The sequence below is a fragment of the Melanerpes formicivorus genome, unplaced genomic scaffold, assembly GCF_026170545.1.
Source record: "Melanerpes formicivorus ecotype bairdi unplaced genomic scaffold, bMelFor1.0.p_v2 SCAF_56, whole genome shotgun sequence".
In the NCBI taxonomy this organism is placed as follows: Eukaryota; Metazoa; Chordata; class Aves; order Piciformes; family Picidae; genus Melanerpes; species Melanerpes formicivorus.
Genome location: NW_027142408.1, coordinates 2,771,314 through 3,348,029, shown reverse-complemented (window position 1 = coordinate 3,348,029; position 576,716 = coordinate 2,771,314). Strand labels below are relative to the sequence as shown.

General features: G+C 43.4%; 6 protein-coding genes and 1 pseudogene across 59 annotated transcripts; 3 read left to right on the top strand and 4 right to left on the bottom strand.

Moving 5' to 3' along the window:
- Positions 1-28,647: 28,647 nt before the first annotated feature.
- LRP12 (LDL receptor related protein 12) lies at positions 28,648-73,493 on the top strand. Of its 2 annotated transcripts, XM_068161269.1 has the most exons (7): positions 28,651-28,967; positions 58,009-58,065; positions 64,427-64,562; positions 66,035-66,237; positions 67,400-68,501; positions 69,095-69,227; positions 70,216-73,493. In XM_068161269.1, exons 1-7 carry the CDS (start codon positions 28,889-28,891, stop codon positions 71,077-71,079), a joined length of 2,574 nt encoding a protein of 857 aa, XP_068017370.1. In that variant the 5' UTR covers positions 28,651-28,888; the 3' UTR covers positions 71,080-73,493. The 2 variants fall into 2 exon arrangements, with proteins under 2 accessions (XP_068017371.1, XP_068017370.1); XM_068161270.1 differs by lacking the exon at positions 58,009-58,065 and having other exon boundaries at positions 28,648-28,967.
- A 3,654-nt stretch (positions 73,494-77,147) lies between these two features.
- On the top strand, positions 77,148-103,267 carry DPYS (dihydropyrimidinase). Of its 2 annotated transcripts, none has more exons than XM_068161264.1 (10): positions 77,148-77,524; positions 82,749-82,907; positions 85,028-85,207; positions 86,129-86,318; positions 91,105-91,261; positions 92,368-92,509; positions 93,682-93,824; positions 100,268-100,475; positions 102,390-102,494; positions 103,023-103,267. In XM_068161264.1, exons 1-9 carry the CDS (start codon positions 77,255-77,257, stop codon positions 102,462-102,464), a joined length of 1,524 nt encoding a protein of 507 aa, XP_068017365.1. In that variant the 5' UTR covers positions 77,148-77,254; the 3' UTR covers positions 102,465-102,494; positions 103,023-103,267. The 2 variants fall into 2 exon arrangements, with proteins under 2 accessions (XP_068017365.1, XP_068017364.1); XM_068161263.1 differs by having other exon boundaries at positions 77,148-77,536.
- Positions 103,268-105,317: 2,050 nt separating this feature from the next.
- On the bottom strand, positions 105,318-120,208 carry DCSTAMP (dendrocyte expressed seven transmembrane protein). Of its 3 annotated transcripts, none has more exons than XM_068161266.1 (4): positions 120,136-120,208; positions 108,149-109,202; positions 107,344-107,664; positions 105,318-106,188 (listed from the first exon to the last, which is right to left on the bottom strand). In XM_068161266.1, exons 2-4 carry the CDS (start codon positions 109,163-109,165, stop codon positions 106,105-106,107), a joined length of 1,422 nt encoding a protein of 473 aa, XP_068017367.1. In that variant the 5' UTR covers positions 109,166-109,202; positions 120,136-120,208; the 3' UTR covers positions 105,318-106,104. The 3 variants fall into 3 exon arrangements, with proteins under 3 accessions (XP_068017367.1, XP_068017369.1, XP_068017366.1); XM_068161268.1 differs by lacking the exon at positions 120,136-120,208 and adding an exon at positions 119,416-119,492; XM_068161265.1 differs by lacking the exon at positions 120,136-120,208 and adding an exon at positions 115,470-115,540.
- Positions 117,016-134,448, bottom strand: LOC137452562 (uncharacterized; annotated as a pseudogene).
- An 8,762-nt stretch (positions 134,449-143,210) lies between these two features.
- RIMS2 (regulating synaptic membrane exocytosis 2) lies at positions 143,211-521,814 on the bottom strand. 50 transcript variants are annotated; one of them, XM_068161226.1, is made up of 43 exons: positions 521,134-521,814; positions 472,913-472,945; positions 472,441-472,527; positions 457,853-458,063; positions 430,300-430,610; positions 362,750-363,675; positions 326,561-326,628; positions 324,659-324,778; positions 323,794-323,893; positions 322,520-322,643; positions 320,118-320,164; positions 318,810-318,922; positions 313,494-313,541; positions 305,231-305,361; positions 302,333-302,504; positions 300,846-300,999; positions 293,530-293,556; positions 286,305-286,373; positions 281,628-281,784; positions 277,381-277,497; positions 271,401-271,466; positions 270,787-270,894; positions 267,067-267,132; positions 264,307-264,369; positions 259,894-259,968; positions 257,503-257,574; positions 255,795-255,974; positions 254,568-254,677; positions 253,718-253,750; positions 250,623-250,676; positions 249,094-249,138; positions 241,339-241,428; positions 234,548-234,580; positions 226,200-226,235; positions 221,007-221,107; positions 205,595-205,767; positions 204,326-204,562; positions 189,974-190,191; positions 151,163-151,304; positions 148,994-149,106; positions 148,161-148,262; positions 146,859-146,998; positions 143,211-145,909 (listed from the first exon to the last, which is right to left on the bottom strand). In XM_068161226.1, exons 1-43 carry the CDS (start codon positions 521,301-521,303, stop codon positions 145,691-145,693), a joined length of 5,661 nt encoding a protein of 1,886 aa, XP_068017327.1. In that variant the 5' UTR covers positions 521,304-521,814; the 3' UTR covers positions 143,211-145,690. The 50 variants fall into 50 exon arrangements, with proteins under 50 accessions (XP_068017327.1, XP_068017310.1, XP_068017311.1 ...); XM_068161209.1 differs by lacking the exon at positions 326,561-326,628 and adding an exon at positions 326,235-326,443; XM_068161210.1 differs by lacking the exon at positions 326,561-326,628 and adding an exon at positions 326,235-326,443 and having other exon boundaries at positions 189,974-190,188.
- A 23,418-nt stretch (positions 521,815-545,232) lies between these two features.
- Positions 545,233-564,182, bottom strand: DCAF13 (DDB1 and CUL4 associated factor 13). The gene is made up of 11 exons (XM_068161208.1): positions 564,052-564,182; positions 561,107-561,306; positions 559,528-559,635; positions 557,728-557,817; positions 556,443-556,598; positions 555,520-555,597; positions 553,296-553,378; positions 552,558-552,722; positions 550,224-550,359; positions 546,801-546,964; positions 545,233-545,991 (listed from the first exon to the last, which is right to left on the bottom strand). Exons 1-11 carry the CDS (start codon positions 564,119-564,121, stop codon positions 545,904-545,906), a joined length of 1,338 nt encoding a protein of 445 aa, XP_068017309.1. The 5' UTR covers positions 564,122-564,182; the 3' UTR covers positions 545,233-545,903.
- An 87-nt stretch (positions 564,183-564,269) lies between these two features.
- On the top strand, positions 564,270-576,030 carry SLC25A32 (solute carrier family 25 member 32). Its single transcript, XM_068161207.1, has 7 exons — positions 564,270-564,477; positions 567,297-567,447; positions 569,209-569,294; positions 570,729-570,889; positions 573,037-573,150; positions 573,626-573,771; positions 575,873-576,030. Exons 1-7 carry the CDS (start codon positions 564,306-564,308, stop codon positions 576,006-576,008), a joined length of 966 nt encoding a protein of 321 aa, XP_068017308.1. The 5' UTR covers positions 564,270-564,305; the 3' UTR covers positions 576,009-576,030.
- The last annotated feature ends 686 nt before the right edge of the window (positions 576,031-576,716 follow it).

Below are 576,716 nucleotides of genomic sequence, written 5' to 3'. Positions count from 1 at the left end.
AGCCTATCAGGCCTGGAAGAGGTTTTTAAAGGACAGAGCAATGCACAGAGTGTAGTTATTTTCCGTGGCAATTGTAAATACTCACTGTCTATTGTAACTGCTCTTTGAATTTACAGTCTTGAAGTACTGACCCAAGCATGTCTGGGATTTTTTAACTGGAAAGGAGCAGAATGAGAGGATGCAGAAAGCTATAAATAACACAATGCATGCCCCAAAGGGTCTAAAAAGTTCTGGCTGCACAACTTCTTCCAGCTGCTTTTCTGAGTGCTGTAGTTCAGTGTATCCTTCCAGTGTCTGCTACAAGATGGATGCAGTTCACCTCTGCAAGTGACATGCTGTAGCAGTCTCAAGGGAAGCTGACACAAGAAACTCCTTCCCTGGGGGGACTGTAGCTGCCAAGGCTCTCCAAGAGCAAAGCAGGAGGATGGGAGAGACAATGGGAAATCTGGGACAGTAGCTGCAGATCTTGTACAGGCAGTTTTGTCTGGAGAGTTGAAGGCAGATGGGAGCTGGGAGGACCAGAGGCACAGGACACAGCCTGAATGCCATGCAGATGTCTCAGATGTACTCTTCCCCTCACTAAATGGGGGCTTAGAGAAGAGCCTGGAAATTAGCTTTTAAGCTGTTGCTCACCAAGAGATTTCTGGGCTAAGGGCTGACTTCTTTCCCAGCTATGTAGCCCATGATGGGAAACTGCTGAATGTGGGATTTTGGTGTTGCAGATGAAGATGTGACTGATAGCCATTAGCTCATGCTCAACAAAGTTCAGTCTAGAAATTGAACCCAGAGGCTTATTTTGCTTCATCATTTCTTTGTTTGAATGGTGTCAATTGCTACCAAACTTATTTTTTTAGTAAGTCTAAAGCATTTAACTAGGTCTATGTCTGAGTGGTTGCTTTGCCAAAGATACTCTATGGTCTTATCCATAAGAAAAAAGATTATGGCAGTGGTTCATTCTAGTCTTTTAATGTGGGAGGGTTTATTGATACAAAGGCAAAATTAAGATGTATCAAAGAGTTTAACTTCCCAGAGTGTCCTCAGTCTGGTGGGAAGAAAGAGGCAGGAAAAAGAAACACAAACAAATATCCCACAAGCTAAAAATAGGATGTGCATAATGATTTTCAACTGGTAGAGAAGGGGTTTGATGAATTCCCACAGAAATGGGAAATAACACACCTCACCCATTCTCATGAGGTCAGTCATGGACAGTTTCATCCTTACTCCTCCCTCCTGAAACTGACTCAAGGAAACAAAGCATGTGGGGGAGTGGGAAACAACCCCCCAAAAAGAACAGAAAATGTTTGCTGCTGCCTTGTGAGATTGGAAGTAATTTCCAGCTCTTGCACACTCTTCTACACAGCTGATCTGTTCCTCTCTGTGTGACGAGGAGGTGCACAGCTCAGTCCAAAATGACAAGACAGAGTTAGGATAACCTTTGTTCTGATGGCTTTAAACCCACATGGTACTTAGGTTCCAAAATCTGTGTACCTCACCCTGTGACCTTAAAAGTGGTCTCTTAAGCTCATGTAGCCAGCTCATTTCACTTTGCTGTGGGGTACCTGCACCCCCTACCTATGGCACTATAATTCTCTTTTTAAATCTCTAAGCCTGTATAAATATGTCTGGGGGTGTGTTGATGTGTGCTACCGCAGCGTCCAGTCCCCACAGGGTGCTGTTGTGTAGCAACAGGACAGAAGCACAGGGAAGAACAGTCCTTTCCCAACGTATTACCTGCTTAAGTAGCAAAGTGCTTTCCTTCCACCTGCCAAATGTGGATTTATGGCACAGAAACATGAAGTGAATTGGTAAGTGCAAGAATTGACTCTTGGTTGTCTCGGTATAAACCCAAACCTTTGATCAGGTGGCAACCTAGCCAGCCTCTCCCCCAGCTTTGGGCTGCTCTTTGAACAGAAAGCCTTGTCCTTATTTTTATTGTTTCTTTTTAAGCAGCTATTTTGTGCTGCAGACACCCCTAATAGATGACCCTTTCTTCAATAGTATCAGTTAGTTTACTATCACTCTTCTGGTGTGACTGAGGAGCTGGTGTGATCAAAAATCTTACTAATGATAAGCATATGCCAAAAGACACTTAAAAAAGGCAGATTTATTTTAGTCTGGTTGTTCTGAGATGTATATACACAACAAAACCTTCCTGCAATCAGCACTGTGGATCTAATGATACATTAACCTCATCTTTAACAGAGGAGATTAATTGATACACTTAGTGTAGGAAGAGTGCTAATGTACTTATTAGCAGTTATTTACAAAGGCCACTTAGCAGAGTTCTAAACTCTTGCTTTGTAGGATTAAAAAGCAGTTAGCAACTCTTAAGGACCATGCCATAGAGCTAATCTTGTCTGTATGACTGGAAAATAGGCTTCTATGGAAATGTGTGTAAATTTGAGACATCAGGTCAGTTGGAAAAAAGATTCACCGTAGCTAAATTGAATGAATTATGTACTTAGTGACAAAGAACCCTGCTACTTCTTAATCCCTTCTAAGGCTTTTTCTCTGTGTGCAAGATTATGGACATTTTACCTGAATATAATAATGTTTTCAAGGGTTCCTAAAGGCTGACACCTGAGTTTTCTCACCTCTGAGGAAGAATTAGATCTTAAAATTATGGAGCATTATTAACACTTTTAAACTGACTCAGAAAGAGATTTGAAAGTTATACCCTGCAAGAGTCAACCCTTGCAAGGAGAAAACCACAACTGTTGTGTGGGGTCAGTGTCTGTGGGAATGATCCCAGAATGGGCTTGGTTGCTGACAAGCGGCTCCTGAGTAACTAGTGATAGGAGGAGAGGAAATAGGTTTGAGTTGTGCCAGGGGAGGTTTAGGCTGGGCATTAGGAAAAACTCTTTTACTGAGAATGGTGATCAGGCTGCCCAGGGAGGTGGTGGAGTTGCCATCCCTGGAGGTGTTCAGGAAGCCTGTGGCACTTCAGGATGTGGTTTAGTGGGCATGGTTGTTGGGTTATGGTTTACCTTTGTTTCTTAAAGGTCTTTCCCAGCCTTAGTGATTCTATGACACTACGATTTTGAGTGGTCATCACAGCCAATTGATACTCCTCCTGTACAAATTTGCTTTACATACACTGTTGTATGTGGCCAAGGGCAAAGAACCTGAGTTTTTTCAAAGCCAGACCAACCACTGACATTCAATCCAGACTTCAGGTAAACTCTTCATGTCATCAGTGAAATGTGGGTCTCTAGCCTTTTCTTTGTTCTTGTTGTATCCTAGGCTGCATCGAGAGGAGTGTGGCCAGCAGGTCAGGAGAGGGGATTCTGCCCCTTTGCTCTGCTCTGATGAGACCACACCTCCAGTTCTGGTGTCCCCAGCATAAGGAGGACACAGAGCTGTTGGAGTGTCCCAGGATGTTTTTTGTTTCAGTAATAAGTACTTTCCAACATACTCCTTTTCTGGCAACAAACCCTCCTGAAGTTCACTAATTCTGACATATTTTCACATGATTCTTTTTTCCAAAATCAGTTTCCCCACATTAATACAACTTTGTAAAAAACTAAATATCAGCAAAGCAATGCTAATTGCCTTGAAATAAAATATAGAACCATGATAGCATAGAACAGTTGAGCTTGGATAAGACCCTTAAGGTCTTCAAGTCCAACTGTTAATCTAGCACTGCCAACTCCACCACTAAACTGTGTCCCGAAGTGCCACATCTGCTTGTCTTTTAAACACCTCCAGGGATGGTGATGCAAGCTTCATTGCTGTTCTTTGGACATACTCCAGCACCTCAATGCCTTTCTTGCAGAGAGGGGCCCCAAACTGACCACAGTATTTGAGGTGCAGCCTCATAATTACCCTAATGATATGTGACTCACATATGGTTCTAATAATAACTCTCTGAAGCAGCCTGAAGTTGGGAAACCTTATGCAAAGGTCAAATTCAGTTGAAATGCAAGCACCAGAAAACAGTTTCATAAAGAAAATGAGACTTCATATTGCTGCAAAATACTGCCAAAAGCCTCATTTGTCAGATAGTTTGTTCCCTGCTTTAAACTTCTACCAATACCAATTAAGGAAGAACTGAATCAAGCTACAGAGAAGCCTGAATAATTCTGTGCACTTTTCATCCCTCTAACCAATGCTGGATTCCAGATTAGCAATCTCTGTGTAGCTTCTGCCATCATAAATGTTGTTAATTACGACAGATAATTTTAACCTGCATCAATAATTCCCACAACAATACATAAACAAACAGATAATTTGCTGAGCCCCATTAGTAGATAATTATTGATTGTTTTTTTCCCCCAAACATAGTGCAATCAGTAAAACAGTTATTCTTTTGAAGTGCTGTGATTAACTTGGTTTTTCCACCAACACTGTAGTTCAGCACTGGACTGAAACATGAACCATTTACAAGCCTGTGTGCGACAGTCTCTGTTCAGGAAGTCCACTAAAAGATTCTGTTCTTCAGGAGGCAAGATAAGGCTTGCCCAAATTGCATAGATCATGCTCCAGCTTCATGTCCCAAGGATTATATTTTGATCTCATTCCTAGCCACCAAAAAGGATCTTTAATGCTGTATTTTGTGAGTGGTTCAGAGGTAGGTTTCCTACAGAACTGCAGGAAAGCAAGCAAACTGCTGTGTTTGTCCAGTTGGTTTTGCTATTTAATCTGTTCATGGAACAAAAGTACTTAACAGCAAAGTATTGGAGCATAGAAAACATTTGAAAGAATGGTCATGAGAGTCTCCATCAGTCCCAAAAGGAAGAAAAGATGCCCTGGAAGATAGATAAAGAAAGGGAAGTGACTGAAGACAGTGACAGTACCTTGGAATGTTTGGTATACAAAGTGTGGCAGGCTTTAAAGAAATGACAGAGCTGCTTGTCAGAGTGACTCAAATTCTTTTTTCTTAGCCTTTTTTTCCCTAGGCTGTGCTACTACTTGCTTCCTCTGTGTGGATGCACTCCATGAATCTTTCTTTGACTCCTGCCCTATGCTCTTGTTTGGTTTAGTTGAGGTTCTTGATATATTTTTTAAATGATTATTTTAATTTGGTGAGCAAAGTCAAGTGCAAGGAGCTGGCTACTGTTCCTCACCAGTTTTGGCTGTGGGAAACTGCATGGATGGGCCAACACGTAAGAAGCACTTTGGGGTTTGGCTTATCATGGAAATGAAATCACATTGGCTTTGTGCTAGCATATACATAAGTGGATTCCCTTCTTAATCACTTCTGAGCTCATTGTCCTTGTTGAAATCAGCCCTGAGTGGTAATTACACTCTGAGAAAGCAGCAGATTGGTTAGAGCAAGGATTCTATATATAGATGCCCGCAGGAAAAGATGCTGGGTGAGCTCATCCCCTTTTAGACACTAGGTAATCAACAGCAGAGGGATGATGCACCAAAAAGCTGGCCATAGAAGTTTTGGATGAGTTTGCACCTTTCTAGACAAGTGAACCAGCAGTGACTTACAAGCTGTAGAAACCAGGCCTCATTCATTTCACTGCTTGTAATGTTTTAAGAGAAGGTTTCTCTTCCCTTCTGTCTGTTGATCCCACAGCAGTCATTCAGCCAGTCAAGTTCTGAACCTGAATTAAGGAGCTGACAGAAAAGTCTTTCAGTGAGATGTCTGTGTTCCTGCAGTTCTCCAAAGCTTTGCAGCAGTCAAGGAAAGGGTCAAGGGAAGAAAAGTAACTGAAAATACCTGTTAAATATAACTAATCTTTCTCTCCACTCTGCCATTTGGCAGAGGGTCCCTGATTGTGCCAGAGTCCTATGCTTGGACCAGGGCTGCCACAGAAAGAAGAGTTAGTATTGGATAGGATGAGGCTCCTGAACTCTTCTACTTTTCCTTCCTGTATTGACATGCTGCTATTGGTTGGATCTTCTGCGGAAAAAGAGGTTAGACCACTAGATGAGATTTCTAGGTCAGACTGGTATTGAATGGAGACAACTAAAACACATTTTATACCATATGGAGTTAATACTCTGACATTTTGATTTAAAACCTACTTTGTTTTGGAACTGGAAGATATTTTAGTGTATTTATTAACATGGAGACATAGGGAGAGGAAGTGTCAGGAAGACCAAAATCCCTTCTTTTAGCCTGAATGCTGTGCTATAAACACTGTGCTAATTAAATTTGCATTTTTTGCAAAGAGAGATGAAAATAAAATTACTGTGATGGATGTTGCTTAGTGAAATATCACCGTGACTTTAGTGGAAATGCTCAGCTGAGAGCTTTTGCATGAGATCAAGATCTCTTTTGAAGAGTGATGCTTCCACCCTCCAGAACCTAGGTGAAGTGAAGGAATTCAGTCTAAATGTGAGCTCAGAATGAGGTGATTTGTGTTCATCTCATTCCGAAAGCACCAACATTGAAAGCTGGTCCCCAGCTATACTGTGAACTGAACCTGCTACCCATCCAAAACAAACACTGAATCTGTGAAGAGGTCCAAATCAAAACTGGGATGCCCTGGCTTCTTTGTAATACCTAAACTTTTCCTCCCATAGTTGGCAGTGTCTTAGATCTATCTCTGTTATACTGCTGTCAGTGCTCAATGATTTTGCACACTCCAGCTTGATGGAACATTTAATTAACATAATCTGGTTTGAGTGTACTGCCTGCATAGGTAAGATGTGTACACTGTAGTAACAGGTTCTTGTTAAGTACTGTCTTTGTACACTTAACTGTACCTGCACCTCATTTGCAGGTAAGGTCCTCACAAATTTCCTGTAGTGTGGCAATTTTTGCTTTACCTGTTTTTTGTACAACATGATGAGCAAAGGCGTCGGTGCAATCTCTTGCTGCAAAGGCTGATTCTAGCCCCACTCTGGTAACTGGACTACACAGCTGGGTTGCCAAGATTGGCCTTTGAATCATTTGCCATCTGGTTACTTGGAAGTTTATGAAAGATGAATTGAGTGTCATTGCCCAGATGTCCAGCCTCTCTTGACACTTGTGTTGATTCACCCAGTTTGCTGGCCAGCTCCAAAGGAGGGACAAAATTTAACAGATTGCAGAGGTCACATTTCTGTCTCTCACAGAAGGGACTGAAAGGTTGGCAAAGGAGCAGGAGAGCTGGCACGCTCAGCACTTCCTTGCCAAGAGGATTTCTTCTTAGAGTAGTCAAGGAATTTGGAGAAAAGCTGGTAGTTTTTGTGGGGTTTTTTTGGTGTTCTTTAAGAAAAGCTTTCATTCCCAGAGGATGTGGTGTCTATTAGTACAGTGCAAATGCACGTTCAAGGTGAGCTACTGTTAGCCAAGCTGAACACTTTTATCATGGATCACAGCGGAGTAGCTGGTTACCAGTGGGGTTTTGGTGATGTTGTGGGGGCTTTTTTGTTGTTGCTTTTTGTTTGTTTGTTTTTTCCTATAATCAAGGTCAAGACAGAAGAAATAAAGATTTATTCCAAGCTTTTCATGTACATCTGGAATAGCAAATTGTTATGAAGGAAGACAAGGTGTTGCCTGCCTTGTCAATGTATATTGATGGGGTGCCTGGTGCCATGGGTTAGTTGTTGATGGGTTGGATGTGATGATCTTGAAGGTCTCTTCCAACCTGGTTTATTCTATTCTATATATCAAACTACAAACCCTGTGCTATCCAATTTGAATTGTTCTTTAGGAAGAGGTGGAATTATAATGACTCAGGATTGGGGAAGGTGAACTTACTGACTGTAAAGGACATTAATATGAGGAATAAGAAAAACAAATTGTGGCATGTCTACCTGTTATGAAATCTAATCTCTCAAGTCACTGAGGCAAAAAAAAGATACCAAGTTTGTGAGAGTTCCAGCTCTTTGAATCTAAGATTAGCCAGAGTCCAAGGATTTGGCTAAGAGAAGTTCAAACATGGAATTTTAATGTTTCTGGGATGCTGCTCACACCACAAGCCTATGCAGAGCCTGGTTTTACAGAGGTAAGCAGAGAAGGCATGTGCACTTCTGTGGCTCAATCCAAGAGGGAACCCAGTACCCACCACATCAAAGCTGGAACTCCAGTTCAGCAGGTACTAGAAGTACGTCATTGGCTTTGCCTCGGGAGCTGATTTCTCTCTTTTAAAAGCATTTTCTTCTTCCAAGGATTGACTGTTAAGTACAGACCTGTGATCCATGTGGTAATTACTTTCAACATTTTGGATGTTCTTCAATGTAAAGATCAAATGTCAGGTCTAGAGCTAAAATCTCCTGGTATTTCACTGTCACTTTTTGGTTTATCCAGACAAAGATGCCACTGAGCTTCAGTTTCAAATGAGGAAAAAGAAAGCAGGTGAATAAATCCTATGCTGCTTAATGCTGTTCTGGGAACTGCTAGCAGCTGTGTCAGCAAAATTACTGTTTTGCTGGTGTGAGTGAGGCTGTGGACATCCATCCTCACCCAAGCTGGGCTGAACTGACTGAAGATATTATTTCACTCAAGTTTGCTTTTCCCCATCCACAGCCTTGCAGATTAAAACAATCATGCCACCACTCCTGACCCATCTGGGTGTGCTGGAACTAAAGCTCTGGATAGACCAAATCCTCTGCCAGTGCTGGCAATTAGTGGATAAGGGAAGGGTGCTACCTGCAAAACAGGACTGGCAATAGTTCCCAGCAAATAGAAGGCAACAAAGAGCTGGGAACTCCATAGCACACTCAAGCTGCAGGGCTGATGTGTAAAAAAACTGCCAGAAGGTTATTTTTGGCTGGTGTGCTGCTCAGGCTGCTCCTGTGTAACAGGAAGGGGGTTTAGTGAAAACAGATTTCAGATATTCCACAGACAGTAGCATGATGGTGTATGTTCAGGAAGCCTGCCTAGAATGAGTATGCAAGAGATGCTGCAGACACACTTAATGCTGGCTAGGTTTACAGTCTCTGTGTATTCTGAAGATAGCTTTTCATATGGGATGCACATATACAACACATTGAACACAACCCAACCATAAAACATCTTGACTTCTTGTGATGAACAGTAGCAAAGAGACTTCAGAACTAATGTATTTAAATTGACTGATATAAAATGGTGGCTTCTCTTTTTTAAATACTCTGAACACTTCCAGCATTACAGACACTTTAATTCATGCTTTGTGCTTAACTAACAGCAGCTGTATTCTCCAAAATCATACACTTGGTCCTGTCCTCCCACACGCTCTAGCAGCTAACCAACAAAAGCTCTGAGGGGTTTAAAAATAATCTTACTGAGCTCAGGGCCAAGGAGGTTTCTACACTGATTATATACTGCAGGCCTTTTGTAAATCAGTTTATCAACCCCAAGAGAAAGCTGCAAATCTGGAGATGCATTTTTAACTCTAATTATGCATATGATCATTATTAATAAACTGATGGGCAGCAGTTGAGTGTTCATTAGGTACCGAGCACTCGTTCTGCACATGTCTCATTTATGTTCTTTTTTGCCATTCAGAGATCAAAATAAATCATTAGAACAACCATTGGCATTTTAAATTAGTGACGAATCTGGATGCTTTTGATGGAGCCTTCATTGTCTGGAGAGCTGATACTTCCCATTGCTGATGCTAAGTGCCTGGGGCCAGGGAGGAAATGTCACTGACCACAGCTTTATTTACACAATTAAGTGTAAGCAGACAGGTTTAAAAGCAGGATGTCTTAATCTAAGCATTTTTTGGTGTGACAGTGTCATGTCTAGGGCAACATGCTTCTCACAGGACAGACATTTCTGGAGATGCTAACAGTTGGTGCAAATGATTATAACAAAAGGAGAGGAAGCATTCTTACAGGAACTGTATTTATCAGCAGTACTTACTGGGTAACAACATACTGCCTTACAGTCACAATATGGAACATTCCAAGAAGCTACCTTTCAGTGCAACCAGAATAAATATGCTGAGCTTAAAAATAAAACCCACACCACAAACAAAAAACCCAAGCCCCCCCTCCCAGAAACCTTAGGTAGACTCTGTGGGGTGGCTATCTCACCCTTATTTTCATGTTCATAGGAGTGCTGTGAGTGTGCAGAGCATGCACAGTGTTTTTAATGCTTTTATCACTGGGAGAATCTGTGACAATGTCGGATCAGAGCAGCCAGTCTTCGACTATTGATCTGCACTTAGTTTAACAGTAGTACAGGTTCTGTCCCTGCAGCACAGCCACATCATGCAACTGGATGCAGGGTTGTGCTGTTGGTTAATCCAAGTAGTAAACTGAAGTCATCCCTGGGCAGCCTATTTCCAGTTTACATTCTGACCATTACTACTTTCCTCTTTATTGACCACTGAATTCAATGCTTGGTCTTTTGGCCACAGGAAAGCTTTGAGGATTAGTCATCAGGATTAGGATCTGTGATGTCAAACATAGAGGAGATGATGTTTTTGCTGTGTAACACCCACTAACAGAAGCATCAGCACAATGGCACTTTGAGACAACCAAGTACAGTAGAGTCAACAATTCCATCGTCAAAAGGCTTTCAGATGTGAGATGTTCACTCAAAGATTTTGAGAGCTGGAAAATAAGGTAAATCTAGGCAAAGGCCAGACACTTTGTGGCCTTGCTCACACTGAAGGGTGTCCTGATTTATTCCCCGGTACTGCTGCAGTGCCACAGCTCGCCACGTGTTATGGGAAACAGTCACTCTTCAGGAGATGTTTCTTGGTGCCATACATGTCCTCCAAGCTGTCAACTGCAGCTTTCCTTCTGCACCTCGACCTCTATGCTGGCATGGCTGAGAGGAGAAACACCTCCACACCTGTAAGGGTATGATGCAGAACTAATGCAGAGCTTCCTGAGTCCTTCATTTTAACCACTGTGTTATTCTAGCATCGTCCCAATGAAATGCTGCTGAAATCAGGAGTTGCATTTAAAAGCAAGAGCAGTGAGTGGCAAGTCTAGCATATGTTTTTTGACTGCAAGCAATCACTAGAACTGAGCTGGTAAAAAGGAACACAGGTCTAAGGAAGGGAAGAGGGGAAATTAGACAGAAATTAATAACAGGAAGCTATTGCGGGGCGCAGGGGAAAGGGAGGGACAGAAGGTGGGAAAGAGCCTGGGAAAATTAGGGAGGAAGAAAGGATGGAAACAGAAGAATTACTGCTAGAAGAGAAGGATGCACCAAAAGTGAACTCTCAGACACTGGCAGCACAGTGGGGGGAAAATGAGAAATAAAGAGGGAAATGAATAATGCATTGGTCCATTGCACTTCAGTTCTGGAGTGGATTTTTGAGTTATCACTGCAATCTTAAAGTTTTCCAACCAAATTGGAATCAAGTCCTCACTTGACCCTTCACAGTCTATTAGGCAGTTCCTTAGATCATAACTGATTTATAGGTGCTCATAATCTCCCATCCTGACTATGGTAGCTTTGACCTTCCTGAGGTTTAAATGTCTTCCCTCTGGTAGAGACCAAACACAGCCACCTTTGCAGCCATCTGAAGCTGGCCTTCCCTTTCATTCTACTGCTCTGAGTTTCCTTTTCCTTTCTAGAACCTTTCTGAAAGTCTTTGTTTACCTCGCATCTTTCTGCGTCATCCCACTGATGGTGTTTACGAGGCAGGCTCTGTGTACAATGCCTGTCACATCTTCTGACACATTGCCTTCCACACCCTGAATCTCTTCTAAATGCTTTCTTCTTCTGTGAAGTCAAGAAAATTATATCCTTGAAGTGTGTTTTGTGGAGCAGATGCTACATTGCAACAGAATAAGAAAACCTTCCTGGCAGGCTCAGTCACCTAGGTGCAGCCTGTTGTGAACTGCATCTCTTCAAGTACTGTTTGTGAATGTTATGCTCTTGGGGACAAGTTTTTAATGGTCTCCTGTGGTGGGGAAATACTTACCACATGGGTTACAAGAAAACCATTTCAGAAAGTCTTCATGAGTAATGCCCATGATAAACAATTCTTGACTTGCAGCCTGGCTGACTAAGCTTTTGCTGCAGGACACTGGATTTGCTGAATCTCTCCAAGAAAAGCAAATGGGAAAGTAGCACAAAGGTCATCTAATTTACAACTGAATGAGGTTTGAAATTGAGACCAAGCATCTTGACTGCCCACCTTGTACTTACTTCTTGCCCACCTTTGGCCCTTCCACCGCATTTACCTCTCCCTCCAGCACAGAGGGATTTAAATTGTTGCTCATCTAATTATTTCATAGCTTGAGGTAAAGGGAAGACTTTACTGCCTTCATCTGCACGTGCTGTCTAATGAAGGGAATTAGCAATAGGTGATGACACTGCTATACACACTCCAATGCTGGAGAAAAGACCACTTGTGCAACAATTCACCATGTTTTAATTAGCAGATTACTGTGTCCTAACAAAGCAATCATCACCAGAAACAGTTGCTCCACATCTGTTCACAGGGTGAAGGGTCCTAGCTATCCCACTCCTCACCAAGGAAAGAAGAACTGATCCTGCCCAGTGAGAAACTCCTCACAGGCCCAGACCTGCTGAAATTTCATTTGTTTCTCATTGCATCCTTAAAGTTACTTTGTCATTTGCTTAGCAGCTGCTGTTTGGGTTCTGTGATCCAGCAGTCCAAAATACTTCAAGTAAGGGTTTTTAATAAAATAATCAGAACAGGATGGCACCATGGGAAATATTATTAACACAATTTCAGCCTTTAATACAGGAGAAATATGGGCACTGACAAGATGTCTGCAAGTCATCAAATCACATTTATTCCTTTGTAATAGGACTAATATTTTTAAACTCACTGAAATAGTCTTGTAACCTGCAGCAGTGTGAGATTGTAAAAAAACAATTTGAGAAGTTCCATTTAGGCTTCAGCAAATTGTCATTGAACACTTTAATGAGTAATGATTTCTTGTAATGCCTTTATAGCACTCTGACATTAATGGAGTTGCCAGTTAAGAACAGAACCATAAAAACACGTGTGAGCAATTAAATGTTTCTTTGCACCAGGAAAGTCTGAATCCCAGTGAAATTACCTATTGTATTCTGAGGAAGTGTGATGTTATAAACAAGGTTGTTAAAGCCTATTAAAATACTCAGCCTGTAGCTCTTGTATGTGTAAGAGGAAGCATTTGTGTGTGTGGATGCTATTTACTTTTTGCTCGCCATCTAGAAACCTTGATGTGTCTGTGTTCAGCCAAATTAAACATCCAGTGGCTTTTGCAGGCAGTGGGACCACTATGTATGCAGCCTGAAGCTTGAGTACAAGTGTGGGAGCTATAGCTTTGGTGATAATGCTAATTGTCTAGTTTTGCTTTTCATCTTTGTCATGCACTTAATTATAGTACCTCAGCTTCTATGCTGGTCACATTAGCTTGGACACCTGTGATGCTCCTCTGTCTCTTGCAAACCTTGAAGTCTTGCAGGCCAACCTAGAACACAGTTTCCCAGCTTTACTGGAATCCCAGCCCACTGTCACCACAGATCACATTCTCTGGCCCTTCACCAGACTATTAATTGCATGACTGTGCTGCCTGTCATGGCTCACAGCAAGTCACATGAGACCCAGGACTGGAAGGCATCATACCGTTTCCTCAGTACCAAAAGGAACTGATGCAGGCTATGTCACCTGGTAACCTGCTCTTGTCTACCTTGCCCAGGCAGTAGCTCTTGAAAGCTGACCCTTGAAAGCAGAATTTCTTTACTGTGAGGGTGACAGAATGCTGGAGCAGGCTGCCCAGAGAGGTTGTGGATTCTCCTTCTCTGGAGACTTTTAAGCCCTGTCTGGGTGCATTCCTGTGTGACCTGTGCTGGATTCTGTGGCCCTGCTCCGGCAGGGAGGTTGGATTCAAACATCTCCAGAGGTCCCTTCCAATCCCTAGCATCCTGTGAGCCTGCAAAGTTGTGTTTTGTTTTTCAGCAGTCAGGTGATAGATATCTGTAGTTAAAACTTAGCCATGAAGCATCAGGATCTTATCAACATGATCATACGAGAAAGCTTTGCAATTCCAACATATGTGATTTATGCTCTAAATACTGCAAGTTTTTTCCCTCTCTTGGATGAAACTTGGTGAGTAGAATCTCTGCTGAAAGGAATCCCAGCTGCTGTTCCATCAACACCACACAGTGCCAGTGCATATGTTCCTGTCTGAATCGTGAAATGGAGAAAATGGAATGTGAGACAGCTGTGACAATGTTAATAATACATTAGCATTTTGCTATTGAAGTGTGAAGAGGGAGGTGAGAAGCATTGTTAATTCTCCATCTCCCTAAAAAGTCTTAAGAAAACTAGTCAGTTATCTTGCAACTTAACATTTGGCCATGCTGCTTAACATTCAGCTACAGTAAGTGAAAGCCAGCGCTGGCTACTGTGATGTTCTTATTAAAGCTAACAGAGCATTACAGGGAAAAGAGTGATGGTGACTAGCAGGGAAGGAGGGAAAGTTTCCAACAAGAGGGCAAATAAAATAGTTCACAGTGCAAATGTTAGTTGTATTTAGTTTGCACATGCACTTCACTGTTTACCTAGTGCCCCTAACTCAAAGTGTAACTGTTCCTAAACAAAAGGAACTCTTTCATTAATGAAATGTGCTCTTATGGCAACAAATTAACAACACTTAGTACAAATAAAGTTTTCTCTTACTGATAAATTCTCTCAGGATTGGAGACACTTCCATATATTCAAACACTTAAGCATATGAACTTCCCTAAGCTACAGGGAGTAATTTCACTACAGCTGGCAGTCACAGCAGCAGTCCACATCTGTATGAGGGAGATCTTTTGTTGCCTTTAAATCCCTGTGTATTCAGGTGAGTGTGGACTGTTGCATGACAGTTTGCTCTGTTTCAGAATGAAGGACAGGCAACATGGGCTTGTTGAATAACAACACTTCTTTAGTGATGTATTCTGAGTGTTGGGCTTTGTCACAAAGGCATGTGCATGTACATAGCATCTTCAGGTTCTCCAGGCTAATTGTGTGTTGGGGTGGTACAGAAGACAAGTGTTATGCTTTTGCATAATGACATTAAAGAAGGACAACTTGGGTGGTTTGTGGGTTGGAAGAAGCAAGTTGATAGTCCAGCCACTGCTTAGCTGGAATGTCTCCTGACTCCCCACTCTTCTGTGCTAACACAAGCCTTTGGATACCTCTCCTTTGAGAACAGTCAAGACCAGGATATGCCTTCCCCACTGATTCAAAGATGACTAACCCTTGGTAAGAGGCGAGCATGCCTCTTACACCTCCTCCCATTTATTTTCCATCAATTTCCCATTTGTTAGGGGTGATTTTCCCACATCATCTGGTTTGGGGCTTTACTTTGAAACCTGAATGAGCATGAAATAAATCTGCTGTAGGAAGGCAGACTCTCTCTGTTCGTGCTTTTCACATGCTGGCAGTAAGAAAGGAGCCTCTGAGAACGGTGGTAGTGAGCACTGGGGATAAAGCTAGAGAAGAAATAAGTTGTGCAGTGTTCCAGAATGGGCTTGAAAAGATTTTTTTAGCAACCTTTCTATCATGATCAAAGCTTTATCTTGTTCCTTTCTGACTCGAGTCCTTTGCCCCTATTCAGAGCTGTGCCCAATTACTTGCTGGTGGGGGACACTGATTTTTGCAATAAGGTCTTTCTTGAGCAAATTTTAGTTCTATTTTCAAATAAGTCTACACAGCATCCTGCTTGTGTGGACATACTAAGACCAAATAGCAGTAGGTAGTTCTCTTCCTCACATTTCCCAAGCTGTTTGTTCTGGTGAGTTTCAGACTGGGGCCTCCTTCCACAACCTCTCTGGGCAGCCTATCCCAGTCTCACCACACTCATAGTGAAGAACTTAGTCCTAAGATCCACTCTAACCCTACTCCCGCTCAGCTTCTGATACTGTAGTTAGTTATTTAATATAGTAACTAAGGCCTTAATATTGTCATGAAATGGAGTGGAGGACACAGCCTTACGTGTTCCTTCACACTGGAAATTGTCATGGCGTGAGTTTCCGTAGCTGCCTCACTGCTGAGAGCACTTCTTACGTAGTGCTGAATTTGCTGTTTCTTGCAGGGCATGCATCACACAGAGGCTGATATCTTTATAACTGCAAGAAGAAAATATGTTGCTATTTAGCTTTTTGTTGTTTCCCCATCTAATGAGACTGTTGAGTGTTTAGTCTTGAATTCTTCTGTAAAATGTTGCCTGCTACACTGGAAAAGAAAAAAACAACAAACAAAAAATCACCCCCCCTTTCTCTATAATCAGATCAATGAAGAACAGCTTTGAGGAAATGCTAGGTCAGATCTCTTATCAGTGGTCTTCAGATTCATAAACTACAAGGTGACAGATCTGATCTGTTTACAATGGTGCTCTGTAAAGCTAGCAATACAATCTCTAAGCACTTTTTGAGCTGAATAGCTACTAGAAAGTGATGGTACCAGAATGCTTCATCTGGCTCTCTTTAGTTTCCTGCAATTAAGAAATGAGCATTTTTCTGGTATTATTTCCATCATTTTGCTCAAATTCTATGTTCTGTCTTCTACCAGGGAGCAGCTACAGCAGCGTTTTAGGTTGGTTTGTTGTTGTGTTTTGAAGAATGATGACAGCAGATCAAATGGTAAATTAGTTATCTATCAGATGCTTTACATATTTCAATTTACCAGACTTTGATGATGGTCTTGTTTCCAACAGTATTTTTCTGATTAAGACACTACATAATCTCTTTGTAATTCTGCAATACTCAACTTTTTTAAATTGTCAGTAATTACACTTAAAAGGCTGTTTGCTAAGCAAGCTAAATAAATGTAGGTACTCATCCCACCTGTGGGAAAACTCAGAGGTCCTGTAGTATAATCAGTACAAGCTACTCTTCTGAATTAAAAATGTACAAAGAGGAGGATTCTTAACTTTAAGCTACTTTGGAGAGGATGAAATACAGGGCAGATAACCCAGCTGATAAGACTAGCACAGTAAAGCTATGAGTGAAGCGTGATTGTAAATTCCCTTCTCCTTGCAGCTGCTCACTGCTAGTGCTGCTCAGACTTTGGTGTAGGCATATATAGAGTAAAGTTGGTGAGAAGAGATATGGGTATGAGCTCAGACCTTTTCCTTTTTCCTGGCAGCTTCTGTATTTTGGCATCATTACAGAGCTCCTTACAGTGGCTGAGTCCGTGTAGTAGTCACATGGCACATGTGCCTGATTCTAGCTACACTTCAGCTCCTGCATCCATGTGCACTGCAGTGTTTTTGTAACAAAGGACCTGAGTTACCTGCTGACATCTTTCCATCTTGCCTCCAGAACAATGTACACCACCCAACACATTCGCTGCTGCCCCAAGGGAGCAGGTGGGTGACCTCAAGTGACAGGTGGCAGTCATCTCCCTAGTTTCCTGCAAGACACTCACAGACCACAGTGATAGAAGTAGTGCAAAAATGTATGGTGAATAAAATAGTTCCTACAGTTGATGGGTATTGTTCTTGACTTCAAATTCATGTAGGATTCCACCCATGCTAATTCAAGCTAACTGGAAAAGTTTCTTGGAAATGTCAAATGTAGAGTATTTTGGATGTTTTCAGTTCTTACTTGTTTGAGTTTGGCTCTAATGCTCTCTCCATACTTAAGTAGACTAGTTTGGATTTTACTGTGTGTCATTGCACTGCCTCCCTGGAAAGGGATCTCAAACTCATGTTTGCTGCTGACTGTGGAATTGTTCCTCTCTGTGACTCCTGAGGTATTAGAAGATTTTATAGCTATATCTAATAGCTACTGATCAAATTCTGCACTAAAATACTAAGATGTCATATGCCTTTGCATCTGCAACATTCAACTTGTTGTTAGTCCTCAGTGATGTAGATACATACAGATTTTCCTGTTTATTAACTTAATTAAGTTTACTGTAGTTCAAGATATGTTTAGCAAATTGTAATTACTTTCTATCTCTTCACATATAACAACAAAAAAATCTGTCCATCTTTTCATTTCCAGTTCCTTAGAAAAGACTCTGCCTCTCCCTAAGATTACACAACCTAATTACAAGCCATTCAGTAATTTTGTTAGTAAATACCCTGAAGATGCATATCTTCTAGACTGCTTCATCTTTACAGATTCTGTTTCTTCCTATTCCCATACCTGCCAGATCACCAGATAGAGTGACATAATCTTCATTGCTTAATTATAGTCATTAGTCAAGGGATTTCTGCCTCAGACACATAGCTTATGAGCAGCCTGTTGCAAAGATTATCAACAGGTTTTAAAAATAAGCCATTTGACATTTGAACACAGTTTGCCAGTCCCCCAAGAAGAACAGTGAGACAGTAAATATCTATTTATCACCTGAAGGGTGCTATGTGGTGAACAAGCACGGTAAGAGGAAGGTTCATACAGAGCATCCATTGCTAAAGTGTGTTCACTTTGGAATGCACTGCAGTTTAGAGTACTTTCTTGTGACATATAAATGATGAATGTCTGTTTACATGCATATCAAAAATGTCTGTATATTCCTTATGTGGGCTGGGGGGTTCTTAGAGGGAGGGAAATAACAGGGAGGGAATCTTGAAATTCCAACAAAATCTAGTTTGTGAGCAGATCTGCACTCCCAGCCCTGAATTTCACCTGAGAGTTCCAGGTGTTCAGTGCAAGTCTCTACATAGGGAGCACTTCCCAGGAACAGAAAAACTGAATCACAGACCCTATCTTGGTGCAGGGTACTTGCTGCTTTACTCTGAATCTTGGCTTCATGGACTCCTTGAGGTTGGAAAAGACCTCCAGGATCATGGAAGCCAGCCATTACCCTAACATTGCCACTAAATCATGCTCCCAAGCACCACATCTAGATGTTTTTTGAAGGTGGTTGTATCTTTTGCTTTTGCATTCTCCTTGTGGTTTGAGAGTTTTTGTTTGCTTGGTTGGTGGTTTGGCTTATCTAAAGAAAGCAGATAAACAGGCTTTCTACTCATGAGTTGCACCACAAAAGAGCCTGCTGCATTTCCCAGTATACATTTTTATGGCTGTACTGGTCTTCTACAGAGGCAGTTCTTCAATTCAGTGTACTGTGTATGCTATGGTGTACTTGAAATCAGAGTGCTTTGAGCAGTGGGTGCTGTGCATTCATGAAATGAGACATCCACCTTTGCCATCTTCCCAGTTTAAATGGAAATGGCGAGTAAAGGGGGCATTACCTCATTCTTTACCTTAGAAAGTCAAAAGGCTCTGTTGGTTTGTGTGTGTTTGGGTTTGTTTTTCCCCTCAGGGTCACTGAGGATAATTGCAGCAGAGTCCAAAATTTATCTCTCGATTTAATGCCAGTTTGTCCCAGATATCATGGAAGTCCTGTCAGCAGCACTCCAGTCTTGTATTATTCTTGACCTTCCTGTTGTTCTCTTCTGCCAAAGCCTAAATGTCACAATTTGTAGATCTTACAGCTAGGCTGGACTATCCTATGCAGAACTCTGTCCTGGAAGTAAGACTTTAGCCTGGGTCTGTTTAATGGGTGGTTGAAGTAGGCAGAAAACTGAAATATCCGTGATAGGTTCCACTTCTCCAAGCTACTGGTAGGAAGAGCAGGACAGTAGTAACTAATGAGAAGAGCTTTCGAGTTCATAGAGACGTTGCAGCAATGTGTGGGGCTTTTAGTGACCTTTCCTTTGTCAAGGACACTTCAATTGTTAGAGTAACCAGCAGCATATCTGTACAGAGCCTGGCTAGGAGACACCAGCATGCTCACTGCAAACCTCAGCCAAGCTGGAAGTTCTCTTGATAGGTTTCTTGATGTCCCAGATTGTTGGAATGAAGTTTCATAGTTCTGCCCCTATTTTCAGCAGGTTTTATCTCCTACAGGAAGAAATTGCCAGACCAAGACAGAGATTTGCTCCTGCACTTTTATGTCTACATTCAGGCTGGGAAGTTGAAGTCTTCCAAGGAAGCAACCAAGTGAGTTTTATCTTCTCCTCGGTGTCTACAGCAGCTTCTCTAGAAAGCTTTATCTGTTTAAGGGATTTAGAGATTAACACCATGGCCAAAGTGTATACTGTCTCAGGACACATGGATTAAGTGTGAGGAAATATTGGCTTTCTTGCAAGTTTTTATCTTTCCAGCTCTAGATCTGTGATGAATAAAGGAGGGGGAGGAGGGCACACAAGGGAGCAAAATGAGAGCCCGGTGCTGCGGTGCCAGCTAGCTAGGTTATTGTGACACTAACCAGTCATCAGGGAAAGGATTGCAGATAGTGATGGAGGGTTTATTACTTACTGACAGAGCCTTTGTCTTTACCCTTTTGCTCTGGATGGCCATGAATAAACAAGTAAAGTTTGAATGCTGTGAAAAATAACAAGACGTCCTTCTGAATTTTAAGAGCCCCACACGCTAGTTCGGGAGAGAATAATCCCAGCTGCCAGCATTTCTAGGAGTCCCAGATATCTCCTGCAATGCAATTATGCAGGCTCAGTAGAAAACTATTCTGCACATTTGGAGCTAAAGGACAATATAATAAATGACTGCAGTGAACTACATTGCTATTGCATCAGATTGCATCTGAATCCACTACCAGTGGGTTTTCTGGTGCTGGAAATCTGCCCTTCAGGATCTCATTGTCCTCTTGTTTGTTTGCTTACATACTCCTTGATACTGCAATACCGGTATGAGTCCAAGGTAGATTAGAAGCAGCTGTTTTGTAGCAAACAAACAAAAGCCTTTGTCTATTAGCTGTTATCACTTTTTTCCAGTGGGGAAGAGAGAAAAAAGCCAGCTGTCTGTTTGCAGACAAGCGAAACTCCATCAAATGATTGAACTTTTTGCAAACAGAAAATTTGGAGCTTGATCCAAGTGTGATTTCAGGAGGGGAAAAAAAAAGATATTAGTGGAGCTTCATTTACTTTGAGGAACAATGCTAATTCCTGCAGCTCATGATACACCCTGTAGCTCAAAAATCTCTCAATATTGCCATGAAAATATTTCAGTGTTGTTGTGCTACTGTTCACTTGGAGTGCGTCAAAGACTTCTACAAGCCTGACAGTAATAGATTGAAAACATCATTTCAATAAATAAGCAGCAGAACATAGTAGGACTAAAGCTTGAAAGGGAAAAATGAGGTGCAGAACTGCCTAGCACAGTGGAGAATTAAAATGTAAATCAATTAAGTCTAGTCCTAAATGTATTTTTCAGTATATTGAGATGCTCCTCCAAATGGTCACGCTAATTGTAACCCACTGATCTCTGGCTACAGGGCAACTGTTGTGGCTCTCCCACTCTCACTCACAGCAGATGCACTGAAAAATGCAAATGGGATTTAGGCACCCAGGCTTTAATTCACTTCTGCAGCTCTAATGACTAGATGCAAAATGTACTCTGAAGAGTAAGTGACAGAATGTGAATGTCATAATCTTAATCTTCCTTCTACATTTTCTTGTATTTTAATTAGAAGATGGAAGAATGCTCCAAGAACATGTAGGACATCTTCCTTCACTACAGGATATCACCCTACCACAAGGTCTAATTAAAATATTGAATTATCAAACTCAGAACACTTTAATTGAGGTTGCTGAACATTGTTCCTGAATGTACATCTTCAGGAATATGAACAGAGTCTTGAAATGCACTTACTCTGTCCTCTGTGCAGTCTAATACAGTTTTGCTTTCACCAATCAAGGTTGTATCTTAGACTTCAAATCAAGGCAGTTTGGCCAGAGTAGACTAGAATGATCTATAAGATACATTGTTAAATGGAAACAAGCTATAAAATTAACTGCTTTGAGTTCTAATTTACATGTGTATTCTATGCAAACTTCAGATCTTGAAGTTCTTGCTTATGTTGGGAACTTCCAGAGCTTTGCAAATCCCTGGCAGTCTTCGTATACTCCCATGTGGGTTTTGACACAGCTTAAATGGGTGGGCACATGATAGTATTGCCAAGTTCACAGAATCACAGTCAGGTTGGAGAAGACCCCCAGGATAACAAAGTCCAACCAAGAATCCTACTCTACAAGGGTCACCCCTAAACCATATCCCCAAGCACCACATCCAAACCACCTTTAAACACATCCAGGGTTGGGGACTCCATCACTTCCCTGGGCAGCTCATTCCAATGCCCAACCACCCTTGCTGGGAAAAATGTTTCCCTAACCTCCAGTCTAAACCTGCCCTGTTGCATCTTGAGGCCATTCCCTCTTATTCTACCACTAATTACCTGTGAGAAGAGACTAGCACCAAGCTTTACACAATGTCCTTTCGGGTAGCTGTAGAGAGCAATGAGCTCTCCCCTCAGCCTTCTCTTCTGCAAACTAACCATCCCCAGCTCCTTCAGTTGCTCTTCATCAGACTTATTCTCCAGGCCCTTCACAGCTTCCTTGCCCTCCTCTGCACTGCTCCAGCACCTCCACATCTCTCTTGTATTGAGGTGCCCAAAACTGGACACAACACTCGAGGTGGGGCCTCACCAGAGCTGAGTACAAATGGACAATCCCTACTCCTGCTGAACACAGCATTTCTAATCCCAGCCAGGATGCCGTAGGCTTTTTTGGCCACCTAGGCACACTGATGACTCATGTTCAGCTGCTTGTCCATTAGAAGTTTTATGAGTCAAGTCATATTCAAAGTCTTATTGAGAGTGTTGCAAATGTGATTTGGGGCAAGGGAAGGCAAGACTTAGAATGGCTGTTTGAAATAGGTACTATTAATCTTAAACTACCTAAATAAGAGCAGAAGCTGTAACAGTGCATATATATATGTATGCATATATGTGAGTGTGTGTCTGCTATTATTCTGACAGAATAACTATTGTGTTCAGAAGGTTAGGTGAAAAACTGTGGTACTCCTTGGAATGCTATTGCTGGAGTCAGTGGCTGTCACTTACTGTGTCTGTATTTAGCATCCTGAGAGAAGCTCCTGGAAGCCCTCTCTAACCCTGGCTTAACCTGTGGGTTATGTTAAGGTCTTATTACAGCTTGTTGGATGATCTGACTCACATTTCTCAAGAACCTTCAGCTAAGAGTGAGTGCTTTCAGATTTAAGACTGGAGTTCCTCTTGCCAAATATAGTTGTCATGCCTTAAGAGCCTAATCATTACTTTGAAGGATAGTTTCCACTGGATGGACAACAGAAAGAAAGATTAACGCAGAAGTAATGTAATCCTCTAGCTCCTGTAGGGACTCCTGCCTTTGAAATTAGCAGCTGTACTGCAGAGTGCTCATGTCCACTTCTACAAGTTTCTATCTCCTAATTGCAACCCACCTATGAAATGGCATTAGGTACAGCTGAGACAAAATCTGTCATGAATTTTAAACAGCAACCTCCCAACTGCTGTTGTGTAATGAAAACAAAACACTTGAGACTTGGTCCTGGAGAACTGTAGGCATCAGTTTTAGCATGTATTAGGGAAGGACACTGACTGGCTTACGTTCCTGCATGTGCTATAGGGCTAGAGCTTCTCTGGCTGAGAACTTGTCCTCCAGCTCAAAATCCTCCACTTGGAGGTGCCCAGTACAAACTGATGATCTGGAACCATGGCTACTTAGCTGCATTCAGCAAGATAAAGAAATTATTTGAGCAAAATATTAACACATGGCTTTGGCTACATCTTCTTCTGGCCCTGTCACCATGCACAACAAGATGACTGCTATCAATCTGGAGTTCATTCTGCTTCTTTCAACTTTGGGTTATGTTTTAGAAGTAGTTCACTACTTCAGACTACTGCTATAAATCTGGAGTTCTTGCTGGTTCTTTGAACGCTTTGGGTTATACTTTAGAGGTAGTTCACTGCCTCAGGCTTCCTGCTGTTTCTGCCTTAATGACCAGTGGGGACACGATGTGCATGCACAGGCCAGGTGAAGGAGGTTCTAATTGAACCGAAGTAAAAATCAAGAATATTACTAGTGTAAATATAGACCCTGAGAAGCTTCTTGCTTCAAAAGTTCTGAGTAAGAAAAAAATAAATTGAATGTAGCAAATGAAAAATTCCACAAAAAAATAATAATTGTAGGCTCCTTACTAGGTTCTTCCACATGAGCTGATTAGCCTCCTAGGTTTTGACGACTGCTTGTGAAATGTTCTTGCCAGCATGGAAGAGATTTTTTTCATTTGTTGTCTTTTGTCTTGGCTTTTTCTCGCCTTTGGCATCTTGATGGGGTTTTGCCTTTCTTTTCCCCTTGGTCTTTGGATCTGTCTGCTCTAAAATGAAAATATTAACAGTTTAGTTCTTCATTCTGTCCATGAAGCCACTGAAGGGTTGTGGTCCTCTGACACTGTGCAACCACTTCAGAAAACCACTGATGCTTATCTAGTGCACTGGAAATCCTGTAGCAAAATCATGGTAACAGAGTGGCTTTCATGCCACTTCTGGCCCTGTTACTCAGGATGCAGCAGATGAATGAAGGGTAGCACCATACCTGTTGATCTTGCTTGCCACTGAGGTCCACAGTAAGAGTTAAGCTGCTTTAGTAACCAGTAAGGAAAACCAAAAGCAGTTTTCACAGTGGTAGTGTTGCCATGTAGTTACTCACCTAAGCATTATGTTACATGATGTAATGGCAGGCTGAATTAGGTCATGCTTTGTTACATGGCTTATTCCAAATTGAAGTTCCTTCTGTTTAATTGTTCTTGCAGCAGCAACGTACTTTAAGTGAACAGGCTTGGGCAACATTTCCAGAAATGTTTAAAAGTACAAAATTAGTCAATAGTAATTCATGCAGCACATGACAGAAGCGATTATTGTCAGAGAAACTACAGAGCCTGTGACTACAACTCATGATTAAAGCTGAACACTCACTTGAACATAAAACAATTGTTATATTTAAAGCATAATATCCAGTACATGTAAGAGAGTTCAGATTCATATGACTGACAAGAAAAAATAACCACTCTTACATTAAGGGGATGAATTACTTGTAGTTGAGGTAACAAATTTTGTAGGCAGTACACAAATCCCTTTCTCCTGCAGGGCATCCAATGACTGTTCAGATTCTAGGTGAAGAGCTTACAAACTGCCTGCAAACACACCCTCAGGTGGTAAAGCAAGGGAAAAGAGCAGTGACTTAAGACTCCAGCTTGAGGAAATGAATGTGTGAATCCCAGAAGCAGCCAGCGGGGCACAGCTACACTGCAGCTACACTGTCACTGGCTCCAGAGATACTTCCTTTGCAGTTAACTGAGCTGTATTTTGACTGTTTTCCACTGCACAATGTACAGCACATCCTGTCTTAATATAGTCCTTAGCACAATGGGACTCTTGACTGGCTTCTAGACTGCACAATGATACTAAAACAAATACAAGGGAAGTAAATGATCACTTCATACATCTGATATGTTTCCTCCAGAATGCAACACCAATTCTAACAGGTATACCCGCACCGTGCAGGCAGACTCTGAATTACGCTGTATATCTTTAACACAATGGCCTTAATCCAGACATTTCTGGCACCATCTTCTGCTGTCTTTCATCCTTTTGTGGTGAAATTATGCAGGGTACTCTAGATGAGGTAGCTGTGGTCTAGCATTAACATAGGACAAAAATCTAGTTTATCAGCAGCCTTTAAGCAACTGCTGTGCAAACAATTGTCTGTTAATAAAAATAATCACTGAATAGGTGGAACAAATAATGTTTGCCCCAGTTCTCATATGCTGTGCTGCAAAACAAATGCAAGCCAGGAAGAGAAATCTTTCTGCTGCTGCATTATTTTCTTTATGCTTTAAGTTGATAAAGAATTGATCTTGAAAAAACAATATTACAAAATAAGAATATTTAGAACTGTGTTGATGCCCTTCTGATTAAAATACTTGAGGCCTGCAAAAAACAGGTGAAGAAAATGTCAGTGTGACAGAGGTCTCACCAAAAATTAAATGCTGGTATTGAACATGGCAATGTTTCTTATGATGTCACCTGCAGGGGAGGTTAGGGGACAGAAAATAGTAAGATTGGTAAATGAAAACCCCTGTTACTTCATTTGGCTGAGATCTAGTCAATATCTTAAGTCTTCACCATTCTTACTGTGTATTAAAATGGTGCAAGAGATCCCATCCAGGACTTGGCATTAGCGAGACACTTTAAGGTTGTCTCCTACAATTTTCCAGAGAGAGCAGGAAGAAAGAGAGAGAAATAAACTGAGGAGAAATTTTACAACGACTAATGAAGCTGCTGTTAAATCTGCGGGGGGGGGGGTGGGGGGGTGGGGTGTGGCATTTGCTAATAGCATAGCCTGAAGAGACCAAGGAAAGGGAGAACTGATGAAAAGAAAAAAATAAATCAATATAGAAGAGCAAGGACGGAGAGAAGGAAGCACATGTGGCAGGCAGTGAAGTGAAGCTGAAGTGACTGTAAACAACCAACTGCTAAAAAGAAAACAATGTCTAAAGTAAAACTACAGGAGAAAAAAACATATGCTGATATCTTTAGGAGGTGCCTGATAATTCTGGTGGAAGCTGCTTCAGTAGCTTCATGTACCAGCTTTGAGGTTCAGACAGAAGAATGACTGCCTGTTACAACAAACTTGGGTTGTTCAAGGTGAAATAGATGTGCACTTTCAGGATGCTTTCTCTTCACCTGTCTTCAAACACAAAAGAAAGATGGTGTCAACTTCTATGTCTGTGACTTCCTATTTACTCTTCTGGCATAGAAGAAACAGTATTCTTCTCCCCAAATATCAAAGAGATTAAGACAGCTCACAGCAGAGGCCAACAGAAGGAGCAGAATAAGTTGCCAGGAAATAAGTCATTTGAAATACTGTGAAGTTCATAGATTTGGTGAACTTGCTGAAGGTGCTACATGGGAAAATGTGGTTTGACATCCTGGGTGTCTTATCTGGACTGCTAACACATTCTCTTCCCTGGACTTTGAAGATCCAGCTCATCTCACATACAGGGAAACTGCTCCTGCAGAGGTTTTTTTCTCTAGATCATTACTTCAGCATCTCATCTTTTGCTTGCCAAGCTCATTTAGCACTGAGGCAGGACTCTCTTGCGTATCATCCTTCACTCTGCATCACTGAGAACAATGTTGAAATTAAGCTCCTGATGCCAATGGTTGATGCTTTGCCCTGCTGCCATGAACAATCAGCATGGCAAAGGGTAGCCACTTGTTTGTGCAAGTGATTGAAAGCAGTTTTGACAACATAGATATCTGGGTTGATTGGAGCAGCATTTAATCTGAAAAGATAATTACTGTTGTCTTCTTTGTTATGCAACTAAAATCTGTGGGAAGGGAATTGTATCACATCTCTCAATAACACACAACTGGATAGTTGAGACTAGGTTGAATTATACAGACAAAAGTAACCTTGGGAGGAGTGGAGGAAGGCTATAGATCATGTTTCATGTTGACCTGTCTCTATGACAGAGCTTGACTGGGTCCAGTAGGGACTTGCACTCAGCAGGTGCAGCTGTATTTACTGGGGGGAAGGTTAGAAGTCCCTTTGTGTTCATAGGCTCTGTGAAGTGTCTGCTCATACAAGCAGTAATGCCTCTCTCAGTAGCTACAGACCAGACTTCCTGAGCATCCTTCCAGCATTCTGTTAACAACTATAACGAGGAATGGGACACACAGGGTGGTGTATACAGGGCACCTGAGGTTTCACTCAAGAAGTTAGCTTTGCCTTGACTTGCCAGTAGAAAGAAACCAAGAACGTTGTTGGCTAAGATGCTGTGAATGCTTTATTTATTTATATAAGTCTATAAATGAAGACTGTGTGTTCTTCATAAAACATCCCTTTTGTGTGCATAGGCATGGCTCCCGAGAGGGGAACAGTCACATCCCTCATAGGGTCAAACTGCAACTAGACAAATTCACTGAAGGCTAATACAGTGAGGATTATTAAGCTTAATTATACATCTCTAGTACAGGGTCTTCCTGGATCAGAACTTCTCAAAGTTGTAGTGCATTCATGCTTATCTCATTTATAGCTGGACTCAATCTAAGGTCTCTTCCAACCTAAATGACTCTTGGGGGGGGGGGGGCGGGGAGAGGAATGAAGCAAAATAAAGTAGCCCCCGTAGCAATGGCCATTCATGGAGCAAGAGCTCTGGTCTGATCAAACGCATCTTTTCTCATGGTATAGTTATGGAGCCCTGGTTAAACTTGGCTTTCCTCAGGAATGGTAATACTTTGTTTTCCCAAGCAGATCCGTTGATCTGGTGGCACAGAGACAAGAGCTTCTCCTGGCCTGCAACAGCCACTGCAAAATTCAAGCTAGATCTGGAAATTCTCCTGTGAATCCCGCTTGGACCCTCGCTTAAACAGTGCAGAGAATAGGTAACCGCGACAAGAACACGGGGTCAGCAAAGGCTGGAAGGCTGGCAATGGTAGTTGGACAGAAAGCGTCACAAGGAACTTCCACTGGCGTCCGGAATTTTTGGATGCTGTGCATCTCCAGCAGTTAGCTTCTTGCTCCCACGGTAGTTTTTCGGCCTCACTAGTGAAATACGTATTTGGAGATCACAATCAGAGCCACGCCGGCTGCGGAGGTGTCTCTAGCTTGGGTTTGACTTCACAGACAGAGGCTTCTTCAGGGCAGGGAGCCAGAGCGCTCACATACATTTGGTTACTTTGCGTGTAAGCCGCCGTAGTGGCGGGAAGGTTCACCCCCGTCTGACCCCTTCGCCTTGGCAGACGCAGCCCCGGGGGCCCAGCCGGCTCGGGGAGCTCAGCCCCCAGGAGGCAGTGGCGCATCCCGGGACGGGGCGGGCCGAGACGCGCCGGCTTGAGGAGGAGGAGACAGAGACAGGGGCGGGGCGGGGCCGCGGCGGAGCGTGGCGGCTCGGGCCCTCCCCCGCCGTCTGGGGGCCGCTGCTCCGCCCCGCCGCCCGCCCGGCCCGCGGCTGCCGGGAGCGACTCCATGCGCTCGGGCCGCCAGTGCGCAGCCGCGGCGGGGCTCAGCCGGGGAGGAGGAAGCGGCGCGGCGCGAGGGGAAGGAGGCCGAGGCTGGCGGAGGCGGCGGCGGCTCATGGCTCCTCGGGCGGGCGGATGAGGTGCGGGTGTGCGGGCCGCTAGCGCTCCCCGAGGCGGCATCTGCGGTTGGTGAGGCTGCGGCGGCAGCTCCGGCTCCCTGTCGGGGGGCGCGGCGGTCGCGGGTCCGGCTCCTCGTCGCCTCCTTGCGGGCTGGTGTTATGGCCCCTTGGGGGAGCTCAGAAGGCTCCCCGGCTTGGAGGTCAGCGCAGCTCCTGTTCCTCGTCGTCTCCTGCTGCGGTAGGTACCGGGGAGTGACGCCACCCGTCCGCCTCCGTCTCCCGGGCCGGGAGGCGGCCGCCCGCCGCGGGCGCGGGGGAACAAAGCGGCCTTTCTCCCTGCCGGCCCCGGCCGCTGCTGCCATCCTTCTGCCCGCCGCGGGCCTTGGCGCTTCCTGGGACCTCCGCCGCCTTCCCCGCGGTGGCCCTGCTGCTGTCCCCGTGCTTGCCCTTCCGCACCCGCAGCCCCATCTTCCCCTCCGAGCTCAGCTGTTCCAGGACTCTCTCTGGGGGGGAGGTTGTATCTGTGGGGGTGGGCGGAAATCTTCTCAGGGAAGTTCTTAAAACAGGCTGGAATTTGGCCCAGCTGCCTTCGGCTTTCTCGCTCGCAGATGTACGTTGCTGGGAACTCTGGAGTTGGCGTGGGGCCGCGCAAACAAACCAGCCCCAAATCCTCTGAGTCACGAATAATCGCTGCCTGTGGATAATAGGGATGCCTGGGAGATGTTCCACGTCCGGCCGGGCAGGGACTGTCGCGGCCTGCTGTCTGTGGGCAGGACGAGCCCCTTAGAGGGCCGAGAGCCTGCGGGGGTGGCTGGCACTGTGTGATGAGTTTGTGACACATCAGCACAGGCCTTGAAGCCCTTCCAGGGACCTTTGCTTCTGCTCAGCCTGCTTTCCGTTCCTGCTCGAATGGCATGTTGTTTATGGCTGTAAAACCATCTTCGAACAGAACTGCTGGTACAGACACTCGCGTAAGTGTGCTGGGGAATGCGCTCGGGTTGTTTTCACAGTATGTAAGCGACCCAGTGAGACACGGCAGAGCAGAATGCAGATGCTTGGCAACGAGAGCCGTCGCATGTTTTCTCGGAGTTGTTTGTTTTACTAACTCGAGCGTAGGTTGTGTCTGTGGGCCTCCAACGTGGGAAGCAGCCTTTGGCACGGAGCTGGGCATGTGCCTTGCTCTGAGGACAGCAACAGGGGCCCTGATTTAGCAGTTTCTTAAGAAGGTGCCTTTGCTTTAAGCACGTGATTGGGCATATGAAGTATTTCAGGTTTGTCCGCATAGATTGCTTTGTCCAGCCCGTGCCTGTGCTGCGAAGATCACTGCAAATTCTTCAGTGCAGATGTACTACAGAAACCTGCAAGAACACTTCATATTTACATGAGTAGAAGTAAGGCAGGCTTCTTCAAACAGTTATGCTAGTACCTGTAACTGAGTAGTTACACTGGCATAAGTTAATTTTTTGAGGGGACCTCATTGCACCAAGTGAGGTACTGACCAAAGTCCAGGAAAAGACTTTTGATATCTGTGTAGGCTGTCAAAGTTTTGATACATCAAAAGACAAAGTGAAAGCACAAGTGGAAAGGAATTCCCATATGATAGCGAAGGAGCTGGTAGGGAAAATCTCAAGTCCAGCTATATTAGGCTGTCCTTCTGCTTGTATATTTAGTGCACTTGAGACATTTAACTTCTGGGCCAAGGTTTTTAAGAAACTCTGTTTATTATACTCATGACTGAATTGAAGTGAAAAACTATTATAATTGTCATGATGTACCTCCTCATCAGCCTGCCTTCAGAAGGTAGCTTTGGATTGTGATGCTGCAACCCAGGCGGTGTTGTCAGCACTTCCACAGTAGCAGAAATTAACACACCAGCAGAGTCTTCAGTTAGAGAAGAAAACAACCAAATACAATTCTTGCCGAATCTCATTTTTCATAGACATTTAATGAAGGCTTTCCAAAGTTCACCCAAGAATGAAGGCTCCATAAGTTTCTTTTTCCTTGCTGAGGAACATATCACCATCTGTTATCACCACTGCTGGGAAGGAGAAGCTGCTTTGGATTTCAATCAATGTGCTGCCTCATCCTCATGAGGGATTAGTTTTCTACTAGCTGTTTTTGTTACAAATGTCTGAAGTTCTGACCAGTTTCACTGATGGAAGGAAAGGAATTTTCTCCTCCCTGAGCTAGAGCATCCAAAACAAAAGCAAGCATTCACTGTGTAGTGTAGCCCTTTCTGGAGCTGTCATTTTGATTTCTCCTGTTTGTTTCTTTTGGGAGAAGGAGGTGGGAACTATTCCCTATTCAAGCATTTTACCTTCCCGTACAATTGCTTTTAGCTCTTCCAAACCAAACTAATTTAATATCAGCATGAGTCTAATCAAGGCACTGCTGTCAGCAGAGCTCTGGACTGTGGTGTTGATCCTGAGCAGAGCCTTGTAGGTATCATATGTTACTGTGTGTTAAGGCTTTGAATTCAGTAGATGGTACTCAAGGTAAGCGCACGCTTGGAGGAACAGTAGTGCATCCCTTTGATTGCCTTCCATCGTGCAGTGACAGGGCCATAGTATCTAGAATTTTCTGCTAATTAAAATCCTCAATTCACCAAGGTTGATATGTGGGCATTGAGCTCTCCAGAGAATGTTTCTCTGTTTCCCTGTAGTTAGTGATTTTTTCAAACCAACCTTCTGATGATGACTATAATTATCAAACTCTGAGAAGGAGGAATACTGATGAGTGAAATATTGGAATAGCATCGACTAACGAGAATTACAGCTTGGGTAGTGGGATGTTGGGCAATGGTATTTGTTCTTAATATGTCTGACCTTTCTTGGTGGCTTGGAAGTTTTGTATCCAAGAAATAAATGGTTGTATGTGTCTCTCTAGAATCCTGGCATGGTTTTTACTGTGGCAAGTATGATGACGTTTCTGCATGTGTCAAAGGCCTTTGCAGTTAATCTGAGTTCAGAAGACAGCTGCCTCTGTGGCAGAGTGATTTCTTTAGGAAAATGTCATTTGGGAAATTGTCCTCTTCTCAAGGGCAGCATTTTTCAAACTGCAGTTTTGATGGTGATTGACTGGAAATCAAATGGGTGTTACATTTTTGTTAAAACACGAGCTTAGAGAACTGAATTCCTAATGTTACCATATTTAACACTCAGCAGGGTGATGATTTGTGTCCTAATGGTACTGTGATGCAGGGGTTGGTGTTCTGGAGTAAAAGTTGAGTTATGAAAAGTCTCTGAGGGAATGTTGTGTGAAAGCTGGGAGGTGCCTGTTCTGGGAACAAAGTCCAGAAGCATGGGTACTTGGCTGCTTCAGATTTCTGGGAAGTCAAACTTCTTATGGTCTTAACTATGCTTCTCACCCAGATGCATTGCTTAGAATTCTTGTCTCACTGACCAGAAAACCACAGGGGACTTCTGTAGTGCTCTGTATAGTTGGTAGTAGTCAATGCAAAAGTACAGTAGGTAAATTTCCCTGGGCTTCACCAGCTGTGATGAGTATCAAAGAAAAGTGCTTGAAATAGTAGGACAATGAGACTGAAGTGTTCAGAGGTAGAGGTGGGGGCAAATAAGGAGAATTATGACTGATCTCTATTTTTGGTATGGGTTTGGATTTATGGAGTGCATTTGAGGCACCAATGCTGGAGAAACATGAGCAGAGGTCAGAAAATAATTATTCACAAAGATTACAGTTGAAACAATGTTCCATGTTAGTACTGAGCCTGGCATGCTATTGACATTATTCTGGTTGTTTAAAGAAATACATATTGCACTTACATAACCTTGAAAACAGTTTGAGGTTGGAGCAATTCTAGGTTTCTATGGTAGAAAAGTTGCTTACAACAAGGTTGTGTGTGTGTATACATATGTAATTAATTGTTCATTTGGGTTTAGGATAAGACAGGTAAAATTGTCATAAAAGGTCACTGGTCAGGACTCAGTTTTAGCTGCATGTCAGTTTGCTAATGAGGATGTGAGGAAGAATAAAGGGTGGTTCACCTTTTCTTGAAAATTGCCTGAACCATGTACGCAAACCAAGTCTGCCAGGCAGTTAGTTTAATTTTCTCAAGAAGCTGAACTGTAAAGCCAGAACAGACTGTCCTAAAGCAATGACTTAGCTTAATAAATTGTTGTGCCTTAAACTCTTCAGTCTGCTCTTCAGCAATACTTTTGTCACATACTGAACAGATACTTTGCTGAGCAGTAAATCACATTATTGTCTAAACTGCATAGTGTTGTAGTCCTTGAAGCAAAAATGTCTTTGTTTTAATGCCATAGGAATTTATATTGTGTAATAAGTCGATCATATGTTAAATTGTGCAAGTATATACATACTCAGCTGACTGTTCAGAGCCACAGTTAAGTCTTAAGTCCAAGAATCTACAAGGTTGTGTGGACAGTCTTTAAAGCACTTGTTCATTCAAAGGGAGAAAAACCCCACTGTATGCTAGACTGCCTCGTAGCAGAGCAAGCTTGGAAATGCACTGTAAGGCGCTTGTTAGGATTGTTGTTATACACTAAAGGAAGCAGTCGTCAGAAAGAGCAGAGAGGTACTTGTAACTGGAATCAGGACAGAAGCCACCTGACTCCATTCCTGTCATCAGAGCAAAGCATATAATTAGCATGACTTTTTCAGCTCTTTCTGGCTTCGCTAGGAGAGGAGGAGTTCTGCTGGATTAGTGTTGGAAGGGCTCTACAGGTGAAGCTGTTTGTCTCCTTTGCTTTAGTCACTCCTATTTCAGTATCAAATAGATGTACACTGTATGAGTATGATATTCAACTAAGCCCTAAATACATTGCTTTGTGTTTGTCCTGGCCAAAGGTTGCAATTATGATCAGTCTTGTGGTTCATTAACAGATCTCAAATTTCTGAAGCTAATGTCTTTGGTATGTGATGTACATCCCTTCACACATCATTTGTCTTGTACCCTACGCCTCAGTGCCCCAAGCTGTAGACATTACTGTCACACTTGTTAAGTATAATGCACTGGTTTCCTCAGTTTTTGAAAAAATCATGAGCTGTTGGTACTGTGTAAATGCTGTTGGTACTGTATAAATGCTGTGGCCTCCTTCTCCAGGTGTTCTCTCTCTTTTCCAAGTTTAGTGTTCCTTTTATATCGTCCTAGATATTTAATGATGGTGTTTAACACTGGATCAGCCGAGATACCCAACAAGGCATTAATTGAAAGAGTGTGATTTGTCAACAACTGTGGATGTTTTTGCCTTGCATGCAGCTCAGAATTCCTAGCTGTAACATTTTGCAGTGCTGATTATTACTGACTGTTGGTCAGCAGGATTCAGCCTGCTTACTTAACATGGTTGTAGGAAAATGGTGAGTACCTATGCACTTGATACTGTGGAAGCTGGTTGTAGATCCAAGTCTCTGTTCATCTCCTTAGTAGAAATAAATGCTCCAAAGAGTTTATAGCAGACTATATGATAACATACTCTCCAGAACTGTGTTGTTCTGACTCTTTTGTGTGTGTTTCTACACTTCATTTTTTGCTGCAGTTGGTGCTTTACTGATTGAAGGCGTGCAGTTGCATTGAAATATGTAGTATTGATTCTTGGATCTAAGTTAAATGTAGCATAATTGACAGATCAGTGCACATACTTCAAAAGCATTTTTTTCCCTAAACAGAGGCTTTAAATTTGGATCCATTATAACCTTTGCTACATGTGTTGATGATGTCTTTTTAACAAAGCAAGCCTATTTAGTAGCTGTCTGCTAGGTACATTTTTTTTCTGCTGTTCGATGTGACACTTTGAATTTTAGGTTATGAGGCAGTTCCTGTATAACTCTTTAAACTGTTTTGCAAGAAACAGCTTTCTGTAACTAGTCAGGGGGGGAAAAAAATCAGAATAGTTTTTTTTTTCCTTTTGACTGACTTGTTAATGGATCAAAAGTAGGCTAGCAAGCAAGAATAAGAGCCCTAACAAGTGAGGAAGCCTACAAGCAGAGTGTATTTTGAAAGGTGAAAAAAGGAGTCACATGTAAAGATTTGTTTTAGCAGCTCGAGTTGTCATAAGATGGTATCACAGTATCACAGTATAACTAAGGTTGGAAGAGACCTTGAGGATCATCGAGTCCAACCTATCAACACAGACCCCATGACTAGACCATGGCACCAAGTGCCACGTCCAATCTCCTCTCTCTTTCGTTTTGAGCATCATGCATCTTGTTAGTACTTTCCCAGACACCTTTAGCTATTTGTGGAATTTTTTGATGTGCAAGACAGCTGAACAACCTGTTCACTCCTGTAGTGAACTCTACATTTTCAGTAAAGCCTAGGACTGGCTCTGCATAACCACAGCTGACTTTTAAAGCCAGAAAACGCTAGAATGCCTCTAACAAGCGGCGTGAGTACACTCTGGCGTTGGCAGAAGTCTGTAATGAATGTGAGTTTAAAAGTCAGGGGGGGAAAAATATACTAGAGGCTCCTGTGACTTAGTTTTATTGTTCCAGCTTTGTGTCAACCTGTTGGGTCATTCTGAAAGTACAGCTTAGGAGAGTAGTTCTCTCATGGAAGAAAAGAAAAAAGGCATTTTGGTTTTCCCCTAATTTATACTAGTACCAAGTTGGTGCTGATTAGTAATGGCTCTTGAAAATTTAGTGATCTTAATCATTTAAGGATCTGCTGCTTAAGAAAGGACTATTAGGTAATTGAAGGTAAGCAGTTTAAAACAGAAAATGAAAGTCGGGTAGATTTGTCCTGTGGGGGAAGACATGGCTTACATTCCTGTGCTCTGCCTTCTAGATTTTAGCTGTAGAGGAATTTGCAAAGACTTCAGTTAGTGCCTTTTTGGTTTTTTCCCTTTTTTCTCCACATTACAAAATGCATTAGGATCCAGTGGAGAAGTGTACCCTGGTAGGGTGTCATCCTTCTGTGAAATTGTATTTCCAGTGTCTCAAGTGAAAGTAAAAGCTTCAGTTAGGAATGTTGTAGTAGCTGGGGCTGGGACAGATAATGAATAGGTCATGTTCAGTAAACAAATCCATATATATGTTCCTCTTATCACATGGTTTTAAGTGGAGACTTTAACCCTCCCCTCCTTTTTCTGCACATAATGCTTGACAATGTAATTTCCAAAGAGGCAATGATTCTAAAGTCCTAATTAACATGCCAGTCTATTCATAATATTGTTATATTTACTCCAGTCTGCTCTTCATACTACTAAGTAATTACATTTTTCCATTTGCTCTCTTCTAAAGTAGTGCTCAGAGTGCACAGGGATTTAGCTCAAAGTGTGTGTCTGAACCACATGGAAATGTCTGTACCTGGACTTGGGAGTATAGGTATTGCTTTTGTTTCTTAAGCATGGAGACTGAACTTTTCTCCTTGCCAAGGTGTAAATACCACTTGAAATATCCTGAAAGATACTGGTGTCTGCCAAAAATATGATAAAATCATCAGTTACACATGGAGAGGAACTGTTACAAAGGCCTGGAGTGGTAGGACAAGGGGCAGTGGTTTTAAGTGAGAGAAGAGTTGATTTAGATTGGATTTAGATTGGGTGTTAGGAGCAAGTTCTTCACCAGTAAAGTTGGTGAAGGGTCTACAGAACAGCTCTTAGGAGGAGCAGCTGAGGGAACTGGAGTTTTCCAGTCTGGAGAAGAGGAGGCTGAGGGGAGACCTCAGTCTTCACAACTACCGAAAAGGAAGAGGTTGTATGAGTGGGACACACATTATTCTTTCCTCCCAAGTAGCAGTAGGATGAGAGGAAATGGCTTCAGGTTGCACCAGGGAAGGTTTATGTTGGAGTTCAGCAAAAATTTCTTTACTGAAAGAGTGGTGAGGCGTTGGAACAAGCAGCCCAGGGAGTCACTCTCCCTGCAGGTGTTAAGAAGATGAGTAGGCATGGCACTTTAGGACCTGGTTTAGTGGGCATGGTGGCGTTGGGGTGATGGTTGAACTTCATGACCTTGGAGGTCTTTTTCAACCATAACAATTCTATGATTCCTCTTTCTGGCTGGTTCTGCTGTTTGGAAGTTTTGCCCTTTTCTAGCAGCTTTAGTGCTGGACATGTCTCACAGCTGTATGTTTTCTAGGGTCCAGTCAGTACTGACCTTCCTCTTGCTGATGATCCAGGTAATGCTGTTTCCAGTGCATGTTGCCTAGATGTTGTTTAGGTTGTCTCACTCCAGTCCCTGGTTTCAAGTTACCTGTTGTGTCTGTAGTCCATGCACGCTGTAACAAAACTTCAGTGGTATCATAGTTCTCATATAAATGACAATCCAATATGCCAAAGCTGAATGGTAATGTTAGTAATCTCCTGTGAAGTCCACAAGCTTTCTGGTTTTCTTCACTTGTGGCAACCTGGGACAGTCCAGCCTGCACACAGCCCTTTTGTCTGTACGCTGTAGATGTCTGAGGCTTGGGAGCAGCCTCCCTTTCATCTTCTTACCTTAGAGAGGAGCACAGTCTGCTGTCCTTTAGTTGTTGGCACTACATAGTTTGTGTGTGATTTTGTGGTTCATGAGGAGTTTTCCTGGAATAAGAGACCTTGTGTTCTGAAGGTACAGATTAGGAGGAGTGAGCAGCGTTGCAAACTGTCCTCTATACAATGGTATCTCCCAGCTATGGCTCTTGCAAGTCCCATGTGCTTGGAGTGAAAAGTTACAGTCAAGGCTTGGGGGTTGAAGGACACCCCTTCCTCTGCACTCCTAACTAACAGAAAGTTCTAGTGGTGCTTGATAGTGAGTTTTTTGAATTACTATGAAATACTGAGCTGTACATTTGCCTTAATATGTTCATTAAAAGCATGGAAGCCAGGAAGATGTATGTGGGGAGCAAGTGAGTAAGTCTGTTTAATCTTTGCATCTTGGAAGTGTCCCTAATTTGTGGCTTTACAGAGGAGGTGGATCTGAACTTGATACAGCCATGCAGAGCATTGGGCATGAAGGAATTTGGCATAGAATGCAGCAGCTTTCAGAAATTAGAAATGACCAAAAGAAAGCCAAATTAATCTGAGACCCTGCTTGCTGACCAGACCACACATTTGGGAGCCAGTAAGGTACTCAGAGCACCAAACTGAAATAAGGGTGCCCAGTTTCTCAGTCCTGTGTGCCATTCAAGCAAAGCAATCACATCAGGTTTTTTTCAGAGGAGCTACCCTCATGGTAAGGAGATCTGAGCTAACTTTAAATTTGTGAGTTGTTGAACATAGTTTGTAAATTATTGCTATGCAGGTGAGGACTGTAGCACCAGGTTCTTATTTAAGCAGCTCTTTCATGCCTTTCCTGAGGTGCTGTGTGCTTCAATGTATTTTTTGAAGTATCTGAAGATAATTTATTTGGACATGTAATCAAGAGCTTGTGTCTTGCAGTTTATGGGGCTCCATTGTTCTGAGTCTGCTTTTCTGGGAATCTGCTATTAAGCAGGAAGGACATACACTTAAATGAATGGTATACTTCATTCCATCAAAGCAGATAAATAGGAATTTGAGCACACAGGCATTATGTTTGACATTGATCTTGTGCTTGTCACCATGCTGTGTCACATTTCTCAGTATTTTAAAGTGCAGTGCCTGTCTTTAAACAGGATGTAGGAGCAAGTGCTGAATTTTGTTAGCAGGTTGGCTTTTAATAGAGGGGAATGTCTCCTTATATATGTAATTTTTCCCCCTTTATTTTACAGCTCAGTTAGTGCATTTGTACCCATTTGCCTTGTCAAGTAGTAGTCATTAAAAAGGAAACCTATAGCTGTTGGAGCCTTAGAACCGATCCGTAGCAGAGCGAAGCATCCCCTGTTGTAGCATGGTCAGGATTATTTTACAACCCCACAAACCAGAAGGACTGTACTCTTGAGTTAAACACCTCAGGAGAGAGAATTTCCATGTTCATGTAGGGTAGACTAAGAACTTCTGTCATTAATCTACAACTTTGTTTCCTAAACTGAGACTAACTCTCTCTGTGCTTAAGGCTGTCCGTTGGTTTTGTTGAGCACCACCTTAGTCTTCCTGGGCAAAGTCAGTAATTGACTTCCTAAGTTTGTGTCAGCAGAAATTTGCAACAGTTAGGTAAATCTTTGGGTTTCCAACATGCATTTGATACTGTGTGAGTGCTACTAAGTCTTGTGGTTGCTTTGAATACATATATAAATACTTGGGAGGGGGATGTGTAGCATTCTAATCCATTCTCAGCATTGACTTTGCTGTGCCCTGTGATCAGTTTAAATTTTACTGCTGGCATCCTTAAAATCAAAGTCAAAGCAAAATTAACTACTTTTTAAAAATTGATAAAAATATTACCTGCAGCTTGATAATTATAAAGCAATGAAATTAACTTTGGGAATGTTCAGTGGTTTGGTTATTCAAAATTACCTTCACAAAAAGCTTCACGTTAAGGTTTTGCCCACCAAGGATTACTGCAGGGCATTCGTCCCTGTCATAGGTGGTCCACCATAGAAACCTATACAGTTTGTGTTGCTTTGAGAAAACAAAGGCCTGCAGCAGTGCCATCACATCTGTACCATCACTTTCAGCTGCAGCAAGCCTAACAGTCTCTTCTGGAGCCTGAACAGGATACCATACTTCAAGAATGAAATCATGATTTCTTGAGAGATCTGTGTAGTGTTGGTGCCCCAGAGCTGGCAATGTCTGATGACGTGTAGAAGTTGTCTTTAATGTCAGTGCTGAGCCTTTGAGTAGTTCTGCAGGTGATCCAGAAGGGAAAACCAAGTAAGCAGTCCAGTGGGTAATGATGAATGGTGAAGCATAAGCAGAGGAAGAATTTTCAAGCATTGTCTTCACAGCATCTGTGTTAATACAAAATATTGCTCTTCAGTTTTACAGTTTAATCAATTTGAGAATACCTCCTCATTTTAGAAAGTAGTATATGTCTCTGCTATCAATAAAAGATGAGGAATGGAAAGCTCAGATGCCATGAAATAGTCAAGACTTCCTTTATATTTCATTCACAGCACAATACCTCTTGCACGGCTATCCCCTGAATAGCCAACACGCAGCGAAACCAATGCCCTTACACTGGGGCTTATTATTATTCATTAGGCTGAGCTGCCAATAAAGAATTGCAAGGGCTGTAATCTGCTTTCATCAATGCCCTAGTGTAACAATGCTTTTCATGCAAATTATAAAGAAACTCCAGCCAAAAGAACATGACTGCCTGGCAAGTTTGGTAACTGATGTTAACATAAAGCAGACTCTTGTTCACATGGCTGTTTTTCCAGAGCAGTCTTCATCTTTCTCTAAATAAATAAAGAAATAGAAGGCTGCTTCGTGGTTGTGCACAAACAGAGGTTGTTACAGTACATTTCTGGTCCTGTGCTGTTTTTGTCTGAGTGTAAAATGGGAAGTGTTGTTTTGAACTTATGGGAGAGTTAGTGTGGGAAAAGGCAGGCTTGTCAATGGGATGAGAGGCAAGAGGAGTGTGACTTACAGATCTGAACTGCTCTTCAGGGAAGGCTCAATTCTCAGTGCAAGCAAACTGGTCTGGCCCTCAGAGGGAAGAGAAGGGCCGAAGAGTGGACCTAAAGTATCTAAATGCAAACATCTTTTAGGAAAGATGCATTTGCTGAGTTTTTCCTGTGAAACTGGGAGCAGGCTACTTGGAGCCATGTGTCTGTTCTGCTTTGTTTAAAACTCCAACTCCTGTACTTGTCTGGTTTTGTAAAGGTGGCTACCAGCTAATCCCTCTCATCCTCAAAATGCCAATCTTCTCAGAACCACAGTCCATTGTATATTTCAGCTGTTGTTTAAGTGAGTGGATACAGACTGCTTTCAAAGGTTTAGTGATGATCTGCTGCTGCCACTTAGAGCTCCTTTAGAGCAGCTTGCTTTCATTTGAAGCAGACAGGTAGGACATTTTTTTGTCATGGAGTATTGTGTTCTGTGTAGAGTCTCTTGTATTCGGTAACAAGGAATTTCACAATGAAACCTTTACATTGGAACACAAGTAGAAATGTCATTTGTCTTGAAATGCTTAACTGGAGTTTTAGGCCTGTTGCATTTCTACCAAGTCTGATAGAAATAGTCCAAAGTATTTAGAACTATGAGGACTGTACAGATGTGCACAACTGCTCTTACACTGTGTGACCCCTGGGAAGCTAGGCTCAAGCTGAAATGGAGATTGGCAGGTAACAGTGAGTCTGTCGAAACTAAACTACTCAACTGGCTTTTGAGGTCCTGACCTGGGGGGAACAGTAATTATGTAACTTGACCTTCAGTCATCTGGAGTTTATCTGAATGCTTCTTAGCAGGGATGTTTTTATAGTATCCTATATGTTTAATAAGGGTTTCTTTAGGGAGCTGGAGTGAGTGCAAGGAAAAAAGTTGTCAAAACTGTTCTCAGGAAGGAAGTTAATGACTCATGTAAATGTGTAGGGAGAATATCTTTTGGTCAAGAAAGGAATAGATGAGCAGAAGAGCTGGAAGAGTTTGTGTCAAGGCAGAAGTGGAGATAAGGTAAAATGTACTAGGTGCTGGGCTGAGCATACTGGAAGGTAATTCTGACTTAGAATGTCAGGATAAATGGTGATAAGGATTTTGGCAATGCCTGTTAGTCGATTCTCTTCTCCAAGGTGTTTATTCCTCTTATGTTTAAGCCTCTCTTCCTACGTCTGCTTTTCTCACAGGAGCTCTCTCCTAGAGAGAGAAGGGCTGTGATCATGTGCTCACCACTCACAGGGACCTCCTTTCCCCTCCCTGGGGGAGCTGATGATTTGGTAAGGTTTTTCAACATACTGCAGTGTGAGACTCTGTTTTCTTGGTAAACATCCCAGGACCTGGAGGGGATGGGGAACACAGGGCTTTGTGAACCTCCTTTCCTAGTTCTGCTGGTGGGACTGGCATCTGGGTAAGGCCAAGAGCAGGGGTGTTGGAAATGGGCAGTCTCACACTAGCCATGTCCTAACTGCGAGGCATGGCAGGGTCCCAAGTACAGCCATGTCTTGGTGAAAGGCATCGGCTGCTTTGTCACTCCTTTCCATAGACTCTTTTTTGTTAGGTTAAGTTAGGTAAGGTTATGTGGAAGCAAAGGGGCCAGTTCACACCTCTGTAAGTGTGCCTATTTCATCTATCTCACTTCCTGGGCATGTGTTTGAATTGCTGTGGGCTTGGATCTAAAACAGTGCAGTGAGTCACCCAACTGGGGTTATTTAATCCTTTGACTGAAAAAGTAAAGCATGTATCATTAATTTTATAGAGGTTTCAAATCCTTGCAGTGTGCTCCAATTGAAATTCTGCTTCTGCTCCATTGGGGTACATGTATGGAGTAGGAAGAGTGTCAAAGTGGGAGTACCTGTGCGTGTTTGGGAAGGAAAGCTGGATGTGGCTCAGTTCTGAGTGACCAAAAAAGAGAGAGAAATCTGAAAGCTGCAGGACTCCTCCTGCATGCTTAGAGCTACTGGAAGGTAATGTAATGTCATAAAACTTGGGATATGTGACCCATACAATGTGAGACTTACTGTCTCTGAGAGCAGGCATAGAAAGTGCATTTAGGGTTATACAAACAGCCTTTATTGTACACTGTGACATCTACAGGTCATTGTGATCTTTTAATTTCTGTAACCAATACTCCCCTTGCAAAAAGCCAAACCCAGAATACTTAACAGTAAATTAGCTGTGCATCTACTTTAACACATGTAATGTGTGTCTTGGGGATGTGGTTTGAGAGCAGAGAAAGGATACCTGTTCTGAAACAGACTTTGGTCTGCCCTCTGACTGCTGCCCTGGCTGTCCTGAAAGCATGCTGGACTCGAGTTGCAGCTGCCTAAACTGGCTGTCAAGTCAAATGCTTATTCAGCTCTACAGAAAGGATCTCTTTGCTTTAATTTGCAATTGTGGAGTCCTAATACTATCCCACATTCTTTCTTGTTCTAGCTCCTGATAGCAGTAGATTGTGTTTCTGCAGAGGCTCTGGTACCCTGCAGTACTGTGCAATGTGAAAAATAGTGCTCTGGCTGTTAGATGTTCACTTCTTTTCATTGGCTATAAAGGTGCAGGGTTAAATGTACTTCCACTGCAATTACTGGTTTATAACAGGCCTCCCCTGATCTTTCCTGTCCCTGTAGCTATCTCCAGTACAGATTCAGATTTTCCCCAGTACTTCCCAAAGTGGAAATACCTTTATCTTTTGTGCTCATCATTTTGAACTTTGTTCTGAGTGATTTGGGGTAGAGAGGGAAGGGAGTCAATAGCACAAGACAGCTGTTAGTCAAAGTTCTGTTTCGCTTGGGTTTGTTGCCTGTTTACCTTCAGTGGCTCTTCAGTACTGACAGCTTTATCCCTTACTAACATTACTGATGTTTAGCCATTTTTTCCCTTTGTGCTTCCCACCAGCTGGGTAGATCTGTCCATGGGAGAAACAAAGCTGTTGTATTTGCTTTCTTGAAGAGCTTGATTCTGCTGTGCTTCCTGTAAAGCACTGCCATATGATTATGTTCTGGCCCCTGGTGGGCTGGAATTTCCCATTATTTTATATCCTGTGCTTTTTTCCTTGTCCTTTCCCTTACCTGAGAAAGATGTGACATAGGCAGTGTTCACAAAGCAGTGAGCTTTGTTGAGCAAGTGTTGTTTGTACAGTTCCTGACAGAATAAAGCTATAATCATGATTAGAGCTTATTTGTGGTGTTATGAACAATTATACTGGTATGTTAGTGTGTTTTACAGATACTGTGAGCTAAGTAAAGCGGACTTACAAACTTCTTTTAAAGTCACTGCATAGTGTTTGAAATAACACTTTGAACTTCTGTACAGGTGTGCCCGTGCCAGTGTGCAAGGTACAGCACCAGCAGCATTCTTGCAGGGCAAGAATCATGAGATCAGTAACAGATAACATGGAAAGGAAGAGGGGAAAAAACTATCCACTTTCCAAAGAGAAGGAGAAAAGTCCTGGTTTGGGACTTAGAGATTTACAGTGTTTTGTCTGTTGTTCTTCAATGATATACACACACATAGAGAGGAGGAGAGACAGACTATTCCAGCCTGTTAGAATACCCAGGAGCTTTTCTGAAGTCTCCAATTTTAGAATCAAAAGCTTGACTCACTGCAGTAGCTACAGCAGAGTTTTCTCAAAGTTTACACAGGTCTTGAATGAAACAGTGTAAAGAAAAAGAAATTTTACTGGATATTTCCCATACCTCTTGTTTGCTTTGATGAAACTAATCTGTTTGAACAGGAGACTGTGAAAGTAGCAAGGTTGCCATGCACAGATTTCTTAAATGGGTGCTGAGCACACTCCTGCAAGTCTGTGTGCACACATGTTTACACCAGGACTATGCTCTGGCTATTTTAAGATACTATTCTTAAATAAAGAAGTTACTAACCTGAGTAAAATCAGTTTCATAGCTTTCAGGCAATCTGTCTTCTATGAATGTCTGACAGACACTGCTGAATAGAAGCAGCTCACAGTGCATTTTGAGGAATGCAGGGTGTTACGACTGGCAAGTTAAAGCAAGTTCATCTCTTGTTCTTTTTAAGTCCTGAGGATATTTAATAAACAGCATAGTTTAGGCAAGTCTAGAAAATCAGTGTAGCTAAGTAATAGCCTTTGCTATTGCAGTGATTGAGATTTTGAAGCTGACAGCATTAGAGAGAGCTGTGTGGAGGGAATCTTTTTAATAGAGAGAATGGCAGTGTCTAAGTTTTATGGCTCCCTCAGAATTCAGTGACATCTTCACTTCCAGCTGCTATAATTAGACCAGATCAACTTCTTCAGAATAAACAATAGAATCAGTTTTGCACAGAGGTGTTTGCATGACATTAACAAAAGCCTTGGTTTGCAAATGCTGAAGGCACAGGCAAGAGGTGCCAAGAGGTGCTCCTTGCCCTAGGAGCTCTTCTCTCCTTCAGCTGTGCTTCTTACTTCATTCTTGTAGCCCTTATGAGTGATGGTGTGGGGAGGTATGCTGTGGTAGTTACTTCTGCACCTTAATTCAGTGAACCATTAACAAGGGACAGTCTCTGCCTTCTATTACTGGAAGACAGCTGGGCAGACTGAGGACATTTTGTGTTAAGTCTGGTTTCAGTTTGAATATGTGGTGGGGGGTCTAAAAACTCCAGGTGCTAGACTTTGCATAAACAAATCTGCGCAAGTGCTTGCGAGAGAAGTGGTTTCTGAGACCTTTATTTGTAAACTAAAGAAAGCAAGCTTTTGGGGGAACTCTGCAGTCCTTTTTTATTCTATCAGAAGGTAACCAAAGCACATTAAAGAGGATAAAAAGTTGTCAAAGTCACAGGTTTATTTCTAGTAATAAATAGTGAGAAGGGAAGAAGACACAGCTTTATCTTTCAAATGAGGATATATTTGCTAGATGGAATAAACATATTTGATGTATGTGCCATACAGGCATGCAAATACACTGCTGCTTCACCAGCCTGTCTAGTAAACGGCTTGCATTTGGTTCAATTAGGTCATTGCAGTGAGTGCAGCTGGGATGCTTTGCAGTTAAGTGTAATTTACTGTTGTTACCTTCATGAGAGCAGAGAGGAAGCTCAGCAAATCTATACTTTGGACTCACAGGCCGTGGTGTTCACGGAAGATGTCAGCCATTTGGGCTGGAAGGACCACACAGCAGGGCACCAGCAATCTAAGAGGGTCCTGGAGTGCCCTGATGATGATTTCCTCCTCCAATTGGTAAAGGAACCCACAAGAATAGTTGTTATGCTGGAGCTTGTCCTCACCAACAAGAAGAGGCTTGTGAGTGATGTGAAACTTAAGGGCAACCTTGGCTACAACCACCATGAAATGATAAGAATTTAAGGTCCTTGGGGTGTCAAAGAGACTGTGAGGCAACTTTACTACTCTGGATTTCAAGAGAGCATACTTCATCCTCTTCAGGGATCTACTTTGGCAGTGTCATTAGATAAAGCCCTGGAGGGAAGAGGGGCCCAAGACAGCTGGTCAGTACTCAAGGGCCATCCCCTCCAGGCCCAGGAGCAGTGCTTTCCAAGAAAGTGGTAGGCAAGAGTGCCAGGAGGCTGTCATGGACAAACAAGGTGCTCCTGGATTTACATGGGCAAAAGAGGAGTCTCTAGGGATTGGAAGCAAGGCTGGACCCCATGGCAGGACTGTCTGAACAGCCAGGCATCAGTGTAGGAAAGCAAAAGCACAAAGAGAATTGAACTTGACTAGGGACATAAAGGGGAATAAAAATAATGTCTTCAGGTACATGAGGGACAAAAAGGCAGCTAGGGTAGGTGTAGGGAAAGGAGAATCACAGGTTCACAGGTTGTTAGGGGTTGGAAGGGACCTCCAGAGATAGTTTAACCTTCCTGCCAGAGCAGGAGCATAGAATCTAGTGCAGGTCATACTGGAATGCATCCAGCTGGGTCTTGAAAGCCTCCAGAGGAGAGTCCCCAACCTCTCTGGGGAGCAGCAGTGGAGCAGTGTCTTCATTCTTCTCAAAACCCCTCCTGACTTTCTTCCATCCCCCACTGTCAAGTACTCCTACTCTACCTAAGTCTTTTTTTGGGAGGGAATAAAAAGTACTAATTGTGGGGCTGAGTCATGGCTTTTCTCTGGAACTAGAAGCTTGGCTGTGTTGATGGTTCCTGGTAGGTACTTTCCTGGGGTAATTGCAGATCTTTTTCTTTCTGCAAGCTGATAGAAGGTTTATGATGGCTGCAGTTATTTAGTAGCTTAAGAATAATGATTTAATTTCTTCTGTTAGCACTTTCTGAAGGCAGAATAGAATGAAATCATTCTGTGAAAACAGGATAAGCAGCAATATAACATCTTAAAAGCATGACTTGAAGCCCTGCTTTTACTGTGCAACTTCAGATGGAGGCCCAGAGTCTTCAGGTTGAGTGTGGATGTTTTGGTTCTCGTTTATTTGTTGGTCTTTTTGTGTGTGTGTGTTTAAAATACGATACAGCAGCTGTAGGTAGGCATTGCTTACTGCCATTTGTTCTGTGGTTCCAAGGAGTTAAGATGAAAAGTCTGTCTAAACCTGCATGGAGCAAAACCAAAACTTCTTTTTTTTCCCTGCCACAGTATTTTAAAGAAAGCAGTAGATAAAAGCACAAAGCATGTGAAGATCATGAATCAAACCTGAAGTGTTCTTCCCTCTCTGTGCAGCCCACACATCAAAATTTTCCCCTAGTCTGGCACTTCTAAAATGTGAAGTACTTTCAGTAGCTGAAATGGAGTTTCAGAAGATAATAGTTAGCTGCAGTCAGGCACCTCCAGAGGCCCTGATCAGCCCTTTGTTAGCATCACTGAGGGTTGTTATTTTCAACACAGCTGTTGAAATATCAAGGAACTTCAGCTTTGTCGGTGTTTGTAGGCAGTATGGCAATGTCATGTTTTCAGGTGTGAGGAGAAATTACATTCATGTCATCATAGGGTCTGCTCAGGCAGGAATAGGCATCTAAGCCTTATAAAGGAGGTTGCTCATTGCATAGCTCATTTAGTGTTGGGTAGGCAGTGGAGTCTCTTGCTTCCCTGCCCTTGCCACTCCCTACACATTTCTGCTCTCCTCCCCTTTCTTCTGGTCTCCTTATCTTTGCTTGGTTGGGTTGCTTTTTCCTTTCCTTCTTTCTTTTTTTAAGATACTTCAAATGTAGCTGTAATTTGCTGTTTGAACTGTTGAATTGTTTTTAGTAATCTGTTTGGTTTTTTCTGCCCTCTATCTAACCCAGAATGCTGCAGCAGATTAACCCCAGAGGGCATGTACAACTTGCAGTGGCCAGGCAAGTCATTTCCTTCATACCTGGCTGGGCAGAAGCAGAGGCTTTGGCATGAATAGAATTACTTATGTGCTTAAAATCAGGAATTGTCTTGAAGCTGAGCCAGTGTCTCTGCTAGATTTCCACTTTCCACTGCCTGTTGCCAAGTATATTAGAGCTGACTATAAATAGTTTGTGGAATTTTAGAGTGAGAACTGAAAAAAGAGTAATACTCTTTTCTGCCCCCACCTTCTCAAACCTGAACTTTTTTTCCCCTTTATTCCCCCCCTCCCTGAAACTGCAACTGAAACTGTTACACAAAAAGGCTTCTTTTGCATTGAGTTATTAGTTTAAAATGTTGTATTTTCATGACAAGAGACTCCACTGAAAACTGCCTCGTGGGGTTTACACATGTTCACATGCTGGGGATTTCTTTTCCACCTGCAGCATTTGATCAGTCTCTGTAGTTATTAGTCCAGCTTGTCTTTTGCAGCCTAGGACAAAGGAGCCTTGGGTTATTCTGCTGGTTTGCTGTGCAAAGATCTCTTTCAAAGTGTTTCCTGTTCTCTCTCTTGTGAGACTCTCTTGCAGGTACCCCCAGGAGGAGGCTCTGTGCTGTATTAAATGGTCAAGTACGGAACTGCTGGCTGCTTTGTGTGGTTGATTGGCTGGAAGGGAGAGCTGTCACTTTCCGTAGAAATGAGAAGGAAGAGTGACTTGAGAGAGCCACACCTATAGAGCAGGGAAGTGAGAGTTCAGCTGTACCCTGCAACGTTGTCCAAATACTTGCATAATGTCTCCCAGTGCTGCTGGGGACTGGGTTTGAGTAGTCTGGCATCAGCTGTCCTGGCAGCACCTATGTGAAATCTGCATTATGCTAAGCTATCATTATGGTTTGTATGGACTAGTATAAAGGTGTTGTTAAAACAGCATTCAAGATTGGTGTTTATTAGGGAATAATTTATGCAGTGATTAATGAATCCACCAGGACAACTTGAGTCACCCATACTAAAAGACTGCAGAGACTCTGTAGCTTCTGCCTGAAGTTGAGGTAGAGCCTCCCTGACAGCACTGGAGCTGTGATGAACAGAGGGCACACCTGGGGTGTTTGGTAGCTCAGGTCTCTGCATTGGCACATTCCACAGCCTGGCAGGAGCAGGTCTGGAGCAAAACACATTATGCTGAAGATCTGTTGTTTGTGCTGTGTACATTTCTGAAGGGTTTTCCTTGGACTAGCTGAAGTGTGGCCCAGAGGGCTGGTGTCAGTGTGGCACCACTAGGCACGTGTCATCTAAAAGGAATCCAGTTTGGTGGTGCTAAGGCCACCGTATAATGGGAACCAAAGATGATCAGGAGATTGAGAAGCATGGTCCTTGTCTGAAATAAAGCACTACTGTAGACAAACCTCAAGCTGACACCATGGGATTAATCAGGAATAGAGGATACATCATGTTTTGGTAGAGAAGCTAATTCAAAGCATTCACTAGGTAGTGAACTTTGATTTTTAGAGTCCCTGTTCAGTAGCCACTGGGTTTGGGTGAGGGGAATCATGTTACAGTGCTAAAGCAGTAGAGAGATTTTAAAGTTGGTGTAACTAAGACTATAGGAATCTAGGTGTGTGCTGTTCATTCAAGTTACTGATTGACTTTGGGTTTCAGGTCTGTCTGGTGGAGATTTGAGAATGCTGTGGCTGTGACCAAGTGATGAATAAGCACTTGTTGGGGCAGCCCCTCTGTGAGGAGGAAAGGGCAGAATGAGAGGGTGAGACAAAATTGCAATGTTGCAGAGGTTTTAAGGGTACAATGCAGACTTTCATCAGCACCATATCCACTGGTTATTGTGAACCTGGAAAGTCTGAAACCTGCTTAAACCAATTTCCTGGCAGAATTGTTTCTCTCGCTCTTGTCTTTTTTTCCCTAAGTAAAACTCCATCACAGTTGGTCTGAAGTAAAAACATTACTACAGAAAATAACAGCATGGAGGAATGTAAACAAATCCTGTGCTTTATCTGTTCTTACAGTGAAATTTTATGTGTTGTTTCCTGCCTTTGTATCATAAACACAATTAAATAAACCACTATTTCAGTATAGTTTCATCTGTTAGTCAGCTTTATTCTCTCCTTAATTAAAAGAATTAATGATGCCATTGTGGTGTTCAAGTATACAACACTTGCTCATTTAATGTGAACATTCACTTGCACCCTGTGACATTTCAGATATATTTTCTGTATCTTCTTTGGAGCAGATGTTCTTCTGTTGCAGGGATTTGGAATAAATCTTGCCACTCTATTGCTCAGCTTGCTTTCAGTAGAGAATTGTGAGCGATGCCTGCCCAGCAGTGAGGCTTTCCCTCAATGTTTCTCTCTGCTGCCTGTGTCATTTGTTATTAAAAGAAATGGTTAGTTAAGCCTTTCCCTACCTGAAGGATAATTTGTATCTTGCTGCACAGCTTAATGCTGTTTGGAAATGACCACCTGAAATTCCTGCCTCCAATACTTAACCCTAAGGAAATGTGGGGAAAACCTGCACTGAAGAGGTTGATACCAAACTGGTGATTGACAGTTAGGAATAAAAAACTTGCCAATAGCTCTTAGCAAAGATTTTTCAGCTAAATGAGAGATCCTGTCACTTCTCATGGTGCTGGTTAGTCACCTTTTGCCATGGAACATATAAATTATGCAAAAGCATGTGTTTTCCTTTGGCAGGGAGGTGGCAATTGGGAAAAAGGTATGGTCAAAGTGCAATTGCAGTGCAGTATGAAAAATGAAGGCAGGAAAACAGGAGCTTGCTGTGGAGCTTGAGTAGTTAATCCAAACACATACTGGTGCACAGACAGCTTCATTTGATTTCATGCATATCTCCAATCAAAAGGATGCTGTGGCAATCTAAGCCATCAGAAAGCAGGAAATAATGAAATGGTGTGAGCTGTAAAAGCTGTCTGATTTCTGTAGAAATCTGCGAGTAGCAACTGCTGTCCTTGCTGCTGAGTGCAGAGAACACACAGATGCTGCTTGGCTTCTGTGGACTCTGAGCTCTGCCACACCTTCATTTGAAGCATTCCTTGGAGCAGTAAGGCTGTTTACTTGCTGAACTCTTCTGGGAGGAGAAGTTTCAAATGCTTAGACGACTTCTGCGTGTTTCTTCTTCTTGCACCACTTTCAGTTCCTTGTCCCTTGCAATGTTGTGCATATAGCTCAGTTCCTGTCTTCTGACTGTAATACAGTGTGGCAGTGCTAGGGGACATATTTTGCACATAGAGGAGAAAGTAGAGGGGAAACCATATTCTCAGAGACATTTCTAGCTGATAAAGGATGAACTAAACCCCCAAGTCTAGTCTCTCTCATACGCTTACTGCTCGTGCTTTCGATGCTCATTTGAGGTTATAAAAAGAGGTCTCTTTCTCAGTTGTGTAGTCTCAATTTACTGGTTACTGCTCCTGCAGCACAGGAGAGTGTGGGAGTAGCTAATGCATTTAATGCTAACTGTACACTAGTTTAGCAAGTAGCAGGAGCAAGTGTTGAAGAGCTGAGGAGGTTATAAACAATGAGCCAGAAGACTGAGGGAGGATCTTAATTTTTGTGGCTCACTGACTGCATCTGAGCTACATGGGAATAGAGTACTTTGGGTTACCTGTCAAACAGATGTTGTTGTCATAAGTGGTTTGAGTAGAAAAGGACCTTCGAAGGGCAACAAAGCTGGGGAGGGATTTGGAGCACAGCCCTGTGAGGAGAGGCTGAGGGAGCTGGGGTTGCTTAGCCTGGAGAAGAAGAGGCTCAGGGGAGACCTTACTGCTCTCTACAACTCCCTGAAGGGAGGTTGTAGCCAGGTGGGGGTTGGTCTCTTCTCCCAGGCAACCAGCAGCAGAACAAGAGGACACAGTCTCAAGCTGTGCCAGGGGAGGTTTAGGCTGAATCTAGGAAGAAATTCTTCACAGACACATTGGAATGTGTTGCCCAGGGAGGTGGTGGAGTCTTCATCACTGGAGGTGTTTCAGAAGAGACTGGATGAGGCACTTGGTGCCATGGTTGAGTTGATTAGATGGTGTTGGGTGATAGGTTGGACTTGATAATCTTGAAGGTCTTTTCCAATCTGCTCTGGTCTAGTCTAGTCTGTCTTGTGGAGGAGGATAGTACTAGTTTTTCTGTTGGTGTCTTGCATGCCCTGCTCAGAGCTGTAACATCTTAACCTTAGATTAATCATAGGTATGATGGGCGAGCAGTTAGCCCATGCAGTTTTCTTCCACTGACTCAGCAGATGAGCATGACTGTGGTTCAGCCTGACATGTGGGGTCTTCAGCTGGAGCTTATTTCAGCACAGCTGTGCTTGGATGTTTGCAGAAGAGGCAGTGGGGTGGTCTGATGGTTTCTGGCTAGGACTATCAGGAAATGTGCTAGCCAGAGGGGGCATTTCCCAGAAGCATACAGGAAGCTTACAGAGACATCAGGGAGGTTTCCAGTTCCCATATCTGCATCAAGAAGGATATTGCTATTTTTGGACTAGACATCAGACAACTACTGCTAAGTGGCTTTTTAGTGGGGTTGTGCATAAGACAGCAGCATTTTTATTCATGCAAGTGTATAGTTAGATTCTTATTTGGGTGAAGTCACCCACGCTTCAGCATTCTGGAGCAAAACTTGATGCAGATTACTGCAAGGTAATCTTGGCAAGAGGCAGCGTAAACAAGTCAAGCCTACTGGGAAGGTACAGAGTGGACAGAAGTTTTGGGAGTGGGTTGAAGAAAGGAAGTTTGGTCATGAAGTACATTGAAGTAAAGCAAGTTGAACAGGTACTGTGATAAAGGGTGTTGGGAAATGCAGTTGTGTACAGGAAGTGTTGATCTGATAATTGCAGGTCAAGAGGAGTATCCTGTGCAGTCTGCTTAGGTAGCAGCCCCAATGCACCACGCTACCTTTTAGCTCAAGGTAGGTTAGAGAAGCCTCTCTCTGTGGCCATTCAGTTAAAGCAGTTCCTCAGCTGATACAACTCTGTTTATAGGGGAGGTTAATTTGTCTGTTGAAGCTAATCACAGTGAAGATAAATGGACATGATTTCTTTTGTGCACAGTGACTTCTTGGTCTAACAGGAAAAGCACCTGAGGGGTGGTGTTTGCCAGTATGGATTTTTCTTTTCAGTTTTCATTTCACCAGTCAATATCTCTAAAACACACTCTGTGTTTAACCTGAGTCCCCAGGGAGATGATAGTCTTCCAAAGTGAACAGTTCTGAAGTTCAGTTTTGCACTCATGGCAGACAAAGCTCCAGGTACCAAGTTTGTTAGGTGCACTGTTACAGTGTTTGTCACTTCACTGTGTGTTTGTGTTACTAGTTTTAGCCAAAATGAAGTTAAAATGGGGCTTTCATTGAGATTCATGATTTTCTGTCGTGACTATATCAGTATTTAGATAAACCTCTGTAGATAAACTTGTTCTTTTTCAGAAGCCTTCAAGTTCATGCATTTGGAATGCAGAAGCTTCATCTTGATAAATCTGAATGTTTAGCCTGAGGGACACTCAGGTGCTGGGGGGCTGGGAGGTGTCTCTCTGTGTTTAGAAAACTGCATGAATTGGAGTAAAACTTGCAGGAGGAGCTCATTTCAGGACTGTGGGCTGGATTTTGTTCTCTGTAGTTATGCACAGCTAATCCTTTGAGTCTGATCCCATTTTGAGAGCAAGCTGTGCTGGGTAGGTTATGGGGAAGGAGGGCTATAGCAGGAGTAACACCTGAAGTGATGGCTGGTGTGTTTTGGTTAACCTCCACATTGGTCTGAACATCACTGCTATTTCCTGGGTCTTTTAACATACAGAACTGAGCAGCTGTTTCCTCCCAACATGCCTTGTTTTTCCAGTGTGAAAGCATTGGTTTTTCCTCACTTCCCTGCTTTGCAGTTTGAAGTGTTTGCTGCTGTGGTGCTTTCCTTGCTGCCAGCTCTCTTCCCCTGGCCTGTGTTTATTTTCCTATGTGAAGATGTTAGTGAACTACTTTCTAAGGCTATGGATTTTATCTTCTCTGTAGTTTTGTTCTCCTCTCCAGATTCCCTATAGGATTATAGGGCTTGTGGCTCTTGGACCAGGATGTTGGGAAGTGATGTTTTAAGGGTGTTGGGTTTTTCCTGATAGGATGGGTGGGGTTTATGTAGTTTCATATAGACTGATAGGGGTGAAATGCCCCAAATGCTGGAAAACCTGAAGGCAAGCCTAGTGTTGTCTTGCCTGATTCTGTGCTCAGACAGCTGTGAGACACAAATCAAAAGGAATTAATTCAAGTGTTTGTGGTACTACTTGTCTGTTTCTGCCTGCTTCTAAGACGAGACAGTATCTCAACCCAGAGGATTTGAATGGGATAGAAAAATTGGGCAGAGGTCAAAGGGACTGGCTTTGCACTGTGCAAATAAAGGTTTATATTGACTGTCAGAATCGGTAACCAACTGTGACCATAATTATGCTTTGAACATATATAAAAGTTATTCACAATAGAAATGGATTTTAGAACCTGGAGATTGTTCCAGCCTGTAAGCACACCCTGTAGAGTCATTAATAAAAATCAGCCAATTAGTTAACTATTGCTTTTACTGCAGTCAAGGAATCTGTAGAGAGATACCAGCAGAGGTGGCAGCACATCGATATGCACTGAAAGAGAAAGCCATTTCAGGTCTTTCCCATACTTTTGGTTATCCTGTAGGTTACCAGTAGCTTAATGTGTCTTATATCCTCTTTAGCAAGGATTCCACTTGTTTGGGGTAGGTTTTGGTTTGTGGTTTTCTGTTGGTTTTGTTGTTCATTTATATGGGGGTGGGGTGGGTGGGTGGTGTTTGCTTGTCTGTGGGTTGGTTGTTTGATTATTTACTTTGTCCATTTGAATTGTGTAACTGAAGCACAATTGCTGACTGTGCATTAAGCTGCAGGACTAAAGCTGGCTTACACTTCTGGTTAATACTCCTTAAAATAGCTGGTCCATTTGTGTTAAAAATTTATAGAAGACCGTGAAGGAGGTGGGTATAGACCTGGTCATACAAGGGGCAGGGGTTTGCTTTGTTTGGGGGTTTTTTTGTGTGTGTGGTTTTTTGGGCTTGGCAGAGGGTTTTGTTTGGTTTTGCTGGGGGGTGGTGGTGGTGTTTTAATTAAGAAATCAGCAAAAAGAAAGTGATGGAAGATGCCAGGTTTTGAAAGACAAGCTTGGTGTCTCCCAGGCAGAATGGATTCCTGCAGGATCTTCCCTTCTCAGTGTGTCTGCCCAGTGCTGTGCTGTTGTTACATGTGCTTGAGCAGCTCCTGTAACTGATGGGAGCAAACTTTGTGTCAAGTTTTGTTAGGTGGCGCCTGCTGCAGTTTAAGACTTCAGTTCAAACTGTAATGAATAATAAATGTTTCTTTGAAACATCAAGAAATAGGAAAGCTTACTGCTGACCTAAGAATTCTTTTCTAGACTCTGCTGTATTAAGTTGATAGACTGGCAGGAATTTCCAAGGTAATTATGTTGCCATATCTTAATGGAAATTACTGATCTGTTAGCTGTTGATATTCCAGTGGGCTCAGTTTGCATGGAAGCATGTGACATAGCTGTGGAGATCCTAGGAGGATCCTTGCCTAAAAATTCAGAAAGGTGTCAGCAGTTAGCAATGCTTAAATGGCAGCTGAACACACTGACATTCTCACTGAAAAAAGGGGAGGTAATAATCTGGGAGGTTTCTAAGGTTCATCTTTAATGTATTGGAGGATTATTGGGAAGGACATTATTTTTTATTAAAAACACCTTATTTTGATACTATAATACCTGGATCTGAGCTGGGGCTTGCTCATCACACATTAGTGATTCTTAGTGATCTTTGACAATAAATCTGACCTCACTTTATGTCAAGAGATGGATTGTCACATCATAAAGCATATGGAGATGGAAAACACTTAAGGGTTCCAGTTTTGGATGCTGATTTTTCTTCCCAATTTAACCCATTAAGTCAAGGAATTGTGAGATGTGCTCCCAGTTTAGTATGCTTCTCCTTAATACTGGTGGATAGCTTCTTGCAATTCCTTACATACACATTGCTTTTCCTTCCATCTCTTCAATGTTATGTCAGTCTCTTCATCTTTCACTATTGTGTCATTAGCAGAACTGACACCATTAAAATTCTGGGTGGGTTTTCCTGATCTTTATGTATAGGCAGCTTGTCTGTAATTCAGATTCTGAGGGCATCAGTGGAGTGTCTTCAACATTAATTACGTTGGAGTTTTTTCTATTTCAAAATGTTTGTGAATTCCTTCTTTGTTGTCATGTTGTTCACTGTCAGCGTTCAGTAATAACTACAGATGTAGCTGTGTGTGCTAATAACCCCCTTTTGGAACTACAAACCTGCTGGATAATCCTTACTGCAGTTTGAAAGATGAAATACAAGTAAGCTATTTTTAGCTGAAAACAAGAGGTCTTGAAATGAGTTGATGGAAATAATGAAAAGCAAGACAATTGGACATGTGCTTCTGTGGTTATATGTTACAGGTAAAATCACTGTGCAGCAAAGGTGGTGTTTATTTTGTAAGCTTAGAACTGTTCCTGCAGCCATGAAAGAGAGCTGCAGACACACCTGTATGCAGGATGGATTTGGAGAGTAGCTGTTGAAAACTTACTGTTACCTTTTGCTTTTTAAAATAGGTTAATTGGAAAATAGTTGCTAGCTGATAGGGGGGTTTAAATGGTGGGGGTCTTTAACTTTTGAGCCTCAGGGGCAGTTGTTACAGTGTAGAACTGTTGGGTGTTTCTCAAAGGAGGTAAAGCAAGCTGCTGTGTAAATGTGTGCAGCAAAAGGAGTATATTGAAGATGGGAGGGCTTGTAGAGTCCAGGAACTTTGGTTTATTTTTTAAAGGAAAAGTCCACTTGCAATTTTTCTACACATTCTGACCCTCAAGTTTGTTTGTGTCCACTTCTGGGCCCCTCAGTTCAAGGACAGGGAACCTGCTTGAAAGAGTCTAGTGCAGAGCCACAAGGACGGTGAAGAGAGTGGATCATCTTCCCTATGAGGAAAGGCTGAGGGAGTTGGGTCTAAGCTAAAGAGCTTGGAGGAGAGGAGCCTGAGAGATGCTTGTAGAGATGTGAAGGGTGAGTGTTGGGAGGATGGAAACAGCCTCTGTTCAGTGATGTCCAGTGATAGGACAAGGAGTGATGATGCAAGCCAGAGCAGAGGAGATGCCATGTGACCATAAGGAAAAACTTCCCTGTGAGGGTGCCAGAGCCCTGGAGCAGGCTGCCCAGGGAGGTTGTGGACTCTCCTTTTCTGGACACATTCAAAATCGACCTGGATGCACTGCTGTGTGACCTACCCTAGGTGATCCTGCTGTGGCACGGGGGCTGGACTAGCTGATCTTTCAAGGTCCCTTCCAACCCCTAACATCTGTGATTCTGTGAAAGAAAATACTGTATCTTTGTGCATGTGGTGGCAGCCCTAGGAGCTGTTTCTGAAGCACTTCAGTTGTATCCACTGCAACAGAGGAGCCTTGGGATGCTTGCTCAGGTGTATATGTTCTAGGCTGACTCTTAGTCTTTACGCTCAGTATAAAAAGGGATGGGAGTTTTCCCCATGTGTTTAAGGTTCCTGTCACCAAATGTATCACACTTAACTTGCAGTGCTGGTGGAGCAACTGATTTTGCATGTTTGAAAGCCTGTGTAGCATGGCAAATCTTCAGCATTACAGAGCTAAGAGTGGTGAAGCGCTGTGGTTTCAAGACTTGCTTCGAGATGTAGTTTACATTTTAGATGCACTCTGCGTTCAAAGCAGCTTATTTATGAGAGTAGCTCTCTGGTCCCAAGGTGCCTGTACAAAGCATTTCTTGTAAGGGTTACAAGAAAAGATGTTGAATAAAGGAGAGGAGAATGAGAGGTGTTGGTGGGAAGAGTGTTCACAAATACAATTTGACCTGTCCCATCAAGTCACAGGGCTACCACTCAGCTGCAAGCATTTGCTTCAGCAGGCTTCTTCAGAGGAATAATTGGGTTTGTTTCTAACTCTTGATGGCCACATGGGTCTGGTTGTTCATCTCTGCTTTTGAAGGTAGCTAGTTCCTGGCTCTATCTTGGAACATCTTCGTGGATAAAGGCTGTGGGCTGCAATTCATTATGAAATAGATGGATGCCTTTTCATGGATGTCTTTATTTGCATAGCATTTACTTACAGATTTTGTTTGCTGCCAGAGGAGGTGGGGAAGGCACATGGAAATGAAGCTTTCTTGAAAAGAAAATGGCCTTTTATGCCAAGTCTGCCATATAGAATAGAATAGAATAGACCAGGTTGGAAGAGACCTTCAAGATCATCGCGTCCAACCTATCACCCAACACCACCTAATCAACTAACCCATGTAACCAAGCACCCTGTCAAGTCTCCTCCTGATGCCTGAAGTTCCTCAAAACTCCTTGCTACCACCAGCCCCTCATTCCTTAGCTTCCCAGTATGTTGAACTGCTCCTGGAACACTAATAATGCCTGGGGTTTATTTTTATTGTAGAGTAACTTCTCCTCTAAGTTCTATCATAAAATGAACATAGGATTTGTAATGCTTTTAATTAAAGCAACTTTGTTGTTTTTCTTTCTGTTCTGTGAAAGGGTATCTGGAGAAATTTTTACAAATTTTATCTTGGAAATTAGCTTATTCATTATGTTTAATTTTAGGAAATGGTGCTCTTGCAGAACATGCTGAAAATGTGCATATTTCAGGAGTGTCAACGGGTAAGTCATTTTTTGTAATGTTTAAATTTCATGCATGACTTAAATAGTAAATATTGAAAGCCACCTGGTATCTTATGAAGAGATATTTGGCTATAAAAATTATTACTGCCTTTTGCAGCATGTAATAAGGAATGAAGCAACTGGAACATGGAAAAATTCTCATAAGATAAAACTGATACCTGCATGCTCCTGAACAGATTATGCCTTTCTAAGTGGACTGCTTAATTATTTTTCCATACAAACATTGAACTAAGAGAAAAGTTGGTTTAAGTTGAATTGATATTTTCCTTCCACTGTGAAGTTTTTGTGAAATGAAATTTATTGAAATGTAATTTTGGTCACTGCTACTATCAAATAATATAAATCCAGGAGTTATGCATTTCACCTGATTAGATTGAAGCAGTAACTGAAACCACTGTACACTTCACTGCACAGTTTCCTTAATACAAGGGGAAAAAAGACTTTTAGAACTCAGGAAACTGAAAACCTGATGAGATGCTGGGAGAGTATGGGCTATAAAGCAGCAGACATTGCTCCTAGGTTGCTGTGTTCTTTTCTAGTAAGTCAGGCTTCCTCAGTGCAGCAGCCAAGGTAGAGCAGAAGCCAGGGGTGCAAGCAAAGCAAAACAAGGAACTCCTTCACCACTTCCATCAGCAGGCAGGTGCTCAGGAATGCAGGGCACCATCACATGTAACAGTTACTTGGGAAGACAAAAGCCATCACTCCAGAGATCTCTCCTTTCTCCTCCTTCCCCCAGCTTTATATGCTGAGCATGACATCATATGGCATGAAACACCCCTTTGGTCAGCTGGATTCAGGTGTCCCAGCTGTGTCCCCTCTCAGCTTCCGGTGCACCCCCAGCCTGCTCTCTGGTGGGGTTGTTGTGAGAAGCACCCATGGCCTTGACTCTGTAAAGTCTGCTTTGCAGTAACCTAAACGTCCCTGTGTTATCAACACTGTTCTCAGCACAAATCCAAAACACAGCCCCAAACTAGGTACTGTGCAGAAAATGAGCTGTAGCCCAGCCAAACTCAGCACCTTCTCCACCCCTTACTCCATACCATTTATGTCATGCTTAGGTCAGGCACAGTCCAGTGCAACCTATACAGCATATCTATAGCATGCTGTGAATAACAGATAACAGTGCAGGTGTTTGCCACTGCTGGAACTGGAGTGTATGAGATACACAGCCTAAAGTCTAGCTATGGAGCTTTCAGGATAGGTTTGACCAACCCTTCACCTCTTTGTTTACTGCCAGCAGTTGTGTCACAGGCCACTGTACAGACAGAAAAGCATCTGCTGGGCAAGAGGTGAATGGAATGTTTGACTCTGCTTTCAGTACTTTGGCCAGCATGCTTGAATAGGCAGTGCCAAGAAGAGAAGAACGCAATGTACTTTCTATACAAGATAGCAGCAGCTGGTAGATGGATCTGAGGAAAAAGATCCTGTAAGGACTTCCATTTAAAAATGAAAATTAAAAAGAAAATTCAAATATAAGCAGCTTGGGTAATCCTCTGCTCCAGAGCAGCCTTCTGCCTGGGGAAAAACAAATGCACTCTGCAAGTCCCAATATAAAGCTAAAGTTTTTCACTGGAGAGTTTTGAGATCATGGGGATGGGATATTAATGAAAACCTGAAGGAAATGTGTGAACAGAGCCAGTGGTGTTTTCTGTACAGCTCTTTTGTATGTACATCCAAATGGTAGGTGCATGGCCAAGTGTAAAAGGTGGGGATGGATTTAGATTGCTTTTTTGAGTTCTTTTGGAACAGTCTGCAGCTGCCCAACAAGTGTTTGTGGTTCCAGGTTATATATTTCATCAAGTATACCTGGACAGCTTTATACTTATCAGAACAATTTTAAGTACAGTTTCTGTAAAATAGAAGCAAAGACATCTGGCCTTTAATCTTTCTAAATCCAACTTCAGCTTGGTGCTGAAGCCAAGCAGGCAATTTTTTTCTGGACAGTTGCTACTGAGAAGGGATTTGAAATGAAATGATTGTCTTGGTGGTAGATTTCCTGTCATGCTGCTCCTGTGAGGCTACATGACCAACCTTACTAAATTACATTTTAGTATTGCAGACCTCTGTGGTCTTTGGTATTTATGCTTCTGCTGTATATTCTGTCTGCCAAGGTACAGGTGCACCTCTAATATACGAGTGCACTTTTTCTCCCAAGAGCAATAATGGAATCTTGTCTCCCCTGTCTGAGCTGGCACTAGAGAACAAGTGTTTATGCCTTTAAAATCTGAAAAATGGAGAACTATTGTCAGGTCTCTCTGTGGGGTATGCTGCACCATAGCTGTCACAGCTGCAAAATCAATCCTGCTGCCCTGTGTTAAAGAATTTCTACACTGCTGAAAACACTTCTGCACAATAATGAAATAATTTAAAAGCGTTCCTTTTTACTGAGTGGTTCTCTGTATGGCAGAGCAGAGGGCGTTTTAAATGAAAGCTTCCCAGCTTGACCTGAAGGCAAAGATTCCTATGCCTTCTTCCCCTGTAGTTCTCCAAGTAAGACTTTCAGTGGCTCCTGAGAGTTACAAATGCAATAATTATCCTCCCTGTTCATGGTTTAGACTTTATCACAACATTATTCTCTTTTTTACTCTAAGCTGTTTTAAACACCTTTAGATCATTTATCCAGCTGCATTCATGTCCTTACCATGTCCAATATAATGCATACCTTATCATCTTGTGGCTCCATATTGAAAGCTAATTCTTTTATCTTTTCAACTAATCTCCTGGCATTACTGTGAAGATAAATCCCTAATCTCCCTCTCTCTGCTTTTCTGAAGTGACTTTTTCCTTGACATGTTTTTCACTGTTACTACAGGTACTCCTCTAGATCTTGCTACAGAATTCTTGCACAGGTTCCTTAATTATTTTCTTGTTACAGCTTGCAAGTTGAATTCTGTTTACCAGTCAACATCCCCGAGGTAGTTTGCAGCCATCTTCTGTAACGTGAGCTGGGGAGCAGCACAATGCAGCAAGAGGGGAACAGGGAGGAGTGTTGTATGTGCTTTTTAAAAGTCTGCAAGAAACCCCATATACACCAGAAAGCCATGTGCACAGCTTGGCCTCTCAGGTTTTCTGACCATTATTTTGCACTTTAGTCTGTGGAAGATCTTCAGACCCAGTTGCAGAGTGGCCAACCACTGAACAGGGCTACAGCCAAGCAGCGTAGGGGACTGCCAATAGAGTGCTCATAAAGCAAAAGCTCACGAAGGAAAGAGTTTAAACCAGGGAATAGGTGAGCAGAACTGCACCAAAGAGCATAGGGGAATGGAGAGGAATGTAGGTAGAGAGATTGTTGTTGGGGTTTTTTGCCATCTGAAACTCTTGCAGCCACCAGGATGAGATTTGCAAAGATCTTGGGCATGCCTTATGCTGTGTCTTTGCTTCTGTATCATGCAGCCTTATTGGTTTGTTTTGTGCTTCTGCCTCAGCTGCAAGCTCAGCTCTTTTGGTGGTGGTGGTTGGGTTTTTTGTGGTTTTGTTTACAAATTATCCTAATTTCCATTCTTCTGTTTGCTTGAGAAATTTTCTCTCAAAATGACAGCACTCATGAAGTGCATCTTCTGCATAGCTGATCTTGACCTTTATAGACATTTTCAAGCAAGTGGGAGAGTTCTGTCCTGAGTTACAAGTGAAAGGCTTCAGTACATGCATGTATAGCAAGTGTGCAAGTACGTTTAGCTTATTCAGTTACCAGGAAGGAAGCTGTAATTCCCTTTTCCAGTCCATTCCCTTTTATTTTTGAACCTTTTCTTCAGTTTGATTTTCCTCTCTTCTACAGCAGAAGCACAGTGTTGTTCACTCCACCCTGTATTTTAGTGCCTGTGGTCATTCGTGCTTCCTCATGCCCTCCTTAGTCTGTTTCTTTCTTCCCATAGTGGGTGGTGCTGGAAATGATCCTATTTTTCCCCTCAGTTCAGTGTTAGCTTCAGTGGAAACAGGAAAAAACATATGGCTGGTATAATGAAGAAAGTCTAAGCAAACTGACTTTGAGTAAAACTGGAAGTTTTGGGGATGCTCTGAAAATTCCTTGGTTGTACAAACTGTGCTGAACTTCTCGTTACACAAGCCTGAATGGAAGTTACTGCTTGTACTGCTGCAGGGATTGGATTGAGTAAATTATAGTTGTCAAGGTGCACTGTGCCCAGGATAGGAGGTTGCAGAGTTAATTGCATAGTAATTTACAGTTCCTAGCAGTGTTGGGGAGGTTTCTATTCAAGAGACAAACACTGTGCCTATATTTATAGCATCCTCGGGCATTTGGAGGTTTTCTGAATGAACATATGTTGAGTGGATTGGTTTTATCTTCCAGTGTAAGGCTTTTCTGTACCAGGCAAATGTAAAAGCTTCCTCAGAAGTTTGTGAATACCTAAAATCAGATGACTGTTGTAACAGTACAAATTCCACCCAAAGGCAGCTCATTTGAGTTAGGCACTATTTCAGTAGTAACCAAGCAGTGCATGATGGAGTTGCTTGCCCACAACTGTGAGCTTGATGCATTTGTTTTACACATACTTCTACTTCTCTTGCATGTGTGGGGTTTTTTTAATGCCTATTAAAAATACTATTTTACTTGAACATTTAAATGCAAGTAACTGGGTTTGTTTCCTTTCCAGTCCTTCTATTTCTTGTCTGGACAGTCATAAAGTACATCCAGTCATTCACAGAGGAGTTGTGTTCCAAAATACCATGGTGTTAGAGCACCACCTATAGGGCTTGGTCAAAATTAAAGCAAGAAAGTTTCAGGGCATAGTTGATCAAATATGCAAATAAAAGAATATTTTTCTATATTTTGAGATAGGTTTTTTTCTTCCTTAGACATTTGGGCAGGTCCTATGTTCTGTAGCTGAAGCATGGTGATACTCAGCCATGCAGCATGAAGGAAGCTCTAATAAGAAACATCTGGGAAACTGTAATGAAATGTTTTATAACAGCTGTATGTGAAAACAGTTTATTGGGTTTGCTCCTAAATCTCTGTATTCAAGCTAATGCAGAAAGTGTGGGCATATGCCAGCATTTTTCTTTCAGTCCTTTTAAATCTAGTTTTAGAAATCTGTTATGCTATATAGAAATAATTTTAAGTAATAATTAAAGAATGCAAATTTTTATTGTATTGGAACATTAATTTCAGATCCCTGTGAAAAATAATCTTAGAAGTTTGACTGTGGATAAAAGTAGGGAAAAAACCCCACAACCTGTTTACAACTTGTGCACATATTCAGAAATGAAGTCATTCTAAAAACTTTGGATCATCAGAATCATGAAAATACCTCTTCATTTGTAATACTCCAGCTGTGTAAACTACTGTGTGTAAGCAGTTGTGCTACCAGTAACCTTCAAGTTTTGGACTAGCAGTGCGGAAATTGTAAACCAAAATGACAGAGAGCAATTATCTTAAATGAGTTTTCTGGCCTCTGAAACTTCCTCATGATTTTCAGGCTATGTAGCAAGAGTATTCTGGCCTTCCTATTTATATGGAGGTTATGAATGTGATAGATGTTTGATATAAGGCTGCTGAGGGGACAAAAACCAACAGTGAAACAAACCCACAAAATTAATAAGTACATTGCTTGAAATGAAATCAGTAGCGCTGAGAACACTCCAGTGAAAGGAGCAAGCAATTGAGTTAAGGTCAATACAGAAAGCTACACCTATAATAAAGAAAGAATACAAATGGCTGAGTTAGTCTGGTTGCATAGAATTAGTCCTATAAATACAGGCTTCCTAGTCTATTATCAGAACTGTAGTTATGCAGGTCCCTTGTAAGAATAATCTCTTGGAAACCTAACCTTTAATATGTATAAATCATGTGCTGCAGTAAGTTCTTTTTGCCTTCAAATCATGTATATGAAGATAATTTCTATGCCAAGGGCTGGGAACAGGTATCTTAATGATGGCCAGGCACTGAGTCTTCTTAAGACAGGAAATTTCAACTAGATGATTATTTTACCTTAATCTATGCATTTGTCAGTCTAAGGAGTAAATGTGTAGCTAAATTGAACTGAGTCTTTGTGAAGGCTGAAAATGAAATTAGGAAACAGAAAGATCTTTCATACTAATAAAAGTTGTCAAAGTCTGTGTAGAGTAGTCACTTTCTGCTTCTTCTCTGGGGTGCTAATTGGCAACACTATAAGCACCTACACTGGCAACACCGGAAAACAGCTTTTGACTGACGTGCTGTGACCTGTGTCCACTGTGAACCCCTTCAGACGTTTTTATTAGCACGGAATAAACTTCATCTAACCATGATATTTTCCCTTACAAGTGTTGATTGTTTTTTGTCCTGATGGGCTTTTGTTTGTTCTTAAAAGGCATTCATCAAATTGCTTTTGGTTATTTTTTTTAGCTTGTGGAGATATTCCAGAACAAATTCGATCACCAAGTGGGACAATCACAAGTCCAGGGTGGCCCTCTGAGTATCCTGCCCGAATCAACTGTAGCTGGTACATCCATGCAAAGCCAGGGGAGATCATTACTATAAGGTAAAACGGTGCTCCTGTATTAACCACATGGGTTACAGAGATACTGACTAGATGTTTTTAACTGCCACTTGTGGATGTACCAACTCCTTCCTTCCTGTAAATGTATAATTTCTATTCTGGCTGCTTTCTGCCTTTCCCTTTAGCTGGATTGCTCTCACACAGCCACAGAGCATTTGATTTCAGCTGGCAAGCTGGCAACCAGAAAAAGCTCCTGCATGGTCATTCAGTTGATTTCTTTTTAACATGTCTGAAATACAAGAGTTTTGCATTAAAAAAAACCAAAAAGCATAGGGGGAATTCTCTACTGCTTCATTGCTCTTTAGTCTTGTGGTGTGCTTAAAAGTGGCTGGGTATAAATAGTGAATCAACAGATACATGATGGGTTTTGGTGCAGGGTGCTCCTCACAGTTTCGTGTGCTTATATGTAAAAGGAAGTAATGTAAAAGTGGTATCATAGGCTCAGGTTCTCATCAGTTCATTCCCTGTTGCTGTCACAAGGGAAATCAAGTCTTGTTTTAGCATCACAAATTAGTACTGCTCCACAGGCTGACCATGAAGATGCATTAACTGCAGATTTACTTCAGTTTCCAGTCCAGACCTGCTGACCTAAGAAGCAGGCGGTGAAGACACTATGAAATAATTGCTTTGCCATCAGTTATTCTTTTGAAGTACTATTTTTCAATTTAAAGTCTTCCTACTAAACATTAAACTGGCAGAAATGCAGTGTAAAGTAGGTAGAGCTGTTCATCTACTGAGAATGCTTTCTGAAGTTCTTCATACAGTTTATTCTTCCTCAAACTCTTTAATAAATTCTCTAACGCTATTTTCTTCCACTCATCTGTGATTCATCTTTCATTTCTGGTTTACTGCTGTTTTCTGCACTGACCTATTTTGCCCAGACTGTTTCTCCTTCACACTTCATTACCATGACAGCAAGCCTTGATACAGCTGTAGCCATACCATGGCATTTCATGACATACCCATTGCATAACTGAGTAGTGTGTAAGTGGAAGCAAATCGTACCTGAAATTGTAGTTTTGAACAATTCATCTGTGATCATCATCTCATAGCCTTGGTTAGGTGTAGCATTAGCTAAAGTTTTGATGATGTTTGGGTTAAATAAAACCATTTGGTAATATTTGAATGTCATCAGGTGAGACTCATGAAGACAAGGGCATGAACAGAAGTATTTATTTTCATTTCTTTTGGATGAAGGCTCCATGTGATTTCTATGGCAAAACTGAGCAATATTTTGCTTAGCAGAATCAATTCTTGCTGTCCTCCTAAAAATATCATGGCCACAAGGTTGAGTCCTATTCTTACACAGGCAGAGAAGCTGCTCTTTTTATTTCAGACCAGAGAAGGCCTTACAGCTAATTTCCATTTTGGGGTGTTAGCAGTTCATCATCTTGTTTGTGTCATACCCGGTTCAGTGCCGTTTTTTACCAGGTTTTGTTGCTTTTTCTCCCCAGCTTTCAGGATTTTGATGTTGAGGGATCCCGACGATGCAGCTCAGATTGGGTAACCATTGGAAGCTACAAGAATATCGAAGGCTATAGAGCGTGTGGCTCCTCCATTCCTTCACCATACATCTCTACACAGGATCACGTTTTGATCAGATTTCATTCAGATGATAGCATCTCCAGGAAAGGCTTCAGATTGGCCTACTTTGCTGGTATGTTTCAAATGATGCATGGCTCAGTTTTGTGGCTGCATTTTCTGAAACCAGGAGGGCAATGCAGATTTTTGTTATGTTATTTTTGGAGCATTGACCACCACAGTTTGTTTGATAGCCTATTTCACAGCCTGTACCTTGGTCTTTAGAAATTGCAGTGATTTAAAATGGCACAACAGTCTTTGAGTCAGAGCTCAAACAGCTTGTTTCACAGCCGTGCTTCCATGTGTAATGTGGTTGGAAGTGTCTTAAGGAAGCTCTGAAAGAAATATTCTTGATGGTAGAATTGTGGTGGTAGCCAGTAGGTTGCATTTGCCTAAATAAAGATGTCCCTCCAGCTCTTCTAATTTGTATTTCCCCCAGCCCCAGAATTTAAATACAAAACCAATTAAGAAAAACAAAACAAAAAAAGAAAACAAACAAACAAACAAGACCCCACACAGAACCAAACCCCACAAACCAACCAACAACAAAATAGAGGCGACAAAACCTCAAACCAAACAAGCCCACACAGTCTTCCATGTTTTCAACACCTTTACTTGTATCATCAACCTTTGAAGTATGATTCTGTGTTCAGGCAAGCATGGGTTGTTGCATTTGCTGCACTCTCCTCTTGGATGCTGTGTAGTCAGGAGCTGTGGGAAGCAGTGAGGACAGAGATTTCTCTTTAGTTGGTGGAAAAAGGTACTCCTCAGCTGTCTTGCCATAGGTCTTTTAGTACCAAGTAGGAACCTATAGAACCAGGAGAGAGGTCTGACTCCTTTTACAAGCATTTGAGGAGATGACTGGTACTGCAGGACAAAATGTGTGTGTGTTTTGAGTGATAGAAGAGAGCTACGGTGTTTTTCTGACTTCTTTCTAGCACTTAGAAGACAGATTTGTTGTGTTTTTTCAATCACTATACATGAACATAATTTTCTTGTTTAGGTTAAAGTTCTCTGAGTGAGAGCAGCTAAGGGTTGGGCTCATGCTGATGTCCTGACAATTTCAGCTTGAAAAAGATAAATCATCTGAAACTTACCGAAGTTGTGATGATTTACAGGGGCTTTAAACAGTTGTTCTGCCATTTTGAACTGCCTGGGGCAGCATGTGTGTGACACAAACCATGAAGTGCTACCTTGTCAAAAGTTAATACTTCTGTAATTATTTCTTCCCCTTTCAGGGAAGTCTGATGAACCAAACTGTGACTGTGACCAGTTTCATTGTGCTAATGGGAAGTGCATTCCAGAAAGCTGGAAATGCAATAACATGAATGAATGTGGAGACAACTCGGATGAAGAAATCTGTGCCAAATCTAGTCCTCCAACAACTGCTTCCTTCCAGCCTTGCTCAGGCGCTCAGTTCCGGTGCCTGTCGCGCTTCACCAAGCTTTACACCTGCCTTCCGGAATCTCTCAAGTGCGATGGTAACATCGATTGTCTTGACCTGGTGGACGAAATAGACTGCGCTGTGCCAACGTGCGGGCAGAAGTTAAATTACTTTTATGGTACTTTCAATTCTCCCAACTATCCTGACTTCTATCCCCCTGGAAGCAACTGCACCTGGCTGATAGACACCGGTGACCATCGCAAAGTCATCCTGCGGTTCACCGACTTTAAACTTGACGGTACAGGTTATGGAGACTACGTCAAAATCTATGATGGATTGGAGGAGAACCCACGGAGGCTCTTGCGTGTGCTAACAGCCTTTGACTCTCACGCTCCCCTCACGGTAGTTTCCTCCTCAGGACAGATAAGAGTGCACTTTTGTGCTGACAAAGTGAACGCCGCCAGAGGTTTCAACGCCACCTACCAAGTCGATGGCTTCTGTTTGCCCTGGGAAATCCCGTGCGGTGGCAACTGGGGTTGCTACACCGAGCAGCAGCGCTGCGATGGCTACTGGCACTGCCCAAACGGAAGGGATGAGACCAACTGCACCATGTGCCAAAGAGATGAGTTTCCCTGCTCGCGGAACGGCGTTTGCTACCCTCGGTCGGACCGCTGCAACTACCAGAACCATTGCCCCAACGGCTCAGATGAGAAGAATTGCTTCTTCTGCCAGCCGGGCAATTTCCACTGCAAAAATAACCGCTGCGTGTTTGAGAGCTGGGTGTGTGATTCTCAGGATGACTGCGGCGATGGCAGTGATGAAGAGAACTGCCCAGTTATTGTGCCTACCAGAGTAATAACTGCAGCTGTCATTGGGAGTCTTATTTGTGGATTGCTGCTCGTCATTGCGCTGGGCTGTACTTGTAAATTGTACTCGCTCAGGATGTTTGAGCGAAGGTGAGTACAGCAGATGGCCTTGAGAACTTAATATTTTAGAGTACTTTGACTTGAAACATTTGTATTGACATACAGTTGTTGTTGCACGTGATTTCTAAAGGCATTGTTCCTCTTTGTTCTTCTCTGGCAGTAAAAAGAGGTGATGTAAAAGGGAATAGAAGTATTTTGATCCCTTAAGAGTTGAGCTTTCAGATATTGCCCAAAAAAAGAAGTGTGGAGAAGCTGCCTTTTCTTCAGTCAGATCAGTTCTTTATCTAACAGCAGCTTATTCTCTTGTAGGCCATTTCATACCAGGATTAAACATCCTTCAGTGTTTAGAAAATAATGCAAATATCTCTTATGGTTCTATATGTAGCCCAGGCTTTTTTTTAGGAATGTATTGTTGGATTGATTTTGTTGCTCTTGTCTCAGCTGGACATACCCTCAGGAATGACTGCAAGGATTTACTATATATTTCTTGTCAATTAAATGTCAACTAAATTAGGCAAACTTCATCTGAAATGTGTCATTTCATATTAATAGTCTGATGTAGTTTTAAATAGATATATACAACATAGTCTTATGTGTTATGACTTTTCTTTTCTCTTCAAAAGATCATTTGAAACTCATTTGTCAAGGGTTGAAGCTGAACTGTTGAGAAGGGAAGCTCCTCCATCCTATGGACAGTTAATTGCCCAGGGTTTAATTCCACCAGTTGAAGATTTTCCTGTTTGTTCACCAAATCAGGTGAGATTCCACAACAGCAGGCAGACCACTTGCATATTAAAAAGCCTGAAATAAAGATACTTTAACTTCCATTTGCATTTTTTCTCTTCTATAGCATTTTCTTTTCTTCCTTTCAGGTTTTTAGAATTGAACTGCTTAGCTGAGGCACTGGTTTTGTAGGAGACCCCCAACTCAAAAGTGTTAATATGTTTCTGTTACCTTACATCTTTACAGTTAGACAAGGTTTTAAGCAGAAAACTTCAGGCATGCATTGTTCTGTGGCTGAATGACTAGAAAATATATACCAGATTTGGGAAATGTGTGGGTTAGAACACACATAAGGTAATTTAGTAAAGCATTTTGGAGCTGCAATTAACTAATTGCACCTGAATGGGGCGGAAAAAAATCAAACTATTAAAGAGGGTATTTAATTTAGCCTCTGTGCTAGGCAGCCCACTATAGGGTGGACTAGATAGTGGACAAGGGAGGGTCAGCTCTGTTACATCTTTCTGGCAGTTTGTTGAGTCATGTCTGTATATACTGTACTCTAAAGTCCACAGGGAGAGTACTTTATTTTCTTGGCAAGATTGTATGTAACATCTAGCATACTGCTGTAGTGGGCCTGCACTGGATCTGTGGATGTACTTGTCTGTAGTCAGTGTTCCACATGCAGGTTGTAGTGCCTTGCTTTTGACTTTGCTTTTGTTTAGAGGTCCTTGATTTGTGCAGAAGTGTACCTTATATTCTTCATTGCTGTGTTATACCCCTTCTTGTCTTCTTCTTCCATATAGTTCCATTTGGTTTCTCTGCTCACAATGTTTTTACTAGATATTTTTCATGCTTCTTTGTTTTTCAAATACTCTGTTGCTGTATGCATCAGATCAGACACAGCACCTTAACTCTATATGTAACTTTGTGGCCATATGCCACTTGGCACAATAGCTGCTCTTTTGTGAGGGTGGTGCCAACATGCTGTCAACAGTTGATTGTTGCTTCTCTCCTCATTTAGGCTTCGGTTCTGGAGAACCTGAGACTGGCAGTACGCTCTCAGCTCGGATTTACCTCAATCAGACTTCCCATTGCTGGCAGGTCAAGTAACATTTGGAATCGCATTTTCAACTTCGCGAGGTCACGCCACTCCGGGTCCTTGGCCTTGGTCTCGGCCGATGGGGACGATGTCGCCAACCAAAGCAGTAGCAGAGAAGCCGAAAGAAGTAATGCTCACCGAAGCCTGTTTTCAGTGGAGTCAGATGATACAGACACAGAAAGCGAAAGAAGAGACACAGCAGGGGCAGTCGGTGGTGTTGCTACCACCTTGCCTCAGAAGGTCCCACCCACAACAGCAATAGAAGCAACAGTGGGAGCGTGTGGGGGTTCCTCTGCTCAGAGCAGCAGTAGCAGCAACACGGATGGTGGAAGAGAAGTGACGAGCGCGGAGCCCCCGAGCACCAGTCCCGCCCGTCACCAGCTGAGCAGCGCCCTGAGCCGTATGACTCAAGGCCTGCGCTGGGTACGCTTCACTCTGGGGAGATCCAGCTCAGTGAACCAGAACCAAAGTCCTTTGAGACAGCTTGATAATGGGGTAAGTGGAAGAGAAGAGGATGATGATGTTGAAATGTTAATTCCAGTCTCTGATGTAGCATCAGACTTTGATGTGAATGACTGTTCAAGACCTCTACTTGATCTCAGCTCAGATCAAGGACCAGGGCTTAGACAGCCTTACAGTGCAGCACATCACGGCGTGAGGTCGTGCAGTCGAGATGGCCCCTGTGAGAGCTGTGGCATCGTGCACACTGCCCAGATACCTGACACTTGCTTAGAAGCAACAGTGAAAAATGAAACTAGTGACGATGAGGCATTATTACTCTGCTAGGTACGGATTGTTTAGGAAAGATTGTGTACAAGTTGGAGCAATATCTGTCATTGTTTTGTACTTCACAGGTAAAACTAGTTTTTAGTTTGGAAAGAAAAAACCCAGGACACAGCATTGTTAAAACTATTTTAGCCTATGTGGTTGATAAAACATTTCTTATACTGGATGAGGTTATGGAACTATCAGAACGAAGGTTTAATGGCTCTGAGTACAGGATGCCTGTATCCAGTATAATCTGATTGCTCTTTCCAGTGAAGTTATCCCACTTAGTTTCAAATTTAGTTTCTCCTGATTCTGTAGTTCAAACCAGAAGCGTGGCTGCTCAAGACTGATTTGGCTGCCAGTTTAACCCCCTATTAACAGGTGAATTTGTACAGCATTATTTTCCTCTAGGAATTGACTCTGTTGTATTATTGCCAACATACTTGTAACTTAATATACTAAATACTGGTAAGGATTGTTAATGTAAAATATGTACTTTTCTTTGAGTTTGTACAACACTTTGTCTAAATATTCTTGGATTTCATCATAATGTGAACTTCTTTAAAGGGAGGAGAAACTTTTCTCTAGGAGCATTCTTTTTCTTTCAAAAGTACAAAACGCAATGATTTGTGAACCTTAGATGTAATAGACAAACTGACAGCAAAAGCTTTCATTAGCACTGACTTTCCTAAACTGCAATCTAATATGGTACAGCCAAATAGTCTGTAAAATCCCCAGTCATTAGTGTTTTTGAGTTGAAGTCAAAAAGGGCCGAAGATATTACAAGGTGTTAGTCCTTTCCGTATCTGATACGTACAAATACACTACAGAGTAAGTTCCAACTGGTAATAGATCTTTTCCTAATACTGTAGGGTATAAAGCTTGTTTGGACTCAAGGGATTTGCACTAAAATCATATTAAGGTCTCTAATGAGCTTAGTGCACAAGCACTATCACTTTAAGTACTCTTATTGTCTAATATTGCAATGGCTATATATTTCCATGGCTCTTTTCTTGGGGTGTTGCATTTTTGTTGCAATTGACTTTGCTTTACTAATTCCCTATTTATTCGTTGTATTTAAGAGCTGGGTTACTTGGTTGCAGACTGGTTCGTTACCAAAATTAATCCCTTTTAGTGTAATTGTTTTTCTCTTTTTAATGGTATTACTTACTGGAGCAAAGAGATCAGTCCAAAAACACAACCCCCAAAGCTCCTAACTTCCAGCGTTGTGATTAGCGGGCCGATGCGTGGCTACAGGCGCGACAAGGAGAAGCTACACCCTTTAAAAGCAGCAGCAAAAAAACAAATGTCAACTACTGTTTAATTTATTCTTTGCCAGTCTGTTTTCAGTAGGCTTAAAGATCCAGTATGAGATGTATTTGTGTGTGATTGTATGCTATTTATTAAATTTTAAATACTTTGTTGAATGTCATTTTAAAGCATGTTTAAAGTCTCGTGCATTTCTGTCGTGTTATGCTGTCGGGCAGAACTGACTACAATGTTTTAAGATGTATCAAAATTCAATTGAATTCTTTCCTCTTTTCTTTTTCTTTTCGTTATGTTTTTGAGGTACTTTTAAAGATAAATCTGAGACCTGTCTGGCTTTTTATTTTCCTTTTAAAATAAATCCTCGTCTCTGAAGTACAAATCACGTGCAAAAGACACACACAGTCGAGCGGATTCCAAAGCGTATATGTCTTCTCCCTCTTCTCTTCATCCACAGACACTGGGATGGGAAAAATGAACAGTTTTACCATCTGGTTGATTTTATTCAGGAGAGCTGGCAGGTGAATTCTGAGTTCAGGAGGCAGTAATGTAGATTTGTGCTTTTGAGGAACCTTATGTGCAATACAGTTGTAAAAGAGTTTAATATAATGACCCACGTGGTTTCACGTTTCACATGACACTGGTACCAGCTGAGGTACAGATTGGCCCATGCCTACACATACTCGAGTACAAGTCATCAATGGCCATTTTTATTCACATTGAATAATATCTGAATCTGTGGGTAATCTTCAGTCCAATTTCAGTGGCATTGCTTATAGAGCAGGCGACTTTGCAATATGACCGTGGTATCACACCCTGAAATACATGTGAACAGTACGTCCTGGTATGAAATACTGGGTTTTTAAACCTCCCCAACTAATTGTCATTAGCAAGTGCTACCCAAATCGTTGATCCCCAAGGCAGACACGTTTCAAAGAGTCTTCACAGAACACCTTCAGTGTTACTTGAACACAGGCGTAGCCATCCAGACTTGTTCCATTGGATGACCCAAGCAGCATGTACCTATGGACTCCATATTGCAGATGTAAAAAGAACACACTGCTGGCTTTGTTTTGCAGGAGGAATGCTACACGTTTAACTGAGAAGTTGGATTTGATTGAGAATTTGGAAAACTGTAAATAAAATTCATATTTGTATGAGGCTAACTTGTTGCAGTGACTTCTTTTCCTCCTTGGTGGCTGTTACACAAGTGGTCATTTTTTTCTTTTGGTTACTTTATTAGTGGTTGGGGCTGGGGTTGTGTTGGTTTGGTTTGTTTTTCCCCTGAGGCTTCTGTTAAGCCCTGTCACTTTGTTTGTTCTTACTGCAGGGAGCTTGGGTTAGTCTTTCTGTAAATGAGTTTTGGTTGCATTTTGAGCCAAAGTCAGAGCGACTCACTGTGGGTGTTGCTTGTTTTCTGTAATAAATCACTCCCATCAGGAAGCTTGGGAGAGCACAGGTTATCGAGAGGCAAGTTTTCTCCTCATGCAAAGCTTTGTAACGTGGAAGGAGTTTGCCGTTGTTCCGTTTCACACTTGTCATTTGGTTTGCCCTGAAACAAACATGAAGGGGGCTGACAGAGCTTCTGATGCTGCAAAGGACTTTTTGGTTTCCCAAGTAAATTCCCTTTTCAGTACAAATTCAGCACATTCAGTGTCTTTCAAAACAGGTTCCCAGAGAGGATGCTGGAATTGGTTACAGTGTCTTGTGTTCTACTTCCTGTCCGAGTGCCAGAGCAGGAATTATTTGTGGCAAAGCAGGATTCAGTCTAGGGAGATGACAGTACAGGTTCAGACACAAGCACTGCTTCAGTGAGTCTCTAAGTACTCCCTGCAGATCAGTTAATCACAGCTTTTTCCTGTTGGGGTCAGGTTTTGTAACCTTCCTGAAAAGTGTTTATTGGCCTGTTCCATTCTTCTGCAGCTATTTTACTAGTTCTAACCCCCTCCTACCCCTTCCCCTAGACCAGGTCGCTCGAGGCCTTGTCCAGTCTGGCCTTAAGCACCTTCAGGGAGGGGGCATTCACAACCTCAATGATCACTAAGAGCACAGGGCCATTTGTCTTCTCACAGCATTGTAAGGATTATTTCTGTCTCACAGGTGGTATTTCAGGGCTGAGCTGAGCTGTGAAATACCAAATATTTACCACATGTATGTAATTGCAGCTCATGTGAGATTATCTTGTTGATCCAAATGGGCTAAATAAAAAGACTGCTTGGACAGAATGTCATTATCAACCAACAGCCTGTTTAATGTTGTCAAAACCACCTGTGGGATGAGTTCAGTTTTCCTAAGGACTAGGGCCTGACCCTCGATTACCTTGCCAATTTGTGGGACCTGCCGTCCTGAGCGGACATCAAGTTACAAGTAGGAAGTTCTAAGCACTTCAGCATAAGATCCACAAAGTCTAGATTATCCAAGAGGAACTCAGAGGAGGGGAAATGAACCTCAAGCTTGATGATGCTGTTCAGAAACAGAAATTAGGGTTTTGAGCCCTGCTGCTCTTCGTGCATTTAGCTGTCAGGCGTGTCAGCTCTTTCCTGTGCCACAACATAATGAAAGGGAACCGGGAGTGGAGTGCTTTTCACAGCCTGCTGTGAAGTGTCAGTCCTGCCTTTAAACCTCCTCCCACTCCCTTTAGGGAAAGATTTGAGCAGGAACAGTTTACCACTGCCACTAGCCCGAGAGCGTACTTGGAGGTGATTATCTAGCTCTGTCTCACAGAAACGAATTTTGTAGGAAAAAAAAACCTCTTAATATTAATTGGTCAGGGAGAAATAGTAAGAAAGTGACTGCTGTAGTCTGGCAGTTTTGGCACTGAGCTGGGAGGTAGAGAGCGAATCCTCTTTGCCAAGAAATATCCATGTGAAACATTCAATACCCACAGGACTGCACAGGATCGAGTGAGCTTGGCTTTGTCACCCCCTCACCTTACTTATTAACGGTCTCTTCAGTGACACAAAGTGCAATTTTGTACCTGAGGCACAATGATCTCAGATCCCTGGCATTCAGGTGCCCATCTGCATGGTGAGCTCTAAATGCAGCAGATGTGATAGGTGCTGCTTGCCCTTTCCTGCTTGTTCAGTACCACACAGCTGCCCCAGAGCTTTGGAATGTTTCACTTAGTTGTTCTCATTCTCTGCTCTGCTTTTCCCAAGGAGATTTGACCTTTCCTTTTGCTGTCTGGTATGGTGAATCCCAGTGGGTCTCTGTCCCACAGGACAAAGGCGAGGCACAAAAGACAGTTCAAGATGTGCAGGCACAAGGGGAAATGTAGAATCATAGAATTGTGAGGGTTGGAAGGGACCTCAAGGATCAGCCAGTCCCAATCCCCCTGCCATGGGCAGGGACACCTCACACTAGATCAGGTTGCTCAGAGTCACATTTTCTGCCACTTCTGGTACTGCTCTCCTGACCACTGAGAGAGAAGGAGCCAAGGTGAGCTGCAAAGGTGAGTGCTTTCCAAATCTAGTGTCATTTGTCTAAGTGTCTTTTCGGTATCATGTGTGTGCACCCTCTCACGGCCCTGAAGAGACAACCTTCCATCTTCTGAAGCCATTGCCACTGAACTGGAAGAGGTCGAGGGTATGAAGGTGCTGGTGCTCAGCAAAATCAGGGACATGCCTGAGCAGTGTCACTGCTGAGTATGCAAACCTCGGATTGCTGGAGGAGAGGAGCAGTGAAAGCCTGGAGAAGCAGGTACCTGTGGAAGGGGATAGCACAGGCTTTTCGTTCCGCTCCAGACGGGTAGCTCATTTTGTAGCGGTCTTAATTTTCCTTTCCCCCCCTCTTTTTCCAGGTCTCTGTTCTCTCCCAGCCAGGGTCACATCACCCCTCTGTGAGGGCCAGCGCGGCGGCCCCGGCTGTGGCAGCCCAGGAGCGGCGGGCAGGGGGCAGATGGGTCGGGCAGCGGCCGGCGGGGATGGCTGTTGCTGCCTGCGCGGGGGACGGCCGCCGGCCGTTGTGCGGGCAGCAGTGCGGGGCCGCGGGGAGCAGTGGCCGGAGCAGGGGCGATGATGCACATGTCGGAAGCCAGCAGCTACCGCAAGATGATTATCACCTGGTCCTTCGACAGCGGCCAGATGCCCGAGGCTCTTGAGCCTCCTGCGGGCCGGGTGAGGAGAGGCATCGGCAGCCCCCGGCCATCCTAGAGGCCTTCTGCCTGCGGGCCGGTGCGGCGGCCGCGGAGAAGCGGTGCGGGAGGGGACGAGATGTTACGCTGGGCTCCCGAGTGTTGTGTGTCCCAAATCGCCAGCTGAGGAACAGCTCGGGAGCGGTCCCTGGTGTCCTCTGTCGGTGGCACAGTTCCCTGGCAGCAGCGTGGACACCTCCATAGCGGGCTGCGGGGCTCGGCTGAGATGGGTGCGACTCTTGGAGCATCGCAGTCTTGCGCTCTCCTGGCCCCCTTGCTCAGGCAGCACTCGCGGGCTTCCCAGATGCTGCTGCAGGGAGCTCGGGTCACCCTTGGGCTCCCCAACAGTTCTGTGGGGAGCTGGAGTCACCCTTGGTTTCCTCAAGCCCCGTTTGGGTCACCTTTGGGCACCACAAGGCAGCGAATGGCTACATTGTCAAAAGAACTCTGCATGTCCCAGGCACGGTGAGTGCCATGAAAGCCCAGCTGCACCCTCCCGAAAGCCTTTCTCCAGGCACAGTCCTGAGCAGAAGGGTTCCAAAGGCAGCACTGCTACCAGCCCATGCCACCTCGCTGCTCTCAGCTGGGCACTGCTGGGCACTGGGGCTCCACTGGAGGTGGAGCTGCTGAGGGCAGAGGGGTCAGTTTCTCAGCTGTCCGTTTAAAGAGCACCGTGCTGCGTGTTTAGGGCCACTGGGTGGTAACCGCTGCTCTGAGAGAAGGGTAAGCGGTGAAATACTCTCAGGCAAGAGCAACTTTCTGATCTGTGGCCTCACTCTCACCTTCTAGGCTCCCATGCCACCCCAGAACCTGGCTCAACAGAGACTTTTGATCAAGGGGGGAACAGTGGTGAATGACGACTGCTCGGCTGTGGCTGACGTGTACGTGGAAGACGGAGTGGTGCAGCAAGTGGGACCAAACCTAACCCCTCAGCCACCATACGGACTTCTTGTACTGGATGCGAGCAACAGGCTGGTGATCCCCGGGGGCATCGACACTCATACACACATGCAGTTCCCTTTCATGGGTACCAGGTCAAAAGATGACTTCTACACAGGAACCAAGGTGGGTGAACAGGTGTGTGTCTGTGTGTGCATCTGGGCTTTCCTAGAAAGGAATACCTGCTGGTTATTCAGAGTTACTTCTGAGGAAGAGAACAGAGGGTGAATCAAGCACAGGCAGTTGTTACTGTCCCTTGGCTGGAACAGTGTAGTAGGTGGTTGGGGTATGCAGAGGTCCACCTTCAACCAGCTGGGCTCCTTCTGAGGCTTTTCTGTCTGCAGGTGGGAGTGTTAAGTGCAGCCATTTACACTGACTATTGCTGTGCAGGCTACCACTTGCATTGGTGCATGCAACAACCTTCATACTTCTATGAGCAAAGGTTAACTAAAGCAACAGTTTAACTCTCCCAGTGCCTTGGGAGTATTTCTGCAGTAAAGTGATCTTTCTTCTCTGCTATGATAGGGGAATGCAAGCTAGTCTTCTGATACTCACTTCAGACCTTAAAAGGTTCTGTTTTCTCACAGTTTTACAATTGTAGTGCAGTTTTGGTTTTGTCCTTCCCCCCCCCCAGCTTTTAACTGATCTCATTACATTCCCTGCATTAGCAATGTATCAGTTACTGGTATTAACAGTATCATGCATCAGCTCCATACAGTGGAAATACTGACATAGAGCTCCTTAAAATTTGTAAGGTACTTTTCTAAGAGCTTTGCTGTGCAGGTTGGGATCATTGCCCACAGATGGTATCACATTGCCCTGCTTGGTTCATGTGTTAGCCAGTGTCTTCAGAGAGCCTGTTTATGTCCTGTCCCTCTCACAGCAGAACTGGGAGCTGCCAAAGGCATCCCTTCCAAAGCAAAGGATTTCACTGGTGTGCAAAACCACTCATTTTCCCCTTTGGAAAAGTTGGAACAAGTTAAATTCATCTCCTTTCACCCAATGGTGTGGTTCAGTGACTGCACAACCATTAAGAACCTTTAAAGTTTGCTGCCTTGCTTTCTTCCACAGGAAATTTCATTTCTTGCTTGCTCCAGCATGTCCTGAGAGTGTGAGTGAGACTGTTCGAGTGGTGTAACAGTACATTTCCTTACTCTGCCAAGGATTTGCCTCTTTTTTTAGTGTTGAGCCCAGAATACGGCAGGGGGGACTGCAAGTGACCTGTATGCCAGCCTGAAACTACTGGCATATTTCTTTCAGTAACAATATTTATGCTAACTCAAGACAGATTTGCTGATGCTGCTGCTGTTGTTTGAAGGAAAGTATTTTACACCAGAGAGTTTTAAGCACTGGAATTGTTCTTTGCAATGAGCACAGAAGTTACAGTGGCTCGTTACCCTAGCAATGATAATTTGTAATTGTTTAGCAAAACTGTCACAGGAAAGGATTGTGTCCTGTCCCAGCAGATCTGTCTTGCCATAACAAAATGGCTGCTGTGTTAGACAGAGCATCTTTCTCCACATCAAACCTAAGATAAAGATGTAAAAGGAAAGCTGCAGGACTGAATCTCTACCTCTGGAACTGAGAGCTGGAGTGGGATTATAAGCATAGAACCATAGAATGGTTTGGGTTGGAAGGGACCTCCAAAGATCTTCTGGTCCAAGCCCCTTGCAGTCAGCAGGACCATCCTCCACTAGATCAAGTTGCCCAGAGCCCTGTTGAGCCTCACCTAGAATATCTCTAAGGATGGGACCTCTAATACCTTCCTGTGCAACCTGTTCCAGTGTTCCATTACTTTCATGGTAAAGAACTTCCTTCTAAGGTCCAGTCTAAGCATTTTCTCATTTCAAACCATTGCCCCTTGTCCTATCACTGCAGGCCTTTGTAAACAGTCCCTCCACAGGGAGGCTTGAAGCCTCCTCTTGTAGCCCCCTTCAGCTACTGCAACATTGCTCTTAGGTCTCCCAGGAGTCTTCTCCAGGCTGTAGAACCCCAGCTCCCTCTGCCTGGAACTCTCCTCTGTAGCTGTCTGGTGGAAAAGAGTGACTAGATTGAAAAGAGTGACTAGATTGTTAGGTGAGCCTAACACTGCTGTCTTTTCCCAATGTGTATGGACAGGAAGTATTTCTTTAAATGCAGTTCCCCCAACTCTACAGCTCCCCACAAGCAGCTGTTGGTTGTTGTTGACACTGCTTTTTGTGATAAATGGAGAGAAAAAAGGCCGAGTCCACAGTGCCTGTTCTGCTGCTCTACAGACAGCAGAAACTGTGTTTCCTGGCTGAATGCAGTGCAGACCTTGATTTCTGGAATGCTTCGTTTGCATGACTTCAAGTACATAAATATACAGAGAGGTATTCTGTTGTTTTCTGCAACAGGCCTTCATTTCTCTGTGAAGACCATTTTTGTAACCTAATTGCCAGCAATGTATCCAGAAATTTCACCTCACAAGAGAAGTCAAACAAACGTGACTTGAAACCAGGAGATGATTTTGTTTGGCAGGGAAAACAAACCAACCATGTAAAAGAAACAGCAGTGACTATGGATTTCTCTTAAGATGCCTTGAGATAGCTTCTTTTAAGTGATCTCCTTCTCCTAACTCAGATGTAGGTGCCTGCACCACAAAATCCCAAAGCAGGGGAGATCAGACAGGTGCTGTCAGAAAAGTAACTGGGTTTTATTTAACAACTTTTTGAGGCATTGGATAGAGAATCACAGAATTCTTGAGGCTGGAACAGACCTCTGAGATCACCAAGTCCAGCCTATGACCCAACACCACCGCATGGACCAGACCATGTCACCGAGTGCCACATCCAATCTTGCCTTGAACACTGGGAAAAAAAATGAAATAAAAAACCCCAAAGCTGAAAACCAGAGACATACACAAACCATGCACAAACCAGGATGTCCTGAAAGTCGCTTTGGTGCCTAAAAGAAGATTCTAGATCCAGCTTAGTGATTGGATGTCAAAAAAAATAGCTATTGTGGACCTTCTTAACCCAGGCCAAAGCACGGCAGGTGCTCAGAGCTGTGTGCTGACAATCAGCAGCTGACAAATACGTTGGCAAGAGAGTCAGGGAGGCAGAGCTGGGCTCCAGCTATTGCAAAATATGCTACAATGATTAGCCAAGGTTTACCTATCCAGCTGAATAAATAAAGGCACAGAATGCTCCTCCTTGCCAAGAGAGGGGTAAAAAGATATTAGGAGAAAGAAAGAGACCGGATGGAGTCGTAGAACCCATGGCTTTAATTTAGTTGGGTTTTTGTTACCCCCTCCTGCCCCCTCAACTCTACAAATGTTCTTTTATTCTAAATCATAGAATCATAGAATTGCTAGGGTGGAAGGGACCTCAAGGATCATCCAGTTCCAATCCCTCCTTACACTACAGCAGGTTGCTCACGGCCACATCGAGACTGGCCTTGAAAACCTCCAGGGATGAGGCTTCCACCACCTCCTTGGGCAATCTGTTCCTGTCTCTCACCCCCCTCATGGGGAACAACTTCTTCCTAACGTCTAATCTGAATCTCCCCATTTGTAGTTTTGCTCCATTCCCCCAGTTCTATCACTTCCTGACACCCTAAAAAGTCCCTCCCCAGCTTTCTTGTAGCCCCCTTCAAATACTGGAAGGCCACAAGAAGGTCTCCTTGGAGCCTTCTCCAGACTGAACAACCCCAGCTCCCTCAGTCTGTCCTCATAGCAGAGCAGCTCCAGCCCTCTGCTCATCCTCGTGGCCCTTCTCTGGACACCTTCCAGCACCTCCAGATCCTTCCTGTAAGAGGGGCTCCAGAACTGGACACAGTGCTCCAGGTGGGGTTTCACCAGTGTGGAGTAGAGGGGGAGAATCACCTCCCTGGTCCTGTGGAGGTGCCTCGGATGGCCTCCCTTCCCTCCAGCGTGTCTGCTGCACCACACATCTTGGTGTGTGTTTAACAAATAAGCCAATCTGTCTTGTTAAAAACAGCTGACAGTTTGCACAGCTTCTCTTGCAGGCAATGTTTTCCTGAATGCATCACAGATGCACAAATGTTTACATCACTCCCCAAACTTCCTTCTTTGCTTGTTTCTTTTACTCATGTGTTCTGACACATGAGTATTTCAGTTCTGATTGGCAAGTGAGGAGAAGGCACCCATTGATCTCCGAACAGGAGGGGTAACAGAGCATGAATCTGAGCTCTGTGTGTTTTGACCTGACTCGGTTGTACCTGCTGTGCAAGGGGTGCAGTTCAGGGCATTAGAGAGGATTTCCCTGGCTAAGCTGGGAGATTGCAACACTTGCAGCAAAAGAACTTCTCTCTTGGATCAGTTTCTGTTAGTGGAGGATTTGGTTTGAGAGTGACTAACAAAGATCCTTCAGAGGAAAAGAAAAAGGTGATAATTCAATTGTCTGTAAGGGAGACTGAAAATTGGTGGTAAACAAAAGCCATTTCTGATCCTTATTAAGATCCATAATGCAAGATGTCTGGGGGTTTTACTTGTAATGGCTTCTGTGAAGGATGTAAAAGGCTTGTTCCTTTGAAAAACCTGCTAGGGACTTTTACTAAATGATACTCTGGCAATAAGAGAAATCATTTTAAAGCACTACAAAACTCTTCTTGCTGCTAACCAAGAGCTCGGGATTGCCACACTGGATTTCCAGACTGAATTCTGGTTTTGTCTTTATTAATTCATCCAGGTCTCTCTGGATGCACCCATCCCATCCTTCAGACTTAGCAACCACACCACTCAGCTTGGGGGCATCTGCAAACTTGCTGAGGGTGCTCTCAATCTCACTGCTGGTATCAGTGATGAGGATATTGAACAGCACTGGTGCCGACGCAGACCCTTGAGGGGCACCATTTGTCATCTGTCTCTATCTGGACATGAGCCATTGACCACCACCCTTTAGATGTGATCATCCAACCAATTCTTCATCCACTGGACAGTCCATCCATCCAATCCATATCTCTGCAGGTTAGGGAGATGGATGTTGTGTCTAAAGTCCAGATGGATGACATCTGTGGGTCTTCCCTTGTCCACTGATGTAGCTACACCATCATAGAAAGCCACTAGGCTGGCCAAGCAGGACTTGCCCTTGGGGAAGCCACGCTGGCTGTCTCAAACCACCTCCCTGTCCTCCATGTGTTCCAGTATGGCTTCCAGGAGGATACCCTGAACACCTGTTTGAGAACATCCTTCTCAAAGGAGGTGAAATGAATCTCCTCAATCATTTTGCAAGTTCAGGCCTGACTCAAGGAGACTCTTCAGTGGCTTCTGGCTTTTCTGTGCCTAGATTAATTGCTGCACAGGGAACTGGAGGGAGTGGGAGGAAATTTGCATTCTTTGTGATTGCTAAATATTGACTTATCCTTTCAGGCTGCTCTAGCAGGAGGAACCACTATGATCATCGACTTTGCCATCCCTCAGAAGGGCTGCTCCCTTATTGAAGCCTTTGATACATGGAAAAGCTGGGCAGACCCTAAAGTCTGCTGTGATTATGCACTGCATGTGGCAGTTACATGGTGGAGCAACCAGGTAAACACAACAGCTGATTTTCAGTTCCATGAATAGCTACCACACCTGTTTTTAGTTAGTTCCCATGCTATATATAGCTTGCTGTAATATAATAGAAATGTTATGTGTCAAATCTACATTTGAAAGTGTCTGTGGTTTATGGCTGAGAGGGTGTGTGTATTAACTCAATCCTTTGTGTAATCTAGCTGAAGTCCATGTATATGGAACAAATGAAGTCTTCAGGTAACCTGTATCTCTGGATAACACTGCACAAGGTTAAGGGAGAAGGAAGACCAAGGCCAGGCAGGTCAGAGGGGACAGGAGATGTTTGCATGCATTTTGCCTATTCCTGTCTGAACACTCCAAATGCTCTCTGGAGTCTGGCTGTTGTTTCATTTTTTATTAAGGGTGGGCAAAAACCTCTGTGGTACTTTATTTGTAAAGGAAGAGTTTTATTGCTGGGTGACTGCAGAGTTATCTCCTGAAAGCTAGGAACTTTTACACATGGGAGGATCATCCTTGCTGTGTGAATGTTTGCTGATAGCCTGAGAGCTTTACCTAATAAATCAACTTTTCAGGTGCTTGACATCTACCTGAACCTAACCCTTGCTTTCCAAACCTTTGGCTCCTCAGAGAACATGCATCACTACAGACATATGTTAAGTAAATTCCACTTTTAAATGTGAGTACATCCTGTAGTTTTTAACTTTTAAAACAGAGAAACCAAAGCCCTCGCTTTGCACACACCCCGTCTTTGTATTCCGTGCACTAAGCACTAAACAGGCTGGCTGTGACTTCTAGCTCAAAGCAAAGGCATAAAACAAATTCCCCAGTGAAGACTGAGGAATGCACATTTGAAACAGCCCTAACAGAGAACAGTGGAATTGTGCTGAAAAAAGACCCAACAATAAGAGTAGGGAGGTGTAAATCAATGAAACCTTCTGGTTTATGTTGAGAGGTTGACTGTGTTTTTAAAGGCCAGGGTTTAAAGAAACAGAAAGGTCTGGTGTTTTTCTAGCTGTAAGAGACCTGGGTAAAGAAGACAGAGATGTCATGCCCTGCTAATAAGCTACCATCTCCTCAGGTTGATTAGAAGCACACATTCCTTACAATGCCTTCCCTTAGTCACAGTAACTAGTGAGGAAGGAAAGAAATGATGTGCCTCTGTGTTTTTGTCAGATTAGGGCCTTCCCATCATGTTTTTGCCTGGTAATTCCTGCTCAAGATGTGCTGCCATTCCTCCTTCAGAAAATTTCCTGGAGTTTGAAATCAGTCTCTCACCTTTGTTGAGCAGACCCAACCACGTTGTTAGACAGAAGATGAAAAAGAAAGTTTGCCTTTTCAAAAGGATTTTCTTCCCATGGGAATGGGAATAGTGTTACAGATGCACACCAGTTACTGTCACCAAAAGGGAAGGGAGGAAAGTCCTTTACCCTCTATCTGTTACCACCCAGAGAGTGAATAGTTCCTGCTTTCCAGCTTTACAAGAAACCTTTGGGCTAAAATCTGCCTCTTTCTTTGGGACATAATGTTTTGCTGGGCTTCACAGAACCTAGCAGCCATGTGAAATCCTGTGGAGGATTCCAGAAACAAGAAGGAGTCTTGCACCTGGAGTTTGGGAGCCCTCTTGTTTGACAACAAAATACTTCAAAGGTTTGTGTGTTGTGCAGAGTCAAGAGAAGCTCCAGGAGATGAGATCTTTTCTCTCACTCTTATTTGCCACATCCTGGAGCCTGTTGCAGTCCAATTTTGAGAATCAATTTTGCATTAAATCTTCATCCTGTATGGGTTGGATGCATTGATTGTAGCCTTGGACTGGGTACCTTCAGTAGCAGGAGGTTTATCTGAAACAAAATTACGTTTGGCTCTCTTCTGCAAAATGTGTTCCCTTCTTGCAATCTGCCTGTGTCTCCAGTGTCTGCACTGCAGTGGAAGTGGTCTATACACTTTGAAAATCAATTTGAGGCAAGAAAAAACCAGTATAAATCTGTCTTTCCTTATGTGACTTGGGCTGTGTGGTTAGAAAATACATGTGATGGATGTGTAGAGGCTCAGCCTGCGTATCTGCAATTTCTTCATACAAAGACATCAGCAGGTAAAAACCAGTATTGCTGTTTGGAAAATTCCTGCTTGTCTTTCAGGTGAAGGAAGAAATGAAAAGCCTTGTTCAAAACAAAGGTGTCAACTCCTTCAAGATGTTTATGGCCTATAAAGATGTGTACATGGTCAATGACGAGGAGCTGTACGCAGCCTTTTCCTGCTGTAAGGAGCTTGGAGCGATTGCTCAAGTGCATGCAGAGAACGGGGAGCTGATTGCACAGGTAGGCATTTGACATTTTGCCCATTGGAGCCAGGAATATGAATGCCCCTCTTGCCTAAGCACTCCATAGATGTGTTAGTGCCACAAGGAAAGGCTTTGCTACCCTGTTTTGCTTCCAGGGAACTGAAAACAAACAGCTTGTCCAAAATCCTAAAGGATGCTTATGATGGGCTAAGAAATTGTAACCTGGAGTCCTGAGTTAACAGTGTAGACAGGAGGCACAGGACCCTGCTCTAATGCCAGCTATAGCTGCAGTGTAACGTCTATACTGGCAATGTGATGTGTATGTTTGTCTGACAAAGAAAGCAGCAATCCAAGCCTGACTATTGACCAAGTCATAGGGGCAGCACTCGGGTAAGTATTTAGACATCAGGTGTGTGATAACCCTGGGTCTCTCCAAACATGCTTGAGTCATCTGGCAGGAGCAAATACAGAAGTGCAGAGAAAGCTTTGCTGGCTGGGCACAGAATCTTAGTATCTCTGTGCATAGTTAGCCTCACTTCACACTGCCATCCTCGTGCTGTGTGGAGGCACTGGCAGTGTAAGCTGGCCCTGAGTTTCTTTCACTGGTCTAGTCACTAATACTTTGACTCTGCCCCAGGTACCATAACAGAAATGACATTCTTGCTAAGTAATCTCACATCCACAAGCATAAGTTCCTGAAATATACTAGGGACAAAATCTTATGCCTCTTAAAACCTTGGTCTTCTCTGAAGTCACTTAGGTGTTCTGAGACCTGTGTTTATCAAATAACTTCTGCTGAATAACCAATGACTTCTCTTGAGAAGAACCACAGTTGTCTTGGTTTTTCATTCTCAAGCTCACTGCAGTGGCTGGTTCAGCATACATTTGACTGGCAGTGTGCTCACCACACCACAGGTGCACTTTAACTGACTCTTACATGTTTCTGCGTGGTGTTCAGGGTGCAAAGAAGATGCTGGCAATGGGAATTACCGGCCCTGAGGGGCATGAGATGTGTCGTCCTGAAGAAGTGGAAGCTGAAGCTACCCAAAGAGCAGTTACCATAGCACATGCTGTCAACTGCCCCCTCTATGTGGTCCACGTCATGAGCAAGTCTGCAGCAAGGGTGATAAGCAACGCACGGAGAGAAGGTAAAAGTCCCAACTCTTCTGTGCTTGGACAGTGGCACTGGAGCAAGGGTTGTGGAAAACTAAACAGCATCAGTGGCCTTACTTGCCATGGGTGTCATAACCCATGGGTGAATTTCTTGGAGGGGGATGTCTAAGTTGTGTTATGGGGTCCCAGAAGTGCTGGGAACTTCCCCTTATCCCCAGAGCAATATTTTTTCCTCCTTTATTCCATACCTCCAAGATCAAAATAATGGCCAAGACATCATTACTGAACTGAAAATGATGTGATCAATACAAGACAGTAAGTGCTCTGCTATCCTGTTCCTTGAGTAGGGGTCTGCAAGTCTTTACCAGCTCTTTGGACAAGTTCTGCAATGGAGACCACAACATGTGTGTGCAGACAGTGCCATGGCGTGGCCAGGACTCCTATCACTGCACACTGTTGTGTCTTAGACCCAGATGGAAAAAACACCATGCAGCCACTTCTCACCCTGGCTGCAACAGAAGGCTTGTGGGTTGAGACAAGGACAGGGAGGGCTCACTCACTGGCTTTTGTCACGGGCAAAAAATGGGCTCAGCTCAGGAAAGAAAACACCACCACCAAAAAAACCTTTGTTACCAATTAAATTAGAGTAAGATAATGAGAAATAGAACCAAATCTTAGAAATAGAACCTTTCCCCCTGCCCCTCCCTGCCTCCTGGGCTCAATTCTGCTCTCAATTCTTCTGCCTCCTCTCCCTGAGCAGCTCAGGGAGATAGGAATGGGAGCTACAGTCAGTTTATCACATGTTATCTCTGACACTTCTTCCTCACCAGGAAGAGCCTCTTGGACATCTGTTGGGTTGGCTAGAAGCAGTTTGAAGGCTGCAGGGGTTCAGGATATTTTGCCTCCTTACCTGTAAGTTCATCCAGAGCAGTGTGTGGAACCACAGTGCTGAGGATACACTATATGGGTAAAAGAAGCAGGACAGAAGCCTGTGATTTGGAAGGCCTAAGACTTTATGGAATATTGTCCTAATTATATTTTTACATCTGGGCTTATGTTCTTCTGACCTGACACGAATTGCACACAGACCTCAGTTTCCTTATTTCTGTGCTTTAGATAATGCTTAGGGAACACAGATTATTAATATCAAAAAGAGCATGAGAGCTTGACAAAAGTCTAATCAAACCCAGCACGATATCATTGTGCTAATATAGGTGGATGTGTTGATGTGGAATATGTATTGATGATGACTTCTAGTAAGGCCTATCAGTAATTCAAGTTCATAAAGGAGTCTGAGATCAGAGTGTTTTTCACCAGCGCGTTTGGTATTGTGCTATGCTAGGTGTGTCCACAAGGTGGCAGTGCTGCTGCTAACGTGGATGCTCTCATCAGTGGGGTCGGCGTTAACCGCAGCCCGTGTGACAACAGTGAACTGCCCAGATTAAAGGTGAGAGAGTGGCTGTGAGCAGAGAAGAGCTAAGGCAGGAGCTGGCGTGTTGTAACACGTTATTCAAGTAAAAAAGTCTTCTCTGATCATAAATGCTGTCAAATATTCTTAGGCATCTGTTGTAAGGCGAGGCTGCAGTACCAGTTTGGTAACTGAATTCTGATCTATAAGCTTCTTGCATGGGTAGAGAGAAGAAATTGGTACAATTTGTGCTTACAGTGGTGCAAATTGGATTTTAGAGCTCCCTGGGCTGATGCAATCAAAATCATCAGTGCTTGCCTTTGTGCAACTGCTTTTCATAATTCATTTCTATTTGCATGGAAGTAGAGTGTCAAAGGAGACAGAAACCTAGGATTGATTAAGTAATATTGAAAGGTAGCTAGTGTACCACAAAGATAGTTGCAACAATCACAGCTTTTAATGAGACCCCAGGTAGTTCCAGAAGATAATTCTCAGAGTATTGCATGGGTTTGATAAATAAACCCCAAAGAGTTTACTGAAAGATACTCAACTTGGACAGGTTAAAATGACTCTAGTGTGCAAACTGTGTGAACTCTCAAAGGCCAGAGGCTCTCAAGCATTTGAAATCTTCACTGCAATGCAATTTATTTATCTTTTCAAGATTATTTCTCCATCTCTTGATGTTGGCTTCCTGCTATGTACAACTGTGAATTTTTTCATGCTTCTTTCTAAGAACTTAGTATGAAGTATGTATTCATTGCAGCCCGTGTCAGAGGCAGAGTGATGTTCTTTCTTATTCCCCCACTGACCTCAGAAGGGGGCAGCCTGATCTTCAGTGAGCATAATCTATTTCCTGGGTGACAGTGTAACACCAGAATTGTAGCTGAACTGATGCAATGCTATGGCTGCAGCAGGAAGCCTTGCCTTTCAGCTCTGCCTCTTTCAGATCAGAGCTGGTCACTATCTTTGCCCTATACGACCTTATCATAAGAGCTTCTTACTAGAATAAACACACAAGTTTTTGAAGCTTGTGTTGGCTGATGTTTCTCAGGGTTATAACTCTCTGAGTTCTGAGAGAGAGTAAAATAAATTGCAATAGTCTGTTCTTCTTTGTTATAAAGTAATTCATGTGAAAATAGTTCCTTGCCAGGCAGTTTGGGCATCTGATGAAGAAGACACCAAATCTACAGCTATTTCCCATCAGAACAGAGATGTCAGAGACACCAAACAGCAGAGCACTTTCTGCTTAGTGTTTTTATTGAATGTAGGCCTACAGAGCAAATGGAAAGACCTGGTTTATTACCACAGTATTACCTTTTTTCCCCTCTATGGGCAGAAACTAATCAAGCTAGAAAAACCTTAATGCAGAATATCCTTGTTATTCAAAGTAAAGCATTGTCTTGATCCGATTGGATCCTTCAGCCTGACTGAATGAAAGGCAAGAAATTGCTCAGTCAGCAGAAGCATTCAGCTGTAGTCTGTTGAAGCTGCAGTGTTCCGAATCAAAATCACTTGAGGTAATGGCTTGTCCTCCTTCCCCCTCAAGGGAACAAGGAGAGCTGCTCAGGTCAAATTCTGACTGCAGAAATGCCATCCTTGGCTGTGCTATGTGAGCTAAAATCAACTCAGAATATATGACCCTGAGCTTGGAGACTTCAGTTTTATGTTGTGAAACTAAGAAAATTGTGTACAGAAACTAAACATTTGCCTTTTGTAGTTGATAGCTTTGTCCTCATGGTTTGTAGCTCAGGTTTATTTTGTTTCCTCAGCTTGGCATATGGCAGACACACACTCCAGCACACATCCCCCTGCTCTCACTTTTGTACTGACTTTGTCCATCAAAACATCTGTCAAAAGCCTCCCAGGTAAATACAGCAGATTGGTTATACATGCAGAACCTTTTCTGCACATATCTAGGTTTGTGGCATCCTGCCCTCAAACACTGGCTTTGGTGTTGCCTAAGGAAGGGGAAGGTTGCCCCTGCCTCGTGCAGCAGCTCTGAATTTGGGACGCACACACCTGACTCAAACCTCACTCACGAGTGGTTACAGCACTTCCATGGGTGGCCTCCTAGTCAGGGCTTTTGAAGTTTGAAAACAAGATGCAAAACCTAATAGAGATCTGCCTAAGTAATGATTTCAAGTCCAAAAAGTAGTGTTGGTCTGGTCTGCCTTTAAGTCCAGGTGAAAATCAGCAGATAAGTGGGACTGGGGGCTTGAAGTGCTGCAAGGCAAAGTGTCAACATAAAAGATGCACATTCGGCACGCCAGAGCATACCTGAGGTGATTAGAGTAAATTAACAATGCTAAGAGAGAGGCTTTAGCTTGTGGGAGCAATTATGCTGTGTAGTAGCTGCAGTAAATGTACAGCACAGTAATGTCAGAGCAGGTCTTGGTCTTAACCCCTGGTAGAAATAGCTGTAGAACTATGAGGTGTAGACGGTGTGAGGCCTTTGCCCAAGTTTAGCACACAGTGGTTAGGGAATGGGAAATGTATGCTGAGAAGCGCTGAGCTCCTCCCTGCCTGCCTCTGCTGGTGTAACAGTTCTGACCCAGCAGCTCCCACAGCTGCCAGAGTCCAATGGCTGGAGAGGAATCTGGAAAGGTTTCCTTTGTTGTTTTCCACCTGTGGCCTACAGGAGCTGCAAGGTCACTGAACCACCTCCTCAGGAGGAAAACGTCTTCTTTCATCTCCTATCTTGGTCAGATGAATTTCAAACCCACATTTCCTAGGGGGGGAAACACAGTTAATGTATATTAGGTCTATTCAGAGGCTAGCAGCTGGCCTGAGTGGGTGCTTTCTGAGGCATCTTGAATACTGTGCAGCAAAGAACTAAACACTTGGGAAATAACTTTTGAAATCTTTCAATTTTGTTTTCAATCTGGGAAATGTTTTTACACTCTTTAAATTTATATCTGGTGCAGGATTATTCTTCCTGGACAATTCTAGCCTGACAGCTAAAGACACCACCCTGCTAAGGTTGTCTGCTGTGTATATCAGCATACACTGTTACAGTCAATCATTTCAGAGCACCAAGGAGGTCCTCCCAAGAAATATAGGGATCCTGAACACAGGTAATGCAGCTGAGGCCTGTGTTGCTTTTGAACTCTCAATCACAGGGCTGGTGAACAATGTGTCAACCCATTGTAATAGATCTGTCAACAAGTTAATCAGAAAAACCTGCCCAAGCAGTGTTCTTGTGAAGAAATACACTGCGAGATCGGCAGCAGAATATTCAGAGCAGAGAGGCTGTGTTCCAGCTCGGTTTGTTAGCCCCTTCCAGATGTTATTTTTCATTTTACAAACTCAGATTTAAGCCCACTGCCTACAAAGAGATGCAGAACATGGAGAAAAATGCAAGCTATCCATTTTTGTGTTGTTTGCTGAGGATACTCTTGCTTCACTTTTCCCAGGGAAGGTGGTTTATGGCGAGCCTATTGCTGCTAGCCTGGGCACCGATGGCACCAACTACTGGAATCAAGACTGGGCTCATGCTGCAGCACATGTCATGGGACCTCCACTCAGACCAGATCCATCTACACCTGGCTTCCTCATGGACTTACTGGCCAAGTAAGCAGTTGATCAACAGAAAGAGCATTCTGGAGTATGTAATAACAGGTTGACATCCCAGGGATTTCTGAGGGCAGAATGTGACATCAGGAAGGAGAACTGGAAGGTGAAACCATAAATGCTTTGTGTTACAGAAATTAGGCAGTGTTCAGCTTTTGTTTCTCTGCACTCTTGTGGCCTTTTGTTCCCATTTGATTTTAACCAGTAAGACATGCCTTGCTAATACTGCAGCTGAAACTGAAACGTGACCAGGGGAGCAGTAAGTCAGTGGGAAGCATGTGAAAAGCAGAGTCACAGCTAAGGGCTCTGGCTTTCATTGTCAGCTACCTTTTTCACTTGAAATTTGGATGCTGCAGAAAAAGTAAGCCTGCTGTCTTCAAAAGGTGGACAAAAGTTGTCCACTTCATAACATCATCTTCAGAAGGAAGTAGGAACGAAAGTATCTGGAATAGATTGCCCAGGGAGGCTGTGGCTGCCTCCTCCCTGGGGGTGTTCAAGGCTGGGTGAGATGAGGCCCTGATCAGCCAAGTCTAGAAGAGAGGCATCCCTGCATGGCAGGCAGGTTGGAGTAGATGATCTCTGAGGTCCCTTTCAGCCTAAGCCATTCTGTGATTCGATGACTCTATCCTTCAGTTACCTGCAGTTAACAACATGATGGTTTGCTTGTGTTTCATTACCAATGAAGCTTAACTCCAGAGGAGAGCTGAATTTGACCAAAGAGTCTGTGAATATAACCATGCCTGAACGCTGGCTGATGCTTGTGCATATGCTTAGTCATTTCACAGGGTGTATGGAGTGACACAGCCTGAAATTGCCCTAAGGTAGCATGAAACCAAATCCCTTCCTCTGGGCAAAGAGGGACAGTCCTCTGTTTGTTGGATACCTTTGACATATCGAAAGCAAAAGTGTTATTTTTGGTGCTTGGTTTCTCTTAAGGGCATTCTGAATTGGAAACTACTTCACAGGGGAGCAAGGCAAGCTGATGGGGCATACTGGTGGTTCCCTAAAGGATGGCTGGGTGAATCTACCTGGCTTTGGAACTGATTTTCCTCTGTGGCACTGTCTGGCGTATGCTCTAATCCATAATTAATGTTGTTCCCCTATAGTGATGACCTCTCTGTGACAGGGACTGACAACTGCACATTTGACATATGCCAGAAAGCTCTGGGGAAGGATGACTTCACCAAAATCCCTAATGGAGTGAACGGTGTGGAAGACAGGATGTCAGTCATCTGGGAAAAAGGCGTTGTAAGTAGCTCAGGAGGTCTGAACGCTGAGGTCACGAGCTGGTACAACAAAATATAATCTCTCAGCATTTTTCAGTGCTCCAGTGTCATCAAGTTTATTTATTATGGGATAACTCCTTTGATCAAACACCATACCAGGGTTCTTCCTGCCTCTCACTTCAGGGTCCTGGGAGGCAGAAATACAGCACTAGAGAATCATTTCATAGTTGAGCAGCACAGGACTGCTGGTGTTTCAGTGGTAGTGCACAGTGCATTTGTTTGCAGATTAAAGGAAAGTAAAAGAAAAGAGGTGCCCACAGTTTTGATTTGTTCAGTTCTGTATTTTGTCCTCCTTAATCCCTCTCAAGCTCAGCTGCTGGAGGAGGTTCTGCACTGTGTATGTGTCTATCAACTTCTAATTTGTGTTTTCAGCCAGAGGAATCAAGCTAGAGATAAGGAATCCTTCACCAGTGTATGGCTCAGTCCTGTGCTATAATGAGATGAACACCTTCAAGTTTCACTCCCACTGACTTCAGATAGTGCCAGTACAAGAAAGCTCTGTGCTTCTCAGACAATGCCCTTCAGGCTCTCGTAGAATATAAATATGAAAGCTTGTGGTCAGCTTTTTGGATGTGGGGTAGTGTGATGAGGGGGAAAGAGAAGAAATCTGATGAAGGATCTGCTGCTTGAGTGCTATAACCAACTGCTACAATCGCTCAGTAAGGTCCAGAGGCTGCAGATCCTCTGAGTTATTGCTGAAGAGATTTGCAGATTACTTTTGCTGTACTGTGCATTATGCCTCGCCTCTCCTTTGTCATGTTCGAGGCTCTTCTTAACACCCTCTCACCATTTCCTAAAACCTAGCTGCTTGGGAGGTGCCATGCCTCCAGAGGAAGCTGCTAAGCACAACTACAGGTGCAAAGCCCTTTTTGCTGGGAGTTCAAGGGAGATGCAGTTGCCATGTTCAGTGAGTGTGCATTGCAGTGAGTGTGCATTGCAGTGAGTGTGCATTGCAGTGAGTGCATCTGAGACAAACAGTGATTTTTATTGCCTTTAAACTCTTCAGTGTGCCATCTGAGAAGTACTGATGGGATGGTGGCAGAGCTGTCGCTCATCTTAGCCTCTTCAGCAACACAAACTTTTTCATTCCTTGTTTGAAAAAGTCATGCCTCTCTGCTGTGTCCTCCTCTGCAGCACAGTGGGAAAATGGATGAAAACAGATTTGTAGCTGTTACCAGCACGAATGCAGCGAAAGTCTTTAACCTTTACCCGAAGAAGGGGAGAATTGCTGTGGGTTCCGATGCTGACATCGTCATTTGGGATCCCAAAGCTACAAGGTATGCATGGGTAGTGCTTTCCTTCCATCCAGCCTCTCTGCAGGAAAAGTTTTCTCAAAGCCCCTGTTCAGCAGTAAGGCTTTGGGGTGAGGTGTTGGTGTTTTTCAGCAGCACTTCATGTTATTTATTTGCAGGTTCTTTGTCTCCTGCAATAGTGGAAGCAGAGATCTTTGCTCCCTAGTTGGAGTTAAAAAATTTCTCCTTGATTGTTGACCAAGTACAAAAGTAACAAGGTCTGTCCATGAGGGCTTGGTATCCTAAGAGTAAAACCAATCACTTTGGGGTCTTAGAGTAACTCTTCTAAGTGCTGGACTGTGCTTCCTCTCACTACAAAGAGCAGGGAGAGGAGCCTCTGTTCCTCCAGGGTGACCTATTGCAAACCTGTGTTTTGAACTGACAGCTACTTCAAACATATTTGAAGGTTGAAGGGTGGGTGCTGAAAGTATGAGATCTTGCCCTCCTGATAACTTCTCCCTAGCTGATAGAGGCAGCAGTAGTGGTAGAGCCAGGAGTGAGCTTCTGAAACTCAAGCTGTGCATGTCTCTGCTTTAATGTAAGGAGTTTTCTGATTTTGTGTGCAGTAAGGCTGCTGGAATAGAGCTTAGCACACCAGCAGATGCACAAAAGGTGTGCTGATGTCTCACCCTGTGAGACTTGACTCCATGGCACATATTGCTGCACAGGGCATAGAGTCTTTCCAGGAGCCTCAACTCATGCAGCGTGCTGTGCATTGCAGCTGATTGCTGTATTCAGCTATATTCACAGCAGCAGCCTGCTCCACACTCAAGCCACTATAAATATCTCAAGCATTGTATCTGGGCTCTGGCTCTTCTGCCAGGAAATGGTCTGGCAGGTGGCTGTCACAGAGCCAGCCCACCCGGGGAGCTGGATTTCTCAGCTGAGATGCCTATGAGCTGTGCAAGTGCATCTCCACCATCCAAGTGCTGAGCAGATTAGGTTAAATCTGCAGGCACCTTTAACAGCTGAGTCTTACATCTGACCACATCCAGCTCCACACAGAGCAGCAGCAGCAGGTCAGGGGGTGTGCTTGGCTGGTGCCTTTGTCTTTGACTCAGCTCTAGTGAGCAGCGTGGGCACACAACTGCTAAAGGCACACATTGACTCTCCTTGAAATGTGTTCATCAGTGTGATCCAAGGAGTCAGTATCTCTAGAAGACAGCAACCTAGGTAAACTTCCTGGGGAGCTGGGCATGCTTGCCTTTTTGTCTTTCTTATGGACATTATGGCCAGCTTTCCTCAAGGTTATCATGATATGAGGAGTTTCTAAAGCCTGAAGATTGACCTCACCGTAGAGGAAACATATGAGAGGGAGAGGAAAAGCATTCTGTGTTTTAAGCTGCAAAGATTCAGGCCACAGAGGTTGATATTCAGAAGTCCCACCAAAAAAAAGCCCCAAACACCAAGCAAAACTGGCTGCACCAGCAGGAGTTTCAGGAGTGTCAGCCTCAATAAACACAGAGGCCTGCCCAGTGCTGGGTCAGAGAGATTTTCCTGTGCACTGTGCCTGCTGGCATGTGGAGTAAGCATATTTTGAGATCCAGCAATGAGCTATTTCAGGACAAAAGCAAAAAACGAGAGAGAGACCTGAAGGATTCTTTTCTGAGCTTACTTCTGGACTCTTCCTGGGGGGAAAAATTAGCAGGACAGCAGAGTTCTGACATTGTTCTCAAGGTGCTTTGTCAGCTCCTGTAGTTAATTATCTTTTTTTGCCTCCCCAACACTGCCTCCTTTCATTCTCTCCTGAAGGCTCTCATTGCCCACTGCAGCTGGGAAGGTCTACTTTTACCTAGAGTATTTTTTTCAAACACTAACCCGTGTTTTCTTACTGAGCAGCCTGATTTTATGGTCAGCCAATACTTTTTTCCCCTCGTCTGGTATTGTTTGCATTGTTTATCCCTTCGGCTCTGCTGGGAGCAAGTCTCCCTGCAGATCCAGCAGTGCGAACGAGTTGAGTAAGAGTGCCTCTCACTGGCGCTTCTCTGCTCATTTCGCTGCAAATCCTGAAGGGGGCACAAACAGTCCAGTGGATAGGAGGGACCTAGCTAATGTATTTCACCCACTGCAGATACCAGGCAAGGTGCAGCTTCATGTGCTTTGGTGACTCTGGGGAGGGACACACCCGTTCCTCTTTCTTGCTGTCCTTCCTCTTTTGAACATGAGAGTTTTCTTCTTGCTTGTAAACCTGAATCATATAAGAGAAAAAACATGTGGTTTTCCTGTTCTGATGTGATGCTGTGTGGCTGTAGCCTTAGCATACTGTTTGACACTAGCCCAAAGAGCTAGACAGTTGCTTAAGCATTGCTTAAGCTAGACAATTGCTGTCGGTGACAGCAGTGGTATTACAACAGGCGTCAAAGGAAGTTCATAGGGAAGCTTCTGAAGTCATTCTGAAAGGTAATGAAGTTCTTCAAGCCATAAAAACTTATGTACCTACAAAACTGTCTGCATTTCCCTCCACATTACTGCACAGCAGCACTGCTATCTGGGCATTCAGGATTTTCTCTTTCTAGGTTGCAAAACCCTAATCAGTTCAGCTCTGCAAGCTGGGAGCAATTGCAATCCCAAGGTTCCACTTCCAGCACTCTGCCACTTCAGCTGAGACTTTGCTTCTATGGGGCAGTGTGGTGGGTTGAGGTTTCCCATTCACATTAACTAAGCACCACTCAGTCAGCTTCTTTGGCCTGTTTGTGTAGCATTCTTCTGGTAGTTTCTGCAGGAAACCTTACATAAACACTTAGACTTGCTCCTGTTTTTAACAACTGCTACATACTGGTTGTAGCAGGTCTGCATGAAAGCAAGCACTGTTGGGAAGAGACACATTAAATGCATAAATTAGCTAGAAACTGTAACAGGAAAGATGGGTGATGAGTTCTGCCAGTTTAGGACTGCTTCTTAGCTTCCCTATACTCGCTGCATACTGATTAAAGAACACAAAAATACCACAGAGACTGTTAGTCTGTTGCAGCCATGTGCTACCAAACATCATCTTGCAGACCTCAACACCCTCAGCGTCCCAAGCACAGCCTGTGCACACAGAGCTGTGGAGTGAGAACTTGGGAGAACACACGTAGGCAGCAAAGATGTGCTCACTGTACTGTCTGACTTTAACCTGTGCTTTGATCCAAGTGTTCACTGACTCCTTGCAGCTGCACACAAATAACACAACTGCTCCATGTCCGTGAAACAAAAGCAGCTGCATCGGAAGGAGAGGGCAGAGTAAGCAAGGGGAAAGGGAATGTCACCTGTCAGCAAGTCAGTGTCCTCTACAGCTGATGCCTTCAGCTATTTGAAAGCAAGCAAGAATGCAAAATCTCTAGGGCTTGTTTCAGAAGTGCTTGTCAAGGAATCTAAATACTGCAGTGCCATGGAAAGAGCTGAGCATCCCCTGTGAAATAGGGCATGAGGTGCTAAAGGTCTCCTAAGAGACATTCAGCTCCTGGCAGATGGTAGGGCTCAATAAACTCACTGTAGCCTGTCAGAGCTTTGCATATAAGCCCTGAATCAGACCCTCAAGGTAAGATCAAACACCTCTAGGGATAAAAAACCTTAACTTTCTAAGTGGGGCTACTTCATTATGTCAGCATGCAGTCTCTGAAGCCTCAGCCACCATTTTTTTTCCACACACCAAATAGAGCCTGAAAGTTAGCTGCTTTTTGAATGCAGGGGCAGAGCTGGCTGTGCAGGTAGCAGTCTCTCACCTCATCCCTTTTGGATTCTGCTGGAGTGACCCTCTTTGGCAGGCCCAACATCAGGCTTATGTACGCTGATGGAGCTGGGCTCATCCTTGAGCACAGCAGTGGTGGGTGCAGTCCCAAGTGCATAGCTGCTGGAGAGCAGTCCCTGCTGGGCAGGGAATGCAGAAGTCCTGAGGAGCAGAGAGAGGAAAGGAAGGCTTCTCTGTGATCTACCTGCTCTCACATGACTGGGCAGGACAGTTTCCAGCCCTGTTTCCTGTGCACTTTATGTATTTTAGGAGAAACACTCACTGGATGTACATCAGCCAGAAGTCAGCGTCCCTGTCTGCTGGCACGTGTTCCCTCAGTCCTTTTGTTTGCATGCAGACATATTCATGGATGAAGCTCTTTATTTGTCAGAAGCAAAATCTGCAGCCTAGGTCTGTCTCATCTGTAGGCAGGTCTTCAGCCTCAGAGGCTTAAGTTACAACATTTAAGTGCTCTTTGTCAAGCAACTGCCTGCAATTTTTCAGAACATGGGAGAGGAAGAAAGTAAGATGTAGGCAAATGATTAGAATGATTAATGCTGCAACTGCCTTGCTCTTTTGATGAATGAGCCTAATTTTGAATGCTGAGTACATGGTTAACTGCATCTAGACACAATAGGGCAAAATGAAATAATGTGGCACACAAATAAGTGTGCACAGGACAAGCATGTGCTGGCATTGTCAACAGCCCCACAGCCTTCTGTACAACTGCAAGTGTGTGCATGCAGGAGCATACACTAGTTCACTCCAAGGAGAGTGCCTGTCAAAGGCCTGTTTTCTCAGGTTGAGGGGACACCAAGAAAGAAACAGCAGGCACAAACTGAAATGCAGGAAATCTCATTTAAGTACAAGAAATAAATCTGTTTTGCTAGGAGGGAGATCAAACACTGACACAGGTTGCCCAAAGAGATTGTGGAATCTCCATCTTTGGAGCTGCATAGAACCCAGCTGGACACAGCCCTGAGCAACCTGCTTTGTCTGACCCTGATCAGAGCAGAGAGCTGGGAATAAATGATCCCCAGTGATGCTTTCCAACCTCAGTGCCTCTGGTTCTGTGAACTGCAACAAAATAAGCCTCTCTGAGATAGCATGAGGTTCGTTTCCCTGGTAACTTGCTGGCTTGAAAAGTGTCAGCTGCCCTCTTTAGAGGACTGAAGCTTAGAAATGGCAGTACAAATTTGAAACCTTTCTTATTTTCTCCTTGCACAACCCTGCCTTCTTTCTCCCTCCTAATCACTTCCAGATTTTCTTCAGTCAGTTTGTATTTTCCTATCCAATCGTTCATTTACGCAAGCTCAGTTTCTCATTACTGTTTCCCTCCTGCTCATGATGCACAGGGACTGCTTTCACTTCTCCCTTAGCTTGGGGTGATTGATAGGACCAGACCAACAATATTATTGACAAACTACTTAGCATAATCACAAAAATAATGTTGGTATTGGTGTTGTTTCCTACCCATCTTAAAAATGATTTTGGGGGATATGATTTTGTGTACTTCAATAGCCCATCCCTCAGGTAAGTCATTCTGAACTGTAGTTCCCAAACATTACCTTCCTGCCTCTTGCAACAAAGCTGAGGAGGGGTTTGGAACACCAGCCTTATGAGGAGAGGCTGAGGGAGCTGGGGTTGCTTAGCCTGGAGAAGAGGAGGCTCAGGGGAGACCTTCTTGCTCTCTACAACTACCTGAAGGGAGGTTGTAGACAGGTGAGGGTTGGTCTCTTCTCCCAGGCACCCATTGGCCCTCTTGGCCACAAGGGCACATTGCTGTCCCATAGATACCTTACTGTCCACCAGGACTCCAAGGTCTTTCTCCGTGGAGCTGCCTTCCAGCAGGACAACCCCTAGTCTGTCCTGGTTCCTGGTGTTTTTCCTCCCCAGATGCACGATTCTCTGCTTGTCCTTGTTGATCTTCATGAGGTTTGCCTTCACCCAGCTCTCAGCCTGTCCAGATCTGGTTGAATGGCAGCACAGCCTTGTAACATATTTAAATACAATAGGCAGTAAGTAGCTCAGGAGGGGAAATAGTTAATAAAGGAAGCACACATAGCCTGCGCTTCCAGGTGCTGGTGTCAGCTCTAGCACTGGCTCTGCCTTCAGTGGAGCCAGCTGGATTTGGAGAACTTGGAAATGTCTGTAGAAGTGTGATGTTGCCGTTATTATTTAGTGACATCCAGCTACTGGGACTGTCAGTCACTTGCTCAGCCCAGCTCCCATCAAGAGTTACCAGACTTTATTACCATATACTGACTTTCTAGCAGGATGGTCTTTGTGTTAGGAGTGTGAAACACTGCAGCCTGTTCAAGCCTGGAACTGCAAGTCATTCTAGCTAAAAGATCACAGCCTTTCCTGACCTTATCGTGCACAGACAGTTGCTTGACAAGGCAGAATGAAATCATGTTCTCCAAATAAAATATCACAACCTGGGATTTTTCTCCCCCCCCATTAATTGTAGTGGAAAATTTTGCATTTCAAGGCTGCAGAGTTCTGTCCTTTTGACTCCTCCTTCAGTCTTCTGAAATGCAGTTGCTGAAATGTTATTGCTCTCTCCTATTTTTACAGTTGTTCCATGATGTGCTCTACAATGTCATGGTTTAATAATGCTCCCAAACTTGCCTTCCCTTATAAATGTCTCAGACCCTCATAATGGGGTAAAATCCAAGGGGCTGCATAATCTGGGGGTTGTTTTGTTTTGTCAACACAGGACAATATCTGCAGAGACACATCACCAGGCCAACAACTTCAATATATTTGAGGGAATGGTCTGCCATGGAGTCCCAGTTGCAACAATTTCAAGAGGCAAAGTGGTTTATGAAGATGGAACTTTCAATGTCACAGCAGGAGAAGGCAAATATGTCTCCCGTCCACCATTCCCTCCTCATGTCTACAAACGAGTCAGGCAGCGGGAGAAGGTTAATTAAACTAATCCATCTCTGTAATGCTTTGTACAACATGAGGATAACTAGCTCTTGGGAAGAGAGGTCTGGGAATTCCATGGTAATTTCCCTTACTAATCAGTCTGCCAAGGTGGGAGGAGATGAAACTAGGGACTCCCTTTGCTTTGCTCTTGATCCTCCAGGAAAATATCATCAGCTGCTCTTAGGGCAGTCTGCACAGCTCCTAGGCTAAGCCTGGGTCCTTAGTAACGTGTCCCACTCACAGTGAAAGTGGATGAAGTTTAGCTGGTGAGTAATCTAGCTAATTGCTACATTTTGTCAGTGATTGCACTGACGACCAGAGAGCCTTAACATCATCTCTGACACTTGCATGACCTTAGCATCTCACCCTGGTGTTTCTACTTCTCTATTTGTTTTGAAACTACATTCCTCGTTGAAATCTGCCCACACAATTGCATCCATTAGCCTTTTCAAAGTGAAGGAAGCTTCATCTTCAGAGGCAAAAGGTAAGGGAAGGGCACAAAAAAAATAGTAAATCTGTGCCTGGACTTCTCAGACCTAGCAGAAAAATGAGCCAATTGTCCTAACTGTGAGTCTGTGTGGGGAAAATACCCTCCCTTTCCGCTGAACCTGTCCCTGGATCGAACCAGCTGCTCCAAAGGTCATGCAATTCTCTGGCCAGCTACAGCTAACAGGGTCTCACAGGGTGAATGGGGAACTGCTCTCCTGTACTAGACTCCTCCTGCAGTTTTAATCTAGATAGCTTCTCTTTGCAGCACTCCTCTTAGCAATTACAGCTCTTTGAATGCATCTTCAGTGGGCAGTGTGTCATGTGAAAGGTTCCATGTGGCTGTGAGTCTCATCCTCTGGCCATTGAAGATGCTTGGTACTTTGCTCCTGAGGGCTGCTTACTGTTGTAGCACTTTGTTATGCAGTGTTGAGCCCTTTGAGTTTTAATGCAAAATGAGTGTCAGGTAAGGGTAGTAAAAAGTAGTTGTTGGGAACAGATTTGTGCTGATGTGAGACCAGCAGAAACTTCAGGCATTCCTTTTCATTTAAGTTACAGTTATTAACTGATAATTAGGTGCTTCCTCAAGCAGAGCTGAGTTTTAGTGACTTCAGATCCTTCAGATCCTTCTGCTGAAGCCTTGTGTTAGAGGGAGGTTATGATAAAAGCTAAACTAAAACCTGTAAGGAATTTGATAATTGTAAGACTTCAGTGAAGGTGATGCTTTCCATTTCCCATTAAAGCCAGAGAGAGTTTTCTCTTCACCAAAGCATCAAGTGCAGCATATCTTCAGACAGTCATTTTCCAGCTAGCTCAACCTCCTGCAGCCAGCAGCTAGGGTAGTGTATGGTAGATACCCACAGAAGACGGGACTCACTTTGTTTCACTGATGCTCATTAGCCTCTCTTAGCTGCATTAAGAGCATCAGTGGGAAATGTGCTCACTTTAACAACAAGCTTAGGGCTTGAACGTGCAGTGAGGCAGCTGTTCAGGAGAGCAGCTCAAGTGTGTTTTCTTTGTACCTGTTCCCTCCTGGGATATCCTGAAGTAGCTGAACCAAGGTTAAAAAAAATCCCCAGAAGCAATCAGATTTATGCTTGTGGCTCCAAGATCTCTTTGGTCCAAGGAAGAGAAGCATCAATGAAATGAAGTGGAATATGATCAGTTGCTTCTTTTAAAAACTGGGTTTATGACTGCTTTGGTGCAGTGCTGAGCAGGCTGAGCTACCCAGCCCCTGAGGAAAGCTGAGAAGCAAACAGCTGAATCCCACTGTAGGAGCTCTTTTCCAGAGAGAGGTTTGGTGAAAGTGTTGGGATGCATAATGCACAAAGATGGGCTAGCACAGGACTGACATTTCCATTGTGTCCAGTTAGCAACAGAAAGACAAATACCAGCCAGACATTTGAAGTGTTTTATTGCAGGTCTGTCAGCCTGTTCCTGTTAAGAGAGCACCGTATACAGACGTGGTCTCAGCAGCACCTGGCACACCAAACTAACTCACTCCTCCCCACCTCTGGCTCTTGAAGGTAACTGTCACTTTTGCTACTTAGTGCTTCTCTGAAACTGCAGGGAAACAAAAGTGTGGCAGCCCCCCTAGCTCATGACAGCCTTGTCTGAAATTAGCCCTCTCAGATGCTGACTGGTCTAAAATAGGAGGATGTAAAGCCCAAGTTTGTGCCTCACGTGAAATGGGTCTGTTCTTACTGCTAACTAATACAAGGACAGGAACACACCTGCAATGCTGGAAGGGTGAAGGTAGCATTTCCACATTATATTGATCATTCCTTTAGAGCTACCTCACAGTCAACCTCATTCAGGGCATCGGTAGCAGCAACAAAAAGTGCAGCATCCTATTTGTTTACCTCTGTTGTAAGGGAGAAAGCTTTGGTAATAGAGAGGACCAAAGGTTAAAACTGCAATAGAGTGAGAAAGCAATAATCATTCTTCCTAGCTCCTAGCACTCTTTCTCCATTATTACCTCTCTGAGTGACAAATTGCAAGGCAGAGATTTTCTTTAGGAAGATTATATCCTATTGTCTTTTTCTTCTCTGCAGATAAAAGCAAATGAAAACGACCCTGCTGTCCCCACCAGGGCAGTGCGCTCTGGGTCCAACAATCAATCCACAATCAACTTCCCACGAGCCAAGAGGGAGCAACAGTACCCAATAAACATGACTCTGGGCTTCCTGCATGAAAGTTGTCACTGCAATTTCTCTTTAAAAGGAATTTTGTGCTAAGAAGTGGAAAATCTTTTTAGAAAATGGAGTAATAATAACAATAATAAAATAATGTGGCAGCAGCTTTGTAGGGTCTTGCATGAGAAACAGACTCCTGCTGGGCCAGTAGTGCAAAAGGAGAAGGTGATTTGTCAGATGGTGGAGGATAACCATGGGGACGTTCAGGAATTGCTAGCAAAGGTTCCCATTTCTCAGGCTGTTTTTGGGGTGGCAGAACAGCAGAAGCAGACATCCATCATTCTTACAGTGACTGTTACAAGGGAGCAGAGGTCACTGCTCAGAGTAGGCTTCTGTATGATCCACACCTGAATTTGTTGCCTGGTCTGCCTCCATAATTAACAGAGAGATACAGCTGGAACATGTCTGCATCAAGCTCCAAAATGGGATGAAGGAGCCTGCCCAGGGTGAGATGAGCACTTTTCTTTCAATGCCAGGTTGTCTGCATTGCCTCCCAAGAGGACACAGTGTGACCAGCTATGGTGCAGGTGGCCATAGAAATACTCTCAGTCCTTTGGGTACTCTGCATGTGCCTGGAACTTCCAAATGTCCTTGGGGTTCTTAGGGCACCTACTGAGATGGCAGTGACACAGAAGACTGCACACCCTGAAAGTCCAATGGAACTGAGTTAGTGATTTCCTAAACCCAGGTGTTTTCACAGTGTGCTACCAGCAAGCAGCTTTATGAATTACACAAACACCTATTTTGTGACCCCAGCTCTGCAGACCATGCAAGGGGGAAGCTGGGAAAGTGTATCATCTTTCTAGAGCTGCTTCAGGTTTTTATTAGATTAGAAAGGAAGAAACTTCTCCCCCCAGCAATTAGCAAAGGACCTCTGTTACTCACTGCTCTATACCGTGCATTACTCTCCTCCCAGGGAGTAGTACCCTGTGGATTTTGGTCTTAAATGTCTGCTTTTGAACTCCAATGATTGTTTTAACTCTTGTGCAGATGTCATGAAAAAAACTACCTGCATGTTGTCAGCTGGGATTTACACCAAAGCATCTGCTGTGTTTTTACATCCTGGAGTGCAAGAAGGTGTCAGATCTCTGCTATTGATGAGTATTTGTTTTACCATGACACATGCTGGCCCTAGTACCCGAGTTCTGCCTCTAGCCACAAGCTGCTAAGTCATAGCCCTGGAGAAGCTGCGGGAGAGAAGTGTGTCTTACCCTGCCCCAGTCCTTGAAGCTCCACTTCTCCACTGCCTCCTGCTCCAGTAAGGGTAAGGTTAACTATATTTTCATCACTCTTCCTAACCAGCCAGAAACTTGGGATCTTTAGTACTGTGTTCTACCTGGTAACATGGATTGGAGGTGCAGGAGCAGAGAGGGAATTGGTGAGATCTGATCCTGGCATAATATGACTTTCATCCCCATCATTTGCCAGGAAAATCCTCACACAGGAGATTCATAGGCAGGAGCTGTTTACTCCTTGGTTGTCTGCTGACTGTACTTTCCCACCCTTTGAAGAGGGCAGAGCTGTGGTGCAAGCACTTACACCTGCAGTGCTTCACTCTGCAGCCTGAAGCGCCAGGGGCTGTGTGCAGAGAGCAGCTGTACTGGAGCGTGTAGCCTTAGCGGGCCACTGGAGGGCAGGGCTGGTATTCTGCATCAGGAATGAAGGGAGAAGGAAGCTGCTTCAGGCAGAGCTGCACCCATGAAGCACGTTCACAGACTTTGTGACCATGAAGTTGACAAGAAATGCCCAGTTTCAGGCTTGATTTCGGCAGCACCAGAGAGTGATCCTTTGACCCTTACTTTCCACAGAACTAGAGGAAAAGCTTTGCCCTTCTTCCTTAATGGCAAACATCTCTGGCCTCTGTAAACTGTGATGAAAACAGAGTCAGCGTTGACAGAGCAGGGATCAGGGTGAAAGGCAGCAGCAAATCCAGCAGGCTCTGACTCTGCACACCCAGCTGCCCACACAAAGTGCTGCAGGTTTGGAGAGTTCCACGGACAGCGGTGCTGAAAAGGAACATCCTGTTTGTATTGTGCTGCAGGAGGCTCAGGAGCACCAGCATGTCTCTCTGAATTAGCTTCACAAGACAATCAGGTCAAACTTTCATTAATTTTACAAACCAGATTCGATCCAATTGAAACAGCTCCTGCACAAGTGAGGGACACTGGAAAAAAGGAAGCTGAGCTCTGCAGTGGGAAGTAAACACAGGAAGGAGTCAAAATCCAAGTCCAGATTTCTCTTCAGACTCTTGCTTTGAGTACTAAGAGCATTTCTGACAAACCTGAGAAGGGCAATTAGAGATAATGCTCAGTAAAGTTGCAGCTACTAAAAAATGTCCATTAAGCTAATAAATTAATAAATAAAGTCTTTAATGTCAGCTGTACTCAACAAAACAAGGAAAAACCCAAACAAGGCTCTCCTGTATGGGGAAGAGTGATCCATTGGAGCAGAAGAAAGCATTCCAAGAGAAGAAAGAAGAATTTGAATTACAGAGGTGGAAAGAGAGATAGGGGGAAAAGAGAAGGGGGGGAAGTGGGGAGGAAAGGTGGGAAAAACCAGACTGAAGGATTTGGGACAGCTGAGGGCTGAGAAATAGGTACAAAGGTCTAGAAATAAGCCCTCAAGTAGGTGCTTGGCCAGCCCAGAAGCCAAATAAGTTTTGGCTGTAGTCCTAAAAGCTCCAAGCTGTTTGGTTGCTTTCACACAGGACAGACCCTCCATGGATTTCTGAAGCACCAGACCTCTATGAGCTCTCTGGTGGAAAGCTTGCTCTCACCCATGAGTCCTTTTCCACATTTTCCCAAAATACTGATAATTAACTTTTGATCCTGTTTGTTGCATTTTAAACTTGACATTCCAGAGCAAAAACAACGGCTGCAAAACACAGCTCTCTGTGGAGCTGAAGCAGCTCAGCCTTATCCAAAGGTTCACTTGGTCTCTTTCACACCATGTCGTCCATTGCCACACTCCTGTCTTTCTTCCCCACTGCCTCTCTTGCCTTGAGTATTGGAAACCAAAAATGGACCTGAAAAGACAGAAATATGATGCTATGATCATAGCATTACCGAGCTAGAGATCATCCAGACACTAACATCCTGTGCCACAGCATCACAGAATTACTGAGGCAGGAACAGACCTCGGAGATCAAGTCCAGCCTATGACCTAACATCGACCAGACCACGGCACTAAGTGCCACATCCAATCTTTCCTTAAGCAAGTAGTACAGACAGCTTTGAAGGCTGCTAAAACCAACCAACTAACCAACCAAACACAAACCAACCAAACACACACCAGCCTTGCTGTGTCTGCAGCTGTTCCTCTGGATTTGCATGGCTATATGCAGGTGTGTTTGTTATTGCCATCAGTGTATAAATACAGCTATATACAGGCTGGATGTTTCAGCAAGCAAAGCATTCTGTTTCCTAACGGCTTTTGCAATTGCATTCCCACTGTGTTTTCAAGCAGAAACATCCATTTTGCTAAGCAACAGCAGAACATCTTCCTCAACATTAAGAGGCTGCTCACAAATGCCTACTATTTGCTGTCTAGATTGCAGGAATACTCTTTGTATTCACACAGAACGTGAGGGGTTGGATCTTGAAAGCTCATCCAGTCCAACCCCCCTGCCTGAGCAGGGTCACCTAGAGTAGGTCTCCCAGGAACACATCCTGGTAGGTTTTGAATGTCTCCAGAGGAGGAGACTCTGCAACCTCTCTGGGCAGCCTGCTTTAGGGCTCTGTCACCCTCACAGTGAAGAAGTTTTTCTTATGTTCATATGTGGGACCTCCTCTGCTCCAGCTCCTCCTGACACTCACCCTCCACATGTTTATTAACATGAATGAGGTCATTCCTCAGCCTCCTCTTCAAGCTAAAGAGACCCAGAGGTATCGAGGTGCTTTTCATAGGCTCATCTCTTCTCTGGAGAGATCTAAGGAGCATCTTTGTGCCGGCACAGTTGTTTAAGTGTCCCGCTATCATGGCTGATTCACGTGTGTTAAAGAACAGAGCAAAACAGTTCTATGATCTAATCTCACCAACAGGAAATGTGTTTGGTGCAGGAGAGCACTGAGGACAGCCTGATGGCACCCAACTGAAGTTAGCAAATGTTTAAGTGTTTCCTGGCTCTGGCTACCACACTGACAGAGGGAGGTACTTCTTTGCCCCCGAGCTGGTGGCTTACCGTTCCGGCAAACGCTTTCCTGCCAGGCTTCTCTGGCAGCTTTGCTCTTTCCCTCAGTAATTTTGCATGCAGGTAATGTATCCGTTTCATCTCGGTGTCAGGATAAAATGAAGCTGATATGAGTATCTTCAGCTGGGTCAGGAGGCCAGAGAATAAGCCAAAAATGATTAAGAAGAAGGTGATTACTCCGAGCTGGATCCACGTTGTGGAAGCAGTGAGCACTGGCCGAGGGATGCAGTCTTGCTTAAACAAGGAGATCTTGAAAGGATCAGTCTTTGCAATATGGTCTCTCATGCTAAAGATAAATCCATTCTGATTTCTCTGCACAGGAAAAGGAGGGGAAAGAGCTGATTAGAGTACTGATTCCTACCTTTCTTAATCTTTCTTCCAGAAAAGGACCAGAAACCATAGAATGGTCCAGCCTGAAAGGGACCTCCAAAGCTCATCCAGTCCCACCCCCTGCAGTCAACAGGGACATCCCCAACTAGATCAGGTTGCCCAGAGCCCTGTTGACCCTCACCTTGAATATCTCCAGGGAAGAAGCCTGAATCACCTCCCTGGGCAACCTGCTCCAGTGTTCTACCACCCTCATAGTGAAGAGCTTCCTCCTGATACCCAATCTAAATCTGCCCTTCTCTAGTCTGGCTCTATTTATCATACATATATGTAAAAGCAACTCCCCTTTTTGGCACAAATGATACCATTAAAGAACCAAAGGCTGCAAGTTTGCTTCTGCAGCTGCTGGAGGTGAAGGAAGGCTTTTCAATGCTAAACAGGGAAGTGTGCAGTACTGATAAGTACTTACTTGCTGAAAGAAGACAAATTGAATCTCTAGATCTGGAACTTCTTGGAGATGTTTATTCACAGAAGTAATTAACCAATAAAACAAATGATCTACTGCAGCAAACAGAAGCCAGATGCAAAGATTAACAATCACAGGGAGAAAAAAGCATTGCATGTTCTTCCTGTCCTTCCCTGTGAGACAGAAAGATGGGACTGCCACATATTTTTTCCTTTCCTTCCTGTTAAGTGGTAGGAGACAGGGTCTTTGCTGCTGCTTTTGGTGCTCATCAAATGCAATGAACTGTTTTGTGATGTAAATGTTCAGGAATTTGTCACTGCAAGAGCCCACAAACTTCTTGATAAAGAGGCCAGCCCCAAAAGAAGCCAGGAAAATCCCAACCACAGGCAGTACCCTCTGGCCCACCCAGGGCAGTAGAGTCAGCATAAAAGACACCTGGTTAACAACTTTCTGGATTGCTTGTTTAGTGCTGTTTAGCTCTTGCTTTAATGCATCATCTGTAATGGAGTATGATGGTGTGAACTCATCCCTGAGGAGCACAGAGAGCTCAGGGGGAAGCCTGGCTGCCTCGTAAATCCATTTTACTGCCTCTACATAATACTTTATCAAGGTGAATTGCTCGTCCTCTAAATGACAGGTGATGCTGTCTGCCAGAACCTTTAGGTTGTGAAAGATGTTTTGGATGGTGCCAGCCACCACCACACCTGTGCCAGCAGTAAGGAGAGCGTTCCTGCCGCTTCGCAGGCCACAGGACAGAAGGAACAGGGCACTGAAGCAGCGCAGGGCCCTGAAACAGGAGAGCGCCACAGAGAGCAAGAGCCAGATGAATCCAGAAACCAGCAAGGGCCCCAGAGAGGGGTGTGCCAGGGAGAAGTGCATGCCAAGGAATAAGAGAAAGCTTGCAAAGAAGCCAACTACAGAGCAGACTGCAAAAAGCTGCATCAGATACTTCCAGCCAGGCTTCCTTTCAGATATAAAAACTCCCCAGGCATCCTGGGCTATGGAGACAAATCTTCCCATTTTCTTCTGATCCTTGCCGGCACTGCAATGGCTCAAACTGAAAGGAAAGAGAACCAAAAGGGTCTGTTAGTGATAGGGTCACACTGCTGACAGTGGTGTGCTTTCACCTGGCTGCTCAATGCTTCTTCCTACTGCAGAAACTGCAGGGCTGACTCATGCGGGGGCTGAACCACCCTGTGTGAGACTCAAACCTTTGTCCCCAGTATCACACATATAAACAGGGGCAGGTTGGCTCTGAAAGGTATTCCATCCTCTCTTCAAGGTGTGAGAGTCAAACCTTTGTCCCCAGTATCACACATATAAACAGGGGCAAGTTGGCTCTGAAAGGTATTCCATCCTCTCTTCAAGGTGTGAGACTCAAACCTTTGTCCCCAGTATCACACATATAAACAGGGGCAGGTTGGCTCTAAAAGGTATTCCATCCTCTCTTCAAGGTGTGAGACTCAAACCTTTGTCCCCAGTATCACACATATAAACAGGGGCAGGTTGGCTCTAAAAGGTATTCCATCCTCTCTTCAAGGTGTGAGAGTCAAACCTTTGTCCCCAGTATCACACATATAAACAGGGGCAAGTTGGCTCTGAAAGGTATTCCATCCTCTCTTCAAGGTGTGAGACTCAAACCTTTGTCCCCAGTATCACACATATAAACAGGGGCAGGTTGGCTCTAAAAGGTATTCCATCCTCTCTTCAAGGTGTGAGACTCAAACCTTTGTCCCCAGTATCACACATATAAACAGGGGCAGGTTGGCTCTAAAAGGTATTCCATCCTCTCTTCAAGGTGTGAGACTCAAACCTTTGTCCCCAGTATCACACATATAAACAGGGGCAGGTTGGCTCTAAAAGGTATTCCATCCTCTCTTCAAGATATTTTTGTCCTTTTACTTCTGGTACCCTCTTCTTTCTCATGTGCTGTAGAGACACGGTGGCTCACACATACATCTCGCTGTGTGTATGTGTGAGAGGGACAGGAGCCTGCCTTAGCACCCAGTGCTTTGCCTTACAAGGACACTGGGAAGGGAAAGAGGAGAGGACAGGAACTTCCCATCAGTAACCAACGGAGAGAAGTGCAGCTTGACCTGCAGGGAGCAGCCAGAGCAGCTGCCAGGGAAGGAGGAACAGGTGGAGCAGAATGTGCATGCTGCCCAGGGATGGGGAAGGAAGCTCTCTGTTTTCAGCTGGACATAAGCCAGTACAGAGGGAAGAAAATGTGTCTCAGGCACCACTTCTTCTTTGGGTCTCTCCTGGGATAGTACAGCTACAAATTTGTCCATACACACTTTTAACCCTAATTGTTACCAGCTTGTTCCCATCATTAACCCCCACTTGTCACCATCTCTACTGCCTATCAGCATGCCTGCAATGTAAATTAGAGAGTGATTATGTGAGATTAAGTTCAGTTTGATGGGAGACAGCCCAGTGCTCACATCTTTCCTCCTCTTTTTTTCAGTGTAATATTTACAGGTGCCTGGAACAGGAAAGCATGACAGAAAGCAAGATCCAGATGGATCTAGAAATCAGTTTGGGGCCCAAAGAGTGGTGGTGTGCCAGGGAGAAGTGCATGCCAAGGAGTAAGAGAAAGCTTGCAAAGAAGCCAAGTGCAGAGCAGACTGCAAAAAGCTGCATCAGAGCAGAAATGAGATACTAATTACATAGAATAAACTCTTGCAATTTGATCTTCTAAGAGGGAACACTTGTCGCTGCAAATACTTTCTGGAGATACTGCTACGGCTTTGGTTTAGCTGGAGCACAGCAGGTAGCCAGGAGCTAGGCTGCTGTTTTGTACCCATACAGTGTTTTACTGGCACTTGGCTTTATGAGTTCTGCTAGCATTCACTGCACCAATTTCCCCTTCCTCTTGTTGTAATTAGTAATTAGTTGTGTTGTTCTTGGCTTTGCATGCAACAGGAGCTGAGGGTGAGCAGAACAGGCATTTGACCTCTGCTGGAACCTTCTTGGACTGCTGGGCTCAGCATGCTGCTTTCCCTTGGCCTTACTTGGGCCTGATTCTTCATAGTGCTGAGGAATATCCTGAAGGATGCTGAATGGTTTTGGTGCTTAACTGCTTTGGGAGGGGTTAATGCTGGGCAATAGCTCCAAGGTGGGCTCTATTCCTGGCACTGTCTATCTGCTTGGGAAGGATGAGGAAAGTGCTTCCCTCCAGGACCTCAGAGAACTCATCTGGAAATGGAGAATAACAGCTAGTCAGTAAATTAATGTCCTCAAAGTATGTACAAGTTGCTCTGTTTGGGGCAAGTGGTGCAAAGGAAATGGTGAGGAAAAGTGGCACACAAGCCTCTGGACTCCAGCTGTGCTGTGAGCAGAGCTGTCCCTTGCTTAGGTGCATGGTCTGCTTTGCCCTCTTCCCACTGAACCAGAAATTAATGAGGCATTTTTAGGAAACAGAGATAAAAGGAGATGTTGATAATCCTGGAGTACAGCAACACCAGACCTAACAGCCAGCAAACCTTGCCAGCAAACCCTGAACTTCCTAGGTGGGATGCTTAAGCTGCATGTGCTGCCACATCTTTGTGGAGCTGAGAAAAACTGGAGTCCTGGTCTTCCTTTAAGAAGACATTAAAATACCAAATGCAAAACCTCCACCATTTATTATGCAGAAGTTTCTGTATGAGAAAGTAGCAGAGATTTCACAGCCCTGCCAAAGCTCCTGCATGGCTTTGTGTGCTTGGATGGCTGGCTCTGGTGTATTCCTATTAATGTTTATAGGCAATATGTGACTGGGAGTTTGGCATGACTACAGCTGAGAACTGGAGAGTCAAGAACAAAGCCCTAGCATGAACAGAAGCCTTACTTCTGGACCAGGGGGCTGCAGACATGGAAAATGTGGACTGAAATGAAAATAACCACAAAGGCTCCTTTGCTGTTACATAAAACCACTGCACCACTCAGCACATCCACAGCAGGTTTGTCCCTGGCCTGCATGCACCCACAGTCTTAAGAGAGGAAAGGCATCATAAGGAGCCACTGAGCTTTGGAGCCTGCATGATAACTGAATGTTGGGAAGAGAGAGAGAGAGTTCCTACTCCTGTAGAGCCCATCTCTGAACTTAGCCACTGCCAGTGCCACAGGCAGGTTGTGGCTTGTATGAAGTCCCCATTTCCCCCCACAAGACATCAGTAACAGATGTAGCTAAGTGGCACAGAAGAATCAAGGATGAAAACTATAACTAAAATGTGGGGGTTGAAAGTTTCTGTATCAGCAGGCATGTAGCCAGTTCAGCATCCTGGGGAAGGGAGAACAGCACTCGAGCTCAGAGGTTGAAATAAACCTGTGGCTCAGCTAAAGAGGCTAATTCAGTGTTTACAGAAACAGTAAACCTTGAGAGCTTCCTGAAATGATTCCTCTCAAATACATATATCCTAAAAGCTCTCCCGAAGTTGTGAGGTGCAGAAAGCAATTCCAGCAGGAGACTAACAAGAACAAACCCTTCATTCCAGCTGGAGTATGAAGCATGGCTTGTAACCTGAAATAAGGTGGGGATTGCTACCAGTATTTATGTAGCATAAGGAAAGAATTATTCTTGGCAAGCAGCTTCCTGACATTAAGTGCCAATAGTTTCATGGGATGCATGCCACAGAGGGGAGCTGGAAACTTGTGCTCTAGCCTTGCCTTTGAACCTGGCTTTTCTGTAGTGACCAAGGGGACACTCTCTATGCCTTTGTTTCCTTCTCTAGGAAATCCTTAGTCAGATCTGGAAGTGTAACACCCATCAAGCAAATGGGATGCTGGCAGGAGTATTCATAGGAACAAATTCTGCAGCAAGGAGCTTGCACTGTGCTTCTCAAGGCGTGTGATGCACTGGAACTGAGGCAATATAATTAACTAGAACCATTTTTCTAGTTTCATTTTAAAAGTACAAGAGGAACATTTAAATGAGTTATTAACATCCTGCTTGAGATATTTCAGGTGCTGGCTACAGTTTTTAAGCAAGCAGAGGATAAGTACATTGCAGCAAGAGTCCCTAGAGGATGTCTTTCCAGCCCAGCCATGAGCTCTGCTAGAGCTTTGCCATTTTTATGTAGTACATGTCCACACTCTGCATCATTTTCACCCTGCTTGCTATGGAGGTTCCTGCATATTCATTGTCCAAGAAGCTGTGATCACCTTCTCTACCTAATTTGCCCTGCCCTTGTCCTTTACTCACTCTGTCTGATAATCACAGAATGTTGGAGGTTGGAAGCGACCTCAAAAGATCACCCCCTGCCAGAGCAGGACCACTGCAGTTAGGTAGAAGAGAACAGGAGAGAAGAGTTCAGTTGGAAAGGATCTGCAGTGATCATCTTGCCCAGCTGTGATAGTCTGAAACCCTGTACCTGCAGAGAGTGTTCCTGAAACCTTCTCTATACAGTTTACTGCTTGCTTAGAGGTGATCAGCAGCCCTGCATTGCTAGCACATGGATTTGCCACCCGTGCAAGTTCTGCTGATTTTTGATGAAACAGGAGAAGATGAGGGTTCCTAAAAACTTATAGTCAGAAAAGGAATGGCATTTGCTAAACAATCAGCTTTTGACATAGAGGCACAACTGATTGGGCAAAGCATAACAAAGAGTCAGATCTCTGAGTCTGCATTCTCTTTTGACACAGGCAGAACCTGGGGACTACACATCCAGTTGAGCTGAAACTGCTTAGAACCACCAATATTTTACACCCTCATGCAAAGTCTGACGCAGCCTTTCTCTGTGCAGCTCCTCTGTCTGATCTCTAAGGAGGAGGTTGGCAGGTTGGCACAGTGCATAGGGTCTTTATGTATAAAAATAGTCCTATAAAGAGGGTTATTAGATTATATGGGAAACTTTTATTCCACTGATGCCAAAGCTACACAGTGATCTTTGCCTCATAAATCCTGTTTGTACAGGAATTAAGGAAGAGAAAGCACACAATAAGAGTATAAGCCTAAATATTTCCTGTTTGGGCAATTTCAGCAGCCTTCTCTCCTAGCTTTACTTACATTGCAGTGGTAGAGCATGACTTCCCTTTTTTTGGATACTGTCAAAAAACACAATGCTGAACTATGGTTCACTAAGAGGCTAACATGCAGCAGGGAGTCTCCCATTATCTCCATTGGTCAATGCAGGGCAGGTAGCAAAGAAACAAAAGCCCAACCAAAAATCCAGCAGCGTTACTGTAACTATTCTCAGGGCTTCACTGAGACCTCTGCCCATACTCATAGTCACATATTTTGCTTCTAATTGCAGGAAGAAGGAGAGCAAATAGCACTAAACACAACAAACACAGGCAGGGACTGAAATACCAAATCAAATATAAGCATACAGCACTCTGAGATACCAAACAGCACAGGAATGCAAATACAACCATTTATATGCATGCAAAACCAAACCCAACAACTGGTCAAGATCTCTTTTTTCCCCCCTCAGCCTTATGGCTCAGGGACATTCTAAACACTGCAAAATAGCCTCAAGCCTTTAGGATGCCATACATTGGCTACATGTCATCTAACAGCAGATGTCTGCGGCGTTGGGTGTTGCACTAGATGACCATTTCAGGTCTAACCCAAACCAGTCTGGGATTCTGTGTTGTCCACATCTGAGCTATCTGTCTCTATGTCAATGAGGAGAAAAGGGCAGTTACCCAGAGCAGTACCTCAGACCTGTTTCAAAAGTCCACCCTTGCATGACACGGATTACCTCCCACAGGAGCTTTTTCTCTGTCTCGGCTATGGAAAGGGTTTGGATTACCCAGAGAGAGCTATCCAAAAGCAGGTGAGATGAACCTCTCCCTACGTTTCTCCATTGCAAGCACAGCTGGGCACCCAGAGCAGAACACAGACAAGCCTTGGGCAGCTGTAGGAAGTGGACAGCTCCAGAAGGAGCATGGAACAAGAAATCAAGTTACCTCACTTACACCTCTATGGGCTGCGTTATGTTTGGAAGCCACAACACAGTAGATCCACAGCTGTGTCACTCCCTTAATGCACAGGCTTGGGTTTCCCAGGCTGTGCCTCCATCCTGCCTGTACATCAAGGGAGGGATATAGCTGTGGATCTACTGCCTACTGACAGCAACAAGGCTACAAAACACAAAGTTCCAGCATAAGGGACAGAAGGGAACAGGAGAGCTTACATAGTCCCTTCACCTACACATCACAGCACTATGCAGAGTTCTGAAGGAGCTCAGGACCAAATTGTTTTGTGAACTTTAGGTAGAGGCCCTCCAATCACTTAGGTGACAAAACTAACCTAAAGCAAGTCCTTTTACCTTAGAACAGCTAACTCAGTCCATGATGACTATGCACAGCCCTTTGACATTAACCCTAAAGCATTACTTACAGGCTCTCCTTTCAGGTGCGTGAAGGATCCTCACAGTGCTCTTTATCTCATGATTTTGGGGAGGAACCAAGATGGGCACCAGTCAAAAATTTCCCATGAGTAACTTTTTTTCCCATACCCTCCCTCAATGAGTCAGGCAGGCTACAATTTTGAAATTATTCTGCTTTTGACAAAGATGAATGAGGAAGTAACTTCTGAACAAGCCCAAAATAGTCTATCATTTGCAACTGCCATTTTCCACCTGGTTTTTCCTTCCCCTCTTTTTTTTTTCCCTGGCAGAGTAATGGATATCAGCAAATGAATTCTGGGCCCAGATTTCCAGGGCTTAATTATAGGTTGAATAATGCCTTAGGTCTAGAACATTGAAGCTATTTTGGTGCTCCCCAGCAATTCAGTGCCCAAACCCCTTTGAAGATCAAATGATTTTTACACTACAAATGGTCCTTCTGACCATCTGTCTGTAGATAACCTGTCAGAGTATGCTCCTTAGAACGGTGCCCACCTTAAATATCCAGCAAAAGTACTCAGATTATGCACAACAACAAGTAGTCTTTGGTTGATAAACATGCTTGGCACACACCTGCTGTCTAGAGGCATTTTAACAGGCTGGAGGAAGGGATTGGCAAGAATCTCACAAAGTTCACCAGAGGGGAATGCAAAATCCTGCCCCTCAGGAGGAATAACTCCAAGCACCAGCACAGGATGGAACTGACTGACTGGGAAGTAACTTTGTTGGAAAAGCTCTGGATCTGTTTATGGAAAAGAAGCTGAACACAAGCCAGCAATGTGCCCTCGTGGCAAAGAATGCCAACAGCATCCTGAGTTCATTAGCAGGAAGTCTTGCCTGCAAGTGAGGGGAAGTGATTCTTCCCCTTGACTCAGCCCTGGCGAGACCACATGCAGAGTGCTGTGTGTAGTGAAGAAATCCCAGGGTAAAAGGGGAACATGATTCTGGGATTTCATTCTTCACCAGATGCCTTACCAGTCAAGACTGAGATGCCAAATCCATTTACACCTGCTTCAGATCTCTACTGGCACAGTACCACGAATGTGCCTCCTGTTCACAGTCTGCATTTGCTCTGGATCAGTTTATCAAAAGCAAAACATTCTACTTCAGTAACACACACAAACAAACAAATCTATCACTGTTAATGTAGTAGCTCTGAGATCCCAAAGACTGAGTGAAATCAGTCTCTCTTCCAGGAGTTTATCTACAGAGAGAACTGCAGAGTAACTTAGGGACTGATGTCAGCATCTTAAACACCCTGCAGCTACTGTAGCTTGCAAAAGGAGACACATGAGCTCTTAGCTTTGCAAGACAGTAGTTCTCCTGCAGAAAGAGGGAAAGTTCATTTGCTGGATGTGACAATGGATTTCCTTCTTGCTCATAGTACTGAGCAGAGTGTCATTTGTACTGGTGAAGTGAAAGTACCTGTGAAAAGTGTGATTTGTGTACAAATGTGAAAAAGGTTGAAAGTCTGGGAGAGATTATTACAGTCCTTGGGAACATGGCACACAGCAGAGACTTTCAAAACTTCTGCTTCATTCAGTAGCCAAATAGTCTCCTATGTCTCCCAACTTGCTGGAAAAGACACGAGAATCTTATCTGAACTTTGGCTTTTAAAAGCTGTACTTTAAAGAAACCACTGGCCTCTGCAGACACTGCAGTCTGTGTGCACATTGCTGTCTTGTGGCAGAGAAAGCAGGCAGCTCTGGGCACTCATACTCTGCACTTCAAAAGGATGCCACAGATACTGCCAGTTATGGGATGAATCCATGGAGTCAGTCAGTCCTTTCATCATTTGTCATCAGGACCACCTGATACAGATTTACTTCAAAGGAAATCAAAGGCTGGTGCACTGCTTTACAAGGCCATCAACAGGAAGAGTTTTACATACTCTCTACTAAGCACCTGATGCCTTTCCAATGGCATCTGCCACACCATTTCTCTTACAACCACTTTCATTCACATTGTGCTGCTTATGTTTACACATCCAGATGCATTTCTTGGAATAAACTATATCCATTGCTCTTCTCAGGAATATCACAGGCAGTTAGGGCCACTGCTACTACACCAAAGGAATTACAAATTGGAGTCTGACTCTCATTTAGACTCTGATTCCAAAGATCTAGGGCTGTACACCAGATTTATTAGAATAATAAACTCTTTATTAGAATAAACCAAACCAGATTGGAAGAGACCTTCAAGATCATCGTGTCCAACCCATCAACCAATCCAACCCACCCAAACAGCTAACCCATGGCACCAAGCACCCCATCAAGTCTCCTCCTGAACACCTTCAATGACGGCGACTCCACCACCTCCCCGGGCAACCCGTTCCATAGCGCAATCACTCTTTCTGTATAGAACTTCTTCCTAACATCCAACCTGAACCTCCCCTGGCGCAGCCTGAGACTGTGTCCTCTTGTTCTGGTACTGGGTGCCTGGGAGAAGAGACCATCATCAGCCTGTCTACAACCTCCCTTCAGGTAGTTGTAGAGAGTGATAAGGTCACCCCTAAGTCTCCTCTTCTCCAGGCTAAGCAGCCCCAGCTCCCTCAGCCTCTCCTCATAGGGCTTGTGTTCCAAACCCCTCACCAACTTTGTTGCTCTTCTCTGGACTCGTTCCAGCAAGTCAACATCCTTCCTAAACTGAGGGGCCCAGAACTGGACACAGTACTCGAGGTGTGGCCTAACCAGTGCAGTGTACAGGGGCAGAATGACCTCCCTGCTCCTGCTGGCCACACTGTTCTTGATGCAGGCCAGGATGCCATTGGCCCTCTTGGCTGCCTGGGCACACTTACTTCTCTCCTTGCTCTGTTGGTAGAGTCCAGTTCAAGCAGCAGCTGTGAAGCACTGGCAGGCACATTGTCTGTTTGCCCCTGGTTGAAATATCCCTGCATGGAATTTTCCAGATAGCTGTTTGTCCAGCAGGTCCTGGTAGCACAGAAGTGGCAGGACTCACTGGCTCACCACAAGACCAGGTGTGCCCTCCAGAGAGCAGCCATACCCCTGCTGTTTCACAAGCAGCTCTACAACAAGTTCAGAAAGCTGGCAGGCAACGAGATGAACTTAGCACAACGTTCCTAGCCTAAATTATGCAAAACCTAAGGGTATGATTAGCTACTATAACTGAAGAAAGTCTCCACTCATTACAGGACAAATGAATGAAATGTATTTTAGCAGAACATATCCTTCACAGCACTACATAGAGCAAAATCTGTGAAGTGATCCCAGGAAGAACATAAGTCACACCGAGCCTCCACCGAGCCCAGCATCTCAGCCTTGATAGCAGCACACAGCAGATGTTTGCAAAGTCACAGATGGGTGATTCTCAGCCATCTGGACATGGCCCAGGTGACCCTGTTTGAGTGAAGGTGGGGGTGGAGCGTTTAGAACAGATGACTTGCAGAGGTCCCTTCTAATCTCCAACATACTGTGATTTATTCTGCGACAGTTAATAGTCCTATTGGTTCATGTCTCCAGACACTGAGGCCACTCCACATGGCAGCACACCCATCTGGTGTATCAGGCACTCCTCTCAATGTTGTATCATCTACAGCCTCCTGAGGATGCACTCTTCCCAGGTCATTAATAAAGATGCTACACAGTATTGGTTGCAGCAGCAACCTCTGGGACATGCCACTAGCTAGTTTAGTCCAGCTGGACTTTGTATTGCTGATCAAAACCTCCTGAGCTTGGCAGTTCAGCCAGTTTTTAGTCTGCCTCACTGTCTATCTAACCCATACTTTGTCAGCTTGTCTGTGAAGATGCTGTGTTGAGAGCCTTTATGTAGTTGAAGTAAACAGCATTCACTGCTCTCCCCTCACCCCACAAGCCTGTCACCTCACTGCAGAATAGAATTAACCAGGTTGGAAAAGACCTTGAGACCTTCAAGTCCAACCCATCATCCAACACCATTTGCAAACCCATGTTGAATACTCACTGCAGATGGTTTCCAGGATTAGTTGTTCCATCCTGCTCTCAGGTACACCAAGGTGTTGTGGTTTAAGCATTTCCCAGAGCCCAACAGCTCAATGGAAGAGATTGAGGTTGCCTTCCCTCTCCCCTTTTCTGGGTAGGGAAAGCAAACGAGTCAGGAGAAGAGAGAGGTAAAACTATGAAGGAAGAGTCTTGCATTGGAAGCAAAAGGCTAAGCTTAACAAAAATAAAAGGCACCTGAGTAAAAGGAAGGTTACAAAGGTAAGGAAAAGGGAAAAAAATATCTATACAAAACCAGACAGAGCTGGCAAAGGATTCTCTGGGTGTAAGATGCAGCTCCCTGAACAGGTGGTTGACAGCTCACAGCAGCAGGGTATCAGAGAGCCAAGGGCAGGAGAAAGAGAGAAAGCAGAAGGCAGGAGAGCATCCCCTCTTAAATAGCCTTGGGGAATACATTTGGACCTGAGGACCCCTCCCCCTGGGAGGAGGCTAGGTTTCTTTGCCCACCTAGGGCTAGGTTCTTTTTCAGCCCATCCCTCCTGGGCTGGGCTTAACCTAGCAAGGTGAGGCTGGCCAGAGGAGGTGGTCAGGAAGGAATTGTTTTCATCCCTTTGGGCTATACATGCAAGATAAAGCAGTTTGTGTTCATCTACCTGAAATAACCTTTCCCACCTGCTACAGTTTCAAGAACAAGGAGCTGTGGGAAGGCTTCACCCACACTTACCATTTTGAACCAAGTCATGGCAGTATTGGCAGTGCTCCTACCCTCTCCTGGAGAGCCAAAGAAAACTGTAAACTACAGACAGACAATGCACAAATCAATCCTGCAGCCTGAAAAGCATTCAGAGACTTCAATGAGCTGAGGCCATGGCTCCCTTCAGAGGCACAGCAGGCTGCTAAAGAGCCTCAGCTGCTCTTCCCAACCCATGTGTTATAACCAGGCACTCCTCTCAGGTGTGCTGATGCCACTGTGATTTTTGGCACAGAGCATTTCAGTGACCTGCTCAAGCACACAAGTTGTGTCACTCCAACTGTCAGCCCCATTTTGGGGGGACCAAGGCGGATGCCTGCTGGCTAGGGGTGGCCAATGCTGCCAGCCCACACACTACAGCATGAGCCTCTGTTGGTGGGGGGATATTTTCTCTAACTAACTGCTGGGGCTGCCTGGTTCCTGTGCTTCCCTGCTGATGTTGTTCAGTCCTGGCCACTGTAAAGCAGGAGGAGCTGACAGTTTGCTCACTTGAACTTTCAGAATGAGGGCATTCCTGACCTCTTTTCCCATTTTTCTTCTTAATCCCTGCAGAATGACTAGCAAAACTCTGAGTGCACACAAAAGGTGTTAAAAAGGTCCCTGCTCAAGATCCTACTGCTCTGCCAGGCCCTTCACACATTTTAACTGATGACAACGCTGTGCTTTAGCCATTGTGAAATGCAAGATGCAGGACTGCTTCTTTGGGTTTGTCTTTAGAATGCTGGCAGTTTGGTTTCTTTTTCCTTCTGTGACATATCTGTGAGCTGCAAGAACCAAGCTGGCTGAGAACTGGGAACACCACACTACACCCAAATCACTCAGTATTGTGCTTGACCTGCTTCTCCCTGAGGAAGATCCTTGTAGCTGGCTTCCCAGAGAGCCAGGAAAGAAACAAGGGGCAGAGGCTGTAAATATTTGTGCTCATTTACCAGTCCTGGTTTTAATTCCTGTTGCTGTTTTACTGCTACAGCAGAAATTCAGATTAAAATCAGAGAATTACATTTTCTTGTCTAAATGTCCAAGGAAATGAAATAATGGCAGTGGATCATTACTCCCAGTAAGCAGAGCTGCAGAGAATGAGCAGGATGTCTGGAGCCAGCAGCACAGCAGCTATGAATAAATGGTTCTCAGAGAGATTCAGGGTTGCAGAAGCCCACCTCTGATGGGCTCCAAGGAAAAGCCTGAACCAAATACTGCTGAGCTTGGGTAAAGCTTGTGCCTGATGCTGGTAGCTGAAGCTAAGCTTTGTATGATACAAAGGTAATGTTTGATTCGCCATGAAAACACTCACTTGAGGCTTGTTATAAAGAACTATTCCTGTAAGCTGAGCTGGGGAAGGTTGCTAACAGTCTCCAGGAAAGCAGTTTATCAGGGAGTTTGTAGCTGAATAATCATCACTGATGGCCACATAAATGCTCCTGAGGGTCTCAGGAAAATGAGATCTTGATACCTCTCTATGGAGTTGATTGAGTGCCCAACAGATCCCATGAAGTGACTGCCCAAGGCACAGATTTGTCATATCCTTCTTTTAATGAAAGCTGGAAATGTCTCTCTTCCCTTTGTTTGTGTTTCCTAACCTCTTCTATGTTGGAGATGTCACTCCCAACAAATTATACAGCCAGCTATAGCTGCTAGCCTCAACTGCAGAGAGAATAGGCATTTCCAGTGGAACATAACAGCAACATTTAAGAAAGCACTAGCAGAAGTTTCAGAGTGATGATGAGGAGCTGCACTTGCCTGACTAGCTCCACTGAAAGGGAGGATGCAGCCCCTGTGAGATCCCAGGCTAAGGGTCTGTAATAACAACCTGATTTGGAAATGAACACTTGCTGGGGCATGGCTGCCTGTGGGATTCCTGCCCTACACTCCACAGCCTGAACTGTTGGGCAGGTTCCCAGACACATGCTTTTGGAGCCTCCTTTGATGCAGTTGTACAACTTGCTTTGGACTGATGTGGGTCCTTGGCCTGAGCATTCTCACCCTCCTTCAAGTCATGTACCCAACAGCTCAGGTACTCCTGCCATAGCTCATTTCACATTCTCATTTCTTACAGAAACCACAGTATTAGAACAAAAGGTACTGTTAGACTAGCTAGAGATTGCACAAGAGACCATGCCAGAAAATCTGTTAAATCAAATTGGTGAGAATGGGCTGGGAGGAGCAAGGCTTGCAAGATGCTGTGTAGGCTCCTGTTTAGCTGGGGGACACCTGAGGCTGCTCAGAAAGTCCATTTTCCAGAAGTGAATTCCAGATCACATTAATCAGCTTAAAGCAAACCCCGAGCTAGTCATGCACTGATAACTGACTTTCTTCTTCTTTTTCTTCTTTTCTTTGTATTTTCATCATATTATTCACTCAATACCCTATTGTGGGCTGTTTCTATTTTTTCACCAAAGCCAAAGATACACCAGACAGAAGAATTTACTCTTTAAAATGACTCAAAGGAAATGAAAAACAAATAGGATGCACCACAAAGAGGTTTTGCCCCAGATACTTGCACTGTAATGAAATACCAACCTATTGCAATCTGATTTTGCCATAGTATATGCTAACCTGGGTAACTGAAGTCAGCATTGCTCCAAAAAGCATCCACACAGCAAAGACTGCCAAAGTGATAAAGGAAAAAGGTTATATGGGGGAAAAAAAGAGAGAGAGAGAGAGAGAGAGAGAGAGAGAGAGATGTAATAACAGCATTTGTTGGACCATATCTTACCAGGAAATCTGATACATTACTAATAGATTCCTTTACTGTATGCTATGAAAAGAATTGGTGAGATAAAGAAAGGAAGAATGCAGCCAAGGAACAGGGGCTGGAGAGTCATCTTTGCTTAGAATAATGTAAGTAGAATGTATAATGGATCCAGCAGAGCATCTGGCAGTGTTGCTATGAAATAGCTTTGGTGTCTCCACTTCCCCCCTCTGTTACCTTGAAGGTGTTTATAACTTTGCTAACTTGGTTGCAGCTTGAAAGAGAGTATTATTTTCCTCTCTAGTTTGTTTGACTTTGGTTAGTAAGTAACAAGAAAGTTCCTTCTGACAAAAAAAAAAAAAAGTGGAAAAGAAAATAAAAGCTCAGAAATAGCCCAGGGCTGAGAAGAGAAGATCTGGCATTGTGCATTCCAAAAGTTTCCTTTGTATTATCTACTTCTGGCCAAAGACTGAATCCTCTGTCTTCTGTTCCCTGACTCTCACGTGGTGTACCTACAGAATGACTTCATTAAACTGGAAGCAAGAGAGGAGGAAGCAGCTAATGCAGGACAGTTAATTCTTGTGCACACTAAATATGTGATACTGAAACCAGTATGGAAACAGAGCTTCCAGGAAGAAGAAATGCCGAACACTACCCCCACAAAGCATTATGAACCAAACCTCAACACATACAAGTCTGCAGAGTTATGGAACTAGAATGTCAGTAGGCATTGAGGTGCAGTGTTATGGGCTCCTGTCTGTCCTGTAAACTTTACAGGATCTCCTCCATTTCCAGACAGCCACAGCCTATATCAGCTGCAAAAATACTAACAGTTCTCTGGCCATTAAACTGCAGCACAGATCATCTCCTCAGAGGTATAAAAGCCTGGACTGCTCAGGAACTGAGACTATAATGTTATCCAGCAGTCCCTCCCTGGCTAATTAGGGCATAAAGCTGTGGTTTAGTGCTTCTGCATGGAGCTGGAAAGGGGTAATGGTGCCTGGATGCCTTCCTGTGCAGCCTGCCATGGGTGGTGCAGCATTGGCAGGGGGGTTGGACTCAATGATCTCTGAGGTCCCTTCCAACCTCTAACATTCTGTGATTCATTTCAGCAAGAAGGAAAGGAAAGAAAAGACAAAGACAGAACAGGAAAGGCAGTGATCAGCATATATGTGGTGCTACAACTTAACCTCGACCCTCCTTGTGGCAACCCTGCTGTGCAGCAAGGCTCTTGGGAACCTCCACACAGAGAAGGACTCACAAATAGCATCTCTGTTACAATGACACTGCTGTTCCTGCCTCTGCAGGGCCCTGGGGGCAGCACATCCAAGGGCACAGAGAGAAGACAAATATAAGCAGAGCTATGCTGGGAAGAACCCACAATAAGAATGATGACAAAGTGAGATGGGGAAGATTCATATCAAGCCATTGTAGCTTCTGTAATTGACCTCATATATATGTACATATAGATTAAAGTTTATTTGGTTTGTCTGACTGCAGTCAATTAAATAATTCTGCATGGAAGCAAGCAAATAGAGCTGGCATATATTCTACCAACTGGAAGCTGCATCTCATGACAGCACCAGCCAAAAGGAAGAAGGTGTCTCAAACACAGGGAAGTTAAATATTTATGTATAAATAATGTTCCACTAGTAAAGAGTGAGCTCCCAGTGATAAAACCAGAAAGGTGGGATGCTGCTGTTCTGCTGACCCACCCAGAGATTTGGGGCTTTATTCACCCCCAACATTTGCTAACAAAATCAGAGGATTATTTGTATGCCATTTTCCAGTGAGCTATGGTGTAGGGCAAAATTAGAATAGAATAGAATAGAATAGAATAGAATAGAATAGAATAGAATAGAATAGAATAGAATAGAATAGACCAGGTTGGAAGAGACCTTCAAGATCATCGTGTCCAACCTATCAACCAACACCACCTAATCAACTAACCCATGGCACCAAGCACCCTGTCAACTCTCCTCCTGAACACCTCCAGTGATGCTGACTCCACCACCTCCCCAGGCAGTCCATTCCAATGGGCAATCACTCTCTCCGTGTAAAACTTCCTCCTGACCTCCAGCCTGAACTTCCCCTGGCGCAGCCTGAGACTGTGTCCTCTTGTTCTGGTGCTGGCTGCCTGGGAGAAGAGACCAACCTCTGCCTGTCTACAACCTCTCTTCAGGTAGTTGTAGAGAGCAATAAGGTCACCCCTGAGTCTCCTTCTCTCCAGGCTAAGCAGCCCCAGCTCCCTCAGTCTCTCCTCATAGGGCTGTGTTCCAAGACCCTCACTAACTTTGTTGCCCTTCTCTGGACTCGTTCCAGCAAGTCAACCTCCTTCCTAAACTGAGGGGCCCAAGTTTCCTTATTGCTGATGGCAAACACAGGGCACTGCTGCCAGTGGTCTGCAAATAGGGAAATGGAAGAAACTTTTTAGGTCTTAAACCAATGCATTAAAAGTTTGAAAACTTATCATGTCTGGTGAAATGACTGCAGCAACTCATGAAGCTGTTACAGGTCAGCACTTGGCTTTCCTGTGTTTCTAGTGAATAGAAATATATCAAGAGCAGCACTAAACGTTAAACCATGTGATTTGTAAGAAAAAGAGTTCCTGTCCCATCAGATTTACTTCCTTCTGCATTTCTCTGGAAAGCAGCATTCAGGCTTCCAGTTTATCATCCTTTCTTCAGTAATCACAACGTCAATTAGCATTTATCAACATTTGTACTTGCTCAGGAAGAAAACAGTTAATCAGCCATTTTCTAGCCTGCAATCAGGCAATGATTGTGTTCCAGATAAGACAAACTACTTTGGAGCTACAAAAGGTTCTGTAAGTATGGGAAAGCTGAGGGAAATATAGATGTTTGTGACCAGCCAACAGATTGCAGAATGAGAGATTTCACAGGCAATAGAGCATTTGACAGACAGTGAGCTTGAGAAGGCTTGGAGGAAGAGAACTCTCCACTTGAAGCTAGCCAGCCTGAGCTTTTCTCCAAGTACTTAAATGATGCAGATCATGTGCCATCACCAGGAAAATATGGTTGAAACATGAGTTTAACCAAGAGGTTTATAGGAAAGGTAGCTGTCTTGAGAACACCTTTGTGTAGAACTGTGATTACTAATGGGCTGAGTGTGTCAGGAGAGCTTGATAACAGCCATGATGTTGATAATGCATGGTGATGCCAGCCAAACCTCCTGCAAGCAGGAAGCCTGGGGCCAAGCCTGCTGTGAGGACTTGCAGCAGTCAAGTATGTAACCTAGAGAGAGAGCCTGGGATAGGCTCAATACCTGAAACACAAATGAGGTTACATGTTAAAAGCTCTACCATATGATAATTAAAATCAGTAATTCTCACTGCAAAACTTACTGCTAGATGGGAAATGCTCTGTTAGGTACTTCCAATGTTCTCCAAGAAAGTCCCAGTGCTGTGGCAGAATTGCTGCTGCCTTTTCTTTGCTTCTGGCATGCTGTAGACATTTGAGCCAACTGTATTGGGAACAAAGGAAGATGCTCAATACACTGTAATTACTTTTAATTTTTCCTTGATTTGCCAGTTCTCAACTGCACTGAAAGCTTTCCTTCTAGTCCCTTTATTCTTTCTGGGGAGATTTGAAATATTAATACATTTAAATATTCATGAGGCTAAAATAGCTGTAAAAGGAAATGCAACCAAGTCCTCTCAGTTAAAGCTGATGAATAGCCTCCTAGCTTCACTGAAGCTACATAGGAATATTTATATCTTAGTTTCTTAGCTATTAGGGAGATAGTACAGCTCAGATTAGGAGAGATAAAAAATCCTTGTCATACCTTCAGTTGAATTGATTTGCTACCATCTATTCAGAATGCCAATGCTATGGAGAGCTTTATCTTGCTGCAATGTAATGAGTAGCTACTGGAGTCTATAAACTCTTCATTTCCCATAGCTTGCTAAAGGTTCATTCTCTTAAGACACAATTAGCTGCTTTCATGGTTTGAATGAAAGTTGGTTTTTTGCTTTTTGAAGTGCCACAGCCCAAATGTCTGTCCCAAGAGCAAGCACCTAGCTCTTTCCATCAGTGGAATCTATGTGGGATGTAATTGGTTTGAGCCAGTTGGTTTGTCCTCTGTGGTGGGTTGAAATTACCCCCAATTAATCTGGAGAAAGACGACCCCCAGATTAGAATTGCCAGACCTGCTCAGCTGGAAGCGAATGAAGCTATATTTACAAGCAAAAATAAAATCTGCAAGTGTGAAATGCTATGAATATGTACAAAATAGACAATATTTACAAGCAATGCAAGAACCTCCCCCCCTGGACAAAGCCAAGGGGTTCCAAATAGCTTCCCCCTCTCAACCCCCTTCCCCTTTTTCCCCTGTACAAGGGAAAAAGAAAGAGGAGAAGAGCAGAGAGTAGCTTATTAGTACTTAGCCACAACAAAGAACCATAGAATCAGCCAGGTTGGAAAAGACCTCAGAGATCATCCAGTCCAACCTATTATCACCTACCAAACACCTCCTGATGACTAAGCCACGGCTCCAAGTGCCACATCCAAGCCTTTTTTTGAACACCTCCAGGGATGGTGACTCCACCACCTCCCTGGGCAGCACATTCCAATGACCAATTACTCTTTCTGGGAAGAACTTTCTCCTCACCTTGAGCCTAAACTTCCCCTGGCACAACTTGAGACTGTGTCCTCTTGTTCTGGTGCTGCTTGCCTGGGAGATGCAGCCACGGTCAGCAACAGCCAAGCAAAGGCACCAGCTGGTACCTGCTAGAAGGAAGAGCTGAGAAAGAGAGAAGAGTATTTTATGCAACTAACTTTATGATAGTTATCAGCCCAGCAGGATCATTTAGACCTTAGCGTTGTTTTCCCTGTACATCCAAGGGTAATTTATTTCCATTCTATCACGTTCTACTCAATCTGTGGAAAATTTCCTAGGCATCAGCCTAAAACTGCCACAGCCTCTTTGGGCAAAACTTTCACACAGTTGTAACCGACCTTTTTCTGCAGCTCCAGTCCTCCACCCAAGCAGAAAATCTGGTTTTCAACCAATCATAGAATAACAGATTGGTTTGGGCTGAAAGAGACGTTAAAGATCATCTAGTTGAAACTCCCTTACCCTGGGCACAGACACCTTCCAACAGCCCAAGCTGCTCAGAGCCCCATCCAGTTAAGACACATGATGCCTCACAGCCACACCAGCTGTGTTTATACTTCTAACACACAAATGATTTCTTTTTTCATGGAGCCCATGTGAGCCATAGAGCCAGGCAAAAGTGAAGTACACCTTCTCATGTTGCTGTGCTTCCCCACACCTGACTGGGCTTTGGGAGCCTACCCTCCTCACAGAGGAGATCCCCTGTCACACACAATGCCCTCCTTCAAATCACAGGACTTCCCATGTCCTTTTGTAGCATTTTCCCTTTCTAAGTCACCCAGACTTCCTTTCTGTGTACTGTCCTCCACATCTAGATGAAGCCATGAACAAACACCTTCTTGGGTTGCTGTTACTGTCTCCACCAGCCCTGCTACCAGCCAGTCCAGGTGCTTTCTTGGTGTGGCCATCTCCTTACCAAGAGATTCCAGCAGACATGTTTCACTGCGCTGCAAACACCCTGAACAATGACTCTTTCATTGGTTATTTTCCATGCCATTGTAGTCGACAGCAGGGAGTTTTCTTCTGTCTGGCTGTTACCATTGACCTGCAATGCTTGTATGCTCTGTAATTAATCAGGGACATATGAGCAAGAGGAATTAGAACTACTCTGTCCCCTCAGAAAATACTGACCTTTATAACAGAGTGTGCTAAGGAAAGGAGAGATTTGGGGACTGCAGACAAGTAAGGTTTGCCTGGGCTTGTGCTGCTCTGGCAGTGTAAACAGGGCTCTGCTGGCTGCGTGCTCTGACTGCTTTGGTCTGTTCTGAATCTCTCCTTAAAAGTTGAAAACATTTGAGTGGTTTTACCACCAGACCTCATAACAGCAAAACATTAAAAATAGCAAGGGATGCTGCTCAATGCTGATTTATGAACTCTGCTAACTTTTGAAACCCAAAGATATTTCTTGACAAACACAAGTGTTAAAATGGAGATAAAGCTGCTCCTCGGTGAGATAAAGGTAATATCAACACCCATACCTCAGATCAGCTGTTCTGAGCCCAGAAAATTCAAAGCTGTGCTGACTGCAGTGAATCATGTGGACTGCTCCTTATGGATCACTAAGACAGCCACAACAACATAGTGTTTCCCCAGCAATGACAATGTGAAGGCAAAAAAATTGTGTACCCAGAAATCAGTCTCAGAGGGACTGTCAGACACCTCTGGAGATTACCTATTGCAGCCTCCTGGTCAGAGCAGGGTCAGTTACAGCAGGGTCACATCCAGTCAGCTTTTAAGTATCTCCAAGAATGAAGACTCCACATCCACTCTGTGCAGCCTCCTTCACTCTTCGACCAACTGAACAGGAAAAGGTTTTTTTTGTTCTCATGTGTGTTCCCAACTCCACTCTCTGCCAGCCCCAGATCCACATGGTTACTGAATCAGAGAACAAATGAGAGCTAGGCATAATACAGGTCTTATGCACCTGATCTTGTGGAAAGTCTCCCTGCCCATGGCAGGGGAGTTGGAACTGGATGATCCTTGAGGTCCCTTCCAGCCCTGACAATTCTGTGATCACAACACAGCTCAGCCTGACTTGACCTGAAACCCCTCATAGTTTTATATGCTTCATTTTGAGGCACAAGTTGTTGTTCAGCCCCAATATCAAACCCAGATACTGAGTGGGTAAAAATGATCTGTTCTTATTCCAAAGAGACACGTGTTCCCCTGTGCAGAAGAAGGGAACTCGTCTTTTCCTGATACCAAGGGAATTACAGAAAGGAGTTTGCAGATTGCTCGTATGAGCTCTCTCTGCTAGTCCTCATCTCTCTGCTCAGGTTTTTATAAGACCTTTTCTGGGCTGATTTTCCTCCCTTAGAACAAAAGCTTTAAGTTGAAGTGAAAACATAGAAATACAAAGATAAGAGTTGAAAGTTGAAGCAAACCCTTCTGGTGGCACCAGATGACAATAATTCTGAGTAGCATCTATCTGCTAATGATCCCTTAATTCTGTCTGCCAACACAGTGAGAGGAACTTACAAAATGTCTCTATGGATAGCTATGACTGCAGTGGTGGCAGATACAGATCTGTCTCAGATGAGTCAAAGGTAGGGTATGGTAAACATTACAGGAACAGCCATTTGGTTTGAGATGATTCTCATGGCCACAGTGGAACACCAGTTATGGAAGTGTTGCATTACCTCTGACCCAGACACTGTAGGAAGCTTTCACATTGGGGTGGGGATGGTGAATTCTTGTCCCTTTGCTTTAAAACACAATAGCTGGCTCAGAGAGGCAATCTTCACATTTTTGGTCTGGCTGCAGAAGGCACTTGGATGTGCAACATAGCTGTGGTTTTCCTTCCAATTAAAAGCAGGATATCGTATATCCAGCTATTACAGTCCTTTATTTTTGTTATGCAAATGCATAACACTCAGTATTACAAGAGGCTGCCCCCAGCCTACAGCATAAAACTCTGTATTACTCAGAAACCTTCCCACCAGCATGGAGAGCTTCCAGTCCTGCCACTCCTCACCTCCTGCCACTGTGCAAAGCCTCCTGCATGCCAGGGCCTGCCTGCCACCATCACAGTGCCAAGCACAGGATGCCCCCACAGGCCTGGAGGAAGCTGGTAAAAGTAATTCCTTTAGCCAGACACAGCTCACACAAAATGTGGGTGTGGAAGATAAGCCATGGCTTTAGGTTCCTCAGAGCTATGTTTTGGAATGATCATTGTCCTAATCTTCCTCCACTTTCTTTCATAGCATTATTTGTTATTTTATTTGCCTTGGTGGTTGACTTAGCCAAGCTGTAAGTCATGATTTATAAGCATGAGAGGAGAGGCTGCAGAGCAGCCTTCAGTAAACTAAGGCTTGGTGCTTCAGGACTTCGTAGGCTGTGGTACTTGGTGTGTGTTTTCCAAAGTATCTCCTCCCTCCAAGCTACGGACACATTTGGCTATAGATTTTGTGGCCTCATTCCAGAGCCTACACATGATTCTTTTTCTTCAACATTTACAGCAGAGGCCTAGTTTCTGAGCATAATGTTGGTCACACATTTTCTTAATGGGAAAAATAACCACATCTTGCTTTTGCTTTTGAAATCCAGTCCAGTGTTGCATGTGCTGTGTGCAGACACTTTTGCCTCATCTGCCAAGAAGACACTGCTAAGGCAAGCTGGCTGCTGCAATTAGCAGAGGGCAGTGCTCGGGAAACAACTGCACCAACATCACTGGTTTGCAGGTCTCAGGATTTAGCCTTCTCACTGTGTGAGATGAATAACTGAGTAGAAAGCAATGCAGCCTGGGCAGATCACAAAAGCTTTTGTTATACATCTTCCCTCTCTTTTTCCCTCTGGTGGTTCCATGGATCTCATTTACAAGTATTGATTCTTCTGAAAAATGTTAATATTGGATTCTCTACCAAGGAAAAGGTCAAAGCATAAACCCATGTAGTCTAGTGGTCACAAAACAAGGCAAAGTGGGACAGTGATGCATCTTGTATCTCCTGAGGGAAAAGTGCCATCAGAGCTGGAGGATGGAAGAGTCAGGACTCCACTGAACAGGTTGATTTCGCTCCACAGCCTCTCCATGCAGCAATGTCCTCACTGTGCTTGTGTATGCATATGCCTGACTTCTGACTGCCAAATACAGTATAAACATAACTCTGAACATCAGGGAAAGGTAGAATAAATTCAGAGAGAGACATAAAAATCTATCACCAAATAATGCTCTGTTCTAGCTGGGACAAAAAAGCAGCAGTGGATACAGCACAGGTCAGCAAAAAGCCTTTGGAGCAGCACTGTGTTGGCTGAGTGTCTGCTTGTAGCTGTGCTTTCCACGGGGCCTTGCATCTGAAGAGCAAATTAATCCAACCTGAAGTTCATCACATGCCTGGAAGTGTGACTGCTGAGGCTGCCATGGACAGGCAGCCAAGCAAGCAGCCCAAGAGAGGCAGCCCATGGGTCTGCTGCCATGTGCCAATAATACTTAGCACAAGCATCTAAGGTAGAGCTTTTTTTTTCCCTTCCCTGATCTGCAGTGGAATAAAACCACTACTTTCTGCAAGACTGAGGAGAATCTAAACCCTTTCTCCACAGGCAAGGCAGATATTGCAGAACTAATCAGCAGGGAACAAACTGTACTGGTAACTCTCAACTTTTCCCTTCCTGGGCCAGGGAAGGAAGAAAGATTCAGAGCACCATTAAAACTGAAATTTATTGTGGAGAGCAAGCCTTTTAACATAGGAAATGTGAGGCTTTAGTGGAGATAAAACCTTTAACGTTTTGGTTTCCTGCCACTTTTCAGTGCACAAGGCAAGTCTCTTATCTCCTACTGATTTCCTGGGGCTCTGCAGGGCCCCCAGTGACTCAGAGCAGAGGCTGCAGATCTTCCTCCTATCAGTCACCCTCAGCTGACTTCTTCTTTTCGGTGGCTCTGTCCGTAGCCAGCCTGGAAACCAACTACCTCTCTCAGCAGAGCATTTTATACACCTTTGTTAGATTCTGGCGAAATGCAGCGTTTCAGTAGAGACACTAGACCAGCCTCCACCACTGGTGTCAGCACTGCCATTAGCAGCTAACAACATTTGTATGGAAATGCTTTGCTGTGCACTGCCCTAAAGCAAAGTTAAGTGCAAGGACTGATCCTCACACCCTGGAGTGAAGCCAGAGAACTAAGATTGCACCACTGCTGAATCTGCCCCCTCCTCCACTCACCCTAACTGGCACTGACTCCTGCTCTTCTTCCTCTGCTAAACCTTAAAGACAAGTTTTAATAGAAATGAAAGTTTTACTGGGGGGAAAGCACTCCAAAAAGTGTCTTTTTTCCTACTGCTCATCTTAATAATCACCTTATAAAAACTCCAGCTCTGCATACTTTTTTCCATCCCCAAGTGACAACTCCTTGAGAGCCAATGGACCCAAGTCCACTGGGTACAATCGTGACTGCATCAGTCAACAGGAATTTTCTTGTGGGCTTTCATGAAATAAAGACCTGAGATCTCTCAAGTGTAAATCATAAATTGTGGGGTTTTGTTAAAAAAAAGAGACTAAACTTCCCAGATTGGTTTTCTGTGTTCTCAGCTTGTACTGAGATCACAGACATTCACTTAGCACATTCCAGCTCCTTCCTTTATGCAGCACTTTTCCTAAAAGCTAGGGATCAAAATGAGGTACAAGTTAAAGAGTAGTTGAACTGAAGGCTAATAGCAGAGCCATTAGATGGCCAGACTTTCAATAACAGCATTTTAGCTCTTTAGAGAGGATAGATAATCATACAAATACACCTGCACCAGTCAGCTCCAAGGTAGCATTTGTCTTTCATAGAACCATAGAATCAATAAGGTTGGAAAAGACCTCAGAGATCAGCAAGTCCCACCTGGCACCCAACACCTCCTGACTACTAAACCATGGCTCCAAGTGCCACATCCAATCTCTTATTGAACCTCCAGGGATGGTGACTCCACCACCTCCCTGGGCAGCACATCCCAACGGCCAATTACTCTTTCTGGGAAGAACTTTCTCCTCACCTCCAGCCTCAACTTCCCCTGGCACAGTTGGTTGCTTACCAACATACCTGCACAGAGCTGGTTTGGGTGCCATAAGCATTTACTTTTCCTCTTAAGTGCAAAGGAAAAGGGATGAAGGCGAGAAGGGTTCAGGCCACAGAGCTCCTTTCTGAAATGCCTTTCGGAAGCCACCAGAGGGTATCTTTTAGTGCAATATCCAAACCTGGCAGACTCACAATGATGCTGAGAGCCTCATGTGTGCAGGTCAGCTGCATCATTAACCTGCTTCTGAGCAAACCAGCTCTGAAAATTTGTCAGGGCAGCCCCAGAATTGCAGGTATCATACATAAAGAACTTTAGGAAATATGGAGAGTTCATTTCCCTCAGCGTCTTCTGGCTTGCTTGCTTCCAGTGTTGGTTCAGCTGGGTGCCTGCCCTGGCTGATCCTGCTTTGGCTGAGGGCTTGGACTCAATGATCTCTGGAGGTCCCTTCCAATCCCTCATGTTCTGTGATTCTGTGAAAAGGCAGAGAGGTGCTTCAGATCCCAGACCAGAACCCAGGCACATCTAACTCCTCAGCTCAGTCAGTACACATCCACATGTCTGTCCCTCTCTACCTTGACTGCTGAGGCTGTAGATTCACAGAGGCTGGGAGAGTCCCTTTTCCACCACATGCCCCAGAGCTGGCTCTTGGGAGCCCTTTCCTGCTCAGCCAGAGGTTTGGGCATGAAGTCTTCCAGGAGCAGGCTCAATCTCCAGCATCTGGGGCTCATGCTGCAGGTGAAAGACTGAGAACTACAACCACTCAGCAATGGCCTGAGGCAGAATAAGCTACTTGAGAGAAGAAGGGCTGCAGCCATTTGTCTTCAGGAGAGGGCTCTCACTCTGCACCTCAGAAACAACTCCTGAACCCCTGCAATTTGCAGATACATCCAGAGATGTATTCACCATCTCCAGGCACTTCTGCCATGCAGCTGCTGAAGTTATTTCAGCTCCATCCTGCAGCACTCGCTGCATGTCTCTAGCAGCCCCGGGCAAGGTGCTGCAGCAGTGCCTCTTCTGTGCTGGGGCCATGAAGGAGGCTTCAGTCAAGAGCCCATATGAGTCAACAGCAAGACTCACTTAATGGAATTCAGTGGACTGGATGTACAGCTCAGCTATTCCCTTTATAGTCAGTGGCAAGAACAGGCACATCTAAGCTCCATTTCCATCCTAAAGGAGACACCTAAAATGTCAGATAAATTTGGTTCTGAAAGTACCATTTCCACTGTCTGTACAGGGAGACCATGATCATGGCATCACCCAATGGTAGGGGTTGAAAAGGACCTCTGGACATCATCTAGCTCATCCTGCCCTGCTAAAAGCAGGTTCACCTAAAGCAGGTTGCCCATAATAGCATGCCAGTGTGTTTTGGATATCTCCAGAGGAGACTCCACAGCCTCTCTAGGCAGTCTGTCCCAGTGCTTTGGCACTCTCTTAGCAAAAAAGGTTTTCCTTATATTCAGGTGGAACTTCCTGTGTTCTAGTTTGTGTCCATTGCCTCTTGTCCTGTCACTGGGCACCTCTGACACGTGCCCTTTAGGTACTGACAGCCATTGATAAGATCCCCTCTCAGTCTTCTCTTCTTCAGACTGAACAGCCCTAGGTCTCTCCTCATAAGAGAGACACTCCAGTCCCCTAATCAACTTCACAGTGCTCCACTGGACTCTCTCCAGTAGTTCCTTGTCTCTCTTGAACTGAAGAGCCCAGAACTGGACACAATACTCGAGATGTGGCCTCACTAAGTCCTAGGTCCTTCTCCATGGAGATGCTTTGCAGCAGGTCAACCTCTCACCTGTACCAGGTATTTCCTCCTTACGTGCCTTTGTTAAACTTCACTAGGTTCCACTCTGCCCAGCCCTCCAGACTGCCCAGAATTCACTGAATTGTAGCCTTCTGATGAGTCAGACACTCCTCCCAGCCTTCTATCATCATCAGACTTACACTCAGGTCTTTCCCAACAGCCCATGGTGTCTCTGTATCACTTCAGGGTTTAGGACTCCTTCCAGCTGCTCCCCACCACTATTTCACCAGTCTTGATTGGTATCTGCATTTTCATTTGCAGTGACACATCTAAGCACTTCTAAATCATAGAACCATAGGATTGTCTTTGCTGAAAAATACCTCCTGGATCACCCAGTCCAACCATCAACCCAACACCACCCTGCCCACCAAACCCTGTCCCAAAGTGCCACAACCACACACCTCTCGAACACCTCCAGGGATGGTGGCCCCACCACCTCCCATGGCAGCCCATTCCAAGGCCTGACCCGTTCTGCAGGAAAGAAACCTTTCCCCATCTCCAATCTAACACCACCCCCTACCCCCAGCACAATTCCAGGCCACCTCCACTCATGCCATCACCTCATTCTATGGAGAAGAGACCAACCCCACCCCACCACAACCTCCTTTCAGGGAGCTGCAGAGAGCAACGCAATGCAATGCGGTCTCCCCTCATTGCTCTGGCTGCATGCCAGTCATCATTTCATCCAGCCTTGCCCATCATCCCTGAAGATCTTGAGGAATCTGTGTGGTTTCACATTCCCAGTAAGCAGTTCCTCTGAGGCTGACTTGAGCTGCTCTCCCAACAAAAGAAAGTTCCAGTGAAGGCTCAGTGGGAGACAACTGCATCGAGGCTCCTTCCAACTTCTTCTCCCCCTGTGGAGCTTTGGCTAATAGTTCTGCTTCAAACAAATTCATTTCTGCTCACTTGCAAGGGAGATGATGTATGGCATTTGGCACCATTTGACAATGGCTCATTGTGGAGCCCTCAAGGCAGGCATTCGTTCCTCGACTTTCCTTTTCTGTGCGAGCTGTGAGCTCTTTCCTTCCCATGTGTCATTCCCTTCTGCGCCTCTGCCCAACACCAGACTGTTTGCTTCAGAGCAGAAGCTCTCTGGCAGCTGTATCGACAGTTATGACCTGGGTTAGGGTTTGGGTTAGGTCAGGGTTAGGCTTAGGGTTAGGCTAGGGTTAGAGGTCGGGGCTAGGGTTAGAGGTTAGGGAGATGCAATCTTATTTGAGGGGGGGAAAAAGAAGGGAGAAAGGAAGAGAGTTCAGATGTAGGGATGCAAAGCAAGCTGTGTTACAGCTCCCAACTGAATGAGGTCCAGAGGCTTAATCAGGCAAGGACACCTGGATGATGTGGTCACAGGGCTCCAGCAGCCAGGTGGTATCTTGCTTGTCTGCAAGTGAAACTCAAGTAGCTGTCTGAGAGGAGAAATATGACCAATCCTCATGCCATGCACTGTCACAGAGGCCAAGGTCAGCCACAGTGTTAGTCCAAAGTCCTGAGGTTTGCATGAGAGGGTGGCAAAGCTTCAGTGGGTTCACAGATTGGTCCAGGCTGGAAGGAACCTCCAAAGCTCATCCAGTCTGACCTCCCTGCAGTCAGCAGGGACATCCCAAACTAGATCAGGCTACCCAGGGCCTTGTTGAGCCTCACCCTGAATATCTCCAGGGAAGGAGCCTCAACCACCTCCCTGGGCAACCTGTTCCATCTCCTGTACATCTTTCCCTTCCCCACAGTTTTGCCTTCACAACAATCAAACCTGTTGTCATTCAGGTCTCTGGAGAGAGATTTTCCCAGATGTGTTCCAGGAGTGGGAAGCAGTGAAAGGAATAAGCAGCTGTTGTTCTTGTATGTCTTATCCAGGAGGTGGCATTGTCATTTCGCAGCCATTTGCATCACCTGCCTTGGAAGCTGAACTGCCTTAGGCTTCCTATACAGCTGAGTGTGAAAGGTGCTCAGAATGGCTCTCCAGGGTATCCTGAATTAGAATTCCCCTGGAGGGTCTCCTCTCTCTTTCCTTTGAGTACAATTAAATAATAGATGCTTAATTCTCACCCTCTGAGTCTCACCTAAGTTAGATGTCTAAAGACAGCCTCGAGTATACATCTGGGGCTGCAAGTGTGGCTTGCTGCCCTGCATTGACACCTAGCTGTCACAGTTAGTTAGGTTTGTTAATCAACACTGGTTAGGAAAGCAAAGCTGCTGAGGTGGGGAGGGAGACAACTATATGCTAGATCACTCTGAATCTGCTGCCTAGGGCATCTGCTCCCATTTTAAGTGTAAACCAGCCACGTAATAGATGTGGAAAGGTGACAGGGAGGCAGCTTGGTCCTCCTCCCAGTTTATGGACCATTCTTAAAGAAAACAAGGAAGCAAAAGCTGTGTGCAAGCAGGTAAAGAAAACTATCACTATATAAAAGTAAGCTCTTAGTTACCTGTGTGTACCTGAAGAAAAGTAGCCCTACAGCTGGACAGCTAGTTCTACAGCTCTCTTCTAGAGACACTGGCACACTATGGCCTAGACAAGTGGTCTATGGTGAGTGGGGAACTGGCTGAGAGGCCATACCCAGAGGGTGGTAGTAGAGGGTGGTAGTCTATAGCTCTTTCTCCATCTGGCAGCCTGTCACCAGTGGAGTCCCCCAAGGGATCGATTTTGGGCCCAACACTGTTATATATCTTCATGAGTGATCTGGATGTAGGGATTAAGAGCACCCTGATGAAGTTTGCAGATGACACCAAAATGAGTGGGGAGGGTGACACTCCAGAAGGGAGAGCAACCCTCCAGGAAGACCTGGACAGGCTTAATGAGTGGGCTAGAAAGAACCTTATGAAGCTAAATGGGGACAAATGTAGGGTCTTGCACCTGGGAATACATAACCCAGCAATGCAACCCAGTCTGAGATCCAGCTGTCCGGAGAGCAGCGCTGTGGAAGAGGACCTGGGGTCTTGGTGGATGATATGCTCAGCAATAGTGAACAGTGAGCTGCAGCAGCAAAGAAAGCCACCAGGGTGCCGGGTTGCATCAACAAAGGCATCACCAGCAGAGATAAAGAAGTCATTGTCCTACTCTGCTCAGCACTGACCAGACCACACCTGGAGCACTGCCTGCAGATTTGGTCCCTGCTGTATGAAAAAGTTCTGGACAGGCTGGAAAGTGCCACAAGAATGATCAAAGGACTGGAAGCCCTTACATATGAGGAAAGGCTGGAAGAGCTGGGTTTGTTCAGCCTTGGGAAGAGAAGGCTTAGGGGAGACCTTATTACCACACACCAGTACATAAAGAGTGGCTACCAGGATGATGGAGGCTCTCTTTTTGTGAGGAATCAGATGGAAAACAGGCAATGTGTACAAGTTACTCCTGGGGAGATTCCAGTTCGAATCCAGAAGAAAATTCTTCCCCATGAGAACAGTCAGGCAGTGGAATCATCTCCCAAGAGCAGTAGTGGACCTCAAGACAAATATATTTGAGGTTCCTACGGTTTAATTAGTATGACTGCTGCTCTTTCTCCCTGGAGCTGGGTTAAGGAGTGACCTGACAGAGCAGAGTGTCAGATCTGGGAAATTAATTCCCAGTCATTTCCTCTCTCATCAGTCACTGGCTGCCTGCTGCCCTCAGACCTGATAATTACACAGGCGGTTCAGATAGGACTTGATAATGAAAGGCCATGGAGTCTTTGTTCTCACTTGTGGCTCCTGAGGCTGGGTGCACATCTCCTACGCTTAGCTGCTCTTAAGTTAGACATTCAACCCAAGCCAGTCATTGCCTTCTGCCCCTGTGGTCAGTGGGGAGAGAGGGAGAGACTCTGATCTCCTCAGAGTAACTCATCCATCCTAAACATGACATCTAAAACAGGCAGCTATTAAACCAGTAATTCCAGAAGTTAATTTATCTTTGGAATTAGACTCCTACAGCTTCATTTTTATTTCCAGCTAAAGCTATTTCTCATTAATCTGTCCTAAATGTGGGCTGTTCTCACCTGGAAAAATGTGCATCTTCTTTCTGGCTTAACTGCTTGCTCCTGGTAAAGGCTGACTGTAAATGTTTACCAGGGAAGGGACAGAAAGGTGAGAATTGCACAGAGATATGAGCTAAGGAAGCAAATATGAACTGCTTGAGTCCTCCCCCCCAGCATTAGCTAACTTTGTGAAGAAGCTGCAAAAGCCAATGCTTCAACCTAGTCTAGTCTAGTCGAGTCTAGTCTATTTGACTTGCATGTCATATGAGAGCAGTGACACTTGGCACAATGAGGAGAGGCTGAGGGAGCTGGGGTTGCTTAGCCTGGAGAAGAGGAGGCTCAGGGGAGACCTTTTTGCTCTCTACAACTACCTGGAAGGAGGTTGTAGCCAGGTGGGGGTTGGCCTCTTCTCCCAGGCAACCAGCACCAGAACAAGAGGACACAGTCTCAAGCTGTGCCAGGGGAAGTTTAGGCTCAAGGTGAGGAGAAAGTTCTTCCCAGAAAGAGTAATTGGCCATTGGAATGTGCTGCCCAGGGAGGTGGTGGAGTCACCATCCCTGGAGGTGTTCAAAAAAGGCTTAGATGTGGCACTTGGAGCCATGGTTTAGTTAGTTATGAGGTGTTAGGTATTAGGTAATAGGTGAGAGTTGGTGATCTCTGAGGTCTTTTTCAACCTGGTTGAGTCTATGGTTCTATGAACCTTCCATATAAAAACACATCTTAATTCCTTATACAGTTGTGACCACCTATGTGATAGTTAGCAGGAGGCCACAAGAGTGCAACAATGTGCTGCTTAGTATTCACCCTCATCAAGGCAAGAGCATCTCACTATTTAAGCTTTGAAGACCTGTACTAAAGGCATGGAAGCACAAAAGCCTCCCAATTAGGGTGACACAGTGTTCTGTGGCATTGTCTTACCGGCACGAATACTGCCCAGAATAACACTGTGAATCAAACACCTGAGCCAATGTTTTGTAGTCATGAATAGAGCTGAGGCTGTTGAGATTAAAATGTTCTACAGTTTTGTTTTGTTTGAAATTATGTGGAGGTGGGCAGGAGGGTGTTGGTGAGGGGAGACAGCAAGCAACCTTGAGAAACTGTCTCCAAGAAGAAAAGCAGTATGCTGTGGACTTTTTTGGCTTGGACAGCTGAATCATAGAACCATTCTGGTTGGAAGAAGCCTTTAAGACCATCAGGACCAGCCACTATGTCTATTACCCAGGGTCTGATGTCCTCCTTGGCCACCTGGGCACCTTCTCAAGTGTGTAGCTGTGTGCATTTCTGAAGTGCCAAGGGCAGATGAGCCCTAGTGTGTTTAGTTGTGGAGAGGAGGTGGGGCTGGTGCCCTGCTGCCTAACCCATCACAGGGCTGAAGGTGATGTGCTCCATGTCATGGGGCAGCTTGATCATTTGTCACAGGCCAGCTCTGACCCAGCTACCTGGCTGCCCTGTCATCCTTATAACAGCAACGTCAGTGTTAGCAGAGCCAGAAACCCAGGGCTGTTGCCCCAGTACCCCACTTTCAGATGCAGCACAACAGAGTTTGGTTTCTCACAAGTCCTACCAGCACTTTGGCCACAATACTCTTGCTTGCTTTCTCAGCAGTTTTGTCTCATGATAGCACTGAGGTGGTTTCTTCACTTCCTATCTGGAATCTAATACACACTCTTTGCTATGCCAACTGCCAGCCAGCCTTCCTGTCATCAGTAAATTTCCAAGGCATAGGTACCTGACCCGGTGACACCGCTGCTGTTTTGCCCACTCACCACTGTCTGTGCTGATGCTGCCTCTGAGGAGTCAGGCAGAGAAAAAAGTCTTCACTCTCACCCTCTTCATCACCCTCTCCACCCCCACCCCCTCACATACCTGTAGAGGTGTTGGACCACATGTCTGTTCCCTGCTGCAGAGGCTGCCTGTGCCCCAGCAGCCACCACAGCCAGCTGCACACTCTGTCCTCATTTGTGCCCTGCTCAGAAAAGAAAAAGACAGCTCACATTAGGCTGTATCTAGACACAGGGAGGCAGCTTACAAACTTAGCACTTTTGACAGCCCAATCTGTTGCATATCGTAGTCCAGCAGCCAAAAATCTGAGGCTACATCTTTCAAAGTGAGTTAAGTGATGACAGGAATAATAACCTGGGCAGGGAACACTCCTGGCAGTGCTCTGGGTAGGGAGTACTCTTTACACAGCTGGTGACAGGATGGGAGTTTGCTCCACAGCCATCCCAAACAGCCCCCCCGAGCACAGCCAGGCTGCTTCAAATGCTGGAAGTTTCACTGGATGGCACAGCCACCCTGCATCAGCTGGCAGGAGCACTTCATGGTTATAGCAGGGTTTGAGCACGTCCTCACGGGTTGCCTCAGCAGCTTAGAGCCAGCTCCAGCCCCGAAGCCCTGTGCTCTTTGCAGCATGTGAGAACAGGAGCATGGCTGGAGCCCAGAGCCCAGCTCCTGGCTGGAACAGGCAGATCCAGCCTCCCACTGCTCCCCTGGCCTCTGCACACACATGGTTGACAAAACCTCTGGCAAAGAAGGTGGTGTCTTAAAAATGGCACTGGGTTAAAAAATGGCACTTAAAAAATGGGCTGGGGGTCAGGAAGGGACAGCCTCTGCTCACTTGTGCCCTGTGACAGGGCAAGGGACAATGGATGGTAACAACAGCACAGAAAGTTCCACCTCAACATGAGGATGAACTTTTTTACTGTAGAACAGGCTGCCAGAGAGGTTGTGAAGTCTTCTCTGGAAAACTCTCCAGCTCCATCTGGATGTGTTCCTGTGCGACCTGCACTGGATTCTACAGTTACAGAACACAGAATTAACCTGGTTGGAAAAGACCTTCAAGATCACGGAGTCCAACCTCTCACCCAACACCATCTAATCAACTAAACCATGTTCTGCTCTGGCAGGGGGGTTGGACTGGACAATCTCCAGAGATCCCTTCCAGACCCTCAGATCCTGTGATGCAGTTGACCCTGTGCTTTGTAGCACTGTCACACAGGCAGAAAAGCTTGCTGCTGCTTCAGCCACGCCCGCTGCCTGCTGCGAGCCCCACCAAAGGATGATAATAATAATAATAATAATAATAATAACAATAATAATAATAATAACAAAAAAAAAAACAACAGGTTGGAAGAGACCTTCAAGATCATCATGTCCAACCCATCAACCAACCCATCTAAACAGCTAACCCATGGCACCAAGCACCCTGTCAAGTCTCCTCCTGAACACCTCCAATGACGGCGACTCCACCGCCTCCCCAGGCAGCCCATTCCAATGGGCAATCACTCTCTCTGTGTAGAACTTCTTCCTAACATCCAACCTAAACCTCCCCTGGTGCAGCCTGAGACTGTGTCCTCTTGTTCTGGTACTGGCTGCCTGGGAGAAGAGACCAACATCCGCCTGTGATGCCGCCGCCCGCCTCAAAGCACCAAAGCACCGCACACAACTTCTGTAAAGAAAATGTTTTATTTAAAGTGTTAAATACCATCACCAGAATGAGTTGGATTTACATCAGTTGGTGTTCGTTACAGGCCTCATTTGCCCTTGTTTTGTTTTCCTTGTCCCCAACTGTAGCTCCTTTTTTGTTTTGAACCTTTTAAAACGTACTATGTACAAGACAGCAGTGACCACTGGAGGAGTGCTATTTACATGACTAAACCATAGGGAGAGTTGCAGAAGTGTGAAAATTAAAAAAAATACATTATTTTCTTTCTTTTTTTTTTTTTTTTTAATTATTTTTCTCTTTTCTTTTTTTTTTTTTTTATTTTTTTTTTGTAAATAAATACTGCCTAATGAGAAGTATGTACAAACCTTCCATGCTTCATGGCCTCGAGTCTGGAGAACTGGAAATAATCCCTCTAGGACTAAGCAAGACGAGGAGGTGGTGTGAGCATGTCTCACGGTTATCAGGAAAAAACCAGAAAAGAAAGGAAGGTGATGGGTTTGTGGTTAGTGTCCTAGGGGATGTTGTAGACTGCAATGTTAAGTAGTATTTTATTTGCTGCTGGTAGACAGAGGTCTAAATTATTTCCATTAAATATGATGTTACCAGTCTGTCCATTAACATAACGATACCCATTAGATAAACTCTGAAGACAAGACACAATCTCGATTTACATGATATTGCACAAAGTAAAAGGCATTTTAAGTGATACTGTTAATTACTTTTGCCCTCTTCTGAGGCATTTAAAATTTTTTTCTCAGTGGGATACTTCCATAGATTCGACTTTTTCCAAGGAAATCAGAATCATTCTGGGTGGCCTGAAAGGTAAATGCGATGGAATACAGTCCAAAAGATTATTGCAAGGTTTCAATATTCAAACTTAAGCAGGTATTAAAGGCATACAAATACCCAGGAAAAAAAAAAGGATATTTTGCTATTAAATGTTAGCCAGTTACATTCCCTTTAAATCAGGTCATTTAATGCAAAGCTTGAACTTGCAGCACCACCCAATGGTAGTCACTGTCTGCTACAAAAAAAAAGAGGTTTTTGCAGACCTGTTGGCTGCAGTGATGGATCTGGTAATGGTGTCAGGGAGCTGCTGGAGTGGTACTGATCAGCTTTCTTTAAGGCTATTTTGCGAACCAAAGACTGATTTCCCAGACTGCTATCACCTAACCCTGCATTCTGCAACACAAATGGAGCTTATGAAGAACTGAACTTTGCAGCAGGACTCTGCGAATTTAGGAACCTCCGTTGCCTTCGCCGTCTCCCACAAGCTAGCAACTGATTTGGTTTAGTGCAAGTAAAAGTTGGTAAATTTAGTCCCTAACAAAAATAAAACAATAATAATAATAAAAAAATCAAACAGGTATTTCATTTTTTCCTCTTCCCCAAAACCCTCAAGAAAATGATAGTTCAACCTCGGAATGAAAGATGCTGGTGCTGAAAACAAATGTATTGAAGACATCTTACAATGGCCAGGTGATTCCATGATTTTGCTGGAGAATCCAATTTGAAGGTGGAGCGGGGGGGGGGGGAAATGAATTTAAAATAAGTTACCATGCACTGTACAATAAATTGCAAAAAGTTCAAAGATCTTCTTGATCAAATACATGCTGAATTACATTTATGTACTCCCAAGCCATGTTGCAAAATCCTTTTCAACATGCTTGAAAAAACAAAAAAAAACAAACCCAACCAAAAGAATAAAAAACCTGAACCAAAAAAGTAAGTTCTTAAACAATCTCTTTCCTCAAATCATTCAAAAATGCAGAAGAAATTGCAACCCTGAACAGAATCTGGGGCGTTAAGAGAGTCATAAGCCAAAAGGTAGCCAGGTTGTTAGACTCTGGTGGTCACCCTGGGAGGCGAAGGGGGACAGGGAGCGAAAGGAAGGAGGGAGACCAGGAGGAGAAATGGAGAAAGGAGGAGGTAAAAGAAGTGTACAATTTGCAGGTGATGCTGAAGGTTACAAGGCTCGTACCTTTGATATTGAAATCAATTCCAATATATTACACTTATTCCTTGTCACATAAACAGAATTTTCAATATTTGCTAGAAATTATTCTTTTTTTCTTGGTGGTTTTTTTTTTCAATACATGTCTGCAAAAACACAGACCAGGAACTGGTTCAAAGGAGGATAAAGGTGGTGTGTCTCTGGATCACCCTGTGGCATTCTCTTCCCTTTAAAACCATGCACTAGTGAAATTTAGGGGTTTGTTTAAAAATAATAGAAATTGTTGAAAATGGCTGATTCATTCTTTTTTTTTTTTTTCCTTTTTAATTGTTTTTTTTTTTCCCCCCTTTTTTTTTTTTTGTTTTTTTTTTTGCAAGTTGCAGCCCCAAGAAAATAATTTTAAGTGTTCAGCTAAATCTGTGTCCATGCAAAAAAGTTTCTCTGATTTCATACAGTACAGCGTATCCACAGAATTTTTAGGTTTCAGAGAGTCCATCCTCTCTGGGCTTCCACTAGCTGGAGGTATGAAGCCTGCCCCTTGAAGTCTCGAATCTTTGCAGGAGGAAGAGTTTGCATTTCCCAGGCAACTGTTTCAAACAACAGTTGGCTTTCCCAGCATCTTTGCGGCCTTCCGTTCCTTCCGCCGCCCGCGAACCCGCCGACGTGTAACATGGCTTCAGAGGAGTTGCACTCCGTTTCTGTTGCGTAACCGAGCTTGAGGAGGGAGGGCAGATAAATAAAGAAACAGGAGCAACAAAACAGATATGCCATTGAAAAGGACTTTTGTTGCATGAAACAGATTGATTCTTTGAGTTTAGTCCATGGCTTCAGATTTGACCAAAACCAAGTGTCTCTGAACTCCAAACCTAGCAGTTCTTCGTGACTTCAGTCCTTCACCTGAGGGCCTTCCATAGGGCACAATGTGTGCGACTTCCTTGAGAACACAGGATCGCGTTGCAGCCCTAGAAACAGGCTCAGAAGACACAACATTTAGCATGCAGTGTTACCAGGGTTTGCGACCTGTAATTGGGGGTTTTGTAACGCTGGTTGCTATGACAACAGTTTCACAGCTGCTATGAGCGCGCATACGAAGGTCCTGTTGAACTTTCCAGAGATGATTGGGAAGCTCTTCTAGTGAGAGGAGCTAAAGTTGGGTCTACTAAGGAAGAAGGAGGGAAGAGTTTGAACCACCCAATCACCATGTTGGACAGGTCCAGTTCATCTAAAAGTATCTGTGCCACTCCCATAAAGGATTTGTGATCCATACGTCCATAGTCTCCCCAAACAATTATCTGTTAGCAGAAAGAGGAAAATAGAAAACAATCAGCAGAATTTAGGAGAGCTTCAATTTCACAGAATCATTCAGGCTGGAAAAGACCCCTGGGATCACCAAGTCCAACCATTAACCCTCCTCTACAAAGTTCACCCCTAAACCATTTCCCCAAGCACCACATCTGAATCTTTAAACACATCCAGGGTTGGGGACTCCACCACCTCCCTGAGCAGCTCACTCCAACACCTGACCACTCTTGCTGTGAAAAAAAGTCCAGTCTAAACCCACTGTGGTGCAGTTTGAGGCCATTTCCTCCTGTTCTATCACTAATTACCTGTGAGAAGAGACTAGCACCAGCCCCTCCACAATGTCCATTCAGGGAGTTGTAGAGAGCCATGAGGTCTCCCCTCAGCCTGTCTTTCACACTAACTAGCCCCAGCTCTTTCAGTTGCTCCTCTTCAGATTTGTTCTCCAGGCTCTTCCCCAGCTTCCTTGCCCTCCTCTGCACTCACTCCAGCACCCTGATCCATCACATCTCTGCTTATTTAATGAAATGTTTGACTGCTGCCATAATTTGGTTCTGTGTATACTAATCATGATGCAGTGACAGCAATGACCTGGGCAGTAACAGAGCAGTTACCCATGACACTGGGTGGACTCAGTGATCTCCAGAGGTCCTTTCCAACCCCTAACATCCTGTGACACTGAAGAAAGCCTGGTGAGTGAAGGAGCCCATACAGACAGTAGTAGCAAACTAACTACCAGCAGAAGCAAAATAATCTACCACTAACTTTTGCTCAGCACTTCCTACTTGCATCAACAGTTACTCCTGCAGTATTTATCTGCTCAACAAGTACCTGAAATAGCAGAATTTGACAAATGAAGCATGAAAGAATGTTTGAAACTCATTCAATGAGAACTGTCCAGATGACATTTTCAGACTCAGATGAGCATTTGATGCAAATTACCTGTAAAACTTTTCCTTGGGGGCTTTCTTCAAATGATAGGAGTTGCTGATAAAGTGGTTCCAGCGTTTTTCTTGCTACCTTTGTTTTCTTTTTGGCTATGCAGACTCCATTTTCTAATAGATACACCTTTACATATGGTGCTTAGAAGAAAATAAAGAGCAGTAAGTAAAGAGACAGAGAATTCCTTATTTTGCATAACAGATGCTAAACCTGCCTCTTCCTGGATAAATGACTTACAGCAACAAATCTCCGCCAGCAACATTAACAGTTATTCACATGCAGAGCATCCATGCATCTTGTGGATAGCTTTTAGTGTTAGAACTTTTTCTTTGCTTGTAGAGTCATAGAATCATAGAATTGTTAGGGTTGGAAGGGACCTCAAAGATCAGCCAGTTCCAACCCCCTGCCATGGGCAGGGACACCTCACACTAGATCAGGTTGCCCAGAGCCACATCCAGCCTGGCCTTAAAAACCTCCAGGGATGAGGCTTCCACCACCTCCCTGGGCAACCTGTGCCAGGCTCTCACCACCCTCAGGAGGAAGAAATTCTTCCAACATCCAATCTGAATCGACCCATTTCTAGGGTTTTGCTTCTTTTTATACGCCTCTTCTGACACCAAACAACTCAGATTTTGACCTGGGAAAAAACAATCAGCTCCTCCCCTACATGGTATCCCTGCACTGTACAATATGCAAAACAGGCCTGTTAAGTAAATGCACGACTGGCACTGACTTCGGTGAGATTTGGATCCATGCTCCAAATTGTTAATAATTTTAGATTATCTACAAGGTGAGAATCAGTGAAGAAAAGGCTCTGACACAATTTCTATTCTGGCAGAAGAGCTTGCTAAAAATACCATTATATTGTCCTCTTCACACAGGGTTATAGGACATCAGATTATACAATGAGGAGTAGGTATGAAGTATCGGTCTACTTTTCAAGGAGGTACCTGTTCCACACCTTGGTGGTTCTCTCTTCATCCCTAAGGTTCTGGCACCACATCTTCAGTATGTAACTTCCTCTCTACCCCATAACCAATGATGTATTTGCTATTACTAAAACACTTTTGTGTCTTCTGCTAGCCCAGACACCAGGCTGACTTTTCCTTTGCTCCTGAGGTAGGGTTGATTTTTTGTACACCATTTCAATACATGACACATTTCAGGGTGCAACACTGGAATTAACCCAGGCAGGAATTGGCTAAGAGTTTACCCAAGTTAGAGAGCAGTCCCTCAGAGCCTGGGTGTCTCTTGGAGGTCCTTTTTGGTAGAACTGTTCTTAGTAAGATTCTTCTTCCTTACCTGGCAGTGTCTTTGAACCTGGTTTTACAACAAGGCCACGGGCTCGGATTATTTCTACTTCCAGTTGTCCTTTCTTGTCCATCATTCCCACCTGGATATCTCCTAGATAACAAAAATAAGTCTTGGCATTGCAGTTCAGAAACACCTAAGTACATGGACACCTATAGGAATGTCTAGGTTGGCTTGGATCGTCTGCATTCCAGCAGCAAGGATGAGCTGGTTATTACCACTACTAGATAATTCAGTACTCACTCTCTTCACTGCTATTTATGTGAGTAAACAATTAAACCCCCTTGCAATAACATCCTGTCTCCAATTTCCCATGCCCCTATCTTCAACTTTATTTTTCTTTCATCTTAATTTCAGATTAAAAAAAAAAGGCAGCAAGGGAATGAATAGAAAGCAGCTCTGTGAAACTGCTTGAAATCTCTTGACCATACCTCTAGCTTAAGACAAGGTATGAAGAGATCACTTGTGAGTGTAAAAAAAGTCTCTAACTAGAATAACACAAAATACTCTGCACCTAAATTGACATTTTTATTCAGCACTATGCAAATGATTGAGACTGGTCTCATTAGCCACATTCTAAAGATGGAAAAACTGAGTAAGAAATAAAAGACTGCATTTTTCAAAGCACCTTTCTGCTTTTGAGCGTCATAACGAGCATCTACAATTATGTTCAAATTTGGATGAGGTTAGGGTTTTGGTCTTAACTGAGTTGTTCAAAACCACATGGGAAATCCATATTTAAACACTCAGAACCTAGAAAATGTCTATGTTCTAGTTACCAAACTCAGGAGATGACATCATATCTGTACCACTCAAATGCTTACCCATTGACGGTGTTGCCAAAGTCTGTCGTCCTACGAGCTGAGCAGGCCCCAGTCCATCCAGGAAATCACTGAACTGGCTGTCTGCAGCCAGCCTCACTCCAGGGAAAATCAAACTAAAAATCAATATTGAAAATAAGGCATTAAATCCACTTGAATTTGCCCTTATTTGTTTTATAGATGCTTTGCATTTAGCATTTATATTTTTGGTACTACTGCTAGCAAGGAACTCATTTACAAGACTACAAAACAATTACTGTAATTTTCAGAACCTGACAGTGTTCAACAAGCAGCAGTTCAGCCTCCAGCATATAAACAAACAGCATTAATCTCCACTACTTCTCATTCCTACAGAACTATTTTTCCACCATGCTCTTTTGCCAATATATTAAAGACAACTGCTCATTAGTGTAGTTATACAATACTATTATTGCAGTTACTGAGACCAGTTCAGTAAGATACTAAGATACCACTAAGATTCAGTCTGGAGAAGAGGAGGCTCCCAGGAGACCTTATTGTGGCCTTCCAGTATCATAAGGAGGTCTACAAAAAAGCTGGGGGGGGAGAGACATTTTAGGGTGTCAGGGAGTGATAGAACTGGGGGGAATGGAACAAAACTAGAAATGGATAGATTCAGATTGGATGTTAGGAAGTTCTTCCCCAGGTGAGAGCCTGGTATAGGGAGGTGGTGGAAGCCTCATCCCTGGAGGTTTTTAAGGCCAGGCTGGATGTGGCTGTGAGCAACCTGATGCAGTGTGAGGTGTCCCTGCCCATGGCAGGAGGGTTGGAACTGGCTGATCCTTGAGGTCCCTTCCAACCCTGACAATCTGATCATTCTATGATTCCTCAGTCAAGGTGAATTCAACAGCTGAACATCAAATGCATCCAGTGAAATCACTACATTAGACTGAATACTGTTTTTAAAATCACCTCCTGGAATCAGCATTCCTCACAAACATTTTGTTATAAATGTCTTTGAGAATGGCATCCATTCAACAATGGAACTGAAATCCATTGTGGCAAGTCACCAAAGTCCTTTCCAATTCAAATTTGTGCCATTAATTATCGGTGGCCCTTTACAAGGCAACAAGAACTAATGAGACTGGTAATGACCAAGCATGCATATAGTGCATCAACTTGGATGTGTAAGATCTGTTGTCTACCACAGGTGTACCACCCAGTGCTGTGAATACCACCAGTAAGTCTATCCACAATCAGATCTCTCTGGGCCATGTTTTGGACATACTACTCAGTAGCCTTTAACTTGAGATTCTATGAAAAGCATGATACTTGACAGTCTTACATGCCTGCCTAGACAATTTCTTCAAAATTAATCAGCAGACTCTTTGAAAAACCCTTTATCCCAGTGAAGAACACTTGGACATGCTTTTTTCCCCCTGCAAACACAGAGGTATGCAAGGAGTTTGTGAAAGAAAATTTGCCCTTTTCTGTCTTTTACTTTATATTGTAGGCTGGAGCTCTGATTCACCAGGTGCCTTTGTCATGGCAGAAATGATCCTCACCCTTCCAATGAGAGACTCTTTCAGGTGTAAGGGAATACTTAGGCTTGGTCCATCAATGACACTAGCCTGTGAGAGGGAATTCTAGCAGACCTACACTGCTTGCTCACCACCCTTTTGTCCAACTACCAGTTTCATGGAGAATCATAGAATGGTCAGGGCTGGAAGGGACCTTCAAAGGTCATCCAGTCCAACCTCCTCGCAGTCAGCAGGGACATCCTCCATCAGATCAGGCTACCCAGAGCCCTGTCCAGCCTCACCTTGAGTATCTCCAGGAATGGGTCTTCAACCACCTGCCTGGGCAACATGTTCCATGTTCCATCACCCTCATAGTAACAAACTTGTTCCTAACATCCCATTTAAATCTGCTCTTCCCTAGTTTGAAGCCACTGCCCCTCATCCTATCACTGCAGGCTTTTGCAAACAGTCTCTCTCCCTGCTTCATGTAGGCCTCCTGGACTGGCAGGCTGCTATTAGGTCTCCCTGGAACCTCCTCTTCTCCAGGCTGAACACCCCCAGCTCTCTCAGCCTATCCTCATAGCAGGGGCGCTACAACCCCCTGATCATTTTCGTGGCCCTCCTCTGGACCTGCTCCATCAGGTCCCTGTCCTTCATGAAACATCAGCTAACCCCAGTTATAACTGCTGCTTACTTTCCCTCGGAGCTGTAGCTGTTCATGCTGCCGTCCGTGGACTCGCGGCTGGCCTGGCGGGTCATCCAGTTCCTCATCTCCACAGCCAGTCCTGTCTCAGTGCTCCTCTGGACGGTGCTCCGCAGCTTCTTGCCTCCTGCTTCTGCAGAGACAAAAGAGAAGCCCATGCACTGCACTGCACTGCACTGTCACCGGCGCCTGGCCCTGCGGGGCGCTGCTGCAGGCGGCACCCTGCCCCTCCATGCGGCAGAACCACCTGAAGCCAGAAGTGTGCCTGCACCAAGACCTCCACTCAAAAATTACCTTTTGTTAAGTAACAGATAAGAGAAGTGTGAATCTCTTCTACAGGACCTTGCCTTCCAAGGGCAGACATCCCCCACGCAGCACAAGTCGCTCTATGGAGGTAGCCAGACTTACACTCCCCATAGCTCAGTGTGTTTAAAACATGTTTGCTCTGGATGAATACATCTCTCTTAGGCATTCAATTAAATTGTTACCATGATGGCAAAACATGCAGTGTCTGGGGAATGTTGTTAAGTCAGACAAATTACTTGATTTGAAATTATTTGGTCATTATGAAAATTAATTACAGAATTAACCAGGTTGGAAAAGACCTTCGAGATCATCCAACCAAGCTATCAACCAACACCAGGTAAATAAAGGTAAATCAAGGTATAGACAGGTATTAGCAAGGACAGTCAGGTGAATCGTTTGATTTGAAATGATCTGGTCCTTACCAGATAAATAAAGGTATAGATATATATTAAGGACAGTAAACAACACACAAAGAAGCCTTTCCTATTTTTTTCTCTACACACACTCTTCTCTGCTTTAGTTTTACAGCTAATAGATAAGTCATGACTTTTTCCTGCACAATATCAAAGTTTATTACCACCTCCAAGAGTGCCAGGTTTTTAAATCTGCTTGCACAGTTTAATTTTACTTGGAAAAGCAGCCCTTAGGGTGACAGACAGATGGCCATCAGACAAGGGGAAAAGTACTCAAAACTTCAGATGGCAGCATTTCAGTGCAGGAATTTTGATCAAGACCTCAGCTGGATGATATTCTGACATCAACATTAAAAACCCAAAAAACACAACAATGAAACCAACCAACCAGGCAAACAAAGACAGAAAATGGATGAGTAGGCATGAAGCTTCAGCTCTCCTTTCACAAGACAGACAGTCACTCCATCAATTTCTGATTTTAAATGCTGTGCCTGCAACAGGATAAGGAATTCTGCACTGCAATTTCTCTATTCAATATCCCCCTGACTTCAGAACACTGCTGGGTGATGCACTGGTAACACAGTTTGTAACAGACCATTAACTCTAAATGTACACAACACCAAATAACATCAGAACTCTTACTGAAACAATGAGGGCAGAGTAATACCCAATGGGGTAGGATACATCTAGGGACTTGCTCTCTTCTGCAGTTTGTAGCCTCTGTTATCCTTTACACCTCCTCTGGTTCATCACATATCAGAAAAGAACTGCTGGACCTACGGGGTCAGTGAAGCTCTAAGGGATCTGAGAAACAAAATGAGCATGGCAGAAGATAGCCCTGGGATAACAATCCACACCCTGAGAAGAATATGTGAGCACAGGGGCTGCCTCAGAGTCAGAGAACGTGCACCCTCCACCAGGCAATAGGAGAGGGACATCAATTCCAATGTCCATCCTCAGCATCATTTTGTCCTACAGGCTGCAGCGTGGGTTGAGCCTCCCAGGCCCTCCACTCAGAAGGGCTTTAGACCAGATAAAGAATGTAAGAATTTTAGCACCTTAAACCCCACTGGCCTCTTATCAAGAAAGATTAATAACTTCATAATAATGAGCCATAGTGAGACATATCTATCACAGTATCATGAGTGGTGCAAATGACAATGCTCATTACATGCTTTCTGTGCACTCCTTAAGGCTGTAAAACTTCTAATCAGTGCATAAAAATAATAGAAATAATAACTCTCCTCTAGAACTGCAGCTCCCCATGTGACTTTAGCACCCAGAGTAAAATAGTTTTTCCCTGTATCAAAAATACTTCTTAAAATGCCTGTCAATATTTGGTGCAATAAATACAAATACAATGAAATAGATATATGAGGCTAACATGATAAATGAAAACTGAAGGGCAGAAGCCAACAATTTCACTTGTATTGGGTTGTACTGTTCCAAGTGTCTGCTGGTTTTATTATTTATATTCAGCTAATGGAAGCTGGCAGCTGACTTCCAGACTTGCTCTAAAATCCAATCCTTCATATCAAAGAGATATTCCCACAGAACAGCCAGGGGGGAAAAAATAAAACAATAACCAACACAGCCTGTGCTACAGTTTTGTAGAAGAGGTAAACTGTGTCATAGTCAGATGTGAAAGGCACATAGCTCCTGAAGCCCAATGCTCTTCTCACTCAAGTATTGTTACAGGATATATTACTCTTCCTCTCCAAGTGCTCTTTTAATTTGTAAGCATTCCTTTTCATTCAGCCTCCTTGAATGGTGCCCATTCTTGGTTCACTGCCACCAACATGAATTCTCCCAGGCAAATTTAACAGAACATCTCCATCTTGAGTGTCTGATTCTTCAATCTCTCCATATCCTATCTTTCAAAGATTTAGGGGGGTGGGATAAATATCCATTTGAATTTGTGAGATGTGAAGGAGTATTTAGTAACTTTCATTAATGAGCAAAGTAGATGATATTTTTTTCCTGAATTAGAACTGTGAGCCTGTATGCCTTCACTCCAGCACCACATTCACTGAAAAAAACACCCCAAACATAGCTTTGCCACATCAGTTCACTGAGAAATCCAGGCAGGACTGGTGCCATTGTCCTTTGAGTCTCTGAAGCAGCACGTGTGTTCTTAGCATTCATCTGAACCTTATTTTAAAGCAGTTTTACTTTCCCACATTAACTGACAGAAGTGCCCTGGCTCTCATGAAGACTGGACAAGGACTGAGAAGACACAACATTGACACAGCATGGAAGTCAGACATGCCTGATGTATTCAGCTTCTGTGTAAGTGTGAGTGGCACGAAGCAATTACTTCAACCTTAATGCTGATGTTAAGGAGGGCTGAAAGGAGGCTGTAGGAATAACTGCTTTCCAGTTTTGAAGAGGAACAGGCAGAGTTCTCTGATGGTCTCCAAAGAGAAAGACCTGACCTTTCAGCAATAAGGCTCCTAATCAAGATGCTGATGCCTCTTGAAACGAGAACTGAAGATTTTAACAGCAAGATGTCAATTTGGAGCACAAGTATGAAAGAGTACCTAGAACACAGGCTTGACTCCTGAACCACTACTTTAGAGAAGAATATTCTTTCTGACTAAAGCTTGGCTTAACTAATATTCAATAACACAACTGAGAAATGCTTACACTCGCTTGCCTACACTGCATGGCTATACATTGGTCCCTGTTATAAATAAATAATGAGCAAATATAATATGTAATAAGTGTAAAAAAATATAAGAAGTAAAAACAATACCACAGCTCCTCAATTTAAAAGCAAAGGCAGTATTTGCACAACCCACCATTTGTGTGCCACAAATTCAGCATTAACAAGTAGTAATGAATATTCAAAGTAGTTACTCAAAGAACTAGCCCTTGGTGCCACACTTGCAGGCTGGAGCTGGTAGAAGGTCTTGTTGAAGGTGTCACCACTCTTAGTACATCCAAACTGTTTTCCCTCATTTCTGCCTGGAAATCCAAACCTCCTCTGGTGTGCCACTTCAGCTACTCGTGTGGCTGCATTCTGCACTGGACTCAGCCCCAAATGAACAAGCTAATAGTATGTTTCAAAGTGGCTTTCCTTTTAAGACACATCATTTCCCAAAAGCACCTGTGCAAACAAACGTGCCATTGAATGAAGCCAGTTGAGGTGATGCTAATCTCTATCCAGACCAATAACTTGGGAGTGCATCTGACACTAACACAGAGATAAGCAAGTGAGTGGTGCTGCTGTTGAAGTGAAGTGTGTACATGCTCACCACATGCACTCTGCTTTAAAGCTTACCAAATGAAACGATGTGGAAACCAGAGAGCTCAGTACTGGACTTTGTTGCTAAGCATGCTGCTGATGACCTGCACTGAAAAATCATTTTACTCACCATTTACTAAACTCTAATGAAGAACACTGAAAATGTTTTCCAAATTAGCATAATCTAATTGCCCAAGAAAGAAGAAACTTCCCTCAAGTCCCCATCACAAGATATGGAATATGTTATCTATAAAGCCCTAGTTCAGATTCTTGCAGCCATGTTGTAAGGAGTGGAATAAATTACCAGGAATAATTGCTTTGGTATTTATGAAAGCACATTCATTCTTACAATTAATCACACTGCTAATTTAATATGGTGACTGCAAATAGACTCCACAGGCCACATTTCCTAAATAACACATGGAATTACTCGTTCCCACTACTTGCATTGCAAATAACTTGCAAATTAAGGGTGCAAAACTACTCACATTATCTTCAATATCAGATGAGGACAAGATCAACACTCCAGTGAATACCTTCCGTGATCTGGGATCTAGCCAGAAGAAAGCTGCCTCTGGAAGGGAGAGCTCCAGCTCTTAGCTTCCTCTCAGCAAGAGCTTCCAACAACTGCTCACCACTTCAGGCACAGAGCCCTAAGAGGACACTGCTGGTGCAGGCAGAGGCAGGCTGGCTGTGCCAGTCCCCAGGTAGTACATGACCTCTTGGGTAGGACTTGTACTGAGTACTGAGCAGCTGGGGCTGTAGAAACACGCTCAAGTGTTTGAGGTGCCTCTGCTCTACTCACCTCACTACAACGTCTGCATAAAAACTGCTTCAGGATTTTCAGTTGAACTCAGGAGTTAGCTGCCTGTAAGTGACCCTTTGCCATGAGCAAAGCTGTTCACATATCTAGAAATCTGCTCTGGGTAGGTTAAGAACAGTTTAGATGAATTAATCAAAATCAATCCAAGAACACTTGATCCTACCTAAGAAAAGGGTAAGTCTCAAATTCCCTTGCAGAGTTCTGTGTCTGGAACAGCCCAGGTTTTGGCTGCACTCAGTGAGGCATTTAGCTCTTGCTGAAGCACTGCCGGGAACCACAGCTGAGATGTTTGTTTTCTTGTTTCACTCACACACCCCAAGCAGCAGCTGTGGATTAGGATCTACTCATTTAAGCAGGCTTTGGGAAACCTAGTATCCACTGTCACCTTAATTTGAGAAACTTTGAGCCCATCTCATCCTAGCAATTCTAAGAGGCCAATGCTACCCACCAGCTCATGAAGTGACCTGCTACAGTCTTGAGAAAGTTTTTTCACAGCACATGCTGTAAGACTTTATGAAGCCCGAGAAGCATCTGCAGGACCAGGGAGAAATTGTAGCATGGGGTTCTGCCTTACTTAGCACTTGCAAGGAAGTCATGTTCCAGTTCCTGCTCCCATGGATATCTCAATGTAAACCACAGAGCAATCGTGACTGGAATGATGATGGCCTGCCCTGATAGCCCCAAAGCAGAGCTGCCTTCTGCATGGAAGCTCTTCAGTATGACAGCAGCCAGGTTTGGAAAGCCTAAGAGATTGAGAGCCTCAGTCTAGTGAGTTTAGATTTCTTGGGAGGCCTCAGTTTCCTATTTTCAGTCAGGAAACACTTCTTCACTCTTGTCCTGTGTCTCTGTGTTCCTTCTCTCGCTTTCCTCTGGCCATAATGGAAGCATGGTTATTTAAGGTTAATTAAGACAGAACCTAAGAAAAAGTTAAAGAAGTGGACTAAATAATCATCTGCTAAACTGTTGCTTGAGCTTCTGTTCAAACCTTGGTATAGAAGCTGTCGGGTCCCATTCTTGATGAATTCTCATATGCAGGTTGGACTCAGTGATTTCTGGAGGTCGCTCCCAACCTCTAACATTCTGTGACTCCGTGACCCTAGAGGCAGCTATCACAAATCTCAGTTGTTCCCAGGACATAGAACTTTGGCCAGGTTGCAGCATCCATTTCCCTGTCATGGTCATACATTCAATCTGCAAAAGATCTCTGCAGCTTGTTGTGCCTGTGCGATGTGAAGTCAGCTTACCACACACTGCACCAAAGCAACGCTGTGCTTTAAGGCAGACACCTGCTCCTTGTTCTCTCTCACTTTTGACTGTTTAAAGTTGCAATCTGCCACTTCAATTTCACTGCTCTGCTAACGTGAATTCTTCAGTCCTAAATAACCCTTTGGCAACTTCTTAAGCGCATCAGACAATAGAAACTGCTTTTGTCTGTGTGGGGTATCCACCAATTTAAGCTCGTCAACATCTTTGGTCTGCAAAGCTTTTGAAACCTCTTTACAAGTCTAAAGTGCTCACAACAAGCTGGTTTTCTACATGAATGATAATGACTGCTCCTGTACTGCTCTTCAAAATTGCTGTTGAAACGGTTACAAGGAAAAAGGACAAATGACCACACCTCTGGCAGCTCAGAGCTCATTTTCCATACCTGTGCTATGTAAGACTCCCTGGTAATCCCAGTGAAGCAAATACAGAACCACAGCATGGACCTTGCTACTTGGCCCTTCCATTGACAAAGAATTTGCCCCTGATAACTACCAACAGACTGGGAGTCACCCCAGGGAACTGAAGCTACATTGAAGCACTTGGAGGGATAAGAAGTGAAAGTACTGATAGGATTTCCACTTCCCTTTTGGTTACTTGGCTCTGTCTATGTAACAACACACTGGATATGCAGATATAGTTGGACCCTGATCTTATTACAGATCTTGACTGCAATGCACAGTAAATGCTTTCTTCCATTATTATTCGTAGTCACTTATGTGGCCCAAGGGAGGTCAGGACATCTTTATTGCATTTATGCTGTTTTTTGTTTCAAAAATATGACCATGGGGCTAAGAAGGAAGATTTTCTTCAGATCTGTGTCAGATACATTTCCAAGCAAGCTGCTACCACTGAGGTGTACTGAGCTAGTAAGCTTCCCCTTGCCCAGCCAGTCCAACTGGAGATCCTAAAGGTCTTCCTCTACCTTGGAAAAAAAACACTGCACATTAGCTGTCTCAGACATCGAATCACAGAGTTTAGTTCTGATGCAGTATAAACCCAGCAGACAGCAAATGCAGAATTAATAGGGCATCCTCATTGATTTTCTTCAGAAAAGCACAACTCCTGACAGCAAGACATGAATAAGGGACACAACCTCCACACAGCCACTCAGGCCTTTCCAGCACTTCTGGAGAAGTCTCTGCTTCTGTTACTGAAAGGACCTTTGCTTTTCTAAGCCTGGTCAGGGGATGCACCTGCCAAAAGCCTCATACGATTGCTGCACAACTGATCACAGAGGTATGACAATAAAGGAGCATGCAGCCCATGGCTGTATGTCCCATGTGCCAAGTGACCTGAACAGTTTTTCTGGAACCCTCATTTAGACCAGTGACAATGTCCACACAGAGAGATGTTCTCATCATTCAGTACAATCTGCCTGCTTTGTGCACTTGTCAAACCAGAACGGTGACATTTTACAGCCACTTCATACATCCTGTAAAGCAATCTACACAACTAAGGAAGTGCAAAGCAGTGGGAAATCAGTCTCATCTCCAAGCTATTAAAATCCTGAGGAAAAAAAAAATAGAGCAAGCAATTTTGCAGAACTACATTCTAATTTTACATCCCATTTACATAAGGAGTCATTAACAAGAAATCCTTAAACCCAGTCTCTGATGTTAGTAGTGACAAAGGATGACCAGCTTAAGTAAAAAGAAGGCACCACCACAGGCTTTTTGTGTGAGCTGTCTTCACGGATGTTCAATTCTCTGGATGTGTAGCATCCTTATGCATGTACTGATAACAATTATTCCAACAATGGAGAGTGTATACATTGAGAAGCTTAGGACTCCTCTTTAATGTTTGCACTGTGTGACTTGAGAGATGCTTTCCAAATATGCAATAGTCATAGTTAACTACACTCTTTCAACCAACCTGGGTTATTCTGAATATAGCTGGGGTTGTGACACACATTATTAGATAGATCTGTGCAGCAGTTTTGAACGATGCAGCAAGTGTGTTGAAATAATTCAACACCCTCTGTTACGGCTTAATGAGCTAGATGATGGCAAGTAGTTGGACGGCTACTGAAATTACACAAATTAGAAACAGCTCTTCCTCCTGGCTTTGTCTAGGATGAGTAATGATACCATGCAAATATCATTATTCACATAGCCACAGTTCCCAAAACTCTCAGCAAATTTCACACTGCCATGACTCATTTTCAAACTACTGCTGCTAAATATTTACCTCTCCAACTGAAACAGCAGCAACACAGCATGCTGCTTCTCTGATGGCACTTTGACCCTGCCATGGAAAAATGGCAATCAGGGCATGCAGATCTGAGAGAGATTTTTTTCAGGTTTATGTAGGTACCACCAGAGATTAGGATGGGATAGGATAGGATAGGATAGGATAGGATAGGATAGGATAGGATAGGATAGGATAGGATAGGATAGGATAGGATAGGATAGGATAGGATAGACCAGACCAGGTTGGAAGAGACTTTCAAGATCATCGCATCCAACCTATCAACCAATCCAACACCACCTAAACAACTAACCCATGTCACCAAGCACCTCATCAAGTCTCCCCCTGAACACCTCCAATGATGGTGACTCCACCACCTCCCCAGGCAGCCCATTCCAATGGGCAATCACTCTCTCTGCATAGAACTTCTTCCTAACATCAAGCCTAAACCTCCCCTGGTGCAGTCTGAGACTGTGTCCTCTTGTTCTGGTACTGGTTGCCTGGGAGAAGAGACCAACCTCTGCCTGTCTACAACCTCCCTTCAGGTAGTTGTAGAGAGCAATAAGGTCACCCCTGAGTCTCCTCCTCTCCAGGCTAAGCAATCCCAGCTCCTTCAGCCTCTCCTCATAGGGCTTGTGTTCCAAACCCCTCACCAACTTTATTGCCCTTCTCTGGACTCGTTCCAGCAAGTCAACCTCCTTCCTAAACTGAGGGGCCCAGAACTGGACACAGGACTCTAGGAGATGAAACCTGCTATACTGTAGCTTCCCGGCTGCTGTTTCAGCCATACCTGAGTTACCTGTTAGCTATTTAGGTACATTCTGCAGCGTAACTGGCAGCTCTGGAGAGAAATACAACATGTACCAGAGAAATACAGCTTTAAAACTCTGCTGGGCATTTCTGTCATACAGTTAAGCTGGAGTATATTGGTTGTACTTTCAATTTCTTCTACTCTTCTATTGATTTTCCAGGTGTTTCCCAGCATACATCTATTTTGTCTGTCCCACTTTTTACCTCACCAGCATCAGTAGAGTTTTCTCTGTGATGCTTCTTTCAAAGGACTTCTCCATCCTGACATCTACTTCATTGGTTTAGTACCTCAGTGCAACTGGTACAAACACTTGGAACTGGAGAGAGCTTCAAACTTCTGGACATTACTTCTGGACTGTCTGCACCCTGGACTCAGCCTAAGGAGCTGCAGAACTGGGAGAGACCCAGCCCCAGCACACTGATGGAAAGGTTGACTCAGCTCAGCCCCTGAGCAGTGCCTTAGCAGTAAACATTAACAAAAACTTACCAACCATAAACTTGAAGGTCACCCAGATTCTGTATGGCATGATTGCTGTTCTGTGCTCGGAGTGAGTTTTATCCTCTCAGATCAGCCACTCTACTGCTGTGTGCCATGCACAGCACACAATCCCTGACACGCCAGCACCAGTCAAGCCAAGGTCACCAGCGCAGGGCACCAGACCCCTTTTTCATATTCCACCTTGGCTCTGCCTATGCACACTGCATATAAACAAGGTCATCCTTGCCACAAAGAGCAAAAAGTAGGCCAATTCCCCCAAGAAAACGTAGTTATTCTCACTGCCTGATACTCCTACTATTACTTTACTCTTTTTAAGAGGATAATTTTACAGCATAGCTACTTCATGTACAGGATTCTCTTCACTTCAATAATTACTGTGCTAATGAATTTATTGTTACTACTTCCCCCATTTTCTATTTCTGGTTAAATTATTGTCTGCATGTTATTGTCTACTGGGACCTCCAGAGGGACAGTGTGATCTGGCAGCCTAACCACAGGAACAGGATCCAGGAACTGCAGAGTTTTATTCCAGCTCTACCAGTGAGCAATGATTAATCTGTGAGAAATGGCACCAAAGACAGTAGCAGTGCTCAGCTGAGCAGCTCAGCATGCATTTAAATAAGTCCTGATCCTTCATTCACCAGCATCAGTGGCAATGCTCCTGCTGGTGATGTCTGTGTGGGATCAAACAACCCCTCCAGCAAGTTTCACAGATAGTTATCAACCAGGTGAGAGGAGCATATAATGTGCTTCTGTTCCTGATGATCTCCTGGTGCAACACTTAAGATACTTCTTTGGTAGACATCAGTATGCAAAACTGCAATGCATCTTCTCAGGTAACACAACTAATTCCTGCTATTTTGGGCATGATTGTCTTGGAGTGAAGAACATTCTGTGGTTTGGGGGGAGAAGGGAGTTAATTGCCTGTTGTTTTTATAACATACCAGGAGACCAAAATGCTTTCCCATTCTTTCTGAATTAATTTATGTCTGATTATCATAAATCACATCTTTAATTGTCTTCAGCACCTGCAAAGCATTTGACTTTCCCCTTTAATTTCATAGCTTCATTACTACCCAGAAACTTTGGCAAAAGAAGACATTAAATAGAAATACACTCTCTTTCAGAGGGCACACTGCTGCACTTACCATGAGTAGCAGTTCCATAGCTGCACCCCTGGCAACCTTCTATTAACAGCTTATATCAACACTTCAGTGCAAATGCAAATCAGAAATGAACGCAAACAGAGCATAAAAGGAAACTGTAGCACAACTTTATTGCAGCCAGCACCACACAGAGTGTAATCTGAGAGAGTACCAAGCTAACAGTGCCATGCACAAAAACAAATGTAGGGTTTCCAGTGCTCACGTGTGATCTGAGCATCTCCTTTTCTCAGGGCATGACAGATAACTCTCATTGTTCCCCAAGAAGAATTGACTTGCCCTAGCACACTTTTCAGGTATCACAGCAAAGCAGAGTGAACTCCAATCCACTATTTTGCATTGAGTGCATGAAATTTTGTCACATAAATTTCCATTGGCAATCCCCTGGTCTTTCGGATTTAACAACAAAATCTCCTTTCATTTCAACAAAGCCATGATTTCAGTCAAAACCTGAGGCTTGGGGTTGCTTCAAGAGCACTCAGACAGTTCCTGATTTAGATCTGTTCCAAGCATGGTCTGATGCCAATTCTCACTTTAGGAAGCAATGAATCTAACAAAACAGAACAAAAAAGGCAAAATATACCCTTTAACAACCTTAATACTTCAATAACATACAGAATTTAATCTGAATAATAAATTCCCCTAAAAATAACAGCTGTGAATGAATTTGCAGGACTTAACTGATCAGCAAGTAGGAAACAAAAAAGAGTGAACAGCAGTTTCCTGTGCTGCAAACCTGGCCACGGCAAGTTCAAGCCTTACCCATGGCAAGTTCAAGCCTTACCCATGGCAAGTTCAAGCCTTACCCATGGCAAGTTCAAGCCTTACCCATGGCAAGTTCATGGCTGCTAACTGGCAAACTGCAGCCTTTCCACAGCTAGTGTCTTCAGTACATTACAGCTTGGATGTCAGGGCTAAAGAACACTACTCCCTTTAATCACTTGACCCTTAAGTGGATCTTCTCAATCATCATGTTCAAAAATTGCTTCTAAAATTACTCTTTGTAATACACTGTATTGAGTTACTTAACAATTCAGTTATTCATGAACTTGACAGTGCTCATATTCTTTCACACCCAAAGACATAGCTATGGACCACTGTATTCATTCCAGCAGCTAATGAACAGAAGTCTTCAAGAGAGTATCCCAAACAAACACCTCAAAACATGTATTTGTATTGAAAATGCATTTGAGTGGGAAATGCAGAAGCATCCCTGTTGCACCTCTTTAACCCATCCACCACACACCGAAATAACTACATCTGGAGGGGAGATAACCTGTGAAGGGGGTTTAACATCTACCTTCTTCAGGACAGACTGTACAATAGCAGTGAGGACGTGAAGTTGGGAGTGCATGGACCGCAGACACCCCGCTGAGGATGCTTGTGGTACGTAAATATAACTGCACAGAGGTGCTCACAAGACAACAAATTCCATTCTGAATGCAGAGGTGACTTACTATTTAAAAAAAAAACCTCAAACCTTTATTTTTCTTTCTAATCTCAGAACACTTGGAAAAGAGTTTAGCTGTCATGCCTGTCACTCCCTCTGTAACCTGGTTTGTCTGAAACCTCTGGTAGCAGAAACTCAGCTCCATCAAAACTGCATGACAGTTGAGCTCTGCTTTTTCTCGGGAATCACATGAAATGTGTTTGCAAGTGCAGTTGATGTCTGAATAGCATCAGATAACAGAAATCAACAAAACCTGGCAAAAACAATCAGTATAGATCCTTTTAACATTTCTGTCTAAATAACCTGCCAGCACAAACTAAAGAAATCCTTGCAGTAACCTTTTGATTAACAGATACTCCTCTACTGATTTTCATCTATTTGATACTTCTTTGCACCACAGAACGATTCTAAACATGCACAGATCTCGGCTGAGGAACAAGTGAAGTACTTCCTAAAGATGTAAAGAAAACAAACCAGCCCAGAATAAATCAATACTCTGGTTTTGATCAGGATTAATGCAGTTATTGTAACTACTAAGAAGAACGATAAAGGGAAGCATTCTGGAATGGCAGAGGGGGGAACAAAGGTATTTTCAGTGATTTGAAAATGAGTACTTCCAGTCACAGTGTTTAGTAGCACATCAAAAGGTTAAAAATGCCCTCTGAAGCCTACCCTGCATTCTACTGGAAATATTTTGCAGTTCATTTGGTTGTTCAAGGCAGGAAACAGACGAGGGTACTGAAGGACAGCACATTTTGCCCCAGGGAGCAGCTCCCTCTTTCCTATGAAAAGGGGCATCTTGGACAAGCCCAGAGCAGGGTCCAAGGGAAAGACAAGCACCACACCTCAGCATTCCCAACAGAACAGGAAAGGTGTTTTGGAGAACAGACTTCAGGGATTGTTGCACATGAGAAGACAAACCAAGACCTGTGAAGACTGCGGACAAGCATTTGCTGCTGAACTCCAGGCCTGTGATGTGGAAGGCGATACTAAGCATATGTAGGTACTGTAAGTACAGATGATGAAGTACATGCATAGCTGATACATGCTTGCCCAGAGACATCAGACAAATACCAACATCCTAAACTGATGCTGCCCAAATCTGTGGAAGGTGCAACATGGTTCATTAATCCTAACGAAATTATAATCTCGGATCGGTTCCGACAAACACCAGGAAGACCTTCAGTCCATTCTATATGTAAACATATTTAAACACAGCAGATTATTTTCTTTACAAACCCAGTCCTTGCAAAACAAACCCACTACACACAAGGTGTGCTGTTGGTAGGGTTTGATGCCACGCTTACCTACGCAGGTACATTTGTAACACACGCTCCCTAGCAGCAGTTGCAATTTGGTATCTTTCAGGGTTTTTTTTCTGGTAACTAGCTGTGGTTTGGGGATTTTGGTTGGGTTTTGGTTTGTTTGTTTGTTTTTCTTTTCTTGCCACAGTTATACAGAAAACACATTCCATTTATCTTCATTATTATGTAAAGTTCTGCTTCTGCAACAAATACGTGGAAATCAAACATGCACTTTTCTGGTTGCATGTACTTTTATGAGCAGAGATTGACTGTGAGACCTGCAAGGTCTGCTGCTATGCTTAGCCTTCTACCTACCCTGGTGCTCCTAAAGAAAAAGTTAAACTGGGACAATATTTAATTGCTCATATCTGGCACTACTAAAGGACAAACAAAGGATACCTGAGCAAGCCTATTCTGTGTCAGGAAACCACCCGGGAAAAGTGAGATGTTTCCCTCTTAAATAAGCACACAATTAAAGACCATCCGCTCAATTTCTCTACACCATAACTAAAGCTCTGCTAAGAACTTCACTTCCAACGTGATCACGATCACCATCACCTTTCAGATGGCACCTCACTCTCCAGTTACAAGCACTGTATCACCAAGTTTTCTCTCAACACAGGGAACTCTTGGTGAGCCGCATCCCCGCACCGTGCACTGCGCTCAGCACCGCCGCCCGCCGGGACGGGGACAGGGGCGCACGCCCCCCGTCCCGTTCCACGGGGTGCCACCGTCGGGTCTGTCCCACTCTCGGGAGCGACCCACAGCCCCCCGCGGGCTCCACCCCGCGCACACCTGCCGCAGCCCGCCCCGGCACCGGCCCGGTCCCCGGCCCCTCACCTCCGTCCTCCTCCTCCAGGGAGTTCATGCAGGGGAAGTAGACCGCCAGCGCCTCGAAGGAGGCGGAGAGGCTGCTCCGGCTCTGCGACCGCTGCATGGTGCGACCGCCGGCCGCCGTCTGCCGGCCCATCTTGGCCGAGCGGCACCCGCCTTTGGCGCGGTACAGGAAGCGCGGCGTCTTGGCGGCGGAGCGGAGCGAAACGGAGCCGGGGCAGCGGTGGAGCGCAGCGGAGCCCTCCGCTCCGTGCCGCGACGGGCTGAGTGCGGCAGGGAGCGCTGGGCGGGCTGCGCGCCGCGGAGCTCCGCTCTGCCCTGCGCCCCGCTCTGCCCTGCGCCGCACCGCTGTGCCCGGCTCTGCCCCCGTGTGCCCGGCTCTGCCCCGCTGCCTCCGCCGGCGCCGCTCCTCACGGCGGGGCGGGCCGCCGCAGCCAGCACGGGGCCGCCTATCAGCGGGGTGAGCCGTCAGCCGGCGGCGTAAGTCACCGGGGCGGGCGAGCGGGCGGGGGAACGGCGCCCGACGTGCGAGCCTCGCCGGCGGGGCGGCCCGCCTGTAAATACCGACGGCGCCGGAGGAAGGACCGGGAAAGGGCACCGACCGAGAGCGGCGGGCCGTCCCGCAGGCACCGCCCGCAAACTCTGTTCCTCCCCGCCCGATGCCCGCTGGGACGGCGGGTGGCTCCAGCGCCGCAGGAGGCGGAGGGGCCGGCCGGCAGGGACACCGCAAATGGGTAGAGGGCCGTGGGAGGGGTGTGCCCCCAGCTTCGCCAGGGCGTGGAGAGCGCCCCACGGCGCCGGGGCAGCTGAGGCTGGTGGCCGCTGCCAGTACTCTTGACAGGCAGGACACACCCAGATAGCCCACGGGTTGGTGTCTGCTCCCTCGGGCGGTGTTTGTACGGGGAAGGAACGAATCACTGAATCACATAAGGGTTTCTTACCACTGAATCCCACCTCAGTGGGAAGGGACCTCTGGAGGTCGTCGACTACAGCAGAGTCACCTACCTACATAGAGCAATTCAGCCAGGAGTGTGTCCACGCAGCTCTGAGTACCTCCATGGATGGAGGCTCCACACACTGTCTGGCCAACCTGTGCCAATGCTCGGTCATCTTCACAGTGAAAAAGTTTGCCCGATGTTTGAAGAGGGCGTCTTGTTTCAGTGTGTATCCATTGCTTCTGCTCCTGTCAATAACCCAGCATCTGGTGGGGAATCAGCCTTCAACCCCCAGACAAATCCTCCACCTCTCATCTACTTCACAGCAAGGTGTTTTCTCTAAAGCACACCTGCCTCCTTAGTGAATGTGGGTCTGTCTTTTCTGGATCCATAAGCTTTGCTTGTAGCTACATTATTTTCAATCCCATTTTACTTCCATATTTTTCTTACCATTATATAACATTACCTTTAATTTTGGTTTATCCAGTACATTATATTAATTGAGTGTATAGCATCTGACAACCTTCCCCCCAAAGATGGTAGGAAACTAAACCACTGGGCATCATTAAAGAGAGGCAGCAGCTACTGTAAGGGTGCTTTTTGCAGCATCACTAACTTAGCAAGGTACCAAACCTTGCACGTGGCTGTTGTGTTCTTGCTGGCTCTTTAAACAGCAATGACAGCAAATGTGGTACTGTTTGCAGTTTTCTTTCAAAGACCTTTATATCCTCCAGAACAATGCTTAATGATATTTAGGGCTTGATATAACAAACTTTGCATAGAGAGTGCCAGTATGAAGCTAAGTGAAACTCTTCACCAGCAGCGTGTATAAAGATACACCGATGGAGCACACTTCATTGAGTTGGCATTTGGAAAGGAATCTTTGTGCCTAGAAAATAATGAAAGGTTCTGAACAGCCAACACTATTACTCTTGTGCTTTGCTAAGGAATGAAAACTAATCAGAACTTCAGCACTTGGGGACAGAACCCATTATCACTTTGTCTAGAGGGAAGCACTGAGTTTTGACAGCTGGTTGTACAACATACAAAATATTTTCATTTCCAGATAACTAAAATCTAGTATCTAATAAACCATCTTTCATCTGACACCATCAGCACTTGCTTTAGAACAACATAAATCCTCTTTTTCTCTGTACTAGCTATAATTGATGTCCAGGGCAACCTTTCTAGGTTTTGACTTCTTTTAGACATCTTATTCATCCAAAATGTCTTTTGAGCTGGTCATCCTACATAAGCTCATTTCCCTGGCCTTGCATGTTCTTCCAACATATCTGTGACTCTGCTAGTTACCAAGAAGGTGCTGAGCTGCTCTGGTTTGAGGTGGACACCCAGTTAGCCTGCATCACCTCTGGGGCTTCCTCTACAATCACCCTCTGCCTTTGTACCAGCACTACATCCTACTACAGTATATTCAAGTTGCAGAGTGAACTCTTTCTGTTTACAGTTTACTCTGAAAAGACTTTGCTAAAAGACTATAAACCAAAAAAACCAAAAGCTCTAAAATAACTTACAATGATAGTACTACTACTACTAAGTCTCTAATAAGCCATTGTTATGTTATTTGCAAACCCCAATAAACATGTCAAAACAACTGATAAAGATTTGCAGCTTCACAGATTGCATTGGGTTTAGAGGGACTCTCAAAGTTCATCTTGTCCAGCTCCCCTGCAGTCAGCAGGAACAATTCCAACTAGATCAAGATGCACAGGGCCACATCCAGTCTGATCTTGAATTTCTCCAGGGATGGGGCCTGATGATGATTCCTGGACATCCTGTTCCATTACTTCACCACTCTCATTGTAAAGAGCTTCCTCTTGATGTCCAGCCTAAACCTACCTTGCTCCAGATTGCCCCTCATCCTCTCTCTACTAGCTTTTCTAAACAGTCCCTCCCCAGCCTTCCTCTAGGTCCCTTTCAGATGCTGAAATGCAGTTACAAGGTCTCCTCAGAGCATTGTCTTCTCCAGGCTGGACAGCCCCAGTTCTTTCATTTCTCATAGGAGAGGTGCTCCGCCCTCTGATCATTTCTGTGGCCCTCCTCTGGACCCGTCGTAGCAGGGCTATGGCCCTCTCTGTGTTGGGAGTCCCATAGCTGCACACAGCAGCTCAGGGGAAGTCTCACCAGAGCAGTGGCAGAATCACCTCTCTTGAACTGCTGGCCATGCTTCTTTTTATGCAGAAGGCAATTTGCCTTCTGGGCTGCAAGTGCTCACTGTTGGCTCATGTCCAGCTTCTCATCCACCAGTATCCCCAATTACTTCTCTGCAGAGCTGCTCTCAATCTCATCACCCTTCAGCCTGGACTGTTATCTAGGGCTCCCCTGACACAGGTGCAAGACCCTACACTTTGCCTTATTGAACCTCATGAGATTCTCCTCAGCCCACTTCTGCAGCCCAGCCAGGATGCCTCTGGATGGCACACATCCCATTCTTCAGTCTTATCAACCATACCACTCAGCTTGGTATTACATGCAAGCTTGCTGAGAGTGCTCACAATCCTTCTGTCTGTATCATCGATGAAGATATTGAACAGCACTGGTCCCACTACAGACCCTTGAGGGGTACCACTTGTCGCACATCTCCATCTGGACATCAAGCTTCAGGTTTTAAACTCTAAAGCAGACAACACGATTTCCTTCAACAATTCTACCATGTAAGGTATGGCAGAAAAGTAAATGTCTGTGGATTGACTAAATAGTAATTCATAAGTACTTTTGAGAATTAGGATGAGAAAAGAAGTTAATGTGCACTACATTTCAGCTGAACTACCAACAGCTTTCATGAAAACCAGCTGAATAAAACCAAAAAGGACGCAGAGAAAGGCAAAAGAAGAGTTTGATGACTTGGAGATATTTACAACAACACAGGCAAGCTAGAAATGCCTGTTCAAAGAGCAACTGATTTCTAACATCTGCTTTAATCTACTTTCACCCCCATTTATAAACACTCCTTTTGTAAGAACTCCCTTCAGAAGTATCCTTCCTAGAAGAAGCAACACTGCCCAGGAGCAAGCAAGGCTGGGAGGCTGTGCCACAATGCCAGGCCCACCCATCTCTCAGCACTGAACGAGACCTAGCAGCCACAGTGATTATAAGTTGATGGGTTTTGTGACTATTGCACAGTAATTAAAAAGACTCATTACTCCCACTAATAAAATTAGTCTATGCCAAGAAAATCACTTGAACTATTCCACAATCTGTAGTCAATTCCAACTTAACCCCAAGCAGAGGTTGCAACGCACGGCACCTACTCAGTGAATCTGTGACAGAGCACCAGATCACAATCCCGTGCAAGCTTCCTCAACATGCTTCTCTCTCTCTCTCTCTCCTGATTTTATTTCTTTGAAACAAAGGTTTAAATAGAAGAATGAAAGCAGAGACAAAAATTGATAAAAGAAAGCCACAGATTGTCAGGGTTCTGGGATTTGGGGAGGGTCTCCTCAAACGGCTACTAATGATTGCATTGTACAACTAAGCTAACTGATAGCAATCCAGACACAGAAGGAAAGAAGATTGTTGTCCTGACATTGACAACATCTCCCCCCCCCCCCCCCCCCCCCCCCAACATTTTGCTGGGTTTTTTTAACTGCTGCTCATTGATTTGTGTCACCAGTTGCCAGTGAATCAAATTCCCATTAAAGGGAGTGCATCCTAAGTCCCATCTCAAGGCTAAGTACCAAGACAGAGCATACAACTCCCAGGTATCCTAGTTCCTTAATGATCTCCTGGTAATCTGCTGTGAAAGGACAGGAGGTGGTGAGAATCTGGGTCAAACTGAGCAAGGTCGAGCATCTGCTATAAATGCATGCACTGCCCTGAGGCTATTCTCTTTGTAGACTTGGATATACTGTTAAAATATTTTGGTGGCTCATCTACTGAACCAGGAAAGCAACTGGTCGCTGGTGGTGCTCCCTGAAAACTACTGAGCGATATCATGTCACGTGAGCTCGTGGCACCGGATCTGCAGTGCAAACCTCCTCCAAAGGCAGGCAGGCAGCCAGTGTTTGGATTCTGAATTGAATAAGCACATCTTCCTCTTTATATGTAGAGATACTGTCTGTCAGTTAGTGCAGATACTAATGGATTGGACATCTTTTTCCATTTTTAGTCTGTAACTGGGTGCTCATCAGCAAGCATGCTCCAAGTAAACACAAATTATTAGACCTTAAATGGGAATGCTTCAGAAAAATGATGGTCTGATGATTCTTTCATGAAAACAGCTATTTATTTATTTATTTATTTATATTCCTCACAGGGAAAAAGATAAAGAAATTAACTTCTTTACTTCCTGCATACTGAACCTGGAGGTCTTAATTTCCTGGACTTGAAGACAAAATTAATTCTGTAGATAATTTTTATGATTATTATTATTACTGCCTATAAAATGGATTCATTCCTGAAGCATCCTCCAGCTCTTGGACTCAAGACAAAAGCACACATTGCCATGAAAACAAAGTTCTTAATGCCTCCTGCACAATTTGGAGAGGATTCTGCTGGGCAGACACTAGGGAAATAGGATCTAAAGTTTCTGCCTTTCCCCTGTTCAATTTGTGCTTAAGGAATGCATTTGGAGACTGGGACTCAAAAAGAGTTTTTACCTGTTTCTTACCCATTTTTCATTGCCCACCAACTTCTTCTGTGTGCTACAGATGGAATTTATTTTGATCAAGGTGGAAAGACAATTCAGCTGTCTAGCTTTCTGCACAGGTTAATGCACTTTAACTTGCACTGCATCTATCAACTGTTAAACACATGTTACAAGTGTAATTCAAACTTTTGAATGGCTTTCCACTTAGGGGAAATGTTTGTGCAATGCGTCACTACAAGAAGGGTAAATGGGCTTCTTGCAACGTGAGGGACAGTCCCTCCCTCTTCCCACTGAGCTGCAATCCAGATTGTATTTTCTTTAACTGAGTTTTGGCTTCCTCTCATGCCATCAGCCTTCACTAAGCAGAGACAGCCAACACGTGTCAAGACAAGAAACACTTTATAAGCATCAAGGCCCTCAGAAAAACAGCTAACTGAATTAAATCCCTCAAAAAACCCAAACCCCAACCAGACAAAAATCCCACAAACAACACAACAACAACAAAAACCAAACCAGTTTGAAACCCCAGGATTTATCTGACTCTAGGAAGATAGAAAAGGGAAACGAAATGCCAGTATTAGTTGAGGAAAATGTTATTCTCCAAACAAGTTATTATTCCAGGAATTCCCAAGCCATTGTTCAGGTTAAGTGTTACTGGGATTTAATATCACAATTATTAAGCTTTTCTCTCTCTCTTTATGTGTGTGTGTGTGTTTTTAAAGCTAAACCAATATACTGAAAAGCTCACTAAAGGTACTGCCCCGTCAGTGTAAGTCAGAGCTGCTGGATGAAACCTTGCCACATGCAGTACCAAGCTGTTATTTATTTACTGTGATTTGCTATATGTTAGAACTGTGCTAGCTGTCCCCAGGCCTCTAGAGAGGGGATGTGCCAGCTCCCAAGTCAAGCACTTGGGAGGGGCAGATTCCAGCAAGCTACAAGGTCTTTCACAAGGTAATGGCTGGCTTCTCACTATATCACATTGCCATCACACAACAACTCATTATTCTTGCTTCATTTTTATTTTAATCATGACTAACATGATCAGGAGCTCTGTCCTAGGGCTATGGCTCCCAAACCCTGAAGTCACATAACATAAGGAGACTTGATGGGGTGCTTGGTGCCATGGGTTAGCTGTTTGGGTGGGTTGGATTGGTTGATGGGTTGGACACGATGATCTTGAAGGTCTCTTCCAACCTGGTTTGGTTTATTCTAACAAAGGTTTATTCTAATAATGACCATCCCTACATTGCTTCTAGGCTCAGCAATCTAGTGTGAGTTTTCAGTCAACAAATTTGGGATATTCTGACCATTCCCAACCTACTAAGCTGTAATGGAGAATGCAGCCACACTCTTCCCTCTGATACATACTAACAGCAAATTTTTCCATTTCACAATTCTGCTGTACAGTCAACTCCTCCCCAAATATCGAGCTAGGTACACAGTGCAGATTTCTACCAAAATAGCTTTGCTGAGTAGCACAACTCTTCTGGGAGAATTCCCTAGTTGTTAGTGCAAGTGCAGTTATATCAGCAAAACAGGAGTCCCCTAGAACTGCTTGTACCACTCATGCTGCTACTTGACTCCAGTATTCCTACACTGGAAAAGTGCTCCCACCATGCCCATTGCCTGAAGAGTCTGTGCCAGTGGAACTCTGCCTGTAAATAATTTCACCCTTGTAGGGAGCATTTCAAAGCCTTGCACATTTGCAGAGGATTTGAAGAGCTGACCAATTGCTTTCATTATGTCTCTTTTGGAATTACAGATTGGCAAATTTTAACAGCAAGAATGTTTTAAAAGGTAGAAATGGAAAAGTAGTAAGTAGATATCCCCCCCAGAAACACAGAATGCTTTCAGATCCATGAAGGCACCAGTTTGGGTTTCTTTAACAGGGCAGTAGGATGGCTTGTCCTGCAGCTGACAGCCTTTCCTCTATTATGCCTCTTCAATGAACATGAGGGAAATATGTACAATTAAGTTTTGTTTTGTTGTTTTTTCCTTTAAAAGCTAATATTTGTAACATGTGAAAGCTGTCTGTTCCACAGAATCACAGAATGTTAGGGGCTGGAAGGGACCTCAAATGATCATCCAGTCCAACCCCTCTGCCAGAGCAGAAGCACCTGAAGCAGATCACACAGGAATGAATCCAGGTGGGTTTTGAATATCTCCAGGGAGGGAGACTGCACAACTTCCCTGGGCAGCCTGTTGCTGTGTTCCATCACTCTCACAGTGAAAAAATTCTTCCTCACGTTCACATGGAACTTCCTATGCCTCAGCTTCCACCCATTGCCCTTTGTCCTATATTGGGCATCACCCAGCAGAGCCTGGCTCCATCCTCTTGGCACTTACCTTGCACACCTTTATAAACATTAATGAGGTCACCCCTCAGGCTCCTCCTCTCCAAGCTAAAGAGCCCTCAGCTCCCTCAGGCTCTCCTCATAAGGAAGATGTTCCACTCCCTTAATCACTTTTGTGGCTCTGCGTTGGACTCTCTCAAGCAGTTCCCTGTCCTTGAACTAAGGGGCAACGTAACTAAAATATATCTATATATCCAATTTAAATAAAATAGATCTAACCTTCCCCTCCAATGTTTATGATAAAACCACAAACCCAAACTGAAGTAATAACGTTGCTACAAGACAAAGGGAGTTGTTAATGGGCTGGAGTGCAGCAGCGCAGTGCAGCCAGCTCACAAGTAACTAGGAGGTCAGAATTAAGGCAGCAAACCTTCACACAGCTGAATACTTCTGTTTTGGTTAAAATAATTTCACACCTTCGTGACCACGAGGCAATCTGCAAACCACAAGGTGTCTTAGAGCTCAGCAAAATATATGGCTTCATAATGCTTCAGCAGGGAGAGAAAGAAAAGCACAGAAATAAAAATGTACATGCTCTTCTGAGGCAGAAGTAGTGTTGAGAAAGAAACTCACAGGAAACAGCATGAAGCTGTAATAATTGATAATAATAAAGCCAACCCCCACGTGTTTGTTTGGGGGTGTTTGGTTTGGTTTGGGGCTTGGTTTGGTCTTTTTCTGTTGTTGTTGTTGTTATTTTGTTTTATTGATTGTGGCTTGCTAGGGTTTTGTTTTTATTTAAATCATACATGGAGGCTATCTACTTTCTCTTTTTAGATCTTAGTCCAGCTTTTTGTCACCTTTTTTGTCTCTGAGAGTAGCCTTCTTTATAATTCATCACACCCATCAGCTTAGCAACAAGCTGCAATTATTCCCGTGTATTGTCAAACCTTGTTTCAGCTGCCTGTGTACTCCACTGAGGGGTTCAGACAGTCCTGGATGAGGACAATGTAATTAGCTTCTCAAACTATAATTTCATGAAACACAATTTGTTTCCCCTTGTGATTCAGTCTTCCGTACAGAAGGGACAAAACCAGTGCAGAACTATTGGCACTTGAGCAGCCTCTGGAGCTCACTGTACTGCACAATGAATGCCCCCAGTCAATGCACCTGGGTTGATGCAGCACTCTGCTGATGTGACTTAAGAACACATACTGTGGAAAAGCAGCCTGTGATCTTTCTGCTAGTATTTTTCCAGAAAACAAACAGACAAGCAAAACCCCAAACCAAAACAAGAAAACAACCCCCCAAAACAAAACAAGTGCAAAAACCCCTCCTGAGAGGAGATGTGTTTTGCAAACAACCCATGAAAACAACAAATGAAAACACCAGGGTGGAAAGTAAGGTATGTACCTGTACACACTGCTCTCTGCACTCAAGCACTAGTGTGCAGCAAGTACAAGAGTCTGCTGAGGACATTGCCACTCCAGTGCAGGCCTGGCTTGATATGCTTGCTGTATAAGATCATTACACTATCATCAAGTGGTGAAAGCTTTGGTGAGTCCCAATGGCAGCACTGTGGAGACATTTGCCATTGGAGCCTGCAAAGTGATTTTGACATAACCTGCAGAAGGTTAGTGCACATTAAGCAGAGATGATGTGGTAAAGTTCTGTGCCTTTTAGGTTGTCTGTTTTTCAGGAGAGCACAGACTACTTTTATTGGAAACACCACATGCCACAGTCTTGTGCATTATCATATGCCACAGTCTTGTTCATTATCATATGCCAGTCTTGTGCATTATTTTCAGGCAGAACAACTACAGAGTGGTTCTCTGAGGCTGCTTCTGCAATGCAAAGCCCTGCAGAGACTTGCCACTCCTGCTTTGTAAATCATGCCCTTTCAAACCACCTGCACTGTGCAGCCCACAGGAAACCAGCTCCACATCTCAGCCAGGATGGCCTCCACTTACATCCTGACAGTTAGTGATACCTGGTAGCTATCTCTGAATGTCTGAAAGTTCCAGAATGTCAGTGGAAGGCACAGGATTGTAATGAGGTCATGAATCTCACTTATTATGGGTGCAAACAGATGTGCTGTGAATATTTTAAATCTTAATGAGGATTTTACAAGGGGCTCATGTTTAAAGAACTAATAAACCACCTTAATTTTAATGGTCAGCTCTAAACTCGTGCTACAGTTTTAGAGGAGTCTCCAGCACACTATCAGCTTCAAATTCTAGAACACCTCCAATAAAGTTCTGATCCAAAAGTTAAAAATGGGCCAAAAATGACTTCTGGAAGGCTGTTTTGTAGGGTAGAAGAGTGTTACTGTGTGGATCTGTATAACTGCCAGCCAGACTCAGTGCCAGAGAACAGCCCTGCATGTCTTAACACTGTAATACAGCAGGAACCTATTTCTCTCAGTCACAACACTACTACAGATTTAAAACTGCCAGGGACGGATTTGATTGTGTGCAATTACTATTATTACTGTTGTTACTACCAGTATTACAGTACTAGCTAATATTGCTTACAGACAAAATGTGCTGATGGACATTCAGTCCCATGCATGACCAAAACTGCTGGTGACTGCCAGCTGTGTAAAAGAGGTTCTCAAACCTTTGTGGACCAATACAGTAAAGGCACATCAAGTTTTGAACTCCTCACAGTGGTACAACTAGAAAACTGGAAGTTTCACTTGAACTTAAGGCGAAACTTCTATGCTTTGAGGGTGACAGAGCACTGAACAGGTTACCCAGAGAGGTTGTAGAGTCTCATTCTCTGGACACTTTCAAACCCATCTGGATGTGCTCCTGTGCAATCTGATCTAGGGAAACCTGCTGTAGCAGCAGGGGTTGGACTAGATCATAGAATTGTAGGGGTTGGAAGGGACCTCTGACAATCATCCAGTCCAACCCCCCTGCCAAAGCAGGATCACCTAGGGCAGGTCACGCAGAAACACATCCAGACAGGTCTTGAAAGTTTCTAGAGAAAGAGACTCCACAAGCTCCCTGGGCAGCCATCACCCTTACAGTAAAGGAGGTTTTCCTTGTGTTTACATGGAACTTGTCCTGTTCTATTTTGTATCCATTACCTCTTGTTCTATCACAGGACACCACTGAAGAGACCAATACCACCTTCTTGATGCTCAACCTTCAGCTCTTATAAACATGAGTAAGATCTCCCCTCAGTCTGGTCTTTTCCAGGCTAAACAGCCCCAGGTCTCTCAGCCTTTCCTCATCAGACAGATGTTCCAGTCCCTTCATCATCCTCATAGCCCACTCAATGATCCTATGAACATACCACTTCTTCTCACTCACCCACCCAGAAGCCCATGGCCAATTTACAGATCGATCAGTTTGGCAGGTTGCCTCCCCCGGCCCAGACCAGACGAAGCTGCCTGGCTGTGCTGTGATTGCTCCTTTGCGGCACGCGTTCCTGTGCCTGTCCATATGCACACGTGTATTTATACTCATACATAAAAAAAGGCCTTTTTGGGGGGGGTTTGCTCATGCATAGTTGTGTCTATATCATATTTCGATGCTTTTATACTGCAGAAAGTGTGGGAGTTGATGACAGACTGAGAAAAGCAGTCAAGATGACAGCCCACGTGTTTGCTATACCTCACAGATGACGTGTTTCATCTGAAATACTCTGATATGTGAATGATATCTTAAAAATAACCCCCAAATAATCAATATAACTAAGAGTTCATTAAAAATCTATGATTGTTCTGTCTTTCTCTCTAAATTTGAGCTGAATAGTACATAAGCTGTTTCACAGAGAGGCTGAGAAACTCTCCCTCCTGCTTCTTTCTGGAGAGATCTGTCAGAAATTCTGGGTTCTCAGAACCATGAAAGTCAAGCCAATAATTCTTTGCTAATTTCTGCCTCCCCTCCTCCCCCTCTTTGTTTCAGAAACAAAATAAAATAGCTACAGATTTTGTTAATTAAAATTCCTCTTTTTCCTTCCCTCCCCCCCTGCATGAATAGTGGCTATTGTTACTTTCTAAAATAATCTTTTGTGGATTTAACAAATGTCAGACTTTCATCAGGATTCTGCGCTGGCATTCTTGTTTAGAGAGCTCTGCACAATTCAATTAGAAGAGAAGCAACCCACTAATGCAAATGAGTTATTTGAATACATTTAATTGTGATTTTTTTTTACATCTGTGTATTCTGTAGTGTGTCAAAGACAGTCAACTCCTGGGCTGTCAGTTAATGTTTTAATATAGTTCAGTTAATAAACTTCTTCTCATTTTCTCTATAGGCTACTCTCACTCAGACCCACCATGGTTTTGAATCTTTGCTGTTTAGTTTGGGGAATGTCTTTATGTTCAGGGTCATATAATATATGGATGAGTTCAGTGCTCTATGCATGAAAAAAAAGAGGAAAAACATTCTGTAAACACCACTGTGACAAATCATAGCACCACAAAATTGTCGGGGTTGGAAGGGACCTCAAGGATCAGCCAGTTCCAACCACCCTGCCATGGCCAGGGACACCTCACACCACAGCAGGTTGCTCACAGCCACATCCAGCCTGACCTTCAAAACCTCCAGGCTATGAGGCTTCCACCACCTCCCTGGACAATCTGTGCCAGGCTCTCACCACCCTCATGGGGAAGAACTTCTTCCTAACATCCAATCTGAATCTCCCCACTTCTAGTTTTGCTCCATTTCCCCAAGTCCTATCACTCCCTGACACCCTAAAAAGCCCCTCAGCAATGATCATCTAAGAACATCTTATTCCTGTCAATATTTAGAGATGTTTAAAACAGAATTTAAACCTTATTTTACTCTGTGCCATGTGATCCATGCAGAAATGTACTGCCTGCACAGTTAAACTGGTGGTGCCAATGTCTGCTAGAGACGTGGGACTCCTCCTGGCTTTGCCTATACCTGTGCAAATATGGAGTTACTCCATGAACCTCTCTAGATTAAAACCAAATTGAGTTTTCCTAGAAGTATGTCAGGTAAGCATGGAAATCAGGTGAGTTAGGCACCTACCTGCTTTAAAAGCTTTTAAAATTAAGCTAAGATCATGGTTAGAATGTTGCTCTTAGAGGAAAGATAAGTATTGTTAAACAGGTTTAAAGACAAACAGCAGTTTGACTGGGATAATGAAAGCCAGCTTTGCTATGAGCTACTCAGACTTTTACATGAACCCACCTCAAACTTATGAGGAAGACTTCAGAGTGAGGAAACAGACACGTGACATTTTGTGGCAGTTAAGCACATATACCTCTGGGCTGTTGGCTGGCTTATTCTGATGGATCTCATTCATTGTTTGCCCACAATTTAGCCACTAAACCTTTCCTTATTCCTGCCACAAAGTTTTAGGTGTCTTCAAAGACTTTCCTAGTTAGGAAGCCTAAAAATGTTTCCCATTTTTCTCCATACTTTATGAAGGCTTTGTCGTGGCTACCTCAAGAAGCACCTCTCTGCTAGTGAGCTATCAAAGAGAAGAGATGTAAATGGTAACTCATGTTATGTATTGCTAACAGAGCTTTACACTTCAACAGCAAGGAACATGCCTGTTCCTCCTTATGACTGAGATACTTTCAGCAGATCACAGAATCACAGCACATTGGAGGTTGGAAGGGACCTCCAGAGATCATTGGTTCTAACCCACCTGCCAAAGCAGGATTGCCCAGGGTAGTCTGCACAGAAATGCATCCAGACAAGTCTTGAAAGTCTCCAGAGGAGACTCCACAACCCCCCTGGGCAGCCTGCTCTAGGGCTCCGTCATCCTCACTGTAAAGAAGTTTCTCCTCACATTAAGGTGAAACCTTCTATGGTCAAGTTTGTATCCATGGTTCCTTGTCTGATTACTGTGCACCACCTAAAAGAGCTTTCCCCCCTCCACTTGACAGCCACCCCTCAGATACTTACAGACATTGATCAGATCCCTCTCAGCCTTCTCTTCTCCAGACTAAACAGCCCCAGGGCTCTCAGTCTCTCTCCACAGGGGAGATGCTCAAATCCCCTAATCATCCTCGTGGCTCTCCACTGGATTCTCTCTAGCCGTTCGCTCTCGAACTGGGGAGCCCAAAACTGGACACAGTGTTCCAGGTGTGGTCTCACCCTGCTGGCCACACTTTTCTTGATGCACCCCAGATACTCTCAACACATTTGTTATTCAACATGGCATTCAATACTTCTGCAACATCAAAAGATAATGTACGTGCTCAAAACCTCTAGATGGTGAATTTGAGAATGGAATGAAGTCACATTCCTGCTCCTTTTATGGTGCTCAAATGTCTGTCTGTACTGGCAATTTGTTCTCAGAACAAATAGAAGTAATGCTGTAATTATCCTGCTATGCTAACAGTTCTGTTATTGTATAGAAAATGTTTGAAAAGCAACACATGGCCTGCACTGGCATAAACCCTTGTATTGTGAAATGGCCTCAGTTTGCTTATGCCTGCTTCTTTGTCAGTATGGCTTTCCAGCAGTACATCTATATTCTATCTCTACTACTGCAAGTTATCACTTTTCACACAGCATCACAGAATTATCAGGGCTGGAATAGACCTCTGAGACTATCAAGCCCCACCTATGACCTAACACCACCATGCTGACCAGATCATGGCACTAAGATGCTTTATACAACAAACATGCCCCGGGCTAATTTTCTAATGATACTTATTTCCACTGAGCTCTCCCCTGCCTGCTACCTTAAGTTCATTTCTCCATCACTGAACTGCATCCCTCGCAAAATTTCTTTTCTGAATGCTCATCTTATTTCCCTTGTTGAATTATAATAATCTAAAGACTTCTTTCCATGTAGTGTGGTGCTGTACATGTAAACAGAGAGCTAGAACCACCCTTTTCTTGTCTCATAATGAACATTCTTCACTTCCTTTCTCTGGTTTCACATGGGGAGGAAACACTTTGTTCACATGGCCCATGTGAACAAGTATGTAACCCAAGCCTGAGGGCCTGAAATTGTAAAAGAGAGACCATTTACCTGGTTTGTAAGTGTGCAAGGCTCTCTTTTGTAAAGAAGCAAAGGCATTTACTCATAAATGATGTATAGTCATAAGGACCTCTGAGTTGCTCATGTGTTTTGCCATCTCAGAAGGATTGTTCTAGTCACTCCATGCAGTCTGACAAAGTTCTCCTACAGAAAAGCTTTTCTCTCTTGCTCTATTCCTTGCCAGCTGCTGTTCTTCCTCTAATTCCCTTTTGCCTGATTCCCACATTCTAACTTGTGGCCAGACCCATGCTGTCACTTAGTCCTCTCCTGTGCATGCCTACTTCTGCTTCTTTCACCAATATAATTGTTGAATTTCTCCATACTCCACTTCCCTCACCTCTTGACTCTCACATTGAAGTCTGCCTTGCTACCTCCTGCTGTTCTTCATCCCCATCAATCATTTTTACTTCCAGGCTGTGATTCATCTTTGATGAAAATCTTCTCAACACGCTGCCAGCAGCTGCAGACACTGACCCCTTCAGCCTGGATCTGTACATTTTTGAGGCTAACGCCTGCTACTGAGCCAGTTGCTGTTATCAGAACCAGAGACAGACCCTGGTGGTTTTCATTTCTCTGTGCAGATGTAACCTTAAGTGATCATAAGACTGAGAGCTTTAGAGGGCTCCCCAGAAGTAGACCTTCTGAATCCTTTCTATAAATACTGTGTATCTTCAAATGCCAGATGAGTATAGGATGGCACCAAGGTAAAAAGCAAGTGACAGAAAGCTTATTTCTCAATCCAGGAAAGCTGAGAATATGCAGCACAGACAAAACTGGCGTGTGTTCAGATCCATCTCCCCACTGAGAGAAGACAAGCATGGTGGCAGAAGCCAAGATCCAGTGTGGACCATCTGAGAAAATGAATTTCAAAAGTGCAAAGAATCCTTTTCCCAGTGGGGCTCTGTTCAACAATTCCTATCATCTGCCAGCACACTGCATGAAAGCACTTGCCTAAATGGAAGGGCAAAAGGCATGCCAGTTAACGACTTCTACCGTGCACTGAGCACTCACAGACCTCTCTGCAAGGGAGCTGCTGAACTGACTGATCTCTTCCTTTTCATGCAACCTGACCTCTGGGGGGTACCCCTTGCTGGCACCTGGCTTCTCTCAGCACCTTAGTGGAAATCTCTTGGCTTGTGTGCTGGTTGAGGAGTGGTGCTTTTAAAGCTGACTCCTATGGCAGAATGGTCTTCAGCCACTGGGTAGCTATTGATACAGCCTGGTGAACAGTGCTCTTCAGACTGTTGTGTATGTCACTTCTTTGGCTGGAAGTGATTTTCTGTGTTTCCTGGCATTTCTGTCCCTTTTCTAAGTCATTACTTTGCCTGTTGATAACCCACAAAGTGTGGTAACAGCAACAGTGAGACAGCTGAAGGGTTTCTCTTGTTCTCATCCTTTAGTGATCCTAGCAAAGCAAGAGAGCTGAAGCAGAAAACAGGATTGCTTTTGTGTGAGAGAGAGGGAAGACACATGAACCCACTTCTGTGAGGGCTGGTCTTCCTCAAGTGTACCATTAAGTTCAGTGAAACTACTCCTGTTCCTGGTAGCAAACACACACACTCAGCTCATTCCCAACATTCTAAATAATCCCAGAGTCACAGAATGGCTGGGAGGGACCTCAAATGATTATCCAGCCCAATCCCCTCCCTGCCAGAGCAGGAGCACCTATACCAGATCACACAGCAAGGCATCCAGGCAGGTTTTGAATGTTTCCAGAGAGGGAGACTCCACAACCCCCCTGGGCAGCCTGTTCTGTCACCCTCACAACGAAAGGGTTTTTCCTCATGTTTCTATGGAACTTCCTGTGCCTCAAGTGCCACCCATTGCCCTGTGTCCTGTCAGTGTCACTCAAAAATAAAATCAGAAAGTCTTTCCAACAGGTAAATAACAAAAAGTCTGCCTAAACCTTTTTTTCCCTCCCTCTAGGTTACACATAACCATAGAGACCAATGCCATTTGCATCCTCTGGATGCAATCCTCAGTTTTCAGCCAACTAATGCAGCTCATGGTATGTGGAGATCGCAAGCTGAAGCAACTTTTCAGTTACCTACAAACTCCACCAAGGAACCAACTGAAATGCCTGCTCTGCAGACATGCCCAGGAGCAGCAGGGAGCTTGGTATTGCTTGTGAAACAAGGAGGACATATCTAAGTGAGGAAGAGTGAGGTGACAGGGAAGTACAGCTGGCAGCAGGGCAAAGAGGCTCTGTGGCCTGTTCAGGCAAAAGTACATTTTGGTGAACTACAGGGAATGCTTCTGACCAGACCTTCAGATTCAATAGTGGCTCCTAGCTTAGCTTTGAATGCTTTCAGGGTGCTCTGATTTTCACAAGGTAGTTATTCCAGCCTGGAAGGTTTCAAAAATATTAGCTAGTCTTGCATACTCTTGAAATGAGGGAAAACATTCAAAGAAAGATTAAAAAGCTGATGTCAAAATGATTCAAGGCTGACACTTCATCAGGTCATAACATTCAGATGAATTCTTATTGGGGAAAAAAAAAAGAGAGAGAAAGAAAAAAGTACTTGTTGGTGATCACATTCAGAAATCAATGAGTAAATCAGTTCAGTGATTAAAATGCATCTGCAAAGTTACTTTTCTGATGTTCATGTATCATAGCATTTGTTTTTAATGCTGTATTAAAGCAAAAGCAGAACATCACCTTGCCAGAATGTGCAATTTACAGGGTTTAGAGCATCTGCTATAGAGAGTTTCTCTAAAGATCAGGTTCATTTTGTAAGGTGCTACCATCTTTCCACTCATTATATTAGGTAAAGATTGCAGTGCCTTCATGCTGCAGGTCTCACATGAAATACTGCATTAATTTTACTCAAGATATCCACCTGATTAAATATTCAGTGATCTTGGTAACTAATAATTAATTTAGTTAATCACAAGGAAGTGATTTCTCCTTCACAGCACAAATTTGCTCTTGACAGGTCACACTGAGGCAAACAGGACCGAGAAGAGTACTTATTACTGGGGTAATTATTTTCAATGAAGTCTCAATGTGATTTCACAGACACCTAGAAATAATGATGTTTGTTTTGCTGGCACCAAGTTCTACCTAGACAATGGCACGACATAAACACCAGAGTACTACAGTTACTAAAGTGGATGAAATCACAGAATCATAGAATCAATAAAGTTGGAAGAGACCTCAGAGATCATCAAGTCCAAGCTGCCACCCAAGACCTCATGACTATGGAATGGGTTGTCCAGGGAGGTGGTTGGGGCACTGTCCCTGGAGGTGTTTAAGCCCAGGCTGGATGAGGCTCTGGCCAGGCTGACCTAGTGTGGGGTGTCCCTGCCCATGGCAGGGGGGTTGGAACTAGATGATCCTTGTGGTCCATTCCAACCCTGACTGATACTATGATACTATGACTACTAAACCATGGCACCAATTGCCATGTCTGATCCCCTCTTGAACACCTCCAGCTCTCTTAAATCTTCTGTCAGGGAGGTGGAGAGAGAAACTTCCAAGAGCATCACGCTCTGGCTGGACCTCAGTAAGGGCACAGTCATGGTGAGAGGATAGGAAGACAACTTTGCCCTGTTCCCCACACCCCTGGACTTCTGCTCAGGGGTTTCTCAGGGTAGGAGAGAAAACAAAAATATTGCAGTCTAGTACTTATGCTGCATAGGAAGAGACTCAAAGAATCACCAAGGTTGGAAGAGACCTCAAAGATCATCAAGTCCAATCTGAATGGAACTTTTGGAGGAGAGTTTTAATCCATGTTAAGATAGCAAAACATAGTTTAGCATTTCAAATGGTAGTGAAAAGGCCAGGCCAGTAAAAACAATAATTCCATGTCATTCTCACATGGACTTGCAAGCACAGGAAGGACTCACAGGCCAAGCAGTATTAGAGGAAATCCTATCACACTGCTCAAGCAGCCATCAAAATGCAACAACAAAAAACTGTACTGATGTTTAAGAACTATCTTGGAGGAATTCTTGACTTGTAAGCTACTGAAATCGAATAAAACTCTAGCAGAAACACTCAGTTCAGCAGTGCACTTCTTAAACTGGATTTTCACTGAATTTAGAAGCACTTGCAATGTCTTCAAACCCCTCACCATCCACTGCCAAGGCTTTTGGTAACTGCTAAATAGAAGAATGTGTTTTACATAAGCTGAAAAAAAAACAAAGTAAAAGGAATAAAAGTAACCTAGAGCTGTCCAAGAGCACAGTTAGAAAATCACAATATGGGCCCAGAAGGACAGAAAAATGTCACACATTCTTGCTGCTGTGCTGCTGAAGAAAGGAATAAAGACTTCATAAGTTTTAGACTTCGATGCTGGCTCTCCATTGACTTCTGCTGGCCTTGGGTGACTTTTGTCTTCTATTCATCTCAGCCTCCCTCCTGTTTGTCTCACTTCTCCATACCCACTGCAAAGGTCAAATATGAATGAAAAAAATGTTTACAACTGGGTATGAGTGCCTGGAATGCACAGGAATGTGGCATCTCATTCCAGGGAGGTTAACCTGGAAAAGCCTGCTTATGGCCCCAGTGGTGTCCAAGTTCCCCCAAATCAGCTTGTTCTTGTCCTAACTTTCCCTCTAATTGCAGTTGTGTGCATGCTGAGAAGCTACTGACTCTTGCCAGCACGGGTATGGCAGGGACCTATCCTACACATCAGCACTCAGAAAATGCAGGCCCTGCACATTCTGCCCCAGGAACAAATCCAGTAAGCTTTACAAACTGCAGCTGCAGGACTGCTCAAGAAATGTAGTTTTGGCCACCGCTCCTTTTTGTTCCATCTCTAGAGGGGGGGAAACTGAAATCTGGTTCTCATATTGCAACCCAAAGGATGTATCTGCAATGGAGGGTGGTCTGGGTCCAAAGCCTCTCACCTGCTGGAGAAGACCGAAACATTTCCTACTTCCTTGGAGAGTACTTGGCACACACTGTGCCACACACCTGACGTGCACTGTTGTGCAAATTGAAGTTTTTGCTAGCACCAAAAATAAAAGAAATGGGGAAAAAAAAAGAGGAAGACCAAATAGGCAAATAAAGCATTGGGAAGAGAGCCACTGGTCAAGGTAATCTATTTACAACCAGAGGGTTCAGTTTCCTGATCCAATGGGTGCTTGTGTGCCTTCTGTGAATCACCACTGGTACACTTGTCTCACCTCAAATTGCTCCATGGTTAGCATAATTCCTCCTCTAAGCATTATCTCTTAGAGGCACGTTCAAGTTTTGAGTGATAGCATCATCATACTTATTCCACAGAAGACAAAGCTAATCTAAATGGTCTGGAGATTCCTAGGAGACATATCCCAGTTCTTTATCAGGGACATCAGCTTAGACAGTCACAGAACCACACACAGAATTTTTAGGGTTGGAAGGAACCTCAAGGATCATCCAGTTCCAGCTCCCCTGCCATGGGCAGAGACCTTTTCCACTAGATCAGGTTGCTCACAGCCACATCCAGCCTGGCCTTAAAAACCTCCAGGGATGAGGCTTCCACCACCTCCCTGGGCAACCTCTGCCAGTCTCCCACCACCCTCATGGGGAAGAACTTCTTAATGTCTAATTTAAATCCCCCCTCCTCCAGCTTGGATCCATTTCCCCCAGTCCTATCACTCCCTGTCATCCTAAAAAGTCCCTCCCCAGCTTTCTTGTACTTCCCTTAAGATACTGGAAGGCTGCTCTAAGGTCTCCTCAGAGCCTTCTCCTCTGCAGCCTGAGTAGCCCAAACTCTCTCAGTCAGTGTCCATAGGAGAGGAGCTCCAGTCCTCTGCTCATCCTCGTGGCCCTTCTCTGGACACCTTCCAGCACCTCCAGATCTTTCTTATAATAGAGGCTCCAGAACTGGACACAGTGCTCCAGGTGGGGTCTCACCAGAGTGGAGCAGAGGGGGAAAATCACCTCCCTCGACCTGCTGGCTACACTTCTCTTGATGAAGCTATGCTTCACTCTTGTCATGTGTCACTGCTATTGAAGTTAACCTTTTCAACTCCTTGAGCTATTGTTTTACTCTCATGCAGTACCCTTGATGGGCTTGGTCAGCAGAGTTACCAAATCAGCTTTTTTCTAGGCAGTTAAGACTGTACATAAAATCATAGAATCCTTTAGGTTAAAAAAAGACCTCGAAGATCATCAGGTTCACTGCCAAGCACCACAGCTACACACCATGCATACATTGTTACCTGCAAAACCCCAAACAGCTGCTCCTGCCTGAATACAGCAACAAAACTACAGACCAAAACAAAAATACTTTGTGGAGTGTATTTTGAGCCTCCATTTCTTAATGCTGTGCCAAATACCAAGCAGCAACATACAATTAATTGGAGAAGACAGAAAGAATGGACCTCTAAAGGCATTAATTGTAAACTTAATTCACAGTCCTAAGAGTAGTTATGATGACCTACTTTCAAAAAACCAAACTTCTAGCACAGACTTAGTTACAAACTATGTATGCAAGCAGCCCACTGCAATCCAATGATGCTTGACAAAACACTTGCAAAACGTTTCTGATATAAGGACAGACACTTCTTGACTGACTCCCATATGTGCACACAGGTTAGAAAGGCTTAGCTGCTATAAATAAAATCACAGCTCTGTATAGAAGCAGTATTGTCATCTCATGATAGCAGCATGCTTTTCCAAGCCCAGTATGGAAGGAGATACTTAGCTTATCAATTGGATGCCATAATGTCATCAGAAAATACCTGAAAATCCTTTCTAACTTGACCAGTTTCTGTGTTGTACCAGCACCCTGGCACCTGAGCATCCCCTGCTCCTCAGTTCCAGAAAACTGTACTTACAGGATGTCTACAGCACATTGGTGTTTTGGTCCCACCCCTGTACCAATGTTTGTAGCAATGCAGGATTCCTTCTGCAGGCTCTTGCCATCTGAAAACAGGAATCTGCTGAGATAAACCAGGGACATTTTAAAAGTCATTAAATAGATTAACTACAAGTTTTAAATGTCTGGAGTTTGTGTAGGATGCATGCCCAACACTTTCCTTCTTATGTGCCAAGGGACGATAAAGACATGCAAGACACTTCTTTGTGATGTGACCTCACCCAACAGGCCATCACTTGGTATCACTGGGGACATACCACCATACACAACCTTCATCCAGGGGCTGCCCTGTGGCCACAAGCTTGCTCACCACATGGCTACCTATGTGAACAATGCACGTGCCTGTCCTGTTGGGTGCAGCCATGTGTGGCCACAAGCCCCCTGAAGATCACTGCCAAGCAGGGCAGCAGAAGCTGGTGTGCAGCAGCAGGTGCACAAAACCACCCGACCAACACACAGTGGGGGCCTCTTCAGAAGGCAGCAGCGGAAGATGGCCTGGCTGATCCTGTTGTTGGGGCCACACACAGGCCAGCCCTGAGCACAGACTTCTTCCAGGGAGCAGTCAAGAGAGGAGGGCTGCTGGCCAGAGAACCTCTAACAGCACTGCAATATTAGAACACCTATTCACAGCTATTTGGCCAAAAGACTTTGAGTCCCTTTGAAAGAGTTAGGTTTCACATTTGCTCCTGACTTGAGCATCCGATCAGTTGTTGGGCAGCTGATTGGAGATAACAGAGACAGATGAGAAGCCCCAAACAACTACGACAGAGTGGTATTTAAATCACATCTAGGCAAGCCACACAATACAGATTCTGTCTAGTGCTGAGACAGACCTGAACAGCATACAAAGAGCTGACATCCTTCATTTAACATCTCTTAGAGTCAGAGAGAGCAGATTAGATCAGAACTAGTAATGTAATGCATTGCATCTGACTTACTATCCAAGTACATCAGTACCATTACATGTAAGTGTCATGGTTTAAGAAGTTTCAAACTGTAACAGTAAGGGTACTATCCCAGGAGTAAAGTTTAGATTTCCAGGTGAGCAAGTGACTAAGTTTCTTGCTTGACAAACCAGACGCTTCCCAGACCTGTATAAAGATGACTGAATCTTTTGCCTTGCATTTATTTGATGTCCAAGAGAACAGAAATATCTGAGGCTGTCATTTCCAAAAGCCATGAGTGAGTTGGCAGAACATTCGATTGCTAGAAAGACTTGCCTACTGACAGAGTCCTCAGTGTCTGCATGATATTCAGAGTGTTCACTGAGTACATTCTTTTCCCACCTCTTCATTCTCTCTTGTCTCATATCACATTCAGCAAGACGCACACTCAAGCTCCCTGCTCTCTTCACATGCTTCTCCTTCTGTACTGTTACCCCTCTTACTAACCCTTTCTTTCCACTCTTTTTTAACTTCTACTCTTTCCAGGTAATTTGGAATCATAGAATGGTCCAGGCCAGAAGGGACCTCCAAAGCTCATCCAGTTCAACCCCCTGCAGTCAGCAGGGACATCTCCAACTAGATCAAGTTGCCCAGAGCCTCGTCGAGCCTCACCTTGAGTATCTTCAGGGAAGAGGCCTCAACCACCTCCCTGGGCAACCTGTTCCAGTGTTCCACCACCCTCATAGTGAAGAACTTCTTCCTGATACCCAGTCTAGATCTGCCCTTCTCTACTTTGAAGCCACTGCCCCTGGTTCTGTCACTGCAGGCCCTTTCCTACAAAAGTTTACTCACAAAATTTACCAAACCATCACTTTCCTCCATTGACTTGTACATCAAAACCCTGATCACTTCGGTGTCACAACACAGTCTGTCACCTTTTCAGAGTACTGAACAATCTCTTATCAGGGTTTGAAAAGTAATCATCCCAATGGAGACCTTCAGACGAGACCACACCCAGCTGGACACTATAAAATTAGGTTGAAACACGTAAAATTATCTTGAACCACATGACAGCATTACATCAGTTTTGCTGAACATGAAATACATCTTATGTATATACCCTGAATCATGTGTGTGCAGAACTGGATACATTGCTGGAGCACATGTCTCTATATATGTCATTTAAATACAAGTAATCTTTCCCCATGTAAAAAACATTGGTCCTGGTCAGCTTAATTATCTGACAGTGAGAGCTTTTCAGAGTGCATTATATGGATTTTCCCTGAAATAGGAGGAATTCAACAAACAAAAAAAGCATTAGATTTTTTAATTATTTAGGTATCAGAGCAGAAGTCAACCTCTCAATCTTCTCCTGGGTCAAATATTTCAGTTTCAAAATTGAATATAAATAAACAGGGGTGAAGAAAATTTGTACTGATGGTGAGTACGGATGCAGGCTGGAAAGAAATTAATTAATAGTCAGTTAGGCAATTGTACTAAAGTAGTAAAATATAAAATACCATTTTGTTCAGAAGGATGGTTTCATTTCACAGTAAGTTTTAAGTACTGAAAGACCAAACCTAATGAAACAAGCAAGCACAAAACCAAAGGAAGTTTGCAACATTTCAGCAACCGTTCACAAACTCGCAGCAAGGATCTCCCCCACACAGACGTAGAGCAGCTCATGTCGGCCCCTGAGAAGCAAGACATTAGTGCATTAAGTAGGTTCCAGCAAGTAGAAAAATAAAAGCCTGAGTCCAACCTGAAAAGGATCTTTGCTAAACAGAAAGAAAGAAAGAAAGAAAGAGGGTAGTTTAGCCTAGAAAGAAAAAGATCAATAAATATCTGTTTGGCCATTTTCTTCATCCCATAAAATCTGGTTGTTTAGGCAACTTCAACAGGATGTCCAGATGGTTGAATTGCAACACATGGACATTTTGTGTGATTGAAATGATCATTTGAGGGGGAAAACCAAATCCAGTTCCTACCAGTTTGGCTGAGCTGGGACGTGCTCCGGCTCTTTCGCGAGAGCCCCACGATGGCGACCATCTTTGCGCCGATGCTGGAGCGCCTCTTCTTGCTGCCGCCACCAACGGTGCCCACTGCCGTGTCCGACTGGCTGCCATCGTTCTTCTCCAGTGTGTACATGTCCCCGCCGATGCTGGTGCTCTTAGTCATGTTCTTTCCTGAGGTGCCCATCTGTCTGCTTTGCATTTTGGATGTAAAGACACTGTCAGCCAGTGGATGGATAAACAGTGCAGACAAAGAAAAGTAAAAAGGGGAAGACAGAAAAGGATAGGTTTCAGATGGAAGATTTTGGGAGACTAGAGGGTAAAAAGCAGCTAATTCACACAGGTAGGGTTTGGGGGTTTGGGAGGTGAAAGGGAGCAATTTTGACTCTAGGTTCCTTGGCACTATGGCAATGTCTATGTTAGATGCTAACATTGCATGCTGTATTTTCTTTCAGACAGCTTTAGGGGTTGTTTGACAGAAAGGAGATGCCACAGAAACTACTTTTTAGCCTCTGTCTTTTCAGTATTCTAAAAACTCAGTTCTGACTTGACACAAGAGTTTAAAAGCAGAACTACTCAGTTTCTAAAACTGTTTTGATTTTTGGAGCAAACCCCCCTCTGGTATAAGTCATCGCTCCGTCTCTGTTACTTCACGTAGGAGCTTATTCACACGGCACAGACTGGTAGAGGAAGTAACATTTTCACTGCTTGCAGAAGAGCCTATTTCATTGATCCAGCTTTCAAGAATGATATGCAGAAAATCAGCGTGCTCCTGTCACAGTTGCTAATAGGGAATAACAATTATGGCATTGCTTTACAAGTGGCATTAAAATTTGGGAAAGGTCTCACGTTGCAGCGGCAGAAACAGAAGCATTCTACTTTCTCATGGAGCTTCCACTGAGAAGAATGTTCCCATACCCTGAGGGCAATGTACCTTTGAGGTGCTTCATGTGTCATTTCCCAAGATGTGTAATTCTATTTAAGTGCAGTGGATTACAATAATTACCCTCATTAAAGAAATCTATGTGCATAAAAAGGTTGGCAATGCAAACAAAGTTGCTGCAAATTCATTAGGCTGATAACTACGAAAGCATTATGCATAACAAAAATTGGCTCTTTGGCTGCCTTCTAAAGGCTTCTGTATCACAAAATGAAGCTTTGCTGTGTACACCTGCCAGCAGTGAGGTAGGGTTCATTTAACCACTTTCTTCTGACCATCTGAGAAAAGCAGGAAAGACAATTGAAGTAAGGAAAAGGGGATTTAGATTCAGATTTGTGTGGATGTACCACGTTGCTACCAATGGCTAATATTGAAACTTAATTCACAAAGCTATTTTTTTTCCCCAACAGAGTTCTGAAAGCATTTGCTTTAATTAAAGATTTGCTGACTTATATTTCCCCCCACCCCCCTTTAAAAGTAGTAGAGAAGACATCTTTGTTGTGTTCCCAACTATCAGAGAGCTCCTGGAGAGAGCCATCACAGCTTTGTCTTTTCCCAGTTCCTCTCTCACCAAGAAAATAAATACCAAGAAAGTTCTGAGTGGCTTATAGTACCTCACAGTAAATCTGTTATGGTCATGAGCAAAGTCCTTTATCAGCACACTGAGCTCTTTGTGGCCACTTGTACCCCAACAAACTAACTATTCTTGGCAGATGCCTGATGTCCTCACAAGTAAAGCTGTCTTTCTACCCGTGCTGTCTTCCAGTGGTGCCAAGAGTGGATTATTCCCAGAACTATAGGGTGCTGTGTGTCAGATTTAGCTCCTTTCTGGGGCAGCAGAAATCAAAGATGGAGAGAGTAGATTAGAGTAAATCCCACCACCTTTTCTCTTAACAGGAAACAGAAATTGCTTATGCATGGAGTTTTCTTTACATGTACCTATACACAAACCTACTCTCACACACATCCATTCAGTTAAACACGTGCAGCAGTATTCTAAAACTGGCATTAGGTAAAAGTAGTTTATGAGATTATATCAGTCAAGGAAAGATATTCAACTTAAAAACTTAAGATATGCATCCTAAAATCAGCTTCTGCAAAGTGGGGGAAATAACCCCCAAATTCAAGCATTAACTATGCTAATCCCACTCATGTATTCATAATGGTATCATAATCACCCTTAGCAGAAACAAAACAAGAACAAATCCTCACACAACCACAGCTGTATGGCAGCCCACAGCCCACAGTAACAGCAGAGTCATAGGGACAGTGAGGCCACTCTCTTTGGCTTTGGGGACCAACTAGACAACAAGAGCAGGGTGATGGGCAAAGATCAAGCAGGAACTTTCCTTCCTGCATTACTTCTACATGCAGGAAGCTATCACAGGACCCCAAGAACTGCAAACAGCTTTTAAAATGTTTAATAATCTTTAGAACTCATTGATGATATTGTCAGCTGCTGTTATACTTCCCAGGAAGCAGATGCAGACACACTGAATCCTCGTTGTTTCATGTGTGCCAAATGGAAAACCTTGCCCTGTCACCACAGTGAAAAACCTGCAGTCTTTGGCTGCAGCTTTCCCATCAGTTGCAGAGTCGGAAAGCATCTCACCAGTTGGTCAGATTCTTGCTTACAGAAACTTTTCGTAGCAACTGGCTGATTAGTCTGGCAGGTGCCAAACTGCCTCACAAAGCTTTGCTTTGGGCCAAAAAACCAAACCAAAACACAAAGTAAAAAAGCAAAGAGAGCCCAGTCAAAACCACTGCCACCTGGGAGTCCTTATGCTTGCTGTATCACACATCGTGAGATTTACAAGATGTGGCAAACCAAGCAGAATGAGGATGGAGGAGCTAAAGACAACGACTCCCTTGAAAGCTGTTACTGCTATAAAAAGCAATTATGAAGTCCCATAGGTTAAAGAACCTCATTAAGATTTCTGCAGTCATCCTATGCTGTTGCACAGCATAGCAGTGCCCATTCTTCCTGTACATTAAGCAGTCCAGCAGGCAGCAATGAGGAAGGCTAAACTAGGAAAATACTTTGACTTAGCCTTTCTCCACAGGCAAGAAATACACAGGGATCACAGGCCCAGACCCAAAACTTAGGACACCAGAGTCATTCAAAAAACCACAGATCATATCTTTTCAGAGATCCTCTGCCACCATCTCATTTTTCTCTCAACCTATCAAAATGATACTGAGATCCTTGTGAGGCTAAAATGTCTCTCTGCCTGTATATAATTTGTTAAACAAGATTACAGTCCATCTGCCAGTTCAAAGCAAGTCCCAGTGCCAGGACCCCCAGATCCCTGTAGCCTAAGTGAGTGACATGCTGAATTGAGTGGTCATTTCCCATAACCCCTAACTGTTAATCTTCTCCCATCTTTTCCTCTCCCTGCTCTTCCTTACATCATCTTCCTCACTAGCACACTGACAAGGCAGATATTTTGTGTTGATAGATGTAGAAAAGCTTCCTCTTCCCTTTTCAGTAACCTGTTAAGTTGATATCACAGGCTCACAGGATATTAGGGGCTGGAAGGGACATCTGGAGATCATCGAGACCGAGCCCCCTGCACAGGTCACACAGGAACACATCCAGATGGCTTTTGAAGGTCTCCAGAGAAGGAGACTCCACAACCTCTCTGGGCAACCTGTTCCAGTGCTCTGTGACCCTCACAATGAAGAAGTTCCTCCTCATGTTGAGGTGGAACCTCCTGTGCTGGAGTTTCTGCCCATTGCCCCTTGTCCTGTCACAGGGTGCAACTGTGCAGAGCCTGTCCCCTCCCTCTTGACCCTCAGTCCTCAGATATTTATAAACGTTTATTAAATCCCCTTTCAGCCTTCTCCTCTCCAGGCTAAAAAGCTCCAGGGCTCTCAGCCTCTCCTCACCAGGCAGTGCTCCAGTCCCTTCATCATCCTTGTACCCTCCACTGGACTCTCTCAAGCAGATTCCTGTCTCTCTTGACTGGAGAGCCCAGAGCTGGCTGCAATATTCCAGGTGTGGCCTCACCAGGGCAGAGTAGAGGAGGAGTAAAGTACTGCCAAAATTCTGTAAAACTGACTTCAGCATCGGGCCCTAGCCCTGAACCACAGCAGCCTGTGGCAGCAACCAGAACAGGGAACGACAGAGAAGCCACTCAGCCACTACCACATTTCACAGAGGATCACTTTCTGTACAAAGAAGAAATACAACTGGTGTCCATCTAAGCCTGAAAGACTGGAAATATGATGACAATCTTGATTAATGTTTTTATCAGTCACCAACAAAACCTTTTGGATCACAGGCATTTTCCCAATCAGAATTACTGTTAACAGTTTTTAAATGTGAAGAAGGAGACAGTAATGCTACCTTTTGTAGTGTATATTGTTAGTGGGATTGTTGTAGTTTTTGGTTGGTTTGGGTTTTGTGGGGGATTTTTTGGTATTTTTGCAGTCACCTTTAGAGGAGAACTGGCAACGAAAACATATAACCTTGTGGCTCTGTGTGAAACGTGTGTTAATCAGATTTACACTCAAGTTGGTTGGCAGATCGTGCAGGTTGCTTTTTCTCCCACTGCAAATTCATTATTACTACTTCCCTGTCATTCAGCTTAGTGATCTGGCAGTGATCCCTCACAGTAACACAGCATCGGCGACAGCAAAATCCATGCTGCCAAGTGTGGAGTACAGCTGTGTGCTGTGATCTCCTAGGACAATTACTTTAACAACTTTTGAACTGTTGTAATAGGAATTTTCTAATGCATGCCTCTTGTGAGACTGGAAGACCAACTCAAGCATTGGTTTAGAGTTTTTTGCAAGCAGGAGAAGAATTTTAAGGCTATTTTTAATAGATCTCTCCTTAACTCAGCTGGAGAGGCTTTCATTTCATTGATTTGCTGAAGAAATTTAACAAAGCCAGCCTTTATGGGGACACCTGTGATGTAGGAAATAGCATTTCCAAGGGAACAATGCTTCCAGCCAGTGCACATACTCATCTGCCAGCTCACATTAAAGAGAGAGACTGCAGGTTCAAAACGATAATGGCTTAGTCTCCCGAGATTTGCTGGCTTAAAAATTATCCTATTAACTCATTTGTGATATATAAATCTCCAATAGCTACTGGCCTGACTTAATTGTGAGGTGTACTTTATTGAATTTATAACAAGAAAGCTGATGAAAACAATAAAGCAGAGGCTGGGATGTATCTTACTGTCTGTAACTTGTGTGCATATCCCCAAATAAAAGTAAGAAGCTTTTGAAATGCAGCATCTGTTCCAAATGTCTCTTTCATTACCAACCAGAAACACCTCACCTGTTCTGGGGCATAGGTTGACTTGAACTGGATCTTCCCTACTCTCTCATATATCAGGCTCTGCACAATGCTTTCATTTCATGAATTCATAGATCTGTAGCTTCTTCCACCTCACACCTGTCCTTTCCTTTAGCAGGAATCAATGTGAAAACTGTTGGGGGTCAAGTCATGGAATTACTTCCCAAACGCTTCCACACCAAAGAGTGAAGGAGAAAAAACACTGTAACAGAGAACTGTTCCCAAACACTGGCAGTGGAATTCTTCACCAGTGATTCAGAGAAGCTTGGTAAAAATCCTCACCCTCTCTGAGAGCATAACTGCTCACCACATTTTTTTTGGTAAATTTATAGCAACTTTTTAATTTAGACAGAGTGAACCAAACCAGCCACTTACTAGATGTGAATGCAAAGGAGGAGAAATATTAGCTGAGGTCCCAAAGTCTTGCCTTGGTCAGCTGGAATATTCATTGGTAAATACAAGCAGTCCCTGTGAGCTCTGAAGGCTTGGCAGTAAGATAAGGGCATGCCAAACAAAGTAGAAGTTTTGTCTGGAGTAATAGCCAAAAGTCTTTAAGTTTAGAAAACATCTTCTTTAACCCAGCCTGGCAAAGAAGCAGTTGGCCTTGTAAAAGCAGGTTACCAACAAGCACAGCAAATGACAACTGACAGGGAGCCAGCGGATTTAATTGAAGAGTGCCCCTTACAGAAATGCACCTTGCATGGACTTAACCTGAAAGTTAGATGGTATGTGCTTATCCAGACATCCTGCTAAACTGCAGTCTCCCAACAGAGATGGAAGAGAGGGCTCATTCTGTTTTCTGTATGAACACTGCTGACTAAGTCACAAGCTCTACCACAAGCTTGCTTAGTGCTGCTCAGATTTGTTCCTAGGAGGGATGAAAAGAGCCCTGTGAAATGAAAAGCAAGCAGTGAATAGATAAAACAGGCTTTAAATCCACTATATGTCCAAGAGCTACGACCACAAGAGAAAGACTGTAAAATCAAGTTAGAAAAAGTGAGGAAAAAATTCAGATTTGAAGGCAGAAATGTTCAGAAATAGAGAAAAGTAAGAGACATCATGTGCTGCCTCAGGGTAAGAGGAGCCATGATTTATCATCTGCACTTGCCAGTCAGGAAACACACTGTCAGCTAGAAAGCTTTGGAAGAGAGACATGCAGGAGCTGGATGGGATGTGCTATGGAGACTACATTCAAGGGGAAAAATCACATAATGTACAGGGAAGAGCCAGATGTCCTGAAAGGGCTTTATGTAAATAAAGTACTGGAGTCTGTATGGATTCCTCTATAGCTGCAACGATACTTCACCCGTGACAGACTGGATTGCTCTCTTTAGCACTGCACAACGTGGGTATGCTCATGCCTGTGGTACATGTGTATGTATCTGGCAGCAGACATCTGAAGAATACAGCAATTCTGATGTTTCCCTCCCTCCTCCTACATTCAGGTTGCTTGAGGACTCCAAAAAATCAGGGTCAACATAAGCACTAACAACTCACAATCCCAATGCATGTCTCTGAATTGATCTTCTGAGACTGAGAGCTAAACAGACACGAGCAAGAGATCTGAAGCCATAATTACCTCAACCCCAGACATTATCTGGGACATCACGATCTTGCCTGTCTGACTTCTGTCACTTTGACAAAATGACTTTGAGTCACTTTGGCCCTCTGGGGGAAATCAGAAAATCATACAGAAAACTTCATCACAAAAAGAAAATGTGGTGAGGAACTGTGGATTACACATTCCTGAACATGATTCTGCACATTTGGGAGAGGGACAGGGCCATGAGCAGAACTCCCTGCACAAGGGAATGTGCACTTTGCACATCATACCTGTTTGGAGCAAGGGCTCCTCTTGTTTGCCTTGGGCCTCCCTAGGAAATGTGCTCATGTTATGGCTATGACCCAGGAAGTGCTGGGCTCCCAGAAATAGTTGTTGGGAGTTATATAGGTTTATTTTCTACTGCTAGGGGCCACCTGATAACACCTCTCCCAGTGTGTCTGGGTAGCATCTTATGGACTCTGTAGACTAAGATCCATATGACCCTCCTGCAGTTACAGTGAGAGGACTGAACCAAAGAGTTCAGATGCTTGGCCAAATAACGTTAAAATCAGATGGATGGGCAATAGCTTCATCGGCATTAAGCGTGCAGTAGTAAGACCAGCACTGGGCCCATGACCCTTCATTAAAGGGGTCTGGCAATGTGTTTCAAAGGCACTGGCACAGAACCAGTAAATGGTTTAGAAACACTTTCATGAAGTACCAAGAAGGAATCTCTGTTTGTTTCTTAGGAGGCTAAGATAAGCTTACTAATTGTTTTTCGTGCAGCCCTTCTAGAGAAATCAGGAAAGGAACTGTGCTCATTTTACAGAAACTTTTCACTCTTCTGCTAAAAGAATTGTCAAGGAAAAATAGTGGAAGCAGAGACCACTGGGACAGCTCCACAAATTGGTAATATCAAAGAAAGAAAAGCCTGATGAGCTTCAGTGTCTGATTCCTTCTCTTGACAAGTTTCGACCCCACTCTTAGTTGTTGCTATTGCTGCTCCTGTCCAGAGACCTGGCACTCTCAACCCTCGACAAATAAAGACTGAAAAAATAAAGATTAAAGAAAAATGTCTGTCTGCTACAGAACTGATGATTCCATCTCCTTTTATACATCTTCAGGAAATTAGTGTTTTTAACACACTTAAAAGGGCAAAACCTGGTTTCAACATTTACATTTGCCTCAAATCCTCATTTTACTCTTTCCCTTCATCCCTGCTTTTCTGCTACAGAGCTCTCTGTCTGCACCTCTTGGGTTTTGTTGGTGGTGGTTTGGGGTTTGTTGTTTGGGGTTTTTTGGTTTTGCTTTTTCAAACTACTGATGCACTGCTTTTCAATAACCTTTAGCATCAGGAGTACATCAGTGCTTTCTGGATCACAGAGCAGAGCTGACTCAACAAAGATTAAAGTGCAGGCTGCATTTCATAGAAAGGGAAACAGCCTCAATGGTATTGTGCTGCTGTCAAAGAAAAAAAAATCTCCAAGTTGCCTGTTGGGAACCATAGATCAAAGCTGCAGACCATTCCAAATGAGGGATTTTCATTGTTCACTCATTAATAATGTCTACTTCCAAATTCATTGCTTTATTATTGCCCAGTGGATCAAAATAAATTTACTAGCTGCAGCAGAGTCTGTAAGTCCCTTGTACTTATCCAAAGTAACAGAAAAACCATGTGTCTCCAAGGGCTTAGTACCTGGTGACAAATAACTTAGAAGCAGGTGACTTTGCTGGATTTCCTAGGTGATTTGTGGTGTTCTCTCCGTACTGATGGTACAGTGAATATATGGATTTTCACTGTTCTGAACCTCTGATATTTTGTACCCTTTTCCATAATATTTTTTTCCAGGAGCCCTAGGTAGTTTTCTACTGCATGTCACCTGCAAAAGTGTGGAGAACCAAAAGGCCAGATCCAGTAGCTGCATGATTTGCCTTGCTGTGGAATGCTAAGGTTAAAAAGCTTACATCAAAAAGTAGTGTCTGAATCTACGCTTCAGACTGGGCAAGATTTTGCCATGCACTGCTGACAGACTCTACACAGCCCAATAATACTCAGGAGATCTTACTGGAATAAAAAGTTTACTTTAGGTCCTTCCATTTCAGAGTCACAGCCTGGCAATACATAACCATCTCTCTGCTTATCTTGTGGGAAGTATGAAGAAGAGTTATTTTAGGGAAACACAATATAATGTTGCTGCTTTTTGTTCCAGGACACAGTCCATCATCCCTGCCCCAGCTGCCTGAATAGGGAAACATTTTGCAGCTGGAAGTTGCTGGTGAACATGGTGCTGCAACCTGCTGTTCTCATCCAGGCGCGGCAAGGTCACTGTCATGATGTTAAAAAACCTTTGTCACTCAAAAACCTTGGGCTGAGAGCTGCAGGAAGCTTCATGGAGACATGTTCCCTGAAAAAATGACATGACTATTGACAGAGAGGAGCCCCTGCTCTCTCTCCCTCCATGGCACTCCCTTCTCTCACTCTCTTTACTTAGAGCTACCGGGAGTAGGTTTTGTGTTACTGTGGTTTTGCTGCTGGACCAATCATGGATTGCAGAGAGACTCAGGATGTATATTTCCCTTGCAAACATATGGCCTGTTTGGCTAGAAAGGTCAGGCACAATTAACTTCTTCCATCCAGCAGTGCAGTTGGGTCATTATAATCATTATAACAACTCTGAAACAGCTTTAAGAAACCAACCAGCACATGCAGGTAGAAAATGGATTCACAGTGCTTGTTATCTTTTGCACAGCTTCTGATAGCAATTTTTACCAGAAGACAGATTGTCAATAAAATGTTACTAGCTTCCAGCCCTGGGAAGGAGCTTGCAGAGATTGAATTGTGCCAAGCTTTTTCAGCCAGCTTTGCAAAACGCTGCCTTTAACTGATAATAGCTGCAATCACCATGCAAGGCTCAGGAAAAAAACCCCAGAGAAATAGTAAGACTGCAATATAATGAAAAACTAAAGAACAAATACTCATCAGGAATGAGGTTTAAAAGCTACAAATTAAATCCTTTAAAGATTTCTTTTGAATGAATGACAGAAAAGAAAAAAAAAATAGAGAGAAAATTAATTTGAAATTAATCTTTATGCTAACAAGGGAAAGGGTGCAGGAGGCATGAAGGACCCTCAGGAAGAGAGAAAGTTGTGTGTCTGGAGAAATCCATTATTTAAAACTACATCCTGCTGTCTCTTGGGCCTTCTGCAAAATTACATCCCAGCTGACTTTTGTCTGCCACAAATTGTCCTCCCTCAGTTCTGTCAGCTTCCTACTTAATCTCTTGAGCTATTTCTTGTACTGTCCTTTAGCATTCCCTTTTCTTCACGTGGGACTTCACTGATTCCTTCAGGTGCACAGCAGAACACACAACCCATTCTCCTGTGCACTCCTTGCATTCCCAGCTTTATAAATTTCTCTCCCCAGGCCTATGGCATGGATGCAGGGATCTTACTGAGTGATTTGCCTTCTGGTTTCCTTTCCCCTCATGCCTCTCTCCTTATTCTTACCTGTAGCCACCTGGTCATCACTGGCTCCTTCTCCAGATCACAGAAAGATGCTTTAGCTTATCCCTTTAGCATTATTATTGTTAGCTTTAGGATCTATTATACATTATTAGCATATTATTAGCTTTAGCATTCCTGTGCAGACTATCCTAAGTGATCCTGCTTTTGGCAGGGGGGGTTGACTCGATGATCCCTTGAGGTCTCTTCCAACCTCTAATGTCCTGCGATACGGTGGAAGTAATGCAGAACCTCTAGTCTTGACCTCATCCCTCCTGCAGCCACAGCACATTTCCTCTCTCCTTTTCATCTCTGAATTAATTGAACACATTGTTTTAAGTAAATCTCTTGAGTTCTTGTTTTCAAATTGCATTTCAAACCTTTTCCCAACATCTGTCTCCTCATGCATCAGCTGAATCTATGCCTGCCACAGTCTTTAATGATTTAAGATTTCAGAAGCGGCCAGTTTTCTTCTTTGCTTTGCTACAATTAACCATACTCTAATAAGTTACTTCTCTTAGTGCCCATATCAATCCCCTCTCAATTTTTCACTCTCTCCCTAACCCTTAATCCAACATGTGCTCTAGTATATACTCATTTTCTGCCCACTCAGCTAACTGATGGTCCCACATGGCTCTAGCACTCTTTCCTCCATTGCTATCCCTCAAATATCATCTCTTCATCATCAGTACATCAAAGCATTATCCACTCTGCCATAAAAAGTCCTTCTCCTCTGTCTCTTCCTGCCTCTTTCTTTGGCACCTCTTTGTGAGTCACTGATCTCAGCTCTCTATCATTAAACTCAGTACATCCCTCCAAGACCTCTCTTCTGCTTCTTCTCCCAGCCAAGGGGATCATGTGTGTCATTCAGACCTGTTATCTGAGCAGGTATTTTAATTCAGGCTTCATGTTAGCCTGAGTTAGTCACTTTATTGTGACTTGTGCATGCTTTCTGTTTCAGCTGTGTCCCCTCTGTCCACACAGAGCTAATTGCTTTGTTCGCTCTCTCACCATTTCATATGCTGGTGACTGCAGTGGTCTGGACCAGTGGTCTCCAGCCCGGGCAATCTACCTGCTCTAACTCCTTCCAGGACACTCTAGGGAAGATAAGTTTCAGGGCTATGTGTAATTTTGCTCCATATATCAGAAAAAAAGTATATCTTCTGTTTTATCCAATTGTACCTAATTCACCTTTATTTCCTAGTATTTAGGCAGTTGTTCCTTATGACATTCATCTTCTCATATCCAAGACTGAATGATCAGCTGCTGCTGCTCATCAGCCTTGCCCCATCATCCACTTGAGATATATTTTTAGCAAACACCTCATGTCTTTTACCTCATTGCCTGTAATGCTTGAAAAGAGCTCTCCAGAAACATTCACAAAGCTGTCCTATTCCCTTTATTCAATATCCCCTTCGAGCTTTCTCTTGTCAAGATGTCCCAAACCCAGCACTGTAATTATCTCCTGTCATGTGGAACATTTCTTAATTCTCATGTGCTCCCCTCTCTGGACTCCCATATCCTTCTCATCATTTAGACTCTGCTTGGAACAGGGGTTGTGTTTTAATTCTGTATTTCAACAGCATGCAGCACAGTGAAATCCTGCTCTGTGATTGCAGTTACTGTGTATTCATATGACAAAACAATTGTGACTATCAGAATTAATGCTTAGTGATTGATATTTAGAGAAACGTTAAGGGGGTGTAAGATTTAGAGCAGTCTTAAACAGATTCCCTGCAATCCACATTATGAATACTCCCACATTAGGGTCTAGAGAGGGAGTTCTCTGTCCCTGGCATCAAGGAGCTGGAGCAAGAAATAATGTCAGGGAACTGTAGCTAAGGAATCCTTAAAATTTACTACAGAGAAGATTGATCCATCCATGTGCATTGCCAAGAAAGAACACAATTAGGTTTTCTCTGGAGGTCAATTATATGCCGAGGTTTAGTTTTACAAGGTTTAATGAAGGCAAAATCAGATGCAGCTGCCAAAAAGGAGTTATTGATCTACTGTGCTCCAGTGCTCCAAAAGCTAATGCAGTTTGTTGTGCTGAGGGACTCTTTAAAATAGGCAAGGGATGAATCCAAGATGGATCTCTGCCATCATGGTAATTTAAGTTGCATTCAACCCACCTATGATCTCAGCAGATTGAAGCCCTGAGTGTGATTATTACCATTACTCATAAAGGATATAAGCATGGTGGCATCAAGAGGTCTGATGTTACTCTTTGATCATAGAGTGACTGAGAGCAGCCTTCAGTATCCCAGATTGCCTAGAGCAAAGTTGCTCTAATATCTTACAAATCACCAGGCATAAGCATCTTATAAATTGCCAGATAAGCAAGCAGGAGGCACAGGATGTACAACAAAGCTTAGCATCAATCCTGCCTGCGGTTTTGTCCACGGCACACACAAGTCACAGTACTTCAGGATGCTAATATGAGTGTTTATGAATGTACACATACACCTGCACCACTCTGTGCTTCTCAGTTTGCTCTGTAGCTTAGAAGAACATTCAGATAATGCTATAAAGATGAGCACTTACTGTACCATGGGACAAGGAAGGTGGCTACAGAGAAACTTTCCTTTTTTTCTTTCTTACCACTTTCAGGTTGGACTAGATGATCTGTGAGGCCTCTTCCAACCTTACTGATACTGTGATACTAAATCTGCTTGTGTGCTCAAAGTGGACAAATAACACTACAGCCTGATTTCCATGTTGGGAGCCAAAATCTGTCTCAAATAAAAGTCACTGCACAATAGGCATTTAATATCTCCTTTCTCTATCAAGCAGGGACTCCTGACTTGTGCTGCTTCTTCCTGGAGACAGAGAGCAGCTAACCAGCTCAGGATCAAGAAGTAATTTCTGACACAGGACTTTATCTTCTGTGAGGGGCAGCATTTTGGCTGACAAGTAATCTGAGTGAGAGCTGGAAATGGGGACCAGAGTCATGATTTTTGAGAGGGAGGATTTTTAAATCCATTGAACTGGGAACTTAGTGGGAGCCAGGAGAGAAAAAGAGGTCTTCAAAACGTCCTTTCCCACATTACCATTTATCAGTCACTTTTTGTATCAGCTTTGCTTTGTGTTTGTGTGTCCAGGCATGTACGTATGTAAGCTTGTAGCAAAGGAAAGAGGTAGGATCATCAGAGTGCTCTGTGCTTACCCTGGTATGCATGAGCACCCTTTCACAGGCTAACTTATCTACAACTAGTGCAGAATTAGCAGGTTAAAAGAAAGTTGTTTGTTTTTTTCAGAGATTTTTCTGCCACTCCTGTGGGGGTGAGAAGGGGTTCAAGAATATTCAGCGAATTCCAAACTTGTGTTTTGCTAATGAAGAAAGAAGCAGTATTCAGTTTGCCTTAATGCACATCCAAAATGCCACTTGTTTACATTTAAAGTCATGGTCCAAAGGAACTGGGGCAAAATGTGTACATCTAGGATATTGTCTGATTAAAAAGACAGCCAAGTGTGCTGAAATGTTTGTGAACAGAGCAGAGCAGTAGAGGTGCACGACTCTCCACAACACAGCTACCTACAACAGTTATTCACATGGAACAAAAAAAGAGAGGGGGAAGACTCTGCTTATGGGCATCAATTGTTGATCAATAGTCACATTTATCAGGATAGGAGGATTACTAAGTTCTTTTCTCTAGTTCTGCCACAAATGAAAGTGTAGATATTGATGAGACACCACTCAGCAGAAGGTTTTTCCCTGAGGAACTTCACCATTTCTGTTGTTTCTTAGAGACAAACCCAAACTCTAGTCTAAACCAATTAAACAAAACCAATATGCTGCAGTTGCACGCATAATAATGAGGCAGGTTAGTGTGCTGCATCATTTGGTATGCAGAACAAGCTCACAGAAGCTGAGAGGGAAATCTGCTTGAATATGAAAGCATCATGACTGAAAGCAAATAAAGCTGCAGGGAACACAGACACTAAGCTAAGCAAAGGAAACCTAAAGGGAAGACAAGCAGGGGCCTGGTACAGGACAAAGAAGAACAGGTCTGTAGAAACAGAAATATATTTTACCTGTCATCCTCTTTCCCTTCCTCAGCTTGGTCTTCTTGAGCTTTTTCATCATGCCCTGATCCTTTATTTTCCTCCTTATCACAGTTCTCTGTCACCTCTTGCCCTTCCCCTTTTTCATTAATTTCTTGCTCCTCTGCTTTTTCCTCCTCCTCCTCCTTTTCTTCCTCTTCAGGAAATACTCCATTTTGTTCATCCCCTTCCAGCCCTCCCTCTTTTTTCCCCTCTATATCCCTTGTCCTTTTGAGGTTAGTAACAATTGAAAAAGGCATGCAAAAAGAAAACAGAAAAGAATAAAATAAAGTTAAGGTCATGGAGAAAAGCATGAAAGGAAAGGACATGCAAAAGGAACGAAACAAAGCCTGAAAGAAGCAAGCAGTCCTAAGGTAAGCTATGCTGCCTAAGATTCCAGCCTACACTACAGAACCTTGGGGTGTTTTCTTAGGCCAGCCTCTCTTCAAGTAGAAGTTGCATGGCAATAAGTCACATTTAGAGATGTCTACATGGCTGCATGACAGTAACAATGTGATCCTAGCAATGCTCATTGAACCATCCTTTCAAATGCACCATGTCTCTCAAGAAAGCAACTTCCTGAGAATTAATCTAGGCTGACATTGAATTGTGCTGAGATGCAGGTGGGTTACACCTGAGAACAATGATCTTCCATTTCTTCTAGTGATTTTTGGTCTCTTCTACAATCAAAGCTCCTTGGAGTGTGCACAGGGCACAGACCAAGGAGATGCAGTTTTGCTTGCTATGTCCAGCTTTTCGAAGGGTAGGTCAATGGTTGCACCCTACTGTTGAATTGCACTGGTGTAAGTATGACATCAATTGAATTGCTCTGTGTAAGTATCAATTAAGACTTCTACAGAAGTTCAGCAGCTGTAGTTTGAAAGAAATGAAGATGTCTCTGAGGTGTTTGACACCAGAGCCCACGTTAAACTCTCCTTCCAGCCACAGCGAGTGTCTCACCAAAGGCTTTTACGCAGTGCGAATCTATGCACGCCTAATGCTCACTGACAGCAGGTGTTTGCTATTTTACTGCCAGTGTAACTCAAGATGACAGAACTTGGCTACAAAACAAACACCATGGAAGGCTTCAATAAATATCAGATGAAGAAGCATCAGATGAAAAAACATCTAAACCAGTATCTTGCTAACACCCTGCAGATCTCAACCTAGGCAAAACTCTAATCTCAAAGACAAATACCGACAAAAACACAGTACTTAAAGCACACATCCACGGCTAGCACTACAGCTCCTGGTGCTCACCTTATTTTCTTGTTTCCTCTTGGTCTCTCTGACTGGACAGACATGTAGCTTGTGCTGCTGAAGCGCGAAGCACTGCTCGTCCGTGACACGGCGGAGACGTCGCTGACGTCGCTGTCTGAGGACTTATTGGAAACATTGTCTGAGCCTCGCTGAGCATCCCGTCCTGACCGATACTGTAAGGGGAAAGGGACAAACATAAAGATGTTGTCAGGGACATATGACCACAAATCAGCCAGGGGAATGCTCCCTGATGCTATCCAAACTGCCTTTTGCAGAACCACAGAATTATTGAGGCTGGAATAGAGCTCTGAGATCATCAGGTCCAGTCTATAGCCTAACACTGACCAGACCATGGCACTAAGTGCCATATACAATCTTGCCTTAAACACCTCCACCACCTCCCTGGGCAGTCCACTCCAGTGTCTAATTCCCCTTTCTTTGAGGAAGTGCTTCCTAACACCCAACCTAAATCTCCCCTGGCACAGCTTCAGGCCATGCCCTCTCATCTTGCCACAAGAGCCTGACCCCCACCTTACTACAACTTCCCTTCAGATAGCTGTAGAGTGTGATAAGGTCCCCCCTGAGTCTCCTTCTCTCCAGGTTAAACACCCCAAGCTCCCTCAGCCTCTCTTCATCAGCCTTTCCCTCCAGTCCCTTCCCCAGACTTGTTGCTCTCTTCTGGACCTGCTCCAGCACCTCAAGATCTTTCTTGCGGTTAGAAGCCCAGAACTGCAGACAGTACTCAAGTGCTGAGCACAGGGCAGAACTAGATCCCCAGTCCTGCTGGCCAAACTTTGTCACCAGACTGCCTGAAGTTTTATAATGAAGCTTTTAACCAACAGAATACAAGTTATGCCTTGGCTTCTCTTAACTGTACTCTGCTTTCCTATCTCATTCAAGCTGGTAGCTCAATAGCTTCATCCACAGAACTACTTGTGCAAAATTTCCAGCTCTTCCAAAGGCTTCACAAACTTCAGCAGAGATCTAAACCATCACAGAACCTTCTTAGCCCAACTCTTTCACCAGTGCACAAAGCAAAGCAGGGAGAGCCAGTGACTTGCCTGTGATGACTGAGCTCATGAAAGATTGAACAGGAGACAGAATGTGCTTCATGCTGTCTATAACATCTGTGAGTCTCCTGGGGCCTAGCCTATTTACAGGAACTTCCAACTGACACATGTCAGCAAGCTCATTTTTTTCAGATCAAACAGATGAGATTATCAAGGCAAAAGATAAGGCCATGCTCTACCTGTGCAAACTCCACACCTTGCTGAACAGCTAGGCTGGGAGTCTGAAAGGATGGGAAAGGACTAGAGATAATCTGTACTGCCAATGTACAATGCCTCAAAACCTGAACACCTACAATAGTGATTGAGACTATTAACAGTATATTGCAAGCACAGAACTGGCACCTGACTGGTGATCAGCACCACTGGACAAAGAGCAGCGTAGTGCAAAGGTATTCAAGTTAGATCTCAACAGCGTGCTATGGCTGTTTGTTCTTGTTAGCTCTAAATTAATGCTAAGTTTGTGCCACTCTACAGTACACTATATGTAGATACCTTAAATACAGGAAGATATTCTTTTCCCCCCTCTCCTCTTCTCTTCAGGTGCAGACATTTCTGTGTCTGCAGCAATCCAGTGGGTTGCTATTGGCAATCATTTCAGAAAAAGCAGTACTGCAAGCTCAACTGTCAGTCAGCACCAGTGACTCTCTGGCTGACGTGGTGAAAAGAGTACCACACACAGGACTGAAAGAAAACAATGGGAGAAAAGAACCTGCAGAATACATCAGTGGCGTGGTGAACTCAGGGGGAGCAGCACTGCACTCAGCCACCTGGAGAGAATTCACCCTGTACAGTGGCAGACCTGTGAAGCGCTGCAGTGGAGGCTTGGCTATCACATGGGTCCTGGTTTTACAGTTTTAGAATCACTGTCTTTCAGGAAGTACACAAATCATCTCCTTCTGTTTGTTTGCAAGGAATGTAAACTGGGAAATACTCTGCAGGACTGTGCAGTGTCTAGACAGCATTTTAGAATGGCATTTGAGTGCCTATTGACCATAATTTTACACTTAGAAATGGCAAGTTGTGCTGCCTGCTTTAAGGCAGGGAAATGAAATGAAGTCAAGAAGAAAACGTTTGTGCAGGCTTCACTGTGCATCTGCTGCAGTCAGTTGCACATGGGGCAGCTGGCTTCCTGATCTGTATTAATCTGCGCTATTGTTTTTTCATTGACAAACCACTAAAGTCCTCCCCAGCCTTTAAATGTGAGAGTGAACTTAGCCATAAACCCACAGAGCATCTCTGGATTACAACATTGAACTGTTGCAATATTTACTTTCTTTATTGGTGTTACTAATACTTTCACTTGATGAAGAAGGCAGGACATATTATATAGATATATTCATCTGAGAAGGTAAAAGCAGTGCTTAAACAGCTGTCCTGATAATCAGAGACAAGAGACTATACCAGGACAAAAGGATTGCTCTTATTCAGCAACTGCTTTTAAGAGACCAGTTACTAGTGAGTTATGTACATACTGAGCTCTCTCTATTCAGTCCCACCCACCTAACCCTCCCTAGAATAATTCTGCATTTGTTATGAGTGCAGTTTGTGTTGGCTGGGTGTAAAACTACCAAGACTGGGAATGACAACCTGGTATACTGGATTACCACCATGCACTATAGAAAAGGTAATACAGAGCTGCCCTTGGGCCTTCAGTACTTGCTGAAGCTCCAGCAGAGATCTACCTGCCATGCTGAACCCTGTGCTGCCAGGGCTACTGGCTCCCAACAGAGCTAAAGCAGAGCCAAGCTGTGCACGTCTGCAGGGACAGCTGTCATACTGACAGTGGCTACTGACCTTAGGGTAGACACCTCTAGAATTACACACCTCATGTGGCTGTCCTTTGGAGAAATAAGATAGACTGTAGTTCAGACAGAAATCATTGATGGAATTGTTAATTACAATCCAATTAGAGGATAGATAATTACTTGTGGTGATTCATAAAGTAAAAGATCTCAACCTGCAGATTCCACACCGAGCTTGCCAAAGCAATTCATGGAAATGAGCCCCTGGGAAAATTAAATACATGCAAGCAGCATGAAGCAGCAAAGAGGAGCAGCAGTGCACAGCATCCTTCTCAAGAGTCATCCTGCAGCACACCGAGAGATCCAAACCCTGTGAGTTTGATTTTGTCTGTCTCATTTACACACCTGGAGAACCCAGGCCCTTTAAATAAGCTTTTCATAGCACTGTGCTCTGTATAACAAATCAGACACTTCCATAAATAAACCAACCTTAGAACACCTTTTGGGTGTTTTTAAGATAATGCACTAGTAACAATCGAGTCATATATGGTGAAGCTGGAGAACTGCTACAGCAAGGAAAGCAACCTCAAGGTAAATCATTTCAGAAATACAACGTGAGAAAAGGTCATCAGCTCATTCTCTTGTCTCTCTTTTCTCAGTTGCATGTGAAGGTACTTCCCATCAAATGTTTTCCATTGGGTCACACAGCACAGAAGAGTTATTTCGTCCTTACTATTTCAGGATGCTTTAGATTTAAACTGGAAAAGTTAATTGACCCTTTTGTTAAAGCTGAATGTCTTCATGTACAAGATTTGTTTTGAAAAGCAATCTGCTAAGCTGCTTACCAAAGGTACATCTAGAAACTGATACTAAATTGTCTTTCTTGCTGGACAAAGCTCAGGTACTTCATAGATATCCATTAACTATGCTCCTAGTTGGTCTTTCTTCTGCTGCTAAGGTCTACTTTAGACCTTATCTCTGACTTAATTTCGTTTAGGAAATAGATTATAATAGTGCACTGCATGTTAGTTGTTGCAGAAACTGCTGCCCAGAAGACCAAAGGAAGCAGTGTTCATTGGGCAGAAGCCATCCTGACGTTTCGTTTCTGAAGTGGTTTCATAAATTGCAATTCTATATAAAGCAGTTTCTGCAGTGCTCCTTTGCCCGCTGCCTCAAAGGCAAGGTGGCACTTTCATTGTGCAAATATTGATTTTTATGTATTTATTTAAAGTGGGTCATAGTCTCTGGCTGCAAAACACACCCATTTCTGCACAGCTGTGCATTACTTTTCCTTCGGGTTTTGTGTGACTGAAGGTGCCCCAGGGCACTGCACTCGATGATGTTTATTATATTCATTGTTCTCTGTGTCAAAATTTCACTTTCTTTGTTTTCTGAATGTCACCAGCTGTATGATAAGATCAACTATTAGACTGAAAAGGTCATTACTAACCAAGTGCCATCCACTCATTATGTCTGAAACACTTCTACCATTTCCCATTCCTAAGTATCCTGCTGTAGGAGATTGCACGCTGCTGAGGAACTGCAGCTCCTGTGGCTGGGTCCTGGCCCTAGCATGGCCACAGGCTCGAATCATCAGATCCAGCAACTGCCTTCCTTCAGAAGAAAATCCTGGCATGAGGGCAGTAGGGAAGCCTCATGTGCACTGCTAGCTCCCCTGGCCAAAGCCAGCCAGGAGGGCTGGGTTGCAGAAGTGTGCCTGCCTCCTATGCAGGCTAATTAAATACGCAGGGCTGTATTTATTTAGTTGTTTTTAATTACAGCCAAGGCAGTAGGAAAATGATCTCCTGACTTCCCCCACGATGGAAATGTACATCTCTTTTACTGGAATAAGGTTACACTGCCATTTCCAACCCCATCCAGACTCATAATACAGGCAGCATTCTGGACTTTATGACCCAGAAGGCAGCAGCAGTGCCCAGTCTCTCCAAGCTGGTCCAACAACTGGAAGTCTGCTGCAAGCAGATGGATGGATTCAAAGGCGCGTTGGGATTTTTAACAGTAAGCTGATTGTGCTGTGTTGAAGAATGGCATCAATTTCACTATTGCAGATTCTATCAAACAAGTTTTAAATCTTCTAAAAGCCTTTTTCCTCTGAATTAGTAAAACTATCAGCTGGAGACTCTAACCCAGTGGCAGTTGAGCCTTTGTGCTAATATCTTAAGATTACTGTTCCTGCAGTAACGAATTCCAGATTAAAGCTGGCAAAAAGGAACCACCTGCTCTGCTACCTAATACAAAAACCTCTGCAAATGTTTTGACCTTTTTTTCTTGGTGAACTACCCCTATGTGAGTGAGAGGGCACACAGAGCTGCAAGCACTCTGACACTTATTTCCCAAAAGAAACTGGTTTACAGCTCCTAATTCAAAGGGATTTTTAGAACTGTGTCACATTGCTTTAATCTATTGTTCCCAGTCCTACAGCTAGGACTGCACAGTCATGCAGTTGCCCAGGCAGCTGAAACTGTCAGTGATTCCCAGCCATCTTTCTTTTACAGAATAGCCTACTGATCAGTTTTCATTTGCCAGCATTTACATAGGAGCATGCAACTCTGGTCAATGTTTTTATTGATTAAAATGTTGGGAAGACGTCTCAGACAATTGTCCATTGTGCTCTTACAAGAAGATTAAAGAACCATTCTGGACTGTTTCAATAGTTCTTTGCCTTGCTGACAAAAGCTCTTGAGCAGCCAGAGCACAGCAATTGTATGAAATATTCTGTAATTTCAACTGCAGCTCTCATGGTGAGTTCACAGCCTCTTAAAGGCATTGCACATTTTAGTTACCACACATCATTTGTATCAATGTTATTGGGTTCTTTGATTCTTCCTTTGTTAATGGCTGCCTAATGAAGTCTGCCATTAAAAATCAAATCAAATACTTACTAATATTCACAACAGCAGCATTACTCTTACATAAAGCAGAAGCTTGTAAGCCATTTTTGCAGTATACAGATACAAATGAGTACATACAGAGATTTCATACAGACAAACCCAAGATGATGGCTGTGATGAATCTCTGCCTTGCATGGAATTTGTGGTTGGCCAACTCAATAATTGGTCTTTTGTGCCAGGATTCATCAAGGCACCTGAGGTACAGGTAGTCAGATCAGCCTGTGCCAGCCCTGCTTTAGCTATTGGCTTCATAGGACATCCATCAGTCCCTTGGGGGATTTAAGGACTGACTGGGGAGATTAATTCTTGCACTGCTCTGTTATTAGGTGTATTACAGCAACTGCCTTGGGCAACCAGTTCTAAGGTATTCCTCATGACTGCTGATCCTTGGCTTCTACTTTGTACTCCTGGATCCTATCCCATCTTCCTCCTTTCTCTTCCTAATTATTGGATCTTGCTTTCCTAGATTTTCCTTCTGACCAGCCCTATTGGCACTGTTCCAATCCTGTTCTCCCTTCATGCAGTTCTTGCTTTGCATTAGGCACCCCTTGATTGCTTGACCTTGACCCTGCTGTGCCTTTCTTGGAGTTCTTGTCCCATACTAGCCTGAGCAAGCTACAGGTGGTGTTGCTGCTCCTGGCAGTGAAGCAGTGGCTCAAGTCACCCAAAGAAGCTGTGCATTTTTCATCACTGAATGTGTTCAAGATTTGAACAGATAAAAGCCCTGTTCTCAGAGCTGACCTGCTTTATGCCAGGTTGGACTATACAGATTCCTGAGGTCCCCTCCAACCTAAATGACCCTGTAATCCCAGGCCAAGTTGATCCAGGAGCTGAAGAAGAAGCCAAAGGGCAGCAGCAATGCAAAAGCCACCAGTGGATCACTGTCTAAGGAGAACTGGAAATCTAGAGGGAGGCAGTCTGGAGGCAAGGCAAATAAAAAGACAGAAACTGTCTGCTCCACAATATATTGGCACATGCTGCAATGGTTTTTATAAACTCCCTAAGTGTACAATAGGAAATGAATTTAGGAGAGCACTAGAAAATATTCTGGGATTACATCAAGGAGAGTTTATAGGACTTGAAAATACTTGGAGAACTAGAAAGCAGTAAGGCAGCTCTTAAGAAGTGTTTGGCCTTGCAGTGAGCTTGAGAATTAGCTTGTGAACTAGTCTGTCTTCCTACAGAAAACATTTGTTCCTGCAGTCAGTTTTAAAACACCAAGTGGCCTCTTGTTCTGATGCTGCTTTTCACACATGACTTCAGGAAGATCAAGACAGCCTCTAATTTCAGCTGCACTAACATCTGTTCTGAAATCAAGATGATATAGATGCACAACTAATTGACAAAGATAGCTTCATCTAGTCTAGGGAACTGAGTGTGCTTATTTAATCTTAATTTAAGTCAGAAACAAATGTTATCAGTTCTGAAAGAAGAGAGCACTGCAAACCTGCTGCTGGGGTATAGCAAGTTACCACAGTAGTCCAAAGACTGTTCCAAATCACAAGTCACTCTTTAAAATCCCATCTCTCCTATGGAAAATGCTGCCTAAAACCCTGTTGTTTAAGGTAAAGTATCAGACAAGTAAAGCAACACAGAAACATCTTTAATCATCACCTCCTGAAAGGCAATCCAAGATCTATTGCACACTGGAGTGAAAAGATAAGGTTTACAATGGCTTTTAATCTTCTTGGTTGTCTCATGAAAAGAAACTCAAATAAAAAGAGGTGGAAAGACAACCAGCTTTTACCACAGGATTTCTGTTTCACTGCACTTTGTTTAACCCCCCAAAAATAATACTAAGTATGTGGGCATACCTGATAGTTCTCCCTCAATCCTACACTCTCTGTGTAACATCTAAATGTGACTTTCAGCAAATTTGTCCTGGGACACAGCACCTTCAAAGGAATTCATGCTGAAGAGAACAGCTGGATTGACACATGGGCCATCTGGTGAGTGCTTATTCCTGCAAGCAGAAGTGCCTAAGGACCATGAGTAACACAATTGCTCAAGAACTAGATATAAATATCTCTTTCTATGATTCCAGTTGATAAAGTCCTTCAACACACAGCTCTCTGGTTAGCCTCCAAAGCCAAGCATGATTTAAGGGAAGGTCCTGCAACCTTTCTGTTTTAAGCTCTTGCTTTCACTGATTATCATGATACGTCTTGGCAAAATCCCTGTACAATTAGAAACAGACAAACTCAGCTGATAATTGAGCTACAGATTCATATCTAGCTAAAGGAGAAAATATCTGCAAGATGTAGATACCTCCATAGGTATCTTATACCACCATAGGTATCTTGTACCTCCATAGGTATCTTGTACCTCCATAGGTGAGTTAAACTGCTTAGAAACCGCTGATTTTCCCTAAAATGAATTTCCCGAGCAGCCTTGCCCTTGTTTTGCAAATGGGGGGAAAAGGCTTCAGGGAGATCCTGAGCATGCAAACTGCTCCTAGGGAGCAGAAAAATATAAACTCTTTTCCTCTTTATTCATTATGCTTCAGCTCTTGAAGAGGGAGTAATTAGAGAACATGTATTAGCAATGTCTCTCATACCACATTGTAAATAGCAATAATAATTTGCCTCTTCCCTCGCTCGTAAGATCAATTTGAATTCACTTCTACAGAAACATGCAACACCTATTAACATTAATTAATGACTTCACCACCTAGACCACTTTATCAGTTGGATAATAATATGTCACATATCTGGAAATGAAACAAACAAAAATAATTCATTTGAACCTTCATGAGAAATTCAGATCATGTCACGAGCCATTTATAGATGTGGGAACTATTCTGAGGTCCAGAGCTTCTGTGAATGGGTTCAGGGATCTTTAATGCCTATGAACTATTCCTTTCCTTAGCATAGCATTAGGATAGCATTTCCTGAATTTATCTGACCCAAAACTAGCTTCAAAGTGGGAAAGGAAAGACTTCTAACTGCCACCTAAAAGGCACCCAAGATACTTCTTTACAGTAGCTGAACCTGAACAGCAGTCTGTTTAGCAGGAGAGAATTGACATTATCATCTCAGGGTACACAAAAGAACTCCAACAACTATGCCACAGTACTTTGAATTTTGGTCTTAGAAAACCATATTCAAACTGAGGTGCAGATAGTGTTATTATTTAGGTAGTTGCTGGATACTGAACTGTGGAATCTGCAAGTCAGATTTTGCAAAAAGAGTTTACATGGTTTGAGGGGAGGAAAAATGATATCTCAGATACATTTTACCATGCTAACACATCCTGAACTTCAGGACAAAACTCTGTGCTTTCCTCCTCATAGACTGGAAGAAAGGCAATTTCCAAACTTGAGCTTAAGGTTATAAGATGAAAAGTCTGTACATAGGGAAGGTAAAGGCTCAGGACAGGATGCTCTTTTAGTGGGGAAAAAAATAGAATAGAACAGAGTAGAACAGAATAGAACAGAATAAACCAAGTTGGAAGAGACCTCAGAGATCACCAAGTCCAACCTATCACCCAACACCACCTAATCAACTAACCCATGGCACCAAGCACCCCATCCAGTCTCCTCCTAAACACCCCCAGTGATGGTGACTCCACCACCTCCCAGGGCAGCACATTCCCATGGCAATCACTCTTTCCAATAAATAAATAAACCAGAACAAAACAAAACAAAACAAAACAGGTTTTGTTTGAGCAGCCTTACAGCTGATTTGATAATTTTGTCTAAAATGTAATTTCATACTATCTTGGAACGCTGCTAATAGAACAAATCTGCTGTAATAATTTACCTGTTCTACTTTTGCTCTTGAAAACATGAGCAGGTTTTGGGTGCCTCACTACTCTCTTCAGAAGTAAGGATTCAATTTTCAGAATTAGTTGTTCTTTCTTGTAATTTCCTGCTATTATTCACTGCTCCCAGTGAAGTCCCTAGTAAAACATCCTCCATCTGCAGGAGGAGGCTACAGCTCCTTGTGGCGTAGTACTAGAGAAAATATTCTAATGCCTGAAAGTAAATCAATATTAATTCTTGCACGCAAAGATTTACTTCCAACAAATGACAGTCAGAAACACCACAGGTTAGGAGGGCCACAAAAGCAATTTCCTATCTTAGTAACATTCTCACTAGAAGGGTTGCTGAAGGCACTAAGGCTGCAGAAATGAAAGACCTCCCTGTGCTGAGACTCCAAGGTCCTGACCCTACCTTGATGAGCTCCCCTGTGCAGAACCAGCTTCTGCAGAATAATGCTGGCCTGTTACCTATCCATCCAAGTTCCTCATATATACAACTTGCAATACAGATGCCTAAGGTCATAGTTATGATCACTGAATTTAACTGAAGAGATTATGCAGTTAAGCTACTTAAATAATAAGAATTTTTAAAAGCCATGCCTTTGGGAAACCTGACAGAGACTTAGTTTTTTAACTTGTATGACAGATGACAAAACTTCCTCAAACCACCAATCTGTTGTTTAGAAAAAGGTTGATAAGCTGCCAACATTCCCACTGATAACTTGGAGCCTGGTATCAAAGGAAACCAACCCATGTATAAAGAGAAGGGCTCCCAGAGACCGAACCAAAGAAAAGATCCACACTGGCAAAACCACTTCAGGGGCCTCAGCAACAGTTATGGGTGGCAAGAGTGAATGCTGGGTGCATCCTCTGTCTCAAATGTGCCGCCAAAGCCATGAGAGCAGCTGGCTGCTGCTGGCCCAGGACCATGCACTGAAGCTGCTGCAGGGCAGGAGAACCAAGGCAGGAGGTACATGAGGTGAGGGTGGCCAGCCAGCTCTCCTGCCTCTGAGCCTGATAGTGCCTGGTGGCCTCTGAACCACCACCTGTGTAGCAGAGAGACAAAGGTCCTCCTCCTTCATTACGTTTCCTACACATAAGCAAGCTCCATACAAGCATTGCCCTGGGATATCAGGTCTATCCCTTCTACTCAGGTGCCGTGTCTTCCTGGATTTTTCAAGGTCAGCAGTCTAGCATATTGATCTGGCAAACTCGTTTCCATGTAGCTGGAACTGCTACTCTACCCTTGTTCTCTCTCAAATGTGAATAATGTCCTTTTTGTTCTTATTTAGCCTGGCACAGAATTAAGTAGCACAAACTGCAGTCTGGTGTGATCCTTGTTGTCATAGATTATTCATCTGATTTCTTGGAGCTCCCTGGCTGTTGCAGCAGTTCCATTAACTTCATATCTTCTCTACTTCTGAATGTCAAACTTCGGCAGCCAGATACTTAGCACATATTTCCCAGTTCATTCTCTTTCTCTTTTCCCATAGATTTTCTCGTCTATTATCGACACAGCAGCAGCTTCAGTACATCTTAGGTAATTAATTCAAGCACACTCACACCATTTTGTGCATTGATATTTAGTTCAACGGCATCTTGGAACTCCCCAGCTTAAATTCAGATAAGAGCTGCAAACAGAAATAATTGAGTTTTACCATGGAAAGACAGACAGCCACTCTGAACCAAAGCAGACTGAGCAGTTTAGCAGCTGAGGAAGGAAAATAGCTTCTATCCCATATAGGATAAAAAGGTTTAAGATGAACTGCAGTGATTACTCTGGCTGAAAACTGCTCTAAACAGCACTCTGGTGAGTTTAAAACATGATTATTAAGGGGGAAATGGCAATTAATTAATTGATTCTGGTTTTGATAGGAATGTTTTGGGATACATTTTGATGAGTGTTTGATGTATCTTTCTTGGACAAAGCAGGGCATTTTTGTCCCCTGGAGAATATTTGCTTTCTGCAAAAGAGTGTTTAACTCATTCTGTAAAAGCAGCACTCAAGGCTCTGTCTTACACTTTTTCTGTTGGCTTTGGTTTGGTTTGGGGTTTTGGGGGGTTTGTTTGTTTGTTTGGGGGTTTGGTTTGTTTGGTTTTGCCTTGTTTGTTTGTATTTGCTTTTTTTAAAGGAGAAACAATTGAAAGTCTCCTTTTTCCTCCACTAAGCTCCAATAACTGGTGAATATTCAGAGCCAAAACAGACTGATGATTTCATTTTATTTTTTCACTTTCAGGAGTGATTTTATCTCTCTGGGCTCCATTGTAAGATTAAAAGGTACTTTAACAACATTTTGTAACATATTTGACCTCTGCTTTCTAGATACATGATTAGCTACAGAAGCTTACATAAAAAGTAGGGAAATGGCTGAGCAGAGAGAGTACCTGCTGACAGAGAAAGACAGCCAGGCTCAGTCTAATTTCAGCTGTTTATATTTCAGCCACAATCATGAGATGTAAATGCAGAATTCATTTTTACCACAGTGCTAACACCCTAAATCTCTAATAGAGACACAAATACTCATGACTAAAAACAATAAATTATAAAAGCATCAAAACCAACAGAAGAGAAAACTTGTATTAAATGAAAGAGAAATATGGCAGCACCAGATACCTTTGCTGAGAGTTTGCGTATCATTGACTAAAGAAGAAAACACTAGAGATCACAGCAACCACCACAGCTGTATTCAAAGCCACTAAATTACTCTTAACTCACCAGCAAGATAGTCTGATAAAAACAGAAAAATACAGAATTATCCAGGTTGGAAAAGACCTTTGAGATCATCAAGTCCAACCTATCACCCAACACCATCTGATCAGCTAAACCATGACACCAAGTGCCTCATCCAGGCTCCTCTTAAACCCCTCCAGGGATAGTGACTCCACCACTTCCCTGGGCAGCACATTCCAACGGCCAGTTATTATTTCTGGGAAGAACTTTCTCCTCACCTCCAACCTAAACCTCCCCTGGCACAGCATGAGACTGTGTCCTCTTGTTCTGGTGCTGGTTGCCTGGGAGAAGAGACCAAGCCCCGCCTGGCTACAACCTCCCTTCAGGTAGTTGTGGAGAGCAAGAAGGTCTCCCCTGAGCCTCCTCTTCCCCAGGCTAAGCAGCCCCAGCTCCCTCAGCCTCTCCTCACAGGGCTGTGCTCCAAACACCTCCCCAGCTTTGTTGCCCTTGTCTGTACACAACAGTACTGACAGATGAGTTGGTTTGTACATTACCCTGTGTATAGAGCTCAAATCAAGAATTTAATTTAACTACATTTTTAAGTCTTATGATTGAACTTCAGATCCTGAATTTAGTGTTTGAGGTTGTTTTTTGTTTGGCTGTTCGTTTTCTAAGAGGCATGTATAGGAATACTAAAAACACAATCTGTAACTTGAGGAAAAAAACAGAAGAAAAAAATCCATTTCATATTTGAGCAGCTTCTGTGAAGAGTAAGCATCTTCCTCTAAAGCCTCTGACTTCCAGAAGTAGGGAAAAGAAATAGGAGGTATAACACAAACTGCCTGTTTTGATATTTTAACACTTAAAACGACTTCTACTGTTAAAACTTTTCCTTCTCAGGAAAGGAATTTTGGCTTTTAACTCAAAGTAATCACAAGGGACATTCCATTGCTGCTGACTTCCATTTAAAGAAAGAAACAGAACAGAAAGGTAAAGAAAATTCCACCTGCTGGCTTCCTTGAATGTTGCTTAATACCTCCTGAATGACCTCTCAGGCATGGCACACGCTCGACTGCCTGCCTTGAGCCAGCTGACAGATCTCAGGAAGCAAAGTCACTGTGTCAAACACTGAACAGCAGATTTCAGCCAGCATTTGACACAGGCATTCCAGCTCAGGATGCCAGAAGGATTTCTGTAGGAACCAGGTGGATAAATGGTACTTACTCATTTTCTGTCTCTGGATAATAGAAGCACTTAATTAAGGGGAATCGAAGCAGTGGTAGTAGAGATGTTAAGCTGGAACTCTCCTATGGGTTCTGGGAGTTAAGGTACTCATATGGCTTTAGAAAAACCTATACATTTATGAATACCTTTTGAATTAGTACATGCATGTGAAAATTCAGTGCTCAGTTCCACAAGCTCTTTGATGGGATGAATAATTCCTTTTCAAATACTGAAACTACACTTTGGCCAAAGAGTAAATTAGCTGTTTATTTCTGGAGACCATTTGTTTGAGGTATGCAACAAACCAAGGACCATACTCCCAATTCCACTTATGATTGTCCTCTTTCATACATTCCAGCAATACAGAAGGTATAACTCCAAAACCCAAACCAAACAACAACAAAAAGGTAAAAGATGTGGAGTAAGGCCCAATCCTATGGTGCAGGTTAAATGAAAAAACAAGGACAGGAGCTGTTTCTTTAGGTAAAATGATATTCTGTGCAGCTCCTTCAGGGAGAGGCCTTTTATTCTTTTTCACTCCACACCAGTCCTGCTTCTGACACAAATTTCAGTGAAGCATTGGAAAAAAAAAGCAGGAAAAACCAGCAGAACAAATCAGAATTATGCATACAACACAGAGCCATATTTTTGTGGTACATATGATCACAACAGCCACGAGAAGGTCTGCTCACAATATGAAGCTCAGCTCTGAAGGGTAACACCTTCCAAAGTCAACAATATAGGCACACAAAAAGAACTTTACCACAAGAGTCACGGTAAAACATGACAGCGCAGCAGCTCCCTCCTGCATGCTAATGAAAATCTCCGTGTCTTTTGCAACACACCCAAACAATCATGCAGCACATCCTCACAGTTTTAAAGTGTTTTAAGCCATTTCTTTTGTCAGTTATCTATTTTCATTTTGCTGTGGACATCACTAAAGCTATTCCTGTGTTTTGCCACAGCGAAGTGTACACTGTAGAGAGTAGTCCTATCAAGTATCCTACTCTACATTACCTGCAAAATGGATAATCACAGAATTGTCAGGGTTGGAAGGGGCCTCAAGGATAATTCAGTTCCAACCCCCCAGACATGGGCAAGGACACCTCACACTGCATCAGGTTGCTCACAGCCACATCCAGCCTTAAAAAGCTCCAGGGATGAGGCTTCCACCACCTCCTTGGGCAACCTGTGCCAGTCTCTCACCACCCTCACGGGGAAGAACTTCTTCCTAAAACTTAATCACTTTCATTATTTCTTTGCCTTCAAGCATTAAATAGCTCAGTTTACAGTACATTTGTCATTCCTTGGAGCAAGCAACTCCATCCTGGAAATAAAAGTCTAAACCACATTTCTCTTAGTCAGCTTTTATAGGTCAGAAGTCTTGTGCTTGCTACTTACAATCTGACCTCAATTAACGAAGTCTTTTAGAGGACACTAAATTAGTTTTGCATAATAGAAGTTTAAATTGAAAGCATCTTGATTGTTTTAATTAACACACTGTGTATGACATGACCCTGTTCCAGATAGCAGGAAATTTTGGGTAGTATGTTTGAGGCTGTACTAATAAGTAATGATTCATATGTTCTGGCAAATTACCACAGCTGGGTTAGGAGTTTTCCTTGGTGTATAAAACACCTTTCCAAGAGCCACTAGTAAATGAAGTACCACTGCATCTTGCAGTTTCCTGTAGATCAGGATAACTTTGTGTTCAGATAGATGAAAGCTGTGAACAGGTTTTGACAGCTCTCATTCCATCTATCACTCTATAAACCTCTCTATTTCCTTCTCTTTGAGTTTTTCAGTCATGGCCCTATTCTTCCTCCCAATGGATGATTACACTGCCACTTTTCTTTGCTTCAACTCATCCTTCTTAAACAATCCAGATCACTGTAACTTAAGGGTTTTGCTGCACACTTCCAATAAGGTTAGTATAGGTACTTTTACTGAAGGAACCACCTTCCACTTCATCTATTAGTATCTAAATGGATATTGGACATTTTGTGGCTTTTGAAAACAAAACTCCCTTGCCTTAGAATGAAAATCTTGCTCCAGCCTGGAATCTGATCCTGCTACCTGCTTGTACTTGCTCATTTTCACTTGCCGATTCCTCTCTTCCACATCCATGGCACCTGTTAGGTTAAAAAGAGAGGGGGGAAAGAAAAACAAATCAATAAATACACAGGCAGTCCTCAATTCCAAGTTTAAAGTTATGCTCATGAAAGTTTTAACAGAAAGAGGTGCAATCTGATTTACTTAAATTACAGTGTACATCATTTTAGTCTCTGGATTACAATTATTCAACCCACCCCCAAAAAGTTGCCAGAGGAGAGCAGAAGTGAGTTAGCAGAATCTTAGTGAGTGTTGTACCTTCTACACACTTCAAGTGAGAAGAGCTTTGCAGGAAAGAAAAAAGTAGTGATAAAAGCAAAGTGCAAATGGAACCCAATGTTTCCAGGAAATAAAATTTGACTATTTCAAAAATGTTCAAGAGAAACCTAGTCCCTCATTAAGGAAAAAAGGGAGTGCAAAGGCAACCTGTTTGTTTTGGGTTGAGAGATCCTGGTTCTGCATTTATGGTGTGATCCACCACACTGCTAAACAAGGAGCAACCCCAGGCTAGCAGACTGTCAGTTTACCCTTTGAGCATCTCATTACTCTGCTCAAATCAATTTAAAGATGTTTAAGGGAATGTTCAATAGCCATCCAGTGGCATCACTGCCACATGCTAATGACACACATTCCCAGCTTCAGGATCCACTCTTCTTGCACCAAATACTATTAGCAAATGATTGGACCAAGTGATTAGTCTCAGATAGGGATGGATTCTTGCTATATGATTTGGGCAGCAGTCGGTATTAACCAGCTGGCACTGTAACACCACAACTTGCTGTGTGAAATCATAAGGAAGTAAGTGCCAAAGCTGGAGTAGAAGAGAGAAATAGAAAAACGAGGGGAAGACAACAGCCCAGGATTAAACAAACAAACAAACCAACCCCAAAACAACAAAACATAAGAAGTAAAAGTGTTTAAACAAAATCTAGTTGTCTATTATACATACACAGGCTTGATTCTCTTCCACTTTTGCATGATATGAATCCAGAGTATTTAACTATCTGCTGAATGCTAAGAAGTATTGATTCTGACTGAGGTTTGTCTCAAACTTTCCATAATTTTAACAGAAAAATTGCCTAGGATTCCAGTTTCAAAATCCCACTGGTCATAAATGGAAGTTTCTGGGTGTTACAAATATTGAACAGTCTGCACTGTATTCATGGATCTGAGACAGGAATATTAGATTCCAATGTACCACAGAAACCTGACTTAAACTCTAAACCTCAGTTCTAAGTCATAATCCAACAGTAAAGTGGGGCTTTGCAAAGGGCCTCTTCAGGGTCTCTGAGTTGTACATCTTTATTAACAACAGTAAGAGCAGTAGCAGGTACTGTGACCCTGCCTGCTACATCTAGGATATCTGGAAGTAAAAGGATGGAAGGCAGAGGGAATGTGAAAAGGCTAAACTGTGCTGACATCTATAAACATTCTGGCTTCTGATTTTTGTATTGAAACTCTCCACCTTTACTCCCTACAAACAACACAAATGCAAAACTTCATCACAACTTTTAGGAGAAATGATAAACAAGAGCATTAATTAAAAAGTAGGAGTAGTGTTTTAAAAGAAGGATCAGTGGTTTGGGGGAAGAGACAAAGCGAAAGAGAGAGCAACAGATGAAAATTCCTCAAATAAAATCAAGCTACTTTTCCCTGTCACAATTTCCCTCAGATGTTTTAGATTCCAAAACAATATTTGGATAGGACAAGGAGCAATGGATGTAAGCTGCAGCACAGGAGGTTCCACCTCAGCACAAGGGGGAACTTCTTTACTGCAAGGGTCACAGAGCACTGGAACAGGCTCCCCAGAGAGGCTGTGGAGCCTCCTTCTCTGGAGCCTTTCAAGGCCTGTCTGGATGTGTTCCTCTGTGACCTGAGCTAGATTGTATGGTCCTGCTCTGGCAGGGGAGTTGGACTTGATGATCTCTTTGGGTCCCTTCCAACCCCTGACATCCTGTGATGTGCCAATTTATCATTAAGATGCAATGCTGGGTTTTGGGTTTGTGGTTTGGTGTTTTTTTCAGTAGGAATCTAGTTTTTAAAGCTCTAAAGATTTGGGTTATTTTTCTCTTGAAAACAAAAACTTTATACTTAGAAAAATGATATTTTTCTTCTTCCAATGCCAGAGTAAGACAGAAGTAGTTTTATGGTAAAATAACCTTTGCTCCAAAAGGAAAAACAATCTCCAGTTGTCATTCTTCAGTAACATCAAGAAGACATTTTTCACTAAAAGGGATTTTTGGGGTTTTTTTTCTATTTTTCTTAGGAAGTTTTCTTATTCAATAATCACCTCTGTGGTGCCCAGACACAAAATGCCAAATTTCAGGCTGAAGTAACACATCTTGAGGATAAATCAGAAATTTCAGCACTTTGAAAACATTAATTCTTCACTAGGATCAGCTGGCACAGTGAACGTTTCCACAACGCTAATTGCCTATGACCTGCAAAACCAAGCACTCTGAAATATGCCAATGGAAAGGGGAGTGCAACCCTTGAGGTGAGTCCTCTGTAGCAAAATAAGCAAAACTGGTGGCTCAGTTTAGTCTCAGGATAAAAACAAGACAGCAAAAATTAGGGGGAAAAGCCCAAACCAAACCAACTGCAATATTCAATTCCCATATAATCTCATTGAAAGGAAACCCAACTTGCTATGTAGCTCTGAAGCTGCCTTTAACAAGTTAATTCACTTACATGCAAAAAACAGAGAATCCTGAGGGCAGCAGAAAGTTCATAATGCAGAAGATCAGCTTTTGGTCCGTGCATGGAAGTGACATGCGGAAAGAGTGTGCAGGGTTACTGGCTGCCGCAGGCTGGTCTCTGTGTAACTTAAGCCAGATGCAACCCTGGTCTGGCTGGGAGGAGGGAGGTTGAGAAGGCATCACAGCACTTCCCATGCACGTGGTGGAAATGCAGGGCTATCATTATCTCTGCATCTGCTAGCAGATCTAAACCTCTATGTGAAGGTTTAGCTAGAGCAGAAAGTACTTCAAGAGAGCTCAGTAGCTGCCCAATAGGAAGCTCCAGCTCCTAACATGATTTTGGTAACTGAGGCGGAATATCAGTCCTATATTAAGGCCTCCACTGTGATCATGAGGTGATTGAGAGTATGTGCAGATGAATCAGAACTAACTTGTATCTAACTATTAGCTATCAACAGCAGTGAAAATGTGTGGCATAAGCTTTCACACCAGTAGAGCAAGGCTGGCTGAGCCCTCGTATGGAGCTGGGCTCATTACACCTTAGGCAACATATCGGAGTTTTGCTTATTTTGAACTACTATTCAGTGTTAAAAAAACAACCAACCAAAAGACAAAACAAACACAAACCCACAACAAACATGGTCTGAAGGTTGGCCTAGTGGGGTTTTCATCAGCAAAGTCAGCTGCTGCTTCAATACCAGCCACTCTCCTTACTTTTAGAAGGGAGCATGCTGGGGGAAAGCACTACAGTGCAAACACAGTTCTGAAATGCCAGTCAGGCACCTAAGGGAAGTGCACAGCAACCCTGTAACCTGCCCTCAGTTCCATGAAGACTGTAGTAAGAGACTAATTTGTGCCAGAGCTTAGCACTAGTGACTAAAGTAAATTAAGCCTTTAGCCACATAAGTTGTACTGTAACTTTTGGGTTGATCTATGGAAATGCACCCAATAGATACAGAAGTGTAAGTAAAACTTCAACTGCATGATATTCTGTAGCAAAAGATAAAGAAATGTCTCCAGACTCAGAGAAAAAGGGTGTCTGGCAGCTCCAGGACCAAGTCAGGAGAAGCTCCTAAACACTGTGGACATGATTAGATGAGCAAGAGTGTCATCAGGAAATCAGGTGACCAGTAACAATCTACATGCAGGACCCCTCTTCAGATGTACCCAGCTCGACCTGTAACTCCTTCTAAATCTTCAACATAGCAGAAGAAGGATCTCTGTTTCATTCTTTTATTAAAACAGAACCTAGGGATAAGCCCTACTGAGGTGACATCCACAAAATTCCTACCATGTTCTGGGTGTTGGATGTATAATTCCTACAGCAGGACTCAGAGCAGGCATTGCTCCAGCTTCCAGTGGAAACCACTGTTTTCCATGCTTTAACTTGAAAGAAGGTAAGATTCAGCTGCTTCACCATGAAAGCTCTCCTCATGACTGAAAACTAGTGGTTTTGTGCTGAATAAGGAAATGTAATCGGAGGCATGGTTAATACCTAACATTTCCTGACCCCATCTGCTCAGAGATGCACATCTTTACAAGGTATCATAGTAGTATCAGTCAGGGTTGGAAGGGACCACAAGGATCATCTAGTTCCAACCCCCCTGCCACGGGCAGGGACACCCCACACTAGATAAGCAATCATTCAGTTCAGCCTAGAGCTAAAGACTGTTACTTGCTCTTCAGGTCAAACACTAAGGTAAGACTCTTGAGATGGCAGTCTGTGGTTCACACCAACGACAAAATGTCCTTATCACCCATCTTGGCCTAAGGAAAAATCTACCTATTAAAAACAAACAATAAAAACCCCAACCCTGGTCTCTGTTTTCTCTCATTCTTTCTTTTATTACCTCCTCCAGTGGGAGTTATTGACTACTCTAACTGCTATGGAAGGTGGTGAGGAGTTGGGGGCTTTCTGGAGCACTGACAGTAACCTGTAAATCTGGGGTATGGAAGTAGAGTGGAGTTTCTCTTAAAATATTAGGAAGGACAGTTTTGGTTAGGCATGGACAAGAGGGATACAACATTTGGGAGGCACAGCAGCTTAGGCATGGGGGGAAAGTAAGAGACTCTGAGATTTTGGAAGTCAGAAACTTTCTACTAGAAAGGCAAAAGGCAGTGTGCAGGTGAGCACACCGTGCCTGCACTGGAGAGGACATAACAGAAATCCTAAGGTGTATGAGAGCCTTCTTAGCTGATTCTGGTCTCTTCACATTTCTCACCCTGATCTGACTCCCTTCAAAAAGCAAAGGAAATACACCTGGAGAAGCCCTTCCTGCTTTATTATTTCCTAGTGTCTATGCTGAAATCCTCAGAGCAGCGATCCAACTGGAGGGCACACATTTGCTTACACATAATAGCTCAAAGAACTTAAGGGCAACAACATGAAAACATTTTGAATAAGTCACCCTACCTGTATCCCCATTCTCTGGATCTGCTTTCTTTTCTTCTACACACCAATGAAAGCAACATGTAAAAAAAAAATAAAGAAAAAAAAAAAAAAGAAAAGAAAAGAAAAAGAAAGGGGGGGGAGGAGAGAGAAAATGCAGAAATAATAACAATAAAAATAACATAAATCATGCATTAAAAAGGAAAAGTAACAAAAGCCAGCAAATCAAGTTAATTAGATGAGTTTAGTCAATGACCAAGTCTGGTACTCTCCATCCAGAGCCATATTCACTGCATGCTAGTGTTTCCATTTGTGCACTCTTATTGAAGACTTACTGGAGGGAACCCATGGGTATTTTGTGCACTTCCAGAATCATTAACACACTCAACAGAGAAGAGAGCAAGGCAGGTGTCACACATAGTTAGTTTCCAGGTTCCTTGTACAAGACGACACAAAACCAAAAGGGCAACCTTTGCTCGTGCTGTGTGCTTTATGCAGGGCACACACAACCTTGCACTCTAATAGTTCAGGCATCAAAATTGAATGTGTCAGAATGGTTTTCAGTAATTACTTTAAATCTTCATGAGCTTAATGCATTTTCATAGCTTCTGCAGGTTAAAAAGGTTTACTAATGATATTGCTGCAGCTTGTCTCAGAGTTAAAAAAAGGATGAAGAACAAAAGACACTAACAGCAATCCTCAGAACCCAGTTAAAGCACATAAATCCAGCTAACCGATGCCAGCAAACATTCTGAATGCATATCAAAGGTTGTAAATGGCTCAGGGCACTCCTCTGTCACAAAGAAATGGAAATCCGTTGGATTGCTATCAAATAGTTTGGCAGCCCATAAATACTGCACTCTGACATCCAAGTTTTGTAACTAATGTGGACGAATTTTAAGTCAAATAAAATTTACTTTAATTAGAAATACATTAACTTTTAAACAGACTCTGTTTCTTTTTCTTACTGTCAGCCAAAATGGTATTGAATTCAATTAAAACAGGTCCATGAATATGGAGCAAACCCCTCCGAGCTACAGACCAAAAATAGCATGCTTTATGAGAATTGCTTTTATTTTTATTGAGGGTTGCTCACAAAGTTATGATCTGCTTTACAGCACAAAGAATGAAGAGGGAAATAGCATTTTGTAGGTAGGTAACAAAGCAGAGCATGAAGTTATACTTAAAGAGAAATCACACTGGGGAGAGGTAGAAGTGTAAGAAAGGAAAACGTGCTCCTGCTGAGAGCATAAATGGTGTGCCACACTTGGACAGGCTCTGCCACCCCATCCTGTGTGGGACCAAGGTTATTCTGCTCCTAGTGGCATTGTTAGGCAAATTCCTGGGAAACAGAGAGGGCAAGTCACAGGGTTGCAGTTTTAGAAATCAGTGGGTACCAAATAGGGTTTTCTACCATCTCCTATTCCCTCACCTTTCCTACTCCATAAACACAGGTTATAAATAAGGCCTTTTGCATTCTTCTGCAAGCAGCCTGGCCTATGTTATCTGTATGGGTGTGGATGTTGCTGGGAAAACAGCAGAAAGAGCAAAGTAGTAATGTTTGCTTGTCAAGCTTTCCATTTTTTCAGGTTTTATTTTACATTACCATCACCAAAAGCTACAAATACAACACTCTCCTCTACTGCCTCACTGCTTTCTATAGCAGAAGGTAATTTGATAGCAATGCCACTGATTCGACATAATGCAAAACAGACAGGAATGAAGAGTCTCTTAAGTACCCTAAGGTTTGAGCTCAGACAGAACGATGACATTCCAAAGTTATTCCATCTGCAAATGGTATATACAATCACTCCCGGCAAAAAATGCCTAGAAGTCCACCCATCCATCCCTACATCCGGATGACTTTCAACCATGAGTCTACAAATAAAGACACTGTCAAAACAAGGGTTTATGACACCTGTCTGACCTTCTTTTGGTCTTGCTCTATGCTTCCAAAGGAATACTATAGTATTAACAAGCATAAAATTCAGTTGCATTATTGACTTTTAAAGTGTAATTGAGATTGTGGCATTGATTACAAATCTCTACAGTAAGCAAATCCTTTAGATTTTTATAAGAAAGGTCAGCACAGTGGATTACACTCTCTACACTAAGGTTTCAGTTCTGTTGTGAAGGTCTGTCTGAAGAAGTATGAGAATGAAAAAGAAGATGGAGTTGAGAAGGATCTCACTTAGAATAGAATAGACCAGGTTGGAGAGCTGAGCAGTGTCAGCTGAACAACTGTCTACTGAACAAATAAAACAATGCCAATTTCTCAACAGCAAAGATCTTCACAGTAGCTATGGACCTCTTCAGAAAGCTCAGAGCAGGTTCAGGATCTTGATAAGAAACAGTAAGCTTTTGGTTCCTCCATTTACTGGGTGCCCAAATCAAAAAGGCTCTAGAGTCTAAATGTCTTTAAAATGCTGAAAACCAGTAAATTGATCTGCATAGCACAAAATGACAATAGCCACCAGAGTCAGTCCTAACAACCTCTGCCAATTCTTCTCCAGTATCATCTTGTTAGTGCATATTTTTCTTCATCACTCTGATTAACCTTGGTTTACCAAGGGGAAAGCACATACTGCATCCTATGATGTAATTATCTCAATTCAAGAACTAAAGTTTTCCAGAATTAAACTATTTGGGTTAAAAGAAAAAAAGAAAGAAAAAGGAAAAGGCAAAGGCAAAGGAAATGTTTTCATGAAGGAGACATTTCTGCATAGTAGAGAAAATAACTCTGTTTAATCTGAATACAGATATCTTGAAATATATTGAGGGAACACAGAGATGAGCTCTAGGGACAGAGAGACTGAATTGCTGAAGGATTCTCTCTCAAAACCTTCTTCCACCATCACAGCTGACTTTGTTATTATAAAACAGTACACACAGCCACATTTCCCTGGTCCTGTAATGGTCTATTCTTTCTAATGTATCTAGTAGGTATCTAGCAACCTGGCAAGTGTTTAGAAGATAATATGAAGAGAAAAGAATTCTAAGAGAGAAGCTTATAAGAGATCAGATCAACAAGAACTAAAAGAGACCTAAAATGGTCTGGAGCGTTTATAAGTTCTTGGAAATGCCTTAACAAAATGAGTTCTGCTGTTCTGATGGATACATGGCCAAAGCACCCTGGCAGGCTTCACCCACCCTGCCTCAAGAGGTACCACGAGCAGGGAATCCTTAGTCCCTTGAAGGAGAACATGACCATCCTCACACTTGTCCAAACAGAATAACAGTCCCACAGCAGGACAGCAGCTGTCTCCCTAGCCAGGGATACTGAGGGCAGCATCGAATGATTGCTCAAAAAACTGCTGGATTCCTTGGGACAAGAACAAGCCAGCTTCACCCTGCAGCCTTAGGGTTAAAAACGGGAGGTGATGGGCTTTACAGGCTTCCTGCCCAGGGTTTCTTCCTTCTCTCAAAGCTGACTGCCCCAAACTTGGTTAGATTCTGGTTCTCTCTTGAACTGTCTCTCCTGCAATGATTTTTAGCTGTGCAGGGAATATTGCAACAGGTTGGTTCAGGATAGGACTTTCAAATAGGTGTAGAAGAAAGATTTGCATCATCTCTGGCTGGGGCCTAAAATAAACCTAGGCTTCCTTGCTTTGAAGCAAAGAAATTGCAGGATTTGCATCTTACTACAACAGAGGCATGGAACTCTTGTTTGGACACAAGACAGGGTAAGGACAGAAAATATTATATGCTTCTATATTTCATATTTGCCAACACTTAAAATCAGCAATATGGGGAGGTGCTTGGGGAGGTGGTGGAGTCACCATCACTGGAGGTGTTCAGGAGGAGACTCGATGGGGTGCTTGGTGCCATGGGTTAGTTGTTTAGGTGGGTTGGATTGGTTGATGGGTTGGACGCGATGATCTTGAAGGTCTCTTCCAACCTGGTTTATTCTATTTCTATTCTGTGGCTCACAATTGTGTTTGTAGAGTGGATAAATTAGCTTCAGTACTGAAGGGCTTTACTGAAAACTGGTTGTGATTTTTCAAATTAGTGCAAACCATTAAGTAACATTTTATTTTGAAGATCAAATGTATCTAAAGATAGGGTCCTATCTTTTGTTAACTACTTACAAAAATGGCAGCCAATTTTTTTAGTAGATATTTGTCCTGAGATGCTGTTTATGAGAAAACAGGAAAATCCACTTTGTTTTAAAAAAAGTTTAACAAACATCCCTGAAACAATATTCTCATCCAAACATGCACAGGAGACAAGATTGATTGTCTCCTACAAGCAACATCTAAACCATGCTCGCTTTGAACATCAAGACTTGCCCGTTAAGGCTCTTGCACTCAAAGGAATGCTGCATTCTGTTCCCAGAGCCATTCAACAGGAATTTTAAGAAATTAGCTCTAATTTTTGCCATTCTGGCTGTCTGTCCTGTGAAAAACCTAACTGGCTGACTGCTATAGGTAGCAAAAGATGTGTGGTAGAAATGGTTGTAGGATTTTGCTCCAGGGCTTTCACGTCCAACATGTGGCAGCTATGAAAAACAAATATGGTTGCAGCAAGCAAGGCCTTTCCAAGTCTGTCATCCACATCACAGTCTGGATGAAAAGAACATGACTCACAGCTACAAAAATGGGGGTGGGGGGGAGTTAAGGTGTTTTTATATTACTGTTTGAATGAAATTGAAGTTCCTGTCCTTAAAAGGGAAGGCTAGAATGAAGACTATTTCAATTAGCCAGCTTCCTCGGGGGGGAGCATGCCTTTGCATTCCTGTTTTCTATTTGACTATTGCTTGATTTTTTGGGGGGGTTTGTCTTCTTGGCTTCAAGCTTGACACACTGAACAAAGACTGTAAACCCAGGGGACATTTCTCACCAGTTAAACCAATTTTTATCACAATGCTTGAACCACGTTAACAATGGTCCTTTGGATTATTTGCTGAATACATGGCACTGCTTAGCAAAAGAATTGAATAAGATGCTGTGGTGATCTAAGATAGAAAGTTAAAGCAGCTCTAGAATCATGAGGTCATAAACTGACAGGGTCAGCTCAGGTCTTCATCACCAGGCATAGATCAATGCAGCTGGCAAAGGCTAAAGGTCTTTTGAAGCAAGCTGGGGAGATCTACTTTGCATGTTTATTGAAGTAGTGATTAGGGTCATGACTATGGTTTTTTTCTAATGGTGTGTAGATTCTTTTCCAAAGTGATTCTTGCAGTTGACTCTGTGATGTTTGCCTTTGCTGCCTCCCACATAGGTGTACATGTATTTTAATGGCCTTTGAAAAATACTGAGTGCCCACATGGAAAAAAAAATTCAAAGAAAGCAGCATGAAGACAAACATTAGCTCAAACATCCCCTTCTGCCTCTCCACAGAACTCTGGCACGTGCTCCCTCTATCTATATGCAGCAGCAAAAGAAATATCTGAGAGGCAGCAAACCCTTGAAGTCTATACTCACAAAAATCCATTCTGATCAGCCATGCTATAAGCTCTGCATTGCCTTCATGTAAGTCTGAGCACAGTACTGTTAAGCTGTCCAACTCCCTGTCTGCCAAGAGTGCAAGCTCCTCAGACATCCCACCGTTGGTACCCTCCACAGTATGACCACAGAATATTTCACATTCTGATACAGCCCCTTCAGAACAGACACAAACACTTGGTGATAGCTATGCTTCTGTTTCCAGAAAAGCAAACAGCTATTAATAGAGATTCACCAGGCATCTTAAGAATGCAAGACATCCTCACTAGCATCTCAACAACCAGAGATATGGGCAAAGATTTAACCAGAGGACGTACAACACAACAGCGGTGCGTGCACCTGCGTGCAAGAAGCAAGAGAATTCAGCTAGCAAACCTTGACTGATCAAAACCATTTCTTCTCATGCTGTTCTTCTCGTGCACAACAATGCTCTCAGTTTTAATTACACAATCTGATATTTTGACTATCTGTCCTTCAGCAGATTACATGGTTCAGTACAGATGGCTATTTTGAGGGGTTGGATTTGGAGGCCTTTGGTTTCTGGGTTTAATTCTAACCAGAATTCAAAATAAGGACCTTTATAAAGCAAATCCTAAAACAACTGGGACACATCTCCCTCTAAAGGCACGGCTTTGAAACATCATCTCACCCTTGTTTGTAGCTGTGTGCACAGCTCCTCAAAGTGCCTCACTGAGGTAAAACAGCTGAAAATCTGTTACTATGGGGCAATGGTTTTAGATCAGAGCAGGGTAGATTTAGATTAGACATTAGGAAGTTCTTTGATATGAGGGTGGGGAGACACTGAAACAGGTTGTCCAGAGAAGTTATGGATGCCACATCCCTGAAAGTGTTTAAGACCAAGGTAGGTGAGGCTTTCAGCAACCTGGTCTAGTGGGAGGTGTCCCTGCCCAGGGCAGGGAGGTTGGAACTGGATGATCTTTAAGGCCCCTTCCAACTCAAACCGTTCTATGATTCAATGCACAAAGTAAACTACTTGCTCCAGAGGTGAAGGGCAGCAATGACAATTTTTGCAACTACACTGCTGATTGTGCTCTTCCATTTCTGCTGTAGCCAGTTAAATTTATCAGTGCCCAACACATTCACTTACCACTGTTGGTAAGCTATAAACAATGTTTTACAAAAGAGCATCTGAATTGAAAAGTCAAAAAAGAAATCAATAACACACAGGTTTTGCCTTCTCAAATGTGTCCAAGAAACACAGGTGATGGAAATATGTGTTCTTCTGAGACACTACATAAAATGTTAAGGTTTGATTTGTCATTTGAGAAGGCAAAACCTGTGTGTTATTAATTTCTTTATCAGATGGGCTGATGCAATGTTTTGATGCAATCAACAACTTCAAAGGGAAGGGTTTGGATTAAAAAGGTCCACAACATTCCTTTTCTTTTATTATGAGCAGGCAGGGAAGGGGTCACTCAGCTCTCTAATTTCATTTTTGCAAAGGAAGAGATTCAGGATCACTGCACAGGATGTGGGAATGAATAGTAAGCACAAAGTGTGCAAGCTTGGTCTCTCTACAGCACAACTGATTAATTTCTAATAGGGGTGATCTGCAGCAAATGAAACTCAGTTCACACTGCCAGTCAGTCATGTTCTCTATCAATACTCAGCTTTTCTCCCCTGTCATTTAAGTGATTTCTACCTTGAGATTTGTTTAATATGAAAAGCACAGCAAGTAACATCTCTAAGATTCTTTAAAGATAACCTCTGACTCTGATTAGGAGAAGAATAGTACCAAAGGCAAAACCATGAGTTCTGGAGGAGCGAGTCATGGCAGAGAAAAGACAAAACTCTTGGACTAAATACCACCTGAGCTTAATGGACCAGTTAATGCCATCAAAAACTGCCTCACATTTTAAGAACTACACAGCACCCAAGCACCTTCTCCAATTTGCTGGGATAATAGCAGAGGCAGAGGAACTAAATTAAAGCTCTGACACAATAACTATAACATTTAAATTTTAGAGGTGAATTCAATTAACTCCTGTGGGAGAATTCGTTGTTCTGTCTTACTGCAACTGAACAAGCGAGGAAGTGCAAACAGCTACTGCATTTTAAGAGCTAGGATGCCTTGCTAGACATTAGTTCTCTGCCAGCAATGTAAAATACATGGAAAATTCAATAAAATGGCAGAAGAAACTCTGACGTGAAAGCTGAAACCACAGCTAGTATTAAAGAAAAGCCATGAACAGCACAGCTATGTTAGAGCTCCTTCACTTTTTTTGACTTCTCAATCTTTCTTGTTATCATAACCTTATGTTTTACACTCTTTGGCATGAGAGAATAGCTTTTGATCACTAACAACTCTATTTCTAGTCAAAATAGGTTTGATTCAATGAGGCTAAGTTTGAAATTCCAGGGCGTGAGATTTAACTTACTTAAATTACTTAGCTCTCAAATACTACCCTCCTCAGGGTGAGCAACAACTAGATGGATCAGTTTCCTTAGTTTTTGGTAGCAGTTTTTCAAATGCAGAGATAAAATAAATTATAGATTGCTTTCATGTTCTAGTTGGAATCCTAGAGGCTAATTACAGTTAAAGGAGGCAGGAAACAAGGACTGGTAAGATAGAAATCTGATCAGTTCAAAGTCTTAAGGTATAGCACACACCAGGAATTAGATTTTTACACTTTTTTGGGGGGGGTTAGAGTGTATAGTTTATAGGTAATACAAATTACATCAGCTTCATAAATTCTTATGGTGTCAGTAGGGGGTTGGACTGGATGACCTTTGGAGGTCCCTTCCAACCATTCTATGATTTAAATATATTGAGGGGGAAGAGAGTGAAAAGTATGTGAGGTGAGCTGTAATAAAATCTACAGGGAAGGTAAAATGCAAAAAAAAAAAAACCAAACCAAAAAAACCAACCAAACCAAACCACAGAGAAAAGCAGTAGAAGAGACAGACCTGAGTTTCTTCTCCTTGATGATTCCGCTTCTTCTGTGATCACATCGTGTAATGTACAGACATAGACAAAGGAGATGGACGTGAGAGGATGTATTCAGAAGGTTAAAACTGACACTGAGGGAAAGGGCCAAAAATTGTTTGAGAGAGAAGTCTTCAGAGCAGAGTTAGTAAATGGGGAAAGAAGTAACACAGACACCAGAAGGAAAGAAAGCTGAAGAAGAAGTGGTCAGACTACTGTTATTGAAAAAGAATAGTAAAGACAGGATTAGTATAGGAGCTGAGGAAATAACAAAGGTATTAACTGACAGCAAAGTCAATCCATGCAATGAAGCTGAAGAAAAAGCTGGATAGTAAAAGATATGTTAACTACCATAGACACTTTTGCTCATGACTGTTCAGCTTTTTGGAATGTTACCTACTTAAACACACGTATCACTTTTCTCTTTCAAGTACTGAATATTCAGTTGAATGTCTGTCATTAGATTTTTCCAGTGACTGAATGCTTCACAAAGGCAAAATGGAAAACAGACTTTCTTTTTAATTGCTTTTTTTTTGCCCAAAAAGGATATACACAAGCTCAACAATTTCAGAATCCACATAACACACTCTGGAAAGGACTGCCTTCTCACAGCACTCTGCCAAGGGTGGATTATCAAGCTCAAAATACAGAAGGTGAGAGAAGAGAATACACCACTAGTAACGCTCATGGTCAATTCAGCAGATCCATGTTCAGAAGGAAATGTTGCTCTGGTCTCCCACAAGTGTAAGTGGCTGCAAATGCATGCAAGCAAAATGCCAAAGCGACTCTTGGGTTACTTACTTTCTTAATTCACATTCAAAACCACACTGCCACTTCAGACATGGAGAACATCTGAGGGACAGTGTCACTCTCTGTACTGAAAGCCTACTTGCAGCAAAAGAAATGGGAGGAATTCATCTTGAAAAGCAATGACAGTGACAAAGAATTGTGAAGCTACCATCAGCAGCAGAACAAAACTCAGTACCATGCTTTTGTAACAATATATACCTGAGGCCTGATCTAACGTCAGCCTACGGGTTGTTAATGAGTCATAAAACACTGCTTGTAATTAATTAACACTGCAGGTGTTAGATTAATAATCTAGCTGTTAAGTTCATACACCACAAAAACGTGCTACAATTTCACCCATGTTTTACAGTCAGTATCAAGATGCAACTGAAAAAGGCAAAGTTAGAATAAGCAACATAAGTCAATAAAATTAAATGAAAGCCAACACTAGATTCCATCTGATAACCACTGGGATCTAGACTTAATCTTATCCTCTAGCTGGCAGGTTATCATTTTCATCTACTATCAAAGTGCCAAGGGTGGCCCAAATCTGTGCTGCAAACGCAAGCAGTTTTTAAGGTACATTGAGAATGCATTTTTAGGCAATTCCATTTGCTCCCCGAAGTAACATGTGGCAGTGCTACGTGTCACTGTGTCATATGCAAGCATAGGAGCTGGAAGTCTTAACAAAGGATTCCATTCATTCACGTGGTTAAGTAGTGACACATAAATATGTTTTGCCTGGGCAAGCACAATGAATCCATGGGGTGAAGTACAAATAATCAAGTAGAAAGATGCACTCCTCCCTCATGTATTACAGCTTGCATTAATATAGTGCAGCTATAATTGCTAAAAGTGTTAAATAAATCATTATTAGCCACCACTGACACCCACTTACAGCACTTAATATTTTCTGCAAATGCTTCCTATTACAGATGTCTAGCCCCGAAGCAAGCATTCCTGCTACGTCAAAGCAGCTGTGAGAAAGTATCCATCGTGACTCCCCTACACTTCACTTCTTATTTTTAATATCCATAACAGTGCACAGCTTTGGGACACAAACTGCATTGGGAGAAATCCTTCTCAAGAAGTTTTCACAGGATGTTTGGAATCACACCATCCCCAGATTAAGAGGATGCTGGGTGTGGTAAGGCAAGGCATTCCAGTAGTGCCAGTGGGACTCAGCATGGACGTGGCTGAATACCAAGGAAGCTCCCTTTGAAGATTTCAGGCCCAAATGAGCAGTGTTTGGCTGCACATTAGTCACATGGACCAATAATGTTTTTAAACTGCATGTTTACATCTCCTCATGCAAAGTATTTGTTATGGGAAAAACAAAACCATTTACAATTATGTACACAAAGTGAGAAACAAAAATCATTTTTAATTACAATTATTATTTTTTCAGTTTGAAGTTTTTAATGATCAGATGCTTCAGAAGAACAATATTGCTAGAAGCCAGAGAGGAAAAGGAAAGGTAACAGGTAGCTTCTGACTGTTCAGCTGGTATCTCATCTCTTGAGATAAAAGGCTTGTAATGTTTTTATATTCATTGGCGCAAATATGAATGAAACAGCGGAGGTTGTGTCATGGTAATGCAACAACTTCTTCTAATTAATGATGTTAAGAAGGAAGCATTCATAGACTGATTAACTTAGACACAATAGCACTTAAGTACTCCTGATTAAGAAACCGTGCTGTAAATCCCAAGCAACAGTTCAAAAGTTCTCTGACCCTGTGGCTTGTAATTGATTCAAACTGATCTTTGTTAATGGAAATAGCTTAAAATCTGAGAATAAAACAATGGGATGAAATTCTACTGCATTTACATCGTGACAATAGGCAGCCTGCGTTTGCGTAGTTAGTGCTTTGATGTAGAGCGGATTGGGCTCAATTGTTTATTGTCTTATACACAATTGAGCCTCTATGAATGAACTTACCAGGTAAATGACAAGCAGGTGCTGTTCTGCAAGTTTGAAGGAGCAAAGTGCCATCTATTTGATCCTGCTGTGCTACGGAATTTTCATTGTAAGGAATGTCACTGATTTAAAGAGAATCTTTTACAAACTCAGTGTTTGAAAGGCCATGCACCTCTGAAATCCCAACAGCAGCACAGGACAGAGAGATGGAAGTTGATTACTCTGTTTTTCCCCTCAAGGCTTTTCTTAATTTCAGGTTTCTCCTTCTTCAAGACTTGACACCTTTCAGTGCATATGAGGCCTCAGAAATTGCTGTGGCTTCTGGATTTGGAAAGCCACAGTTCTGGGCACTTCACAAAATAAGATATGCAACAGCTCAATCAAGGAGGTGTAACCTTAAGACACGGAGGAGACTTTCAGACAGAATGTTCCATGCAGTCTGTACATTCCATAAATATATGTCATTAGTCTGGATGTGATTAGAACCGAACAGCATAATGCAGCTAGCTCTCAGGGAAGGTCCTCTGCCACCATTCAGACTCTGCACTGCTAAGCACACAGACAGAAGAGTCGATAGCAGAATAGCTAACAGGAGAAGTATTTGTAAAAACAAGACTTAGAGCAAAAGGCTATTTGACTACATTCAGGTGTGAATACAATCAATTTACCTAACCTTCCAGTTAGCCTTCCTATAGATACAGATCCTGTTCCACATGTCATGAGGTAATCCCCCATGAGTTAAAGGTGAGTTCTTTATCTCAAATTGTCAATCCATGCACACAAAATCACAACAGTATACTGCAGAGATGCTGACACCTTCTCTCAAACATAGAAGCAGACAACTAACTAGGATAGAGAAAATGCAGGGAAGACAAAAGTATTTAGGTTTGGCATTACATAATATATGCTCTATAAAATACAGTCTTAGGTAAAGGCAGTGAGATGGGTTATTCCCACCCAAAGACAAGGATAGTAGAGCAGAAGGTAGAAAATTATATACAGGAAGAAATCTTAAATACTCTTATAATAACTCTATGAATCAAACATAACCATGTAGACTGCATTACTTCTCCATAAGTCTCAAGATATAAACTAAATGAGGACTTCACAGAGAGACCTTTTAAGTCATTGGTTTTTTTTGCCCTGAATAAGTTTGCCTTATAATTTTATAAGAAAAAAATAAAATAGTAACATTTCAAACTCTTAATGCAGCATACTGGTTTCAAAATATCATAAATCCTGAAGACAGAATAAATCTTATTAGTAACTTAGGTCATCAAACATCAATACTCCTTCAGAAAAGATACTTACAGCATAGTTACAAATACATTGCAAATAAATCAGACCTCCCCACAGTCTAAATTCTCTTCTCATCCTAGTGACACCAAGAACTTTCACCACCTACAGAACCAGATTGTCCAGTAGGTGAGGTAGTTAAGACTGCAGGAATGGTTTCCAAAACACAAAATGCAATGAAAAGAAGAAAAAAGCAGGGGTAGAGTGTCAGGCATCTCCAGGCCACCTCAGCATTTGTGATCCATAGTAAGTTAACAATTTTACCCTGAACTTGGCTAGGACACTGAAGTGCAATATTTGACTGCATCCGTGTCCTGCTCACACTGGGACTGCATTCACAGAGGCTCATTTTCTCTCTTGTAATTGAGTACAGACTATGCATACTCTCTTTCAAAGTGGTACAAGAAAAACACAAAAGTATATAATAGATGATTTCTTTATACCCAGTGCTCATGATGCCATTTACATGAAGTATGTGTTCTCCTTTAGCTCTCTGTGTCCAAGCATTACTTGGTCTTTTGCAGCCTCCTTCATTCCCTCCTTCTACCTGTGTCTCCCTTTTTATAATTTCCAACGTATTATACTTTCAATTCTGACCACAAACAACCACCACTTTGTTTTGAATTAATTTTGACTCCTGTTTTACTGCTTCCACTGACTCCATGGTGACAGACGAACTACAAAATCTATCTGTATATACGTATAAAGACTTGTCATTTGTAAGCACATATTAGCTTTGTATTTTCTCACGTGTTCAACCTACCATTGGTTTGATTCCTACAAAACTTTAGCAGCACATTAAAGAAATACATCAGCCCTCACAGAAACACAAACACAATTTTTACTCAAGTTGGTGTCTGTCCTAGACTTTGACATTTGCAGCTGTGGCCTTCCAAACCAGTTCTGTGTATGTCCTGCAGCACTGGAGATCAGTGGTACAGTTCCAGAGCAAAAAAAGAAGGCGTTGTTTGAATACACAACACATTTCCAAAGTGACAACTTTTCTCATTCCCATATCTGTTTGATTTCTGTTCTTCCACCTGTCTGGATTTTTTTTTTCTTACAAGGTTTCATTCATGTTCCAAAATCTACAATGCCCCAAGAGCAGATATCAACAAAATATCACACCCTTTCCCAAAAAATGGGGAAGTTGGCTCTAAACAATTAGTGCTAATATGATGAATGTGCCATCTGCCCAGGCCTGAGTTCTTAGCCCACCTCAGCTGGGAGACAGAGATAGTATCCTTACCTAGCTAATACACAAAGGAAAAATTTGGGCAGAGGCATCTGTAGAATTCATGTTAGAAAAGCAGCAGCAAAGATTTGCAGACACTGTCTTTTGAATCTGTCATGCAATACTTCAAACATTTAGCTGGCAAAGAAGATGCATTACATTCTCTTCATGACTCTAACGAGCAGGACTTGTTTTAACCTGTAATTTCCTCTGCTGCATTAAAAAGCCAGGGATCAGGCAATGCAGCTGCAGGTCTGGCCTTTTACAGCTAGGCAGCCTAATCCCCAGGGCATAAAGACAACTCACATTCTGCTCCTCTTCTTCAGTTCTGACTCTCACACTTTCAGCTGTACAATAGCTGAGCTTCAAGAAGCTGGAAGTGATCAGCATGTAGATGAGCCTAAAGCTAAGAATACAGCATTAATATAAGAGGTGGCTCAGTTGGCCAGTCTTGCAGTCTTTAACCTGCATGATGTGGAAAAGCGTTGTTATTACAGGAAGTGAACCAACTAATATGCCCAAAAGAGAGAGACTTGTAGCCCAAACATCAACTTAAGTACTCTCAAAACTGAAAAAATCCCATAGATGTGGATCAGCCTTTAAATATAGGATGAGACCTAAAGTTTAAATAGGGGGCTTTTTTTTCCCCCTGTTTCCCTCCCTTTTTAGACTTCCTCCTTTCTCAGACTTCCTCCTTTCTCTTGTCATTTCCTTCTCATTTTCTTTTGCTTTCTCTTCTCTAGTTCTTACAGCATGCTTATCACCACAATACTGCAGCCTCTTTTGCAAGTGCATAACTTGATTAGAACATTTTTATTGGCTCATTCAGAGAGAATAATACTATTGTCAATGCAATTATCACCATGGTTATTACTAGGCTTGCTTTTTATTGCTGTGCATTTGTAGGAAGGAAGATAAGTGTCAAAAGATGCATTTTGTGTTTGGGGTTGAAGGAAGTGCAGGACAGTTTGGAGTTTCAGAAGAAATCCATTCATGTAGAGGACAGAAGAAAGAAGAATTCACTTAGAATTTACAACTCCAGGCAATATGCAGCTTGTGTTTAAAAGAAAAAGAGAGTCATATCAAACCATTCTTTCTGCCATTTGGGATGGTACAAGTAGGTTTCAAATGCAAGTTTTCCAGTGACCCATGCAGCAGATACCTTGGTTTGGTCAACTCAGTAAGGATCAGCATAACTCATACTTGGATTCCTTGAGGCTTGCACTCAGAGATAAATGATAACAAATTTCAAAACTAAAAAGGGCAAGCTGAGACTAAGAATGTGCCAGACCGCTGTGGCTTACTGCAGATGCATTCTAACACGATTGCTTCCAAAAGCAGATCTACTTCAGCTATTCTAGAAGAGAACTACGCCATCTAAGTGGTAGCTACATACTAAACACTTCACACCAAAGTGCAAATCAAATCAAATCAAAAAGGTCAAAAGGTACACCAAGCACACACGCAGTACAAAAGCATGAAATGCAGTTTTATAGTCTCATGCTTTCATCTGGTTTTCCAAACCCTGACAAACCTGGCTCAGAATGGGGTTTCTTTTTCGGCAATGGTTTGTCATCAGTTACTGCACCATTCAACTTTTTCTGCTGGTCCTCCCATGTAACTTCTAGCACAAACCAAAAAACAAATCAGAAATGTCATGTAACTTAGGTTTACAAAGCACCTGACCTCACCTGGGACAACTCCATCTAAACAAACCGACTGGCATTAACATGGCAAAGATTTAGATTAGATCTTTAACCTCGAGGTCTTTAGTGAAGAGAATGAGTAAACAAGCATGGAACAGAATATACTATGTAAAAGTTAATAACTATGTACTTAGTCAAAGATCCTGCTCTCTTTGATATTTAACAACTGGAATCAGTCACAAAAACAATCTCTTATCATACCAATGCTTCCTACCTAAAGCAAAGCATTCCTAAGCCTTGCAAAATTTTCAGGAGCTAAGTGTCTCAAAAATATTTAACCCACTTGGGAGTACTCCAGAAGTGCTTCTATAATAACATTTGAATTGACAAGCATGACAAGATAAAGATCAAGTTAAAACACAAAATGAAACAAAACCAAAACCAACAAACTCTTTGAATAAGTATTTTTGCCATGTGTTACCCTTAAAAAAGCAAAGCAAACCCACCCCAAAACTTTCATGCAAGCAGGACAGGCTACTTTCCAATATTTGTAATAAAAGTGGCAGTATGAGCAGGTAAACACTTTCAGAAAGGTTCCAGTGCACACCCTTCTACTGCTTTAGTTATTCTCATGGTGTGTCTGCATTAAATTCAAATGGCTGCTTAATTTTATCAGCAGTTAAGTACAACTCTTAGATTGAATATATGCAGATTGGAGGTACTCCAGATCAGGTGAAAAGCTTCATTGACTTCTAGAACACGGCAAGAGTTTGGCTAGTAACTGTTACAGCTATGAAATAAAAAGAGATAATATCCATTATACTTCCTCCCACATTTAACCTTTTCTTCACCATTTTCTAATTCCATTCCCATCTCCATGCTTTACAAAGCTAAGAAAGCAAGTTGTTCAGTGAGAGCTGTCTATTTGGGAACTAGGAAGCAGCTCTGATGAGCAGACAAAATGCTAAATGCTAGGGCTGGCCATATTCCCTCTGGTTAGACAAATATGCATTTATAGTCTCTAAAATACTTTTTCCCCTGTATTCCAAGGCAAAGAGCTACCCCTGTTGTCTGAACCAAAGCTAACTTTGTTCAGATTCTAAATACTTGGAAAGAAACACCATGTCCTAATTCATCATTCACCTCTACCATTCTCATACAAATGAACTCATTCTGTTGTCCTAATCAGTTTTGAGTTACAGATACAGAAAGCTGTAAATTGTTATTTGTACTAAAAGACCTCACATCGGTTATGATGCACCTTGATTTGCTATCTGATGCACCTTTGGAGCTAGAGGGACTTGAAGAAGTGCACTGATCCAGATTTTTCGCCCCCCAAAAAGCAGGGTCTTTAGATGTAGCTATTTCATCAGATGCAGTCGTTGAACCTGCCCCCAGGGCACTGCTCTCCACAGTGAATTATGTGGCCAGGCTCTCCCAGCTGGATGTCAGGATGAGGCACGGTTGTGTGCTGTTCCCTCCTGGGAGTGATCCTCACTTGTGCTGCCTGGGAAGGGTGGGTGCACCGAGTGTGTAATACAATCTCAGCATTTCCTATGTTTTCATTCAGAATATTCAATATTCCAGGCATTCAAGCACAGAAACAATGCATTGTGAGAACAGTTGCATGTTTCCAGCTTTTCTGACTTTTGAAAGGTGCCAACATAGCAAGAGAAATGTTGCAGCTGAAGAGGAGTGATGCAGCAAACTGCAGAGCACAACGTGATGCAGCAAAATACCAGATGCTAATGGTGAGCACTTTTCTTATGCAAATACTATGCCCCTCTCTTTTCCCTGCACTACAGACAGCAATAACCATTGCCACAATTACCCTTTGCTGGAAACCTTTTAATATCTTTTCTCTTTTACATTAATGCCTCTTTATTTATTTATTAACACCACTCAGCTTTTATACTCTTGCCAGCACCTCAGATTTCAGGGGACTCATTTTTATCAGTGCCTTTCTAGTTTTAGACTTTTAATTAGGTTATCATGAAGTCTTGACTTTTTCATTAGGACATACTTAATTTAGTCATCTCTTCCTGCAAATGAAAAAAATCCTCAGAACTGCCTTCTATTTTTGATTTTACAGATGAATCCTCAGAAAGCAATTATGCTTTTAATGCATGGTGACAACTACTGTAACTTTGAGGCAGAAGTGGATTGGGCTAGGGCTTCCTAATCCCAAAGTGACACAATACAGAGCCGTTAGAACTGTGGGATAAACTGTGGGGTTTTGAACCAGGCACTCAAGACATTTAACACATGCATTAAGAAAATTATTAAGAATTATAATAATTAAGAATTATGATGATAATATAAACCCACAAACAAACAAATTAAAAAATCCCCAGACAAATAGTAAGTCTCAAGAATTCAGATGGAGAGAAATATTATTGGCTGCTAAATCTCTACGAGGGGAAAACAAATGGCTTCAAGACCTGACACACAAATTGTCCCAGACGTACTACATTGTTTCTGGAAGGAATCCAGCACCACCTTACACCACTGGTGTGCTGCTAATGGCATTAAAGCCAGCTCCAGGCGACATAAATCAGCAGTGTAAGCCTTATGCCAGACTGCTGATGTTCCTGCATCAGAGATATCTTCAGATGCCTCAATAAAAGAGCACTGATCCTCCCTTATCCTACTGTAACAGGAACCAGACCTGTCCGGTATTTGAAGGCAAATAATGACCAACAAAGTCTTTTTCTGACAAATTCAGAGACAGGTCTGCTGTCTTTCCAGGTAACATTCTACAGCAAACTTGAGGACACCACATTTTAGCTGCTTCTTTTCACCGAGGAACACCTGATCTACATTTTTTTTCCTCCATACACTTGAAGAATATTTTAAAGAATGATTCTATACATGACAGCTGAAGGCATTCATCTGAGATGTTTCCTCCAAACAGTAAAATGACTTTATCCCAAATGCTGGTAAATTGTGGATAGGATAATGGCAGGCACAGCACCTCCCTTTTGTGTGTTGTATGAGCCGGGCAAACAGCATGCACACATACACACACACCTCCCTCCGCTGCCTTCACCTGCAAGTGGTGTGCAGGCTTGTGCCAAATCAACAACCAAATGCTGGGATATGTTAGTAACATTTTAAAATAGACAAATTGTTGTTCAAAAATCACTCCAGGGCACAGGCCAGTATTCAGAGTATCACTTGGTAAACTCACAGCCTACTTTCAGCTGAGATGCCAAAGTAGCATTTTGCCACTTTTATAAAGACAACAGTGCTGTAAAACACAAAGAAAGATCAAACACGCTTAACTGCAGCAGGTGAGTCAGTCAATGGTACATGAAATATCTGCATATTACTAGTTAGTGAAGCATATTTAAATATCACAAAGTAAACACATACATTTTTAGGGCAGAATCGAAGCTTTTTGCCTGGCACTGTTGGGGATAGGGGGAGGATCTGTTTGTTTTGTATCTTCTTATATTTTTCTCTCTAAATATGGCAGGTTTGCTCCCTCTTCTGGTTATATGCCTGAAACATGCTAGAAACAAATGCAATACAGCTGGCCTGCTAGCCTGTTACCAATAGGACTTGCTCTGGTATCTCAGAACAGCTCTACTGAGTCATCTGTTTGGATAAGTAGGGCAGGTTTATGTTGGCAGGACTGATTTAAGATGAGAGAAAGGGTGCAGAGAGGCTGTGTAGGAGACAAAAACAACATGTAAAAACACCACATAAAAATACTATTGATGTTCCTGTGGGTTCCTGAGGCACAGGTAGTAGGAAAATGGGGATCCAGCATCTTGGATAAGCACACTTGCTCTGCTCATATTCCTTTCCCCTAACATCCACGCCCAGAGACCCCAGGATTTTCAGTCAGGCCCAAAATGACTCTCCTCATACTTCTATGAAAGGTAAACGCAAAGGAAGTCAAAATGCCTCCAAGGTCTAGTGGCATAAATAAGGCAAATTACAAGTAATGGCCAACATAAATGTGGAGTAAAATGCAAGCTTCTACTCTGCACCTCTCTCCCACAGGCTCTGCTCAGTTTGCACTCCCACTCCCTGGCTGTCAGCACACGCTCTCTGTGCACTCCAGGAAATGTGAACAGCCTACCAATTCAGCCTGCAGAATGCAGGATGTAAGGTTTAGCTTGGCACAGGCTTTCTTTTTCCCAGGTTATTTATTCTTTAGGGGAAAAGGTGCAACCTTACAGCAAGTCTTCAAATATTTTCTAAGTAGAAAGGTAATTTATTATTATATGACTGTACATCTCTCTCTCTTCCACACACAACCTCTGCAAGCAATCACAGGTATTCTACCCTGTTGAAGTGCAGTTAACATTGAGGTTTATGACACAAGTCTAAAACATTACAAAATCATTCAGTTTGAAAAGTGCCTCTGAAAGTAAGCCAGTAGCTTTAGGCACTAATACCAACCAATAAAGAAAGCACAACAAATGGCTCATGGAAAGGCAGAAAAATAAAAGATTGGATTCTCCTTCACAAAGCTGCAGGTTCTTCACCATAGCAGGTGCTACTAATTAACACAAAAGTTCTTTTATTGGTCAAAATTGCCTGCAAATTCTACATGTATCTTTACATGCACAGCAGAACAGCTCTGCTGCTCTTCTGCATGGCTTATCAAATGTTATCTGCGAGAAGCAGACTACATCAGATGTTAATGTAGGGGTCACAGACATGGTACTTCACATTGTGATGCATCTTTGAAAGAGGCCACCTCTCATTTTGTATAAGTAAGTCAAATTTGATGCCAGTTATGGACCAGTTAGTAGTTAAGACTCTTCCCCATCTGACACGTTTACCTGGTAGATTTAGAGCTGAATTCATGAAATAGTCACCTATAGCATGAGGAATTTCAGCAGAATGTAGGTTCTTCAGCCTGGAGTATTTACAATGGACTCTTTACTTTCACTCTTTTCTGTTGTTCTGTTGTGGTTCTATTTGATTTCCCAGTTTTCCCAGTAGGTAGATTTCAGCTGTGTTGTTGTCTATGACCACCCCAGCCTCAACAGGGCTATACCTTACTTAAAACTTATTTTGCTTCACCTAGAATTTAATCAGAATTCATTACTCTGGGTACTCTCAGCACAAGAATATGTTAAGTGTCCTCACAGCACACATAAAATACATATTCACTATCATGTCTCATGAAAAACTCAGAAGCTGCCATGGTCTCTTGGAGAAGTCTGGAGGAGGTGGGCCAGGGGGATACAGAAAGCACACAAGAGATGCACAGCTGTCATTTTAGTAGTTCAGGCAAAGTGTAGGCCACGTTCCCGGGAATCACAAATTGTCTTAAATGGAAGAAGGTGCTCAGGTCAGTCAGCAGGGTGAGAGCTCCCTCTGGCATGCCTGCCACATGCTTGCTTTTCAAAGCAAAGCAGATGTATACACTGCTTCTGCAAGTCAGTCAAGCAGGTCCCTCTGTCAGCACACTTCTTTGTCTGGGGTCCCTTCATTCTGCCTGCTTTGCACTTCAGTCACCTAAGCTCTTTAGATTGTGTCTAAATTGTGCAGCCAGTCTGGGATACAGCATACTTTCAATTTGAGCTCCTCAGGCATCCAGACTGCTCAAAAAAGTGGTGGGGCTCCTATGCATGCAGAAACCAGAATGCATTGAAAGGAGAGGACTCAGTGACCTGGGTCTTGGTATAGACTCTGTTTAGAGATAGCCTCCAGACACTTTGCAGCTTAGGAGATGAGAACTGGAGTGCATTCCCAATTCCCATAAAAAAAAGCTGTTGTGTAGTTATGTGAAACATTCATTCTAACAGCCAAGGGAACTGATAACCTGAAGGGCTTAAAGTTTTGCTTTGGTAACTATACCATCTTTTATGCATCCTAGATTAAGACAGTAAAGGACAGAATTACCCGGGGCCCTTTCTCGCAGACTCAGATGATCAAAAGGTGTCATACAAAGGGCATGAAAGAGAAATGCAAAAGGCCTGAGGAAAAACTGGCACAGACCATTCTCTTGGAGCAGAGGAGCTCTGCAGAAGAAACTTCTAAAACATGAAATGGGCATCCTAGAAAAACCAATTGATATATGAAAACAACCTGTCTTAAATGCAGCCTGCTAGTGTTTAGTTTACTGTGCAAATAATACATTTCTATAGTCAGGTACACAAAATACTGGCTTTGTTGAAGGAATTGATGATAAACTGAGAACTAAAACAGCTTTAGTCTGAGTCAGTCACTGGTGATTGGTTTGTCTACCTCAAGTAAGTAGCAAAAACCTCCAGCTTTCCCAGGATTGAAATCGGAATCTTAAAGGTATAGGACACTGAACTCTCTGGTAACTACTATGCATTAGGGCTATAGCAGCAGACCTCCAGCATTCAAATTCACTCAGGACTATGGTGGCACAGCCACTAGAGTAAGGGAGGTGACCCCATGCATTTATTCTGCAGGGCTGCTGACATGGTGCCCTTTGCACAGGGATCTCATTCAGTCTGTCTGTACCAAATAATAAGTGGCATATTAAAAAAATGTGTGGTTTTCCCTGCAACACAATGAACCAGCACAGCAAAAACTGAATCCCTGCTCCACTGATCCCTTCATTTCCTCTGCTAAATTACTGCAGGGAATAGAAAGCCTGCAACAGTGCAACAGGGGTTAATCCCCATGTGGGCTCCTGGTAGAGATGGATATGTAAATAGCCAAATTTTAATAAAGCCAAGGCACTACCTTGATGCTATTTCATTCACCAGCAGAAGATCTTGGTGAGGCAAAGCCTAAATGTAACATGGCTTTAGAAGCACATGGAAAAATAAGAGATTTCTTCAAAATTACCATAGCAATTTAGAAGCATGAGCTGAAATAAACCTTCAAAGTAAACTGTGTCTGCTCAGGGCAACATGCCTGTTCCATTTTTAGGTAAGAAATCTAAACCCACCTGATAGCATTTCAGTGGTTTATATTAAATTTCTACAACATGTGAAATAGAAAGGAATGTTGAACATGAAAAAGAAGTAGACTAGAGAGATGCTTGCTAATAACAAGCCTTGCTCTACCAGTACATCCTCATTAAAATGGTCCAGCCCTCCTGGTACTAGCAAAAATATACCAAACTTGTAAAATATACAGTAAAGTGATGCATAAATATACAGACCTGGTAAAAAGTGGAAGACAATGCAGACAACAGACAGGGACATGTCTAACCATCATGGGTTGGCACTAGACTCAGTAAAGGTAGGTAATGGTTGGACTTGATCTTAGAAGTCCTTTCAAACTGAAACTCTCCTACAGAAGATTCCACTCTAAGAATATTGCTGATGTCTGCAAACTGCACTTTCTGTCTTAGGGCAAGGCACACTGAGAATTCCTGACTGAGCAAAAGCACAGAGACTGCCCCTCTAGCTCTAGACAGGCAACACAGCCACATATCTAGGTGCTGTAAACTGCTTCTTCAGTAATACAGTTAACTATAGGGGAAAAAATAACCTGTAGCTTTTGAATCCAAAACAAGACTTTAAAACCACCATTGGAAATAATTATTTTAAGTGCAAGAAATAGAGCAAGACATCAAAGCTGGGCACACACAAAGCTACTGATTTTGGACTAGCAAAACTAAGCACCACAGACATGCAGCAAGAGGTAAGTGAAATTTCTCAAGCACTCACAATTCACTAGCAATATCAACTTGCCTTTTCGCCCATTAACTGGTGGGGTTTGGTGGTTTTCCTCATAATCTTTACAACATTAAAAACAGACAATGATGATTAGCAGTTAGATGAAACAACGAGACTACAGCACATACAAACTAGGTTAGGGCAACTCCATGCACGACATTTGTTATCACAAGACACACAGTGAACACCACGCCAGTAAACACAGCAGCAAACGAGACACACAGAGACAGGACTGTAACACAAGCAAGACAAATGGAGGCTGTACTGTAATGAAAAATGGGGAGGGAATGACCTTAAAGGAAGCTTTCGACACTTAAGTGAAAACTACAATCAAAAAAGTACAAGTAATCCTGCTCTCCAGCTCCCAACTCCTGAAATGCCTCTAGCATCAGGATTGCTGAGTGAGCAATGATCCCTACCACAGGAATTATCCCTGCTCTTAAATAGCAATAAGAGTAGGGTCTAGCACATGGGATTCCAAACCAACTCTGATTCAAGCCTTACACCTTTAAGCAGGGATGGCATTTTGGGCACACTTATGTCTAGCTAGTAATTTCTCCTGCCAGCCAGTACCAGCTGTGTTTCTTGTTCAGCCTGCCATTTTTTTGGGGTCACCCTTCTGCAGCATTTAATTCTCTTCACATAACTGCAGTAATACTCTCAGTACATTATTCTTCTCTGGGCTTCATTCTGTAGACCTTGAGGTATGTGCTGCACTGCTTACCTTTAGGCAGCTTAGTTTAGCATTGGTCTAGCCTCAAACATTTATAACCAGAAATGCTTATCTGGGCTACACTTCTGCATCCACCACTGTTAAGTATTGTCTTAGCAACAGGGACAAGAGAGTGCCCTATTGGCAAGGCACATAAACGCACATTTATGCTCTTAGGAGTCTTCCTTTGAGAAAGAAACAAGAGCAGAAAAAATGATGCCTGAAAAAAAGATCTCAGCATGTCTTTGAACCTGTACAGTGTGTGTGTTCCCTGGAATTAGAAAGCAAAGTTGCATCTTTCAGTCACAGGGTGTTTGAGTTGACAAAACATATGCATCTGTTTGATTTGATCATCATCATATCAGCTTCCTTTCTCTACCAGCTGAACTGTCTTCCAAGCACGAAGAGGGACATAACACAAAACAGTCCAAGTATTTCCATGTCATGCACTTTCCTACTACTTTTATTGAGCATCATCAGTCTGCCTACACAAACTAGATGAAAAGTAAGTGTCAGGATGTCATAGTGTTTACTTCAATCAATGCAAAGTACAGGGCATCACACCTAAGGGGTGTCAGATTCATTTCATAAAGAAGGATAAACAAAATTAATTAAGAGATGCCTTTTTGTGTGTGTAGGTTGAACTATTAGAAGCATTCACAAACTGGTAAAAAACCTCTGCTGCATTCATTTGCCTTGTTGAGACATAAAGTGATATCATTACTGTGTGGACTTTGATTTTTAATGCATTTCCAAGCTGGTTGGTAAAGCTTCCCTACATGCTCAGGGGAAAATAGTTCTAGAGGAGATAGGCACTTGTGGTCAGACAGACCTGCCTTGACCTCTGACTCCTGAACTCCAGTATGCTTGCTTTCTTCATCTCCTGCTGCATTTGTATAAGCAAGACACAAGAGGGAGGGTGGAGGGGGAAACAAGACAAAAACATGCACACTTGGTTACAAGCTGCTCAAATAAAAGGTAAATACCAAACAAAAGACACTCAGAGTAACATACAAACCCTCAGTCTGTGGCAAAAATTATTTTGTCAATTAATTTAAGATTAAATAAATCCATTTGTCATTAATATCTCAGGTTTGCTCCAGTGAGATCCCTCTGAAAGTAATGACAGTCACATGCAGCCCTTAATACCCCTGGTTGTCAATTTCTTGCAGCAAGCAGACAATATGTACTAAAGCAGAGAAGGCAGATGTATAGCAACAGATAATTAGCTTACAAGCATCTTCTGCTTGATCTTGCTTTAATTTATCCAGAAATAAAAGTCCAAGCCTCTCTTCTCAAAAAGCATAGCTAAAATTATCATCCCCTGGTCCGGGGGAGCTGAATGTAGTTGTAGAGCCCTTATAACATCTTGCCACTGGGTGATGAATGAAGGCATAAACCCTGCTGCCATATAGCAACAAGATTCCAGAAATGCAGAGAATCTCAGAAGTCTTCTCTGAAGTCCTTTATTATACCATTATAGAGTCCCTAGCATTACAGAGTCTTGCAGTGTCCTTAACAGCAGAAGTCCCCAAAGCCCTTAACAGATGAAGCAGACAAAGATGTCCTGAGCATATCCCTAGCAGCATCCTTACACCAGAGCCTTAGCCAGAAGTAGCTCACTAACAGAAGCAGAACTCCCAATCATGTCCTTAGCAGCATCCCTACACTGGACCCCTAGCCAAATCCCCACCCAAACTCCCTAGAGAAGCCCTAACCCCCCAGTCTACTTTATAGCTTGGAGTGGCTGTTTTTTATACTCTTTGGTATCAATTCCTTAACCAGTAAAACCCAACCATATAGATAAGCTAAAAATGTTTTCCCAATAAGAGGGGCCAGCACATCAAGGAGGTGGCTTCTGCAGCATGTTCCAATCCAAGGGTGCCAGCGTGAGGATGCTGTTCTTGGCATCCAGGGATTGTTGTTGTTTTGCTCTAGGCAGCATGCTAAGGAATTGGTCAGCACTCTGCATGCATCCAGCTACTCACAGCTGGGTTTCTGAAAAGCACACTTCTCTGGCTAGTTCAGAAATCTGAAATAAATTATTCTGGGGAAACCTAGATGTCCTGGAGCAAAAACCTGCAACCACATATTACAGCTTATTGAACTATATCTCCCCCAAATCAATGTCTGTTAATTTTGATGCTAATCTGGAAAGCAGTTCCCCAGAGCTGTTGATGCCTTCCCTTCCAGTTCTAGTCACACAGGCATAAGCACACCATACCCCACACAATACCGAGTGCTTTATCGGGGGGGAAAAAAAAATCCCTCTTCAACTGCATATTACTCCATCATTTCTACTGAAGTCCTTGCATTTCTTCTACTTTTAAGCAATGTTATGCTGTTTCAACCCTGTAGCAAACACAGATCATCCAAATCTGACTAAACAAGACTAGCACAGGAGCTACAAACAGAGAAGTGATGCTTTTCTCTCATACAAAACTAAGATGACTTCCAATTCCTTTTTCTCTGTAATGGATCTTCTACTCCTTAAAGAAAAGGACTAGAAAATCCTCAAGGATAGGAAAAGCTTCAAAGCAGAACTGTGTTGCTGTTAGAATAGAAGGGTTTGATTCATGGCAGAAAATTACATACAATTCCTTGAATGCTGTATCTCTATATCATGTTTTCAACCTTTACCACCCTTACACATGTAAAATTCACCATGAAATGTGTCTACTTACTGTATCTGGAGTCACTGGTGATATTTTGACTGTATATTAAAACTCTAATACCCGTGGATTTGGCAAGTTTCTATCACCCAGATTATTCAAAAGACTGCTTTAGACAGAGGTACAGGAAAATATTGCTCAGCCTTCCAGCACAAACAAGTAGAATCTCTCGAATCCCAACAGTACTTACCAGAGCAAACAATTCTAGCTCTCCTATAAAAAATAATTATTTTATTGTATTTATTCTGTTCTCCTCTCTGGAGCCTAAGATGTAAATAAGACTGATACCCTCACTAATTGAGCACAGGAGAAACAGGCAGCGCTTCACAACTGCTGCCCTAGAGAGCTCACAGTCTAAATAGATATACCAAGCAAAGGAGAGGGGAGAGTGGTGAAACACACAAGCAGATGCAGCAATGACAGCAAACATCACGTGCTCAGATGTGCTGATTTCCTGGCATATCTAGACTGTACTTGATATAGGCATTTCACAACACACAAGACGACACAGAAATGAATATTCTAGGGGGATGATCTGAGAAAAGGATTCTCTTTTCATGAAGCTTTGCTTCCAGAATGGAAATAAACACTGCAAATACTCAGTTAGAAAGTCTGATGAGACAGATACATTAATACTACATATAGAACCTCAGTGGTATAACAAAGGACTGCAATTGATATCTTGTGGCTTGCTATTAAGCAAATGAAATGGTTTTAAGGATGTACAATATCAGGGGATTTAATTTTAAGCAGAAGCATTTTAACTTTTTAAAAGACTATCATAACTGAATGGAAGTTTACTCCTGTGTTGTTTGAAAATCACCCAGTGATTTAGCTGTGTAACATCATAACATACCTGCCTGAATGACTAACATCAAATGTGCCAAATAACCTCAAATGTTTACATTTCAACATGTGCCTGAATTGCTGATCCTGAAAAGATACATCTGTATGCAGGCTAACTGTTGTTCAGTGTAAATCCTAGGTAGTCATAAACCAGGACATGTCCAGGTACTTTTCTGATGCTGATGATCATTGTGTTTAGACAGTATTATTTGGTGTCTTTTGTGTGTGTGGAGAATTCTGCATCATTTATCAGCCACAGGTCTGAATATTAAAAAAGACTAAATACTTGTGACAATCCTTCTGACTAGGAGCAATCGAGTAACATCAATTGCAGTTGGGTTTCTTTTTCCCTCTACAGCCCCTGAAAAAGGCTTTCAGGTGAAAAACAAACCCTCCTTTATGTACAGACCTTCGTAAGATTCTATCTCCTTGTCTCCATTGTCTAGGGAAAGTAACAAAAAAACAAAACAAACAAACAAACAAAAGGGAACCAAAGCACAGGGGTTAAAAACAACAGAAGCTTTATAAAAGATATAATATACAACTTACAAAGGATTAAAAGAAAAGGAAAGGATTGTATATGGCCATTTAGACTGATTTTGCAGAGCACATCTATCAGACGTGGAAGGGAGAGAATGTGTTTGGTATTAAAAATGTATTTCTAGATCTCTGTTTCTAAACATTTTGGAATATGTCTTCACTGACCAGTACTTTTATGAGCCATTAAAGATCAGCACAAGTACAGTTCCAGCAAAACAGGGATCATTAAGTATCTTGCTGACCTTTCCTATTTTAAGGATTATTACTTCTCTTCTTGCTCTCCCTGTGTCGAGGTGCAGAGGTGTTGTATGACACACTCCACGTGAGCCCACAAGTGATCAGCTATGCTCCTGACTCCCCATAAAGCCAGGTTTCATCACTAAACAGCACACAAAAATCATTTCCTGTGCCTGTTGAAGTCAGTGCCAGAACACCTATTGAGTTTAAAAGGAACAGGATTGTGCTAACAGTTAGTCCATCTTGGCTCATGTATGCTGCACTCTTGCTGATTGTTGTACAGCTGATGATTCGCTTCAACCAAGAGTCAGATACTAAAACATCATAGAAGATACAGTACAAAATACACTGCTGTTCAATCCTAATTCTGCACACAAGAACTGAGGAGATTTCAACTGCAATACCAAAAGAAAAAGTAAGAAATGTAATCTACCTTCATGAGCAGTTTTGCCAGGTCAGTAAGGAGAAAAACACACACTTACTTCTCTCCAGTGTGCCCTTGGGTGGGAGCTGTGGTAACTGCCTGCCCCTTCGCCCTACTACTGGAGTGCTTGATGGACTTGTCTGAACAGAGCCGGTTCGAGGATGTGACCTATGAGACACATATTAAAACAAATCACAGACATTAAACGACAAATTCATTCTTAAACACCATTGAGAACTGATAACGTGCCTGAGCAGGCTTTCGATCATTTGGAACCCTTGCAGTCCCACAATGAAACTAACTCTTTTCAGAAAGAGGCTGGTCATAAAGAGAAATCTCTCTGTGAAACAGAAAAGGAAGCCAAAGGGAGGCTGAACATCTGTAAGATGCTGGTTTGCACAGTCAAGCCAGAAATTGCATTGTGTGTATATTCATGTGCATATGGATATAATACCCACATACACAGAAAATTACTCACAAGTCAAATTCAACGATCTTTACTCAGCTGGTATTTGATTAAATTACCATTAAGTGGCAAAGAGATGACAGAGATTTGTCTAAACAAAGCAATACACTGAGAAAAGACACTGGTGTTTGGCTCTACCTTGCACTGGGGATCTCAGAACTTTCAGACAACGAAAGAATGTATTCTGCAGCTCTAAAATAAGGAGAGGCTTTACTCAACATCAGCTACACCAAAATCATTTTCTTGTTTAATTAAGCTAAGAGCAATGCACAGAAATCTTCCAAATGTCAATCAGTAAAGTACAGCACTCAAACAGGAACAGTACAGACTATGGCACAGTAAAATGTTGTCAGAGAAAATGGTGGTTAAAATGGTAATTAATAGACAAAGTTAGTACAGTCCATTTAAAGAAACTTATATATATATTTATTTTTTCATATATATATAAATAGTTTCAGTTGATGTTGTTATGATGGTTGCTCCAGAAGCGATGTCTGATGAACACAAACAATTTCTCATACTGCAGGAGAAGAGTATGATAATTATGAGTTGCTTTATGTGGGAAACCACCCAAGATTCCTGATCAATGAGAAATCACAAACAAATGCACTGAAACACCGTCAGCAAACAGCTTGCAAAGGCAATCACACTATTATATCCAGAGCAGGATATAAATAGTGTGTTGGTGCTGAAAGGGTTAGTATCTATTGCTACTAGTGATCGGCTAAGGATGAGGCGATACCAATTAGCTACTAGGAAAATAAAATGGTGAGCTGGTGGGGCAGAAGGGGATTAGTCTGATTGATTTGTCTGTTTCACCTCGGTAAGGCAGGTGAAGGAGGGGCAGATCTTCCAGTCATTAATGAAGGCATCGACCTGATGAGGTTTGAGTCAGGACGCTCTGTGGATCGGGAGCGGGAGTTGGTCCGCTCTAGCATAGGACGTTGCTCTGTTGATCTGGATCTTTGATATGGCTGTCTATCTGCTGCTTCACAATTCCTGTAATGTTAGTCAGAAAGCAGCTCAGTTGACCTTTAGCTTTTCTGTTAATTATAAAATACGCTGCATGACACTGGTTTGGAGCAAAATATGTTGTTATGTTCGGTTTGGAAGCAGGGGCATTGTTCTGAGTTGGTTCCTTAATAACATACATTCGTTCATATACATGTATGATTTGGCTTGCTCCATACTCTTGATAAATGGGCTGAAATGTTTCCAATGTCTCAGTAATGACTACCCATGCAATAGTCTGTTTCCTGACAATTTCTGGGTAAAAAAAAAATATGTTGTTATGTTGTTAATTAATACATCAAACTTGGCAGAACAGAATAGATGACATAATATTAAGTCTCAGTAAAGCTAAGCACTCATTTAATTGTGTGGTTCAATTGAGCATTTTTACTCACATGGCTAGATTTTTCCCAGACTGCATTGTCTTTAGAGGTAGGACTCTTATTCCAGATGTCATAATTACTATGTTGCAGTGTTAACTATTATTAGACTCAGGATATGTGTCAAAATATAGGCTAGGCTATAGTGATGGATTCATTTATGGTGCTTGGAATGCAGTCAGATGAAAATCTTACTACATCCTCAGTACCTGCAGAGGTTCCACCAGCTAGACAAAATTTGGTCTCTAATAAAACAGAACTCTTCTAGCCCAAAGCCTAAAGAGCTGTGCCAAAACAGCAATGGAAAAGGCTACCATTAGAGTTGCAATGGAGAGAAATTAGACTGAGTAGAAGAGAATCCGCTGATCAAGCACTCTGCTCTTTTACTATCTTAGGTGATTAATTATGTCGTTGCTTCCAGAAAGTAATCAAGTGTCACCTTTTTTTTTCACAGTGTAATTGGTCTGTTTGCAAGGAGTGATACTTGCTATCCCTGTCCTAAAACACATTAAATCAAAGAAACTTTAAAAGTAAAATCCATACCCTGGTGGTATTACTTATTATGATGGGAACACTCATTAAACTGACACTCCTCCAGCTCTCCTTGAGTGACTGAACAGCTGTAGAATACAAATGGGGAACGTGTAGGCTTCAGGACTTTTCCTTGAGCTAAGTCATGCATTTTACAATGGACTCAGTTAATACAAAGAGTGACTGGATGGTGATTAAGTGTAACAAGAAGCCAAATTTTAATTAGTATCAAAAAAGCAGAGCCATACCGCAGCCTCATTATGAAGGTTCTTATGTTATTAACAGCATTTTACTTCTAAAACCCATATTGAGACAGCGTGTAAGTTGTCTCTGGGGTGACTAGCTTTGCTGAAAGGATTGACAGAAGATTCATTAAAATGAATGTCTCTTCAGGCCTTCCATGAGGTAATGATTGGACTCCCAGAGCATACAAAGGAATTGCCACAGACAGGTTCAGAATAATACCATTCACCACGGACCTACATCTACAAGCTCCTAACAAGCAAACACACCACAGTGGGACACATAATGGCAACTGTAAGCTGAGGCACTACAGATTCGAGGAAAAGTACAATGAGCCTGGTACAAAACCACAACAAAATTACCTCACTTCTTCTTCTACCAGCTCTGTTTCTGAATGGGAAGCTTCCTCAGCAAAAACATCCACTGTCTCGCTTCTTTTACATCGTGAATAGACAAAGAAACACAACCTTAGCTTTGATGCTCATTTCAAGCAAGTGTTTAAGAGAAGTGTCAGTGCTATGGAAGGTCAGGAAAATACCAGCCATCAGCATGGTGGTCAAAAAAAATTACCATTGGAAAAAATACTTAAGACTGTGAGAACAAATTCCAAGAACAAAAATATTTGTGAAGTCACCAAAATTAGAACAGAAGAGGAGCAGGGGCCAGACACCCCACCCCTACCTCATTCACCTACATATTGAAGAAACTTTGTGAGCTCGGAGACTTTCTCTTTGAGTCTGTCACAAGGGGAGAGCTAGAACAACCCTTCCCCTCCCTGTGAGTGAGGGACTGCAGGAGCACACCAGAGGTATCCTTCCAGTCTCTATTTCTCTCTCCTCCCAACAGCCAGCATCACATACAGACCAGGTGAGTAACAACCACATGATTCTCACAAACACTTCATGAGAAGTTAAGTCCTTTTTACTTGTTACTCCTAAGGCCTCATTCTCCTCAGCTATAGTATGAAAAGTATTTTTGAGAATATTAGAGATGTGAGCCATTCCCTGTACTAGAAGGCAGGGAGGCATTACTGTTAGGATCATACTGATGGCTTAGTGGGCAGGTTCTGTATTCTGCAGAGCATCATGTAGCCACTGCAGCTAATCACTACAGATAAAGGCTTCAAGAGCTGCCGCAAGTAAAGGAGAAGCTGAATCCTGACGGTGAACCTTTTGCTTTTAGGTAAAGCTTTGGCATCACTCTTGTTTTGCAGACTGAAGGAATTTAAGACTAAGTTGAATCCTGAGGTGAAACTGGGTTGTTGTCCTCAAGCTACATGCTGTGACCCTCTCACTACCCACAGCAGCAAATGATGGACTGTGCAAGCACACAAGTCTTCCACTTGAAAACTTCAGCGCATTGTTTTAGGTCATACACATATAAAGAACAACTCAAGATAGATTTACTGACTGTTCTCTGTCCTCCCATGTGTTTTGTCCTTTAAACAGTAATCATATGTGCTATATGATCGAGTTCTTTAGACACAAAGTGTCCCATCACTCCAATAACCTGCTTGGGCAGGAAAGCTCCTTGCTTTCCATAGCATCACAGTTCAGCCAAGAGTGGGACTTTTAAAAAGACCTCATGAATAAAGAGCAGAAGTTCATAACTTTTCAGATATTCATGAGGGCTTATGCTCCCTGATGAAAACTTCCTCTTTTCTCATGATAAATCACATCATATGAATTAATGATTCTTAAAGAGGAAAATAGCCTAAGATGAATTATTCAACATCTAAATAATACTTTAATGGATGCTGGAGCTGTTTATCTTTGCTATCAGACTTTTCACTATAAAAAATACAGTTTATTAAATGTCAGAGAATGACTTCCTCCACTTAGTATTGCCTGTCATAGTATCCTTCTACTTTTTCTAAGGAAAATACGTGTGGTAGGTGGCCTGTGCCCCTGTCAAAGCTAACAAGACTTGTGAGCCTGCAACTCTCCCATGCACTGAGGAAAGAGTACAGCACTTTTTGCTTCTCAGCCAAGCAGCTCTGAAACCATTTGAGCTCTCCTTAAATCACCATGCAGAAAGCTCTGTGTTTATTTACAATCTAATGAACCATTCCAAACACATACAAAAAATTAGGATCAGCATCTCACACTATGCAGGTACCAACGCAAACACTAGGAACTACGGTATCTAACAAAAGGTGCTACAACATCTTGGTTTAACTACTGCTTTATCTGCATTGTTCTGTATTCACATTCTGGACATTTCAAACACTAACTCTTTTTCCAATGCAGAGCACCAAAACTCTTTCTAATTTTTAATTTCTCAGATTTGTTACTTTTCTTTGCAAATAAAAACTGAGAGTTTTTAACAAGTGAATGCAATCGTTGATCTGAACTCATGTGGGGAAAAAACAGCACCTTATGAAAGATGAACCTTTTGCAACAGCAAGCCATCATAACAGCTTGTAACACAAATTAAAGTTATTTTTTCCCCCCCCAAAAAAATAAGGGAAGTTAAAATAAATTTATTTGGATGCCAATGTTAAGTTCTTTTACTGTGTACAAGACTGGAAAATAGCAAGCTATAAGATCGTGCCAATCACAGTTTTAGGACTAAGTTGTAACAAAAAGCTGAAGAAATAAAAATAGATTTGCTGTAGGATTAGAGTGGCTACAGTCCAGCTCCTAATGCACCTTCTTGCATCTAGAAACACCGAGCACAGAACAAGAAAAAGGCAGGGATACGTTTTCTAATGGTCATCGTTTCAAACTGCAGCTAACATACAATGGTAATACCTGTCAGTGTCTGTGGATGGCTGCTGGATTTCAATCCTTGGACATGTTATTCTTCTACTAGCTATAGGAACTTTGCTGTTTAGTCACAGACACAAGATCCTCTGTTAGCACAACACAGATAAGCATGTCTACAAAGGAGGGAGGTTTCTAGCACCAAGCAAACTTCAGTATTGCAATGGAAAGGGGGAAAATGGGAAGGAGCAGGTAACTGCCAACTCTCGAGATAGACTGCTGACTGGGTATCTCCCCAAAGCACTCACCTATACCTACACAGAAACTTAACATACAATGATGGGCTGCTATAGTTTTTAAAGGCCAGAAATTGAATGCTTTTAGGTATTCTCATAAAATAAACAAACCCAGGAATCCAAGCAAGCTATTTTTGTTGAAGTAATATTGGACCATGCTTTACATGTCTGGTGTGTACAGATCTATGCACCTACATGCACACACTCACAGGATCTATTCACACACACGTTGCACTATGGTGTATGTGAGAACTACAGGTATATTTACATGACAGTCACAAGCATTACTAAACTGTAACATGCCAGTATCTGAACTACTTTTCTTCTAGCTAACTCAGCTAAGCAGGCAAAGCAGAGAACTTGGCTGTGAAGCCAGTGCTCCATAGTGTTATGTGCAGACTTCAACAGCTACAGAATCTCAGCTGCTTAACAGCTTGCCTGGGTTAGTAAATGACATTGCAGGCACTTTGGGGATGCTACTGTAGTCATTCTAATCATGCTAACAGGTGATGGCATGGTACAATTATAAAAATGCTTAAAGAAAGTTCTTATCTGTAGAGATTTACTCTCCAAAATAGATTTCATCACCAATAGATTTACCAAAGAATAGCAAAGCACTGCTTTAAGGAGGGAGTTAGACCAGACAGTTTTGCCAAGGTTCCCAAATTAATGATTCCATGGATGAAATCAGAGGTCTAGAATAATAGAATAGCTATTCCAATCAAATATCAATAACATCACTAAATAGTGTCAGTTCTGGAGCAATACAGACTGAAATGTTGTGCTGAAACATTTCATATCCTTTTAATCTGTAAAACCAGACCCAATTAGCTGTGTGTATTTTGGAAGAATAGAAAAGCAACTTGTGCATTTGAAGTAAAAATGCCAGCAACTTCTTCATAGAGAATCCTCAGCATTCAACAAATAAAAACAAGTGGTGAATGCCTTTGAGAAAGAGGCTTCTTCACTTCCAGTTAACAATATTAGTAACTGCACTCAAATGAAAGCACACACAGAAAATGAGCTGACAATAACAATACTAACCTCATTTAACTAGCTCATTTCAACTACTGTCAGGCAGTCATCAGTATTTTACTTAAAGGTAGTTAAAAAACATATGAATCTTGCAGACTACTATTTCCTTACACAGAGGTGGACCAATGAATTCAAGTAACACATGTATTGCCTTCTGTCTTACCAATTTCTTTGCCTTGCTTTATATTATTAACATTTATTCATGTTTCATTGTGTCTATAAGACAAAATGTTTGTAGCTATTCTTTCCCTACTAATTTAAAAGACTGCAAGGTTTGTGCAGATTTTTGCTGCAGTATAATAGGTTGTTTGCTATTCAATTGTTGTTTCTCGTACCTCTGCCATACATTTTCATTTGCATAGCCTGCTGCCTTTCATAGCACCTTGTATTTTGTCAAGTGCTTCCAACTTCCAGTGTCTTTAACACAGTCCCTCAACTGACTCATATTCAAGAATCACACTGCAGCAACACATCTGTGTCTTCATGAGATAGATCACTGAAGTTCCTGATAAAACTAGGAACTCAACATTCTCAGAGGGCTAAAATCCTCTCCCTCCCCATCTCAGCTCAACTTTGTAACTGAATATATATAGCTGTCATTCTCTCCAAGTTGTTAAAAACAGAAAGTTACTAAAACCAGAAGTGTGTCAAAGCATAAATGTCTCAGCTTTATAACTTTATTTCATACTGTTTCCTATTTCAGACTCACTATTTCAGTCACTCAGTTTGGATGCTATATCAAAATGCATGAGCAATGTATGTTCTATGACAGGAACATTCAAAGATTTTAATGAACATGCATTTCACCACTGAAGATAAAGTGGTGCATAACAAAATGCATGGAGGAGCTTGAGAGGGAAGCATTGAGAGAAAAATCATTTCCCAGCTGGGTTTGAATGTCCAAATGCAGCTCGCCGGAGCACTTAGACTATAGACTAATCAAGTCATTTAGTTGTAAGCTTAAAATTAGTCAGGCACCTAAAGATGTCTCTGTCCAGAGCAGTTCTGCATTTAGAATTTGAGAACTATTTGGTTCCTGGTGGATTTTGTGGGATTCTTTTCTTTCTCATTAGATCTTCAATAACCTTTATTTGTACTTAGCATACTCTATCTAGTTGACCTCCTTTTCTCCACTAACATTTTAAAAGATGAATAATATAGCAGGCATTTAAGTAGTAAATTATCCCAAATTGGGCTAAAGATTACAAATATGTTTCTCTGCCTGAAGTTTTGGCAACAGACCTGTGATTCTAACTTTACTGAAGCTCTAACACTTTATGAGGCTATGATTAACCAAATAACTCCAAGATAAGCAATTGCACATGACTTTACTATCTTTTATACTCTTAATGTATGAATGAACAAAATAACACACTGCTGCTGTTAAAGGCATTCTGTAAATCCATTGATTCATTTCATAGTCTTCATTCTATTATGTTCCGTGCCTTACAGTCTACCTAAGAGTCACATTGGTTCATAACAAATATTCTTGGCCCTCTTTTCCACAGCTTTTTTGAGCTAAATATAAATAGAGTCAGACTACTAACAAATCAATTTATTTTTCAAGCTACAAACCTGTATTTTCCCTGCTATTTACCTGTGTTATCATCTATACAGTAATAAATCCTTCCAGCCCCCACCAAATGCTGCCCATTTTCAGAATGCTTCTGCAATTTCACAGGAAGAATTAATAAGCTTGGCCCTTGCCACAAGCACAACTTAAGGGTATACCTCAAGCATTCAAATTGAAGAGCCAGCAAACACTTGCACTCTGCTCAAAAAGCTAAGGAAGAAATATGGTCTCAGACAAGTCTCTGTGGCTGCACAAATGTTGAGCCAAAAGACCCTTACAGCTCTCTCCTCTCTATGGACCAGAGAAACTTGCCTTAAAGTTTTGAAGGATAAATTCTTGGTTTTACCATATTTGTTTAGTTTCTAGTCAACAGAGTCACTTGTGCTCCCCTTCAGTCTCTGAATTCCTTAAACAGGATTCCTTTTTTAGTCAAAATATAAAGAACAAATATAAATCACAATTTGATTTAAGTAGCCTTAGGACTGCAGGTGAACTGTGATTATTCCCTGATAGAGATGCACATGTATCTTCTGCTTTCAATATATACTATCATTTGATAGGGTTTGCTGTATTCAACTCAGTATAAGCAAACATCCTCCCAGTGATGTTTTAGATACACAACTTTCTTCAGAGGGAGCTACTAAGTTGTCTCAGCACAAATGAACAAACAAAACCACAAAATTACATAAAAACATGGCCAGCAGTTAATTTACTAATAAGTACTTCAATCAGTATTAATGCTCAGTTTACATGGCATTAAGTATTTCTGTACACAAAATTATAGCATTTGAGGCACCAAAGTAGGGTCTGCTTTGCATAATCTCACAACAAATATTTTTGAGATACACTTTTGCAACTCTTAGTCTTCATCAAGGAGAGGTTCTCAGTAACTCTGTCAGAGTTTCACTTAAGAACTTCAGGATTTAGCAGCATTTTGAACCCACACCAACCCAAAATATGGCATTGGCACAGTCCAGCTCCTACATACAAGGCACAGAAGGGCAGAAAGAAGCAAGCTCTATGCACATTCACAAAAGAAATAAAGAAGAGGAATCTTGCAAGTGCAAGAAGAAAATTAAGGAGAATGAGTGAAGTCAAAGAATTAATGGCAAGGAAAATCTGTGCACTCCTTTGAGCAGCAGCAAACTGCAGCTGGGAAGAACTAAAGGTTGTAAGGTACACAGCACTTTGCACAGGAAAATAGGTTAGACAGACCTGGGATGATTTCTAAAAGTAAAGAGGATTAGGTGACAAAGGCACATTCCCCAACACCGCAAATGTGGGCAGGTGTTATCAGTCAAAAAGCCTTTTTGCATTGAAGTGGTCCAGAACAGGGTTTTAAAAATAGTTCAAACATAATTGATGTTCTTTTTCTCTTTGTGACAGAATAAACCAGCTTCATCTTGGAGAAAAAGTCTAGCACACAAATGTGCCTTAGTCCCGAGTCAAGGAGGAAAATCATCAAGAAAAATAACTTTGGTACAACTATAAACGAACTCATCATCAAGGTTACAAACACATTTTAGCCATCTCTGCCACACTACACTCTTTACTTACCCATAATTTTCAGCTGAACCATTGACTACATGATCTGCCCATGAACTTGCACCATTGTACCACCTTCACAATGCAGTTAAAATAAAGAGACGTTACAAATCAACAAAGGTATTGTTAATAACTATTTCACATGACAAGACCACTTCTCAACAAAATGGGAAGCCGGCTAAATGTTTGCAATTTCCTACTCCTCTCAGGCATGAAGAAAATCATATCTAATAAAAAGTAAAATTAAACCCAAGCAGATTATGTTTAATTTCTCCTGATATAATTCTTAACACAGTTCACCTCTATTCGTTCCAGCAGTTTAGCAATGGATTCCAGTTCCATCATGACTAAATGATCCCTTCTCTTTTCTTGCACAGAGGCCTGTGTATTTTCAAAGGCTACTGAGTTTGTGGAACAAATAAAATCACAGAATTGTCAGGGTTGGAAGGGTCCTCAAGGATCATCCAGTTCCAACCCCTCCTGCCATGGGCAGGGACACTTTCCACTAGTTCAGGTTGTAATTGTGAAGATAAAACACTTACAAAAAAATAACATCCTATCTAGCAATATTTTAACCTAATTTTTACCTAATTTATCTCCTTTATTTTTAGCTTTTTTTTTTTTTTCTATTTGACAGGGTGATTGTTTATAGCAATTGAGAAAGAAGCAGAAGGAAACTTGCTTCACTCAGCTTCATTACTGAAAAGTAGTTGTACATCTGGTACTGAACACCGGCTGCCTAAATATTTGCAGCATCATTTCAGCAAATCAGTTGAAGACAACATAACCCACACCTAGAAATATTTTATCTTAAGCAGAATGGGACCTAAAAAAAATAAGCTGCTTTCATTTCAGGAAGCAGGGACTGAACTGATTATGTGGCATCGCTCCAGGAAATCTACAGCTGATACAAATCATCCAACTTTTGGTTAAGGATTTTCAGCTGGGTCTCTGGAGTTCCAGATTTGCAGGATTTTGCTTTGGTGAAGCCTTGGGACTGTAACAGTCCCACTGTTTGGTGATTTCTGTGGGATAATGAGTGAGAAGCAAGGCAGGGAGTTTCAGAAAAGACCAGCAGATCACCATATTATCACCTCGGATATGAATTTCACTTTGCCTGTACTGAAAACCAAGTTAAAGACAGCAGGATAAACCTGCTAGCAGCTTTAATAAACTTATTCATGAACCTGCTCCTGAGAATCACAGCAGCACTTTTTCATTACTCTTTTGCTTTTTTCCCCCCAAATTTCTCAGATTTCAGAGCTTTTTTCAGCATATTTGTAAACTAAGTAACCCCAAATCTCATGGCCATACACTGAAGGAAGCGTGGAGCACAAGACATGTGGTTATCACTCAGTTCCTCCTGGTGCTTCTATATCAAAATTAACGATATGGGAAATAGCTTTTTTTTTTTCTTTCTTTCTGAATTGGATGCTCTGCAGCCAGATTGATGATTGGATGAAAGTTACTGCAATTTAAGTTAATTTAATTTTAGATTAGATTTAGTTCAATCTAAATTAGAGTACAGCTGGAGAATGAGAGGTATAATCTTGACACTCTCCTTGATCATAGAATCATAGAATTGTCAGGGCTGGAAAGGACCTCAAGGATCAGCCAGTTCCAATCCTGCTGCCAGGGGCAGGGACAGCTCACACTAGAGCAGGCTGCTCACACCCACATCCAGCCTGGCCTTATAAACCCCAAGGGATGGGGCTTCTATCATCTGTACCCCTAAAACTGAAGGCAGTTTCTCCCTGTAGCCAGTATTTAAAAATAGGATTCTTCTGTAAAAGCATTTTATTATAGCTGCCATAAATAGGGTTTTAAAATTGCAGTGTAATTATTCCATTTTTTTGCTAAATATGAGTGTATTTATTAGCAACAATCAATTACACCACACATTCCTTGCTAGTAGTTAAAAAATAATCCCTGCTTTACCTGCTCCCATACTACAGTAAAAACCCTCAGACACTGTGAAAATCAGCCAGAGCTATTGCTGTAATTGCACAGAGGGAGAAGAACATCAACTTGCTTATGTTTTTTTTCAGATTTCCTTGGTTTGGGCCTTTGCCTAGCTCTTTAACCATGAAATGCTGTTATCAAAGAGCTATTTCCAGACAGACTCCTGAAGTATTCACAACAGGTGTCAGATTTTAGTCATGTTATGTTCACCATGACACACTACATGCCTGGCAAAATTTAGGAAGGACAGTAGTACTTCTGGTCCTAGCACAGCAAGCAACCAGAATCAATTTGAAAGCACTCAGCCCTTTCAGTCAGAGCAGGCAGTGACATGTCAAGAGCTGAGGACCTTCTTAAGTGACTCCAGTGATTAAAAGAATGGAATTGGGGATTCTAAATTGTCCTATAATTACTCCTAGTGACTGAAAAAAATGAGCCATTAGAAATACGCTGCAGTTAAGTGGGGAAAGAACCTTCAGTTGTACCTAGTTCTCTGTACTATTCAGTTTTCCTCCCACATATAATGGATAAAAAATTTACAAGTTAAGAATTATATGTTAAAAAAAAAAAAAAACCAACAACAAAAAACCCCCAAATGATCCTGAAGTTAATGGAGGGCTAAAAGAAAGGGAGGCACTTGACTCTGTGCAGATTAGCTGTGTACTTACAGAAGCATTGCACAGTGCACTGCAACTTTAATTAGTCAAGGAGTCCAATTAAAAATTTTAGAATACAATTCAGAAAAGAAAAACCAACCCAGAGCCCAAACTATTCAACTTTATCTATTTTTAACTATATAAAACAAAATACCTTTCAGGAGTATAGGTTGTGTTGTCATAATATGAATTAGGCACTCTTCTCTCCTGCCTAGTCCTCCTGAATATGGAATAAACAGCACAGACAGTTCAGACATTTTGAAGGGTGCTTCTCTCATGATGTTTTCCCTCACTGTACTACTCAGACAGCCATGAGCACAGAGAACATTTCACTACAGTTCAGCAGATTTTCATTGCAAATTTCTACTTTCAAGTCACAATCAGAAACAACAACTTATTAAGAACCCTGGATCAATGCAGATATGTTTCACAGGAGTGGAAAGTTACAGCAACAGGAAAGCTGCATTTGACCATCTGAGAGATTTTGACAAAAGCAGGATACTGATGGTAGAAAATTTGATTGGTAAAACAAACAAAACAAAACAACAAAAAAATCAGAAAACAAAGTGGCAGCAAAATTTTGTTTCATTAAGTAGAGCAACAGAAATTCCACCTGAAATAAACCCCACCTCCTGCACAACAATGGGCACAAACCCAGCTTTTATTGACTTCCAAACTGAGAAAAAGATTCAAGTGGCACGTGGTGTGGTGTTCTCAGTGACTGAGCTGAGCTCTGGGGTAGGCAAGTGGAGGGAATTTCATGCAGTGAGATTTTCAGCAGAGTTTTATTTGGGAGGAACTGCTAGTCTCTTAATCTTAAAAGCAATTGGGGGGGGGAAAGCTGGAGAACATTACTCTTGTCATTGAGATCATGTATGTGTCAATTTAAAATGGGTGAACAAGACTGGATAACTCTATAGGACTGTGAAGCAGGGGATATGAATAAAAGCTTAAGTAAAACCCAACATATCCAGCCTTGATGTCTGAGTAGCCACAGCAGTATGAACTGATACCAGATAGCAGCTAGAGCTACCATAACATGACATTATAAAACCAAGGAAAACTGCAGTGGAGTGCTGAGCAGCAACCTCTTTGTGAGCAAGTCCCATGTCCAAAGGACACCGAAGCTGCATGTGAGCCTCTCTCTTTCTAAGGTGTGTGCTGGAGTAAGCATCTTGTCAGTGTCTCTTCTATCTTTTGGGATGGAAACAATTGACTTCTTCAAAAGGGGAGAACTATGGTGAAGAGAAAATGATGAGCATCAGAGCCCAAGAGTGAGTTCAGAAATGAAGGCTTTTGATAATGTAAATGTGTCCTAGAGTTAATGAACTAAAGACTATCAAATCTTATAAACATCAATTGAAACAAACTGAGAGAAGATGTAAGAAAACCAAGCAGTCACTCTGGGGGGGAAAACAAAACAAAACCAAAACCACAAATCCAAACCAAAACACAAAACAAGAAGAAACCAACAACTGCTAGGAGAGGCAAGAGTTAATGGGCTGGCTGTCAGTGACTACAGGATAATCAAGGAAAGGCAGGCAAGGGATTCTGTCTGATGGATCGATTTGCCTGTAGGACACCTGAGGGATTCACAGTGACATAAGACACAAAACTCTGGCTCAAACAAGAGGCTGTTGCAGAACAATGTTGGCTGCTCAAACATAAGTGGAAAGTAATTTCAGGTGCTTAATAAAGTGAACGACAGGAAGAGAGGTGGTTGCTTCACATCAACGTGATGCCAATTAAGCAGGAGGGACTAAGGAGCCAGGACTAGCAATTTCACTACAAAAGTAAATTTAATGTCAGTATTAAACCAGAAAACAAAAATGTGCAAGGGTAAATAGGAAATATTGTTTTGAAAGTATTGTTTCATATATTTCCAATAAATAAGGAAGAAGAAATTACAGAGTGTTTTTTTCAAAGGATGAGGAGGAACTAGACAGAAATTATGCTTTAAATGGTCCTCAAATGCCTAGAGAACTGCTGACAGTATGGAAAGGCACAAAAAAGATTAAAAGATAGGGAAAATAATAGTGGCCAAGAGGTACTCAGAATATTTCATATCTGGTAAGATGACTCAAGTAACTTGAACATTAACAGTACCCACAGGCAGCCTGGATTCAGAACCACAGAGTCCAGGATCAGTAACTAGGCTCACGTGATCTCAAGTTACTGTTCTAGCACTGAGCTAGAAATATTCCACTTCATGTTGGATATTCCTTTCTGCCCCCAGGGGGCATTAGTTTTAAAAGCCTGCTCTTCCGGAAGCCCTGGAAAAGCTTTACTCCCTCTCACTGATGAAATCCCAGCTTTTCATCTTTACATAGCACTGTCCCTTTTGCCCTTTATTTTTGAGACATTAGTTTCTGTAGGAAAAAAAAGATGAGGATCTGCAAGTCAAGATCCTCAGTCTGAGGCGGTTTGGTAACAGTTCCAACTTCCAGCAGTGTATGAAGAGCCACAGATTCAGTCAAGAATCTGAAACAGATTCAGATAAGCTAGAGCAAATGTGTTTAACTGAGGCAAAACCCAGTATATAACTTACCTATGGCACTGCAATACCTGAACATCACAGATTTGCAGAAAATGAACCCAAACTCCCTCTCCTTATTGAAGTTTCTTCATGCAGACTGAGCTGTTTGAACACTTTGTTTACATTAGGTTTCGTGTGACACTGCATTGTTTCAGAATGCAGGTTTCACTGCATTGCAAAGGTTGGACTACCTAGCACAGTGTATCCTTTCAGAGACCTCTTTAAGAATCCTATTTCTTTGGAAGAAGCATTTCTATGATGCTATTAAAAGTTTCACATTTTACTTTGTTTCTGCACCCAAACAGTAGTTTTACACTTACTGAAAATATGGTTTGCTCCAAATCCAGAGCAAAACTTCATAGTATGATAGTATCATTCAGGGTTGGAAGGGACCACAAGGATCATCCAGTTCCAACCCCCCTGCCATGGGCAGGGACACCCCACACTAGATCAGGCTGGACAGAGCCTCATCCAGCCCGGTCTTAATGAACTTCTCAGAAGAGCTCATACCCAGAGGGTAGCCAGGAAGTTCACATATCATTGCCTCTTTGGTACAGCAACAGCCATACCAATCATTGCATCTCCTGTTTGAGTTCCAGCCACCCCTTTCTTTTTATTAGCTCACCGTTTATCAGGTTTATATCCTTCTTTCTGGTCATACACAACCACATCAACTTTTCCCTTCAGTAGTCCTGAAAACATCACAGTCCTACACCAGCATGTCTTATTACCTCTCTTAAAAGCCATCAGACTTCCAGTATAATTATTTCATAGAAATACTAACTTGTCCCTGCTGTGTATTCCATGCTTAAAAGGGAACTTCAATGTTCTGCGATCACACACAGGGATTGTGAGTGCACATGAGTGCTCATAAATTACAGCATAGGCACAACACATAGCCACAACATCAGCTTACACTTCCCCTTTTCACTCTGTTTTTCCATCAAGTAAAACATCAATACTTCAGAAAGACTGTTTCTGTGTATTTTGAAGCAGATTGGCTTTTCCTCATTATTTCAAAGAGAATAATAAGGACTATAAGCACCCTGGAAAATTCCAGCAAAGATATGGTTTATCTAAAGATATTTACATATAATATCCATATAACCTAATTCATGAAACTGATTTCTGTAGAACTATTCAGCTCCTCCTGGGATTTATCCCTAGCCTTGAGTAGTCAGTGTCAGACGTATACATACTCACAGAGTATTAACAACATCTTCTCTGCATGTGTTTACCACTTAAACCATACATCACATTCTTGGTTTGGAAACCCCAAACATGGTCCTGTCCAAGTCTAAGTGGCAGTGCTACTGACATGCTCCACATCAATTATACCTCTCAAGATCATAGTAAGCACCCTCAGAATAGGTACGGCACATCTTACGGGAGCGAAGCAATCTGATTGCATCTTCACAAAACAGAGGATACATTGTGTGGTCCTGGCTGCCAAAACAGAAAGGATGAACATGATGAAAAGCAACAAAAGGATGAAATAAGGACAAAAGCAACACCAAAAGCCAGCAATGTCAGCAACAGAACAAAACACTGGGACAAAACTCTGATGGAGCTTAGGGGAATTTTGCAAAAGCACTTTTGAGCAGCTGAGACTCCAAGAAAGGTTTCACACTTCAGTTTTGTCTATTGGGACCTTTAATTAAGACAGCCATACATTTTGTATATGCAAATGATAGCATTAGTAGGGGTTGGTGTCTGCTGATTCAAATATTTTTCTTTAGTGGCTTTTGAAAATACCTTAAAATCATGTTCCAAAAAGTGAAAGTTGTGAAGAATTTACCCAGTGTTTGTCTACACAGGAGATTAACAAAGCTAATGCTGCTATCAACTCAACACTTGAGTTTTCTACCACTACACACAGCCTAGGGAAGCCAGAAGGGGCCATGTAGGTAGGCAGGAGTACATGCATTGTCCACACACAGCAAAACAGATACCTGGCATCCCTGTAATGGTGATCTGTGGGCTGGGTGTACCGGGAACGAGGCAAAGTGACATAATGACTGAGCAGATGGCAGGGGGAAAAACACAAACAGGAGACAATAAGATGGAGAAGGAATGGCACACATCACACAACAGAAAACATCAAAACCTGAGAGTGCAGGAGCTGCAAAAGCATTTGTACAGAGCACTGAAATTAATAACAACATTAGAAGTTCACAGTTGTAAATGTAAAATGATCTTGATGAGTCACACACTTTGTATGAGAAGCCAGAGGGGACCATGGAGAAGTGGATAGCTGAAATGTGGGGGTTTGCACATTTCAGCTAGGAAGGGAGCATACATAAATGTCTGTCTGAAAGTAATCTGCAGAACTCAGATTGCCTGTTCCCTTGCTTGAAGGCAGTGATAACTCCAGCATGAATATTCATTTTGGCAGAGGTTTACCTACTCTGTCTGAAAGGCCCTGGGAAGCCTGTCCTCAGAGAGGTAGCTCCAGACTTCCCCCATTGATGAGTGCATATTGCTGATTCTAATAGTTGTCCTACTGTGATAAAAAAATGAATTTAGATTAAAGCCTGGTTATACAACATCTGTGACAGAACAAGCCAAACCCAAATGAATGCAGTTTGAAACAAAAGTTCAAAACTCAATCAATCTGTATTTTGTTGGCATTCTGAATGTGTCTAAATGTATCTATTTTCAATGTATTTGTTCTGGCACTGGACATTTCACACGTATCAAAACCACAATGTTATTTGGCTTTTAGTACAACCACATGCACACAGTACAGGAAAAACTGGTTTGTAACTATTTTTTTCTCTTCCAATTTACAAGGCACTACTAGAGGGAAAAAGAGTCCCCAGTCTACAGGTGCTCTGAGGGTTGGGTAGTTTACAGGGATGTCCAATCACAAAACTCCACACTGCATGTGTACACTGATTTCACTTGCAACATGGAAAATCTCATGTTTATCTTTCACTTTGATTTCTCCTATCTTAATCTGCCACTCATTTGTTGTTTTCTTGCAGTGAAACACATTGCTACAAGTAGTTCCATTACCTACACTTATCATCTTTGTCTCTTTTGCATGTGGATAAAATGTTTCATCAGCTGGATGTAAATATTCCTTACAAGCACATTAGGTTAATTATAGATAGTACAAGAGATCTTTGTGCCTGCTTCTTGTCAAATTAAGGCAAAAGCATAGGCACTACTATAAAAAGCTTCCTACTTCAGTCCCTGATTAGGCAGTTTAAACTCTGCAGCTCATTACAGAAATGAGGTGGCATGCACAAGATGGTAGTGCCCCATTTGAGACATGGAGCCTGAGAAGGACGAGAAACTGAGAAAAGCAGCACAGAGCTACGTTGCAGGCTGCGGAGAAGCACTGGGGCTCTCAAACGGATGCGCAGATCTGAGCACCACCAGCAGCCTACCCATAACAGCCTGGCAGGCAGCATGCTGCCAAGAAGCAGTTAGGAAAAAAAATACTACTTCCATCATCTTCAATTTTGCTTGCTTAGAATCTATGCACACCCTCAGCAAGAACATCCCTGGGCTGTACCCACATGAACATGCCAATAAATTATTTAGATGCAACCCTGGAACTAATACCACAACACCCCTGAAAAACTCTCTCTCCAGAGAGACTACGAGGCCCTGGGGTAGAAAGTGAAGAATCTTGGTGCCCAAAACATCTTCTCTTCCATATTACCAGTTCAAGGATTGGGGTCAGACAGAAATAGGCACATAATGCAGATCAACTTCTGGCTACGCAGCTGGTGTGACTGCAAGGGGTTTGGCTTTAATGATAGTAAGAACTTCTATGAGGACTACAATCTGCTAGGAAGGGATGGAATCCACCTCTCCAAAAGAGGCACCAGAATCTTTGGCAGCGAGCTGGCCAACCTAGTGAGGCAGGCTTCAGATTTAAGGATTTGAAAGGCCACTATCACCACTACAACCAGTCAGAAAATTAACCAGACCAGCTTCAGTAGTGTAAAATATGCCTCAGTTGTCTCCCTAAATGAGTTGTAGAGAACCTTGAAAGTACTGAAGTCAACTATGTTAACTGTGGAAGCCACATCAAATGCCTCTGGGTCAAAATCAGAGGGGTTGTCTCCAAAGGAGACCTTGCAATAGGCAGCTTGCTGACCCCCAAACCAAGATGATAACCAGTGAGGCAGTTATTGAGTCATTTAAGCAAACTTCAGATCAACAAACCATGGCTCTTACTGGAGACTGGGACTACCCACACATTTGCCACCCAGAGGGTGGCATAGCAAAATGAAAATACTAGCCTGCATCTTTCCAGACTTCGAAGGCATCACTTGTTTTATGAACAGCATATACACAACTCACAGCACCAGGAACTCATTTTGCTTATATTAAGATACTGAATTAACTCTGATGAGGCAGCACTATAGTTTTAGGAATAAGATTTCTATTCTTCTGGAGATTCAAAACATAGGCAAACATAAATCTCCTTTCGAGTGAACAGGAGATTGCTTACAGTATTCTGGATGGCTCACCTATTATCTATTTCCTTACAGCTTCATAAAAATCCAGCAAGCCACGAGGTTAGCGAAACAGAGATCAGTGTCTCAGTGACCAGGTTGCCTAACTGGAAGTTCTTAGTATCCAGGATCAGGCTTGCTGTATCAATGCAGTCTCAGCAGCACACTTGACCACACACACACATACACAGGGGGCCTCAATCAAACCATCTGTGGCATGGATGGTTCTGTTCCTCCTACTATGCAAAGGGAGTTGAACTTGGTCTTTACTGCTTGGTATGTTTTATTCAATAGTAAAGATGAGGCATTAGAAAATAATCTGTTCCTTTCCACTTTCATTCTCTGTGACCATGTCCCACAGTTTTATTAATACCTCAGCTTCCCTATCAGAGTGGGAAGCTGACTCCCACATCCTGCTGCGGAAAGGATGCAGCATTGGAATGCCACTGCATTCTGACAGCCTTGTGCGTATCGGAATAGCCGTAAAGAATTCTGAATACAAAATAAGACTTTCTGTTCCACTGTTAGAGCCTGCATGGATCAAGCTCAGTTGAAACAAGAAACTTCTGTCATCCTGTTACTGCTTTGATAGTCACCTTTTTTCCAATGTATTCTCTGACTGTGACTCAAGTGTATCATAGAATTGTCAGGGCTGGAAGGGACCTCAAGGATCATGCAGTTCCAACCCCCTGCCAGGGCAGAGGCAGGGACACCTCACACTAGAGCAGGTTGCCCAGAGCCACATCCAGCCTGGCTGCAAAAACCTCCAGGGATGAGGCTTCCACCTCCTCCCTGGGCAACCTGTGCCAGTCTCTCACCACCCTCATGGGGAAGAACTTCCTCCTAACATCCAATATTGCCCATTTTTGATAACACTTTTCTATACTTTCTGAACTGAAAAAATAAACCAAATGCAACAAGCATGAAATTATTAGGGGTGTTAGGAATATTTTTGTTATTATTGTTATGTATTTGCCTTTAACCAAATGGTCCCAAACTCTCCAAGTGACAATTTCCTGACATTTTCACATTTTCACATTCTGTGGAATGTGAAAAAAAAATCAGAATTAGCTTAATGACACTGCAGAGTAAGAAACCGATGGTTCTTTGGGTCAATTGCTTGAAAATATAAGGGGAGGAAATCCATTAAAGGTGTTAGAAAGAAAAAGAGAGGGCTGACCTATGGAATTTAAGTTCAGTATTGTGGGAAGGACTAAAGTAAAGACTGGTATCAAGGTAGGACTGCAAGGTTGAGTGCAGAGCTGATCAAGGGAAGAGGAGCCTTAACTAATGAAATTATGTGGCTTCAAGGAAAGGTGTGCTATACTTTCTATTAGCCATTGTAGTAGGAAACTACTACAACTAGCTACTTTTTGCAAGAGAGACCAGTGATATGGTTCTAAAAGCTTAGATTCACATCTGAACAAAGGAGGAGTCAATGTGCTCAGTGGTAGAATGTTTTCCATGTTGCTTTATATGCATCCAGAAAAATCACACCTAGAAACGACACAAAAATGTGAGGTCAGGCTCTCAAGCTCTAGAAAATGGCAAATGCCACTGCAGAATAAAACACTGGGTGTGCAATTTCACCTGCTACATTGCATAGAAAAGATTAGCAGAACAGTTTTGTTTAATAGTCTAGGGCTCTTCTTTTAAAGGGGAGAAGGGATTTTCTTCCTGTCTAGAGAGCAAGTGTTTTCACTCAGTGGCATGCATGCTTTTGGTCACATCAGTTGCACAGAACTCTGCTCCTGCTTATCTCCTAGACATATTCCAGCAGATTGCAACTGAGAGTTTGAAGACTCTAGCTGTGAAATAATAGCAATTATCAGCAGAGAATTTGTGAACTGACACTTACTCAATCGAGATGCCTTTCAAGATGAAAATCAGTATATTATCACAGAATGTACTTTAATTTCTTCCTCCAAAGGGCACAAGACTGAAGGCTTTTATATCAGAACTGTGTTATTTTTAACATGGGCACTTTGTAGGTGCATTTTGTTTTGAGGAGTGCATCTAGGACCTTACGTGGGTTGGGTTTTTGGTGGGGTTTTTCTTTGTTTGTTTGTTTAAATTGAACTCAAAGGTTCTGAAACATGAGCTCTGACAGACGTAGCTACATTTGCAAGACCGCATTTATCTTGCCACCTTCCTACTCCATCCCTCTGTTGGAGGTTATCATCCTTCAGCAGATGCATGGAGGCATCAGGTTGGTAGCGCAGATAATTGTGCAGTTTAGCAGTGATTTCTCTAATGTACCCACTGTAAATAGCAGCAGCTAAAGAGAAAACACTCTCTCCTTTCTGCCATCCTTACTGGAAGGCTAATAAATGGCAGTGTGCCTGGACTGCAATCCCTTCAGCAGTTAAATCCATTAGGGCTCATGAGTGAGAGCCCTGGGAGAGGAAATTGTATTGGCAACATTATAAGTAACTGAAACCAGAATGTATTAATGGAAAGTATAGGACAGGCTTACAGGAATCCCTGCTGGTACAACCTCCAGTATGTTTTTTACTTGCAGTTTAAGGTATAGGTATAAAAAGCAATAGGAAGTGCAATAAACTCTTAATGTACTTGTTAAAATTTGAGAGAAAAACAGCTTAAAGGAACACTGCAATTACTGAGATTTTAGTTGATGAATACTTTCTATAACATGACTTTCTGACCTGAAGACAATCAAGTGGGAAAGATTTTTATCTTTTTAATATCACAAAGGCACTACTGCAATTTATTCAGCAAAATTAACTAATTTACCCATTTATTGCCTGCAATTCTTTTTTTTACATCATTAAAATTCATAGAGGTTGCTACAGCTCTGCTCACTCTTTGGGAAGTTTCCATTAGGCAAAGCATTAGGCTTCTAAACACAAAGACTCTGATTTCATTCTCACACATATTGCCATAATTATTTCTCCCCCACGAAAATGGCTCATAAAGTTGATGTCAGACAAACACAGTGCTAGGGCACACTTATGTTCTGTCTGTGAATTGCTCTGCATCCAGTGGGAACATAACATTAATACTGAGCTGAAATGATCCATTTTTATGTCTCATTATTCAACAACCAAAATGACCAAACCTACTGTTACCTTCCTCCCCCCCCCCCCCCCAAGATAACCAGCACTTAAAGAATTTATGCATACAGTATAAGAAATCATTTTTATTCAAAAGTTGTCTTTAAATAAAGACAACTAAATTGTTTGTCTTTTATACTGTATAATTTTTCAGATTCCCTCTTGGCAAAGATGCCTGTGGGGGCTTGACAGTTTTGTCAGCCCTGTGTGCCCTGTCTATTGTTTAATGTATTTTCGTGTAGCCAGTGGATAAATGAGTAGGGAAATGCTCATCTGTGGGATTAGATCAGTAATTCTGCTATTTGCTTTGGTGAGCTACCAAGCTAAGCAATTCATGTTGATGGGTAGGCTACAGCTGAATCTAATTCTAGTCAGATATTTACCTCTCTCTGTCCGGGGAGTAGTGGTCATCTATAACACGGTGTCTATCCATTCGGGTCAGGGTATTGTAATGCGCAGGAGTAGATCGAGTCCCTCGTGGTCCCTGATCCACATTCCGACTATGAATAAAAGATATCAGATTCTGAGTTCTGGGTGTGCCTGTGCCATTGGTTTCTACAATTGTTAGCAAACAGGGTGGTAAGGAGGTGTGTTAGCTGACCTGTCTTTGGGATGCTTTTACTCTCACATAATTGCAAATGTTCTGGTAAAAAACAATATTGCCCTATAGGAGAAGGTCTCAAGTCCCTGCTAGGGATAGGGCTTTGCTCTTTTGTTTCAAAGGTTGTTCTGTTCTCTTTTGTTTCAAAGTTTGTTCTGTTCTCTATTTTTTTTTTCCCTTTCAATTAAAAAGGATAATTTAAGACAAAGTAAGTCCTTCCACACAGTACCTTCAAGGAAAATTTCCTTCCTAGCTGAAACAAACACTGAAAGGAGTTTGTGAGCTCTTAATTTTGACCGTACTAGAAAGATCTAAACTGTAGTAAGAAAGGATGAGGACTTCTGTCTGTTATGGTAGAGTGCAACCTGCTGAAAACATCATCATCTGAATTAAACAAGAGATGCTTGTTTTTCACTGGAAAGCTTATTTTGTAGCCTCACTAGCATAGAATCTGAACAAGAACTATTTAATTAGGTGCAGGCAGAACACAGAGAGCAGGTCCTGTTAAAGGGCACCAATCACTTGCACAGTTTTTGAGACAAAGCTTTGCCCACTGGCTGCTTTACTCAATTTAACTGTTAGTACCTAGTGATACACACTAACGTCATGTACAACAAATCCACAAGAACAGGAAGACAGGAAGACAACAGTTACTTGTGAAAGTTATGAGATCATAATATAAACAAACCAATGAACTATTGGCCCCTCCACACAAATTAATGTTTATACCAACAAATTCTTCTTCTTCCTGTCCTTTCCCACAGTCTTCCCTAATAAGATGGGTTCTTTTTCACCCTTTTATACCACTCAGATCACATCCTTCCTTGTCACTTTCTCAGTCCTTTGATACCTGTCATCCTTATCCTCTGTCATTTGCCAGCCCTTGATTAGTGTGAAGCTGTATGTGTATCTTTCACTGCTGCTGCCACACAGATGTTTATTTCTGCATCTAAGTGCTGTGAAGATGTTGCCCAGCACAAAAGCTTTTGTCTCCAGCTCTACTTCATTTCTCTTACAGAATTTCCCCACTCTGGCTTTCATACAACCAAATACAAAGATTACTTTGGAGAGTAGACTTTATGTTTGCTATATTAAAAGTGAGTAAAATTCTTCCTCCTTCTACTCTACAGCTCTTTACATGTTTGAACCCTCTTAATTATACCCAAATTATAGGCAATCCAGCACAGGCTTTACCCCACACCACTAAACTCAATCATGTATATTTGTACTCTAAAACATATACTGACAGGGCTCCTTTGCTCTGCTTTGTTAATTTCTTTGCTTTCCCAACAAATCCTCATTACTGCTTTCTGAATTCTAGTTTCTGTCTTACCTTTTCCCTCTCTCTTTCCATTCAGGTTTAAAAGACATCGGGTTTTTCCCTCCCCTGTCTATGGTATTATCATCTTATTTTGCTCATCTTTTTTTTAACATATTTAAAACACTTCAGCTTTCTCAAGTTGTTGTTCTTTGCAGAGTTTTCCAAAGATGTGACCTTTGCTGTCTGCCCACACAACCAAAACTCCTACCTATACTCTGATTAGAAGCCTTAGTCCTGAAAACTCAGTACCACTCTTGCCTGCTCAAACCACTCTGATAGGATTGTGTTATTGGCTTAGTGTTCTAAATAAACAATTTCTTCTTTAAATTCCTGTATTATATCAGATTTCAACTGCATGCTGCATTTTAACATCCTACTCTAGACAACTGTATTGCTCCTCCTTCAAAGTGTCACTACTGTTTCAGTTCTGTTTCTCTCTGCTGAAGATGCCTTTGTCAGCCAGATTTACTATTTAACAGAAAATTGCATTCTTTCTCCAATCAAACTCACTCCACAAGAAAAGTTGCTTCCACAACATGTCTTCACTCCATTGCAGTTGACAGAGAACATGTATGGAGCAGCCAGGTAGAGAACAACAAGCATCCTACTAGATGCTCCACACCATATCAGCCTAGCCACTTTCCACAGCCATCTCTATGTTCCTTTATTCAAATGCACAGCCAGAGAAAAAGCCAATCATGATATTCAGTGTCTGCCACAGCCTAAACTCCATTCTTACCTATAAAGAGAACTGTCCATTGAATATATTAGCTGAAAACATTACAAGAGCAGTAACAATTTCTTGTCAGCTACTATGCCATGTGGCTTCCATGGAGTTTACTAACAAAATACAGTGGAAAGTTGAAGGAATGAAAAAATGGCTTCTAAGATGTAACAGCAACTTGCACTCCTGTGGCCCAAAAGCTCCTGCCTTCAGGGGCATCAGTCACTCACTGGCAGTTCCCTGGGCACGCAGCATGTTTACTGCTGTTGGAATGTGTCTGTAGTTGCAGATGCTTAGCAAACTCAGATACATGGCATAAATGTGATTGATAATGCCTAGAGCTTCGCCAGGCACACCTGGACTTTCAGTAGAACAAAAAAAGAGACATTTGTGTAACCCAAGCATTATGCTGCTTTTCTGCAGGCTCTCAAGCAACCCAGTTCTCTGGGCTAGATGGATCCTCAAAGAAATGGTTTGGTGTGTGAGCATGGAAATGTTACATAAATAATGCATCTGATTGTGAGATTGTAGGAAACAGCTGATACTTTATTTTTCCTCTGTAAGCTCAAAAATATTTTTACAGATTTAGCTTTAAGACATCCAGGAAGCAAGAAGTTTCCTACATGGGAAAAATGCCAAATGACAAGAGAATGAAAAGAAGGGTTTTCGACGGTGTTAGACAAGTGTTCATTAATAGCTTGGGTAAAATTTCTGCCCCAGATGCACAAACAAAGCCACAAATACCCCCACACAAAGAGATGTGGCTCACATTTATGCCTGTATCCAAGACAAATAACCCTAGGAGATTTAGCATGGGCAATTACTTAGACTGAAATCAGGATAGAAGAAATCAGAATAGGCTCCTCTGTGTCTACTGCTTTATGTCTCATTTGAAGTCAGACTGTATTTACACATGGGGTCAGGTTTCAAGTAGCAGCTTGAAGTTTCTGCCTGCAATCATGTGGTATAATTTAGAATCCTAACACCTCACTGATGCCAATAAACAAATAAATAAATGCTTTAGTCTGTATCTGGTAGAGGAAATGGTAAGCAAGCATATAAGTAAGAGAATACGATGTCAAGAGAATCTTAAGCCAACAAAAAGAACAAAGGTATTAGCAAGAAAAGCAGAACACCAGAGAATCAGAATGGTTGTAGAAGAAAGGGATAGATGCATGTACCTGACAGGAAATATTGGATATCAAAAACATTATGGGGCAAATAACTTCCCCTTTTATTCCAGCTGAATTATGTCAGTTGGAAATCTACCTATATGTGGAGATAAAAATGCTGAAAACTAGGCTTCATGCTTTACATCTGTCCTTCTGCTTCCTCTTCAGGAAGCTCATTCATGCAGGAAAACTCTTAATTCCGGGTTAAACAGGAACTGCAGCTGCACAGTGGTCATTTGCTGAAATGTCTGGCTTTGGGGAGAAATGTCCTGATCTTTGTTTCACAAGACAAAGAGTTATCAGAGACCTACTAAAATCAGGAGTAGACAGTTCTCAGTAGAGGTCTGTGTGTGCCCTGCTGCTTCAAATGTTTAACAGAAAGAGTAGAAAAAAAAATTACTACAGGAAAAAAAAAGAACCAAAAAAAAAAGAGTATGACTCTCCCAGAGCCTTAACTCTACAGGGGCAAAAGGGTCAAAATCTGCCACTGACAAAGGGACCCTAAGAAAACCTTGAACCATCACATGCTGTAAATCAGCTCTTGAAAGTGAAAGAGGAAAAGGATGGAGGAATATTTTTCTTTTCTCAGATTGGAATGGAGGGAGTTTTGATGAAAAACATGACAAAACTGGTTGAGATTTTCCACATCAGTATAACGTGAGGAGAAAGAAAACACCACACATGGGCTTTGTAACATCTCTTAAGGTCTAACTAATTCATTTCCATCTCGAAAGCCTGAACATTCTTTGCAGAATTGTTACAGGATCAATACCACTTAAATTTATAACCTGCAGAGTTAAAGAGCAGTGTACCTTTGTGGAGGAGGGACGCTGGGAGACCACGATCTAGTCCGTCCTATGCTATCTCCGCGGTGAGGTGACCCTGACCGAGAGCAATGGTTAGATGACATAACTTGTTCTGGCACCGAGAGCGTGGAACTCTGCAGATCTCTCCCATTATGTCGATAATCTACAAAGAAATGGAAATATTCAATTCATTTGAAAGTGCACTTTTTAATTTCATAGAAATCATAGAATCAACCAGGTTGGAAGACATCTTCAAGATCATCCAGTCCAACCTAGCACCCAGCCCTATCCAATCAACTAGACCATGGCACTAAGTGCCTCATCCAGGCTTTTCTTGAAGATCTCCAGGGATGGTGACTCCACCACCTCTCTGGGCAGCACATTCCAATGGCCAATCTCTCTTTCTGTGACAAATTTCTTCCTAACATCCTGCCTGAACCTCCCCTGGTGCAGCTTGAGACTGTGTCCTCTTGTTCTGGTGCTGGTTGCCTGGGAGAACAGACTGTCTACAACCTCCCTTCAGGTAGTTGTAAAGAGCAAGAAGGTCTCCCCTGAGCCTCCTCTTCTCCAGGCTAAACAACCCCATCTCTTTCAGCTTCTCCTCACAGGGCTGTGCTCCAGGCCCCTCAATAGTTTCATTGCCCTTCTCTGGGCACATTTCAGTACCTCAGTATCTCTCTTGAATTGAGGAGCCCAGAACTGGACACAGGACTCACAGTGTGACCTGACCAGTTCTGAGTACAGGGGAAGAATAACTTCCCTTGTCCTGCTGGCCACACTATTCCTGATACAGGCCAGGATGCCATTGGCTCTCCTGGCCACCTGGGCACACTGCTGGCTCACGTTCAGCCTACTATCTACCAGCACCCCCAGGTCCCTTTCCTACGGTATCTGTAGTAGAAGCAGGATAAAAGATGGAATCTGATCAAGAATATTTATAATGTCATCTCCTAGGGGTTTGGTTTGGTTTGTTTGTGCTTTTTTGGTGGGGTTTTTTTGTGGTTACTTGGGGGGTTTGTGGGGGTTTGGGTTATTTTTGTGTTTTGTTTTGTTTTTTAAAGAAGCCCCAAATTCGTACAGTTGTTTCCTGTTCACAGAATCACAGAATGTTAGGGGTTGGAAGGGACTGCAAAAGATCATCCACTCCAACCCTCCTGCCAGAGCAGGAGCACCCAGGGCAGGTCACACAGGAACACATCCAGGCAGGTGGTTTTGAATAACTCCAGAGAAGGAGACTCCACGGCCTCTCTGGGCAGCCTGCTCCAGGGTTCTGCCACCCTCACAGTGAAAAAGCTTTTCTTTATGTTCACATGGAACCTTCTATGCTCCAGCTTTCACCCGCTGCTCTCTGTCCTATCATTGGACATCACGGAGGAGAGTCTGTTGTTATACTTCAGTACAGCTATAGTTTTTAGGGTCCTATACTTCTAAAGTACAGAAATAAATGGCAACAAATTGGGGATTTATAATAACCACTATATCAAAGTGTAACATTTCTTTGTTGTGGTCAGGATGATGCATTTATCCTAAAACTAGTCATTTCCCTTAGAGTAAGATACTAAATTGACGATTGCCATTTCAATGAAAATTGTACCCTAATAACTCTATACAATGCACTGCAAACAGAAACATCCACAATCAAAGTCTAATGCCAAGCTCATTTTTACAATCTGGGCTAGGAAACTATGGTGTGGTTAAACATGGGGGTTGGGTCCAAGAAAGCTTTGTATTTCAGAAACAATAAAATCAACAATGACTCACTGACAACAGGTTTCACTCCTCGGTTCTGAACTTAAGCTAATGATGTCTTTTACAAATGAAATGAGCTAAAGCCATGCAGACACCTGCCCTCACCCTGGGCTTAATCTTGAATTAGGATAACAGAAGGCATAAATGGTCCAAGCAAAAGCATTCCCAGTGACAATAGCTGGCAAGGCTACCACATGGGCGTTTTATGTAGGCTTTCAGGAAATGGCTTTTTAAAAGCTGGATGTGTTAAAATGACTGCACCCAACTGCAAATGTGGAATTCACTGTCCTAAGGCATAATACTTTCTGTGGAGAAAATAGCATGTATGTGTGGAGACATACAGCAATTTCAAAGAAGTTTCCACAGTTTATCAAAGCTTAATGATTCATTGGTCTTTATATGCTCAGCAATCAATGCTGGAACTCTTCTAAACCCCAAATAGACTTTCAAGCTGCTGTTGATGATTGATCAGCCATGGGCTATGAAGTGGTAACTTTGCTACTCCTAATCTGAGAATTTAATTCTCTCTAGAATGTGCCTGGCTTTGCTTGCCCAGGGCTTGAAAGAACCATGTGTCTCTCAAGGCAGGTGATATTCCAAAAGTCATGGTGTCCTTCTCAGTTGAAATAGGTGTGATTTAACTTTCAACTTGAAAAAAAAGCAAAATATACCAAGCCCTTGAAATAAGGTTGGAGAAGGAAAGCAAAACTATTTTCCTGTTGAAAGAAATTATGAACAGCACAACAGGTGATAAGTGCAACCTGACCCAGGAGCTGATATGGAGCAAAGCAGGTAGCTATTTATAACAGCAGTAAAAATAGGGTAAACACTGGAAAGTGTTAGCAGCTATAAATATTAAGTCACTACCATAAAATCAATCATAACAATGGCAAGCCTCTTAAATCAATATACAGAGCACTCAGAACCTGATAATCAGTAAAGAGATAATCAGCTATAAACAACTGTGAGCTGCAGTCACTCCAGGGACAGGCATGTGACAAAGTTATCTGCAACACTACCACCTTTGTTTTTTTTGTTTTAATCATCAGGGGGCTTAATTAAAAACTATGATACAAATCAACTGAGGGTTTGTACAAGGCACACCAAATATAGCTTCCTCTGAGCTGAAGTTTTAATTTTCTCTGGTTTAAGGAAGAATGTTAATGCTTTTGGCTTTTTCATCCACAGAGTAAGGCTCTCCTGTGCTGATGTTGTGCTATGCAGGGGACATGTTCAGGAAATACTAAAATTAATGAATCATTAGCACATTCTGCAGCTTTCAGCCACAAAATTGCAGAACACCAGAAACCTCCAAGTATGAGGTTCACAGCCAGGGCACTAAAATAACCCTGAAAAAAACAACTGGAAAGCACTAACGACACTCTCTTTAATTTAGGTGTCTTGCTGCTAGATTGACTTGAGAGAAGCTTTTTGTATGAAAACTGCAGAAAAGAGTTATTGGAATTGCCATTCAGCAGAGGCAAAATAATTTACTTGTTTCAGACACTGATGCTAAGTGGCACTTTCTCCACTTCAACATCTGCACTGGCTTGAGGTGTCAAGCTTTCTCTCAATCAGATGTTTAATTTTTAACACTCACTGTGGTAGGGCTTAGGAAAAGGCACTAATTAAAAACAATTACACAACCAAATTGCCATAAGTACTTAACGTCCCAAGACTTCACCGACGGGCACTTTGGAGACAGTTCAGTTCTTTTATACAAATGTGTTCACCTTCTGTGGTGATTTAAACATCTAAATGCAGAACTTGGATGTCCTCTGCAAAAGTGCTGACAGAAACTGATCAAATCAATTGGATTATTCAGACCTGCATGCTCTATAAATTGAAGATCCGTGGTCTTTGGGTTTATAAAGCTCCCTTTGTTTCAGCTGATATAGTCTGACACAATCTTGCCTACAGGTTCACATCCAGAAAGATATTCTGTTGTTGGGCTTCTACTTATCGCCAGTTTATTCAATGCCAACTGACCTTGTGAGACCAGCACCTGAGAAGTTGTACAAAAAGGTGTGGTGTAGAAAATCTCAGCTTCAATCAGGCAGATGGCAAAGCCAGACAGCATACATCTTTCAGTGAACTACCAATAAATACACAAGACCAAGGATGCTGCATGGATTTCATAAACTCACAGAATGGTTTGGATTGGAAGTGCCCCTTACATACTACCTTGTTCACTGTTTCAAACAGCAGTAAAATCAAGAGAAAGCAAAGAAGAATTCTTGCCCTTCCTACAGGTTTCTGGAGTTTAGTTGGCAGGTCCAATACTTTGAATAACCATTGATTTCATGGAAAGGATCGCTGAGAGTACCTGACAGACGTCAGCAAACATACTTGATGTGATCAACTATTTACATGGCAGGAGGAAAAAGAGCAAAGTGAAGTGTCGTGTTAAATAAAAGCTGAAAGTGCAGTATGAAAGAACTGGGGTAAGGAAAGCAGGAAGACAACAAAGAGAGACAAATAGCTGCGTGCAAAGAAGGCATATATTCTAACCAAGATTGGGATGAGTCTGCAAGTGACTAGAAAAGCCTTAAACAAGAGCAGAACGTGGATGATGAAACAAGACAAGGATAAACCAGAAGAGTTGCAAACATAGTGACAGTTGCACACACACAAAAAGGAAGGAAATAAATACAGATTTCAAAACCAAGAGAACATCAAACTTTGCCACCGACACAACCAGTCAACCAGTCTCCAAGACAGGCCAAAGTCTGCCTAGCAGAAGTTCCAGCTGGCAGTCCTGCTGCCCCTGCTCCCTAATGTGCATTACCAAAGACACTTACTTGGTGTCTGCTGGAAAAATACAGGACGAGGTTCCACTTATTTTTCAACAGAGAAGCATTGCAGAATTCACAGCAATGTATTAGAAATAAGAAGGGACTTTGAACATAGAAGTGTAAATGTAGAGAGTAATACCTGAAACAACACCAATTCCATCATCACAGTCATAATCAGAGACTTCACTGTCACTGATTCTTTTGGACCCTGCCAAAAAAAAACAAAAGTTAAATGAAAATCAGAAATGTATCATTTATTTCAAAGTATCCCCAGTCAATAACACATGAAGAAATGTAAGGAGTTCATACTAGACAATGAAGCACTAATAAAAGCAGACAAGGGACATTATTAACATTATATCATGGCAAAAATCAGGAATGGTTTGCTTAAGTTAACAGTATCCTCAGTCAGTAATACATAAAGAAATGTAAGGAGTTCATACTAGACAAAGAAGCACTAATATAAGCAGACAAGGGACATTATTAACATTATATCATGGCAAATGTATTAGCATACCAGCTAAGTGTTTGATATAATATACATTGAAATGCTGAAATACAGCTCCATAACACTGCTGCTGTTGAATATTTTCATACACTTCATGTCTGTATGCATTCATTCCACACAGAAACTGGCATCACACTGTTCATCTTCCAAGCTCTCACACACAAGGCATCATCTCTCTATGAATTTTTTCAATACCAGAAACATTAATCATCTTAACTGGATGCAATGCTTTCTGCAGAGTAATAGTAAGTGTTATCAGGACAGGCAGCTACACGAATATAATGTGTCCTGATAAAATGTCTCTGTGATACCCTGGAGGAAGCAACCTACTAAATGCTCTATAAGAGTACACCAATCAAAACAGGCAGAACTTTGTTGGCAAAAGCAGATTCCAAATCCACAATTACACTCAGAATACAGGCCACATAGGACAGCTACACACGTCAGTTTGTGTTTAGCTTAATTCTACTTCTGTCTTCTGTGGCACCTTTAAACACAAGTTGATTGCTGGCATCAGGATTAAGCACTGGAACGTGAATGTCAATTATTGATTTCCTTGGTTTACAGGTGAACATCCCTGTTCCTCAGCAAGGCACTCTGGCTGTTCTAATTCTCTGGCCACCAGAAAATAGCTAACTAGAAGTTAGCAGTTTTAATCTGCTTATCACTAAACCATCAGTTGTGGGAGACCTTTTTAGTCCTACCATAGGCAATTGATTCTGAAAAACACAGGCACAAAAATACCACTTGAAACCTGAGGTAAACTTAAAGACCCCTAGGAGAGAGCAGGATTATTGTCCTATCAGGGTGGCAGGTACAGAAAGATGCCTGCCCTCCCTTCTTGGCAGCAACCTGGTAGAACAAGCACTGGGAGGACTTTTGACAAACATCAAAGTTTTCAAGATAAAGATTTTGTGGAAATCATTTTATCACAGGAACTGCTGCTGCTTTTCAAACACATCTGGCCACCCAGCAGGGGATAGGGGAAGGCCCTTCTTTAGTGAAATAGTGTGCTTGCAGGATCACAAGTTTTGTGTTTCAGCCTTCATGCTTTCAGCAGGCAGGGCTTCTGGCAAATCAGACTTCTCCTAAGCCATCCTGTTTATCACAAGTCCCTAAACAAAGCACTGCCTACAAACTCAGGAAATTTCTTTTCAAGTCACAGTGTTCTCTCGACCTCCATAATATGCTGTGTCATTAAGTTCTGCCGTTTTATTTTGCACTGGGTGAAACAAACTTCAGTTCTGTTTCTCTTACATTATTTCAGACAATGCCCTCCAAGCTTTTGCATCCTGAGAAACATGAATCAGCGTTCTGTACTCTTCCAGTCATCTCTTGTTTTGAGCTGAAATGTCATTGATTCATTTGCACATGCAAGCTGTTCTGCATTTCTGATTGCTCCTGCTGTATGTTTGTGTGTTCTGCTGCTCTTCTGCCTTTCAAAAGAAGCCAGAAGTGACTGCAGCAATCAAGATGAGGATGTATGAATTTATAGAACAGGCTGCAGATGATTCCTTTTGGGATAAAAACTGTTATGGCAAAAAGTATTCAACTAGTAAATGGTCTAAGTGTGCTATGCATTAATTCTTAGTAAACACAATCTGGCCTGCCATTACACCATGCAGTTCCAGTAGAGCTACGTTAATTAGTGTCATTGAATTGCAGGAAAAGCGAGGGGGTTCCTTGCAAATAGGAAATGAAAATTAGTACAATGAAAGCCATGCTTTGCTCTCCTGCACCCTGCAGTTCTTACCTGGTAGAATTATTAGTTCCTTTTGCTATAAAAGTTTTGAGATAGCCATGCTATAGTGGGCAGGGGAAAAGTGTCTTTGAATTCAAGGAATAAGTAAAGTCTTTATTTCAAACAAGAAATAGAAAGCAAGTGCTCATATTTAGGACTCAAGAAAGCCTAGAAGAGTTTTCATCCTCTTAATGGATTTACTGAGAATCAGGATTTCTAAACCAAATTCAGTCTGACAAGGACAATATTCAGTCTGACAATATTCAGTTCTTAATTACAGTATCAGAGAGGCCCCACAAAAATCTCTCTTGCTTCCCAAAGAGCAAGCATTGGTTTCACCTGCCATTTTCAGTCAATCCTCCTACTGCTGTGGTGATATAAACACCAGTTATCAAGAATTATGCCTTCATTCTCCTTAGCTACTAATTTAAAACCAGGTCATTAATATCAAAGGACAATATTTGTGACCAAACACCAAGCAAGAGAGCCCTTGTTTGGCTGGGATTTGATTTGGATCTAAAAGACAGAAGCCCCCAAAGGGAGGGGAGAGCAGTGTGATTCTGGCCTCTGGTAACCCTGCTGCTGATCTGGCAGTGGAACTGTAACTGCTGTACAGAGATGCCAAAAACATCACTCAGGTTCTCTCAGAGAGGATTGTGGCACAGGAAGAGGAGGGCAAGCGAGTGGTTTGTGGATGCTCATCATGTGGATGCTTGGAAAGGTTTATGCCACGAAAGATAGAAGAGGACTGAATCAACTATGATTCAAATGAATGTCATTAACTCATCTAATTCATCCTTATGAATAAATCTCATTACAACTGCAGTTGCTCTTTATTTATGTTTATCTTTACAGCCTAGTACATCTGCTTTAGCATATTTTTAGAATATATCTTCTGTAGACTGGAGAAAAGCTCTGCATCTTTCAGGATGAAAAGAGCCAGCTGCTGTCACAGTGGGCTCTAGACTTCCCAGTTGCACAGCTAAAATTTGATGTTGTAGAAGTCACAGGATATATATGGCAGGAAAGAGAGACCAAGAAGCTTCAATAGACCACAGTTATAAAAGTCAGGAGTCTCTCTCTATCTCTGTCCCCTCAAACTGCAGCCACCCTTTCCAGAATCTCCTAATACCTCAACTCCAAATCACCTTCTAGGATCCAGAGATGCTTTTCTCTTTTTTATATACAGACATCTGTCTTTGCTCCCATCTGACCCACAGGGAAGAGATGGGGCATGGAGAAAGTAAATGGGATTGTATTGACACCCCTAAGATGGAAGTAGTGATAGAGTCAAGAGAAAAATCAGATTTCAGGGCTGTCTCCAATTGCTTTCACTACTGCAAAGAGGAAAGTGTCTTGAAACAGCTGACATCCCTTAAGTATCTGTAAGAGGAGATACGAAGCGTGTGCAGAGCAGATCATGTATTCTACCTCCTCGAGAAGAGGCTACTATAAGCCAACTCTAACAGATTTAAACTGAAAAACAACAATATTTAAACAATATTTCACACAAGCGCAAATTGAAATGCTGGTGAAGACGTCAGAAGACATTTCAACCAGCATTAATTACTTGGTCTTATCATTGGAAATCAGTGTTTTCAGGAAGGATGGAGAAAGGAAAGGATGTCAATTATATAGAGATGAATTATGAATTTGGAGCTTCTGCGAAGGAATCAGGTTATATTTATGTAAAAGGTCTTTCGTTAAGTCTGGGAACAGAAGCAACTACAACTTGCACAGGTCAAACTCCTTTATTGAACTGAATATTTGAAATACCAGTATCATTGCTGGCACCTTAGTTTAATACCTCCTGCAATGTTTGCAGGAGTAATTTCATTTGCTATGCATTGATTTTAAATGGTAATTTTCTTTTTCTAAGCTATTGACAATGTAGATTTGAACAATTAGGCCTCGGTGCCTCTTCAGCCACCTCTCTTCCAAACAGCACTTCATTATCTAATCCATTTGAACCCCCTGACCGTAACACAGGAAAAGAACAATTCATACTTTATCTGTGATGTGTGAAAATGTAGCCTGCCACAAGTCATTCCAAGTGAGTGTTGCCAACAAAGCTATTTTTTTGTAACCTTAAAGAATATCCTAAAGTGTTTGACAAGTGCAGTACAGAATATGGTATTTGCTTCAAAAGCAGGAAGATTAAACCCCTTCAAACATAAATTCAAACCTGAGTTTCAGTATATAACACCCAGGATGCTGGGTGCATCAAATTAATACATTGATGCCAGTGGTTTGCCTATAATTCACTTTTTCTCTGATGGATTTTAAAGGTGAAGAATGGCTTTAATTACATCTTACTGCCATTGCACTGGAATACAGCTTATTAATGAAACATTCTTAGGGATATTATTACCATTTTGTCTGATAACTGGGGGGTAACAGATGGTAAATAAGGACTTTTGAATGTCTTCCACCAGGATTAATAGTTATTACAGTTACAGATTGAAGGCAAAATAGACCCCATGCTGGAGTGTACCATTAGCTAGTGACCCCATCAGCTAGTGTAAGCCACATAAATAATGTTTAATTCAGCATAACCCTAACCCAAGCGAAACCAGAAGATTCACTTTAGCACCTTTTGGGTTTTATAGCCTTAAACTATCAATAAAATTGTTTTCCAGGGACAGCTTACTTTGGGGGCAGTGGAGAACTTCCCATCAGAACTTAATAACCACCAGCAACCTCTTTCCCTCTTGCTCTTTCCTGCTTCCCTACCACTGCTACATAAGCTGCCTGCCACCCCGCTCAGCCCAATTCCACAATGGCATGTAGACACTCAGACTGGAAGGTTACAGCACTGGCACTGTAGCTTTAAGAATTTAAAATGCAGTAGTTTCCTACTCTAAAAAAAATGTGTTTGGTTGGGTTTTATCTTCCTGGCTAGCAATAACATTTAGGGAAAAGCAAAGTGTTTTGCTCCATTTCATGAATCAAATACTTTTTGTTGTTGTTGTTGTTAACTTTTCACAGTGTTGGTGGCCATGGAAAGTCTTAACAACTTCTGAATAAAAATAATATGGAAATCATTGAAGAAACTATTAGAGAGGTTCTTCAGAAGTCCTAAGCCTCTCAGCACTTCTGAGGCATTTGGACATTGCTTTTAATATCATGCTTTAACCTTTGCTCAGCTCTGAACTGGTCAGACAGCTGGACTAGATTGTGGTGGGTCCCTTCTAACTGGACCATTCCATTCCAACAGAATCCTAAACAGTTATCCTAAATAACTGGAAATCTTCCAAAGGAAGGCAACAATATATGATCACAAGTATTTTGTTTTCAAGCTACCAAAAAGATTCTGAAAGATTTTCTGACTTCTGGAAGTTGGCACAGAGCTGTGCTCCACTCCTATTCCTATACAGGGGAAACAACACAAGCTAGAAAACCTTCTGTGCTTCATATATTGTCCATTGATATTTCTGATTTAGGCCTCCATAGAAGACCAACCCCTGAGGTTCAGAACTCTACTAAGCCTCTAAGACCTGTCAATATAGTGAACAGAACAGATTAGTACAAGGGATAGAATGAGAAATGGAATCAAGGCAAGTCAGTTTAAACAGAGAAGGAAGTGCCAGAGTTACATCTCAGGGATTCTGATTTGGGTTTTTTTGTTGGGTTTGTGTTTTGGGCTTTTTTTGAGGGGAAAAAATAAAAAATATATAAAAAGAGGAAAAAGAAAGCAGAGAGCTCCCAAGCTGAGGATCCTGCCCCTTACAATGCAGAAAGCTTTTACAAGATTCTGTGGACTCCTTGGGGCAACAAAATGTAGTGAAGCATGCTCTCTGAGCTCCCTCCCTGAAGCTCACAGAAGGCCTTCACAACCACTTAAAGTAACTTGGCGTTGCCTGTAATTGTTCTGTGTTCAGAGCTGACATATAAGCAACCCTAAAAATCAGTCTCACAACAACTGTCTTAAGAATTTGCTCTCTCATATTCATCCAGTCTGTGCCTGTGGGTGCTTACTGTGAGCGAATTTCTCATGCAGTCCTGCTGTCTCTGTGTCACTCTGTCACTTTAGAGTGACATTAGAGTGTTTGGGGGTTTTTTAAAGTTTCTGACCAGTTTAATCTACGTTTTTATAACTCCTACAAATCTTCAAAACTGGTGGCTGGGTAGAAGAGAAAGATACAAACCAAAATCCCTTAATGAGAAAGAAACATTATCAAGATGAAATTTGTGGCTAATCCACGTGTGCACAAGTCCATAGCTGAAACAGCAAACATGGTCTCTTCCCATGTCAAGCTGTCTCAAAACATGAGCAAAATGCAAGATTATTTCAGGAGAGAGTGGAAGAGAAGAAACATGGGAAACTAGGTGTAGAAGTAATGGAAACCAGGTTTGATTAGCACTGCTTTCAAGGAACATCCTGTAGGGCTTTGGTTTCACCATGGCATTGGATCTGTTTTATTAATGAAATGTGTTTCATTTTTCAGACATAACTGACAGGTAGTTGGAGGAACCAGCTCTCAAAAACAAAACACAAAAAAGAGAGACCCACAATTAAAAGCTCAGAAACTGCAAAAAATCCCACATGAAATGCACTACAAAATGTGAGCTCCTAAAAACCTGCACTTTTTGAGTTTAATTACAGTTAACTAAGGCAAGCCTCTCAATCTGTCACCTGGGTTTGTACCTGAGGATTTTAAACAGTAGGAAATGGTCAAAACATCTATCAGTGTAAATACTGATTTTGCCAGTCCTGCATTTCCCCCATCTCAGTATTCTAAAATACTTACACTTGTTCTCAAGCAGCAGTAACACAACAATGCTCCTTCTAATATAGCTCCAGCAGAACAGCGTTTTCCTAGCATAGATAACCAAGCCCACTGCAGTTTACCTACCAAAGCTCTACCCAAAATAAAGGCAGGCAAAGCAGATAGAATGTGACAGTACTGCTCCACTACTAATACTGAGATGTTGGGAACAGAGAAAGAAAGCCAACAAAAGGCCTATGGCTTAAAAGCAGACTAGAAAAGCCAAGGGACATTGAAGCGATTCAGCATCTGCACAAAGGGTAGCAAAAGCACACCAATAAGAGATCAAATTGGGTTTGGCATGTCAATGGAAGCAATAAGCATTTCTGGCATGCTGAAAAGTTACCTGAATTATATGAATATAAGCCTTTATCTGGAAAACAAATATTGAAATGAAGTAGTGTCAGGGTAAAATATATGAATAAATACATGTAACAGGGATGGTCAGACCCTTAAACTGCACTGTAATTGCTGCTGGAGGCTGAGGAATTTGATATTGTAGGCCACATTCATTGAAAACATTAAAACTCAAGCAGCTAGGAGAAATTAAACCACAAAAATGCCAATCACTACCAGATCAACACTTACACTCTGCAAGGTGCAGTGCAAAGTGCAGAGTGTAAGTCCTCAGAGAGGACTAGTTGAGCTATGAAAGTAATTTCCAGCTCAGAAATACAACTGTACACTTAGTATAAGCAAGTGTCTAACTTGTTAACAGCAAAATGTATACTCAGCTAGACATACAAAACAAGCTGGTACCCTGAAAGGTTCTGCTGTTGGCACATCAGCAGGAATTCATTTGCAGAACTCGCCTGAGATGCACCTATAAATTCCAGTTTGCATTTAACAGACTCAGAGGTGATGTTCCAGCCAATCTTCTGTCTCCAGCTAGGTCCTGACTTGGTCAGTGTGTACAAACATGAATACCTTATCTACATACTGTGTTAGCAGTGAATTGAAGAGTCCTGATGCAAGCACGATGCTGAGGTGCTTGCAATAGCTGCTTTATTGTTCGCATTCCTTAACTCTGGCTGGGTGATCTATTTTAGCTTTCCATACAACCATGCCAGTTTCCCTAAACTTGACAGTACAATAACATGCAAACCTCTGGACAGTTAGGGAGATGTTAATTGTCCTTTTGCATTTGTGGGTTTTGCTAATGTGTATTCCACAACACAGCATGAAAAAGCCAGGAAGGCAGAATAACATGGAGAGTATCTTGCCACTGGCAAGACATCATCAATACTTTTATTCCTTAGAGTGCCACAGCTGGCAGACACTGCCTGAAAGAGTGCCAGTCCACAAGGATAGGATATGCTCCAGATGACAAAAATATTACAGAGTCACAGAAAAAAAATAGCAAATTCAATTGCTTACCAAAAGGTGTTGGTAAGAATTCAGTGGATTACTACTGGATACCTTCTGGCAATTCACGCTCTTTGATACATCTGGGCACTAACTATTTTAATATGTAGACCATATTGCTGAAATCTTCTAACACTTACAATTTCTGACTCTCTCTCTTTTCAAACTGGGTTTCTGGATAAACATAATTTTTACTGCCCAGCTCCACAACTCCATCAGACTACATCATTTCAGCATGGATATCAGGAGTCTTTTTCAGCATCGTTCACAGATATGTAGATGTCAGTTTTACTGCATAAATTCTCTAATATTTCTATTTCTGGGTACTAAGCTCTTCCAGTTATGAATTAAATTAAAAACAGTCTGGCTACAAAATGAGGAAAAATGGGACAGGAGGGGTTTTCTGGTTTTCTCCAGCAACATCAGAAAGTCATCAAATGTTCCAAAACCCAAACCATAAATATCAATTAAGACCATTGTGAAATTCTTGATGCAATGAAAACCTATGGACTTTCTGAATTTAACATCTCAAAAGGCCTGTAAGAGGGTGGAGCTTTTTGAAGAGCACATGAATACAAATATCCTGAGATCACAACGTGAGTGGGGACTAAAGAAGCTGTGATTGCTTCTCTGTGGTTGCAATACAGACAGGAAGAAGTCAGAGTAATATTAAACCTCTCTGAAAACATCTTCACCAGAACCATCACACTCTTATGTGACAGTTCACTATGCTTCAACACTCAAAAAAAATACACAGAAAGCAAACCAAAAAACAACCAAGCACTACCTTCAGCCTGAAAAGGGAGTTAGATATCTTTTAGAATCTTTATCAAGTACACCTCACCTGCTGTGGATCAACTGCCTAGCAAGGTTACTCCACCCTGTTGAGTGAGGCATTTCAACAGAGTATTGATTTTCTCACCATCATTACATGACAGAAGAGTAGCTTAATAACGTGAGTCTGTCAAGCAACCAGAGCAACAATTTTTGCAAGTGATCAAATTCCCTTAAACACCTTCAAAATAGGACTTCAAGCATTTTTGTAGTTTAATTCTAGTTTAAAGGTTGTTTGAAACTTTCCAAGCAGCATTAAATTCATCTCTTACATTCATTTCATTAGGGAAAAAAAGGATAATGTTTTGATAGTTTAAGGCTTTTTCAGACACCCCTGTATCATGTTAAATACCTTTAATTAAAGTATTTAATAAACCATAGGTGTACAATAAGCACAATAAATAAATACTAGTGTATAGTGAATACAATACAGATACAGTTCTCCTTATTCAGTGAACAAAATATCGACACATGCAAATAAAGATAACATGCCCAAGGCCTGTGCTCCATGAAAGAAAGGAAAATTGAGGAAGAAGCATGAGGAAGAGGAAGAGGGAAAATAAACAAACAAATAAATGTGCTATCCTGGCTCTCTAGGGTATGATCTCTATGGTATAATCTTTATGATATGTTCATCATTCATATTCTGTGCCACTGCCCATAAAATGCTCCATATTATAATCTGGGGGGAGGGGGAAAGAGGTCACTGATGCATGCTTCCATGAAACCCCACTCAGCAACTAGTGAACAGCATTAGCTAGCTTCTTCAAGTACTACTCAGTGGCATTCATTCCAGGCTGTCACAGACTTACCATACTCACACCAAACTACAAGAAAAGTGCTGAGACAGCAAGATCCTGACTCTGCAGTAGAATGAGATTCCACAGGGTTTACAAGGAAGTCATTGGAAGTGTGAGGTTTAAAAAGTAGGTTTCAGGAGGTAAAGTTTCAGATACATTGGAATTCATTATTATTAAACTTTAATGATCTTGGTACTACCCAGTGCGTCTGCTTGGTGCTACCAAGTGTTCATGCTCTACAAAACAGACTTGAAAACTTTGAATAAAGGAAAGAAGGATGGGATTAACAGTCACAACATTCAGCCTGGTTTTGATGTGATGGTACAAACATAGCACTTTCAAGAAAACAACCCTCAGCACCCCACAATGGCAAAGACCCCTAAAAATGTTTTTCACAAGGAATAAGCAACAGATTTCTTTATTTGGGGATTCATGGATTCATGGAATGGTTTGGGTTGGAAGGGACCTTGACGATCATCTAGTTCCAACTCCCTGCCACGAGTCAGGACACCTCCTACAAGCCCAGGTTGCTCAAGGTCTCATCCAGACTGGCCTTGAACACCTCTGGGGAGGGGGCATCCACAACCTCCCTGGGCAAGCTGCTGCAGTGTCTCCCCACCCTCACCGTAAAAAATTTCTTCCCAATATCCAGTCTAAATCTACAATCTCCTTGCATCCATTCATTTGTCCCTCACATCTATCAGTTGGGTTTTTTTTTGCTAGGCAGATGTGATAATCTTTAGCTTGCTAAAGTCTCAGCATTGCCTCAGAAAATAGAGTCCAGCTTGGGAAAACACACAAAGCTGACAAGAGACAATAAAAACTGTCCCTGTGGTTCAAAACCCTATGCTTATGCAGTGCAATATTTTTCTTTCCATCTGAACGGATAAAATCCAGAAAAGGAATATTAGCTACAGTTTTCTCCACACTGTATGCAGATGGCTTTTGTAGAACACAATTGTACTCTGGATTTGTCTCCACGGTCTAAATACTTATTACTGCAATTTCTTTCCCTCCAGATTTTTTGTATGTGCCTTAAGAATCATGAAACTCATTGAATGGAGTCACTGATGACTTTAATTCTAAAGGCAGCAGAAGTCAGATTCCCATTACAAGAAAGCTGCTGCTTAGTCTATTTTATTGACAATCGTGTTTGTTTTGATTTTTGTAGTGTTCAGCTCTTGAAAAAAAAAATCTGTTTGATTCACCAAGTTGGACTTCTGCTGATTTCCTTGCTACAATCGCTCAGAGCTTGTTTTCATCAGTGTTTATATGACATATATTTACTGTTTTTCCCTTATTGACATTCATGAGTTGTACAGGTCAGGGGACTGGGCAAGAGAAAGTGGCTGGCTCAGATCAATCTGTAACACAACATAAAGCCCACTCAAAGATTCTGAGAAATAAATATAGGTGGAAACTAAGCTACTGGCTCTGAAAGCTGGTTCCCACAAAAATTACATATGGGGCTCTGTGGGAGGCTTGCATTTTCCTACTGGCTCTCTGTAAATATAGGAGCTCAGTATTCAGGGCTGACAATCTGCTCTTCCTTGGGAGTGCTAAAATTCAGCATTATTAAAACGAGAACAGAAGTAAGGCATAAGTGTAGGTGGTTCTTTTAAACTACCTTCAGAGAGTAACCTTTAAATATTGTCTTCAAATAGCTGTATTTATAGCTACTTGGCAATCATGAAGATAAGAAAGCGTAGATGTGTATTCATACAAAGAACAAACCACCTTGCAATTCAAACTTATCTCCCTTCTTATTTCTCACACCAACAATATTGGGGGGGAAGCTATAAGCTGCTTCGTATTGTGCTCACTGATTCTATACAAAGGCATTACAGGAGTGAACAAGAGGTGGGAGGACTGCACTGTGCAGATTGTTCAGCCCCAGAAATTTAAATCAACCTGCTCTGTAACAGCACAAAAAGTGCACCCTGAGGGACAGCAGGGTTAGACTGGATCTTAGGAAGAAGTTCTCCTGTACAAGGGTGATGAGACTCTGGAATAAGATGCCCAGTGAGGTTGTGGATGCCTCCTCGCTGGGGGTGCTGAAGGCCAGGTAGGATGAAGCCTTGGGAAGCCAAATCTAGTTGAGAGGTGCCCCTGCCCATAGTGGGGAGGTCAGAGGAGATGATCTCTAAGGTCCCTTCCAACCTAAGCCATTCTCTGATTCCGTTCTGTGTGATTTGAAAAAGCTAGACAAACTTGCTAGACATTCCTTGTCTTCATCTGGAGACTTTCCCAGCCTTGTAGAGTGAGTGACAGTGAATAACATCTTCTCTTTCCTCATATGCAAGAGTTGTTATTGAAGAATGCAAAAAGAGCTTCAGACTCAGGAAAGTAAGTAGCAGATCTGGAATTCTCTGTGTCATTAATATACTATAAATGTTTTAATTAGTGAAGGCAGTTGTAAGATGTGCTGTCTGCCCTTCACCATTCCCCTGGTGATGAGGTTTAGGCTGGGATGGGCTTTTTGGAGGCCATCTGGTGCAACACCTGTTTCAGGCTTGGACAAGTTACTTTTCATTGCTTATGGCCTTGTCCAGTTGAGCCCTGGGTATCTCTAATAAGATTCCACCATCTCTCTGGACAGCAAAAAACGTTTTTATTTCCATTTAGGAGGTGTGATATCAATTAAAAAAAGGGGGGAAAGGTATGTTAAATTTCTTAAGGGATTCTGCTTTCCTCGCAGAATTCTGACCAGATGCTACATTTCCATTTGGATGCCTTTCCAGTCCCCCAAAAGGGGAGATTTTAATTCCAAGAGACCTTATTCTGTCCATGCAAAACTATGTGTTTGAACTGAAACTTATTCATTAAATAGAAGGCTTCAAGTGCATCTATTTCCCTGGACACTGGAGAAAATCCTTCTTTGTGGGATTTCAGTCTCAGTATGGATGCAAACAGCATAATTTATTGTAGGAGCATGTGAATCCTCCAGCAACCACAGTGGAGATCTGACACTGCTTATTTGGCTGAACCTCAAGCTGTCAAAATATCACTCTAGTTACAGTCAAGCAAACTATCTTCATTGAAAAGCAGATCTTAGTGTTTCACCAAGCCAACACTGACAAGCCCTTCCCTCTCCATTTGCAGACACACAGATAAGATTGTGCAGTTGAGCACAGTGTTAGGATTAGCATGAACATTAAAAAAAAACCCAACTTACCTCCTACTTGCACATTCTGATTCAGTAGCACTATACAGATCTTTAGGCAAGGAATCTTTCCCAGAATAAAGCAGTTACTGCTTTATTCATTCCTAATGGCTGTTATGTATTGCACAGACAGGAACTGCTATAAACCTGTTTGCAAGACTATCTCCTGAAACCCAGCATTTCACAAACTTCACATGCAAAGAGGCACTGAAGTGTTCACCTGGTCTGTAAAAGGAACTTTATGTGGAGAACTTAACTTCCTAACGTGCTACAAAAGCATTTTAAAACTTTACTTCAACAGTCATGGTCCTTGAGAGTACTGATGAGCACCAACCTGAAACAGAACTCCTCACCTGTTCACTACCATCTCTTCCCTCCTTTTGTACACAGGCAAAATCTTACGGCTTTGAGGTTAGTCAGTGTAACTCTGGTAGTGTGCCTATCACAGAACATTATGATATGGAGCATTTTAATCCTTCTCACCAACCAGTGCACAGATACAGGAACTGTGGGCTACGTGGAATAGTTACAGATAAATCCACACAAGACATGAAATATCCATATCCCAGACCCAGGTGGTGGTGTGGGTGAGCTTGGGTGTCACATATGCCCAAAGGCACATGTAACATGGGCAAACTCACATACAAAGGCCCAAAGGGAAAAAATAATCAGAAATAGATTTGGATCTGTTTCATTTGGGGAGTATTTTTTGCTGTGTCATAGAATCATAAAATGGTTTAGGTTGGAAGGGACCTCAGAGATCATCTACTCCAACCTCCCTGCCACAGTCAACTGGTATTTTATAAAGTTAATTCAATGAAGGACAGCTTTAAATCACTGACAGTCCTGACCAGTTAAGCTAGAGGAAGAGGGAAATATTAAGGAAAAATACTGTCAACCTTTGCTGTCTTACACTTATTTATCTATTTTTATATGGTGTGCTGTATATACTCCATTTTAAAAACATCTACTGCTAACATGAAACTACTGAGGACCAAGAATAGCAAATTCTAGAGAACACAACTTTAAAAAGAAATTCTATTTGTGAATGCAGCCACTTAAAATATAACAAATCAAGGCAACAGGCCGTGGTATTAGTTTAGCTACACAGGATGGTACATACAGGTCACTTTCCTTTCAAGAAGCAGGCTGGTCTGAAGAAAAAAGTCCTACACATTTACTTCTGGTTAAGTAATGAGATTATGAACATAATACTGAAGATAGGACATCAAGTTAAAAACAGCAGGCTGCGAAATAGCAAGAGAATTTGCTCAAGCTCAGGATCTCAACTAGGTAACCTCATAAAAAACCTTGGTGTACTTTACCATGTTCAGTATTACCACTTGCAGCACATCAGACTCCGATCACCAACCCTAAGCTAATTCATAACAGCTACAAACAAGAACACAAATTCTGTCAGCTTCCTATCCACAGGAATTTAATATCCCCTACACATTAATTCAAAGGAATTATGCAGAGTGTGCAAAACTAACAACCTACTTTGTAACCTCCGCGTGGGACTCTCGCCGTGGAGCTGTCTGCGTGGCAAATACGGTGAGGGATGGGGAAGTGGCAATGAAGAGACATCATGGGTTTGAAGTTTGTACCAGTGAGGTTCATCATCTAGTAATGCTGTCTCTAACTCAATAAGAATCTGAAAAAAGAAAAAGAAATGGTTCAAGGTAGGAAAGCATTGGATAACAGAATAGTTTAAAACAGGTATGTTCATAACATTTTGTTCTCTTATTCCCTTCTTGTTAGAGACTTTGAAGGTTTGCATCTTGCATTTGACACGAAAGGAGTTGCAGTGCACTCTACAACACTAAATACAGCAAAAATCTTTACAAAACAAACAAACAAACTCACTCTTCATTGCCTGTTGGCAACCCTTGCAGCATTCAAACACCTTGTAGCAAGTCAGCAACACATCAATGATTTGGAAAGCCAACTACAGATAACGTGCACTTTAATGAGCAATTCTAAAAGAAAGGGGGAAACTAGTGCTTAGTAGGTCAAGAGAGGTTCTCCTGCCCCTCTGCTCTGGTGAGGCTCCATCTCAAATATTGTGCCCAGCTCTGGGTCCCTCACTGTAAGGACGACCTCAGGGAACAGAATGAAAGAGTCCAGCACAGAGCCACAAAAGTGATTGAGGGAGTGGAGCATCTTCCTTATGAGGAGAGACTGAGGGAGCTGAGGGCTCTGCAGCTTAGAGAGAAGGAGACTTAGATCAACAAGGTTGGAAAAGACCTCAAAGATCACCAAGTCCAACCTGTCACCCAAGACCTCATGACTACTAGACCATGGTGACAAGCACCATGTCCAATCCCCTCCTGAACACCTCCAGGGATGGTGACTCCACCACCTCCCTGGGCAGCACATTCCAATGGCTAACAACTCTCTCTGGGAAGAACTTCCTTCTTACCTCGAGGCTAAAACTCCCCTGGTGCAGCTTGAGACTCTGTCCTCTTCATGTTTATCAATATGTGAAAGGTGAGTGCCAAGCAGATGGTGCCAGGCTCTGCTGGGTGATGCCCAATGACAGCACAAGGGGCAATGGCAGAAGCTGAGGTGTAGGAAGTTCTGTGTGAACGTGAGGGAAAGTTTTTCCAGTGTGAGGATGACAGAGCCCTGGAACAGGCTGCCATGGGGGGTTGTGGAGTCTCCCTCTCTGGAAACATTCAAAACCTGCCTGAATGTGTTCCTTTGTGATCTGGTATGGGTGCTCCTGCTCTGCCAGGGGGGTTGGACTGGATGCTCTTTTGAGGTCCCTTCCAACCCCTAACATTCCATGATTCTGTTGATCCTGTGAACTATGTGTGTTCTGCTACTCAAAGGAACATACGCAGTCAGAATCTCATCAGTACTACAGGATAAGTGTGAGGTCACCGTTTGTTCACAGCCAAGAGGAACAAGGACAAACACAACCATTTAAAACAGAGTTATCATTTTTTCCATGACTGTGTGAGCAGCTACCAGTAATTGTTTACCTCTCCTAAAAATTCACTTTCTTCCTCTCGAACTCGTGCTTGGTCCCAAAGAGTAATTTCTAACATTCGTTCTCTGAACTCTCTCCGATGAACTGGAGAATAAATGAAGGTCTGATTCCACTTCGGTTCCAATGTCTTCTTCACTGTTTTTGTTCTTCTCTTATTTTTATCACTGCAAAAAAACCCCACAATTCAATATTAAAAATGTTCAAAAGGCCATTATATTGCAGTAAGTGCAGCACAGAAAAAAGGACTTTTTAAATCATAAGTACATTTTGAAGCATATGAGTGCTGGAATTTGTCAGGACTAGTCCTTTGTGTTGAAGTGAAGGTCAGCACACCCATTGAGGATAATTCATCACTTCATATTAAAAGCTAAAGTTAGGCAATGTCAAGTTCCTGTGCCAATTCCAATTTTAAGAAGTTACCTGAAAAGCAGAACTTTAAAAAAAACACAATGTTTCCTTTGGAGAGAGCATTTTATAAAGCAAAATGCACTTCTGTAAATGGGGTTTCCATGAGGCACAGTCTGAGAAAGAAGAGATTTCAGACAGACCAAGGAGCTGGCTCACTCAAGCTTCCAGTCCTACCCTTAGACTGGCCCACATGAAGTAGTGCTCAGGGAGCTGCAAGCAGTGCAGGGCCTTCCCCTTCGTGTTTTCCTGACTAAGAAGCCCTGAGAATGAGTTACATGTCCTTTTCCAGAAACACTGGAAGGAAAAGTGTTCTCCAAAGAGCTCCCAAAATCCTTTGGGTAACCCCAAAGGACCGCCAAAGCTAGGGCCGACTGTCTGTATCAGAGCACAGCAAGGTCTCTGTGCAAGGCTGCCATGAAACTCCCAGCGCTGGCTCCAGGGTTTTGTTGAAAGCAAGCTGTTTTGCAGACTCTTTCAGCTTCAAAGAATGAATATTTTCTGATGGAACCAGGTTTTGCTGGCAAACACCCACGCTCCTACTGAGAATACTGACGGAGAGTTCTCACAACAACGCTTCATTTCGAAGCTGCTGATCGCTGCGTAACGCAGCTCCGCTACCCATTTATGTGGATCTTTTAATCTGGCAATGCAGACCCTGCCCATTTGCTAATAATTCCAAAGGTAATATCATTACTGCATTTTTTTTTCTACCACACAAGGTACATATTGCTGCTTACTTAGCCTTTACCTCTAGGGAACAGAAAATGAATTTGCATATCAGGAATCATATTTTTAGGGAGGCTGTTAAAGCAAGTGATGTAATTGTTGCTATTATATCAAAGATTGGTCACTCTTTGAGAGCTTAAAGCAGTTACATTGGACAAGCTTTCCCAAGGACATTTGTTTAACCAAAGAGAGTTCACTATCTGCATCATATTCAATGCTTGACTTATGCAAGTGTTGTTTACCACTAGCATGTTTCCTTCCACTACACAAGATACATATTGTTGCTTACTTAGCTTTTACCTCTAAGGAAAGAAAAAGGAATTTGCACATTAGGAAAAAGAAGAAAAATAAATAAATGCAACCAATTCAATGAGACAAAGTACTGATTGTTTACAAATTACAGAAAGCACAGGCAACAATTAAAGGGTCTGAATACTCTACAGAAATGGGAAACCCCAGAAGAGCTTGATAAAGGGAGTAACTAATTAAGTGTTTTCCTTCTATGTATTTTTAGATATTAAAGCTTACATTGTGAAGCATTCTGACTTTTTGTCAGCTTTATTAATCTTGAAAAAGCAAGTAAGGGAATTTAAGCAGACCTGATTCTCGGTTGAGCACAGCTTCAGCATCTCTAAACACACTCCATTTGAATAAACTGAGAATCAGGTATTGGTGATGGCAAGACAATCCATCCAAAAACCTCTTTGCCATTAATGATACATCAAACTAGGCAGTCACAGAAAATTTTCCTGTCAGCATATGGTATACAATGAAGGTGGGAAAGCAGTGTCCTCCAAATGACTGAATAGCTTTAATTCCTGCTGAAGTCAATTGGTTCTGGAGATGGTTCACATCTTCCCAGTTTAGGAAAAGCAAAGGATGCAAAAATATAAACTGCAAAAATACATCCTGTTCCATAGATTCGACACTCCTCTGGTCAGGTCAATCTTTTATATACTGTGTCAGGTTAAATCTTTGATTTATTTGTTGGATACAGTGGAAAATAAATGTAAACATATTCAGCCACTCACACAATCTGAGGCAATAACAATGAAATAAAAGAAAAACATCCAGTGGGGAGCACACTACTCCCTTTGCTGTTCTTACCACCACCTAAATCAAAATGGCAGAAAATCATGGACTGAGAAATGAAGGCACTCTTCAGGAAGGCTGCCTACCACAGTTCAAGTTTCCGTAAGCACATTTATAAAGCCAGTCCAGATTGATATAGGCCCTGTGCTTTAGGGGAACTTTTCAAGGTGCACCTCAGAAATCTCAAGAGTCCCTTCAGCCTTAACTCACTGATACTGTGATATGAAATCTGTGGGTTTCAGATGCCAGACATGTTTCTGCTTTCTTGTGTAAAGTTGAGGCAAACCAAACTGCTGGACAGATCAGTCCAGAAATCTGTGAGCCTAACTTTGCAGCATTTCCTTTGCACTGGACAGGAGTCACTGTCATAGGAAATAAAGGCATGACAGAACACTAACATTCTTTGCAAATAGCAGATCCCCATGCAACCACACAGGTTTGCCTTCCAGTTTTGCATTCATTATTTAACAAATTATCCAGTGAAAGTGAGCTTGAGTTTAGTGTTCAAAGACACATTGCTGTCACATGGCATGATCAATAAGGGAACTCCAAGCTGTGTAAGACTTTTCCGTATATGTATGACAGGTAAAGTCAGCTGTGTGTGCCACATGAGGATTAAGACCAATTCTTATTCAAACATTCCTTGTCCTTGTGTTCCTCCTACCTTCTGTCTGGAAGAAAGTAAATTTTAACATAAGGATTCCTTGGCCTCCCATCTTCCCTTGAAGGAAGATCCTTTGCTCCCAATATTGTCACTATTAACTGATGACCAACCTTGTCATACCACAGCTTTATCTGTAATGAGAAAACATTAATTAGGGAACTCATTTCTACAACAAAGTAGCAGATTCATCTTTAATTAACTTTTTTTTTCCATAAACTTCTCTATATATTGGTTACTTAACCAGAAAAGCTCACATTCTGTTTTGTATTGATAAAAAAGCACAAAAATATTACATTAACACTATCATAGCTTTGGCATGTACCAGAGGTTAGTCTTTTTTAAACACCCTGTACAAGAAGTACATTATTTCATATTAATTGTTTTTCAGATGGTGCTCTGGTTAGGATTATTTTCTCTTGCCAGTGATATTGTATTTCTTGTATTTACTGAGGTGTGTTGTTCACATCTATATATCTCCATTTCTAAGTAGTTTATGCACAATGGATTAATTAATTTTTCATGTCCTGTTGTGCTGGAAAGACTGTTAGATAAAGCCATAAGTATTTCAGATCTCTCAGTGTTACTCAAGATGCAGAGACTCGTGCTTAAAGTCATACAAGTCCTCCAGAAATTGTAAGAGAGGGAGGCTCAGTAGTCCAACCCTCTTCACAGTCCAACTCAGCAACAACGTGGCAGTAACTGCTGTTGCTCATCTGCAAATCTTGTTAATCAGCCTGAGACTTGGTCTGCTCTGCTTTTTTACTACAGCCTTTAGAACCTGCTCTTAGCTTTTTCAGTTTGAATACTATAGGTGCAGATATGTTATTCAAGGGGAGGATATACCTACTTTAGAGCAGTCACTGTGGAAGGGACAAATGCTGCAGTTCAGTTATATCACAAGTAGAAAGATTTGCATCAGCTGTATGAAACCAAAGCAAAGCTTGGATGACCTCTGCAGTGCAAGCCAATGTCCCTCACACTAAATGCATCTGTCTACAGGCTTCCTTGGGAATCCCTGGGCAAAGACCAAATATGACTAGTCCCACATCCCAAGCAGGGAAGAACTGGAGACTATCATCCTCATTCACTTTTTGGGGGGAAAAACTATCCTTACTTAAGCAGGATGAAATGTATTTGTGATCTAGACACTACCACAAACTGAGTGCAGGTGAGATAAAACTAGACATAGGTACCAAAACCAGAAGCAGAATTACACATTCATATTCAGCCTAAATATTTCTTCCCTGTATTTGTTTCAGACTGAATTTTTTACAGCCAGAATGTTTGGAGAATGACTCTAAGAAAAAAGATTAAATCATGTGACACTGTTTGGAGATGCTCTAATAGCTGTGTTTTGGAACAAGAACCTTCTACTGTTCTCATTGTGCTCGGAAAATAACTGGGAAAACTTGTACATCGTGGGCATATTTTGCCTATAATTCCCTGCATTTGGCTTGTTACAGGAAAGGTGGAGGTAGAAATATGACAAGAAGGCTCTCTCTTTCCCATGTTCACACTGCTAGCACTCCAGTATACAGCACAGGCATCTGTAACCCAGGAAGCCATTTGACTGGTATGCAAAGAGAAGAAAGAAAGGAACCGGGAGTGAAGGAATGGACAAAGAACCCCATGGAGGGGAGGATGGGAGTGCACTCTCATGGGGTAAGAGGAAAGAAGAAAGGACAAATCAGTAAAGGACACAGGATGCTGCTTAGTGAAACACAGGAAGACTGGAGCCACTAATGTCAGGGTCCACAGAAGAAAAGAGGGACAAAACCAGACTGAATGAGAGAAATGGAATGAGACGATAAAAAAACCAAACAGCCAGGCGGTATCTGGTGCAAAATATGTTGTGCAGAGAGACTGGGAGTAAAAATAACGCTCTAACAGGAAGTCAAGGCAGGAAATTGGAAAGGAAAATGACAAACAAGGAGTTAGACTACATACTGATTAGGAAAAATTAGTTTGGGAGTAAAACTAATCTAATTATGACTCTCCTGTGCATAAGTAGTATTAGGATATTGGGATGGGATGGTATTTTCTTACAAGAAACCTTTCTGTTCACAAAGACAGAAATGACAGCTATATAAGACAGCTAGGTACAGTTCAAGAGCACTGGATTCCACCCTTTCCTCTTTTCCAGTGTTTTTCTGTATTGAGGGGTGAATCCCTTAAAACATTTCTAAAGATATCCACAAACTGCACACTCCTCGTTTTCCAGGAGCCTGGCATGGGACCCAGGAGCCTGATTTGTAGCACTAAGCATTGGAACAGAGGTCTGAAGTGTGTATTATGCCTGGACAGAACATGGCTGTCTCAGACTCTGATCATAGTTTCTCAGTTCTTAATCAATAAATGCAGGACAATCCTACCATAGAAAACTACATATGTTTTCTGTCCTAAAATAAACCTAGGATACCACACATATAACAGGAATGTTGATGAGGAAGCTCTTTTGTTCCTTTCATAGCTTTGTTGAATTGTATGCAAGAAAGGTTCCTAAGATCAAAAGGCAAAGAACTTTGAATTATTCAAGCTGCAGGGTGAAAGAGCCACAAGAATGTAAAGGTGTGTTGCTCAGCACTGAAAGACTTAAGAGGCTGAGTCACAGAGCAGAATCTACAAACCCTCCATTCAACACTTTTTACATAGGCACAAACAGCATCCTATCAAGGTTAGAACAACTAAGAAACAGCAGTGATGCAATCCTGATCTATAAGAAGGAAAGGAAAAGCTATAATTATAACACAACATACACACAGGAAGACCATGCTGGCTGTTGCTGATGTGGAGGCTAACACCTGCAAAAAACTTCTTGGGTAGGACATTGTCTATGTAGACAATTTAGGATGTAGACACTTAAAAATTTACTTCAAAAGGAATACAATCTGAACTGCTTCTAAAGATCTTTCCACTTAGTGCGGAGGTCCTGGTAACTTCCTTGCCACACACTCATGCCCATTCCCTCCTTCAGCAGATGTGCAGCTAACTGGACTAAACACCTGCAGTAACCTACATCCAGGCAAACAGGCACCTAAATTCAATGCATCCTGAAACCATGAGATGCCACTTCACTCTGCTCTGGTAAGACCTCCCCTTCAGCACTGCATCCAACTCTGGTGCCCTCAAGACAAGAAGAACATGGACCTGATAGAGCAGGTCCAGAGGAGGGCCATGAAAATGACCATAAGGCTGGAGCACCTCTCCTATGAGGACGGGCTGAGGGAGCTGCGGTTGTTCAGCCTGGAGAAGAAAAGACTCTGGTGAAACCTAAGAGTGGCCAGTACCTGAAGGGCACCTACAAGAAGGCTGGAGAGGGACTGTTTGCAAAGCCTGCAGTGATTGTGGGGTGTCCCTGCCCATGGCAGGGGGGTTGGAACTAGATGATCCTTGTGGTCCCTTCCAACCCTGACTGATACTATGATAGGATGAGGGGCAATGGCTTGAAATTGGAGAAGTGTAGAGTTAGATTAGATGTTAAGAACAAGTTCTGCATCATGAGGGTGATGGAACACTGGAACAGGTTGGCCAGGGAAGCAGTTGAGGCCCCAACCCTGGAAATATTCAAGGTGAGGCTCAAGAGGGCTCTGAGCAACCTGATCTAATGGAGGAACCCTGCTCAATGCAGCGGAGTTGGACCTGTAGAGGTCCCTTCCAACCCAAACCACCTGCTGTATTCCTTGAAACAGGCTGCCAAGAATACCTGCCATGCAGAGTGCAAGAAATGTGAATTCTTCCGCAGTCAGGAGAACAGAGATCAACAGCTTCACAAGCTTCTCTCTTTTAATGGAACGGTCTAAACCAAGATCAATACACATGCTGGGTAGCAGGTCTGGAATCTGCTGCACCGAAATTAAGCTTTCTTTGCCATCACCACACACTTATATTCCCAGACACACAGTTGGGATGAGACTCAGCTTCAGCTGAAACTCTCTACTCCAGAGAAGAAAGGAATGTAGCTTGATGATAAAGGCACTTTTCTGACAGGGCTTAAACCACAGATGTCTTATTTCTGGAATAAACCTCCTACACACAGAACAGTTTATAAAAGCTGACTTCTGGTGCTGCATTCCTGAGGATGCAGCTATGTTAGGTGCTCTGCAGCCCCAGAAGAAGATGTCTTCCTCTGGATAACCAATATGCCCTCTGGAGTATTCTGCTTCAAATAGAGTTAATGGGGATAGATGTCCTTTATTTGCAGGAGATCACCACAGATATTGAGGTACTTCTTTCTTTCAACTGCACAAGTCTAAGCTCTTCCCCAACACATCTCAGACTTATCTGAAACTAGAATGCTAAATTACATAAATTAAGGCCATAAATTCAGTTCACTAGATTTCATCTTCTCCCATCTCATCTTAAGTAGACAGTTCATTCAGAGCACTGATTGAAGTCATAGTTATGGAGAAGCAGCAATCATGTAATCAGGACCTATACTCTAATGCATATGCATAAGGGAAATCAGATAAAATCCAGGTTATTTTAATGCTGTCACTTCCTACATTTCTGTCTCACAAATGCTGGACTGGTGGCTTAAATACACAATTCCAACATGGGTCTGTGTGCAGCACAGACAGGCACAGCACATCTGAAGGGATAACCTTAGATCCAAATGCAGAGAATATTAGAAGTTTTTAATTCTGTGCCACAGAAGTTCTTTATTTGTTATACATGGATTGCTTCACAAATCTCATGGGAAGGAAAGAAAAGTCATGCTAGTGGAGAGTCTGCCTGTGTGCAGCTTGACTTCCATCACTACAGCCCTATTCAACTGGGTTTGAGAGACAGCTGGCCAGGGATTTTGTTGTTCTGGTTAGGATTTTTCATGTAACATAACAGCTGCCTGCTAGTGGAATATTCTGAAACTGAGACACTACTTTTCTTTCTTGCCCTGTTTTCAAAAGCCAGCAGTTAAACCCTGCTGCTAACAAAGAAAATAACATTTAACAACCTGTTTATTTTTTAAAATGCTTACAACCATCATTTTATTTGGCTTGGAGCTTATGCAGATGCAGAAACTGCCCTGAAGTGGTAAAGCCTTTCGTGTGGCTGAGCTTTGGATGTTGTTTAAACATACCTTTAACAAATCCTGACTACTGAGGGGTGCTTAAACTATTATTGCTCTCTGATATGCTGGGGAAGGGGAACCCAAACCCACCAAAACCCAATCAGTTGATCAAACAAACAAAAACACTACAAGAAAAGGCTGCCAAGTTGAAGAGCTTCTAGGGTACAAAGGCCAGAAAATTATGGAGGTATTTACGTTGCCATAATCCAGATTTCTCTTAAAAATGTCTTTGTCAGTGGTTTCATCTTAATTTCACTAATGCCATGTAGATGATGCATATAGTTTTGTACACAATCAAATGTACCAGTGCTCTGCATGAAAGCAAAAAGGATGCCTGAAACTTCTGAGGGCAGAGAAACCCCAGTGGTATCATGGCAAAAGGAGGCTCCACCATGTAAACAAGAGATACTGTAGGGAAAACACAAATTTCAGAACAGCTCATCCTGTGCCAAGAGATCACAAAGCTTCCCTCTATAAGTTAGAAAACTGCTGGTGTGCTACACAAAGCTAAAAGCTGAGGGAAAAGCACAGTCTCCCAGGTACTGTAGAACTGATAATAGTTCAGAAGGGTGCAGAGCAGGGAAAGAAGCAGCTTTCCTTCCCAATAAAATAATAATGCTGGGAGTTCATCATTCAATGATATAAGAAGGTAGAAAATTAATGGAATGACATGGAAAGAGTGTGGGAGAGGAATCTGTGTCAGAATCTGGGGCATTTATCCCCAGGATCAGTTTCAGACTAACAAGAAGATGCAAGCAAGAATAAAGAGGTGCATTTCCTCTTGAGAGCAAGGAAACAAATAAGCATCAACAGTATGTTTGGAGATGCTCATTCCTGTAGGGAATTCTACAGACACAGCTATACCACAGCCATAGCACAGCCCACAATGTAATGCATACTTCCTGACCACCATAAACGACTCAGAGCTCTGAGCTAGGTAATTTCTCATGCCAAAAAGTAACTAGAGTTCTGCCCTGCTGCTCAACTCCTGACACCCCTGTTTAAAGATCACTGGAGATATTCTGCTTTTCTCTACAGCTTGCATGGTAAACATATCTTAAAGTAATCTACTATCACTACTAAAAGTGAGCAAGAGGGGGACTTTTTTGTTTCAGTCTAGCTGTAAAGGTATTTCCAGGGTCATCAGTTTAAGTTCTTCAGGAACTCATCACAAACATTCTGTTTAACTTTGGCTGTTACTGAGCTCTGCAAAAGACTGTTAGAGATTTCCACAATAACTGCAGACACATTAGGCAGGAACAAAACGGGGCCTAAAGACCCACTTGGGTCTAAAGAGAATCTTCATCTACAGCGTAATCCAATCAGAGGTGAGAGAGTAAGGCTCCCACTCTTTCACCTCTTGCTGGATATTCTCCCTTAAGCATTACACTTGTTTCATTTCCTCAAATTTCTTCCAAACATTTGATAAAGCTCAGGGTATTTTTCATTGGAGGACATCAGTTGAAGTAGAACTGACAGCTTTTATGTCTCTTTATTTTAGATAATGTGATTAAAATAAGGAACTCCTTAACGTTGCCTCTACACTACAGCACTTCCTAAAGCATGCAGATATTTCCTTTTTTAATTGAAAAACTGACCATCATATGCTTGCTTAATTTATTTTGTACATTATCTACAAAGAAAACAAGTATTAAAAGACTACTTACGTCATGTACAGTATTTACCTTAAAGACCTACTTAACTTGGGATTGAATTTGTATCCCTCTCTGATTTCATTACCATGAACAGAAACAAACTTCCTTAAACATGTGCTAAAGGATGTTTTAAACTTTTGATACAAAGCCAGTTTATGTCAGATATAATATAATATAATATAATATAATATAATATAATATAATATAATATAATATAATATAATATAATATAATATAATATAATAAATATGTTTAATATAATATATGTTTAATATAATATAATGTTTACTATAGTATATTATGTTTAATACAGTATAATACATTTAATATAATATGTTTAATATAATATAATGCAATATGATGTCATATAATGTAATATTATATTATCTTATACTATAATAATATGTTAAGTTCAAACAGTATTACCAAAACACTGGGTTTTTAATCTCAATTTTTATTGTGAATTTACATGTAAAGCCAGACTACTTCCAGGAGATAACATTGTGGGGAAAAAAGAAATTAAACCATTAACCTGGTGCTTATTCAAATAGGAGCCATAACCAAACCATTTCCTGCAGTCTGATTTAGACTTTCTTTATAAAAGGATAAGATAGGTGTGATCTTTTTTTCCCCACATGAAATTTAGTCTGCTCATTCTAACCATTAAGATCACCCTTTACATCTTGCCTTGAGAAACTGATCAAAGAAGATAAACATTTACACAGCTCCCAGAGCAAAGATTAACATCTCCATCAAGATATTTTGTAAGGAAAGCAGGTAATATTCTACTGACAAAAAAGCCAAACTGAAAACCATGCAGCAAAGCCAGGTAAGCATTGTATATTATTAGTAAAAAACCTACTTTTGCATTAATCTACAGTACCTCAGGAGCTTCCTAATGAAAAAAGGCAAACAATTTGTACCTAAACAGAAGGCCAAAGCTAAACAAATTCAGTATCACAATGGGATGATTCTCCTCTTTATTATTTATTTAAACAGAGTTTGGGTTATTCTGATGTACTTTGAAAATGAAACAAACTGAGTTTCATACGTAAGCAATTTGTTTGTTAAACAAGGTACAAATGTTTTGCCTGTCTTCTACTCATGGCTACTATTACTTGGAAAATGCAAAAAAAAAAGGGGTGTGTTAAGTAATGATAATGAAGGATTTAAAGAGACATTTGCCTTAATACAATGGCCACGGCATTGTTGCCTAAACAGCACACACATTTTGGGGAGGGGGTGGGGGTGCATCGCCACCACCGCTACTGAGATCTGCGTGAATTTAACATTGGGTAATCAGCCAACAGAAGTTAAGTTGTCTCTTTAAATTTGTTATTGCGTATTTTAACCCCCATGCAGAACTCGGCAAGCTGCTCACACAACGACATGGAACTTGTTGACATGGCTTAAAGCAACACACTAAAACCATGGGAAAACGGACTACAACAAAACGTTTTCCTACTGTGCATTTTCCATAACAAACAAAAGAAAAAGAAAACCACAACTGGAGTTTCTCTCAGGCAGACGAAGTCTTTACCTGAACCCTAGGAACAAAAGGCGTTGTTCTTCTACTAAGGCTTTGGCTCTGGTAAGCAAAATTAAAGAAAAAGCAATAAAACAAAACCAAAAAGGACAACACGCTGGAAACTAAAAGACCAAAAGTAAAAACAAAGACACACAACTATTACTTTAAACACAGCTTAACACCAATGACATATTCATCTAACACAAAGTATTTTAATGCAATGCATAAATTAAAGCTGAAAATCTGTTATCAAATCGCATCAAAACCCTGTGATGGAAATTCTGTCCTCAGGGAAGTCAGGAGTAATTTTGCCACCGATTCCCCAGGAGCAAGGATTTCACTTTGCAGGTCCACAGAAAACATTTACAGTAGATTTAGAAATAACAGTAACAACAGGAGCAGGTCAGCAAAGTGTGATTTGAAAAGTGGGGTAGGAAAGATAAGTTCAGCTGGATCATCTCTTCCAGGAAGATGTTAGGTGTACAGTCAGAGTCAGAAACAAGTACAGTTCACACACCGATGGCTTGGGTTGTTTCTAAAGCAAGGAGAAGGTTTTCTCTTTTCTGCAGCTTTAAGAGGCATTTCTGTTAAAAGCCCTCCCAAAGACTTTAAAAACAATTCAAAGGAAATTAGTGCTAGCTGATATGAAGGCAAAATCGAGGGATGTCAATTCTCTAGCAGTCAGGACAGAACTTACTTTTGGTATACACAGAGGACCCTCGCATGAAATGGGATCGAGAGCATTCAGCAATCTTAGTAGTTGCTGGTAAGTGGGGGAACAGCAGCATGGGAGTAGGTCACAACAACCACAGCAATCTGACAGACTGGAATCTTAATCATCTCTCTGCTCAGTTTTCCTGAGGTTATTGATCTATGTCAAAGCAATGGAAGGAGGCTACCCCTGGGTATTCACTTCTGTAAGAAATCTACCCCAAGTATGATGATAAGCAGCGTGATGATGCACCTGCCAGCCTCCTTACTTAGCATGCATGGATGCTGCAGGAATCTGTTCCATCAAATGTGTGAAGTAATCTGTTCTCACAGCAAAGCAAGATGGTAGATAAGAAAATTTGACAGTCTGGGTTTAGTCTAATGTGCTCTTGTGCTCTGCAAGGTGCAGCAGCTGCACGCTGCCCCCCATTCCACACCGGCAGTGCTGCAGAGCCCAACGTGTAGGGGGTGCCAGAATGGGCCCTACTCAAGTACAGTAACTGTAGAACTTCAGCTTGCTTCTGCACTGTTGCAAGTGAAATACAGATATTCCAGAATATCACAGTCCTGCATGGGATAGATATCTGCCACCATGCACCAAGAACCCTGGCCTGCCATATTCGGCCTTGGAGAATGGAAAGCAATAAGCACATTGCTTTGATGCTACAGCAACAGCAGTTTATTTCTGCTGAGGTAGAAATGGCAAGAAGGAAAATATGAAAGGGGCAAGGGGAGAACATCTCACACGTGATGTCGTCCCCTCAATTTGCTGACATATTATGGCCTTCACAATGTACAATATCTGCTAAGATGCCAGACATTACAATAATTGATACACCTGTATTTTACTGCTTTAGCAAATATGCATGGAAAAATCTGTTGAAGTGGCTCTGTGGTTCAGCTGTACAAGGAAATAGATTGGTGTTATAAATCAGATCCCTTTTCTGTTAAAATTTCCATCAGGACAAAATTGAAATATTATCATTGCATATCTGTATTCATTTACATCATCTAGTCATGTCAGCAGTCTCTAACCTAACTGTTGCAAAAGCATTCCAAGTTCATGCAGTACTGAAAAAGCAGCCAGAATGCAGTAATGAAGAGCAGTGACACACAAACAGTGCTGACTTTTGAATAGTTATATTAAAGGAATAACAAAGCAGTGAAAAACAGAAAGCAGACAAAGCAAATGATAATAAACCAATAGTTGCAGTAGCAGTCAGGTACTCCCTGAAAGAATGATGTGGGTCAATAATGACATAAACTGCACAGAATACAGATAAATTATTTACATAGCTTAGTAAATTATGACACACAACAGTTTTTACCATAGCTGCACATAATTTGCTCAGTTAAGTAAGTATTTGGGCAGGATAATTATCAATGGAAAGATCCTTTCCTAGCTATGTGAGATAGTTTGTTTCATAGGAAATCCTATTAGCCAGCTTTGGAGTGTCACTGTAACCTCAACAGAAGAAAACATCTACACAGAGCAAAGCCAACACAGAGGAAAACACACAACACTGCACAGACAAAGACACCCCTGCATAATAGAGAGGCATTGCTACAGCTGAACTGCCTAAAGCCATACTGAACCCAGAGAAATACATTCCCAAACACTCTTACCATAAACCCCCTTGAAGAATATCTAGCACTGTCTGGATAAGGACATCCAAGTATTTATTCAAATACTTGAGACCTCTGCCCCAGCTGGGGCTAGCTCCACTTCTGCCCACAGTTCCTGTAGTTCATTGCCTATTAACCACAGCTGCCTAAACACCAAGCTGTCAGGACTGCATGGGATTGTCCAAAAGCAGAGAGAACACAGAAAAAACTTCCAAATCTTGCCCATCATCCGTTCCCCCAGATTCATCTCACCTGTCTGAATTCAGCCACCATTACCCAGCATGGCAATTGGCCTGCCACTTCCACAAGTAACAATATCCTGCCCCCAGCCCCTGGCAGGGCTCTGCAGTTATTCTCTTGCCTAGGCACTCAGCATAAAGAGCACATTCCCAACTACATTCAGAATTTGGTGTTTCCTTCCATCTCCTTCTTATTCAGCTATCTGGAATGCACAAGTGTATCACCATCTCCAGCATGGAAAACCAAAACACTGAATCTGGTCCATTTTGTAGTGTTCAGACTGAAAAAACCCGCCAAATTTTAACTTGAGGAGATAACTGGAATTGATCTTTTTCCTATTACTTCACCTTTGTTAAAGGTCCCAAACCAGAAAATTTCATATTCTGCTCTAATTCTTAACAAAATCTCCAACTCTACAGCATAGTTTTGGGGGTTTGGGCTTTTTCCCACACCCCACCCCCCACCCCCCCCCCACTAACTCTTCCAAAGTTTCAAAACTCTCTACAGTTATCAAATGAGAACCCAGCATTTTAAGAAGTGAGTAAAAATCTATTCATTGTCCTGCCTTCAAGAAGCACAAACACCTGAATTTGACAACCTGTGACTTTTCAAACTGACTTAAAATACCAGCTCAAAAAGAAACTGCAGCTATTTAGTAGATGGGAAAGCACTGTCCCTGTAGAGTGCTTCCATTCTTTTAAAGTCCTGTTTCTCTAAAAGTGTGCCCAGTTAGGTTCCACACTGCTACCTATGAGACATTGGAGACAAGCACCCCTCCTTGCAAAGCAAAACCTTCATCAGTGCTAGCCTCCCAAAGACTTGAGCCAACAGCAGCCGGAGGCTGGTGATTAACCCTGAACAGAGCTATTTCCTGTTCTTTAGCTGGTGAGGTAAGATAGGCATCCAACTTTTCAACCTATCCACTAAAGTTTGCTGTTGAGAGAGTGGGACTTCAGTTTAGAGAGTTACTGAGCATTTCCGACTTCAGTGCCATGCAGCTGGAGCTGTGTGCTCTCCAATACCAGCCGGTCTCTGAAGGAAACAAGGATGTTGTGTAGTAGGGAGTATTGTATATAACTGCAAACAGCATATAAGGGAGTACAAAGAGGAGAAGCAGGAAAGATCTTTAAATGTCTCCAGACGTTATTTGTTTATCCTGAGGTGGAAAGAAATGCAATGAAGGCATTTATATCTCGAAGCAAAAATAGAGGTGATCCCTTCTTGAGTTAAACGCTGAATTTATATGCTCTTCTGAGAGAGAAAATCTTGTGAATTCTCTTAGTCTTAGTAGACTAGAATGTACCTCCTGATCTCCTGATAAAAGTCTTATGCACCACAAACTGCAGTGTCCTAGCAAACCCCAAATCAACGGGCTTACTGCCTTTGCTGTAAGATCCTAATCATCAACTCCTGAGGATTTTGCTTCTGAAGTTTAGAAAGTGAGAAAGTTATGTCTGTGTGGTTCCTCTTTGTACCATCATTCCTCAGCCCCTGTGCACTGGATGTCAGAGCAACTAACTCTGCATCTTGAATGTCATGCTGGGAGCTAGGAACCAACAATTTTCCCCATTGAGCCAAATGAGATGCAGCCAAAAGAGATTTCTTTTTTCCCCTGTTTCATCTCTCAACAAGTTTTGCTCTCTTGGAAAACTACATTGGAACTACATTGGATTTTAGAAGCCTCGGTCTGTATATTTTGACAGTTCCTGTTCATGTTGCCTTACCATTATACAGTCAAGATTTCTAGTTGTCCATTTGCCCAAAGGATTGACTCTTTCAAAGTAGTTAAGTACCATAGCTATAGAATATTAAAAATTATATATTGTGGTGTGTGGTCTGATAGGCAAAACAAATCATGTCCCATGCACTGCGAGATGGAGCCAATATTGCTGCTCAAGGGACAAAAATGCTCCTTCCCCTCCTCTACCGATATCATAAACTCTTTCTGTGAGCCCTACAAACATTCTGCTTAGATTGTATGCATATTTTTATGGCAGGCTCATTACCTTAACACAGACAAAAAAATATCTATGTCACATTCTCAAACTTATTTAACACCACTTTGCCACTTCTCCCATTCCTTTTTCTTCTCCTTTTCAATGTCACCAGGCCACAACTGAGCACTTCTGAGAAAAATCACACTTTGGTGTTGTAAATGACAGAGAAAGGTGTAAAAAAACCCAAGCTCTTCAGCTTAGTAGATAAAATGACCCTTTCAAAGAAAAACATTGTGTAATGAACTTTGTTGTTAATGAGAGTGAAGAAGGAAAGCGAATAAAACGCTGGTGCAAAGAATCCAACATACGGAAGCAATCAAAAGGATGTCTGGGGGGAGGTGCATATGAGAGCTAGTGAAATGTGAAAGAAGAAATAAGTAATAGCCATGTCCAGCCTAGGGGGAAGAAACTGATCAACTGCACAGGTAAGAGTTGAAAAACACCCAACAGAATAAGCATGACTGGAGGCCAAGATTAGACCTTTCTGAAAAATTAACTCCAGCAGCCTATCTTATACATACAGAGCTATATTTATCCACTGACTAATTCAACACATAGAAAACATTCCAAAAGCTAATAAAATAGAATGTTCTTATGAAACTATGGCCCTCTCTACACTGAGATATAAAGCATTAACAACAACAAAGTAAATTAATCTAACAAGACATTTGTGTTAGAGGTCACTTGCCCTCTGCAGTGAGAGTCGTACATGCTGCAAACACACAACATTAATATCAATGAAATGTTTACATACTGAAAGTTGTCCAGACAAGAACTGTGGAACATCCCTTAGCATGCCAGGACTCATAGGAGAAGTCACTGAAATAGAAGGTCGGTCCATTTTTTGAGATTCAAATGAACTAGAACCTGTAAGTATACATAAAAATGGCTCATCAATAGTAGGATTTGTGCACTCTGCCCAATGCTCTTCAAACAATAATTAAAGAAAAACCCCAAATCATAGAAATATTACCAAACATAAAACAGAGTTGTGGAAAGCTGGAATTTTTTCATCTCTTTACAATTACCAAATAATGATACTCAGTCTTTTGGTGCTAACATCAGGAGGCAAACAAAAGCTTGTCATTTTATAAATGCAAGCAGTTTATTCAAGTGTTTCTGACTGTGGCAGTAAGCTGAAGGACCAAAAGCCCTGAAGAGCAAGTATGTGCTTTACTGGGCTCCAATGGATTCAGAACTCTGGCGTTATCTGGCTCTCAGACTAATTGCTGATTTGGCCTAAACAGAAGCATCAGGATGCATGCAACGTTTTCTCTGCATTTGGTTTCAAATACACCAGGCCTGCAAACTCAGAGGACAATTTATGACAATACAGAGCTGAGTAATAAAACTCACATTGTTATCAATGCAAATGACAGTCCACGTCACACAAAACAGAACCCTGACACTGCTTTAAGAGTTGGCTGATCAACAGCAAGTTACTGGAGGAGTTTTATACATTACTATAGCCAATCTCATGCCACTGCCATTTATTCATGGCTTCTATTATAAAAAAAGTAATTGAAAGCTCTGAAACAATCAGAAAAAGCAACTCCAGGCTGGAATCCATCCTAGCAGTGCTAAGCCAAAGTGCAAGTTATTTTTCCCCACAGGAAGTACTGGATTAGCCAATTTAAGGAGTGCTGAATGGTTCTAATAGAAGTAGTAGAAGTATTCTGATTTCAAAGAAGCTCTCTCTCAGGCTGCAAATAAAGAACTTTTCAGCTCATTTTTGAGTTTATAAGGTTCAACTGAAATGCAAAACAAACAGGAAATTAAAAATCACTGTGCACGTTCTTCTATTTTAGTTAGCATTAGGCTTTTCTTTTCAAGCCAAAAGCAGCCTAAGCTTATAACCAAATGTCAACTCCAGATCAAAATATTTTGACTTTTGACAGTTTATTATTAAACAGAGGTAGATAGATAAGAGAGTAAAATGACATATTGAGACAGATACAGACAAGGAGACGAGAGCTATGCTGACTGCAGATGACATTTTACAATCTCTTTGTGCTTACATAAAAGAGAGAGAAGATTTTCCTACCCCACAATTGAAACTTACTGGACTCCAGCTGTGCATGTGTGCTGTCAGGAATTCTGGGAATGTCCCTGAAATCAGGAAAATTAAGACAGGCTGATCCTTTATCTGACAAGCATATTCAAATGTCAGTTACACTGCAGTACATCTCCAGCCACCATGGAATGTCTCAGCAAAGGTGCATGATCTCCTGGCTGTCTTCAGCCACAGGAGAGATTTCTCTTTTTATGCAGTATGAATGACTTCCCTGGCAAATGAAAGCCTACAGAACAAGTGGTTTGGTGGAGGCAGGAGAGAGGCTGTACAGTCACAAGTAAAATAACTCAGTAAATAAAACAAAATGAAGCAACCAAGCAAGAGAGTTGATGGTGAAGCAAATTGAAACCATTTGAGAGGGCAGCAGTTGGTCTAACTGAAATAATGACCACTTCTGGCATCTGGTGAATCTGGACTTTTAATGATTTTTAATGCATTAAAACTTTATCCCCTGGGGCAGAACACAGACTTATGGCACTATGCTTCCTTGGGCAGGGCAGGCATGAGATAGTAGTTTCTTTGCAGAACAACCTTTTTAGCTCTGATCTAGCTCAGCTCTTCAGAGTATGTGGCAAGCAGTTAGTGCTGCAAAAAGGCATCTCTAAAGTCTCCATCACTACAGAAAGAAATCACAGATGATCTGCTCTAGTGGCAAGTGGAGTACATGGTAACATAACAGAAGACATGATGATAGGGAAGGTAAACAACAGATAGTAAATGCAAAAGTGCAAGAAAAGAATACAGGAGGTTTTGCACAAGGAACAGAATGCAGAAAGAGGGAAAAAAATGGAAGTGGAGTATTTTCAAGACAGGAGCAGTTCCTCAAAACTTCTGCTATAAACTTTCTTTGAAACTGTGAAAGATCTTTTCCAACCTGGTTAATTCTACTCTACTCTATTCTATTCTATTCTATTCTCACACCTTCATGAAATAACTTAAAGCCTCCCCTTCTGAGCCAATATTCTTCCAGTAACATAGTCAGTCCCCTAGAATTATTTTATAACTACAAGTCCCATGCTATGAAAAGGTTGTTTAAGAGAGGCCTTTACTGCAAAGGGGCTGCAATTTGCTATGTATGTAGGAGATGACCTCTCATCACCCTGGCAAGACAAAGCAGGTTTTGTCATCATCAAGTTTGCTTAAAATTGTCAAACTAAATTAAGTTCCTGCACATAAAGTTCCTGATGTGTCAAAGCCATTAAGTTCCTCTTATAGCTGAAATGATCACAAATTACCCTCACTGAAATTCCACCCTCAGATTATATGGTTCTAGACTTTTTTAGTACTTCTTTACTTATTATGTTACCTGTGCTTTCTTGCATAAAAGTAAGACAACTGTCTGCATCTTATACCAAAAAATAAAAGGGGATAAACACAGTTATTAGTTTTTAATTATAGAATCACAGTACAGTCCAGATTGGAAGGAATGTTGAAAGAGCATCTGGTCTAACCTTATGTGGAAAAGAGAACCTAGATGAGATCACCTAGCACCCTGCCCAACTGCATCACATACACCACCCTAAGTTCCACAAGGGAAAAGAGAAAACTCTTAACAACTGAAAGCATCTTCAAATCCAGTGATAAGCATCCCCCTCTTCACAATGCTGCTGTGAGGAGCTGTGGAGCTTTCAATGGAGAGGTAAAAAAGTCATGGCTGTGACTGCAGGCTGTAGGAGCTTGGAAGAAAAAGAACAGATGAAGAAGGGGAAGCGTTCACAGCCTCATATAATAAAGCAGCTACTGATATCTAAACTGAATTTTCTCTTGCACAATGAGATAGGTGTCAAACTTAAGAAAACTTGGCAGTGTAAAGCACCAAAGAAAACTTCCCACCCAATGCTGGCTGTTCATTCAGACATGTACTTTACAGGATAGCAAGCAATCATTTAATGAATTTCATGTGAATTCAAGACTTTCCAAAACATATGGATTATGTCCTGAGCATGTTGTATTTGGTGCAAAAGTCTGCATTCATCACCTCACAGGCCAAATCTGAATATATAATTGTCTTCTAATGTGATATAGATATGGAAATGGAGAAAGAGAAGTCAAGAATCAAGAGCTGCAGCAATAAAGAGTATAACCACAGTTTCAAAGCTAATATAGCAACTAGAAAAACACAGAAGGGAAACTGGTTTTGACCATATTATCACAGAACAACTGCGATCCTCTTGGAAACTACAAAATCTGATACCAGCTCTTTTTGCTTACTGGGGTGATCAATCATTCTAGCTACACTCCTGGTGTACAGAATTTTGCCTGCTGCTTTACTGTTTATAATGTCTGGGAATCTTTTTGATATGCTCTGCCCTCAAAGTGAAATTTTGCAACCTTTCTGTCATATTTGATACCAAAAAAACCCCAAACCAAACCCAACCAAAATTACTTACCCTATTGGTCTTGAAACCACAAGCTCCACTTGTGGCTCAGGCTTAGATTCTAAAATGATGTTATACACCTCCTCAAAGGTGGCTCCTTGTAGTATTCTCCCATTCCATTCTAAAACTTCATCACCTGTAATTTCAGTAAAAACAGCCTGCTCAGGAAGTCTGCTGTGGATCTTTTTTACAATGACTTCTAATGTCAGTTTATAGAATGATGAAATGTGTATTGCAGAACAACTTTGGAGTCCTCCAATCCAGAAATGTCCTGAACATTAAAGGTTTTCTTCATCTCAATTTCCAATATGCAAAGTTCAGTAAAACAGTAAGAACATCAGTAGGACCTCTGTTAAATTAGATATAGCTCCTATTTGTCTTTCCAGCTGCAGACTACAGAAATCCCAACATGCTCTTTAGAAAATGCAGATCCTTAGAGCAGCATTACCTCATCAACCTGCCATTCTGAAGATCCATTTTCCTCCACTAGTTTAGTATCTAAGGTTCAGAGAGTTCTTATGGTAATAGTGAATATTTCTTGTACAGTCTCCCATCCAGGAATCCCTGGTTTGTATGTTGGGATAGAAGCAGTCTCTTAGCTGAGCTGCTTCCCTTCCCCAGCTGCAATAGCTTGCTTTGCTCTAAAGAGCATGACTGGGCAGGATATCAGTGGAATATTATTTTGAGATTAAAAACCCATGATTAAAATATTCAAATATGATTTTGAGCAACATGAGAATTTATCTATTTCACAACAGCAGTAATCACAGGATGGGAGGATGATAGGGGTTGGAAGGGATCTCTGGAGATCCCCTGGCAGAACAGGACCATAGAATCAGCACAGGTCACACAGGAACACATCCAGACAGGGCTGGAAAGTCTCCAGAGAAGGAGACTCCACAATCTCCATATGCAGCCTGCTCCAGTGCTCTGTGACCCTTACAGTGAAGAAATTCTTCCTGATGTTGAGGTGGAACCTCCTGTGCTGCAGTTTCCATTCACTGCCCCTTGTCCTGTCACAGGGTGCAAGTGAGCAGGGGCTGTCCCTTCCTTTCTGACACCCTCAGACACTTACAGGCATTGATTAGATTCCCTCTCAGTCTTCTCCTCTCTAGACTAAAAGGACTAAAAAGCAATGTCAATAACCTATTAACGAAATGTCAGGTTGAATTCTGCAGTGGCTGCTCACACCTATTTAACATAATTTCACATCTGATTAAACTTGCTTACTTGTTATCACCTTCAGAAACCCAGCTCAGCATTTCAGCTCTGTAGCAGATACATACCTGGTCTAAGATGCCCCACGGTATCGGCCAGGCTTCCTTTTTTAACTTTGGTGATAAATGCGCAGAGCCGACCTGATTCAGTCATCTTTCCTCCTACTACCTGTTTCAAAGAGGAAGTGTTTTCATAGAATGAAAATTAGTTTCAATTACTTATATATTTATATATATAGAATAGCATAGGGTAGAACTAACCAGGTTGGAAGAGACCTTTGAGATCATCGAGTCCAACCTATCATCCAACACTATCTAATCAACTAAACCCTGGCACCAAGCACCCCATTCACACTCTTCCTAAACACCTCCAGCGATGGTGACTCCACCACCTCCCTGGGCAGCCCATTCCACACCCACACAAACCCACGACTTTTTTATAGATTACATAACATTGTGCTTTGGGTATTTAAAATGTAGCAAATCAAACAGTTGGGGGTGGGGGGCTTCAGAATAGCCAGAAAGAGGCTCTTCAATGGGCAGGCTTTGCTCTGGATCAAAATGTCACTAGCTTCCATACATCCTCCCTTCTTTTGGAGAAGAGAAATTATACCATGGCACAGTGCTTAACACTGAAGAAAACAGACAGGTCTTGGCTTGCCCACCAGCGATGCAATTGGTACCTTGCAGAGCAGGCATTCTCAGGAAGCTTGTGAAAACATGCCTAGTCGTTCAGATAAAGACCATTTTTGAAGCCTGTCAGGGACACTGTAAAACTCCTTTGGTTAACTAAATGCAAGAGGTCACCTGGTACTTTGGAGAATAAGGAGGCTTTGTAGAGATCACCTACACTGGATCACAGGAGAATGCTTTCATCATAAAGTTAGGTGGCTTAACTGAGAGAGTTGTCAGTGCAAAATCAGTCATTACTAACCTTCAACCCAAGCATTGCTCCCGAGTCTCTAGGCACACTTCCATCTTTGAGTCGCTTGTTTAACAATATCCGGCCGATGAGGCGGTCTCCGTCTTTGGAGGGTTGCCAAGTCACCGGATGCTATCAGATGGTGGTAAAGGAAAGCACAGTGAATAGGATTTCAAAGAGAAATATTGCAGTAATACTTTTCATTTCCTGAGATATATATATATATATATATAAATGTCATGAAAGTGTTATGATTACACTAGTATTTAATATAATAACATTATCTGTTTCACTAAATCCAATTTGTAAATGTCTAGAATGGCCTTGGTGTGCTGAAGGAACACCCACAGCCAGCCATACACAGTTAGCCATGCACAGTGACAAAGACAGCTGCAGAGCTCTGGTATAAGAGCAATACTTCAAAAGAAATCTAAGTCAAACCAGAAATTTCATGCAAGTTACTACTTCTTTTCCCACTCTTCCAAACATGTCTGATTTCTCTGTGACTGACAAACTTTTTCACTGCTTTACCTTCACTCAGTATTAGGATATTAAAAATCATAGATTACATTAAAAGGAATAGTCATTACTCCAAATAGATTGCTTCTTGCTGGAACAGGTGGCCCAGGCAGGTGGTGGAGGCCCCATCCCTGGAGATATTCAAGGTGAGGCTCAACAGGGCTCTGGGCAGCCTGATCTAGTTGAAGATGCTGCTGCTGACTGCAGAGGGGATTGGACTGGACGACCTTTGAAGGTCCCTGCCAACCCAGCCCAGTCTGTGATTCTCCATACAAAGTATAATTAGAGAACTTTACTATTCCATCACTATCCATGGGCACAGTTGTATTGGTACCCTGGCATAATTAATAAAATCTTAACATTTAGTGTAATCATAGCACTTTCTCCACAGAAAAACCACCACTTCATGCTGTGTTTCATGCAAAATTAGCAGGCACAGGCAAATCTGCTCCCATTACAACTAATGACTCTAAAAAGATTTATCATAATCTCCACCAAACAGAAAGCAAAAATCAAAACTACCAAAGCAGATGGCAAAGCCTTTAATTCTGCACAATGCTGCACAGGAATGGCATGGCAACAAAACAAAAGAACAACCATGACAGTGAAAGGGAAAAAAGAAAAACAACTTTTCTGTGCAGAGAGACCCAATTTGCTCCCTTTTTGGGTTTTTGTCTTTTTCTTTTTTTTTTTTCTTTCCACCTGAGGTTTAAACTATTAATTTAATTTCAGCCCCAGGAGTTTGAATGTAGTAAATCAATTAAGCCAATCAGTAGAATCCTTACTGTTAATTACTTCACACTTGAAGGTAATGCCACGATATGCTATTATGCAACCATAAGAACGACGTTTCCTTCATGCCTCTCCAGTCTTTTCTTAGGCTGCCAAAGAGTGAAGGCTGCAAGCATGCGGAGACTTTTCATTTGTTTTTCTTTTCTGCACCTTAGGAAATGCTACAGTGTCTCTAGAAACACCCTCTCTTTTACTTTATGCACTATTTTAATGAGTGACAGAGAGCAAACAAAGACCGAATGAGCAGGTTAAAATGCAGGCTCCGTAATTTCAGTACCTTCTCGCTATGGCTATGGTCCTCGTTTAGAGTTGTGCTACTACAGGTATCTACCCCAGAGTCTTTTATCTGAGGCTCAGACCATTCCAAGTCCTCTTCCAAAGAGTGGCCACCAAAGCACACCATTTTCTTTTGCCTCTCGGATAAGGTGTTAGAATCCGACAGAACTGCCTGCTCACTAGTTTTCCTTTTTCCCCTTTGACTGTCCCCTAAAGGCGTGGGATAAAAAAGGGATACAAAAAAAGAAAACATGCAAAGGTGTAAATAAAACAAAGGGAACGTGAAATGATAAAAGAAACTGAATGGTAAGGCTCCACATGTCTCACCAAAGACATTGGGGATGCCTCACTGCTATGCCAAGACGTATGGTCCAACCAGTTGTAATCCATGTCTCCTGCGAGAATCAGACAGACAAAGTAGTGCAGTAAAGGAAAGGTGAAAGAAAGGACAGACAAAGATACAGCAAAATTGTAAAGACTTCTGATCATCCTGTTGGATTCATAACCTCTGCTAGCAGGACTTACAAAGTGCTTCCAAGAAAAGCTTAAGGCTCCCATATCAGAGTTCGTGGAATATGAAATACAGTGAGGAAGGAGATCCATCTGTGGGTTTGTATGTGTGCATAGAATTGTGTACACTGTAAAGCATGACTTCTTCAGAGTTGGTTTTTTTACTGCTCCTAGGAAATTACTTACAGTAAATTAAATCCAAAGGCAAAATTTATTGTACTCCTAACAAACTGTTCAGCAAGGAAAGCGTTTGAATATGGGAAGAGGAATGTATTCCATTGCTTCTCTAACACAAACAAGTATTTAATCACGTCAATAAGACACTTCAAACAACGGTACTCTGTATTCAGCTGTGAAATAGGTAATGTTTGGTGGAAGGTTAAGTGATCTGTGAAATATGATGAACCAATAAGAAAAACAAGTACAGAAGCTATTTTGGGAATTAAAAGTGTATTAGCTTTGCTTGGAATTCCCAGAGAAATGTCTACTGGCTAAACACCAGGATGAATCCTGGTAAGTACAGGCACCCCATAACTGGCAATAAATATGTGTGGTTTTGACAAAGCATATCTACTGGGGTTTTTTATATATCTATATTGGAATCAGAATTTAACCTTTATGACAGACACATGATAGGGGAAAAGGTTTGGAAAAGAGGTGTAAAGAAAAGGTCTAAACTAAAGCTGCTTTCCATAGAACTATTATGTAGGTACTTTAAATTGTTAGTTATGGTCACATATTTTACATTAGCACATTTCTCTCTCTCTTTTTTCCCCCCTCCCCATTGTTACTATATGCTCTGTGAAAAATGCTTTGTTACCACATGCTACGTATTTTTATATAGAATAAAATAGAATAAACCAGGTTGGAAGAGACCTTCAAGATCATCACGTCCAACCTATCACCCAACACCACCCAATCAACTAATCCATGTAACCAAGCACCCTGTCAAGTCTCCTCCTGAACACCTCCAGTGACGGCGACTCCACCACCTCCCTGGGCAGTCCATTCCAATGGGCAATCACTCTCTCTGTGTAAAACTTCCTCCTGACCTCCAGCCTGAACTTCCCCTGGCACAGCCTGAGACTGTGTCCTCTTGCTCTGGTGCTGGCTGCCTGGGAGAAGAGACCAACTTCTGCCTGTTTACAACCTCCCTTCAGGTAGTTGTAGAGAGCAATAAGGTCACCCCTGAGTCTCCTCCTCTCCAGGCTAAGCAGCCCCAGCTCCCTCAGCCTCTCCTCACAGGGCTGTGTTCCAAGCCCCTCACTAACTTCGTTGCTCTTCTCTGGACTCATTCTTTTCTTTTCAAACAGACACTTTGAACTCAGTCCCCTACACTTTGCACTCAGTCCCCTACACTTTGCAGAAACATAGCAGAATATTGACTTCTGATTTCCAAAAGGCAGTGGTAAAGACCTCAAAAAATTATTTTGAAGCTTTAATTAATTCTTATTTTCTATGTAATAAACAAGCCTGCTGAAAATGTGTTAGCTGTGCCTCGTGATTCTTGCAAGGAAAGGAACTTATTAAAATGGGAAATTCTGCCCAAAACTGCTTTCTCGTGACCTTTACCATCCTGACTCTATCACAGATAAAAGCATGGCTGTCCTGTGAAAGGGAAAGGAAATCTTCTGCAAGCTAATAGCATTTTGGAAAAGGTACTTCTGCCGTGGGATTTCCAGAGCTGTCTGTCCTCTGCCTCCAAAGACGTTGGGGAAGTGAGTGAAATCATCAGTGAGCTCTTGAGATTCAGAGGTAGCACAGAATCACAAAATGTTAGAGGTTGGAAGGGACCTCGAGAGATGGAGTCCAATCCCCCTGCCAAAGCAGGATCACCCAGGGTAGTCCACACAGGAAAGCAAACAGCACGTTTTGAAAGTCTCCAGGGAGACTCCACAACCTCCCTGGGCAGACTGCTCCAGGACTCCATCACCGTAACAAAGTCCCTCCTCATGTTGAGATATCCAGAAGATAGCCTGAGTTCCAGTCCACATATTGCCTGTTTTACCAATTCTTGTTTAAATATACCTTTTAAAATGGATCTTAAGTGAGGCAAAGTCCTCTCAATACACTGAAGGCAACTTCTCAGCTTTAGTTGCACACAATTAAAGGCATATGAGCCCACACTGGCTTTTCCCAGCAGTTAGTTTCTGTGTCCTCAAAAACACTGCTGCACCCAAAAGCAAAGCCTGACTTTAAAAGCTGTAGTTTGTTTCCCTATAATTTGGTATCTAATTCTAGGAACTATGAAATACAAACATATGGAGCTATATGTTTTAAAAGAAGGGGGGGTCACAGGAATTAGAAATTACAAAGCCCTTGCATATGATCTGTATTTTGCCTTTAACACTGCATTGTCATCTAAATGACAGGTCTAAATAGCACAAAAGTAAATCAAATGCAATTAGATTGTTATTAAAATGCTTCCACTCATTAAACTACACCCAGGATGACTGTCTGGAAGCCCTGTAGTACCCTGCATGTCTGTGAGACCTGTATGTCTTAGCACATCTGCACTTTCTTGAGGCACAGTGAAGGACTCAATGATAACACCACTGGACATCAATTTTTCAGCCCAAGTTGTGTAAATATTAAAACCTTGACTGACTAAATGGTTGTGAAATCTTGCAAAAGTAAAAGTACAACATGGAAGAGACACAGATCTACGCTTCCCAGTGGGAAAATCTTTCCATAATACAGACACTGTAGTTTTAATTCTGACTACCAGTTGCTGATCTCTGAGATACTTCCCTTCCACGACAGCAGATGCTTTGTTATTGAAAACGTGTACATTTGGTGCATGCAGCAGAAATTACCCAGGAAAAAATGTCACCTCATTGACAAATTGTAATATCAAAGTCATCTTTCACAGGAAAAAGAACTAATATATTACTAAGCAAGATATAATCTTAGCATTCAGATGTCTCATGAGTTTAGGAGTGTAGCTAGATACAAAAAAGGACATATGAGAGGTTAGGCAGGATGTTGAGTATGTGGAAAGCTTGCATGGACAAATCAGGCTGGGAATAAAATGACATTAGTGAGCTAGCCTTTCTGCATAAATGGTGTAAAGCTGAAGCCTTTGTAAGCTTACTGATATTTTTGCTCATTTTCTTTAGCCAAAACCAAACAGGCAGAGGAAAACATTCTTCTTCTGCACCCAGAAAGCTGCAGCAAGTGAAATGCCCATAGCAAGGAGAATCTTGAATCCCTGTAGTGAGGACAGCACACGCCCTATCACTCCATCCTCCTCTGAAATGCAACACTCCCAGCAAAGCCCTATGCCAGAAAGGCTCTGGAGAGAAGTGGAAAGTAAACAGCTATTGAACAACTTTAATTCAAGCAGGTTTCCTTCTGCATTTGCATCTAGACTGCCACACAGTGAATGACTCTAAAGAGGAGCTACACAGCCAGAGTTGCCTGAAGGTGATTATATGAGTGCTTAAACAATTGCTTTGTCAGCTCTGGACACCTCAGGGACACGCTAGCCTTTGCTGCAGCAACAAATGCAAAGCTGCCTGGCACACATGAAACACAGAGATATTTTTCAGTGTCACTAATGCAGTTTGAGCACTGATGACAAAAAGAAGTTTCCTCCTGCAGGTTTCAGGCAGGCTTTGAAACTTCCTACTGTGCATTTCAAGATTTCTTGGTTAGGAATTATTGCTCCTCTGACTTTGCTAGCGTTCAACATGGAACAGCCTAGGAAATGTCTGAAGGATCTGGTCCTACCAAAACAAAAGAGAGAAGCTGTTCAGTTTGTATGGTAAACTGTCAACTTCCTGTAGAAAGCTACTGAATATTCAAACCAGTGGGCTAGAGCAATAAAAAAAGTACATAAATGAAAGAAAAAGAGAAAAGCAAATACCATCACATCTTAGTGAGGTCCACACTCACCAGATCCCCACTGGAAGAGATGCTTCCTTCCAGTCACAGCAGGGTGCACATGCTAGAGGACCTCATACACTTTCATCCTTGCTTTTCATATGACACATGGTGTAAGGCTCTCTATGTCTCACCATGGCCTCGTGTGACCCAGTACACAAACTCACACTCTGGACTGCCTAGAAAATGTGCCAGTACTGTTAAGAAGTCATGGGAAACAGTCACACATTTCATACTGGGGACCTAGTCCATCATTGCCAGTTGATACCTTATTAAAATTGAAATTTCTCTGATTTGCACACTTTTGTCATTTGTTCCCTGCTAATCTGTTTCTAATAAGATTAGGGAAAACTGGAGCTAATTAAGCAAATCTCTCTTCTGTGATGGCTTTCATTTTGTCATAGGAAGAAGTCAAAAGTGTAGCTTGGAGTAGACCCTACTTCTGGCATTTTCATTTTTCCAATACTTCCTTCTCTTTTCTCTGTAGGAAGTTTTGAGCTTATGCCTGGACAAGGAAATCCCTTCAGCAGAATACAAAGGAAAACATGTTTTGAAAAGCTTAGATAAGAAAGCATTTCTGGATCGTGCCCCCTAGTAAGTAATCAAAAGCAATTTACTACTTTATTATTATTATAGATAGTCTACACTTTCAGTCCCTTCTTACAAGAAATGTCTTTTTTCTCTTCTGTTCCCTGTTCACATCTGCAAAGCCAAAACATATGCTAACTGGCTGGTCACACACATTTTCCTTGCTTATCTCTCATAGCCATGCATCCTTCCACCCCAGGGTTCCAACTGACAACTTCATTGCAAGTTCTTCACTGTCTCAGGCTTGAAATCAGTATGAGGAATACAAGCTTGCATACACCTATATGAAAGACCCTTTCAAAGAGGAAACAAGCACCAGTAAGTAATGCAGGGGAAAATAAATCCTACTACTACCATTAAAGAATCTCCTATCTGGCCCTTCGTGTCAGCAGCCCAGTCTGATGACATTCCCATCAACTAAAAGCAACCTAGTTAGGTGCCTCAAAGAAGTCTTCACAGGCTAGTTACTGAAAGGTAAAAAGTCCTTGGCTATAATGCACATAGGAAGCAATGTGTCTGAAAGTTGAGGAAAACAAAAATGTTTCTCAAGTCACTGGGTCAGAAAAGTGAGTGCCAGTGGGAAAAGCTAACGAGGCACAGCTCTGCCGTACAAGCACAGAAGATCCAAGGGCCCTGCGACCGATTGAAGCTGCTGCACTGCACGTGCACAACAGATTCCTTCCTCAGACTTTGGAAGCAGCCTAGGCAAATCTGACTGGCTTTGCTGCCAACAACAAGGTGACAGTAAAATCTGACAAGCCGTTTGGAAATGATCCTTAGAGTGCCCTGGAAGAAACCTCAGTTCTTAATAGGAGCACTAGGAAAATTTGTGAGAAATAGCTGCAGTGCTTAAGAGAGAGGTTTGAGCCTTCTGTGCTTCTGAGACTTGTTTCAATGAGATGTTTGTTTTCATTACCATTCTATTTACACTCACTGAAGGAGGCTTAGTTACACTGAAGAAGTAGCTTCAGGAAAACTATTTAGCATTAGTAAATAGACTTCCTGATGCAGTTCCCCACGCAGCTTTCCACGGATGCACACTCTTTTTACATCCTAAACTTGAGACTTTGGCAGTAGGATGGTCAAGATAGCTCCAACAAGCTGCCTGGCAGCTGAAGTCATAGGGCTATATAGGATTTACTAAAGATGCCCTGGATCCTAAACATGAACCTGCTTCTTTCTGGACGTTTTGGGCAGACATTAAGGGCTCTCTACATTTGAGAGGCAGTGTTTAACCAGGTGCATTTTAGTTTCCTCTAGAAATGGGGATCTGCTGACACTCTATGCCAATGTCTGCAACTAAGGTATTCAGGGCTCTAGAACAGCTGAAGCCAATGCAAATAACACAAATAGATGTAAGTAAATAAATGTGGTGTTGGATGATAGGTTGGACACAATGATCTTGAGGGTCTCTTCCAACCTGGTCTATTCTATTCTATTCTAAGTATTTCTCAAGGTGCATCTATATGCATAGATCCTTCTAATACTTATTAGTAAGAGGAAAAAAAATGCAGAAAATCTAACCTCTTATATTGTGTATTTATTTACTTTCAAGCTGTAGTGCTTTGATGTCAACACTAATTATTACAGAAAATAGCCCTAAGCTACTTTGAATCAGCACATCTTAATTACTAAGTAAGCCTCAAGTTTACAAAGTGAAGACAACAGGAGACCATGAAAGACAGCAAGGGAATGGATTTTTGTGAGATGTGACATCAAATTCCCAAACAAGAACATAAACTTAACAAGTGAGTTGCACTCATGACAGTGCTGCAATAATTTCATCAGAAGAACAATAAACCATAAGTCAAGCTGAAATAAAGAACATGTCAGGAAGGAAAGAAAAATCTTTGCTAAGTTTTAAAGAAACAAATATTTCTATTCATAATAGCATCCTATGCTCTTAATCCCCAAAGCCACTGTCATGGGTTGAGTTGAATCCGATGGTGATATTCAATATCATGCTGATGCCATGCCAGCTTCAAAATTCAAGTGCTGGCTGGAGCAAAGCAGTTAGAAAGCATCATCCCATTAAATTCTCTTCATCTCAACCCAGAGTTGGGGGGGGTGGTGGTGTTGCATTACTTTCCCTCCCATCTGTGTGGGAGGGAAGAGAGGTTTGAAAGAGCAGGTTGTGTTAACCCAGGACAGCCACATAGAGCCTAATGAAAGGAGATACTGCTGGCACAGAGATGTCTCCTATCATAACCAAATTGCTACCGAGAATCAATTTCCAGCACCAGCCCAACAGCCACTCACATGAGTGAGGATCAGTCAGTTCTTCATGGGTCACATCTCCTTCCTTTTTCTCCACTCCTTCCACTCAGAATCACTGACATTTGGCTACCAGAACAGTGATACTGAGAAATACTCATCTTGGATCATACACACTGTGCTACCAGAAGAGTGATACTGAGAAAAACTCATCTTGGCTCCCTGACATTTTGCTACCACAACAGTGATATTGAGAAATACTCATCTTGTGATTTTCAGAATGAGCTAATCAATACATAAATAATGTATCTGTGTCTCTAATAGAGTAATACAACAAAAGTAATCACATACCATTGAAAAATACATAGAATAGTAGCAACAGACTTGCTGATCGTCTAAGCAACATCTTTCTGTCTACACAAGTAGGATTTTTAACTAATTCAACCTGTTTCCTTCTCAAAACTGCTTTCTAAACTGCAGCAGACACAACACAGGCTCACTTCACTATTAAAATGATTTGATTTAAGAAACAAGAGCTTAATCACAGCAGTAAATCCAAAGCATGTCTGGCAGCACACATGCCACACAGCGCAGCTGCTGATTCAGTAAGCTGGAGTGGCAGCAGCAAAATAATAATCAGTGTGAGAGGGATTTGCATCACCTTGACACTGCAATAAAAGCCTCTGTAAACTAGTAATTAGATCATTAATTATTGATCTCCCCTATGCAAGTCACAATGAAGAGAGCAATTCGGTAAACATAAAAACAGCCTTTGGTTTGAGTTTGGTTACATCTTATTCTCTGTCAAATTCCTTCTTGGAAGGAAATTAATTACCTCCTTTAAAAGGAGCAGAAAAGCTGAAAATGAAACTCCAGTGGATTCCAGAAGTAGCTACCATAATGAGCTGTCTAATTTAGTTTCATGTCTTCCATGCACAGGCTTGACAGCATGATACTATATAATCAAATTAGTTTAGAGCAAGGATCTGTTATACCTGGTTTACAGCTTAAAGAACAGATGTGCAAAAATAAAATGCCAGTGCTCAGGATTGTTTTGTAGGGCACCTTAGCACCAGCAACCTTCTTTTGTGCCTGTGTATGTTGATGTGTAGATATGTGCGTGCTGGAAAGCTCACAACCGCGTCAAGGTGAAGGTTAGGTTGCAAAATTAAATACTCAGAAAGTAGGAATCATAACCAGATTCAGTTTGCCATGGAGCATTCATTCACCCCCTGTGCAAATGTATTAAGGAATAATGGCTAATGCCATCCTGGGGTGTATTAGAAGGGCTGTGGTTAGTATGTCAAGAGAGGTTCTCCTGCTCTTCTACTCTGGTGAGGCTGCATCTCAACTACTGAGCCCAGTACTGGGCCCCTCAGTTTAAGAAGGACCTCAGGGATCTGCTTGAGAGAGTCCAGCACAGAGCCACAAAAGTGATTAAGGGAGTGGAACATCTTCCTTACGAGGAGAGCCTAAGGGAGCTGAGGGCTCTGTAGCTTGGAGAGGAGGAGCCTGAGAGGTGACCTCATTCATGTTGATAAAGATGTGCAGGGCGAGTGCCCAGAGGCTGGAGCCAGGCTCTGCTGGGTGATGCCCAATGCCAACACCAGGGGCAGTGGTGGAAGTCGAGGCATAGGAAGGCTCCATGGAAACATGAGGAAAAATTTTGTCACTGAGGGTGACAGAACACTGGAACAGGCTGCCCAGGGGGGTTGTGGAGTCTCCCTCTCTGGAGATATTCAAAACTTGTCTGGATGCATTCCTGTCTGATCTGCCCTAGGTGATCCTGCTTCACACAGGGAGTTGGACTGGATGATCTTTCGAGGCCCTTCCAGCCCCTAACATTCTGTGATTCTGTGATAATATGATGGCAAACTTCCCCCATCTCCCAGGACCACAATAATCTTCTGTGCACAGAGCAAAGAGTATGGATTAAATAAGTAACTAATCAATATCTTTGTATCTTCAGTTAATGATCCCTTTCATTATTTACTGAACACAATCTAAATGCAGATCTAAACACAAAATTATCTGTCTCTGGAGAGTATTTCTCTGCTGCTCCCAGAGTGTTAGTTCTGCAGGAGCTGGGGTTTTTTTCTTTATGGCCTGTCTGTGTAACAAAATTGAGTGCTGCAATTACCCTCTTTCAAAATGAGTTTCTGACATACAGACATAGAAGTGAAAGCTGTGACATGTCCCAAACTTGAGCAATATAGGACTTGGGTTTTAATTCAGTAATTCCTAGGATTGTAGTTCTGCCCTTTCCTAGCTCTGTTACACTTAACAAATGACAAGAATTTAGTAATCATCTACTTACCAAACAAGCATTAACATTTGTTATATGATTGAATTCCTCTTCCCAACATCCATCCAGGACTGCCCATGTCTATGGATACAAACTTGATGGAAACATTCTTTGAATAGACAAGTGTTCCAAGACAGTAAAATGTTTGGGAGATAAAAGGGTAAGATTGGTTAAGTCTCTGCTGTGAGGACAGACTGAGGGAGTTGGGGCTGCTCAGTCTGAAGAAGAGAAGGCTCCCAGGAGACCTAATTGTGGCCTTCCAGTATCTGAAGAAAGCTGGGGAGGGACTTTGTAGGGTGTCAGGGAGTGATAGGACTAGGAGGAATGGAGCAAAACTAGAAATGGGTAGATTCAGATTGGATGTCAGGAAGAAGTTCTTCCCCATGAGGGTGGTGAGAGACTGGCACAGGTTGCCCAGGGAGGTGGTGGAAGCCTCATCCCAGGAGTATTCTGCAGCCAGGCTGGATGTGGCTGTGAGCAACCTGGTCTAGTGCGAGGTGTCCCTGCCCTTGGCAGGGGGGGTTGAAATTGGATGATCCTTGAGGTCCCTTCCAACCCAACAATTCTATGATTCTAAATCATAAAGAGGGAGAAAAAGGTGGATCCATTCACAGTTTGTGTTTCAATAACAAAAAGCAGATTGTGTAATTGCCATTTTCAGTGTCTTCACGACTTCAGAAGAGTGCAGAACAACCAGAGAAGGTTCCACAAAAGAATAGCTGGTGGATGGTAGATCTGTAATTATTCCATTTAGCTGTATACATAAATAAGCACATTGCTGTGGGACCTTTCCACAGACAACAAGAACTAGTTCCATAATTATAGCCTTCGTGGTAGCTGAAGCTGTAATAAAAGTTACATAAGGGATTTAATTTCAGCCTCCTGATTTTATATGATCACAATTATCTAAAAATATATCTCCTGAGGCTAAATATTTCCAGAATGAGTTTAAGCAAAAGGTCATTACTTTTTCACAACTTTTTTAAAGGAAAACTTCCTCTACTTGCTCATCTTTCAATTTCTGGAAGGTTGAGGTGAGAGGAGGAAAAAAGTCTTAGTATTTAATGCCTGCAAGAACAGCTGGGAATTTCATTCCATAAATTGGACCAGGTCCTATATTAGGGAGGCTCTGACTGCACAAAGCAGTCCTTCAGCCAGTGTGATTTGTGTAGCTGACACAAAAAGGCCTTTTCAGAAGCAAAGAGTGTGGATGAGCCTGGACCATGGCTCTCTTCTCCAGGTGGAACAACTGTATTCACAAAATAGAAGCTGCATGTTTCTGATGCAAACACTGAAATGATACTGCTTCAAATGGGGTCACCTTGTGGCTCTCCACATGAGTTTTAGCTTTGGATAAACTGCTGTTATACTAAGCTGCTACTACCTAAGGAAGGCTAGCATCATCTTCCCTTCATTGCCCACCCTCTCCAGTGATCTAATGGCTTCATTCATTAACTGCTTATCCACTTGTGCAGTGAAAAGCTGAAAGCCTTTGATGGGGAAACATAACAAGAACTAGGAAACTTACACAAATATATCTATATATATATATTGAATTTATTTTACCTTTTAAAGCATCCAAAATGTGTTGACATTAAGCTCCAGGGGATTCCTATTATTCAGATATCACCGCTAAGGAAGAAATTTTGGTTGCCCTTTATTGTAAAGGAGAGGAAAAGCAGGGCAGAGGCTGCCTCTTTTTCTCATCATACATTCTTGATATCTCTGAACAGGACTCAGTTGTGGGGAAAAAAAAGTAGTTCTGGGATCCAGCTGGCAGCGGAGCCATCACAATGACCTTAGCAGATATGGCCAGCTGACTTGTAAACAACATAAGGATCATTCTCCTGATTTAAATCTGGCAGTGAGCACTTGCAAATGCACCCCTTACTCCCTTGAAAGACTGCTCAGCAATATTTTTCTTAGAACTGCCTGAAACATCCTTCTCTTCTGCCTGTGTCTGCTCAGCCCAGACAAAATACCACAGAGCATCTTTGCTGTGCTAAGAACTGCAGCCCTTGCTAATTAATTCAAGGCTTTGTTTTTCTCTGAAGCCTTGGCTGAGGCAAGGACTGCACATTTATTATTAGAATATTGCATTACCTAAAACTGTGATTTTAAGAGAGTCTGTGATACTACTTTGTAGCTCAGTACTCCTTTGTTACTGCTTACTATTATGTAAGTAAATTTGGACTATCAAGAGAAAAGAAAATTAGCTTAAAATGAAATCTTGCTTAGCAAAACCTCAAGTAATGACACTCCTGACATTTTTGTCTCTACATTTCATAATGGGCTGTGACTTGTAATTCCCATTTCTAGCAATGATTTGTTGAACTAGCAGATGCCATGGGGTGGGGGTGGGGTGCAGATGTGGGATTGGCTGTGTTCATAGCTGCCCACAGTAAACAGCACAAGCAGTTCATGACTTCTTAGGGTGACATTGCTGTTTCTGCCTATTTTTTTTTAGATCATCCTCTGTCAAATCCGATAAAGAACTGGCAAGTCTGATATGCTTTGGGAATAATAACTTTGGCAAACTACACATCTCAACAAAACCAGTTCTAGCATTTAACTGCTGCTCTGCCGCAATTCAGCAGCTCTTTCCTTTTCATTGTTGTTTTTGAACAAGATCTTATGCAAAACCAGCTTCCATCTTTCATATAGGCCTCTGGGTTTGAGATCAGCCTCTTAAAATTGTCTTCTGTTCTTTTTTACAACATTTTTTCTTTTATAAGCAAAGTATAGCAAGTCATTTGTTATTTCTTTCAGTAAAGTCAGAAGCAAGCAAAAATTGTTAACACAAAAATCCCCTCCTCCCTTGCCTTCCTGTCTTTCCAAGTGTTAAGTGTCCCAATGAGGGAATCATAAAAAATTCACTCATTTTTTCTTTAATTTCAGGTACTTCATGCACCAAGAATTTAGCAGGAGTTATTCCAGCCCTAGAGAGATTAGAAGGAGCTCAACAGAACCCTTCAGTCTTCTACTGAAGTGTCCTTTAGGCTTTACAATTTTACCTCCAAAAACTCTGTCACATGCAATAAACATAATGGGAGAGGGGAGCTATATAAATAGGTGAATGCAATGCTAGTGAAAAACAACTCTGTATACAAACTGACTCAGCCACAACAGTTGTATCAATATTTATCATACCATGAGAAAGTTCCTGAGCCAGCATTACGCTGCAGACAATGCCACAGCCCCATCACTGGCAGCTGCAGCTTTCATACTCAGTTCTATGTGGGTGGCCCTGAGCAAGGCAAGCAAGCTTTGCAGGCAACACCTTCCTGTAAGAGATAGGTTATCAGATAACAATCCACTGTGTCCTGAAGAGCAAAGTGAGCACTGACCTCATCTTGACAGCTCAGGTACATTGAGGAATGGGAGCTATTTCATCTATGATAGGCATAATAAAAGAGTTGACTGCAAGTTTGAAGCACTTTTGCTTCTGTGGAAGCTGTCTGCTCTAGTAATAAATACTTCCAGAGATGTTGTGTAACCAGCAAACTGGGTATGATGAACGTCAAGACTCTGCAGCTCTTTCTCTGGCTTACAGGCACCCATTAGGAGAACTAGCAGGCAAAGGCAGCACAAGGAAATAGTGGTGTGGATTGTTCTTTCTCCAGCAGTACAAAGGCAGATATTGCACACTGGCCCCGTTCCACGCTTTGGCTTTGTACAGTATCTTGGTTACTTAATCTGCTACTACAGATAAGTCATGAAAAGACTTGACTTAGGAGAGCTTTGGACATAGCAAAAGGGGTATGAAGTCAATGTAAAAGAATGAACAGATGCTGGCAGTGTTAAGAGCAGACAGTCAAATAGGTACCTGAGAGAATTCAGAAGATTTTGAGTTTTGCAAGATCTTACAAGACCCAGAGAGGACTAAAGGAAGACAACCAGCACAAAGTGTGTCAAAAACCCCTGGGGCTTAGAGGGAAGTGAATTGAATGCAGGAAAAAATTAGATCTGTTGCTTTGTTTCAATGTGTTGGGCCTGAATAGAACATCACTTGAACCAACATTTTGGTAAGTGGCCCCCAACTGAAAACTAAGAATTATGACGAAGGTTAACTGCAGCGTGAAGCTTCGGTCCTTCCCGTAACAGTAATGAGCAATGAACTCAAAATACAAGGGATCCAAATGCCAAGCTTTATTCTGACTGTGATCCATTGATTCCCAGTCCATAAAATTAAGATAATAAAGCCTTCTTCCACCTACAGAGATAAAGGAATGATTGTGAGCTGCTGACTGGGATGAGTGTTCTGCAAAGGGCCATGCAAAAAATAATTACAATAACCCAGGCTCTTTCAGCAAGAATTAAAGGAATAAATATGCCTCATTTCTCCAGATCCCATCTGCTCCCTACAATGACAAAGGCAGGTGCCTGCTGAAAAAAAAGACCATGGGGTAATAAAACTAAAGATATTGGTACAAAGCAAATATTTAAGGAAGCAAAGTCTAGGTGATCATGCAATCTGCTTCATCAATCTTTGTATTTTACAGTTGATTCTGAAACACAACAGTATGGTACCCAGATTCTAATTCAAGAGAAGAAAGAGGTTGGATATCAGGAAACATATCCTTACAGAAAGAGTGCTCAGGCACTGGAGTAGGTAGCCCAGGGAGGTGGTGGAGTCACTGGCTGGGAGGTGTTCAAGCAGCATGTGGCCATGGCACTTTGGGACATGGTTTAGTGGCCATGGCAGTGCTAGGTTGACAGTTGGACTCGATGGTCTTAGAGGTCTTTTCCAATCAAAACAGTTCAATGCTTCCATAGTTAGAAATGGGCTCTGATTCTGTCCATGAAGGAGCAAATGCCTTCTCAAAGGTAAATACTCAAGGCTGACATTCTTCCAACTGGTCTGTGGGAGCTTATTTTAACACATCCTGAGTTTAGTTTTCAAGAGGAATCCTAATTTTTTACACCATTACTTTATTATTATTATTATTACTGTTGTTGTTGTTAGGGTTGTTTCCCTATTTACAGTTGTAGTTTGCTTTTGAGTTAAATCACATTCTGGTAAGGTAATTAGCAAGACAAATCACATCAAGCTTGCAGAACTCAGCTATTCTACACAAAATGAGTTTAAAGTCAATCACTCACTTTATGCATGATTGAAATAAACAATAGATAGTTGCAGGCATGCTGTTTAGGAGCACCCAGACACAGTTTTTCGCTCAATTTAGGCATTATTCATGTCAATGTTTAAAAAAAGTATTCATCATACCTTAGCACCTACCATATTGTATTTAACAACAGCAGAGTACTGTTCTCAGTCTGTGTCTGACATCAGCCAGAATGCTGTCAGCTGGCATTGCAAATGCAGATGCAAGCAAGAATCTTGTCAGCACTTCTCAGATTTCATTTCTATAGTAGTTTGGGTTTTTCTCTTTTGGCTTAGGAAAACACTTGGCCTTCTTTTATATAAATGTGGCCATTTAAAATTCATGCATTCTAAGTGTTGACAGGGATTTGGGGGTTTGTTTACTTTGTTTCCTGCTAACACCACAGAAAGATCTCACAGGCAGCAGCATCCTCATTACTTAAATTATGTTAAATAAACCTTGGGGTTTTTTTTTAGAATAGAGGGGGAAATGTGTTTCTGCATGTACAGAGTGCTTATTTTTTAATGTATGAAATGCTATAAACATTAGAGTACCTCTGCCATGTGTCAAGGGTAATTATTTCTCTAGTTTGAAACGTTATTTGCCTTGGGTGGCCAGTGTCACATGGGTTACACTAAACTGGGATGTGTAAAGTAGCATTGTTACAAAAGCCTTATGCTAATATTCACAAAGCTTTCGGTCTGTCTGGAAGCACAGGATGCTGCATTTAATGAAATGATCCCAGAATGTCATAATTCAAGAGTTGTGTTTGCAGTTAAACAATATACACTTTGGGGCTACTGAAGGTTGCTTTGTTACTCAGTTTTACATCAAGCATGCTTCTATTATTCTGCTCCCCTACACAAATCCCTCTAGGTCCTCAGCCTGGTTCTCAGAACTTTCTCTATTGTGCAGCTTACAAGGAGCTGCACAATTGGTAATTGATAAACAAAATGATGCTGAACTTTCAGTGATTCCTGGAGGAAAACTGCAATATGGCAATTTTAAATGGCAGTTCTTGTCCCCATTTTCTTAACTTGCACCATGAGAGCCTCTTCAGGCTTGTACACATCCAATGATATATTGCTCTGCAAATAGAACTGTATTGGTTTGCTTCCCATTCCCAACTATCATCTCCTTCTCCCAGCTCTTTGCAGTACTTACAGGAAGTATAGCCAAAAAAAAAACCCCACATTCAGAGTACAAAACACACCCCACCTCCACCACAATTCATTCTCTCTCCAAAATCACGTCACCTCATCCTGTTTGCTGACCAAACCATCACTGAACTTCAGGAAACCAGAACACCATTTCAGAAGCTGAGACGGCAATGAAACACTCACAGCTCCAAAACCAGAGTGCTTCAATTTTTATCTTACAGTGTCCATGCAGTAAGCAGCTAGGAGACAACTTGGAGGATTTGTATTAGCAATGCTTTTAGCCATTTTGACAGTCCTGCTCATGTCAATGACAGGCATTAACTTCACGATCACTCCATTTGCTGCATTGTAATTCTGCAGTCTTAAGTGAGAATCGAGGGTGTTAGCTGGGATTTACTGCCCTCCTATCCTACTATGCAGACCTAGATCAGCCCTGTGTCCTAGTTCTCTTTGTTTCAAATGCCTCTTGCCAGGTCCATATATTTCCCTTTTTACTTCCTTTTCCTTCCTATGTTACTTATTTCCCTACCTTACTTACTTCCCTCCCTACTCTCCATTCCAACTGCTCTATCCCCTTTTCTTTGCCAGAAAAAGCAGAGACTCCCAGACTCCCTCCCATAGTTTATAACTGTTTGACTGCAGCTGCTGCATGTGGCAAATCTTTACAATTGCATTCATAAAGAAAGTCAGTAACACTCAAATTCTAGGTTAGGAAGAAGGTCACAACTAACAAGTCTGACCTTTTGAGTTCACCAGCATAGACAGGAACCACATTGTAATGGTTGTATTCTCTTGTCCTTTCCATTCTTAGTAATCACAGAATTGTCAGGGTTGGAAGGGACCCCAACGATCGTCCATTTCCAACCCCCCTGCCATGGGCAGGGACACCTCACACTACAGCAGGTTGCTCACAGTCACAGCCAGCCTGGCGGCAAAATACTCCAGGGATGAGGCTTCCACCACCTCCCTGGACAACCTGTGCCAGGCTCTCACCACCCTCATGGGGAAGAACTTCTTCCTGACATCCAATCTGAATCTACCCATTTCTAGTTGGTTTTTTCCCATTCCTCCTAGTCCTATCGCTCCCCGACACCCTAAAAATAACATGTTGTGCTATTCTCCTCACTGCCTTGGGAGCTCACCCCCATCCCAAACAAACACTGCCTGCAACTGTGAGCAATGTCAAACAAGAACGTGTAGGTTGTTCATTAATAAGTTGAATTAAGAAACTAGTTATGAAAAATAAAGGTCCCTGTAGATACAAATGTCTACAAGTGCAAAATAAATACTGGGACTGAAAACTGGGAGACTAATTGAGATTCAGCACAGTGCTGCATTGCCACTGAGTGTGTAACTACATAAACAATTTCATTGCCATTGCATACAGTGCTAAAAATTCCAAGTCTGCAATTACATTACCTCAGCTTTATCATACTTAATAATTCGTGGTGCCAAAGCACTGGTTTATTCTTTTCTAGTTGAAGTGCCTGGCTGAAAGCAAAGCATTACTTTTGTTTTTCCTTCTTCTTCTATAATTTATTCAGACTGTGAGCATTTTATTCCATGAGGACTGTAAATCAAGGATGCAGAACACATGCCATATGCACACTATTCATCTGTATGATAACCCCACGTTGCATCATGCCGTAAATCAAGTTCTGTGCCACAACCTACTTCAGAAAAGGGGCTGTGGTTGACATGCTTTCTACTGCTTAGTCATATGTGTGATGCTACAAAAAGATGTAATCCTTACAACCTTCTTATCAGAGAGGTACTTTAACCCTGGACATCAAAAGTGCATCTGCTGTCCACCATCAGTTTGAATTTCCCTGGCCTGAATATTACTTTTCCATCAACAACTCTTCCCTCTTGCACTGCTGAAACCAAATTTGTGATGAGACTTTTCTTCCCCCTAAATAGTCTCACAGAAAGAAACTGTCAGAAAATTGTTCCAATAACTCACAAGGGCTCTCAGATGGGAATATTTGTATTGGTGTACTCCAGACACTTTCTCTTACAAATAATATCGATGCCCTTAAAAAAGATTAAAAACCTCAACAGAAGATGAAGCACAGCCCTACAGAAAAACCATCTCAGTCTGGGTGCAGATGCAACTAATACCCTGTGCAGATAATTTTCATGGCAGAGGTTAAAATGCTTTACTGAGCCACCTTGGCATAAGCATCTGAGAACAGACTTGATCTGGTAAGCCATAGAATCACAGAAGCAACCAGGTTGGAAAAGACCTGAGAGATCATCAAGTCCAACCTATTACCTAACACCAAACACCTCCTGACAACTAAACCATGGCTCCAAGTGCCACATCCAAGCCTTTTCTGAACACCTCCAGGGACAGGGACCCCACCAACTCCCTGGGCAGCACATTCCAATGGCAAATTACTCTTTCTGGGAAGGATTTTCTCCTCACCTCAAGCCTAAACTTCCCCTGGCACAACTTGAGACTGTGTCCTCTTGTTCTGGTGCTGGTTGCCTGGCAGAAGAGACCAACCCCCACCTGGCTACAACCTCCTTTCAGGAAGTTGTAGAGAGTGATAAGGTCTCCCCTGAGCCTCCTCTTCTCCAGGCTAAACAACTTTCATGCTACTAAATCATGTTTTTCTTCCTTCTCTTAAAGGAAATAATTGGAGCTTTCTTAGAAGCAACAAATATTTCATTCAAAATTGTGGCTCCCTGAGGAAAAAAATGTTTTGATGTTCAAGAATTTCAAAATAAAATCTTGGGGGGGGGGAATAAACACTGACTGATAGTGCTCAAGCAAGCACAATACTTTCTTCTTTATTTCTCTTGCAGTTTGGTGGGGTTAGAAATATCAAGCAGAATACACTCCAGGTGTTACACAGATCCTCCACATACATGCTCCCTTGCCATTCAGCTATTTAAATATTTCTCTATTGCTTAGCAACCTTTTCCACTCATGCCTGTGCCTGATATTATCATTTTCTACCAGCTTCAGTTTCATGTTCTTTTACTTGAGAAGAAGATTTCTGAAGGAATCTGTCAAAGGCCCAGTAACAATTTCATAAGCAGTCCTGGTCAGCTTGCATCAGCTTTCAGCAGAAAAATCCAGGCTGAGAGCATCCATCTTTGCAAGAGAGCAGCTGAGCATTTGCATGTGTCAAAGCAGGTTTGCTTGAAGGTGCTTGGATTAACTGGGCTCATTTCTGTAATTGAAACATAAATTCTCACTCCAACTGATGCATATGAGAGGTTTCCTAATAAATAAAGCCAAAATATGCTGAGCAGATGAACTGAACACAAAATAATCTCAATGGCTAAACCTTTGCACAAACTCTTGGCATCGAATTAGACTTTTGTTTTAAAATAAAATCTAGGAAACATAACTTTCTTACACTAGAATTTGGTGGCTATATAATCAGTGATGACACAGAATTAGACATCTTGGTGGCTTTATAATCAGGGATAAGGCCCCCTCTACACAGACTGAAACCTGGCTACAACTTAAGACTGTGGGCAAACTCTCGCTGACTGCAGCAGAGTCAGTTTCACAGTTGCAGAGCAACTCGAGAGATACTATTGGGCATCAGAAATCAGGACCCATCATCATCTTGGAAACAAAACATCTGCTTTTCAACTACTTCACTCACCATTACCCATGCACCAGCTGTTCTTGCTGATTAGCACTACAGGCCAGACCTGTAATGTGGTCTACTGGGTGAATATGAAACAGCTTTCAGGAACACAGTCACTACTACCACTACATTTTCTCCCTTCACTATATTCAGTTTTCTCCTCTGCCTCTTTCTCTACATCTGTCTAAGCAGCTCCAAAACCATCCAGCTTTTGAACTGACATCTTACTACCACCATCATCATAACAGCTATGAGAGCCTCAGATATGGTAAGAAATATTGTCCAGACTGATAACAAAAGGAAAGGAGAAGAAAACTCAAGATCTGCCCCATACTAAACTCTGTGGATTAAAGCCTAGCCCTTCTCAAACAATACATTCACACAGTCCTGCACCTATTGCAATACACAATCACCAATAAGACTTTCCCTGTTTCTTTGTTGCCTCTCTTCCTCTTTTTTGTTTTGTTTTAATCAATACCATGATCCTAAATTGAAGAAATAAGATTAGCAAATGTAAATGAGCCAAGACAGCTCCTTTCATTGCCTCTCCTTTTCTCCAGGAATAGCAACCAGCGCCAGTGAGAGTCCCTTTAACAGGGGACATAACAGAATAGGAAAAAGAGAGCTGTTCCTTGTGCAGCTTCCACAGATCAATTCTTCCCCCCCCCCCCCCTTTTTTTTTTTTATTGTGGTGACACATCTGTCAATAGCTGAAAAAAATTATTTTTATCTGGAAGGAAATCCTTTGTCAAAGCCCCACATATCACCATGACCCATCCTGCTGCTACAGCAGTGAAATCAGCATAGTGCTTTTGCACCTATCATTCCCATCCTTGTAGAGGTGCAATCTTCAGAGCCCAAGGGAACAAGGTTGATAGGTTGATTTAGATTATGAACTTCATCAGAAAGCCTTGTACTTTAAATCTCACTGGCCTGCAGGAGGCTATTAGCAGATATGCACAGAGCTAAAGCAAAGTTTCTCAGCTTTGCAGACAGAACAATGTTTCTGCACGGAGGGCTAGTGATCTCTCACAGAACAGGTCAAGGAGGCAGAAGAGAGAGAGTTGAAGGTGAGAATGAGAGTACATTCAGATGTACTCAACACCCAGATTTGTTGTTCCTGCTTTCTCCAGAACATAGATGTCCCTGCACCTTGAAGAGGCTGCTCAGCTTATACTCCCCTTCTCTCCAGCAGCAACCACTGCACCAAACACTAACCTCTCTTGCAGCAGCAACAGCAAGCTCAGCATGCAAAATAATCAACTGGGCAATTTCAGCAACCCTGATTATCCTGGCCTGCTGCCTACTTAGATTAGTCCTGAAACCCATCCAGGACATTATCTACACAGTCAGCTGCAAAGTCCTACACGCTTCCTTCTCCCATCACCTCTGCCAAGGATGCACAAACAAGCCTTCAGCTGGAAAGAGCATCACTGTGCTTATGCAAACTGTCAGCATGCTAGTGAAACCAGCCACTCTGCCCAGTTTATTATCACTCACATACTAAGATGTGGAAATGGCCATTGAACTGAGGCTGGCAGGTGCCCCTCTAGTTCCCAGTGTGGAAGGGGCTAGCACTTAGCTCTATGCATACATTCCATTACATTTATCCATTTCCATCTTGTCAACAATTCAAGCCACCCCGGGTAACAGCATTCATCGATCTCAGAGACACTGGAAGTTGTTGTTGGTTTCAGCAAACCTGCTATATTTAGTACCACATTTCTTTTAAAAGCCTCAACATGGTAACTCTACGTGGAAAGACCTTGCAGAGTACATGAGTATGTGATGCCAAGCTCATGGAGAATCCATAGTCTGCTGAAGTGCTCTGGTTCACCGGGAGTACTTTAAGACAGAGAACATCTTTACAAAGCATTTCAACCTCTGCTCCTCCAGGGTGCTGTTGCTTGATGCATCACAGTAATGACAACACCTGCTCACACATTTATATCAACTCAGCAAAACCCCTCCTTGGGATCAGCCTGCAACAGGACCCTTTCTGACACCAAAAACTTAGCATTCATCCCATAAGAGCTAGCAAAAGACTTTTTCCCCCTGTTTCTCACCACCCCTGCAGTGAGTAGACCAGAGGCACACATGAAGTTGGGAAGGGACACAGCTGAGACAGCTGACTTCAGTATCAAAGGGATGCCCCATACCATATGACATCACATTCAGCAATAAAAGCAGTGGAGAAAGAAAGGATGCCAGAAAGCAGTTCAGAGGAGAAATACTTCATTCTCACTCTGACAATGCATTCAGCAAGAAACGGATGATGAACTCCAGCTCTCTTACTGACTTTGATACTTGTCTTTCCGTTACCATAACTTTTTCTGCCTTTTAAATGTTAGCTAAAACAGTAGATGTGCTGTAGTAAAATATGATACTGAACCAGTGACAAACTGAATCATTCCAATTTCTAATTTACAAGGATATAATAAATGTTTAATGAATAATTTATTGTGTCTCATCTCCTCCTGTAAATGTAGCAATGCCTCCCCCCTCACTGCTCTGAAATTCACTGAGCCTATTTTTCTAATAAAAGGAATAGTTACATCATGGCCTCACATAACAGATTCTCTCATCACTGCAATGAAAATGACAGGCATCACTATTATCCTTTGATTTCTTGGGATGAAAATGATAGGCATAAGCATTATTTAATCTAAATGCAATGGGGTTTGAAATATTAATAGTAATCAATTTACAGGTTTGCTAGCTCACAACATCTAAATTGCTACATTGCAAAGCTAAAGTGACTCAGGCAGTTCATGCACAGCAGACAACAAAGCAGAATGCCATTCTTTCATTAAAGCACAGCATTGCTTTCTCTGCTCATATCTTTTAAATTCAAAACTTCTCACATTATAAGGTGGGGAAAACAATATCTAGCTAAACTCCAGAGCACAGCAGCTGGGAGATCTGTTTACAGATCAAACTAAGAGTGGAGTTTTCTCTATTTAGGATGAGTGCTCAAGATTATTAATGAAGATTCATCCAAATTTAATAAGACAAAGCTTTGCCATTTCCAGCAACCTTAGTAGCACAGATTGCATACAGGTATGAGTGTTGCCTCTGCTGCAGATCCTACACAGTCTCAGGCAAATGCAGACACTTCTATTTTATTATTAATATCCATTACTTTACCAGGATGATTTAGAATGCGTAAGATTAAGCTTCTGCATCTTTCAAGATGAAGGTTTAAGACACAGGTGAGGTTAGAAGAATGTCTGGAATCTAAAATCATAGAATCCTAGAATCAATAAAGTTGGAAAAGACAAAGATCATCAAGTCCAACCTGTCACCCAAGACCTCAAGACCACTAAACCATGGCACCAAGTGCCACGTCCAATCCCCTCTTGAACACCCCCAGGGACGGTGACTCCACCACCTCCCTGGGCAGCACATTCCAATGGCTAACAACTCTCTCTGTGAAGAACTGTCTCCTCACCTCAAGCCTAAACCTCCCCTGGCACAGCTTGAGACTGTGTCCTCTTGTTCTGGTGCTGGTTGCCTGGAAGAGACCAACCCCCACCTGGCTACAACCTCCCTTCAGGTAGCTGTAAATGACAGCAAAAATCATCTGTTGAAATGAACTAATAAGATACATCATAGATTCTCATCTGTCCTTCACATAAATGCTGGATGCCTTTCAAGAAGTGCCCTTTGATGGAACACAAGATGTTCTTCAGTCATACAAGTTACTGAGCTCACTAGCCAATTAACAGCATGACACTGACTGGCCTGTGATAAACAGCAGGCTGTATTAGATGTTGTAATGGCAATTATTCATTTCACATTCTGAAAAGCCATAAAAATGGTTAGTAAAAAACCCACAGAAATGCTGCACAGGTACTAAAGCAGAGCTTCCCTGCTCAATAAAGCATTGTCAGTTGATCGGGTTAGACTCTAGACAGCAATATATCAGGTATGCCTAAAAGCAGCAGTCCAAGATTAGGGCTCTCTTGAGTGTGCCTCAGCCTGTAACGTGGAAATGCAGCCACGATTTTATGCTTATGTTTTTACCATAAGTAGTTTGCAAGTACATGATCTGATGGGGCTGTCTATTTCCAGTAAAAAATCTGCTTTATTTTTACAGGGAATAGCCAAAGCTTTTGATGGATTATGCTACATAATACCAAATGTAAACCTCAAATAGGCAGGCCAGATCCCTGGCCTTGACAAAAGCCCTACTGTGCACTCCTAAGCCATTAACGGGGGCTGAGCTAGCCATCTGACCACTTGGCCAGTGGAACTTCTGGGGTAGCACAGACATGAGGATGCCAGGTACTTGGCATAAACTTGTGGAACTAAAATACTTACTGCCACACAGCAAGTCCTACCTAATAAAGTTTAAATTGGAGAGGCAAAAGCATATTTACCTTTCCAACAAACCTGAGGCCATCACAAGCCCATTTAGCACAGTATAATCACAGCCAGGCAACTGTTAGACCATAGCTGTAGCCACCATCAATCACACTGAGATCCTACCTGCCCTGTCCCCCAAGAACAGCAGAACTTTAGGGAGCTGTTGCATACATGACTTCAGTTACACATTAAGTAAACAGAGTGAGTAAAGATCTACAAATGAACACAGATCCAAAAACCTAAGGGGAAGAGGAAACACAAACCCAGCAATTTATTTGCTGCGACGGAGCTTCTTTGCGTCATTCACTACAGGACAATCCATGTCAACATTATTTACAACCCCTGTTGACAGCTATGCTTAGAAAAGATTTGCCAACTGCATTAGCTGTTCTCACACCAAGATAAATCTTTAATAGCTTCTACTCTTGCAGCAGCACAGCTTTCAAAGGGAAGTTTCTGAAAAACAATCCAGCTAAAAGGATCAAAGGAACAACAAATACTCAGAAAAAAACTATGCAGCAGCAAAAGGAGGATGAGGAACCACATTAACAAACTTGAGAAGACACTGACATTTGTTTCACACAGCCTGGAGATCTGTTTGGTGAGCTTGCTGATCTCACTGCTATAATCTGATAGGGCCCATGTAAAGCCAACTGGAGAGAGAGATTCTGTGGGTTGCTACTGCCACAGAAATCACTTAATGCTGTTTAGTGCATCTGTACCAGAGGCCTTGAATGTAGGAAGATACTGAAGAAACAATATTCTTACAAGTCTAAGTAAATTATGATAATGAGCTTAAGACCATTGTAGAAAGTGCTATTTTCCTGGTTTCATCTGGGATTGAGCTCATTTTTCCCTTCTTTAAGGTATTATAACTCTGCTCAGCCAACATAAGGAGCACAACAGTACATTAGAGGCTGGAAGGGACCTCTGGAGATCATCCAGTCCAGCCCCCCTGCCAAAAGCAGGATCACCCAGGGTAGTCTACACAGGAATGCATCCAGGGGGGTTTTGAATGTGTCTGGAGAAGCAGACTCTGGGCAGCCTGGTTAAGGGCTCCATCACCCTCACTGTAAAGAAGTTTCTCCTCATGCTGAGGTGAAATCTTCTATGTTCAACCTGGTACCTGTTGTTTCTTGTCTAATTATTGCACATCACCAAAGAACTTGGCCCCCTCCACTTGACAACCAGTCATCTGATATTGATAGACATTGATCAGATCCCCTCTCAGCCTTCTCTTCTCCAGACTAAACAGCCCCAGGGCTTTCAGTCTCTCTTCAAGGGGAGATGCTTAAGTCCCCTAAACATCCTTGTGGTTCCCTGTTGAACTCTCTCCAGCAGGTCCCTGTCTCTCTTGACCTGGGTAGCCCAAAACTGGACACAGTATTGCAGGTGTGGTCTCACCAGGGCAGAGTAGAGGGGGAGAAGAACCTTCCTAACCCTGCTAGCCACACTTTTCTTGATGCACCCCAGGATACCATTTGCTGGGCACATTTGTTGTCCCATGGAGAACCTGCAGTCCACTGGGACTCCAAGGTCTTTCTCCATGGAGCTGCTCTCCAGCAGGACAGCCCCTACCTCAGTCCATGGTGATCTGTTCCATAAGGAACAAAATATCCACACATAGTGTTGGCTGAAAAAGATGCCATCTGAAAGGGTTATTCCACTGTAGTTCTTCACTGAGAGAGTCGTTAGCCATTGGAATGTGCTGCCCAGGGAGGTGGTGGAGTCACCATCCCTGGAGGTGTTCAAGAGAGAACTAGACATGGTGCTTGGTGCCATGGTTTAGTCATGAGGTCTGTGGTGACAGGTTGGACTTGATGATCCTTGAGGTCTCTTCCAACCTTGGTGATACTGTGATTCTGTAATACTAGATGACTTCAATACGGAGCTATCGCTCAGATCTCTTTAATTATTTCATACAACTATTTAAAAGCTTTTTTGGAGCATATTTCAGCTTGTCAGAAAGGATCTAGCATCAGCTGTGCAAACAATGGGAAGTGTTTCACTTCTCTCCAAGCATTACAAGTGAATGAATATCTCTTTTTTTTTCCTCTCTGCACATTTCTTCCTTTCTCTACCTTGGCTTCCCCTTGAGCCAGAGGTATTTTGAACACTGTAACACTTTCTAATATGAAAAATCCATACAACAGGGGCTGGAATCAGGTGAAAGCAACACTTGCTCAAGACCACTAAGGAAACAGGGCCCTGCAGGAGTGTACACATTGCAGAAACCCTGGACTAGCTCTTCCATTCAGAGCTGTGTAACTATAATGACATTAATAGAGTTAAATATCTAGGTAAACAAAACATTCATTTTGCTCTTCTCAGAACAGAACAGCTGGGAGAAACGAGGCACTGGGTTAATGGTCTGTTCTAGAGTTTGAAAAGCAGAAGTGTTTGAGACAAGCAGACCAAACAGGATAAAAAATAAATAAGTAATGAATCTATGGACTAGAAAATATCACAATAAGCTCAAGAGAAATTCTATTGCCTCTGCTCAGCGACAGTCTCTAGATGTTGAATCTTTTTGGTGTTAGCAATGCAATAACAACATCAAAACCTACCCAGGGAAAAGAGCAAGAAATGCTGATACAGTTGTAAGATCAAGTGCTGGCAAATGGCACAGTTATTCCTCTCAGTCCCAGTCTCATTGCCAACTGCAGACTCCCACGGGGCAGCACCAGTCCTCTCCCTCCTCTCAGCTCCCCAGCCCCAGTCTGCCTTTGCCAGGGTCATCAGCCCCATCTCACTCCCACAGACTTTTGTCTCGCTCATCTACTCCTAGGGACACTTTCTCCTGTCTCTACCACAGAATTCTCATCCCATTTTAGTGTTCTTCCTCCTGAGAGTACCTCTGCTCTGTAAGTCATCTGGTTTTGCTTGGCAGGGTCAGCAGGATGTGGAAGCTACGTAAAGAATACAAAAGATATGGATTCTTTTGTACTCCTGTACTGCCCTTGTCCAGAGCAGTCACACAGAAAATCCCTTCATACTTATGAGTGCCCAGGAGACAAATAATTAATCATTCCTTAGGAAAGGTCCCCATATATTGTAGTTACACAAAGGAGCTTCCACAAGTTCAGTGGAGCCACAGATATTAGTAACTGAATACTAACAATTCCCTGCTGAGCCTGCAGGAGCAGTGATTTCTGTTCAGAGGCTTATGCTGCAGCCAACTCTGACTGATTTCATAGGCACGGGAAATGCACAGCCCTACAACGCAGGTGATGCACCACTTGAAACGAACTTCTTTAGTTCAAGACATTGTCCCCTGGACTCATCCTTCCAAATGGTTGAACTGCTTTTTCTGAATTGTTATGGTGGGATATTTTTGTGTGTGTATCAGCCTGTAGCACAAACCCAGCAAGGAAAACTGCAGCACAAACAGCCAAGGCTCACAGAGAGAAACAACAGATAAAACAGTCTCCATGTAGGAAGTCTTAATGTAAGGCAGTGCTATGACCTGTTCTTCACAAACAGTCCAGGTGATCTGCAACTGTTTAGCAACTAAAACATGTAATAACAATGTACTTTCATACTACCTCTTACAGCACATTTTACCCTTGTCAGTCAAAGGCCAACTGTCCCTTCCCCCAGCTCTGTTAAAGTCTCAGTCCTGTGTATCTGTGCAGAGTCACTGAAGGTCACTGCCTTCGCAGGGCGGTGGGATTTCACTCTCACACTACCCAAATGGGGATGGTTCAGAGAGGTGAGGCACTCTGTACAAGTCTCTTTCCAGACATTTAAAGAGAACAAAGCTGCTGACTCAGTACTCAGTGCTCTCATTGAATTTCATAGGCACACTGGGACTTTAGCCCTCCTGAAAAAGAAAGCTTTTACCTTCCACTCCACTGATGTATTTTGTCTGCCCATCTGATCTACTGCAAAGTGAATACAAGGAAGCTGTTGATGCTAGCAAATCAGAATGGTAATGTTTTATGCCTGCTTTTCAGGCACTCTGTAGAGCTAAAGCAGAGCAAGAGAAACTCGGGGTCAGAGAATGCAGTTGTCTAGCTGTGGTACATCCAGTTACACAATCTTCTAGAATTTCATAGATTTCTCTGTATTCTGTTCTACTGCAGTCTAATCTGGCTGCACTTTTCTCTTTCCTAGAGAAAACTGTTAGCCAAGAAGGCATCAGCACTGAGCATATGATATATTTTTCTGGTACCAAAGTGTGCCATGAGCATCTATCTTTGTGAACCTAACCTACAGCAGCAACACCAAGGATTGCCATTTTCATAAGTGCTTCTTTCATCTTGCAAAGGTGCTAGAACAGATTCTTATTTTCTCAAGCTTACTGCTTAGAGAAATCACCTTCTTCCAGAGGCTAGGGCTGAAAAGCCTCTTATCTCACAGGGTATCTGTACACCAGTAGGCAGCCTCTCTAGTAATGAGGACATAGGCACAGCAGCTCAGCACAGACTCGTCACGTGAATATTTAAGCAGGGTCTCAGCAGTCAGCGTTCTCTGCAGCTCCAGCACTATCATCAGTGCTTTAACCACTGTCCTCCAATCCAGTTCTCACCTGTTAACATGAGCTGCAGTCCCACTTTGGACTAGAGCACAGCCCTATCTTTAGATAAGATATGTGGTTTCAATTTAGGGAAAACAGGGATGCCAAGAGGCTCTCACCTATTCTGCCACCTCTCCAGCTGTCACATGCATCACCCTTTAATTTTTGCATTGTTGCCTGTGATGTTGGAAGTTTTGCTCAAAAGTCACACTGTAAATTACTGCTTAGTGCAAATGTGGTCCAGTAGAGTTATCTAATTGCTCATTATCACTGCTGCTCCCAGCAATGTGCCTGTGCCCTTTCATGACAGTAACAGTGCAAACCATCACAGTAACTCTTCAGCTAACTAAGGTGAAAGATGAGTGCCCATTTGTTGTAAGTTTAGTTTTGTACCAGTGTAGTGACCTAAACTGCCTTGCCAGAAGTCAGGTGAATATTGGGTTTGGTTCAGATCAAGAGAGGAATGGTGCTTTCGTTCAAGATGGCAATAAGCTGCTGACTCACCCTGCAAGATGAAGCCTTGTGCTCTCTTGAGACACCTACACTTTGTGTCTTCTCAGCTTTTAGTGAGGGATTTAAATTGGTTCAGACACTATCAGCTTTAGTTTCAACAACAATTTCATACTTTCACCATGACATTCCTGCCTTTGAATTAATTTCTCTTTTCTTGCAAAACTGCATACACAACACAAGTAGAAGAAAACCTGCTGCAGATAGCCTTAGTTCCACTGAATTACAGCTACAAAGATTTCAACTACTGACCAGTCCTGGCTTTTGCAAAAGGTCACAGGGATTGAGATGAGGCAATGGATTATGCAGGTCTGAAAACAAAGAACTTTCAGCCTCACAAATCTATTTTCTGCTCTGAAGACAGAACAGCAACCTTTCAATTTGTTCCCTGATGAATGGTCTGAAGCTCAAACCTAATTCTGGTGGTCTTCATCAGTCAAAACCTTCCGAGGCCAAATTTAATTCTTTCAAATCATTTTAAAACTAAAAAGGGAGGGGGGGGATGGGGGGAGGCAGGTTGTTGTAATTTTCTTGGTTTGAGGTGCATGAAAGCTGCACTATGAAAACAGAGCAGGGAGGTTTTAAAAGGAACTAAACTTTCAGAAACTCTCAGTCCAGCACTCTCAGAACAGATTTTTCAGAACAGATCTTAGGAAAATAATTCAATCCCACTTATGATATGCAGCAGAAAGGGTAAAATTTGTACAAATTATCAAATGCAATGAAAAGCCCTGCCTGCAGTCACTTCAGGTAGTATCAATATCGTGTCACAGGCCAAGTCTTTCCTGTGTGACCTACTCTAGGTGATGCTGCTCTGGCAGGGGGGTTGGACTGGATGAACTTTTGAGGTCCCTTCCATCCCCTAGCATCCTGTGATGCTGTGACGTTCTGTATCTCAACATGGCCTATGATCATGCAGAACAGTAAACAGGCATGGGCATTTGCAATGAAAACTTCTAGTTGATTCTTATTTAGATTATGTAACTAGTGTCCATATATTTCCATTTCCCAAGTAAACAGATTATATAACTATGGCCCTAAAAGGTATTCATAATCCAAATGTTTAGAAAGGCTGAAAGTATAAAGACTGGAACTATTCCTTAAAGAATGCTTCTCCAGAATACCATTGATCTGAGTGCACTTCCATGAGAATTGATGCCCTCAGTCTGGGCTAAACTTCAGTGTGTGGCACAGGTAATCTTTGTGTGCATAGTCATTCAGTCTGTCTTTACACACCTCAAAGGAATAGCTTAACACAGACAATATAGAGAATAGTGCTGCAAGAACACAGGCTCTTAAGTTCACTTTTCTATTGAAACAGAAGAGACATCAAGCAGAATCTGCATTACCACAAACTCTTCTTTCAGAGGCTCTATGCTCATAAATGCTACTCAAGTTTTCCTCTATTTAAAACATGGCCTAATCTAGGTGGATTCAAACAAGAGGAAAGGAAGAATAAAGCAAAACTATGCAGGGGAAAGAATTAAAAATCAGCAAAGGCAAAGAGAAACCCTGAATAATATAAAGATTGGGGGGAGCCATACAAGGCAGGAGCAGGCTGCTGTGAAAAACAAATCAAACTCAGCAAACACTTCAGTATTTCAATAATCAAATATTCTCCTTATGACCATTCCAATTTTTTGTACTTTGAATCCTAAGGCATCTGCATACTGAACCTGTGTGGAATGTCAAAGCCTCTTGTGCTCAAGTCAAGCGCTGCAGCTCAGTCCTGAAATTCTGCCTTCTAGTATAATTTGTTCCAGAGAAGTTAAGACTTTCAGGAACTCTCTAACCTGAATGAAGCAAAATTTAGAAACAATGATCTCATTCTGATCTAATTTAGTTCAGTGTAACTTTGAAGCTGAAGTTGTTGGAGGTGTCTGAAACTGGCACAAGTAGGATTGCAAGCAGGTCCCTCAGCTCTCAGAATTTAAAAGCGAGAGCGCTGTGACAGCATCTCACTTGCTTGGCATCTTTGCCCATGTCAGACATGCACTGTTCTTGCAGCAGCACTCAAAGTGTGCTGTCAGCTCCTCACACCAGGAGCTACCATGCATTTTTAACTTGGGATGAGTTTATTGTTTCCAAACAGACTTTGTACTCTGCAGAAAAAGAAAACTTCCTCTCTACCAGATTGATTTCAATACTGCCACAGAGAAGCTGTTCCAGACATGAGGACCTTTCTAAATTCTATAGTGAGAAATGCAGTTATTCATATGTTTGTAAATGACCACTACACAGCCAAGGCCAAGTCCTGCATCCACATTTTCAATGGACTTGGAGACAAAGAGCAGCATAATAAGCCTTTGTCCTGCATACACACACATGTGTTCACACAGCCTGTACTGCAGCTTCAACCAGCAGCACATGGACACTGCAGTCCCTAAGCTCACTAGAGCCCATTTGTCCACATTATGCCAGGGATGAGCATCAACAAGCCAGTTGAAGATGAGCTAGTAGTGAGCCCAGGTGGACAAGGCCAACAGCATCCTGGCTTACATGAGAAATGGCACAGCCAGTAGGGCCAGGGAAGTGACTGTCCCCTTGTACCTGCCCCTGATAAGGCTGCACCTCGAATGCTGTTTTGAGACTCTCTTTACAAGAAGGATATCGAGGTGCTGGAGCATGTCCAAAGAAGGGCAACAAAGCTGCAGAAGGGTCCTGAAAAAGAAGTCCTGTGGGGAGCAGCTGAGGGAACTGGGGTTCTTTAGCCTGGAGAAAAGGAATCTTAGGGGAAATCTTACCACTCTCTCCAACAACCTGAAAGGAGGCTGTGGCAAGGTGGTTGTGGGTCTCCTTTCCAAGACAACAAGTAACAGGATGAGAGTACGTGGGCTCAAATTGTGCCAGAGGATGTTTAGATTGGATATTAGGAAAAAATTATTCACCAGAGTTGTCAAAAGCATTGGAAAAGGCTGCCCAGGGAACTGGTTGAGTCACCATCCTTGGAGGAATTGAAAACCTGTAGATGTGGTGCTTAGGGACATGGCTTAGTGGTGGACTTGGCAGTGCTAGGTTAACAGCTGGACTTGATGATCTTAATGATCTTTCCCAGCCCAAATGATTCTGTGATTCCACCCATATGAGCTTTTGATAACAAAAGTGGGCATCCATCTAGGTATCATGTTTTAATAAAAGAACAGTGAAAGCAAACACCAAGCTTAAAAACTGAACCTCTGACAAAACACAGGCACATTTGCCTTTCCCACCACAGATTCCACCCACCTCAGATGTCAGCCACCATCTGTGCAAACAGATACCTCTCGCAGGGCGCTCTGGAAGGTGGCTTGGAGTATGGTGTGCATGTATGCCTAAACTGTTTACCACCGATGGAAAACCTACTATGTCCTACTTTATATTTAGAGCAAATCAGAGTGGTATTTAAAGCTATCATGCACCTAGATTTCCTTGAAAGAATTCTCTGTTCCCATGTGGAAGCTGTCTCTTGCTGGAACCCCACAGTTTGAGACATTTTTAAGGAAATGTAGGACATGCAGGACCCCCAAATGTTTGCAGAAGAAGCCAAAGGAAGGAACCCTAGCTCCAGCTCCTTTGCCTGTATTCGGAGTAGGGGTACAGCAGCCTCAGGGACCACTGGCTTTCCTAAGCATGATTGTGGCCAGCCTCTCCAGAAAGGCACTTTGTCAGACTGCAGGTGTGGCAGAACTGCCGCAAGGAATACATGGGTGGTGGCACTGTTTGATTTTCTAACTCTGCCTGGAAAGCCCTGCAGACACAGAACAAGTATGTAGCACTCTGCCTCACATCTGCTCCATGCTGGCTGACAAATTATGGGAGACCTTTCAAACCTGCCCTAAGGCCTACTCCTTACAACTGCACTGGCAAGCATCTCACTGAAAATGCAAATAAAGTAAAAAGACTTCAGTATTGCCTCACAACAGAACACACTGAACCTGGGTGAGCAATGGAGACAGCTTGGCTTGCACACCACACCGAAAAAACAGAGAGGCTTCATTTGGAGCTTTATGGTGACAGAGCTCAACGTTCACTTTACTGCAAACACCACCACAACCTTCTTATGTTGTACACCATGTGCCTCAGAGCCTTGAAACTGGCTCAAGTAAACTAAGATGATGTTGGAAAGAACTGGGGAACTGAATCAGCTAGACTAATTTAAATGTAAGTCATTATGATCTGTTTACAGACTGAGGATTCATTTTGTTGCCACTTAAAACCTGCAATTTCACAAAGGCACTGGCATTTCAGGTTTCTCCAACATTTTAAGCAATTCTGTTCTAAGCAATCCTAAGCAATATTAGGAAAAATAGAAATATACCTGATCCTTTGGCCCAAATCATATGGTCACCTTCCTCCTTTATTTTTCCCACTATGCAGAGCACAGTTCCTAAAAGAAACAGGGAATCCTGCCACAAAGATAAGAGCCTTGGGTTGCTTTCTACCCCGCTCTTCAGGACAGGCAACAAGTGTTGCAAATGCGTGCAGCCTCTCTGGCAGTTTTGGAAGCCTGCTATTCATGGGAAGAGAAAACTTTTCCAAGATAACTTGGGAAAAAAATTTTTTGAGGCTTTGGCAACTTGTGACTCACACAATAAGTCTTTTTTATCCTATGCATGGGAAAAGGAAGAGGCTACCTGCTGAATTAGTATTCAGTTGTGTCACTAAGGGTAATTTTAACACATACAAAAACCAGCACAAAATTCAGGCTGCAAAAAAGGTCTGTTTCTGGCACAGCCTGAGTTTCAAGCAAACACATTCATAATCTCAGTTCTGTCCACTTAACACTGTTGTCATGCATTGTTTCCTGACCTCTTAAAGAATGAACTTAACCGTCACAGCCCTGGCTCCTTGCCATAGTTCTGAGCATCTGAGCATTTCAGGTTGATGCTGCCAGGCCCACACTCTGTGCTCAGGGAGGCTCAATCCCTCCTTACCAAAGCTCCCAAGCCCCACTCAGCTCTCCCATACTGCTATATCAATGCCCCTTTCCCAGCCACTCACCGTCTCTCCAAAATTGCTGCTTCTGCTTCTCAGACAGATCTCAGAATTCTCTAACCTACAGCTCAGGAATCTCCAGTTCTCACCTTCCCAGTTATCTTTATCAGATCTGTTTCCTTCACATTATCAGTTCTTCCCAACCTATAAAACACAAGGTTAGCCTACTTGATCTACAAGATTTGCTCTCCACTCTTCTTCTGCCTCATTTCCATCTCAATCCACTAATTTCCAGCCCCACAATGATATTTTGTTTTGCAGTTCCTAAGCTTCTTTCCTCCCCTTGTCTGCTCATCCTCCTGAAGGCACCTGATTCCCATTCCAATATGCCAGTCCTCAGCCTGGTTTATAACCTAAATTTCCTGCTCCAAATACAGTTGCATTACAAAAACTAAGCATCATCTTAAGAACCTAGCTTTTCTCTCCTGCAGTTCAATCTCTGTCTGCAAGGCTTCCTCACCATGCCGTTGTTTCACATGGCTGTCTAATGAGTGTCTGAGTGCTGCCTGGGTGTTCATCAGCTTTCTCTGCCCACAGCTTCCCTCGTCCCCTGCAAAAAGAGGGCAACGGATTCTCCAGCCTCTACCAGAAACATGCAGAACAACCATTTTGCTTTATCCTCTCCCTGAAAGTAAGAGGAAAATTACCTTAAAACAAAGAGCTACTTGAAATGAGATCAGGCTCAAACACTTAAAGTCACAGGCATTCAGTAATAATGGATGCTCTTCCCAGAGCTGTTAATCCAGCAGCTAGTCCAGGTCTCTGTTGGATTTGCAAAATACAATAGCTATCTTCATTTTGTATGCATATATAGGTCCAACTATACATCTGTATGATTCCTTCTCATTTGGGAGACAAGCTTAAAAAGGCAAACTTTCATCCCTCCCAAGGGCATATAGCTACAAATTTTCCTACATTTTGAGATGATTCACAAATTTCAGACTAGTTTCAGGTTCAAGGGCCTTGTAAAATACCAGATGTAATTCAGTGAACAGCTGCTTCTGCAGCTCGGGCTCAGGCTGTTCCTCACAACCAAGCAGTTGTTTGTGCATGCAGGCTCTGTGAACAGACGTGGATATTCCACAGGCAGGAGTGCTCTCTTCCTCTCTGAAACACCAAGGCTGCTCTCCACACTGCTTCCAGTCACAGGCCACCACCAGCCCATGACAGCACACCTCCACACTATCCACACTGCTTACAGTAATTCAAACAAGATCAATAAAACCTACTACAGAGCTTTCTTCTCTCTTTTTTTTCCCCTGTAAAATGCTGCAGCCTTTTCTCATTCCTTTATAAAGCACATGCTCAATTCAGCTTCGTTCACTACCTCAGAAATCAGCACAGAAGTGACATCATTGTTAAACTCTGCTCCCAATCATGATGCTAAAACACAAAATCAAGTGGAAGCCATAATCTGTCAGACTGACAGCCTAATATTGTTTGTATAGTGTGTTTTAACTACATGTTGTGTGCTACGGATACAAAGAGTGTACTGTTTGCGTATTAAACTGCATTTTCTATGCTGATTTTCATTAAACATACATTTAGTTATTAGTTCCCATATATTGATTGTGCCTTTTTTTCCACAAGGTTGCCACTAATAACAGTGTTTTGAGCACCCTGGAGTTGAGAGAACTTTTTCTACTCATCTGGAACTAAAGGGGTCAAGGTTTTATCACAGCTGTTTCATGCAAGTGCATATAACCGTCTATGGTTTCCTTTCACCCTACACTACCTTGCTCTTTATTTATCAGGTCATGGTTGCTGCTATTGGCATATGAAAATCCAGAGTTATTTCACTAAATTTAATTAATTGCTTCAGAACCAATTTCATAGCAATTCTAATAGCAAATTATTTTACTCCAAATCCAGCAGATGACCATCCATGACAGTTAATCAAGGTCCACTAGCATAACTGATAACAGTTTAGAGCTACTGTACCGTAGACCAGCAACATGCATGAAAGGTAAGCAAACTAATTTACTAATTTGATTTGGTTTAAACTGAGCTTTCATATTTAAGTCATACATTACCGAGGATAGGTTGGGAATTAATTTAAGTAGTCCCAGTTTTCCTTTCTGACAATGGAATAAGTGCAGCATCATAAATCCTGGGAAAACACTCCAACCAAAAAGCACCACAGGCCCGCAGCAGCAAGCAGCCTCCATTGGTATAAACCACAACAGTCACTTATAAATTTGTTTAACAACATGAGTGGGTTACCTCTAGGCACACAAGGGTTATTTCATATCAGATGCTCTTAACCTGCAGCAGCCAGCATGAAAGGCGTAAGCTCTGTATCATGTGCTTTAGTTAATTCAACAGAAAAGCAGCCATGCACCCACACTTGATCCAGATCAAATATGCAAGTCTTTGGGATCCAGGAGTATGCAAATCTGCTATTAATGGACACGAAACCATGGCCTTGTACGGCAGCTCAGCTTTAGGTCCTTTGCAGCTTTAACTAACAGGTCTTTTCAACAGACGTGGTTTCTGCTTTTAACATAGCCAAGTGCTCCTCACATCCGTGATGTTCGCTCCCATGTAAATCATTGCATTTAGGTTTAGGCAAATGAATCACACAATCAGAAGGAAAAAAGCCAAAAGAAACCCAACCCAGCTCCTGTCAGAACAAACTTGAGTCACCCGTGAAGGGCGGTAGATACGTGGGTTGCAGTCACTTCTAATGGGTAGAATAAACACACAGTGGAATGGAAACTAAACCACAGCTTTACAGTGAAACAGCCAAAAAACTCCCAAACCTTACCTTTTTCACTGACGCTTTCGCTTTCGATCTCCACGTCATCACAACTCGTGTACTCTGGAGTGGATGCCAGTTCCTCTTCTGAGCTACTTAACGAAACCTGGCGCATTTTACCTCCCTTTTTCGTTTTATGGGGCTTTGGTGGCGGAGGTCTGACAGACTCAGACTGGTCTGAGCTGAGCGAATCGTTCCGTAACATGGTCTCCATCTTTTCACGTTTCGTTTTCCGCACAGCAGAATTAGGATCCAAATGGTGTTGCTTCCTTAGTGAATCAGAGCGCCTCATGTCTGGTCTTTCCAGAGGAATTGGACTCCTCCTAGGTGTAGGAGGGCTATGATTTGTGGTCCTCTGGCGATTGGGACTCGGTCCCTGAGCCTCTCGAGTTCTTTCCATAGAGTATGACCGTTGGTTCTCCATAGCAGCCCTGCGCTCGGACACTGACCTTTGTCTCGATGGCCGTTCCATCCTCATCATGGACATTCGGGAATCTTCCAGCTCAGTATTAGCCAAGGAGACATCGCTGTGTCTCCGTTCGTGCCGTGCTCGGGACACCTCAGCGTGGATCCGCATTTGTTCCTCGTATGGCTGTGGCTTGACTGGGTAACGAGCCAAGTTAGGATCACTTCGGTACCGTGCCTGGTATTCCTCTTCCCTCCGCTGCCTTTCATATTCTTCCCTACTTTGTGCATCTTCCTCTTCTACCGGATACTCCTTGGAACGCCTGCGACTCCTCCTGTTGGAATCTCTATAGTCACCCAGTTCAGGTTCTTCATACAACTGGGGCCCGCGCTGTGACCGCCTGTCTGAATAATCTGAGGGTGACCTGGGCATCGCACTGTCTGATGGAGCATACTGTGAGTATTCGTCTCGCTCGTCCCTTTGGTCGTACCTTCTGTTCTGCTCCCTTGATATTGATGGGCTTCTTTTCCTTAACAATCATGACAAGAAAGAAGAAAGAGAATGCTGTCAATACTTCTCCTAGCATAAATATGCAGTTAATGCCAATTAAATGATTAGCTGATGGGAAACAAACAAAAGCAAACAATAAAATCATCCCTTCACTGCATTTCTTTGTGAATGAGCTCTCTTGTTTTCTGCACTAAGTTAAAACAATCTCCTTAGGGTGCACAGCTTAAATAAAAACAGCTTTGAAGAAAAAAATGTTAATACAACATCATAAAATATAGAATGCAAATACACTGCTTTGTAACTGCTTCACACATGGCAGCGTTTGATAATCATCTGTAATCATTTCACAACATTATAACTTGACCTTCTACTTCATAGTTTCGTAATCACCATAGAAATTAAGACTAGATAGATCATGTGGTTTGAGCTTTCAGCAGCCATTATTGCTCAAAACGCTAAATTTCAGTTCCCACAAAACCGTAACGTGTGCTTAAGGGCAGAAAGTAGGACAGGTAAAGATTCAGTGGCAGCAAGTGTCTAAGTCAGGTGAACTCAGAAAGTAAAACATTTATTGTGTTGCATAAGAAGGGTAAAAGCTTTGAGGCCCTGCCTGGCTGACTTGACAAAAACACTCCTCCTCATCCTTACAGGGACAGCAACAGCAATAGTCCAAGCATCTGAGCAAGACACATCAGCCAGATGCCAGGATGGAGTTCCTGTACCATCATTAAGCATTGACTCTTTGTCACAGATGATATCCAGCCATAGACAATCTCTGAGGCTTCAGAAGAAGGTGAAAAAAACATTTGTCAGCAGCTAAGTCTTTCCTGCCGCTGGCAAACGATTGTCTGAAGCATGTGCTTTTATTCCACGTGATATTTTAATAGAGGATGTGCCTGCAATGGGTTATGAATGTTGCATGTTGTGGGCTTTTATACAACGCTGTTTGCCACTTGATTAGAAAGGATCAGTGAGTAGTGATTCATAGGGGAAAAAACAAACTGGAGCTTCAGATCTTCCTATATCTATCCTAACAGAGTAACAAACATTTAAAATGTTACTTCCAAACCTGTCCAGATTTGTACTTGATTTTCCACCCCAGATGGATCTGAAGGAGTTTTCTGCAGTAAACCAGAGAAAAGATCACATATGTGGGCAAAAGAGACTAAGAGGTGGACCTTCCCTGGGATAAGATGGATTCACATCAAGCTCTAAGTGATGAAAATATGTATGTGAACCTATTTCTGTGTCATCAGCCCTTTTCTCTTATATTCAGTTCTTTCTTTAAAATTAAGATCCCTTTGAAAATGTTTTCTCCCCTCACAAACAGACACTAAGTCTGCAGGACAGGCTTGCAGGCAGCAGCCAGGAGATCCTGCCTAGTATAAGGAAGGATGGGAGAAAGGAGAGCAAAGACACAGGTCTGTCATTGCCACAGTTATCCTAGAAGGGCTAAGGAAAGCCTTCAACTTAAGTGAAGAGAAGGAAAAACAGGCAAGCAGAAAAGGCTCTGCCTTGCTAATAGGAAAGAAAATGCTCTTCTCAGACCCAGAAAGGAAATGTGGCTTCTGCTCAGCAAAGGGAAATCACAAGTGAGCAAAGTGTGCAAGGGGGAAAGACTGGCAAATTGGCATCCTGTCTTAGGTGCCAGATAGGGTCATTAAACTGTGCTAGGGGTCCAGTCTTGCCTTCTAATTGGTGAAGCACTTGGTATTTGCAAGTGTGGAAACTAATTCAATCTTGCAAGAGTGCAACTCTTCCTGTGAAGGATGACAAGTAATAGAAGCATCCTTCCAATGCCCTATGGTGAAGCTCAGATGTCCTATCTGTCTTATTAAAGTGTCATGTTAGTACCAGCACAAATCATAACCTCTGTAAGCTTAAGAAAAACTCTGTGGATTCTGCTAATGGGGTCTCAGGTTGAATTGTTCTAATGTGACATGAGCAGAGTTTCATAAATCTGAAACCTGAATGGCCAACAGGAAGGCAGAATTCAGACAACAGAACTACCAGAACCCAGACAGTCTGCAAGGACATAGCAGCTTTCATTGGCACAGCAGAGATTAGATGTCAAAACTTACTTTAAGGAAGTTAAATACTTTTCATTTAAATATTTCAGCTGATAACAAATGTGCCACATCCCAAAGCTGCCTCAAAAGGCCCTGGTTTGGGGCTTAGCTGTGTGGTGCTAAGCCAGGGCCAATTCTGAGTATGCATGTATATCCTTTTGCCCTGGAACTTAATGTATTTGGTTTAGTGTTCTCAGCATATACATATAAGGTTCATAAGGTACATATAAGGTTCCATGCATCAGAGTCCTCATATGCATGTAACAGTGGACAGATCTTTCTAGAAACTTTGCTGCTACAAAGTCTTGAGGAGAGAGGCTGAGAGATGGAATTTCTATGTGAGTAAAACCACTTCTTGTGGACTTCTCATTGAGGCAAATGTCCTTCTACCAGGAAAACACATCACCTGAGGAACTGGCAGAAGATGTACTCAAAAATTCACCCTTTTTTCTAGCATGAACTCTATTCATGAGAGTGTGCTATTTTAGCACTATGTTTTCATACCTCTTGCACAAACATTTTCTGTCCTTGTCTGATACATTTACCACCAGCAGTCATTGCCTTTCCTCCATCTTGCTGCTAAGATACAAATGTATGAACACCATCTATGGCTGACAGTGATGTAAATATCAGCTGGGCCCTCATTCTACCCCAACCATTCACGAAGGAAAAAGCTTTACACAGGTGCCCTGCATGGCCATGTACATGAATAAAGACCTTCCTGTGAAAGCAACCTTTTTCTCCAGAGCAAGAAGACAGATAAAAGTGGCTAATTTAATTCCTGCCCTATCTTGATTGGCACTATCAAACTCCCTTTCTAATTAATTTCATCCCTGCTGAAGGGATCTCACTGCACTAACAGGATCAAATGCCAGAAGTTGTAATCCTATCCCCCAGAAATGAATTAACTGTACCTGTACTCCTGGTCACCCAAAAACCTTGCTAGCAGGAGAGGGCAGGATGTGCCCACTATTCCACTTAGTATTCAAACCCATCAATCTCTTCACAACAAAATTAGCTCCCCTTTACCATTACTTGCCTTTTCAAACGTCACAAATACCCGCCACAAACACAGCTGTACAAGGTATGCTATACATTTTAAGGCAGTGTCATTAAATCAAGGTAGGAGGAACAGTACTCATGAAAACTTACTGCCAGTCACTACTGTTAAAGATCTGTTGTTATTTTTAGATCACAACCTAATTCTCACTCACCTTCGTGAGCCTTTGCCTAATCCATTTCTCAACCTTAACTACCTTAAAGATACCTTACTAGAAACCTCTCCCTGCGTACCTCCAGCTAGATACACCACTGACAATGACTACTCCTGCTTTTCCAGGACTTTCCTGGAATGATGGAAGTTAAGAGAGCCTTAAATGTGTGTTAACAGCTGTGACAGGCACCCTTCTAGGTGTCAGCTCAACTAAGCACTCTATATTTCTTGGCAGAAGGATTACCACCTTTGCTGAAAAGGTTAGCACAGCACTGAAAAATCCTTCAGGCCATTGTGATTGCTGCTGCTCTGGAACAATAATGAAATAAAATCTGTGCTTTAGTTACAAATCTCCAGAATTTACACAAATCTCTTCAAACAAATCCTATCAGTACTCTCTGCTCAGCTACAGAAACTGAAATTGATTTGCCACTAATTATCATTATCTTCTATTTTCATCTATAAATAAACGTGCTCTTTTGACACAGCTCTTAAAACTTACACTGATGAAAACTTTATTTGCAGTGCATGACAATTATCACTAGTATTATGAAAAAGCAATTAGTTTGTAACTTGACCTCCTGCTCAGAGTTAAATTATTCAACTCTCCCACAGTAAAACAGGAAGGAAATACTTAAAACATAGTATAGGAGAATATAAGGCAGCAACTTTGCTTCGAGGGCTTCAATGTCAGTACTGGAACTAAATAGCTTGAAAGTCTTTGCTGTTTAGAATGGAACAGAATTAGAATAGACTAGAATTAAAATGGAATGGAATGGAGTAGAGTAGAGTAGAACAGAATGGAGTAGAGTAGAGTAGAACAGAATGGAGTAGAGTAGAGTAGAACAGAATGGAGTAGAATAGAATAGAATAGAATAGAATAGAATAGAATAGAATAGAATAGAATAGAATAGAATAGAATAGACCAGACCAGGTTGGAAAAGACTTTTGAGATCATCAAATCCAACCTATCATCCACCACCATCTAATCAACTAAACCATTTATTTGCAGTCTCCCTTAAACAGAAATCACTAGATTTAAAAACATTAACAGTCAGCTAAGTGTACTGAAGAAAACAACATTTAAAGCAGCTAAATTTCCATCACATTTCAGAAGGCACAGATATTCAAAAAACATTGTAAAATGTAAAGTATTTCTATCAGTCAGAACTAGATCTCAGATCTTCCTGGCTATTTATCTTGCTCTCAGACCAACAGAAGAAATATTTGAACTGAAGAAAACATCATTCCAAAGATACATTCGATCCTTCAGGGTCCTGAATCAGTCTTTATTTACTTGGAAATGTTTGTAAATAAGAATCTTTGGGTCACTTAAAAACCAGTAAATGCTCAGTTGGCCTAAGCCATCAGCTACTTGAAAAGTATTTGTCAGCTGCTTGTAAGACCTAAGAATAATTTACTAGACAACACCTCTATTTTTTTAATCTGTTTCCTATAGATTAGCAGGGAATAAAACTGACTGGAAATTTTAAACTGAAAACATTTCTCCTCCACAAATTTCAGCCTTGCTTAGCTATTTTCAAAATGTGAGCTTCTCAGCATGTGAAAGAATAATTCAGAGCATGTAAAACTTCTCATTTCCCAAGGGAGGTCTGCCACAGAGTCCATGAAAGAAACAGGGCTTCTCGTTACAGACCTCATCAAGTGCACCGACTGCAGCTTCGTCTCTCCTTTACTATACGGCTCCTCTCAGGAAAATAGCATTTGTTGGCTCCTGAGGGATCATATAAGACTAAATACCTGTACTGTTCAAGAGTTTGATACTTCTATATGCTGTATTCAACAGTGAAGCATCAGTGACAGAGAGCAGATAAAACACCATCCTGACACCTCACAAACAAGTTCCTAGGCTGCAAGGTGAGCTGAACGTGATCTGGATCTTGCAGCTGAAACTCCAGTGGGTGCAACAAACCCAGAAAGGAAGATCTGGCTGCCTGCTCAGAGAGGGTCCTGCTGTCTCAGTCAGGTACTCTTATGAAAGCCTTTCCACAGACTTCCTTTGCCATACTGAGGAAGCTGCAAAATGTTTACCTATTTTTGGAAGTGTTTCTAAGAGCCGAGCTGGTATTGATTTAACTCCCTTTCTCATTCTCTGCTTATAACCTTTGCTTTTGCTGAGTCACATTGTGCCTGGGAAATCATTTTGCACACTCTCCAAAGCAGCTATGCCTCCAGCTTATGGGGGGGGGAGAATGAAAAAAAAAAAGCCAGCCAGCAGCTTTTTTTGATTCCTAAGCAGTTTCAGTCTGTAGAAAGATCTCTTTTTGCAGTTCTTCTGAACTGTCTGGTTCTACACCAGATTAATCTTTTGATTTGTCTGTTCCCTTCTTGGTTTCTCACCCCCTCCCCCCCAATAAAAAAAGCCAGCACCTAAGCCACCAAAGTATGATTTGCAAGCTAATTCACTTACTCAGCCTGCTCTGAGGAAAAGGTTTATTGCCTTTCTTTACCAATACAGTTCTAAACAGGATATGTTGAAGTGCATCTAACACTGAGCTTATCCAAGCCATCCACTAAGTAAAACTCACCTGAGAGAGTTTTATTTCTCCTTTCAGCCACCCCTTGCAAACTTTAATTCCTAGCTACCACCTTTGGAACCATTAAAATCCAGTCCAGATCATTCTCTCCAAACAATACAACAATAAGGAATCACGTTTGCATTGATGATTGCAAAATTTACTGAAGCACGGCAGCGACACTGCAGATGTTGATCTCTAGTAGATTTCATCTGAAAATATAAATTCCCTGACAGAAGGCTGATACCAGCAGAATGAAAGGAATTCTGTAGTAACAAAACATTAACATGATGAAATCCACCACTGATAACTTTGCTTTGAACTTGACGTGGTTGCACTGACAGAGGGAACAGCACAGCTACTTCAAAATCAGGTTTTCTAGACAAGCAGCTCTGCAAAGATTCAGCATTGCAACAATCCAGGCCCAATTTCAGTTTGTGTGAGGAAAAAAATTATGGCATGGAAGAAAAGAGAGAGAGAGAGAGAGAGAGAGAGAGAGAGAGAGAAAGGAAGGAAGGAAGAAAGAAAGAGGAGCTGCAGAATAAAATCAGTCATTTTAAGCATCCCTTGCTAAACTACAAATATTTAGGCAGTAAGTTCATTTCGTGGGGTTTTATTACATGAAGAACATCACAGATAAGAAAATGGCACCACCAGCAGGAATGGTTCTGTCCTCTTTATTTTGAGTGAGTTTTCAGTAACCTGTCTATCATACAACTAAATATTCTGTTTAGTAGAAAAAAGAGAAACATAAAAGAACTCCATTTTCCTCCCCCTGTTCATTCAGCCACACGAGCAAACGCTTACACTTTACACACAGGTTACACATCCTGAGATTTCTCCAGCTCTACTTCTGAACGTTTTCCAAATGACTATTTTGCTGATTATTTCCACTTTCTGTATGCACAAGAACAACCCCACCTGCTCCTTGGCTAAAATCTGTTGTTAAAAGAAGCCTGCTGTAGAACCAGCGCTAACCGGATTCAATCCCTTTGGAGAATAATTGGGGGGAATTCTAGCTCCTGGTCTCAGCACTGACACCATAGAAACCAGAAGGGTGGAGTCCGTGAACAGCTGTCATGCAGAAGGGTTCAAACAAGTTTAAAACCCGGGGTGCCACAGAAACATTGAAATGTAAAAATGAATCAGTACAATCCTGACCTGCGACTGAAAAGGACTTCAAATACTATAAAACACCTGGAAAATCCCAAATCCTTCCCATGCTGCTATTTTCATGACAATACAGCCAACTTTTCAATAAATATTTTTGTTGTAGGGAAAAAAAAAACAGTACAAATTAAAATACTCCTTTACAGCAACTGACAAGACTTTGTTATCCCATTCTCATATATCTGAAGCACAATAAAAAGTTCTTTGGTAATTCCACTGAGGTTTTTATGCTAAAAGTAAAAGAAAAAAAACCAACTTCAGAATGATCCTCAAAAAGAACCAAAAATGCTGAGCATTGCAAATTGCTCTCACACAACACATTCAGCACCTTTCTTCCCTGCTTTACCTTCTGATCAGCCACTGCACATCTGGGAAGCTGGAAGCCTCGGGTTCATGAGAATGCATCAATTCCTGGTCTGGCTAGGTCTTTCATTTAATCCTCTAGGTTCAGGGAAATCATACCAGCAGCCTCTTCACTATCAGACATCATTTTCTAGGTACAGTTCACTATCCTTTCCCTTTCCCCAAAACCACAGCTACAAAATATAAGGCACCTAGGGAGTAAAGAAATAAAGGAGTGTAGTATATGGCCCGACAGCAATTCGAGTCAGAGAGCTGACCCAATGGGGAGCTACTGAGAGCAGGAGAGGAGTGTTACAGTTTAATGCTGTTACCATGTGCTGTATATAGCTGGAGGTCAAGTAAGAATTTGCCCTATAAGGAGGATTATGGTACTTAGCTGATTAGTGCCTTGCTGCAGTACTATTGCCTACAAACGTACATGCTGGGCAAGGCATTTGATTTAAACTATTTTTAAAATTGTGCAGCTGCAGTGTTTCATGGCTTGTGTTACTCAGCTCCAGCATCTTCCCTGTGTTCCTCTAGGTCTCCAAATTATGTAATACCAACAGTTTTTAGTGTCTGACCAGTCAGATTTTGACATCACGTTAAATCATTCTGCTGCAACAGCTGTAGCACCTACTCCAGCTTGGTGTGCTGAAGTAGCTGCAGAACTGAAAATACTTTTGTACACACTATTTAAAACAAAACAAAAACAAACCAAAACAAAACAGATCACCAAAAAAAAACCAAACAAACCCACCCCACAACCAACATCAAAAGTCAGGGAAAAAAACCTACTTATTACTAACAACAGTTATGAGAACTCAACTTTCAAGGTATGGTGAGAACGTGGAAATAATAGAACTCGGGTGTGCAGAGAGCCTCATTTGCATTAAACAGCCATAAACATGTTTTTCCACAATTTCACAAGCAAGGCTTCTTCTATCTATGCAAACTAGCTTGCAAATAAATTATGCTTAATATAAAGCTCTAACAAATTAGAACCATGAGAAATTGGTATGACATGGGAAAAATACTGACAGATTGTTCTCCACCTCACAGAATCACACAATTATTGAGGCTGGAATAGAGCTCTGAGATCATCAAGTCCAGTCTATGGCCTAACACCACCACATCAACCAGAGCAGGTCACTAAGTGGCACATCCAGTCTTGCCTTAAACACCTCCACCACTTCCCTGGGCAGTCCACTCCAGTGCCTAATTCCCCTTCCCAGCATCCAACCTAAACCTCCCCTGGCACAGCTTCAGGCCATGCCCTCTGCTCTTGTCACAAGGTGCCTGGGAGAATAGCCTGACACCCACTTACTACAACTTCCCTTCAGGCAGCTGTAGAGCATGATAAGGTTCCCTCCTCCTGAGTCTCCTCTACTCCAGGCTAAAGAAAACCCTCAGCTTTTCCTCCTCAGGCTTTCCCTCCATTCCCTAGAGAAGGCATTCTTACACCACTTCTTTCCCCTCAGACATCACAGAGCATCTCTCACGATACAGTTTATCTATTAGCTGCAAAACTGCATCTAATTTTGAGTCTAATCTTTTTAAGGTGTTTCAGTTTCTTCCCACCGGGAAGGATCAGCAGGTGCATTTCTCAGCAGTTGAAAGGGTTGTGGTGTTTCAAAGGGAACCTTTAAGTCTCATGAAAAGGAGAATTCCCTTATCAAAGAAATGCTCCATTAGTACTAGGGCATAATTGTCACCATGAAATAAAAATAAGCACTCCTTCAATAATGATCAAACAGCAAGAAAGTATCAGCAACGTGAACAGTCACATGAGCATTGTTTTGTCTAACACCACCTCTGCAAAGTGGTTTGGATGGCTCAACTTCTAACACCAGCTTCACTGGTGACTGCAAGTCAGGGTACCTTTTTTCTCTCTCTATTATTGAGATATAGATATATATCTGATAACATGCAATGAACTTTGGTTTCAAAATACTGCTGTCATTAATATTTCAGTCTGGAAGAGACGAAACAGGTCACACTGAGCTCTTTTGATGCCTCCACAAAGGAGGAAGCAGGAAATAACTGCTGTGAAAATGCCCGGTTTCTTCAGCAATGTGAGGTAAAGGCCCACAATTAAATCCAATTAATCAAATCAGTGGTGGCTTACCAATGAATGATGTGTGCAGCAGCTTCTCAAAGACAAAGCTGGCAGGCTAGACATGTTCATGCTAGGGAACATCAGCTGGACCACTAATGAGACAGATGCATTCAGCAAGTCTGGGGAATTACCATGGTACATAAAGCTTCCCGTTTCCAACTCAGCTGTTGTTCCTAACCTGCTGCTAAGATGTGATTAAGTGTATGTATTTTTAAAGCAGCACCTAGCTCTAGCCAACATGGAAGCAGAGCCCAAGCTAATTTGCATGTCTGTAAAAAGCTAGATCATACATGGGGAAAGATGATTTTACACTGCTTTTCATGCTGGAAGAAAGAGCTTCACTGTAGTTTAAGTACCAGGCTTGCTATCCGCAATCCTTGTGTGCAACTAAATGTGCAGGATCAAACTGTTACAGCTGTCTAGAAGACCCTCCCAGGACTTGGACAGGAGGTAGGAATGTCAACCATGTCTTTTCTGCCTCGGTTTTCAGAGACACTATGCAAAATGTGCACTTGGCAGCCCAGAAGGTAAGTTGTATCCTGGGCTGCATCAAATGAAGCCTGGCTGCCAGACAGAAAGGTGATTCTTCCATTCTGCTCTGGCAAGACCTCAGCTGGAGCACTGTGTCCAGCTCTGGAGTCCTCAACACAGGAAGGACATAGACCTGCTGGAATGGGTCCAGGGGATGGCCACAAAGATGACCAGAGGACTGCAGCACTCAGTCTCCTAAGACAAGCTGAGGTTGTTCAGCCTTGGAAAATCAAGCCTCCAGGGAGACCTCATAGCAGCATTTCAGTATCTGAAGGGGGCCTACAAGAAAGCTGAAGAGGGGCTGTTCAGAAGGGCTGGTAGTGATAAGACAAAGAGTGATGATTCTAAACTCCAGCAGGGTAGATTTAAGTTAGACATAAGGAGGAAGTTTTCTACAATGAGAGCATTGAAATAGCAGAACAGGTTGCCCAGAAGTGGGGGAAGCCCCATCCATGGAGACATTCAAGGTCAAACTTAATGGGGCCCTAAGCAACCTGATCTAGCTAAAGATGTCCCTGCTCACTGCAGAGGGGCTGGATAAGATGACCTTTGAGGGGGCCTTGCAAGCTGAAGCATTCTGTGACTCTGTGAAAAGACTTCCTACAATACTATCATGTAGTACCAACATGACATGTGTAACAACAACCTGGTGTCTTGAAACATCAGCAGACAGCAGAGCCAGCCCAGATACTCAGCTCAGAGCCCTGAATTAGGTATTTCTGCCAGAGCTACTTTGCTTTTCTGCAGTGCTGAGGTGAGCTCTGAATGTTCTCTTACAGATGTCTGCACCAGACCAAATCTTCCACAAAAGAGGCTCAACACACAGCTTTTCAAAGAGGAAAATTCATTCCCAGGTCTTTAAAAACAAAAATCCCTGCAGAAGATGAATAGCTGCTCTAGAAAGCGTGGGGATGGGAACCCTTGAAAGTGAAAAGGGCAACCCAAGCTGCCTGGCAGCTTACACATGGAAAAGCAGCACCTGCTCAAGATGACAACAGTACAGAACACGAGGAGCAAAACAGCAGCAAGCAAATCAATGCTGAATAGTCCTTGCAGAGCTACTACAAACAATAGCTGTGGAGAAGGCATTGGAATGTATCATTTTGCTTCTTCCAATATAGCTGTATGGGAATCAATGGCACTGCAACATGAAACCAAAATAAACCTGGTCTTGTAACACAAACAAGCCCTTGCCTGTATTCCACATTCTACTGCAGTGAAGGTAGACTTAATTGCTCCCACTTCAGAAAGAAAACAAAATGCCAGCTTCTTATATTCCCCAGGAGAAAGGAATGCTCATTTTGTAACTCCATGTGCATAGAAACATGCTCATTAATTAATTCTTTACAGTTCCATCACCAGCATAACCTGCACTACCCTAACAGCCATTTTTCAGCAGGATTCTCCTAAGTTGAGATAAAAAAAATGATGACATTCTAAGCTCAGGGCTACCTGTCAGAAGAATTTGGACCTAACATTGGCCATTTCCTGCATCAACATCAACACTTCTAGAAAAGGTATGAGAAGGAAGGCGGCAGCCAGCCAAGCCCAACTAGGCTGTACTGACAAGGAGCTGAGAAACACAGAGAAGGAACTGTACTTGTTGTAGAGGTCCTCAGCACCTTTGCTAACTTCAATCTCTTCCAAAAATGGCTCAGTAAGTCAGTCTTAAGAGAACATAAGCAATAATGAGAGAGTTTGATGTCCTTCCTCCACAGGATATTTTGTTTCTAGAAATTAGATCAATGAAGGCTATAACCTGAACTTTGCTGAGGTGGGGATTAAATAAATCAAATTCAACTCCTTCTTTGGCCTTACTGTGGCACCAAGATCATTTATTCTCATTGTGAGCTTGATATTTCCCAAAACAATGGATTAGATTATGTTATGAATAGCTCCAGAACCTAAAGAACTTCTACCTTTCCACCCTCTGGCCATGTCCCTCCACCTGCAAGTCCTGTAGCAAGGTGAGAAGAACAAATGGTACTTAGCTAGAATTTTGATTATAAATATACATTGATCATAAAGAAATCTGGGGAGGAGGGGGAGGGAAGGCAGAGGGGGAAAGGAAATGGGTAATTATAAGAAAACTTTAGCCACAGATATAAACACTGAAAATACAGCTGAAAATCTGGAGAGAATTAGCATCATGAGTACATCACAAAAGTGGCTTATGAAAAGCTAATTTTCTGAAAGGTGGACAGAAAGGCCCTACTGCAGCAGAGATCTTTTAGCTCAGTAATGCATTGGAGGCTATCTCTGCATGGAGAATTCAGGTGCAGCTACTGATCAGCAGTGGAAAGGCTGAACACTGCCATCAGTGATCTGGGTGCATTTCCTTTCTAACATTTTTCTTAATAGTTGGCATATGTACCACAAAATAAAAAAATAAAACAATCCAGTGTAGCAAGAAGATGAAAAGAAACAGTATTAGAATCATAGAATCAATAAGGTTGGAAAAGACCACAGAGATCATCATGTCCAACCTAGTGCCTAATACTGAACACCTCCTGACAACTAAACCATGGCACCAGGTGCCTCATCCAGGCTCTTCTTAAACACCTCCAGTGATGGGGACTCCACCACCTCCCTGGGCAGCACAGTCCCATGGCCAATCTCTCTTGCTGGGAAGAACTACTTCCTAACATCCAGACTAAACCTCCCCTGGCACAGTTTGAGACTGTGTTCTCTTCTTCTGCCACAGGTTGCCTGGGAGAAGAGACCAACCCCTACCTGGCTACAACCTCCCTTCAGGTAGTTGTAGAGCTCAGTTTAACTGAAAGCCGAACCTTGACCTCTGGCATCAAAAAGGATATTCTATGCTACAGAAATGCAACATTAAAGCATACATTTTGTTTGGAAAACAGAGGAACTTTGACTTACCTTCTATTTCTCAGTCATTTAAACTAAGAGGGAAGCTTTTTAGCTATGCTTTTTGCTGCATCACTGCTTTATCTTGCTCCTTCTCTGGAGACTTTCAAAACCCACCTGGATGCATTCCTCTGCAGACTCCCCTGGGTGATCCTGCTTTTGGCAGGGGGGTTGGGCTCGGATCTCTGGAGGTGCCTTCCAACCTCTAACATTCTGTGGTTGGTTTGTTCTGCTCTTGTGCCTCCTGCCAACTCTGTTGCACAGGAGTTTAACTACATGTAACAAAGGTCACAGTCTAAAGCTGTGCCAGGGGAGGTTAAGGCTGGATGTTAGGAAGAAGTTCTTCATAGAAAGAGAGACTGGCCATTGGAATGTGCTGCCCAGGGAGGTGGTGGAGTCACCATCACTGGAGGTGTTTAGGAAGAGCCTGGATGAGGCACTTGGTGCCATGCTTTAATTGATTAGATGATGTTGGGTGATAGGTTGGACTTTGATCTAGAAAGTCTTTTCCAACCTGGTTAATTCTATTCTATTCTACAGCAAGACTGCACCAGCACCAGTTGTGGTGGGATGGTTCCTCCAAGTGCAACATTCCTAAGGACTTTTAGAGACAATTGCTGGCTGAGGATCAGTTCCTGTGCTTTGTGACACACTGTAGCTGCCCTGTCCTGTACCTACTGTCACTGTGGCTCTTCCTTAAAGCACTGGCTTAAGGGAACATCAAGTGGAAATTGTTTACACTACTGGAAGCAACACAAGGAAAAGAAGCCAAAATTCTGCAGTCATTAGGAATAACACATTTCTGCAAGACAGCAAACTTAACATGGAAAGCCAAGAGATCCAGCATCTTGCCAGACATTCAGAAAACTTTGTCAACAGTCATCCAAGATAGAGGCTCACAGGCAGAGGCTGCTCCAGCACAGTACTCGAGGGCTCGGAAAGGCTGGCAAAGACTGGCAGTTATGAAGTGCCTCTGAATTCAACCTACAAAAATCTGGTTACTCTCAACCAACCACCTCAAAACACCACTTACTGAGAATACAGAATTGAGCAGGTTGGAAAAGACCTTTGAGATCATTAAGCCCAACTTATCACCCAACACCATCTAATCAACTAAACCATGGCACCAAGGGCCTCATCCAGGCTCTTCTTAAACACCTCCAGTGATGGGGACTCCACCACCTCCCTGGGCAGCACATCCCCATGGCCAATCTCTCTTGCTGGGAAGAACTACTTCCTAACATCCAGACTAAACCTCCCCTGGCACAGCTTGAGACTGTGTCCTCTTGTTCTGGTGCTGCTTGCCTGCCTGGGAGAAGAGACCAACCCCCACCTGGCTACAACCTCCCTTCAGGTAGCTGTAGACAGCAAGAAGGTCTCCCCTGAGCCTCCTCTTCTCCAGGCTAAGCAACCCCAGCTCCCTCAGCCTCTCCTCACAGGGCTGTGCTCCAGACACCAGCTTTGTTGCCCTTCTCTGGACATGTTCCAGTACCTTAACATCTCTCTTGAATTGAGGGGCCCAGAACCAGACCCAGTACTCAAGGTGTGGCCAGACCAGTGCTGAGTACAGGGCAGAATGACTTCCCTGCTCCTGCTAGCTCAGGCTAGCCTAGCACTGGCAGGACCTTATGTTCTCATCACCTGCTAACTACTTTTTTAGTCTAAAATTCCAGATTTAAAAATACAAAACAAACCAAACTATTTTTTGCTGATGCAGGAACCTGGATTTGACAACTCAGCTGCAGATTATCAGCGGCAATGGATCTACTCATCACACAAACTGATTAAACAACACAAAACAAGGAGATGATTGGCATTTTATGCAAATTCTGTATAATCACAGGGGCAAGAGAAAAGCCTATAAATACTGCAATAACCTGAACTGGGAACTTGTTGAGGACACTGCTGTTTGGGGTTGTTTTTAATACAGGGAAGCTGCAAGCAAACAGAGGGATGTACATTTCAGTGAGGTGGACTAGAATGCTTTTATTAATTGTTTTATTTGGAAGCTGTACATCCTGATACCTTATTAAGTTGATATTCTGGGCAAAGAAGCTCACAAAGGAAGGATGAATATGATACATTCTAAATCCAAGGAGTTTACACTCAAAAAGTTAATAACATTTTGCTTAACAGAACCAGAGAAAAGTTTGGGTTGGAAGGGACCTCCAAAGGTCATCTAAGCCCAAGCCCCCTGCACTGAGCAGGAATGTCCTCCATTAAATCAGGTTGCTCAGAGCCTTGTTGAGCTTGACCTTGAATATCCCCAGGTATAGGGCTTCAACTACCTCCCTGGGCAACCTGTTCCAGTGTTCCACCATCCTCATGGTAAAGAGCTTATTCCTAACATCCATTCTGGTACGTGGTTTCATGTGTTCTGGTGCACAAAACCCAGACAGAGGTTTGTTCTTGTAATACAACTTCCACACCAATTTCATTTCAAAACTGTTTTCTGCTTATGCACTTTGTTAAGCCTTCCAGTTCTTCACTCACTCCAGAGTCGACTGGCACCTCAAGGCCAGTAAGGCAAATGGCAAGAGCACAACTAAAAAGCAGTGAACCATATAGAGATGTGCATTTCAGTTTCTAGCTAAGCCTGCCTGCACACACACATTCCTATTCTTTGTCAGCAGAAGTGTCTTGTGACCATGGGAAAATCGCCTCTCCAGCAGCAGGGATCCAGGACCTATACATTCCTATACCAGCTTTCAATGGGAGGCATTTAGCTTTCAAGCACGGTGCTGTGATTGTGTCCAACTGCAAATCTGATTTCTTCCTTTAGAGAATGTTTGCATCAGGCTTCCCAATAAAACATATTCTCAAAGCATTTATCTTCAGAAGTTTTTCCTGAGAGATCATCCTATCTTTTCAGGTCATCTTTTATGACACCTCATTCTGAGTGTAGGCAACAGGAAAAAGCAGGCTTTGGGCTAAGCTGTATTTCCTCCTCTGCACAGACTTATGGAGGTTTGTCTCAAGTAATGATTCAACATCAGCATGGGAGTAAAATTTGAAAGCACTGTTATCAGCAGTAGATACAGAGCAAACAGCAAGATTAAGAGAGGCAATTTAAATTAGAAGACTCCCAGAATTCTTGGTCTGAAGTGACCCCCACATCTTTCTTACAGTGAGCAGTACACTAAGGAATACTGGGACAATTACTTTACAACTATTAACAATTGCTTTTACAGTAGAAATGATTTAACATTGTTATCTTCATTCTTACACCCTACTGTGTTCCAGATTACAGAGTGGAAGACACCTAGCCTTGAATAAAAGTTCAGGGTGGAATGGATGGACTTGGTGATCTCAAAGGTCTATTCCAGCCTCAGTAATTCTGTGCTTCTGTGACTCACAAGTGAGAGAACATTGAAGTAGCAGTTTGGTGTGCAAAGCCTCCAACGCTGGAGCCCTATCAAGACATTCCAGTGCTGACTGTCCATGTTATCTTTTATAGAAGCCACAATGTATAGAACACCAATGAGCATTTATTCTGCTGAGAAGTAACATCTAAGTCCTCTGAATTTGTTGCTTTAGTAACCATTGATCAAAAAGAAATAGATCTGTGGCAAAGACAAAACCCTATTTGGAATTCAGATGGATAACACATAAGGAGGAGAGGAGATACATGACTCAAGCTTCCCAAAAATTTCAGACAAAGATTCATGCAATAGATGGGGTGCTGCACATTCAGAAAGTGATCACCTTCAGATTGTTTCTGTCTTCAGCATAAGAAGGCTTAGAGAGGCAGGAGAAAGAAGGAAGTGTCATGCCATAGAACTTCAAAGAAAAGGGCTGGGAGAAAAGTAATAGAGGAAGAAGCAAGAAAGCATAACCTGCAGCTGCTGTAAATGAGGTTTCCTTCATTACATTAGGAGACCTATTTAGTAATTCTGCTCTCACCCAATTTACTCCAGCTCAGTATCTAAGGTTCTCAAAAGTGCCTAATGCCTGAGTCCATACTTCACAGATTTTCTCAAAAAAAATTATTATTTTAAGACAGATTATCTTCACCAGAAAAAAAACTATTTTTCCTCTTATTACTTATATCTCAGCATATCCTTATGCTCCTGCTGGGGATTTAAAACCTATTTATAACTTTTCCATAACTCCCAGCAGCCTGAACTTCAGAAATCTATGTGAAAACTTGCTTGAAATAAATGCTTCTCAGAATAATAAGCCCTGGCTAGAGTGTGATTCATTTTTTTTTCAGGGTAAATTGTAATACAGCAAAACACTTAAAGTCTGAACATTCCCTTGGAATATTCAGTACATAAAATGTAACCAAAAAGATGTGAGCAGTTGAAACCAGGATTGTTCTGATGGTCTGACTACTGTCTCAACAAAGTGCTTGTGGCTGAGGCTCAAAACGAAGAACTATTCTAGTATCACCAGACATCATCTGCAGTGTGACTACACACTGTGTATTTCCTCATCTTTGAAGAATCTGTCACCCATTCCTTCAGGGGTGACCTTCCTGCCACAGTTCTTAGTGGAGAACAGTCTCAAGCTGCACCAGGGGAATGGAATGGACCAGACCAGACCTTCAAGATCATCGCATCCAACCTATCAACCAATCCAACCCACCTAATCAATTAAACCATGGCACCAAGCACCCCATCAAGTCTGCTCCTGAATACCTCCAATGATAGTGACTCCTCCACCTCCTCAGGCAGCCCATTCCAATGGGAAGTTTAGGCCAGGGGGATGGTGGAATCACCGTCCCTGGAGGTGTTCAAAAAAGGATTGGATGTGGCACTTGGAGCCATGGTTTAGTCAGTCATGAGGTGTTAGGTATTGGGTAATAGGTTGGACTTGATGATCCCTGATTCAGAGGACTTAGATGTTACTTCTCAGCAGAATAAATGCTCATTGGTGTTCTATACATTGTGGCTTCCATAAAAGATAACATGGACAATCAGCACCGAATCTTTTCCACCTTATTGATTCTATGATTCTGCAAGTTGTCCAGTTAACTATAAGGAGCCAGGAAATTCAAAGCCCACTGAAAATGTAAATCATGAGGTCAAATCCAGGTACTCTGTCATAGCAGAGATTCAAGAGATTTCAAGATCAGAGATCTTTCAAAAGGAGAACTGCCAGCTGGAATTAATTATTCCATGCACCTTTGGATTTATTTTTGTTGTTGTTGCTGGGGGGGGTTGGGTTTGGCTTTGTTTTGGTGGTTTTTGGTGGTAGTGGATTTTTGGTTGTTGTTGTTATAGTTCTCTACTAAAAGTTTTCTATTTGTTCATTGCTGTTGCTATAATAAAAAGAGGACAACAAATTAGAAGAATTGGGCCAAAGGCAGAGTTTGATGCATTTACAGCCAAGCTTAATCTGACATCCATTATCTGTGATCATCGCCTACCAAGATCACTATTAACGATACTGGGATAGCCTCTAAAAACATCCAGAACCATGAATCTGGAAAGAAGGTGTGGGGGAAAGGGAGATAGCCCCAAGACATATTTTCTGTGAGGAAAAATTATCTCTATATGGATAAGCAGCTTTTATTTTATGCAGCTAAAACTAAGCATTGGTAAGGAGTCTGATTTTTAGGAGGCTGTCCAAACAGCCAATTTCAATTGTAATTCCTGACATGATCAACAGATATTGCCAGTTTTTGAAACACATCCAGAGATGTGTCAGTGAGATGGAAGCTGGCTGAGGCAGTGGGCAGCCATGCCATAAGTTTAATAAAGTTTCAAATCTTTTAACCAGTAGAGTGTTGAAAACACCATGAGACAGCTTCACTGTGAGCCAATTCTCAATGCTTAAACAGCTAACTCCAAGACCTTCAATGAAGTGCACACCCATGAACCCTCTGGCCCAGTATGTAGATCAAGGCTCATGCAAAATAGGTTATTTTCCCACATTGTGTTCAGTGAAATAGATTATTCCTGTTATTTTTCAATAATGAACACACTGGCAAACATGGTAGACAAATGCCTTGAGAAATCAAGTATCTTTCCCTAAACCCCAGAATACATTATGGATGGAACAGAAAACAATATAGAAGTACTTGCAAACTGCTTTTGAAACAGAAGACAGTAAAGCTTAGATAAGCTATGCTCTTGTAGTTAAAAAATGCAACTGCTTTTCTGGTCAAGACCTAGTGAGGACATTGTGCAGGGTACAGCACCTCTGCTGCCTCAGTAACAGTAACCTGAAAGGGTGAGAAGAAGAGATGACCCTTTGTCTGTTTTGGAACACTGCAGCTGCATTTGTCACATTACCAAACACCTTTACGTGGAGATGCCTCGATGATCAAAATTCAGTATGCACCTGAAATATCATTTTCAGTCTTGAAAACCCTCAGAAATGATTACTTCTGCTTGAAAACCATACTTCAGTGGATTGATTAAGCTGAGGTCTCTACACAACATGCAATCCACAGCATCCCTTGCTTCCAAGCCTAGGAGGCTGGACAAACTTTTACCAGCTTGCACCAGCAAATACACCAAACTGCAAAGCAGCTTTATTTTTCCAGTATTTAGAAACAAACTAATTAATGATTATAATGATTTTCTTACAGCTCCCTGATTTCTGGCACAGACCAGTTCACTCATTTTACCTGCCTGGCCACAAAATTAATACTAGCACAAAATCCATCTCTAGCAGCTGGTTTGGGGTCGGAGTGTTTTCACAGTCTGCTAATGCATATATTTTTTTGAACCCTTAAAGGGCTTTTTTGAAGGGAAGGGGGACAGTTTAACAAACAAAATACCCCTAGCATTTAAGTGATAGTCTGTAAAGCTCCATACCTTTCGTGCCTTTATCAGAACTAGAGAGTACATGCTGGGGCTGCATTGTACTTTCCAGTTGAAAGAACAGCAAAAGGAGACAACTGCACTTTGAAGCTGATATTCACTAGGAGGGGAAAAATAAACAAAGAAAAAAAAAAAAGGAAAATAAAAAAGGAGGAAAAAAAGCAAAGAAAAAAGAAAGAAAGGAAAAAACACCACAACTTCAATCCCTACAAAAGAAAAAATCTCCATGTTCACTCTGAGGGACACAACAAAAATGGGAATACAAGATCCTTTCAGCAAGTAATGACTCATGCGTTTAGTCTTTGTTCGGTTTCTCTTAAGACTGATACAAAATGCTACCAAATACTGGGTCACTGGATATATAAAATGTAACTCTACACTTAATATCACAAAGACAGGCTCCTCTGCAGGCTCTTGGAATAAGAGGAAGCAGCCAGCCAATACAAAATATGCAATGCAGTCTGCTGAGCACACCACAAAAGTGACATGCCTCAGTCTGTACTTGTGACTGTGTTGTAAGGACCGCTGAAGAAACAGCAGAAGAATCTAATCAGGAGTGGATTTATCAGAGAATTCAGTGCCTTATGCCAACACAAAAGACTTCAGCAGCATTGTGAGAAAAAGAATCAGAGGAAAATATACATGAAATAAAAAGCAGGCTGCTTATGGATTGTTTTCCAAGGTGCAGACAGCAAAAAGAGAAGAAACATCTCCAGTGATTAAGATCCTGGATCAGTTACTCAGAAGCACTATATTCCAAGAATATTTAGGGTGACCACAGATTTTAGAACCCCAGAAGATGACCAAGATCTTTTCAAAGCTATAACCCTAGCATTTCTCTGGATCCCCAGACGTTATGCAATAGCTCTGGATGTGTCACAATGTACTTAGTTCTTCCACTCATGTCTGTAAACACAAATATTTAATATATCTGCTTAACTATCACAGGGAGAGGCAGAGAGACTTTTTGGTAGTTGATTTTTGAGAGGAAAGGATAACAACAAAGAAAATCTGAAGGTTTTTTTACAGCTAGCTTTTGCAGGCATTGCTCTAGTGCACAGAACCCTCTTTACTCTCTCATGTGTGGAGACTTAATGAGTTTGCCTGTTCATAGGAATAATGATGAGAAGAAGGAAATGAAAATGAAAAGAGAGATTACTTACCTTACAGGAATTGGACTCCTCCAAGATGTATCACTTTGATGCACAGACACCTCAAGCACTCAACATGGAATCTTAAGGCCATCTATATTTGTTGGGGCTTTACCTGACTGCTCCTACCCTACTCCCTACAAGGTATGAAAAGGACGATTTGAGGATCTGCAGAGCTCCCTTGCCACTGCAGAGCCCAGATGGGAGATCCCTCAGTGGTAAGGACAGAGGAAGCACCAGGTCTCCCCGGGCACAGGATGCCTCAAGGAACCACAGGTATTTGCATCTGCTTGCTTTTTCAAACTGGACATCAGCAACTCCTTTTTGCTGACTCATAAACAGTAACCTGATATGCAGAACCTGAGTGCTCCAAGTCTTAATAGGAATGACTCACACAATCCTGTCAAAATGAGCAGCATGCCTATAAGGCTTTATAAAGAAATAGTGTCCCATAAACATTCAGATTAACCCCCAGAAAGGAGCTTGCAAGAAAACCCACAATCCCGTCCTGCAAGTGAGGACTCAAGGTGCAGCACATTCATCTTCATTTGAAGTAATTCACTGAAATATTATAAAACAACCCTCCCCCCTCTGCTCAGCATTTTATTCTGGGCAGAGTGCCCTCTTACAAAGGAAAAAATACAGAATAAAGGGGGGAAATATTAATTCTGCTTCTGTGAGCTTGTTTAAAAATCAATTAAAAGAAGACATCATAGAACAACTTTTAACTGAAGATGTAATTAATGCGATGAAAATGGTACTTCTAAATCAACCTTTTTCACTTCAAATTCACTACAAAATTAACCTGGAGCACAAAAGTGATGCTGTCAAAGGGACACTGAATTTCAGTCTTGTTAGCACAGACGGCTGTTCTGTACCATTTTGCCCTATATTGCTGTGACATAAATGACAGAAAACCAAGTTTTATCAGGATTAGATTAGGAGAAAAAAGCCCTGCTACTAACTTTCAGACTATTATGGTATAGGTGAGCTATGCTGTAATGCTGCTGCTTCATCATAAATAGAGACCAACAATGTCTTGACCTAAAACTAAACAATACCATATGTAGACTTACTTGACCTGGCTGGTGTTTAAGGGTCTGCCTATTGCTAATACTCTGCCAAAGCTTATATAACTGATCCTGGTGTGGAAAGTTCAAATACATTGGAACAACATTAAGCCAATCAGTTTCTTGGTCTCCTTTTGATGGTGCTTTCCCTGAGTAAGATGAATTGCACAAATGGCTTATTTACAACCAGGACAGATAGTATTTCATGGAGCCACAAAATGGTTTGGGTTGGAAGAAACCTTGAAGATCACTTAGTCCAACCCCACTGCCATGGGAAAGGACACCTTCCACTACATCAGCTTGCTCAAAGTCCCATCCAACATGATTTTGAATATTTCCAGGGAGGGGTCTCTGGAAGACATGTTACAGTGTCTCACTCCCCTCACAGTAAAGAATTTCTCCCTTATGTCCAATCTAAATCTACCCTCTTGCAGTTCAAAACCACTGCTCCTTGTCTTGTCACTACAGGCCCTGAGAACAAGAAAAAAACAACACCAAACTTGCCCATCTTCCTTAGCAGCTGGCACTGAAAGGTTGCAATAGAGAGTCCCCAGAACCTTCCCTGCTCCTCCCTGAACTTCATCTTTCTTTACAGGAGAGGTGTGCCCTCTCTCTCAATGTTTGTGTGGCTTCCCTCTGGACTCACTCCTGTATTGGAGACTCCAGAGCCGGATGCAGTGCTCCAGGTAAGGCCTTACAGTGGCAGAATGGCTGAAAGCTTTGGAGTGCTACACCAAAGCAAATGTTTAGGATTATTTTACCAAAAAAAGGAAAAAAGTTCAACCATAAAACCTTTGCAAATCAGTGCATTTCATTTTCTGAATTTCTCTCTTGATATTGGAGGTGTAATCATCCAGGAAAGTTAGTGTTTGAAAATCAGCAGTCCCCAAGCTAACACAGAGAACCTAGTGTGAGCATACTGACATTGAAACTCTGCCTGGTTCATCTTGCCTTGCAGCTTTAACGTTTCTTCTCAGTCTTTCAACATAAATTAGAATCTTAGAAAAACACAGCCTCTTGTAGAACAAGAACCAGAGTTGAGAAAACACAGTGGGGGACTTTTCAGCACTATTATCCTGGTGCTGCACCTTTGTGCGCTGTGAAGCCTAGAATTAACATGTGCATTGCTTCCTCGGATGCATAGGATTCCTGGCCTGCTTAGTATCTATTCCATTATTCTGTGAGGAGAAGACTTAAAATATCTGTTTGACATCTCCATTTCTTTCCTCCATCTCATTTCTCTTCTCGCTGCCTACCTCACATGCTGTCTATCACCGCTACATATCTGATATAAAGGATGAGACCATCTGGCGTGAATGTTCTTTTCTCTCTCCCTTGCAAAAACTGACAGCCAGGATGACAACATTGCCCTCCAAACGTCCAATGTGAACTTTCAGGCAAAAAAAGAGGATTGACTCAGACCTTGCCAGGTTTAAAGCAAGGCCTTTTTCCTCGCTAATGCCTCAGCTGGTTTCGGCTTGTTTTCCACAACCATCTCAAACAATGTTTTGCACAAGAACTAAGAGAGCTTAGGATTTATGTTAATAAGTTGCTTCCCAGAATCGTTTAAATATCAGGAAACACTGAGGAGCTAATAAAAAAGTCATCACAGGCTAGATGTATCTCGTGTAAAATGCTTTGTAACTTTAAATATAGCTTTTTAGTTGTATTAGCATGACTTCATGGCTCCAGAGCAGGCAAATAGTCTCTTACATTGTAATCCAACATTCACAAGGCCCTAAGCCTAAAGATATTTTGTAAACTGAAAAGAAAATGAGTGCTGTTAAGTGCTTCTGGAGCGTTTGGAATTTTAAGCTGAGATTTAATAAAATCAGTTTGCATTATTCACTTTTTTTTTCAGTTTCTAACCCTGAATTACAAACATCTCAAGGCTCTGCCTACAAAAAAAAATGAGAAGGATTCCATTCAACGTAGTCACAAATACTATTGCTGGTATGTTACAGAGCTGTACGTGACATACAAAGTGAATCACAGACTCATGGGATGGTTTGAGCAGGAGAGACCACAAACATCACTTAGTTTCAACCCCCCTACCATTGGCAGGGATGCCTTTCCCTGGACCAGGTTGCTCAGAGCCCCATTCAACCTGATTCTGAGAACTTCCAAGGAGAGGACATTCACAATTTCTCTTGGAAGCATTTTCCAGTGCCTCACCATATACACAGTAAAGAATTTCCTCCAATATCTAATGTGAATGTACCCTCTTTCAGTTTAGAACCTTTGCCCCTCAATATCACTACACTGTAGTTATCCCAATCTTTCCTTTAAGCTCAAAGGAACTGGAAAGGCTGCTGCAAAGTCTCCCCAGAGCCTTCTCTTCTCCAGGCTGAACAGCCCCTGTCCTCTAGGACAGCTCCTATTCCAGCTCCTGTCTGCCCATTGTGACCCTCTGGACACTGACAGGTCTGTACCTGTCTTGGACTGAGGACTTCAGAGCTTTAAGTGTGATCTCATGAGAGCAGATTAGAAGGGCAGAATCACCTCACTCAACCAGACTTTTGATGCTGCCCAGGACACAATTGGTTTCGAGGGCTGAGAGCGCACATTGACTTGAGACCTGAGGAAAACGCCTGTTTTGGAGGTGTAGTGGCGCCTCATGAAACGATCCAGATTACTGTGACATTTACTGATACTAGTTTAGATACAATTAAGTGAAGTCCATTGTATCAAAGTTTTATGGGAAGGTCTAGGTTTTTGTTGGAGAAGGTATTTTTGCTTTCTCTGCCAAAGAAAGACAGAGGAATAAATTTTCCAAGCCGCCAGGTTTAGAAAATGTTAGCTCCTCCTGCCAATATCTGCTTTTAAGTAGTGTGATGAAGTGCTGTTATCCCCAACAACAGCCACTCCAAGAGAGCTCTTCCAGCCAATTAACAAAAGTTCTGTTTAAATGCTATTGAGCATAACAGTTTTCTTAACTAAGTAACTGCCAACACAATACGAGTTAATTATTTTATCTGAGGGACATTCAGGCACTGTTCATTACCTACAGACTCGAGTGGAAATCTTTTGCACTCAGTCTTGAAAAGCCCATTCCCTAACAGGGCATATTCCAGTACTCAGATGCCTTCATTAAGAAATTTTACTGAGTTTAATCATTAATGTGAGCTGACAGGCTGACTGGCTCATGTTCACAAGGTCAAAACACAGGACTGTGTTAAATACAGATGGCTAAACACTGCAGGAGAGAAGACAGGGTTCCTGTCTGTGTTAATGCCATTTCAGTAGAATCCCTGTTGCTTTGGTACGAGAGCTGAACTTCTGCCCTTTCTGACTGAGAGGTTCTCAGCTAGTGAGTAAAGAGAAGCATGTCCCCTGAGCAAGCAGTGCTTCAGATGACACATGGAAGTCACACATGGCCGTTAAGAAACCATTTTTGTGCTATCACCTATCGGTTTTCTTTACTAATGTTACATCTGACAACATATCTCTACAAAGATTAGCTAGTGCCTCTTTAGAATCATAGAATCAATAAGGTTGGAAAAGACCTCAAAGATCATCAAGTCCAACTTGTCACCTAAGATTTCATGTATCCTTCTCCCTAATAAGCATTCTTCCAGGTCTTCTCCCAGTTAATTAGTGATAGAACAAGAGGGAATGGCCTCAAGCTGTGATTGGCTAGGTTTAGACTGGACGTTAGGGAAAATGTTTTCCCAGCAAGAGTGGTCAGGCACTGGAATGTGCTGCCCAGGGAGGTGATGGAGTCACCAAACCTGGACGTGTTTAAAGGTGGTTTGGATGTAGTGCTCGGGGATATGGTTTGGGGGCAAACCGTGTGGAGCAGGGGTAATGGTCAGACTTCATGATCCCAGGGGTCTTTTCCAACCTGAATGTTTCTGTGATTCTGTGATCTCAGCCAGTTTACTGAGAATGCAACGTTTAACCTTTGTCATTAAAATGTATGGAAGACTGCATAAGGAATATTTAAAGCCCAACCAAAGAAAAAGAAAAAAAGACCAAAAAAAAAAAAAAAGAAATAAAAAGAAATAAACGAAGAAAAAAGGAAAAAAAGAAATGGAAAAGGCAAAAAGGAAAAGAAAAAAGGCCAAAAAGGAAAAAGGCAGAAAAGAAAAAAAAAAAAAAAAAAAAAAAAAGGAAAAAAAGAAAAAAAGGTAAAAGGAAAAGACAGAAAAAGAAAAGAAAAAAGGAAACAAGTAAAGATAAAATGCCAAAAAAAAGTGAAAAAAGGCAAAAAAAAACAAAAAAAGAAAAGAAATAAGGTGAAAAAAGGCAAAAAAAAAAAAAGACAGGAAAAAAGGCAAAAAATAAAAGAAAAAAATAAGAAAAAGATAAAGGCAAAAACAAAAAGAAAAAAGGCAAACACAAAAAACCCAAACCACCAAAGCCAAACAACCTACATCAAAATTCAACACACCACTGGAAATTAAAGACTCTCATAAGATGACTGAAATAAAGAATCTTTTAAGAAGTAATTTCTTCAGAGACAAATGAAGGCTCAGTTTCCAGCAACCCCTGCACCACGTCCACAGGTCTGTAAGTCATTTCCCAGGATTGGGTGCCTGATTCAGCGTTGACTTTCCAATATGCCACATGAACATTCCAGCAACACATTTCAATTTCATTTAGATTACAAAACACCATACACTTCAGAAAAGCCAACCCATCCAGTTTGAACACAGTCCATCCAGCTCAGCTGCTTGAATGATCCTGTCACCTGAAGTTAGGAGAAAGCCTGGTACTTCCAGTTCAACAAAATCTGAAATACTTTGCATTCTCATCATCCTCAACTGTGCTTTCACAGCTCGCTGCAACCTTAGTCAGCTATTCATCTCAAAATAACACCAGCTTCAGCTAAAACTTTAGCATCTACATTTTGTTCTTTCAAGTTACTAAGAGCATTAATTCACTCCAAAGCAATTTACAGAAGAAAGGGGGGAAGGGAAAAAAGGAAAGAAAGAAAGAAAGAAAAACCACCCAAAGAAGACAGTAAAAGCATGATTAAAAGTCCTCTTTTTCTACTGTTATGGAAAAAACTTCTACCTTTTTGGTAAAGGCATATTATAACTGTGTGGTGTACTATGCTTTACCACATTCTGTACTGTGTTACATAGAATCACAGAAATGGATAGGATAGGATAGGATAGGATAGGATAGGATAGGATAGGATAGGATAGGATAGGATAGGATAGGATAGGATAGGATTATCCAGGTTGGAAAAGACCTTCAAGATCATCCAGTCCAACCTAACACTCAACACCATCTGATCAACTAAACCATGGGACCAAGTGCCCCATCCAGTCTCTTCCTAAACACCTCCAGTGATGGTGACTCCACCACCTCCCAGGGCAGCACATCCCAATGGCCAATCTCTCTTTCTGAGAAGAACTTCTTCCTAACACCCAGCCTGAGGTGTTAGGGTTGGAAGGGACCTAACAAGGATCATCCAGTTCCAACCCTCCTGCCACGTGCAGGCACACCTCACACTACATCAGGTTGCTCAGAGCCACATCCAGCCTGGCCTTGCAAATGAATATTGTATTTTAACATCCCTGTGCCTCAGACAAAAAGCCTACTCAAAAATAATAACAAAAAGCTATTTTTAAAAAATCATTAAAAGTTATTAAAAATTATTGTGAGCAAAGTAAAAGGTCTTCACCAATTATGCTTAATAGCTTTTATCCTTCATACTAGGACTAAGCAAGACCCCCCAAAAAACAAAAAAACAAAATCATTCTGCAACCAAAAAAAATGTAAGAGGCAAAAAGATGTATTTTCCTTATTAAGCAATGTTCTCCTGTGGAGGAATATCCACATTCAAGCCAGAGGCTACATGGATACCCTCCCAAGCAGAAGACATGATGGACTAATTAATCTGCAGTGTGATCTCATTTAGAAATTTCCTTCCCAGATATGATAGTTCAGCAAGCAGTGACCACTTTGCCACACTTACTTAAGAGGTCTAGGTATTAGGAGTCAGTCATTAGTCACAGAAGAAAGAAGACAAAAAAGAAGTAAGAGGAGAAGGTAAAGGATACCTATTTTAGCTGTGCAAGCGTTGCATAGGGAGAGCAGTTTGTAATTCAGCCTGGCAAATGAAGTGAAAAAAAAATACAATGGTACACAAGGGATCTGCTCCTAAATGAAGCTTCAAACAAAAGCCCAAGCTGCCTGTGGGAGCTAATTACAAAGCCTTCAAAGACAGTTGGTGTAGGTGTTTAAGGGCATGGAGTGTAAAAATAGAAGAGCAAACAACCAGGGAAACTTCACTTCATAACTGGGGGCAACTAACCCAAACTTTTTTAAAGGTACCAAAAATCATTTTGTCTATGCTGTACACAATAAACATAACTAATAAAAACATATAGCCCTAAGTAACCCAAAAATCAAAATGTAGGGCATAGTTCTTTAGTATCTACCCACTACAGTTAATAACTGCAATTAAGATATATGAAGAAGAACAAAGTAAAACCAAATCTGTTTCTTTTATAGTGTAACTTCACTAAAATCAAGAGAATTTCAGTGATGTACAAGTGGACTAACATGCCTCTGATGTTTCTTAACAGGTATTCTCTTCACCATAACTAAATACCTATGCCAAATAATAGAACACAAAGCTGACCCAGCAAAATCACAGAATGTTAGGAGTTGGAAGCAACCTCCAAAGATCATCCATTCCAACTCCCCTGCCAGAGCACGATCACCTAGGGTAGGTCACACAGGAATGCATCCAGGTAGGCTTTGAATAACTGCAGAGAAAGAGACTCCACAACCTCTATGGGCAGCCTGTTCCAGTGCTCTGGCACCCTCACAGTGAAAGAGTTTTTCCTATGTTCCCATGGAACTTCCTCTGCTCCAGCTTGCATCCCTTGCCCCTTGTCCTGTCAATGGACAGCCCTGAGCAAAGCCTGGCTCTGTCCTCCCAACACTGCCCTGCACATCTTTATCACCAGGAGTGAGGACACCCCTCAGGCTCCTCTCCTCCCAGCCCCAAGCCCCAGCTCCCTCAGCCTATCCTCACAGGGAGATGTTCCACTGCCTTCAGCACCTTTGTGGCTCTGCACTGGACTCTTTCAAGCAGTTCCCGGAGGTCCTTCTTGAACTGAGGTGCCCAGAACTGGACACAATATTCCAGATGCAGCCTCACTAGGGCAGAATAGAATCCCTAAAGGGAGCATAGAAAGCACAGGATCCCCTGTAACTATGCTTCACAGTTTGACTCAACTGTGGCTCATTTATTCAGCATCTGAAATGCCACAAGACGTCACCCAATACGTTGCTAAAGGCTGCACGGCTTGACTCGAAGGAGCTATGAATGAGAACTTGCTGTACGTCCGCCCAAAGGGATGCAAACTGTGTCTCTAGAGGTGGGAATGTGTGAGGCAGGATATGGGACAGACAAGAAGGGACAAAAAAATGCCTCAGCTGTCAGAGACAACGTGTCATCTGAAGTGTCTTCTGAGCAGGCTAATTGATGACTCACACATTCAAAGTCAGGCACACACTTCGGTATCTTCCTGCGCAGGGATAGGCAGTTGCATTTTAAAAGCCATATTTCATCATACTCCTTTCATTATAGATTATATTTTTCTAGGGCTCATCCTATTTTACTCTTCCCCCCCTGCCCTCAACTCTGGTGCTAGCAACAACTCTCATTTAGCATCATCAAAGTATTTAATTAACAGAATATTAATCGCTCAATCCCTTAATAAAAGCATAGCATGTGATTATCCAAATCCATGTGTTACTCACTTGTCTTCCACCCTTAACACTACCATTTATCCTAACCTAAGGTGTGATGGCATTTCAACTCTCTTTAATAAAGCAACTCTGCTCGTGACCAGATGATTTGAATTTAAATAAGACAATTTCAGAGGTTGCACTGCACTCTTCTGCAAAACTATGGATCCTCTTATCCTCCTACACAGTTCTGTCACATAGCATAGTTGGCTAAGGAATATTCTTTCTTCCTGCTTTCAAAAGAGTAACTGCAGCTAGAGCCCCTTGCAGATTCACAGCTCTCTTCCTTCACTTTGTTTTATTATTTTACCTGGAACTGAAGCAGGTGATGGAATTTGACAGGTTTGCATGCTGCAGCTCTGAAGATTCCTACTGCCTCTCCAATCACATCCCCTACACGTTTGTATTAACTTTTAAGCTGAGCAAATCCAAGATAGTTCAACAAGGCAGTTTCAGATGGAATTTCTGTGGGAGATTTGAAATCACTGCAATAGTGAACAAAGTTGGAGAAAAGTCATAGACTCTGGGAGAATTTACAAGAGGCTCTGATCCATCTCCTAGTGAAATCAGTGGGAGACTTTCTATTGGTCTCAGCAGAGACTGAATTAGGCTATTAAAGGAGACAAAGGTGGTTGAGTACATACAGTAAGTATGAAGGGCAATGACCTCAAAGAAACACCTGTGGTAGCAGAGATGGGGTATCTAGGGATCACATCTGAAGGAAGAAGGAAGTACTTGGAGAAAGGATAACCCTGTGCTTCTCTCTCCTTCCAACACTTTTGTCCACAATGGACACAAGTCACACGTTGCAGTAGTAGCCTTTGGGTGCCAAAACACTAATTGGATTAAAACAAATGATTCAAAAATGGGAGGGCAGGGCTACCAGAAGCAATCCAGTAACAACAATGCATCAAGAACTCTGTGAATGTCTCTATCTCAGCAGCTGAGATGCTCTGCACTTCCACTGCCGTTCACGCTCCTCACTAAACCTCTGTCAGCTATCCCTGTCAGAGACAAAGTGGGAAAAGAGCCTACCAAGATGGTGCTTCAAGAGGTAGAAGGAATCAGACTTTTACATCACCATTATACATCACAGACTATACCAACAGGCTAGGTGCACACTTCAGAGTGGCAGCCATAGAGCCAAAAGAGTTGCTGCATTTCCCTAAATAACATTTGCTTTCCAATGGGCTATCTAGTAAATTGGTTTGCCTCTAAAGCAGCAGATGGTGAGTTCTGTGTGGTTGACCATGCTTTTACCCTCCATTAACTGAGGGATTCATTGCTTCTTATGAAAATTCATGCAAGCTGCATATTGTTCAGATGTTCTACATATTAACCAGGCTGAATAAAAGGAATCTCAGTGCTCACTTTAAAGGCCAGTACTTTTTTTCTCTGTTATATATAAAGGGAACTTTCCAGTCTTTTCAGCTACAGAGAAAGAGCAGAAGCTTGAAGGCTAAGGATTCTGAAATGCAAACCCACAACATTTATCTGTGGGAACAGGAAACTCAAATGACCAACCTGAACTGAATCTTCAGAGTACAGTTTTGGGTTGTCTTAATCCCAAAATCTGGCTCCACAAGTTTTGTTTTATAAAGTTACATCGTGCATAGCAGGAATTAAACAGACCTGCACAGCCCAGAGCCATTCACCATCCAGCAGCTGAATTTGAGAATTTCCAGAGGTACAGAACCAAAACCAAGAACAGAAACAGGAAAAACTGATATCCTCCTTCAATGCAAAAACTTCTGCTGCAAGCTTTGTGGTCTCTGACTGAAGCTGGTAGAGGAGGCAAGAGAGGTGTTTCTAAATCAAGTACAGGACATGTGCAGAGGTAAATTACAGCATGATTATAGTGTGGCACAAAGGTGAGAGTGAACAAAGCAATTGTGGTTCTAGGACTGATCAGAAGTTTACCTTCAGCAACAGAAGGAAGTATTAATACTCTTTTTAGAGTACCTTGTAATCTTCTGGAGATCTATCTTCACAACTAAGTCACTCATACAGGAGAGTGCCGTGACTAGGAAAACAAAGAATTTCACTGAGAAGTAATACCAAAACAGTTTGTCTTTTCAAGCTATGCAAACTGAAAGGCAAAAGGGAATATTGTGACTCTTATGCATCAATTTGGAGAGCAAACAAGGCAAGCTGCAAGATAATGCTGTGACAGGATAGGATAAATACAAATAAGTCATGAATAAATTAAGACTTAGAACTAAAAAGTTAGCTAATCACAAAGTACTTTTCTAGGATCCCATTCCAAATGGCAGCAGGGACATGAAACCTGCATTGGTTTACAACAGAAAGAGGCATTTCAAACAAGATGTCATCTGACCATGACACAGAAAGAGAAGCTTGGAACAGGGGACATAGAATTCTGCTTAACTACCACAAGGAAACACTGGAAAAACCAAGACTTGGGTCCTGCTTCTTCCACCATCTTATTTAACAAGTCTTGTGCTTCGCAGCTTTGGGAGCTCACATGTGCAGTCCTGAGGTTTCCAGAAACGTGGTTTGATTTTAGGTTTGCTAGACTTTAGTTCTCACTGATGTGTGAGAATTTGGCTCTATCCAGCAACAGATTTTTGAGAGGAGGACAAATATGCTCCAGATGGTACCAAAAAAAAAAAAATCAAATCTCAGCTGTCTTATTGTTGCATCTTCCTTAATCCTTGGTGGACAGACTAATGGACTCTCTTGAGATCAGGAATGAACACGAGCTATGGCAGACTGGCAGAGACTTGTCTTTCTCTGGAGCATAAAGGATGGTCAGCTTTTTCAAGGCCATTTGGCATTCTCACCTATGGGTGTTCCTCCTTTTGCAAAACCAGAAGATGCTGCAAAACTCCTGGCCATTCCTCCCCTTTTCCTGAACTCTCACACTATAGTACAAGGATAAAAAATAGAAAGGAAAGAAAAGATAAACCAAAACAAAACCAACCACAACACACACACATAGTCCACAATCCATCGTGCTTTGAAGTAGGCAGTACTTTGAAGACCTCCCAAAAGCATTTCCTTGCACTCTTAACTGCAGCACAAGGGTTGGACTCAAATCCAGTACCTCTCACTCCAATGCTTCATTTGAGGATGTAAGATCACCTTTGAGAGCCTCTACTCCTTTCTGAAAGCAAGACTTTAATTAGCAGCACAACCCAGCCAAAGGATTCTCACCTGAACAAAGAGTACACCATAAGAAGTGAAGTCAGGGTATGCATATTTAGTAAATGACTGAATTCAGCTAAAGGAACTGTTCTATGAACTGCAACACTGAATGTGTCTCAAATGAACGTGGCCATGGCCCTGCTTGGCTGAGCTCTTTAGACACTATGGATTTATGTGTTCTGGTAAGTTTTATTACATGATCTCATTCATTTAGAAAAGCTTTAAAAGGAATCACCTTTGCACTTTCCCCCACAGGGTACAAACACTACCTCTGAGTTTTTAAAAGGACTTTCTCTCTCTGTCCAAAAACACTGGATTATTTTTCAACTTAAGGGCATGCAAAGGTTGATGAGTTGTTCCTTTGTTGTTTTTCTCCTGAGTAGGTAGAAGCCTAAAGGAAAAGCACAGAAAGAAAAATAGGCTGCTGGACTTGAAAATGTGCAAATACTAGGGAAGAGAGTAAGAAAGTGACCTAAGGGACACTTGGTCTGTATGCCCTGTCCTGAGTAGTAAACCACAGGGAACTTGCAAAATATCTACCACATATTATTATGGCTACCAGAAGGCAGCTCTAAGTAATAATTGTGCAAAGGAATAAAGATTTAAAGATTCAAATTCTGCTTGTGGTGGCATTTCAATCCACCAAGTCTCATTTCAAATAAGGGGATGGGTTTCTCACCAGCAGAGAAGTGTAAGAGTCCTTTGAAAGTGTCTCAGCTGTCAGACAAGGTTATTCAAGACATCAATGAAGAAAACTGCCCAAGTATGTAACCCTGTCTTGCTTACAGGAATGGAGTAAGCTACAGATCAGTCTTATTGTAATGGTTATCCAGCCTCAACAGTTTTCTTGTAGCCCCCTTCAGATACTGGAAGGCCACAATGAGGTCTCCTCAGAGCCTTCTCTTCTCCAGACTGAACAACCCCAATTCTCTCAGTCTGTCTCCGTAGGACAGGTGCTCCAACCCTCTCTTCCTCATGGCCCTGCTCTGGACACCTTCCAGCACCTCCAGATCCTTCCTGTAATAGGGGCTCCAGAACTGGACACAGTACTCCAGGTGGGGTCTCACCAGAGCAAGGTAGAGGAGGAGAATCACCTCCCTCGACCTGCTGGCTATGATTGATGCCATTTCATGATCACCAAGCCCCCAGCCATCACATCACCCATAGTCCTTCCCTGTTTGTAAACAGTAGGTCTAGCAAAGCACCTCCCCTGGCAGGCTCATTTGCCAGCTGGGTCAGGAAGTTATCCACCACACACTCCAGGAACCTCTTAGATGGTTTCTTCTCTGCTGTGTTGTATTTCCAGCAGATGTGTGTTAAATGCAAGTCCCCCATGAGAGCAAGGGCTGGTGATTTGGAGACTTTTGCCAATCACCTGTAGAATGCCTCACCAGCATCCTCATCCTGGCTAGCTGGTTTGTAACAGACTCCCAAGAGGATAGCTGCCTTGGTGGCCTTTCCCCAGTCCCTACCCACAGGCACTCAACCTTCAGGAAGATAAGCACTCTATTGAGAGGAGGAGGGGGAGCACAGCCCATTGACTATCCTTGTGTCTTCTGTATTAAGTCTCTTGTGGATTAATTGTTGTAGCTTTCTTTTTTCCCTGTGCCCCACTCTGATTGTCTCTACTTTCAATATGATTTTGCAGCCTTTTCTGATTTATTTGTTGTAGCTTTGTTTGTCCAGCCCTCTCATCATTAAGCATTGAATAGCAAGGGGGTGTAAACACTGACATTCATTTTGCAGCTAATTAGGCAAAGGTCTTTATCCAGGCACTACAGCCCTCAAAATCTGCTTTAAAGCTGTGTAAATTTTTGTTGCTTTAGCCTTGCTCTGGTGATTTTGGCAAAACAGAGCTGCTTTTGACCCCTGGCAGCTATTCCCCTCTGCCCTGGATGGACAGAGTTAAAATCCTTTAGCAGGGCAAAGAAAGCAAAGATTCTGTTCAGAAGAACTTGAGAAGAAGAAAAACTAATGTATCAGAACATGCATAGATAATTCTATTAAAACCATAATGACAATTTATAGTCCTAACTGAGGAGACAGACAAACTCTGCTGGAATCTGTTTCTGAGATAAGGCAGCAGAGAGAGGCTCAGGAGTGTTAAAATTATCTCTCCCCAGGGAGGATATAAAATAAAGCCTGATAAAGTCCACGAATTGAAGATCCTAACTAAAATATCAAATCTCACTTTCACTTGAAATTTCAACTGGCTAGAAAATAAAATGAAATAGGCTGCCTCCAAATTAAAGAGGCTGTTCAAAGGGCTTTGGATTTATGGCCCACATAAAAAGGAGAACGCAACCAATGTGCTCTAAAATACAACTAATATCTGCTCACAGAGGGCTCCCCTGCCCCATCCCATGCCAAGTTGCTTGGGGTGGGTGGGGAGGGATTTTGTTTCACCCACAGTAAGACTGGGAAAGGGATGAGGTTGTCTAACTGCTTATTATTATCAACAAGAGATTAGAAATAGAAAAGGAAGAATGATAGGAAAGATAGAACAGAACAGAACAGAATAGAAAGAACCAGGTTGGAAAAGACCTTCGAGATCATCAAGTCCAAGCCATGGAAATATCAAGAGAGCAAGATCTACCACCATGGGTCAGTTCCATTGGTCCCTTGATCTGCTGGGGCAGAGTTCCTCTCTTGTCCCTGAATCCCATCTCTCTTACCTGTCGTTTCCATCTTGTCTCTCCTGTCCCTCATCTCAGTGTTTCTGCTCCATCTCTTTCTCTGCTCTGTTCATTCTGTCTCACTGTAAGGCCTTGTCCTATTAAACTTGGTGGGCATGTGGCTGTCACTGGACTCTGCTGCCCATGTGCACTCTCCTGCCTGGAAGTGGTCAGGCCAGGCTCCAGCTGGTCCTCCCAGCTGGTCCTACATTCCCCCATTCCCACAGCAAAAATATGTCTTTTCCCATAGTGCTGAGATGAATGACACAGAGAGAGAGAAACGATTTTAACAAGAAATTAACAATAACTGAGCAACTATGAAAATCATTTTAGACTATTAACTCTAGCTATCTAGCTACTAAAAGGAATGCCTTCCCCCAGCACAGACCTTACAGGGTTTTCTTGCTATTTGGTAACAACTTAATCATCCACCAAAGTAAAAACCATCTCTATTGACTAATCATGATCAATATATGGCTTCATGGGTAGCAATCTTTGCTCAGCTGGTTTTAGGCTTCTTCAGTTAGATCCCAGAGCTTCAAAGAAACTGGCAAAGGCTGTTTGTACTGTGAGGCCCAGTATGCACATTTAAAATAGTATATTACAGGATTAGACATGCTTTAAGGGACTCAGACAAACCTAAGCTTTCCTGAGAGAACGCTAGGAATGCTTGAGGGGTTTGTTTTCCTAAATACAAGTAATAAAGTTAAATTTTCTGCTTCAAAGGAAAAAGAATCTCACACCAAAAACAAACAACCTCCACCACAACCAACACCAAACAGACAAAAACCCCAAACAGAAAAATACCCAGGATTTCAGATTAACTGTGGAGCCCTAATTAACCCATGATAATGCATGGATATCACTGCAAACAGTGTCATTCCTGTTTAAGCATTCCAGTTGCCTTATTTGTTATACATGATTATATACCATGAATAAAACGCAGCAGCCCTGCAGCAGAAAGTGCACCTAATCACCCCGCAGGCTGCCACAGACAGAAACTACAATCAGGTGAAATGGAGGCTGTGCTTTCACTGCAGGGTTAACACAGACTTCAGCTGTGGTACTGACAGTATCCATCCCCACAGCTGCTGCCATAAAACTCTTCTTCCAGCTCAATAATGCGTCTAAATTGGAATTCCCAACATGTTTTGAGCTCAGGCAAAGTCCCAATCTATGGCCTCTATACAAGGGTCCCTCTTCTGACTATCAGTTTCATGCTGGCATTAATCCATCTGCAATCAGTACAAGCTGCATCAAAATTAAGCACTGGAGAACTTTCTTATAACTTTTTACTTGTGTATCCAGTTCAGCCTTTGCTGGAGCAAGCTCTGAAAATAAGATACTGCACAGAAGTGACTGAGTGCAAAACCTGCCCAAATAATAGCATTTCTAGATCTGCTCAGTCCATAGGCTAATCCAGCACAGTGCTGATAAAAACATGAAGTTAATATTGCTGGCCTAAGAACACGTTCCCTTCTCTTGGGTTTGGTTATGTAACTTGAAGTAGCAGATTCTCTTCTGGAAAATAAATTATATTACATTAAAAAAAAGAGCTGCCTATGGCCTTTAGTGCAAAAGCATTTGAATATTTGAAACAAAGATAAGATGTTTGCTTTTAGCTAGGGATATGAGCTGCTGAACTTCGAATGAAGTGCTTTGGTTATGCAACAGAACAAGCTTCACCCCCACAGAGAGTACCTCAGAAGGAAATGGGAGTTTCTCAAATGTGTTATTTAGGTACATGGAGGCAAGGAAATATTCCACTCTATTGCCACAGTTTAAATTCTCCATTGCCTGAGGGCTGGCTGACACACGATTTAGTGAGGATATTCTATTATGTTGCAGCATTTTCTTGTCAGAGGAGAGAACTGAAGCAGGAGAAGGAGAAAAAAAAACACTGATAGGGAAGAGAGAGAAATAACACACTGCAACTCAGCAGCCAGGTCTGTATGATAAACTCAATTTCCCATCTTATCTCCACACTGTTGCACTCCTCAGATTTCAGTGTACTTTTCCACACATTGTCATGGCAATTACAGCGAGCTAACAGTGTTTTCTGGAGACAAAAACCATATCACATCACTGCAGATTTGTTATAAGAAAACTCCCAGAATTCAAGCAAAGCTGATGCAGAGCTGAGGTAGTGCCAAAAACTTATTAGAAACATCTTTTCTCTTCCTTATTTTCAGTTAGCTCCTCTCCCTTCAGCTGAAGCAGCAGCAGAAATCGCTGGAACTGTTGTTGTCATTGAAAAAATTGTAAGTCTTGTGACATTTTCAAACCTTTTCTGTCCTCCCTGACACCATGCCAAACTTCTCAAAAGTGTGACAGCCAGGAGAAGTAGACTCTCCTGGAAGAGTTCTTAGGAGAGTTTGCTGCAGGTTATTTGAATCATAATCTGTGTAAGAGTCACTGTGATACAGAAGAACTATAAAATGTGAGCCTCCCCCAAACCCCACATTTTCCTTGTCATTTTGCAGCAGATCAATGCCACCAGTAGCAGTGACAAATTGAAGCCTTCAAGTGAAAGCAGCATTGACTGCTCCTGGGGTCCTAACAGCCACGCAAAATGCACTTGCTCCAAGCGCAGCCCTAAGAGGCAGGAGCCCCACAGAAAACAACACTGGGAAAATCGAGATATGAAAGGAGAAAGACTGACACAGAGATGAAGAGAGGAGAGGAGGAGAGCTTGTATGCTTGTTGCTTCAGCCAAAGGGTTGCTTTTTTCCCCCAGATTTTTCTACATTCTGTTTTGCATATCTATACTTGGCAAGTAGGTTTTGTGGAGCCAGAGAGAATGCAGCAATAATTGCAGTGGAAAGCCGCCGAGAAATTCTGAGGCTCCATCTTTGAGCAATGTTTTATTCATCAGCTCCTTAAGTCATTTTAGAAGCAGTATTTTGAACATGCTGCAAGGAAGAAAAATTACTAACATTTGCAACAAATATTCTAATCATTTAATAATGAAGCAAGTTATTATTTACTTACAAATATACATACACAACCCGTGCCAGAAGGTCCATCCTTTGGTGCACAGTAATTAGATCACACACTAAACTGCTTTGGTTTAGAGTATCTCTCTGATGAATTTATGTAGTATCTCATGGATTAAAAATGGTAACTATTTTAAAGCAGTTATCCTTATTAGTTATCCTTGCTTGTCAACTTCATTTTGTGCACCATTCAACAGGTAAAGGATGCTGACTCCAGGGGGACCTAATAGCAGCCTGCCAGTACCTGAAGGGGGCTACAAGAAGGATGGAGAGAGACGTTGCAAAGGCCTGCAGTGACAGGATGAGGGCAATGGCTTCAAACTAGAGAAGAGCAGATTTAGATTGTATGTGAGGAACAAGATCTGCACTACGAGGGTAATAGAACACTGGAACAGGTTGCCCAAGGAGGTGGTTGGGACCCCATTCCTGGAAATATTCAGAGTGAGGCTCAACAGGGCTCTGGGCAACCTGATCTAGCTGAGGATGTCCCTGCTGACCACAGAGGGGATTGGACTGGATGAGCTTTGGAGGTCCCTTCCAACCCAGACTATTCAAGGGGGGGAACTATCAAGAAATGGCAGTGCTCACACCAAAAGAAATGGTCATCCTCTATTCCACTGCTTCAGTGAGTGGCACAGAAAGAATGGTGGCAGAGTCAGCTGGCAAAACTTCTCCATCAAGGAACACAAAGACATATCTCAGTTCTGATAAGGACAGTTTTGCTTTTTGAAGGCCCACACTTCTACAATGCATTCTAATTATCATTAGTGTCACAGTAAATTAATAGTGTCATTAGCAGGCACATTGTGCCATCCATGTTCATGTGATGTAACTTACTGATCCGAAAGGAAAAGTGTTAAAAGGATAAAGAACGGAGTGAAAATAAGGTGAGGGACTACCTGAGTGCTGCTCACCATTCTTTTGCGTGGCACTGAGAAACTCAGGACTGATGAAGGCTCTCACAAGGAGTCAGAAAACTGAAGTATTTATGTATAGGAATCTGACCAGCTACAGCAAACACCCTGGCACATGAACTCTGCCTCATCCCAATATGCCAGACTCTGAACTGGGGCAGCAGAGAGCAGATTCACACAGCACTCAGGTCAGCGTTGCTGGAGTGGCAGCAGCCTGAGGAAAGGTAAAAGGGATAGCTGGGGCTAGCTGCTGCCTCAGCCATCACAGCTCAATATATGCCCAGATCTGTCTACTACCTCATCAAGGACTAGCAGCTTTGATTTCTGGATGTCCACGTTGGAATATGCAGGTTTCATAAGCTACTGGGCTCCTGACACTGAATAAACCTCTTTAAAATGTTTCAAGATGAGTACACAAAAATCCCTCCTCTGTTTTTAATACCATGGCCTTTGCCTTTGCTTCTTCTTCTTCAAAAAACAATTATAATACCCCTGCCTTATGTGGATGCTCTGAGGAATTTTCTGAGTTAGCCAAGAACAGAGATTGTTTTTACATGTTCTTGTCCAAAATGTTGTGCTTGGTAACTCAAATATAGTTTAGACTAGATTTCTGTTCTTTCACCCAGGTGAGGGGAAAGAAAGCAAAACACAAAACACAAGACAAACCAAGACACAAACCAAGAGTTTCAAGGCAAGTTTCATCTTTTCCAAACTGAGTGCTATTTAAATTTGTCAATTTAACATCCTATCTGAATTGGCATAAACATCCACCACTGACCCCATCCTCGTTTTTATCCTTCCTGGTAGGAGGTTAAGATCATATGCCAGCTAGGGTTTTATTACCATCATCAGATAGCAGCAGCTGATACACAAGGAGAACAGAGGAACCTGTTATGGCTGCAAATATCAACAGCTCTCCCAGACTCATGGAGGAAGCATATGTTACCTTATTAAATCTGTACCAACTGAGGTGGAAGTAACAGAAGGTCTCTCTCTCTCCAGAGCTGGAAGAGACTGGAAGAGAAATGGTTCTGTAAGGAAATCTCTTCCTTTTCTCTGCCTCAAAGTGTCTGTGGCAGGATGTTTCAGAGATGCCTTTTCCTAGAAACAGGGATTTAAAAAAACAAACCTAAAAGCCAACGGCTGCCAAGGCAGGATGGAACACAGAACTTCTTTGCAGAAAGAAATAGCTTTGGGGCAAGTCAGTACATTCAGTTGCCTCCTCCAAGGGAAACAGAAAGATGAGGAGGTTTAAAAAACTCCTGGTGCTTCTCCCCCTTGCTTCCAAAGTGGCAAATCAAAGGGCAAAGCACGGATGGCGTTGGATATATTTATTCCCAGTCCAAAGAGGACACAGAGTGCTCTATGAGAGGGATGCACAGCAAAAACACAGGGAAGATCAAATGCAAAGTCCCTCTCTGCCTTCTATATACAACTTGCCATCCCAGCCAGTCTTCCCACTGTGTTTACAAACATATACATGTGCATAGAGAGAGTCACCCGACTATGACTTATGTCTCTAATGTTAGAATGAAAAAAGAGGATGGCTTGACATAGATAACCTCTCTGAAGTAATACAGGCATCTATCATAAAATCAGAGTGGGTTATGGTTAGATCAAGATCATCTAGTTCCAACAGCCCTGGCCTTCAACACCTCCCGGGAGAGGGCATTCACAGCCTCCCCAGGCTGTGCCTCACCATCCTCACTGTAAATAATTTCTTCCTAATCTCCAGCCTAAACCTGCCGACCTCAAGCTTAAAGCTGTTCCCTCTTGTCCTATAACTACAAGCCCTTGTAAAAAGTCACTTTCCAGCTTTCTTGTAGATCCCTTTCAGGTGCTGGAAGGCCATTAGAAGGTCTCCCTGGAGCTTTCTTTCCTCCAGGCTGAACAGCCCCTACTCCAGTACTGGTGCTAGCTTTGTTTTGGAATTCTGCTCGTGTCTGCTGCAAGACACAAACAGCTAACCCCAGGGGAGGAAACACCTTTGCTAGGCCTTTAAGAAGAGGCAATAAAGAAAAAAGGAAATAAAAAAGTGGGAATAAGAAATAAACCTTTCAGACTTTTTTTCCCAGCAATTTTCAATTGAGAAAACATCAGCTGCAAATGTCATGGTTCTATGAGTCTAGAGTGGAGGTAAAGAGAGAGCAGATGTGAAATTCCCAACAAATTAAACTTTTAAAGGTAGTTATGGAGAAGCTGGGTTTGGAAAGGCAAAAGAGGCAGTTGCAGTTATTGACTATTGCTTGTCACGATGGGGACAGCACACTCTCAGTTCCAATGCTATCAGGGTGGGTTTTATTCTTAGCTCCTCAACTCATCATATTTGAAAACGCAACGTACCCTTGGAAGCACAGCAAGATGAACTGATGCAGAGTCAGGAAAGAACCTCAAATGTCTTCTGCAGAGATCTCTTGATGAGATTGCTTCCCAACAAGGGAAAGAAAATGATCTTTTCTCTTCAATGTCAAAGTAATCATTTCTTGCACCATGACAAATAATAACTGTCTGTGCCAGTAATTCTTGACATCATGTGATGGCTTCATCACAAAACAGAGCATTAATAAACAGCTCGTAGATATATTTAGGAAACAAAGTAGAAAATGCAATCATGAAAATAACTTTTATTTGCCCCCCTTCCCCCCCCACTAAAATTATATTTGCTGTGTCAATATCTGGTTTCAAGACCAGGCTAGTTTATTAGGTATTTTTAGTAACCTTCTGGAAATCAGAATATTTATGTAACAGAGGCTTACCAAGGGACTTAAAGTGAAAAGTCTTAAGAATCTTTAAAAAACATTGGGGCTTAATTTAATTAGTGTGTCTCATTTCAAAACCTGATGGACCATTCCTCGGTTTCTGCCACAGAGAGAACTGGTGAACAACCTTTGTGCTATTTTTGGGGCAGAATCTATCAGTTGTGTTATGCCCCTGTGTGGCCAATCTAGACAAGGAGTTCACATTCCCATAGCTGGAACAAAGAAGTAACAGCTTGTGGTGAGAGACACCGGCTGCAGGTAGATCCACTGCTGCCCATTCCCACAGAAAAGCTGGTGATGTGTCCTGCAATGGCAAAATGGAACTCTTCTCTGTAGCTCATACAAATTTTAGTCACAAAGGATACTCACCATTAGGAACTGATGTGTTAATCTGAATATTGCCCAAAGCAACTGTGACTTCACAGAGCATGCTGCTACAAATAGAGCATCTGACAGCACAGTGGTTGTACACTAAACTCTAAATGAGGAATGGCAATCAGAAAATCCAGCTTATAACTAAGGGGCTTTGAAGGCATTTCAAAACTTTATTTCACTCTCTCTAGTCATTTGAAGAACTGGGAAATCACTGAAAAAATTTAGACTTCAGTACACCCAAAATTCCTTTAGATGATGCTTTAGAAGTTGGATGAAATATCAGCACATGATGCATTCTCAGTAAAGGTCTCTCGCTTTCTTTTCCCAAGCACATGAAGACTCTGTTGCACAAACCAGCTGTTTGCCAAATGCTCAGAATGCAAAACAATTCCTGTGACTTCCTAACATGAGGTCATTTCTTCTTCAGCAGGAAGTAACCTATCCTACAGGAGATAACACTGCAGTCCCCAGCACAGGTGAGATGCAGTTTTGAAGTTAAGTCATTTCTTTACTGCTTCTGTTGGCTGGGCTTGGTAATGTCAGATACAGACACTCAGGACCAAGGAGGAAAGCCCAGTAAACCAGCTCTCTCTTTTACATTCACGATGGCATCTTACAGCAAAGTGTTGCTGTGTAGCTGGCACAGGAGGACTAAACTGCAGCACTCCCCCAGTAGAAGCTCTGCACAACCAAACCCATTTCAACAGTAAAATAACCTAACTCAGGAGGAGTTTCATGTCAGCTGGGTCCTTTCACTTCAGTGCCTGCAGCACAAAAGTCACAGAATCATGGAATAACCTGGCTGGAAAAGACCTTAAGCTCATCAAGTCCAACCATAAGCTAACATCTCCCTGTACACAACAATATGCAGACAAAGCCCCAATTCATGAAAGGTTTCTGTGGGGAAATCATAAACCCTGGGTTAAGATACACTGCTGTTAATGCTATGGTATAATACAGACAGTGAAGGGTGAGAGAACCATCTGCCATGCAACAAAATCACAGCATACCTGAACTTCCAGAAGAAGTGAGGAACTCCAAGAACAGATGATGTGAAAATTAATAGGAACATATGTTCAGCAAGAGTTCTGTGCACACCACCTAGCTTCCTATGGCTTTCTGGTGTGTGTTCCATCAGCTTCTGCACTATCAGTCTGCATTCACCTATTGCATTAAATGAATAAATGCCCTTTCTCCACATTACTGCTCTGGGTAAGCAGCAGCTACTCGCTCGGTGCTGTCAGCTGTTATCTTTGTGGACTCTTTACTCTTTCTTTTTAGATATGAAAAAAAAAAAAAGAAGAAAGAAAAACCTTAAAACCCAAAGTATCCTCCCTTTTTAGTCTGACAAAACTTTCAACTTGGAAGTCCAAAGAGTACACCTCGAAACAGAACCTTTTGCAGGCTGGAGGTGGGTTTGATTTTCCTACCACACTTCCTAATGCATGAACAATTAATGTTTTTAGCAAATGCCTTACATTAATGGGGCAATGCTTGAAGTGAAAAACCCACCTAACATGTACATTACTTAGAATAGTTATCATTTTTGAAAGCAGTATGACTACAAAAAGGACTAGCCTCCAAAATCAACAGCAAGACTGGTTTAGTCACTGTCCAATAGATGACTTCTTCCAAGCCCTTCTCGTCAAGATCAGATTTAAAACACTCATTAAGAAGACAAAAGCCTTTTTTACTGAATAACATTTAAAAACTTTCCACTAACTAACTTTGGGAGACACAGAAAGCATGTCCCAGGTCTCCCAGGTTGCTGCTGCACGTTGTTTAAAATGACAGAGGGTTTTCTTGGGGGCCAAAATTGGCTCCGGGAAAATCACGACATCGCTCCTTAGAAACACAGACACACTCTCTCTGTCTAACCCAGAGTGGGAGGCTGGATTTCCTAACAATCCCTCCTTGTTTGCCAGCCTTCTAGAACAAACATCATTCTAAATCTCAGGCACATTTCAAACGCAACATAATAATTCTCTGGTGGTCTTTAGGTTTGACACCAACACCAGATGCAGCTCTTGCCAGAGACTTTACAAGGAAGATACACAGGTAAAAGCACCGTGCACATCTATCTTGGGGGGGGGATAAATAAAACAACAACCACCACCCCAAAAAAAAGAAGCCAAAGAGCATGCATTTCGATCTGCAAAACCAGAGAATCACTGCTTGGTTTGCAGCTGATTGGAGCAGTTGCTAAGGGCTTTCTTGGCTGCTGCAGGCCTGAAACTATGCGCTTGGAAATATGCACTGGTTTACAGTCACAGCTGATAATACATAAATTATTGCTCCATTTTGTAGAGCTTCAAAGATTCCACAGTACAGCAAAGGGATGTAAGGAAAAAAAAAATCTCACTGGCTACAGATTTCATTTATATCTAAAGCAGTCTTAGGATTATTAGAGCTACCTCCATCATTCGGCATGCCCAATTAGAAATTCAGGACCAAGATAGCAAAACTTGGGAACAGTGACATTAAATAAATATTCAAGTATGGATAAGGGAAACATCAGCAGCAAGGGAGAGAACCCTTACAGTATTCTGTGAGATAAAATGATCAAGGTTTTCTGAAGCATTAAGTGCAAATATCACTGTGTTTAAGAAATAATATCCCATTTAAAAGGGATTTCTCCCACAGACACAGAGAAGAAGATCAGAATGCTGGATACAGTCTCTGCAATACTACTTCCACCCTTTTTCCAGAATGTTTCCATCAGTGCACCCTCTCCATGGAAAGAGCTACAAGATGATTTTTCCCCCCCTCCCTGATCTGTACTCCCACTCTTCTAGACAAAATTCTTAATCATTTTTATGGTTAATATTTGACAGCAGCATGAAGAAGTTGAAAGCATCAGTATGCTAGGATGCCTCCCGAACAATGCCACCAAAATAAATCATCATTTCACTTGGTAACAACCCCCCAAATACTAAAAAAATCCTAAGAAACCAATTCAAGAACTGTCTCAGACCAGTAAACAACTTCTCCCTATCATTTTTTTAATCCCCCACGAAACAATAGCTGCTCACAGTCAGCCTACAGAGCTGCCTGAGCTGCTGCAAAGCATCCACTGATCAGCTATAATTTGGCCAGTTAAAAAGATGATGGAAAAACGTCACAGGCAGGCTTCTAAAACCAAGCAGCAGCTTTCTGCCTATTTTGCCAAAGGTGTGCAGAACTGCTAATTTACATCCCCCAACAAATTATGCACGGTTAAACAGACACATCTTTGAGCATTTAATCCTTTCACTGCCACAGCCACACAGAAATCATTTTCCCAGACAAATTTGTTTATGAATATTTCATATGCACTAAGGATTACAGCCTGTAATGCCAGCTTCTAATGGTAGCTAATGTATTTGAAAGCTACATAACCATCTTCAATATTTTACTCCACCTTTGCTGCCTTTATTTCTGCAGACTGAGCTCCCATGTAAATCCTTACATAAAACAGAAAAGCAGCAAGAGAAGAGACTCACAGCTACCAGGCAAATATTCCTATCAGAGAGTGCAGTTATCAAAGTACACCACTGACATGCATGCAAATAGCTTCCTGCCAGCACAAGCGGAGACACGGCAAGGCAAAAATCATCTCGTTTCTACTCACCTGGCGTTGTTCAGCGTTTGTCCAAAGAGATCATTTTGTAAGATGTTTGGAGGGGATGAGAAAACCCCATGGAAATGAGATAAAACAGAATTGCAGACCTGGCGCAGCGTCTCAAATTGCATTTTTCTCTCTTTCCTTTCCCTTCTATTTTTCTTCACCACCTGTCTTAAAAGTCATCTATTTTGCACACACCATCAAATGCAAACATGCCAATCAAGTTCCATATTTCTCCTGATCTCTGTAAAAACTGTGCCTAAATGAGCAGGGACTGATAGTTAATTGTACAGTCATTATTCTTCTAATTCAGTCGTAGAAGATTTAGCACCCGTGCAGCTCTCTCCTGACTGAGGCAAGGATTCTAAACAGCAGTAAGCTTTTTGGGCATTCCCAGCTGAAGTGTGAAGCTGAGCTGCTTTCATGTACTCTACTCATATTTCTCCAAGCCTATTAAAAACACGCAGTGAATAGCTGCTGTCGTCAGGAGTTTCAGCACATCTGGCTGCCAGCAATACAATCTCAGAAGTAAAAAGGAGAAAAAAAAATTAAAAGAAAATGAGGGCAAGGCATCCTCACACTGTTACTACTGTCGAAGAGGAGGAGGGTTTCTGCATCTTCCCCTCCTCCTTCCCTCCCCTGTACAAGTGACTAACAGCGGTGACCATACACGCAGGTCTTTTTAATGTAAAGGCAGCTCTACAGGAGAGAAGGACCACTCTGAAAACCCTCCTCACATCAGAGATTACATGTGAGCACTGAGGCTGTAACAATAGACCTTGCAGCTCATATCTGAAAAGCTATACCACGCCTGGCACGAGAGAACAGGTTTTCAGTGCAAACATTTCAATGCAATCTCAGTGCCTGACCGAAGCCAACACTACACATCCCCACATGGAACCACTGCCCCTAGGTGCTTCACATGCAGCACCGAAGCCATGCAAACTTCCACACTCACTTATCAGGAAGGGCTGGATTAGACATGCACTACATTCTGAAATAAGAAGTCTGCAGCCTTTTAAAAAGCATGTATTGCACAGAATCAGCAATGATAGCACTGAGCAAAACCAGTTCTCTCTTTAGGTGCTTCATACCTATCTGCGGTGAGGAAAACCCACTTAGAAGCCTATGTCTCCTGTGCATATATATATATATAGGGTAGCAATTCTAAGAGCAAGAAGCAGAATCAGTCATCCAGTGTACCAGAGTGAGGTTTTGCAGCATGAGATGCAGAGTGAATGCCATTAAGTGCACAGGAAATAAGTATCCCTGACTACAAAACACATTTCTCCTCTTTTTGTTCCATGTGTGTGCCAGAGGATGGCATTACATAACATGCAGTGCACCCTACCCCTGGCAAATTGAAAAATAACAATTAAAAAGATTTTTCCTTCGAATCTCTCATTTTCTATCCTCAGCTTTTAGCATCTTAGCACTAATTACAAAATCTCCAAATAAACCAACATAAACCGAGGGCCGTTATTAAAGCTCTTCCACTGAAAGGGATTTTTAATCCCAAAAGATATGGGAATAAGCAACCTTCCAGCTAATTAAAATGCTGTATTCATGTGCTCAGAAGGGAGTACCCATCCAGGCTTCTCTGGCCAGAAGGATGGCAGCTATAATTCATATTTTCAAAAACAACAACAAAAAAAGGCATAAATTCATCTCCAAGCCCTCTGAAAGGTACAGAAGACTCAATACTAGCACCTATGTCAAATACTAGGGGAAAAAATAGTAATGAGTGAGACAGTAGATGCTAATAAAACTGCTCCCAAAACTCATATGAAAACCTACAAAGAAAGGTCTCTTCCAACCTGGTTAATTCTATTCTATTCTATTCACAAAGTAGTTTGGAATGTTTGTTTTTATTAGCTGCAGCACACTGTGTATTATGGAAACATCTCTACTGGAAAAATGGATTACTGCTTGGGGTAAAAAAGTAGGCTATGAGTATGGCAAAAGGTGGGAACTGGTGAGGTCATAGTATCATAGTATCAGTCAGGGTTGGAAAGGACCACAAGGATCATGTAGTTCCAACCCCCCTGCCATGGGCAGGGACACCCCACACTAGACCAGAGCCTCGTCCAGCCTGGTCTTAAATACCTCCAGGCTTCACCCACCTCCCTGGACAACCCATTCCAGGGCTTCACCACTCTCATGGGGAAGAACTTCCTCCTCACCTCCAGCCTCAATCTCCCCCCCTCCAGCTTCATTCCATTCCCCCTAGTCCTATCACTACCTGAGATCCTGAGAAGTCCCTCCCCAGCCCTCCTGTAGGCCCCCTTCAGGTTCTGGAGTAGAAGCTAGCGAGTATTCATGGCTATCCTGCCATAATAAAAGTGAAAAGCTGGCATTTGGTAATTCACCTTGCCCACATGGCAGAGAATTCACATTTCTATATAGGAAGTTTTGCCTTTACAGACATTCCATCAAAAAGACATTTACATATCTGCTGGTAGAAACAGAATCACCCTCATAAAATGCTACAAGTTATTAAAATAATTATTATTCTCACATGCACCACTGCACAGTGCAGAGCCAATGCTGCCCCCAGGGCAGGCACAGGACAATATTTTATCCTGCACTTCAATTACATCACCGCTTTCTTGTGTACTTCACCGACGGTCAAAGCCAAAATGTTCCTGGAGCTGCACCCAAGGTCTGAACGTTGGACATTCACCTTTCCACGTCTTTATGGTCAGATATTTAAAGTGGGAGTTATGACATCACTTTTTCCCTCTGTAACACTGTAATAAAACTACTGACTAAACGAGATCCAGATTTTAAATGTCTGATTTTTACTCAGTTAATTCTGCAGTAAGGAATGAGGAATATTCAGGCAGATAGGTAAGTAAAACCTTCAATGCAGAGAAGAGAAATGTAAAAGGATAGAACAGCAGAGAATTGAGCAGGTTTTGTGCAAGTACTTTTATTAATATCTAGAATTTTCCTCAAGATTGAACTTCCTGATGATTAGAAATATGATTTTCTGATTTAAAAAGCAAAAGGGACAGAAACACAAGAGAATTGCCTTTCTTTTCTGACCACCCTATTGCTCCCCAAGAGACCCACTGGCTAATGAACAATTCCTTCCCATAGTTGCTATGGGGCCTCTAACATTGTGGTGACCCTCTCACGTAGAGTTATTACTAAGCTCTTTTCTTAGTGACTTCCACCTTTTCCAAAATGGAATCATTTGAGCTGAGAAGAATCAAGAAAAGAAAAGAAACTTGGCAAAAAGAGGATGGAGGAGATAGAACAAAGGAGCATGAGCAGAGCAGGCTGTGCCCACTGAAGCACCCATCCTTTCAGAACCAAAATGGAACTGACAATCAAAAGTCATCTGCAGAATCAGATAGAAAATCTATTTCCTGTAGACTAATATTGCTGGAGAACAAAACAGGGAAGGTACAAAGTTGCCTTCTGTCAGTCCTGCCAGCCAGCTACTGATCTACAGCTCAGTGTTCTTCACATTAAGAGATTTCCTGTGGTGAAGGACAGACGGATTTAGAACCATTTTTAAGATTTAAGAAATTATGTCCTCAGTGTTCCCAGGTTAAAAGCCTCGTGTAAGAATCCTGCATGAGATAGGAATTAATTTTTCCCTTATGCTTGGGATTTCCTTTTCTTTAGGTCACTCCCCCTACACCCTCCAACATCCATTTTAGAAGACAAAGAGGTCCTACATGGCCAGGCTTCATTTTTCAACATGCCCCTAACTGTGTACTCCAACATGCACCAGGCAAGCCAAGCCTTACTCAAGCTCTACTCAAGCACTTGTGATTCTGGCATTTCCTAACAGCTGAGGACCTGATTCAAATAATTTTACTAGTGATTACAGTGTTTTGTGTGTTTATACTTGCATACTTATATGTACACACACACACACTCTTGCTAATTGCTGTTTCATAATACTAAACTTCACAGCACTTTTACACAAGTGCTATGTGAGCACAAACTTCTTTAAGATGATACAGAGAACGGGGACAATGAGTGCCAAATGGTCTAAGCAACTACCTGGCATGGCTGGCAGCCTGTTTCAAAATGGAGAGGCAAGCCTGCAAAAGCATCACTGGATCCATTAAGCCAGGCTACACTGATACCCATACAAGCAGCAATTTCTCCAGCCAAGCTGAATCTTCATAAACACCCTTCAGCTACGAGGAGTTTGGAAGAGAAGTTATTCTAGAAAGCTCCCAAGTACATATGGAGAGTTTCAATTCATAGAAAACCTTTCCATTAGAAGTATAAATTACACTTCTTTGAGTTCTGTTTTTAGACTCCAGAAAGCTCTGAAGATAAATCTATTGTACAAAGAAAGCTGACAATATGCACAAATGTATTATCTCAATCTTTACTTGTGGCCATCACAACTTGAAGCTACACAGGAGAGGCATTTCACAGAAGGTTGTAGCTTAAGCAATGAGAAGTCATACAACCTCCTTCAAGCTCTGCATTACAGCTCATAAGACAAAAACTGTTCTCTGATAAAAGATACTATCCAGTATAATTTTGGATTCAATTCCATTCTCATTTAGTAGATATTACATAAGCATAGTTTGATGGACTCACAGAACAAAACAGGAGAGATGAATCACTTGGAGTTTGGGGGCAAGAGTGGGATTTTTTTAAGCATACTGAAAGTCTAACCTCTATTTTTTTCAATTTCTTTTTCATCTAGATACTACATAAAACTCCATCATTAATAGCACATAAATATCTGTAATGCTGCTACCCTTGTACGCTGGTAGCATGCAGTGCCCTTGCCAAGGCATTTAGCTAAATATTCAGGATGCTTAAATATTCTCATTATGAAAAGGAAAAGTCTCTACAGTGCTTTTCAGACAGGTAAGTTAGCAGTGGACTTGTACACTGGATGGTGCCACTTTAGTACCATCTATATGACTACTCATCTGGGGACAGAGTAGCAAACTGCTGCTCCAAGGTGAGGCAATGATTATAGAGGACTAACTTCCAATAAGTTCAGGGCTGGACATTCCATGTTGCTGTTTTGAGTGAAATGAAGCCAGACTTTCATTTGGGATGAAGCACACATTCATTTCTATTTCATCACATCAATATCCAAAGGTTGAGTTTTGCAAGAGAAGTTTAGCAAATTAAGGCACACTCTACAACTCTAAAACTAATCACACAGAAGTAGGAGCCACAGAAGCAAGGATCCTGGGTAAGTAGGATAAGAAATAATGGAGAGGGATGCAGATAAAAGCCCAGTCCCAAAAGGATAAAAGTACCTAAATCCAGGCTGCAGGGAAGCATTAGCCTCTGTCCATGAACTGTAGTCACAAATGCTCTCCTTCAGCAGGCGCCTGAGCAGTCATTCAAAACACAGCCTTCTTTTTATGACAGGAAGTCTGGCAGATAGAACAGAGTCTGGGGACATCGAGAACTGAGTTCCAAGTTTCTCTTCTGGCTTCCTCAAATATGCCCACAAAGTCCTCACCAACACCCTCTTGGTTATTCCAAAGGGAATTTGCTTTGCAGTTGAGGCTGTTCTCTCTCTCTCTCTCCCGTAAAACAATTAAATATTGAAGGAACTATTTAATTCACTGAGTTAAACATTCATTGAGAATGGAAAAGTGATACTGATTTTATTCCCTGCTAGGCAGGTCACAGGTCTATGATGGAACATACTGAAATTCCAGCTAAGAGACAAAACCTTGTTACAGAAAATATCCACTAACAAAGTACAGTAACATGAAAGAAAGTAAATTCATCCTTCTGTTCAGCCATCAAATATTGGGTTTTCTTTCTTGCATTTTTACTTCAGTTTTACCTTAGTTTCATTTTTAAGGTAATAGAATAGACCAGATCAGGTTGGAAAAGACCTTTGAGATCATCAAATCCAACCTATCATCCAACACTATCCGATCAACTAAACCATGGCACCAAGTGCCTCATCCAGGCTCTTCCTAAACACCTCCAGTAATGGTAACTCCACCACCTCCTTGGGCAGCACATCCCAATGGCCAATCTCTCTTTCTGAGAAGAATTGCTTCCTAACATCCAGACTAAACCTCCCCTGGCACAGCTTGAGACTGTGTCCTCTTGCTCTGGTGCTGCTTGCCTGGGAGAAGAGCCCAACCCCCACCTGGCTACAACCTCCCTTTGGGAGTTGGAGAGAGCAAGAAGGTCTCCCCTGAGCCTCCTCTTCTCCAGGCTAAGCAACCCCAGCTTCCTCAGCCTCTCCTCACAGGGCTGTGCTCCAGACCCCTCCCCAGCTTTGTTGCCCTTCTCTGGACACCTTCCAGCAACTCAACATCTTTCCTAAACTGAGGAGCCCAGAACTGGACACAGGACTCAAGGTGTGGCCTAACCAGTGCTGAGCACAGGGCAGAATGACCTCCCTGCTCCTGATGGCCACACTGTTCCTGATACAGGCCAGGATGCCCTTGGCCTTCTTGGTCACCTGGGCACACTGCTTGCTCATGTTCATATTCATATAATTCTTTGTAATGTCTTTCTTTGCCTTCCTCACATTTAACTGTTTAATAGTAATCTACACTCTTGTTCTAGTCTAAATTCCCGATTTTAAGCCAAGGATCAGAGACTTAGAAATCTGAACAGTCCAATTATTGATTTTTCTGTCCATATCACCATCTATTACCAAGATTAATATGCTTGAGGAGACTGATTTCATAGGGGTATAAATATTAAAATAGTTCAATTCCAGCAAGCTGTGTGAAAATTAGCATCATCATACAAGGAGAAAGACCCAAGTCAGTGTGCATCAAAGAAGGCTGGGTAAAATTTAACCATTACCCATTGACTTTGTTAGTAGAAAGACAGTCAGCAGAACTTGCTGCTGATAGCATCCCATGCACAAAAGACTCGAAGTTTATCTCCTGATCTACCAGTAGCAATATCAAATAATTAAAAACAACCAAAAATTATGTTTAGAATGAGTTTTACAAAAATAGTTAAGCATCACAAAATTTGGAAGTACATTACCTGTCAAACACTTCAGGAATAAAACTTAAGTGATCTGGTTCGGGTTCCAGATAAGAATAACATCAGTGCTCCAGATAAGAGAGGTGTGAACCCCAGCGTGCTCTCAATTGCTGTGCTGAAGGTAATAGAACTTTGCTGTTTTAAATCTGTTGAGCTACCATTCCCTGTAGCAGCAACTGTTTAGTAGCCTAATTCCAGGGCAGTCAGGGATAATGCTGCATGCCAATAGTCTTTGGCTCCAAGCCCAAAAGCGCAGTTCAGCGCTGCGCCTCTAGCACGTTTCCCAGCACTGGAGCTGCTCTAGTGTCAGTGGGAGCAGGCTGTGCGCCCATCCTCACCCAGGAACTCACCCAGCAAGCATGACAACGCTTCAAATGGTTAAGAGCACGCTCTGATTAATCTACTTACATCCAGGATAAAATACAAAGATAAGCTGTCAGTTTACATTTTGCAGCTTTACTGGACTCTGAACATGCCCATCTCCGAAAATTCTCAGCACTAATGCCATCAACAGCAGGGGGGGAAAGGACAGCAACTGTCTGTCTTCTAATGAAAGGCAAAATTAACCTTGACATACAGAGTTTCCCAAGAAAGTCAAGGAGCCTAATCTACATCGGTCCAAAAGGCCAAGGATTGATGGGAGATTCCACATCCACTTTGGATTTCCTAAGCAAGAAAGTGCCAACTGTCCCCAGTTGAGTGAGCTGAAGTTCTGTGATGAGCCAAGAAATTAATTTCCCTGCATCTCATCATGGTCTTAAGTGAATTAAAGGACTAATCATCATCCATTGATAGTATGGGTTTAATTCTGAAGAGTGGCAAGCAAGTTAAACAGGAGATTTTAGCTGCACCCTTATGAGCTTGGAAAGAACACATTCTACAAAGACAACATTTGGAAGCTGAGATTTTCTCCTCTTTTAACCAGTTATGGCATAAGTAACTTTAAAATCTATGAAAGGGGAAAAAAGAAAAAGGGAAGGCTTTGAAAGTTAAATGTTTGGTGACTCATTTATTACAAACCATTTTGCTGTTAAAAATCTGTAACTCTGTATTGTATTTCAAACTCAGCTAAGACAAAGGCAGGAAGTGTGCCATATGTTCACTCGGGGGATCCTGCTGTCAGGCCTCGTATGGACACGCACACAAACTGGCACTGACCAGGCAAACAGCACACTGCAGGGTGAGTAAGATGGGGGAAGTTCCAAGCATCAGCTGGAGAAGGGAAATACAAAAATTACCCTTTTTGATCCTTTTGTTACTAAGAATGACAGACTGCACCACAACAGCACTACTTCCTGAAAGGAATCAGTAGGTGTCCCTCAGAAGTAGGTATCCCTCTCAGGGTAATTATTTTTATGCTATCATTAACGTGGATAACTTTGACCTATTGGTTAATTTCCTTAACTCAACATAGATTATGGCTTCCAAACCTCTTTCTGGAATTCTCTTGCAAGACAATATGGAAAATTTTATTTAAATATGACAAGGCATCGAATAGTTGAAAATAATTACATGAAACCTTTAATTCTAATCATTTCTTCTCTCTCTCTCACTCTCATGCACGTATTACACAATATATATACATCTTGCATGGAGAAGAGGAGGCTCAGGGGAGACACTCTTGCTGTCTACAACTACCCAAAGGAAGGTTGTAGCCAGCTGGGGGTTGGTCTCTTCTCCCAGGCAACCATCCCCAGAACAAGAGGACACAGTCTCAGGCTGTGCCAGGGGAGGTTTAGGCTGGATGTTAGGAAGCAATTCTTCCCAGAAAGAGAGATTGGCCATTGGGATGTGCTGCCCAGGGAGGTGGTGGAGTCCCCATCACTGGAAGTGCTTAGGAAGAGCCTGCATAAGGCATTTAGTGCCATGGTTTAGTTGATTAGACGGTGCTGGATGATCTCAAAGGTCTTTTCCAACCTGGTTAATTCTGTATTCTGCAAATAAAGCTTCTATTGGCAGGGCAGCTCATAACACAGAGAAAAAGCTTAAGTTGCATCTTCTTACTTAAAACAGAAAATGGAATAGTGCTGAACTTGAGGGGTTTTATTTCCAGCACTAGTGAAATAAGGCACTTTGGCTTTTGCTGTTTGGTTAATATTATATGCACCAGGACCTGTTCATAAAAACAGCTAAGAGATGGTTTTCCTCTGGCCTACAAGAAAGCTCCAGCACCTAATTCCTGCCTCAGATCTGGGCATTTCGAAGTATTTCTTGCTTAAGGAATTCTATGCTCAGAAATGAAGGTGTTATTGATTTGAGGCAGATTAAGAGGTTGAATTTAGATTGTCTGAATCATTCCCTGAAGTTATTAACATAGATGCCCAGATTCATTCCACTTAAATATGACTAAGGTGAGCAGTTTAAAAGCCTAACCAATTTTTCCTTCCTATGTAATCAATAGAACGAGGAGCATGTGAAAAAAAGTTCACGTGAGCAAAAATTGCATGAGTGTCCAAAAATAGATCTAGTGAAGTGTTCTGGCGCTTGTCTAAGCACCTTGCTCAGGAGGCAGGAGTATGACTCCGTGGTGGCATTTCTATTGCTGGATCTGAGAACGCTTTCTGAGCACACTTTCCAGTTCCTGCCTTGGCTGTGCTCTGACACCAAGTCAGGGGGAAAAAAATATCCATCTAGGTACCTTCTCTCCCTTTTTCCTGCCCATGCACTGTCCCAGCATATATTCCAGGCATTTTGTGGAGCTGAGTGTTTCCCTAACAAGTTTCCCATCGATGCCAGATCTCCCATCTTAAAGTCCCTAAAATCTTTATCAGAAAAGCTGCTGTGGCAAAGATTGCATTCAGCAAGAGACCCCACCAACCCATTTGCCTGACAAACTTACACATTCCTTCTTCAAGCCTGCAAGGCCATGATCCTACTTTGAATTAAGACAATTCATACATACTGCTTATTTTTTTTCCATGTCTGTAGGACTAGTAGGCTTCCTACAGGAGAAATACATCTGGGTTTTCTTCAGGACTGGTGGGCTTCCTCCACAAAATAATGCCTGTAAATTCTGAGTCATGGAATGATCCTATAATCAGTTCTCCATTTCCCTGACAGTTGGCTGCAATGGCTCTACATCCTAAGCTTTTAGTATGAATATATCCCTTTGTGCATGCACCTGTGGTACAAAACATACAGGTAATACTTTTTAAGGTATTAAAGCAATGCAGTTAGGGTGGAAGGGGACAATCAGAGTTAGAAAAGGTCTAACCAAGACTTCATTTCTCTGGCTGAAGGAATAGCTGACAGGAACAGAATGCTGGTATACTCTGGTTGAATAAGCAGAGGAGGACTTGTAACACACATTAATAGAGGCAGGCTCAATATACAGCAAATGTTGCACCTTGCAGGAAGCATGGTGTAGTGTATTTCAGACAATTTCATCTTCATCTGACTCACAATCAATTGAAATTTCTTGGCACCTCATTATTGTACATGAATCCTGCTTTATGCCTCATTTGCAGTTTTGGATGGTTCACCAATGAGATGTCTCTCACTGGTACAAAAGTGCTGGCCGAGAACAGAGATTCCATTGATTTTTTTGAAACTTCATCTGCTACAAAAGAGGTTTCTGTTCTTCACTGGCATCAGAAGTTATCCTTTGCATCCTTTCAAAAGGAAACAAAAAAACCAACAAAACCACCAACCAAAAGGTGATTTAAGATACTGCTAACAAAGTATTGTGTATTGCTAATCAAGTACAACACTGCAAACAGAAGCTGCAATTACAGGCACTAACATTTTCCAGACATCTGTCTTCCCTTTCCGCCTCAGCATAACACATTCAAAGTGAACCCTGACTCCCTCAGTGCTCACAGGTACTTCATACTTGCATCCCTTCTTCTCCAAACTATACCAGTTTAAGAGAGGACCTGATTAGCACCAAACAGACAGCAAGAATGAAGTCCTGCAAGAGACCACTGATGATTGCCAAGAGTAAGGTAAAGGCCAGCACAACCAAGACCTCAATATACATACTCAGGTAGAGAGATGATGCTGTGTTTGTGAAATACACAGGGTTTGCTCTCTTTGGCTGAGATCCTTTACAGGAACACTTCTTTGGGTCAACAGAGTGATCATAAAGCTCCTTGTTATTTAAAGGAAGTAGCAGTTGCAGTGCTCTTGAAGCCCATGGTAGTTATACATTGCAGAAATTGGCTTCCATTCCCTGTGAACTTGGGAGTTTAATTACTGTTTAGCAAGTTCTTAGTCACCTGGAAAATACCTCAAGAGATTTAGTGCAGCACCTCTACTTTCAGATAACTAATTTGGACTTTCAAAGGCCTCCAAACTTGTGCTGGGTGTCAAGGTGATATGTGAGAGGAACAAAGGCTAATATATGTGCAAACTAGAAGCCAGATCTTTCTCCAAATGACAGCAAGATTAAGATTAGCCTTCTCATTTTGTGAAACAGGAGCTAAGAGAACACATCTCTGCACTGGGTTGCTTATGAAATTCTGCTGCTCAGTTTCTGTTTATCCCAAAACCAGATAAAAGTTGGAGCCCTTCATATCTTGGGAAAGAGTTCAAAGAGACTAATTTATCTTTCTTTCATGTCATTATAAGATTTATGGTCTCCTGGGTTGTTCCTATCTTCAGCTGACTGGAATAGCACAAGAATATTTTCCTGCTGATCACAGACCTTTGACAGTGCCATGGAGCCTGGGTTTTATAAGCAGGAAGGCAGTGCAAATATTTTACTTTTGAAAGATTTACATTTCACACTGGAGTTTTATGTTAGTGGAGTAAAGGCAGGGCTGGGCCAGTACATGGAAAGCTTTGGGGAGGGGGTGAGGGTTACATTCATAATTGCTTGTTAGAACAACTGCACAGCTTCACAATGCTTGTGGAAATACCACAGTATACATTTCAAAACAAATCTCATTTGCAGAGGAGGGAAAAAATGCCTCCAAAAGCAGCAGCCATGTGCCACACAGTGCATGAAACAAAATGCTTCTCTTAAGGGAAACTCTGGTTTAGTTAGCTTCACTGGGCTTAACTCTGAAAAACAAACCTGGTAGCTTTTGTGAATAGCGACAAATGGGACATAAGCGTTCTTTAAAATGCTCTGAATTACCTGGAGGAGAAGTGAAGAAGTAAAGGAGGTAAGAACAAATGATCCTGCTCTACACCAGTGCAACAGTCACCACTGCAGTGTAGGGCACCATCACCCAAAGCAAGTATGTTGGGGCGCTGCTAGTACTGCCTTTAATATACAAAGCTGAGCGAGTGTCACCTACAAACTATTCCTGCCTTTTCCATTAAGGCACATCGCTTCCTCTTGTCCTTCTCCCTCTCATTTTCAGGGTCTTTATGATTGATTCTTGCTTAGGGAAGAATCTTTGCATTGAAAACAAAACAAAACCAAGACCAAACCAAAAACCCTAATCTGCTAAGTAGCAATTAAATTACTTTGGCTTTCAACTGTATCCAGAGATCCAATTTCATACTCCAATTATTGATTCTAAATGAAAATAAATTCTCCAATCATTGCATTTACTTCAGCTCTGAGACTTGGGAAGCCCCCAAAATCCTCTGCTGTATTTTTTTAAGCGCTGCAAACCCAAGTGAAATTGCATTTCTTTCAAGAATTCCTTTTGGTCCCTCTCCTGTTCCTGAGTGCTACAGGAAGATGAATCATTACGTGGCCGGTTTAGGAATAAAATGCAATTAGCTCAGCACCATGAGGAGATAAAAATCACTGAATTAACTGCTTAGTTGCAGGGTGGGGGGGGTTTAATCTTCAAGAGGTGAGATTGTTGCAAGAACTGCAATTTCTCTTCTAGCTCAAATGCCTTTCACATTTTTAACTGGAGTGTAAATATAGGACCGAGGCAAGGTCTGTTTTGTCAGTCCAGCAACAGAATCAACAAGATTTCATTAAAATTAAGCTTCCTCTGGGAAAAAACAAAGAAACAAATAATCATTTGGGTGTGTGCACTCCCTTGGAACTTCAGAATGCAGTGTTTCTCTGGAGCTGCTCAGTGTATTTGGACTTGCAAAGAAAAATCGGATGGTTTCTGCTTTAACCTCGCATCTGCCTCGACAGCCATCTTCTGTTATCATTTTAAGTGCTCATCAGAGAAGTCTATCATTTACAGTCTGGGATTCTCACAAAGCCATTACAGAAAATAATCTCTTGCAGCTAACACACACTGCTTTCGATCAAGATCTTGCCATATGAACCCTTGTCCTTGCTGGGTTTGTTTTGCTGCAGAAAATGGGGGTTCTGTCTGCAGCAAAGTTCATGGTTCAGCCTATTACAAGCTGCATAATAAAAATGTAGCTTGGCAGATAAACTACATCTAGGGAGCTATTCAAGCATGTAATATCAGCTGACAAGACACTGGACCAGAAACTGGGAAAATTGTGTTTGCAGCAGCTTAACCTCTTGTTATTCTACGAAGATGATATATTTACTGAGGTCCCTAATAGCATTTGGGGGAAGCTCAGCGCTGCAGAAATGAGTACTTTCTCCTGTCATTTTCTGAAGCACCAGGGCATGATGACAGGGGACAGTGCTTCATGGTGCAGCTGCACTGCTGCAAATACAAAACCCACTGCACATCGCACACAGCTTACACCTTTGATTGCAAAGCTCCACGTGGAGACACTGACTTCAGGTCAGCCACACTTCCTGCTTAACTTGAAATGACATTGTACTGTGCTACTTTGCTGCAACAGGGAGCTATCTCCTTAAATTGTTTGTAGCTGGCCTCCATTTGGTTAGGAAAGAATGCAATGAGGCCCCCACTGAAAGACACAGAAGACTGCTAGAAGACCTTGTAGCTGCATTTCAGCAACTGAAAGGGACCTAGAGGAAGGCTGGCAAAGGACTGTTTAGAAAGACTTGTAGTGATAGGACAAAGGGCAATGGTGGATCAGGGTAGATTTAGGTTGGACATCAGGAGGAAGTTCTTTACAATGTGAGGGGTAAAATGCTGGAACAAGTTGCCCAGAGATGTATTTGAGGCCCTGTCCCTAGAGATATTCAAGACCAGACTCACTGTGGCCCTGGAAGGCTGCTCTAGTTGGAAGTGGCCCTGCTGACTACAAGGCGGTTGGGCAAGATGAACTGTGAGGGTCCCTGCAGACAGCAGGGATGCCTCCAACTAGATCAGGCTGCCCAGGGCCACACTGAGTCTGATCTTTAATGCACCCAGGAACAGAGTCTCAACCACATCTGTGGGCAACCTGTTCCAGTATTTCACCACTCCCATTGTAAAGTGGGCAGTAGTGTCCTCCCTACTCTAGTCATGAGGTCTGTGGTGGCAGGTTGGACTAGATGATCTTTGAGGTCTCTTCCAACCTTAGTGATACTGAATACTGAAAGATACCAAATATCAGCTCTGAATACCAAGACTTCCCTGAGCTCATTCTGCATTCCAGTGAGAAAAATCAAATAGTAAATGCTTTTTTTTCAGTAAGCAGTATGCAACAAATATGCATAATTAAGGAAGGGGGTGTGAGGGGAATCAAGTCATCAGGAACAGCAAGCAAAATACAGACAGCATGCTGCACCAGGATTGTTTGAGAAGGCACTCTGCAGTAAATTATGAAAATGAAATTCCCTTTAAAAAAAAATCAACATGAGATTTGCTCACTGCAGAGAATGACTGCAGCTGAGCCCAGATTGTCACTTCAGACTGGAATTCAAACTCTGTGCTGAGTGTTTAATGAAAATGCTTCATGTTTGGAAAGAAACGCAGCAGTTTTAGACTGTTTATTAAGGTAGGTTAGCTGGGCTACAGTTTCCTTTCTCTCTTCTCCAAACACATTTCCTTTCTCTCTAAAAAGAATTGCCAAATTGTGTCTGCCATCAGTCAGAGGCCCAACACTACTCAGCAGAGATTCTACAGCTGGATGATGGCTGGCTTTAAAAAGAATAGTTGCTTTGACAAAGGGGAAGAGGGAAGAGGGAAGAGGGAAGAGGGAAGAGGGAAGAGGGAAGAGGGAAGAGGGAAGAGGGAAGAGGGAAGAGGGAAGAGGGAAGAGGGAAGAGGGAAGAGGGAAGAGGGAAGAGGGAAGAGGGAAGAGGGAAGAGGGAAGAGGGAAGAGGGAAGAGGGAAGAGGGAAGAGGGAAGAGGGAAGAGGGAAGAGGGAAGAGGGAAGAGGGAAGAGGGAAGAGGGAAGAGGGAAGAGGGAAGAGGGAAGAGGGAAGAGGGAAGAGGGAAGAGGGAAGAGGGAAGAGGGAAGAGGGAAGAGGGAAGAGGGAAGAGGGAAGAGGGAAGAGGGAAGAGGGAAGAGGGAAGAGGGAAGAGGGAAGAGGGAAGAGGGAAGAGCACAAACAAAACACCCAGCTAGGTCATTGGCTGCTCTGCTACCCTGGGGAAAAGTGGAGGGACAGAAGTAATGCATATGTCATAAAAAGCACACTGAAGTCACAGGGTGGCTGCACACGTCCTGAATGTTGTGTTAACAGCATCACAGTGGGAGACCCACAAAGCCTGCATTACAAGATAAAAAGAGCTGCACAAGCAGGTTTGTTTCTCAGAAGAGAGACAGTTCTGCAAAGGTAGTGGTGAGAAAAACCTCCTGTTCGAGGAGCCACGATAGAATGGAGGAGCTGCAACCCATTGCAAGCTATTAATAACAGGAGAAAACACAGCACAGGAGCTACAGGGAGCCTGGGCTGTTACTAGACCACACAGTCTCTACACAGATTTTCACTGTCTTTAAATATGTCAGCAGGTAGAACAACATAGGTAAAGGTCTTAAAATGTCTCTGTTTCACTCGAGATTGCTTTCAGATATGCTTAGGTTTCACAAGTCCAAGTAAAAACTACACACTTTAAGGCACCTGGCCTGAAGATCTATAAACCCAAGTGTTTGGAAACAATCAAAACCAGAGGCTGCACTACAGGGTTGTGTCATAAACACTGCAGAAGAAAAGCACTGATATCCTTGGGAAATAGCCAGCCTTTCAGAAAGAAATGTAATTGACCAATTCCTGAGCATCACAGCCGTATTTTAAGCTGCAATAAAATGCCACCAGTGGGGTTCTCAGGAGCAGTTGTTCATAATCCAGCAATTACAGAGCCTTTTGAAAAAAGATGTACCATGAAACAGATGGACACACATTCTCATTTATTTAATTCATGCAGCTCTTTGATATTTCTCAGCTAGCTTCTGCTTGCTTTTTCCTGTCTCCTCCTCTTCCCTCTTATTTTGGTCTCTTTTCTCTCTCTGTTCACACCCTGACATCCCCAACTGCAGTCCCAAAAGACAGAGCCTACACTGCCGACTCATACCAGCACTCCTTTCGAGAACAGAAGTGAAAGGACACAGGGGACCACTCTCATTCTACTGTCACTGGGAATGCAAAAGAATAAAACCTTTATATGTGGGGAATAAGCATGTATGTTCCATACAGAATACATGCACAAACCCTGCACCTTCAGACCCAAGTAACCTCAACAGCTTGCAGATCTTACTCAGAATAGAATGCATCCTCCAAACCCACTAGACTGTGTGGAAAACATCATAAAAATCCTCTCTTTTTTTCCATGAGATAAAAGGGATGAGGGAAAATGAGCCCCAAAATACATAAGTATCATTGAAAGGAGAAGGGAGGGGAGTAGGAAGGAGGATATACTTTATCTGTGTCTACTGGCTTGGAAAATAAATACTGCTGTTGTGCAACTCCACAGCTGCTCACCCTCTCTATTTGTTGTTTTCATTCTGGTTTATATGATTTAATCTCATATCCTTACAGTTAATCTGAAAAGCGTTCAGGCAGCTTTATTCATTAGTCTTGCTTTAAATCATGATCTGCAAGATCTCTGTAGATACCAAGAACCAATTCCGTTGCTGACATAGCTCACCTCCTGACAGATGCAGCAACAACAAACTGACTCATGAAATATGAAAACTAACTTCCTCACAGTATTTTAGCTTCTATTTTCACATCAGAGCCCATGAAAAATACTCTCTAGGGCAGCTTTTCTTACACTAGTAGGACGCACGACAAATAGCTATTGTAAAGCCAAAGTTAGCATTGCTGAATTTGGGAAAGCATTTTGGACGCATCAGAGAGACAAAGCAACCAACCCACCCACCACCACCACAGAGCACAGCAAAGAAACCACCAAAACACTTCCTCACTCACAGCCTGTGAGACCTGCACTAGATTCTGTGGTCCTGCTCTGGCACAGGGCTTGGACTTGATGATCTCCAGAGGTCCCTTCCAATCCCTAATATCCTCTGATCTACCTCTACTATGCAGCAGCATTCGAGGCAGGCGTTAGACTAGAGAGTTCTCTCATCACAACCTTGCACTGGGAAGATGCATGGGCTGTTTCCTACTTCAGGAGAGCTATTGCCTACAAACGATTCTGAGGTGCCACATATGTAGAAAAGAGCTTTGTGAAGCAATAAAGCCGCAGAAGATTTGCAATTTAGAATAGAATAGAATAAACCGGGTTGAAAGAGACCTTCAAGATCATCGCGTCCAACCTATCATCCAACACCACCCAATCAACTAATCCATGGCACCAAGCACCCTGTCAATTCTCCCCCTGAACACCTCCAGTGACAGCGACTCCACCACCTCCCCGGGCAGCCCATTCCAATGGGCAATCACTCTCTCTGTGTAGAACTTCTTCATGACCTCCAGCCTGAACTTCCCCTGGCGCAGCCTGAGACTGTGTCCTCTTGTTCTTGAAGCACTGAATGCACGTGGGGAGAGGAACTGCAATGGCTCTCACAATGGATCCCACCAAAAGCAAGAAAAACAATTCTTTCTACCACTCAAGCACAGCACCACCACCTAAAGACCTAAGAACAGTTCAGGCAAACAGAATTACACATAAAATGTGCATCAGCACTAATAAAAGCTGGGGAACAAGGAGCCTTATTAGGATGTTGTACACATTTTAATAGGACATTGCAAACATTTGCTCTGGCACAGGCTTTGGAATTAAGAAAGCAATGATTTCACAAGCTGGTTGCCTGCTACAAAATGACTGGGGAAAGCAAGCAAACAAACAGCAAACATGTCTGGTGAAACAATTTTGCACCTAGGAAGACAGCACCACATATATGAATGATGTGCAGCATCAGTCTTGGGAACAACAGAGTACATGCAGGGTTTCAATCAAAATAAAAGGACCCTTTGGTACAATCCAGAATTAACACAAAACTGGAGAGTGGAAATCAAAGAGCTGCAGTGCATGCAGCCATAAATCTACCATCTGCACAGCAGACCTCAGAGTGGACCTTCAGAGTCTATGGATTACATAGGGTAATCTTCTGTATTTCTTTGATTCGTGTCTTTTGGTAGTTTTCAGGGAGTCCAGTGTCACACTGCATCAGCAGCCAGGCTGCTCACAAGGCTGTGGTTACTTCACAATTGCCCTCAGCGTAAAATCTCAGTGCAATAAACAAATTAAACTGGTTTCACCTCAAACAAATTCACATCAAATTACAATGGTCACTGAAAGTAATCTAACACTGTGTCAGAGACAGCCAACAGGGCTTCACTAAGGGCAAATCCTGCCTGATGAACCTAGTAGCCTTCTATGGTGCAGTGACTAGATCAGAGGACAAGGGACATCCTGTGGGAGTCATCTCTCTGGACTTCTGCAAGGCCCCCACAAAATCCCACTTGCTAAGTAGAGAGAGATGGATTTGATGGGCAGACTGTTCAGTGGATAAGGAATTGGCTGGAAAAGGACTTGGAACTTCTGGTGGAAAAGAAGCTGGACTTGAGCCAACAGTGAGCACTTGCAGCCCAGAAGGCCAATGGCATCCTCAGCTGCATCAAAAGAAGCATGGTCAGCAGATGGAGAGAGGGGATTCTGCTACTCTGCTCTGGTGAGACCTCACCTGGAGTACCACATCCAGCCCTGGAGCCCTCAACACAGGAAGGACATGGACCTGATGGGGCAGGTCCCAAAGAGGGCCATGAAGATGACTGGGGGCATGGAGCAGCTCTGCTACAAGGACAGGCTGAGGGAGCTGGGGGTGTTCAGCCTGGAGAAGAGAAGGCTAATTGCAGCCTTCCAATACCTGAAGGGGACTACAAGAAGGCTGCAGAGGGACTGTTTACAAAGGTCTGTAGTGACAGGATGGGAGGCAGTGGTTTGAAACTAGAAAAGAGTAGATTGTGATTGGATGTTAGGAACAAGTTCTGCACCATGAGGGTGGTGGAACACTGGAACAGGTTGTCCAGGGAGGTAGTTGAGGCCCTATCCCTGGTGATATTCAAAGTCAGGCTTAACAAGGCTCTGAGCAACCTGATCCAGTGGAGGATGTCCCTGCTGACTGCAGGGGCTTGGACCAGACGACCTTTAGAGATCCCTTCCAATCCAAACTACTCTGTGATTCTATTTTCCTGGAACAATAACAGGGGGGTGGGGGGGAAGAACCAGAAGAACCTGCTCCTTAGCATCAAGTTAAAGCTGCCAGCTGTGTTTCTGGAAGACCACACACATAATGGAGGAGCACTCAGAGCCTCTAACTACTGAACATCAGCTGAAATCAACCCAAAGGGCAACAGGCAGAATAAATTAAACAAAAAGGGTTAGATTAATTACATTCAATCTGCTCTCAAATAAGACCAAAAATAGCAAATAAAATATGGTAGAATACAAGAGGTGAGGGGAAAGGAAAAGAATTCTAATTATACTAGCTAGAAAAGATATTATAGCTGTCTAACTTGTTTCAAGCTTGTGGAATAAATATTGTAACGAGGTCATCTCTGGGCAGCAGAGGAAGGCTGCCAGAGTACACTGCTCTGGCTGCCAAGTTCCAAGGCAGGTGGAGGTCTCTGGGGAGAGAGGGTATCATTGCCATGGAAACATGCAAGCAAGACTGCCCTCTTCTTTCCCTCCCAACCCTATTTAAAGTCCTATTCTAGTCTGGTTTGGGAAAAACAAAACAAAACTCATTACATTTATTCAATGAAACCATTTCTACTGTTGTGTTCCAGTGAAACAGCCACAAAAGCTGAAAGCCTTCTGGTGCCTTTTTGGTACAATCACATGAAGAGAAAAGAAAGGAGGTTCCAGCTCCAGCCGCTGGCTAAGCTGGGTCCTAATCCACTACTGTTGAAGCAGCCACCCTTTCAACCAGGGCCAAGCAACACAAAGACAAACCAGTGAGGAAAAGTTTTCATACTGATAGCAATAACTAACAGCAAGAAACTGAGATTTCCCCATCTTCAACAGCACCTACTGCACACATCACCAGAGCATTTAATCCAATATTCTGAACAGCCACCAGCTTCATTAACCTGCCTTTGGGGGGGGGGGGGGTGGGGTGGGGGGTGTTTTTTGAGCCTTCTTTTTAACTACTAAGATTCTGCTCTAAAGTTAATGGCCAGAAAAGAAATCTGGTAGCATTCTGCAGAGCACAGTGAGCATGACTCAACAAAGTTGCCAGCACAGGGGCAAGCTGTCACACTGCAGCTGCCATTTGCCATGTTGGGTTTGGGGTTTTCATAACGAGCAGGAATGAAAGACCCCACACCGTCCATGCCCATCTGAATGCAGTAGGAGACTCCCCAGCTGCTGCTTAGGACTGGCTCAAAAAGCCCAGGACATATTTCATAGACAACAGAGTGACAGTGAGATAAAATCAGTCCCATCAGCGCAGCAGATCACAGCTTCCTTACCTGTCTGACGTTGCATCGCTTGGGACTGGATGCTTTACTCCTGAGCCATTCTTAATCGAGTCTTGTCTTGTGAGCCCTTGAGGTCTGTTTTTGTCCAAAGCTTGTGTGGATACATCACCTGGAGGTCCTTGGTACTGTGAATGCTCCTGCAGCTTTGCTTTTTTCTCTTGGGGGGCTTCCTCGTTCCGCAGACCTCTACCACCTTCCTGGTCAGGCTGCTGTGGCGCGCTTGATCCACTGTTATAAAACCAAGCTCCTGATTTGGTGAGGATTTCTTGTTGTTTTCGGCACAAGTTACATACCCACATCACCTGTTCAGACAGAATGAAAAGGGGGGGGGGGGGGAAATCTGTTAGTTTGCAAACACTAAACAGAAAGCTTTCCTCAAGTGTACATCGATCTCCAAGGGGAGAAAGAATCATGCTTTAATTCATTCCGTTAGGAACGAACAAGAGTTCAGCCCCAGCCTGTGCAGCCTTGGAGGAAAGTGCTGTAGAAAAACATACAAAAGTTGTTTTCCTGCTTTGGCTTCACTGTTTACAGGATAGAATACAGAATTAACCAGGTTGGAAAAAGCCATTAAGATCATCCAGTCCAACCTATCACCCAACACCATCTAATCAACTAAACCATGGCACCAAGTGCCTCATCCAGGCTCTTTAAACACTTCCAGTGATGGTGACTCCACCACCTCCCTGGGCAGCACATCCCAATGGCCAATCTCTCTGTGATGAATTTCTTCCTAACATCCAGCCTAAACCTCCCTTGGCACAGCTTGAGACTGTGTCCTGTTGTTCTGGTGCTTCTTGCCTGGGAGAAGAGACCAACCCCCACCTGGCTACAACCTCCCTTCAGGTAGTTGTAGACAGCAAGAAGGTCTCCCCTGAGCCTCCTCTTCTCCAGGGTAAAATACAATACAAGTGAAAAATAACAGGCATACAGACAGCAGTGAGTGTGAGATCTGCAAATGAGGCTGACAGGCTGAGAAGGGTGCAGTGCTAGGGGGGAAATAAATACATACATACATTTAAAAGGTAATTTAAAAAGGAATTAAAAAAACAATTCCTTGCACACTGAATCCAGTAGTAAAGAACTTTGGAATAGATTCTCTGCTGTTGCAAAGAAGTCATTTTATAGTTCTCTGGAATGCTTTGCTGATTTAATTCTGTATCTTACATTTACCAGCAGGAGGTGACTTCCAGAAGTGACTTGATTTTCCAAGCTACTGTGAAATTAAAGCCACTTTATAAACAGAGCAGAACAATATGTAAGGTGGGTGAGGCTGAGAATGTGAGTTCATTTCACATTCAGTTCTTCTGCTGTGTAAGAATAAATCAGGATCTGATGGATCAGATACAACAGGCCAGTTATTAACACGGTGGCACAAACTGGTTATTGTGTTACCTTCAGCTCTGTACTGTAGATAGCATTAATTCAGCTCAAGTTTTAGCCTTTGCTCCTTAATCTTTATTTTTCTGTAGCCTTAATTCAGCTCTTCTCTCCTTTATCCATTTTTGTCTTATTTCACAGACAGAGTTATACTATTTTTGCTATATATTCTTTGAATGCCTACACTCAGCCTTCAGTTTTAACTCTAATTTAATCACCACGATGCACCTTTCCAAAGGCTTTGCAGTACAGGACTGTCTACATTGATCCCATATCCAGGGCTAAAGTATAGGGGTTGTTCTATCACCCAGTTCTACACCTGCCAGAAGAAAAGGGGGATCAGGGAAAGGAGAGAAGACAGATTTAACAGAAATCTAACAAAACAGCCAAACTGATACAAATGTCCCTGTAAAGTACATAAAGTTATAGTCAGCCCGGCAAAGACACAGCAGTCACCCTAAAGAGTAAGGCACTCTTCAAGAGCAGAAGGAAGAGGACCAGGGTCAGCAGAAGCCCCTAGGAGAAAGCCCATAGACTCTCTCTTACCCTCAGCAAGATTCCCCTTTTAGACTGAGTCTGATGTTTATGGTACAGGATCTGTAACTTTCTGTGTGCTATTTTACCTTCTGTTAGTAGATGCTAACCTCAACCACATCCCTGGGCAGCACATTTCACCACTCTCATTGTAAATTACTTCTTCCTGATGTCCAACCTAAATCTACCCTGCTCCAGTTTCAAACCACTGCTCCTTGTCCTATCACCACAGACCCTTCTAAACAGTCCTTCCCCAGCCTTCTTCTGGGTCCCCTTCAGATGTTGCCATGTAGCTATAAGGTCCCCATGAAGCCTTCTCCTCTCCAGGCTGAATAGCTCCAATTCTTTCAGCCTGGCTTCAGAGGAGTGGTGCTCCAGCCCTCTGATTATCTTTGTGGCACTCCTCATGACCCACTCCAACAGGTCCTTATCTCTCTTGTGTTGGGAGGCTCAAGAGCTAGACACAGTAGTCCAGGTATGAGAAGGGTGGCAGGATCCCCTCTCTCAACCTGCTGGCCACACTTCTCTTGATGCAGCCCAGGCTGCCATTGGCCTTCTGGGCTGCAAGTGCACACTGCTGGCTTACATCCCACCAGCTTCTCATCCACCAGCTTCCCCAAGGCCTCTTCTGCAGGGCTGCTTTCATCATCCCCCAGCTTGGACTGATACCAAGGGTTGCCCCAACCTAGGTGCAGAACCTTGTATTTTGCACCTTGTAGACTCCTCTAGTCTTGACACAAGCAGTTACAATTTCAGTTTCGAACAATGACCCACAGTGAGCAGACTGGCAACTGTCACACACAGAACTTTACCTGCTTTCAGTGAGCATCAGGAAATTCAAACCCTGGATTAGTACAGGGCTAAACTTCTGCATCTTACCAAAGCATGTAGAAGCGTGCTTGCAATTCAATACACACTGGGAAATTGCAATGCAGACCTCTCCATTAAAAGGCAAACATTCCTGTAAGGTAGTGTTACAAGAGCACAGATGGGAAGGTGACATATTCTTGGACAGGATTTCTCCTTCTGCCCTCAGGTGCCTGTAACAGAGAGCTCAGCAGCTCCTACACATGCAGAGCTGCTCTGCCCCTGCCAAGTCCCCACCAGGACAGAGCATTTAATGTGACAGCAGCACAGCAGAGAAGGGGGAGGGAGGCTGCACGAGTGGATCACAGGCTTAACACATACACTGTGACATACCTGCAAAGGACAGAAGCTTCCCTTCTGAAGCACTCCTTTGAAAAGAGCTAATCACTTCTATCAGAAGTCTGCACTCTGGAGCAGATGCATACTACCTGCTACCCTCATTTTCCAATCTCCTGAGCACCACTGAGGAGCTCAGCTGTCAGGAACACATTCTGTACACCACCACCAGCGTTGCAGTTTGTGGGTGTCAATTCTTCTCAGCATGAACACTGCCAATTTGAAAAGGGGGGTGGGGGGGAATGGGCAAGAATGCTGCTAGTCAGTATCTCTATTATTTAAGTACCAGTTTAAAAATAGGATCTGAAGTGCTCTTGACACTGTGGGGAGATGTGCATTTCAGTACCAAAGGCTGAAACACCACCTGGTGCCTAGGATAAGAATTGCTGAAATTCCTTCCAAATTAACCCAGTATCTAGCCTGACATTTTCACATGAAGTCTTCATCCCATTTGTCTTTCTTTTTAAAGACTTACAATGCTGAAGAGAAATATCCTGAATTTGGATGAGACAGATTCACCTCAGGTTTTCCATGGGCCTTCCAATCACGAACAGTAATTCCATACACAGAACAAACAAGTTCTAACTCATTTGGGACTTCTTCATTTTTATGTGATTATTCACAACATCAGAGAATCACAGAATGGTAGGGGATGGAAGGGAGCCCTGGAGATCACCTTGTCCAACCCCCCTGCCAAAGCAGGCTGACCAGGACAGCATCCAGCCTTGTTTTGACTTTTTCCAGAGGCAGAAAGTCCACCACCACGGTTCCAGTGCTCTGCCAGCCTGAAAGTTGTTCCTCCTTATGTTTAGATGGAATCTGTCACAGATGTGAAACAGCTTCATGAATTACCAAGGAAGCTTCTTCAAAGGAGGTGTACTTCTACTCTCCATCTAGGATGAGTTGAAATAGTCACTGCCAAATCAGCGCTGGCGCTCAGGAACATGAGTCAGCTTCCTCCCTGCAGTCATGGAAGTTACAATTCACACTAGATGTAGTAAAGACTTCCACTGAGGAAATGGCTGATGTGGAATCAGCTGCAGTCTGGACACAGTACACACTGGTGAGTGTTACATCCCAGCAAGTAACAGCTGTGTAGCTTCTAAAGGGGAGCTTCTAAGCCCACACAGTACTCCACAGGGCCACAAGGTCTCATTAAATAAATGTGATAGATTGTGGCATGAAATAAACCTGCCATAAGTGAACAGAATCTACAATATGGTTCCAAAAGGTCAGACTTGAGCACTGGAAAGCTGCATAACTACCTATTGAGAACACACAAGCTGACCAGGATAGACCTTTACCACAGCTTCAGATTTGCAGCATGCATTTGCTGTCACTTTCCTCAGCAAGCTTAAGCTCACTCCATGAGAATACTGGATAGGAGGACACCTTGAGTGCTGGTTCCAGTTGCCTGCAGCTTCTGGCAACAGCATTATGGTTTTTTATATAACAACTTCTTAAATTTAACAAGTTTCCATCCTAAAATTAACTAGGAACAAACCAAACAAGCAAACAGCCTCTCACACTGCTTTTCCAGGCCCTGGAAAGAATGGCTTTTCATTTCCAGTGCTCATTTATTCCAAGCTATTTGTTCTTGTATCACTGTTGTCATTTAAATAGCTCCTTTCTCTCCTCTGTCTTTGTTGCCTGATGGTTTTATGGAGACCAATCACATACTCTTTCTGCTTTCATTTTTCAAGACCACATAATTTTGCTCTTCCTGACCATGCCTGTACCAGCAAGACATAACCACATCACAGGGTCAGGGGATGGCCCATGAGTGCCTGCTAATTCCTCTGCTTCCTGGCACAGTTAGGTCTTTGCCAGCCAGCATCTCCCAGGCAATGTCAGCACACAGTGCAGAACAGCATGGAGCAAGAACTGCTCCTAATAAGCAGCCTGGACACAGCTATCCTGCTATGGAAAGGAGAGTTCAGAGTTGTTGAGCAGGACTGAGCCACACAGGAGTCCCTGCCCTGTAGTTCAGGATAAAAATTCTTATTTGTCCTTAAATTCTTGATTTTACATTTAGTGCTACAAAACCTCACTCATGGTTACTACTGGAGTTCACAAGGTGATCTGTTTCTTTGTTATATGATATGCCATTGCTCCCCTGCATTGATAAGTACCCAGCTTGGTGTCACCAATGTAATTAATTCTTGCCCTCTGTGCCAAATTACCAAAGATCTTCCCAAGTGCTAATGCTGGAGGAGCTCAGCTAGGAAGTTGCTTGTGGCTTTTCCCTCTATATCATTATTCAGTTAATCCTCATTGTTTCACTTCAACCAGTAATTTCTAGGTGCTCTTGAATCATCTCATCTTCTGCAAAGAAGTTATAGTTAACTGCTACACTAATTCCTACTTCCCTCTGCATGTAAATGAATTCCTTCAACTCCTCAGTGCAGCTAATTTTGCCTATTTGTTGCCTTGATGCCCCTCTGTCTGTAGAGACTGTTGTTAGATCGACTCTGCTGATGGACTAAAAATTTGTGATGGAAGAATCACAGAATCATAAAATGATTTGAGTTGGAAGGGACCTCCAAAGGCCATCTAGCCCACCCCCCTTGCAGGGAGCAGGGACATCCTCCACTAGATGAGGTTGCTCAGAGGGCAGTTAAAATACTTTGGGGCAAAATACAGATAGTTATGGCTGGAGTGAGGTAATATAGGCACTAGGATTGATAACTTTTCAACAGTTTGCTAGAAAAATGACTGACACTAACAGTTTCTATGAATCCAGGAAGCCTGAAAATACTAAGTTTTAATTACTTAATTACAGCATTTTCTTATTTTCTTAAGTGGTTTCACAATGATGAATTTGGGCAAAGCAGTCTGTTCTGTTAGATTTGCACCACAGCAATCAAACAAAGGACAGCTCCAGGTGGTTTTATTTCACAAAGAGCTTTACCCTCAACGGCACTGGTAAAAATATTCCAATATTCTGCTATTATTTGAGACTTTCACTGCCTGAAAGGCTCAATTGGACATTATTGATGCTGCTTTGTGTTCAAAGTTCTGCACTAATGTCACAGCTATTAAAAAACAGCTGATCAACCACAGCATATTCATTAGCTGAGCTTTGTGAACTCTGTGAAGATGAATGGCACTAATTTGTCACAGATTGTTTAGTACTACCAGACACAATAACATCAACACGAGAGAGAAAGCAACAGGACCACAATAAACCTGGGGTCTGTGTGCAGAGGACACTAAACTGCCTCACTCCACATCATCTGAGTCATCACTCATCCCTGAAACTGTCTCAGAAGAATTAAAGACCCAACTGCAGTGAAATGTAACAGTAATAGAAGAATGGGGATGCTTGTCCTGTGGTTACTGCTACGCTGAAAACCAGCATGCTCCTTCAGCTTAACATAAACTTGCTGCCTAGCCTCTGTGTAGCCACAGCAGCACAGCTCTCACTGCAAGCCCCAAGCTCAGACATGAAGAAAATATGTAGAGTCACAGAACACCTTGAGTTGGAAAGGACCTATACTGACCATGATGTCCAACTCCCTGCTCCTTGCAGGACTACCTAAAACTAAACCCCATGACTAAGCATCCAGATGCTCCTTGATCTCTCACAAAACTGATGTCACAACTGCTTCCCTGGGGAGCCTGTTCCAGTGCCCAAACACCCTCTCAGTAAAGGACTTTTCCTAAAACCCAATCTGAACTCCCTCCTAGCACAACTTTGCTCCACTTCCTTGAGTCCTATGGCTAGAGAGATCAGCATCTCCCCCTCTGCTGCCTCCCTTGAGGAAGCTATAACCACAGTGAGGTCACCTCTGAGCCTCTTGCTCTCCTAGCTGAGCAAGCCAAGGGACCTCAGCTGCTCCTTTTAAGTCTTGCCCTTGAGACCTTTCACCTTCTCTGAACACACTCTAACAGCTTGATGTCCTTTGTACATTGAGGTGCTCAGAACTGCATATGGCACAGGAGGTAGCACACATGACTGTGGGGAAAGGTAGGAAAATCACCTCCATCAACCTGGATAGCTACAATCTGCCATCTAGGCAGGAGACCTACCATGAACAGCATGCTTACAACAGCCACACATCTCATGCCACTCTTAACCCTGGCAGAACAGTAAGAACATTTCAGGTTAAAAACTGTGACATGCACGTCACAGTACCAGTACCCAGTACCAGAACAAGAGGACACAGTCTCAAGCTGCGCCAGGGGAGGTTCAGGTTGGATGTTAGGAAGAAGTTCTATACAGAAAGAGTGATTGCGCTATGGAACGGGTTGCCCGGGGAGGTGGTGGAGTCGCCGTCATTGAAGGTGTTCAGAAGGAGACTTGACGGGGTGCTTGGTGCCATGGGTTAGCTGTTTGGGTGGGTTGGATTGGTTGATGGGTTGGACACGATGATCTTGAAGGTCTCTTCCAACCTGGTTTGGTTTATTCTAATAAAGGTTTATTCATGCCAGGCCCATGAATTTTAACAGAAGAGGAGAATAAGAGTCAAAAGGCAACAGTGTTGGTGATAGCTAACAGAGTCAGGTACACATCACTTAGCAATATGCTAAAGAGAAAAGTCCATGTTTTACTGCAGGAAAAGGGAAATGATGGATAATGAAACAAAGCTCTTTCTTTTTTTGTTTAATTCTAGGGCCGAATGTCCTTTGCTAAGAAACACATCTGGTTAATTGCCTCCATTTCTACTTTAGATGCAGTAGCAACTCTCTGCACTTCCATAATTGTTTCTTCCTTTATAATATCTACAATTCCACACATGCAAAGCCCTTCTGCTACCTCAACTGCCTGTTAGGTAGCTAGGTGAATGCTTCCCCTCGCTGCTAGTGTGAACTAGCAGATGTGTGTCACTAGTGAGAGTGACTGCCTGCCACAAAATATGCACGACTTAGGTCACTCAGATAATTGTACCTACAGCTTAACTTCCTGCTTTGCTGTTCATTTGCATCCTTTCCTCTTGCAGGGAAAGATAAATAGGTGGTGGTAAAACTTCTCCTATACACATTATGTGTATGTGAACTGACAGTAAAAAAGTGGAAGAATGCAAAGTCTCATACCTTAAGTCCTTCATGTCCTTCAGAAGTCATAATATGAGGCTACAGATGAAGTAAGAACAGGAAGGTCTTGAAGAATACCAATATCTGAATCTGCTGGTGATGTCTCTCCAAAAAAGCACCCAGACTGTCATTTCAGTGTGTAGCTACTGGCCAGCAGACCCCTCAAAGAATATCACCTAAAGATAATTCAGTCCTGACAAACTTTGCATCAGGATTTGAAGCTCCCATCAGAATAAAAGGCTTTCTTAGAGTATGTTCTGGAAACCATGCCTGTGCCTTAAAAATGGCATGCAGTCTGCCTAGCAAAGCAGGGGGGGCTTGCTAGGAAGTGCTTTTAAATAGATGTGCTCACAGCTGGCAGCTTTTATCCATTTATCATGATAAACCAGCATCTGATTCTTGTTGTCTCCACACAGCTTCTGCCCCTTCACTTTTGCATCGTACACTGCAGACAGATCTGAGTGAAGCAAGTCAGGGTTTGTGGGAGCACCACATGCAGCCTATATAAATGAGTTTGGGGAAGTTTGAGGCTTCAGAAAACTTCTTAAAGAGGCACTTTCAGTGAGATTAAATCCTGACACAAGGTGGGAGGGAGGGGGTATGAAAGACTTTTTTATCTTCTCAGGATGTGAAGTTATGTGTGTTTTCCTTCTCAGTTCTGGGCCAGACCTAGCCCACATTTAACTCCACTGAAAGAGACAAGAGTGGTCTGATGAAGCCACCCTTTTCTTCCCTACTTGTTATGTGAAGGTGGTGGCATGCTCTACCTCAAATAACAGCCTCACACAGCAAACAGCATCTGGGATGTGATCAAACCTTTACTTACAGCCTCACACAGCAAACAGCATCTGGGATGTGATCAAACCTTTACCTACAGCCTCACACAGCAAACAGGATCTGGGATATGATCAAACCTTTACCTACAGCCTCACACAGCAAACAGCATCTGGGATGTGATCAAACCTTTACCTACAGCCTCACACAGCAAACAGGATCTGGGATGTGATCAAACCTTTACCTACAGCCTCACACAGCAAACAGCACCTGGGATGTGATCAAACCTTTACTTACAGCCTCACATAGCAAACAGGATCTGGGATGTGATCAAACCTTTACCTACACCACCTATACAACGTGCAGATTTGAATGTGCCATAAAGGACATAGCATCATGACACACTTTTCCTACAGCAGGATACGAAGTAGGAACAGAGACCATCTCAAACACTGACTCGGCAATGCCTTAACAAAATATTCCTGCTCCCTCTAGTGGGCTTTGGTCGTGCATCCTGTCAGCAACATTAGACGAACACAAGCAGCAAAAGGCTTTGGAAAGGTGTAATAAAAAACTGTGTTACAAACTTTGACCCAAAAAAAAACCAACAAAAAATTCCTTATATTTCTCTTGCACACCTCATATTATGAGAACAATGAGTAGCAGCAACTTTCAGGTTCCACATTGGAACCAACAAAGTGGTTTGGGTGTTAACTGATTAAAAATATCCTTACAGAATTTTAGTCCATAATTTGAAAGCTCACTCTTTTTTTACTTCATCTGCCAGTACGAAGAAGTCAAATGTTTGGAATTCTAATTCAAATGTGATGGAAGCATTGACAAAGTTGAGTAGAATAGAATAGAATAGAACAGAATAGAACAGAACAGAACAGAATAGAATAGAACAGCATAGAATAGAATTAGCCAGGTTGGAAGAAACCTTTGAGATCGAGTCCAACCTATCATCCAACACCATCTAATCAACTAACCCATGGCACCCAGCACCACATCAAGTCTCCTCCTAAACACCTCCAGTGATGGTGACTCCACCACCTCCCTGGGCAGCACATCCCAATGGCCAATCTCTCTTTCTGTGAAGACCTTCTTCCTAACATCCAGTCTAAACCTCCCCTGGCACACCTTGAGACTGTGTCCTCGTGTTCTGGTGCTGGTTCCCTGGGAGAAGAGACCAACCAACCCCCACCTGGCTACAACCCCCCCTCAGGTAGTTGTAATGTAATAGCTGTAGTTGTTATGTAGTCTCTTGATGGGTTTTGAGCTATGTATTTTACATTTACAACACTAGATGCAGTGACACACTTGGAGTGACATCAGAGTGTGCCAGTAGACTACCTTCTGGTTTTATGTAATGGATAACCACAAGTGAGCTTACAAAGATGTTTACCATCGTGGATCCTAGAACTGAAATTCCAGCCTATTTTGCAGGACACAGAGAAGACTGAGAGTGTTTCAAAAGGTTAGTTAAACATTTTCAGTTGTGGAAAACAGATTCTGAAAGATGGAGGAGTCCCCTGCTACAACTCATGTGTGCAAAGGCAAAGTTGTTCCACCTTCAATTTAACTGCCACAGAGATAAACCTCTCAAAGACTGAGCCCATGTGATACTCTCAGATAAAAGGGAAATTGTATCACAGAATGTTAGGGATTGGAAGAGACCTCAAAAGATCATCCAGTCCAACTCCCTGACAGCCTTGAGCAGGTCACACAGGAGTGCATCCAGGTGGGTTTTGAATGTCTTCAGGGAAGGAGACTGCACAACCTCTCTGGGCAGCCTGCTCCAGGGCTCTGGCACCCTCACAGAGAGAGTTTTTCCTTCTGTTCTGTGGTGGTTTTAGGCTGTGCCTTTAAAATTCAGCTACAGATTTCAAACAGAAAAGTAGCAAAATATGAATAAATCACTACTGGGGGTGTAAAAAGGAGAACAAAAGATTGTTCTAAACAAATTCATTGGGCAATAGCTGAATAAGAGGAGCTGTACCATAACAATTCCTTCCTTTGCTCTTCTGTGGCTGTCTTGCTTCGCTCAGGAGAGATAACCTGCTTCTGGCTGGCCTTGGCTAAATCTAACCACTGCTTCTCTCTCCCCTCCTCTCTCTTTTGGGACAGGGGGAGGGGAGGCAGTGGAACAGCTTCTCTGGTCTCTGACCAGGAGCAGTTTTGTGTTGTTTGCTAATTGTAAATATCTGTGTAATATTGTGACTCCTGTGTATTGTGTACACATTCATTGCATTCCATCCTAGAGTGCAGATTTTCCTTGTAAATACAGCTTCATTTGCTTCTTACTGAGTTAGTCTGGCAAAGTTTATGTTGGGGGGGGAACTTCAACCCACCACATGTTCCAGCTTGTCTCCTTGCCCCTTGTCCTCTCATTGCACATCCCTGAGCAGAGCCTGTCTCACCCCTCACATATTTATAACCATGAATGAGGTCACTACCCAGGGTCCTCTTCTCTGTCTCTCAGTAGGAAGACGTTCCACTCCCCTCATCATCTTTGTGGCTCTGCACTGGACTCTTTCAATCAGTTCTCTGAGGTCCTACTTGAACTAAAGGGCCCTAGAACTGGACACAATATTCCAGATGCAGCCTCACCAGGGCAGAGTAGAGGGAGAGGAGAACCTCTCTCAACCTACTGACCACAGCCCTTCTAATACACCCCAAGATGCCACTGGCTTTCTTGGCCACAAGGGCACATTGCTAGCTCATGAGCATCCTGCTGTCCACCAGGACCACTGGGCTTAGACACTGCATGCTTTCAAACCCAATCCTTGCTTCTCTATCTTATTTATTTAGGAATGTTTTGGACAAAGATACCACAAAGATCTGAAGCAGTGGCTGATTCCAGAAGGTTTATGAAGCTTCCGACTCAGAATAACTTCTGAGGGACATACCCTTCACAGATGCACTCCACAGAGCCCAAACCTCCACATTTGTGCTAAGGCCTGGATCTTTCTCATTAAAGAACCCTGATAGGTCACAGCCCTCTTGGGTCAGGGTGTCACCTATGCTCTGCAGGAGGCTTCAGCTGACAGAACCTCACATCATCATCTGAATGGTAACCAGTAGACAAACCTATTTAAAAACCACTGAAAACAAGGATCATCTCTTCTTATCTGTACTAAAAAGATTAACATGGTTGATTTTACAAGGTTTTCCCTCAATAATACCCTGATAATCTGTGCTGGTGGTATTGTACCAAAAATGAGAACAAAAGATTAACAAAAATAACATTAATGAAAGGCAAAAGTTACATGAAAAAGAAAAGCCTGATGGGCTTGGGCTCATTATTACTTGAACTTGAAATGAACATTTATGACAATAAAAGAACTGAACTCCTATCCACCATACAAAAGGCACCTATGGTGTTTTGTTGAGCTCTGGGCACTATAACATTACAGAAGTCTAGTGCTGAAAGAGCATACTTTCATACTTTATTTCAGAGCTAAGGTAAATACACCATCTTTGCTATCTAACAAAAATAATCACATTCATCTGGAAGAAGTCCAGAAACAGACTACTGGGGGAAAAGAAGAAGAATAATAACGAAAATCTCTTTACAACATTGTCCATAGTAATAAAGCATTTGCTCTTGAAAAGATAACTTTTAAAGCCATTTTTAATGAGCACTTCACTTGAGATTGGTGTCTGGTTCTCAACTGAGCTGGTCCTCACATTCTACTACAAAAGAAAACACTGATAGGAATGTAAAGAGTTATGCTCTTCCCAAATGACCCAGACCACCATAATGAATTTTTTCTTTGGCTTCTCCCAGGGGTGTCCATGACAAAAAGAAGCAAAACCAGGAAAAGATAAAAAAGATAAAATTTAAAGCAGATTAAGAGGAATTTTGTTCCCACAAAATAATTTGTTTAAAAATACGTATATAACCATGGTGTTATAGCTTCAAAATGAACTCATACTGGATGCAGACAACTAAACAATTGCACACAGTAGGAGGGGGGGGAAAAAATAAGCATTTGAACCCTTAGCTTCAATGTAGAGGCAAAACTATTCTAACCTCTTGGAAAGTTTATATTTATTCCCTACCTAGGGTTGTAAGAAATCCAAATGGTTAACAACAATCAATATCATCTTTCATATCCACATGGCCAGGTACCCGAGAGCAAGATCACCTTAATTAACCAGGTCATGACTCTGAAGTTCTGTAGCAATTACACTGAAACCGAAAGATGGACAGGCTAAAGGAACACCACTGGTGATTAACACTGCCCACCAGGCTACATGAACACCACTGGTGATTAACACTGCCCATCAGGCTACATGAACACCACTGAGTGATTAACACTGCCCACCAGGCTACATGAACACTAGTGATTAACACTGCCCACCAGGCTACATGAACACCACTGAGTGATTGACTAACATTGCCCACCAGGCTACATGAACACTAGTGAGTGACTGATTAACACTGCCCACCAGGCTACATGAACACTAGTGAGTGACTGATTAACACTGCCCACCAGGCTCCATGAACACCAGTGATTAACACTGCCCTACTGTAAACATTTAAGGGTAAGTGGGAGGTGTACCTGTACACATAGGAAACTAAAGGACTAAGATTCTTAGTTAATGAGAATAGAGCTACAGTTGTCTCAGTACAAAACCATTCTAAGGAGTCATTTGGTGGAAGTATATTATCCCCAATATCAAACAGAACTGACTCATGTCTGCATGCCTTTGGTTTACACAGCACAGGTATTTTACTTCTTGCAGATCAAAGCCCATAAGGACTTGTGAACTGCATTACACTGCTTCACTAATGCAGACAGTAACACACAGCAGCTGACTGAACTTGAATTAGCTACCTGAAATCCAGACAGTTCTGCAGACCTCCTTGATCCTGAATGAAGGCATTTCTGCAATATTTCGTACCAAAGAAGTTTTACTTTGCAGATACTCTCCTGTTTATACATCTTGTTTAAGCACAGTGTTTCTCACATTTGAGCTTCTCCATGAATGCACTCAAGTCCAGTATCTGCTGAAGGTGTCTACAAAAAGGCACTTACACCGTGCTGATTAAAGGCTGTTCCTGTGCAGGAAATATTTGATATGGCACCAGATACCTGCCATACAAATTCCTTTTTGTCACACAGCAGATCTACGCAGAAAATATTAACCCAGATGCAAAGCCTTTCTCATTTGATTCCTCAACTTATCAATATACTCTTCCTTGAAGACACTAGCTAAACAAAGCTGTAAGGAAACAACTGAGAAAGAAAAGAAAGGGAGGGAGGGAAGAAGGGAGGCAGGCAAGACAGAAAGGGGAAAAAGAAGAAGAGGGGGGAAAGGAGAAAAAGAAGAAGGGGGGGAAGGGGAAAAAGAAGAAGGGGGAAAAGGGGAAAAAGAAGAAGGGGGAAAAGGGGAAAAAGAAGAAGGGGGAAAAGGGGAAAAAGAAGAAGGGGGAAAAGGGGAAGAAGAAGGGGGGAAAGGGGAAAAAGAAGAAGGGGGGAAGGGGGAAAAAGAAGAAGGGGGGAAGGGGGAAAAAGAAGAAGGGGAAAAGGGGAAAAAGAAGAAGGGGGGAAAGGGGAAAAAGAAGAAGGGGGGAAGGGGAAAAAGAAGAAGGGGGGGAAAGGGGAAAAAGAAGGGTGGGGAAGAAAAAAGGGGAAAATTAATTTAAACCAAGAAAACAACTTGGGAAGTTTGCTGCTTCGCTCTATTGGTAGCAATGTCTTCATTATTTATATATCTAGGCACTGGTTTCCAGCCACTGAAGCTGAATCTAGATAATGAAACATTTATACCATCCCCTGCTGTGCCACAATGTCTAACTGTGTCCAAAGAGTCCTAGGTGTGCTGTTACACACCTGGGACTCAAACAAGGAATTTGCTGAGCTACCTTTGATAAAGGTCTACACCTGGAACTTAATAGCACATGATATGGTTTCTGAATATTGCAACAGGTGGCAAATACAACTTACTGCTCAAGGATTGCTTCTTCTGGCTCCAGAACTGCAAATAGCTTCTATTAATTGGAACAAAAATGGAAGTGGAAGCTTATCGATGTGCTAAAGCAGAGATATTTTGTTCTTACACTGTCTCCAGACTTGGTTTAGATAAAATTATTTTGGGATAGCTTGGATAAAAATTTAAGTAGAAATTTGATCTATTTTGAGCAATTTTATATTAAAAGATAAACTTCTGGTGCTAGCATGGCAGGAGGAATAATTTGCACAGTGAAAGCCAGCCCCTCTAATTCCACCAGGCTCTCCCTAAGTCAGCTCTAATGCTTTTCAGAAGTTCAGAACCATCTAAAAGCAAACCCAACTACTCCCAATGCCTGTGCTGTAATATCAGACCACCACAGTGGACACACAGGGGACAAGGTTTATAGGAGGACGTAGTACCTTTCACATTCATCAGGGAAGGTGAAAACCAATATACCAAAGCTTGCTCATCTAAAAGAGAAGTACAGATAGTGCACATATGAATGTAAAAGATTTTCAGACTTACTTTTCTGGTTGGTTTTCTGTTTATTTTTAAGCAAGAAACATATCTGTGCTCCTCAAGCGTGAGGCTTGCTGGCAAAAGCAGTCTCACTACATAGATGCATAGAAGCAGTCACTGCACTGAACTAGTTACAGCCACTCTGAAGCTACATCCTGGTAAGAAGTTGGTCTATGTTTATTTTCCAATTAACTTTCACATTAAAAAAGAAGCTGTGAAAGGAGACTGTCAGCTCCTAGGACCACATCCCCCTTCCCTTAAACACTGCAGAGGGTATGCCATTGATCTGTGCATGAGAAGATGGGGCAAAAGGCATCATGGTGAAGAAGGAAGACAAGGGAAGGAAGGGGAGACAGACAGGGGAAGGAAGGGGAGACAGACAGGGGAAGGAGGGGGAGACAGACAGGGGAAGGAGGGGGAGACAGACAGGGGAAGGAGGGGGAGACAGGGGAAGGAAGGGGAGACAGACAGGGGAAGGAGGGGGAGACAAGGGAAGGAAAGAAGGGATTAAAAAAAATCTCATCCCTTCCCTATGTCTCCCAAATTCTTCAGCAGTTCAGAAGTGAAAGTTGAAGTACAGTGTGGTGTAATCTCCCTGTCCCTTGACTGTGATGGCAAACAGTGCATCTTAGTATGGCAGTAAGGCCATCCAAGTTAGCAATGTGGGGTCCTCCTTAGGGAAAACATTCATGTGCCCATTTAACCACCAGTAGGATGCAGCTGCTGTGTGTGATCTCCTTCTGTCACCTGTCACATTGTGGCAGCATCGAAAATCCTGAAAATGGAAAGCTAGGAAATGTTTTTGAGCAGGATTTGAGTGTGCAATCAGACCGAGTCTGACAGAGGAAGAAGCAGCAACTTTGTGTTTAATTATATTTACAGAGAGTCCATTGTATTTTTGTTTGGCAATCCAGCACCAAGAAAGAGAAGCCAGAAGAACCTTGGGCTTTCAGTGCCAGGTTTGTTAAATGCCTCTTCTGCTCCTGAAGATGCACTCTGTAGTGATGAAGGAAACAAGAGTGAGCTCTGAACATAGCAAGATAAAGGTGAGCAGCTCAGACAAATAGATACATGAGAAACAGGATCAGAGAACAGCCTAGGACAAGTGGCCCAAGACTCTTGTCAGGTCTAAGTTGCCAACTCTCTGAATTACTTTTAGAGATCCCAATCTGAAAGACAATACTCAAGAGCTGAGGAAAAGCATTAAACTTTCCACAGCAGAGAGAGAGATCTCAAAAAACCCAATCCTAAATAACAGCTGGTACAGGAGGCTTTGTCAGAGGTATTCCAAGTCTAGAAAATAATGATCGTGGTTTGGGGAGTCTAGAAAAGCTTTTTCCTAATTCCAGCAATCTGGAAATGTCTTTGTTAAAAACCAATATCCTCTAGAGCATACACAGCCCATGGAAACCTTGATGGGACTCCAGGTGTGCTTCACTGTGAGCTGCAATTCAGCCTGAGTCAAAGAAGTTCTATACAGAAAGAGTGATTGCGCTATGGAATGGGCTGCCCAGGGAGGTGGTGGAGTCGCCGTCATTGAAGGTGTTCAGGAGGAGACTTGATGGGGTGCTTGGTGCCATGGGTTAGCTGTTTGGGTGGGTTGGATTGGTTGATGGGTTGGACACGATGATCTTGAAGGTCTCTTCCAACCTGGTCTGGTTTATTCTAATAAAGGTTTTATTCTAATAAAATGTAAAGAACAGGGCAAGAGTTTACCCAAACATACTTTCCAATAGCAAGAAGGCAGCAGTAGGAGAAGCAACAACCCCTATAAATATTCATCACATTTGTGCAATTCCAGACGGGCAAGCTGTAGGTCACTGTGGAGGTACAGACCTGCAAGACAGATGGCTGAGAAATGATGGCATTTGGGGGCAGGCCCCAGGACCTCTTCAGAAGAGCTGAAGGAAAATGAGAAAAACCTTTTCTTGCTTAACAGTGAAATCTCCACAAAATGACAGAAAATATTCTTACCACCACCTTGGTCTCTCCTGACTGGCATAATAATATTCATTACTCTGGAACAGGGTGAATGAAAACCAGAGACTATGATGTTTTAACTGCAGTGAGAAAAAGAGAGGGAGAATAATGCCCTATGGTAATTGCTTCTGATCTTATCTAGTGCAATTTTATATGGGATTGTTTCATGAGATTCATCTGCTAAAAATAACTGTCACTGTCAGAACTTTGTCTGGGAATCTCAGAAACTACTACACTTTGATTTCCTGATTCAAGTTAAAATCACATCCCAGAGTTATGTTATTAGGGAAATGAGCCTAGGAAGCTATTTGGCAAGTCCATTCGATGCTGAATTGGCTTAAAGGAGTCTTTGAGATGACTTTATCCCAAAAAAAAAAGCTATTTTACAGCTCTTTAATACTGGTGAAGGCTGAAGACTGGATTTTTAAAGACAAGCTATTTCTCTGTGTCTTAAAGTATCTCAAAATACATAACATTACAAAGGTAGAAGACTTACCACAAGGGAAGTGTCAAAATGTTTTATCCACTTGTACAAGAAATAAAGACATAACAAGGATGAAGTTTCCTAACATTGCTCTTCAGGTTTATCCTTCAAAGAATTATGAACAGCTCCATTGAAGGCTCTGACTGGCTTGTAACAGTTTAAAACAGCTTTCCTAAGACTAACTTCCCAAGCCCCCTAAAGGAGACAGAGGGACAGAGAAAGTGCCAGAGCCTCCAAAGGCCAGGCCACTGAACTGCCCATTTTGTCCCACTTTAAAACTTCTTGCTTGAAAACAAGCACTTTGAAAACATGAATTGATGTAACTGAACCTCAGATGTCCACAACTAAACACTGTGTATGGATTTCATCTAAGTTCTAAAACCCAGATCACAGCCAGCAAGAGAAGTGAGAAGAGAAGCTGTCCTTCCAGTTTGAGGGACAGATTTGCACTGGAATCTGTGACATTAATACCAAGTAGCTCAGCCTGCCCACCACTTTTTGATGGATTCTGGATCAGCTTGCAGTGCCACCAGTGCTTTCACAAGAAACTGCTCTTCCTAGCACTGAATGAAGCAGATGCAAGAAACTGCAACACAATCTGAATTCATGTCCAGCTCCATCCCCCACCACCTTAGATAGCACCAGTGGACTGGCATATGATTGATCACTGAACACCAGGTACTGTCCCAGTTTTCCCTACAATCTCAATCTTGGTATCTAGATTTCTACAGGGCATATGTCAAAGTGCCTTTCTACACTCTAAATCCTCACAGCCCTGGTGCTCTGAACACACCTCACTTTTCCAGACCTGTGTTAACTGGGTCCACGTACCATCAACAGCCACCAAGTGCCTACAGAGTTACCAAGGAGCACTGCAGACTGAATTTGCTGTGGTTATGAAATGCAGAATAAGTCTCTTAAGAACTGGAATTCACACCTTCTGATATGCCAGCACTGGGAAAATGAAGGATAACCAGGAATAGTAAGGATTCTTTAAGTGGGTTACCCTGCTGCTAAATGCTGTGTTATACAACATATCCTGTTTACATTCAAGCAGTTGTCTTGAGAGCATCTGCATACCAGGGTTCTTGACCTGTGAGCACTAAAACAGCAAGATGAACACCACTGCTGCCCTTCCTTCTCAATGTTTGCAGTCAAGAACAAGTTGACCTACAATACTTCTTGTTCTTTCTGCCTTAACTTCTAAAATGTCTGTTTCAAAATCACCAGCAACAGCTCCTAAATCAGAGGCATCACCATGGCTTATGGAAAAATCAGACTGGGGAAATTTCTGTCCCTTTGCCCCTTCACACATGTCCATGGTAAAACTAGATAACCATAGAACCTTACAACTATGAACTCCTTCAGGTTTTGCTTTCTTTTTCAACATTTTTTCAGCTAAATTTAGTATTGCTGCAATATAGAGGAGTACCTCACCCATATTGCTGGACTGACTGTGGGCATCCTGTTAGCATGCACTGCTTACAAGGTTACACCGAGAGGGTAAAATCTTGAAGGAAAGAAAAATTGTTCCTCATCTATCTTTTGTATTCTACAGACACCTCTGTATTCTACAGGCTGCTGCTGTTACTACATGGTTTCCATGAGGCCAAAGCATTTTAATTCTCAAAAACTCTCATGGTGTAGAACAAAGGAAAACTATGCAAAGCTCTACAGATGGGCAGACCGGTGTGCTGGTGTGATGGGTTAACACCCATCCTGGAAGCAGCAGGGGGAGGACTTGTAAGAGCATTGCCCTCCCTGCAGGGGTTTTTCCCCCTGGGAAACTAAGTTAGTCTGTTCCACTCCCCCTCCCTGCCCAGCAAGGCTATTCACAGCTGGCCACCACAAAGGCCACTTGCCTGCTACTCAAAACATATCCTAAAGGTTAACAGCAGCAGATAGCTTAGAACAACCTTTATGAAGAAAAGGATTTCCGAATCATACACAGAGAAGTGAGATTGAGCACTGCTAACAGTAAGAAAAATGCCTGTTTCTTGTAGCAAGCCTGTGTATGCAGTCACTACGTGCACAGGAACGCTAAATAATGTCCTTACTCCATCTCCTGTAGGAACTTACTTGCCATGCACTACAGGGCAAGGGGCAATTGCAATTCTTTAGAATGCATAAGAGATTTTCCTGGAAGAGCAGATTCCCACTAGCTCAAGGAGTTTTCTCACCTCTGATGTTTAAAACAATAAAAAATAAATCACAGGTAGTTTGGTAAAGTATTGAACTCTATCCAGGCTTCTTCTCAAACTCAGATCTGAACTACCTTCTCTAAACATAGCTCAATCAGATCAAAACTGGCAAGACAAGCACAGAGTCAGTGGCATGCACAACAGCGAACGTTAGTACAAGGCTATGCTCAATACAACATGTGCACTGCTGAGGAGGAATGCCTACACACCACTCAGTTTGGAAAAGGATTTCTACACTGGTGGAGAAACTCCATGGCATGGCTGGCATATTGCTAAATGTTTCAAATAAAAATGCTTTCTTAATGTTTACTGCTACCTCATTATATGGTCACTAAAACCCCCAAACTGAGCCTTCATGGTTAAAAAGTTTAGAGCCCAAACCTTCAAAACCTTGAGTCCATCAAATGTTGACCACCCCAAGGGTGCAAAAAGAATTTTGATAACTTTATGCCACTTGTTTTGAATAAAAATGCTTTCTTAATGTTTACTGCTACCTCATTATATTGTCACTAAAACCCCCAAAACTGACCCATCATGGTTAAAAAGTTTAGAGCCAAGACCTTCAAAACCTTGAGTCCATCAAATGTTGACCACCCCAAGGGTGCAAAAAGAACTTTGATAACTTTATGCCACCTGGATACAAATGAATTTGCAGTTCTGTAATAGGAAGACCCATGAGACAATTTCCTTTGACCTTTTTGAGCTGTGCACATATCATATTGCAAAAGCGAAGGGAAAGTTTGGGGCATGCTCACAAAAGCTGCAGCCAGGGCAGTATCATGCAGACTGTTCACAACAACTCACAGATTATGGCTTAAGTTATCTGAAAAACAGCTGAGCCTTGCATGCCAAACATTGCTTTCATTGTAATGACAGTAACTCCCCTTGGCTTCAGCAGGAATTACACCTGTGCAAATGAAAGCAAATGGGGGCCAGGAAATAAGCCTAGCCATAAAGAAAAGAAACTGTAGACAGAAAAAAAAGCTCTAACCACTTTGTCCTCCTGGAGTTCATATCCACGAAAGCAAGGAAGAAAGGACAGGGGGAAAGAACAGAAAAGAACAGAAAACAAAAGGCAAAGAAGGAAAGAGTCACTTTCATTTTGAAAGTCAGCAGTAGGATTTGTTAGTAAAATAAACACACAAACTTAAAAGGAATTAATATGTATCCTCCTGACTTCCCCTAGAAATAAAGAGGATCTGGTGAAAAATCTGTCACCCTAATGATTTTCTTCATCCTTTCACGGGTGAGATTGAACAAAGAGCATTTCTGGTTTTCATAAAGTAATTCAGGGGCCATGTCCAAAACCTTGCTAAAACAAAAGGGACATCTTATGAGAAGGATGCAGAGTGTAGCTCTACAGGCCTTGGACCCCAGTATTGCAAATTGTTAGCCATGCATCAACCCTTTGCAGTTTCAAGGAGTCCAGTGAAACACAGAATGCTTGTTAACTGGAGCCAGCTACAGAGTATGTCCAATGGCATAGCTGCATGTCAGTCATAGAATCATAGGATCAACCAGGTTGGAAGAGACCTCCTAGATCATCCAGTCCAACCTATCACCCAGCCCTATCCAGTGAACTAGACCATGGCATTAAGTGCCTCATCCAGTCTCTTCCTGAAAATCTCCAGGCATGGCAAGTCCACCACCTCCCTGGGCAGCACATTCCAACGGCCAGTCTCTCTCTCTGTGAAGAATATCTTCCTAATATCCAGCCTAAACCTCCCCTGGCACAACTTGCCTCATTCTGTTGCTGGTTGCCTGGGAGAACAGACTGACCCTCACCTGGCTACAACCTCCCTTCAGGTAGTTGTAAACAGCAATGAGGTCTCCCCTGAGCCTCCTCACTCAACACATCTTTAAAATAGTAAAGATTTAAAGCATAAGGAGATGGAGTTTGCCACAAGTGCTTCCTGCATGCCATGTCAGATCTGTATCATTTATCCTTTGTATTTTTCATACCCATACACATGAAATACAAATATTCCTCTCCACCATTATTTCCCCTTAGCTGCCTAACACTGTAAATGGCATAGTACTTTAGGAAACCAAAGCAGTGGAAATGCTTTCAAGAACAAGCTGTTCCTCATTTTTGTGACTGACAAATGATGAATTCTCTTTTTTCTGGTATCTTAATTTCCCATGGCGATAAAGAGACCAAATCTGGGCATGGAGTTGAGCACTTAGTTCTGTTGGAAATACAACTGCCCACCAAGAAAGGGTGACAACTCATTGTATAGCTTTGCTGTTCAGATAACCATATGACAAGTGACTTTGTGCTCCTGCACAAGTTTTAGGCTGCTCCCAGAGCTAGAGATACCAATGAACAGCAGAGAATACAAAGGAGGCCAACAAAGAGATTTGGGATTCTCTCTCTCCTTCCCTCTCTCCTTTTCCCTCTGCTCCAGTTCACTACCAGGACTTTTCACTGGCTCTAGCAAACCCAACTCCTCAGCTCTTTGGTGTCAGATCACTTTCATTTACTCCAAGGGAAGTTTTGAATCTTAGCATGACCTCCCCCCACTGCCCAGGGTTGGCTCAGGATACCAGGTCAGGACAGAAGGCTGAGGTAGTGAAGCAGGCAGGCAGGCAGGGGGAAACTACTTTCATTCCTCAACTTGAGCTCTAGGGAAGACAAAGACAGGATTTTCTTGAAGATGCACAGCTAATGAACAAAATCCAACCACCAAGGGATTAGACTGGATATAAAAACACAAGAGTGGGCAACCACTGTAAGAGATTGTCCAAAGAGGTTACAGATTCTCTATCCTTGGAGATATTCACACCTCACTTGGACATTATCCTGAAAACCATCTCTGACTTTGAAGTTAATCCTGCTTGGAGCAGGATATGGGTCTAGATAATCTCCCCAGGTCTCATCTGATCCAATTTATTCTATGATGTTATGCATCATGGTAAAAGTTTAAAGTATTTTCAAAGATGCTTTGGGGTTTGGTGGCATCCTCAGCCACACAAGTAGCAAATGTCACTGAAAGCTATCTAAATCACAGGCCTTGCAAGCAGTATCACTAGCTGTGCAGAGACATGCTCATCCTCACAGCAGCAGGTGCTCTGCCACTTTCCTGTCAGGGCTTCCTGTCCCTTTGCAGGAAGAGTGGCAGTGAACACTCAGTGATATTTTGGATGGAAACATCTCGTACTTGAATTTCACATCCTCACTTCTGACGTAATTTACTCCACTGTGTAAGGGCAGCATAATCCACAAGCAGGTATTTTTAGCACAGAAGCTGAGAAATTGTCTTTATTGTAAATGCTTGATTAGGCTGCTAGTAAATGCCTCACTTTTGCAGGCAGGAGTGAGGAACAGCAGAGAAAAGCAAGTAAGTCAGAACGGTCCAACCCCAGGGTAGGGATGCAGACAGCAATTAGTAACATTTTAAAATAACAACAAAAACTAACAGCAAAGGAGACATTTGAGAACTTTCACAGGATGTTAGGGGTTGGAAGGGACCTCTAGAGACCTTTGAGTCCAACCCCCCTGCCAGAGCAGGACCATAGAATCCAGCACAGGTCACACAGGAACACATCCAGACAGGGATGGAAAGTCTCCAGAGAAGGAGACTCCACAACCTCTCTGGGCAGCCTGTTCCAGGGCTCTGGGACCCTTACAGTAAAGAAGTTCTTCCTTGTGTTGAGGTGGAATTTTCTGTGCTGTGATTTCCATTCATTGCCTCTTGTCCTATCCCAGGGCACAAGTGAGCAGAGGCTGTCCCTCTCCCTTCCTTCCTGACCCCCAGCCCTCAGATATTGATAGACACTGATCAGATCCCCTCTCAGCCTTCTCTCCAGACTAAACGTTCCCAGGTCTCTCAGCCTCTCCTCCCCAGGCAGTGCTGCAGTCCCTTCAGCATCCTTGTAGCCCTCCCTTGGACTCTCTCAAGTAGATCTCTGTCCCTTGTGAACTGGGGAGCCCAGAACTGGATGTAATATTCCAGGTGGGGCCTCCCTTTAAATGAACTTCAAATAAATTCCAACAAGACACAGTAGGTAAAACAGCACATGACAAGAATAAAGATTGTTAAATATACTAAACTGAGGGGGAAGGAAAAGGTAGAAGGTTTCACCCCCCAAAAAAGAGTGGGAAAGACAGGGATATTTCAAATTAGACAACAGGGACTCATTAAAACAGTTGATAATGGATGAAGTTTAAATATTCAGTAGAGGAGGTTAAAACTTATGCAAAGTTTTAAAAGGAGGAAGTATCTTAAGAAAACAAACGTTGAGATGAAAAGGATCTTTATGAGCTGATTTTTATCACATTGCTTAGCTGACTGTTCTATGAAGGGTCTCAAGCACTGCACCATGTAAACTAAAAGCTTTCCTACAGCAAGCAGCAACCCCCAAAGCTGGTGCCTTTGGGAAGGCAGTGGGGTCTGTCTGGCAGCTTTGTCTGTCTGATATTTTAGCATCTCATTTTCTCAGCTGCACAATTCTCATTCTGCTGGGTACTGCCTCGTTCGGTGTGCATTTCCCTATATAAATCATTAGATCATTAAAAAAACATAACAGTAGCCTAGTTTGTGTGTCAGTAGTGCCTATACTGCTAAGAACAGTTACTGCCTGCTGTGATGTGATTCATTGCTTCAGTTTCAATAATGTGAAATTGTTCATAAACCTAAAAGATGACAGTTCAAGGTCCCTCACTCCCCTGAGAGTTAAACCCTACATCCTGGCTGAATACTCCATTCACTAAGTCAGTGAGCAGCAGTACCACTGCTCTCAGTCCCATGTTTCATCTAGTAGGAACTCCCACAGAATTTCTGTACAGCCCAAACTGAATTTTAATGCCTGCATTTCAGGCACTGCAACTAAACTGAAAAAGGAATAAATCATCCATTCATTCAGAGCATCCTAATCCAATGCTCTGACAACAAACATTTCCATACTCTGCTCCTACTCATGGCCATGAATCTTCATAGAATGGCTTGGGTTGGAAAGGACCTTAGAAATCATCTACTCCAACCTCCCCAACATGGGCAGGGACACCTCAACTAGACTTGGCTGCTCAAGGCCTCATCCTGGCAGGGAGGAGGCATCCAAAACCTGTTCCACCCTTCTACTGAAGAACTTCTTCCCAAGATCCAGCCTAATCTTGTGAGTAGCAATCCCCCTTGTGACCTTTGAAAGAGCCTTTTCTGCACAATCCTGCATGCTCTGAGGCACCTGCTGCCAACACCAGACCGAACCAAACTATTTAGAAGCATAATCTGGTGCAAGTGACATGAGTTTGGCTTCAAATTTGATATTATGGAAAAGACCACAAACTGATCAGACAGCTCCACCAAAGAGCGTTCCAGATCGCTTAAGAAACACCTTATGTAAAGTCCATAGCAGAGCTATATAACCTGTCAAACAATAGCTGCAAAGATCAAGGGAGATTTAGCAAAGTTAAAAATAAGGAGCTATTAGAAGTCATCCTTCAGGAGGGCGGGGAAATAGTTCTGGTAAATTCTGGTGGACCAAAAATACTTTTCATGGAATAATAGATATGTGGATAAAAGAGATCATTAATAGGAGATTGCCACAGTCTCTCTGATTAAATCTTTTGTACCCATGCTCACAGTGATTAGAGACATACTTATTCCAGAATACTATTTAATGCAGAATGTGAGGTCATACTCTGAACTGATGCTTTGGAAAGAGAAGCTTTAAAGTGAGCCAGGAGAAAAACAGCCCAGTGACAGCTTCTTAAAATCTCAAGTCTGAAATATGTATTAACTGTACCAGAATCTGCTCACTGAAAAGAGGAATAAGAAGTGGGAGATGCCATCCCAATTCCACCATTTCTAAGGAATTTCAGCATTAGATCAACTGAATAATAGGCAAGTGAGCTTGACATCCCCATTGGACAGATTTGTAACAGCCAAAACAGAGAATGCAATTAGCAAGCTGCCATGGACTAAGAATAAATTCATCACAGGAAATAAACTAATTAATGAAGAGACAAGAAGAAAAGGACAGGAATAAATGGTCAGGGTTTTTTTAAAGGGAGAGGCATCACCAGTGACACCTCACAGGGCATCTGTAGAGGTGCTCTGCCCTGCATATTCATAAAGTACATGGAACAGAAAAGAATGAGGCAGGAAAGCTTGTTTATTACACTAAATTATCAACACTAGTAGAGAGGGGGAAAAAAAGTCAACTGAGAAGAGTTGCAGAATAGATTCATAACACTGAATGGAGAAGTTGGCTTGCAGAAAGACAGGGGAGGTTAAAAAGTAAGAGAAGCTTTCTGGGGTGAGACTGGTTAAGCAGAGGAACAAACTTAAGATGCTATGGAAATAATCCATTGGAAGTCTTTCAAGAGAAGTCAGTCCTTCCAAATTCACATGATCCATCCCAAGGACAGTCTAAAGGATATATCAGAATGTTTAACTTTAGGAGATGAAGCCTTCCTCTTAAGGCCCTTTTTCTGCATTTCTAAGTACACAGACACAGTGCCTCAAATATCTGCCCTGATCGCCTTTTATAATCATATGAAAGTACCACAGAAATTATTCCATCTCTTATCTACCCTTCAGGTAGTTGTAGAGAGCAAGAAGGTCTCCCCTGAGCCTCCTCTTCTCCAGGCTAAGCAACCCCAGCTCCCTCAGCCTCTCCTCACAGGGCTGTGCTCCAGACCCCTCCCCAGCCTCGTTGCCCTTCTCTGGACACGTTCAAGAGTCTCAATGCCCTTAAATTGAGGGGCCCAGAACTGGACACAGTTGAATGAAATTTTCTCAGAGCTGTCTTCTGATTACCTCAGCTCCTTCTAAAAACTCAGAGTGCTGTTTTAGCTGTTCTACAAGACGCACCAGTACACCAGCTCCACATCTTACCTTTGAAGAGCATTTCCTTTTTTCCTAATACTACCTTGCTGTTTGCATGTCTATTTCTATGTACAAACAGAAAAGATATATCTGTATATGTCTAAAGACAAAGATGTTCATTCTCCATCATATATTGTATAAACTTTAACACTTATTGACAGTAAGTTTGTACAGAAGAGCCTGGGCAAGTAGAAAAAGACACAGACCCGTGCTTCCTCTTGCAATAATCTGTGTCTCCATATTATCATCCCCAGACCACTAGGTATATCTCCTAGTCTCAAATAAAGAGGCTCAGCCCTCCAAGTAAAGGGCTGTATGTTCATGAATCCTCAGTTAGAAACGCGCAATGTACCGAGTTAAAAGCCACAATCACAAACCCATCTGCAAATGGAAATGATCTGAGAAGACAACAGATGTCTTAAAAGCCCCTAAAGTAGCTATCATTACCACTCTGAAGGACTTAAAAGCGCCTCAAGGAGGCATCATTATCATCTTAAAGGACTTTAAAGCGCCTAAAGAAGGCATCATTACCACCTTAAAGGACGTGTTCGAGTAGCTATGTGATTTGGATGGCTAAGCAATCAATAAGCAATGGTGAGTCTAGGAGAAGCTCGTTTGCAAGCCCCACAGCTCCGTACCTTATTTGACCGTAAGGACACTCTTCCTCCGCAGCGGGCACAGAACTTAGTTTGGCAATATGAACAGTTATGGCCACAGCCATCGGCAAATTTGGTTTTGTGGCAGATGCCACAGGTTGGGGCATCACCCTTCTGCTCCTGCTGCTGCTGTGATTCTTCACCCATCTTCTTCACTTGCTCCTTGTACATTTCAAACTGCTGATGCAATTTTCTGCAGAAGAGAAGAGATCATTAACAGTTGCTTTATTGAACACCACAAACACTTTGCCACCACTAAATTGCAATCAATTTCGAAATGCAAATCAGAGATAAACACTGTGGCAAGGCAAATACATTTAATTTATGGTGCTCCAGAAGCATAATGTTTAATAATTATTTCTTTCATTATAATTAAACCCATGGAGGAGGCCCTACACACCAGCAGCACACAGTCCAGCTGTCACAGAGAGAACTTTGCTTTAGGATGTCACCAGCTGTTAGCTGGAAAAAACAACAGTAGGAAACATGGACTTAGTGATCCAAGAGCCCACGGCTAATAAGCAGCACTGGTCCCAGTACCAACCCCTGAGGGACACGACTTGTCACTGGGCTCCACTTGGACATTGAGCCACTGACCTCAAGCAAGTGCAGCCCTCCAGCCAATTCCCCATCCAGTGAGTGCTCCACCCCTCAAGTCCATGCTGCCTGGTGACCAGGAGGTCATGCAGGACAGTGTCAAATGCTTTACACAAGTCCAGGTAGATGACTTCAGTTACTCTTCCCTTATCTACTGATGCTGTAACTCTGTCATAAAAGGTCATGAAGTTCACCAGGCAGGATTTGCCCTTGGTGAAGCCATGTTGGCTGACACCAATCACCTTCATTTTCTGTATGCCTTAGCAAAGCATTCAGGAGGATCTGCTCCATGATCTTGCCAGGCAAAGAGGAGAGCCTGACTGGCTCCAGTTTCCAGAGTCTTCCTTTTTTCCCTAGTTTTTTTCCTTAATTCCATCAGAGAGGTGCAAACAACTTCTTTGGACGTGCTGTGTGTTCATTTGTGCCACAATATCACCCAGAATAACAGTTCTAAAATACTTTTCCAGTCCCTTTCAAGCACTGGGTGCAAGCCCTTGGCAACCTACCTCAGTTTCACAAGTTATCAGAAATCATTCAAGCCATTCACATCATCATGTAGATACTATCATTCCATGCTAAATTCAAGGGAGAAGACTTCTTTTTACCCATGACCAGAAGTGGTGAGTGCACATTCTCTGTCCTTGTATCAACCCTTGAGGCTTTTGTTGTATTTACTCCTCCCCATCCCGCTGGGGGTTAGGATTGCAGGAGCAGCCACATGGTGCTGTACTGCCAGCTGGATGGACCTATACTACAGGACTCCTGCAGAATGAAAGCCTTCTGGCCTGGAGCTGAGCAGTGAGAGAGGCCATGTCACTGCCCTCCACAAAGAAGGATCTGAGGGTCCTAACAGAGGTTTGTGGAGTCAGGGGTAAGAGGCTTCCTCTGCTTTCTCACTGGTTTAAAAGGAGTTTACTGTTCTTTGTTATTAGCAGGAAAGAGCTGTATGAAGCTGAGAATAAAATACAGAACTCTGGAAACCTGGCTCATTGCAACATTTTACCCTGAGAACAGAGCATAATTGGTAGCTGGCAGTCTGGCCTGTTTCCACCAATGACACATGTAATCTCAGAGACCTTGCTTGCCTTTTAATTGTGCCAAAGATGGCATTCTTCATTTAAAGCATATTATCTATGTTGAACTTCAAGTTTATTTTAGGTTGCATTCTGTTTTGTGGCTTCCTTATAATCTGCAGCCTTTGTTTGTATGATTATTTGCTTAGCAGTCTCACTGATGCATAAAAAGCACAAGCCTTTTGCCAGTTCTTAAAGCCTGTACTGAAATCATTTCACTTTTGTTTCCTCTTGGGCACAAGATTCTATGTAGAGGTCACAAGCTTTGCCTCAAAGCAGAAACTTTTCAAGGTTACATAGAGTGTTTTTCTAAACTCCACGTTCTAGCAGCAAACAGCTTATCTGCCAAAAGGCCTCATTATTACATTTCTGTCTGTTCTAAAGGCCTTGGGGGTGCTGGTGGATGAGAAGCTCAACATAAGCCAGCAGTGTGCACTTGCAGCCCAGAAAGTCAATCACACCCCGGGCTGTAGCAAGAGAAGCATAGCCAGCGGGTCAAGGGAGATGATTCTCCCCCTCTGCTCTGCTCTGCTGAGACCCCACCTGGAGCACTGTGTCCAGTTCTGGAGCCTCTTTTACAGGAAGGATCTGGAGGTGCTGGAAGGTGTCCAGAGAAGGGCCACGAGGATGAGCAGAGGGCTGGAGCTGCTCTGCTACGAGGACAGACTGAGAGAGTTGGGGATGTTCAGCCTGGAGAAGAGAAAGCTCTAAGGAGACCTCATTGTGGCCTTCCAGTATCTGAAGGGGGCTACAGAAAGCTGGGGAGGGACTTTTGAGGGTGTCAGGGAGTGATAGGACTGGGCAGGGTGGAGAAAAACTAGAAGTGAGTAGATTCAGATTGGTTGTTAGGAAGAAGTTCTTTCCCATGAGGGTGGTGAGAGCCTGGCACAGGTTGCCCAGGGAGGTGGTGGAAGCCTCATCCCTGGAGGTTTTCAAGGCCAGGCTGGATGTGGCTCTGAGAAACTTGATCTAGTGTGAGGTGTAGAAGGCAGAGAGGTTGGAACTAGATGATCCTTGAGGTCCCTTCCAACCCTAGCAATTCTATGATTCTCATGCTGATGGTTGTCAGAGAAAAAGCACAGAAGACACATCTGTGAAACAATGGCTTACACACAAGATGTGTTCCACTTCCTGAGCAGAACCACTTGAGATGAACATGCACACTTGTAACAAAATACTAAGCATTCATTTTGGGAGGTCCATAAAATAACTTTTCACAGATTAATCTGGTTTTTTAATCATCTAGTCTGCATGAGCATAAGCCAAAACAAGTAATAGTATGCAGCCAGAGCTGGGTGCTTGGAACATCACAGTGCTTCAACAACATGCAATTAAAGCTGTATAACACTTGTCAGAACTGCAATGCCTGCACTCCTCTTTCAACATAGAACATTGCTGTCTGAGAGGGCTCAGGGGTTCAGTTACCAAGGAACTGAAGGTAACCCTCACTAAGGCAACCTTCTGAGCCTTGCCCCACTCCTCATTTCCTGGCTACACTTTCATTACTGACCGCAGTCCATGCCTCCTTTTCTGTTCCCAGGCATGGAGCACAAGATGCAGCTGAAATTCAGGCTTCAGAAGGGTTGGTTTTCAGATCTGCCAAATCCATCCACTCACCAATTATTCAGTCTGGTGACATACAACACTCTTCCCTGTGGTGCATTAAACACTTAATGCTTTCTGGTTTTACCCTAGTGCTAGGTAAGCTGTCACCAAACACACACACACTTCCATTCTATTCTTATACCCTGTGCGTTGGTAGGGGTTAGGAAGCAACTGGCTGAACACGAGCTCTGTTGATAAGAACCCTGTAAAATAGGGTGGAAAGCAGGCTGTGAGCCAGTGGTGTGTGTGCTCTCATTACAAATTGCACAAATTACATATGAGGATACAATAATAAGAGTATGAGCAGCAGAGGATGGGAAGTTATTCGTCCCCTTTAGCTGGCACTGCCAAGGCTGCATCTGGCATATTGTGTCCAGACTGCAGTCCACCAGTTCAAGAGGGATGTTGACAAACTGGGCAAGTTCAGTTTGTCAACAATAAAGGAAACATGAAAAACCAAACCAACCAACCAACCAAAATGGTCAGAGTCCTAGAACATGTGAGCTCTAAGAGTGAAATACAGGAGCTGGATTTGTTCTATCCAGTGAAGAGAAATGGCCTAAGGAGAGATCACAGAATCACAGGGGTAGGTAAGGGGTTGGAAGGGACCTCTGGAGATCATCTAGTCCAACCCCTCTGCTAAAGCAGGTTCACCTAGAGCAGGTTGCACAGGAAGATGTCCAGGGGGTGTTTGAATGTCTCCAGAGAAGGACTCTCCACGACCTAATCCAAAAATTACAGTGCCACATTAACTCTGGTAGTTGCAAATCCAAAACAAGGGACAAAAGGCACTGTAATGGCACACTGGGAGGTTCACACTGGATGCTAGGATAGCAGCAGTAAAACAGATTGTCCCTCTGAACAGCCCCAACTCTTGCAGCCTGTCCCCATAGGCTGGAGGTTCTCCAGCCCCCTGGTCATCTTTGTGGTCTCCTCTGGACTTCTCTAGCAGTTCCATGTCTCTGTTCTTCTGGGGACCCCAGAACTGGAGACAGTGCTGCAGGTGGGGTCTCAGCAGAGCAGAACAAAGGGGGGCAATCACCTCCCTTGCCCTGCCAGTCACACTGCTTTGGATGCAGCCCAGGATATAGTTGCATTCTGGGCTGCCAGCACAGTGCAAGCTGCCTGTAAGGAAGGAAGGCTCTTTCATAACTCCAGAAGGAAATGTCACACATTTCAATACCTTCATATGCCTCTCTGGTTTATTTCAGTATAAATGAGAAGGCTCTAATCATCCTTTGCTGAATCTTATTTAAATCTTAATTAACACCAGAGGTCTCCATAACTTTCATACAAATATTTTGGTGGTTATGCTGGTTTTCCCCTCATTCTCATTAGCTGCTATTGTATTTGGGGGGAAAAATTAGAATAAATGGAATAAATGTGTAAAAGAGCTTCTTTAAATGATTATGGCTATCAATTCCCATTGAGTTTTTCTCATTTGTTTCTAAAATAAACATTCTTAGCTAATTTTTGCATTCCTTCTTCCATAAAACTTCTGCATTATTAAGTTTTTCCACCTACTTCTGTACCTTCTCCAGCTGTACTGGAAATATCATTAGGACAGTTTTAAAGCACCAAGCTGGTCAAATTACATCCATACTGCTACGTACAAGAGTGGTAGTTTTCCTTCTGCTCTTTACCCTTGTGACAAGGCCAACACTTCCCAGGTAACTTTAGGTCTCACTCACAGTAAGATTAACCACCCCAGTTCTAATTTGAATAAGGGAATCAGTCAGTGCCTGACTCTCCAAGGAAACTCTCCAAATTCATTCCACAACTGCTTTCACTCATTTAAAAATGTTTTATCTCCAGTTCCATGGACCTTGTCCCTGTGTTTGCAATCCACACTGTCCCTAAGGAGCTGCTTTGGTAAAGTGCTGAAACTGTAAGTACTAATCCTCAGCTGACAACAAAGATCAGAAGCAAGTAGTTGAACTTGCAACAACAGCAGGCCGGCAGGAAGCGTCAGCGGCCAAGCACAAGAGCAGCACCTTTAAAAACCAGCATTTGTAGTCATTTATATTTCATGCCAGCACAAGTACAAGCAAGCACAAAATTCCAGGTGAAAAAATTCCAGATCATTAGAGTCAACTCTCTCATTAGCTAGTTGTGAGTCAAGATGCAAGCAGTCATTCTGTGTGCTTTACATACCCAGACACTTTCAACTTCAACAATTTCTGACAGTTCTAGCAGGGGAAACAAACACAACTGTCTCAAAAACAACTGGGTTTCAAGTTTGGGAACTTAAAGTAGTTAAAGAGACCCTATTGAAGAACAAAATATGGCAACAATTTTTTAGCAGGGTGTGTGGGGGCAAGAGAGGAGGTAATGGTTTTAAACTCAAAGAGGGTAGATTTAGACTAGATGAAAGGAAGACAGTTTTTACAGTAAAGGGTGATGAAAAATGGGTACAGGCTGCTCAGAGAAGTGGGAGATTCTCCATCCCTGCAAACATGCAGTGTCAGGTTGGACAAGGCTCTGAGCAGCCTGATCCAGATGAAGATGTCCCTGCTCACTGCAGGGGGGTGGACTACATGACCTTTAAGGGTCTCTCCCAACTCAAACCATTCTATGATTCTACAACTAGTCACAGGGGCAGAAAGGATCTTTTGGAAGTGTTGTCTTCTGGTAAAGATGCATCATGAGATCAGTCTTTGCTGAGTAGTAGAAAAGACACAGTCAGAGAGAGACACCTTGTGATAAGTGATACTATTGATACTATTTGAATCTGCAGCTGCACAGACACCATAATGTCATCATGTATTGCTGCTGCTGCTGAGCAGTTTGGTCAAGTGCTTGTGGAGGTAGAATAGAATAGAATAGAATAGAATAGAATAGAATAGAATAGAATAGAATAGAATAGAATAGAATAGAATAGAATAGAATAGAATAGAATAGAATAGAATAGAATAGAATAGAATAGAATAGAATAGAATAGAATAGAATAGAATAAGACTAGAATAGAAATAGAATAGAATAAGACTAGAATAGAAATAGAATAGAATAGGATAGGATAGAATAGAATAGACCAGACCAGACCAGACCAGGTTGGAAGAGACCTTCGAGATCGAGTCTAACCTATCATCCAACACCATCTAATCAACTAAACCATGGCACCAAGCACCCCATCCAGTCTCTTCCTAAACACCTCCAGTGATGGTGACTCCACCACCTCCCTGGGCAGCGCATTCCAATGGCCAATCTCTCTCTCTATGAAGAATTTCTTCCTAACATCCAGTCTAACCCTCCCCTGGCACAGCCTGAGACTGTGTCCTCTTGTTCTGGTGCTGGTTGCCAACTAGTACATAGGAGCAATGAGTCTCTCTCAGAAGTCTCATGTTGCTGGTGACCAGCATCTGTCCTTCATTTTTGTGAGAGAAGGAACAAAGGAGAGGAACAATCTGTAGAAGCTATATTGCTGTGAAAGAGGCATGGTTAGGATCACGACACTCGACTACCACTACTTGCAGCCATCTAGGTATTGGAAAACATATGAGGAGCCAAACTCTCTGAGGCCTCTAATTCAAAACAAGGGAAATAGCATCTCAGGACTTATTTTGTAGCAGAAAACTACTTTATCAAGTGAATTAGGAGTATTTTGCAGCTTTTTGCAGCATTCTCATTTTATTATGAGCTTTATGCAAAAACTGAGAGCCCTGTTTGGATATTTTCCATGCATGGCTGACACAGCCACACAGAAGTTTTCATCCCCTGTAAAAACTTTGCACTTGAAATCCAAGGCACTGAGTACACACTTGGTTTTCATGAGAATTTCCTTTTGCACTCTATTTGTGTTCTGTCACTCTGCTTTCTGTATTTCAAGAGCTATGCTGATTTTTATAGCTACTGTGACCTTCCTTCCTGATTCACTCACTTGACTGAAATGTAACAGAAATCTTATTAGTCTAAAAACATTAGAAGTCTATGGAATGAAGCTGGAGGTGGGGAGATTCAGGCTGAAGGTGAGGAGGAAGTTCTTCCCCATGAGAGTGGTGAAGCCCTGGAATGGGTTGTCCAGGGAGGTGGTTGGGGCCCTGTCCCTGGAGGTGTTTAAGCCCAGGCTGGATGAGGCTCTGGCCAGGCTGATCTAGTGTGGGGTGTCCCTGCCCATGGCAGGGGGGTTGGAACTAGATGATCCTTGTGGTCCCTTCCAACCCTGACTGATACTATGATACTATGATCTAGTTTCAGGTTGGCTATCTCCACATTTTTTTCCTGATACAGTTTGTGTAGCAACCCAAACAAATATCAGTTTTAAGGGGGCTGGGCCATGCCTATGTACTTTGAAATTGCTAGACTTATTGTTCAAACCACCTCATTAGTTAAAGCATTCAAGTCACTGTTCTATCCAAATAAGCCACTCACAAGTTTCACACTTTAGCTTACATTTGACTTCTTTCCTAAGTCATACTTCCATTGACTTCACACTAAATTTTGCGTTAAAGGTATGCAATATCTACCAAAGGTACCTTAAGCCTAGTTCTGTTGCTGGCAATTCAGCACATTGCAACACTATTACATTTATAAAGGGCATCTCCAGGAGAGGTAATATTTCTCCCAGTCACTCAGGTTACCTTATTTGCATCACCATCAGCTGCCTTACAAAAGGAAGGCAGTCTCCTCACACTTGGCGTTTTAGGAATGCCCAAAATAATTAAGTTACTCCGTTAAACTTTTTTATTCTTACTATGAAAGGCAAAATTACTTTTTCATTAGACAGCCACCGAGACAGCCAAAATAAATACATGCTAAATAATAGGTCAGCCTGCCTTGGCTCTGAAATGTAACACCTCCTGGCACCACGGTATCACGACCAGAACGAGTTCATTCCACAATGTTTACAACATTCATGAGAACTTTCAATTATTCAGCAGCCCCTATCCTTTTACCTTTCTCACAGGGCTGTTCCTAGCTCCCCAGTTTTCCTTTTTCAACAAACAGGAAATAAATGTGAGCAAAGCAAGGAAGCCCAGAGGTAAGCAAGTCTCAGTTGTGCTCACCACACGGCTGTCTCAGTTTTATCTGAGCAAACCACCTTCACGTCTTTGATGCTGAATTATCACCTCCAGAGCTGGTGGCAGTAAGTAGCTGTGGCACATCTTAGTTTTGGCTGTATTGTTACCGCAAAAATGCCACCGCTGGAGCCACAGTGCCAGCAGCATTTTAGGGGGAGGTCCTCCTGAAAGAGTTTCTCAGTTCTCAAAAAGCTGTAATTTTTTATCCTTTTCAAAATTAAACATAGTAAGAATAGAATAGAATAAAGCAGGCTGGAAGAGACCTTCAAGGTCATCGTGTCCAACCTATCATCCAACACCACCTAATCAACTAACCCATGGCACCAAGCACCCCATCAAGTCTCCTGAACACCTCCAGTGACGGCGACTCCACCACCTCCCTGGGCAGCCCATTCCAATGGGCAATCACTCTCTCTGTGTAAAACTTCCTCCTAACATCCAGCCCAAACCTCCCCTGGCGCAGCCTGAGACTGTGTCCTCTTGTTCTGGTGCTGGCTGCCTGGGAGAAGAGACCAACCTCTGCCTGTCTACAACCTCCCTTAAGGCAGTTGTAGAGCGCAATAAGGTCACCGCTGAGTCTCCTCTTCCCCAGGAAGTCGTGCCAAACCCACAAGTGTTCACCACGCTGATGTCACCTCTGCTAGAAACAATCAGAAGTAATGGGTCTTGAAATGTTAAATCATATATTAAGAGAAAATACTGGGGTTTTAATACAGAGCTCACAAATGGAGAGAGATGCTCTCACCTGCAGGAGTGATTTCCTAAGTGCGTGAACAAGGTGTGTTGTAACTCTCCCCACGCTCATCACATCCAAAGCCACGCCTCCATACTTCCCTACCTTCTCTTTACTCTGAAGGTTCACTGAATTCAAACTTGGTTTCTCAGAAGTAAAATGTGAAGTCAGTTTAGTCTGCAGCAGTATTGTTTCAATAGTGTTTGATAATGATTGAGGAGATGAAAGATTCATGTCTCAAAAGATGTTTAAATAGTAACCTAATGTTACCCCTGAGAGATAATGTTTGAGCGTGAGAAATAATTGGAGCTGTGCAAAAACCACCCCAAAAATCAGAGCTGGAGAGATCAGAATTCAATCCTATATTTAAATCCTTTAACCTCTTAATTAAAGCTTATTAATTAACCATCAAGAGCTCAAGGCTACTGGGTATAAATTAGGGTTGTAAGAGAATAACACTGGGCCACCAATAAGCCTTCTGGCCATGCTCTGCTGCTCAGAACCTGTAACCTAACAGAGGGAGCAAGGGCACTGTGACATTCAAAGGCCATGAACTATCCCAGACACAGCTCTGGGAAGAATCTGTTTTCCTATAATCTCTGCTAAGATTTCTACATCAATTTATTAAAGCCTGACTGCCTTCCTGTTGACACAAACCAAGTTCTCTCTGCTGAGTATCTGTGCACTGAACTAAGATTATCCCTTTGCTAGAACAAAATTCTGCTTAGTAACCAGTTGTGGAAGGAAGGAATAAGCAAAGGGATGTAAAGTGTCACACAGAATCAGAGAATTACTGAGGCTGGAAAAGACCTCTGAGCTCATCAAGTCTGGCCTATGACTTAACACCACAACATCAGCTAAACCATGCCACCAAGTGCCACATCCAGTCTTGCCTTAAACACCTCCAGGGCAGCAACTCCACCACCTCCCTGGGCAGTCCATTCCAGTGTCTAATTCCCCTGTGAGGAAGTGCTTCCTAACATCCAACCTCAGCCTCCCCTGGCACAGCTTCATACCATGTCCTCTTGTCCTGTCACTAGTTGCCTGCCATCCTAAAGGATGACCATGTAGAACAAGTAGCTGGAATTACTGATGAGCTTCCACATTTTGGAACCATTGACTCCTGTTTGTGACATGACCAAAATCCCCAATGGGCCACGATGCAAACTGGATTTCTGTTTCTGGGAGGCTGTCTTTTTTTCCCCCCTGTGACAATCTTTGCCGTCTGTTAATGCTATTCATGGATGAGACTTTGTACCCTGTAGTACTCATCCTCACCCCAGGCTTCTGATCCACTCACCCTGGCACCATCTGTCTGTGTTTGTTCTGAGCCCAAGATCCTCCAGGAGCCACAGCACTATGAATTTACTTCGACTTTCTCTCTATACAGAACATAATCAGAACATAAACATCTCTTGGAAGAGATGGTAAGTGAATTCCTTCCTCTGTACAATCAGTATTGCCGATCCTGTGATCAGCACCCACATGAGCACACATGTGAAAGCTAATGGGAATGATTCCAGTGAATAATTAAAAGGAGACATCCATCTGAGGGTTTCATCACATATGTGTTTTGAGGACCTTGCTCCCTTTAGGACATACCTGAAATGTTTTGGATAGCTCATTGTCAAGACACTCAAACCAGAACTATAGAGGGGAACACCACCCACATGGCAAGATTCTGCAGCTGGTGATGAAGGACAATTGCCTCATGCACTATGTCTTCCCTAGGTAAACACAGCAGAGCTCCCCATGCCACAGTCAGACTTTCTTCATCAGTCTAGTCCTTCCCTGCCTTACAAATAAACACAGACATTCCCTTCCTCTAGCTTGCTGCGCCTCCACACCTCTTCACTTAAGGCATGAATAGCTCATTTTATTTTGATCTAACAGGTCAAATACTCCAACTGTTCTTTACCAAATGAACAAGAAAAGGGGAAGAAAAAGCCCTCAGTGAAAAGAGCACTTTGCTCAGCCTCACTCCCTCCAGTATCTAATAAAATCAACCATCGCAAATACATCATCACGAAAGCATAGCTGAGAGAATAAACTCTTCCAAAGTCAAACACCACACTGACTCACAGCTGCCAACCAAAACAAACTGTTAGTGAAAAGGATTTGTAAGTTTAAAAGCAACATTTGAACTTTCTTATGAAAAGCTCTGCAGCTGGGAAGCCTAATTGTATTGCCAGCCAGCCTAATTGTGTTTCCTGACTCAACAGGACAGGAATTCCCCAGATACTGATGACTGACAGGACTGCTGGTTCTGCTTTCAACCTGCAAGTAAGCAGAAACACCTACTGCTAGGTGAGACTTAGCATGAGGGGCTCCAGAGGAGAGCCACGAGGATGAGCAGAGGGCTGGAGCACCTCTCCTACGAGGACAGACTGAGCGAGTTAGGGTTGTTCAGTCTGGAGAAGAGAAGGCTATGAGGAGACCTAATTGTGGCCTTCCAGTATCTGAAGGGGGCTACAAGAAAGCTGGGGAGGGACTTTTGAGGGTGTCAGGGAGTGACAGGACTAGGGGAATGGATCCAAGCTAGAAATGGGTATATTCAGATTGGATGTCAGGAAGAAGTTCTTCCCCATGAGGGAATGGTCAATGCCAAACTGAGTTTTGCAGGAGCTGCTTTTGCCCCTGTCACAAAGGCAGGCTCTGTTGGAGACTAAGGTCACTGATTCAGCTGCATGCTTAACGTGCTTTCCTCTGATTATAGCAAAAGGATCACTTCAGTCTTGTTTAAGTTAGGCTTAAGCCAGCATTTTCTAAATCTATTTGCTTATCTCATCCAGGCAACCTGTCATCCCTCCAGGGTACTGTCCATTTCTCTTGGAAAGCAGTTCAAAGCAGGATGTTGTCAGCATATTAGTAGCACCACAGCCTGAGACATCCACTAGCTGAGAATTTCCAGATATTATAGCAGACAGAAAATATGCCCAAACACAGCTTTTAGAAGCCACTTTAAGCATGTTACAACATTTTGCAGTCCATAATGTTTAGATAGCAATAAGCTTACTGCCCCTACATGTGTATACATATGGAAACATTCCCTTCTGTGGGCAGACTATTGGGGTTATTTCCTTCCATTTTTCAGCAACTTTTTGCATAATTAAAGGTTCCTTCATCTTGCTCACCCCTTTGGGGTGAGGTTTTGTCTTCAGGAGGCTAAATCACCTCATATGTTTCAATCTTTCCTTACAGAATCAAAGAATCATTGAACGGCTTAGGATGGAAGAGACCTTAGCACTTATCTACTCCAACCTCCCCGCCATGGGCAGGGACACCTCTCATCTGGACTTGGCTGCTCAAGGCCTCATCCAGCCTGGCTTGAACAACCCCAGGAAGGAGGCAGCCACAGCCTCCCTGGGCAACCTATTCCAGAGTCCCACCACAGTTGTGCTTCCTAAGACCCAGTCTAAACCTACTCTCCCTCAGCTTAAGACCATTCCATCTTGTGCTATTGGTAGGCACCCTTACAAAAAGTCCCTCTCCAGCCTTTCTGTAAGCTCCCTTCAGGTACAGGAAGGGAGCTTTAAGGTGCCCCCAGAACCTTCTCTTCTCTAGGCTGATCAACCCCAGCTCCCTCAGCCTCTCCTCATAGCAAAGGTGTTTCAGCCCTTGGACCTTCAACAGCCCTGTCATGTTGCTTAGACAACTATGCATTCTTATCACTCTCCACTGAATTCCAACTGCTCCACACTGTCTTGGAAGGATGGTGTTCAATAAAGGGAAGGTGCTCACAGGTCAGGCTTTACCAAAGCTTAGGCACAGAGCTGCTAGGCTAGTGTCTAAAAACATCCAGCACATTTACCTCTCACATGATTCTGGCTTCTGCTTAATTTACACAGTGTTATGTCTCCCAGACTCTCTAACAGAAAACTTCTACCTACACTCTTTTGCTTTATCCTATGTTAACCACAGAAGCTATCCATACATAATTACACCACTTTGCATTTACCCTTTAGAATGGCACCATAACACCACCATGACAGCCTGGATTTTCTTAGGATAATTTTGGGATATAATCCTGCTCTTCAGAAATTACACTTCTCCCAGCCTCCTGCCATCTGTAAGTTCTCTGAGTGTACAACTTAAGTATTTCATAAAACCCTCTGAATAAAGCTGCTTCCCAAAGAGATCACTGCTGAAAACCCAACACATACCCAGAACAAACCCAAACAAATCAAACCCAAACCCAGAACGAATCCAAACAAACTAAACCCAAACCAAAACCAAAACAGACCCAAAGCCAAAATAAACCGAACCCAAACAAACCAAACCCAAACCCAAAATAAACCAAACCCAAACCAAACAAACCAAACCCTACCCAAAACAAACCAAACCCAAAATAAAACAAACCAAACCCATGTTCCACAACAGTAAGCATTTATAGCTACTTTTTGGCCAGTATAACTCAACTGTTTCTATGAAGGGTATGGTATACAAGGAGGAACTGAGGTGTTGGGAACAAAAGGTAATGTTGCCAATATCTAACAAAACCCACGAAAGACAGACATCATTGTTGGTAATGCATGTGACTGCACAGGAAATTAAGTGAGGATATCAGAGACAAGGCTCAGGATTACACATTGCTTTTCAGAGTAGCAATTTCCTGGTCTGCAAGTATGAAGCTCCCCTTTAAATGTACATCTTTTGAAATAACCTGGAAGTGGGTCTGCCTGGAAAATACTTCACAAGTTCTGTGCGTGTTTTAAGCTGGTTATGCATGGGCTCAAAAGGAAACTTTTGCCACCCCAACTTCCAAGGCATTCCCCTTGAGCAGAAAGTCACATTTGAGGAATCTGAAGGTTTAAAATAAGTATTTTCTGGTTTCTCTTTTATGAAAAGAGTTCTTTTAGCTCCATGCTCTGAGTTCTGCTCTAAGACTGAGTGTCCCAGCTTTGCCAGTTTCTGCAAAACCTTAACGTGTGCAGATAGCAAGGAAAAGTTTTCAGATGGCATTCATGGGTCCATGAATGAAATAGTGGCCCCATCAAAGTCAAAATTCCCTCATCTTTGATGGACCCAAGGTTTCCACTCCATATCTGATAAAGTTTATAGATGTTTTAGAGATATGAAAGCAACAAACAAAGAAACAATTCCATTTTCCTGGGCCTTATAAAGCTCTTCATACATATTATGCAGACTTGCATAGCATTCTATGCATGACCAGTTCCACAGAGACCATGCATGTGCGTAGGCATGCTCTCTCTAACACTAGATATCCTACTATTCCAGATCCTCATGCAGAGAAACACCTCCAGGAGACTCCCAGTGATCTGGAACGTTTGCAGAACGAGGCAAACAGAGCACTTTAAACTCCTTCGATTGTATTCCAATGTAGTCTCTGAAGTTACTGATAAGGAGAGTACAACCTGATTTTCAGCTTTCCCTTTGCAAATGAGGAGTCAGAAAGCAAACAGTGTCAGCCTGTAAAACGCCCTCAGCAGGACGTTCTAAATGGGCAACTGCTTTAAACATACTCTCCAGTATGTTTTACTGCTATACAGACATTACTTAGTCTACAGAGAGCAGCTTACTTACGTCTGGGGCTCCTTCTCATTTTGCTGTTTTTGCTGTGGTTGAAGAACGTTATTTACCAGCTCAGTGATCCCACTAAAGGGAAACCACCTGTTTGAATAAGCAAATAATGTGACTGAATAACCAGTAGTTTAAATGTTTTCTTATCCAATGCTAATAGAAACATACAGGCAGAAAAGCCAGAGCTGATGGGAACGCTAGCTGCAATACTAAGTCAGCCACTAAGGAGGTAAGGGAAATAAAGTTGTACAGTTCACCAGGTCACAAGCAGGCAGCAAGAACCTACATCCAGCTAACATGTGGATGAAGTAAGAAGCTGCAGGCAGCTCTCTTACAAGCCAGTCAGGAAGCAGGTGAAAAACTAACCACAGCCTATTAGGTATTAGTGCAGGCTAATACCATCGGAGGTGCAGAAAGCAGAACACGGCAAAGGTAGAAGAGTCAAGCCTAGGGCATTGTAAGATGTTTTACTTACTGTGTCAGCTGTGGTTTTTGCTCTTCTTTGACCCTAAAAAGATAAGTTTGCACAACTGAGTGCAACATGTTGTAAAACAACCTCCTGAAGTTCTATAGTATGTATCAAACGGGCAGGGGAAGGTCTGAGAATTAAGACGTTTTTCCCTTAATATTTGTTGTATATTGACACTGAGGTCTGGTTTGGTTTTGTCCTTTCAGGTTTAAATGCCAAGGATCTAAAATGCTTAATTACAAAATGAAGCTCTAAGATTCTGTAACTGACTTCCAGCCCTTTGGACAGGATATCATTTTAAAACATTTTCAGCAGTATCTTCAGCTGTGAATGCAAAGGAAGGTGCTTTGATTATGTTAACTATAACCTATTTTACTATATATATATATTTTATATACTATATATATATATATTTTACTATAACCTATCATAATTCACAGTGAATTTATAATATGGAGTATGCCACTCCAAATCAAATGTCCTCAACTCACAGATTAAAGGAACGTCTGCACTGTATCTTTTAAACTACAGTGATGTCAGCAACCTTACAAACTAAGGCAGGAAAGCTAAGAAATTTTCCTCCAGTACATGTGACTAGGACTTGCTAAAACAAAGAACTGTGGAAACTACAGCCAAAGAAGTTCTACTTCAACATGAGGAAGAGCTCCTTTACTGTAAGGGTCACAGAGCCCTGGAGCAGGCTGCCCAGAGAGGCTGTGGAGTCTCCTCCTCTGGAGACTTTCCAGCCTTGTCTGGGTGCATTCCTGTGTGACCTGTGCTGGATTCCATGGTCCTGCTCTGGCAGAGGGGTTGGACTGGAAGAACTCCAGAGGTCCCTTCCAATCCCTAACACCTGTGAGCCTGTGCAAACCTTTGGCATTTTTGAAACCCTCCCCATCAGATTTTTAGTTTAGCAGCATTAAATACAAACTGTTGTCCTCTAGCAGCCACTCAGAAAACTTGCATTGAAATTCAGTTTCTCAGCATTCTGTAGGAACACTTTGTTCTAAGTCAGGATACAATTTGACCCTACAATTCAAAGTATATCTCCTATGAAATAATCTTTCCTCCTCCTCCAACTCTGTGTAGTATCCACTACAAGCTCTCCAACGCTGCAGTTATGTGAGGACAACAGCTTCCATTATTATGTAACTGTGACGCATTCCTTGAGCACTCTCCATACATCCTTCAGTCCTTGGATGAGGCAACGATGTTCCCTGACTTTCCAGCAGCCATGGAGGGCAAGCCACAATTTGAATAGCAATTTATTTTTCATAAATCTATGAAAAAAAGTAGACTCTCCTATATGAAACTAATCAAAGATTGATCTTGTGGATCAACAGGCCTGAGCCCTTCAGGTGTACAGCACGGACATTTGTCTTTGAAGGTCAGAGAACAGATAGAGATTCTGGATCTAAATCAGCAAACCACAGGTTAATGCTTGCTACACTCTTTCCAGAAGACTCTTCAATGAGATGAAATTAGAAGTCTCAGTGACTGATAGAAATAATGACATCTTGGATGAAATACATGGAGAGCATTTTTAACATTGCTGTGGTTTAAATAGCTCTTTTTAGACACAAAAAAAAAGAGGAGAAAAAAGGACAGCGGAAACTGCAGATTCTTCAACTCTGTCTATGTACACAAATAGTTTTATTTCCTTTGGTTAGAACTGCTTTGTGTTTTACTGGATTGTGTAGTTCTGTATATATATATGCAATGTTTTCTCCCCTCCCTTCAAAAATCAGCAGCAAATAACTGTTGGAAGTGTATTGACGGGTCAAAGAAACCCCAAACCTCCAATTATTTACTCCTCAGACCAAGTGAAAAAGCCCAAGCAGCGTGGCTGCATCCTGCTGCTGTCAGACTACCTGTTTTCATTTCACCTGGCCACATCTCCTCAGTCTCCTCCTCTCAAAACTCTGCCAAGAGCAACGCCAGTTCTGGTTATTCACCAGAGAAAAAACACATAATAATGTAAGAATCCAATCAATAGCCCTTTCCTAAGCTCGGCAACAGGCTGCAGAGGATGTGTCTGATCAGCAGGGACTGGGACAATGCATTCTAAGAGGACTCTGCCAGTGTTGATTTTTTCCTGTCGCTGGAGGAATGCACTGACTTTGCACAAGCGCCATTCCCATTCTAAAATGTTCAAAGAGTCTGAACCTTTTAGCACCAATTGCACTTGAAAACAAGCCAAGCCAGGATTTTTCTGCATGTCAAAACTGCAGAGTTTTTGCACCTTGCACTTAGGCACTGGGAACTTCTGCCCTTTCAAGCGCTCGTAGCACCGTTCCTCTTGCGTCCCTCTGCAAGCCTACATGATCCAAGTACCAGACCACTTTGGTCTTTTCCAGGAGTGAGCATCATTAGGGTTAGATCTCAAGTCTCAGTGAACATTTTTCAATGTTAGATCCTCTCCATGTACTAAAAATTTCCTCAAGGATTATGGCCAGTCCCACTGGCACAGAGAGTTAATAGAAGAGAAGAGAGCAGGAGGAGAGAAGGAGAAAGAGGGGAGAGAACAGGAAAAAGGAAAGCAGGGTGGGGAAGTATTACAGTCTCACAGTATCACCAAGGTTGGAAGAGCCCTCAAAGATCAAGTCCAACCTGTCACCATAGACTTCATGACTAGACCATGGCACCAAGTGCCACATCCAATCCCCTCTTGAACACCCCCAGGGACGGCAACTCCACCACCTCCCTGGGCAGCACATTCCAATGGCAAACGACTCTCTCAGTGAAGAAATTGAAAGCATTGATGTAAAAATTCCTCTTAGCCCTGTAAACTCCTGATACTTTTTTATTCTGCAACCTACTTCCATCAAGTAAAAGCTCTTCTCTGAAACCTGCTATGCCAAAACCATGACACATTCTTCCCAAAAGATGCAATTGTCCCAGCTAAGCCAACAAGCACTCTGGTTTTGGGACCTCTTCTCCACTTTTACATGTGTGGATGCACAGCCACAAATCTATTCAGGTGGGCAGAACTCAGGTGCCTAAATCCATGAAAATGACCCATAAAAAACACACTGTATACCTGCTAGGTATCTGAAATGGAACAGGTTCTTCTCCTGTGAAGTTTGGGGAAATGCAGATTTCAGAATCAGCCATCCTCATGGCAGAGCTCCGTGAGGAGGTTGAAAGTTTGAGGAGTACCAAGGAAGCCGAACAGGAGACAGACTGCTGGAGCCAGGCTCTGCACTCCCTGAAGCAGAAATGGGGGCACCCATCTGATAGTACTCAGCATCAGAGGGCCCCTCTATCCTGCCCTTGTCAAGCCAGAGACAGTAACCTTGATGAGACTAGTTCGTGGTCAAGGCAGCAGACGACCTCCTTCCTTGCCCCTCTCACCCCACCAGATGCCACTGAAAAATAGGTATAAAGCTCTGGCTGGGAAAGACCAGCCAAATGAAGATATGGATGATGGACAACCCATACCAGAGCTATGTCCACACTCAGAAACACCCAGCATCCCTATCACAACACCATCCACAAGGAAATAAAGAAGGGTTATAGTCACAGGTGACCCCCTTCTGAGGGGAACAGAGGGTCCAATACGTTGGGCAGACCCTTCTCATAGAGAGGTTTGCCATCTCCATGGGGCCCAGGTTAGGGACATCACTAGGAAACCCCCTAGCCTGGTGCAGTACTCAGACTACTTCCCATTACTGATATTCTATGTAGGTGGAGAGGAAGCAGTCCAAGAGCAATTTAAAGAGACTTTATGTCCTTGGGACGAGTGGTGAAAGATTCTGGGGCACAGGTCAGCTTTTCTTGTTCTTCCAGTCACAGGCAGTGACACTGGAACAAACAATCTCTCCTTTGACACCAGTATTTTTAGGACATATGTAACAAAATGTGCTCCACTGCAACTGAGTACAGTACTTGACTGCATCATACTTGATGCTCTGAAACTGAAGAGACTGAAAGTTTGCTTTGATTATCTCAGAACCAGCACAATAAATCAGACCCTGCTTGTCTCAGAATGTGAACTCTCCAGGGAAAGATGCTTCCCACTATTTATTTCTGGAGTAAGAGATAGGAGATAGAGAAACTCTTCTACAAATAAAAGCTCCCCCACTTCTCAATACATTTCCTAGCCTGGCCAGGTTTTTCCCTTTCTGTTACGGTGCTGATAGTCAAACCATAGAGTGAGTGTGGAAAAAACCACATATACCTCCCAAGCCAGCACAGGGGAACATGAGTGTAGTACAACTGTCATAAATACAAGGCTGCATGGTAGCCATCCTGGGCTGTGCAGTTCCAACAATTAATTCATGGCTCAATGCTTTCTTCTGAAGGTTATCCAAAATGACAAGCAGGAAGTCTCGGCCAGGGAGCTGGTATTAAAAGGTCCATGTTGAAAACCTAGTGCTTGTCCAGAGCCACCAGGCTGCTTCCAACAGGCTACTGCGGCTCTGTCCTATATTCAGCAAGCAAGAGAGTACTTCAGTTATCACAGAGCAAGGGGGAATTTGCAACCATCAGCATTATGTTTGGTTGCCATGTGGCATGTGCCAGCTGCTTCCCACTTGGGCGTCTCGGATCTGCTGGGGGAACGAGGCATGAACAAAAACTAGGGAAAGTGAAAATTACCAAGCAACACTTAATAGGAAATATTGAATCAAGCAAAGGTGTCAGAGCTGGGGAGGGGGGAATGCCTAGAAGAAAGTAGCATTGTTCATAGAACCACAGAATCATAGAATGCTCTGGGTTGGAAGGGACCGCCAAAGGTCATCTAGTCCAACTCCCCCTGGAGTCATCAGGGGTCCTCAGCTAGATCAGGCTGCCCAGAGCCCTGTTGTGCCTCACCTTAAATGACTCCAATGATGGAGACTCAACCACCTCCCTGGGCAACCTGTGTTCCACCACCCTCACAGTAAAGAACCTGTTCCTAGCATATAATCTAAATCTGCTCTTCTCCAGTTTGAAGTCATTGCCCCTCAACCTGTCACTGCAGGCCTTTGCAAACAGCCTCTCTCCATCCTTCTTGTAGGTCCCCTTCAGGTACTGGAAGGCTGCTGTGAGGTCTCATCCTGTATGAAGAATATTAACATAAGATATTCAGTGGAAAAACTGCCTTCCAATCCTAAAGCCCCAGAAGTTTTTTTCAGGTTATTACATTACAGCCTCCCTGGAACTAGGACATTCATCAGCTTACTAACTTCTCTGGGTAACTTGAAGAGAAGACTGAGAGGGGATCTGATCAATGCCTATCAGTGTCTGAGGAGTGGGCGTCAAGTGGAGGGGGCCAAGCTATTTTCAGTGGTGCACACTAGTAAGACAAGAAACAACAGGTGTAAGGTGCAACATAGAAGATTTCACATCAACATGAGGAGAAACTTCTTTACAGAGAGGGTGACAGAACGCTGGAACAGGCTGCCCAGGGAGGTTGTGAAGTCTCCCTCTCTTAAGACTTTCCAAACCCACCTGGATGCATTCCTGTGTGGACCACCCTGGGTGACCCTGCTTTGGTGGGGGGGTGTGGACCCATGATCTCTCGAGGTCCCTTTCAACCTTTAATGTCCTGTGATACTGTGACATTTAGTACAGACTCTGGATTGCAACTTTCCTTATTTCAAGTAATTTTCACTAATTCTACATTGGAAAGAGGACATCAGTTTGTTCATGCTTCAAAATGGTTTACAACTAACTGGAATTCTCAGGGAACTCATAAAAGGAAGCAGAAACTGGTATCCTAGCTAGGATACTGGCATCCCTTTGCATTAAATCCCTTCTCAGAGTTGAATTCTGCCTATTTCGAATATGCAGCAATAAAGCCAGCCTCAGAAGTAACAACTGTGCAGATGTAAAAATGCAACAAGTTTCCTTGTGGAACAGAGCACTCCTCAGAAGAGCAGCTTTTGCTGGGTCATTTGGTTTGCTGGCTTCTTTTTGCTTCTCCAACAGTAGATGGCATTCCAAGCATCTCCTCAGAAAGTGCTCTCCTAGATGCTTGTGCTGTCACCGGCTGCTACAGTGAAATATGCAACCCTGGGCTCAGCTGCTAGCAGGTGAATTAAGTAAGAACTCATTTATTCCCTTAATTAATTTGAAATGTATTAGTAAGTACTTTGGTCTTGATACATTGGTGGGGGGTTTTTTTCCCTGTTAAGTAAGGATTTTACAACATTATTAACCATAATGCATTCAGCAGCAGAAAATCATACACACTGCAGAGCTTAACTGCACACAGGCAGTAAGTTCGTACTTCTCAGACTGACAACTGATTGAGTGAAATGGATTGAGATTCCTTCCAGGGTGCAGGCAGTCCTGGAGAAGGATTGTTTGCAGAGGAAATGGTAATAACAGATTTAAGAACAAATTGGTTTGGGGCTGGGTGTTGTTTGTTTGTCTTGGTTTGGGGGACTTTTCAGTCTTGACTCAACACCTAAACTTCCTGAGAGGAAGTTCCCTGCAAGGACCTCATGTTTCTTGCATGGCATTACAAAGACTTGAGTTTGTCCCCTTTGTTTTCTGCTTCCTTGGAATACATTTGCAAACTGATTAGGAACCCAGAATCCTCTCCCTGACACAGCTGTTAGCTGGAACACTCACTGTCTCTTTGTAGGAGTGATCAGTTGGGGATTTCAGAACCTTAGGACTGACCATAACGAGTTCAAGGCATTTGTACAGTGAAGGCAGGGGCAGAAAAAAGGAACTTCAGTTCCTTCAGATCTCACATTCTTCCTCTAGCTAAGCTCCACCTGTACTAGAGGCATAACCAGGAAGCTACTATTGAACATTTGCCTTTGTGAGCCTCATTCTTCACAAAGATGTTATTCAAACTCTTCTGTGAAAAGCCATTCTAAATGTTTAATGGTGGAATTCCAAATCGCAGCTTTGGAGGGCCATTTAACTCCCAAGCCTTCATTGCAATGCAGACACTCATTGTTCTCCTCCCCAGCTAATTACAAGCATTCATTCATGTCTGTTTGCAATTAGGGGGCATTTAAAAGGAGTAGAACTGCCATTCATGAGGACACTATATATAAATGGAGATTATTAAACACACCCTGACATCACAAACAGCCTGGACAATGGTCCTGTGATTCAAAATGTGGGATATGCCAACCAGCCTTGAAAAAATCCTCTCTAGCTCACACATTTCACAGAGCTGCAAGGCCAGCATCCATTTCTGATGGGCAGGGGGACACTACATTCTGTAAAGTCAGAGTTCCTTAAATCCACACTAGGAAAGGCAATCTAGAGAAAACAACTTTAAAAGTGATTCTCAAGTTCATGAATTAATGTATATGCCTGTGTTTCATGAGGAAAATATTAACCCCTTATTAACTTGAATTATTAACCCCAAAGTGACATGGATTTTGCCTTAAAGAGGGAGTGGAGCATGGGAATACAAGTACTTCATACATTGAAAGCCTACCCAAAATCAGCACGAGGAGCAGAGCTTTCAAAACTGCAGACATTACTGATGGAAGGCTGAGTTTACTGCATGGTTATCCTCCTAAGTTATTTTCTACTCAAAGCCCACATTTGATACAGAGAGTAAGGTCTGAGGAGCAGATGAGCAAACAGTGCCTAAAGCAGTTTCATGTAAAACAGACCGACTGCCTCCTGTCTGAACCCCAGAAATTGCAATTTAAGCTCAGTAGTTCTACTAAAGGCATGAAGAACAGCAGCCTGAGAAAGATCTGGGGAGACCCCATAGAGACCTTCCAGTACCTGAAGGGGGCTACAAGAAGGATGGAGAGAGACTGTTTACAAAGGCCTGTGGTGACAGGATGAGGGCAATGGCTTCAAACTAGGGAAGAGCAGATTTAGATTGGGTGTTAGGAAGGAGTTCTTTATCCTGAGGGTGGTGGAACACTGGAACAGGCTGCCCAGAGTGATGGTTGGGGCCCCATCCCTGGAGATATTCAAGGTGAGGCTCAAGAGGGCTCTGGGCAACCTGATCTAGTGGAGGATGTCCCTGCTGACTGCACAGTGGCTTGGACCAGATAACCTTCAGAGGTCCCTTCCAACCCAAACCATTCTATGATTTCTTTGGAAATGTTGCAGCTCACCTCAGCTTTCTGTCCTAGAGCATGTCAAATTGCTCAGCATCTCCTCACTGCATCTTTTCTAGAGATCTCACCTGGACTGCTGTCAAGCAATCCCCCACTATCTTGAGCTGCAGCTTTCAAAGCCAGACACATCCCAGTTGGGCTTTTACTGGTGCTGATTAGAACCTGAAGGACTGATTGCCTCACAGTTTCGTAGGACACATCACTGTTTATGCAGCCTGTGCTGATAAGCCCCCTTTCTGTAACAACATGGACAATCAAAGCTCACGTTCAGTGAAAGAAGCACTTCAGAGCCTAGATGTTGCATTTGGGGATTGCTAACCGAGCAGCTGCTAACTTCACTTTAAATGTATGCTTACCTCTAAGCACAGTACTAACCGAATGATGTCCTTGCTCCATGGCATTCAGCACATCTCTAATTTGTCAAAATAACTTTAATCCCCTCTTCTAACATGCTTGTAAGGTGCAGCCTACTCCATCATTCTGGACATTAATGAATGTGCTTGACAAATTTAGCACAGTTTGGGTTGATCCAGCTTTCCATTTAGGCAGTGAACCATCCACAGACACTAAGTAAAAGCTTCTGTTACTTATTGGTACTTGTTACTATTCTACAGCAGCTTTCACTGTATCACCTGCCCTGGCTTGCCTAGGAATATGTTCTGCAAAATGATATTGAAGCCTTCCTCAAGTCAAGATATGTTATCTCTTGCCACTTCTCTGATACAGATCCTGACACCTGTTGTAGAAATAAATTAGATTTTTTGGCATGATTTGTTGCTGATAAATCCACACTGCCTTTCATTCATTTCTTTTTATCTTCTAGATACTTACAGGAACTTTGCTTACTTCTTCCACTGTTTTTTTCTGGGAATTAAAGTGGACTGATACACTTCTAATACTCTGGCTCCTCCTCCACTCATGCCACCCCTGCTTTTTGAAAGGGGATTCTTTGCTGTTTTCTAAAAGCATAACCAGAAAAGATATCCTTGTTAGTTTTCCTCAGTTCTATAAACAGCTTGGAATAAAATCCACAAGACCAAACTAACTAGCAGTCATAGAATTGGCAGGGTTGGAATGGACCTCAAGGATCAGCCAGTTCCAACCTCTCTGCCATGGGCAGGGGAACCTCGATCAAGGGCAGGTTGCTCACAGCCACATCCAGCCTGCCCTTCAAAACCTCCAGGCAGGAGGCTTCCACCACCTCTCTGGGCAACCTGTGCCAGGCTCTCACCACCCTCATGAGGAAGAACTTCTTCCTAACATCCAATCTGAATCTCCCCTCCCCTAGCTTGGATCCATTCCCCCTGTCCTGTCATTACCTGACACCCTCAAAAGTCCCTCCCCAGCTTTCTTGTAGCCCCCTTCAGATACTGGAAGGTCACTCCTCAGAGCCTTCTCTTCTCCAGACTGAACAACCCCAACTCTCTCAGCCTGTCCTCAAAGGAGAGGAGCTCCAGCCCTCTGCCCATCCTCACGGCCCTTCTCTGGACACCTTCCAGCACCTTCAGATCCTTCTTGTAGTAGGGGCTCCAGAACTGGACACAGTGCTCCAGGTGGGGTTTCACCAGCGCAGTGTAGAGAGGGAGAATCACCTCCCACTGGCCACACTTCTGTTACTACTCTGTAACTCAAATATGCATTTAAATCCGCAGGTTCAGAGGCAATCTTATCCATTCACTTCATTAAAATACTACTTCAGCCAACAGAAAACTACTTTCTGATCTTGATCTCCTGGGGTCAAAACAAGGCATAGTGTATCTGTGACTACCTTTCGTTTTTGTCTTACTCCAATTCATGAGAAGTCTGAGGTTTGCACAGCTAAAACTACAGAAGTCAGATTTTCAGCCTGCCTAAAATGATTTGGCTTCAATATCTGCTAACAGCTGTCATGCAAGCAATGCTAAAAATACCATAATATTATCTCATTGACTGCAGGGACTAAAAAAAGTAGCACTGTGCAAGAGGAAAGAAAGTTCCATTCAGTAAGGCTGGATGACTCTAGAAAGATTATAAAATTCCTGAGATTCAGAAGGAGAAAATAGCAAATGCCTCCAACTTTCATTAAAAACAAAAAAAAAAAAGGCAAGAAAAAACAAACTCAAAAGAGTTTTTTCACTTTCTGGAGAACTTCTACCCAGTGGCTTACACCACAGCTCCAAGAGGAGATGGCACCTGGAAACGTTTAGAAAACAGCAGCGTGGCAGCAGCCTCCTTTCTGTGCAGAACAAAAACATTTCCAAGTGACCTATAAAAAGCACAACCAATTACTACCTAATTACACGCACTGGCTTTTTGCTGCTGATACAATGCTGCAGAATAACTCTGATTTGCAAACCGCTCTGCCAAGGGGAAGCGGCGGCGCTGGGAGCGCTGGGAGCGCTGCGCTGTCTTCCAGGGTTCTCACAAGGAAATAGCAAGCTCTTGATTTCAATAAAAATGGCACTCTATAAATAAAATGTATTTATATCTTTGCAAACAAGCACAAGAGTTACACTGATCATGGCTTTAGAAATCTTGCCTGGTTTTTTCTCCCCCACCCCCATCCCGATGCTTTAAAGACCAGCTTAGCATCTGGATGTGCTGGTTGTTAACACTCATAAGGACAAGAGGGTTATAACAAGATCTCTTCAGGAATGAAGATGAAGATGAGCAAGGTGAACTGAATGGGCAGTGGAGACCACTTTACCAGTTTGTCTCTCTGTTTTGTCGAGTGTACATCTTCTCAGACCATCAACTCAGTCAAATATTGAAGAATTCTCTTCAGATTCCTCCTGCTAATGATCCACTATAAAGCACCTGCAGGTCTTCTTTCCTAGCTCGTCTCGCATTCCATCTTTATGTGTGCTCCTATTTATCAGCTGCCATTATCATTGCCTATCTCCATGGCAGTACTGCAGAAATCCTCAGCAAGAAGCTGTAATGGCTGCATTATCAAATTCCCATCTCCATTTTTTCCACCATAAGGTCTTTAGCCTAGTGTTCTACACTCTGCATTGATTGTTAACAGAGCACAGAGTGGAAAGTTTCATTTCCAGGTGGGGGCTGGTCTCTTCCCAGAGGCAACCAGCACCAGAACAAGAGGACACAGTCTCAAGCTGTGCCAGGGGAGGTTTAAGCTGGAAGTTAGGAAGAAATTCTTCCCAGAAAGAGAGATTGGACATTGGGACGTGCTGCCCAGGGAGGTGGTGGAGTCACCATCACTGGAGGTGTTTAGGAAGAGACTGGATGAGGCACTTGGTGCCATGGTTTAGTTGATTAGATGGTGTTGGGTGATAGGTTGGACTTGATGATCTCAAAGGTCTTTTCCAACCTGGTTAATTCGATTCTATTCTATTTCTTTATGTTTCAAATGCTCAGCATCTTGAGACCACCATGTCCAGGTTGAAGATCACAGCCACCAATGTCACTCCTCAGGCATAACAATGGCTTTAATTTCCACAGAAGGAGACAGCACTTTTCCACAACAATCCACAAGTCCTAGGCCACCCTGCCTTTCATTCTAGCTGCAAGGTGCACTGACCCCACCCCTTCTGATAGGAGCACAAAGAAATGTACATTTGGTCTAAAAAGCTAAAGCCCATCAACTAACTGCACGTGAAATTCCTCCCCCAGGGAGAGGATGTAAGAGAACAACCCAAATGCAGCAGATGTTAGTCATGTCACTTAATGCATGACTGAAAGACTACAGACACCGTGTCGATGGGGACAGCATAAGAACCTCTGCAGAACAGAAAGAAATCAGCACTTCAGTGTCTGTTTGAAAAATGAGGGAAGAGTGCAGAGCACAAACCAAGACCAATTCTCTTTTGCACATTGAATTAAATTGAGAACTACAGAACGCCCCACAAGGACCCTCCAGAACTTCTAGAGTGCTGCCAAAGCCCCAGAAGACTACGATTAAAAATTAACATTAAATCAGCTGCAGATGACCCAGCACTGTGGTCACACTGATCAATACTACCAATACTCTGTTTGCAACGCCTTGCATCCCTCTTGTGTTTGATTGCAGGATGTAAACGGAGAGACTTCACCGGCACCATTACACAAACTAGTCACTGGGACCACAAGTGCATGTCCCCATTCCTGCAATCATTGTGTTCTTAATTACAGCCATTATCACAGCAGGGGAACAAAAAGAATCATGGACTCAGACTTCCTTTAAACAAAGCTAGGTGTTTGTTCTGTGCTTAGAAAGAAAACTACAACCAAAACAAAGCACTTGAAGTGACAGCTTCAAACCCAGAGAATTTTATTTATTGGAAGTTCCTTGAAACCCTCAACCCAAACTCCCATAAAAGAAGCACTTCAAATGGGTCCAAATATCCTTTAAAACAACTGGAAAATGTTAACCACTTTCCTAAATGCCAGTGGAAGGCAAGGGAATAACTCCAGAAGGTGATGGAGTAGTAGTTCTTTTACAACAACAAAGAAAGGGGATATGCAAAATCCTCTCCAGAATGGTTAATGGAGACTTCGCCATTATGAAGTGACAACAAAGATGAACAGGAGCCAGCAGTGTGCCTAGGTGGCCAAGGAGGCCAATGGCATCCTGGCCTGTATCAGAAATAGTGTGGTCAGCAGGAGCAGGGAAGTCATTCTGCCCTGTACTCAGCACTGGTTAGGCCACACCTTGAGTCCTGTGTCCAGTTCTGGGCTCCTCAGTTTAAGAAGGATATTGAGACTCTTGATGGTGTCCAGAGAAGGGCAACAAAGCTGGGGAGGGGTTTGGAGCACAGCCCTGTGAGGAGAGGCTGAGGGAGCTGGGGTTGCTTAGCCTGGAGAAGAGGAGGCTCAGGGAAGACCTTCTTAGTCTCTACAACTACCTGAAGGGAGGTTGTAGCCAGGAGGGGCTTGGTCTCTTCTCCCAGGCAACTGGCACCAGAACAAGAGGACACAGTCTCAAGCTGTGCCAGGGGAGGTTTAGGCTGGAGGTGAGGAGAAAGTTCTTCCCAGAAAGAGTAATTGGCCACTGGAATGTGCTGCCCATGGAGGCAGTGGAGTCACTATCCCTGGAGGTGCTCAAAAAAGGATTGGATGTGGCACTTGGATCCATGGTTTAGTTGTCAGGAGGTGTTAGGTATTAGGTAATAGATGAGAGTTGATGATCTTTGAGGTCTTTTCCAACCTTGTTGATTCTATGATCAGAGGGCTGGAGCACCTCTGCTCTGAAGATAGGCTGAAAGAGTTGGGGCTGTTCAGCCTGGAAAAGAAGGGTTTGGGGAGCCCTTATAGCTACATTTCAATATCTGAAGGGGTTGCTACAGGATGGCCAGGGAAGGGCTTGTAGCTATAGCACAAGGAGGAATGGTTTGAAACTGGAGCAGGGTAGATTTAGGTTGGATGTAAGGAAGACGTGCTGCACAGTGGGAGCGGTAAAATACTGGAACAGGCTGCCCAGAGATGTGGTTGAGGTTCTGTCCCTACAGACATTCAAGATCAGAGAGGATGTGGCCCTGGGCACCCTGATCTAGTTGGAATTGTCCCTGCTGACTGCAGGGAGGCTGGGCAAGATGGCCTTTGAGGGTCCCTTCCAACCCAATGCAGTCTGTGGAGCTGTGACATTTCAAGCAGACAGGAAATGTAAGCTATTTCCTATAAACCAGAGCAGAACAGCAGCATCTGCGATGACACTCCTCTCATTAGCATATTTCATCTTAAATCATCATTTCCATGAGAACTATACAAAAAGCATCCTGGCTGGAATGCCAATGACTGCTTCAAAGTTGTATTGCTCTTTACTTATAAATCAATTGATTGTGGACACTATAAATCATTTTTAAAAGGAACAAACCAAAATCATTCTCATTCATCCCCTGGGAAAGAAGGACAAATTCCCTACAATCATTCTTGGAAGAAAATATAATGCAGGATTCCTAGCCTTGTAAAAAATTGATAGCTTCGAGCTTTTTAGCAGTCAGAGGGAAAAAAACCTCACTGCAACAGCCTTGGACTTTCCAGGTTTCTCATTTTACACTACCAGCACTCTCTTATCCATATCTGTTTGAGCTTTCTTCCTGTATCAGGGGCATATTCTTATGCTGTGGCCATAATACAGACATGGCTGCCAGGCAAGCACACACCCAGGACTTAAATAAGGCATGACTAAATCAGCCTCCCAGAAACTAACTGCCCAGTTAGACCTGGAGACTTGATAGGGTGCTTGGTTGCATGGTTTAGTTGATTAGGTGGTGTTGGATGATAGGTTGGACACGATGATCTTGAAGGTCTCTTCCAACCTGGTCTATTCTATTCTATTCTACTTCCAACAAAAATCACTATTTCTCTGCATTATGACAACAGCACACAGAGGCCCCAGACAAGTCCCTCCCAATGGCGAATGACTCTCTCAGTGAAGAACTTTCTCCTCACCTCGAGCCTAAACTTCCTCTGGCACAGCTTGAGACTGTGTCCTCTTGTTCTGGTGCTGGGAGAAGTGATCAACCCCCTACTGGCTACAACCTCCCTTCAGGGAGTTGGAGAGAGCAAGAAGGTCTCCCTTGAGCCTCCTCTTCTCCAAGCTTAGCAACCCCAGCTCCCTCAGCCTCTCCTCACAGGGCTGTGCTCAAGGCCTCTCCCCAGCCTTGTTGCCCTTCCCTGGATACATTCAAGTGTTTCAAAATCACATGAGTTTCCTTTGCCTTGAATAGGTTAATCATGTGGCATCTTAGCTACAACAAGAACTGTGGTTTAAAACAAACAAACACAAAACCCCACCCCAACACTTTTAAAGCTAGTTTACAACAGAGTCTGCCATGATTTTGAGATCTAACCTCCACCTTAAAAAAAGCAGCTGGGTTATTGTACTGGAAAAGTGCTTCCTGAATTCTCCCTTGGTCTGTCACAGTGCTTCATTCCTAATGAACTCAGGGTATGAAGATGCTGAACGAGAAGCAATCTTGCATATTGCATTACTATAAGGGTGCTCAACCTGCCAAATATCTTAGAGCAACTAATATTGACGGGAAAGTTATGAGACAAAGTGAATTAGCAGCTGCAAAGAAGCTTTCATTTCAAGAAGTACCTCTGTCACCAAAGGGTAGTGAGTAATGATGAATGGTAAACTAATGAGAATGTCAGAAATGAGCCTTAAATGATGGAGCAGCTGAAGAACGAGCTGTGCCTGATTATTTATTTAGTCAATTTCTTCTTCACAGAGAGGATTCTCAACCACTGGAACAGTCTGCCCAGGGCAGTGGTGGAATCACCATCCCCGAGGTGTTCAAGCAGCATGTCAACCTGGTGCTGAGGGACGTGGTTTAGTGCTGACCCTTCGGTGCTAGGTGGAAGGTTGGACTGGATGAGCTCCGAGGTCTGTTCTAACCGGCTGTTTTCTGTGATTCATCCATCCCCTCCCCTCCTGCCCCACAGTCACCACAGCAACAGTAACAAGCATCCCTGGGCCTCATCCCGAAGAACTATCTCCGTCAGACCAAAACTTCCCGAAAAGGCATCTCATGCAGCTACTTGTCAGTCACGGGAAAATCCCGGACAGCGAGACTCCAACCCTCTCTCCAGGGTTCCTTCTCAGCTTTGCCTTTCCCTTCCTCCTCCGCTTCTCTCTCATTGCCACCAACGGCTCAGGACCTGCCTTGCCAGCCGCAACCTCATGGCTGCAGCACCCCCATGAGCCAGCCCTGCGAAAGGCAGCGAGAGGCCGTGGGCTGAAAAGGGCTTCCTGCTCTGCTTGCTCTTCGGAGTAGGGGGCTGCAAATCAAAGCTGACACAGGCATCGTTCCTCTTCTGCTTTTTGTTGCTCCTTTTTCACTCCCCCTTTGTGTGTTTGTCAGCAGAAGGAAGCAGAATCAAGCTAACAACGGTAGCTGGAGCCCATCTTGCCTACTTCTCTTCTTTTTCCTAACAGGACATCTGAAGACTGCCAGATGCTGTGAAGGACTCTTTAAAAACTCCAGCTAGCATGGAAAGATTAAAATGCACCGGGAGGGAGGTGGGGGGAGTTATCTAGCATTTTATTTAGCATAGCTTTAATTGCTTTCCTTCTTTCCCTGTCACTTAACCAGGAGCATTTTCAGATATGTTTGGGTTTTTTTAGTCATCTTTTCCATAGGCTTAAGCAGGTTCAGGCCTCTCTTCACAAACCTTGGAATATCTTTCAGCTGTCCAGCAACATAAAGCTGTGCTGTTGAACTGTAGCTATTTGCTAAACTCATTCCTTCTCTCTCAAAACTGACAAAGCATCACTCCTCCATCACAGCTCAGCCAGCCTGCTAGTAGTCTGCACTCTGGCAGCCCCCTGAGTGTTAAATGCTGTATGGAGTATGAGACAGCACGACCTCTCCTACACCAAATCATAATTTTTAATCAAACACGGGGGGGGGGGGGGGGGGGGGGGAGAAGAAGACAGGGCAAGCAATCCAATCTATGAGTTAGTAACACCACCTCCAGACAGGGCAGGTACCCACCAGGAGGTCAGAAGAGCACCTTGCTAACTTGAGGGATCAAGTAGCACAATTACTTTCACTTCACAATCATGTTTGAGAAAAACCCAACACAATATAACAAACAAAGAAGGTTAACTGGAATTTATTTTCCCTAACCCTCCACTACACTGTGATTTAGCAGAGTCAGCAATTTTGATAGCCTTTGGTGTGAGAAGCATCACATACCCACGATTCAGAGACCAAAAGACAGCATTTTGTTTAAGACAGACAAAAAGTAAACTATTGGAGACAGCCAGGATGGAAAGGGACACACAGGACGGGAAGCAGCATCTCACCTCTGGAACAATACACAGTACATTACAAATACACATGGTTCTTTAAGAGGAAGAATTATCTTCAAGAGCAGATGAGAACTTATCCTGGATCCCTTCCTAAGTGAAACCTCACTCAGAAAACCATCACAAGGAGAAGCATCCATAGGACTCTTTCTACTTTCCAGGCAAAAATGGAGGCCAACAGGAATGCTGCTTGTCCAGAGGTAAAGGAGAGACTTTGCAACTGCCAGAGAAGGTAAGACAGGGAAACACATGGGTACCAAATAAATCTACCATCACCATCAGTTAAATCATTTATCAGTGTCTGAGCAGCAGAGAAAGGTCACCTCAGGGTACAACAGTGCAAAAATTAGTCCTAATGAGAACTGGCAGTAGGACAAAGGGATGCTGTTAGTCTCCCAGCCACCTGAGTGTCTGTGTGTCACAAGTTGAAGAGGTTTGTTCATTCCATTCTCAACAATCCCCCACTCTCATGGCTCTGCAATGGAGCTTCTTGGACAGGAACTCTGCAGGTGTGCCAGGTGTGGTGGGGATGGAGCTGCTTTCCTCTGCAGCAGCCTGTATGATGCTGGGGTCTGGGGCTTGGTCAGTGGTGGTGTCGATGACACACCAGTGTTCTGCTTTCTGCAGAGCAGTGCTTGCACAGCTTCAAGGCTTTTTCCCAGCAGGCTGGGGTTGGCAAGAAACTGGGAGGACACATAGGGTGGGACAGCTGATCCAAAATGATCAAAAGAATATTCCTTACCATGTGACATTTTGCTGAGCAATAACAGCTCAAAGAAAGCACAAAGAAGCAGGGATAGTCCTAGTTGTGGTGTGGAGCTGCTCTGTGTGCTGAGGCAAAGTTCAGCAGAAACTGGGTAAAACAGCTGCCTGCCAGTGGAAAGCACTGAGGAAATGATTTTGCTTTCCTTGCTTGTGTAGCTTTTGCTTCACCTATTAAGCTGTCTTTGTCTTGATCCACAAATCTTCTTTCCTTCCTTTTATTCCTTTTCCCATCCCATGGGAGAGAGAGAGAGAGAGCAGCTGTACTTTGCTGCTAGCCAGGGTCAAGCCATCAAAGCAGAAGAGGAAAAGCTTCCTCTAGTGCCTCTATGCAATGGGAATAAGCATGACAGCAAGGTCAGAACGCGGTGCTGCAGGAAGGTTCTGCAGATGATACACACCAGGTATTAGACTCATTTTGAAAAGCCCTTTCTTGCTCAGCCACAGGTCCAGAGAGCAGCTCATCTGACATTCTAATTAGATTGACCTAAACTGCCAGACTGGAAATTATCCAGTGAAACTCTGACAAGTAGTTCTGAGACTTTTGCAGTTCCTTCCTGTACTGAGCTCAAACGTCTGGCAATCACTACCGCTCTTCCAAGCATGTCTGCACCCAGACAGGCATCCAGGAAGGTAAGGACGGCTGTCTGACAGAAGGATGCTATACTGCATGCCAGCCAAGGCCTGAAGCCAGAGGAGTACTTTTTTTTAGAAGCACTTTTGTGACACAAATGAACTAAAGTACCAAGCAAAAGAAAAAAGTTCTAAGAAATTAACTTCCCCACTACACACAAACAGCCAGGGAAAGAAAAATAAGTAAAGAAAAAGTAAGTAAAGAAAGCAAATACAGAAACCAACAAACAAGGTGGGGGAGGAGGGGGAAGAGAGAAAAAGAAAAGAGCTTTAATACAAGAAGAAGATATTCCAGCTTAAAGATCTGGCATCCAGGATGTGCCTCACTCATTTGCATTTCTGAGGAACACATATGGGGCTGAACAGGAGTATGCCGCACAGGAATCACTAAGGAGAACAAAGCTCATAAGAGCATTATAAAAATCACAGAATCACCAAGGTTGGAAGAGACCTCAAAGATCATCAAGTCCAGCACTCAGTCAGTATTAGGAACTCCAGAACTCTGGAACCAAAAGGAAACAACTGTTCACAGGTCAGCAGTGTTGCTCTTTACAGTCTACCTAGAGATGCAATGCTTAGACTTGTCCTGGAAGAGCCAAGTAACAAGAGCTCTGGCAGTCTCAGTAGAAGACTTCCCCACAGACAAACAAATCCTCATTTCCAGAATATTTTATATTAAGAATTCATCTTTTTGTTTCTTCTTGATGTGCTTCTGAAACCCCAAAGATTGCTGTGTTCTTCCCCTGTTATTACCAATAAACCCTGCAATAAACTGTACAAAGCTTTGTAGCTCCCTGAACAACTTCCAGTCCATCAGTTTACACCTGACCAGGGGGGAGCCTTAAAACTGAATGCAGTGTTCTAGCAAAGGTCACAGGGAAGATAGGAGAGGAAGTGTGACATCTGCAAAAGAAGAGAAATTCACACACTGTGCTTAACCTGGGAATGTTTCTCATGGGTAGGAATTCTAGAGTACAACTGAAACAAACAAACAAACCCCAGTAGCCTTTAAAAACCAAACCCTTGTTAGGAGAGGGGGAAAAAAAGTCTGCTCTTGAAGAAAATCGTACTTTCTGCTGAATGTGCCACCCTGCCTGAAGACTTTCAATGTGTCACCTCTCCTAGTTTTGCCAGCACAGCAAGCTGTTGACTACATTTTTATGCCACTACTGATGCTAGTAAAAATACCACCTGAGTGCTCCAGTGATGGTTTGCCTTCTAAACACCCAGGTGACTTCTGTGAAGCTACCTGTCCTTATGGCTGCAAGACCAACTCTGTGTTTGCAAGGCACTCAGACAGGACCAAGCTGTTTATCTGTGGGTAGCTTCCTCTTCTTATTCTCTTCCCTCTCCATGTGCAGCTACCTATTCATTTTTCTGAGAGCGACCCCTGACTAAGAGGGCAGCTGCCTCAGCCTGTGGCAGTGTGCCAGCAAAGCAGCCCGGAGAGAAGAGCCCAACAGAAAATTCAGATGGTGCAGGAAGCTATAAACCAGGGAACAGGAGGGAGCTGTTCTCAACCTTTGTAGGGAAAAAAAAAGGGTCTCAAGCTTTGTAGAAAACTGTTCCAAAGTTTTTGCAATTCTGACATTTACAATGGAGGGAAAAAAGGTGAAATATTGCTTACTTTTTACTTAATCTCTTTGAATAATATCTGGTGACAAATGAAGCAAGGGAAAACTACATCCATCTTGTGCCTAACTGAATAATTAGCTGCAATGATATTTAAAGGAATTGATTGACAAAGATGAAGTCTTCAGAGAGATTTAAGGTTGAAACCGGTGTCACTTCTAAGTCTTATTTACTACTCTCCTGCTTCAAATCTGGATGTTTATTGTTGCTTCTTTGCACCTTCATGACAAAAGCAATGAAAGCAAAAAGGGATACACTTAAGGGCAGCTCCTGTGGGGACTGTCAGCCAGGTCACATTTTAGCAAAACCTGGAGAAAGAGAAATAGTTACCACAAATGTTAGCAGAACCCAGAGCAGACATACACTTCCACAACAACAGCAAGTCCTGTGAGCTGCCCCCAGATGCTCACAAGATAAATTAGATGAGGAAGAATAGGGCAAGGTAGGCAATTACATTTGTTCCCTATTATTCTCTAAGCATGAGACTAATGCAGTTTTCTGAGGAGTTAAACAAGTTTCTTGCTCTGAAGGAGACAACAGAAGGCTATTTGTTAAGCGATAACAATAATGAGAAGTCCGTCTTGGGTGCAGGCTGTGCTGCATGCATGGGAGAGAGCATTGAAAGGCTATAGAACATCGGAGGCTTTACAGCAGTTGAGCCATAAACGATGAAGCATTGATTCAGGAAGTGATTTTAATCAAATAAACAAACAGAACAAGACCCATTTCACATTGTGTGCCCAGTCTGGCTGAGAACTTTGCTGGTTTATGTAGCTAAGTAGGGAGAGTCCAGTCCTCATAAAAGAGGGAGTCACTCAGAGTTAGTAATAACCTCTCACTGTACGACTTGGCTAGGCTGTTTTCCTTACTCAAGAAACATGTCAGCTCACACATTCTGAGCCCTTCACTATTTCCCTTCTACTTATGGGAGCACTCTTGAGGCACAGACATTGTTCTGTAAGAATTTTCTGCAAGTCTGAGAGAAAGGTGAAAGGAAAGAAAGAAAGGATTTACATTCGACTGAAACACCAGAGAGGAGAACATGCCAAATCCACACAAGGACAGGCAGGTACAAGGTTCAAACCTAGCAGTGGTTCTGTTGTAAGGAAACCTAGCAGTGGTTCTGTTGTAAGGAAACCTAGCAGTGGTTCTGTTGTAAGGAATAATGAAGGCCAAGAACCCAGAATTTTTCCAGAGAGTGAGATTCCTGTTCTCAACTGAGTGTAATCAGCAGTCTGGGTGTTTCACTAAGCCACCTGACAGGCTGGCCAGAACTGAGGGTCCTGGAAGCCCCAGCTGTCTCCACTGCTGAGGAACCAGGGGCTGAACGACTCAAAGGATGCAGAATATGGTTTCCTACCAGCCAGGCTGCCAGGGAGCTAAGGAGAGGAACTGGCAGAAATTCTAGTTTCTCCCAGCAGAATCCAGACACCAAAATGTGTCTGGCTGCTAGCAGCACAGGGAAAGTTCTCTCAAGAAAAAAAAATCCTGACAAAAATTGAATTTTTTTTCTTTCCATTACCTTGGTGAAGGTGCAAACCCCAACAAAAAGCTGAGAGGCTCTGAGAGAACCTTGAGTACACTCAGACCTTAGTGAGGATATGAAAGCAAGCCAAGGAACCCCACAAGAGCACACACAGTTGTAGTACTTCTGCACAGCACACGGCACTAGCAAACTCCATTGGGAGAGTTCACAAAGATAAATAAAACCTTCAATAAAGCCTTTAAAAGCTACATACAAAAAGGTGTTTTCTCCTTCCTCCTGTGCTTTAAAAGCTACATACAAAAAGGTGTTTTCTCCTTTCTCCTGTGCTTTTCCCCCTGGATCTGCCTTTTAGCAGTTTCACTGAATGAAGCCCAGGCACCCTTCCTTGTGCCTTCCTTCTCCTCCCATCTGAATGCCGTGTCTGATCCTGCATGCCCTTCCTCCAAAGAAAAAAGTCATTGTAGGAGCAGAGTTATGGCTGCACTGGACAAAACCTGCCTGGGTCATAGAGAGCTCTTGCAAGGAATAAGCACTGCAGGAGGGAAACAAAAAAGGAGGAGGCAGACAGGAAACCTGAAAGAGAGACAGTGAAGGAAGAAGGAAAGTAAGTGCTACCGAGTCCTGGCAAAGTGAAAAACCATATATATGTATCTATATTTAATTTAACCTTAAGTTATACACAGCAAATGAAATCATTCCCCTAGTCCCATTTTAAAATGCAGAAGGAATTTTTGTTCCCATTTCAAACAGAGAGCTTTAAAAAGCTAACCTGTGTTGAACTGGAGTGTTAGACCATCAAATGAAGTGAAAAATGCAGGGAAGATTTTGAGGCTATCTGATGAGATCAGGAAGGAGCAAGGCTTTGTCACACATCACTTCTTTGATCACTTCAAATGAAACCAGAGGAACTAATAGCAGCCAGATTTAGTGCTGTGGTTTCTCCTCTCTGTGTCCTTTTTTCCCTTTCCTTTTCCCCATTTTTTATCATAGTACCTTTATTTCTGACCCAAAGAAACTTACAACACTGAGCTAAATTCATCCAGCACCAAAGTCCTCACCACAGACAGCCTGGCTTGTAAAAAGGTTTTTTCCTACCGTGTAGGAGGCCTGAAAGGACATGTCAGATAAACCCCTCCTAATGGCACTCAACAGGAAAGCTGCTAAAATAAGACTAGATGCCATTCTTCACTATTAGGCTACAGCTAGGGGCACAGCCAGCTAATTGCCTCATTACAATGGACGGATTAGATTATTAAGAGTGAAATGATTATCAAGTGCACAGTCATGGGGTCACACTGGATTCTTCATTTCTCCTGGAGGCACTGTTGGACTGATGGCAATGAGTGCTTTTAAAACCTTGAGGATCCAGGAGGCTGCACTTCTTCTCTTCAAATGAGGACACTGTCACTCTGATTCATGCTTTAATCATTTCCTGATCAGACTGCTTCAACTTGTATTTTTTCCTCACGAGGATGAGAAAACATAGCTTGTGTAAGATCCAGCAACCTCCCTGTCAGACAACCTGGGAGAGCACACCTCATGCTGCTGGCCCAACTACAGATTTTGCTGCTATAGGTACTGCTGTGCTGCAAGGGCAGTAGGTATTACAATGAAATGCACACTGCAGGCAATGGAATTCAGGGAAGGACTTAGGATGAACCTAAACGAATCTTTTGCTCTGCATCAGGATGCAGATATCCTCACCTCTGAATCACACAAACCAGCTATTGCTAACAGTACACCATGGCTCTCATCTGATGCACACAGCAATGCTTCCTTGTTGTGCAAAACAGGGCACAGAAAAGCCAGAGACACTTGGTACAAGCTTTAGATTTGTCCTGGTGTGGAGTACAACCTTGAGGTCGAGTTGCACAACTGGAATCCAGAGAACTGGGACATGGACCTAAAGCTGCACCAAGCTTTAGGTATTAGGAAATGCATTTCAAGAAACTGCTGGATGCTTGGTACTGAGAATACAGAATACAGAATTAACCAGGTTGAAAAAGACCTTTGAGATCATCAAGTCTAACCTATCACCCAACACCATCTGATCAACTAAACCATGGCACCATCCAGCCTCTTTTAAAACACCTCCAATGATGGTGACTCCACCACCTCCCTGGGCAGCACATTCCAATGGCCAATCTCTCTTGCTGGGAAGAATTTCTTCCTAACATCCAGCCTAAACCTCCCTTGGCACAGCTTGAGACTGTGTCCTCTTGTTCTGGTGCTGGGTGCCTGGGAGAAGAGACCAACCTGGCTACAACCTCCCTTCAGGTAGTTGTAGACAGCAATAAAGTCTCCCCTGAGCCTCCTCTTCTCCAGGCTAAGCAACCCCAGCTCCCTCAGCCTCTCCTTACAGGGCTGTGCTCCAGACCCCTCCCCAGCTTTGTTGCCCTTCTCTGGACACCTTCCAGCAACTCAACATCTTTCTTAAACTGAGGAGCCCAGAACTGGACACAGTATTCCAGGTGTGACCTAACCAGTGCTGAGCAGAGGGCAGAATGGTTTCCCTGCTCCTGCTGGCCACACTGTCCCTGATGCAGGCCAGGATGCCCTTGGCCTTCTTGAGAACTGCATTCTCGATTTGGAACACAAGGGTTGCAACTTTTTATTTCCAGCTACTAGAAGGAGCTCAAATTCAGATGCCTCTTAAAAGTGAATGGCCCTACCTTCCCATGGAAAACTGTTTACACTACAGACACCCTTCCTCAAGGACAGCAAATCACAACAGCAGAGAGACAAAGATGAAGACACTAAGATATGAGTCTCGTGGATAATGCACATTTGCTCTATTTTTACTTTAAAAAAAGGGGGGTTGTGGAAACAGAGAAAGGAACAAAGTCTACTTGTGCTGCTTCAGGGGCAACATTTGCTCAAGGCTGTGGAAATGTATTTTGGGAGTGCGAAGGGATAATCTAAGTCAGATTTGTTCTTGTTTCTAATCACTTTGTGAAAGTGCAGACAATCTCAAAACTTGCTAACAAATGTTAAGGTCAGCTCCTTCTCTCCACCTCTGCCCAGGAACACCCACACAGCTGCTGGAGACTGAGAGTAGCAGGCCTGCTTCCTGCCCCTGAAAAGTGCTTTGTATCTCACTTAGCACAGTCAGAAACAACACTGAGTGGTTTCACTCTGTGTTCAGCATTTTGGCATCGTTATTGCAGGTGCCTTGGCTCAATTCATGGATGATGAGTTACATGAATTGAGTCAAGGCACCTGTAAGAACGACAGCACAGGAGGCTCCACCTCAACATGAGCACTGGAAGAAGCTCCCCATGGAGGTTGTGGAGTCTCCTTCTCTGGAGATTCCTCAGCCCTGTCTGGATGCATTCCTGTGCAACCTGCACTGGATTCTATGGTCCTGCTCTGGCAGGGGGGTTGGACTCAAAGATCTTTGAAGGTCCCTTCCATCCCCTTAACATCCTGTGATCCTATGAATTTACATCAATCTGCTCTAACTAGAACTGGATAAACCAGCTCATGAAAAGAGGGAAACACAGGGAAACAAAACTAGTGCAGAAATGGAGATCACAACTTCCTTTAAGTGGGTCTGACAGATTGAGAGAGCATCAAGCAGGTTGTAGCAAGGCAAGAAAGTGAGTAAGAGACGCTGCCAGCATCCAGGCTCTTGCATTTTGACTGGCACAACTGTTTGTCAGAGGGAAATGAGAAACAGCACTTCAGTTTGGAATGGTGCAGCTGGCAGTGCAAAAAAACCCAAACAAACAAACAAAAAACCCAAGAAAAGGGCTTCAGCTATCAAACACCAACTGCTAGAAGTAATGTCCATTAAACACACCCTTCTCAAGTCTCTGTACTTTGCTTCTTACTTGGCTAAACTGAGTAAATCTAACTACAGGCAGGAGTTAATCTTGTCAGCACCCATGAAAATGTATTCCACTAGCCACAGACACGTAGGGATTTGCCACCAAGATGAGCTGAAAGGAAGGTATCAGGACAAAGCTCATTCAAGACAATAAAACAACTCTTTTTTTGCATATCATCTGCTAGAGATGAAATAGCAGTTGGGAGTGTAACACTGCCAGTAAAAACTCTGCTTCTTCCAGATCAGTCAAAACACACTGACTTGCTAGGGCAGAAAGCTCCTATAGGCACACAGAGGCTGGTTTAGAGCTTTCATATTAGACAAATAATATCACAGTATCACCAAGGTTGAAAGAGACCTCAAAGATCATCAAGTCCAACCTATCACCCAAGATATCTTCACTATTAGACAAATGCATGCCCAATTTCTCCTTAATTAAACCAATTTCTCCTTATTAATTAAACAGCTTTCTTGTGGCTCTAAAGCAGAATTATTCTTCAAACACTTTGAGATAACCAAAAACAAAAGCAGCATAGAATCAATAAGGTTGGAAAAGACATCAGAGGTCATCAAGTCCAACCTATCACCCAACACCTCCTGACTACTAAACCATGGCTCCAAGTGCTACATCCAGTCCCCTCTTGAACACCTCCAGGGAGGGTGACTCCACCACCTCCCTGGGCAGCACATTCCAGTGGCCAATTACCCTTTCTGGGAAGAACTTTCTCCTCACCTCCAGCCTAAAAGAACTGATTTGAGTGACTCTCACAGCGAGTGTGCTCTTGAGAGCTAGTTAACTGGCTGCACAAAAGCAAATGAGAAGCACTGAAAGCCTTATTGTCCTCCCTTTATCTGCTGCAAACAAATAAAAACCTCAAGCTGTATCTACATGCGAGGTGATGTCGCAGCTGCAGATATCCAGTTGCAATTTCCTTCACCTCCCTTGCTTTTTATTACTGCAGGCACAATACTTGCTCCAGGTGATTATTCTTGCACTTTAACCCCAGAGCTCTGTGGTGGCTGGGGAAGGTACACTGATCTCCCTGTTTATTAAAATGCTAACCTTTGCACTGTGCATACTCCACAGCCTGAGGTGATCGACACACAGATACCTGGAGGCAGCAGAGTAGCCAAAGCTGTGTGAGATTAGTGAAGTATTTCAGATTGATTAAAAACAAAAAAAAAATAAGAAGAAAAAGAGAAGAAAATGAATCTGGACCCAGCAGTGGCCACCAGAAGTGCTGACACTGTAAGGCTTGCTCATTTCTTCATTACTTTGTAAGCTCCTTGGCTTTTTTTTTAACAGGTACAGTGAATAGCTTGATCCATTTCAATATTTTAAATGGATAAGCATCATTTTCACTCGCTTGCTGGGGCAGTCTGGGCAAACTGACTCACTGCTCTGTATTGATTTTATGGATCAGGAGTGCATCCTCATCCAGTTGGAGGCGACCCCTGCTCACTGCGGCGGGGTTGGACAGGATGAACTCCGAGGGTGCCTTCCAGCCCAATGCAGGCTCTCAATCTGTGGATCTAGTGGAACACTGGATCTATGATTCTATGCAATCATAGGATCATAGAATCATAAGGCCACGGAATCATAAGATCACAGAATATAGAATCATTAGATCACAGAATCGTAAGATCACAGAATATAGAATCATAAGATCATAGAATCATGGAATGGTCTGGGCCAGAAAAGTCCTCCAAAGGTCATCCAGTCTGACCTCCCCACCGTCAGCAGGGACATCCCCAACTAGGTCAGGTTGCCCAGGGCCTCTTCAAGCCTCACCTTGAGTATAGGTTGATTATGATGTCTGTCCACTTCTAAGAAGGGAAATCATTATCAATCTTTGAAGAAATTCATGGAAAACAACTTACTAAATGAGAATCATAGAATTAACCAGGTTGGAAAAGACCTCAGAGATCATCAAGTTCAACCTATTACCTAGTACCAAACACCTCCTGACTACAAAACCATGGCTCCAAGTGCCACATCCCATCCTTTTTTGAACACCAGCAGGGACAGGGACTCCACCACCTCCCTGGGCAGCACATTCCAATGGCAAATTACTCTTTCTGGGAAGAACTTTCTCCTCACCTCCATCTAAACTGCCCCTGGCACAGCTTGAGAATGAGGAAGACATCATCAAAACATTAGCAGCCAGCCTACAATCCCTGTTTTCACCTTCAGCTCAAGTAGTATTTATTAGCAAACACAGGAACATGTGGAAGCCTCTGCAGTGATTATGATAATTGGACAAGGGTCCTCTGTGCAGAGTGAGAATGGAAGAGGTCTTACAAGACCAAAGACCACAATTCCAACAGGACAGATTGGGGTTTCATTTGTTTCCAGCATTGCCCAGGATGGGCACACTGCCTCACTTCAGAGCCCTCTTCTCTTGGCTCTTTCACAGGCAGCGATGTCAGCTCAGGAACTACAAACTCACTGCTTAAATTGTACAGGAGAGAAGAAAGACCATCTGCAGTCTCTCACTCCAGCACAGCCATGATAGGCTTTGACATAAATGATGAGGAATAATGGCACTCTTTTTCTTTTTTCCCCCCTCTTTGAGAATAAGATTAAATCAGAAGTGATCTAATGACATCAGCAGGCTTGTAACAGAGGAGAGGAATGCAAGCTGAACCAAAATCAATCATTTCATTATGGAAACAAAACTTTCAGGAAGGCATCACCCAAAAAAAAAAGTGAGGAAGTGTTTGATTTGCCAGTGATATGGTCTGAAACAAGGATTTTCTTACAAGCTCCCTCCATAAAAAAATCAGTTAGGGAGAGTGTAGAATCACAGAATTGGCAGGGTTGGAAGGGACCTCAAGGATTATCCAGTTCCAACCCCCCTGCCATGGGAAGGGACTCCTCACACTAGATCAGGCTGCCCAGAGCCACATCCAGCCTGGCTGCAAACACCTCCAGGGATGAGGCTTCCACCACCTCCCTGGGCAACCTGTGCCAGGCTCTTACCACCCTCATGGGGAAGAACTTCTTCCTAACATCCAGTCTGAATCTCCCCATTTCTAGTTTTGCTCCATTTCCCCCACTCCTATCCCTCCCTGACACCCTACAAAGTCCCTCCCCAGCTTTCTTGTAGACCCCCTTAAGATACTGGAAGGCCACAACTAGGTCTCTAATGTAAAATTAATCTGTATGAAAATCTATAGGACTGACAGCCTTAAGTGGCCACAGAGGCATAGAACTGCCAGGGCTGGAAGGGACCTCAAGGATCATCTAGTTCCAACCCCCTTGCCATGTTCTCCCAGAACACTTTTATTTACAAAATAGATTTAAATTACAAAAACTGAGAAATCCTATCCTATATTCCTTGAATGTAGTAAGTGAAACTAAAAATATTAAGCTAGCACTCATGTAATTTAAAACACATTTGGAGCACTGGAAGAAATACATCCCTTCCTCTATGGGGAAAAAAAAAGTCTTACTTAAGATGAACATGCCCTCCATAATACCATCCTTCTGGGGGAATAATTCCATTATCAGCTCAGCCACATCTCTACTGAAGTTCTGTTCTCACTGTCTGCAGGGAGAAACACATCCAGCATCAGTGCATCTTCTTTACATGCAGCATTAGGAGAATAGGGACAGCAATGTGCCCCTGGGGCCAAGCCAATGGGATCCTGGGGTGCAGTAAGAGGAGTGTGTCTAGCAGATCAAGAGAGGTTCTCCTCCCCCTCTACTCTACCTTAGTGAGGTCCCACCTGGAATACTGCAGTTCAGGAGGGACAGGGATCTGCTGGAGAGAGTCCAAGGGAGGGCTACAAGGATGAGGAAGGGACTGCAGCACTGCCTGGGGAGGAGAGGCTGAAAGACCTGGGGCTATTTAGTCTGGAGAGGAGAAGACTGAGAGGGGATCTGATCAATGTCTATCAATATATGAGGCCTGGGGGTGAGGAAAGAAGGGACAGGGACAGCCTCCGCTCACTTGTGCCCTGTGACAGGACAAGGGGCAATGGACGGAAACTACAGCACAAGAAGTTCCACCTCAACATGAGGAAGAATTTCTTTACTGTAAGGGTCCCAGAGCCCTGGAGCAGGCTGCCCACAGAGGCTGTGGAGTTTCCTTCTCTGGAGACTTTCCAGCCTCATCTGGATGCATTCCTGTGTGACCTGTGCTGGATTCTATGGCCCTGCTCTGGCAGCGGGGGTGGACTCCAAGATCTCCAGAGGTCCCTTCCCACCCCTCACATCCTGTGGGACTGTGAAAAGGCTTCTTAATATTTTATTTTACAGGACCAGAGGCATTCAAGCCAGCAGTACAAAGCAGCAATGGAGTCACTATAATCCAGTCAGACACTGGGCATTTCTTAACCCAGCCCCTGAGTCAACCTAAATATCAACCTGTGGAAATGTGAAAGCTTACTGTACCCTCCAGAAATGTGTGTCTGATATTTGTAAGGGGGGGGGGGGGGGGAGGTGGAATGTTCCAAAGGGAGTTGTTTCTAATAAAAATGCTGGCTTCTGAGTCAACAGGACATCTTCAAATGTATAATTTATTAAATTATACACATTAAATATTTCATATTTATGCATATTTGGGGGCAGTAATTCATTGCAGAAGAGTGGGCTTTGCTTCTGGCAGGAGGGCCATCAGATCCATGGGGGAGTGGAATGTATGCTAAGATGTTAGCATACTGCTCTTGTAGTAATTTTTTTAGCAGCATTCTTGAGGGGAGGCACAAGAAAGAGGACAGCTGTTTTATTTGTCAATAAGACAGGCAGATCAAAGATGACTGCTTACAGCAATCCAAGAGAAAGAGGGGAGGAAAAAATTCCTACCCAGTGCTAGAATGTAGCTCCTAATGAATGCTGCTCTAATATTAGCAACCAAGTAGTACAAAATATGTGAATATTTAATAGTCCTCCATAATAGTCCTGGTCTTAATAGATTTCTTTCTCTTCTGAAAGAATGAAATGTCCCTCTAAATATAGCATTACTTAGGAATGAGATGGCTAGGTAGGCATTTAGAAAAGCTCTCCTGGCATGGCAATATTGTTAATTGCTCTGTTTCTCAACCAGCTCTTTGCCTTCAACCAAAGCAGCTGTCAGCGAGGCCACAGCTCAGATGCACAAACAGGATGCAGGTCTATAACTTATCAGAATCAATTACTTTTAGTACAGTTAGGAAAAAAAATGCAAATGCTTTGAAGCAAGGTCTATCTTTTTCTGATGTGTTGGCACAGACAGCAGCAGCAGTAAGCTCACACTTGGTGTTCCTCTGTGTGAGCTCAAGTGTTTGTCAGTTCACAACCCTAACATATTGAGATTCAATCATAAGTGTTGTCATTGATAAGGTTCACTGTTTAAAATGATGCTTTAACAACACAGAATCCTAGGGGTTGGGAGAGCCCTCCAATAATCATTTAGTCCAGCCTTACTGCTAGAGCAGGACCACCCAGAGTAGGTCACACAGGAATGCATCCAGGCAGGGTTTGAATGTCTCCAGTGGAGAAGGCTCCACAATGCCTCTGGGCAGCCTGCTCCAGGACTCTTTCACCCTCACAGTGAAAAAGTTTTCCCTTCTTTCCCCATGGAACCTCCTCTGCTCCAGCTTCCATCCATTGCCCCTTGTCCTGTCACAGGACATCTCTGAGTAAAGCCTGGCTTCATCCTCCTGATACTTGTCCATCTTTACAAACATGAATGAGGTCACCCCTCAGTCTCCTCCGAGCTCAAGAGCCCCAGCTCCCTCAGCCTGTCCTCATAAGGGAGATGTTCCATAACATCTCTTGTGGTTATGTTCCATGTATGTTCCATATGTGTTCCATAACATCTGCTGTGATTAAATCATACCAAAATTACTTATTTGTCCTCCTTTTGAAGCTATGCACACAGCCTGCCTGTATTTCCAGTGAACTGCAAGCACATTTAGAGCCAAAGCCGTCACACAATTTGAACAACCAGATTTGATCTCTGTGTAAAACCCAAAATACAAGGGGCAAGGCAGCTCTCCCATTAATTTACACAATAAAAAGAGTCTCTGACCCCCTGTGAAAATATAAGAGCTTGTGTGTGCAGCAATTACAACTAGCACTTTAGCTACACATCTTTCATTATTCATGTCCCAGCTCACATTAGAAATGCAACACAGCTTCCTGGAGTCCGTTCACTTAGCCAGCTTCATCTAAGGTAGTTCCTTGCTTTCCATACCCTAGCAGCTGAGCAAGCTTACTCCATCATGTCAGAAAATCAGCATTTGAAAAGTGTTTGGGGGGGGGGAACAAAAAAATGTGGGCCTGCTGTTTGAAATGGAGACACAAACCAACCCATGTTCTGTCTGCACTAACACCAGCAGTGCTCTTCCAGCTCCAGTTGCTCAACAGCAAAATTCTATGAGCATTTCCTTCATTTTCTTCATGAGAAAAGCTCCAAACACTAATTTTGGCTGTATTGATCACAGACCTCAAGCAGCACCTTCACAATGAGAGTGATTTCATGGCGCTGCTTGCCTGCTGCTTGTCTCGATGGCTGCAACACGACCAGTCGCTGCCGACTCTGCAGATAACGGCGGAGCGAGCACACTGCTCCTCGAAACTCCAAAAGTGCTGTAGCTAATCTTTCCCAGCCCTTCAGCTGTGCTAGCTCAGCAGCTTGCAGGGCTGTGCAATAAACCAGATTGGTTCCCTTTTGGAGCTTAGAAAAAAAATGCTCTGCCAAAAATGGTGAAGGGGAAAATATTTTTCATTAGCTTAACTTCCCCGAAGCAACTGCACTGGCCGGCTCAGGAGACACTGGCACCACAGCCATGGTGGTGCAATGGAGGCAGGAAGGAGCAGCTGGGCTGCTGAGGGAGCTGCCTGTGCTGCACTGACAGCAGGGAACTGCCTGGGGCTCTGGGGCTGAGTTTAGCCCCTCAGAGCTGCCTTCTCTAGAAGTGCCTCTGTCTCTTGCTGCTTTGACTCTGCAGGACACCCAGGAAGAGTTCTGTCACTGGGCTCAAGCTAGAACTCATAAATATATCTGGAAAATACTGTGCTGGGTTGACCTTGATTTGCTGTCAGACACCAAGCCTTCTTATTCTCCTTCCTCAGCAGGACAGGGCAGAAAATAAGACGGAAAAGCCTGTAGGTCAAGATAAGGGCAGTCACCATCGCAGGCAAAATAGACTCCACTTTGGGAAGATCAGTTTAAATTATGGGCAACTAATAACAGGCTAGGATAGTAAACATAAAGCTAAAAGCACCTTCCTCCCACCCCTTCCTTCTTCCCAGGCTCAGCTTCACTCCTGGATCTTCTACCTCCACCCCCTGAGCAGTGCAGCTGGAGGGAAATGGCCTTTACGGTCAGTCTCTAACACTTTGTCTCTGCCACTCTTTTCTTCCTCACACTTTTCCCTACTCCAGCATGGAGTTCTTCCCACTGGACACAGTCCTTAATGAGCTGCTCCAGCATGGATCCTTCCCAAAAGCTGTCCCCCTGCAAGAACTGTCCTAGCATGGGTCCCTTCCATGGTATAGAGTCCTTCAGGAATAGACTGCTCCAGCTGGGGCATCCTCACAGCCCACAGGTCCTGCTAGAAAACCTACTCCAGCTTGAGCTTTCCTCCATGGGGCACAGTTCCTGCAGCAGCTTGCTTTTGCACAAGCTGTCCACAACTTCCTTTAGGGCACATCCACCTGTTCCAGTGTGGGCTCCTCCATGGGTTGCAGGGCAGATATCTGCTCCACCACTAACCTCCAGAGGCTGCATGGGGACATCCTGCAACACCGTGGTCTTCACCACCACCTGCAGAGGCATCTTTGCTCTGACACCAGGACCCTCTCCTTCTTCACTGACCTTGCTGTCTGCAGGGCTGTTTCTCCCACATTTTCCTCACTCTTCTCTCTCACAGCTGCAGCATATCATTCTTTATCTTATTTTAAGCATGCCATTACAGAGACACCACCAGCACTGCTGATGGGCTCAGCCTTGGCCAGTGGTGGAGCTGGCTGAAACGAGCTTTGTCTGACACAAGGAGAGCTCCCTGTGTCTTCTCACAGAAGCCACTCCTGCAGCCCCCCTCGATACCCAGTCACAGAAACCCAACACAAATACTTATTTAATACCAGAAAAACAGAAGTGTAATGTTTGTAGTTATGAATCTAGAGAGTTACATGCTTCTCTATACATTCTCTTGTAAGTTTCCATCCTTGTGGCAATATGAACCTAATTATTAATTAAAAGGTAAAGAATAATTGGGTTGATGGAAGAAAGCAAATGTCACTCCAGTCTTCAAAAAAGGAAAGAAGGAGGCCCAGGCAACTACAGACCAGTCAGCCTCACCTCCCTCCCTGGAAAGATGATGGAGCATACACCCCATGAAGAGACAGAGAGCCCTGGGGCTGTTTACTCTGGAGAAGAGAAGACTGAGAGGGGATCTGATCAATGTCTGTAAGTATCTGAGGGGTGGGTGTCAAGTGGAGAGGGCCAAGCTCTTTCCAATGGTGCACAGTAATAAGACAAGGAACAATGGATACAAACTTGAACATAGAAGGTTTCATCTCAACATGAGGAGAAAGTTCTTTACAGTGAGGATGGCAGAGCCCTGGAGCAGGCTGCCCAGGGGGGTTGTGGAGTCTCCTGCTCTGGAGACTTTCAAACCCACCTGGATGCATTCCTGGGCAGACTACCCTGAGTGTTCCTGCTCTGGCAGGTGGGTTGGACTTGATGTTCTATGGAGGCCCCTTCCAACCCCTAACATCCTGTGATTCAATGATTCTGTGATTTCAGCAACAATCCTTTCCTCCCTTTCACACACACAGAAAGCCTTTATTAAACCAAAACTAAGGCTAGAATACATTTCAGGAATGTAAATGCTAACTCTGTTATGTAGGAGTTCAAACCATCCCTAAGAGAAGTACAAATACTCACCAAATATATCAAGCAATGGAAACACTCTAGAGAACTCTTGTATAAAACTCCTCCCACATCATGCTAAGACCACTCAGCAACTTTATAAACACTACATAGAAGTTATTTACATCCAAGATAGGAGATCTTTAACAGCCAGTTCCCTCTTATAGCACAAGCCATCATCCTTCTCTTGGGCAGCTTTACTGAACATCCAGCAGTGCCAATGGCAGGCATGAGCTGGTTTAAAATAGGTCATCATTATTAAGGAACTGCTTAGTCTTACTCGTGTTAGGAACAGCAGCCCCTTTGAAAGACACATTTTTCATGGATTACTATAATAAAACTCTCCTAAGCCCTTGTCAAAGAAAAACCTTGAGGCCTTGAAGACTGGCAAAAAATGTTACCAGTTCTGAACTACTCTTTTTTATTTAACCCAAGAATACAATAAGGAGAATATCATTTGATATCTTCAATAACAACAACAGACCAGACAGCAGAGCCTTTACCATTCAGTAACTTCCATAATAACAACAAAACAGACAAGAGTGCTTTGACCTATTTAATGGCCCCAGGAACTCAGTAATTTTATTGCTAAACTTTCAGGAAATCCTTTCTTACTGAAAGAGTAAATCACAGCATCACAGAATTATTGAGGCTGGAACAGACCTCTGAGATCATCAAGTCCAACCTATGACCTAACACCACCACATCAACCAGACCCAGTCACTAAGTGCCACTGAGGCTGAGAGACCTGGGGCTGTTCAGTCTGGAGAGGAGAAGACTGAGAGGAGATCTGATCAATGTCTATCAATAGCTGAGGGCTGGGGGTCAGGAAGGAAAGAAGGGACAGGGACAGCCTCTGCTTATTTGTGCTCTGTGACAGGACAAGGAGCAATGGATGGAAAGTGCAGGACAAGAAGTTCTACTTCAACATGAGGAAGAGCTCCGTTGCTGTAAGGGTCACAGAGCCCTGGAGCAGGCTGCCCAGAGAGGTTGTGGAGTCTCCTTCTCTGGAGACCTTCCAGCCCTGTCTGGATGTGTTCCTGTGTGACCTGTGCTGGATTCTCTGCTCCTGCAGAGAGGTTGGACTCAAAGATCTCCAGAAGTCCCTTCAACCCCTAACATCCTGTGAGCCTGTGACCCCACTTGTAAATAAGTGGCCTACTGAGTGAAGAAACAGTTAACATCTGAGAAGTTAAGTTGGGGCACAAACATCAGATCCTGGCCAAATTCAACAAGAATCAGAGCTCTTATTGGTGCAGAACAAATTCATACTAAGAGTTAAAAGTCTAGCTAAATGTTTGTCTTCCTCCAAACAAAACCTGCTGCTCTACAAGAGAGTATCTGTGCTAAGAAGACTTCAAATGTGTAGCTCAGACCAACTCTTAGGCAAGAACACTCAGTAAATTCTGTGGATGCCCTGTTTCCATAAACACTACAAAGTAGCTAAAAACCACTTCTCTTCCAACCATGCCTACATACATTTGAAATCTATCAATGCACAGCAGTGCTCAGCTGTAGACTATTACATTTCATTCATCTTTGGCCACCTGCATGTTCAGATATCAACCAGACAGAAAATGTCAACACTTTCAACACCAATGATTTCCTCTGTGTTCTACCCTGGAAATGCCTTCTCTTGGCTCAGTGCCTCCACAGCACCCTCCCCAGTATTTTTTCAGATGAGCCATAAACAGGTCAGGGAAAAGGTAGGTTTGGGTTTTCTGACACACATTTTGCAACGTGGGCAGTACCATTCTTGAAAGGCAATGTGCATACTAGAGGAGAATCACTTTTTTCCTTTCTACCATACTTCATTTTTGTTTCATTTGATACCCTGCTAACCTCTGCCTCACTTGAAATGCCTTCTGATGTGATATACACCTGCATGGAAGTAATGTCAGCAAGCATTAAAAGTCAGAACCAGGAGCTCCATTCTCAGTTTTAAAAAGCTCATGTTGTCTGCTCTACTATTTTCTATCTGCAGTGCTATACAGGGAGTTGGAAGAAAAATGAGGGTTGTCCTGAAGCATTTTAACTTGAGTGTAAAACACATGCTCAATGGAAGTGTAATCCTCAGCCTCCTGAACGTGACAGTGATGCTATTTTCCTAGCTGTTAGGTAATACATGGCTCAGCTGTCACTTACTGTGCAGCAGTGGGTTACCCAGAATGAAATGAATCATAATCACAATGACTAACCACATTAATGGGAGCCTGCTGAATCAAAGCCCACGTTCCCAAAATGTCTTAGGGCCTGATTCAGCAGAAATAGATTTGGTATCTAGACCAGGCAACGCCTTCCACAAATACCTCTCTATCCAGGCTTTTAAAGCAAGGAAGTGCTGGGTTCAGAAGGCAGAGCTGTTCAGCAGTGGGTTTAACAGACTACTGTCAGAATCACTCAGCATCACAGAATTACAGAGGCTGGAATAGACCTCTGAGATCATCAAGCCCAGCCTATGACCTAACTACATCGACCAGCCCGAGTCACTAAGTGCCACATCCAGTCTTGCCTTAAACACCTCCAAGGCAGCAACTCCACCACCTCCCTGGGCAGTCCATTCCAGTGTCTAATTTCCCTTTCCCTGAGGAAGTGCTTCCTAACATCCAACTTCAACCTCCCCTGACACAGCTTCAGGCCATGCCCTCTGCTCTTGTCACAAGATGCCTGGGAGAAGAGCCTGACCCCCACCTGACTACAACTTCCCTTAAGGTAGTTGTAGAGTGTGGTGAGTTCCCCCCTGGGTCTCCTCCAGCCTAAACACCCCCAGCTCCCTCAGCCTCTCCTCATCAGACTTTCCCTCCAGTCCCTTCCCCCTAATTGCTCTCCTCTGGACCTGCTCCAACACCTCAATATCTCTCTTGCAGTGAGGGGCCCAGAACTGCAGACAGTACTCAAGGTGAGGCCTCACCAGTGCCAAGTGCAGGGGCAGACAACCTTGTAAATACACACCAGGTAATAAATAATGGTAAAGCAATGGCTAGCTGGCAGAAAAGGCATTTAAAGCACAGAAGATATTTAAAGATGATGTTGAGATCTGACTTCCACTGGCAGCAAAAAAAGAGACAATGTGTGAATTATGGAAAGAAATTATCAATTTAAATTGAGTTTGCAGTTTTCTTTGGGTCTTAAGGTGAGACTGGTTTAAGTTTACAAGCAGTAGACAAATCCTGTGTGTGTAACTTCTTATCTAGCAATCAGACTAGCTTCAGCTATGAGATTCTATCATCTGCCTTAAAACATCCACAAATCATTCTTACTGATGATAGGCATGGAAAGATTTTCTCTGCAGTGTACTTCTGTAGATGCTTAATCCTCAATGCTGGAAACATCTTGCATTCCAAGGTCTTCTTTAAGATCTCACACTTTGAAAGCTTTCTGAATTTAGTATAAGAGATATACCAAAGCCTAAGAATAACCTTGGACTAGAAGGGAAACACACTTAGGTTCCCAGCAGTGATCTCAAAGAGTAAATGTATGGATAAATGAACATGCCCTGTTTAATAGCTGATTGAATTTTAAGTAACTGAGGCAGACTGGCAAACAGGCTGCTAAAGAAATCTAGACAACCATAACAGTGAGTGCAGGTAGGGAAAGTGGTTACAGCATTCCCCTAGGATCAAAGAGGAAAGAGTTACTATCAGAAGCAGAACTCTGAGCATGAGGTTCACCTTACCTAACTCAATATGTCTACAAGGTAGACCTCGCCATCTGACACATCCACTCTATCTTCTTTCTAAGGCCAGTCAAAAATAGAATCTGCAATTCATCCAGCCCATTTGAAAGGGCTAATTTAAGATGAGATGGATCACATCCTAAAGGCACCCTTTTATTTCCATCTGCTTTAAACTGAAATGAAGCCAGTTCAGATGTAGATGTCTCACACTCTGGATATTCACAAAAGAGCCAAAAGAACCCCAGAGATTCTCCGGGCTCAATCCGTAACCCAAGCTCTAAAGTGTTGTAACATGGGAATGGAAAAGGTAGCAAAACTGAAGCAGTAACTGCATTAGCCAAGTAGTTCTGTAGGTGCTGGGCCTAAACTGATTTGGTTTTGGCTATGATTTGCTCTCCTATAAGCATTCTTTGGCATGTGGAACGTTGTGAGCAGACTTTCCAACAGCCAGGAGCGTGGAAAACCCCTTTCCACCACCCACTTGTTATTTGCATTAGACTTTTGGTAATTAAGTGTCTTTGGGACACTCAATTTTGAGATACCATTTTGTCAAGTTTGTTGTAAATAAGCCCACAGCTTTCATGGACTGAATAAATCTTGCAGGGGATGTCACTGATTCCCTTGCTGTAAGGGGAACCCTTAGTGTAACAGTTAGAGAATCACAGAATTGTCAAGGCTGGAAGGGACCTCAAGGATCAGCCAGTTCTAACCCCCCCCGTCATGGGCAGGGACTCCTCACACTAGATCACGTTGCCCAGAGCCACATCCAGCCTGGCCTTAAAAAGCTCCAGGGATGAGGCTTCCACCACCTCCCTGGGCAACCTGTGCCAGGCTCTCACCACCCTCATGGGGAAGAGCTTCTTCCTAACATCCAATCTGAATCTCCCCATTTCTAGTTTTGCTCCATCCCCCTAGACCTATCACAACCTGACAAGTTGGTGCAAGATCTGTGCTGTAGACCCTTCTCAGCTTGAGGAGATTTGAACCCAGCTCTCTTTTCTCTAAGGAACAAGCTATGGGCAAAACTGGAATAAGATTATTCCGCATCCTAGCAGTGAAGTTGTGCAGCTGTGCAGTCAGGAATGTGAATGTATGGACAAGGAAGAGAAAGTCTAAATAGCTCTGTGATTAGGATACTCTCCAGAGGCAAATCCTCCTTCTTGCTCCAAGGGTTGTTTGTGCATTTTATTTAAGCACTTTAATGCAAAATTCATAAGGCATCTGATACAGACAGAATACAACTCAGCAGGGATGAAGACAAACACTCTGCATAGCTGAGGTAATCAACTTCAAAACACAAAATGAGGAATGGTTGATTCTACAGCAGCACTAGAGAAAAGAGTAGATCACAAGCTGACCATGAGCTCATAATGCTGTACCTCAAGAAAAATCCCAAACACACATGGCACTGACTGCACAGGGAAAGTGTTCTGTGCAAAGACATGTGGTGCCATCCTTGTGCTTTCCCTCTGCACTTTAGCTTGGAATACCCTGTCTAGGTTTGGACATCATGTTTCAAAGATGTTCAGTTAGGAAGCATATAAAAAGAGCAGTAAGAATGGTTAAAAGTTTAGATAATATGACCTGTTGAGTCTACAGGAAGAAGAGAGTCTGCAGGAAGAAGAGAGGCTACAGGAGAAGATGTGATCATGCCTGTGAAATATGTAAGAGGTTGCTGCCAACAGAAAAGTAGGACTGCTCTGCATTTCCACTGAGGACAGAGTAAGCAGCAAATGGTAGGAAAGAGATTTAGGTTTAGCAGTAGGGGGAAAAAAAACCACTAATGGTATGGATAATGCTTCTGACTAACTGAGAGAAGTAACCTAGGGAGTTCAAGGAATCTCCACTCCTGCTTTACCCTCAGATCTGTTTGGCCAACACCTCACCTTCTCCTCTGCAGACAGCACAGCTCTTGCAGAACTGCTTAGCTCAGATTCTGTGCCCTTTTCTCAGCCAAGCAGCCTATTTATTTCACTGTCTAGGTGGGCCCTACAGCTGGGCATTCCTAGGGAAGACAAATAAGTGTGAGAAATTGCTGTCTTATAGCTGGCCATACTCTGAGGCAAAGGATGAATTGGAAGAGCTTTGGAGGGCCCAACCAGCCCTATTTTCTACTGTTGTATGTCTTATGTGGGCTTTAAGCAGCTCTAAAAGCATTACTTCTTCTCACTCCTCCTTTCTGTAAAGAGAAAAATGTCTAAATGCACCAGGAGTCAGGGCAACAGCACATGGGGAAAGACTTCTGGCTGACACACTGTAGTACTCAGTTCTGAAGTTATATGAAGGGTGTCAGTGAAACACTTTCCCAAAAAGGCTGACCGCTTCTAACTGAACACTCCTATTTCAAAGCCAAAACACTTGATGTCCCTCATCTACATTAACTAATACATACTCTGCAGAAAGCCTGCCCCCACAAATGCACAGAATCAGAAAGCCATGCTAATAATGGTGTATGGCCTGGGAGACATTCTCTGCACAAACACAGTATAACATTTGCTGTAAGAAACCACTCACCTTCACATTATTAATGTTTTAATAAAGAAAGAATAAGCTACCAGAAAGTATTTAGACAACTTCATCTGAGCTTCAAGGAGAAAGAATTAACCCTATAGAGACAGTTAAAAAGAAAAGTAAAGAAAAAGGGGAAAAAAGAAAACTGATCTTATGTTTCATTGAAAGTTTCCCAATGTCCATTATGAAGTGTCTAAACAGACACACTCAGCCTTGTTTGGAAACACAAGTTCAGCTCCTGCTACGTCCTGTGAGAACAAACAGGATGTCTCACTGTGATTTTAATGGAAGAGTTAAGTCTGAATCAAAAGAGTGAAGTCTGAAGCAAAGATGTTCTCTCGTATCACCACTTCAGAACTCCCACAGGCACACAGAGCAGGCTATTAGAAATTAGCAAAATGCATTACTTGCATTTCAGTTTATCAAAGTGCAACTAAGATCCCTCTGCAAACATGCTTAGGCAGACAGATGTCATGCCAGCTCACACTTGAGTTCAAGAACTAAGGAAGAACACTTCCACCTTTGATGAAAACAGCAGGGAACAGTATAAATTACTTTCAACTCTTACTCTCCAAAAATCATATTTATTGACTCCTTCAATGCACTACTTCTTCCCTATGCAATTTTGTACTGATACATCAACTCTCAACCTCAGTCCTGAGTGATCCCACTGCAGCTTCAGGGTAACACCCTGGAGAAACAACCTGGGGAACTAGGCAAACATAACACACAGGAGTAGCTCTCCAACTCCGCACCAATTCTGCAATTCCTCTGTACAACAGAAGTTCATAAATCATGAGATGTAGTTGCTGAAGTTTATTGAGTTGACAAACAAACCAGACTAGATGTAGACTGCTCTTATTAACAGACTGTGATAGACCCAGAACAGGCAGTTATACTTTAAGGACATAACAGTTCCTCCTGCTACACCATAGTCCTGTAAAAGAGACAAAATCTAACCTCAGTAAGCACTGAAAGCAGTGTGGTTTGACTTGAGCTTCAAGTTTTGAATGGGAATTGATTTGTCTGAAGGACAACTGCATTTGAATGCCATTTCTAAACACTCTGGTCTTAAAGGGATTCTTCCTTCTTATGAGTCTAAATTAAGAAGAGTCTCTGCTGCTCACTTTCAAAGAAATTGGGTTGTCTGTGATAACTTGTAGCTATCAGCCATGAGATAATCAAACATATGCTTAAGACAGCCCACAGGATCTAATCCTAACTCAAAAAATCATTGCCACCTCAGACTTCATCATTAAGGTCTAGTGCCTGCTGCAGTCAAACAACTGTAGATGAGATCATAACTTGCCATTTAATAGAATAGAATAGAATAAGCTAGGTTGGAAGAGACCTTCAAGATCATCACGTCCAACCTATCATCCAACACCACCTAATCAACTAACCCATGGCACCAAGCACCTTGAGCTCCTGTCAAAAAAAAGCCATCAGAGAAGATTTTCAGGAAAAATGTATTAAAAAGGGGGAGGGAGGAAGACAACAACTCAGAAAATATCTCTCTTGAAAAGGGTAGGGGACTGATGGACTTACAAACTTTCCTAGCCTGCTGTGAACACAACAGCAAGGCTTTAAGGAAGCCAGTAGAGCAGAGGAGTGAGAGGTGGCATTCAGCTGAAGGAAATTCCCAAGACTGTCAAGCCTACCTCCCAGATAAAACCTGAACATTGATATGCATGGCTCATTTCACATCCCACTGGATTAAATATCAAAGTTCAAACCACTATATTACTTTATCCTCCTCATTACAGAACTTCAAATACGCTGCAAGGGTATTAAAACTTCATGGGCAGAGCAAAACCACATCTGATATCAGTTCTGTAGTATCCTAACACTTCTGTGTGTTTCTGCACTTACAATATACACACTAATTAGGCTGTGGTTTCAGTGGAAAAATCAATTCTTTGACATTCTCAGTTATTTAGACATTACTCAGCTCACAGATGCATGCAGATGAAATCCAGAAGGGACCCTGCAGCTCCCTAACCTCACCAGAATTCCACCAGTCAGCACCTCATGTAAGACAACCACAATGACTTGAAGTATGATCTACACTCTTGTCTTTAAGGTGCAAAACCAATTGTTTCCTTCTTTCTGTCCCAAGGAATGTAAAAGCAGATATTTGACATGATTTCAGGAAGCACACTCCAGCTGGTGTCTAATACCTGGCTTGCAAGTTCTTGGTTAACTAAACTCTCTATCAGCTTTCCTCTTTTCTAGCCCCATATGATGTCAGGCCTTACTGCATGCAACTCATCACAGAATCATAGAATGGCCTAGGTTGGAAGGCACCTTAGAGAGCATCTCCTCCAACTTCCCACCATGGGCAGGGATACCTCACAACTAGACTCAGCTGCTCAAGGCCTCATTCAGCCTGGTCTTGAATGCCCACAGCGAGGAGCCATCCACAACGTCCCTTGGGCAGCCTATTCCAGAGTACCACCACCTTCGTACTGAAGAACTTCTTCCTCAGTTCCAGTTTAACCCTGCTCTCCCTCCCCTGGTCCTGTCTCTCAACACTCTCATGGAAAGTCCCTCTGCAGCTTTCCTGTAGGATCCCTTCAGCTATTGGAAGGCAGCTCTAAGGTCCCCCTGCAGTCTTCTCCAGGCTGAACAACCCCAGCTCCCTCAGCCCGCCCTCACAGCAGAGGTGTTACAGTCCTTGGATCATCTTTGTGGCCCTCCTCTGGACTCTCTGACCACTCTGTGTCCTTCTGATGATGGGAACATCAGAACTGGACACAGTATTCCAGGTGGGGTCTCACAAGAGCAGAGTAAAGGGGAAGAATCACCTTAATTGAATGCAGGAACATCAGCTCCATTTCAACCTCCTGAAATTTTACTCAGCGTAACACTGACATTAGTAAACCCAGTAACTAGTGTAACCTCCAAATACATTCTGCTTAGTCACTAAGAGGAAGTACTACTGCTAGCATGTGTAGACAGTGCCCAAAAGTGTGCTAGATGCTTTCGAGGGCAGTTGCAAACACTGGGTCTTCTTGAAGAGCAAAGGTACAAACCCTAACATCCTGACAAAGGCTATCTACAGCATAAAATGTCTGAATGTTAAGAGAAAGGAATACTGATGGGTTTGAGAGGGGCCCAAAGGGCAGTGCAAATTGTTAAAACAGAAGAGAGGGGAGATGATAAAGAATATTAGCAGAGAGAAGAGAATGAGGTACTAGGAAGGGAAAAGGGTAGGGAAGAAGGTAGGGCAGGGATGGGGGCTTCCACCACCTCCCTGGGCAACCTGTGCCAGTCTCTCACCACCCTCATGGGGAAGAACTTCTTCCTAACATCCAGCCTGAATCTACCCATTTCTAGTTTTGCTCCATTCCCCCTAGTTCTATCACTACCTGATACCCCCCCAAAAAAATGCAGTGTACATTTGTGGAAGCATAACTGAAAACAACTGAAAGCTTCTTGAGCCCCAGTGTGCTATCCAGCCAGCAGCAAATCTTTTTGCCTTACCCTATAGACTTTGGCAATTCCCATATGCATGTCTCTAAAAAACCCAACAACAATAAAAAAGCATGAAAGAAAACAAAACAAAACAAACCAAGTCAATAACTATCACCTATGTCTCTTTTGTCCCTCCAGCCCCAAAATCCAGATCCTAAACATATGATGCTTTCAAAGCAAAGCAAATCAGACTTACTGTTTGTAATGCAGGATAATTGTTTATCAAACAATAGCTTTGTGAGCCAGATATTTACACTGCTGTGACTCACAGCCATCGATCTATTGCCTCCTCTCCCCTAGGCCCAGCATCCTGCCCCACATCTCACTCACTCAGGGTGCTGTACAGAACCCACACAGTCTAGCTTATCTGAGGTCTGCTTGTCAGAGATTTTGTTTCAGTCATCTTAGCTGCCCAGTTTTTACCATGGCTGTGCACTCATGTGCACAGTAACTGAGCACACACAAGCCTGCAGCCAGTTGTACTTTCTTAAAGTTTACTCTGGGCTTTAGAGTGGTGCCTAACAGAGACACAACCACCATTCTCTAGCTAGCCCCCCGTGTTTCCTCCTGCCTTCCACACCTGGAGGAAACAGAAGACAATGCCAGCTGATTTTAGCCCCACACATGTGCAAAAGAGACTTTCTACAAGGACCTCACAGCAAACCTGTGCTGCTTTGCTCATATGTGAAAAGCTGAATGACTTCATGAGGAAATTTCTCTTGGGTGAACTTGTCTTCTATCAGGCCAAACTGCCCATACCCACAAAAAGCTGAAATGGATGCACTTTCAGAGCTGTGAATCTGACTTGACAAGAAGAGTATTTTATCTTTAGAATAGTTAGGCCAAGAAGCTGGAAACTCAGGATACAGCAACTAGAGAAGTGCACATCTCACAGGCTGAAGCAGCAATCTTTACAAGTTATATCAGCACCCTAACATCTTCTACCAATCCTTTTTTTCTGTGAGCCTTCTCTCAAGTCAGTCCTTTGACATAGGAAAAACGAAAAAGGACAGAGGAAAACCACAAAAGCACAAGACTGATGCCATACATGAATCTCTGTGGAGGAAATGTGCTCTCTAAAATCTGATAGAAAGCTTACACACACACCCCTGAAATTTACAAGAGGAAGTATGTGCATAATCTAAAGGAAAAGCCACTGTCAGAAGTTCTATGCTATAGCCAAGAGAGCAAAAACATCCACAAAGATGAAAGTTGAAAATACTTCAATTATTCCGGTAACAGCTGAGGACTTCAACCCAGAGTACAGAGAGGAATTCATTCTCTCTGAATGCCATGCATTATGCATACTAAATGTTATGCAAAATATATGTTCAGTAACCTTGCCCAAAAGGCACCTTCTTAGTACATGACATTCAAAACACACTCCAAGGGTCCCAGAGATTCCAGAAGAGAGAGACAGTCACAGCAGCAGAGCCCGCTGCCCAGCCTCCTTTGTCAAGTGGAAGCTCTGCCACAGGAACACAGCGCACAGCTGTGGCTAGGTGCACTTCACAGACCAAACCAGGCCAAAGGAGAGAGCAAATCTGGAAAGCTTCTGCTTCCCATGCCATCGTGTTCCAGCAAATCCTGGCAAGAATTCATGCTGACCTGATCACTATTAGTTGCTACAGATTACAACTCAATACCATCTGCATTTCCTTCCCCCAAAAAGAGTAAAACAAGCATAAGGAGAAGTTCTGTGGCTATTTTAAATCCACACATATTTACCCCAGGGAGTGAAAAGGGAAAGAATAAATAGTCCACATTACAGATGTGAGTCACACTACTTAATGCACTTTTGGAAGATGCTCAAATACCACAGCGCTGGGCACAGCAAAAGAACGTGAAAAGCACAGAATAGAAATAGCATGGGGGAAAGGAAGCAGAGCCCAGAGAGTAGCCATTCACACTGACATTTGGGCACCAGAAATGATCAAATACAATTTAAATTACAAACAAAAATCCGAGGAAACCCATCCTGTCCCCTTCCTACAACATTTGTTAATGCCTCTAAATGTCAACTCTTGTTTGCAGCATCTTTTTTTATCCCTCCACCCCCCCCCCCCCCCCCCCCCCCGTTTCTCCACGGAATGAAATGACACAATTTTATTGCTTAGTCAGACAAAAATACCTTCCACTTCAAAAGGAGCTTGCCTTCGAGGAGAATTACACTTGAACAAAGACTGCAGGATTTAGCTCTATATTTATCTCTGTGCAATAACAGCAGTTCATTCATATAAATACGGGGGTGGGAGGCAGGGGGGGAGTTCTTTCTTCTTCTTTCCCTTCTCTTGACAGAAGGAAAACATCTGTCAAGAGAATTAAGCTCAATAATATCTACCTAAAAATGCAGAACAAGCACTGGTATGACTGTGGTGGAGGCTTGTGCGTAATAAATCTGTAGCTTTCTTCAGAACAAAGATGCACCTGACGGTTCAGGGGGGTCACCTCACTTTATGAGAAATGAAACCAGGGAGTTACTCATCTGACCCTGGATCGCTTTCAGGTATCCTGTAAAATATTGAGGGCCAGCCCTCTAAATTCCACTGGCAGCAGCATTTTCCTGGGAGAGCTGTCCTAGGCTATCCTTTGTGTAGAAAAAACTTGAAGCCATACCATTTTCCTCACAGCTTTCATGGAATTCAATAGTTTTACAGTTTCTCTTTAGATTTAATAAAGACCACTGTCTGCTTCCGAGATTCTGCAGACTACTAAAGGAAACAGTTCTGTTTAAGTTTTTCACTTGGCTTTACTTTGTCATTACTTGAGACCAGTTTAGTCTTCACTTGTAGGCTTAACTGTTCAAGCTGATCCTACTGTTATACTGAAATCATGCTTTATATTGCACCATAAATACTATCATCTGCAACAAAAGGTGCCAGGAGCCTTTCTTAAAGCCATAATGCTGCTGTTATATATTTAAACTGCAACGTGAATAAATTGTCATGCCCATTCCTGTCAGTGGGTTGTAAGAGGACAACGATTCGCATTCATTTTGGTGTGTCACAGAATTTAGCAACGTAAAGGAGTCTAAATTGCTTTAAAATAAAAGTATCACAAGAGCCAGCAAATTGTACAGCATGAGACTCCGAGGTCGTGATCAAACAAGATATGGCACTTCAAGTGCTCACATGATGCTCTTCAAATTGTTCACCCAGCAAAAAGCCTTTGAAAACAGAGAGAGAAACGTTTTTAGCAGAGCACCTCACAGTTTAGTAGCTGCCACACAAATGATTCCTTACGTTTTCATTATGACAATAATGCAATGAATCTTGGAAACAGACTTCCAAAGTCAGCACCTAAAGCTCAGAAGACAGCTTCCATGTACTGAGTGTGAAGGGCCAGCTGGCTGCAGTTAATACCTCCAAGACACGACACTAATTTTGGTCTAAAAAAGCCTTAGCACTTCAGCTTCACCGCACTCATAAAAGTCATGCCCACAACAGTAGCAGCTCTGCTAATTTTTAAGCTCTTAGAAGTCAGCGTGATCACCCCGCCAGGGAGGGAGAGCAGTTTTCTGGAGTTTGCTCTGTGCCTTGCAGCCAGGTTGGGAAGGACACTGCTCTGCGGGACCCCCGCGCTTCCAGCAAGACTGAGTTCCCCCGCGGGGCTGGGGCACAGCCCGAGCAAGGGGAAAGCTCACGCTTTCCAGCCCCACTGCTTCACGCCGCACCCGGGCAGCAGTGGCAGAACGAGACCCCCCCGACACCGGCCCAGGGCCGCCTTGCTCCACGCACGGCTGCAGGGGCGGCGCCGCCGCGGACAGCTCCCGGTGCTGAAACCGGGCGGCCGCGGACGGCTCCTGGGGCTGACGCCCGGCCGCCGCGGACAGCTCCGGTGCTGAAGCCCGGGCGCCGCTCCCTCCCTCCCTCCCATGGCCGCGCCGGGAGGGCGGCAAGGCGCTCCGCTTCTCCCGGCGCCGGGCTCACGCTTGGAAAGAGCAGCGGGGCGCGGGCGGGCGGCAGACACGTTGTCGGGGGAAGATGGCGGCTGTGGCAAACCCACCCAGCGAGACGGCCGGAGCCTAGGCCCCGGCGGTCCTTCTCCGCCCAGGGCGGCCGCGACAACGCCGGGCAAGGCTGCCGCCGCCAACCCGGAGCCCGCCGCGCCCCCGGGACGGAGCCCGATGCCGCCGATCCGCCCCCTCCGGCGGCGCCAACCGCCGCCTCGACCCACCCCCCCCTTCCTGCTGATGGCACACGCCGGGTGAGAACGGCACCTGTGCGGCCATGTTGGCCGCTTTGCCCCCGCCAGCACCGGGGCGTGCGGGGCCGGAGCCGCCGCCCGCCCCGTGGAGGGCGGCTGAGGCAGGCGGAAAGCCCGGGCCGCGGCGTCCTGACTGCCCGCCGGCCTCCCGGCCCCGTCTCCGCCCGCTCCCGCCGTGGCAGGTCCCCCCACGCCGTGCCCCACACTCGCCCAGCGCCGAGCAGCCGCCGGGACATGGCCGGCGACGAGAGACACCCTTGCCCACCCTCGGCCGCCCAGCTCCACTCTCTCCCCCCAGCCATGGCGCCTCTGAGGCCGGGAAAGAGACCTCCACGCCCATGGGCCGGGAGGACGCGGAGGGGATGCGCCCGCCCTTACTTGAGCACGGATTGCTCCTTCTCCTCTTCCTTCTTCTGGCGGTCCATGACGGCCAGAATGATCTTCCGTTCTTCCTCCGTGAGGTGGCTGAGGTCGGGCATCTCGGGCTGAGAAGCCGGAGGAGGCTGAGGAGGAGCGGGGCCGCCCCGGGGCCCGGCGGGAGCCGACATGTTTGGTGGGAGCTCACCGCTGCTACGGGAAGCGCTGCCCTAACTCCTGCGGCCGTGGCAGCACCAGCGGGAGCGGCCACAGCCGGCGCCGGTAGAAGCACATACAAATCAATACCCTGTAATCAACCGGCAGCCTAATGACGGCCCCGCCGGGGAGGGGCGGGGTGGCCGGCAGCCCCGACCTCGCACCCACCCGCCCGGCCGCTGGCTCGCCGCGGGGCAGCGGGGAGGACGGGGACAGAGGAGCCTGGGGAGCGAGCGGGAAGAGGAGAGGACAGCGCCGGGAGAGGAAGGACCGGAGGCAGGGTGGGGAGGGAGAAGGAAAAGGGCAGGATTAGTCGCGGGAGCGCTGTGGTTTGGGTGCGAGCGAGATTATCCTAACCCCGAGCACCCAGCGGGGAGAAGGGGGACGGAGCCAGTGGCGGGGGGGCAGGAGACAGGGGCAGAGGCTGCCGGGGGCACTAGGCGGGGGGCGTGCGAGACCGAGCCCCGGTGCTCCGGAGCGCGCAGCGAAGGGAAGCCCCAGTGGGCGAGCGCCAGTCCCGGCCGGCTGCCGCGGCTCATAATTCCTCGCCGCCGTCCATGGAGGGGGCCGGGGGGCTCCGCGCCCGCCTCCTGCCGCCGCCGCCTCCCGCCGCCTCTCCTCGGCCGGGCCGCGCCGCTTCCTGCCGCTGCCTCGCTTGGCTGGTGCCCTCTCGGCTGCAGGATGGAGTCCGCCTAACCCATGGCATGGCGGAGAGCCGGAGTCACGGGAGGGGGCTGCGCATCGCCCCACCGCCTCCCCCACCTGAGCGGCGCGGGGCCTGGCTGCCGCCGCTGACGGGCTGGGCGGCGGGGCCGGGCGGCAGCTCTCCTTATTTATTTATTTATCCCCGCGCAAAAAAATGGACGCGATAAAAATCACGCGAGGAAGGACAAGGAGGAGCCAAGGCGCCAGCGACGCGCTGGGAGGACCGAGCCCGGCGGCTGCGGGGGGGCGGAAGGGGGAGGGCGGGGAGACTCTGAGCGGCCGCCGCCCCCGCTGCTCGCGCCGCCGGGGCTGCCCGAGGGGGCGGGTGGAGGGGGAGCGTCCTCTCGGCAGGGCCTGGCCGCAGGAGCGGCTCAGGGGCGCAAGAGCTGATGGAGGGAGCGCCAGCCCCTGAAGGAGGAAGCGGGCAAAGCGAAGAGGAAGGGACCCGAGAGGGCAGCAGGGCCTCCGCAGCCCCATCCCCTCGAAGGCGCGGCGGCGCGGTCTGGAGCTTAGGTTGGGAACCAGAGGGAACGCCACGGGGAGCAGCCAGCCGGGTACCGGGATGGCCTCCGGCTTCCCCGTGCTGGGAAGGGCACCGCTGCTCAACCGTGTGAGTCCGGCCCAAGAGACCGGCCGCTTCACGATCGTCTACCTAAGAACCTGCTGGAGTGCCCTTTGCCAGCACAAGGTGTGACAGTCGCCCCAGCGCCTGTCCGTACAGATTCCACCAACCCAGAAGGGCAGGAAAGTGAGACGGATGAGGGAGGGCTGGAGGAGGATGCCCTTCTCTTGCCCTGGAAACCGAAATAAATCTCTTGAAATGCTTTTGACGCTTCTAAATCCCCACCCTGAGCAGTCACCTCGATGGCAAGCAATGATTTCTGGAAAACTAATCCTACCCTGTCCAGAATGCCATCCGGCCCAGATAAATGGGAAATGACTACCCAAGAATGCTGAAAAAACAATTCAAAGCAGACCTGTAGGTTTTCAATACCGTTACAGACAGCAGAGTTCTACCTGCTGTTCTCTCACACCGTGCGATTGTAACCCCAGCTGCACCTCAGTGTTAGGTATCATATACGTGTGGGTAGCAATAATGAAGCGGCTTTGTAAGGTCTGCTTTGAAGAGCTGGACATCTCTGACACAGACCATGCATTCCTGGAGCTGGCACTATTTCTATGGACTGTGACATCAACTTAAAACCAGGTGCAAAGGCCTGGGGAGGGGGCAGTGGGGGGGAAGGAAAACACCTTCCTGAAACTATCTTAGTTCTCATTAGTTGTATTTCCACAGAGAATAACTTCTAGAATGCAACTCCACTAGCTAAAAAGTTCTGTATGGGATATTGGGCTGAAGTCATCACTCCTTTGGGAAAACAAGGTATAGAGTAACAGATGACTGGGAGGGCAGGATAGGTTGGCTGTGGTAAAGCAAGTCACAACAGCTGTCTGTACCTATTACTATGCACATACATTCATCAGATTTTATCTAGGAAATCTCACTGGCATCCTTAGCCAGAAAGGTGGAAAAATATGCATTAGAGACCCTTTGTTGCTATACATAAACCATTGTCTAGCAGCTGAGCACACTAGATTTAAACAGATTCCCACTGTAAAATAAACTGGATGATTTTTCACCAGGTCCTGAAAGCATTCCACTCCTCCTGTCCTCATCACCTTCACCTTTTGGACTGGATTCCAGCCAGCTGGCAGCCACCCAGTTCCTTGTTTCTTCCAGGCATTAGATAAATCTGGCATTGGAGTCAAAAAGAGGAGGAAATGTAGAACTGTGTCTCATCAGATTACCAAAGATAGTACAGTCCTTATCAATCTAAAAATGTTGAATGGGAGAATTAACTGGACCAATCCCTTTGGGAAACCACATTTTATCCCGGGGAAGTGAGGAAAGAGAAATAACTCAGTCACTTCTAGGAGTAATTAAAAAAGAACTAGAGCACTTGGAAGCAATCTCACCACCTGAAAGCAATCTCTCCACTGTCAGGTCACACAGTTGTTTCAAAAACACTCCAAGCCAGTTCTCACCCACAAATACTAACAGCATTCTGACTCCTGTTTAGGTTGCAGGGTAGCACTACAGGTCTCTGTGCACTGCTTCACTCCCCTGAATTTCTTCCCAACAGATATCCACCTCTGAACTTTTTGGATTTACAGTGCCTGCTTCTGTAACCATTTCAAGGTGCCTGTGATTTTTCATCCACAAATCACAAATAGCAGCTCTCAGCATGACTCTAGAATTTCAAGAGCTTTCTTTTCTCTGTGGTATTTGCCCTGTTCCTACTAAATCCTGTACCATTAAGTGGGTAACTATAAACAAACAACTCCAGGGATGGGAGCTGTAATCCCCATATATTATCTGTTTGCTTTGAAAAGAGAGAGCAGATTCAGAGCAGAAGACATCCTGTGACTCACTGAAGAAATGGTTCAGCCTGACCTTTCTATGCTTCTGCCTTCTTTTCTCCTCGTCAGTCCCACCTATCATTCCTCACATTTTTTTCCTGCAATTAAATTAAAACATTGTTTGTTCACATCCCTGTTAGCCTGCACAGGGTTGCTTCACACTTCCTGGTATTTACATTGCCCAGGTGATGTGCTGATGAAGATAGACTCAGCATAAACTTCTCTCTACCTCCTCAAGAGCAATGGTGTCAACAACAGCCTACAACCAACCAACAAGACAAGGTGTTAGCCTGTAGATGCTGATTTATTAAACTTATTCTTAAGGAGTGGAGGGGTACTGGTGGAGGAGAAGCTCAACATGAGCTGTCAGTGTGCACCTGCAGCCCAGAAAGCCAATCACATCCTGGGCTGCATCAAGAGAAGTGTGGCCAGCAGGGCAAGGGAGGTGATTCTCCCCTTCTACCCGACTCTGGTGAGACCCCACCTGGGGTACTGCGTCCAGTTCTGGAGCCCCTATTACAAGAAGGATCTGGATGTGCTGGAGTACATCCAGAGAAGGGCCATGAGGATGATCAGAGGGCTGGAGCACCTCTCATATAGGGAGACAGACTGAGAGAGTTGGGGCTATTGAGGCTGCAGAGGAAAAGGCTCTGAGGAGACCTCACTGTATCTGAAGGGGGCTACAAGAAAGCTGGGGAGGGACTTTGTAGGGTGTCAGGGAGTGATAGGACTGGGGGGAATGGAGCAAAACTAAATGGGTAGATTCAGATTGGATGTGAGGAAGAAGCTCTTCCCCATGAGGGTGGTGAGAGACTGGCACAGGTTGCCCAGGGAGGTGGTGGAAGCCTCATCCCTGGAGGTTTTTGCAGCCAGGCTGGATGTGGCTCTGGGCAACCTGCTCTAGTGTGAGGAGTCCCTTCCCATGGCAGGGGGGTTGGAACTGGCTGATCCTTGAGGTCCCTTCCAACCTTGACAGTTCTGTGATTCTGTGAGTGCTCATCTGTAATTCCCTCAGCAGTGAAACAACTCTAAATCCTGACCTTCACATTCACATGTCTCCAGGTGCTTGCCCTTTCTGTTCATCTCCGCTCTCATTCCAAGCACACTACCACACTCTGAGAAAAAAGGTTCCCATCCCTGTTTTACATTCTTCTGTAGGAATTGCCTCCTGCTGTATAATCTGCAACTGAAAAGTCACTCCAGCACCAAAGGTACATGACACTTTGGTTTTTGTAGCTTCTCTAAGTTACTAAAATATATTGGCACTATCAGGATTGTTATGTAAGCTTTCTAATAGCCTTTTTCTTTCCTGTACCTTTCCAGTCCTGTTAGACAAGAGAGGTTCTGAAGGAAATGCTGGTAATGCAACCTGGTTTTATATATCACTGCAAAATGTCTTTCACTGAGGTTCTCATTATACTTATTCCCATTTCCTTCCTCACAGCAACTACAAGAGTAAATGAGTTCACAGATTCACACTTTAAGCATGCCAGGTGCAATTCTTTCCTGAAAACACAGCACTAACATCTGCTTCATAATGCCTTGTGCAAGGGAGAAATCCTGCATCACAATTTCCTTCAGTTATGTTTTTGTTCCCAAACTGAAACATTCACTTGGAAAACATCTTTATGTAGTGGAAAATAAAGCACCTTAAAAGTAATCCTTTATGGATTGGTGAACGAAGAAGATGGAAACCATGCTCTTGGTTGAAAACCTCCAGAGAATCAACCAGGTTGGAAAAGACCTCAGGGATCATCAAGTCCAACCTATTACCTAATACCTAACACCTCCTGACAACTAAACCATGGCTCCAAGTGCCACATCCAAGCCTTTTTTGAACACCTCCAGGGATGGTGACTCCACCACCTCCCTGGGCAGCACATTCCCATGGCCAATCTCTCTTGCTGGGAAGAACTTTCACCTCCAGACTAAACTTCCCCTGGCACAGCTTAAGACTGTGTCCTCTTGTTCTGGTGCTGGATGCCCAGAAGAGGCCAACCCCCACCTGGCTTCAACCTCCCTTCAGGTAATCGTAGAGAGCAATAAGGCCTTCCCTGAGCCTCCTTTTCTCCAGTACCCAGACTCTTGATGGATCAAATCAGATGGATAAGCAGGAAGAAATGTGTCCTGTAGGACTCTTCCTGGAGGCATTTTGCTGGGGACTCCTCAAATTCTTGTTGAGGAAGGACAAAAGTTTTTCACTGCAACAACTCCTAGGTCCTTACTGAGTGTTATCAAGTCACAGAATCACAGAATTAACCAGGTTGGAAAAAACCTTCAAGATCAAGTCCAACCTATCACCCAACACCATCTGATCAACTAAACCATGGCACTAAGTGCTACATCCAGTCTGGGCTTGTGCTCCAGACCCCTCCCCAGCTTTGTTGCCCTTCTCTGGACACCTTCCAGCATCTCAACATCTTTCTTAAATGGAAGGGCCCAGAACTGGACACAGGACTCAAGGTGTAGCCTAACAAGAGCTGAGCACAGGGCAGAATGACTTCCCTGCTCCTGCTGGCCACACTAAACCTGATCCAGGCCAGGATGCCATTGGCCTTCTTGGCTACCTGGGCACACTGCTGGCTCGTGTTCAGCTGGCTAAATCATCATAGATAGGTTTACTGATTCAGGCTTGGATTTTCCCCAGCTGTTCCCTGTCTAAATTGAAGGAGCTAGATGTGTTGTATAATGTCACCTACAGTTTCATTTGCTCTCTTGCAGAAGGATTTTGCTTTTTCTCTGATTTGAGGAATGCTAGATATTGCTGAGGAAAAGTTAGTTTTCTTTATTTCTTACTCTCATTTCTCCTAAAAGAGAGTTACCTGTGCTTTACTCAGCACTACCCCTACCCCTGTGTCAACTATACCAGTAGGAATAAGCCAATAGTGCAGCAACTGCCCAGCTAACTTTCAAGAGTCCTACCAAACCCCTACAAGAGTCTCTTTCTCTTGGTTACTCACAGGCTGTTCACTGGAGTTTGATACCTTCCTTTGTGTTAAAAACTGTCCCAAACTTGGGCAGTTTGGGTTAATTTTTAGGTCTTCTACCATGTGGGCTTCAAAATCCACAATATTGAGTGGAGAGACACTATTCATCACACAAGGCACAGGCTCACGTTGGCACAGCAGGTGCTTAGAACATTTTCAAGTGTTCCTCTAAGGTACAGATGCAGCACTGCCTTCCCTGCCTGCTGCCATCACATCCTCCTTCCATGACCTCTCCTACCTTCCTGAAACTCAAGCTGCTACAGAAGGAACAGCAGTATCCTTAAGTACCATGTGATCTGGGGCTTTTTATTCAGTCCTAAGATTGTCCTTGGTACAGAGTTGGTACAGAGGATCCTGTACCAGATCTCAGGAATACATTCACTTCTATTGTAGTGGCAGCTCCAAAGTCCCAAATCTGCTTTTAAACAAGATAGAAATGATTGATTGTCCTTCTTGTTTTATTTTCCTCTTCTTCTTAATGGACTCTGCTGTGTGATTCTGTCTCTCAATTCATTATTCATGACTAAAAGTAGGAATCATATCCTGAATAATTATAACAATGAAGGAGAGGAGAAAAGGAGGAAAGGGGAGTAGAAGAGGAGGAGGAGGAGGAAAGGGGGATAGAGGAGGAGGAGGAGGAGGAAAGGAGGATAGAGGAGGAGGAGGAGGAGGAAAGGGGGAGGAAAGGGGAGTGAAGGGGGAGGAAAGGGGAGTAAAGGAGGAGGAAAGGGGAGTAGAGGAGGAGGAAAGGGGAGTAGAGGAGGAGGAAAGGGGAGTAGAGGAGGAGGAAAGGGGAGTAGAGGAGGAGGAAAGGGGAGTAGAGGAGGAGGAAAGGGAAATAGAGGAGGAGGAAAGGGAGAAGGAAGGAGAAAAGAAGAATATTATTGTTGTTGTTGTTCCAGTGATGCTTAGAAAACCTAATCATGTATGAATAGTGTAAGTGCCCCAGATAATGACATTAAAAATAGCACAGGCAACAGCCTGTTGCCACAGAAAGCTGAGAGCCACAGACAGAATGCAATGAGTGGGTAATTCGGATAGATGCAGCAGGTGAAAATGAGCAGACAGCAACAAAATCAAGATAGCAACACTAAATGAGTGGAAGCTGACTATTTTATTCAGAGACATTATCACCATATAGGGCTAAATTGATCTTTGAAGAAAAATAAGGAGAGAGGGTTGTGGAGGCAGCAGGACCTTGAGAAGAGCTAGAGACCTAGAGGAGAACTTGAAGGTTTTCCCTAAGTACTGCAGGAGCAGGAAGCTCTCAGGGTAGCATCCATCCATGCAAAACCAGCCCATTACTGAGGTCTCTCTTTCACTGCACCCAGTTTAAGTCATTATTGTGCTGCTGAGGAAAAGAAACCACTGTTTTGACTGCTTGTTTTCCTCAAAAGCCAAAGGCTTTAGCTGGTTGGATGTTCAACTCAGGTTAACTCTAGCAGCTTTGAAAATGAAAACATACCTGAAAGGGATGATAATTAAAGCTTAGGCTATGGCATTTTCCATCTAGAAGTCTACCTATCTAGGTTTCACAGCTGCTAGATGACTAGAAAATTAATCAGGAAGTTCAATTAATTCACATAATAGGGTAAAGGCAGAAGTGGCAGAGCTGCTGGACTGCTTTTAAAAGAGAAAGGGTACAGGCAATTCATGCATTTTTTTAACTCAGGCAAACAGTGTTTCTTAGCTCTGGTACACAAAGAAAAGAGCCAGTGTTTTGTGAGCATTCATTTTACACTCCAGAGGCAGAAGGCACAAAAGCTAAAGTCTAATTGGGAAACAATTTCTTTCTTGTGCCTTGAGATCATTAGCACTTGTTTGACACTTTCTAGCACTCCTTTCCTGAGAAAGCTCCCCATGATGCCAGTTGACATACCTCACATAAAATCAAGCTGTGCAGCATGAAAAGTTTCTGAAGAACAGTATTAATCAGCTGTAATCAACTCTGGCATTTTACTAGGCTAAGGGGAAAATTGCATTAGGCCAAATGAGAGTCAGCAAAGGCATGGGAACATGGCAATGCCTGCTTTGTGTTCTGCTCTTCAGACCAGGGCTCTGCCCTACTCAAAGCAAGATTCATTCGCTAGCTGCGTGAAAATGATTACATCCATCATGATTTCCTAACAAGCAGAGAAATCAAAACATCCTCTCTGAGAAGGGATTTTTGTGCACAGAAGCTTGGCTGGGTTTACCAGCAGTGTTGGTCTAAGCAAACAGACAACCCTGGAGTACAGCTATTATCTCCCCTGGGCTACACCATCTCACAAGCACAGGGTAGGATTGCTGGCAGACAGTGAAGGCTTTTAAAACATTCATGGATGACAACTTTGTATTTTTGTTTCCAGTTTTTTCTCATGGTAATGAGGTAGGAGAAGCAGCAGCTTGGACCTGTTGTCTGTTGTCACAGTGGACAGAACAGAAAAAGCATTCTCTATGCGGGATTGTCTTATGAAGGAAGGGATGGAAGGGGAGAGGTGATAAAATATTAGATACTTTTTGACATTTCTCCAGCTGGACCTTTCTGGAAGCTGCAGAGAGCAATGAGGTCACCTGCCAGCCTCCTTTTCTCCAAACCAGACAAGTCCAAACTCCTTAGCTGCTTCTCATAGCACATCCCTTCCAGTCCTTTCACCAGCTTGGTTGCCTGTTATTGACCAACAGATGGGACCTTTGATCTGACTTCAAAGACAACCCACTTCAATGCAAACATAGACAGCAGAACATTGACAACCTCTTCTCAAAACAGGTAGTCAGATTTTGCCCATCTGGCTACTCCTGAGAGCACTTCCATTGCTCAACACCTCAACCTTTCTGCTGCGGAAGAGAAAGTCAAATTCTGTCAATCCTTTGGCAGCTGCAGCCTAAGGTTTACAAACCAAAGAGCTGCCTCTACCCCATGGCAGCAGGTGACTGCAGGCCAGCCAGTGACGACACAGCTGACTCACATCCTGACAGCAAGGGGAACATGTTGCTTCTCTCACAAGGAACCCTTTCATTTCTAGTCACAAGGCTGCCTCCTGTGACTTTGCTCATCTGATGCAGAATGTCAGGCTTTTATGCACTCATTGCCTATTGCCCCAAAGTCCACACTCTTACTGTCCAGGATTCCAAACCCAGCAACTACTTAACTTTTATTGTTTATCAGAAGCATAGGCAAATATGGCTCAGCTTTGCCTTATTCTTTCCAGAGCAGCTGAAAGAGGAGACAGTAAACCTGTTCACTACCTGACTAAACCCTTTTGTAGAGAAGAAATGTATGTGATAATGCCCACGTGTACTTATCAGTGATGGTCTGCTGCTTTCAGACATTCATCCTCAAAATCAGGATGAAGGAGGCATGAGGGGAGTCTTCAAAAAGGGCAAAAAGGAAGCCCTGGGTAACTATAAACTGGTCAGCCTCGCCCCCATCCCTGGGAAGGTGATGGAACAATTTATCCTTAGTGCTGCCTCTAGGCATATCAAGGATAAACTGAGGTCATTTGGAGCAGCCAGTATGGTTTTACCAAGGGGAATTCATGTTTAGCCAACCTGATAGCCTTTTATGAGGACATGCCCAGGTGGACAGATGATGGTGGAGCTGTGGATGTGGTTTTGCTTGATTTCTAAAGCATTTGACACCATCTCCCACAGCATCCTCACACCTAAACTGAAGAAGCATGGTCTGGATGGTTGAGAACTGGTTGAAGGAAAGGCGTCAGAGAGGTCAGTGGGACAGAGTCTAGTTGGAGGCCTGTATCTAATGGAATACCAACCCCTCAGGGGTTGGTATTCAGACCAGTACTGCTCAATATATTCATCAGCAACCTGGATGAGAGCACAGAGGGCACTGTCAGCAGGTTTGCTGATGACACCAAACTGGGAGGAGTAGCTGACACCCCTCAGGCTGTGCTGCTATCCAGCCACATCCCAATAAGCTGCAGACCTGGGTGGGGAGAAATTGAGTGAAATCCAACAAGAACAAGGGTAGGGTCTTGAGTGTTGAAAAGAACAGCCCCATGGAACAATATAGTTTGGGGGATGAGCTGTTGGATGGGGAGCGGAGGGGAAAGAGTTGGAGGTCTTGGTGGACAGAAGGATGACAATGAGGCAGCAATATGCTCTTGTGGCCAAGAAGGCCAGTGCCATTCTGGGGTGGATTAGAAGGGATGTGGTTAGTATGTCAAGAGAGGTTCTCCTCTACTCTGCCCTGCTGAGGCCATATCTGGAATATTATGTCCAGTTCTAGGCCCCTCAGTTCAAGAAGAACCTCAGGGAACCGATTGAAAGAGGCCAGCATGGAGCCACAAAGATGCTGGAGGCAGTGGAACATCTCTCTGATGAGGAAAGGCTGAGGAAGAGGAGCCTGAGGGCTGCCTTCACTGCTGGTGATAAAGATGTGCAGAGCAGTGTTGGGAGGATGGAGCCAGGGTCTGCTCAGGGATGTCCAAGGACAGGATAAGGGGCAAGGGATGCAAGCTGGAACAGAGGAGGTGCCACTGGAGCAGAAGGGAGAACTTTGTCACTGTGAGGATGCCAGAGCCCTGGAGCAGGCTGCCCAGGGAGGTTGTGGAGTCTCCTTCTCTGGAGACATCCCAAACCCACCTGGCTTCATTCCTGTATGACCTACTCTAGATGGCTCTGCTCTGGCAGGAGGGTTGGACTGAATGATCTTTCAAGGTCCCTTCCAACTCCTAACACTCTGATTGTGTGATGTAGCAGAGAGTATTCTGCCTGTGTTCAACTTCTTTCCTGTTGGCTTCTCCATCATGTGCACACTGACTGCCTCTTGTACTTCCACACATTTGGGTACAAGGAATTTTGCATTTTTCTGAAAGAGAAGATAAATCAACACTTCCCCCCCCCAAAATGGGACAGTACATGAAGCAAAAACCACACAACAACAGAGCAGGGTGCACCAGAGCTGATCACTGAAGAAAGCAGGATCGGGGGTGATACGAGGCAACATTTGTGTGACTCAGGAAGGAAGAGAAATTTCTACAGGGCAGAGATTCATGAGTCAGAACCACATCCAGAAAATAAGCACAAGACAAATTTTGATGTATAGAAATGCAATTCTCTTGAGAGTTTGTTAACTGGGCCATAAACTATCTGAATTTCACTCCTGTGGTTGCTAACATCACTGAAACCTCTTCTGATGGTCCATTATGCATCTTCATTTTCCCTCATCTTCTCTCTCACACACCCCCCCAGTGTATGAGTCTGTTGGACCTGAAGAATTAATGAAATGCTGGCAAGCCCTAATTCCTCAGATTCCTAACCACATCCTATTTAGAAGGGGTTTACTTCAAGACATTATTACATGGGGGGTAGGGGGGGGAAAGGCATTTGGGAAAGAAATGTTAAAAACAGCCCACCAGCCAAAATAAAGCCATTAAACACTTGCAGCATTCTGTGTGAGCACAAAATTAGCTGATGGCTGAGAATAGGCTTTTCAACATCCTCTAAGCACCAGATATGGGGGAGGAGAAAAACAGGGGGAAAGCTAAATTAACCTGCTTGGTTCTGAGTATATTAGAATACAGATTGCCAGAATTGTAGGCAGTACACCCCCATCCCCCCCTCACACACAGAGGCAAACCTGCATTTCCCCCCAGTTCTGAAACTAGTACCTTGTTGTCTTGGGTTGCTCAGGAGACTCTGATCCACAGAGGCAGGACAAGGTAAGCTCCCCAGGGGTCTGCCAAGGGTGGGTACATCCAAGAGAGAGGCCAGACAGAAATTTCCCTCTCAGTTCTTCAAGCGTGGGAGCTGGATGCCAGGCTGACCACCTTCCCCTTCAAAAACATCACTGGCTAAGTCTTCACTTTGTCTCCATGACAATTTCCATCTCAGTTCCCTGGATCAGTGGAGAGTCCCAAATGAATCTGTGCAACAAGCATCAGTGTGATCCTGCTTCAGCAAGGAGCTCCAAGCTTGAAGTAGCTGCTGCTCCAGAGTCACTCCATGTTACATACAAGATCCTGGCGTCTACACACAAGGCTGGAGGCTGGAAAAATCAGCTCAAGTTATGAGGGGGATGGAAAATTACAGTATTGATATTCTCAGCATGAGTGGGTACAGATGGTCAGGAACAGATTGTATCAAATTGAAGAACAATAATAAAATCCTGAACTACTCGGGGTCCCCAGCTGGAGGGAAAGGCAGAGTTGCACTGGCTGTGAGTGGCACCGCGTAGAGAGCTGGGCGAGACGGACGAGAAACCAGCTCAGGGCGAAGGAGCAGGGACACAGCTCAGGGTGGAAGGTGAGAATGAAAACCCTCCAAGTGCTACACAGAGCAGCTTGCTAAGGCATCTTTCAGAACCTCATTGGCACACCCTTGTTGACATGGCTGAGCATGAATGGGAGAGCAGGGACAACTAACAGCACCGAATGTGCTTTTGGTCCCTGGAATTTGTTCACGCAGCAGCAGCGGTGAAGAGCTCACACAGGTTTAGTAACTAAGCCATCTCTTGATGGCATCACTGTGCTCTTCTGCCCACAAAATCACATCAGATTGCTTGTGACAAAAACACAGCAGCCTGGGCTTTAACCTAATGAGGTTTTTATTTTTACCTCTAAGGGGGCATGTGAGCTGTGTGTGCTGACAGTGACTATGACAGAGCTGCTGCTGCTGCTGCTGCCATGGAAAGCAATACTGCAGAAGCAGAAAAGGAGGAGAGCACCACTCCAAAGCAGGGGATTGACATTTCAAAAACCAAAACAAGTTTTCCACAGGCAGGCCTCATTGTCAGCTCCCACAGACATGGTTAGGGTCTTCCTTTTAGTGAAATGTGTTTGTGGAACTAAGTCTTTTCAGGTATTTTTTTCAATGGTTAGGAAAAGGAGAGGTAGGTCACTGCAACACTGTGGGGTGCCATGGTCAGAGAGAGACCAGCAAAGCACAACCTCCCCAGCTCCCAGGGAGAGACCAGCAAAGCACAACCTCCCCAGCTCTCAGAGAGAGACCAGCAAAGCACAACCTGCCCAGCTCTCAGGGAGAGGCCAGCAAAGCACAACCTGCCCAGCTCTCAGGGAGAGACCAGCAAAGCACAACCTGCCCAGCTCTCAGGGAGAGACCAGCAAAGCACAACCTCCCCAGGTCTCAGGGAGAGACCAGCAAAGCACAACCTCCCCAGGTCTCAGGGAGAGACCAGCAAAGCACAACCTGCCCAGCTCTCAGGGAGAGACCAGCAAAGCACAACCTCCCCAGCTCTCAGGGAGAGGCCAGCAAAGCACAACCTCCCCAGCTCTCAGAGAGACACCAGCAAAGCACAACCTGCCCAGCTCTCAGGGAGAGGCCAGCAAAGCACAACCTGCCCAGCTCTCAGGGAGAGACCAGCAAAGCACAACCTCCCCAGCTCTCAGGGAGAGACCAGCAAAGCACAACCTCCCCAGGTCTCAGGGAGAGACCAGCAAAGCACAACCTGCCCAGCTCTCAGGGAGGGACCAGCAAAGCACAACCTGCCCAGCTCTCAGGGAGAGGCCAGCAAAGCACAACCTCCCCAGCTCCCAGGGAGAGACCAGCAAAGCACAACCTCCCCAGCTCTCAGAGAGACACCAGCAAAGCACAACCTGCCCAGCTCTCAGGGAGAGGCCAGCAAAGCACAACCTCCCCAGCTCTCAGGGAGAGACCAGCAAAGCACAACCTGCCCAGCTCTCAGAGAGACACCAGCAAAGATCAACCTGCCCAGCTCTCAGGGAGACACCAGCAAAGCACAACCTGCCCAGCTCCCAGGGAGAGACCAGCAAAGCACAACCTGCCCAGCTCTCAGAGAGAGACCAGCAAAGCACAACCTGCCCAGCTCTCAGGGAGAGACCAGCAAAGCACAACCTCCCCAGCTCCCAGGGAGAGACCAGCAAAGCACAACCTGCCCAGCTCTCAGAGAGACACCAGCAAAGATCAACCTGCCCAGCTCTCAGAGAGAGACCAGCAAAGCACAACCTGCCCAGCTCTCAGAGAGACACCAGCAAAGATCAACCTGCCCAGCTCTCAGAGAGAGACCAGCAAAGCACAACCTGCCCAGCTCTCAGGGAGAGACCAGCAAAGCACAACCTGCCCAGCTCTCAGGGAGAGGCCAGCAAAGCACAACCTGCCCAGCTCTCAGGGAGAGACCAGCAAAGCACAACCTGCCCAGCTCTCAGGGAGAGACCAGCAAAGCACAACCTCCCCAGGTCTCAGGGAGAGACCAGCAAAGCACAACCTGCCCAGCTCTCAGGGAGAGGCCAGCAAAGCACAACCTGCCCAGCTCTCAGGGAGAGACCAGCAAAGCACAACCTGCCCAGCTCTCAGGGAGAGACCAGCAAAGCACAACCTGCCCAGCTCTCAGGGAGAGACCAGCAAAGCACAACCTCCCCAGCTCTCAGGGAGAGGCCAGCAAAGCACAACCTCCCCAGCTCTCAGAGAGACACCAGCAAAGCACAACCTGCCCAGCTCTCAGGGAGAGGCCAGCAAAGCACAACCTGCCCAGCTCTCAGGGAGAGACCAGCAAAGCACAACCTCCCCAGCTCTCAGGGAGAGACCAGCAAAGCACAACCTCCCCAGGTCTCAGGGAGAGACCAGCAAAGCACAACCTGCCCAGCTCTCAGGGAGGGACCAGCAAAGCACAACCTGCCCAGCTCTCAGGGAGAGGCCAGCAAAGCACAACCTCCCCAGCTCCCAGGGAGAGACCAGCAAAGCACAACCTCCCCAGCTCTCAGAGAGACACCAGCAAAGCACAACCTGCCCAGCTCTCAGGGAGAGGCCAGCAAAGCACAACCTCCCCAGCTCTCAGGGAGAGACCAGCAAAGCACAACCTGCCCAGCTCTCAGAGAGACACCAGCAAAGATCAACCTGCCCAGCTCTCAGGGAGACACCAGCAAAGCACAACCTGCCCAGCTCCCAGGGAGAGACCAGCAAAGCACAACCTGCCCAGCTCTCAGAGAGAGACCAGCAAAGCACAACCTGCCCAGCTCTCAGGGAGAGACCAGCAAAGCACAACCTCCCCAGCTCCCAGGGAGAGACCAGCAAAGCACAACCTGCCCAGCTCTCAGAGAGACACCAGCAAAGATCAACCTGCCCAGCTCTCAGAGAGAGACCAGCAAAGCACAACCTGCCCAGCTCTCAGAGAGACACCAGCAAAGATCAACCTGCCCAGCTCTCAGAGAGAGACCAGCAAAGCACAACCTGCCCAGCTCTCAGGGAGAGACCAGCAAAGCACAACCTCCCCAGCTCCCAGGGAGAGACCAGCAAAGCACAACCTGCCCAGCTCTCAGAGAGACACCAGCAAAGATCAACCTGCCCAGCTCTCAGAGAGAGACCAGCAAAGCACAACCTGCCCAGCTCTCAGGGAGACACCAGCAAAGCACAACCTGCCCAGCTCTCAGGGAGAGACCAGCAAAGCACAACCTGCCCAGCTCTCAGGGAGAGACCAGCAAAGCACAACCTGCCCAGCTCTCAGAGAGACACCAGCAAAGATCAACCTGCCCAGCTCTCAGGGAGACACCAGCAAAGCACAACCTGCCCAGCTCCCAGGGAGAGACCAGCAAAGCACAACCTGCCCAGCTCTCAGAGAGACACCAGCAAAGCACAACCTGCCCAGCTCTCAGGGAGAGACCAGCAAAGCACAACCTGCCCAGCTCTCAGAGAGACACCAGCAAAGATCAACCTGCCCAGCTCTCAGGGAGACACCAGCAAAGCACAACCTGCCCAGCTCCCAGGGAGAGACCAGCAAAGCACAACCTCCCCAGCTCTCAGAGAGACACCAGCAAAGCACAACCTGCCCAGCTCTCAGGGAGAGACCAGCAAAGCACAACCTGCCCAGCTCTCAGAGAGACACCAGCAAAGATCAACCTGCCCAGCTCTCAGGGAGAGGCCAGCAAAGCACAACCTGCCCAGCTCTCAGGGAGAGGCCAGCAAAGCACAACCTGCCCAGCTCTCAGAGAGAGACCAGCAAAGCACAACCTGCCCAGCTCTCAGGGAGAGACCAGCAAAGCACAACCTGCCCAGCTCTCAGGGAGAGGCCAGCAAAGCACAACCTCCCCAGCTCTCAGGGAGAGGCCAGCAAAGCACAACCTGCCCAGCTCTCAGGGAGAGACCAGCAAAGCACAACCTGCCCAGCTCTCAGAGAGAGACCAGCAAAGCACAACCTGCCCAGCTCTCAGGGAGAGACCAGCAAAGCACAACCTCCCCAGCTCTCAGGGAGAGGCCAGCAAAGCACAACCTCCCCAGCTCTCAGGGAGAGGCCAGCAAAGCACAACCTGCCCAGCTCTCAGGCCAAAATGCCACTAAAAAGGAAAAAGGGAACAAATGTTTAGGAAGGAAAGACAATCCTATTGGCAAGCAGGAAAAAGGGGCACCCGGGGATTGTCTTCTGACCAAAAAGAGCTTTAGGTGATTTCAATCACAGCTAGAAGGAATTAATCAAAAGCAGGTGAGAAAATATTACTGCTAGTAAAAAACCCCAAACCAACAAAACCAAAACAAACCAAAACACCAACAAAGGGGAGGGAGGAGACTTTCACTGCATGTTGAAACTGCCCTGTCACACACCACCACCACCCCACAAACCAAACCAAACCACTTGGATAATCCAAATAGAAAAACAGCTACTTAAAAAACAGCTGAAAGGAGTTTGAAAATGAGCTGAAAGACACAGAGCAGGGCAAACCAGATCAGATCTGCTCAAAGGCAACACAAGGGATGTCCTGCATCTGAGGCTGCGCACAAGAGAATGAGTGCCCTGCACAAAACCAAGAGAAAGCTTTCACCAGAGCTACCTCAAAGACCCTTCCAGCAACTGTGAAACTGAGCCAGCAGCACAGCCCTCCTCAGAACCTCCTGCCTCCTCACGCTGCATTGGAACTGTGGCATCACTGCGTCTTCAGGCACTTCTAAGAACAACAGACTGCCTTTGGCAGCCTGAGCTGGTGCTGCCCGAGTTCCCAGGCTGCTCACTCTCACTGAACAAGCCCAAGCACAGCAGCAGCACACAGCACACACAAGCACACCTCGGCTGTGCTTTCAGAAAGCTTTCACAAGAGGATTTCTGAACTTTTCAGCAGCTCCAAGCAATACCCAGGAAAATGTGGTGGGTTTCATTAAGACACCAGAGAAGCCAAGATCTCTAACCAGTGAGTTTGGAGTTAATACTGAATTTACTGTGTTTTGGAGGCAAGAGGTCTTCCAGGCAGCAGAGTTCTGTGGTCAGGTCATGCACATGTATGTCTGGACACTGCTAATGGAACCTGCCTCCAGGAGACACCGAGAAGGTGCATGCACTAAAGATCAAGGGAGGTTCTCCTCTCCCTCTACTGTGCCTCAGTGAAGCCCTACCTGGAATATTGCTTCCATTTCTGGGCTCCCCAGCTCAGGAGGGACAGGGATCTGCTGGAGAGAGTCCAAGGAAGGGCTACAAGGATGCTGAAGGGACTGCAGCACTGCCTGGTGAGGAGAGGCTGAGAGCCCTGGGGCTGTTTAGTCTGGAGAGGAGAAGGCTGAGAGGGATCTGATCAATGTCTATCAATAGCTGAGGGCTGGGGGTCAGGAAGGAAGGGACAGGGACAGCCTCTGCTCAGTTGTGCTCTGTGACAGGACAAGGGACAATGGATGGAAACTACAGCACAGCAGGTTCCACCTCAACATGAAGAAGAACTTCTTGGCTATAAGGGTCCCAGAGCCCTGGAGCAGGCTGCCCAGAGAGGTTGTGGAGTCTCCTTCTCTGGAGACCTCCCAGCCCTGTCTGGATGTGTTCCTGTGTGCCCTGTGCTGGATTCTATGGTCCTGCTCTGGCAGGGGGGTGGACTTGAAGAGGTCCCTTCAACCCCTCACATCCTGTGAACTGTCAGAGTTCATTAAATGTCTTGAAGTCAGAAAGTCACCAAAGGCAGTGAAAGCCAGCGTGACCTCAGCTGACAGCAGTGCTCTGGAAGAGGGGAGTCTAGAGGAGTGTTCTTAGCTCACTTTCCAAGCAGCAGCTTTTGCACGATCGCAGCTGTGAGCAAATGACTCCAGTGGAAAGCCTTTGCTTTTCCATGGCTGGCCTCCAGCAGGAAATCTAACGCCCTCCACAACAAGCCAGAAGTCTTTTGTAGCTATGCATTAAACATATACCTGCGGGTCAGGAAGGAATGGATGGAAAACTGCTTTCAGCATTGGCATTCCCCTCAGCTACCCAGAGGGACAGAGAATAAAGCAGGCTCAGGTCTTGAACCGGGCACATCCTTACATCATGGCCCAAGACACCGCAACTTTGGCATCCCCCAAGCCAAACCAGATGGACATTTTTCAGCCAAGGATTCACTGAAGCAGTGGTTTGGCATGAAAATTTGCCAGAAGTGCCTGTGAAGACATCATCTTCTGACAGTGCAGTGTAAAACAGCTGAGCTCTCAACACTTCTGGTACAAAATGCATGTTGAATTAAGAGAGACAAAATGAGAACCTGACTCATCTGCAGATTCTTCCTTCAGATATCTCTTGCTGAAAGACTTCACTGGTTAGCTTAGCATCCTGCTGCTGCACACTACTTCAGCTTTCCCCATCCTGTGAAGAAAGTTTTTGGTTTACCAAACATTTTAACATAACTTTTTGTTAACACTTTTTGGGGTGTGGTTGGCTTGGTGTGGTTGGCTTGGTGTGGTTGGTTGGGGTTTTGGGGGGTGGTGTTAGTTCTGCTCTGTTCTCCCACCATAAATGTATCACTTAGTGTGACTACCCAGTTGGATTTCGACTCAGTCTAAAATTCACTGTGACATTTCTTCAACCTACAGAGCTCAGTCAAAACTCTGTCTCGGGCAGCCAGATAAAAGACTTCCCACAGAATAAAGGTATTTGTCTGCTGAAGCAAATTACTACACATTGTCCATAACCTAAGGAGTTGTTACTGAGCCAGATTCCCATTTTTATGCTTTTTATTCCTGGGGGAAAAACAACCAACCAACCAACCAACCCACCCACCCCTCTCTGCTTCAACCTTAGTTTCAAATCACCTTTAGACACCCAATTACTGCATTAAGTTTATCCCCCAGTTTGACATCAGTATCCTAATCCAGTTACCTACTCCATGCCGCCTTAACTTGTGATAGTGAACGTTTTCTCTTCAAGATAAGGTAGCAGAGCCAGTGGACAGCCATAACTGACAGGATTATGTAAAAGCAGTGGCTTATCAGGCGTGTCCTAACGTTTCCTGGTGTGGAATACTCACTTGAGGGTGACGCAACGGCAAATACTGCCAGGGGTTTTGTTTGCCAAGGTTATATTTTGCCTTAAGTGATGCAAAAGCACACAGGCTCCACTCCTGAAATAGCTGGTCTATAAATATGATACCTTTAGATACCCAGCTGAGCCAATGGATCTTCTGCCTTCAGACTTGAGCGCTGGATTCTCCCATTTGTGGGGGGGAAAACCCCAAACGTCGGCGTTTTAGATCTTCCTCCTTACATTCCATAGCGCAGGAGAGATTGATTCTGCCCTGTGGTCTTCACTCACACCGAGTGAGAAACTGCTGATGTGCTCCTTCCTTTCTCATCTGTGCCTTGCAGCTCCCCCAGCTCTGGCCAGGCCACACCCCACCCTCTGGCCAGCATGCAAAGCCTTCTTATATTCCAGCAATAATCCTTCCCCTTTGGCTCTCCTCTCATCCTCCAAGCATTTTGCAACCAGGTTTCCTTTCCCCTAACACATCCCAAACACTGGGCACACAGAATCACAGAATGTTAGGGGTTGGAAGGGACCTGGAAAGAGCATCCAGGCCAACCTCCCTGGCAGAGCAGGATCACCTCTGCCAGATCACAGAGGAACACAGCCAGGCATGTTTTGAGTATCTCCAGAGAAGGAGGCTCCACAAGCCCCCTGAGCAGCCCGTTCCAGTGCTCTGTCACCTTTACACTGAAACATTTTTTCTTCAGCATCATTTAGGTTCAAAGGCATCTGCACAGGACTGAAGTGACCCTAAGTCTTCCAGATCTTAAAAACCCTCCTTTTTGAGGGATTCAGGGTAATGTGCCACCAGAGAACACACACTAGAAATAACCTCCAGGAAGAAGTATTGATGCTTTAGGGTTAGCAAAAGCTAAGTGATGTGGCCAAGTCAATGGTGAGCACAGAGAAAGCAAGAACTGCTCAGGTGCTATTTAGGGAAGCAGGGATGGGAAGAAGACAAAACCAGAAGAAAAGTGCAGTGCTGGGAAAATCTGTCATCCTCTGCTCCAAACAGTTCTACAGCTCCAAAACTACAAGAATTTCCTCCTGAAATACTGCTCCAGCTCCACCCCAGAACTCCAAGTGCAGAAGAACACCAAACCCCTTTCTGCAGAGAAATGAGGAATGACCAAATGCTGCTACCCAGGGAGCTTTGGCAGAGACTCAAAGCAGGAGCACAGGCTGAGACTTTGCAGATGTGGATAAGGTTTGGCTCTGTCATGAGCTAGTGGACTTTGCCTTGTGCAGGTGTTTGGTGCCATAGCCTTTCCTAGAAGTAAGGTATAGGGCACCTGCTACAACCTCCTTCCATTTACTTGTGCCTCATCCCTGACAGCTTTCTGCAGTGTCTTGTAAATTAATTCTGTGTTTCAGGACACTGGGGGAAAAAAAATTTCTTCTACCACCAGGCTCCTAGAAAACAGCCTTGCCTTCAAATAATTTCATTCTGCTTGAAGACAAGGTGGAGGCTGGGGTGTCAGTCATTAAAGCATGCCAGTCCTGCCTGGCTGCTACATCTATATTAAATCTGAGGCTTTCTGTCGTCTTGTGGGGTTTAATCACATTTTTACAATGACAGGCAAAATACCATCTCCATCAACTTATCTTCTTAATAATCAGCAGTGCTCCTTTGTCTGCTGCTGTATCTTTGGGTTTGCCCTGCAAGTAGAAAAAGCACAATGCAACGTGCTATAAACTCCTGGTCACGTCCACCTACCCACCGGGCACACACCATCTGCACCTGCCAAGCGGCTCCAGACTTGGACACAGTGCAATCACCAACCATACTACCATTAACACCAGAAAAGTTTCAAAGCCCAAGACCTTCCACTTTAGAATCACAGAATCAGTAAGGTTGGAAAAGACCTCAGAGATCATCCAGCCCAACCTATCACCCAACACCTCCTGACTAACTAAACCATGGCACCAAGTGCCACATCCAATCCCCTCTTGAACACCTCCCGGCATGGTGGCTCCACCACCTCCCTGGGCAGCACAGTCCAATTATTCTTTCTGGGAAGAACTTTCTCCTCACCTCCAGCCTAAACTTCCCCCTGCACAGCTTGAGACTGTGTCCTCTTGTTCTGGTGCTGGTTGCCTGGGAAGAGAGACCAACCCCCACCTGGCTACAACCTCCCTTCAGGGAGTTGTAGACAGCAATAAGGTCTCCCCTGAGCCTCCTCTTCTCCAGGCTAAACAACCCCCAGAGATCCCAGGTCAGTCTTTCAAGGCACTGACAAATGGCAGCTCAGCTTAAAGTCAGTGTGACAGTAAACACCTTTGAAAAGAAATCCTTGTTTCAACCTGTATATAAAGAACATCTTTTGAGACTCAGAGGAAGTCTGCTTGGTTTTCACTTGATATAGCAAAGAATGAGACTTTCAGCAGTTTTTAGTTGGTGGTATTTGAACTGTGATCTTGGATTTTGTCCTTGAATACCTCACACATCTTCTGAAGGCCCCAGATGGATTAGGTGAGCACATCAGTCTTTTCTGTTATAATCAGAGCCCCTCTTCAAAAGCATCCCATCTTCTGCTGGCCAAACACGGAGCTCCTCAGGTTTCCCACAAACTTATCAGCAGAAACTTAGTTACAGAACTTCATTCATTCCCCTTCAGATGTTCTTAGATTTTTGTGATGCTCAGTAGCAGCAGACAGGAACTTCCAGACAGTGTTCACTTGTTGCTGGTTTTGCTGCTCTAAGTATCCTCTGTGTGCACCAAAGCTAGACATTCACAAGTTAACAAGCCACCTTTCACATCATGATGCTCATTACAAACCAAGCCAAGCTCTGCATCATAACATCCATGTCTGAAGTATGGGAGAAAGGTCTCCTAAAATAAATAGCTGTCTCCACTCAATTAAAACAGCCACCCTACCCTGGGCATTGTGGCATTACATGTTACCTGAAAGGAGGTTGTAGACAGGTGGGGGATGGTCTCTCCTCCCAGGCAACCAGCACCAGAACAAGAGGACAGTCTCAAGCTGTGCCAGGGGAAGTTCAGGCTGGAGGTCAGGAGAAAGTTCTTCCCAGAAAGAGTAATTGGCCATTGGAATGTGCTGCCCAGGGAGGTGGTGGAGTCACCATCCCTGGAGGTGTTCAGAAAAGGCTTGGATGTGGCACTTGGAGCCATGGTTTAGTTGTCAGGAGGTGTTAGGTATTAGGTTGGACTTGATCCCTGAGGTTTTTTCCCAACCTGGTTGATTTTATGATCATATTTTTGGTGCACAGCTGAAGAAAGTATTGGGAGAGCAACTGCAAGTGCTTCCAAAAGGGACAAACCAACAGCAGCTAGCCCAACAGCACAAATCCATGGCCAGGCAGCCTCTGAAAGACTGTGACCACCACCTGCAAAATTCCAAATCTTCCAACCAGAAAGCCACAGCCTACACCTAACTTGGACAACAGATCCTTCTGGATGCTAAGAGTGCTCCACTTGATGACAAGACTAAGAAGTCTGTACAAGACCACTGCCCCTGAATATGGAACAGCTCTTCATACCCAAATACACAGGCTCTGAGCAGTCTAAACCTCCTTTTTGCAGCATGTGACCACAGTTTCTCTAGCAACATTTTCAGCTAACCCTAATCCTTTCAGTTGCTGCACTGTCTGAAAGCAATAGCACACAAAGGTCTTTGTACACAAAGAGATCCTGCAGGAGAGCCCCACATCAGTACCACACTGTAACCAAATTCTCTCCAGAACTGAAAGCTCTCTAGTTACAGTCAGAATTCTGCACCAAAACTGTCACACTCCAAGTGGCAGGGCTTGCTCCCACCAGGGGTTATCATGATTCAACCCATCAACCACCAACTACATCAACTCAAGCTCCACTGGCAAGCCTGAACATTTTTAATCACCTTCCAGAAGATGAGTGTGGTCTTGCAAATTGTGCAGGACTTTACAGCTGTGCCACAAGCCATGCTGTGCACTGCACATTCTCCCTCAACTTTCTGTTTCAGGAAGGAAGTAAACTGTATTTGGCACAGAGTGCACTGTATTAGCACAGCAGGCACACAGCCAGCATCAGCCTATTCCCTGATCTGTTCTGCTGCTCCTCAGCATCCTACTCAGAGCTCTTCAGATCTGCTCCTCTTCCTGCTTCACTCCATAAGCTAAGTGATGCAGAGAGTGAAAGGTACCTTATAGACTCTTATCACCAAAAAGCCATCATTCTGCCATGGTAATGCAGGAATCTTGCCCAATCAGTGCTGGAACAGACAAGGGGAAGAGTAAGAACTAGAAATGCATATGGCTGTTAGTGGCAGTAGGTGCATTAAGCAGGGAGTTAGAGGAAGGCAAGTGCTCGGAGTGCTCAACTGCCAGATCAAACAAAAAGTTCAACTAAAAACATCAATCCCAGTTCAGAAAATTGGTCTTTTTGGTGTGCATAAATGCAGGGCAGGGGAGAATGTAGTTACAGTCTGCATAGGTGCAGTGCATACAGTGCTGCAAAGGCTTAAAACAATCCTTTAGTACAGAGGCTGTTAAGCAACACTTCAGGGCATGATGTACCTTGTGTTTCTGGCCTGGTGAGTTTTGATCACCTTAAGCAAAGAGGTAACTCTGCTCTGCTAGAAGAGAAGAACTCTGTTTCCCAGACAAAGAGTAAAAGAACTCTGGGCTACAGCACCTTGTGCAATGTGAAGCTTGCTTTTATTTACAAGATATCAACTTCACCTAGAAGGGCTTTTTGTGACCCTCACCTAGAAAAGTTTGTGCTTTATGCACTTTACATCAGTCTTCCATCCACATTTTGACAGTTTTAAATAGAACTAAAGAGAAAAGATATTTGTTCAAGCATGGCATTACAGATCTGCAGCTCCCACAGTCTCAAGTTTTGCCAAGTCACAGAGTATTTAAGTCAGAAGAGAAGTGTTTACAGATGTCTGAGAATCCCACTGAATTCCTGTTAAAGAAAAGTACATTTCACTGGAACAAATGTAAGGCAGCACATTTGTCAGGTGGAATAATCAAGATCTAGTCCATTGCCTTCAGACCACTTGCTCACTTTATTAGCTGTAAGCCAAAGGCAAACCAAGCAGAAAAAGGACAGCTGATGTCATAACTCTGATGGGGCAGGCTTTTTGCCTCTGACAAAGCTCAATCTGTTTTGTCCTTCCTTTGCAGTAATGGCACCAAGGAATAGGATCAGGAGTACAGGTATCCTCCACCAGCTACCAAGGGTTTGGCTTATCTCAAAGGGCCAAACTCCACTGCAATACACAGCCTTGGACTGACATCAGACAGGCAAATGGCAATAGAAGAGTTCTTTTGTTGTGGCACTTTGTAGAGGTGAGCACAATTACTTCACTACTGCCACAATATGCTTCCTCCTCTCCGACACCACTGGCACAGATCCTGGCTTGCTGTGCTTACGACGATTCAGCTCCCTAGGAACAAACAGAAACAGGAGAGTGAAGCTCAGTAGTCAGCATGAAAGATTTAACTAGTACTAGTTTTCCCCTAAGCTACTAAAGGAGATAGCCTAGCATCTTTAAAAACCAAGACTTGTTGTGCTTTTATTCATCAAGAGCTGTGATCTCCCTCCCTGGAGGAGGAGGACTGTCCCTCTGCAAACCAAAACTGGCTCGTTTACCAAAGTTTTAAACCAACTTCACTCAAGTTTGTAGAGTCTTTCAGCAGAGAAAGAAGACTAAACCCCACCACCTCTTGGTTCTACTGTTAAATTAATGGCTACAAAGTATGACACCTTCTGCTCCTAGAAATTCCAATATGGCAATGATCCAGGTGATGGAAAACTCCCATCCTGGAGTCTGGCTTTGGGGGGAAAAAACCCACAGCACAACAAAGCCAACCAAAGCCACACACAAAAAACCATCAAAACAGAGCCAAGAAACCTCTGCACACCCAAACCAGCCCACTTTGATTCCACTGCAATGCTGCATCACATCATGCTTGGCAGACCACCGAGGCTCCCTCCTTCCAACACAGTGTTTGCTCCTTACTCTTAAGGTACATCTGGGAAGCAGCCAGCCCTCACTGGCACTCGTCTGCATTTCCCTGATCGTCAGATGTCCAGCAGCCAGTAGCTGATGATCACTTACTCAGATGTCAGAGGTAGCTCACACTTGTACAGCCCACACTGTAGCCCTGTCACTCCCATCCACTGCTGTACAGCCCTGCAGTGATGTGTTTCAGGAGGGCCAAGAGAGAGCGAAGGCAGAGGAGGATAACGTACTTGCGGCGGCGAGCTTCCCTCATGATCCTCTGCTCCTTGATCTGGCAGAAGATACTCTTGGGCAGGTGCCGGTGCTGAGCGATGCGTCTGATCTTTGGGTGATACTGGAACTTCTCCTTCAGCTTCTGGTTGTAATTCATGGCTGCCTTCTCCCGTGGAGCAAGCTAGGGGGGAAACACAGACAGGGGTGGTATGAAAGCACACAGATGTAACTGTCACCGCTCTCTCCACAGAGCCAAGCTTCAGCTTTCAAGTCCAATGGTTTTCCTTGGAGCAAGGGGAGGCTCAGAATAGGGTAGGTCAATTTCAACAAGATCCCAAAGCTCAAGACACAAAACATGATCAGTTTCAAAGTTACACCCGGGGTGGGAGGGGGAAATCAGATTTTAAGTGTGCTGTAGAGAAAGAGGAGAGAACAGAAACAGCTTGACAGTAAAACCTCTTTGATCAGACCCTGCTTCCTTTCCTAACCTCTGATGATGATCAACTTTTGCTGTGAAACAAAGATCTGAAGGCATTTTAATCACTAGCTAGTGTAAGTACAAATGCTATAAATGAGTTGTCTTCATGAACAGCTCTACAGACAGCTCTGTAGGTGGCCTAAATCTCACCCAGTGCCTTGATCCTTTAGGAAGCACAGTGCATGTACCAGATTTCAAGCATTAGCTTGACTATATGGCACACAGGGAGTTCCAGCAGGCAGCTAAAAATACCTTAGTATCACAAGCACATGAAACAGGTGAGCTGCTATTACCACTGGAGTCTTTTATCCATGTTTAATGCTGTCTCTGAGCCACCACTAGCAACACTGAAAGTGAGAAATGCCTTCTCCTGACAGCTAACCTCCAGAGCATTTTGCCCCCACTAGGCATGTTTCCTCTGCTCCTAATGCTTACTTATCAACACAAAACAAGCTCTGTCTGCCCTATTGTTTAAAGCAAGTGCTGCTTCCCAAGGAGTGTCAGCCTCTGTGTGTTTTGGATTTGCTCAGATCCCTGGGAGTTTCAGCTGCATCTCAGCCTAGTGAGCTTTCACACCACGGACAACCCATTCATCCAAGTTAAAGAGCTTTTACTTTAATTGAAATGCAACGATTTTCCTTTCATTTAAGGGCAGCAAACTGCTGCCAATTTAGCATAACCTTGATGATTCCACAGACAAGAGGTGAATCTGTAAGTTAAAGATACAGCCAGGATATCTTGTTAAAAACATTGATGGAGGTGAAGAGGTGACTATGTCTGAGCCTGGTCCCATTTTTATGTGCACTGTGCTACACAGACAGGCAGAAAGACATTTTTCACAGTGGAGTGAAACGTTGGAACATGTTGCCCAGAGAGGCAGTAGATGCCCCATTCAAAGTCAGGTTGGACAGGGCTCTAAGCAACCTGATCTAGTTGAAGATCTCCCTATTCATTGCAAGGCAGTTAGACTAGATGACTTTTAAAGGCCCCTTAGAACCCAAGCCACTCCAGCACCCTGTGATCTTGAAAGTCTTGTTTAGTTGAGGCCTTTGCTTCTGGACATGTAGAGCTAGATACTGACTGTCTGCCAAACAAAAACCAAGTCCTACAGAATAAACAATCAACATTCATTAAACCCTCCTAACTATTTCTAATTATTTAAAAGCCATTTCTGCAGTAGGTCCAACAGAGATTTGAGTTTTGTTGCCCCTGTGTGAATCCACACAGCTTTAATTGCCAGTGGAGACACAGCATGCCTCTGGCTCCTCCAGAGACTTCTACTCTTATTTTAATGTTTCACTGGTTTTGAATAATGAGTGCAATGCCAAATACATTAAAAACCAAAAGAAACATGCATGTCAGAACTGATGGCTGCTGGGGTAGCCACAGTTCAGAGAGTACAACTTGCCAACTGGATGAATGCTCCTCAGTCACAACAGAAGCACTACATAGTCACTGTAACTCCCTGGGAACTCAGCAGTGCTAAAACCAGCACTAGGTACTCACCAAAGGGCAAAATAATAGTCAAAGATTTTCCCTCCTCTTTCAGAATGCTGCTTTCTATCCACCCCCACCAAAAATACCCACCTTAAAATACAATGTATTACAAGATGCTAGCATTAGGTCAGAAATACAGTGACCTTTGGATGAGTCACTCAATCAAATCTCCTCAGCAAAGGAAAAACAGCAGACCAAGCAACTAAGCATTTAGGATATTCTGACACTTCTGACAGAACTACTGAGTGTTCAGCTTTGAATATTTGGAGTGCTCAAAAAATAGCCACAGAGCATGGAAGAACTGGACCTGTCTGAAATGAGCAAGCATATGTCTGTGAAGATAAAAACACCAACCCTCTGAAAAAAGAGGCAGCAGTTACAGTGGAAGAGCAGGAAAAACAGTGGAACCTGAGAAACAGCCACCAAGAGGGGCAACCCAGAAATCACAGGAACTACCCCAGGCTGGATTGAACAAGGACTGAGAGCTGTCTGAATCCCAGCAACATCCCTAAGGTATATCCAAGAATGTGATTAAGCCATAAAGATTCCACTCCTAAGTCTTGTTGGCAACAACTTCTCCCTAAACACCTGACAAATGAAATTTCACAGTGCTTTAAAAAGAAAACACTAAGTAAAGACAATTATCAACTACAGCAGCTTCAGTTACTGATTTAATGTCCAAGTCCCTGTCTTGCCAAATTCAAGAATTTAATTACATCATGCTTGAACACACTGCACACAAGGTATGGAGATGTGAAACATTACCTAGTTACAACTGATGATTATTGTTAATATTAAGCAAGGCCAAAGCCCAATAAAGTCACCTTGTACAGCAGTAGTGAGGCACAGAAATTGATTAGTGTAAGTGACAACAGAACCATAGAATGCTTTGGGTTGGAAGGGACCTTAAAAGCTCATCCAGTCCAACTCCCTTGCAGTCAGCAGGGACATCCTCCACGAGATCAGGGTGCTCAAAGCCTTGTCCAACCTGATCTTGAATATCTCCAGGGATGGGGCCTCAACTGCCTCCCTGGGCAGCCTGTTGCAGTGTTCCACCACCCTCATGGCGAAGAATTTCCTCTTAACATCCAACCTAAACCTGCTCTTCTCCAATTTCAAACCATTGCCTCTCACTCTGTCACTGCAGGCCTTTGCAAACAGTCCCTCTGCAGACTTCTTGAAGCCCCCTTCAGGTACTGGAAGGCTGCAATTAGGTGTCCCCAAAACCTTCTCCTCTCCTAGCTGAACACCCCCAGCTCCCTCAGCCTGGCCTGGCAGCAGAGGAGCTCCAGCCCCTGATCTTTTCACATCCCTCCCTACTACGTGTTTCAGGCTTCCAATTAAACACCAATATCAAACTACAACTGTTCTAGAAACCACTTTAGAAGTTCAGTGTGAAAGGAAGCAAGAGCCCCAACCACCTAGCTGTTGGGACAAAAAGCAAGTGGCGAGATGCAGCTGTTACCACTCCCAGCTTCTCGGAGGCGTTGGCTTTCCAGAGGCGGATGTTCATCTCGTCGGAGCCGCACAGGATGTATTTGTTATCGGCAGTCCACTTCACGGTGATGACGTGCTGCATCCGCTTGGTGTGGTACACCTCCCTGAAACGAAGGCAGCAACCATCTAGCACCACTCCTCCCACCCCACAGGCAGCATTCCCTTCAAGGCAGTTCTTTTTTCCACTTCTGGTGGTGGTGGTTGGTTTTTTTAAAGGACTTTTTCTAAACACTGTGCTCAGCTTACATCTACAGAGAGAAATGAATTGTGGGCTCACAACAGACCACCGAGGGTAAGCAGCTCTTCAGTAAGTGCTTTCATAGAAATGACAGTGAATAGCTGCAGATTAACTGTGCAAAACATGCCACAGGTACACAATGGGAAATGCATACTATTCATAGCATTGGCAGGGTTGGAAGGGACCTCAAGGATCAGCCAGTTCCAGCCCCCTGCCATGGGCAGGGACACCTCACACCACAGCAGGTTGCTCACAGCCACAGCCAGCCTGGCCTTCAAAACCTCCAGGGATGAGGCTTCCACCACCTCCCTGGGCAACCTGTGCCAGGCTCTCACCAGCCTCATGGGAAACAACTTCTTCCTAACATCCAATCTGAATCTCCCTACTTCTAGTTTTGCTCCATCCCCCCCAGTCCCATCACTACCTGACTCCCTAAAAAGTCCCTCCCCAGCTTTCTTGGAGGTCCCCTTAAGATACTGGAAGGCCACAACAAGGTCTCCTCAGAGCCTTCTCCTCTCCCAGAACAGTTAACCACAATGTTTAATAACACAAGAATTTAAACTAAATAAAACCAACCAAAGCAAACCCACGAAGGAGCTGAAATACCCAGCTACATTTAAAGTGTTATTGCAAGACAAGAAGAAAATGAAATTACAGCTGTCTGTACATTAGATAGAAAGGAAAATGTCAACAGCCCCTCTCAATTATTAGTACAATCTAGGAACAGTCTGTAGTAAATATCTTAAGACAAGTAGTTGCACTGTGCACACATCGGCCGAGTAGCAGCCTTCAGGCTGAGGTTGGAGAGGGAGGTAACTAATAGTAAAATGAAATCAAGAGTAAGGGAGGGGAAAGAGGGGGGGGAGAAAAAGAAGAAAGGAAGACCTGACAACTGAAAATAATGAAGGCAGGTGTATGAAGAACAAATGATCCCAGCCAGATCTGATAACTTGCTTCAAATTTTCAAACTAGCAAAGAAAATATAATACCGAGGGAGAGGCAGGAGATGTAATCTGAACTTCAGCAGCACATTTAATACTCTGCCTTATGAGATCTTGCAGGGAAAACTAATTCACAGTGAACTGTCTACAAAGCAGTGTCACATGGATGAAAACCTGGTTTAAAAAGTAATGAACAAGAGCTAATAAGCAGGGTGAAACAGGACAGAACTGCCCCAGACACAGGAATTCACACAACAATGCTTTTCACACTATGGCTTTAGCAATGGTCCACACAGGAGGGAGGCAAGCCCCTCAAAAACCAAATGCTACAGTGCTGGAAGGCACTGCAAACAAATGGTGACAGGTGCAGTACAAGGGGACCTAAAAACAATGAAATAAGGGATTCATTTTGGTCAAATACAAAAGTGCACCCAAGAACAAGAATCCACTGTCCTTTCAACCCAAAACTGCCTAAGTACTGCTAGCCAGGAAGGCAAGTTCTCCTCTCATCACCTGTCAGTTTACATGACCTGCCAGTCTCAAGTTACAGAGAGAGCAAGACTTCAATATTCACAGGAAGTGAGTGCCCCAGTGAAGATGTTAATGAATGAATTCAGAATCCTGGGTGTGGTAGTGTTAGGCTTATGCCTTTGAAATTTTGTTATGGATTTCAAGCAGAAAAACATATATAGATCACTACTGGGTGTGAAAAAGAAACCAGAGATAATTCTACATGATTCCATTGGAGAAATATCTGCTGTAAGACTGGTAGCACCAAAACATTCTGGGGGCTTCTCTTCTCTAGAAATACTAATCTGCTTCTACCTCACCTTTTGGTGACGTTCTAACAGCTACTTACTTCTCTGCTCCTTTCTCCCTTTTGGACAGGGGGTGGGGAGGGCAGAGGGACAGCTTCCCTGGCCTCTGACTGGGGGGGGTTCATGTTTGTTAATTGTAAATAGGTGTGTGTATGTTGTACATGGTCATTGCACTCCATTGGAGGTTGTAGTTCTGCCTGTAAATACAGCTTCCATTTGCTTCCAGCTGAGCTGGTCTGGCAAAGTTAGCGTTGTGGGGGAAAGGAATGAAGGGCAGCAAGAGAGAAAGGTGTAAGATCACTCACCTGCTGTGCCCTTTGTCCACAGGGAAAATGCGGATGGACTTGTCAAAGCTGGCAGAGACGAACTCCTTGCCGGTGGGCGAATAATCCACATCGAGGACAGCAGAGACGTGGTCCATGTGCACCCTCATAGGGGACTCCAGGTAGCGCATATCGAAAGTGTATAGGCTTGGAGACAAACACCAGGAGCTGAGTGTCTGCACAACTCCTCAGCACACACATGGGTGCTGAAGACTTGATCAGACACACACTACACTTAAGGACAGCCCCATAGCGCAGAGGGGCTCCTCAAAACTGCGCACAGTGAAGAGCGATGCGTTGTTCAGGGCTTGAAAATGCTTTAGTCCTTGGATCAGACCCAGGTTTCTTGCTTACTGTCAGAGAACAGTGCTAGCCTGGGATGTCAAAATGATGTCAAAGAACTGAGACAGTCTTCACTATTCCCTTCATCATCTGACCAAGCATTTCTCCAACCATCACAGCGTCCTCCCTTACTCACCTTCAGACACAGGTATATAATCTCAACGTGGCAGCAGCTCTGAAGCAAGCCTATTAACTCTGCCAAGTTTCTAGGTATTCCCATACTGGGAACTCCCAGTAATTCAGTCTACTGTGCAGTTCCCATTTGGTGGCATCCAATTTACAGTTGAAGCAGTTAAAAAGTTTATTTTTAGCATGATGACAGATCATCCAGATCAACATCAGAAACAGCGGGTTAGCAAAAAACAAGGTCACACTTACTTGTAATCTTCATTGGCTGCTGTGAATACATAAGCTTCCATGGGGTTCCAACACAGTGTATTTGTCCTCATGGTCAAGATCACCTGAAAGACATTTATTGACATGTTGCTGCCTTCTTACAGGCAGTAAAATACTTGCTACAGTCCAAAGCTGCTCACACACCTGGACACAAGCACTGTCTAGACAGAACTATGGCAGAGGAATAGTGACATGACAATACTGGAACTCAAGAACTTCCTGTCCCTTATCACACACTCACTGCTTTATGCTACATGGCAATTAAATCTTCCCCTGTAAGACATCTCAGAAGCAAATTCTTCTAAGTGGTCCTTTAAGAGGTAAACAACAGGAGCATGTTATTGGTCAACACACAAACCTGGAACTTCTGAAGAGTTTAACTTCTCCATCATATTTACAGGAACCTCCAGTTAAGCAACCTCTAAGAATGTTTAATTAAATGGTTATGCCAAGGGTTATAATCATTACTTGATGCTGTGAACCAGCACTTGCAAAGCAAGTGTAACACTTTGATGCTCTCAAAGTTATCACTATCCCTTTGCTATCTTATCTCTAATTGCAGTTCATGAACTCCCCAGGACAGCTGCCATTTCTCCTTGAAGTGCTAAAGGCAATGGAAGTAAAAGTCACTGTGCTGCAGTTTACTCACCACTATCACTGTTTCAGCAGTGAATCCTTTGCTACACATTCATAAAGATTTGCTTCCTGATAGTAAGCAGATAGCTAGAGGCCAGTTTGCCTTGAAGTGGGAGGAAGGCAGTTGATGACAGCCTAGTAAGACCCTTCTACTTTGCTAACAGAGGACTAGAGAAGAGGCATTAAGCAGCTCTGTGTTTGGTGCCTCCATCCTGGGGGGCAGCTGGGCCCCTACAGGAGAAGGGGAGACAGGGAGGAATCTTTTTCCCCCAAAATGGTCATGTTTGGTCAGAGTCCCTGCTCCACATCTTGCTTCACTGTACTTTAGCCAAGTTTTCAAGCCCTACACTTGGGAGTTAAAATAGTGCCTACGAAAAGGATTCTCTCTATGGTTAGTTATATTCTATAACAAACATGTAAAGCAACCTGGGCTGGAAGTGATCTACATATGGAAGTGATCTAAATGCCTTAGGTATGTAAATAATGGCATCTCAGAACTATCTAAGCCTGTAGCAGAGCCATCTTTCTGACACTGCTTTTTAAATCAATTGTAGACACACTTAAGTAATTTCATAAGAAAAAGTACCTATTAAGACAAATCAAAGTTGTCATCTCCCTGAAGACTTGGCTATCTTAGTTAATCTATTTTAACTGTGAGCACTCACTCACACTGTATCAGCCTGGAGATTTTGAGCTTACTTCTATGCAAAACCAGATCACCCAAGTAATTATCTGTCCTCCTCTACCACCTGCAAGGTACTTGGGTGAAGTGAACTGCTACCACTGTTGCAAGCAAAAGGAACAACACAGTTCCTGTCAACTGTTTAAATGCTGAAGTCTATCACTAAAACAGTCTAAGCTTTCCTGTGACCAGAGTGGGGCTGCACAAGAACAAGTTGAGTTTTAAAGGGTACTGACTTGTAATAAAATGTAGCAGGAGTTCCCTTCCTCTTTTCCCAGCTCTCTGTAGACTAGTTTTTATTTTGCACTTAGGCAGCAGCTCACCCTCTTATCCATCACTCTTTGAAACTTAAGACTTCAAACCACAGAGACAGGACACTGGTGAGTTCCACACACAAACACCATTTTGATGGCACTGCAATTCTGAATGTTTCTACTAGGTGCAGATGGAAGGGTTTGTCCCCATCAAAAACCAGAACAGCTTGCCAAGCGCAGAGCAAGGCTCTCTAAGGGTGGAAAGGAAATGCCTTAGAAGTTACCTTGTTTCCTTCTAGCACAAGGGATAAAAAATTAAATACAGAGACAGAATGCAACAGAGGAACACAAAGTTCTTACTGTGAAACTGCTGTCAGGTCAGGCACCTTATCAAGAATCACAACAGAGCGAGCGTGACAGCCCGTCTGAATGCAGGAAAGGCCTCCTCTAACTCTGCCTGCTTCAAATCCCAACATTCATTCAAAGCCCTTAAGAGACTCAAAATTAGAGGATGAAAACTCAAGTGAAGTCACAGTTCAGAGCTTCCTTTCATCATCACCAACAATTACAGACTATTGGTGTGTTCAGTACAATTATTAGTGCTGTATCCTCCTGTTAAATGGACAGAGCTTACCTTCTTTAATGGAGTTGACTTTCTCATATCATACAGCACAATATTTCTGTCAGAAGCACAGCTTCCCAAAAGGTACGTCTGAAAAAGGCAAAGAAAAGCCATGTATGTGGTCTTCTCTACACTCCTAGAGTACAGTTAACAGTTTCCATTAAATTCCTAACCTGCTTCACAAAGCTGATAGCTAAACAGATCCCTGTTCAGTCAGGGAAGCACGTTCATTGGTCTTTATATGCAGCTAATTATTCAGCACAAACATTGTGAATAGCTTCCCCTCTCACCCAGTCCACTCTGCTTCAAAAGTAACAAGTAGTTCCTCATGAACAGACTCAGCTCAGCCAAGAGGTACATAGGAACTGCTTGAGAAGATCAAATGCAACTGTTTTGCCCAGGGAGATGTGTTGACCACAGGGAGAGCAGTAGTGGAACAGGTTAAGAGCTCCACAGCCACATAACTGCTCACTGTATGATTGAGGTAGGGCATATGTATAGCTGTGGGCAGAACTAAGAAGGTCCTACTCCTTTTCCTCCTCTTCTCCAGAGATAAAAGGAAAACAGTATTAAAATATACAGTGCTATATTCCAAAGTAATATAGCCAGAAAAATACATGTATACATCTCCACAAGTAACACATATCCATATAGCCATACAAATACATGTATACATCCCCACAAGTAACACATATCCATATAGCCATACAAATACATGTATACATCCCCACAAGTAACACATATCCATATAGCCATACAAATACATGTATACATCCCCACAAGTAACACATATAGCCATACAAATACATGTATACATCCCCACAAATAACACATATCCAAATCTAACTTTGGAAAAGGCTGCTAAAGATGGTGTTGATAGAGCCTTACACAGCTCAAGCAAAACAGTGGTTTGCAATATGTAACAGAAACATTACCTCAATGGGATTAAATTTTACACTGCTTATGCTATCAAACCCCCACGTCAGAGAACACATGGGACTTGTCCTTTGCTCATCCCAAATGTCCACTTGCTGGCCACAGGTGGCAAAAACAGCATCCTTCCAGTGGTGATCAATTCCTGTATACACAGTCTTTAAAAGGAAAACAAGAAACAACAAAACTAGTTACACCAACAATTGTACAGATCGATATGCAAGTCTGTTCTGTCACAACAAAGAGCCACAAGTCATTGCATAAAAACTCTTGTCATGTATTCACTCATTTACATGACTCTAAAGCAAGTCACCTCTGGTACCAGAGAGCAAATCTTTTAAGAGGGCCACGAGGATGATCAGAGGGCTGGAGCACCTCTCCTATGAGGACAGACTGAAGGAGTTGGGGCTGTTCAGTCTGCAGAAGAGAAGGCTCCAAGGTGACCTAATTGTGGCCTTCCGGTATCTGAAGGGGGCTACAGGAAGGCTGGGGAGGGGCTGCTCAGGATCTCAGGTAGTGATAGGACTAGGGGGAATGGAATGAAGCTGGAGGTGGGGAGATTCAGGCTGGATGTGAGGAGAAGGTTCTTCCCCATGAGAGTGGTGAAGCCCTGGAATGGGTTGTCCAGGGAGGTGGTTGAGGCCCCATCCCTGGAGGTGTTTAAGCCCAGGCTGGATGAGGCTCTGGCCATCCTGATCTAGTGTGGGGTGGCCCATTTGCAATGTCCTGGCTGACTTTAGAGCAAGTGGGAATTTTTAAGGATACAACAACAACTTTTCAGTGAGGACCTGAGCAGATCCTATAGACATTGCAATTAAAGAGTTTCAAAATGCCCATTTAAAAACAGGGATTTAATGTTGTCCTTCAAGCAAACTTATCACAAACTTGAAGTGCTGAGATATATATATTTTAGCCTGCTTTTGTCTAGAAGAAATGAGTTCACATTTTATATTGAATGGCTGCAAGGTAGTGGCATAATTATCTTTTCATTTCCTGCAGACAACACACATCTGAAGAGACACAGACTACAGAATGATCTGACCAGTTCACAGGGAAGGGATTATTAGTAGAGACAGAGCTGGGCAGCCTCTGGTGGCTAAGTATAATGAAGGCTTGAACATACTTTAGAAGTGCCACTATAAAATTTATGCCATCACCTTACAACCCATTATGATAACAGCTGATACCAAATTATTGCTTTCTCCTCCTTTAAAAGCTAGGTAAGAACTGGTTCAAAATCAGCTGGAAAGAAGGGCTGTGGGAAAAATCAGAACTTGGATTTACTACCTTTCCAAGAATTGTATGAATAGGTTCTTCCTCCTCTCCATATTCTGGGCTCTCCATTTTCCACTGCTTCACAGTTTTGTCATCACCAACCTGGAGATATTGCAGAAAGCACATACAGTGTTATGTAAACACAGTCTGGGCTTCCCACTACTTGTGCTTTGCAATTCAGTGCAGGTAGCCTTCAAAAGAGAGTGATGTATGACACAGAAAACCACTCTCTTCTGCCTAGTCACAGATCCCTCTTAGACCTCTAAGCTGAAGACCAGCTCTCCTCATCACAGTATTTCACTGGGAACTGAGAAGCTACACATACATCACCTGGCTGGAATGGAGTTAACATTCTTTGCAGGAGCCCTTATGATGCCTTGTATCAGGACTGGTTCAGCCATTGTCTTAGCTACTGCTGAACAGTGTTTGCACAGTGTCAAGGCATTATTCCTCTCAACTCTGTCAGTCATCATCCCTGCCTGCCCCAGCAGTATACAGGCTAGCTGTGGGCAACAGAAAGGGAGGGGATGTAGGCATGAGAGGACCTGAACTGCCCAAAGGAGTGTTCCACACCATGTAACATCATGCTCAGCAATAAAACTCAGGGAGCAGAGGAAAGGGGAGGCAAAGGCTGGCCTCCCAAGAGGCTGATGCACAGAGACTGTCGGGGGATCTGCCTGCTTGGTGAAGGAGATGACTACCTCCCTACACTCCCCTGTTTCCTCCACCACCCTTCATTCACTTGTTCAGCTGGCTTTATCCCAATCCACAAATCTTTCCCAGTTTCCAGAAGAGAGACTCCCAGGGTCAAATAGGGAAAAGAAGAGCTGGGATGGTGACTGTTTTTCAGTGCTACATTTTGTGATTCTTAATCAAACACCACCCTAAAATGCAACTTGTCTTCTGCATGTCATTCTGATATGCATGTGAACACTCAAAAGGTACTTTCCAGCTCAGGTGATCCAGTTGGCTGCTCCTGATGCCATGCTACCTCTTGCACTATGCTAGCACAAGCTTTTGCATGCCTGTGCAGTGACCTGGATCAGGCATGATGGTCAAAAAGAAGCTATTCAAGTTTAACTTCCTCTCCTGGCAGCATTACTACTGCTTCTTCTTCCCTTTTCATTTTCAGGAGGAGGAGGGATTGTCAAAAGAGGCTTCTGATTTGGAATCACTCAGAAATCTTCACTGTGACCTCCCCTCCATCCTAACTACTGTCCTCATGACCTGCTATGGCACTTCAGGAAAGATGGATGTACAGCAGTGAACTCAAATGTACAACTATGACCTTCAAGGGCTAGCTCAAAAGAAGCAAAATCTCAGGACACTCTTCAAAACTAATTCTTCTTACTCCATCACCTTAGGACTGTTTTAATGCCAGCAGGAAGGTATATTATTTTCAGATGGTTTACATGCAACTGACTTAGTTGTGGTTAACAGAAGCCATGGAACTACCTAGACTTAATCAGGTAATCTTTAATCACAGGGGATATGCAAATGGCTGCTTTTTAAAGCATCTGCACATTCTTCAATGAACATAATCTGCCACTTCCATGAGTTACTCAAGTTTTAATTACATGACCATTTGTGAGCAATTTGCTGGTGTTTGTCCCTTCCACACTCCTAACGCCCAGAACACAGCACACAGACAGACACACACACACTCTTCAGAAACAGAGCTGCCAGGTTCACTGACAAACGAATAAATGTATTCACACAGTATTTCTCTAGTGCATGGCAGAGGATACTATGCTGAGTGGAAAGCAGATGCTGAGCAGGCTCTGCTTTGCCAGGGAGAGACACACTGCTCACCGTGAAGAAGGAGGTGCCGCAGAAGCGAGCGCACATGCCTCGAACGAAGCCCTCGTGGGCTTGGATAGTGCGAACGCACTGGCGCTTGGGCAAGTTCCAGATCTTGACCTGTGCAAACCAGAAAGGTATTCTCTTGTCATTTCAGTATCCTACAGCCCACAACTCAAGTACCAAGAGACTGCACATGTCGCAAGGAAATGGCAGAAGCAGCTTGAAGGCTGGCCGAAGCGCGTTACCCTGACTCCACCATCCCCTTCCTCAAAACAAATAAAACCCAGAAGTGCAGCTTTCTAATTTAGTTACAATTAACCAGGCTGGAAAAGGCCTTTGAGATCATCCAGTCCAACCTATCACCCAACACCACCTAATCAACTAAACCATGGCACCGAGTGCCTCATCCAGGCTCCTCTTGAACACCTCCAGTGATGGTGACTCCACCACCTCCCTGGGCAGCACATCCCAATGGCCAATCTCTCTTGCTGGGAAGAATTTCTTCCTACAATCCAGCCTGAACCTCCCCTGGTGCAGCTTGAGACTGTGTCCTCTTATTCTGGTGCTGGTTGCCTGGAAGGAGAGACCAACCCCCACCCGGCTACAACCTCCCTTCAGGGAGTTGTAGAGAGCAAGAAGGTCTCCCCTGAGCCTCCTCTTCTCCAGGCTAAGCAACCCCAGCTCCCTCAGCCTCTCCTCCCAGGGCTGTGCTCCAGACCCCTCCCCAGCTTTGTTGCCCTTCTCTGGACACCTTCCAGCAACTCAACATCTTTCCTAAACTGCTCCTTCTTTCATGCCCCTTCCTGCAACCCAAGCTCTACACTCACTGCATTTTTGCTTTTCCCCATTTTTGAACTAGAATTCTGAACTAAGAGACAGCAGCAGTGGTCATTTTTGGCAAAAAGAATACCCCACTGAAGAGAAAAGCTTAAGGCAAAAAGCCTTTGGTCTAGTTTCAGTTGCTGTACTACACTTTACACAGACACCTGCCTCTCACAGGGGTTTAGGGCCCATTTGAAAAACAAAGAAAGGAGGTCAGTTTTTACACTAGAGTGTATCTGCAGCAGCCAGTACTTTATCTGCTCCCTCAGCAGCTAAGAAAACTGGCCAACATTTCACACTGATTTATTCCCCTCCTCTCTGAAAAGGTTCATCTCCTTTACACTGCTCCACGATACATGCAGTAACTATGAAAAGCAGAAAGCAAGCAGCTACCCAGCAGACACTGTTAAAATAGAGGAGAACCATGAAATGGAGAATGGAAGGGTGAGAGAGGGCACAGAAGAGAGCAAACAGGCCATTTTTTTCTGCAGCTGACTCCAGTTGAAGTGTCCTTGCTTGCTACTTGTAATATTTATGTAAAACAAGCAAAGACAGGGCTGCCATCTCTTCAGTAATATGATACATTAGGATCCAAAATGTTTCTGGTTATGTGCCTCTTCCCTCTAGCTCATCTGACTTCAGAAATCTCATTACTCTGCAGCAGTTCAACTTCTCAAGGGGAGAAAAAAAACCAAACAGCCAAAAGAAGGAAAGAAAAGAAGGAAGAAAGGTACCTTGTTTGCTGTGGTTTGTAACTGCAGCTTACCTCTCCATCACAGGCTCCAGACAGCACTGTTGACAAACTCTTTGGGTGTTTGGCCATGCAGTTAACTCCATCTCTGTGGCCATCAAGGGAGCTAAGGAATGGTTTTGCAAACACACGTTCCAGCTTGGCTGCGTTCAGAGCCCGCGTGTACTCTCGTGGCACCTCGAACGGATGCAGTGCAGGGTCATAGTTCCTGGGAACTGCAATAAGAGTAACAGAGACATCAGCAAATCATGGTGAATTCAGAAGCTCTTCTCTTGGATTTTTCTGCCATGGGAGATTTCTGCCACACTTCTGATTGTTCCTGCTCCTCCTGTCCTGCCATAGGTCTGTGAGGTCATTAGTGAGCACACCTAACAAGTGAAGCTAGTAAAGGCTGGAATAACTCTGAAATGATTTTATGTCCTTTCCAAGGGAAGGTAAAACAAAGAATGAACTGCAGGTAACTTCTAACTGCTATTAAGAAGACAAGAACTATAACAAAAAAAAACCCTGAACACTCCATAAACTCCTACCCCTAAACTTAACACACAGAAAGGACACAGCTACATGGACATGCAAAGAGGCAACCCAGCTCTCTTCATGCTCACTCTGCTGCAGGCCAGCCCTGGCTCAGAAATCAGACTCATTAGTTTCACCACCCTGGGTCCTCTGCTAACTCTCTATCTGGTTTCCCAGACAGAAGTGTTACATCCAACAAGCTTCAAGCAAGTGTCTCTCTGCATCTGCTTGTGCAGAGATCACCTTGCAATAGATTAAGGAAGACAGTGGATACTGACATTATGCTTCTGGTTTTTGCCTCTGTCATTTCATTTCATGCAAAAAGGTTGAAAAGTCAGTACAGAAACTAACAACAGATCTCTCATTAAGAGCTGATGCTTCATATTAATATTTATTAAGGGCTGGTGAAGGGTCTGGACAACAAGTCTTATGAGGAGCCACTGAAGGAACTGAGATTTTTTTTTAGTCTGGAGAACAGGAACTCATTGTTCTCCAACACCACCTGAAAGGAGGTTGTAATGAGGTAGGGTTTGCTCTCTTCTCCCTAGTATCAGGTGGTAGAACAAGAGAAAATGGCCTGAAATTGTGCCAGGAAAGCTTTAGATTGGATATCAGGGGAAATCTCTTTATGGAAAGAGTGGTCAGGCATTGCAGTAGGTTGCCCAGAGAGGTAGTGCATGTGGACATGGCACTTCAGGACACAGTGCTCTCATGCTGTTGGCTGGACATGACAATCTTTGACATCTTTTCCAAACAAAGCAATTCTATGATTCCCCAATTCAGTCTGCTAGTTTCCAAATGCTACTTGATGCACATCAAACCCTGTAACATCTCAGATTAAATGGAGCTGGGTATGAGTCTGCATTATGACAGAGAATTTAACAGCTCACACACAAAACCCCACTTAGAAAATTAAGATTCATTCAGCTACTGTCTCAGTGCATAACATTTTTCCCTGTTATAAGGAGACAATGTCAGTTATGATGCTGCTGCTTCACACAGCACGGCCACCTGCCTCTCACTCAGCCAAACAGGTCTATTGACCTGCTCAGAAGGGTTTGTTGTAGCACATCCAGGGCTTTTATCCCTGCTCTTTCTGACGAAGGGTGGCCATTCTACAAACTGTACTTCTGACACTAGGGAGAAACTAAACCTCATGCCTACATTAGAAGTGAAGCTAGACGACTGTGCAGCAACAACTCTACAGAGGACGCACAGCCCAGAGCACGGAATTCAGCATCCCAGCTACCAGACACCGCTGCAGCTACAGCGTTGTACAAGAGTAAGGGATATGCAAGAAGTGGGAAAAGCTGTCGAACGCAGGCAAGAAACGGCAGCAAGTGGAAATGACTGCCAAGAGTAACCCAGGCAATGCTAAGCGTCAACCCGGGGGACCAGAACGGTGACTAACTCCGCACTCGTGCTCGGAAGCGTTTCTAGGCCATGCTCCGTCGCGCCCGGAGCCGGGCTCCGGCAGCCGCCAGGGCAGCGAGAGCCTTCCTCTGCAGGCGACTGCCCCGCACACACACACACCGCCGCCGGGGGCCGGCAGCCGACTGCCCCGCACACACACACACCGCCGGCAGGGCAGCAGCCGACTGCCCCGCACACACACACACCGCCGGCAGGGCAGCGAGAGCCTTCCTCTGCAGCCGACCGCCCCGCACACACACACCGCCGGCAGGGCAGCGAGAGCCTTCCTCTGCAGCCGACTGCCCCGCACACACACGCACCGCCGGCAGGGCAGCAGCCGACTGCCCCGCACACACACACACCGCCGGCAGGGCAGCAGCCGACTGCCCCGCACACACACACACCGCCGGCAGGGCAGCAGCCGACTGCCCCGCACACACACGCACCGCCGGCAGGGCAGCAGCCGACTGCCCCGCACACACACACACCGCCGGCAGGGCAGCAGCCGACTGCCCCGCACACACACGCACCGCCGGCAGGGCAGCGAGAGCCTTCCTCTGCAGCCGACTGCCCCGCACACACGCACCGCCGGCAGGGCAGCAGCCGACTGCCCCGCACACACGCACCGCCGGCAGGGCAGCAGCCGACTGCCCCGCACACACACACCGCCGCCGGGGGCCGGCAGCCGCTGGGCAGCCGGGGCAGAAGCCGGAGGACAGGGCTCCTACCCTAGCCCAGAGCCTCACGGCCTCCCCAGCGCCTCATGGCCGGCTGAGCAACTGGGGCGGGCCGCGCACGGTGAGGTGACCGCCGCCGCCGCCTCCGCCTCCTCCTCCTCCGCTGACCGGCCCGGCTAGGCCCAGCGGTGGAAGGGAGAGAAGACCGCCGCCCGCCAGGAGCCCGGCGGCTCGCAGCTGGCTAGCACCGTGCGCCGGGGGCAGCTCAGCAGCGGGATGGGCGGACAGCCGCCCGAGCGCCTTCCCTCCACCCCGCCGCCGCCGCCGCCGCCGCCGCCTCCCTCGGCCGCTCACCGCGCTGCAGGTCCAGCTTGGTCTCGCGCACGTAGTCGTCGGGGTTGCGGCTCAGCACCTTGACCCGCATCCTCGCGCCGCACACGCGCCCGCTCCCGCGCCGTCGGGAAGAGCGGCCCCGCGCGCCCACGTGACCGGATGCGCCGGGAGGGCTGCTCTCGCGCGACTCTGCTCCTCGCGGCGGCCGGGCCGGCTGTCAACGCGCGGCGGCCGCCCCGCCCCCTGCCCGCGCTCCGCCGCCGTCGCCGTCGGCGATGAGCGCCCAGCGGCCCGCGTGCGCCGTGGAGGCGCCGGCCGCGGCACCCTCGCCCCTGCGCTCCCTGCTCCGCCACGTACAGCTGGAGAACCTGGCGGCGGGGCTGAGCGGCGGCGTCGTTTCCACTTTGGTGCTCCACCCGCTAGACCTGGTCAAGATCCGCTTCGCAGGTGAGGCCGTAAGGCCGCCCCCTTTCCGCACCTCGGGCCAGGGAGGCTGCGGGTCGCGGGGGCTGCCCTCGCAGGACCGAGGCGCCTGCAGGGGCGGTAGGTGTGCCGCCAGCGAAAGCCCCCGACGTCGGCTGCCACGGGAGCGTGCCGCTGACGGCTGCAGATGCAAACCGTGCTGCAAGTAGCCAAGTGCCGCCGGGATCGCCGTGCCCAGGCGCTGCCCTCCAGCTCTCCCTGCCGGAGGGCACAGCCGGGTGAGCCTGCGTGGGTTTGCCCGAGCCTGTGCGCGGCTGCGTGGCAGCGGGCGATGGCAGGGCAGCCCCGCGGCTCGGGGTAAACGAAGGGGTAGTTCCCCGGTTCATTCCGCCTCTGTCCCAAAGCTTGGTCCTGCTGTCCTTTCTGGGGTCTGTAAACCGTGCCGAGTGCCCCAGGCTGCGTTCAGGCACGTTGGAGACCCGGCCAGGTTTCTCCCGCGCTGCCAGGGCTACCGGTGCCATAGGGACACAGCGCGGCGGTTTTGACGGCTCAGGGCAGCGTTCAAGGTTCACCTTTATGCCAAAGACTTTACACGCTTGGGGCATGACAGCAGTTTTATAATCGTGCCGGTCGCTAACAGAGGTGTCACTGTTCCGCAGAGAGCTCTTGCTTGTGTTCCCGCAGGGAGGCACGTCGGCTTCTCCCGTTTGATTCTGCTGTTCATATGGGAAACACTTTCCCCTTTTATCACCCTCTCTTTTATCAGAGGTTGAAACGTTTCCGCTGTTATCTGTGGATTGCTAAGCGGACTCGTGGGTGTTTGAAGATCTCAAAACAAAGAGCGAACCGGCACAGGGAGGTTTTACAAAGTTCAAAGCATTACGTTTTCCAAGCAGGCTTTATGGAAAGTTGGATTCAAACACTTCCCTGCCACATCCTACTGTGGGCACACCCTGGGCTGTGTTATGAGGAGAGCATAGTTAGCAGAAGTGTTTGCACGTGTAAGAATACATCTGGAGTCCTATGTCTAGGGCTCACCAGTACGAGGAGCACATTGACATATTGCCGGTGGAGGCCACCAGGTTGGGAAGGGGCTGGAGCCCGTGGAAGTAGGAGTACAGGCTGGCAGGACAGGATCAGCTCAACCTCACAAAGAGAAGGCTGAGGGGAGATACTACTGCAGTCTATGACTGCATGATGGGAGGACACAGAGAAGGTGAAGCCAGATTCTTCTGGGAGGCAGGACAAGACAGAACAGGCACAAGTAGGATCATGGAAAACTCCAGTCATTTATTAGGAAGAATGATTTGCACTGCGCAGGTGGCCACACTGTGGAGGAGGTTACCCAGGTGTAATCGCTTCATCTTTGGAAACTGGACATGTCCCTGAATAACCTGAGCTAATTAAGCCTGTTCTGAGCAGGGGATTGGATTAGGTGACCTCTGCAGGTTACTTACTCTCACAGGCTCGTTTGGGTTGAAAATAAGGATTCCTATGTTTTGTCAGCAACCAGGAACCAGTGTTGTGAAGAGATGCTCAGCAGCGTCATAGGCAGGCGTTTGCCTCTGATTTCCCACACTCCCTAATGTGTTTATAAACATGTCACAGCAAACAGTACTGTGCATGAAGTTCAAAGGAGAATGAATAATAAATGTGGCACCTAAGAGAAAACATCTGAAATTCATGCTTACCAAGACTCATTTTGGTAGGGACACAAAGCCCACACTGACTGTAGAACTTGGTGATGAATTGTCCATTAAATGGCAATCAAGCCTTATGTCTCTATTGAGAAAGCAAGCTGCTGCCATGCTGGCATCCCAGAGTCATGAAGGTCAGAGGAGATCTCTGGAATTCTCCCCTGCTCAGGTACAGTCTGCTCAGAGTTTTGCCTGCTACAGTTTTGAGTAGCTCCAAAGATGCCTCTTCAGGCAACTTGTTCCAGTATTTAACCACTCTGGAGAAAAAGTTCTGATCAGAATTCTCTCTGTTCCAGCTTGTCTCTCTTAATTGCTGTCATCATGCCTTATCAGGCATGTCATCAGTAATCACCTTACTCTCTTGCTGCTACAGTGAGAGCACAGTAGTTACCACTCTGTTATGCCAACATCTGTGTTCTAAATCAAACCTGTCAAACAGAAGCCTGCATGTTGTTAATCTTACTTGACAGTGATATTGTCTGAATGTTTGCAGAACCAGCTGTCTGGTTATTGGGTGGGAGGAGTGTCTGCAGTTGCTGTTCTCCAAAGCCATCCAATGAGAATAGAGGGGAAACACAGGTGGTTTGGGTGGAAATAAACTTTTGAGTCTTCTGGCATCAATGAGACACAACCTGTTGAAAACATTCAGAGCTTTATAGAGTGTTGGAAAGAGGAAGAATGAATTCAAGAGTTGTTATTTAGGGGTTGTCCAAACTCCTTATAGAAATGTGCTGTCAAAGACCCCAACACATAGCACTTGAGATACGATGTGAAAGTGCAGGGGCCCTAAACAGAAGAGACAAACCCCCTCCCTTTGAAGTTGCTGCTCACCCAGAAGCACAGCAGTGCATTTATTTGGTCATGTCAGAACGATGGGAACTTGCCTCTTGCAGAGCTTGGAGATTATTTGGTTGGCTGTTGTTTTGCTTTTGCTTCAAGTTCTGCAACTCCAGACTTACAAAGCTGTAAACCTCAACTCCTGCTTAGTTCTGAAAGAATACTTACAAAGTACAGCTTATAAAATCAAGTAAGTTTCCTGTTCATTTGCAGCTTCCCTTGGAGGCTGTGTGCTCCTCTGGTGGCTCTTACAGAGCTGAACTTCATGCTTCCTGAAATGTTTTCCAGCATCCTTTCTTTCTTTCCTAGTAAGTGACGGCTTGGAGCTGAGGCCAAAATACAATGGGATTCTCCACTGCATGAGCACTGTCTGGAAGCATGAAGGACTACGAGGCTTATATCAGGGAGTGACTCCAAACATGGTGGGAGCAGGAGCTTCCTGGGGTCTTTACTTTTTCTTGTAAGTAGAACTGTAAGATGTGTCATGTCCTGTGCACTGTAATGTCCCGAGGTACACTGCATCTTCTCTGGCCACAACAGCCCCATGCAGCACCACAGGCTGGGGACAGAGTGGCTGGAGAGCAGCCAGGCAGAAAGGGACCTGGGGGTACTGGTTGACGGCAGATGAACATGAGCCAGCAGCGTGCCCAGGTGGCCAAGAAGGCCGAAGGCATCCAGGCCTGCATCAGAATAGTGTGGCCAGCAGGAGCAGGGAGGTCATTCTGCCCTGTACTCAGCACTTGTTAGGCCATACCTTGAGTCCTGTGTCCAGTTCTGGCCTCCTCAGTTTAGGAAAGATGTTGAGTTGCTGGAAGGTGTCCAGAGAAGGGCAACAAAGCTGGGGAGGGGTCTGGAGCACAGCCCTGTGAGGAGAGGTTGAAGGAGCTGGGGTTGCTTAGCCTGGAGAAGAGGAGGCTCAGGGGAGACTTTATTGCTCTCTACAATTACCTGAAGGGAGGTTGTAGCCAGGTGGGGGTTGGTCTCTTCTCCCAGGCAAGCAGCACCAGAACAAGAGGACACAGTCTCAAGCTGTGCCAGGGGAGGTTCAGGCTGGATGTTAGGAAGCAATTCTTCCCAGCAAGAGAGATTGGCCATTGGAATGTGCTGCCCAGGGAGGTGGTGGAGTCCCTATCCCTGAAGTGTTTAAGAAGAGCCTGGATGAGGCACTTGGTGCCATGGTTTAGTTGATGAGATGGTGTTGGGTGATAGGTTGGACTGGATGACCTCAAAGGTCTTTTCCAGCCTGGTTAATTCTGTATTTGGTATTGTGTATTCTTTGGGGGTATCAAAAAGTGCTAAGTGGCTTCTGAACTTGTGGTTCTTTCAGTAAGCCCAGCTCTGCTGCTCTTTATGATCATTTGCTGTTTGAGAATTCATGAGTCAGAGGCCTGTTACTCTGCCAAGTGCAGTGCACTCCCTTGATGCTGTGAAAACTGAAAACCTTGAGATGGTGACACCATTCCTGAGGAATCCTTTCTAAGTGCTGACACACTGTGTTTAAAACAACACCAAAAGTAAAAACTGATGCCTTAAGAATTGGAGACCATGAGGAGGTTTTGTACTAAAGATAGAGGTTTAACTGATTTTTAATAGGCTTAGTGACCCTTTTCTTCATTGTTCTTGTGAGTGGATGGGCTCTGCTTATAAATAATCTTATAAGTAATCTTTCTACTTTACTAGCCTTATAACTATGGCCTGATTTACTGCTGATCCCTACTAATTGAAACTCTTCAGGGAGTAGTTAGTTGGTGTGCCTGTGCAAGCCTCACTCAGTTGTCTGGACTGTTACTGCTGTACTGCAGTCCTCAAGCTTTGTTACAGCTTCCTATTGGCAGTTCCTCAATCCACAAAGACTGGAGGCTGGATCAAGACAAGAAAGGTCAGTGTTGCTCTCACTGCTCTCAATCAAAAGGATGCTGTCTAATCAGCTTCTTTTAGAAGTCAAACCTTGAGGTCCAATAGCTGTGTGAAGATACAGTGATACTTTACCAGTTGGAACAGGTATTACCACAGCTCACTTTCAAGAACTAACTGCTCAGAGATCAATGGATCAACTAAACAAAGACTTCTTGCTCACATGTCTGTTTTCACAGGCTGTGTACCACCTGTTTTCCATCATCTTAAGTGAGGTGTTCTGTTGTTTGGGGTGCTGGTGTTTGGGGTTTTTTTTGTGGTGTAGGTCTGTTTTCACCTTTACCAAAAGGTATTTAATGTTTTCCAGTTACAATGCCATCAAAGCTTACAAGAAGGAGGGGAAGATGGAAAGTCTCAGTGCAACTGAACACCTAGTGTCAGCTGCAGAGGCTGGTGAGTTTCAAAACAAAGAAGATTCATTTTTGGCTTCTAGCTTTTCCATATGTTGCTCCTTTGTGCTTCAGTGCTGCTTTTTCGTACAGGTGGCAAGTGCAAATGTTTCAGTCTAAATACAGTCACTTACTGTCTCTAAATAAATGAAGTATACCTAAGATGAACAGAGAGATCCCTCTGGTCTCTTCAGTTTTGCTCAGGAACAGCAGTTGTCAAAATGCCTTTTGATGTTGTTTTCATTGTGTATAAACTTCTTCCATAATCAGTACTGTATTTGGTACTGTATAAGTGTGCCTGTTAGCTCATTAGCTGTTTAACACTGAGACCTGGAAAAGAGGTCTGCTGAAGTTATATGGAGCAAGTGAATTGGCCATTGGCCTCTGAAGATCTTTACCTATAGTCCAAGTTATCTTAGAAACTAAAAGGTCTGAGATAAAAATACAGCTTCCATCAGCAAGGTTTTTAATGTGTTCCTTCTGGCATATTATCTCATGCATGATTCTGGGGTGTATTTAATCTAGGTCATGGTAGAAGACTACCAGAGACTACTGGAGCATTCATTTAACATTGAAATGCAAGGCATGGTTTTGGATGTGAAAACCAGTCCTGGATGATTCACAACTGTGTTTCCAATATCCTATAAAGCTACAACAGGTTGCTTCTATTAACCTGTCAGTAGGCTTACACCTATTTCTCATCACTGAGGTGTCCATTCCACTTTGGACAATGGTATACCCAAAGACTAGGTCAGATCATCAGGAGTACACTAGGAAATTACTTACTTTTCCTCTCTATTACAGATCACACAATCAGCTGTGGAAAGATGAGGCAAGAAAAGCAATGCACTAGGAATATTCAATGAGCTCTGTGCTCCACAGAAGTGCCCTCAGCAGGAGGAAAGGCTGAGAGCCCTGGGGCTTGTTAGCCTGGAAAGGAGAAGGCTGAGAGGAGACCTAATCAATATCTATAAATATCTGAGGGTTGGGCTCAGGAAGGAAGGGTCAGGCTGTGCTCACTTGCACAGGAGGCAATGGATGTAAACTGGAGCACAGGAAGTTCTACCTCAGCATGAGGAAGAGCTTTACTGTGAGGGTCACAGAGCACTGCAAGAGGCTCCCCAGAGAGACTGTGGAATCTCCTTCTCTGGAGACTTTCCAGCCCTGTCTGGATGCATTCCTGTGCAGGGGGCTTGGACTCAAAGATCTCCAGAGGTCCCTTCCAACAGCTAACATCCTGTGATCCTGTGAGCTTTGAAGGCAGAGAGAGAGAGGGGGAACAGTGGTGGGCATAAACCTTGCCTGTTTTACTAACATGAATGCTCGTGCAGGGCACGTAGGTTTGTCATCGTAGAAGTCTGCATTATGTTGGACTGAGCAAACTGGGACAAGCTTTGGAGCTGGCATAACCATCAGTCTGACTTCCTTCTGCTCTCAGGAGCCATGACTCTCTGCATTACCAACCCAGTCTGGGTGACAAAGACACGACTTGTGCTCCAGTACGACGCCGGAGTGGATCCGTCCAAGCGGCAGTACCGGGGAATGTGCGATGCTCTCGCAAAGATCTACCGGGCGGAGGGCGTGCGTGGCCTGTACAAGGTAATGCACCCCCACACCACTGCCAGGAGGGGCTGGCACTGCTCAGTAGCATGGTGAGGCTTCTGAGTATTTGTCTGAAAAGAAGAGAGGCCAGGCATTGTTCGTTACAGCTCACTTACCGGCGTGCTGTGACTCTTCTTTCCCACTCAAGAGCCGAAGCGAAGAGGCTTAATCAGAGGGAAAGCCACTGTGCTGTTGGCATGTGGGAAACCACTGGGGAGCATAAGCTTTATGGCTAAGCCATCTTCTGTTGGGTGGGAATGCTGAGAGGAGAGTAAACTACAAGCTGCTTGTGGCAGTTTAGGTTTTTTGAGTCTTCCTGTAATTAGAATTTGGGTAAGGGGGGGAAGCAGCAGTGAAATCCATCCTGCTGCTGCTTCCCTCCATTTCATTCCTTGTCTCTGCCCTACTGACATCTTGTGGAGCATAATATATGACTAAAGCAGTTGCTATGTTATTCCTCCACAATGGACAGTTTCACAACTGCTCATTTGCCCTCTCGTCACTGAGGTCTGTAATCTGTCATCTCCAGATCCATCCAATTTGCAGACTCCTAAACAAGGCCTGCATGTCTGGGGGTTTTGTACTCCCTCTAATTTAGAGAAGCAGATGGCAACTGGGTTTGGATTTTGCCTCCTCCTTCCTTCAGGCCATGACATCAGTGCCTGGAAGGTGTGAACAAACCTATTTTAGTTCAGTCTGGCTCTCCTCCTCCAAGTAATGCTACAATACAAGAACATTATCTCTTAGGACTTGTCTTGGTTACTGAACATTAGCTTCTTTGATTTGCAGTGAAAAATACAGGCCTTCCTTTGTGGAAAGGCTGCTAGGCCACAAACCAATGGCTGCTGACTTCTGGCACCTTACCTATCCCTAAATTGCAATGGCCAGGATTTCTGGTTTGCCTGCCTGGTTGTCAGCTGTGTTCCATGCAGATAAATTCTAACCTCTTGCATCTCTTAGGGTTTAAATTGTCCTTCCATTGGGTTGCTTTCCAGATCATTCATGCATGTACCTATTGCTCTCTGCAACTACCTGAAGGGAGGTTGTAGCCAGCTGGGGGTTGGTCTCTTCTCCCAGGCAGCCAGCACCAGAACAAGAGGACACAGTCTCAAGCTGTGCCAGGGGAGGTTGAGGCTGGATGTTAGGAAGAAATTCTTCCCAGCAAGAGAGATTGGCCATTGGGATGTGCTGCCCAGGGAGGTGGTGGAGTCACCATCACTGGAGGTGTTTAAGAAGAGCCTGGATGAGGCCCTTGGTGCCATGGTTTAGTTGATTAGATGGTGCTGGGTGATAGGTTAGGCTTGATGATCTCAAAGGTGTTTTCCAGCCTGGTTAATTCTCTCTCTAATTCCCTGTGCTGCCTTTGGCACTAGACACTTTGTAGTGTTAATCTGCAGGTGGGGAACTAAACCAGTTACTTGCTTTGAAAGAGTGAATTACTTGCTTAAATCTGCAAAACAGGTGACCTAAATAGGTGCTGAGTGAGCTCCCTAGCTGCACACTGAGCAGCCTCAGTGAGACATCACTCTTCTCTCAACCCTGTCTGTAGTGAGGACAAAGGCACCTCTCCAGCTGCCTCTCTGACTTCTCCATAGTTTTGCCTTCCTCCATGGTCTGTCTTGGGGGAGTTCTCTTTGCTCTTGCTTTATTTGCAGTTGGCAGCTGAAGTCCTGGCAGTTGCCCTGAGTTGCAGGAGCTGTACTGCACACGAAGGGGGGGGGGAGGGTGTTGCCTTAGCAGTCTCAGGTAGACACTGAAGAGCTCAGCTCCAGTCCCCAGAAGGGGACAGGCACTGAGCAGCACATTTGCAAGCCTGCAGCTTGATTTGTATTCTTCCAGTCCTGGACTGTGTTGACCAGCTTTTTAAGACCTTGCTCATGGTCTGTGGAGTTCCTAGGCCACTTGTTTTACCTTTATCACTCATGAGCTGTCTTTAGCCTGTATGGCACCTGAAGAACAATAACATCTATGGCACTGTGGTTCCTGCCATTAAGAGCAGCAACCCAGAATGGCTTTGAGTCTTACTCTGCAGTAACAGAGGACATGCATATGTGTGTAAGCTGAGCTCTGTCAAGCCACACAGCTTTGGGCTCAGTTTTTGTGCATTGCTGTTTAACCTTAGCTTATTCCTTTTTTTCCAATAGGGATTTGTGCCTGGTCTCTTTGGAACTTCACATGGAGCCCTTCAGTTCATGGCATATGAGGATCTGAAACTGAGATACAACCAATACAGAAACAGAGGGTCAGATACAAAACTGGTATGACTCTTAAAGAGTAAAACTGTGTGCTGTGGCTGGTGAATCAGCAGGTCACAGCCAGCTCTCCAAACTCTTGATGCATTAATTGGAAGGTAGAACATGCAGAACAATTCCTGTTCACATTGTAGGAGCAAGCAACTGGTGAGGGTTAGTTTCCTGCAGGGAAACCAGCTCCTTCTTTTGGCAAGTGGTTGGAGAATTTCAGAGGGAGGAATGTCTTTTTGCCTTACTTCATGGAATCATGGGTGGTGGTCTCCAGCACTTAACAAGGAAAACTGGTCAAGTGCAAGCTGGGCAAAGGAAGGAGAGAGCACCACACACATTTTACAGCTAATGAATGCTACCTTGTTTTCTCAGTGTGTGTAAGATAAGGGAGAGGAAGCCAGTGTATTATTTAGTTCAACACTAAAAGTTTGGGAAGTTGGCTGGTTCAAACCATACTAAAGGCAAGCCTGGTGTTTTTTGTTGCTTTTAGAACACTGTGGAGTACATATTGATGGCAGCTGTATCCAAAATATTTGCTGTGTCAGCAACATATCCCTACCAAGTGGTGCGAGCTCGTCTTCAGGATCAGCACAACACCTATTCGGGTGTGTTTGATGTGATCCACAGGACATGGAGGTAGGCATGCAGGAGCCAAAGCTCACATCTTGGAGAGAAAGTCTTGCAGACTCAGGACTATGATTACTGGCCTCCATGCTGGCTTGAGGAACCAGTGCAGCTCAGAGCAAACCAAGTGTTAGCTGCACGAAGCCGTTTGTGCCACTAACAGCAATAATCAAAGGAGGAGATAGGAGGGGGTCAGTGCTAGCCTGCAAACTTCTCTTTGTTCTGTCTCCCTTCTCTCTTCCTCTGCAGACTTCACTTACAGGTTAAAGAAATAACATTGAGTTGGCTGTCTTGGGCTCTTAAACAATGCAGTCTCACTTCAGCTGCTTTAGATTACCATACAGGACAGCAGCACTGTGCTGCTGGGAGTTGTGACTAACCCCAATTCCTGGCAGGAGGAAGTGAGCTAGCCAGAGCTGTTTATACTGAGCTCCCTGGGTTACCTTGGGGCCTCACTGCATTTCTAGTCTAGTCCCAGCATCCACAGGACCTTTAGAGAACTGCTAGCTCACACCTGTGCATCTCTTCCACCAAAGCCTTTTCCCTCAGCCCTGCAGGGCATGTGAGAGTTTTGACTCAGAACTTGGTAGTCACTAGGGTTGGCCAACTTCTGCAGGATGGAGCCAGTGCTGATCCTGCTTTGGACAGTCTCTGGGTTGCAGCATACTGCTAGAAAGAGGTGAATGGAGTCAGCTAATTCCTGGGCTATTAAGTGGTGCCACCTGATGAGCAACCAAGGCTGTGTTGGTCCAGGACCACACCTGGCTCATAGGCAGTACAAACCATTTTGTCTGAAGCTCATTCAAAGTAAAAATGACTCTGGTGTCTCAGCACTGTGCCCTTCAGTGCTGCACTCTATAGGAAAGCTTATTCTGATAGTCTGAATGCAGTCACTCTGGGGCCACTACTGTACTCACTAAGAAACAAGTGCAGCCTAGAGGCCTGGGGGCAGGTAGTACAAACCACACCCCAGCCTTTCCCGGGTTCTGTGCTCACTGTACTCATTGCTCCAAGCATTCCTACACCTCTGAAGCCAGAAAACAGGGAGCTGAGATTAAAAGCCTTTGAAACTTTTTAACAGCCCTCCCATCAATCCTCAGATGGAAGCTGGGAGCAGTTAGAGTCCCAATTACTGGCAGTGGAATCAAAAGTCTGAAGGAGGAGCTTTGATCCTGAAAATAAATGCTGACTTGTGTTGCCTGTCAGCTTGTTTTCTGTTACATGACCCAGCATCACTGGGCCTTTCAGGTTGCTGGCTTCAGTGAGATTGGACATGTTAATGCCTTTTGGAACAGGCTGCAGCAATTGGAAGTTATTGTAACCAGTTGTGTGGCAGGAAGAAAGAAAGTAAATTGCCTCCCACTCAGACAATTGAATTTGAAAACCCACTCAAACCATAGGCTAAGTAACTGACCTGCAGAGTACTGGTGTGTGTTCAGGAGAGAAAATGATGGGTTAAGAGTTGACACATTATGGCTCTTTAAACACTATAGTAGAAGCTTATTCTGAAATCACAGGGTGTGAGGGGTGGGAAGGGACCTCTGGAGATCTTTGAGTCCAACCCCCCTGCCAGAGCAGGACCATTGAATCCAGCACAGGTCACAGAGGAACACATCCAGACAGGGCTGGGAAGTCTCCAGAGGAGGAGACTCCAACACCTCTCTGGGCAGCCTGCTCCAGGGCTCTGTGACCCTTACAGTATAGTTCTACCTGATGTTGAGGTGGAACCTCCTGTGCTGTCGTTTCCATCCATTGTCCCTTGTCCTATCCCAGGGCACAACTGAGCAGAGGCTGTCCCTGTCCCTTCCTTCCTGACCCCCAGCCCTCAGGTATTGATAGACACTGATCAGATCCCCTCTCAGTCTTCTCTCCAGACTAACCAGCCCCAGGTCTCTCAGCCTCTCCTTACCAGGCAGTGCTCCAGTCCCTTCAGCATCCTTGGAGCCCTCCCTTGGACTCTCTCAAGTAGATTCCTGTTCCTCTTGAACCAGGGAGCCCAGAGCTGGATGCAGGCAGTCAGGGTGTGAGAAGAAAAATGTCAGGCTTAATGCATGTTCATAGAAACAGACAGAAATTAAAACTAAGTGGTTCTTTTGTTCCTCTGTCTTTAAAGGAAAGAAGGAATGCATGGATTCTACAAAGGAATCGTTGCCAACGTGATCAGAGTGACTCCTGCCTGCTGCATTACCTTTGTGGTGTATGAAAATGTGTCTTCTTTTTTACTTGGTTTCAGGAAAGAAAGCAATTAAAGGTATGAGATTGTGTTCATAAGGAATGTGTCTTTTATATTTATGACCTGGGAGAGATTTGGTTCAGCAGCCTTCCTCACCACTGTGAGCTGATCTAGTGCTTTTGAGGACAGAACCTGGAGACAATAAAGCCCTGCCAACATCTCTCCTACGGAATGTTCCTGCTCTGCTGCCTTCCTCTCTGAATCAGCTGTGTCTGCCTGAAACAGATGTCTCTGCACTGTGAAAGAATAGCACTGTGGCTGGGTGAAGGCAGCTGTGCAGCAGTTCAGCTCACCCTGGCCTGCCTGGAGTAGCAGACTGAACTGTTTTGACAAGCCTCAAGATAACAGCTGGTCAGTTTCTGCTCCTACAGAAGTGGGAAAGAGACAAAAGCAACTCTGGGGTCTGTCAGAACTCCCTTAAATCTTCATCTGAGCCTCATACAAAAAGTATGTCTGTAGCTGTTTACAGCACTCTTCTGCACCCACCTCTGTGCTGCCAGATTGTTGGACATGGAATGCTCCAAATTCCATTGCTCATTCAACACAAAAATGCTGCCTCAGCAGGGTGCAGCTTGGGAAGCCAAACTGTGTTGTAGAAGAGCTGTACACTCTTGGCTTTGAATGGCTGCCAGCCTGATGAAACCCTCCTCTTCTCTCATACCAGGACACATCTGCATTGGGGGCTTTGGCTTGCTTCTAGCACCAGACCAAAGTGGATGTTGTA

Bases quoted from the DNA above. Each gene is read 5' to 3' on its own strand.
- LRP12 (XM_068161269.1), top strand. From the start codon at position 28,889: ATGGCCCCTTGGGGGAGCTCAGAAGGCTCCCCGGCTTGGAGGTCAGCG. The intron at 58,066-64,426 runs GTAAGTCATTTT...TATTTTTTTTAG, and splicing joins TATTTCAGGAGTGTCAACGG to CTTGTGGAGATATTCCAGAA. The intron at 64,563-66,034 runs GTAAAACGGTGC...TTTTCTCCCCAG, and splicing joins GGGGAGATCATTACTATAAG to CTTTCAGGATTTTGATGTTG.
- DPYS (XM_068161263.1), top strand. From the start codon at position 77,255: ATGCCACCCCAGAACCTGGCTCAACAGAGACTTTTGATCAAGGGGGGA. The intron at 85,208-86,128 runs GTAGGCATTTGA...CGTGGTGTTCAG, and splicing joins ACGGGGAGCTGATTGCACAG to GGTGCAAAGAAGATGCTGGC. The intron at 92,510-93,681 runs GTAAGTAGCTCA...CCTCCTCTGCAG, and splicing joins TCATCTGGGAAAAAGGCGTT to CACAGTGGGAAAATGGATGA.
- DCAF13 (XM_068161208.1), bottom strand. From the start codon at position 564,121: ATGCGGGTCAAGGTGCTGAGCCGCAACCCCGACGACTACGTGCGCGAG. The intron at 559,636-561,106 runs GTAAGCTGCAGT...TGGTTTGCACAG, and splicing joins CTGGAGCCTGTGATGGAGAG to GTCAAGATCTGGAACTTGCC. The intron at 545,992-546,800 runs GTACGTTATCCT...GTTTGTTCCTAG, and splicing joins AGGGAAGCTCGCCGCCGCAA to GGAGCTGAATCGTCGTAAGC.
- DCSTAMP (XM_068161266.1), bottom strand. From the start codon at position 109,165: ATGGGAAGATTTGTCTCCATAGCCCAGGATGCCTGGGGAGTTTTTATA. The intron at 107,665-108,148 runs GTAAGTACTTAT...TTTCCTGTGCAG, and splicing joins AATTTGTCTTCTTTCAGCAA to AGAAATCAGAATGGATTTAT. The intron at 106,189-107,343 runs GTAAGCCACCAG...CTGTCTTTTCAG, and splicing joins GGAAAGCGTTTGCCGGAACG to GTCCATTTTTGGTTTCCAAT.
- SLC25A32 (XM_068161207.1), top strand. From the start codon at position 564,306: ATGAGCGCCCAGCGGCCCGCGTGCGCCGTGGAGGCGCCGGCCGCGGCA. The intron at 567,448-569,208 runs GTAAGTAGAACT...AATGTTTTCCAG, and splicing joins TGGGGTCTTTACTTTTTCTT to TTACAATGCCATCAAAGCTT. The intron at 569,295-570,728 runs GTGAGTTTCAAA...TTCTGCTCTCAG, and splicing joins AGTGTCAGCTGCAGAGGCTG to GAGCCATGACTCTCTGCATT.
- RIMS2 (XM_068161209.1), bottom strand. From the start codon at position 521,303: ATGTCGGCTCCCGCCGGGCCCCGGGGCGGCCCCGCTCCTCCTCAGCCT. The intron at 305,362-313,493 runs GTAAAGACTTCG...TTCTCATTACAG, and splicing joins CTTTTGTTCCTAGGGTTCAG to ATAAAGCTGTGGTATGACAA. The intron at 264,370-267,066 runs GTATTTTGTTTT...TGCATTGTGAAG, and splicing joins ACAACCTATACTCCTGAAAG to GTGGTACAATGGTGCAAGTT.